The 576,716-nt window shown below is 45.7% G+C and overlaps 1 protein-coding gene across 2 annotated transcripts; it reads right to left on the bottom strand.

The window, feature by feature from the left end:
- Positions 1–199,192: 199,192 nt before the first annotated feature.
- CLDN18 (claudin 18) lies at positions 199,193–554,305 on the bottom strand. Of its 2 annotated transcripts, none has more exons than XM_030217054.1 (5): positions 553,981–554,305; positions 387,657–387,821; positions 335,713–335,833; positions 202,960–203,070; positions 199,193–199,869 (listed from the first exon to the last, which is right to left on the bottom strand). In XM_030217054.1, the coding sequence occupies exons 1-5, from the start codon at positions 554,198–554,200 to the stop codon at positions 199,704–199,706; spliced, it is 783 nt and encodes a 260-aa protein (XP_030072914.1). In that variant the 5' UTR covers positions 554,201–554,305; the 3' UTR covers positions 199,193–199,703. The 2 variants fall into 2 exon arrangements, with proteins under 2 accessions (XP_030072914.1, XP_030072913.1); XM_030217053.1 differs by lacking the exon at positions 553,981–554,305 and adding an exon at positions 463,626–463,929.
- Positions 554,306–576,716: the final 22,411 nt, after the last annotated feature.

The raw sequence follows: 576,716 nt of genomic DNA, 5'->3' as shown, positions 1-576,716 counted from the left end.
TCTTTTTTACTTATTTGACAGCTTTTTAATTTATTTGAAATTGAACATCACTAAAACAGCTTAAAAATATTATAGCTGGTAGAAACAGCAGTTATAATCTCTATATTTTGTGCTTATGTTCCTAAGCTGTTCTATGCAATACAGTTGGAGAAATTTCAGTGAGAATATCCTGTTTCTTGATCTTAACTCTCATCTGTTTCTGTAGTCTGCCTTTGGAAAGCCTGGTGTTATAAAGATGGAATATATTGAAATTAAATGGAAGTAGAATTAAACTCTGCTTTCATTGGGGGCACATGGAATCACATCTGCATCTGATGTCTGTTTTGGTCACTTGGTGGCCCTTTACTAGGTGAAAACATCTCTGCATGAATAGAGGGGGAGTCCCATAGCCAGCCCCTCCAAATGACACTGATTTAAAATGTAGAACAAATTAGTACTATAATCATCAAACTAATACTTCTCTTTGTACATCCGTATGCTGCACAAGCCAGCATGTTTGAAAATTAAGTGAGATTAAATAATGCTACCAACAATAAAGAACAACAAGGATGTAGCAGCTCATAGGTTTGCTTGAATACATTTTTCCTGTGTAATTATATTGCAGGATCCTGCCATGTGTGTTGAGAAGTTTGCCGTTGTAGTAGACTTATGTATGGTCAATTTTAAGATATGGGATAATGTAATCATATTTAAAAATATAAAATTTTCCATTAATATGTACGTGGTTATGTTGATGCGGGGCAGCTGTTGGGCAGACTACTTAGAAATCCATTATCGAGGGCATTCTAAGGCATTATTTTGTAGTATCACAAGAAACACTACTATATACACACAGTGCCCACCTATATTAGCTCTGGGCCCACCCAAAATCTCAGGTCTGGCTACGCCACTGGCTCAGGGTGACCTGGTTCTCCAGAGGCAAAATTAAACAGGGCTTACCAACAGCATATTCAGGCAATTCTTTATTCCAGCCCTGGGCACAGTTCTTCTAGCTTAAATACTTTATACATTTACATATCTTCACACTGAGACTCCACACACAGATTCCTGGGCTCAGCATTAACCTCAATACTTTGGGGACTTCTAACCCCAGGCTTTGCAGCCTGCTTCTCAGTACTGGGACACACCGCCCTACTTCTTCTTTGGACACACAGTCCTTCCTTTGAACACACAGTTCCTATACGTACTGAGGCTACACAGTCCAACACTAATGTTTTAGGGACTTCTATCCCAGCTGTTTTTCTTCCTTGGGCACACAGTCCACCACAAGTCCATAGGATTTAGCCAGTTCTTCCAGGGGGATCCTCTTTCTTCAACTACCATCTCTCTTCCTTTTTCTTCCACCTCTCAGGTGGGGTATAAGTGGTTAATTAGCTACACAGGACCCAGCCCATAACCTCCTACACCTGTGGACCTCCCAGGGCTCTCCCCAGTCCTAGCGACCTCCATCTATTCTCCTAGCGCCCTCTAAGTGGCCTACCCCGATATTCCTGGACATTTTTAGGGGAACAGTGCCATCTAGTGGCTAGGACAGCCGCTTATTTATCACACTATATATAATGTGGACAGCACCTGCAAATGTTGAATTTGATTGTTGCTGAGTAAAATAGGTAGTGCTACTAGGTTATACATGATAAATATAAAATGACCCATAAATTTAAAGGTTGCAGTGTGAGCTTTGGTGCAGAAACATCAGAATTCCTTTTTTTCTGCTAATGTACTCTGACAACGTGCATACAACCAATTTGGACAGTAGGTTGTAATACTTCATTCTGCATAAAGCTGCTGTGCATCAGAGATGACTGATTCCAAGTAGAATTTCTCTGCACCTTAAGATCTTATATTCCATCCTTACAGCTGGGAAGTTGACAACACATTAGCACAACCTTCTTAGAGATACAAAGTTATGAGTCAGGAATAATGCAGATAATACTGCAAGGTATATGTTTTAGCTAGGACACAGCTCACGCTAAAATTAGAAAGTTTTGGAGGGGGGACTAAGTGAATGGTACTTGATGTTTGAATTGTGGGTTCACGACTGTTGTGTGTAGGCCTACAGTGAAGTTTTATTTATGGATTCCAGACTGCTTTGTCCGTATTACGAGTATCAGGAGCTTATTGTGTTGTCATCATTATGTGGATTAGCATGTCATTTTTGAGGCCAGCATGTAGCACCTCACCGACTCACAAGGGCAGAAATGACGTAGCTGGTTGTTTGTGTGGCAACTTGATGGAGTGTGCAGGAATGGGCCATGTGCAGTAGCAACACATGTGTGAACTGTGTATTACTCCAGAGTGACACATCAATTGTACATGCTCACAATATTGATGAGCTATGACAGTGATTCCAGTGAGGAGCATATTTGCAATGGTCAAGTTTTGGTAAGCAAGGGAATGGTCAGAGAATGAGTTGTTAGGGGCAGTGCATTTTTTGTAGAAAAAAAGGTGCCGATACTCATTATGGGCGGGGTCACCACATATGGCTCCACCCTATGAAAGCCACACCCACATTAGCCACACCCCTTATATCAGCCATGGCGATAAAACAGACATCATTGAAAATATACTAGTATAGGAGAAAAACAATAACTTGTGATTTTTTTCCATTATAAATCATTTCTGTAAGATGTTACAGCTCCAGTATATCCAGTGCAAAATAAGACAACAGATGTAAATTCTCAAATTGGACAAATTCCAAACACTAAAATGAAAATAAAATAATTTTTTTCTACCTTTGTTGTCTGGTGACTGTTTTCTATCCATACTGGTTCAAGTGGTCTGATTCGCTGCTCTATCTGTTCTCTTAACTCCGTTTCCAGGGCTTCCTTTCCATTTATTTCTTTACTTTTCCTTTCTTCTTCCATGTCCAGCATTTTCCTCTCTCCCCGCCAACCCCTCCATCCATCCATGTCCAGCAATTCTCCTCTATCTCCTGCTCTGCTCTCCTCTCCATCCATTTCCAACATTTCTTCCTCTCCTGCCATCCCATCCATGTGCATCTCCTCCTATCTTCCCTCCCCTCCATCCATGTCCAGCATGTCTCTCTCCCCTCCCCTCCCATGCCCAGGATCTCCTCTCCCCTGCCCTCCTCCCTATCCAAGTCCAGCAATTCTCTCTTCCCTGCCTTCCCCTTCCATTCATGTCCACAATTCTCCATTCTCCTCTCCCCCTGCCCTACTATCCCATCCCCTCCTGTCCAGCGATTCTCTTTTGCCCCTATCCTCCCCCTCCCTTCAATGTTCAGTGACTCACCCCAGCCTCCACCTGCCCCTGATCATTCAAACCCCAGCCCCATTTGCCCAGCCCCCCCAGCCCCACTTGCCCATACACACATACCCCAGCCCTACTTGCCCACATCACACAAACACCTCAGCCCACTTGCCCCACAGCACACACACCCCCAGCACCACTTGCCCACACACACCCCAGCCCACTTGCCCAACACACAAACACCCCCAGTCCTACTTGCCCACCACACCGACCCCCAGCCCCAATTGGCTACAAAACACCCACCCCAGCCCCATTGGCCACACAACCGCCGCCCAGCCCCACTTACCCACCAGCACACGACACACGCCCACCCGCTTGCCACACCCCCCATCCCCAATTGGGCCACACAACCACCCCCCAGCCCCACGTGGCCACACAACCCCCCCCCCGCCCCAACTTGGCGCCACAAACTCCCACCAGCCCACACATGCCCACACAAGCCCTCCAAGCCCAGCCCCAATTGCCTCCACGCCTCCTCTGCTCGCTCCCTGCTGTTTCACCGATCCCTGCCTTATAAACACTTATTTTTTTCGCGAATCGGCAGACTGAAGAAATAAAACAACAGCTGACAGGCTTGCCTCCTTCGATCACGTCGGCCGCTTCCTTTCCCTGCATTCTCAGCACGTCCCGCCCTCGAGGAAAGGAAATGACATCATAGGAGGGCGGGACGCGCTCAGAATGCAGGGAAAGGAAGCGGCCGACGCGATCGAAGGAGGCAAGCCTGTCAGCTGTTTGTTTTATTTATTCAGTCTGCCGGTTCGCGAAAAAATAAGTTTTACGAGGCAGGGATCGGTGCAAACAGCAGGGAGCGAGCAGGGAGCGCCAGAAAAAAGGTGCCGGTACGCCGTACCATCGTGTACCGGCACAAAAAAAGCACTGGTTAGGGGTTATAGTAACATATCTGACTGTAAGTTGAGAGACATTGTCCTTTACTGCATGTATGTACAAGATGGGCCTCCCTGACAGGTGGAGGCCTAGGTTAGTCTGTTACATATTTCAGATGCAAGGGAGCACAAAGGTGAAGATGTGTTGTTCCCGGTGTGTGGATACCATAAGGAAACATTGGCACCCTCCACTCTATACTAAGCTTCATACAGTACACTGTGACCCTGATGTGAGCTATCTTGGATAGTCAGCTGATGTGAGCCGCTGCAATTGTTTGTGTGCAGAGGACACTGTATCTTACCCATGCAAAGGAGAACTATTAGGAAAAGGCAACAGGGCGACTGGATGGGGAGGGTGCCTGCAGAGCTGAACTACTGGTAGGTGCGGACATGCTGTTATTGCATGGAATTGACAGTACTTATGTTATGAAAAAAATGAAATCATTCTATGTATGTATTGTGATTATGCTTACCTTAGAGAAATGCATGCTATGAAATAATAGAATTAGTTAGGCCTTACTGCAGAATAGAGTAGAGGAGTGTGGTAGCCGTGTTAGTCCACTCTTAAGAAAAAAGGTATCATCTTATTTTCTTTTCCTTGTTTTATTTGCAGAATAGAGTAAAGAAAGGTCATGCATAGGCCATGACTTTAGTTCACTAGCTGTTAACAAGGAAATAGGATGAAATCATCTCAATCAGCTGAGTATGTGAGCCTTATCTCAGTAGCCATTAGAGGGAAAAGCAAAGAAATGTTTACTTCATTAAATGTTGTCCAGAAAGTTCTGCAGCTGTGAAAAGCTTGCTAGTCAGAAGACCTTCTCAACTATATCATCACATTGGTATGTTTAATTAGCTAGAAGTCTACTTATCTTATTAGAGAAACATAACTTCAAAGGTAAGAAGAAGTGATTGCTTTTACCTCATTAAAACTTAGTTAGAAACATATTGTTTTTATCTACCCCTCTCTAGACCCCCGCAGGACCCTTGCCCAAGGAGGTGTACAGAGGGTTTGTTCTTCTAAAATCTTGTTAATCACCCCCTCCCTGAATTCCAGTGACACCCCATTCCATGGTGTTATGTCTCGGGGTTCTAAGGAGCGCCTCTGGTCATGGAGGCGTAGGGGGGGTGACAGAAGGCGCAGTTCAAATCTAATTCCCATGACCACAGCTTTCTGTCTATCTGGATCTAAGTGAATCTTTGGCCATTTATGTTCCCACATGAAATCTATGTGAGTGAAAAAGAATCTTACTTGTGAGTGTAGTATTCTGTGAAACAGGTGGAGGAGAGAGAATAGATTGAAACAGAGACTGGAGCAGTGTAAAAGAAATAATCTTTTATTCTCACCCAATCAAGACTTCAATTTGGTACAAACATCAGACAGATTCTGGGTTCAACCGGCCAGAGCTTCGCCTTCAGAGATTTCGGTGGGGGAAAGAATCTGATTTTAGCTCAGCTCTGCATTTCTTATATAGTATTTCTTCCCCATACAAGTCAATTGGAGAGAGACTTTTTTTCTAATCTTTCTTCATACTTAACCGCAGGTCAGGTGCCCACCTGCCCCTCCTCTCAAAGATTTCTTCATAGTGCCAATTTCAACACTTTTAAAACCTCTTTCCTAATATTGAGAGAGATCTGTGTCTTTGTATCTTGTGATACTGGGAGCCATTTTATAAAGACAAACTCCATTTTAAGAACCAAGCTTTTTACCATTTTTGTCATTAATTTCTACATCTTAGTGTTACACTCAATTTGAAAGTTGTACCAGGTTTCAATAAGATTCACCAAGCAGTCCTGCTCTTGCAGGCTCTCTGCTATAAGGCCATCAGCTGATTATCAGGCCTAGTCAGTGCTTTTCAGCTGTTTAAGCTATGTACTTGGCCCACCACTATTCCAGTGGATAGGTCTCAAGCTAGGACACATATTAACATTCCCCTCTTCACCCTATCTCATAGGGTGACACCAGGGTTAACGTACCATGGTACCATCCATTCCAGAAGGTATCCTATAAAACTATCGAATTGGAGAGTCTAATTATCTCCTGTGGTATTGGGAAGGAGATTTTCATACAGGACATATTGTCCTGTGGTTGTTTTCTTGGTTATGGCAGTTTCAATTAAGCGTTCTACTAAGCCTCTAGCACAAGAGATTATGCAGCATCCTACTAATACAAAAATTGCTACCACTATGATTATGGTGGTGGCTGCAGAGATGATAAATGTCTTCCATTTACCAAAGGCTTTATCCATCCAACCAGTCCAGGATGTATCAACACCAGAGTTCTCAGCCAATTCCTTTGACAGTGAGGTAAGGCCTTTCAAAGCTCTGGTAATTGATCCATCTGGAGCAGTATTGTTGGGGATAAAGGTGCAACACTGTGTACCTATTTTGCGGCACACCCCGCCATCGGCCGCTAGCATCTGGTCAAGTACTAATCGATTTTCTAACGTCATTCTGCTAGTGGCGTCTAACTGCACTGCAATTCCTTGAACCGCATCTCTAGTATAATTTACAAATCTCTGCTGGTTGTAATATATGTAGTTAATCCAATCTACATTCTTGTTGATCGTAGACCACCAAAAGAAGGCAGATTCGAATCCTGCGGCAATCTGGTTTCTGGCTTTGAACTCATCAGGGACCCCTCTTGGAACTCCAATTGCATCTATATAAACCAGATCATCAAAAGATCCAGGCATTGCATGTCTCTTCACTCGTGAGGAAGAGCTGCTATGAGGAGGAATCAAAGATGCTATAATGATTGGAATTACCAATTTGACTAGGGCACATCTGCCTGTCCAGCTTCTGTGAAGTGTATGGTGGATGGTGTGGGTTCCACAATACCACCATACATCTGCTCTAGCCTGTGAAAAGTCTGTGAGGTTCAGACCTCGCAGAGCCCCTCTTTCTAGGGTGGTATTGCAATTGGTCAAATTTCCAGAAACCGTGTATTTCTAATTCCATATCGTTCCAGACATGTATGATATCTTGTAGCAGGGTCTGGAATCCTGAATGCAGGTGGTACCCTCATCCGAGGGGGCAAGTAGGGATGATGTTTGTCGAGATGTTGACAAGACTTTTTAGTGCTCATGATTGGATGCCAATGATGAGTAATAGTAAGGTCCAGGAATTCTGACATAAGTACATAAGTACATAAGTACATAAGTACATAAGTAGTGCCATACTGGGAAAGACCAAAGGTCCATCTAGCCCAGCATCCTGTCACCGACAGTGGCCAATCCAGGTCAAGGGCACCTGGCACGCTCCCCAAACGTAAAAACATTCCAGACAAGTTATACCTAAAAATGCGGAATTTTTCCAAGTCCATTTAATAGCGGTCTATGGACTTGTCCTTTAGGAATCTATCTAACCCCTTTTTAAACTCCGTCAAGCTAACCGCCCGTACCACGTTCTCCGGCAACGAATTCCAGAGTCTAATTACACGTTGGGTGAAGAAAAATTTTCTCCGATTTGTTTTAAATTTACCACACTGTAGCTTCAACTCATGCCCTCTAGTCCTAGTATTTTTGGATAGCGTGAACAGTCGCTTCACATCCACCCGATCCATTCCACTCATTATTTTATACACTTCTATCATATCTCCCCTCAGCCGTCTCTTCTCCAAGCTGAAAAGCCCTAGCCTTCTCAGCCTCTCTTCATAGGAAAGTCGTCCCATCCCCACTATCATTTTCATCGCCCTTCGCTGTACCTTTTCCAATTCTACTATATCTTTTTTGAGATACGGAGTCCAGTACTGAACACAATACTCCAGGTGCGGTCGCACCATGGAGCGATACAACGGCATTATAACATCCGCACACCTGGACTCCATACCCTTCCTAATAACACCCAACATTCTATTCGCTTTCCTAGCCGCAGCAGCACACTGAGCAGAAGGTTTCAGCGTATCATCGACGACGACACCCAGATCCCTTTCTTGATCCGTAACTCCTAACGCGGAACCTTGCAAGACGTAGCTATAATTCGGGTTCCTCTTACCCACATGCATCACTTTGCACTTGTCAACATTGAACTTCATCTGCCACTTGCACGCCCATTCTCCCAGTCTCGCAAGGTCCTCCGGTAATCGTTCACATTCCTCCTGCGACTTGACGACCCTGAATAATTTTGTGTCATCGGCGAATTTAATTACCTCACTAGTTATTCCCATCTCTAGATCATTTATAAATACATTAAAAAGCAACGGACCCAGCACAGACCCCTGCGGGACCCCACTAACTACCCTCCTCCACTGAGAATACTGGCCACGCAATCCTACTCTCTGCTTCCTATCTTTCAACCAGTTCTTAATCCATAATAATACCCTACCTCCGATTCCATGACTCTGCAATTTCTTCAGGAGTCTTTCGTGCGGCACTTTGTCAAACGCCTTCTGAAACTCCAGATATACAATATCAACCGGCTCCCCCATTGTCCACATGTTTGCTTACCCCTCAAAAAAATGCATTAGATTGGTGAGGCAAGACTTACCCTTCACTAAATCCGTGCTGACTTTGTCTCATCAGTCCATGTTTTTGTATATGCTCTGCAATTTATTCTTAATAATAGCCTCCACCATCTTGCCTGGCACCGACGTCAGACTCACCGGTCTATAATTTCCCGGATCTCCTCTGGAACCCTTCTTAAAATCGGAGTAACATTGGCTACCCTCCAGTCCTTACCGATACTACACTCGATTTTAGGGACAGAATTGCATATTTCTAACAGTAGCTCCGCAAGTTCATTTTTTTAGTTCTATTAATACTCTGGGATGAATACCATCAGGTTCCCGGTGATTTACTACTCTTCAGCTTGCTGAACTGAACCCATTACATCCTCCAAGGTTACAGAGAATTTGTTTTAGTTTTCTCCGACTCCCCCGCTTCAAATATTCTTTCCGGCACCGGTGTCCCCCCCAAAATCCTCCTCGTGAAGACCGAAGCAAAGAATTCATTTAATTTCTCCGCTACGGCTTTGTCCTCCTTGATCGCCCCGTTAACACCATTTTCGTCCAGCGCCCAACCGACTCTTTGGCCGGGTTTCCTGCTTTAATGTATCTAAAAAATTTTTACTATGTATTTTGCTTCCAACGCTAATTTCTTCTCAAAGTCCTTTTTTGCCCTCCTTATCTCCGCTTTGCATTTGGCTTGGCATTCCTTATGATCTATCCTGTTACTTTCAGTTGGTTCTCTTCTCCACTTTCTGAAGGATTGTTTTTTGGCTCTAATGATTTCCTTTATCTTACTGTTTAGCCACGCCGGCTGACGTTTAGTCTTTTTTCCCTTTTTTCTAATACGTGGAATATATTTGTCCTGAACCTCCAGGATGGTGTTTTTAAACAGCATCCACGCCTGACGTATTTAAGGATTCTGAATACATACAACAGCCTGCAATCAGAGTACTAACCATATATTTGTTGAGCCCATAACAATGCCTTAATCAAACCACTATTCCTTCCCAAGACCACTGAGATAGATACATTAGATTATCTCCCCATGCACTATGCAACAGATACAATAGAAGCCATAGAAGACCTGAAAGTGTTTATTAGTATGATCCACCTGAAATTGCTATACCCACATACCTATACTTCATGGGATTTTGTAGATGAACTCATGGATTTGTCCCATTCAAAAAACATTTCTCACTACAGGTTTGGATAAGTCTCAAGAGAGGTGACATCAGGATTAAGGCACCAAGGGATTGGGGTAATATAAAGGGAATTCCATACACCCCAAATAATATATCACCTGAGAATGAAGTTTCCTATCTTGCAACCATACTTTCTAGCAATTTGTAAGACCAAAACTCGCCCTCTCCGTTTGATAGCTTGCCACCTTCTGGAGTGGATGATGACAAGCTTGACGAGCTTTGTGTCACCCCTCCCAGATGGGGTGACAAGTGGGGAATGTATAATTATGGTACAGCCAGAGACCCCCCACACTGGAATGGTGCGGGCCCAGTCATAGAGCTCAGGCCATTACAGACCTTGGCTGAGTCAGAAATCTGATGGCTGACATAACTGGGAGCTTACTGGAAAAGTATGGCCCTAGTTGTAGCCCGGATTGGAGGCCTAATAAGCTAAATTAGGAAAACTTAGGTCAACAGAAATGGAAACAAATGGAAAAGTGGAATTTTCTCTAATGTAAGTAGGAAAAAACAAGTTGAAAATGAGACTTTCCTGTGAGCAGGATTGTGGTTCAGCAATGGGGTGAGAAGGAAAGGTGTAGCTGGATGCAGGGTCTTGCTTAAGATTTGGGTCAAGAGAGCTAAAGACAAACCATGTTAGCAAGATAGAAGCTACTCATTAGCATGAGCCAATCAGTGACACCATGTCATTAGCATAGATCCAATCAGGTATATCTACTGTCTATTATCCATATCCGGAGGGCACCTATAAAAATCAGGGTAATTTCCTGGTTTAAGTTAGAGAGAAAAGGGTTGCCACTCTCTCTCTCCAAGGGAAACAATGTGTCCAACAGAATTGACAATTACCTAATTGCTTTCCCTTGTAAAACCTTTAATTGGTAAGAGAATTATAAAAGATTAGGAACTAATTAACACCCGTTTGCAGCTGGATTATTATATTCCTATAACTAATTGATTGTACGTGCCTGTTGTCAATTACTGATTTGACTTGTACCTTGGGCAAATAAACTCCTCATTCCAAATGATGATTTGTGGACTTCACTTTAAGATCAGAGGCTGTAAGTATAAATGCTTTTGCTGTATCAGGCTATCTTTCACTGCATTGTATAAACCTGTGACATAATCCCGTTTGTCATAAGGCTGGTATCTTTCCTTGGACCTACATCTCTCTTAGTAGCACTTCCTTTTAGAACTGTCACAACTCCTTATTACCCAGTACTAGTGCTATTTAGAGATGGAGTCAGATTTAAGGTCACTCCAGCCTTCTTGGGGGGGCTCGGGAACCCCTCAATTCACAACAATATGCACCTGTTGATGGTTAGATAGCAAGTTCTTTGTCTATTTAAGTTAGTACTTGAGAGTTTTAGTCAGACTGCATCAGGATTTTTGCCATTGATGGATTCTCTCTGAGCACAGATCTAATAAACTGCAGAATTTGCTCAGAGTCCTGAGAGTGTGCTTTTCTTTGGTAAGAGATTCAATTTCCCTAACATATTGGTCCTTCAAAAAAAAAAAAAGCCCAGACCCACTCCCCTCCCCCTGGTTACAGGTCGAGATTGAAACGGCACGGGCCATCAATGTCCATCAACTGAAAGTCCTCCGGGGAGCACCACTGTAAAACAGAGGCTGATCTCTCTGTGACCAGGGGTGATGTCGGGTTCGAACCAAATTTTAGACTAAGGAGAGCTGCCAGGATTCTGGGTAAGTTTTTGTGGGGGGTTTTCTCTTTTGTGTCCTTTCTTTTCTCTTTTTGTTTTGTTTGTGTTGGTGTGCAATGAATCGGGGATTCATTTAAAGACCACAGCCTGTCTGGGACGGCTACTGGCAAATAGTGTACACTTAAGCTGTAATAGGAGTCCAGACTGGGTTTTGGAAACCCATGGTCCTGGGGACCGTGCTTTATAGGAGTCTGGATCGAGCTCTGGGAGTTTGGAAGTTCTGGGAATTTTTCCTTACAGCAAGTCTAGACTGGAGTTCCGGGAACTCACTGGTGTAATTTGTGTTTGTTTTGTTTTAGTTGATTGTCCGGACAAATGGGTAAAGTTGTGTTGTAGATTAGCATTGTTGTAATTGTTTGTCTTGTTGTTCAGATGGCCGTAATGATTATGGCACAGCATTAACTGCTGATGCTAAAATTCTGCATAAGCTACATCCAGAAAATGTCAAATATTTGAGACAATTGGAAAAGAGATTTAAATTTGATGGAAGTTAACCAATGAATTCTTGTGATGACTTGCTTAGAAACCTTGAAGCATATGAAATAGTTACAAAAGAAAGTGGGGGAAAATAGAACTAGAGCAAGCACAGAATTCAGAGAAAAAAAAAAACCCTCCGTGCGGCACGTTAAATAGAAAGTTGGTAGGAATTTGGAATTCTGGGCTGACAGTTTAATAACCATGGGAAAATTTATGTGTTGCTGTGTTTGTCTATGTTGTTTAACGAGATCTCAGAAGCAAGGGACTATTTACGGAGACTCTAAGTTTATGCATAAACGTAATCCAGATAGATACTGTGTTGTATTAAGGTGCAAAGAAAAGAAAAAAAAAACAAATGAAGTATTTGCTGACTCTTTTCAATGTAATGTTTTATCGTGCAGTTTGGTTGACAAAACATGATCTATTCTGTTTCAGGGGAAAGCTTTTCCTGATTTCAAATGTTAACCTGCCTTGTGCAGCCTCTTAAAATTACTTACCTTGAAATTTTACTATGTATTTAAATAAATGGGAAAAGAAGTTTGGTTTGACAGATAGGAAATTATGAGATCATTAATCTTGAGAAGGCAGGGAATATTTCCACCCGGTTTTAAAAACCAGGACTGTAATTTACTTTCACCACTCACTGCTGGTACATTTCTCCAGGGCCGTGCCAACACGGTAAGCGAGGTAAGCATGGCAGGGGGGCGCTCCCCTCTGGGGGGCGCTGCCGCACCATGCTCACCTCACTCGCCCTCACGCCCCATTGTTCGACTTCCCACCCTCTTCTCCCCCCCCCAACATCCTTTCTTTTTTTTTTCCTTTTTAAATTTACCTCCGTGCGGTTCCGCAGCGCAGCGTCAGTGAAGGAGGCGGCGTTCGCTCCCACGTCTCTAGCCTTCCTTCGCTGTGTTCCGCCTTCTTCTGACGTCATTTCCTTGACGTCAGAAGAAGGCGGAACACAGCGAAGGGAAGGCTTAGAGATGTCGGGAGCGCAGCGCCGCCTCCTTCACTGATGCTGCGCTGCCGGAACTGCCACGGAGGTAAATTTAAAAAGAAAAAAAAAAGAAAGGGATGTTGGGGGGAGAGAAGAGGGCGGACAGTTGAACAATGGGAGCGGTGAGGGCAGGGGAGAGATGAGAGCATGGATGCGAAGGGGGAGGGAGCAGAGGCGGGCCAGGCCAGGCCAACTGGGACATGGGAGCGAGAGGAGAGAGAGGAGCATGGATGCGAGGGGGGGGGGTCATGGAAGGGAGAGAGGGGAATTGCTGGAAAAGGATGAATGGAGGGGGCAGGGGACAGAGGAGCATGGATGGGCATGGATTGGGAGGGCAGGGCTCAGGGAGAGAGGGGAATTGCTGGATAGGGATGAATGGAGGGGGCAGGGGACAGAGGAGCATGGATGGGCATGGATTGGGAGGGCAGGGCTGAGGGAGAGAGGGGAATTGCTGGATAGGGATGAATGGAGGGGGCAGGAGACAGAGGAGCATGGATGGCATGGATTGGGAGGGCAGGGCTCAGGGAGAGAGGGGAATTGCTGTAAAAGGATGAATGGAGGGCAGGGGACAGAGAAGCATGGATGGGCATGGATTGGGAGGGCAGGGCTCAGGGAGAGAGGGGAATTGCTGGATAGGGTTGAATGGAGGGGCAGGGGACAGAGGAGCATGGATGGGAAGGCAGGGCTCAGGGAGAGAGGAGAAATTGCTGGACATAGAGGGGAGGGAAGAGAGATGAAGGAGATGAAATGAGGGAAAAGGAAGAGAGGAAATAAACTGCACATGGATGAAGAAAATAGGCAGAAGCTGAGGACCAGAAATGAAGAAGAAAGGAGGAAAGGAAAGAAATAAATGGAAAGGAAGCCCTGGAAACGGAGTTAAGAGGACAAATAGCAGCAGAATCAGATACTGGGCCAGCATGATCAGAAAAGAAAGTCACCAGACAACAAAGGTAGAAAAAAATTATTTTATTTTCATTTTAGTGTTTGGAATATGTCCACTTTGAGAATTTACATCTGCTATCTTATTTTGCAATGTATAGCAGTTTGTTTCTAAGAATATTGCTGACAATTCCTGTCAGTGTGGCAAGTGGTGAGCAATCATTTTCACCGGGGGGGGGGGGGGCGCCGCCGCCGCCACCACCAACTGATAGTCTGCAGGGGGGGCGCCAACTGATAGTCTGCAGGGGGGTGCCAACTGATAGTCTGCAGGGGGCGCCAGAGACTCTAGGCACGGCCCTGCACTTCTCCCTGCCTCCCCTCCCCTTTGGGGAATAGTTTACAAATTAGAAGGTAACCAGGATGTTGTTATGTGTGCAGGAAGAAGGGACTAGGCAGGGGAATGAGGAAATAGGAAAGATGAGATAGACAAAGGATGTTGAAGATGAAGAAGTACTGCAGGTAGGAAGAGTTTATAATTGCCCTGAGAAGCCCGTGATTGCTCTAGCTTGTGTTTTAAATGCTAGTCAGTCTCTGTAGTTTGTGTAGGTACTGTTCTTCCCTTAACGGCTCAGGATATTAAATTGTGCAAATGACATGGCTAGGCTGGTGGAATCTTGGAATATATTCTTTTAAATTAGTTCAATGTACACCGAGATTCTTATCTACTGTAGAGATACCGAATCTCAATGTCAAATTTAAATGGTACTATTTTTATTGTATATTCTTTGTTTTTTTCTCCTGGTATACCTATGTCATGTGTCTCCTATTATCTGTGTTGTGGCCATATTAGGAACTGTCTGTGTATTTAATGTACATGAGTCTACAAAATTCCATTGTTTGGGATTCTAGGATCTGTTTGTTAAAGAACTTTGTAAAAATAATGAGTTTTTCTTGTGTGTCTGGATTGTGGGTTAGCGGAGCTCTCAGCTCCTCTTACAGAGTTCATATATGACACCCCCTTGGCAGCTTCTGATATCATCATGTGGAATGCGCAGGCTGAAGCTGTCTTCAAAAGCTCAAACAAGTGTGGTAAGCTCTTCGGTCCAAGGACTCCCAGCATGTTAGCTAAATCATTAGCAACACAGCAGCGGTTGAAAATCAGATGAAAACCACAGTCATTGGAGATTTTTTACCTCCCCCCCCCCCGTGACTATGGGTGGGAACTTGTTCTTTGCAGCTAGGAAAATTTTTCATTCTTTCTTTCCTTCTTTCTTTTGTTTGTTCAGACTAATTATTTTACATCTAGGTTTTGTGAGACTGCTAATGGTTGCTATAAGATACTAGCTGTGTTTTGGGTTCTGCCTGATTTCTTCCTGAAGAATAGCTTTAAACAACCCAGCTTTACATAATTTGGTGTTTGTTTGTTTGATCCTATGTTCTCTTCCCTTGTGGAGAGGGAAGACTGAAAATTTGTTTTAAATTCCTGTCTCCTCTTTACAAACTGTGCTCAGAACTTTCTAATTACGAATTATTTGTCCAGTTTGTTGAGGCTTCCTTTTTGCAGTGTAAATATGTATAAAGTATTGTGAGTGTTACAGTTGTATTGACATACAATCCAGAGCTGGAAAAACTGAGGAAAATCATAAGAGATCTACAACCTATACTCCAGGAGGATGAATTACTGAAAGAGATATTCCCATCCCCACCAGTACTGGCCTTCCGACAACCACCCAACTTAAAACACAAGCTAATCAGAAGTAAACTTCCATCACAGACTGAAAAGGAACAGAAGGGCACAGGTCCCTGTAACTTATCCAGTTGCAAACTATGCCAAAATATTTCACAGGACCCCACAGTTACCCACAAAGGAAAGATATTCAACATAAAGGGATCTTTCACTTGCTCATCTTCCAATGTGGTATATATCATTCAGTGTAAAAAATGTAACGAAGGATGCTATATTGGAGAAACAGGCCAGATGCTTCACAGAACCAGGACACTGTACCAGTGATTTCACAGTGAGAATACTGAAAGGTAACTTTAAAACCATACAAGAACGTAAGACCTTTGAAGTCAGAATGATTGAATATTTTAACACCCAACAGAAAGGACTTAACAAGGACCTGGGGTTCCTAGCCCATTATAAACCATAAAGCTGTATGTCTCTGTTGATCACCCCACCCCTCACCTATCCACACCCATCCTGTTAGAATATCAATGATATGCTTTGATGTCCCCATGCATACCTCCGACCCACCCCCATCCTCCCACCCTGTCAGACTGTCATAGTAATGCTTGAAGGTTTTCACTTATATACACTGTCAGCTAGCACATTTGCTTATTTCCGATCTGACGAAGAAGGGCAACCTTCGAAAGCTAATCAAGAAATGTATTAAGTTATGTCCAATAAAAAAGGTATCATCTTATTTTCTTTTCCATGTTTTATTTTGTTTGATTTCTATTGATAACCTTAAGAGTGGACTAACACGGCTACCACACTCCTCTACTTAATAACTGAAAATAAACAGATATTCTTATGCCCTGCAGTGAACTTCCTGTGGGACAGTGCCCTTGTCTGATTTCATTATATTTTATCTTTCCAGTGCACTAATATTTTTCCTTTTATAGCATGGGGCTTCTCCTTTTGAAAGAGCATTTTTGTATTTTCATGTACTTATGTTCATAAGATCACTTGTACTGTGTTTCTGTATTTTCCTGCTATGTCTATACCTCAGGTAACTGAGATTCCAGAGAATTGCCCCCCCCCCCCCCCACTTTTTGGAAAGTGAATCTAGCTGAATGTTTAGATTAAGAAGTTGTGTGTTAATACGCTTGAAGCCAGCTGCTGTAAGTATTGCTATGTTTTTATGTAGATTTTGATGATTTCTTAATTTTTAATTCTTAACTAATTTCATTGAGAGTGGAGGAGATCCATGATTCCGGATTCCTGCAAGGGAAACAGCCGGAGACAGGAGCAGAGACAGTTGTGATAAGGACTGTCACTTTAAAAATAGACAGTTCCCTAGATAGGAGGGGGAACACAGGGAGAAATAGACCATCATAGCAGGAATGGAAGAACCTGACACTAGAAATTAGAATATTTAAGCAAAAAAAAAAAAATAAAAAGAGGAGGGGCAGGGGAATTCCTAGGAACAGAAAACCCCAGTGGATGGCTTCCTGATCTAGAGGTGTGAAATGTGAGCATAAAGGGCATTTTAAGTTAGAGAGAGAAGAAAAGGGTTCTCTCTCATGGATTCTATGGAACCAGAGGAGCCAGAGCTCACAGAGTCACATTACAATCACAGAAGTCTGTCAGAGGCGAGTGGGAGAAGAAGGATTTTCAGTTCCCCTATTGGAAAACGTTGAGTAGAGTGGAGAATTAATAGCACAATTAGGTCTGGGACTGCAGTCAGAGACAGGCAAATAACTAGTAAAATTAATAATTTCACTACAGAAGATTGAAGGGGGGCAGACTCAAAAAAGATGTCAGGAAGTATTTTTTCACGGAGAGGGTGGTGGATGCTTGGAATGCCCTCCTGCGGGAGGTGGTGGAGATGAAAACAGTAACGGAATTCAAACATGCGTGGGATATGCATAAAGGAATCCTGTGCAGCAGGAATGGATCCTCAGAAGCTTAGCTAAAATTGGGTGGCGGAGCAAGTGGGGGGAAGAGGGGTTGGTGGTTGGGAGGCTAGGATAGGGGAGGGCAGACTTATACGGTCTGTACCAGAGCCGGTGATGGGAGATGGGACTGGTGGTTGGGAGGCGGGAAATACTGCTGGGCAGACTTATACGGTCTGTGCCCTGAAAAAGACAGGTACAAATTCAAGATATGAGTTTATCTTGGCAGACTAGATGGACCATGCAGGTCTTTTTCTGCCGTCATCTACTATGTTACTAAGATGAAAAGGGAATCGATCCTGGGATATGGCTCAGAGACAGGAATCAGGAGGGAGGGATTAAAAGTTCCTCCATATAAAAAAACAACCCCCCCCCCCCCCAAAACTAAACAGAAGCAGGAGAGTGAAGGGAATACATGAAAAAGAAAAACAATACCCTATTTCCTCTGAAGGAAGGGTCTGCAACCAGTGATACAATTAATAACAGAAGTTATGTAAGCTATGCATGTCCCATTTAACACCCAGTTCTCCTGGTTCTTAAACTGGACGGAATATATAGGTTAGGGCAGGTTTTAGAGCTGGTTCTGGAAAGGTTCCAGTTGCAACCTGACTTCACCCTGTTCCATTATGTAGCTGCTTATGTGCATTCCTTTATTCAGTTAGCACCATCAGCATTAACACTACTGAAGCCACTGCTTGTTTCATGTATGATATTGTTTCTGCAAGCAAGCCAAACCACCACAAGGGTGGAGGTACACAAATTCCTACGAAAAGTAGAATCTGAGGAAAGGGGGAGTAGGAGGAAAAAAGCTCAGCGTATTCAATTGCACTTCTGTGAAGACTTCACAGAAGTGCAATTGAATACGCTGAGCTTTTTTCCTGCATCGGCAGTGGATTACAATTGTAGCAGAAGCCTTGCTTTCATTCTCTTTGAGCTTAATACTCGTATATCTATATATCACAAGACTCCTGAAGAAGGTGTCTGTAGCACCGAAACACGGCTGTGTTGAGTCGAGTGTATATTTAAATAAAGAGATTGTTCCTATCTACGTCGCCTACTGGTGTTGCTCAAGAGCCTACTCCTCCTACTCCCCCTTTCCTCTGATATTGTTTCTGTTCATATTATAAGCTATGTTCACTGAAATGAACTGTTCCAGTGACACTTCCTGGACTGCTTTCAAGTTAGGACTTTTTCTTCTTCCTGTGCTTAGTATTTGGTATTCTATGGTATCTCATGTATTGTTTCATGTTGCAAAACAAAATACTAAGGTTCCAATTGTTAATGACTGGTAATGAATTGCAAAGTTCTCATCTGCCAATGTGGATGTATAAGTACAGTGGGAGCTAGAGATGAAGGATGTTTACAGAGAACTGGAGAAAGGGAGGGGTGAAGGGCCTCCTGACCTGTATGTGCTGAATGTGCAGAGAGAGGACACTGTACTTTACGGAGGGATGAAAAAACTTTCTCTCTCATAAATTCTATGACAGATTATGGATTTACGAGTGGGACCCGAGAGGGGACCACTAACAGTCAGGACTGTACCCCAAAGGGACGTGGGAATTTCCCCTATGAAATGTTGTTTTGGATTACCCATATTTGACATTGAAAGATATGTATTTAAATGAAATAAATTCTATCTCATCCTCTTTATCTCATTTAAGAGAGAAAGGGTTACTGGCCCAAAACTCCACCACTTAAATTTGCTGTTCACAAGACCCAGCTGGGAGATTGGGTACTGGTCAATGCTGACCACACACACACACTATACCAGGATCAAGGGACCAGTAGTGACCCCTGCAAATTCTCCTTTGGATGGATAGAGATAAATGACAGAGGATACAAGATTGAGAAAGAAAAGAAAAATACCTACATGGATAACTCCTATACCAGACCTGCTTTGAGCTGGGATCCAGGTCCTGATGATACCTGCCTGGGATCCAGTGACCAGGTTTTGTACACTGTGAACCTTTAATAGACATTTGGACTACAGGGCCTGGGACATTCATTATAGGGGAAGAGCATATCTTCTATGGGTGTGCTAAAATAAGGATTGATATATCACTACCCCGACCCCACACAGGTGCTCAGACAAAGGGGGAATCGAGCAATTGAGTTGTTTAACCTTGTTAAGATTAGCAGACTGTCTTCTTTTGGCATAGGGGTAATACTAGTACCTCTCCTTTGAATAAGGTGTATATATATATATATGTATATGTATATGTGTGTGTGTATATATATATATATATATATATATATATATATATATATATATACATATATATATATATATATATATATATATGTATATGTATATGTGTGTGTGTATATATATATATATATATATATATCCTCAGAACAAACTATGGCAGTCATATGCTTATATATTAGTGAGCCATGGGTCAAGCCATGTCTCAACAGGCGGGGTATGGTAACTATAGTAACAAGAATATTCATAACAATGTGAGTTTTATAATACTGTAAAAATACTGTCAAAAAAAGTTTTTCTGTTCATGATGTATGCTTTGTGTTAAGCACAAATTTCCGGGAAGACAGGTTAACTCCCTTTGAAATTCTGTTTGGCAGACTGTATATGATCCCTCAGGTTTGCCCCACTGGAAAAGAGTCATGAGGGGGCTGAGGAATCATTAGCAACAAGAATGTTAATTAACACAAGAGGTTTCTCTGTTTAATGTGATTCCAGATCAGTTTGAACATCCTGAACATACTGAGCCTGAAAAGGTTCAAGCAGGAGACTGGGTCCTAATCAAGGTCATCAAGAGAAAGAACTGGGCCTCACCCCACTGGGAAGGTCCATATCAAGTACTCTTGAGGAACAAAGTACTTGGGTACACCTGTCACACTGCAAGAAGATAGCAGGACCTGGAGCTGAGATCAGGAAAACAGAATAGACCAAGTGACTATCCAGCATTACTTGTCTACCAGTTCAGTCCAGTAAGTCCTGCAGGCCGCCTGCACCTAGGGGCTCAACCTCTGGGAAACGGTGGTCAGAGCAGGTGAAGTTCTAGTTCTGCTCATTTTAGCCTGTTCATCTATAGCTTCAGTTCCAGTCTGGGTGCTCAGATCCTGCTTGTACTACTTGTGACAACCAACATTCTCGCAAGGGTGAGCCCGGCTAAGAAAACAAGAACCCAAGTGAGAATTTAGGGTCAAACTGGAGGTCTTGACATCAGATCCAGATGACCCACGTGAACAACTGACTGAAACCACAGTTTGGAGTCCATTTTGATGACTGGAAAACAGGAGAGCAATCAGGACCTTAATTGATAGACAGACAACAATCAGACTGGTCCTAGGAGCAATCTGTGGTATGACTCTAGGATCATCCTCCTGTTCCAGGTTTTGGACGCTGTAAAAAGGACATCAAATCCAGGAGCCTCCATGAATTTGTGAACTGAAACCAAAAGGGTTCAACAGAGGATAAATGACTCTAGGACATAGTATTTCATGACTATACAGGAACATCACATTTTGGTTGCAAACAAATGTTAAAATTCAAAGTAAATCAGTGTTACAAGTTGTTTTTATCTGCTATATGTTGTAACACAATCAGTTAGCCTCTGAAACAAAGAGCTAAGGGAAACATTCATGGTAAGATATTTTCCTTGGACAGTCAGATAAAGGAAATAATGCACTACATAAATTGTTCCATCCCATTGTGATGGTATTGATTGGTCATTCTTGCTCACGGTAGTATGCTGGGTTAAGAGAAAATTTTCACCAAGATCTATAGAGGCTATGATGTCATACTCTAAGTGACCATACGGCATTAATGTGGGAACAACCTTTGTCCCTGAGCAGTTGGAGATGGCACTGGTCTCTAGGGGTGGTGCATGTCATACTTATGCGAGAGAAGGCATATGAGTGGGATTGCAAGCCTACTAAAACTAGAGCAAAGCCAGACTCAATCCAAAAGCTCCCAAACTGAATAGAACAGATGCCAAATGACCGTAGGAAACTCGATAAATGGTGAATACCTAGCACCCAAAATAAAAGATGAGCAGGAGCAAACAATTAATAATGGTGAGTTATTTACTCATAATAGTCACATTTCTTATTAGCTGACATGCTCCAAGGTTACATGTCCACTATTCCTAGGCTCATACAGTTAGATATACCTATGTAAAATGGTCTAATATCCTTACTATTTTTGTTTTTCATAGAATGAAAGGGAGGAAATGTTGTGAAAAAATGAAATCATTCTATGTATGTATTGTGATTATGCTTACCTTAGAGAAATGCATTGTCAGGTTCTCAGGTTCACAGCCCGCAGGGCCGGGCTCTGGAGCAAATGTGAGCCCTTGGGCTGCTGCCGAGGAGCGGCAGCAGCAGGCAAAACCCACCAACCTATACTGGGCAAGCACACCGGCACCGGCAGGGACTGCAGGCACCGCCCAGCGAGCCGGAACACACGGACTGGAATCCCCCGGACTGGAGGACACAGGACTGGAACACTGGACTGGAATCCCCTGGACTGGAACACACTGGACTGGAGCACCCTGGACTGGTCCTTACAGCGTCACCTGCACTTAGCCACTGCCCCCCAAGGGTTGAGCCCCTGGGTTCGAGTGGCCGGCAGGACTTACTGGATGACACAGGGAGCAGGACTGGAAACAGAAGTACTCCTAAATCCTAAACTGACCTAAGTGCTCCCAAGCCCTAAACCAACAGAAGTGTTCCTCACAGTAAACTAACAGGGGTGCCCCTACGCCCTACACTAACAGAAGTGCAGGGAAGCCACAAGGGAAAAGCAAGGAAGAAAAAAACAAACACAAGAACTAGCAAAGGTGCTTCCTAAGCACCAAGCTACATCTGTGCCCCACAGCACTAAACTAACCAAGCACTAAACCCACAGAAGTGCTTCTAACAGAAACTAACAGGGGTGCCCCTACACCCTACACTAGCAGAAGTGCAGGGAAGCCACAAGGGAAAAGCAAGGAAGGTACAATACAAAGCTACCACAGGTGCTCATAAGCACCAAGCTATCACAGAGCTCCTACAGCACTAAACTACCAAAGGTGCTCCTAGCAGCACCAAAACCTGAAGTACTTCTATCAGCAACAAGAGGGAAAGCAGGGGAGCCAAGAGGGAAAAGCAGGGAAACTAACACAAGCAAAGCAGAAGTGCTTTAAACACAGCAGAACCAGAAGTGCTTCCAAAGCACCAAACACCGAAGGGCTTCTAAAGCCCCAAACACAGAAGGCTACTAACCCTCAAGCACAGAAGAGCTTCTAAAGCCACAGGGGAGCAACAAGGGAAAAAGCAGGGGAGCTAAACACATACAAGTCACAAGTGCACACTGCACTAACACTGACCTGGCCCTATAGCAATGTAGCAAAAGCAAACGTTGCAAAAGGCCCTGAAGGGAAGAACACCACTTCCTTATCAAGGCCCTCCCTGATGATGTCACACTCCCTAGACCAAGGCAGACAGCACACTGAAACCCAGAGAGGCCCAACCCACACCAATGGAGCACCGTGAAGCACTTGAAGCCAGTACACCCACACAGCTGTAGTAAGGTGAAACAATTAGAGTCATGCTGCTGGAAGCTGCCAGCATAGAGAGAGAGAGCTAGCTCAGAAAGGACAGACAAAAGAAACAGAAGCCAGCTAAGAAGCTGACCCCCAGGAAAAAGGTAAGTTTGAGAGGGGTTCTGACCACGATCATAACATGCATGCCATAGGCGGTCGGTGGCCCAACTGTTTGGGGAGGCTAAAGGGGGCAGGGTTAGGGGTGGGGCCAGGGGTGGAGCTTAAATCCATAATTGTCTGATCACACACAGAAAAAAAAAATAAATGTCACAATTAATACCTTTTATTAAATTTAGATATTAGCTATGTATCATATGTCAAAGAATAAAGTGGTTGCTCAAAGCATATACTAACCACAATCGCTCAACTGCAAAACACTATGCACAACTTTGTGCAAAAACACACTCTGAACCTTACTGTACCATAAATATTACACTGGGCAGAACCTAATACACCAATATACCACCCATACGGAAAATGCAGACCGTCAACAATATTGAAACAAGGGATCATAATATCACAATTCTCATGTAGAGCCACAAAACATCCTAATTCATGTTTAATGTGGGATAAAATGTCATAAATAAGTAAATAAACTTTTAATGTTGAACACCTAATTCTCAAAGTGGACATATTCCAAACACTATAATGAAAATAAAATGATCTTTTCTACCTTTGTTGTCTGGTGACTTTGTTTTTCTGATTGTGCTGGTCCAGTATCCGATTCTGCTGCTATCTGTCCTCTTAACTCCGTTTCCAGGGCTTCCTTTCCATTTATTTGTTACTTTCCGCCTTTCTTCTTCATTTCTTGTCCTACATCCGTAAGTAAAAGCTGGGTCCTCCGCAAACTTGACTGTCCAGTCGATCCAGCTTTTGCCTATTTTCTTCATCCACGTGCAGTTTTTCTACTCTCTTCCTTTTCTGTTATCTCATCTCCTTTCTCACTCCTCCCTCCCCCTCCTTGTCCAGCAACCCTCCTCGCCCCCTACCCTCCCCTCCATCCACCCATGTCCAGCAACTCTCCTCTCCCCTTCTTCCACCATGTCCAGCAACCCTCCTCTCCCCTTCCCTCCATCCAGCAACCCTCCTCTCCCCTGCCCTCTCCTCTTCTTCCACCATGTCCAGCAACCCTCCTCTCCCCTTCCCTCCATCCACCAACCCTCCTCTCCCCTTCTTCCACCATGTCCAGCAACCCTCCTCTCCCCTTCTTCCACCATGTCCAGCAACCCTCCTCTCCCCTTCCCTCCATCCAGCAACCCTCCTCTCCCCTGCCCTCTCCTCTCCCCTTCTTCCACCATGTCCAGCAACCCTCCTCTCCCCTTCCCTCCATACAGCAACCCTCCTCTCCCCTTCTTCCACCATGTGCAGCAACCCTCATCTCCTCTCCCGTCTGCCCTGTTTCCTTCCTGCCACCCCCCCTCCCCCGCCGTACCTTTAAATATTATAGTTTTGCTGGAGTCGCGGGCAGCCGGCATTGAAGACATCGGCAGGCTTACGCCGGTTCCAGCAACCTTCCCTTCCCTCGTTGCAAGTCGGATGATGGCTCCACCCTCGTAGAAACAGGAAATACGTCAGAAGAGGGCGGAGCCATCATCCGACTTGCAACGAGGGAAGGGAACGGGAAGGCTGCTGGAACCGGCGTAAGTTTGCCGATGTCTTCAATGCCGGCTGCCCGCGACTCCAGCAAAACTATAATATTTAAAGGTACGGTGGGCGGCGGGGGGCGGGGCAGTGGCGGGCTGGGGAGGCTTAGCCTCCCCAAGCCTCTTATACGGGGCGCCTATGATGCATGCTATGAAATAATAGAATTAGTTAGGCCTTACTGCAGAATAGAGTAAAGAAAGGTCATGCATAGGCCATGACTTTAGTTCACTAGCTCGTTAGCAAGGAAATAGGATGAAATCATCTCAGTCAGCTGAGTATGTGAGCCTTATCTCAGTAGCCATTAGAGGGAAAAGCAAAGAAATGTTTACTTCATTAAATGTTGTCCAGAAAGTTCTGCAGCTGTGAAAAGCTTGCTAGTCAGAAGACCTTCTCAACTATATCATCGCATTGGTATGTTTTAATTAGCTAGAAGTCTACTTATCTTATTAGAGAAACATAACTTCAAAGGTAAGAAGAAGTGATTGCTTTTTACCTCATTAAAACTTAGTTAGAAACATATGCACCTGTTGATGGTTAGATAGCAAGTTCTTTGCCTATTTAAGTTAGTACTTGAGAGTTTTAGATCAGACTGCATCAGGATTTTTGCCTTGATGGATTCTCTCTGTGCACAGATCTAATAAACTGCAGAATTTGCTCAGAGTCCTGAGAGTGTGCTTTTCTTTGGTAAGAGATTCAAATTTCCCTAACACTTTACAATCACAAGTATTGTAGAGCCTGTGTGAGGAGGCCTGACCATTGCTCATTGGCCTGCAGGCACCGGTCATGACATTCCAGGGGCATAGCTACGTGGGGCCAAGGGGTCTTGGGCCCCCACAGATTTGGCTCTGCCCCCCCCCCCCCGTCGCTGCCCCTTTTGCCCCCCCCCCCCCCCACCGTTGCCAACTCTCTCCCGCCGCTGCCGTCAGGTACCTTTACTGGCGGGGGTCCCCAACCTCCGCCAGCCGAAGTCCTCTTCAGTGCCGGTCTCCGGCGTGTTGCTGATCTGGAAGGATTCTGTTTCTGTGAGTCCTCCTGACGTCCTGCATGTAGGAACCTCATCATCAACTACAGAAGACGTCTGACCGCTGTGCTTGCCAACAAGGGTTTTGCCACCAAGTATTAGGTCTTGTTTGCCAGAGGGATTAAATACTTATTTCCCTCTGCAGAATGCAAATAAATTCATATACTTTCCACAATGTGATTTTCCGGATTTAATTTGTGATGTGCTATCTCTCACTGTTACCAATAACCTACCCTTCAATTATGGGCTGCTCATGTCTTTGTCAGTGGGCAAACTTACAAAATCAGCAAGGGATCAAATACTTATTTCCCCCACTGTAAGTGCATTCACTCTGCCGCTCCCCAGTACCTCTCCACTCCTGTCTCCCCCTACGTCCCCTCTCGAGTACTCCGTTCTGTAGATAAATCTCTCTTATCTGTCCCTTTCTCCTCTACTGCTAATTCAAGACTCCGTTCCTTTTATCTCGCTGCACCTCACGCCTGGAATAGACTTCCCGAACCTGAACGTCTAGCCCCGTCTTTGGCCGTTTTCAAGTCCAAACTCAAAACCCACCTCTTTACCACTGCTTTTGACTCCTAACTCACTTGCCCTGTCCTTTATCCTCACCTCTTTATTCCCTTACCATTAATTGTTCTGTCTGTGTACTGTCTTATCTAGATTGTAAGCTCTTTGAGCAGGGACTGTCTTTGTATATGGTGTACAGTGCTGCGTATGCCTTGTAGCGCTATAGAAATGATAAGTAGTAGTAGTAGGATTGTGAAAAATTACAAGAGGAGCTTACCAGACTGGGAGACTGGGAATCCAAATTGCAGGTGACATTTAATGCGAGTATGCACAAAGTGATGTATGTGAGAAAGAGGAGCCCGAACTATAGCTATGTGATGCAAAGATCCACATTAGGAGTCACCGACCAGGAAAGGGATCTAGGTGTCATCACAGATAATTCTTAGAAACCCTCTGTTCAGTGTGCAGCAGTGTTTAAGCAAATAGAATGTTAGGTATTATTAAGAAAGGAATGGAAAACAAAAAAGAGGACGTTATAATGCCTTTGTGTGACCGCACCTCGAATACTGTGTGCAATTCTGGTCACTGCACCTCAAAAAAGATATAGTGGAATTATAAAAGGGATAGAGAAAGGCGAACAAAATGATAAAGGTGATTGAATGACTTTTCTATGAGGAAAGGCTGAAGTGGCTAGATTTCTTCAGCTTGGAGAAAAGACGCCTGAGGGGAGATATGATAGAGGTCTATAAAATAATGAGTGGAGTGGAACAGGTAGATGTGAATTGCTTGTTTACTCTTTCTAAAAATACTAGGACTAGGGGTCACGCTGTAAAGCTACAATTTAAAATAATTCAAAGAAAATATTTCTTCACTCTACATGTAATTATAATTCAAAGAAAATATTTCTTCACTCTACATGTAATTAAACTCTGGAATTCATTGCCAGAGAATGTGGTAGCTTAGCAGGGTTTAAAAAAGGTTTGGATAACTTCCTAAAAGAAAAGTCCATAAGCCATTATTAAGATGGACATAGGGAAAATCCACTGCTTAAAATATATTGTATTGTACTGTTTTGGGACCTTAACAGGTATTTGTAGCCTGGATTGGCCACTGTTGGAAACAGGATGCTGGGCTTGATGGATGTCTGTTCTTATTTACAGCCCTCCTGACCTGATGCACCAAGTCTCCGAAACAACTGCAGCTCTCAGGGTTCCAACCCCCAGTGTTCTTGAGGCAGCGCAAACTCTGGGTGAGTGATCTGTACCTCTTCTAGTTGCTTTTCCAACTTTCTCAGCTGCTTTTGAAGTGGAGGCTTATTCTTCAGCAACTGAGCCATTGGTCGATGCTCCTCTTTGCTCTGGGCCCTTGAACTCTCTAGTCCTTTCTGTGCCATTTCTACAGCCAGGTGGAGGCTCCGTAATTCCTCCCAATACCTATAAGTTTGCTCCACTCTCTCATTCCCCAGGGCTTATAGCTAGGTCTGATCTTAATTCCACTTTTCACCTCTACCATTTGCTGTTGGAGGGTCTTCTCTTCCTTCTGTACTTGAAATGCATACTCAGCCGCTTACTTTGACTTATCTGCCACAGTCTTAATATAGTGGTCGGCCTCTTTCAACTTGCTAGCTAAATCCTGCGGTGGTCCTGAACCTCTACCGGGTGATTCCCAGGGGGTTCTGTCTCTCCCCCTAGTTGAGACACCATGACAGAGAACTAATCTGGGTCTTCAGTCACCTCTAAACCACAGGAGTGGACTATTTTTCCCACTTCTTGGGCTGCACCTTAGGTAGGCACTTAACCTCTACCTGTTTTTCATGACGAGTCCCTTTTCTTTCTTGGGTCTTCTGGGCTTGGGTTGTAACTCACTCCCTTGCTCAGGCATCACTCTTCTTTGCTGCCCATCCACTTGTCTGGCTTTAGGCTTCCTGCCTTTGACAGGGCACTTAAACTTCCTGAAGCCCTTTGACTTCTGGCAGGTCACTTAATTTGCTCCCTCTTGGAGACTTCATTATCTTTCTTCCTCCTGGGGACATTTTGGCTACCCCCGTAGGCCCTCTGTCAGTCACCCCTTATGACTGAGACCAAGTCAGCATGGCTTTTGTGTGGGGAAATCTTGCCTGACCAATTTACTTCAATTCTTTGAAGGAGTGAACAAACATGTGGACAAAGGGGAGTCGGTTGATATTGTGTATCTGGATTTTCAAAAGGCGTTTGACAAGGTACCTCATGAAAGGCTACAGAGGAAATTGGAGGGTCATGGAATAGGAGGAAATGTCCTATTGTGGATTAAAAACTGGTTGCAGGATAGGAAACAGAGAGTGGGGTTAAATGGGCAGTATTCACAATGGAGAAGGGTAGTTAGTGGGGTTCCTCAGGGGTCCGTGCTAGGACCGCTGCTTTTTAATATATTTATAAATGATTTAGAGATGGGAGTAACTAGCGAGGTAATTAAATTTGCTGATGACACAAAGTTATTCAAAGTCGTTAAATCGCGACAGGATTGTGAAAAATTACAAGAGGACCTTACGAGACTGGGAGACTGGGCGGCTAAATGGCAGATGATGTTTAATGTGAGCAAGTGCAAGGTGATGCATGTGGGAAAAAAGAACCCGAATTATAGCTACGTCATGCAAGGTTCCACGTTAGGAGTTACAGACCAAGAAAGGGATCTGGGTGTCGTCGTCGATAACACACTGAAACCTTCTGCTCAGTGTGCTGCTGCGGCTAAGAAAGCGAATAGAATGTTGGGTATTATCAGGAAAGGTATGGAAAACAGGTGTGAGGATGTTATAATGCCGTTATATCGCTCCATGGTGCGACCGCACCTTGAGTATTGTGTTCAATTCTGGTCGCCGCATCTCAAGAAAGATATAGTAGAATTGGAAAAGGTGCAGCGAAGGGCGAGTAAAATGATAGCGGGGATGGGACGACTTCCCTATGAAGAAAGACTAAGGAGGCTAGGGCTATACAGCTTGGAGAAGAGACGGCTGAGGGGAGACATGATAGAGGTATATAAAATAATGAGTGGAGTGGAACAGGTGGATGTGAAGCGTCTGTTCACGCTTTCCAAAAATACTAGGACTAGGGGGCATGCGATGAAACTACAGTGTAGTAAATTTAAAACAAATCGGAGAAAATTTTTCTTCACCCAACGTGTAATTAAACTCTGGAATTCGTTGCCGGAGAAAGTGGTGAAGGCGGTTAGCTTAGCAGAGTTTAAAAAGGGGTTGGACGGTTTCCTAAAGGACAAGTCCATAAACCGCTACTAAACGGACTTGGAAAACTCCAAAATTCCAGGAATAACATGTATAGAATGTTTGTACGTTTGGGAAGCTTGCCAGGTGCCCTTGGCCTGGATTGGCCGCTGTCGTGGACAGGATGCTGGGCTCGATGGACCCTTGGTCTTTTCCCAGTATGGCATTACTTATGTACTTATGTACTTATGACTGTTTTATGGCCCATTTTTGGCCTTTTTCTGTTCCATAGCTGTGCCCCACTCCCAGGGCCGGTAGTCTTTTGAATTTGCAGGGCATTGCTGCAATACTAACCAGATTTCTTGCCACTTCTAGTCCCAAATGCCCATCCTGGAATTTTATTTATTTAATCCTTAATGCACACTCACTGGTCTCCCACCACACCAGTATATGCTGGAGTACTGGCTTGGAAGTTATGCTCCACTCCAGGATTTCCAACTGTTCCAGTTGCCGCTTGTAATGCAGCCATTTCTAGCTTCAGCCCCAGCATGGAGTCTCTCACTCTCTCTGATCAGCTGTGTATTCTGTAGTTGGCCTTGATTCAAGACACCTTGTAACTTCTACTCCAAATCAAGTTCCTGAACTGCCCCAGCTGCAGCTTCTCTGGCAGCAGTTCAGCCTTTAATACACTTTCTGCACAGCTTTTAATTTTATACTTTCTGCTCTGCAGTCTCCCATAGCCAGCTTCTCAGTAGCAGTTTCAGTTCCATCTCCGCTCCAATATTTGGTTGGAAAGTATTATGCAGAAAAAAACCACCAAAGTGTAAAGAACACCAATGTCCCACGAGGAGTCACAGAAGAAAGCGAGGAGTGTGAACAGAATCAGGCTCTTCAAAACAGACCAAAGACACTTAATATGGATTGCAAATTTTAATAGAGAATGACTCAACACAGTACCATGTTTTGGCACTAAAAGTGCCTTCCTCAGGAGTCTGCACAAATACAAATAATAACAATTATAAAAGTCTTAAATATATACCAAAAGATGAGCATAAAAACATAAATATTAGATATTTAATATGCAATGGTGGGCTAAAAACTTTTAAAATTCAAAATAGAAAGTGAAATGAAAAAGATAGAATAAAAATGAGTTATAGATTAGACAATCAGATAAAATACAGTTTCAGAAATATAAAAAGGGACAAGCAAATGCGCAACACTGATTAAAGAGGACCTAAAGAGATGTGATGTTGAAAAACTTGCTATTGTTTAGAAGCCAATGCATAGGGTCAAAGGTGCTTCTTAAAGAGAGACAAAAATTGTTTATATATGTCAAAAAACATAGGTATATAGGTATATATAGTTGTGATGCAAGAACTAATCTTGATGCACGTGTCTGGCAATTTTATTGTTATATCTTCAAAACTGAAACTTTGTGGTCTAAAAAGAGGTCATAGGAAGTGCAGAAGTGGGAAATGAAGGACAGCTAGACAAGCCACTGGTACAACCAATCCACTTTATTCTTCAAACATGTAAAAAAAACTTGTCTAGGGTCACTAGTAAAGTGTTATCTAAATTTCCGTGATATTGCTCTGATGTAAGATGGGATCAAAGGAACTAGAGGACGCAGAAAGAAATCAACGAAGATTGACAAAGGCTCAAGAATGGAGCCGTTGGCTGACACGATGGGTCTGCCTGGAGGTTTATAAAGGGATTTGTGATCTTTGGGGAGAACATAAATGGTGGGCACAACAGGGTTTTCAACTGTAAGGAACTCTTTTTCTTTGGAAGTGAGGAATCCCATTTGGGATGTGATATCTATCAGTTCTCTGATATCTTATTGAATGGTTGCAGTCGGATCATCTTGAAGTGGTACATAGTATTGTGAATCATGGAATTGTCTGTGGATTTCTGTGATGTAATCTTCACGATTCATGATGACTACTCCTCCATCTTTGTCATCTGGTTTGATGATAATGTCTGGATTCTTGGCCAAATTGTACATGGCTTCGCGTTCAGGTCTGGTGAGATTATAGTATCTTTGACATGATCTGGATTCAAGCTTCTGTATGTCTTTGGTAATACATAAATTGAAGGCTTATATAAGTGGATCTGGAGGTCCTGAAGGAATCCATTTGGAACATTATTTCACAATGGATACTTCAGTACTAGGATGGGGAACATTATTAATCTCAAGAAAAATAATTTTAGAAATGATTGGCATTTCAGCACAATACTTAATTATTGTAGAGCTAAAAGAATACCTAGGGGCAGTGGTGTGCTGGAAAATTTTTAACAGGCTCTTTTTTCGGGCATAGCCAGCAGTACAGTGTGTGTGTGTATGGGGGGGAGAGGCTGAGGTGGATTGGAGGGCAACACACTCCTCAATCTCCCCTGCGCCCCCCATGCGAGCATGCAAGGCATACCTTTGCTGGCAGGGGTGCCGACTATCTTTCTCTTTTGATCTAGGCACAGGAAAAAAAAGATTTTAAATGCTCCCAGGTTTCAACCTAATTCATGTTTAATGTGGGAATATAAATCTCATAAATAACTTAAAATAAGTAAATAGATAGAAACTCTGGATGTTGAGCACCTGATTCTCATAATATGATATCTGTTTTAGTGGCTCTTTCCAGAAGAAAAGAAAAATCTCTGCATGAATACAACACGTGCTAGAGTGTCCCTATAACCAGCCCCTCCTCCAAATGACACACTAATTACGATTTATAACAATTTACTACTCTACCTATGAAAAGCTGGCATGTTTGAACATATAAGTGAGATTAAATAAACATGCTACCAACATTAAAGAATGACAACATAGTAACATAGTAACATAGTAGATGACGGCAGAAAACGACTTGCACAGTCCATCTAGTCTGCCCAACAAGATAACTCATATGTGCTACTTTTTGTGTATACCCTACTTGGATTTGTACCTGTGCTCTTCAGGGCACAGACCGTATAAGTCTGCCCAGCACTATCCCTGCCTCCCACCACCGGCTCTGGCACAGACCGTATAAGTCTGCCCAGCACTATCCCTGGATGCAGCAGCTCAAAGGACTGTTTGATTTGTTTGGGATGATGGCTGTGCGGGGTAGGGAAAAGAGACAAACCTCTGAGGAATCTTGACAATATGTCTTCTTTGAGCTGCAGCCCTGCATTCACTGTTGCTGGCTTCCTTTCTTCTCCTGGGCTGGTACATCGGTGGCCTGAAGCAAGAACCTTGAGCTGCGATCCTCAGGCTTGTGGCAGGCAAAACAAAAAAAACCAGTATGAAACCGTGTGTAGGGCCGTAGCCCTGCATGCGCTGCTGCCGGCCCGGCTTCCTTCCTCCTCCTTCCCCTCAGTATGTAACTTCCTGTTTTGGAGAGGGAGGAGGAAGGGAGCCGGCCCGGCAGCAGCATACGCAGGGCTACGACTCCGCGCACGGTTTCATGTTCTTTTTATGTTTTGCTGCGAGCGAGGGTCATCGGACTCGGAGTGAGAGACGTCCAGCCACAGGGCAGCTGGAGCTGACGCTGCCAGGAAGGGATCTGAGCCACCCCAGCCCAGATTTTGGGAGCCGGTTGTTAAAGTTGAACAACCGGCTCCCAAAATTATTTAAAAAATAACAAACGGCTCTGGCGAGCTGGCTCCAGCACACCACTGCCTAGGGGCCTTAGAATACAAAAAGCTCCAAATATGTTTTTAGATGATCAAGCTTTTTTAGATAAATGGTGTCCAATTTTAAATAAATGTAGTTTTGATTTAATGATTTTAATTGCAGAAACATCCAAAAATAAAAGCAAAAATTTAAAAGAAATACAAAATGTCAAACTAGATACCCTAAAAAAGTAAGATCCCAACTTTGACACTATACTCAAAGACATAAAGACACACAAATTTAAGGGAGAGATCAAAGAGATGAAAAATAAAAATTTTAAACGTGACGAGGAAGATTACAAACGCAGAATTTATTCAGGCCTCTCATAAACTGTCCTCTAAGTTTAGATATCCTGACGTTTAACCTTGGCACCCCAATTCTGTTTATTTATTAGGTCTGCTTCACCCGTTTGGGCAGCAGAAGCCATGGGCTCTCTGTACTATCCTGGAAAGAACTGCATATCCCCTCTAAATACTTAATTACTCTAACCTTGTATCTGCTCTGTCAGATTTACAGTCTAGGCAGAAGCAAATTCAGTAATTTAGGAGGAAACCCAGTATTCAAAAGATATAATAAGATAGTTTATTAGCAAAAGCATCTTACCCAAAGATAGTACCAGAAGTTCAGACATTCACATGGTAGAACAACACTTCACGACTGATGACATGTGCCTTCAAAGATTGCTGGCTTCACTCTTCTTCTCCGAAAACACTGCTTAGGTAGCAGACCTTTTATACAATTTTGGTCCTATAGATCCCTATGAGCATTTCACTTTCCCACCTGCACTTTCATCATAATTGGCACATATATCCAATTATGCCCAAGTTCTAACTTTTCTTATCTTTCATCCAATTAGGACCAAGTTTCAACCTTAGCAAGTTTGCTTATCTCTTATCCAATCATGACCAAGTCTCAGTTTTCTTATCTCTTATCCAATTATGATCAAGTTTCAGCTCTCCTATCTCCAAACTTCGCTTACCCTTAAATTGAACTTTTCTTCACCTGGCCCAATTAGTTTTATAGTTTCTCAGTATGCCTATGTCCAGCTACACACAACCCTTGCCAACTTTGTAACTCTGCCAAGGTTAAGCAGGCTGTCACATTTCTTCAGTGAAGTATCAGGACTGAGAGATGCTATGATTTTAGAGGCCTAGTTTACTTTAGAAAGCCTGATCCTGTTTTTCACTGCATTCAATTTGTGACAATTATTTACAATTCACACCTGAAGTCTCTATATTTCTGAAGTTCCTTTACTGAATAACACAAAGATTACTCACAGTCAGATGTAATTCAGAAGCACTGCCCCATGGCATAGAGACTCCGTAATTCTGAGAAGGCATTAGCTCAGAGCTGGGTGACTGGAGTGCAATATCTCTTCAGTAAGATATACACAAGGTAAAAAACCAAGTACATAAACAGGGGGTATGGCAGGAAAGGGTGCTGTCTTAACAAGATGGAGACTGACTCCATGTGAGAGGGATAGAGAAGGACATTGCGAAGGATGTAAAAAGAATTGAAGCAGTGCAAAGAAAAGCTACGAGAATGGTAAGGGATTTGCGTTACAAGACGTATGAGCAGAGACTTGATGACCTGAACATGTATACTCTGGAAGAAAGGAGAAACAGGGGTGATATGATACAGACATTCAAATATTTGAAAAGTATTAATCCGCAAACGAACCTTTTCCGGAGGTGCGAAGGCAGTAGAACGAGAGGACATGAAATGAGATTGAAGGGGGGCAGACTCAAGAAAAATGTCAGGAAGTATTTTTTCACGGAGAGAGTAGTGGATGCTTGGAATGCCCTCCCGCGGGAGGTGGTGGAAATGAAAACGGTAACAGAATTCAAACACGCGTGGGATAAACATAAAGGAATCCTGTTCAGAAGGAATGGATCCTAAGGAGCTTAGCCGAGATTGGGTGGCAGAGCCGGTGGCGGGAGGCAGGGATAGTGCTGGGCAGACTTATACGGTCTGTGCCAGAGCCGGTGGTAGGAGACGGGGCTGGTGGTTGGGAGGCGGGGATAGTGCTGGGCAGACTTACACGGTCTGTGCCCTGAAAAGGACAGGTGCAAATCAAGGTAAGGTATACACAAAAAGTAGCACATATGAGTTTATCTTGTAGGGCAGACTGGATGGACCATGCAGGTCTTTTTCTGCCGTCATTTACTATGTTACTATGTTACTATGACACACACTGGCTCAGGGTGCAGGGAGAGACCCACCAATGAGAATAGAGCCTGCCATCTAGCAACAGTACAACCAATAAAAACAGTTTTATGCAGACAGGCCAGTGTAGCTACATTCCCTGAGAACCACACCACCCACAATGCGGAGTTGCCAGGTGGGCTGGTTTCCCACCCAATTGGGCTGGTTTTTAAACCAGGATGCGGGAAATTATCGAAGGTTGCGGGCTGCGGGAAATTGGGCTTCTTTTTCACTGCAGCTGTGCAGGGTGTGGGCTCTTTTTTCGGGGCTTCTATTTGTCTAATTTGGTCCAATAGAAGCTTTTCCGGGGCTTCTATTGGTCCAATTTGGTCCAATAGAAGCTTTTCCGGGGCGGGGTTGACATCGGGGGCGGGGTTTATGACGCCAGAGGTGTCGTTGGGGACGGGGAAATGACATCAGAGGTGATGTCAGGGGGCGGGGTCGGTGACGTTGGAGGCGGGGTCGATGACGTTGGAGGCGGGGTTTGACATTGGGCGGGTTTTGGGCTGGTTTAAGGCTGATTTTGGGCGGGGAAAATTTTTCCCATCTGGCAACCTTGCCACAATGCATTGTTCATGTGACTCTGCAGTGAGAATGACAGCAAAGGTATCAAACTCATCTGCAGGGCCACATTATAAATCAGGGTAAGGCTGTCAGAGCACAGAACAGAACTATATACTCATTTGCTAAAGTAAAGCCATACAGAAACCATAGGAATCACAGAACAAAAGGAGACCAGTCAGACAGAGAAGATACTCTTTTTCACAAAGTCCCTCCACAAGCAGAAGCAGAAGAAAGAATACACACAGAACCAATTAGGAAGAGGATAAGAAGTGAGTCAGGGGACTGTTATGCTTCTCCCTCCAATAGTCCTCTGTCACCCACATTTACGGGCATGTTTACTAAGGTGCGGTAAGGAAAATAGCGCTTTACTGACACTGGCACATTAAATAGTGCCTGTGCCTCAATAACGTGTGTTAATGGCTGTAATTAGCATGCATATATGTTCTATATGCACGTATGCATGAAAGTAGTCCTGTAGAGCAACTGCTATACTAATGGGAATGCTGTGTAATGGGAGCTTATGCTCTGTCCTGCAGAATGATCAGAGAGGGTCCTAGTGTGACAAATGATGAATGTGACAGTGAATATTACAAAGCTCAGGGCCCCTTTTACCAAGCTGCGGCAAAAGGGAGCCTGAGTAGGTGATGGTGCACAGGGCCGTGCCAAGGGTCTCTGGCGCCCCCCTGCAGACTACCAGTTGGCGCCCCCCCCCCCCCCCGCACCTGCCTGGCTCCAAGGCAGCGATTCCCCTCTCTCCCCTGCCCTCCCGCTCCCATGTAGGAACTGCCCGCCCTCTTCTCCCCCCCAAGATCCCGTTCCTTTTTTTTTTCTTTTAAATTTACCTTCCTCCGGCAGCGCAGCGTCAGTGAAGGAGGCGGCGCTCCCAGTCCCGATGTCTCTAGCCTTCCCTGGTTCGCTGCTCACTGCCCCGCCTTCTTCTGACGTCAAGGATGACATCAGAAGAAGGCGGGGCAGTGAGCAGCGAACAAGGGAAGGCTAGAGACGTCGGGACTGGGAGCGCCGCCTCCTTCACTGACGCTTCGCTGCCGGAGGCAGGTAAATTTAAAAGAAAAAAAAAGGAAGGGATCTTGGGGGGGAGAAGAGAGCGGGCAGTTCCTACATGGGAGCGGGAGGGCAGGATAAGCACGCAGCGGCGGCGCCCCCCAGAGGATAGCGCCCCCCTGCGGCGCTTACCCCGCTTACCGCATCGGCACGGCCCTGATGGTGCATGTATTTTCATGCATGCTGAGGCCCCCTATGACTCTAGGTAGTAAAAGGGTACTTTTTTATTTTTCTGTTGGAAATAGCAATACATCAAGTAAAGCACTTGCTGTGCATGTGTCCATTTCGGGGGGAGCCCTTGCTACCACCCATTGAGGTGGCGGTAAGGGCTCTCATGGTAAACCGATGGTAACCGGGTAATGTGTGGGTACACTGTAGCACGAAAAAATAAAATTGTGTAGTGGTGGATATGATGGTGCGCTTGGGGTCAGAAGTACCGCTGGGCTGCTGCGGTAGGCCAATGGTATTTCCTGTTTAGCCAGCGGTAAACTGACTGCTGCTTTGAAAAAGGTGCCTCAGGGGTCCTTTAAGGAAAATGTGGTAAAAAGTGATCTGTAGTAATGTGGGTGCAAATGTTGGACATGTGCTGATGTTGCCACCCCTCTTGGCTGGACTGTAGTGATGTGCTCCCAGATACCTGATGTTTGTAGTCGTGGCGAATAATCAGGGAACACACACTCACAGCCGAGGGAGTGGAACAAATAAACTAACCTCGTCCTTTACTCTCAAAGAATAAAGAAGGAAAAGAATCTAAATTTAGGATTTGTTCCTGAACTGGAAGAACCGCACCTTCAGATATGCAAATTATCTTTTTCTTTATTGAATACAAATGCAAACAAATTTTCATTCAAATAAACTCAAATTCACAATTAGTGTGAGGCTTAATAGAACTGCAATAACATATTCAACATTCAAATGTAGTTTTACATGTATACCCTTAACTTTTTCTGTTTCTTTCAACAGAATCACCTAAAAAGGCAGAAAAGAACTTTTTCAGATAAATATTTAAATTGTCTTTTTGTCAAAATCAGATATTTGTTTTTATACTCTTTCCTTGCTATTGATGTCAGAATTTGAGTCTTTATGGGTATTATAGAAGTTTGTGCAAGGATCTCACTTGAACCCAGAACACTTAGCAAGTCAAGAAAACATGGATTTTTTTTATATTTGATGTTGTTCTGTTCTTTAGTTTTCCCTTAAAATGTTGTGAAAAAATAATATATTTCTTTCAACACCCTTGGCAAATGTCACTTAGCTGTGGTTGAATTTATTTAGGTGAGGTCTTTCTTGTGTTGGAGCTCAGCCGAAACCCTTCAGAGGATAATTTCTCCAGATTTCTTCTTCCTAAACCTCACTTATAAAGAAAATAAATGGAGGCAAGACCCTTGAACTCCCTCTGTTCTTGTTCCGGCTCTGGTGACTATTAACCAATCTCAATACTGTGGCCACACTTTCTAATTGAAATAAAATAAGTTACAGGAGTACTCACTTCAAAGCCTATTTCTCACTGTTGGTTCCCTAAACTGTTGCAGGAGAAGACTTTTGCACTGCATACAGAGATCTCACACAACAACCCATTCCATATTCAAATGGTGATTCAACATTCTCCATCTCACAGACTTCACATATAAACATAACATTTCCCTGCACAGCTATCAGATCAATCTGGAGAATACAGCATACTCATACAAAAACAGTGCTGGATTTTCTTTAATCTGCAGTCTGATTCCGAACCCTGTACTGACCTCAGAACTCTCACCAACAACACACCTTTCCCACAGACACAGCTTAATGGCTTCTTTCTTCAAATCACAGATTCACCTCTCAGTCCTTCCCCTGTGTCAGAGTTAAAATCCTTACACACTTTTTCCTGACACCCTTATAGTTTCTTTCACTTAGTATAACTACCAGCAGAAATCACAGTCTCTCAGAACCTGAGTCTCAACTGTTTTCCCCTATTCTAAAAAGAGTAGGCAGCCATGTGTCCACTTAATACGTGAGCATACAGACTCTCATTCCACCTTCCTTGACCTTAAATTCCCTCAGAACTTAACCATTCCATTCACTGCATGCAGAAACATACCTTTCCTCCACTCAAAACCAAATTAAATATGGTTTAAACTTTCTCACAGCTTTCTATTAGTACTGCTTTCTCACCCAGAACATCAGTTTACCTCACATGTATTCAGAAACACAACCATGGAAAAGGCAGTCTGGTTCATTTAAGTACTCACTTCTCAGCTCAAATCATCTCATTTTCACTCACTTTTACTATCCAAGTACCCTTTTCCAAGTCACATTTCACTTTAAACTCATAAAATCCATGCCTTAATTCTTACTTTTCACACACTCAGCATACGTTTCTCTGTCTCACTCTCCATGTTCAGCCAGCCATTCTCTTCAGATCACCCAGTCTCCCTGGCAACTCACCCCCCCTAGAGGATCTGACATCACTCAACCAATCAGCTTGTCAGAGAAAGACAGTTTTTATTCTCTGATCTGTTTAGAATCTCCCTCCCCCATAGAAGTAAATGCAAAACTTCCTATACAGAGAATTTCAAAGTCAATTTTAACCTGACTTGTACCCAAAACAGAAAGGAACATTTTAAAGTACAATCCCCACCTAATCATGGTTTATTCCTTGAAAAATAAAACCATATTTAAGAAACATCTCACACTTTCTTCAGCTAACTCCATTAAAAATTTCCAAACTAACTTTAATCCTTTTCCAGCCAGCAACATCCATCAAAACCCTGGAACAGCCCCCCACAGAGCCCCAGAAAAAAACATTTAATATATGTTACCATATATTACATTTTGCCCATACTTAAAAATTAATATTGTCCCCAATATTACCATTACACCCACTCTCTCACCAACCATTTCTTCAACAAAGGCGGGACCATTATCTGAGCCTATGGCAAGGGGCAGTCTATACCTGGGGATGACATCCCTAAGGAGGGCTCGAGCTACTTCTGTGGCTTTCTCGGTGACTGTAGGGTTTGCTTCCACCCACCCAGAGAAAGTACAGACCATGACCAAGAGGTATCGGAACCTACCGCTCCTGGGCATTTCTGTGAAGTCTATGACTAGGGACTCAAAGGGTGTTAGTCCTCTAGACTGAACTCCTGGTGGAATACGGGGTCCCTGACGAGCATTATTCTGGGCACAGAGAGTACATCGGGCAGAGGCAGTGGCAACCAGATTATCCAATCCTTCCAGGACCACTACTCGACTGAGTAGGCGGGCTAGTGCTGTTTTCCCTAAGTGTGACAAGTCATGAGCTTGAGACACTATAGGCCAAGCTAGGTGGCGTGGCACCAGAACTCTGGTATCAGGGAGATGTAACCAGCCATCAGGTCTCCTTACTGCCCCTTCTTCTTGAGCCCATTTCTCTTCCGTTTGGGTGTATATAGGTGTCCATTCTTGCAGTCGAATTTGGAACAGGGGGGTCACAGTACCTGCTGGAGGTCCTCGAGCAGCTTCCTTGGCCACCCGATCAGCATGGCGGTTCCCTCGGGCCACTGGAGTATCTGTCCTTTGGTGTCCCCGACAGTGAATGACAGCTACCTTTTTAGGGGCCCAAACGGCCTCTAGCAACTGAAGTATTTCAGGTCCATACTTAACAGGTTGGCCTGCGGCATTTATGAGTCCCTTTTCCTTATACAAAGCTCCATGAGCGTGTAGAGTTGTGAAGACATACTTGGAATCAGTATACTTGGTCACCAGTCCTGCTGCTAGCTCCAGAGCTCGTATGAGGGCCACAAGTTCTGCTTTCTGGGCTGAAGTTTCTTGGGGCAGGGCCCTTGCTTCTATCACCTTGTCCTCTGTCACCACAGCATAGCCTGCCAATCGCTTGGAGTTCTCCACGTAACTGCTTCCATCTGTGAAATAAATTACATCTGGGTCCCTCCAAGGAACATCTTTGAGATCTGGTCGACTGGAGTACACTTCATCCATGGTTTGGATACAGTCATGATCTGGTGGTCCCTCAGATGCTGGCAAAAGAGTGGCGGGATTGAATGTAGCCACTGTTTCCAGGTGTATCCGTGGATTCTCACATAAGCTGGCTTGGTACTTAACCATGCGGCTATTTGTAAACCAGTGGTTGCCCTTGTACTCCATGAGGGTGAGAACTGCGTGGGGGACTTTGACAACCAGTTCTTGCCCCAAGGTCAACTTGTCAGCTTCCTGGACCAGTAAGGCTGTTGCTGCAATGGCCCTCAGGCAGGCTGGCCATCCTTTAGCCACTCCATCCAGCTGTTTAGACAGGTATGCAACAGGCCTCTGCCAGGATCCCATCATCTGGGTCAGCACACCCAGAGCAACCCCCTGTCGCTCGTGGACATACAGTGAGAAAGGTTTCTCCACATCAGGAAGGCCTAACGCAGGGGCTTGGAGTAGGGCTTTCTTTATGGCGATAAAGGATTGTTGAGCAATAGGTCCCCATTCAAATGGTTCCTTTTCACCCTCCTTTGTGGCCTGGTAAAGGGGTTTCACCATCAGTGCAAAATTTGGAATCCAAATTCTGCAGAATCCGGCTGCTCCCAGAAATTCCCTAACTTCCCTTCTGGACTTGGGTTGGGGAATTGCAGCAACCGCTTGCTTCCTACTGACATCCAGTCTCCGACTTCCCTGGGAAATGCAGAAGCCCAGATACTTCACTTCTGACTCAGAGTTGGGCCTTCGAGCGTGAGACCTTATAGCCCGCATCCAAGAGTAACTCCAGCAATTCTCTGGTAGCCTCGAAACACTCTTCCTGGGTCACTGCTGCAATCAGGAGGTCATCTACATACTGGAGTAAAACTCGCCTGGAAGGCTCAGATTTAAAAGTCTTAAGGTCTTGTCCTAGGGCAGTCCCAAAAATGGTGGGGGAGTTCTTGAACCCCTGTGGCAGGCGGGGCCATGTATACTGAAGCTTCCGTCCTGTTACTGGGTTTTCCCATTGAAAGGCGAAAAGCAGTTGACTGGCGGGGGCCACCCGAATACAAAAGAAGGCATCTTTTAGGTCCAGTGTCGTGAAATGGGTAGCTCCAGAAGGTATCAATCCAAGCAGGACATATGGATTAGGCACTACAGGGTGTAATGAAATAGTGGATTTGTTGACCACTTGTAAGTCTTGGACTGGCCGGTAGTCCTCAGTCCCTGGCTTCTGAACTGGCAACAGTGGCATATTCCATGGAGACTGGCAAGGTCGAATGATTCCATGGGATAACAGATGATTCAGATGTGCTTGAATCCCTTCCAGAGCCTTTCGGGGAATTGGGTATTGACGAAGACGGATTGGCCGGGCACTTGGAAGTAAGTCTACATGGACAGGAGGAATATTTCGGGCCAACCCTGGGGGATTATCTTCTGCCCATACCCCATTGACCTGGAAGCTGTCGGCCAGGGGTAGGTCAACTTGGCCATGCGACTGATGCAGCCGCCATTCTTCTTCAAGGGGGCAGCAGAAACTCAATATGCCCTTAGGGCTGGATGTCGGGGGCCGAAAGGAGACTGAAGTCTGGCCATCAGAGTCAAAGGAAATTTGGGCCCTAAGCTTGGACAGCAGGTCCCGGCCTAACAAAGGGATTGGACAGTCTGGCATATACAGGAATTCATGAGTGACTGTGTGTGAGCCTAATTGGCATCTACGGGTCGTCAGGAAGGGCCTCCGGTTCTGCACCCCCGTGGCTCCCACCACTCGGACAGTTTTTCCAGACACAGGCGCTAATCGCTCCGTCACAACAGAGTGTTCAGCTCCTGTATCAATCATGAATGGAATTGAGCGGCTCCCTATGGTTAGCTTGACCATGGGTTCCTGGGAGCCCAGTTTGTAGGAACCCGGTCTGTCCTATTCATCCCATTCTGCCATCTCGGCTATCCCAATGATGTCAGATTCAGAAGGCTCATACCTTCCCTCTCGAACTCGCCCTCGGCTTCCTTGATCTCCTGGTCCCCTTCTCAGTCCCTGGCGCTTCTGGGGGCATTCATCTTTCCAGTGCCCTCTTTCCCTGCAGTAGGCGCACTGATCCCTCTCCAATCGTGGTCTGGGATTCTCCCCTCGTGGCCGGGATTGATTGAAGGAATCTCGAGGCCGGGCTGGCGGTCCGGGGTCCCACTTTGGCTTCCCATTGGCTAGAGGTCAACCTCGGTTAAGGGTGGAATTAGTAATGGCTGCCGCCAAGAGGTCGGCCTTCTTCTGCATCTTCCGGTCAGCCTCTCGGCGCATCTCCTGATCCCTATTAACGAAAACCTTTGTTGCGATCTCAATTAGCTGGGTGGTATTCATCCCTGCGAATCCCTCCTGACGCTGCAGCTTCTTCCGGATATCTGGCATACTCTGGGCCACCAATGCACTATTCACCATTCTCTGGTTTTCTAGTGCCTCAGGGTCGAATGGGGTGTATGTTCTGTAGGCTTCAATTAGTCGCTCTAAAAAGGCCCCAGGGGATTCAGTTGCCCTTTGGAGAATTTCAGAGACCTTTGCCAGATTAATGGGCCTCTTTACGCCTTTCTTCATACCTTCCAGCAAGTCCTGGCAATAGCCAGACAACAGTTCATAGTGCTGCCCATTATTTGGATCCCAAGCTGGAGCTGCGCGAGGGAACCGAGTTCTAACCCATTCCTCTAGGTCCTGTGTCCCCTCAGGGGCACGTGCTCGCGTGATGGCCTCAGCATTTTGTAAAATCTTCCGCCTCTCCTCAGTTGTGAAGAGGGTCAGGAGGAGCTGTTGACAGTCAGTCCAAGTTGGGTTATGGGTGGCCATAATACTAGCCACTAGGTCCACCACTGCCTGAGGCTTTTCAGTATAAGAGGGGTAATGCGTCTTCCAATTCAGGAGATCGGTGGTTGTGAAGGGTACATACTGGTAGGCCTGTATAACCTGACCCTGATTATTAGGATCCGGTCGAGTGGTGGTTACCTGACGGAGTGGCAGAGCTCTCAAGGAGGTGGGAATGGAACCTGAGGTAGAGCTAGGAGCTACCCCCTTATCATGCTCAAAGGTGATTGCAGCAGGTCTAACCCATTCAGGGGAGGTGTGTTGAACCCCTGAGGGATGGGGAGGGGTACTCATAGACTGAGTGGTGATCACAGGTGATTCAGTCCATTGAAAGGGATGCTGAGCCCCTGATGAGTGGGAAGGGGTACTAGAGGGAAAGGCTGGGCTGTCGGGAGTTGAGGAGTCAGGGAATGGGGCCCAAAGCGGGTCATGGGAGGTTAGCAGGGAAGGATGTGGCAGAGAAGGGTAGATGCTGGCTGAAAAGTCCAACCTAGGATGTGGCGGGGTTTGCACAGAAGGGGAGGAACTATCCGGAGAAGCCTGTGCTGGAGAGGCTTGGGCTGGACTCCGTGGATCTCTGGGGGTGGAGCGGAACCCCAACAATGGGCCATAAGGTGGTGGCTCAAGATCTGAGGGGTCATCAGAGAGTATGGGTTTCTCGGACAGGGTAGGGGCGGAAGCCACCGATTGGATGATGGGCTTCCTGGGACTCTTTCCCTCCTCCAGTTTAGATTTTCTAATAATCTTTCTTTGAACGCGGCCCAGCATGAACTTTACCGGGGATCCCATATAAGTTTTCAACCAAGAGGGAGGGTCAGTAACAAGGCTGTCCCAGGAATCTATATAGGGGAGTTGTTCAAGATATTCTGGTTCTCCTATAACTATGCTGTAGACCTTCCGGATTACTTCAATATCTAAGCTGCCACCAGGGGGCCACCCCACTCCCATAGATGCCCACTCAACTTCACACAAAGTTCGTAGAGTACTTAAGCTTAAAGTCTGTCTATAATCATTAGCTAAAAATCCTTTCTTAAAATTCTTAAGCATACAATCTAGGGGAGTACCAGTTTGACTAGACGATGTCCCCCCCATAATGCTTACAGTTACAACACACAGAAAGGAAGGGAAATTTTTGGAAGTGTGGTAAGGGGTCCACACATCCAGAGACACAAGGTAGACAAACAACAATCGCTTCCTTCCATCGCTGGCCAGTTGAACTCGCGTTAACTGGAACCGCAGCTATAAGAAGTCCACACTCATTTAATCATTCATGCATCACACACACTGTACAAAAAATCCCACCCAACAATTTCAGATTTCTCAGATACAGGTAAGCTCTGGCGGTTTCCCTGCTAGTCCCCACTAGACTAGAAGGTACTAAGGCCTTTGCTGAGAGTTGATCAGACTCCCCTTCCCTCAACTTTTGAGGGGCTGGTTTACAGTTTCCTAGCTAGGATTACAATACAGCATACAGAATACATACCCGGCCAATGTTCCTCAGTCAGTTGGGTGCCAGAAATTGATGCAGGATTCGTATCCCACTTCTGACACCAGGAATTGTTGCAGGAATTACCACTATTGTTAGCAGAATCTGTGGTACTTCAGGAGTCAAACACCACACACCAGAATGAGAGAGAAATCTTCTTTATTTGCCAGCAAACAAAGTAGGACATCAGCACTAGGTCTCTCCTTCTCTTCAGCTCTCTGTGTCTTGTCTCTCTCGTCTCAGCTCCTGCTCTTCTCAGCTCCTTCTCTCTTGTAAGCTTCTTCTGCTCTCCTTTATATAGAGTCCTACACCCTTCTAGCCCCCCTTTCTCACTTGGAATCACTGTGCAAAGGGGAAAGGGATAGTGATAGGAGTGTACTACCGTCCGCCTGGCCAGGACGAACAGACGGATGCGGAAATGTTAAAGGAAATCAGGGACGCAAACAAACTGGGCAACACAATAATAATGGGGGATTTCAATTACCCGCATATAGACTGGGTTAATGTAACATCTGTACACGCAAGGGACATAGGATTTCTTGATGAAATCAAGGACAGCTTCATGGAACAGCTAGTTCAGGAGCCGACAAGAGAAGGAAAAATACTAGACTTAGTCCTTAGTGGTGCTCATGATCTAGTGCAGGGGGTAACGATACGAGGGCCGCTTGATAACAGTGATCATAATATGATCGGTTTTGATATTGGCATTGAAGGAAGTGAAACTAGGAAATCAAGTACGCTAGCGTTTAACTATAGAAAAGGTGATTACGACAAAATGAGAAAAATGGTGAAAAAAAGACTGAAAGGAGCAGCTCGCAGAGTAAAAAACTTGCCCCAGATCTTTGTCGATTGACAGTCATTTTGTACTTCTTCCATTTTCTTACTATGGCACCAACAGTTGTCTCCTTCTCGCCCAGCGTCTTACTGATGGTTTTGTAGCCCATTCCAGCCTTGTGCAGGTGTATGATCTTGTCCCTGACATCCTTAGACAGCTCCTTGCTCTTGGCCATTTTGTAGAGGTTAGAGTCTGACTGATTCACTGAGTCTGTGGACAGGTGTCTTTCATACAGGTGACCATTGCCGACAGCTGTCTGTCATGCAGGTAACGAGTTGATTTGGAGCATCTACCTGGTCTGTAGGGGCCAGATCTCTTACTGGTTGGTGGGGGATCAAATACTTATTTCCCTCTGCAGAATGCAAATAAATTCATATACTTTCCACAATGTGATTTTCCGGATTTAATTTGTGATGTGCTATCTCTCACTGTTACCAATAACCTACCCTTCAATTATGGGCTGCTCATGTCTTTGTCAGTGGGCAAACTTACAAAATCAGCAAGGGATCAAATACTTATTTCCCCCACTGTATAGGTCAATAGGAGAAGTTTGAATTGAATACGGAAACGAATAGGGAGCCAGTGAAGTGACTTAAGGAGAGGGTTAATGTGGGCATAGCGACTTTGGCGGAAAATGAGTCGCGCAGCAGAGTTTTGGATTGATTGAAGAGGAGAGAGATGGCTAAGAGGGAGACCGGTGAGAAGTAGGTTACAATAATCAAGATGAGAGGTGATAAGAGTGTGGATAAGGGTTCTGGTAGAGTGCTCAGAGATGAAGGGACGGATTTTACTGAGGTTATAGAGAAAGAAACAGCAGGTTTTGGCAATCTGCTGAATGTGAGCAGAGAAGGAGAGAGAGGAGTCAAAGATGACCCCAAGGTTACAAGCTGATGAGACAGGGAGAATGAGAGTGCCATCCACCGAAATAGAGAAAGGGGGGAGAGGAGAGGTAGGTTTTGGGGGAAAGATGAGAAGCTCAGTTTTGGCCATGTTAAGTTTGAGATGTCATTGAGACATCCAGGCAGCAATATCAGATAGGCAGGCTGAGACATTGGTCTGAATGCTGGTTGAGATTTCAGGGGTAGAGAGGTAGATTTGGGAGTCATCAGCATAGAGATGGTATTGAAAGCCATGGGATGATATCAGAGAGCCAAGGGAAGACATATAGATGGAGAACAGGAGAGGACCGAGAACAGAACATTGAGGTATACCGATTGGTAGAGGGACAGAAGCGGAAGAGGATCCACCAGAGTGTACACTAAAGGTGCGAAGCGAGAGGTACGAGGAGAACCAGGAAAGAACAGAGCCCTGAAATCCAAATGAAGACAGCATATCAAGGAGTAGGTTGTGATCAACAGTGTCAAAAGCGGCGGATAGATCGAGAAGGATGAGGATAGAATAGAGACCTTTGGATTTGGCCAGGAGCAGGTCCTCTTGCAATTTAACAAATTTGAATAACTTTGTGTCGTCAGCAAATTTAATTACTTCACTAGTTACTCACATTTCTAAATCATTTATAAATATGTTAAAAAGCAGCGGTCCCAGCACAGACCCCTGGGGAACCCCACTAACTACCCTTGTCCATTGAGGATACTGACCCCAATACCCAAAGACACAAAGAAAAACGCAAGCGAAATAACTAACTACAGACCAGTAGCATCTATACCACTAATAACCAAAATAACCGAAGGGATGGTAACCAAACAACTCACAAACTATCTCAACAAGTTCTCAATACTGCATGATGCCCAATCAGGATTCCGGTCAAATCACAGCACAGAAACAGTATTAATTACCCTAATGACCAAATTTAAACAAATGATTGCAACCGGCACCAATATACTCCTCTTACAATTTGACATGTCAAGTGCCTTTGACATGGTTGACCATGGAATCCTACTACACATACTTGAATATTTTGGCATCGGAGGCAATGTCCTAAACTGGTTCAAGGGGTTCTTAACCTTACGCTCATATCAGGTCACATCAAATTCAACTACGTCTGCTGAATGGACACCCGAGTGTGGAGTACCGCAGGGATCCCCCCTCTCACCAACTATTTTCAACCTAATGATGATTCCCTTGGCAAAACTTCTATCAAACCATAACCTTAACCCATACATATGTGCCGATGATGTAACGATATATATTCCTTTCAAACAAGACATTAATGAAATCTCCAACGAAATCAACCAAAGTCTACACATCATGAACACCTGGGCAGATGCATTCCGATTGAAACTAAACGCAGAAAAAACTCAATGACTCATACTTACTTCCCAATACAACATGAATAAATTTATCACTATCAACACGCTTAAACTAAATCTGCCAATCTCAGAAACTTAAAAAATCCTTGGAGTCACTATTGACCGCCACCTAACACTTGAGACTCATGCGAACAATACAACCAAAAAGATGTTCTACTCCATGTGGAAACTGAAAAGAATAAGACCATTCTTCCCGAGATCTGTCTTCCGCAGCCTAATGCAATCACTCGTACTCAGTCATCTGGACTACTGCAACTCACTATACGCAGGCTGCAAAGAGCAAATACTGAGGAAACTTCAAACAGCCCAGAATACAGCAGCCAGACTCATCTTCGGAAAACCAAAATACGAAAGTGCAAAACCCTTACGTGAGAAACTACACTGACTCCCACTCAAGGAACGTATCACCTTTAAAGTATGCACATTAGTTCACAAAATCATTCACGGTGAAGCCCCTACATACATGTCAGATTTAATAGACCTGCCACCCAGAAATGCTAAAAGATCATCCCGAACTTTCCTCAATCTCCACTTCCCTAAGTGCAAAGGCATAAAATACAAAGTACTGCATGCATCAACCTTCTCTTATATGAGCACGCAATTCTGGAATACACTACCACGCAACCTGAAAACGATCTACGAATTAACCGACTTCCGCAAACTATTGAAGACTCATCTCTTTGAGAAAATTTACTGCAAGGATCAAAACACATGAAACACATACACACTAATAGAATTGCATCAATACACTGTTTTCTGAATTCTTTTCCCCATACTTTCACCACACTTAAAACTCTACCCACAGATAAAATTGTTATACCCTAATGCTCTCTTGCTATTGTTCTATCGCCCTATCATTTCCTCATTGTTACTTTCCATTGTTCTATTCCCAAATGATATCTTGACTTTGTCTTCCCATAACTCTTCACAATGTAACCCATAACCGTACTGCGACAAATTGTATTTCCATCATTCACAATGTATTGTAAGCCACACTGAGCCCGCAAATAGGTGGGAAAATGTGGGATACAAATGCAATAAAATAAATAAATAAATAGTCTCTGTTTTCTTTCTTTTAACCAGTTTTTAATCCACAGTAGAACACTACCTGTTATCCAATGACTCTCCAATTTCCTCTGGAGTCTTTCCTGGATCACCTCTGGAACCCTTTTTAAAAATTGGTGTTTCATTGGCCACCCTCCAATCTTTCGGTACCATGCTTGATTTTAAAAATAAATTACATATTACTAATAATAGTTCTGCAAGTTCATTTTTCAATTCTATCTGTACTCTGGGATGAATACCATCCAGTCCAAGCAATGTGCTGCTCTTCAATTTGTCAAATTGCACCATTACATCTTTCAGGTTTACAGAGATTTGATTCAGTTTCTCTGACTCATGAGCTTTGAATACCATTTCTGGCACCGGTATCTCTCCCAAATCTTCCTCGGTGAAGACTGAAGCAAAGCCACTATGGCTTTGTCTTTCCTGAGTTCCCCTTTTACCTCTCAGTCATCTAGCTGTCCAACTGATTTTTTGCCAGCTTCTTGCTTCTAATATACCTAAAATAATTTTTACTATGTGTTTTTGCCTCCAATGCAATCTTTTTTTCAAAGTCTCTTTGCCTTCCTTATCAGCATTTTGCATTTGTCTTGCCATTCCTTATGCTGTTTCTTATTATAGTCAGTCAGACCCTTCTTCCATTTTCTGAAGGATTTTTTTTTAGCTCTAATAGCTTCCTTCACCTCACTTTTTAACCATGCTAGTTGTCGTTTGGCCTTCCTTCCTCCTTTTTTAATACATGGAATATAACTAGCCTTGGCTTCCAGGATGGTATTTTCGAACAGCATTTGTGTCTGATGTAAATTTTTGACCTTCACGGCTGTTCCTTTAATTTTTTTTCACTGTTGTTTTCATTTTATCATTCCTGTGAGAACTTACTCCAGAGCCAATATCAATGCTGATCATATTATGATCAATGTTATCAAGCGGCCCCAGCACCTTTACTCTTGCACCAGATCATGCGCTCCACTAAGGATTAGATCTAGAATTTTTCCTCCTCTTGTTGGCTTCTGTACCAGCTATTCCATAAAGCTGTCCTTTATTTTGTCAAGGAATTTTATCTCCCATGATGTTACATTTACCCAGTCAATTTGGGGTAATTGAAATCACTCATTATTATTGCTGGTTCATGGAGTTAGATACATCAGGAAGATGGCAGCAATGCTGGAGAGAGAAAAAAAGACTTCATTGCAAGAAGTGACTGTTCCCCAAGCCGAGTGCCTGAGGACACAGCTCCAGTGGAAGATGGATGGCCGTGTCCAGATGATGCAAGGCCATTGGTGTGCTTACTGTGCCCTGTCCACATGATAGTGATGGGCACAGTGCCTGTCTTGGATGGGTGTCTGGGTTTGGCCTGAGGACAGGTTGGTGATCCCGGTTCTTAGTGGGAATCCCAGATACCCTCATGTGTACTACCCTCCTACCCCTGGGTAGGGTATTAAGCGCTCAACTTGATACGGTTGAGCTGAGGGGGAGGGTATGTGAGGAAGTGAGCGACGTAGAGGCAGGAAACACTCCCTTACCGGTACATTTCAGCCCCCTTTTTGTCAGATGGCATTAGTCTGAGGAGCAGGGCTCAGATCAGGGAGAAGTTAAAAGCCCTGAAACTGAACAGGTTAGGGAGGCCCTTAGGCAGAAGCCCAGGGAAGAGGTTAAAGAGATCCCGAGAGGAGAGAAGCTGCCCGCGACTGCCTTAGGGATCAGTACTGGCACTAAGAGTGGACAAGTGGCCTAGTGGTTGGGGTGGTGGACTCTGGTCCTGGGGAACCGAGGAACTGAGTTCAGTTCCCACTTCAGGCACAGGCAGCTCCTTGTGACTCTGGGCAAGTCACTTAACCCTCCATTGCCCCAGGTACAAATAAGTACCTGTATGTAATATGTAAGCCACATTGAGCCTGCCATGAGTGGGAAAACGGGGGGTACAAATGTAACAAAAATAAAAAATAAAAATAAATTTAACATACTTATAAATGATATGGAAATCAGAATGATGAGTGAGGTGATTAAATCTGCAGATGACACAAAACTATCAAGGCTGTTTAAAACACGTACAGACTGTGAAATATTGCAGGAAGACCGTAGGAAATTGGAAGACTGGGCATCCAAATGGCAGATGAAGTTTTATGTGTACAAATGCAAGGTGATGCACATTGGAAAGAATAATCTGAATCATAGTTACCTGATGCTGGAGTCCATCTTGGGGGTCAGCGCTTAAGAAACAGTTCTAGGTGTCATTCTAGATAATACACTGAAATCTTTCACTTAGTGTGCAGTGGTGACCAAAATATCAAACAGGATGCTAAGAATTATTAGGAAAGGGATGGTGAATAAGACTGAAAATACTATATAATGCCTCTATTGCTCCATGGTGTGACCACACCTTGAGTATTGCATTCAGTTCTAGTTGCCGTATCTCAAAAAGATATAGTGGAATTTGAAAGGGTTCAAAAAAGAGCGACAAAAATGATGAAGGGGATGGAACTCCTCTTGTATGAGGAAAGGCTAAAGAGGTTAGGGCTCTTCAGCTTGGAAAAGAGACGAATGAGGGGAGATATTATTGAGGTATACAAAACCCTGAGTGGTGTAGAACGAGTAGAAGTAAATTGATTTTTTACTCGTTCCAAAAGTACAAAGACTAGGGGACACGTGAGGAACAAAGAGGAGGACATATTTTTTCACTCAACGAACTCTTTGCTGGAGGATGTGGTAACAGCAGTTAGCCTATCTGTGTTTAAAAAAAGATTTAGACAAGTTCCATAGTCTATAAACCATTATTAAATTGGACGTGGGGATAATCCACTATTTCTGGGATAAGCAATATAAAACGTTTTGTACTTCTTTGGGATCTTGCCAGGTATTTGTGACCTGGATTAGCAATTGTTGGAAATAGGATGCTGGGCTTGATGGACCTTTGGTCTGTCCCAGTATGGCAATACTTATGTACTTATGTACTAGAGGAAAAGTCCATAGTCTGCTATTGAGACAGACATGGGAAAGCAACAGATTGTTCTGGGATTTGTAGCATGGAATTTTGCCATGATTTGGGTTTCTGCCAGATACTTGTGACCTGGCTTGGCCACTGCTGGAAACAGGATACTGGGCTAGATGGACCATTGGTCTAACCCAGTATGGCTACTCTTAAGCTCTTATGAATGTTCCCACAGCTACCCGACCTGACCTGTTACAAGATAAGCTAAGTGTTAAGCCTTATAAGACTGCTGTTCTTAGGGTCTGGCTGAAAGAAGTCCTGTAGTGCCCCTGAACCTATGAGAAACTTTTTTTTGAACGTGAAAAGCCTTTCAGGGAACAGGTCTTTTATTTCCTTATTTTTATTTTGTACAGAATAAAGTTTTTGCCTTTTTTTTTTTGATAGTACACTGGCTCTGTCTGCATTTGATGAGGAATCCATGTCTGGTTGTGGCCCTCATTATCACACAGTAATTAAGTGTCCTGCTTGGTTCCAGTGTTCAACTAGAGGGGCTGTCACAACGTTATGACTCAGACATGTGAGTCTTGTCTTAATCTTACATTTGGTCTTTCCTATGTATAAAAGACCACAGGGACATATAATAATATAAATAACCTGGGACATATTGCCATCAGCACATATCTCCTTTGTGTTTGTGGATGTGTGAATACATAAATATTTATGGACTGTGTACAGACACTACATTTGCCACAGCTACAATGACCCTAAGAAGAGTGTGGAGCAGAGTGGTGTGGTGTGGATCCCCCCCACCCCCCACCTAATGCTTGACTCCTGAATAGCAGGAAACAAAGCAAGGCAGTAGGAGATGCTTCACTGCTTTCTGCGATTAGAATACTGCATGCGGCTGTGCAGGGTTGCTGGCAGCTGATTGGTGATCAATGAGACTTGGTGGGCCTGGGCCCACCTAGGCCCACCTGTAACTATGCCCCTACTCTGCTACAAACCTTTGCTACAAAGCAAATAAAGAACCTTTTTAAGAATGCAATCAAATTACTGTAGAACGTAAATTCTGTACATGTTCACTTAAGGTTCACATGCTTACTTAATGAAAAAGTCTGTAATTCACAACTGAGTCTTCAAGGCATATGATTGACGCTTAGCAAATTGTAGAATGCTTCTCAGCTGCATAACTTTGACAGGTTCTAGATCCTGAGTTTCAATCCATTTTAGAGAAGTTTCTAGCACATGTACTGCCTCAGTTGAAGTTGGAACAAAATCATCCACTTCTTCAGTTAACTTGAGTGCCTGAAGCATTGTCCACAAGTTGACATGAATTTACCAACGCAATAATTTCAGCATCACTAAGCTCATGTGCAAAGGGGCAAATTTCTTCACATTTCATTATCCCCATTTATCCAGGATTCTACATTTGCAGATGCAACATCTGCTCCAAGCCATGATAAATTATTTTAAATTTCTCGCATCTATTCAACATCAGGCTTTCCCAACTCCTCCTCTGAAAACCCTTCAAAATTGCTGCTGTTTTCATCTGACTCATCTAGATCAAGCTCTGCCGAATGCTTCTGAAAGTCCTGCCATCCAGCAACAGTTTATTGTTTCAGCGCTTATTAGACTCCATGCCTCAGCACCAATGTAAAAGAAGTCCTTTATAAATAACCTTTCAGAAAATCGGGAACAGATAGGTTGCTGTCTAACATTTGGGTCACCAGCTCTCGTCTATTCTGCTGCTTAAATATGGAACTAACCCCTTGGTCCCGTGGTTGGATCCTAGAGGTTGTATTTTTGGGCAGATATTCAACCCTAACTTTGCTATCCTTGGATATCAGAATAATTATTCAAAAGTAGTATTTATTTATTTATTTTATTTGTTGCATTTGTATCCCACATTTTCCCACCTTTTTGCAGGCTCAATGTGGCTTACATTATGCCTTAGTGACATTCGCCATTTCCAGATCTGAGAAATACAAAGTGGTATAGCATTAAAATTCGTAAATGTTAGAGTATATTACAAAGTGGTATTGCATTAATGTTCATAGATGATAAAGTAAATTATATTATGCTGTAGTGGCAATCGCCATTTCTGGATCTGAGAAATACAAAGTGGTATAGCATTGAAATTCGTAAATGATAGAGTAAATTGCAAGGTGGTATTGCATTAAAGTTCATAGATGATAGAGTAAATTATAGGGTAAGTTAGACAGTCAAATACAGAAAGTTCATTTCCAGCATAGGAAATAAAGTGGTAGTGCATAACGTGTTGCACGTGTCCGAGTAAGTGAGGCAGTCCGGTGTAGGGAGTTCGACTTTGTTTAGTTTTGGTAGAATTTCGTTGTCTACTATTTAGGATGGATCATTGTGGAATGCCTTTTTGAACAAGTTAGTTTTCAGTAGTTTTCGGAAGATTGTTAGGTCGTGCATTGTTTTTATGACATTTGGCAGTGCGTTCCATAGTTGCGCGCTTATGTAGGAGAAGCTGGATGCATAAATTGATTTATATTTGAGTCCTTTGCAACTGGGGTAATGGAGATCCAAGAATGTGCGTGCTGACCTTTTTGTGTTCCTGTTTGGCAAATCAACGAGGTCTGACATGTAGATCAGGCCTTCACCGTGAACGATTTTGTGGACCAGGGTGCAGACTTTGAACGCAATTTGTTCTTTTAGTGGAAGCCAGTGTAGTATTTCTTTTAGGGATTTGGTGCTTTCGTATTTCGCTTTTCCGAATATGAGTCTGGCTGCTGTGTTTTGGGCAGTTTGGAGTTTCTTGATGATTTGTTCTTTGCATCCAGCGAAGTTGGCATTGCAATAATCTAGGTGGCTTAACACCATTGATTGTACTAGGCTGCGAAATATTTCCCTTCGGAAGAAAGGTTTTAATCTTTTGAGTTTCCACATTGAATGGAACATTTTCTTTGTTGTATTTTTCGCATGAATGTCTAGTGTGAGATTTCGGTCAATTGTAACTCAGAGAATTTTCAGGCTATCCGAAACAGGAAGGGTGTAGTCTGGGGTGTTTATAGTGGTGGGTTTGTATGTGTTATATTGTGAAGAGAGGATGAGACATTGTGGGTTTTTTTTGCGTTGAGCTTTAATTGGAATGCATCTGCCCATGAATTCATTATTTGAAGGCTGTAATTGATTTCAGTTGTGATTTCTGTTAGATCATGTTTGAACGGGATGTAGATCATGATATCGTGACAGGGGCGTAGCTACGTGGGGCCACGGGGGCCTGGGCTCCCCTAGATTTGGCCCTGGACCCCCCTGCCGACGACCCTCTCAACCCCCCTCCTGCCGCCAACCCGCCATCAACCCGCTGTTGCCGTCTGCTACCTTTGCTGGCAGGGGACCCCAACCCCCGCCAGCCGAGGTCCTCTTCTTCCTTCGTTCTGTTTCTGAGTCTTCCAATGTGCAGGACGTCAGACTCACAGAAACAGAATGAAGCCCTGCAGATCGGCTTCGTTCTGTTTCTGTGAGTCTGACGTCCTGCACGTTGTACGTGCAGGACGTCAGACTCAGAAACAGAATGAAGGAAGAAGAGGACCTCAGCTGGCGGGGGTTGGGGTTCCCCGCCAGCAAAGGTAGGCTACGGTGACGGCGGGGGAGGGTTGGTGGCGGGAGGGGGGTCGAGAGGGGGGTCGAGAGGGTCATCGGCGGGGGGGGGAGGGGTCAAAGTTGTTGGTGGTGGTGGCGGCGGCGGTGGCGGGTTAAAATGTGCCCCCTCACCTCAGGCTCCCGCTGAAGTCTGGCTACACCCCTGCTGCGTAAATGTAAGGATTGAGGCCTTGGTTGGATAGCGATTTGGCTAAGGGTGTCATCATTAGGTTAAAAAGGGTTGGTGAGAGCGGTGATCCTTGGGGTACTCCGCATTCAGGTTTCCATGGCGATGATGTATTCGAATTTGATATCACTTTGTATGTTCTTGCGGTTAGGAAGCCGTTGATCCATCTAAGTATGTTTTCTCCAATACCGAAGTATTCTAGGATGTTCAATAGTATTTTGTGGCTGACCATGTCAAATGCGCTGGACATGTCGAATTGTAGAAGTACACTATTGCCAGTTGGAATTGTTTGTTTAAATTTGGTTAGGAGAGTGATTAATACTGTTTCGGTGCTGTGGTTGGATCGAAATCCTGATTGTGATTCGTGTAATATTGAGAATTTATTTAAGTAGTTGGTAAGTTGCTTGGTTACCATACTTTCCATTAGTTTGACTGCCAGTGGGATGGATGCTACCGGGTGGTAGTTGGTTATGTCATTTGCTTTTTTCTTTGAGTCTTTAGGTATTGGGGTGAGTAGTATATTTCCTTTATCCTGAGGGAAGAATCCCTGTTGTAACATATAGTTTAGATGTGACATGAGTTCTGTTATGAAGCGTTGAGTGGCGGATTTTATTAGGTTGTTGGGACATATGTCCAGTTTGCAGTGGGATTTGGCGAATCTGTTGATTGCTTGGGTGATGGTTTCATCGGTCAGTAGATTGAAGTTTGTTCAGATTCGGTCTGCTGGGTATTCATCGGGAGATGGGTCCAGACAGTCAATGAATTTTTTGTGGTCAGTGGTATTGAGCGGTAATGTGAGTCGTAGATTTATGATTTTTTTCATTGAAGTAGTTAGCAAGGTTGTCTGCTGATGGGGTGCCTGTATTGGTTGTGCTGACTAATGTGGTGTCTAGTAGTTTGTTCACGAGTTGGAAAAGTTTATGTGCGCCTTTGTAGTCTGGCCCTATTTTGGTTTTGTAGTATGACCTTTTGGTTTGTCTTATTGTATATTTGTATTTTCTTTGCATTTGTTTCCATGCATTAAGTGTGTATTTATCTTTCATTTTTTCCTATGCTCGTTGAAGTCTCCTAACTTGTGTTTTTAATTTTTTCAGTTCTTCATTAAACCATGGTATCGAGATGTGTCTTCATGAGGTTCTTGTTTGTAATGGTGCAATTTTGTCTAGTATGCTCCTGCATTTGTTGTCCCAATTTAGGAGATAGTGTTTGGAGTCTGTTTGTGCTATCCATTCGTTCTTGTAGATCTGTTGCCAGAATGTTACAGGGTCAATTTGGCCTCTCGTGGTGTAGGTTGTGCGTTCTTGCTTGTGATGTGAGCCTTTTTTTCACCATTGTAGGGCTAGGTTTTAGTTTGTGGTGCTCTGACCATGGTATGTCTGTCCATTTTGTGTCTGTTAGTATTAGGTTTAAATCTGAGGACAGTTTATGTGTGATGAGGTCACGTGTGTGTCCTTTGACGTGGGTTGCTTGCATGATAGGCCAGTTGAGGTACCATAATTGGAGGAAATCCTTGCATTCACGTGTATTGGTTGCGTTAGGGTCTTCTAGGTGTAGGTTTATGTCCCCTATTATAAGTAAATTGGAGTTGGATACACAGGTATTCAATATGAAATCCATGAAATGTGGTTGGCATTCTTGCCAGTTACCTGGTGGTCTATAAAACAAGACAACATTTAGGTGGTCAAGCAGGGTGGTATGGTGGATTCTGACAGAGGTGATTTCAAGTTTTGGTGTTATAGACTCTGCTGCTGTTGTTGTTTCGGTGAAGTGGGATCTATAGATTAGTGTTATGCCTCCTCCACGTTTTTTCTTTTCTTGTCCAGTGAGTGATTTTGTAACCTGGGGGGCAAAGTTCTAAAATTATGGGGTCCTTAAGATCGTGGATCCAGGTTTCGCTGATGAATAGTAGATCAAGGTTGTTTGCCGTGATCCAGTCTGTTATTATTGTTGTTTTGTTGACTACTGATCTGGCGTTTGGTAGGGGTCAGTTGGGTTCAAGGTTGTGTTGATTTTCGTTAGTTGTCTATTCTCCTGTAGTGTGGGTTTGTTGTGTCCTTTCTTTCCTTTATATTGAGTTTGTCCATGTATGGTAATTCTTCCTTTGTGTTGATTGTTGTTATTCTGGTGAGGTGTATTATATCTGGGTAGTCTGTTAAGCTTGTGTATTGTGGGTATGTTGTTGGTGTATGTGAGGGGGGTGGTTAGTGTGTGGTGAATTAGGGATAGTGAGTAAATTATTAGGAGTAATTTGGTGGTGTTCATTTTGGTGTTGTTTCAATTTGGGCTGTTAGTTGATCGGGTATGATGGTTGTGATGTTGGTCCTTTTTCAGAGGATGTTCAGATGGGCTATTAGTTGATCGGGTAAGATGGTTGTGATGTTGGTCTTTGTTCAGAGGATGGTGTTTGTATGGTCTGGAGTGGGTTTGTTGCTCTGTGGTAATGGTGAGCGGGTTGATTGTTATGAGTGATTGATTTACTCACAGTTAGATGTGTGGTCCTGGAGCTGTATCAATGATCAGGTGTAGTGGTCTCCGAGTGGTGGTTGTGGTCCAAGAAGAAGGGCTTATAAGACATATTACTCTGTTTGCCTCTTCTAATTGACGAACATATCCCACTGGTTCTGGACTGGTCTGGAAGTCTCAAGAAAGAAAATCAACAGGTAGGACCATATCTTTCCTTGCTTTATCTCTTGTTTGTCCTGTTTGTCTGTCCTAATTGCTCTGTCGAGCAGGGAATGTCTCTTCATGTTCAAGTGTACAGTGCTGCGTATGTCTAGTAGCGCTTTAGAAATGATAAGTAGTAGTAGTAGTAGATAGCTGGACAGGTAGGGGCAGTTCAGGTTAGATGGTGAGAGAGCCCAGTTCTGAGGAAGGGTGTTTTCACTGTTCAGATGTACTGGACAAGAGTTTTTGCCTTGCAAACTGGGGTTTGTTCTCAGCCAGTTCTCTTTCTCTCCAATCAGATGTGCAGAAGTGATGCTCAGGGTGCAAAGACTCCGTAAGTCAGAGCGCTATATCAGTGGTTAAAGGTAAGATCTAGGGTAGGCTACTATTTTGCAGGGTGAACAAGTGGATGATCAGGTAGGGTAGCTAGGGTTGGGTGGATGGAGAGTGTAATGTCTTTTTAGGAAGATAAAGGGCTCGATGTTTAGGTCTGCGAATTCCCTGTCGGTGGTTGGAAGTAGAGATGGGTGGGTAGGTAGTAACCTCGGGTCTCCAATGCTGCTATGCTCCAGGTCCCACAGATTCCATCCCTGGGACCCTTCCGCCGCTCCGCTTCCGTTGTTTTCGTCGGTACCGCCGCCTTAGGCGGTCCAGCCATGTGGCTCCGACAGGGCTCTGGTGGTCACACAGCCCGGTCGTTCTCACTCTACCTTGGCATCCCGCCGGCACGCAGCCGGGCGCGTGAATGCCACCAGGTGAATCTCGCATTGTTCCTCGTTTTGGGTGTCTGTGGTGCCGCTGGTCAACTTCGCCAAATGCTGTCGCGAATGGGAGTGCTGTTCAATGCTTCTCCTGTTTTTGCTCCTAAGGGGCCCGGAGCTTCTACAGGGTGTGTTCCGTTCGGATCGGAACCGACTTCAGTGCCCAGCGCAGGCCTCAGTTTTCAGTCGTGGAGCTCCCTCCGCCGCTTCTTGGTCAGGCTGGGGTGTCGTTTTCTTCCCGGCTCAGGCCTATGCTTCCTGGTCCTGGGCTTTCGTAGGCGCATTTTGCCCAGGTCGGGAGCCGTAGTCCGCTTCACCCGATTTCACCTGGGAGCCCAGAGCTCCCGTTTGCAGGTGTGTCTCGACCGGCTGGGAGCTGCACGCCACTCCGCTCGACCTCGGAGCAACTCTCCGTGCTCACACGTGTCGAACTCGGGCACCCAACCTGCATGGACAGCCTTCCGCACTCGTTTGCACAGCTCTGTCGGCTCCGTCCAAGGAGTTGGCTCAGCCTGTCCCTCACGTTTCAAACCGCTGCAGGCAGGTGGATCTCGATCAGAGGTCTGGCGAGCAGGGTGCAGGTCTGTCTGTCCCCCCAGTCCCCGGTACGGGCGGTTCAGCGACGTGGTTCTCCTCGGTTCTCACCTCCAAGCGGGGTCAGGTTGCCTCGTGGTCAGCACAGGTTCGACTGATTGTCTGGTTCCAGTCTGTTGGTCTCCTGCCGAGTTCGGGTGCTGTTGCAGTCCAGGGCGTCTCGCCACTTGGTTTGCCCATGGTCTTGCCTTGGTATGGTTCCGTCTTTGTCTGGGCCTGATCCACGGTCCTTGGAGCTAGCTGCTCTGTGACCTTTCAGGCAGTGGCCATTTTCACCGGTTCTGCCAGTATGCATTCTCTTTCAGATCCCAAGCCCGCAAATATTTTTGAACAGAAGGAACAAAGTCATTATGGAACCAGTCCTGGAAAATTTCAGCTGTCATCTACAAATTTCTGGAATTGTTATACAAAAAAGGTAATGATTTCATGTTATGGTACTTCCCAATGCAAAGAGTTGTAAGTTTGTGGCTGCCCATTGCATTGATGCAGAACAAGATGGTTAGTCTATCTTTGGTTTGTTTAAACCCTTCTTTTTTGTGGTCATCCTTCTTCAATGCTAGTGTTTATCTGGCAACATTTTATAGAATATTCTGGTCTCATCAGATTGTAGACCTGTTCTTCTGTGTAACTTCCAGCCTCGATAATTTCTTTCAGTTTCTGTGGGTAGGAACAAGAAGCTTGCTCATCTGAAGATCTTTTTTTGCACCTGCAATCACTATTTGAGATATCCCGTGCCTTCGCTGCCATCTCCATAGCCAACCTTTGCTGGCTTTGAATTGACTAGATTCACCGTTAAATTCTCAGTCGAATTTCTCCACCTGCAGGCATATCATGCATCCTGAGATTGGAATGCTGTTTTGCTGTTGCTGCACGAACCACGTGAACAGTGCTGAATCCAAGTTCACATCTTGTGCTAACCCTGCATGATGTCATTTGAGACTGCATTCTTCATTGATTTTGTACAGGTAATCAGTGGTCTTTAGTCAATTTTTCAACCATTCGCACAGAATTGATTCTGAAACATGTAGATCCCTGGAGACGTTTGCTTATGTTTCACCAATATCAATGCACTGTAATGCTGCTCTTAGTTTCTCTTCCAATGTATACGATTTGAGTTTCAAAGAACCGCTTGCCTTTTTTAAGAGCATTAACCATATGAGCCAGAAGTGTGCTTCAACCATTTGAGCCAGGACTGCGAGTCAACCATGTGAGTTGGAACAGTATGCATCAACTCTGTGAGCCGGGACCATGCGCCAACCCTGTGAACTGGAACATGTAAGCTGGGAGGGCAAAGGGTGCAAAATTTTGAGGATCCATTTTCGCTACCACGTTATAACCTAATTTGTGTTATAATGGTGTATATTATGACACATGAGTGGTGTAGTAGATTTGAACTCTTGCTATTCAATTCAAGACCAGACTTTTTGTTATAGTAAAGTTAGTGTAATATATGATAAGATATATTAAATGTTTTTTCCTGGGGCTCTGTGGGGGGCTGTTCCAGGGTTTTGGTGGATGGTGCTGGCTGGAAAAGGTTTAAATTTAGTTTGGGATTTGTTAATGGAGTTAGGTGAAGAAAGTGTGAGATGTTTCTTAAATATGTTTTTTTTTTTTTTTTTTTTTACAAAAGAATAACCCATGATTAAGAGGGAATTGTACTATAAAAGGTTTCTTGCTGTTTTGGGTACAAGTCAGGTTAAAATTGACTTGGAGATTCTGTGTATAGTAAGTTTTGCATTCACTTCTATAGGGGGAAGGGGAAGCAAGCTGGAGATTCAGTTAGAACAGCCAAGATTCTAAACCAAATAGAAAAAAAACCCCAGTCTTTAGCTGACAGGCTGATTGGTTGAGATTGGTTGAGGTGTTCCTCTAGGGGGGGGGGGGGGTGAGTTGTGAAGAGTTATGCTAGCCCTTGCTCTCAGTAAAATACAGGCCAATGGCTCATAATAAGAGCTAGGCTTCTTAAAATCAGAGATCACCTTTGACACAGTTACATTTCACTGTGGCAAGTGCTGAACTGGCAAGGGTGGGGGCAATCTACTCTATAAACAATCCTGAGATTGGCACCTGCAAGACGTCATGAGCAAGAGTTGCTATGGTTACGTAGAGATAGTGCTGGGTCAGCTGCACCCCAGATGGGACCATCCAAAGGGGGGGCTACAGGAAGGTTTGGGAATATGTGAAGTCATTCTGATCAACTGATAAGGACTAGGAGCCCAGTTGAGACAGCTGGGGTCCATTGAAATGAATAGGGCCAAAATTGTATATAAGCAGCAGTTTGAGGAGTATTAGTTCAGACGAGACGAGACGAGAAGAAGAAGGAGATGAGAGGAGAAGACGAACAGAGAAGGGAGACTCCAGAAGGCTAGAGAGAGAGGACGTGCCATGATATGCGGTTCCATTATGTGATTGCTTAACCTACCTGTATTACCATTGGTAAGATTGTAATAAACTATCTTATTATATCTACTACATACTGGGTTCCTTTCTAATTACAAGAGTCCATACTGCCTGACGGTGTAAGCCTGTCATGAGCAGATTCAAGGTTGGGAAAGCTAGATATTTGGAGGGCATATGTAACTTTGCCCAGAGAGATGAGACGGGCCACTGCTTCCGCTGCTGGATTAGCAAAGGCAGATTCGGAGAAAATAAACAGTTGCTAGGGAGACGGCTGAGCTGAGTGAGAGAGTGAAAAAAACGTTTGCTGGGTGTGTGAAATTTAAGAGAAAAAAAGTATAGATTTTATGGGTTTAAAGTGAAATAAGTGATTGGAAAAGCAATTAAGACCCAGGCTTATGTGTGCCAGTTACTGAAAATGAGCTGAGGTGAGTGTGAATGTTTCAGTGATAGCACTGAATTTCCAGAGATAAGTGATTTACCATTTTAGGGTGAGAGAGGCTGTGATTTGTGTTGGGGATTGTACTACATGAGAAAGCCTATAAGTGTGTAAGGATTTAAAATGTGACACAGGGGAAGGACTGAGATGTGAATTTGATATTTGGAAAAAGAAACCATTAAGCTGTGCCTATGGGAAAGGTGTGTTGTTTGCGAGAGTTCTGAGTTCAGTGCAAGGTTTGGAATCTGACTTCAGATTAAAGAAAATCGAGCACTGCCTGTGTATGAGTGTGCTGTATTCTCAAGATAGATCTGATAAAAGGGAAATATTGTGGTTTTATGTGAAGTCTGTGAGAGGGAATGTTGAATTACCGTTTAAATATGGAATGGGTTACTGTGTGAGATCCCTGTATGCAGTGTAAAAGTCTTCTGCAACATTTTAGAATAGGGAAAAACAGTGAGAAATAGGTTTTGAAGTGAGTACTCCTGAAAATTATTTTGTTTCAAATAGAGAGTGTGGCCACAGTATTGAGAACTAATTAAAGGTCACCAGAGTGGAATCAGTTCCTGGACAAGCACAGGGAGTTCAGGGTTCTGCTTCTGTGTTCTAATCTTTGAAAATTGTACTCTGACCCTGCCTGGTGCATCCTGGGATGCACCAAGTGGGGTATATCTGCCAAATAAGGAAAATGTTCACATATTTGATAGTATGAGTGGAGATTGCCAAACAAGGGAATTTTTCCCTTATTTGGTAGACTGACCCCACATCAAGTGCTGCCATTTTGAAAGATGATAGCATGGAGGCAGGAGTGAGTGGGCATCACTCCTGCATCATTAACATATTGGAAACTGGAGGCTTAGGGGAGGGTGGGGAAGTGGGGGTTACACTAGACACCAAGGAATTCAAGTTAATCTTTATTTGATATACAACCACAAGGAGCATACCATCATAGCGGTTTACAAAGTATTAATAATAGGGAAAACTGCTACAAATTAGATAGGAAAGTAGAAAAGGAGGCTAAACTCCTCAGATCTGAGATCTGAGATCTCCCCTCCAACACACACTCTCCCCACAAACATCTATAGCAAAAAGCTCCACATGCATACTAACCCCCAACCCTATGTACTTTGTCTTTGTCTCCTGCCAACCCCAGCAACAGGTATCCTAATTCACATCCCCATCCCCACCCCCAAAACCCCATTGTATAAACATAAAAATATATCTAGATGACCCTACCAAAAGGAACTAAGCAGATTCAACAAATAATGACTGGAACCTGAATAAATAAATAGTGACCATAAAGGGTGATCTCCAAACACTTCAGGTCATAACACATGAGGACAACAGAGAACTCAGGAGATCTCCATGCTTGACCCCTGAAAGCCCCACAAAACTATAGTCAGGTATTGCAGCACAGATTCCAAACTCAGACAAAATCTGTGCTGTGCTTTGTGGAACAGCTCAAAAATCTGCGGTTCTACTAACAGTGATCCCAGGCTGCCTCGACTTAGATACTGAAACAGCAGCTCTGATTGCTGATAGGCCAAGGCCTGCAGCCGCAACAACCTCTTCACTGCTGACTCTTCACTCCTGCTGAGGTGGGAGACCTGCCATAAAGGCATAATTAGGTCTTGTTAATTGAATTGATTATTGTAATTCCCAGAGGTTTGTTCTGGTTTCTTATTTTTTTACTGATGTTTGTAACCCGCTTAGAACTGAAAGGTAGTAGCGGGATATAAGCCCAGATGTAATGTAATATAATGTAAAGGAGATCACCAAAACCTCATATTTCTCAAAATTGATTTTTAACCCTGAAAAGGATCCAAAAGCAGAAATAAGATTAATCAACTGGGACACTGCATCCAATACATGATCCAAGAATATCATCATAGCATCCACGAATAAACTATTTTAAACTCCACGTCACCTACTGTGATGCCGCTAATGACACCCACTCACTGAATTTTAGCAGCTAGCGATTCTAAAGAGAGAATGAAGAGCATAGGCCAGTGGCATTCCTGGGGGGGCTGGCACCCGGGGCATATCGCCGATGCGCCCCGCCCCCCTCGGGAGCAGCGCCCCCCCCGATGCAGCGTGGACCCACCCGCGAAGGAACCCCCCCCCACCGGGTGCACGCCGCCGGGGGGGTGCCGCGCACGCCTGTCCGTTGTTCCATGCTTCTTCTCTGCCCCGGAACAGGAAGTAACCTGTTCCGGGGCAGAGAAGAAGCATGGAACAACGGAGGACAGGCGTGCGCGGCACCCCCCCAGCGGCATGCACCCAGGGCGGACCGCACCCACCGCCCCCCCTAGGAACGCCACTGGCATAGGCAATAGTGGGCAGCCTTGCCTAGTTCCCTGGGCCAAACCAAACGAGGGAGTTAAAGTTCTATTAATCTGAGCCATAGGATTATTATACAGTGCCTTAACTCCTGCTAAGAAGGGTCCCACAAGATTTTGTCAAACGCCTTCTCCATGTCCAGACTGATAATGATCGTGTCTCTCGGCTGTGCCCCTAAGTCTGAATAGCAGCCAGGGCCCTAAGAATGTTGGTAGAGGCATACCTTCCTGGCACAAAGCAGGTGTGGTCCTAATGAACCAGCTTCGGCAGCACCCAGCCCAGGCGCCTAGCCAATATTACAGCAAAAAGTTTAGTATCCTAATTTAGGGGCCCTTTTATAAAGGCGAGTTAGGCGCTACACATGTGCAGCATGCACCTAAATGAGACTACTGCAAGGCTACCATGCCCCCTACGCTTGGATGATATATTTATATATTTCCTCCCACACGTATTGTTTCCGGTGGTAGCAGCAGTTGATGTGTGCCAACCAGTCACTACGCATGGAGTTCTCTCATTAGTATCGCTAGCTACTAAAATTCAATGAGTGGGTGGCATTAGTGGCATCACAGTAGGTGACGTGGAGGTTAAAATAATTTATTCATGGATGCTATGATAATATTCTTGGATCATGTATTGGACGCAGTGTCCCAGCTGATTAATCTTATTTCTGCTTTTGGATCCTTTTCAGGGTTAAAAATCAATTTTGAGAAACATGAGGTTTTGATGATCTCCTTTACATTATATTACATTACATCTGGGCTTATATCCTGCTACTACCTTTCAGTTCTAAGCGGGTTACAAACATCAGAAAAAAAAGAAACCAGAACAAACCTCTGGGAATTACAATAATCAATTTAATTAACAAGACCTAATTATAATACATATTTCTTAAATAAGAAAGTTTTTATCTTCTTTCTAAACAAAAGATGTGAAGGAGAAAACATATCAGCAATATCCTATATAATCATTTGCACCTCCAACGTTCCATGTCTGGCTGCCTGGGTTCGTAACATCTCCTGACGTCAGCCAGCCTCCAGCGTTCCATTCTCCCTCACTGTCCCGCCCTCGCGTCAAGACGTAATGACGTCAGAGGGCAGAACAGTGAGAGGGAATGGAATGCTGGAGGCTGGCTGATGTCAGAAGATGTTACGAATGGAACGGAAGCCAGTGCCAGCCAGCCAGAGAACGTTCAGATACAAATCGAGGGGAGGAGAATCGCAGGACATCGAGGGGAGGGAGGGGATGGCAGGCAGAGGAGAATTGATGGACATGGATGGGATGGGAGGACAGTAGAGAATTGTGGGACACGGATGGGAGGGCAGGGGAGAGAGGGAAAAAAAGCTTACATGACAGCCTTCTTAGGGCCCGTTTCATTGCTGAGGAAATGGGCATGGTTCCACTAGTCTTTCCATAACTGAGCTGTTTGCACCACCAAAGATTTATCAAAAAGTGCCAATCTCCTCTTATTAGCTGAAGAAAAAGTGAAAAAGTTATGTGTCACATTTCCTAATTCTAGAAAAGGTCACAAAACAAAAATGAGTCAACAAATAAAAAGTAATCTACTCTTGTAGTATTTTTTTTTGTTACATTTGTATCCTGTGCTTTCTCACTCATGGCAGGCTCAATGTGGCTTACATGGTGCAATGGAGGGTTAAGTGACTTGCCCAGACTCACAAGGAGTTGCCTGTGCCTGAAGTGGGAATTGAACTCAGTTCCTCAGGACCAAAGTCCACCACCCTAACCACTAGGCCACTCCTCCTCCTTTCATTAAAAAGAAAACAAGCTAACAAATAAAACTCTTGCCTCAATGGGCAGCCAATGAAGCTTAACATAGAAAGAAGAAACACTATAAAATTTGAATAGATCAAAAATTAGTCTTATTGCTGTATTTTGTATAGTCTGGAGCTTCTTCAATGTCCCCTTCGTGCAGCCTAAATAAATCAAATTACAATAATCAAAAGATTACAGTAACAGTGCATGTACTAACCGCTCATATTGGTTAACTTAAAAATATTTCTGAATAGTACGAAGCCTCCTCATTAAAAAAATAAAAATTAAAAAATTAAAGCAACTTGTGCTTCCAGAGAGATAGAACAATTAATTTTAACCCCTATGATCTTAATATCTGGAGAAAATAAAAAGTCAATCTTATTGTTGGTAATCATCTTTGGAATTTGTTCTGGTCTGGAATTAAAACACAAAAATTATTTTCCATATTAACATACATCCATTTTTCTAACAAGTCTATACACTGTTGAACTTTAGGCACATCAATATTGAAAATAGATTGTAAAGGAATCAATACTGAAATATCGTCGGCATAGATATAATGGAGAAAACATTTCTATCTAATAAGGAACTTACAGACTGTAAGAAACATTAAACAACACTGTGAAAGAGGCAAACCCTGCGGGATTCCGCATGTATTACTCCAATTAAAAGATAAATCCATGTGTAACAACCCTATATGACTTACTAACCACATAGCATCTAAACTACTTTAGGAAATTTCCTGTAATTTCCATTTCCTCAAGATTCTGTAGCAGAAGGGTATGGTCTACTAAATCAAACACTGAAGATAAGTCAAATTGAAGCAGCAATGCACTTTTTCCTAAATAATACCCAATAATACTCAATAATACCTGGACATGATCTAACAAAGAACACAATACCATTTCCATGCTAAAAGACGCATGAATTCCAGTTTGAGATATAGGAAGAATATCATATAAATCCAAGTATTTAGTAAGCTATAGGGTTACCATACCCTCCATTTATTTTGTAAAAAAATGGAATAGAGGCCACCAGCCTATAGTTAAAAAACAATTGTTTAAATTGATTAGAATCTTTTGATATTGGTGTAGCAATAATTTCTGTCAAACTATTGGGAAAAATCTGATAAGTTAATTGGTGCTCAATCCATGAGTATACCTCAGCACAAAATGCTAGAGGATCCATTTCCATTAAATAAGGAGGGCAGATGGCTAATATACAAAACCAGGAGACATATTTCTGAAATAGTTTGGAAAATACAGACCACCGAGTAACATCAAATTCAGACCAAACTCTATTAACTGAAATGTCTGTCCTAAAATGTAAATCCACAAATAACTTAGAATTATAGCCAGTTGATTCACTGAAGGATGTTCATCTTTCACAAAACCTGAAGAATCTAGTTTAATAAGTGAATTAACAATAGAAAATAATTGTTTCGTATTATATTACAACAATCTTGTGAATCAACTCAGAGTAATATTTTTTCCTGGCTAAAGTTATGGCTTTTTTTATAATTGTGGACTGCAGCACACCAATTATCCCTAGATAGATCAGATATCTTTATGTCATTTACGTTCAAATTTTCTACATTCACACTTCAATTTCAATAGATCTGAAGTGAGCCATAACCATTTATCATTCTTTTGCAACTGTTTAATCTTAGAACAAAGAGGAACAATTCCATCCAGAGTTTCAAAGCCTACTTTGGGCCAATTAGTTTCTAAATCCAAATTTCTATCTTCAGGCAATTTTAACACTACAGCATCCCAAAAGGTATTAGGTTCTATTCTCCCTCTAGTCATAAAATGTTGTAAATATAAATTAGTCACGATCTGAAATTGATACCAATGAATTGTAAAAGAACATTGATAATGATCAGACCATAGTGTTTCTTCCCACAAAACATCAGACAAACCAATACTGGGGGTCAAAGATCCACTGTCACTAAAGGTGACTAAATCAAGTTGATGGCCTTGACTATGGGTTGGAGAAGAAAGAATAAAGAGGTACCACATCATTTATGGGCCGATGATCAGAAGCAAACACAGGTGCTAGAGGCTGTTAGTACCATACTAGCTTCTGCGTTTGCTACCGCCCCATGACCAGAGCCCCTGAGCGCATGAAACAACGAGCTTGTGGGCTCTGAACACAACTAGCATCCAAATGCTTGCAAAACAGGGCTCTTAGCACAAGTAGAATGCAAATGCATGCTAAACCTATTCATCCCCAATGATCAGTGACCAGCATTCCAAAGATTGGCTTGCTGGCTGCAGCAAACCCTACGCCAGCTCGGAGCTGGCGTTAGGGTTTGCAGACCATTGGGGAGGAATGGTGAGCCCTGTCCAAAATGCATTTGCATGCTAGCTGGCCCCCATTCCCCCCAATGCATCATCTCCCCCCCCCACAGGAATCCTGACCCCCCAGCGACAGGGGGCTGGAGGTCCGGTGGACCTCTGGTCTCCCTGAGCCCCCCAGACACAGGTTCAGGGGGGCAAGATCTGGTGGGTCTCCAGCCCCCTAACCCCCCAGCATCCCACCGATGTCCCTGGTGGCCCGGTGGGCTGTGGGTAAATCCCCCCAGTGGTCTAGTGGCCCTTCCCCACTCTCTACCTACAGTTGGAGGAGGGAGGTGGCCTCTTCCATCGGCGCCGCCTGGAAAATGGCGGCGCCTAGCCCTGCCCAGTGCATCCTGGGATGCGCTGGGCAGGGCTTCACACCATATAAGGGGGAAAACTCCTTTATATGGTATGAAGCCCCGCCCAGTGCATCCCAGGATGCATTGGGCAGGGCTGGGTGCAGCCATTTTCCAGGCATGGAATTGGGATATAAGAAGAATTGCAACTCTTTTGACATTTTAAGGGTTTAAGAAAAGGTCATCCCTGATCCTTTGGTCCTAATAGTGCCTTTTTTTGTACCATTTAAAACGTTTATAATGAGAAGAGCATTGTAAAACTTCAATCGGACTGGGTAAAACTTGAGAACAATCAATTAGAAAACAAACCCCCATTAGGCAAATATGGATATCTACTATAATAAAAAGCACCTCCAACGTTCTGAAGCTGACTCCGTGGCTTCAGTGAAGGGTTCGTAACGTTCGTAAGTCTGTCACATCTCTCTCTGTCCCGCCCTCGCGTCAAAACGTGATGACATCGAGGGCAGGCAATCAGAAGGCAGGACTGAGGGAACGAACTCACCTCCAACATTCTGAATCTGACTCCGTGGACGGCCAGGGCTTTCAATAACGCAGCCGTTTCGATGGAGCTAATCTGGGGACTCAGGTCAAGATGCACTAAAGTCGTTGTTAGAGCCGTTCCTTACCGAATTCCATAGCGAATCGGTAGGGAACGGCTATGTATCAAGGAAAGGGAATGCAAATGAGCTACTCATTGTAGCTCACTTGCATTCTCTATTCCATCATAAAACTGTTGGCCAATCGGCTGGTCAAGCATGCGCAGAGCAGCAAAGCGTTATGCTGGCTGCTCTGTGCATGCCAAATACACCTCAAGTGCCAAGTGCTCATCAGGAGCGTCCTTTATGGACGTTCTTCACTGTAGTGTATTATTAAAAAAATCACAGGCTCTGATGCTGCAGGCATCCACTGCACCTACCATGGTACAAATAGAAGCAATTCTGGAGACTGTCATTAGGATTTCCATCCGCCCAGCACCATCTTCCACCCAATCACAGCGAAGGAAGCATTGAGCCAAGCTGAGCTAAACGCTTTTCCCCCTCCTGCGAGGTAACCCTGGCTCCAATGCTGCAGGCTCTCAGCTGAGAGACCCAGAAGTCTCTGAGCCAATCACAGCGCGTTTAGCTGAGCTAAATGCGCTGTGATTGGCTCAGAGACTTCCGGGTCTCTCAGCTGAGAGCCTGCAGCATTGGAGCCAGGGTTACCTCGCAGGAGGGGGAAAAGATGGACATTTGACCGTGGTAGCAGCAATGAACGGACGAGCACTCACCACGGGTTTGCTGTGCTTCTCACCTGGATATCTTTTACTCTTCTGGGTCTCTCAGCTGAGAGCCTGCAGCATCGGAGCCTGTGATTTTTTTTTATAATACACTACAGTGACGAGTGTCCTTTTTTGCCCCTTCCCGATTTTTTTTTTACATTTTATAGGTTTTCCAAGCCCGCGCAGCCCCAACGAGAGGTACAGACCTCTCGTTAGATTTCCCAGCATTTTCCAGCGTTAAGGCAATCAGAAAAGCTTAGTGCATCTCATTACAATAGGGTTTCTACACAATTTGCTCATCTGCATTCTGTTTGCGTTAGCTGCTACCGTCGTCGGAAAAAAGTATTTAGTGTATGCCAGGGTTTCCTACTTGCTCGTTAATGGCTCGTAAAGTTTAGTGCATCTGGCCCACAGTACAATCGCTAGTTGGCTGGAGGAGGGGCAGGGGAGAGAGCATAATCGCAGGTTGGCTGGAGGGGGGCAGGGGACACAGGACAATCACTGGGTGGCTGCTGCCAACCACGCAGAGGGGGGAGAGGCAGGGGTCCTGAGACAACAGGGGAGGGGAGGGGAATGCAGAGGGGGGGAGGGGGTCCTGAGACCACAGAGGGAGGGGGGAGTTATCTCTGTCACACACACACTCTCTCACAGTCAGTGCCTTTCTCTCTCTCACTCTCACACAGTCTCTCAAACTATGTCTCACACTGTATCACATTCACTCTCTATGTGTCACACAGTCACTCACACACACTCTCGGTCTCACAGACAGACTGTGTATCGCACACATACTCTTTCACACTCTGTCTCACACACACTCTCTCTCTCTCACACATGCTCTCTCACACACAGTGTATCTGTGTGAAACACATTCTCCAAGGACAAGCAAGCTGCTTGTTCTCACTGATGGGTAACGTCCGACGGCAGCCCCAGGCCTGGAATTCTTCCTAGCAACAAAGTTTGCTAGAGCCCTCGTGCGCATGAGTGCGCGCACCGCGCATGCTTGGCCATCTTCCCGCCCATCGCCTGAACGTGCTCCTCAGTCTCTTTTTTTCCGCGGTCAGGGTGGCTGTTTTATGGTCACTGCGCCTCAGAATAAAGCCGCTTGCGATTTTTTGCCGTTTTTCTCTTGTGCTTCGTTTTTCGCGAGTACGCTCGCTTGTTCTTTAAAAAAAAAAAAAAGAGTTAGATGACTTCCCATCCTTTTCCAGTGTGTCGGAAGTTTTTTTGTTTTCGTTTCATGTGCGGCCCTGTTAGCCGCCCGTATGGGGTCTTGTTTTTCCACTTTTTTGGCGCCATCGCCTCCTTTGATTTCGCTGCTGTGATTTTTCCGTCGATGTCATCGAAGATTGCCAGCGGCTTCAAGAAGTGCACTCAGTGCAGCCGGGCAATCTCGGTCACTGATCCACATGCTTCGTGTATTCAGTGTCTTGGGGTGAGTCATCGCCCCGACGCTTGTACTTTGTGCCGCGGTCTTAAAAAGCGGACTCAAGCGTCGAGATTAGCTCAGTGGGAGCGCCTGTTCCACGCTTCACCCGGTTCTTCGGCGTCAGCAGCGGTACCGAGCTCATCGGCGGTGGTGTCGATGTCCGCACTGGAGAGTGCATCGACGTCCGGAGTGCAGGTAATGGCTGTCCAGAGACCATCTCACGCTGGCAGCAGTGGGCCATCGAGTGGGTCTCCACCTGCCTTAAGGGCTCCTGCGGTGCAGGCCCATCGGGACCGACCCTCTTCGGACCCGACCCCGAGGAGACGTTTGGATTCCACGTCTTCCTCGTTGGTACTGGGGGGGGGTACCGAGACCGTGCTTTGAGCGAAGGCGAAGAAGCACCGTCATTGGTCACCCTCCCGTCATGGTACTGAGAGCTCCGGGACGCAGAAGGATTCGGCACCCGTGAAGCGTCGCTGTTGGGAGGACCGCTCACCCTCCATTCAGGAGGTGTCGATGCGCACTTCTCTGGACAGCCCGGTACCGCCTCCACCTCCTCAGCAGATTCGGGCTTCGACTCCTGCACCGATTCCCCAGCCTTTCTCTACAGTCCCTCTTGACGAGCGCCTTGAAGCCATTCTTCCAGGGTTCCTGGAAAGGCTGCTGCGATCGTTTGTTCCGGTACCGGCGGTGCTTGCACCTACGGTACCATTGATAGATACTGCAGCTGGCTCCCCGTCCATGGTGAGGCCTTTGGCATTGGTGCCGCTTGCGGTGCCGCCGGCAGCTGCCACCCAAGTGGTTTCCCCTTCGATGTCGGTGGAGGGAGCTTCATCGCCGTCGGCACGGGAGTGTACTTCTCGACACCGTCATCGAGGACATCACTCCTCGGCGTCGAGACGGGCCCGGCTTCAGACTGCGGTCAGAAAGATCATGTCTGATACCGAGGGAGAGGCCTCGTGGGAGGCAGAGGAGGACCCAAGATATTTCTCGGATGAGGAGTCTTGTGGTCTTCCTTCTGATCCTACTCCTTCACCAGAGAGAAAGCTTTCTCCCCCCGAGAGTTTGTCTTTCTTGACTTTTGTCCGGGAAATGTCTATGGCCAGTCCCTTCCGAGTGGTCACTGAGAATGAGCCCAGGGCTGAGACGTTGGAGGTCCTGGACTATCCTTCACCACCTAAGGAGTCATCCACGGTTCCCCTACATAATGTCCTTAAGCAGACATTGATGGTGAACTGGATGAAACCACTAACTAATCCCACCATCCCTAGAAACATTGAGTCCCAGTACCGGATTCATGGGGACCCGGAGTTGATGAAGACCCAGTTGCCTCATGACTCTGGGGTTGTGGATTCCGCTCTCAAGAGAGCCAAGAGTTCTAGGGATTACGCCTCGGCGCCCCCGGGGCAGGAGTCTAGAACTCTGGACTCTTTTGGGAGGAAGGCCTATCATTCCTCTATGCTCTTGGCCAAGATCCAGTCCTACCAGCTCTACACAATGTATAATTATGGTACAGCCAGAGACCCCCCCACTGGAATGGTGGTGGGCCCAGTCACAGAGCTCAGGCCAGTACAGACCTTGGCTGAGTCAGAAATCTGATGGCTGACACAACTGGGAGTTTACTGGAAAAGTATGGCCTAGTTGGTAGCCCACATTGAGGCCTAAATAAGCTAAATTAGGAAAAGTTAATAGATATGGAAACAAAATGGAGGATTTCAACACAAAATGGAAGCCCGTATCTGTTACAAAGTGGAATTTTCTCTAATGTAAGTTAGAAAAACAAGTTGAGAAATAAGTGAGTCATAGCAGGTGCAAAGAAAATAGAGAACTAGCTGTTCCAGAGAGGAGGGAGACTTCCTGTGAGCAGGATTGTGGTCAGCTGGTCAGCTGGTGTGAGAAAGGAAAGGCGTAGCAAGATAGAAGCTACTCATTAGCATGAGCCAATCAGTGACAACCATGACATTAGCATAGATCCAATCAGGTATATCTACTGTCATATTATCCATATCCTGAAGGCACTTATAAAAATCAGGGTATTTCCTGGTTTGAGTTAGAGAGACAAGGGTTGGCACTCTCTCTCCAAGGGAAACCAATGTGTCCAACAAAATTGACAAATTTCCTAGTTGCTTTCCCTTGTAAAACCTCCAATTGGTAAAAGAAATTATAAAACATTAGCAAATAATTAACACCTGTTTGTAGCTTATTATATTCCTATAATTAATTGATTGTACATGCCTGTTGTCAATCACTGATTTGACTTATACCTTAGCAAATAAACTCCTCATTCCAAATGATGATTTGTGGGCTTCACTTAATGATCAAAGGCTGTAAGTATAAATGCATTGTATAACTTGTAATCTAAATCCAGTTTGTTATAAGGCTGGTATCTTTTCCTTAGACCTAACGTCTCCCTTAGAGGCAATAACTCCTTGATTACCCCAGTACTAGTGTTATTTAGAGATGGAGTCAGATTAAGGTCACTCTAGCCTTCTTGGGGGGGGCTCGGGACCCCCCAATTCTCAACATTGGTGACCCCGCATCCATATGCGGAATAATGTGAAGCAACTGGCGGACTTGGTCGATCAGCTGTCTTCGGAGCAGGCCAAGCCTTTTCCGGAGGTGGTCAGGCAGCTGAAGGTGTGTCGTAAATTCCTGTCCAGGGGTGCTTATGACACTTTTGATGTTGCGTCTAGGGCCACTGCTCAAGGTATAGTGGTGCGCAGACTCTCATGGCTGCGTGCCTCTGACCTGGAGAATCGAGTCCAGCAGCGGATTGCAGACGCTCCTTGCCGGGGAGAAGGTTGAGCAGGTGGTAGAACAGCTTCATCAGCAGGACACCGCATTCGACAAACTCTCTCACTGGACGCCTTCAGCATCTACCTCTTCAGGTAGACGTTTTTATGGGGGTCGGAGGAATGCTCCCTACACTTACTGTAAGCGCAGGTAAAATCCTCCTTCCCGCCAGCCTGCTCAGGCTAAGCCCCAGCGCGCTCGTTCACGTCAACAGCGTGCACCTCAACAGGCCCCTGCAGCTCCCCAGCAAAAGCAAGGGACGGGCTTTTGACTGGCTCCAGGCGAGCATAGCCGACTTAAAAGTGTCTGTGCCACACGATCTACCGGTCGGAGGGAGGTTGAAATTTTTTCACCAGCGGTGGCCTCTTGTAACCTCCGATCAGTGGGTTCTCCAAATAGTCCAGCTAGGATACTCCCTCAATTTGATGTCCAAACCTCCAAATTGTCCAGTCCTTCAGCTTCCAGCACAGGCAGGTACTTACAGAGGAACTCTCCGCCCTCATCAGCACCAATGCGATCGAGCCCGTTCCACCGGGGCAAAAAGGGCTGGGATTCTATTCCAGGTACATAAGTACATAAGTAATGCCACACTGGGAAAAGACCAAGGGTCCATCAAGCCCAGCATCCTGTCTACGACAGCGGCCAATCCAGGCCAAGGGCACCTGGCGAGCTTCCCAAACGTACAAACATTCTATACATGTTATTTCTGGAATTGTGGATTTTTCCCAAGTCCATTTAGTAGTGGTTTATGCACTTGACCATTAGGAAACCATCTAACCCCTTTTTAAGCTAACCGCCTTCACCATATTCTCCGGCAACGAATTCCAGAGTTTAATTATGCGTTGGGTGAAGAAAAGGTTTCTCCGATTTGTTTTAAATTTACTACACTGTAGTTTCATCGCATACCCCCTAGTCCTAGTATTTTTGGAAAGCGTAAACAGACGCTTCACATCCACCTGTTCCACTCCACTCTTTTTATATACCTCTATCATGTCTCCCCTCAGCCGTACTTCCTTGTGCAAAAGAAAACAGGGGGGATGCGTCCCATCCTAGACCTAAGGGCCCTGAACAAATATCTGATTCGAGAAAAGTTCAGGATTCTTTCCCTGGGCACCCTTCTTCCCATGATTCAGGAAAACGATTGGCTATGCTCTCTGGACTTGAAGGATGCTTATACACATATTCCGATACTGCCAGCTCACAGGCAGTATCTTCGATTCTGTCTGGGAACACAGCACTTTCAGTATTGTGTACTGCCCTTTGATCTTGCCTCCACGCCCCGGGTGTTCACCAAATGCCTGGCGGTAGTGACGGCGTCTCTACGCAAGCTGGGAGTGCATGTGTTCCCTTATCTCGATGATTGGCTGGTGAACAGCACTTCCGAGGCAGGAGCTTGGCAGTCCATGCAGATGACTATTCAACTCCTGGAGCTACTCGGGTTTGTTATAAATTACCCAAAGTCCCATCTTCTTCCAGTTCAACAACTAGAATTCATAGGAGCTCTGCTGGACTCAAAGACGGCTCAGGCCTACCTCCCCGAAGTGAGGGCAGACAATCTTCTATCCCTCGTTTCTTGGGTCAGAGCATCTCAGCAGATCAAAGCTCGGCAGATGTTGAGATTGCTGGGACATATGGCCTCCACAGTTCATGTGACTCCCATGGCCCGCCTTCACATGAGATCAGCTCAATGAACCCTAGCTTCCCAGTGGTATCAGGCTGCGGGGGATCTAGAGGATGTTATCCAGCTGTCCACAGAGTTTCTCAATTCCCTCTGTTGGTGAACAATTTGATCCAATTTGACCGTGGGACGTCCCTTTCAAATTCCTCAGCCACGAAAGGTGCTGACGATGGATTCGTCTCTTCTGGGGTGGGGAGCTCATTTCGATGGGCTCCACACTCAAGGAGTTTGGTCCCTCCAGGAAACTGGTCTTCAGATCAACCTCCTGGACTTGAGAGCGGTCTGGAATGCGCTAAAGGCTTTCAGAGGTTGGCTATCCAATCAAATCATTCAAATTCAGACAGACAATTAGGTTGCCATGTACTACATCAACAAGCAGGGGGGCACCGGATCTCGTCCCCTGTGTCAGGAAGCCATTCAGATGTGGCTTTGGGCTCGCCGGCACAGCATGTTTCTCCATGGCGGGCGTAAACAACAGTCTGGCCGACAGATTGAGCAGGATAATGCAACCTCACGAGTGGTCGCTGAGCTCGGGCGTGGTACGCAAGAACTTCCGAGTGTGGGGCACCCCCTCGGTGGATCTTTTTGCCACTCAGACCAATCACAAGGTCCCTCAGTTCTGTTCCAGACTTCAGGCCCACGACAGGCTAGCGTCGGATGCCTTTCTCCTTCAATGAGGCAAGGACCTTCTGTATGCATATCCTCCCATACCTTTGGTGGGGAAGACTTTGCTGAAACTCAAGCAGGATCATGGAACCTGTGAGAGTGCAGGTGAAAGGGGATCCGGGAAAGCACGAAGAAAAGGGGTGCAGGGAGCCGGGGAATCCCAACGGGGCAGATTTCATGTGCACAACACCCACATTCAGAAAGCGGGGCTACCGGAGGCAGAGAGGTTGGCTGGGTTAAGGATGAAGGGGAGGAACTACCAGTCCCAGAATCCTTCTCTTCCCCACCCGGCTGTGCAAGAGTTAGGGGAGGAGATAGAAGATTGGGAAATGGTCTCTGAGGAAGGTGATGAGGGCCAGCTGGAGAGATTGGGGGCAGGGGAAGTTGAAGAGGAGGATAAAATGGAGATTACTGAAGGGCTAGAGGAGGAACAGATGGAGCTCTGGCTCAAACCCGAAAAGCTGCTGTAAGAGGGTGGCTAGCTGTGCCTTGGAGAGACTGGTGGAAGACCGGAGGAGAGAGGCTGAGGTGCTGGGGAAGATCTCTACTAAAGAGGGAACAGGTGCAGCCCTGGGAGAGAAAGAGGGCTGGGCACAATTGAAACCCCAGCCTGAACCAGGTGGGAACCAAGCGGTGTAACTGCTGTAAGGAGGTGCAAGAAAGACTGTGTAAACTGTTTCCTACTGAAAAGGTCTGGGCTGCAACCTACCAAGCTACTGTGTTTTCTTTCTGATAATATACTGTTCCCTAAGAGAAGTAATCTTAGGTCAAGTGAAGTGATGGACTGTTTTGAACCTGACTTGTGCTTTGGGTAGCAAGCCCTAAACAACCTGGAGTTAAGGTGTGCCTGGGCATTTATGTTGACCTGAAGCAAGAAAATAAAAGCCCTTACTTATAAACGTTGTGCTTGAGGGGTCACGTGATGGATTGAGAGGGAAGAAGACATGCTTCTAATCTCTCTCGGGCCACCCTCTCCCACAACCCCGTTATAGCGGTGAATTACCGGGAAAAACCTCAAGAACTGCATAGACTTAACGTTTATGGACCCCTTTGTAGTGCGGGAAAGCAGAACAATGCCGAACAGAACTGTAAAAAAGGAGCCTGAAAAACAACGAGGCCAGAATGAAGGCAAGATGGCGACGAGTCCGAAGCCGGAGGCCTCTACAACATTTAACGCTGATCAGCTACAACAGCTCACGGAGGTGATACAGACAGCGATGGCACCGCAATTCCGCAAACTATCTGACCAGCTGGCCGGGATGGAAACCCGCCTCGATGAGACGGTTCGTAGAACTGGGGAATTAGAAGTGCGGGTGTCGGATATCGAGGACGCTGAGACGGCCAGAGAAACCGTGGTCAAAGAATTGCAGCGGGAGCTCGGCGCCTTAACCCAACAAGTGGACGATCTGGAGAACAGATCTAGGAGGTCGAACCTCCGAATAATAGGAGTCCCAGAATCGATCCCAGACCGCTCCTTACTTACCCAATTAGAGCGCTGGCTAAAGAACGAATTCGCGCTCTCGGACAGCGCAGGGCCGCTCTGTTTGGAGCGAGCGCATCGCCTGGGAAGGCAGAACAACACAAGAACCAGACCGAGAATAGTGATTGTTAAAATACACAACTTTATCCATAAAGAGGAAATACTGCGAGGAGCCCGGCAGAAATGGGACACTATGGAGTTCGAGGGGTCACCAATAAAGGTGTTCCAAGACTATTCTTTGGCGGTACAAGAGAAAAGAAGAGCCTTTGGGCCCATCTGCAGAAGGCTGGTGGAAAACAAGCAGCGCTTTCTTCTTTTATATCCGGCGTTGCTGGAGGTGCAAATAGAGGGGTCCTGGAGAACCTTTACAACTCCTCAAGAAGCGCAAACAGGATTAAAATATGACAACGCAGCGAGCCCAGGACGAGGTTGATGGCCTACCACACAAAGGGGTCAAACTTTACACGGAAGCCGATTTGGCTGATAAACAGGACTGCACTTAAATCTATAGACTAACCAGTTATGTCAGATGGAGTTCAAGTTAATGTCAGTATGTATGAAACGTATGTATGAAAAGAAGCTAATAGCAGATAAGTTATAACGGAATGTTTGATTAACATAGTTAAGGGGGGGAGAGGGAGTCCGCCATCTTTAGACCTCCTCTCTCCTAACCGACAGACGGGGACGAGAGTATGGGGTCAACGGGAGGGGAAGGAAGAAGGCATGGGGGGAGGGAGGGAGGGTGGGTAGGGGGGGAGGAATGTTTGTTGGGCAGGACTAGGGAGGTATTGTTACAGGGAGGGGACTTAGATGAAGATGGGAAAGTGCGGCAGAGCATTCAGAGGGGGATTGGTACTTATGGAGGGGATCAAGCAGCAGAGGGCGACCATAGTGAGAGAAACAGGAGGACCCGGGTGAGCTGGGAACCAGGGTCCCCAAATGATATATATGACTGTTATAAGGAACTATTAAATACATCTTATGGCTAGAAACGCAGTCACAAGGTTTTTGACATGGAACGTGGGGGGAGTCTCTACGCCAATAAAACGAACTAAGATTCTCTCTGCCTTGAAGAGACACAAAGCAGATGTGGTCTGCTTACAAGAAACCCGCTTGTCCCCAGAGGAACACCAAAAGCTGAAGCAAGGTTGGGTGGGGGAGGTACACTCAGCATCGGCCGAAGGGAGGAAAAGAGGTGTAGCTATTTTGCTTAGGAAAGGACAAGCAGCTAAATCACAACTGGTGGACAAAGATCCCCAAGGCAGGTTTGTGATAATACATCTGTGGTTACACCATAAAGAATACCTAGTGGTAGCAGTGTATGAACCAAACATATATGATAAGACATTCTATGATCGTATAACTCGTACATGCATACTTTACAAATCCTTACCTGTAATATTAATGGGAGATCTTAACTTAGTGGCAGACCCTCTACTAGACTGTTCAATACCAAGGCATGCAGCGCGAGGGGGACCACAAGCGAGAGCATTACACCATTTTATGCAGGAGCTAAATGTAGTAGATGCATGGAGGACATTACATCCGGAAGGAAGGGACTTCACACATTTATCTAGAGCACACGGTACATATTCAAGAATAGACTACATACTAGTTGACAGGAAGATATTTTCACAAATAGAGGCAGTGGAAATTGGCCCAGAAGAAATTTCGGACCATGCAATGGTCTGGGTCGACCTAAGGACCCCGGATAGTGACCACAACACTGCGGGCTGGCGCTTCCCATCCTACCTAGTAACGAATTCGGATTTCAGGAAATTCTTGCAGGGAAGATGGGAAGAATATGAAAAATTTAATACCGAGTACAAGAACCGCCCTGCCATATTTTGGCCAGCGGCAAAAGCAGTTCTCAGGGGCGATGTAATTGCATACATAAGTGGATGGGAGCGAAGAATGACAGGGGCCATTATAAACATGGAAAAAAAATTCCAAAAGGCGAAACGCAGATTCATTCAGACCCCTAGCAATCAAAGTAAGGAACAAATGCAGGTGGCTCAAATAGCATTAAATACATTACTTCAAGAGAGAGCCTCAAAAGCATTAGTTCTCAGGAAATATAATCTCAAGAGGTTCGGGAACAAGACAGGGACCCTTTTGGCCCGACTAGTTAAACACAGGGGTGGAACACGTGTAATCACAGTGGTAAAGGACGAAGAAGGAATATCTCAATACAAGAGGGAGAAGGTGGCACAGGTCTTCCAAAAATTTTTTAGTACAATGTATAAGCAAGGGCAAACCCCAGCCCTGGGAGAAATGCAGGCATACTTTCGTAAGGCAGGTATGACTCAGCTGACTAAAGAGGAGACGAGTGAGTTAGAAAGCCCCATAACTGGAAAAGAGCTGCAAGCAATCATTAAATCTTTACCTTCGCACTCCGCTCCAGGCCCTGATGGGTACACTGGCGAGTTCTATAAGTTAATGGGACCCTCAGTACTAGGAGCCCTTCAAGATTTTCTTGAAGAGGCGGTGACACGACAAAGCTTTCCACCGCATGCAAATGAAGCTTTGATTACTTTAATTTTAAAACCAGGGAAACCAGAAACATACGCAGACTCATACAGGCCAATCTCCTTAATAAACGTAGACATTAAGATACTCGCTAAGTTGCTGTCAAATAGACTACACCTATATACGTATTCCCCGCTTGGTGGGATCTGAACAGGCAGGGTTCGTTCGCAACCGACATTCAGTAGTGAATGTCCGACGCTTATTACTCGCCATAGGACACTGTCAACAAAAACAGATAAAAGCAGCACTGATCAGCCTAGATGCTGAAAAAGCTTTTGACAGCGTAAACTGGGACTATTTATTTGCAGTACTCCAATACACAGGGATAAAGGGGTGGGCCTATCAAGCCATACAAACTTTATATACACACCCGACAGCTGCGGTATTGGTTAATGGAGTGCGCACCCCACAGTTTCCCATCTGGCGGGGGACCAGACAAGGTTGTCCTCTATCCCCAGCATTATTTTTGTTAGCTGTCGAGCCCCTCCTAAGGACCCTGATTAGAGAGGAGGGAATAACAGGCATAGAAGTGGGAGGAGAGAGGGTTAAGGTGATGGCCTTTGCCGATGATCTGCTGATAGTGACAACCAACCCAGAGAACTCAGTGTGAACCTTGATTCAGAGAACCACATGTTTTGGGGATATCTCGGGATTTAAGATAAACCTGCAGAAATCCTCTATCATTCAAGTGTACCCTTTGGGAGTGGGAAAGTGGAAGATGGAGGGGAGCCAGTTGAAAACGGGGGTAGAGATTAAATACTTAGGGGTGCGGATTCCGCAAGACCTGACTAAGCTTTATGACTTCAATATTCAACCCTTGCTTTCAGAGACAATAACAAAACTGACACAATGGCAGGCGCTGCCCATTTCGCTTATAGGGCGAATAGGCCTGTATAACATGATGATAGTACCATGCTGGCTGTATGTGTTCCAAATGTTACCATTGTACTTGAAAGGTGCAGATGAGAAGAAATTGAACTCGCGCTGACAAAATTCCTGTGGCGGGGTAAGAGGCCGAGATTGCCTCTTGCTATGGTCTGCACACCAAAAGAATACGGAGGATTGGGTTTATTAAACATCAGATCACTTACTGTAGCAAGTGCCATGAGACATTTAAACGACTGGTTTAGAGACACCGCAGACTTCTCGGCAACCAAGATTGAACTAGAATTGTTTGGTCCATACCACTTTAGTAGCTTACTACATGGTATGAAATGTAAAATCTCGCCAATATTGGAGGCATCCCATATACTACCTACAGCCCAAAAAGCTTGGCGGTGGATCTGCAAACTTCACCATTTCTCTCATAAAGTAACCCCTTTGTTACCGGTGTGTGGCAATCCAGCTTTCCCACCAGGACTTATCTATAGAATATTTAGCAGATGGAAAGAAAGGGAAGTTACCTTTCTACAACAAATTATAACAGAAGAGGGGAAGCTGCAATCCTACACAACTTTACAAGAGTCGCAACTGTTAGGGCCAAAAGACCAATTGTTTTACTGGCAAATAAGACATTATGTATCTAGTCTCCCCTGGGAGGCGTTAGCAGAAGATGTGCAGGAGGAGCTACCCTCAGCGCTCTCCCTACACTCTCAGCAGAAGGTACCGTTGCTCTACCATCACAGGCACATTAAGGATACTAAATTGGAATTAGACTATGCCAAATATGCTAAAGAATGGGAGAAAGACTTATCAATACAGTTAACAACCCGTGTTTTTCAGGAACACGTTCTAACTCTGAGACAGATGACTACTTGGACTGATCTATGGGAGCTCCGGTATCGGTTCGCGTTACGGCTTTATGTTCCACCCCGAAGAGCTTTCCATATGGGATTGTCCCCTGATGGAGCCTGCCCCAAATGCAAAGGGAGCGGAGCAACATTAGGACATATGTTTTGGAACTGTCCGAGAGTTGCCCAGTTTTGGTCAAATTTGCTCAGTCAAATAGAGTGTTTGTGGAAAGCAAAATGGAGATGCTCGCCACTGCTGTTGTTCGGCAAACCAGAGATTAGCCGACCTGGACCTAAAGGATATCTAGCATTTGTGAAAAGAGCTACTATGATGGCAAAGAAAACGATTTTAATCGACTGGCTTGAAGTAAAAGGTCCCTCAATGCAGATATGGAGAACTCAGATGATAACCATGATGAGAATGGAACGATTACAAGCTAGAGAGAAGCCTCACCAAGAGTTTGAACTATTTATGGACAGATGGAGCCCATTCCTGAGCACAATGCCCTCTGAATCTAGAAGCCAGATATTGAATATATAATACCATATTCTTGCTGTATTTGTATTCTGTTTGATTTAGGGGGGGGGGGGGGTAGAGGGGCGGGTTAGAAAGAAGTAGAAGGGGAGAAGAGAGGAGTTAGGGGATAAGTTAGGAATAGGGAGAAATATGGTACAAGAGCTTTGTGTAATGTCATTATGAAAGTTATGTTTTGTTATTCTTAATAATAATAAAAAGATTCAAACATAAACGTTGTGCTTTGAATGTGCCTCTGTGAAAGGAACGGAGGGAGGAAGGAGTCCTGGAAGTTCTCAGGGCCTGGAACTGAGGCTCAAAGCAGCCAGATTGCTGTGGAGGCAGACAGCAGCTGTGTGAAGAAGAAGGCAGCTAAGCAGGGTTGAGCCTGGTTGGGTCCTGGAAGGGTGACCCAGCTACAAACCACGATTCTGATCGCCCCCTTCTGGCCACGTCAGATTTGGTTGCCTCTTCGTCTGGAGTTGTCCTCCGAAGAACTGTGGAGATTGGAGTGTTTTCCATTACTCAGAACGAGGGGATGCTACTGCATCCCAACCTCTAGTCCCTGGCTTTCACGGCCTGGATGTTGAGAGCGTAGACTTTGCTTCCTTGGGTCTGTCGGAGGGTGTCTCCTGAGTCTTGCTTGCTTCCAGGAAAGATTCCACTAAAAAGAGTTACTCTTTTAAATGGAGGAGGTTTGCCGTCTGGTATGACAGCAAGGCCCTAGACCCTCGCTCTTGTCCTACACAGACTCTGCTTGAATACCTTCTGCACTTGTCTGAGTCTGGTTTTAAGACCAACTCTGTAAGAGTTAATCTTAGTGCGATTAGTGCTTACCATCAATGTGTGGAAGGTTGGCCTATCTCTGGACAGCCTTTAGTTGTTCGCTTCATGAGAGGTTTGCTTTTGTCAAAGCCCCTTGTCAAACCTCCACCAGTGTCATGGGATCTCAACATCGTTCTCACCCAGCTAATGAAACCTCCTTTTGAGCCACTGGATTCCTGCCATCTGAAGTACTTGACCTGGAAGGTCATTTTCTTGGTGGCTGTTACTTCAGCTTGTAGAGTCAGTGAGCTGCAAGCCTTGGTAGCCCATGGTCCCTATATCATAACAGAGTAGTCCTCCGCATGCACCCTAAGTTCTTGCCGAAGGTGGTGTCGGAGTTCCATCTGAACCAGTCAATTGTCTTGCCAACATTCTTTCCCCATCCTCATACCCGCCCTGCTGAACATCAGTTGCACACATTGGACTGCAAGAGAGCATTGGCCTTCTATGTGGAGTGGACAAGCCCCTTCAGACAGTCCGCCCAAATGTTTGTTTCTTTCGATCCCAACAGAAGGGGAGTTGCTGTCAGGAAACGCACCATTTCCAATTGGCTAGCAGATTGCATTTCCTTCACTTATGCCCAAGCTGGGCTGACTCTTGAGGGTCATGTAACGGCTCATAGTGTTCGAGCCATGGCAGCATCTGTGGCCCACTTGAAGTCAGCCACTATAGAAGAGATTTGCAAGGCTGCAACATGGTCATCAGTCCACACATTCACATTTCATTACTGCCTTCAGCAGGATACCCGACGTGACAGTCGGTTTGGGCAGTCGGTGCTGCAGAATCTGTTTGGGGTCTAGAATCCAACTCCACCCCCCTAGGCCCATTTTTGTTCTGTTCCAGGTTGCACTCTCAGTTAGTTGTTATTTTTCAGGTCAATCTATGTTATGTCCTCGCCGTTGCAAGGCCCAATTGACCCTGTTTGTTGTTTTGAGTGAGCCTGGGGGCTAGGGATACCCCATCAGTGAGAACAAGCAGCCTGCTTGTCCTCGGAGAAAGTGAAAGATACATACCTGTAGCAGGTATTCTCCGAGGACAGCAAGCTGATTGTTCTCACCAACCCGCCCGCCTCCCCTTTGGAGTTGTCTCTTCCCTTGTCTTGCTTTGTAAGTTGACTGAGGGGCACGTTCACACAACGGGCGAGAAGATGGCCGCGCGTGCGCGGTGTGCGCACTCGTGCGCACGAGGGCTCTAGCAAACTTTGTTGCTAGGAAGAATTCCAGACCTGGGGCTGCCTCGGACATCACCCATCAGTGAGAACAATCAGCCTGCTGTCCTCGGAGAATACCTGCTACAGGTATGTATCTTTTGCTCTCTCTCACAGTCACTGTGTCTCACATACGCACTCGCACACACTCTCATTCAAACACACACACTCGCACCCAGACTCACTCTCTGTCACACACATACACTCGCACATTCACTCTCTCTCTGTCACACACACACACTCGCACATTCACTCTCTCTCTCTCTCTCACACAGTCACTCTCACACACACTCTCTCTCTCAAACATACACACTCCGAGGAAAACCTTGCTAGCGCCTGTTTCATTTGTGTCAGAAACGGCCCTTATTTACTAGTACTGAATAAAAAGCATAATTACATGCCAAATTAAAAGATTGAACAGAAAGATTACTGTAACAAACAATCTTATTCCAGTCTAGAAGACAAAAGACAATCACCACTGTAGATGCTGCTCAAGACGCTGGTACACACCTTTGGCTTTTGCCTTAGGCGATGTACTGAGTGGCGGTGCTCTGCTGGATGTCGTGGTTTAAATCACCCATGGTGTCTGATGACATCAGTATATGGGCAGAGCTTTCTCCCATGCCCGGACACACTGTCCCAGGTAGAATTTGCTGGTTATAGTAAAAATTATGGGCGGAGTTTGCTCCCACAACTCACTATGATGATAATTTAACAAACTTTCCAGACTTTTCAGGCACCTTGCAATTGGCAAAAGTAACACGAACAGTGTTGGACTTCACAGTTTGAATCACCTGTGGCATCTGATCACATCAATATGTGGGTGGAGCTTTCTCTCATGCCCGGACACACTGTCCCAGATAGATAGAATTCGCTGGTTACAATAAAAGTTATGGGCGGAGTCTGATCCCACGTCTCACTAAGATGGTAATTTAACAAATTTTCCAGAGTTCTCAGGTAGCTTGCATTTGGCAAAAGTAACACTAACAATGCTGAATGTCGTGGTTTAAATCACCCATGGTGTCTGATGACATCAATATGTGGGCAGAGCTTGCTCCTATGCCAGTTTATCCTCTGTTTCCGCTTGCCAGAATGACCCCAATTTTCCATTAGTGTGTTCCAAGGGGACCTTAAAATATCTAGGGGTTATTTGCATCTAGATCCCAAGGTCATATATAAGCAGTGCTTTTTTTGTAGAAAAAAAGGTGCTGGTACTAATTATGGGCGGGGTCAACACATGGCTCCACCCCTTTTATAGCCACACCCACATTGGCCACATCCCTTATACCAGCCATGGCGCATATAAACAGACATCCTTGAAAATATTATACTAGTATAGGAGAAAAAAATAACATGATTTTTTTTCATTATAAATAATTTCTGTAAGCAGTTACAGCTCCAGTATACCTAGTGCAAAATAAGACAGCAGATGTAAATTCTCAAATTGGACATATTCCAAACACTAAAATGAAAATAAAATGAATTTTTCTACCTTTGTTGTCTGGTGACTTTGTTTTTCTATCCATATTGGTCCGAGTCTCTGATTCTGCTGCTCTCTATCTGTTCTCTTAACTCTGTTTCCAGGGCTTCCTTTCCATTTATTTCTTTACTTTCCTCCTTTCTTCTTATTTATTTATTTGTTGCATTTGTATCCCACATTTTCCCACCTATTTGCAGACTCAATGTGGCTTACAATATTACATCGTGGCAAGCGCCATTCAAGAGTAGATAAACAATTGGTTACATACAGAAAAAAACAAGTGTAACATATTGGAGTAGTCAATTCAGTAAATTAGAAAACAGTCAGATTATGAAGTAAGTAGTGATGCATTGGAATTCCTATTGTTGATTATTATGGTAAGCCTTGTTAAAAAGAAAAGTCTTCATTTCTTGCCCTACATCCATAAGTAAAAGCTGTGTCCTCCTCCGTGGAATTGACTGGAGGAGGTATAACGTGGATCCAGCTTTTGCTTATTTTCTTCATCCATGTGCAGTTTTTCTCCTCTCTTCCCTTTCCCTTATCTCCATCCATGTGCATCTTCTTCTTTTTTCTTTCCTCACCTCCATCCATGTCCAGCACTTCTCCTCTCTCATCCCCTCCATGCATGTTCAGCATTTCTCTTCTCCCTTCCCTCCCCTGTATCCATATAAAGCATTAATTCTCTCTCCCCTCTCCTCCATCCAAGACCAGCATTTCTCCTTTCTCCCCACCAACTCCTCCATCCATCCATGTCCACAGAATCTCTCTCCCCTGCCCTCCCCTCTCATCCATGTCCAGCGATTCTCCTCTCTCCCCTGCCCTCCCCTCCCATCCATGTCCAACGATTCTCCTCTCTTCCCTGCCCTTCATGTCCAGCGAATCTCTCTTTGCTGACCTCCCCTCCATGTCCAGTATGTCTCCTCTGCCCCCTGCCCTCCCCTCTCATCCATGTCCAGCAATTCTCTCTCCCCTGCCCTCCCCTGCCCTCCTCCCTCCATGTCCAGCATGTCTCCTCTCTCCCCTGCCCTCCCCTCATCCGTGTCCAACATGTCTCCTCTCACCCCTGCCCTCCCCTCCATGTCCAGCGATTCTCCTCTCTCCCCTGCCCTCCCCTCCATATCCAGAAATTCACTTTCCCCTCCCCTGCCCTCCCCTCCATGTCCAGCATGTCGCCTCCCTCCCCTGCCCTCCCCTCTCCTCTCCAAGTCACGGTGAACCGGAAGTGAAGGCAGCGCAGCAGTGCTCACTGAGGCAGGCACGCAGGCAGGTTCGTCTCCTCTCGCGTTGCTTCCCGCCTTTGAGGGCGGGACACACTGAAAGGGAACACTGTCAGCTAAACTTCCTCTTTGAAACTACTGTTGGAATCATCAGCCAATGAAATGGCTTTTACTGTAGCTGTAGCTATCCCAGGTTACCTGATAATTATTCACACATCATTGCAGTCATGCCCTCCTCTCGGTGTACATGCTCAGAAAAAAAAAACTTTGAACCACTTACAGATTTTAACAATTACACTATTTATTTTTTTATTTCTCCCCAGTCTCACTTGCACACCTCCCTCCAAACCTGTTCTCTTTAATTTGAATGTTGTTCAAGCTCACCCTGAATGAGGAGTTCTTCCCACACCAAAGACATATATAGCACTGGTTGTATTCTTTCAAGCAACTTCAGCAGAGCCTGCCTGCCGCAGTGTGCACTGCGCTGCCTTCACTTCTGGTTCACTGTGATGTGAAGAGGGGAGGGTAGGGGAGAGAGGAGAATCACAACTTCAGGTAAAAGATTTTGCAAGTTTGCTGACCGGCACAAAAAAAGCACTGTATATAAGAAACACATTCAAGAAAATCTGGATGCTCTCTGGGCCCTTTGTCTTCACTTGTCAAAATGATTATGCTCCCAAAGATCTTGTATCCTCTTCAAATGTTGCCCTTATGGGTTACACATCAAGGTGAAGCGACCTATCAGGGGCTGGTGAGTTCTTTCAGTTGGCGAGCCTGGTGGGTGAGAATAGGATATAATAAGCTGACTAAAGCTAAGCATAAAGGGGGTGTGAACTTGCCAGATTGCTGCCTTTATAATGTGGCTCCATGAATTTCATACAGTGGCCTCCCATTTTGCCCCAGAGGGTCATTGGGCAGCCCTAGCACAGTCAAGGTCTGTCTTTAATGTGTTACACACTCACAATAGGCAGCTTTTTATCCACCCCCTCTTGTGACCTCTGCGTGAGGCATGGAATTGGAGGTGGTTTCAGCTGATGGGGGCCAGGAGACCTTCACCGTTTTTGGAAGAGGAGGACAATCCAGAGTTCCTGGTGGGTAGGGGCACATGGGTGTTTCATTCCTGGGGTAAGGGGGGTGTAGATATATTGGCTAATTAGTAGACGGGGAGTTGGGTGCCATCCTTGCCTTTTTACAATGCCAGCATCAGTGGGGTCTTCCTCTTCTAGATTTTTCCAATATTTGCAGCTTTGCCACTACTATGCCTCATTGCGGTTGGCGGCTGGGATGGGCCCTATGTTCACCTGCCTTGACAAGCTTTTCTGCACATGCCAGTGAAGCATAATAAACTCCCTGTGTGGTATAGTTTGGGCAGGGAACAGAGGGATCTAGGTGTTAACATTGATGATACGTTGAAACCCTCTGCTCCCTCTGTTAGGTATTATTAGGAAAGGAATGAAAAACAAAAATGAGGATGTTATAATGCCTTTGTATCGCTCCACGGTGCGACCGCACCTCGACTATTGTGTGCAATTCTGGTCACCGCATCTCAAAAAAGATAAAGTGGAATTAGAAAAGGTAGAGAGAAGGGCAGCGAAAATAATAAAGAGGATGGGACGACTTCCCTATGATGAAAGACTAAAGTGGCTAGGGCTCTTTAGCTTGAAGAAAAGATGGCTGAGGGGAGATATGACTTCTAAGTCTATAAAATAATAAGTGGAGTGGAATGGGTATACTTGAATCACTTGTATACTCTTTCTAAAAATACTAGGACTAGGGGGCATGCGTTGAAGCTACAAAGTAGTACATTTAAAACGAATTGGAGAAAATATTTCTTCACTCAACATCTAATTAAACTCTGGAATTCTTTGCCAGAGATTTGGTAAAAGCAGTTAGCTTAGTGAGGTTTAAAAAAGGTTTGGATAGCTTCCTAAAAGAAAAGTCCATAAGCATAGGCGCCCGGTATAAGAGGCTTGGGGAGGCTAAGCCTCCCCAGCCGGCAGCCACAAGTTCTCAACAACAAGAGCAGGATGGATCAGCTGTTTCTTCGTCTTTATTCTTCTCCGTTCCGTTCTCCTCCTCCAACCAGTCCCAACCGACTCCTCTCTCTTCTTTGCAGTGCTGCCAGTGCCTGTGCCCCGTTTCTCCTCTTTCCCTCCCCCACGCACCTCAGTCTCTTCAGCCTTCAGGGCTGGCGGCTGCTGCCCTGCCTGCCGACATGATCGAGTCCCGACTCCAGAGTGCTCCCGCCTTAATCGCTATTTGCTACAGAAGTAGCAAATAGCGATCGTCGATTCGCGCTGACTCATCTGCTGCCTTCAGCCCTCAGCTAGTTAGCCTTCCCTATGAGGGCGCTCCCGTCATGATGCAACTTCGGGGAAGTCAGGAACGCGTGGGCGGGGCCGTCACTGAGAAGGCAAGGCTGGCCAAGAGTTTCCATCCACTTCCTTCGCTTTGATGGTAGAAGACTACTACTACAGAAAATTGTGGCACACAGCGCACATTGAGAGGTAAGTGCTGACTCTGAGGCAGGTTTTACGTCAAAATAAAAAAATATTTTGTTTCATGCAGATCTCAGCCCATTTAGTTATGTTTAAACAAAAGAGTCTCTTTTGTTTAAACATAACTAATGGGCTATAAGCCCCTAATGCAGTCCATTGGTTTGTTTGTGCCAAAATTGACATTTTAAAACTTATCAATCTATCTGGTCGTTAATAAAAGGAGCTCATTTTTGTGAATACTATCCACCCAGTGTGGCTGTCTGATACTAGTGTTCCCAGACCTAAATTGTGGCACGCTGTACTTGGATTTCAGGACAGGTGCTGACTCTGAGGCAGGTTTTATATTATAAGTCAAAATAAAAAAATAAATATTTTGTTTCTTGCAGATCTCTTTTGTTTAAACATAATTAAATGGGCTATAAGCCTTTAATGCAGTCCATTGGTTTTCTTTTATTTTATTTGTGATGACTTTTATTTTTACTTATTTTTTTCTCTGTGTGTTGTCAGACAATTATGGATGTAAGCCCCACCCCTAACTCCACCCCCTTTAGCCTCCCCAAATAGTTGGGCCACCGACCGCCTATGTCCATAAGCCGTATTGGACATTAACAAACCCTTTTACCTCAAACCCACTTGATTGAATCTTATCTTCCCTATCCCACTACAACATTTTGTACTTATCCCGTACCGGACTTGGCAAATGCCTTCACAGTATTATGTAAGCCACATTGAGCCTGCAAATATGTGGGAAAATGTGGGATACATAAGTTACACAAATAAATAAATAAACAAATTATTAAAATGAACTTGGGGAAAATTCACTGCTTATTTCTAGGATAAGCAGCATAAAATGTATTGTACTGTTTTGGGATTTGCCAGGTAGTTGTGACCTGGATTGGCCACTGTTGGAAACAGGATGCTGGGCTTGATGGACCTTCAGTCTGTCCCAATATGGCAATACTTATGTACTTATGAAAGGAGATGCTGGAACAGAGTGCAGAGATTCCAAAGGTGGGCTATCCCAAAGAGATGAGTTTGAAAGTCAATACGTTGAGTCCTTCTTGTGGTGCTTGGCATGGTGGTGAAAGATTGAGGCCTGAAGAAGGGCTGCTGGCAACTGTTAATGACAAGTAATCTTTTCACATGACCCTACAAAATGGATTTCTGTATCATAGCATTTTACATATTTTAAAATTATTTCAAGTGCTTACCAACACTAAACCACATACATATCTGGTTGCCACATCTCAAGAAAGATATAGTAGAATTGGAAAAGGTGCAGCGAAGGGCGACTAAAATAATAGCGGGGATGGGACGACTTCCCTATGAAGAAAGACTAAGGAGGCTAGGGCTTTTCAGCTTGGAGAAGAGATGGCTGAGGGGAGACACAAAGGCGGTTAGCTTAGCAGAGTTTAAAAAGGGGCTAGACGGTTTCCTAAAGGACAAGTCCATAAACCACTACTAAATAGACTTGGGAAAAATCCACAATTCCGGGAATAACATGTATAGAATGTTTGTACGTTTGGGAAGCTTGCCAGGTGCCCTTGGCTTGGATTGGCCGCTGTCGTGGACAGGATGCTGGACTCGATGAACCTTTGGTCTTTTCCCAGTGTGGCATTACTTATGTACTTATAAATACAATTGATTTTTTCCATAAAGACCCCTGAAGAGGGAGTGTTTCATAATTTAAATCTGATCAGACACAAGTCTGCTATAAAGACAACCACCTCAACATACACCAGATCCTGCAAAATGTTCTAAAACCCTTTCTGATATTATGGCAATATAAATTATATTAAATGCTTTGATAACATCTCAGTAAGACCAACGCACAGTTTCTCTACTGCAAAACACTATGCACAAAATATGGCTCAAATGCATTTCTAAGGGGAAAGGACTTTCATCTTCTGTAGCAAAGAAATGTAGCAGTTAAAGAACAGGTGAAGGCACTTTAAAGGTGGAATTATCTACACTTTCAAACCCTAAACTGGCTTTAAACTCCACAAAATTGCTCCCAAAACACAACTACCTGTCCCAATTACTGTTACACCGGAGGCGTAGCTAGGTGGGGTGCCAGGGGAGTGACCGCTCCCCCAAATGGACTTCGGACAGTGCCGGTGCTTATTTTCAGGTGGTCTGTCGCACCTATGTAGTGTGCATGTGCGCCTCTCTGCTCCCCCTGGCATCACAACCTGGCTATGCTTCTGCACTGTCATGTCACTCCACAAATTATCCTATCCCCCCAAAATATCCCCTGCAACTACATCACCACCCCACAAACTGCCCCAGCACTGTACAATCTGTTCTATCCCTAAAAACTACCTTCTAGAACTGCTACACTACCCCTTCAAACTGCCCCACCTTCCAAACTGCCACATCCCTAACTCCTCCCACAACTGCCAACCACCCTGCCAACTTCACCTGCTATCTGCCCCCAACCCAAAACTATCCCTATACAATTGTCCTAGCCCCACAACTGTCCCACTACTCTACAAACCGCTCCACCCCAAACTACCCTGTAACTCCCTCATCATCCTGCAAACAGTCCCTCCCTAAAAAATGGTCCCAGACATAAAAGCATGCAATGTACACACTGAACACAAAATAGAGATACACACACACTCATAGAGGGGTTGGAAAGAATTTCATGAGTTATGCACCACATGCTTTCCCCACTTGTTCATTTTTGTAGAATAATATTGTCAGACTATTAAATATATGCAAAAATTCATATTTTCTGCTAATGGGTATTTATACAACAAGGTGAGCTAGAAACCTTGTGAGAAACTTAACTAACAAGTAACAGCTCAGTTTCAGTTAAAAGAACATTATTGTGTTGAACAAACTTTGTAAATCTGCAACATATGACTCAGATATACATATAAAGCATCCTAGTACAGACTGTTACCAGAGACTTGCATATGCTGGGTTTCTTTTAAGGAAGATCAGATAAAGAGCAGATTATTCACTGGCTGATTGTCTTATGTCAACAATGAATTAAATGAATTTGCCAAAGACAAACAGGCATTTCATCAGGTAGGAAATTTCACCTGATGGTTGACTTTCTATGCTAGGCTAATTCAGTTTTGCATAACAAGAAAGATACCAACAACAGCATTGTCTGGATTACTGAGTTTGGCTATATCTGAACTCCTCCTGAAGGCTAAGAAAAATGCAGAAAACAAATCTGGTCTTTCACAAAGCACTTTTCCAACTGGACGGACAGAAAAATTTCATTTCATGTCTTTTCTGTGTTATTTACAGGATTTCTTTTCAGAGTTATTTCTGGCCATTTGGTTGTTCTGTATGTTTCCAATAATAGTGCACACTGTTTGGAAATAGTGCATGCTATATGGAAACAAGGCTAGCTATTTCAGAAAGAGGCTGCATTTTTCTCCTAACTTTGTGCATGTGCACTGGTTTGTGCATGAATAATGGCTCATTTATAAGTGGTGGTTCCACTATTAGGAAAGAGTGTACACTCTTTTTGAAACAATGTGCATTGTGTCCACCTTGGGACAGATTCTATAAAAGGCACTCAAAAAGGTGGGTGTATGCTCAACTTTCAGAATCAGCATATATAAAAGCATTCTATAAAGTGCGTGAATCAGGCCACTTCCTTTATAGAATATTAGTAAAACAGGCCCGTTTCTGACACAAATGAAACGGGCGCTAGCAAGGATTTTCTTGGAGTGTGTATGTTTGAGAGAGTGTGTGTGAGAGTGACTGTGTGTGTGAGAGAGTGAATGTGCGAGTGTGTGTGTGTGAAAGACAGTGAGACCGCTGGGTGCGAGTGTGTCTCCTCTGTCCCCTGCCCCCCCCCTCCAGCCACCCAGCAATTCTCCTCTGTCCCCTGCCCCCCCTCCAGCCACCCAGCGATTCTCCTCTCTCCCCTCCCCCCCTTCCAGCCACCCAGTGATTCTCCTCTCTCCCCTGCCCCCCTCCAGCCTCCCAGTGATTCTCCTTTTTCCCTTGCCCCCCTCCAGCCACCCACCGATGCTCTTCTCTCCCCTGCCCCCCTCCAGCCACCCAGTGATTCCCCTCTCTCCCCTGTCCCCCCTCCAGCCACCCAGCGATTCTCCTTTTTCCCTTGCCCCCCTCCAGCCACCCACTGATGCTCTTCTCTCCCCTGCCCCCCTCCAGCCACCCAGCGATTCCACTCTCTCCCCTTGCCCCCCCTCCAGCCACCCACCGATGCTCTTCTCTCCGCTGCCCCTCCTGCCACCCAGCGATTCTCCTCTCTCCCCTGCCCCCCTCCAGCCACCCAGCGATTCCACTCTCTCCCCTTGCCCCCCCTCCAGCCATCCACCAATGCTCTTCTCTCCGCTACCCCTCCTGCCACCCAGCGATTCTCCTCTCTCCCCTGCCCCCCTCCAGCCACCCAGCAATTCTCGTCTATCCCCTGCCCCCTCCAGTCACCCAGCGATTCTCATCTCTCCCCTGCCCCCCCTCCAGCCACCCAGCGATTCTCCTTTTTCCCTTGCCCCCCCTCCAGCCACCCACCGATGCTCTTCTCTCCCTTGCCCCCCCTCCAGCCACCCAGTGATTCCCCTCTCTCCCCTGTCCCCCCTCCAGCCACCCAGCGATTCTCCTTTTTCTCTTGCCCCCCTCCAGCCACCCACCGATGCTCTTCTCTCCCCTGCCCCCCCTCCTACCACCCAGCGATTCTCCTGTCTCCCCTGCCCCCCTCCAGCCACCCAGCGATTCTTGTCTCTCCCCTGCCCCCCCTCCAGCCACCCAGTGATTCTCCTCTATCCCCTGCCCCCTTCAGTCACTCAGCGATTCTCATCTCTCCCCTGCCCCCCCTCCAGCCACCCAGCGATTCTCCTTTTTCCCTTGCCCCCCTCCAGCCACCCACCGATGCTCTTCTCTCCCCTGCCCCCGTCCTGCCACCCAGCGATTCTCTTGTCTCCCCCCTCCAGCCACCCTGCGATTCTCCTGTCCCCCCCTCCAGCCACCCATTGATTCTCCTCATTCCCCTGTTTACCTCCATCGAAGCGGCCGCGTCTTTGAAAGCCCTGCCCGTCTGTAGCCTTCCCTTCGACTTTGTTTCCTCTGAGTCCCACCTGCTGATGTCATTTCCTCTTTCCGCGAGGGCAGGACTCTGAGGGAACGAACTCGAAGAGAAGGCTATAGATGTTGAGGTTGTGCCTCGTGCTGCTATCCTGTGGTTGGTCAGTGCTGTTTGTGACAAACCCGGAAGTGCATGATGTCACTTCAGGAGATGGATACAGCGTTAGAGGCAGCACAAACCCTTCAAACCTTCACTGCCACGGAGTCAGTTTCAGAACATTGGAGGTGCTTTTTATTATATAGGATGTGCATAAAAATCAGTGTGTAAGTATGGAGTCATGCTCATACTTTTGTACCCATATTTCCATGCTCACTCGAGTATGCATGCTAACATGAGCGCATCATGTTTGATGACATCATGCATGCAGGGACACTATGCAAAATGTCAACCACTACCAGGGAGGAGGACACTCTGATAGAGAATGACATAATGGGTCAAAGTTTTTCCCCATCTCCACTCCATCCCCTCATGCTCTGACCCCATCCCCAGAAGCCTCAAACCCAATCCAACCCTGCCCATGCATGTTTTCCTGATTTATATATTATTTGGGCCTTTTATAGGCCTATAGTCAATATAACCAAAGAAAAACATTATGGGCCGAACATTCAGCCAGCAGCGGACAGCACATTTGCTGTCTGTTGTCGGCATTAAACTTGGATATTCAGTGCTGGGCAGTATCTAGTAACCGGCATTGAATATCCAGGTTTATTTTGGCTGCTAAAAGGTTAAATGGCCGGCGTGGTTATATCTCAATGTTGCTAAAACTACACAGGATAGGAGAAACTTGTTTCTGGCTATGAGAGCTGAAACACGCTCCTTAGGAGCTTCATTCTTATTAGCATATCCATGCAAATGTATTATACTCTATTTAGGAGTGAAATACATATTTTTTTATCCTCAACACTTGCGTACCTTCCTAGATACTAAGAAGATCTCCAGTGGGATTGGATTATCATAGTGTTTGATGTTTATAAGTGGTTGCGGATTATTCAGTTTAGTGCCTTTTCTTTATTAACAATATTTCTTCTTATGTTCTCCTTGTAAATTCAAATTTACTCCCCCTTTCCTTTGGGGTCTAAAGAACAGTTATAGTTACTTAATTATTTATTTTTCTTCTTTGAATATTATATCTGTATTGCTGTAACAAGAGTTGACTTGTAATATATTTTCAAAATTATAAATAAAAAAAAGGTTAACTGGCTATGCCAATATTTAGCACTAACTGGTTAACTTTATAGCGGTCAAAGATAAGTCTGCTTTTTAAGCAGCCTATTTTGACTTCTTGACATACAGGTTAGGTGCTGAATATCTACACCTAACTGGCTATGTCGCACGATATAGCCAGTTACCAGTTAGCCACTAACTGGAATATTCAGCAGGAGATAACCGGTTATCTTCCACTGAATATCCATGGTTAGGTGTTTAAACCATTTAACTGGCCAGGAGCTGTTCCTGGCCAGTTAAATTGTTTTGAATATTGGGGAGTACATGTTTATTTTTAAATTTTAATGAAATGCTGTTATAACACATAAAATTTCCTAAGAAGCAAATCAAATATCTCTATTGTCTAAAGTCTACATCAGATAGATAGCACATGATTTATAACACTCCACTACACATTAATAAAGAAAAAAAAGGCCACAGAATTGACCTCAAAACACAGCCTATTCCATATTAAGACCCCAATTTATTTCCCTGATCTTGAACCTGATTTAACAAACATCTTTTCAGATGGGATGGATCAAAAATTATATATTGTTTTCCCTGATAGTGTATAACACACTGACAAGGAAAGATAAGAAAAATGTGGCCCCCATAGCTAAATCTTCCTCCACAGCTAAGTAGTGAACACCACATCTAGAAAAAGTTGAATAGCCTGCCCACAAAATTGCACAGATTTTACCTGAAAATACAGCTTCAAAATTTTCAATTTATCACTTTCTGAAAAAAGTCACCAACAAAGTAGCACAGGAGGTAATTACATCCTGAGAATCCTCCAGAAAGGCTATAAACTGGCCAGCCTCAGCAGAAGAAGTCCTGAGAGGAATTACCTCAGCAATGGGAGTTACTAATCCTTCCTCCCTTGACCCAGGAGTAAGTCTCCTCTATGAAAAAGAGTGTATTTTTTTCTTTTGTTTTGCCCCCTATTTATGGAATCAGCTCCTGCAAGATATTCAGGAGGAGCAGTCCTATGCTTTGTTTAAAGTTAGGTTGAACTCTTATTTTCTTTGCAAAGTTTATTCCAGGCTGAGCGAGATTGTTTCCTGACCAGGTGACCTGCTAGGAAGATTATTGACCTTTTTGTATTTTTATTGAATAGTTGGGATGAGTGTGTTCTCTCTTACTTTCCAATTTTAGTTGGCATTCTTTTTTGGTTTTCTTTTGTGTTTAATGCATATGTCTGACAACTTGTCTGACAAATAGGGTGGTATATGAAATGTTTTTAAACTATTAAACCATTAAATATAATAACATTTAGGGGCTTTTTTACTAGAGCGCGGCAAGCCCACTGCGGGCTTGCTGTATGGTGATAATGGCACTACTGTTGGGCTACCACAGGAGCCCAGTGGTAGTGCCTGCCTCCACCATGCACCTTTTCCAGTGTTTCAAAAATAATTTTACATTTTTAGCACCAGGGGTTTACTTGGTTGTAATCAGGCAGTGCTGTGTGCTGCCCAGTTACCACCAGGTCAGCATGGCAGCCCTTACCACCTCCTAAATAGGTGGTGGTAAATGCTCCCCTGGGAAATGGCCATGCAACAAGTGGTTAACTTACCACATGGCCATTTCCATCTTTTTATGCACTGCAGTACAAGAGGGCCTCGGCGCACAGCAAATCCACGTGCTGACACTACCACAAGGCCCCTTTTACTGCAGCTTGGTAAAAGGTGCCCTTAGAAATTGAAAAAGTCTCCCCTTGTTCCAGGTACAAAACCTCCACAAAATATTTTCTAAGCAATATTTCTTGTGAAAGCAAATATGTAATAGGAACATTTTTAAAAATTAAATTATTAATCCGCAAACGATTCTCAAGAGATTCTATCCTATTATGAAGGCTCAAACATTAAATGCATGCAAGATTTGAACATGAGATTCCATTTTGGTAATCTTACTCTATAAACCTTCAAGTCCACTACTTGTGCAGAAAAATCACATCATTGAGCAACCTTCCCACACATCTTGCAAAATATCAACCAGGGAAACCTCTCTCTCCAAAACTGTTCCAGATGGAATATCTTTAACAGGATCAAATTTAACTGCTTGTAGCTTCACTGACTGCTCAATCATCTCTGACAGGGGAAGAATGAATGAATCCAGATTCCCCCTATAACACTTTGGTATTGTGTTCACACAATTAGTGGGTGGCAGGGGTAGGGTTCTGCCACCAGAGCTCAAAGAGGCACCCTCAGAAGACAAATTAGATGTACTTACAGTTTGAGTAGGTAGAACATGCTTGTCCATTGGACCACTGACCTTAGGAGTTGAAGTGAGACTGTTCTTTGAGTTTTTGACTTAGGCTCATTCTTCATCTTCATCAAACTATCAAAAATATTTACAAAAGAAGTGAAAACCACCTGTCCAAACACCCCAAGTCATAAACACTTCAAAGCACTCAGAAAGGGCTTCAAAGGGGTGTGCCCCTTTGGTCACACTCCTGTGAGTATGCCCCTTGGCACACCAACAGATGTACCAGCAAGAAGAGGTAGAGCAAATGATGCCATGCTGTTGGGAAATCCCCTCTGCTTCGCTCTTGGCAATGGCTTGCAGGCTTCTGAGTCTCACACATAGTACCGCTCAACCCTTGGTGTGCCTGGCAGATGTACCAGCAAGAAGAGGTGGAGCAAATTATGTCATGCTGTCAGGAAACTCTGCTCTAGTCAATGGTTTGCAGGATCCTGCTTCTCACACATTACTGAGCCTTCCATTATGATCTGTTGGCACAACTTTCTCAAAGATTTGTTTGTCTGTGTTTTTACATGATTTGGGAAGATAATTGGATTGTCTTTCAGATGTAGGTGTAGAAAAGAAGCACCACTGTGTAGTGGATGAACTGGAAAATAAGTGTCAACTGTTGGAAATTCTCCTTGATGTCAGTAACAATGGATGAATCTGTTGCAATAAAAGTAAGATGCTTGAGCAGCTGGGCACATGATGGAAGGACATTGAAGATGGTAGGAGTCTGATCAGCAGACATGATGACTCTTGTCACATTAAAGACAGACAAGACAGAAATGGTGCCATTTAACAGCAGTTCATTAAAATCCAAGAGCAGCTTCTACAGGTTTTTTTTTTTTAGTGTTGAAATCCTATCTAGATGATGCATGAGGTTTGCCACCTTTACTATGTATTTTTTTAGGGTCAATTTATCCATCCCAATATGGTGGTTCACTCGCCAATACCTAGGAACAAATAAATCACCCAAGGCTGCATCAGTTAGGAGTTTTAATAGATATCTTATTTCTTACCAAGTATTTGTAACATCGGGACACGCTAGGGAGATAAAATTCCTTGAAGAAATCAAGGACAGCTTTATGGAGCAGCTGGTACAGGAGCCGATGAGAGAAGGAAAAATTCTAGACCTAGTCCTTAGTGGAGCACTTGATCTGGTGCAGGAGGTAATGGTGCTGGGGCCGCTTGATAACAGTCATCATAACACGATCGGATTTGGTATTAGCTTTGAAGTAAGTATACATAGGAAATCAAATATGTTAGTGTTTAACTTTCAAAAAGGAGACTATGATAAAATGAGAAGAACGGTGAAAAGAAAACATAGAGGAGCTACTGCGAGGGTCAAAAATTTACATCAGGCATGGATGCTGTTCAAAAACACCATCCTGGAAGCCCAGGCCAAATATATTTTGCGTATTAAAAAAGGAGGACGGAAGATCAAACGACAGCCGGCGTGGTTAAAAAGTGACGTGAAGGAAGCTATTAGAGCTAAAAGAAAATCCTTCAGAAAATGGAAGAAGGAACCGACTGAAAATAATAAGAAATGGCATAAGGAATGTCAAGTCAAATGCAAAGCGCTGATAAGGAAGGCTAAGAGGGACTTCGAAAAAAGATTGCGTTGGAGGCAGGGGCGTAGCCTGACAACAGATTTTGGGTGGACCTAGGCAAGAAGTGGGTGGGCACCAAGTGTTCTCCCCACACACTAAAAAATATATATCAGCTGGTAGGAAAATGCTTTTTTCCACCTTGGCAGTCTGCAGCAGGCATGCACTGAAAACTGAGTATGCACAGGTGCCGGTATTGTTACCATCAGGGGGAAGTCTTCAGCTGGCAGAACCTGGGATCCCCACCAGCTACTGCTAAACATGTGCTACTGTTGGGTGGGCCTGAGCCTAAAGTGGCACACCTATGGCTACGCCACTGGTTGGAGGCAAAAACACACAGTACATTTTTTTTTAGGTATATTAAAAGCAGGAAGCCGGTAAAAGAATCGGTTGGACTGCTAGATGACTGAGAAGTAAAAGGGGCAATCAGGGAAGACAAAGCCGTAGAGGAGAGATTAAATGAATTCTTTGCTTTGGTCTTCAGCGAGGAAGATTTGGGAGTGATACCGGTGCTGGAAATGGTATTCAAAGCTGACGAGTCAGAGAAACTTAATGAATTCTCTGTAAGCCTGGAGGATGTAATGGGGCAGTTCTACAAACTGAACAGTAGCAAATCTCCTGGACCGGATGGTATTCATCCCAGAATACTGATAGAACTGAAAAATGAGCTTGCAGAGCTATTGTTAGAAATATGTAATTTATCCTTAAAATTGAGTGTGGTACTGGAAGACTGGAGGGTGGCCAATGTAATGCCAATTTTTAAAAAAAGGTTCCAGGGGAGATCCGGGAAATTAAAGACCAATGATTCTGATGTTGGTGCCGGGCAAAATGGTAGAGACTATTATTAAGAACAAAATTACAGAGAATATTTAAAAGCATATGAAAACCTATAACCTCACTAAGTCACCTTACCAGCCTACTCAATTATGAACGCCCACCTTATATAATTACCCTAACAACTCTCTTCCTTCTTCCCTCTTCACTCCCCTAATCACAACACATTACTAACTGTATCTGATATCCTGATATGACAATGTTAACAAATCTATGTAAGCCACATTGAGCCTGCAAATAGGTGGGGGAATGTGGGATACAAATGCAATAAATAATAATAATAGACAAAGTCAACATGGATCTAGTGAAGGGAAATCTTGCCTCACCAATTTACTACATTTCTTTGAAGTGGTGAACAAACATATGGATAAAGGGGAGCCGGTTGATATTGTGTATCTGGATTTTCAGAAGGCTTTTGACAAAATACCTCATGAAAGACTCCAGAGGAAATTGGAGAGTCATGGGATAGGAGGTAGTGTTCTATTGTGGATTAAAAACTGGTTAAAAGATAGAAAACAGAGAGTAGGGTTAAATGGTCATTATTCTTAATGGAGAAGGGTAGTTAGTGGGGTTCCCCAGGGATCTGTGCTGGGACCGCTGCTTTTTAAAATATTTATAAATGACCTAGAGATGGGAGTAACTAGTGAGGTAATTAAATTTGCTGATGACACAAAGTTATTCAAAGTCGTTAAATCGCGGGAGGATTGTGAAAAATTAGAAGAGGACCTTACAAGACTGGGAGACTGGGCATCTAAATGGCTGATGACGTTTAATGTGAGCAAGTGCAAAGTGATGCATGTGGGAAAGAGGAAGCCGAATTATAGCTACGTCGTGCAAGGTTCCACATTAGGAGTCATGGACCAAGAAAGGGATCTAGGTGTCGTCGTTGATGATATGTTGAAACCTTCTGCTCAGTGTGCTGCTGTGGCTAAGAAAGCAAATAGAATGTTAGGTATTATTAGGAAAGGAATGGAAAACAAAAATAAGGATGTTATAATGCCTTTGTATTGCTCCATGGTGCGACCGCACCTCGAATATTGTGTTCAATTCTGGTCGCTGTATCTCAAAAAAGGTATAGTGGAATTAGGAAAGGTGCAGAGAAGGGTGACGGAAATGATAAAGGGGATGGGACGACTTCCCTATGAGGAAAGGCTAAAGCGGCTAGGGCTCTTCAGCTTGGAAAAAAGGCGGCTGAGGGGAGATATGATAGAGGTCTATAAAATAATGAGTGGAGTTGAATGGGTAGATGTGAAGCGTCTGTTCACGCTTTCCAAAAATACTAGGACTAGGGGGAATGTGATGAAGCTACAATGTAGTAAATTTAAAACGAATCAGAGAAACGTTTTCTTCACTCAACGTGTAATTAAACTCTGGAATTCATTGCCAGAGAATGTGGTAAAGGTGGTTAGCTTAGCGGAGTTTAAAAAAGGTTTGGACAGCTTCCTAAAGGAAAAGTCCATAGGCCATTATTAAATGGACATGGGGAAAATCCACTATTTCTGGGATAAGAAGTATAAAATGTTTTGTACTTTTTTGGGATCTTGCCAGGTATTTATGATCTGGATTGGCCACTGTTGGAAACAGGATGCTGGGCTTGATGGACCTTTGGTCTTTCCCAGTATGGCAATACTTATGTACTTATGTAGCAGATCAGTGATATCTCACTGGGAGTACAGAGCATTGCTATACAAAAGTACTGCTATATCTGAGACTCCAAAGAATATACAAGCAATCAAATACTTTTATTTATTATTCTCCAAATATATGTACAATCAATTGCTTATGGGAATACAGTACCACAGCCACACATAGGTGTTCTCTGGGTCTGAGTCTCTAATGTTTTATTTAGGGTCTTTTTCGCCCTCACCCCAAATTACCAGCTAAAGCCAATTTGCAGATATAAAAGACTCAAGGCTACTTATGAAAAAGCAGTAGGATTTATTCCAATTGATTGGTTTCTCATGGGAGGGCAGCCCTGCTTGCACAAAGGTACTGGCTGTGACTGTCTCCCTCCATTGAAGTAGGAAGTACAATCATTTTTATATGTCCATTCAGGATAATATGACAGTAATTTCACCTTATTGGATCTATGCTAATGTCATAGTTAACACTGATGGGCTATGGTAATGAGTTGGTTAGTATTTGCTGGAAAAGCTTAATAATAGACTAGCTGTTCCTGGAAGACTAAGTGTAAGCTCAGTAAAAGAAATTAATAAATACCTGGGGGTTCAGAACAGGAGCTGGCATAAGCTGTGAACAGCTGGGCTGACTGGCTGTGAGTGAGGAGAATATATGTTGTTTTTTGTAGTATTTGGGCATGAAGGGGATAAGTGCAGGTGAGCTTTGGGGTCTGGCTAAAAGAGGAGTTGGTTTGAGGCTGGATTATAGAAATGTGCAGTTTCAAGGGGGCTGCACATCTTTGTGCACCTGTTTTAATATTCTAAGAGTTATATTTGACTAGTAAAAAAGGCCCGTTTCTGTTTTAAAGGAAACGGGCGCTAGCAAGGTTTTCCTCGGAGTGTGTATGTTTCAGAGAGTGTGTGTGAGAGTGACTGTGTGAGAGAGAGTGAATGTGTGAGTGTGTGTGTGTGACAGACAGAGAGAGTGAGACTGGGTGCGAGTGTGTGTGTGAGAATGAGAGTATGTGCCAGGGCCCCCCCCCCTCCCTCCCACTTCTAGGGTGGCCGCCCCCCCCCCCAGTCTGTCTCCCAGTTGCAGGGTCCCCCCCTCCGTCCCAGTTGCAGGAGGGTCCCCCTCCCCCCCTTTTTCCCAGTCGCAGGGTCCCCCCTCCTCCCCTCCTTCCCTCAATTTAAAAACGACAGTGTAAAACAGCAGCCCCTAGTTTTGCTTGTCTTTTAGTGTATACGAATGACGGCTGCGCAGGGGAGTGGAAACAGAGATTAACCAATGTGCTTCCTTGCTTACCTCCCCTCCCTCCCTTTCTCGCTTTTTCCCAGTTGCAGGGTCCCCCCCTCCCTCCCTCCATCCGTCCCCCCTCCCTCCCTCAATGTAAAAACGACAGTGTGAAGCAGCAGCTTCTAGTTTTGGTTGTTTTTTTGTGTATAGGAATGACGGCTGCGTAGGGGAGTGGAAACAGAGATCAACCAATGTGCTTCTTTGCTTACCTCGCCGTCTTGCCGCCCTCCCTCTTCCTCTCTGACGGTCGGACCCACTGCTCTTTCCCTCCCCCCTGTATTCCGATTCGCCAGTCTCCGCATCCATTCGGTCGACGTCTCGCCGCCCTCCCTCTTGGTCCTCTTCGACAGTCCGAATCTTTGGGAGGGAGGGCGGCAGCGTTTTTTTGAGGGCGGAGTCAAGTGTTGAACTGGGTGAGAGGGGCGTGAGGGCGGTTAGGTTACGCGGAAGGGAGTGAGGGGTAACGTCACAGAGTGTGGGAGGGGCGTGAGGTGGGTCGTCACTGATGGTGCCTCGGAGACCACCGATCCACGGTCCCAGGCACAGAACGTTGGAGGTGAGAATTATATTATAGGAGAGAGGGAAATTAGGGGAACTTATTAAGAGATTAATGGGGAATTTTAGTAATGGTTTGGTTGTTTTTAATGGGGAAAATGTGGCATTTTCAGGGTGTGATGGATTTTTAAAATCTAAACTTGTGAAGATGTCTTAAGAGGTGTGCTATAGGAGTGTAGCGAGTGGGGAAGAGGTATCATATTCGGGTGCTAACATACTGAAGGAACTGTCTTATCCCATTAAAGTCTATGGAAATTCAGTTTCAAAAATGGAGCTGATATTTAAAGATTCAAAGTTCCATCTTCATCAGTACAAACTGTGACTTCCCTGAAAGACCTTTTGATTGGATAGTAAGGGAAAGATGATGTCAGAGCGTTCAGGTTGTTATGGTTACAGCTAAAGGAAGAGTAGGAAGGTTTTTTTTTAGTGTAGAAAAAAAAAAAAGAAAGAAAAGGGTTATGGCTGTTATGAGCTTTACAGAGAGAGATTAGGTATCAAGGTCTGAAAAGTTTAGGGGAAAGGGCTTGTAGAAATGCCAGAGAAAGCTGCAGATCCAGAGCTGTTAAAGCTGTAGATCCAGAGCTGTTAAATCAGGGCTTCCACAGAGAGACAGAGCTACAAGTTTAAATCTACAGCTAGGAGAGACTGAGCTGCAGATTCAAAACGCCAGCAGAGAGAGAGGGACAGAGCTGAAGGTTCAAAACCCCAGCCGAGAAAGACAGAGCTGAAGAATCAGAGTTGATGAATCAGGGCTTCCACAGAAAGAGACAGAGTTGCAGATTCAAAACCTCAGCAGAGAGAGACAGAGCTGCAGAATCAAAACTCCAGCTGAAAGAGAGAAAGCTGTGGGACCAGAACTGCTGAAACAGAGCTTTAACAGGGAGGCAGAGCAAACAGCCTTTTTGAGAAAAATCTTGCAAGTATAAACCTTTTGTGTGCACACATACATATATATATATTTTTTTTTTTGGGGGGGGGGGGGGGTCAATACATTTTCTTCTCTGTTCCTTTGAAAGACATTGCTTTTGAACTACTTAAAAAGGTTAAAATAACATTTTAAGGTTAATGTTACAATTGTAAAAAAAATACCGCATTTAGAGAATATGATTTCATGAGAGGATATTAGAGGTATTCTAGGTAGTTTTGAGAGCTTGACTTTACTTTTAAAGAAAAGCAGCTTCACAAGTTTTTTCTTATGCCATGGGGCAATAAAGAAGTTTCTTTTAAAAAACTTAGGGGGACAACTGAGAGGATAAAAACTGTACAACAGGCATGGACGCTGTTCAAAAATACCATCCTGGAGGCCCAGGCCAAACATATTCCACAAATTAGAAAAGAAAGACGGAACTCCAAAAGACAGCCGACCTGGTTGAAAAGTGAGGTGAAGGAAGCTATTAGGGATAAAAGAAACGCCTTCAGAAAATGGAAGAAGGAACCGTCTGAAAATAACAAGAAGCAGCATAAGGAGTGTCAAAGCAAATGCAAGGCGCAGATAAAGAAGGCCAAGAGGGATTACGAAAAAAAGATAGCATTAGAGGCAAAAAAGCATAGTAAAATATTTTTTCGGTATATTAAAAGCAGGAAGCCGGCAAAAGAAACGGTTGGACCGCTGGATGACCGAGGGGTAAAAGGGGCGACAAAGACAAGGAAGACAAAGATGTAGCGGACAGATTGAATGAATTCTTTGCTTCGGTCTTCACTGAGGAAGATTTGGGTGGGATACCAGTGTCGGAAATGATATTTCAAACGGATGAGTCGGAGAATCTTACTGACTTCACGGCAGGGGCGTATCTGGACTCCGGCGGTAGGGGGGGCAAGAGCCAGAGGGAGGGGGGCACATTTTAGCCCCCCCCGACTCCCCCGCCATTGCCAGACCCCCCCGCCACCAACGACTCTCCACCCCCCTCCCGCCGCCAACCCTCCCCCGCTGCCGTTGCTTACCTTTGCTGGCGGGGGACCCCAACCCCCACCAGCCAAGGTCCGCTTCCACCTGCCGCTGCCTTTAAAAATATTTCTTCAGCTGGCGGGGGACCCCAACCCCCGCCAGCTGACCCAAGGTCTTTATAGTTCTTCTTCATCCTCCGTGGCCGTGCTGCTGTTGAAAGCTGTTGAATCCAGTTCAGAGTCTGACGTCGCAGCACGTTGTACTTGCAGGACGCTCCTGCACGTACAACGTGCTGCGACGTCAGACTCTGAACTGGATTCAACAGCTTTCAACAGCAGCATGGCCACGGGAGATGAAGAAGAACTTTAAAGACCTCGGGTCAGCTGGGGGGGGTTGGGGTCCCCGCCAGCTGAAGAAATATTTTTAAAGGCAGCGGCAGGTGGAAGCGGACCTCGGCTGGCGGGGGTTGGGGTCCCCCCCCAGCAAAGGTAAGCAACGGCAGCGGGGGAGGGTTGACAGCTGTAGGGGGTCCAGGGCAAACTCTGCGGGGGCCCAGGCCCCTGTGGCCCCACGCACATACACTCCTGATGTGTAGCTGTGGTACTGTATTCCCAGCAATTGATTGTACATATATTTGGAGAATAATAAGTAAAAGTATTTGATTGCTTGTATATTCTTTGGGGTCTCAGATATAGCAGTACTTTTGTATAGCAATGTTCTATACTCCCAGTGAGATATCACTGATCTGCTAATTGTACAAATAATTGGTAAGAAATAAGGTATCTAATAAAACTCCTAACTGATGAAGCCTTGGGTGATTTATTTCTTCCTAGGTATTGGTGGGTGAACCACCATATTGGGAGGGATATATTGACCCTAAAAAAATACATTGGTAACCCCAGATGTATTGGAGGAAGTATCTGGTTGACCCACTTTTTGGGGTCCCAGTTACCGAGTGTCCTGTTTCAAGTCGCGAGATTCAGGATACACTCATGTGCAGTAAACAAAGCCCAGGTTTCACGCCACGGGATCCCTGAGGCACCTGAAAACAAAAGTAAAGAAGTGTCATGTTTCAAGCAGCTGGATTCCTGACATGCCTGCATGTCCTGGTGAGGATGAATATTGGTGAGCTATATTTGCTTGGTCCTATGTCTAGCTTTCTAGCATAGGTGTTTTAAAAGAGCAATTACCCAGGATTGGTCCTACGAACAGATCAGCCGTTGGTGTTTTAAAAGATCCGGGTATAGATTTAATTCCTAGTTGGTCCTAAGTCTCCCTAGTAGGTGTTTTAAAAGACTAAGTTTATTAATTTGAAATACTGCACTTCCTCTTTGAGTTTTAAATTGTGTCAGATACTTACTGAATAGAATTGAGCTTAATTATGTCCACACCCCTAGATATAGTCCTGAGATATTTTCCGGGAGAAAAGAAAGCACTTACTCGGATATGTGATAAATGGCACGAGTAAGAAACAATTAGATTTACCGTACATATATCATGGCTGTGCCTCTTCACACGGTGATTGATTACTTTCCAGGTGACCAAATAGATCTTATCAAGTTTTGTAGCATATGGTATCAGTGGAATAAAAAAAACCAGGCTGATCTTTATTGGCCCCCACGTGGATCCTTTAATCCAAATATTCTATGCAGATTACTTAAATATACTGAGACCCACAAAGACACCCGCATTAAATACCTACCATTAATAAATGAATCCTTTTTACTAGAAGTTACTGGGAAGATATGATTCTAAAATTGAGCCTGTCCAATTTAGTGAAACTAAGTCTTCTGTTTTGGTTGCATTAGTAAAAGATATAATGCAAAGTTCTGCACTTGCTACGGTGGATGTGACCCGTGAAGTGCTTTTGTGACAAACTTACGATGTGTGCATGTTTCCCTTCTTGCTACTCTATTAGGAAAATATATTTTTAATTAATGCTTCCTTTTAACTGTTCTGAGTTTTCTGATTACTAAAGCCACTGTGCTTTATAACAAAAAAAAAAAGGCACATGAGGAGTACTAGAGGAAGTTCTTACTGGCCATAAGAGGTTTCTTTACATCCTTATTTTTTTCCCTTCCAAATACTTGATAGAAAGAAAAATATATATATGTTTATATATACGGTATATGTCTTTTTGTTAAGTGTTGTATGGCCAGAATAGGGAAGAATTGTCCGCTGATTAAGTCTTGTGCTGCTCTTATCTAACGCTGTCACTGTATTTGCTAAGGCTAGCTTTGTGTATTTGAGATCTGTGAGTTTGAATGTGGAGCTACTGGATTTCATGATTTGGGGAATGTGGTTGTCTTCGCGTTTGTTGTGAAGACTGAATTACGGGGAGATTGTTTGGGTAGAAAGAAAGAAATGAAAAAAAAAGGGTTTTACAAATAACTGAAATGTTTGTCTGGGGGCTCGTGTAAATGAACTGCTTAGATCGCACTTGAGGAAGTATTTGATCTGTGTCGCAGCATAAAATGAAAGAAAAAAAGACACTTTGAGTTCCGGTAAATTGTTACTATAATTAAAGGTTATAGAATTTGAAATATGTAAAAATGAAGATCTATTTTAACTTACATTTGATAATAAGTGAAGTTTTTTTTTTGTATTGCTGAAATGAACGGATCTCATAAATTAAATCTACTTGCTACTATGTGGTTTACTGTTCGCTTCCTGTTTCTTTAGTGACAGGAAACAGAAGTGAGAAAGTAACCATAAAAGATTTTCAGTTATATTATGATGTATGATGGAAAAGTTGACATAGATACACCAGTGGAATATAAAAAAATATTAATTCCTTGGACTCCAATGAGGTTTCTGGTCTGCTGCAGAAGATACAGAATCTCAATGGAGTATTTAAACAGTACCATTTATTATACATTTTTCCCCTACCTCTGGAGTAGCTATCTCACATAAGAAGTACTTCTAGCCTTAAAACACTATTTTGATAATTTATCTTACTTACTTGTATTGAAGTCGGGCAATACTGACTTCCTGATTCTTACACTACTCCAAATGCAGAACTTACATCTGTGCTGTTCGTCTTACAGCTTACAATTTAAAGCACTTTTTTTAAAGCTGATTTTTGTTGCATTGCATTCAAAATTTGACATGTTTTAATACAAGGATAAATTTTAAATCAACTGTGAGACCTCAGATGACTGAGATCCCAGAGAAATTGCCCCATGGGAAAGGTAAATCTAACTGAATGTTTAAATTTAAAAGATATTAAGATATAGATATTTTGTGTATCTAGGAAAAAAATCTTTTATACTGTCCTAGAATACAGACAGTGCCTTTTTAGTCAACTGCCTGTTTGCCCTAAGAGATACATTGTTAGCCTTCTTATTTGGGACCATTATCTGAGTGCAAATTGTCATAATTTATTGTTTTATATTACCTGAATTTGAACACTTTTCCCCTACCTTACAAATAGCTATTGTTTTACTCCTTATTTCAGCCACAAGAGGGATGCTTCTAAATCACATATCTACAATTTGATACTCATTGTAAACAGTTAGAATGTTACACTTTTCTCTTACTTTCTGTGTTTTTTCTCAGTCTTGTTTTGTATAAATGGGGAAACGGTGTACCTCCCTGATTACTTGGTGCCCTAATTTTATCTGTTATACAAGCTATTAATTAGTTTTCTTAGGACAAGATTGCAACTTTATTTTCCTTAATTTCTACAGTTAGCAATTGGATATTGATGTAATTTTATTTTTCTACTTTGCTTTTCCATAATTGTAATGTGCCTATCTAATGATTTTAAGCAAAAGCTTACCTCTAGTTACCCAAAGAAGAGAAAACTACCATGATAAAGATTTTGAATTTATGTTTTGATTTGCCAGGGAGAAATTGTATGTGAAAGGTTACAGAGATGCTCAAATAGATGATTTGTAAAGTCATTATCTGCCCATGCGCACTGTTTAACAGAACCTCTTGAGAATAGTCACATGGCAGGAGTACATGCAATAATACGCAGCATGTCTATACAGTACACTGTAAGTTGGTTGAAAGATTTGTGTAAGTGAATATATGTGGAAGTGTTTGAACTGGGATATGTATGTGACTTATTATATACTATTTAGCTATAGGTTATAGCAATTGATTTTATTCTGAATTAACAATAACTAGAATTCTATAAGACATAAAATCTGAGAACAACATTGGGCACACATTAAGTGAATTCTTATTTTGTATGACCTGAGGCCTAAACTATGGCACTATTTGCCCTGTTTTATTTACATATTTTATTCCTTTGAGTCATGTTACAGATTCACCCTATTCTTTACTCCATGTTGACACCTTCCAGATGCTGCTTGCCATTTCATATGTGAAACCCTGTCTGTGGATACTGTAATGCAACTTTGTGCCAACTGCGTCTTACCAGAAAAGAGAAGATGCTGAGAAACAAGCGCTGACCACTGTTAATTCATCTGTTACATGGGCTTTGTTTTTCTACTTTTACTCATGTCTTCCTTTTCTTTCTACTAGGTTTCCTGATGTTATCCTGTGGTCTACCATCCCATTGTACTGGGACAAATTACAATCTGTAATAACATTTCTGTCTTGCTTCCCTCAGAATTCGCAAGTCAGAAGGGCGGATAGTATTGAAGGGGAAACCAGAAACCCCAAAGCTCTGCAAGCAGGAGACCTGGTCCATAGAAAATACTACACACACACACACAAGACCAGTGTATGCTGGACCCTTTAAAGTTGAAGCTATAACAGCTACTGCAGTTAAACTACAAGACCACACATCTTGGGTTCATATGAAAGACATTAGAGTCTTTAGACAAGCTCCGATCCAGAAACCAAAGATTAACCCTCACATAACAGAACCAGGTGACATGCCAGAACCACAGCCAAACTCTAGCTTTAGGAGAGTACTTGGGTGCTACTTTAAGTCTACTTGACAGACTTATTGCACGTTGACCAGAGAACAATTAATCTAACTGTTACTTACATGCTACAGAAAAACAGACTTTTTAAATTACTGAAGCTAGAGCATCAAAATAAGGAAGTGCAAGTGCCTCTAACACAACTAGCATTGGAGATACGCCTGAATCCGGAAGTGTCCCTGACACCACAGAGGCACTTCAGCATTAATTATACTTTCTATAAGACTGTTTAGACTTCTTTTTTTTTTTTGCCTCATTTCTTTGCATTTAGTTGGTTTATGCTAGAAGCAAATAATAGTTTGATGCTTCTTGTCCTGTTTTATAAAAGCATTTATTCTGTTCATTTTAGGAATATTTTAGGATAAGTTAGTTAAAGTATAAGTTTGTCCCACATACGTATTGAGTATCACAACTTCCTCTTTTTCTGTCTGAGTACTTTAGCTCTACAGCAAACAATTAAGCATTTAAACAATTCAACACACCCTATTTTCTGCTAGGAAATATAGAATTTTGACTGTTACACATGAGCTTTTAGTTTTGATTTTATTTTGCATAAGTTGTTTTATATAAAAAATACAATACTGTTTTAACATTTCAGCCTTTTTCTATTTAACTTCCTTTTTTTTTTTTACTTTCCACATAATCTCTATCTAAACAAGTTCAATTTCTTTTTGAGTATTAATTCCACATCTACCAATTACAATTGCATAAATTATTGTTAAGCATTTAAACTTACCTTTTTTATTTTAGAAGTAACATTGTATCTTCCAGTCATCCCAATGCTCACACCAGCCACACCGGAAGGAGACTCAGATCAAGCACAGCAGGCACAGGAAACTACCCTATCACTTCCCCGCATGTGGATGACACCACAGAACTTAAAGTTAACTCTTGTAGGATTTTTCATTGTTTCATACTTGCTTTTATTTTGTTTAAGTTTTGATTTCCTTACATGACACAGGAATTAGTTACATGAACCAATAATTCCCTTCAGATTTTTGACTGGTCTCTCATAGCTTTAGGACTTGTCTTCCTGCTTACTTTCCTTTTTGGTATTCTATTATTTGCTGTTTAGAATACCACTGTATGAACAGAGCTTACTGTGGCTCCATCTCCCTTAGACTTTGACACTGATTACGATGGAACCATAGGCATCCTAAAGTTACTCCAGAGTGATAACAATAATGACAAATTTTGCAAATCCCTTGCTTTACTGTTTTCAAATTTGCCCAAAAGAAGCTAGCGTGCCTCCCACCTCACAGTCCAAGTTTAAAACTTGTTTGATAAGGACAGGTATTACCAAACCCCATTTTCTTCCTTTGGAGTTATATAAAGGTGTATGGGAATTACCCATAGAAAATGTTGCTACCATTTTACTCTGTGATGGAAGCCCCAACTGTGCCTTCGGCCTATTTTTAGTTACACCATTGGCAATCTTAAACACACAGATTCTCCTTACTAGCATCTCTCATACTTACTATCTGCCTCTTAGTACTCATATGATTGTGTGGCCATGACGGGTAAAGTAAGGCCCGGAAATCCCACCCTGTATAGGGATTTTAGAATGCCTGCAACCTAAGACAGCCTACAATCAGAGCACTAACCATATCCTTTTTGAGTTTATGGTAATAAAGAACTAGTTCAAGATTTGATTTGGAGGTGAAAGCAAACACCTAGGTGCGGGACTAGGTTACTTGCAAGGAGTACTAGCTGTTCCCATATTTGGTGAAGGTCTTATCTTCAAAGACCTTCAAGGGGGAAGATGTCTATTATCATTACAGCTATGAGCTTTGGTTCAAGGCCTGACTTTGGTGCAGGATCTAAAATGAGAAAAATCCTTACAGACTCATGACTCTAACCTGAACTTCAGTGTGACTGCAGAACTCATGATCTGTTGTGCAGCAGAATGAAGAACGGGCGTAAGTGGAAAAACAGAGTTACATTGTTTAGCAACATGGTGGTCACAGATGTTTTATTGAAAAACAGAACAAGATAACTCCTCAGGAAGATGACTTATGTAGCACCCTCTGAGTTTCTGCACTGTCTTCATCCAACTGTAGGAAGGCTACCAGTGTCACAGTGGAAGGTGGTAAGCAAGCCTCCCCTGGATTAAGACATACATCCACCTGTAATCGCTTCAGAAGTAAAAAACAACAGCGTTAGCACTGAAAACATGTGATAACTCTTAAGAAAAATAAACACACATTCTTTTAAAAGAAACTTCTTTATTGCCCCATGGCATTAAGAAAAAACTTGTGAAACTGCTTTTATTTAAAAGTAGAGTCAAGCTCTCAAAATTACCTAGAATACCTCTAATATCCTCTCATGAAATCATATTCTCTAAATGCAGTATTTTTTTACAATTGTGACATTAACCTTAAAATACATTACAGTGTTTATATCACTCAGTTGCTAAAAACTATGTTACTATCGGCCTTATTTTCGAAAGTGATGGGCGCCCATATTTCGACCCAAATCGGGAGATGGGTGCCCATCTCGCAAAGGCGCCCAAACCGGTATAATTGAAAGCCGATTTTGGGCGTCTTCAACTGCACTCTGTCGCGGGAATGAACAAAGTTGATGGGGCGTGTCGGAGGTGTGGTGAAGGCGGGACTGGGGCGTGTTTATCGGCCGAAGAGAGATGGGCGCCTTCGGCCGATAATCAAAAAAAGAAGGGCGGCAGAAGCAAGAATTTGGGTCGCTTTTGCTGGACCCTTTTTTCACGACCCAAGTCCCAAAAAAGTGCCCCAACTGGCCAGATGACCACTGGATAGAATCGGGGATGACCTCCCATGACTCTCCCAGTGGTCACTAACCCCCTCCCACCACAAAAAAATCTTTAAAAACTTTTTTTGATAGCCTGTATGCCAGCCTCAAATGTCATACCCAGCTCCCTGACAGCAGTATGCAGGTCCCTTGGAGCAGTTGTTAGTGGGTGCAGTGGACGTCAGGCAGGCAGATCCAGGCCCATCCCCCCCTACCTGTTCCACTTGTGCTGGTTAATGTTGAGCCCTCCAAACCCCCCCCCCCAAACCCACTGTACCCACATGTAGGTGCCCCCTGCACCCCTTAGAGCTATGGTAATGGTGTAGACGTGGGCAGTGGGTTTTGGGGGGCATTTGGGGGGCTCAGCACACAAGGGAAGGGTGCTAAGCACCTGGGAGCTATTTTTTTTTTAATTTGTAAAAATGCCCCTAGGGTGCCCAGTTGGTGTCCTGGCATGTGAGGGGGACCAGTGCACTACGAATCCTGGCCCCTTCCATGACCCAATGCCTTGGATTTGTTTGTTTTTTAGCTGGGCGCCTCCGGTTTCCATTATTGCTGAAAACCGATAGGGCCCAGCTCAAAAACGCCCAAATCCTAGGCATTTGCCCCGCACAACCCGTATTATCGAAAATAAGATGGGCGCCCATCTTTTTTCGAAAATACGGTTTGTCCCGCCCCTTCGCATGGCCGCCCATGGAGATGGGCGGTCATGGAGATGGGCACCCACTTTCAATTATGCCCCTCTATGTGTTACAGTTCATTTCTCCCTCTCTCTCTCAGAAAGTTGCTTTTCTTTTAATTACTGGACCCTCCTTCCAGATAAGGGATTTCATAAAATAATTCTCAAGAAGGTTCTATTTCACAGTCTTTCCTTACAAAAAAAAAACAAAACATTCTCAGTTAGCTATTTAAGTAGTTCAAAAGCAATGTCTTTCAAAGGAACAGAGAAGAAAAAAAATGTATTGACCCAAAATAAAAAATATACTGTATATACTAGTAAAAAAGGCCCATTTCTGTATGAAAGGAAACGGGCGCTAGCAAGGTTTTCCTCCCCCCCCCTCGCTCTCTCCCTCGCTTTGTCCCTGTGTCCCGTCCTTGTCCCACGGCCCCCTTTCCTCCCCTCCGATTTCCATGGCTTCCTCCCTCCCTCTGTCACTGTCCTTCACTCTGTCCTCCCAGTCTTCCCTCCGAGTTGCTGTCCCCCCTCCCCCATCCCTCAATGTGCACATTGCCCCCCTTCCAAAATCGCCAACCCCCCCTCTCCCCCTCTCTTACCGGGGTCCCGGCGGCAGCACTGAAGAGCGAGCAGGCTCAGCGAGTCTGCTGCCTTCCTTTCTGTTCGCTCTGAGCTGTGACTCTGCTCCCGCCCTCATTTCCTGTTTCCGCAAGGGGGGGAGCAGAGTCACAGCTCTTAGCGAACAGAAAGGAAGGCAGCAGACTCGCTGAGCCTGCTCGCGCTTCAGTGCTTCCAGGCCAGTGACGTCAGAGTTATCTACTGCATGAAGCAGACCACCTCCGGTGGAAGCCACAATCCAGTGGCATAGGAAGGGGGGAGGGGCAGTCCGCCCCGGGTGCACGCACTGGGGGCGGGGAGGTGTCGGCCCCACTGGTTCCCTGCTCCCTCTGTTCCAGAACAGGTTACTTGTTCCGGGGCAGAGAGAGAGCAGGGAACCAGCGGAGCCGATGCAGCTCTGAGTGACGTGCACTCGGGGCAGATCGGCCCTCCCGCCTGTCCCCCGCAAGTAAGAGTGCGCCGCGGAGGGGGGGGGTGCGTGCCGTGCTGCACCGGGGGGGGGGGGGGTGCGCAGCAGCGACCCGCCCCGGGTGTCAGCCGGCCTTGCTACGGCACTGCCACGGTCCTAGGCAGCTTCAGAACGTTGGAGGTTAGAATTATATTAAAAGGAGGATATTTTTTTTTTGTTACATTTGTACCCCGCACTTTCCCACTCATAGCAGGTTCAATGTGGCTTATAGCTACTTATTTGTACCTGGGGCAATAGAGGGTTAAGCGACTTACCCAGAGTCACAAGGAGCTGCCTGTGCCTGCAGTGGGAATTGAACCCAGTTCCCCAGGACCAAAGTCCACCACTCTAATCACTAGGCCACTCCTCCACTTATATGTATGTATGTGTGCACACAAAAGGTTTATGCTTGCACGATTTTTCTCAGAAAGGCTGTTTGCTCTGCCTCCCTGTTAAAGCTCTGTTTCAGCAGTTCTGGTCCTACAGCTTTCTCTCTTTCAGTTGGAATTTTGATTTTGCAGCTCTGTCTCTCTCTGCTGAGGTTTTGAATCTGCAGCTCTGTCTCTCTCTGTGGAAGCCCTGATTCATCAACTCTGATTCTTCAGCTCCGTCTTTCTCGGCTGGGGTTTTGAACCTTTAGCTCTGTCTCTCTTATTTTTTTTTTTTTTTTTTTACGTTACATTTGTACCCCACGCTTTCCCACTCATGGCAGGCTCAATGCGGCTTACATGGGGCAATGGAGGGTTAAGTGACTTGCCCAGAGTCACAAGGAGCTGCCTGTGCCTGAAGTGGGAATCGAACTCAGTTCCTCAGGACCAAAGTCCACCACCTGCTGCTCAGTCTCCTAGCTGTAGATTTAAACTTGTAGCTCTGTCTCTCTGTGGAAGCCCTGATTTAACAGCTCTGGATCTGCAGCTTTCTCTGGCATTTCTACAAGCCCTTTTCCCTAAACTTTTCAGACCTTGATACCTAATCTCTGTAAAGCTCATAACAGCCATAACCCTTTTCTTTCTTTTTTTTCTACACTAAAAAAAAAACTTCCTACTCTTCCTGTAGCTGTAACCATAACAACCCGAACACTCTGACATCATCTTTCCCTTACTATCCAATCAAAAGGTCTTTCAGGGAAGTCACAGTTTGTACTGATGAAGATGAAACTTTGAATCTTTAAATATCAGCTCCATTTTTGAAACTGAATTCCCATAGACTTTAATGGGATAAGACATTTCCTTCAATATGTTAGCACCCGAATATGATACCTCTTCCCCACTCGCTACACTCCTGTAGCACACCTCTTAAGACATCTTCACAAGTTTAGATTTTAAAAATCCATCACACCCTGAAAATGCCACATTTTCCCCATTAAAAACAACCAAACCATTACTAAAATTCCCCATTAATCTCTCTATATAAAACGCACCTCCAACGTTCTAATGAAGCCTCAACTTCTTCAACGTTCTAAAAAAGGGTCATGGTGTAGATCGCTTTCTCTCCAAGAGTGTCTGCCCCGCCCTCGCGTCACAACGTGATGACGTCGAGGGCGGAGCAATGACACTGAACAAAACTCAACGCAATGTCACGATAGACGCAACAAGGAAGGACCTATGAGAAACTCCTACACGAATGAGGGGAGGACTAAGGGATCACTGAACAATGACGAAAGACGCATCTCTAAACGAAACAATAAATCCAATTGCATCGGACCACGGGAGCAGAAACAGCTGCACACAACCGGTCACTTTCAGTACAGCAAGGAGACAACAAACATCACTGGAGGGAGATTAAGATTCTGATGCCCATGCTCCTGCTCCACGTATGTGCTGCCTCCACCCCAAACGGAAAGCCAAAAGCATACCCCTATGAGCCACAACCCCGCCCCCTGCAAACGGAAACGCAAAATTCGCAAAAAATCCTTTCACAGGCCAACTACACGGTCTGCATAGGCACAGCGACTTCAGCAAAACACAAAAACAAAACAAAAGGTAAGGAGCTCAGGCCAGGCGCAACAAAAAGAACACGATGGCGACACACACTCCCACCTCCATGAACGAAAACAAAACACCACACTGGATGAAAAAAAAAAACCTGTAACAAAGTTCATCCGCCCACCACACCATCAGCAGAGACAGCACAACTGAATTAACCCGGTGCAGGGAAATTGAAGGGAAGGCTAACATGCATGGAAACGGAGGAAGGCTGAGTAAAAAAAAAACAAACGAGCCTTACAAAAAAGCACTGTTGCAGCCTACCAAGCTCTCTCACTCTTTCACAAATACTCACAACCAAAGACATATGTGGGTGCCTGCCAACTTTGAAGAAAAACAACAACACGCTCTTTGCCTTTTTAAAATGCATTTATAACCATTAATATGAAACATAAAAACAAAAAAAAAACACACATGCAAATGTCTAACAGCACATTTTACAAAATTATATTACACATACTACAACAAAAAAAATATTTTCAATATGAAAAAACATTACACAAAATAATACAATTTGAAACATTAATGTCAGAAACTCATGCCCTTGCTAGCGCCCGTTTCATTTGGGAAACGGGCCTTTTTTACTAGTCTCTTAATAAGTTCCCCTAAATTCCCTCTATCAAATATAACTCTTAGAATATTAAAACAGGTGCTCAAAGATGTGCAGCCTCCTTGAAATTGCACCTTTTTATAATCCAGCCTCAAACCAACTCCCCTTTTAGCCAGACCCCAAAGCTCACCTGCACTTATCCCCTTCATGCCCCAAATACTAAAAACAACATATATTCTCCCTCACTCACAGCCAGCCAGCCCAGCTGTTCACAGCTAATGCCAGCTCCTGTCCTGAACCCCCAGGTATTTATTAATTTCTTTTACTGAGCTTTCATTTACCCCCTTGATAAAAAAAATGTCGACCCCCAACATTTCTACAACACTTACATTTCCAACATTTTCAGACTTAGTAGACTACATGGAGGGGCATAATCGAACGCGAATGCCCATCTCCATGGGCGTCTATGTCCGAGAACGGGTACGTGAAGGGGTGGGACAGACCGTATTTTCGAAAAAAAATGGGCGCCCATCTTTTTTTTCGATAATACGGTTTGTGCCCTGCAAATGCATCGGATTTGTGCAGATCCAAGCTGGGCGGTTTCGTTTTTCAGTGATAATGGAAACTGAAGGCGCCCAGCTCAAAAATGAACAAATCCAAGGCATTTGGTCATGGGAGGGGCCAGGATTCGTAGTGCACTGGTCCCCCTCACATGCCAGGACACCAACCGGGCACCCTAGGTGGGCACTTGTAACAATGAAAAAAAAATTAAATACCTCCCAAGTCCATAGCTCCCATCCCTTGGGTGCTGAGCCCCTCAAATCCCCCCCAAAACCCACTGCCCACAACTCTACACCATTACCATAGCACTTATGGGTGACGGGGGGGGGGGCACCTAGATGTGGGTACAGTGGGTTTTGGGGGCGGTCTGGAGGGCTCCCATTTACCAGCACAAGTGTAACAAGTAGGGGGAGGATGGGCCTGGGTCTACCTGGGTGAAGTCCATTGCACCCACTAACAACTGCTCCAGGGACCTGCATACTGCTGTGATGGAGATGGGTATGACATTTGAGGCTGGCATACAGGCTGGGAAAAAAAGTTGTTAAAGTTCTTTTTTTTTGGTGGGAGGGGGTTAGTGACCACTGGGGGAGTCAGGGGTGGTCATCCCTGATTCCCTTTGGTGGTCATCTGGTCATTTAGGGCACTTTTTTGGGACTTGTTTGTGAAAAAAAGGGTCCATAAAAATGACCCAAATTCGCGGTAAAAACGCCTTTCTATTTTCGATTATCTGCCGAAGGCGCCCATCTCTCCTTGGCTGATAAACACGCCCCAGTCCCGCCTTCACCACGCCTCCAACACGCCCCCGTCAACTTTGCCCGTTTCCGCGACAGATTGCAGTCAAAGACGCCCAAAATCGGCTTTCAATTATACCGATTTGGGTGCCTTTGCGAGATGGGCGCCAATCTCCCGATTTGGATCGAAATATGGGGGCGCCCAACACTTTCAAAAATAAGGCGGATAATCTTTCAAATATCGAGGTGTACAACCCTGTGTTATCCTCCTTGGTCTTTCTACAATAACATCAGCACTTCTTATGCTGACAGTATCTTGTTCAGTTCCAATTTCTGTTAAATCATTTTTTTCATTCTCTGCCCTTGTTTCAAAATCATTGACCAGGAACCAAACAGTCTCAAGGTCGGTTGACTCTGAACTCTCATCATCATTACTGTGTGTAAGCTAACATTACTTTCTAAAGACGGAAGTACAGACTTAACAGGAGTTAAACTTTCTCTCAATGGTTCGGGCAATATTCTTAAATTGTTATGGTGTACCACTTTGTATATTCCATTTGAACCTCTAATTTTGTACACACTTCCTTCAGGTGAACATATACTAACAACTTCATAAGGGGTACTTTCCCATTTATCTTTTATTTTCCCTCGCCCCCTGAACTTATTATTTCTGAGTACTACACAATCCCCCACGGCAATGAGTGCTCCCCTGGAATACCAGTCAAACGCCCGCTTTCTGGCAGCTGCTCTCTGTGCCGATTCTTGTTGAGCAATACGAAAAGTCTCTTTAAGGCATTGATGATGTTTATGTACCCATTCATCTAAGGACTCTGTTTCTTCTGCGTACTTAGTTTGCAGATCATGTGGCCACCTTGAATCACGTCCAAATAGAAGCTAATATGAGGAATACCCCGTGGAGCTGTGTATACTACTATTATAGGCTAACACAAGTTCAGGTAAATAATCAGCCCACCTCCGCTTCTTTTCGTGTGATAACGTTCTCAACATATTTAACATTGTCCAGTTAAAACGCTCACACTGCGCATTCCCTTGCGGGTGATATGGTGTGGTATGACTCTTTCTCATGTTGTACATTTTACAGAGTTCTCTAATTAAGATTCAAAGTTCCGTCCCTGATCTGAATGTAATTGTGCCGGGCACCCATAACATGATATCCAGTGCTGGACCACTACTCTTGCAGTTGTATGCGCTGTCTGATTTCTCGTAGGCACAGCCACTGCGAAGCGTGTGAACATGTCTGTAAGTACCAGTACATGTTCCATTCCATTACTACTGGCTTCTAATGTAATGAAATCCATTGCCACTATCTCCAGTGGATAATTAGCGTGAAAATATCTAAACTGTGCTCGTTCCTTTGGAAACAAGTCCTTAGCTAGGAAACAGCGTTGGCACTCTTTAATCCATTTGTTAACATCATAATTCATGCCCGGCCAGTAATAATCTTTTCACAGATTCTTTAAGGTGACTTCCTCAGCCGCATGTCCCGCGAAATCGTGTTTGGCCTGAAATACTTCTTTCTGTAGTCTCTCCGGCACAATGAATTACTCAATGTTCATGCCATCTCTGGGATCAATGATTCTTCGATACCACAACCCTTGTTCCTGGTGTAACCTGGTTCTTTGACTCCACAATTTCTTTTTCTGCTAAGGTATTGTAACACTCCCTGTATTACTGGATCATCCTGCTGTAATCTTCGCAACTCAGAATGACTTAAATTTAAAGTCTGTCAAGAACACTTTACTTGGCAAGTTTCTGGCTCTACTGGTTTGGACCACAATCGGTTCCTCACTTCAGTTGCCTTGATAAACAGAAAATCAGGCCCTACGTCTTCGGGTTCAACCCTTTGTGACTGCCGGGACAACACGTCCGCCACCTGATTAGTCTTCCCTGGTTTATAACTTACTTCAAAGTCCAATTCCGCTAATTGAGCTAACCACCTTTGTTCTGTGGCATGTATGTTTGCGGACTCCAAATATCGCAACTGATTATGATCGGTACACACCAGAAATTTCTTGTACATTAAGTAATCTTTACATTTTCCGTTGCAGCCAATTTCAATGCAAGGAGTTCCAACTTAAAGATACTGTAATTTTGATCATTACGCTCCGATTTCCGTAAGCCTCGGCTGGCGTAAGCTATTACTTTCTCTATACCATCTTGATTTTGGCTAAGAACAGCCCGCAGACCTCGATGACTTGCATCAGTCGTCAATATGAAAGGTCGATCAAACATGGGATAAGCTAACACCGGTGCAGTCAGTAAACTCTTTTTCAGTTGTTCAAATGCCACCTGACACTCAGATGTCCACTGTATGGGAATGTTTTTAACTTGTTTCTTGGTTTTGCCAGTTAACCTATGAAGCGGCATGGCTACTTTGGCAAAGTTAGGAACAAATTTTCTGTAGTAACTAGCCATTCACAAAAACTGTCTCACTTCAGTTGTATTCGTAGGCACCTTCCAATCTCAAACTGCAGCCACCTTTTCCCCATCCACAGCGACTCTTGCTGCAGACACCACATGCCCTAAATATTTTACCTCTTTGGATAACAAGGTACACTTTTTGGGTTTCAGCTTCAAGCCACATTCTGTTAGACGTGTCAGTACTTTGTCCAGCCTCTCCAAGTGGCTTTTGAAGTCAGTAGAGAAGATCAAAATGTCATCTAAATATAAAAGAAGAATGTCAAAGACGTAATCGCTCAAGTCGTTGGAACGTTGCTGGGGCATTACTTAAACCAAAAGGCATTCGGGTCCATTGATACAACCTAAATGGGGTAGTTACTGCAGTCTTTTGCTTATCCTTATCATCCATCGCCACTTGAAAATATCCTGATGTTAAATTAAGGGAGGAGAACAAAGTGGCACAACTTAAAGCATCTAAAGCTTCATCGATTCATGGAAGCGGATATGCATCCTTCACAGTTATACTATTAAGCTTCCGATAATCTACACAGAATCGGATTGTCCCATCTTTTTTCCTGATGATTACGGCAGGTGAAGCCCATGGACTCTTACTTGGTTCTAAAATACCCTGGGAAACCAAATCTTGCACATGTTTCTTGAACTCTTCATACATGTGGGGTGATATCTTCTATAAGCCTGTTTAATAGGCGGATGATTTCCCGTATTTATGGTGTGATGCAAATGATCTGTGTATCCTATGTCATTGTCGTCAACTGAGAACATTCGGTGATGTTTATATAGCAATTGTTGTAGCTCACCACTTTGCTCTGTGGTCAGTTCAGCCCAGTCAACTTTTACTGCAAGGCTCTGAATAAATTTCTCTAGCTCCGAACTTCCTTTATTTTCCACTTGACACTTTCTCACCACCATCATATCTCCTTCCAGACAACACTGCACAGGTGAGGGTGCCAGGATCTCTCTTGGTTGAAAAACTTCCGCCACCCGGATCCTCGGTGGCAATTGTATTTTCCGCTGACTTGCATTTAATATTCTTATCATCACTTTGTCCTGCTTGGGCTTTATAAGCGTATTTGCCATGCAGACTCCAGCCGGCAACACAGCCGTCTCCGTGCCAGCCACTACCACCGGTGTTTTGGAGCGCTACACAGCTCCCCAAAAGCATGGACTCTGTCCAAGGTGGAAGAATTACTCTTCTTCTTCCCACCAATTTAACAAATCCAATCTTTTCCTTCTCCTTATGCTGGACTTCTTTCCAGATTTGATATACTTCACCCTTTCTGAGCCAATCCTCTGCCAGCAGGTCCCAATTTAGTTCTTTCAGGATGTTCATACCTATAATACCTGGTACCGAATTCACACGGTTGTAAGCAGCAGCATCCCGCACAATAAGAATTCCACAATGCTTCACCTTTTTTTCCTAGACGAGTTACGTCAGTGTCAATGCACCCAAGTACTGGAATATTGACACCGTTTACTGCTGATAACTTCACCAATGTGACTTTCTTTAACTCTACATCTTCTTGTAGATGTTCCCGGAAGAAACTAGCAGTGATTGTTGACACTTCAGAATAGAGAGTTGCACGGGGACAGAAATGCGACCCATCCCCGCCCGTCCCCGCCAGAATCAAACCCGTCCCCGCTCATCCCCGCCAGAATCTAACCCGTCCCCACCCGTCCCCGTGAGTAATCTCCTCCGTCCCCGCCCGTCCCCGTGTGTGATCTCCTCCAACCCCGCCCGTCCCCATAAAAAAAAGGAAGTATGTATTTCTGAATTTTAATTAGTCTTTATTGAGTTTTAATGAAAATACAAAATGCAAACATCGTCCAAGTAAGAGGACCCAAACCAGTCAGGAATATTTGGCAGTTATTTCTTTAGTCCATTCAGAAACAGAAGTCCATCAACAGTGTGTGGTCCTAGCTGTGATCGTCTATCCTCAAGAACACGCCCAGCTGATGAAAATGACCGTTCGGATGATGTGCTGGCAGCAGGCACTCCAAGGACTCGTCTGGCAACTCTAGAAAGATTTCTCCACTTAGTTGTTTTTGACTTCCAGTAAGACAAGATGTCATCAGTAATTCCGTCAGTGGTAGTCATGTATGCATCCATCTGTGAAAAAGCAGATGGTATCGTTTTGAATGTGATTGTGTGAAGGCATATTTTGCAATGACAGTAGTATTGTCATTACAAATAGAACATATTGAAATAGCTAACAAAAGAACATATATACATACCTCAGATATATTTGAAGATGAAGAAGAATAGAGGTCTTCCAAGAAATGTTCCTCTAGTTTCATCTTTTTATTGGGTTGCTGCAAGACAGAGTCATCTGGAAGTGAAATGTCTTCTGCTGGCAGTCTATCTATCATCTCTTTCAAGCTGGACAGTGCCTGTGCATATTCAATTGGTGCTAATGTTGCAAAGTTGTTTTTAAAACGTGGATCCAGCAAAGCAGCGGTACAATGCAAATGATGAATTGTGAAGTATTTATTCAGCATGTTAAGTAGATGTTTTTTTAGTTGCGAGATGATGGTACTGTCAGAAGACTTTTCAGTGAAATGTTTTTGAAGCTTTATTTTGGTAGGTAACACCAGATGCAATGAAGGGCTTTTGTCAGTAGAGAGGCATTTTGTGGCCACTTCAACTGGTTCCAAAACTTGAATGACATCAGCCAATAAGTCTTCATTGATATGAGCCAGGAGACAAAACAAATTTCTATTAAAACCTGGCTCGGCACTCAGAGTATGGAGTTCTGAAAAATTTGTTGCCACTGATTTCAGTGTTAACAGGATACTGTTCCATCGTGTTACTACACATTGTTTAAGTGTTGTTACTAGCTGATTGTTAATTTTTGTTCTTTTTGCCAATGTCACTAGTTCTTTCGAAGTGTCAATAAGTTGGGCAACCTCAGGAGGCAAACCAGTGCCATTCGAACTTGTCTGCTGTTGTAGTCCATGTGACAAAACAAGATTTAGATTATGACATGAACATCCAAGCCACATGTTTTCTCGAAAGGCAGCCTTCATATTATTGGCATTGTCTGTAGTGAACACATTGTCTTGACGTTGAACACAAAACTCGTCCAGAATTGACTTCACTGTCAGTTTTATATTTTCTGAGGTATGATTTTCATCCAGTAATCGAGTAGCCAAGATAAACGATTCAGTTTGCCAGTTATCAATATACTGTACAGTCACAGTTATGTAGCTATGGTTGCTTTGTTTGTGTGTCCAGAGGTCAGTTGTCACACCAAAATGTGGCACCAAAGTTAGCTTGTCGATGAGTGTGGTCTTCTCTTTCTCAACAACACCATCAAGATGACGAGACACAGTTGACCCACAGGGCAAGACTTGGTCCAGGTCAACGTTCCCATATTTAGCACCAATGGAGATGAGCTTTGATGCTAAATTCCTGAATCCGTCTCCTTCAACAATAGAAAAAGGCCTCACATCTGTTGCACACATGGTGACCACACTGTCTGCCACTTCAGATTTGATGCTTGCAGGTACTTTGTTGGTATTACTTGATAGAAAAAAGCCTGGTATAGCTGTAATCTTTGTTGCTGGCATACGGTTTGCACAGTAGTCCTTGTGAGCCCATAAGCCATTGGTGCCATCACGTGATCTCCAAGAGAGAACTGTCTTGCATCTCGAACAAAGCACAAAAGGCACTTCTTTGGCATCGATCAATACCGATTTAAAGAAATTCCATACTCCACTCTTACCCTTATTTTTTGTATATGAAACACGGTCGCTGTTTGAATCAATAAGTTTTTGAATGTCGGCTTTCTTTTCCGTTACCATACCTACCGAGTGGCAGCCTCTATAAAACGATACGACACAGAAGAAATAAAAATGAAAAATGTATTTACTACTGTACTAAACAAAATGCCATCATGAAAGACCATGGTGGAGGGATTGGGCCACCCTTTTCTTTTTCCATGATCTGAGGGCCAGTGTTGCCATATGGCGAAACATGTTCTAGCCCGATTCATTCCAGAAAGTAGCCCAACATTTTTGACACAAAAAAAACCTTTGTACTGCTCCATGAATACTTGAATACTGTGTGCAATTCTGGTCACCGAATCTCAAAAAAGATATAGTGGAATTAGAAAAGGTCCAGAGAAGGTTGACGAAAATGATAAAGGGGATGGGACAAGCAACTTCCCTGTGAAGAAAGGCTGAAATGGCTTGGGCTCTTCACTCATTAATATACTGAATTTTTGAAAAAGGGCAATAAATACATAAAAGCAGTGCTGTAGCGAGGGCTAACGGCACCCAGGGCGGGTTGCTGCTGCGCACCCCCCCCCCCCCCAGTGCAGCACGGCGCGACCCCCCCCCTCTGCGGCGCACCCCCCGGACCGCATTGTTACCTGCGGGAGGGCCGATCCGCCCCGAGTGCACGTCACTCGGAGCTGCGTCGGCCCCGCTGGTTCCCTGCTCTCTCTGCCCCGGAACAGGAAGTAACCTGTTCCGGGGCAGAGAGCAGGGAACCAGCGGGGCCGGCACCCCCCGAGCGCGTGCACCCGGGGTGGACCGCCCCTCCCGCCCCCCCTTCCTATGCCACTGCATAAAAGAAACTGAAGTTTTTTCCACACTAAGATAGAGAGAATTATTGGTCACCCAAACAGCACAATGCCCTCAACAAAAGAAACAAGTGGGCATGCTAATGCTTTAGCTGCAGTAAAACAGCACACAAACAGCCAGTTCCCACCATGAGAGAAATAAACTGCCTATATACATATACAAAATAAAAGTAGTCAGCTGAGCTTACCTCTATGCAGTTCTTTTCTGTGGATGTCACTAGTAGTACTCACTGCCCCTTCTCTTCTGGTCTGGCTCTCTGGTGGTCACAGTACCACAGCTGCTGAACTCCTGCTGCCTCTGAGAGAAGTCCTCCTCCTGCAGTGCTCCTTTTGGTGGTGGTGGTGGTGGTGGTGGTGCTGCTGCTGCTGCTGCTGCTGCTGCTGCTGCTGTCGCTGTCCTCCTCTCCTGTCCTCCTACAGCACTGCTTCCTCCTCCTCCAAGATGAGTAATGACGAGTCTGATAAAGCATGGTCAGAGTCTGCCTTTATTTACTGGTAGCACGGACCTGGTTGGAGCCTGCTGTTCTCAGCAGTATGACATCATTAACAAGTCCAACTGGCTGGCAAAAAACTAATAATAAGACGAGAAACTTTCATTCTCCTGCTCTCTGAGTGGCGCCTCATTGGAGGAGAGCTTGGTGTCTCCGCCCACTAAAAGAAGAAGGGGCCAACCAGCAGCACAGAAAGTAAAGTGTAACCACGGCATGCTTTGTTTGAAATAATCTTCGTGTAGCCATGCTTTGAAATTTGAGTCTTCTGCTGCTGCTCCTGCTCTACTGATATTACCAGGTTTACAGTGTGCTAGTAGCGGGCTCGCGAAGGTACGGACGAGCTTTGCTTGCGTGTGTGGCATTCTTTAGCCATGCGGCTGTGAGTGTGAGCCTAAAGCGCAGGATTCAGAGGTGGCAGTGACAGCCAAGGAAGGGGCAACCGCCCCTGTAGCTTAAATGGATCACCGCTGCGATTTTGCAACGAGCTATGTGCGCCATGGTCGTGATCCTGAGCAGAGGTGAGCTCCAGGGGTTCGTCAAGGCAGACTTTCTGGGCTGCAGCAAGAAGTTGTTTTCCATGGAACTACAGACACCAGTAAAGAGAGCTGTACGACATCTGACCAGCAATGAAGACATGTTCCCCTGCACTGCACCTCTAATCAGTAAGAGCTAAGCTTGAGCAGCAAACCTCAAAAATGATGAAGAGAAACGAGTACTGTATTTTCTTTTTCACCAAGGAGTGACCACAAACCAGCTGTGATTCAGAATGAAATGTACTGCCCAGGTATGCGGGGGGGGGGGGGGGGGGGGTGCTGAGGGGTAAAGGGAAAAAAATGTTCTGAGCTCTGGACAGGAACAGCTTTAAATACGGTAGTTGCTCACAGTTTCTCGCAGCAGATGAAAGTTTCAAGTGCGTGGCTGGAGGGAATGCAAACTTGCACAGGAAGTTTGCATACTTTAATCAGACCACCTGGGACAGTTTGTTGCTATTGTCAGTGTGGCAAGGTAATTAACTCTTTAATAGCCTGCAGCCAGTCTTTTTGTATTCCCTCATAGCCCTTGAAGTTAGCTGCGGAGATAGGGTCTGTGTGTTCTCAATCCTTTCAGTATTTGTAGCGACTGTTGCTAGGAGACAGAGAAACTGCTGTTTTCTAATGGACGCTCGCTCCAACGCTCAAAAAAAAAGGTATGTGCATGACGAGCGTCCCCACGGGATTCCCGTAAGAATGCCTTCCATCCCCACGGGACTCCCGCATGTCTCGTTCCGTCCCCGCGGCACTCCCGCTGGCCAGGGGGGGAAACCCGCGGGATTCCCGCGGGTTCCGCGGGATTCCTGCAAACCCCGTTCCCGTGCAGACCTCTACTCCCAAAGTGCTTTGAAAATATGCCTCCCTGTGTTCCAACCATCCCCCTTCTATCTCTGAGACGCTGGGAAGGGAGTCATACTCGTGGCACCAGAAGTTACCATCTCCAAGGTCACAAAACAAAGAACTCTTCTTACCCATGTACTGTACTGTATGGGAGGTGAATGGGTCCAGGCTATCACCCGGGACAGAGAGGTCTGAAGAATGCGGGGAGAGTGGGAGAAGAAAGTTGTTGGAGACCCTCGGAGGAGGAGTACCTGTGAAGGACCTGAGAAATCCAGCAAGGCTCGGGGTGAGCTAGAGACTGTATGATACCAACCTTGTGACCTGCATAACTGGTGCAAATACCTGTGGCAGAGATATTGGCTCTGAGAACCAAAGGAGAGACTGGAACCTGTGTGTTTGCTAAGAAAGACCTGCACTACATAAGACACAGACAGCTGAGATAGCGTCTGGGGAGATTCTGCTCCGGTCTTATCTGAAGCCGTCATCAGGACAGCGTGGTAAGATCACAGTGATATATTTCCTGGTCTGGGGTTAGGCAGTGGTTTTATCTAAGTACGACTGGTTTATGTCAGCTCTTGGTCAGGGACAGCTGCTAATATGTATTTTGCATAAGATGTGATAAGTTTCATAAGGATCATTAGGATATCATTTGTACTGTCCTAATCATTACTGTACGTAGTCTCAGGATAATCAGAGTGCAGTTAGACAATATATTTTGTTAGTGTGCAGATCAGTAAGAGATATTATATTGCATATAAGCTATTGCAGAGTGTCTATTTTTCTACCTGTAATAAATAATATATAATTATCATCTGTAACATGGCTTTGCTTTTTATTGGCGAAGAACAAAACACTGGCAGGGTGCCAGCACAAGGTTTCTTTATAATTTCCCCTAGACTGAGCGGAAACCTTGTAATAAGTTTTATTAGGGAATAATTATTGCCCTAATTACTTATTTTCATCCTACACCACCTTATCCTCTAGTATCTCTAATCTCCTCCCGTCCATCATGTCCTCCGAGTCTGTCGACAAGGCTGTCTCTACTTACAATGCCACTCTCTCCTCTGCTCTGGACACCCTTGCACCATCCATCTCCCGTCCCACAAGGTGTTCTAATCCCCAGCCCTGGCTGACCCCTTGCATCCGATACCTTCGCTCCTGCGCCCGATCTGCTGAACGCCTATGGAGGAAATCTCGCACCCATAGCGACTTCATTCATTACAAATTCATGCTATCCTCCTTCCAGTCCTCCCTATTCCTTGCCAAACAGGAATATTACACCCAATTGACTAATTCTCTCGGCTCCAACCCTCATCGTCTCTTCGCCACCCGTAACTCCCTCCTCAAAGTGCCCTCCGCTCCCACCCCCCTCACTCTCTCCTCAATCACTGGCTGACTACTTCCGCGACAAGGTGCAGAAGATCAACCTCAAATTCACTACCAAGCCACCTCTTCCTCTTCCTCTTCACCCTTTAACCCACTCCCTCAACCAAACAACCCAGGCCTCCTTCTCCTCTTTTCCTGATATCACTGAGGAGGAAACCGCCCACCTTCTTTCCTCCTCAAAATGCACTGCCTGTTCCTCTGATCCCATCCCCATCAACTTACTAAATACCATCTCTCCTACTGTCACATCCCCCATCTGTCATATCCTCAACCTCTCTCTCTCCACTGCAACTGTCCCTGACTCCTTCAAGCATGCTGTAGTCACACCACTCCTCAAAAAACCATCACTAGACCCTACCTGCCCTTCCAACTACCGCCCCATCTCCCTCCTACCCTTCCTTTCCAAGATACTTGAACATGGCGTTCACAGCCGCTGCCTTGATTTTCTCTCCTCTCATGCCATCCTTGATCCGCTTCAATCCGGTTTTCGCCCTCTACACTCGACAGAAACGGCACTCACTAAAGTCTGTAATGACCTGTTTTTTGCCAAATCCAAAGGTCACTACTCCATCCTCATCCTCCTCGACCTATCTGCCGCTTTTGACACTGTCAATCATAATTTACTTCTTGCTACACTATCCTCATTTAGGTTACAGGGCTCTGTCCTCTCCTGGTTCTCCTCTTATCTGTCCCATCGTACCTTCAGAGTACATTCTCATGGATCTTCCTCCACCCCCATCCTGCTCTCTGTTGGAGTTCCTCAGGGATCTGTCCTTGGACCCCTTCTTTTTTCAATCTACACCTCTTCCCTGGGCTCGCTAATCTCATCTCATGGTTTCCAATATCATCTTTATGCTGATAACACTCAGCTTTATCTCTCCACACCAGACATCACTGCGGAAACCCAGGCCAAAGTATCGGTCTGCTTATCCGACATTGCTGCCTGGATGTCCAACCACCACCTGAAACTGAACATGGCCAAGACCGAGCTCATTGTCTTTCCACCCAAACCCACTTCTCCTCTCCCTCCACTCTCTATTTCAGTCGATAACACCCTCATCCTCCCCGTCTCATCTGCCCGCAACCTCGGAGTCATCTTCAACTCCTCCCTCTCCTTCTCTGCCCATATCCAGCAGACAGCCAAGACCTGTCGCTTCTTTCTCTATAACATCAGCAAAATTCACCCTTTCCTCTCTGAGCACACCACCCGTACTCTCATCCACTCTCTCATTACCTCTCGCCTTGACTACTGCAACCTACTCCTCACTGGCCTCCCACTTAACCATCTATCCCCCCTTCAATCTGTTCAGAACTCTGCTGCGCGTCTTATCTTCTGCCTAGACCGATATGCTCATATCACCCCTCTCCTCAAGTCACTTCACTGGCTTCTGATCAGGTACTGCATACAGTTCAAGCTTCTCCTACTAACCTACAAATGCACTCAATCTGCAGCCCCTCACTACCTCTCTACCCTCATCTCCCCTTACGCTCCTACCCATAACCTCCGCTCACAGGACAAATCCCTCCTCTCAGTACCCTTCTCCACCACCGCCAACTCCAGACTCCGCCCTTTCTGCCTCGCCTCACCCTATGCTTGGAATAAACTTCCTGTGCCCATACGCCAAGCCCCCTCCCTACCCATCTTCAAATCCTTGCTCAAAGCCCACCTCTTCAATGTCGCTTTCGGCACCTAACCATTGTACCTCTAGCCAGGAAATCTAGACTGCCTCAATCTTGATTGACTGCACTTTTTGTCCTTTAGATTGTAAGCTCCTTTGAGCAGGGACTGTCCTTCTTTGTTAATTGTACAGCACTGCGCAACCCTGGTAGCGCTTTAGAAATGTTAAATAGTAGTAGTAGTACCCGTTCCACTCCACTCATTATTTTATAGACCTCTATCATATCTCCCCTCAGCCGTCTTTTCTCTAAAGAACTCTAGTTACTTTAGCCTTTCCTCATATGGAAGTCATCCCATCCCCTTTATTATTTTCATTGCACTTCTCTGTACCTTTTCTTATTCCACTATATCTTTTTTTAGATGCAGTGACCAGAATTGCTCACAGTATTTGAGGGGTGATCGCACCATGGAGCGATACAAAGGCGTTATAATGTCCTCATTTTGTTTTCCATTTCTTTTCTAATAATACCTAACATTCTATTTGCTTTCTTAGCTGCCGCCGCCGCACACTGAGCAGAGGGTTTCAAAGTATCATCAGCAATGATACCTAGATCCCTTTCCTGGTCAGTGATTCATAATGTGGAACATTGTATCACATAATTATAATTCAGGTTCCTCTTTCCCACATACATCACCTTGCACTGTAAATATGTATAAAAATAAAACAATTCCAGGACCCAGAATAGCTTTACCTGGAAAGTAGCTATCTCTGACTGCAAGGGTCACAAATTCAAGGCTGGCTAGTCCACTAACAGGCTCATTTTCGAAAGAGAAGGGCATCCAAAAAGCAAAACAAAAGGCACATGGGTGTCCCCGTGAAAGAAGGTCACCCAAATCCAAAAATCAAAACAGGGCCATAAGGTCATCCCCACAGGGGGCGTTTTAGGGGCGGCATTACGAGATGGGCGCTTCCACCGTATAACGGCTAGCGAAATGGGTTTGCATGGGCGGGAACATGGGCATCCTTAGTTAGACCTGAAATAAAAATGACCAGGCTAAGGGGGGAGTTGTCTTTAGACCTATTAGCGATTTTGTGGAGTTGGAGAATGGCGAGATCGTTGTTGGGAGAGAAAGTTGAGAGTTGTTCAGTGCCCTGTTACCTTTTATTTTTTTTTTTTTAATTTATGAGAAGTCTTTTTTGTTACCTTTGTCCCAGGGACTTAGTTTGGGTGGAACAAGGTTGGCGTACATGTGCATTTTAAAACATGTGATATATGATTACATGCACACATTTACTGCTTTGTTAGAACAGATTTAAATTTGTGTATGAGAATTCCTTGGGAAGAATTTTCAGATTTGCTTGATATAGTTATAGTTAGCTCATTTACAGCCCACTAATACCAAAAAATAGATCAAAGCGGGTTACAACCAAAATACTAGATTTAAAAAGAATCTAGGATGTAACAGTAAATAAAAGAACAACAATCAACTAAAAGGAAGAACAAATGCACATGGACATAACCAACAGGAAAAGAAAAAAGGCAACAACAAAACCAGATACCAAGAAAACAGGCAATTAATAAAAATCAACACATCTAAGCCCCAAACTGAGCCTTACCATTCAATCCAAATGGGGTACGTAAACGCCAGATCAGTAGTAAACAAAACAGAGACTATAACAGACTGGATTACTACTGAAAACCTCGACCTTTTATTCATCACTGAAACCTGGATCCACGACCTTAAAGACCCTATAATCTTAGATCTATGCCCACCAGGATACAAAATTACCCATTGTACAAGAAACGGAAAAAGAGGAGGAGGAATAGCCATAATCTGCAAATCCGAATTCACCATCACAACCACAGCTGAATCTATCCTACCACAATTGGAAATTGCCTCGGTAAGAATCAATCATCCAAACTTGCAGGAACACCTTAACGCAATCCTACTCTACAGACCGCCAGGCAACTGGCAAGACTCCCAAGCACACTTTATGGACTTCATCTCGAATACTTGTATCTCTACCTCAAACCTTATCATAATAGGAGATATCAACCTGCACCTTGAAGATCCCACTTTAACAAACACCCAAGAATGCAAAGAGTTCCTACAACTATGGGATCTACATGCACCAAACACACAACCGACACACATAAAAGGACACACATTAGACATTATCACACACAAATTTGATCCAAACTCAAACCTTCTACTAAAAGATATAAGATGGACACCTGCACCGTGGTCAGACCACTACAAAGCACACATTTCCCTCCAATGGCGAACAAAAGACACAATTAATGAACAAGAATGAAAAACCTACATCACGAGAGGAAAAATAGACCCGGTAATATTCTGGCAACAGATATAACAAAACGAATGGACAACAAAAACAGACACAAACCAATTCCTCCAAGAATGGGACGATAGATGCAGAACAATACTAGATAACATTGCCCCAATTAAAACCAGAACCTCACACAGGAAGAAATCAATACCATGGTTCACCGAAGAACTGAAAAAACTCAAAACACAAGTTAGAAGGTTAGAATGTACGTGGAACAAAAAGAAAGATGACCCAACACTTAACGCCTGGAAACAACTTCAAAGGAAATACAAGTACACTATAAGGCAAACTAAAAGATTATTTTATAAAAATGAAATTGGACCGAACTACAAGGACACACACAAACTCTTCCAACTCGTGAACAAATTACTAGATACCACACCAATCACAACCAACAACAAAGACACACCAGAAGCAGACAATCTCGCAAAATACTTCAATGAGAAAATCATACAACTGAGACTCAAAATACCAGCCAGCACCACTGATTACACTCCTTGACTGTCTGGATCCAGACCCAGGTGTATACCCAGCAGACAGAACCTGGACCAACTTCAAGATAATATCGGAGGATCTTATCTTCCAAACACTCAAAAGATTTGCCAAATCTCATTGCAAATTAGATGTATGCCCAAATGACCTTATGGCATCTGCCCCTCATCAATTTATAATAGACCTCACAAATCATATAAACTGTATGCTACAAAGTGGACTCTTCCCGAAGGAAAAAGGAAAATTTCTACTCACTCCTATACCCAAAGATGCAAAAAAGAGTGCCAGTGAACTAACCAACTGCAGACCAGTAGCATCCATACCCTTAATAACCAAACTAACGGAAGGGATGGTAACAAAACAACTCACAAACTACTTAAACAAATTCTCAATACTACACGACTCCCAGTCAGGATTTCGGTCTAACCACAGCACGGAAACAGTACTAGTTACGCTCATGAATAAATTTAAACAAACGTTTGCAACTGGCAAGAATATACTACTACTACAATTTGACATGTCTAGCACCTTCGATATGGTTGATCATGGAATACTATTACATATCCTCAACTATTTCGGAATTGGAGGAAATGTTCTCAACTGGTTCAATTATCAGAAAGCACACTTATATGTGTGTATCAATTATGCAATTTTTAAAAGTCCTTTTATGTAGGAATGAGCAGTTAAACATGTTTGTGTTGCTTTTTTTTTTTTTTTTACTTTGTTTTCATGGAGGGGCATAATCGAACGGGGCCGGCCATCTTTATGGGCGGCCATCTCCAAGGCCGGCCCTGGAAAGCGGCATACCTGACCGTATTATTGAAACAAGATGGCCAGCCATCTTTCGTTTCGATAATATGGTCGGGGCCGGCCAAATCTCAACATTTGGGCCAGCGTTAGAGATGACCGGCGTTATTTATTTATTTATTGCATTTGTATCCCACATTTTCCCACCTATTTGCGGGCTCAGTGTGGCTTACAATACATTGTGAGTGATGGAAGTACAATATGTTACAGTACAATTATGGTTACATTGTGAAGAGTTATGAGAGACAGAGTCAAGTCAGAACATCTTTGGGGAAAAGATGGGGCGATAGAACAATAGCAGATAACCTTAGGGTATAACAATTTTATTTGTAGGTGGTGTATTAATTGTGGTGGAAATGCGGGGTGAGAGAATTCAAGGAGAGTGTATTGATTCATTTCTGTTGGTGTGTATGGGCTTCATGTGTTTTGATCCTTGCAGTAGATTTTCTCGAAGAGATAGGTCTTCAATCGTTTGCAGAAGTCGGTTAATTCGTAGATCGTTTTCAGGTTACGTGGTAGTGTATTCCAGAGTTGCGTGCTCATATAGGAGAAGGTTGATGCATGCAGTACTTTGTATTTTATCCCTTTGCAGTTAGGGAAGTGGAGGTTGAGGAAAGTTCGGGATGTTCTTTTAGCGTTTCTGGGTGGCAGGTCTATTAAATCAGTCATGTATACAGGGGCTTCACCGTGAATGATTTTGTGGACTAAGGTGCATACTTTAAAGGTGATACGTTCTTTGAGTGGGAGCCAGTGCAGTTTCTCACGTACAGGGCCGCCGAGAGGGGGGGACAGGGGGGACAAAAGTCCCCGGGCCCGGGCCTCCAGGGGGGCCCGGCGCCGAGTCCGTGGGTGGTCGCCCCTCCGTCCGACTCCTAGGTCCCTCCCTCCCTCCGACTCCCAGGGCCCGCCCTCCGTCCCTCCCTCCGAATTGCAAAAGCGATCTTGTTCTTACTTCGTCGGGGGTTACGGCGAGAGCAGCACGCAGACGCAGTGAAAAGCGTGCAGGCTCCCGCTTCAGCCTTCCCTCGTTGTCTGTCTCTCAGCTCTGGTCCCGCCTTTGAGGGCGGGACCACAGACAACGAGGGAAGGCTGAAGCGGGAGCCTGCACGCTTTTCCCTGCGTTCTCTTCTGCATGCTGCTCTCGCCAACCCCAACGAAGTAAGAACAAGATCGCTTTTGCAATTCGGAGGGAGGGACGGAGGGGGGCCTTGGAATTCAGTCGGATGGACGGAAGGAGAGGGGGGCCTTGGATCTGGGAGGGAGGGAGGGAGTTTAGTAGCGCTATAGAAATGATAAGCAGTAGTAGAAGGGCCTTGGAGGGAGGGGGGAGGCCTTGGATCTCGGAGGGGGGGCAGGCCTTGGATCTCAGAGGGGGGGAGAAAGAAGAGATTGCTGGACAAGAGGGCAGGGCAGGGGGGAGAGAGAAGAGATTGCTGGACAAGAGGGCAGGGGGAGAGAAAATAGAAAAGAGATTTCTGGACAAGAGGGCAGGGGGGAGAGAGAAGAGATTGCTGGACAAGAGGGCAGGGGGAGAGAGAAGACATCGCTGGACAAGAGGGCATTGGGGGGAGAGAGAGATCGCTGGACAAGAGGGCATTGGGGAGAGAGAAGAGATCGCTGGACAAGAGGGCATTGGGGAGAGAGAAGAGATCACTGGACAAGAGGGCAGGGGGAGAGAGAAGAGATTGCTGGACAAAAGGGCAGGGGGGAGAGAGAAGAGATTGCTGGGCAGGGCAGAGGGGAGAGAAGAACTGCTAAACATGGATGGATGATTGGAGGGGGCAGGGGAGAGAGGAAATTTACTGGATATGGTTGGATGGAGGAGAGGCCTGGAGAGAATGAGGAGTTGCTGGACATGGATAGATGGAGGGGAGGGAAGTCAGGAAGGAGATGCACATGGATGGAGGGAAGGGAAGAGAGAAGAAAAGCTGAACATGGATGGATGGAGTGGAGGGCAGGGAAGAGAGAAGAAATGATGGACAAGGATGAAGGGAAGGAAAGACAAAGGAAGGAGGGAAAAGGAAGAGAGGAGAAATGCTGGATATGGATGGAGGGGAGGGAAGACAGGAAATACATGCACATGGATGGAGGGGAGGAGAGTGAGGAGAAATGCTCAATTTAAGGGCTGGATCGGAACACTTTCAGGACAGATGCCGAAACTTGAGGAAGGATAGGGACAGGGCTACAGATGGTAGACAGGACGCATAAGGACACAGGAGGATGGTGAGAGAAAAAATATCAAATGGAAAGAAGACACTGCATAAAACAGAAGTTGGGACCAAAGCGAATAGAAAAACTATGATCAGACAACAAAGGTAGAAAAAAGTATTTTATTCAGAATTTATTAATTGGAATATGTCAGCTTTTGGAAATGTGTATCTGTGATATTTTTTATGCAAGTTTCAATTTTTCTAGTATTGCTGCATGCTGAGTCTGACTTCTTGAGGTAACTTTCTAGTTCAGTATTTTGCCTTCATATTTTTTTATTTCTAGTTCCTTATGTCATATCTGTTGCCATGTGTTTTTCATGTGTGATCAAGGTACAGTATTCTGCTAGTGTGTAGTATTTGCAGCCCTTTTTGTTTTGTATTTTATTAGGTTGTGTACTGGTGTTTTAGAGCCCGGTGTAATTATAGTGCTGCCTTTCCACGCATAAGGTTGTAGTTCGTCCTGTCCTTGGAATTAGTGCTGTTATGCTGTTATGGTTTGGTAAGGTTATGAGTGGGTTTTTGCACAAGTTTGTGTATAGTGTTTTGCAGTGGAGAGATTGTGTTTTGGCTTTACTGAGGTGGCACCAAAACATCAGAAAAGGTGTAGAGCCTAAATCATGACACACTACCTCTTGAAGGATCTACATATAGTGCAAGGGCCCGGCAGTGGGGGTGGGGGGGGGGGGCCCAGGCCCGGTCTTGTCCCGGGCCCGGCCCAGTCTCTCGGCGGCCCTGCTCACGTAAGGGTTTTGCACTTTCGTATTTTGGTTTTCCGAAGATGAGTCTGGCTGCTGTATTCTGATCGCCGCCATTGGTTTCCCGCCAATAATGGAAACTAATGGCGGCCATCTCAAACCCGGTCAAATCCAAGGCATTTGGTCATGGGAGGAGCCAGCATTTGTAGTGCAGTGGTCCCCCTGACATGCCAGGACACCAACCGGGCACCCTAGGGGGCACTGCAGTGGACTTTGTAAATTGCTCCCAGATCCATAGCTCCCTTACCTTGTGTGCTGAGCCCCCCAAACCCCCAAACCCACTCCCCACAACTGTACAACACTACTATATCCCTTATGGGTGAAGGGGGGCACCTACATGTATGTACAGTGGGTTTCAGGTGGGTTTTGGAGGGCTCCCATTTATTACCACAAGTGTAACAGGTAGGGGGTGGATGGGCCTGGGTCTGCCTGCCTAAAGTCCACTGCAGCACCCACTAAAACTGCTCCAGGGACCTGCATACTACTGTCATGGAGCTGGGTATGACATTTGCGATTGTCATAGAAGCTGGCACAAAAATGTTTTAAAAAATTTTTTTGGGGTGGGAGGGGGTTGGTGACCACTGTAGGAGTAATGGGAGGTGATCCCTGATTCCCTCTGGTAGTCATCGTTCAGTTGGGGCACTTTTTTGAGGCTTGGTCCTAAAAATAAATGGACCAAGTGAAGCTGGCCAAGTGCTCGTCAGAGCCGGCCTTCTTTTTTCCATTATCGGCCGAAGCCGGCCATCTCGTAACCAGGCCCCCGTCCCGCCTTCTGTACCCTGCCGAAATACCCCCTTTAAGTTTGGACGGCCCTGCGACGGAAAGCAGTTGAAGGCAGCCAAAATTGGCTTTCGATTATACCGATTTGGCCGGCTTTAGGAGATGGCCGACCATCTCCCGATTTGTGTGAGAAGATGGCCGGCCTTCTCGTTAGAAAATAAGCAGGATAGTAACATAGTAGTTGGCAGCAAATAAAGACCTGTATGGTTGATCCAGTATGCCCAACAAGATAAACTCATAGTATAAGGTGTGATACGTATACTTGGTCTTGATTTGTCCTTGCCATTTTCAGGACACAGATTGTAGAAATTTGCCCAGCACTGGCTTTACTTCCCAATTACTGAAATAGAGCAGAAAGAAGAGCTGGATGCGGATTAGAGAAACGAGCATAGACATTTTTTACTTTTTCTTGAGGGTATATATTTGTGTATACCCCCCTTTTTAGTCTGCTTTCTTGTTTGTTTGTTTATCTTACTTCTGCAAGCAGATTTGTGCCTTTTCTTTTTGTTTTGTAAGCTGATTCTGTCCAGCCACAATCAGGACACAGACTGTAGAAATCTGCCCAGCACTGGCTTTACTTCCCAATTACTGGTGTTGCCATCTAATAAACAGCTAAGCTGTGTTTTTCATTTAGAACAAAATGTATCAAGAGTGTTCACTCTTTGCAAATGAGTGTGCACTGCGGGGAGATTCTTTAAACAGTACTAAAAGTTAGGCGCTAAAAAAACTGGGTGCTAAGCTAGTATTCTATAATGGTAGAGTTGAACACCAAATTTATTATAGAAATCTTTACAAGTTAAACACTTGAGCAAGAAAAACAGTAATAGAATAAGTCAGCATAAATCATGAAACAACATCATTCCTCATTAGACCACAATTAGGGTGACGTGTTCACAGTGGTGTGCTGGTAAATGTTTAACAACAGGCTCTCTCCCCGGTCCACCTCTGCGCCCCCCCCCCCCCATTCACCTCTGCGCCCCCCCCCCCCCCCCCCGTCCACCTCTGCGCCTCCCCCCCCCAAATTGCTGAGCTGGCTATAGCCGGGGAGAGAGCTTTGGGGGGGGGGGGCGCAATGCATTACTCTCTCCAGGAAAAAAAAAATTAAATGCTCCCAGGTTCCAATCTAATTCATGTTTAATGTGGGATAAAATGCCATAAATAGGTAAATTAATATAAACTTTTAATGTTCGGAACCTGATTCTCATAACATGATGTCTGTTTTAGAAGCCCTTTACCAGTGAAAAAAAAAATCTCTGCAGTATACCCAAAATGACACAAACCAAATTAGCATACAGACCAGGAATTAGGAGAACAGACAGTCTTGCCAACTCTGAAAAACAATGTGTTATAAAAATCTCAGAACCTAACAAACAGATCCCTATTCAGACACTTGGCCTTGCAGTCATACATGCAGAACAGAGATAGCCCCCATTCAAATTCTTCAAAAATTAACCTGAAATCCTAAGAAGCACAATACCAGAAAAACAGAAAGAAACATGAGGGCCCCTTGGCAGCATCTGGCCCCTCAACCTCTGGAAGGAGTGGCCCTGTACTGGCACCACATTCTAAATGGCAGCGAGTAGGCAAAGGGCCCAGACGACTTCAGCATCAACAGTCCATCACCCGAGTCACTTGAGAGTCAGGAGATCTAAATCGACCTCTCATTTGCTGGCTAAGGGACCGAATGGCCGAGCCAAAAACAGGCAAGACAGGGGCGTAGCTACGGGTGGGCCTGGATGGGCCTAGGCCCGCCCAATCTCAGCTCAGGCTCACGCTGTCTCAGCCTCTGCACCAATCAGGTGCTTTATAAACTGATTACCCTGCACACACGCACAGCTGCAGAGCTACTTTTTTGCTGCTGTTTGGGCTGCCCTAAAGTCGAGTTGGGATTTGGGAGGGGGAGGACCCTTCATTACAAACTTACCTATATGCCAAGTCTGCTCTGCTTAAAGTTCCCCATGGAGGAAGGGTAAGGCATTGCTCCTGCTCTGCAGCAAAATTAGCCCAGGGCAGGAAGTTTTGGAGCTCAGGCACTGCTTTTTTTAAAACTTAAATGCTGCTCCCTCCTCCCTCCTCTGCTGTGCCGCTGGAGAAAATAAATGCAGCAAAATCGGCCAGGGAAGTTATTTGTTTGGAGCTCGGCACTGCTTTTTTAAACTTAGCAGCTGCCCCCCTCTCCTCATGCTGTGCCATGCTGCTGAAGAAATTTGGACACTCAGCCCCAGACACCGGGTTCAGCCTCTGGGGCTGATCCATATTTCTCCAGCAGCATGGCACAGCACTGGGGGGGGGGGGGGGGGGGGGGGGGGGGGGGGGGGAGGAGGAGGGCAGAAGCTAAGTTAAAAACAAGCAGCGCCAGAGCTCCAAATAAACAACTTCCTGGGCCGATTTTGCTGCACAGTGGAAGCAGCAGTGCCGTACAGGTGCGTGGGGGCAGGAGCAGAGGCTAGAAGTGCGACATTCCACCCCCCCCCCCCCCCAGTCAAGCCTACTCTCCCCAGTGGCCTCCTCTTCAGCACTGCTTCAGGGCCTCATCAGGGGGTACTGCAGTAGACTCTGCAGGGAAGTGCTACCCAGTTTCTGTGTAAAGTTGGATTGCTGGGGTGGGGGGTTGGTTGGGGAGAGCTTTGCACTGGTCAGGTTAAACAAAACAGTTTTATGTATAATGGTGATTAAAAAAAAGTTTTATAATTTCATTTTGGTGGGCTTGGGCTCTGCAATCCCCAGGTTAAAAAAAAAAGTTTTATATTTCATGCTGATGTGTTTCTGGTTGGGGATGGGAGATTGGAAAGGGCAGGGCTGATGCTGGAGTACAGGGAGTGGTGTGGGGTAGGAAAGGGTAGTACTGATGCCGGGCTACAGGGAGGGATGGGGGAGTAGGGAAGGGCAGTGTTGATGTTGGGTTATAGGCAGTGCTTTTTTTGTAGAAAAAAAGGTGCCGGTACTCACTGGCACAGAAACCCGCGTCATGAGGCCTTAATCTAGTCTTTAATGCCTGACTTCAGAGGTGCCATTTATCTTCTGACTGCAGCAGGCATCCACTAACTTTATCTCTAATAATATATTGATGGATTAAAAGGGTCAGGCAGGAGACCAGGCAAGAAAAATTGCTTATTGACATCAAAATACAGTGCCCTCATCCTGATAAACATGGAGGGGGCCTCGATCACTGCCAAGATTTGCCAGTTTTTGTTAACTGTTTTTTTTTTTTTTTTTTTTTTGCAGTTATTCTGTTGAGTTCCTAGGGTGGTCCTGAGATTATAAAATACAAACCTAAAGGGAATGTCATCCTGGAACAGTTGGACAAGTTGCACATAAATGTATGATTTTGTGTTCATGGTTGGCATGCATTTAAGGAGCCAGAAAAATCTTTCAGTCTCTCTACTCCCCTTTAGGATGTTATGGTATTAGGCTACTGCAGCTGGAATCCTGACTTCATATTTAAACTCCCTGTGTTTCCTCCTCCTGCCCTGCTGGGCTTTCTTCAAACTCCCTGTATTTGCTACCTTGTCATTGTGCTGTCTTTCTGTGGCTATCTCTGAGGAGCGTCTGTACTGCTTTGTGTGTCTCATTGATCGCCTTTTGCTATCATAGTGAATGTCTCTGGGTGCTGGTGGAGGGCCACATAGGGTGCATGTAGTGGAACAGAGGAGTCAACATGACTATGTCCAATAGCTAGGCTGTGCAGGCCATGCTGCAGCAGGCACATATGGCATGGAAAAGGGTCAGGAGAAGGCATCAGAGGAAATATTGGCTCAGGACCAAGTGTCTGGACCTCACAGATGAAGTACCTCTGTAGGCGATGCGGCAGGCTAACAAGCAGCACTTCAAGGTGCAGAGGCTGCTCCTGGTGCTGCTTGTCAGCCTGCTGCACAAGGCCATGCAGGGAGGAGGACGTGGCCTCCCTTGAAGGACTTTGGGGAGGGGGGGGGGGGGGAGAATTGTATATAGTTCTATTTTTTTTGTTAAATACATGTTGGATATTTTTTCATATAACAAGGTGTGTGTCTCTACTTTGTGCACTACATATTATCAAATGCTGGGTTTGATATGAGAGGAGCCAGCAATCTGGGTTGCATGACAGGTGAACTGTGACAGAGAAACTTTGGTACATATGTGTCATAAGTGTGGCCATACAGAAGGCCACCTGTTCCTTCCAAACTGCATGGCTGTAGAGCCCCACAGCACAGAGTTGTGTAAATAATAGGTATGTAGTCTAGCACTAGTGATCTGCCAAGTACAAACTTGCAGATAGGTAGCACATAGACTATGTTTCTTCTCTGATCAGCAGACACCCTTACCCACAACCAAACCACATTGGTGAGGGCCAGAAAGGAGCTACAAACAGCTGGGTCATCTTTGTCACATTGACTTTGTGATAGAGAGAGACACTGGATGGAAGGATCGGGAGAGGGGGTAGACGGATGGAAGGATAAGGAGAGAAAGAGGGAAGACGGATGGAAGGATGGGGAGAGAAAGAAGGAAAATGGATGGAAGGATGGGGATAGAAAGAAGCTGGATGGAAGGATTTGGAGAGAAAGAGGGAAGACGCTGGGTAGAAGGATAGAGAGAGAAAGAGAGGAGATGGAAGGATGCAGAGAGAAAGGGGAAGACACTGGAAGGATGTGGAGAGAGAGAGGGGACACTGAATAGAAAAGGGTAGAGAGATAGAGAGACACTGGATAGAAGGGGGGAGAGAAAGAGAGACACTAGATGGAAGGATCAGGAGAGAGGGTAGATGGGTGGAAGGATGGGGAGAGAAAGAGGGAAGACGCTGGATGGAAGGGTAGGGAGAAAAAGAGAGGAGACGCTGGATGGAAGAATGCAGAAAGAGGGGAGACACTGGAAGGATGGGGAGAGAAAGAGGGGAGCTGCTGGATGGAAAGAGGGAGAGGACAGAGTACTGAAAGACTGGAGGATAAGAGGAAGGGGCATGGGGAGAACAAGGATGGGGAGAACAAGGATGAGAAAAAGATGAAAAATCATAGGTAGATGAAGTAAAAAGAAGGAAATTAAAGAATGGATTCTTACTATGGAGAAGGGCTGGAGAAAGAGAGAGGCTGCTGGAGATAAGAAAGGGGGATCCTGGCTGAGAGCAGAAAGAGAGAATGAAATGTTCAAAGAGAGAGGCAGAAAAATATTGAAGAAAACAAAGAAAAAGGAGAGAAAATGACAAATGGACAGGAAACCCTGGCAAGAGAGTTAAGAGAAGACGAAGGAAAGCAGAATCAAGAGACTGGGAGCAACACAATTAGAAAAAGTAAATGGCCAGACAACAAAGGTAAAAAAATATAATTTTGTTTTTAATTTAGGATAAAGTAATGTAATTGTGTTAATAAAGTTTAATAAATGCAAATAAAACACAAAATAGAAAATAAGGTGATACCTTCACTGATTTTAAAACATTTTTGATTAGCTTTCAGAAACCAACACTTCCTTCCTCAGGTCAGGAGAGGACACCATAACAACATTATACTGACCTGAGGCAGGAGGTTTTGGCCTCTGAAAGGGTATGAAAAGGGTATTAGGCTATTAAATAAAATATTTTCTGAAATGGCCGTGGGTTTGAGGTGTGCCAGGGGGCAGAGCCATGTAGAGTGGGTAGAGCCAAGGCAAAGTGGGGTGGGTCTGGGTGCATGTTGTCACGTCTAGGTAGTGGTGAGCCCTTAGGTTCTCTGAGGCCCGTAGGACCTCAGAGGACTGCCGCGCACCCCGGATCTTCACCCGCGGCGACCGCCGTTCACCGGAGGTTGAGCCCCCAGCTGCAGGCGGCCAGCGGGACTGCTGGAACCGCGGGGTGACGGCCGGCCTGGCGGAACACCAGCAACACAGTCCCGACTGAGTGGCTAGCAGGGACGGCTAGCGCTGCAAAAGCACAGTCTCTGAAGGTGGCTAGCAAGGACGGCTAGCAGGACGAAGAACACAGTCTCTGAGGGTGGCTAGCAAGGACGGCTAGCGAAAGGAACACAGTCTTTGAAGTGGCTAGCAAGGACGGCTAGCAGGACGAAGAACACAGTCTCTGAAGTGGCTAGCAAGGACGGCTAGCAGGACGAAGAACACAGTCTCTGAGGGTGGCTAGCAAGGACGGCTAGCGAAAGGAACACAGTCTTTGAAGTGGCTAGCAAGGACGGCTAGCAGGACGAAGAACACAGTCTCTGAAGTGGCTAGCAAGGACGGCTAGCAGGACGAAGAACACAGTCTCTGAGGGCTAGCAAGGACGGCTAGCAGGACGAAGAACACAATCCCTGAAGTGGCTAGCGAGGACGGCTAGCAGGACGAAGAACACAATCCCTGAAGTGGCTAGCGAGGACGGCTAGCAGGACGAAGAACACAATCCCTGAAGTGGCTAGCGAGGACAGCTAGCAGGACGAAGAACACAATCCCTGAAGTGGCTAGCGAGGACGGCTAGCAGGACGAAGAACACAATCCCTGAAGTGGCTAGCGAGGACGGCTAGCAGGACGAAGAACACAGTCTCTGAAGTGGCTTCTGACATTTGAAACGGAAGCCCCGAGCCCTCCTTGTTCCGGGGTTTAAATCCCCCGCCCGTCCATCCTCTCCCTGGAGAAGAGCCAATCCCTGTAGCCCTGACAGGCAAGGATGGCCGGGATTGGAGGACCCGCCTCGCAGGCGGAGTTCCTCCTGCCATGCACCAATCCGGTGCAAGGGGGCGGAACTTGCAATCCTCTCAGCTCCGGTCGGGGAGACAACGACGCCGCCGCCATCTTGGCCGGCGTCCTCCCTTCCCTGGGGCCGGCGTTCGTTCCCGCGGGTCGCCAGCCTTGGGCCGCCCCGCGGAAGTGCCGGCCCCGTCGACGGCCTGTCTCTGCCGCACCGGGGCCCGCGGCCCCCGCCGACCATCGCTCCCCGCCGCGGGAGCACTGGTAAGGTCCCGAAACGGGACACATGTACTAAAATCTCCCTCTGAAAAATTGGGACCCCTTGGCAGCTCTGGAACATGCAAGTGGTGTGTGATGTCTGTCAGGAGTGATGGAAGTCAAAATTATTGCTGGACATACTTATATTAATATGAAACCAGCTTGACAATATTAAACCAGCTTCTGACCTCTGAGAACCTCCCCCTCCCTCAGGAAGCACTGAGGATGGCACCAAATGGTGGTCAGAGGCCTGATAGCCCTTTGGTTTCTCAATTACTCTTGATTAACATACCTTTTGTTCCATCTGGGAGCAGGGCTTCAGAGCAACCAAAGGCAGGCAGTGAGGCTCCATGACTAGTAACTTCAAACAGGACAACCTGTGAAAGTTGTCACCTTTCCTGACTTCAGAAAGTATCTGGAGTTCTGTAAAGGAAATAACTGGAAAGGAGAGAAGTTTTTGATCTCTCTCTGCTCCTGTTCCCGTGCTCTGTTCTTAGTAGGTATAAAGCAGAGCACATGGGGGCACTTCTCTCTCAGTCTCTGAGCCCACAGGGCACAGGACTCTGTTGGGCTGCCTTTGTTTCTCCTTCTTCTTTCTCTGCACACCTCCATCTTTAGCCACCAGAACACAGAGCTCTGGTGGCTGGCAGCTTCTCTCTCTTCCTTTCCCTCTACACACATATATACCTCTTGCAGCACAACCCCAAGGTTTCTCCCTTCCTCTGAACAAACACCCTATCCTTTCTTTCTCTCTCTAAACACACACAGTTACCTGTACTAAGTGCTTTGAGCCAATACATATATGCAAATATAATATACTTTATATATCCAAATCTGTGTGGATTGCGTATTCTTTGGGAACCCACTGCCTCTGTGAACTGGACCCCGGGACCACCCTAGACAACGATTGCTGACAATGTCCAGCTGTTTGACTGAGGGGAGATCATTGGCTCCTGGATCCTAAGTAAGCCGCACTGGAATTCCCTCTCCTGGTGCTCTCTCCCCCCACCCTCCAAAGATGACCACCACACTGCACCCCCTGTCCCTGAAGTGACTCTGCACTTTGAAGTAAGTACCTACACCTGATGACACACCGGTCTGCGATCTTTGCTCACTCCCCCCACAGGTGACAGAGGTTATCCCCAGCAAACCTGGTTCATGATCCCCATTCTACATCCCTAAAATGAGACCCTGTTCCATCATTGAAAGGACCTTTGGCTAACAAATATCGGTTTCGATGCCTCAACCGTTCAGTGGGGAAGCTCATCTACACCCCAGAAAACGTTACCACTAACTTCATGGCATGCTGCTTCCTCCATGCTGCACTCTGCATACTGGATATCTTTGCCCAGCAAAGAAGACAGTCCCTGCTCTAGCCTAGACAGCTGCAGCCACAGCAGAAGCATGCAGCTTAATCAAGAAAAGAATGACATCTCTCTCCCCCACCCGCCAGCTGGGGGATGCCAGCATGTCAAAGGCTGATACAAAGACATTTTCAGTGAAAGTGAGAACAACATTTACTTCTTAACAAAATGTGACAAACCCACCAGCACCCCCTCCACCTCCCTCCTCCTTCCTCCCTTCCCCTCCACCACCACCATAGTGATGTGCTTAGCCTTTACAGCACACTCATTGCCCCTCATGCTCTCAGTCACCCTTCCCTTTCCCACTGCCCAACTTTCACCCAGACATTCAGCTTCTCTCTCTGGCCCCAGTTGATGGATCATCACTTTCTGGAGGTGATCCAGTGTCTGACCCCTGCCCTGTGGAGCTCTCACTGGAATCAGAGCTATAAAGGCAGCCAGCTGCTTCTGCAATTGCTACAATATTTGTCCACCTGACAGGGTCTGTGGCTCCTCTGCTGCCAGTCAACATACCTAGCACTGCACTGGGTTGCTCCTCTGGGCCCAGCCTTGCTCTGGTATACACTTGGCCTGTCACCCATTTTGCCAAGGTGGGTACATTTTGCTATGACTCTGATTGAGCCAACTGTGTTTTTCCAAATAGCATATAGGATAGAAGTTACTGATTGGACTGTTGTTATTAACAGCAGCTATTTTTTATGTGAATTTGTTTTCATATTTAAGGTTTGTGAATAAAATTGTGAATGTATGTTGTAATCCACTCAGAATTGTAGATGATGTGGGCTAGAAATGTTATAAATAAATAAATAGATTGTATCCAGCAGGATGAGGTGGGTGCTGTCATACCCCCCAGCTGGTGGCTGTTCTGTTGGTGGCTGTTATCTGTGCTGAGGGTGCTGCTGCCTGGCTGCAGGCTCCCTTGATGCCAGGTGGGGAGAGGGGGCTTGCTGTATAGGCTGAGTGATGGTCTAGGCATTGGGGATAGCCTGTATGTACCTCTGGAGACCCATAAACTGCAGTCAGAGGCAGTTGCCTTCCAAGTACAACTATTCTGAGTCCTGGAATTGTTTCATTTTTATACATATTTATTTATTTATTTATTGATTTGATTTATTTATGCATTTTTGTATCGCACTATTTTCCAAAATGGCTCACAATTTTACACTTAGATGAAGTTACAGTAGAATTTTTCAGTTACAAAGGAAAGGCATTTTCAAAAGAAACGTCCAAGTTACGATTTGGACGTCTTTACAAAACGTCGAAATCCGGGGGCAGGAAAACCGTATTTTGAAAAAAGATGGATGTCCATTTTTTGTTTTGAAAATACCGTCAGAGACGTCCAAATCCAAGGACGTCCTTAAATTTTGATGTTCCTAGATTTGGACGTACCTTTGATTTTCGGTGATTTTCGAAACCAAAGACGTCCATGTCAAAAACGTCCAAATGCAAGCCATTTGGGCGTGGGAGGAGCCAGCATTTGTAGTGCACTGGTCCCCCTCATATGCCAGGACACCATCCGGGCACCCTAGAGGGCACTGCAGTGGACTTCATAAAATGCTCCCAGGAACATAGCTCCCTTACCTTGTGTGCTGAGCCCCCCCCCCCCCCCAAATCCTAGTACCCACAACTGTACACCACTACCATAGCCCTTACGGGTGAAGGGGGGCACCTATATATGGGTATAGTGGGTTTGTGGTGGGTTTTGGAGAGCTCGCTGTTTCCTCCACAAACATAACAGGTAGGGAGATATGGGCCTGGGTCCGCCTATCTAAAGTGCACTGCACCCAGTAAAACTTCTCCAGGGACCTGCATACTGCTGTGATGGACCTGAGTATGACATCTGAGGCTGTCACTAAATATTTTTAAAGATTTTTTAGAGGGTGGGAGGGGGTTAGTGACCACTGGGGGAATAATGGGAGGTTATCCCTGATTCCCTCCAGTGGTCATCTGGTCATTTCGGGCACCTTTTTGTGCCTTATTCGTAAAAAATACACGTCTGGGTGAAAACGTCAAAGTGTTCATCAGGGACGTCCTTGTTTTTTTCGATTATGGGTCAAAGACGTCCAAGTGTTAGGCACGCCCAAGTCCTGCCTTTGCTATGCCTCCGACACACCCCTTTGAAATTTGGACATCCTTGTGACGGACTGCAGTTGCTGACGTCCAAAATCGGGTTTTGATTATAATGATTTGTCTCTGTGAGAAGGACATTCATCTTCTGATTTATGTCAAAAGATGGACAGCCTTCTCTTTTGAAAATGAGCCTGAAAGTATTATGGAGCATCTGTAGTTTGTTTAGTTATAGAATTTTTTGAAAACGTGGATTTTCAGGTCTTTTCTAAACTGGAAAGAGTGATACTTCTTATGGCTTTGGGTATTGAGTACCACCATTTTGAGCACAGGTAGCTGAATCCAGTCATGTGGGTGGTTTTGTAGATTATGTTTCTGCAGCTGGGTAGGTGGAGAAGTAGGTAGTCTCTGGTTTCTGGTCTTGCATTTCTTGAGGATAGTTCGATTAGGTCTAGAATATATTCAGGAGACATACCATATAGTATTTTGTAGATGAAGGTGCTTATTTTGATAGGAATAGTCTTGCCTTGATTGGCAGCCAGTGTAGCATTTCAAGTAGTGGGGTTGCTCTCTCATATTTTGATTTTTAAAATATTAGCCATGCTGCCGTATTTTGGATTGTTTGCAACAATTTTATTGTGCTTTCTTTGCATCCTGCATATACTGCATTGCAGTAGTCTAGTTTGATAATATTATCGATTGTATTATTAGCTGGAATGATTGTCTAGGAAAGTAGTCTCTGATCCTTCTCAGATTCCACAGTGTTTTGAAGCATTGTGATGTAACTGCTGAAACTTGGCTGTCTAGGGATAGGTGTTTATCAGAAATGATTCCCAGTATTTTTAGTTGTGTTTCAATTTGGTAGGTTTGGTGATTGATTGTAAAGTTTTGGTGCGTTCTGGGGTTGTACGGGCTGGATAGGACCAGGAATTTAATTTTCTCTCTGTTCAGTTTGAGTTTGAAGGTTGTGGTCCAGTTTTCCATAAGGTTCAGGCCTTGTCTAGTATTTTTGTGATGCTGTGGTTAAAAGGTATGTAGATGGTGACATCGTCTGTACATATGAATGGGTTGAGATCCATTTGTTCCAGTTGTTTTCCGAGTAGGGCCATCATTATATTGAACAGTATCGGCAATAATGGTGAGCCCTGTGGTACCCCGCATTTTGAGGCAGATAGCTGGTTGGAAATCTTTATGATGTAGGATCTGATTCTTAGGAAATCTTTGAATCATGTTGCCACTGTTTCACTAATTCCCATATTGTCAAGCAGGGCCATTAGTATTGTGTGGTCTACTGTCGAACACACTCGACATGCCGAATTGTAGTAATGAGATTTTCTGACCTTGGCATATTAGACTTCTGAACTTTTTTTTTTTATATATCAGAGTGGTTTACTATCTCTGTGCTGTGCTGTGTTGTGGTCTGAATCCTGATTGAAATTTGTGAAGGACTGAGAACTGAGTCAGGTATTTCATTAGTTGTTGTGCTACCAGACATAAGTACATAAGTATTGCCATACTGGGAAAGACCAAAGGTCCATCAAGCACAGCATCCTGTTTCCAACAGTGGCCAATCCAGGTCACAAATACCTGGCAAGATCCAAAAAAGTACAAAACATTTTATACTGCTTATCCCAGAAATAGTGGATTTTCCCCAAGTCCCATTTAATAATGGTCTATGGACTTTTCCTTTAGGAAGCTGTCCAAACCTTTTATAAACTCTGCCATACGAACCACCTTTACCACATTCTCTGGCAACAAATTCCAGAGATTAATTACTCGTTGAGTGAAGAAAATTTTTCTCCAATTCATTTTAAATTTACTAAGTTACTACTAGTATTTTTGGAAAGCAAAAACAGACACTTCACGTGTACCCATTCAACTCCACCATTTTATAGACCTCTATCATAGACCTCTATCATATCTCCCCTCAGCTGCCTTTTCTTCAAGCTGAAGAGCCCTAGCCGCTTTAGCCTTTCCTCATAAGAAAGTCATCCCATCCCCTTTATCATTTTCGTCACCCTTCTCTGCACCTTTTCTAATTCCACTATATCTTTTTTGAGATGTGGCAACCAGAATTGGGCACAATATTTGAAGTGCGATCGCACCATGGAGCGATACAAAGGCATTATAACGTAATCATCTTTGTTTTCCATTCCTTTCCTAATAATACCTAACATTCTATTTGCTTTCTTAGCCACAGCAGCACACTGAGCTGAAGGTTTCAACGTATCATCAACAACACCACCTAAATCCCTTTCTTGGTTGATGACTCCTAACATGGAACCTTGCATGATGTAGCTATAATTCAGGTTCCTCTTTCCCAAATGCATCACTTTGCACTTGCTCACATTAAACGTCATCTGCCATTTAGATGCCCAGTCTCCCAGTCTTGTAAGGTCCTCTTGTAATTTTTCACAATCCTCCCGCAATTTAATGACTTTGAATAACTTTGTGTCATCAGCAAATTTAATTACCTCACTAGTTACTTCCATCTCTAGGTCATTTATAAATATGTTAAAAAGCAGTGGTCCCAGCACAGAGCCCTGGGGAACCCCACTAACTACCCTTCTCCATTGAGAACACTGACCATTTAAACCTACTCTCTGTTTTCTATCTTTTAACCAGATTTTAATCCACAATAGGACACTTACCGGTCTATAATTTCTCAGATCTCCTCTGGAACCTTTTTTAAAAATCGGCGTTACATTGGCCACCCTTCAATCTTCCAGTACCATGCTCGATTTTAAGGATAAATTACATATTACTAACAATAGCTCTACAAGTTCATTTTTCAGTTCTATCAGTACACTGAATACCATTTGGTACAGGAGATTTGCTACTCTTAAATTTGTAGAACTGCCCCATTACATCCTCTAGGTTTATAGAGAATTCATTCAGTTTCTCTGACTCGTCAGCTTTGAATACTATTTCTGGCACCAGTATCTTTCCCAAATCTTCATCGATGAAGACAGACGCAAAAAATTCATTAAATCTCTCCACTATGGCTTTACCTTCCCTGAGTGCCCCTTTTACCCCTCATTCATCTAATGGTCCAACTGATTCTTTTGCTAGCTTCTTGCTTTTAATATACCCCCCAAAATTTTTACTATGTGTTTTTGCCTCCCACACAATCTTTTTTTCAAAGTCCCTCTTTGCCTTTCTTATCAGCGCTTTGCATTTGACTTATTCCTTATGCTGTTCCTTATTATTTTCAGTTGGTTCCTTCTTCCATTTTCTGAAGGATTTTCTTTGTTAGGTTCCTTCACCTCACTTTTTAACCATGCCGGCTGTCATTTGGTCTTCCGTCCTCCTTTTTAATACGCGGAATATATTGGCCTGGGCTTCCAGGATGGCGTTTTTGAACAGCATCCATGCCTGATGTAAATTTTTGACCATCGCAGCCGCTCCTCTAAGTTCTCTTTTCATCGTTCTTCTCATTTTACCATAGTCTCCTTTTTTTAAAGTTAAACGCTGACGTCTTTGACTTCCTATGTATAGTTACTTCAAGGTTGAGATCAAAACTGAAACTGAAAAAAAAAACTTAGGGGGGCAACTGAGAGGGTAAAAACTGTACAACAGACATGGACGCTGTTCAAAAATACCATCCTGGAGGCCCAGGCCAAACATATTCCGCGAATTAGAAAAGACGGAAGTCCAAAAGACAGCCGGCGTGGTTGAAAAGTGAGGTGAAGGAAGCTATTAGGGCTAAAAGAAACACCTTCAGAAAATGGAAGAAGGAACCGTCTGAAAATAACGAGAAGCAGCATAAGGAGTGTCAAAGCAAATGCAAGGCGCAGATAAAGAAGGCCAAGAGGGATTACGAAAAAAAGAGCATTAGAGGCAAAAAAACATAGCAACATTTTTTTTTTTGTATACTAAAAGCAGGAAACCGGCAAAAGAATCGGTTGGGCCGCTGGATAACCGAGGGGTAAAAGGGACGATTAAGGAAAACAATGACGTAGCGGAGAGATTGAATGAATTCTTTGCTTCGGTCTTCACCGAGGAAGATTTGGGTGGGATACCGGTGTCAGAAATGGTATTTCAAGCGGATGAGTCGGAGAAACTTACTGACTTCACGGTAAACCTGGAGGATGTAATGGGGCAGTTCAGCAAACTGAAGAGTAGCAAATCTCCTGGACCGGATGGTATTCATCCTAGAGTACTGATAGAAATGAAAAATGAGCTTGCGGAGCTACTGCTAGTGATATGCAATTTATCCTTAAAATTGAGCGTGGTTCCAGAAGATTGGAGGGTGGCCAATGTAACGCCGATTTTTTAAAAAGATTCCAGGGGAGATACGGGAAATTATAGACTGGTGAGTCTGACGTCGGTGCCAGGGAAAATGGTAGAGGCTATTATTAAAAACAAAGTTACAGAGCACATCCGAGGACATGGATTACTGAGACCAAGTCAGCACAGCTTTTGTGTGGGGAAATCTTGCCTGACCAATTTACTTCAATTCTTTGAAGGAGTAAACAAACATGTGGATAAAGGGAAGCCGGTTGATATTGTGTAGCTGGATTTTCAAAAGGCGTTTGACAAGGTACCTCATGAAAGGCTACAGAGGAAATTGGAGGGTCATGGGATAGGAGGAAATGTCCTATTGTGGATTAAAAACTGGTTGAAGGATAGGAAACAGAGAGTGGGGTTAAATAGGCAGTATTCACAATGGAGAAGGGTAGTTAGTGGGGTTCCTCAGTGGTCTGTGCTAGGACTGCTGCTTTTTAATATATTTATAAATGATTTAGAGATGGGCGTAACTAGCACGGTAATTAAATTTGCTGATGACACAAAGTTATTCAAAGTCGTTAGCTCGCCACAGGATTGTGAAAAATTACAGAAGCACCTTACGAGACTGGGAGACTGGGCGGCTAAATGGCAGATGACATTAAAGTGAGCAAGTGCAATGTGATGCATGTGGGAAAAAAGAACCCGAATTATAGCTATGTCATGCAAGGTTCCACGTTAGGAGTTACGGACCAAGAAAGGGACCTGGGTGTCGTCGTCGATAATACACTGAAACCTTCTGCTCAGTGTGCTGCTGCGGCTAGGAAAGCGAATAGAATGTTGGGTATTTTTAGGAAAGGTATGGAAAACAGGTGTGAGGATGTCATAATGCCATTGTATCGCTCCATGGTGCGACCGCACCTTGAGTATTGTGCTCAATTATGGTCGCCGCATCTCAAGAAAGATATAGCAGAATTGGAAAAGGTGCAGCGAAGGACGACTAAAATGATAGCGAGGATGGGACGACTTCCCTATGAAGAAAGACTAAGGAGGCTAGGGCTTTTCAGCTTGGAGAACAGATGGCTGAGGGGAGACATGATAGAGGTATATAAAATAATGAGTGGAGTGGAACAGGTGGACGTGAAGCATCTGTTCACGCTTTCCAAAAATACTAGGACTAGGGGGCATGCGATGAAACTACAGTGTAGTAAATGTAAAATAAATCGGAGAAAATATTTCTTCACCCAACACATAATTAAACTCTGGAATTCGTTGCCAGAGAATGTGGTGAAGGCAGTTAGCTTGACAGAGTTTAAAAAGGGGTTAGACGGTTTCCTAAAGGACAAGTCCATAAACCGCTACTAAATGGACTTGGGAAAAATCCACAATTCCAGGAATAACATTTTTGAATGTTTGTACGTTTGGGAAGCTTATCAGGTGCCCTTGGCCTGGATTGGCTGCTGTTGTGGACAGGATGCTGGGCTCGATGGACCCTTGGTCTTTTCCCAGTGTGGCATTACTTATGTACATCACAATATACCCTGCCTCCATGAATATAGGGGAAGATCATTGGGAATTGCAATTTCTAGGAGTTGATTGGAATAAAATTCTCCTGTATTAGAAGATGTGTGTTCTGTTTTTTGTGGACTGCTTGGCATCGTTTGCTGACTACTCTTTTTGGATTCCCCTATTTATTTATTTATTTATTAGGATTTATTTGCCGCCTTTTTGAAGGAATATCAACAGCCAGCTCATGATAATCTACTTCCTTCCCCTAATCCAGTGATGGCGAACCTTTTAGAGACCGAGTACCCAAACAGCAACCCAAAATCGAATTATTTATCGCAAAGTGCCGGTACTCATGATGGGCGGGGTCACCACGTATGACTCCACCCCTATGATAGCCACACCCCTTACACCAGCCATGGCGCATATAAACAGACATCATTGAAAATATTATACTAGTATAGGAGAAAAAAATAACATGATTTTCTTCCAATATAAATCATTTCTGTAAGCTGTTACAGCTCCAGTATACCCAGTGCAAAATAAGACAGCAGATGTAAATTCTCCAATTCGACATATTCCAAACACTAAAATGAAAATAAAATGATTTTTCCTACCTTTGTTGTCTGGTGATTTTGTTTTTCTATCCATATTGGTTCTAGTCGCTGATTCTGCTGCTCTCTATCTGTTCTCTTAACTCCGTTTCCAGGGCTTCCTTTCCATTGATTTCTTTACTTTTCTCCTTTCTTCTTCATTTCTTGCCCTCCATCCATGTCCAGCAACCATCCTCTCCCCTCCAGCCACAAATGTCCAGCAACCCTCCTCTCCCCTCCAGCCACAAATGTCCAGCCACCCTCCTCTCCCCCCCTGCCCTCCCTCCCAGCACCTGGCAGCACCAGGCCTCCCTCCCACCCAGCACCCACCATCAGGCAGGCCTCCCTCCCTCCCACCCAGCACCCACCATCAGGCCTCCCTCCCACCCAGCACCCACCATCAGGCTTCCCTCTCACCCAACACCCACCATCAGGCTTCCCTCCCACCCAGCACTCACCATCAGGCCTCCCTTCCACCCAGCACCCACCATCAGGCAGGCCTCCCTCCCTCCCACCCAGCACCCACCATCAGGCTTCCCTCTCACCCAGCACCCACCATCAGGCAGGCCTCCCTCCCACCCTGCACCCACCATCAGGCCTCCCTCCCACCCAGCACCCACCATCAGGCTTCCCTCTCACCCAACACCCACCATCAGGCTTCCCTCTCACCCAACACCCACCATCAGGCCTCCCTCCCACCCAGCACCCACCATCAGGCCTCCCTCCCAGCACCAGGAACCCCCTCCTCCTAAAATTTAAAAAGCGTACCTCCTCGGCTCGGAGTCAGGGTTAAGGCGGCGTGCGTCCGTAGCGGCAGGTCCCTATGGGCGGGACCAGAGCTTGAGAGACAGGGAAGGCCGAAGGCACGTCGAGCGAAGCACACGCGCTTCGCTGCCGCTACGGACGCACACCGCCTAAACCCCGACTCCGAGCCGAGGAGGTACGCTTTTTAAATTTTAGGAAGAGGGGGGTTCCTGGTGCTGGGAGGGAGAGAGGGAGGACGGGCGGGCGGCCTGTTGCTCGTTGGGTTGGAGGGAGGGCGGGAGGAAGGCCGAACTGGGAGGGAGAGTGGGCGGACCAATGATGGCGAAGGCGCGCGTGCCAAGGGAGAGGGCTCAGCGTGCCCTCTCTGGCACGCGTGCCATAGGTTCGCCATCACTGCCCTAATCTATCACGCATGGACTATGCCAAATATAAACAACAATCTACCCACAGCATATAAACCATACGGACAACCCAATTACAGCTCACCAGTCCAAAAGAATAATATACTAAAAGGAAAAACAAATACATTCAGAAATAACCAACAGAAAGGGAAAAAAGGACACAACAGAACCAGATACCAGGAAAATAGGCAAATAATAAAAATTAACACAACCATGTCCCAAACTGAACCTTACCGACCAATCCAAATGGGATACGCAAACACCAGATCAGTAGTAAATAAAACAGAGATTATAACAGACTGGATCACTACAGACAATCTTGACCTCCTATTCATCACTGAAACCTGGATTCACGACCTCAAAGACCCCATAATCTTAGATCTATGCCCACCAGGTTACAAAATTACCCACTGGACAAGGAATGGAAAAAGAGGAGGAGGAATAGCCATAATATAGAAATCTGAATTTACCACCACAGCCACATCCATCCTACCACAACTTGAAATAGCCTCGGTAAGAATTAATCACCCTAACTTGCAGGAACACCTCAACGCAGTCCTGCTTTACAGACCACCAGGCAACTGGGAAGACTCCCAAACACACTTCATGGACTTTATCTCGAACACTTGTGTCTCCACCACAAATCTTATCATAATAGGAGACATCAACCTACACCTTGAAGATCTCAACTCAACAAACACCCAAGAATGTGAAGAATTCCTACAACTATGGGATCTCCAAAGAATAAACACACAACCAACTCACATCAAAGGACACACACTAGACATTGTTACATATAAATTCGATCCCGATGCAAACCTTATACTAACAGACACAAAATGGACACCCACACCATGGTCTGGCCACTATAAAGCAAACATCTCCCTCCAATGGCGAACGAAAAACGCACCGAACAAACAAGAACGAAAAACCTATACTATGAGAGGAAAAATAGACCCGGCAATATTCTGGCAACAGATCTACAATAAAGAACGGACAAGAAAAACAGATACAATCCAATTCCTCTCAGAATGGGACAACAGATGTAAATCCATATTAGACAACATAGCCCCAATCCAAACTAGAACCGCACACAGGAAGAATTCAACACCATGGTTCAATGAAGAGCTGAAAAAACTCAAAACACAAGTTAGAAGGTTAGAACGCGCATGGAACAAAAAGAAAGATGACCCCACACTTAACGCCTGAAAACAACTTCAAAGGAAATACAAATATACCATAAGACAAACCAAAAGATTATATTACAAAACGTTAATTGGACTAAACTACAAGGACACACACAAACTTTTCCAACTCGTGAATAAACTACTAGATACTACACCAGTCACAAGCAACAGCAAAGACGCACCGGGAGCAGATAATCTCGCGAGATACTTCAACGAGAAACTCATACAACTGCGACGTAAGATACCTGTCAGTACCATCGACTATGATGAAATCCTTGACTGTCTTGACCCTGACCCTGGCATCTACCCAGCAGACAGAACCTGGACCAACTTCGAGACACTATCAGAGGATATCATCTCACAAACGCTTAAAAAATTTGCCAAATCTCACTGCAAACTAGACATATGCCCAAACAACCTTATGACATTTGCTCCCCAAAAATGTATAACAGACATTACGAACCACTTGAATTATATGTTACAAAATGGACTCTTCCCGAGGGAGAAAGGAAACATCCTACTCACCCCCATACCCAAAGACGCAAAGAAAAGTGCCAGTGAACTAACCAACTACAGACCAGTAGCATCCATTCCCTTAATAACCAAAATAACAGAAGGACTAGTGACCAAACAACTCACAAACTATTTAAATAAACACTCAATACTCCACGACTCCCAGTCAGGATTCCGGTCTAACCACAGTACTGAAACAGCACTAGTCACTCTCATGACCAAACTCAAACAAATGATTTCAATGGGAAAGAACATACTACTCCTACAATTTGATATGTCAAGCAACTTTGACATTGTCGATCACGGAATATTACTACATATCCTTGAGTACTTCAGAATTGGAGGCAAAGTTCTCAATTGGCTCAAGGGATTCCTAATCACACGATCATACCAAGTGACATCTAACTCGATCACCTCAGTCACATGGATACCTGAATGCGGAGTCCCACTAGGATCCCCCCCCTCGATGATACCCTTAGCCAAACTGCTATCAAAACAAAACCTTAACCCATACATATACGCGGACGACGTAATGATTTACATCCCATTTAAACAAGACCTAACGGAAATCTCCAATGACATCAACCAATGTCTCCAGATCATGCATTCATGGGCGGACGCATTTCGGCTGAAACTTAATGCAGAAAAAAACCAATGCCTAATACTCACCTCTCAACATAACAAGAACAAATTCACTGCCATCAACACACCAAATCTGAACCTTCCTATTTTGGACACCCTAAAAATTCTTGGAGTTACCATCGATTGACACCTAACACTCGAGAGCCACGCGAAAAACACAACCAAGAAGATATTCCATTCAATGTGGAAATTAAAAAGAGTAAGACCTTTCTTCCCAAGGACTGTTTTCCGTAATCTAGTACAATCAATGGTGCTCAGTCACCTAGAATCTTGCAGTGCGCTATACGCTGGCTGCAAAGAGCAAATAATCAAGAAACTTCAAACAGCCCAGAACACTGCAGCTAGACTCATATTTGGTAAAACAAAATATGAAAGTGCAAAACCTCTACAAGAAAAACTGCATTGGCTCCCATTTAAAGAACGCATCACATTCAAAATGTACTCCCTAGTCCACAAAATCATTCACGGAGAAGCACCAGCCTACATGTCAGACTTAATAGACCTACCACCCAGGAATGCCAAAAGATCATCCCGCACATTCCTCAATCTACACTTCCCTAACTGCAAAGGTCTAAAATACAAACTAATGCATGCGTCAAACTTTACCTACTTGAGCACACAGTTATGGAATGCACTACCGCGCAACTTAAAAATGATTGACGAACTAATGAACTTCCACAAACTTATGAAGACCTATCTCTTTAACAAGGCATACCACAAAGATCAACCAATGTAAACATACACAACTCCTCCACATATATTCAGCAGTCTTATAATATCTGATTGTTATACTACTATCATGTTTCTTCATTATCATTTTGCCAAATGATCTTTCTGTAACACTAAATGTCTATTCTCTATGTAATTCCACTATTCATGATGTATTGTAAGCCACATTGAGCCTGCAAAGAGGTGGGAAAATGTGGGATACAAATGCAATAAATAAATAAATAAATAAATAAAGGTGGTGTACAGTAAGAATAGATCAAACATGAGCAATATGCAATTACAGCTATTGTTTTATTTTAGACAGACTCAGATCAATGCTTTCTTATGGGTCATTGGATCCTTGACAGAGCTCATATTACTTTTCAATGTTTGGATTTTCCTATACTCTTTTCAGTGATACCAGTTATTTGGTTTGTGCTACAGCACAGAAATAAAACCATGGTTTTCAATGAATTTATTTAGGGCGTCTTTTACTAAGGCACGCTCACGTTTTTAGCATGCGCTAGAATTGTGGGCACGCTAAACATTAGAGACGCCCATAGGAATGCATTGGTGTCTCTATTGTTTAGTGAGCCCACAGTTTTAGCACGTGCCAAAAACGTGAGCGTGCCTTAGTAAAAGACCCTCTTAAATTTTTATATACCGCCTACCTACCTCCAAAGAGGTAATCAAAGTGGTATACATCAAATAAAAGAAAATATTCAAAAATAACCAAACCCACTCAAAAAAATCCTGAATGGTAAATGTAAATTCAAACTCAAATATGCAAATTCAAATTCTCATCCAAATTCTGTATCAATTGCAATTTATTAGAGAATAGTGATTTGAAGGTTACAGCAGTTGCTGAAAAATGCATGCATATATATGAACTAAATATTTATTCATTTATAGCTCACATGATCCCAAGAAAACTTGAGTTCATGGCTTACAGTTGCCAAAGAGAGAATTATAGCAATTGTAACACAGTAAAGATGTATGCAAAGATAATTGGTAGTATAAGGAGATATAAGTAATAGTGTTCAGGTTTATATCATAACTATAGAAAAGAAGACAAGATTACCATTGTATTAATAGACCTTGAATTAATAGTTTTTTTTGTGTAAATTATAATAAGAACTTGTAAAGAGGTAAGCCTTTAACTGCTTTCAGAATTGCAGGTAGTTTGGATGCATTCTAATGGACTTGGGAGAGAGTTCCAACATTTAGTTCCAAGGTAAGTGAAGTCTGCTGAAAGTACTGACTTGTAGACAACATTTTTAAAGTTCAGTGGGCGGAGTCTAAGGAAGTCCCTAGCTCCATGGATGGCATTATGTAGGGGTAGCTCTATTAAGTGTGTAATGTATTTTGGGGCCAATCCATGTAAAATTTGAAATATGATGGTACAAAGCTTAAATGAAGCCCTGGCTTTAATAGGAAGCCAGTGCAATTTAGTTAACAGAGGTGTGACTCATTCAAAGCATGATAACTTGAAAATAAATCTAGCAGCTGTATTTTGGGCCTTTTGGAGTTTTTTTTAGGATGATCAATAGTGACACCTAGTATCTTTAATGTGGGTTCTATAGGATAGGAAGTTTGATTAATAGAGAAGTTATTGTAAAGAAATTAGAATAGAGTCATATGGATTGGTAATGACTAGAAATGTAGTATTGCCTCTGTTGAGTTTTAGTTTAAATTTAGATGCCCAGGATTCTATGAGGTCAAGTCCTAATTTGATTAGATTCAAAATTTCAAGAATGCCTTCTTTAAAAGGGAAGTATATAGTGGTATCAACTGCATATATGAAGGTTTGAAAACCAGCAGCTTCAAGCCTGTTACCCAATGGTGCCAAGATAATGGGGGAAAGTGGGGAACCTTGTGGCAGTCCACAGTCAGGGGACCAAGAAAGTGAGATAGAACCTGCCTTTATAATATGATAAGATCTTTACTTAAGGAAACCACTGAAGAACATTGCCACTTAGGCTGAAGCGATCAAGCATACTTAATAATGTCATGGTCCACTACGTCAAAAGCAACTGACATATTGAATTCCATCATTAAGATCTTATTACTTAAGCCAGTTTCTTTCTTGAAATTAGATAAAAGAGTGGAGAGAACCACAACTGGAGCATTCGGCATACACTCTCATCCCCCCATAATCCCCAATAATACTCAGAAGCCATTTTTTTTTACTAAATTTGGAATTTATTAAGGCCGCAGCCAGGCACTTAAAACTCTATTACACATAATGCAACTTAACATGTTACCGTAATACATAACTTCTTACAACTTGGCAAATTCAAGCCCTGGGGTACACAGCTTTACTTCATGATGCGCCCCAATCCACTGCCGGTGGGGCCGTCTGAGCACACCCACCACCGACCTGTGCTTTCTTATAGCACCCGATGACTATGATGTATCCCGTTTAAAGATATGCCCCGGATAAGTTCTTGGCCTCCTGGCCGTCCAAGCCAGGAGACAAGCCATATACCCACAGAATTAACTGTAAACCTGCCCCACCTTCAGGCATAACATTGTACTTCGTATTGCACTTAACATTTGGGCAATTATTCACCAATAACATAACAGTGTTCTGCGCTCACTTGCTGTGTACCACCAGAGTCCCCGGATAATCACTGCCACTGCTCATGGTAACGAAACCTCGTTTGCCGTGAGCTCCCCCACAACCCCCCTGGCTGCGGCCCAAACACAATTTTAAAAAAAGGCCCATGCACCATTAGCAAGTATGAAACCCAGTCATGGCTTCAATATAATCCTGCCACTCGGAATGCAGGATGTCAAGACCGATATCCGATAAATGAACCCCATCAGGCCTGTATAAACCCTCACATGATTCCTTAATAAGGCTATGGGTGATAACATGACCCTTCAAACTGGGCATAAACTTGGCCATCCACTTATTAAGTTTTTTCCTGGTCATCTCCACTGCAGCATGACGCCGCTCACCCCTCCATATCCTGCGGGGGAGAATATCCTACCACACCAGGTGTACCTGGGGACATATACCTGCCAATTGTAACAGATCCCGCTGCATGGTCTTCAACAGGAGGATCCCATTAACTTGAGCCAAATCATTACCTCCCAAATGCAAGATCAAAATGTGCGGAGCAGCCTGTGACTGGAACCACCATAACAGGGTGGGCAATAGTTGCGCCCATCGCATGCCTCTCAAGCCCAACCACGTAATAGATACCTGCCCAGAATAAAACCCCAAGTTCTCCCCTGTCGGTCGTACCGCAGCCCTCCTACTAGCCCAATAGACAAAGGAGTGGCCGCAAATCCAATTCCTTCGCCTGCCCACCAGGCCACCTGTAATAGGCGAAGCAAATATTAATGAACAGTGAATAATGACAGAACAGAAGACAAGCAGTAACAGGATAAATTTGAGGGTAGCTGTAAGCAAACAAACTTAACAGTCGGACAACCCAGCACCCTGGGGTCGAATGTAGGTCTTGTACACTTTGGACTTCCAGCGACCCACATTCATGATTTGCTACTCAGGCAAACCCTGAGCAGCCGCCACAGTGGCCGCCCCTATTCTAAAGGAATGTGAACTGAAACACCGCGGCGGCATACCCGCCCTCTGCACACACAAAAATAAAACCCGCGTGAACTGAAAACGGGTGAGGGGGACTCCATTTTCATGAACCAGCAACCAGGTACCACCCGAGGGTCGGAGTGCCAAATAGGCCCTCAACGTGCATACCGGGTAGGTGTCGTCATCTCCCTGCTGTTGCAAAGGAAAACGTACTCCCCGGGACATTTGATCAGTCTTGGACTTTCTAATGACCAACTGCAGAGATGACCCGTACAAGGTAACATTCCCTAGTAGCAAACCCATCACTGGGGGTGCCAACTTTGACTTGGCTACTAGCTCACTCACTCTAAGCGCACCATAAAAAGCCAAGGAAAATGCAGAATGAAAAAGGCACACTTCATATGGGCTAGCACATATATGCAATGCTGCACTGAACAACTGCCGCAACTCACTCTGTGTAATGGGTTGCCTCCAATCACCCCTCTGGCTCTCCTCTCTACTCCAGCCCCGTAGCATCCTAGTCACCACAAACTGGCGGGTCGTATTCTCAATTCTCAGGGCCTTGGAGAAGAAGCTAATATTAGCCAGAGTAACCACTACCCGTGCCTTACTAACTCCCTGGGCTCGGGAGAAAAGAATAAACTGAACAATGGCATCCACCCTAAAGACGTCCTCAATGCCGAGGTCCCGCATGATGTTGAGGAAAGAAGTGATGGCAGCCAGATATCTTCTCCGCGTGGACTCAGAAAGAGACTGGAGCAGCAGGTCCCACACCTCTACGGGCCAAATCGCCATACGCTGTCCGGTACTGCAGTCGCTCTGAGGTTGGCCAGAGGCGTGCGAGCTCTGAAATCTGAGAACTGAAAACGCGACAAAGCATCGGCTAAAACATTTTCTCTGCCCGGCACATGTTGAGCTCGAATCACAACATTCAAACATAAACACTGCAAAACAATTTCCCTAAGCAAGTTAACAGTGCGTACAGTATGAGCAGAGAGTCTGTTGATAGCCTCCAGTACTGCCATATTGTCAGAATGGAATATTACAGTCCTGTTCGCTAAGGCCAGACCCCAGATGTGAAAGGTTGCCATGATGGGGAATAGCTCTAAAAAGGTAATATCCCTCGTAGTACCCAACTCAACCCACGACTGAGACCAGCGAGCCGCACACCATGCTCCCCGAAAGTAAATACCAAAACCCTCCCCGCCCGCTGCATCCGTAAAGAGGTGAAGGGCGGACGCAGTCGTAGGGGCATCATGCCAAAACGATATCCCATTAAACCGCATCAGAAAAATCTCCCACACCCCCAGGTCATCCTTAATCTCCCTAGTGACCCGTATATGATAATGTGCTCTCAGCACCCCTTTAGTCGCCATTGCCAGTTTCCGTGCAAAAACACGGCCCATGGGAATAACCCGAGTAGCATAACATAAGAGCTCCAGTAGTTCCTGAAATTGTTTCAGCGTGGCCTTGCGAAGCTGCCGCAACTGTCGCACCGCCGCCAACAACTTCAGGATCTTCTCCTCAGGAAGCCGCGAATGTTGACTACCCACATCCAGCTCAATTCCCAAAAAAGTCAACACCCGGGAAGGGCCCACGGTTTTATCAGCCGCCAATGGAATGCCAAATTGCCCTGCCACTTCCGAAAAAATTTGCAACATCTGTGCACAATGCTGAGCATCTCTGTCAATGCACAAAAAATCATCCAGGTAATGGACCAGAGCCCCCCCAGGGGCTACCTGCTCCACCACCCAGTGCACAAACGTACTGAACTGCTCAAAGTAGGCACAGGAAATGGAGCATCCCATTGGCATGCACCGATCAAAATATAGATTGCCCTCAAAACTGAAACCCAATAAATGAAAAGAATCCGGACATATGGGCAGCAAGCGAAAAGCCGACTCAATGTCTGCCTTAGCTAAATGCGCCTCTGGTCCATGGTCCCTAATGATCCGTATGGCCTGATCCAAAGAAGTATACTGCACTGAACAGTCCTCCGGGTCAATAAAGTCATTCAGCAACCGTCCCCAAGGGTAAGAAAGGTTGTGAATTAGCCGATATTTACCCGGATCCTTCTTAGGAATGATCCCAATGGGGGAAATAATCATCACAGTATATGGAGATGAAGTGAAAGGGCCCACCACCCGTCCGAGGCGCAGTTCCTTACCTATTTTTTCTGAAACCACCTGAGGACAAGTTGCAATGGATTTGGAGTTCCTAGGACAAACAATAGATTGAAGCAAAGGCTCTCTATACGGAATAGAGTACCCACACTGAAATCCCCGCACGATCACAGCCACGCTCACCCTATCCGGGTAACGTGCCAGCCAAGGTGACATCGCTTCAAGCTTAATGGGAGACGGGGCCAGCTCCGTCAGCAAACTGAGCCGACTGGAAAGACTGGCCTCGTTTATCCTTTGCAACTCTACACTGCAGGGCCGAATGTCCACCGCCGCAGTTGGCACAGGAGTGACGAAATTTACATGAGTGCCAGGTACATTGTCCCCCATTTAACAGTCGACAAACTCCTTTTCCCCCTTGCCAATTAGACGACTTCCACCCTCCCCCTGTCTGGAGAAAAGACTGCCCTGCCTGGCTAAAGGACTGGCCTGACTGGAGAAAGGACTGCCCAGGTCTATGTCCTGTTGTGTCCCAAAAACTATACCCCTTATCTTGGGACAACGGCCTATTAGCTACCATCTCCTCCAGCCATAAGTCCACAACCCTATGCTGCTAAGAAATGGACGGGTCATCAGCCATGCTCTTGCAGAACCTAATGTCATAATTTAGCCAAGCCCATCCTCCATAACGCCTATGGGCTTTCATGATTGAGTCCATATATCTAATCAAATATGGGGTCATGGAGGGATCACGCTCCACCACAACTGACATAAAGATATGAAACGCGGATATCCAATTCGTAAGGGACCGGAATATCCGAGGTTTCCTATCTCCCCCAAACAGCAGAGTAAGTTTGTCTTGCACCGTACTACTGTCCTCTTCCGTCTCCCGTAAAAGGAGGGAAAAGATATCAATGTATTCCCTCTTCCAAATCTTCTCTTTCATGGTCCTAGATACACATCTGGACAAGGTAAACACCTCACATACCACATCACTTCGCGGGTTAACTACCCCAGCCCCCATACTTGTCCCCGCTACTGTCGTCGACCTCTGAGGAACCGCCGACAACGAGCAGTCCATCAGAAGCGGTCTCCCGGACAACCGGGGCCCCACCTGCCCCGGGCTGAGCCTCAAACTCAGTTAGGACCCTCCTAATGACTTCTTCCATGGACGGGCCTGACATGACTTGTGGTGGTGCAGCCCCAGGGGACTTACCCGCACCAGACAGAGCCTCTGGCCTGATAGGCACCACTGCTGGCACCGCAGCTGGCACAGGTCCTCCAGGTTGACCTTGCTGAGCCACCGACGGCGCCCCTGGCCCCATCGGAAACACCTCTGGAACTGCTGATGGAGCTGTACTACCGGTTTGACCCGGCAAGTCCACTGATACAGGAGCCGCCGATGCTCCCGCTCCCATAGTCTGCAGTTGCTGGGACACAGAGGCCAGCCCATGCTGCTCAATTTGCTTGTGGAGCTCCGTCATAAGAGCATCCATCTCCGATGACGATTACCCCATCACTGACTCTGTTGTCATCCTGGCCGTCCGCGTCTGCCTAGAGCTGCGAGTGGACCTCGAAGTCACCGGGACTGCCACAGATTTAACCCGGGCTCCTGATTTCGCTGCACGCTTCGAAGGCATACCTGTAAACACAACACTAAAATAGAGAGCAATGAGTCCCAGCAGGCATAGCATGAAAATGGCAAACAAACATTCCCCTTATCAAAATGCCTCCGATATTTGCCCCACAAAACGACCGTACAATCACCCCTTACATCTCCCGTATATGCTGCATGCATCTGGTAGTGTTATAAAGATGATAATAAAGCAATAAGAGCCCAAGAAAACTGAAAATGTCAGCAGCTGAACTCCAGCAAAAACCCAGCCAGAATGAAAAAATTCTCAATATACCTCACATAGGATCCATTTACTATGCAAGTCTGCCATCTGCAGGCAGACAGCGAAATTGCAGCCTACAATAAGCAGCGAATAAAAATTACCTCAGTAGCAAACGTCATCGCTTCCCCTAGCACACGTGATCACTCCTGCCCCCCCCCACGTCTCAGTGCACGCCGACGCCACGAGAAAAGGCACGCAGGCAGTGTTGCCAGGTGGGCGGTTTTACCGCCCAATTGGGCGGTTTTCCGCGACCCGCCGCGGGAAATTTTTGCCCGCGGCGGGTTGCGGTTTTTTGGGCTGCTTTTTGGGCTTCGGGCGGTTTTTTGGGCTGCTTTTTCGGCCGCGGTGGGCGGGGTTAGCGACGTTTTTGGGCGGGGTTAGTGACGTGGGAGGCGGGGCCGATGACGTAGGAGGCGGGGCCGATGATGTGAGAGGCGGGGCCGATGACGTGGGAGGCGGGGCCGATGACGTGGGAGGCGGGACCGATGACGTGGAGGCGGGGCCGATGACGGCGGGGGCGGGGTTGATAACGGCGGGGGCGGGGGTGATGACGCGGGGGCGGGGGTGTCAGGGGCGGGGTTTGAGTTTGGGCGGGTTTTGGGCTGGATTTTGGGCTCCTTTGGGCTGGAAAAATATTTTCCACCTGGCAACCCTGCACGCAGGAATTTCCGCTCGATGCCCAAAATGGCGCGAACCCCAACGGCCCGCTCCTGAGCCATGTGCTGGGATTAATGTAAACATTGGAAGGCTTGTTTTAATCTGGGCCGAGCAAAAATTCCACCGCACCAGGAAAACTGAACCTGCCCCATCCCCCTATTGATCGGGAACCGCCAAATTAAATAAAATACGCCATCTAGTTCCTGTTCCAAGAGGGCTCCTTATCATCCTTCCACTCATGTCAGCCCCTGCCGAAAAACAGCCTAGAGGACTGCTCCACCTCCCGGCACTACCCTGCTGCTTACCGCATCAACCCACGAGGCACCCCCAGGAGGTCAGTAAAAACGGAGCTACTGTGCAGCCCTCCATATCCCAACATGAAATCCCCACGATCTCTCAACCCCCTCCCCCTCCCTGGCTTCGTACATCGTTGCTGCCCCATCCCCCTGTTCTGATTTACTTTGCTTCGGGTTTTTTTTTTTAAGAACCACCAAAACCCTCCTATTACCTGCAGAGGCCAACAAACAGAGTGCTGCTAAACAACCGCTGCAAGGAGCAAACGCCAGTGCCTGCCAGTAGAAAAAACAGCTAGCTCTCTTCAAACTGCATTCAGGTATTTTTCCATTCAGGTATTTCAGCTCCTTTCACCAACTTCTCCTTCCAGCTGCTGAATCCCTACCTCAGCAACCCTACTTTATATTCCCCTACTTCCCCTCCCACCCTTCCTTACCTTAACCCTTTCCTTGCTCTCCAGCCTCAAAACCCTTTCCCTTCTACCTTAACCCTTGTTAGCCCTCAGCTCAGTTGTGATCGGCCTCTCCCTAACGGGCCGGCCTCTTTCTTTTCAGTACTATAAGAGGGTCTGAATCCAGATTGGGATTTGTGTAGTAGTGAGAATGGAGGAGAGATAATCTATAAATTGGGTTACAACTATACCTTCCACGACTTTGGTCAATAATGATATAGATGGTCTATATTTGACTCCACATATACATGGATTTTAAAAATTGAAATTATAAATTATTACAAAATAGTAACCTTAAAGTAAATGCAAATACAATTCAAGAAAATATTCAACAAAATAAAATAGATGCTGCATCGTCCACATTACTGGAAACAGCTAGAAAACCTAACTAAGGTAACAATAAAAAAAGAAATATAAATTCAATGTTTTGCAGGCCAATACATACCCCTATATAAAACCAACAATCCTTAAGTTCCTGAAAGTGAAATTCCCACTTTAGTTGACAAAAACTCTTCAAAATGAATAGGATCCTATATAGGACTCAGATTAGAAGGTTCAAATATTTTCAGATGGATCTAGACTTAGCATAAGGCCTTTCTACAGCTTAAGCCTAAGATTTTTGCTGTTGGAGGCACATTCTTTAAAAAATTTCCTTCTAAGTAACCAGGCACTTAGAAGGAAATTTTTTAAAGAATGTGCCCCCAACAGCAAAAATCTTAGGCTTAAGCTGTAGAAAGGCCTTATGCTAAGTCTAGATACATCAGAAAATATTTGAACCTTCTAGTCTGAGTCCTTCTTTTTAACCTACCCCTCTATAGACCCCCGCAGGACTCTTCCACACGGAGGTGTACAGAGGGCTTGTTCTTCTAAGATCTTTTTAACCGCCTCCATGAATTCCAGTGACACCCCTTCCCATGGGTATCGGCGCTGGGGAGGCATCAGAAGGCGCAGTTCAAATCTTATTCCCATGACCACAGCTTTCTGTCTACTTGGATCTAAGTGAACCTTTGGCCATTTGTGTTCCCACATAAAATCTATGAAAAGTCTATAAAACTGTTTTAGTGAGAAATCTTACTTGTGTGGGGGGGTGTGTGTTAGTTTGCAAAACAGGTGAAAGATAGAGAATAAATTGACACAAAGACAGAAATAGTTTAGTTAAAGAAATAGTCTTTTTAATCTTACCCAAATCAGGCTTTGATCAGGTACATTCAGCAGACAGATTCTGGGTTCAACCGGCCAGAGCCCTGCTCCCTCAGATGCGTTGGGGAAAAATGTTCCAACGAGGGCTTGCATGCACCCTGCTTTTATACAATTTGGTCCCCATACAAGTCTATGGAGAGGGATTTTTTTTTCTAATGTTGCTTAATCAGTGAATCATACTCTACCACCGGTCAGGTGCCCACCTCTCCTTTCCGTTTTGCTATTGCAAATTATTGTGTAATTTCCTTTTTTGTCAACAACTCCTCATATGAAGATATCCCAATATGCACAAATCAGTCTCATATCATCTTGTAATCTGGGTGCCATCCTATAAGGACAGACTCCATCTTATGAACCAAACTTTTTAGGATTTTAGCCATCAATTCCTTGATCTTGGCTTTTGCACTGCTTTTGAATGTCACACTAAATTCTAATAAGGCTTATCAAGCAGCCCTGCTTCTGCAGGTGCTCAGCAGCAAGGCCATCATCAGATTTTTAGGCCTAGTCAGTGCCTTTTAGCAGTTTAAGCTGTTTAAGGTATGTAAATTGACCCACCACTATTCCAGTGGATGGATCCCAAGCTGGGACACATATTAACTTGCAGGAAAAGCAAGTCCTTGCTCAGCCAGTCATAGATTTTTAAACCTAGCTGGTATTTTTACAGCCTGAGTCCTAAAATCTGGCCTTCCACCCTTCCGGTGGGCATCCAGTGAGAGCCTCTTGCTGTACTATAATTATACATTCCCCACTTGTCACCCCAGCAGCTGGGGGTGACACAAAACTAGTTTGTCACTATCTATTCCAGAAGGTGCCAAACTATCAAACGAGAGGACGAGTTTTGCTCTTATGGATTGCTAGCAGATATTATGCAAGACAGGAAACTTCATTCTCAGGTGGTATATTTTTGGGCATATGGAATTCCCTTTATATTACCCAACCCCTTGGGCCTTAATCCTGATGTTACCCCTCTTGAGGTAATAGCAATTTCAGGTGGATCATACTAATAAACACTTTCAGGTCTTTCTATGGCTTCTATTATATCTGTTGCATAGTGCATGGGGAGATAATCTAATGTATCTATCTCAGTGGTCCTCGGAAGGAATAGTGGTTTTGATTAAGCATTGTTATGGTGGCTCAACAAATATATGGTTAGTACTCAGATTGCAGGCTGTTTTAGGTTGTAGGTATTCAGAATCCTTAAACAGGTCGGAATGCCTGGACCTTACTATTACTCATCATTAGCATCCAATCATGAGCACTAAAAAGTGGATAGCAAGTATGAGGTTACCTCATACAGCAAAAAGGGTCAATCCTAGGAAAATTTATATTAACAAAGGTCATGCATGGAGCTTGACATATGCATAATGACCTGGAAGTATGGGAAGCATTTTATATATCCGTTACCCCACTTGGAGCCTAGTCAAACCTACAGAAAGACATGCAGCTTAAGTAAGCCTACACCAAAGTTAAACAATTGCATAACTGGTTGATACTAACAGGGTTTACACCTACATTATGATATCTTAGCCAGTATTAGGGTTTGATGTTACCCCTGTATCTGAGCAATATCAACTTCAATTTAAATTACATAAACAGAAATAACGGGGAAACTCTTAGAAAAACAATTAGAACAATAAAGGAAATAATAGGAAAATAAAAATAAAACCTTTTCAATATATAGACAGGATTACTGCTAAACTGAAAATAAAACAAAATATGAATCTACAATATCCATAAACAGCAACAGGAAATCTCAAATTAAGTATCAGTTCTGAATTCTCTTTCATCGATCATGGTTGAGGCGGTGGAAGCGCTGAAGAATCTGGACGGAGATCTGGAAGATCTAACAGGGCTGGGTTTTCAGGCTGGCCTGCTGAAGGAAGTGGCTGGTCTTGAGATGGTTAGGCTGGTAACATCTGGTTCTACGGCTGAGTAAACCCGTATATCTTTCACATGGACCCAAGACTTGTGGTCCAGTAGTTTGCAAGGTGTAAAGATTATTGCCACAACCTTGGGGGATCTAACATCATTTGGGCCTGGATAGATCTTGAAGACGTACTTGTGGTGTACAAACTTGGATCTTTCCATGTCTTTATTCTAGGCATGCACCATCATAATCAGTCCATCAAGAGTCAGAGGCTGGCAAAGGAATAAGCAAAATGACTGTATGCCTGAATGATACATTGCTATATCTTGGTGGGCATAATCAGTGTGAACTGAATAAGCAAAAATAATATATAGAAAAATAATATATAGATGTCAAGAGACATGAAAGACAATGTAAACATGGAGAAAACAGTGCTAATTAAGTGCAAAAGCAAAAGGGAAACCATAAGGGTACAATAACGAAAAGCCAATTTACATAAATAGCAATAGTATATATGAAATTATATCTCCTGATTGGTAGGGGTCAGAGCTTCAACTTCAACCCTCTTAATACTAGGAATTGGGATTTGCATAATATATCCCCACTTCTGGCTTGCATAATGTGCAAGACAGATTGGTAATTATTACGAAGAGATGATCAAATAACAATGGTTAAGTATATGGAACAAAAGAAAAGAGTACAAAAAAAACCCAACAATAAAAATTGATTGTTCGAGTTATTGATGTATGGAGGGTCAGGAATATGGTGAACAAAAATAGTCAAAAGGCACGGGCAATGCGTTGCAATCTATCGCCAGTAGGTATGGAATCTTCACCTGCGATGACTACCATTCACCAAGGGTTGGGCCCTCAGCTGCAGGAGGCCAGCAGGACTTACGAGCTAGATGATTCAGAAAGAAGGGTAGAGGCCAAAGCTTCTTGCAACTCCAGTAAGTGGAGAGCCTGTCTCTTTCGCTCATGGACCAATTGATGCATCTGTTGAAACTCACGCTCAATAATGTCTCGTATCTCACACCGGGTAATGTTGGGGTCTGTGCATCTGTCCTTTAATCTAGCTATTCTTTGCTGCAACATAGCCTTCAGATCAGATACATTATCGGGTAGCTCTTCTTTGCTAGCAGTCGTCTCCTCGGTGAGGGACGTCAACGGAATTCCTGTATCCATCTGGGGAAAGGCAAAACTTAAACAGACCAGTAGTGCAATTTATGTGGTTAATTTATTGAAAGAAGTCATAATGCTAGCGGGAGTCATGAAGAACCATTGCGTAAATACAAGAATTAGAAAACGAGCCTATTTCAGACAAGGGGTTAGGAGGCGGGTCGTGAGTATAAATGGGGGCCAGGAAGGAGGCAGGGTAAGAAACAAAGCATCGAGAATGAAAAATTAAAAAAAAAAAAATTTAGAAAACCACCCTGAAGGGTGTAAGATAAAAATAGGCTTACAAAAAAAAAATTAAAAAATTAAACAAAATATTATACATCTGAATTGCAGCAAGGCATATTCAGATGGCAATGCAAGAAAAAGGTTCCTTGAAAAAGACAAATGGAAGAAAAAACATTCAAAAGTGCAGACACCCTTGATTGACCTTCACATAGAGTTTAAGTAACCCTTTTCAATCAGTCAAAGAAGTAGGAAGAAGCATATTGCTTCAAGACAAAACCACCACGTGGCAAGAGTTAGTTGAAGCAAGGTGTTAGTCAAATACACAAAGCATAAATTCCAGGACCGCTGCACACAAATAATCTACACCAGTTTTTCTCACAATCACTCGCAGTGAAAGACAGAGAGATAAAAAGCGCAATAGTTGGCATTCCAGGGGTTATTGTGATAACCTGTGTTAAATAGAAAGGAATCAGAAAGTGGAGTGCATAATTTTCTCTATTTATGTCTGAAAGCTTCACCAATTCTCTGTTCAAGATTACTACAAAATCAGTGATCAGCGCAAAATGCTCCCCCAAATGGCCAGTTCAAGGGAATATTTCTCGCATTTATTCTATATAACGGATAATGGTTATTAAATATTTCTTCTTTCTTAGACAAGGAAATAATGAAATGCTTTCAGATATCACACACACCATAAAGAGATTTCAAAAATGAAGGCTTTATATTCATGGGAAAAAACTAAAGAAGTGAATGTCAAGTCAATTTAAACAGCGCAACAGTCAAAGCAGTAAACATTTTAACAATGAGCAATACACAGCTTTTATTTAAAAGGGATCCCGTATAGAGTAAAATGGCATAAATAAGTCAGTTAAGGTATATATAAAAAAAACATAAAATGAACACCCTCTGGGGATCGCTCACCCCTGCAGTTGATAAGAACTCCCCAGAGAAGGTATGCATAAAAGCAAATAAATAACTTGCTGACTCAGTTAGGTCATTTGTATGGTACCATAAATATACACTTGCAATTAAACCTAGAGAAATATAAAATAAAGACATGTCACCTGTAATAGAAACAGAAACATCACACCAACACATATACAGAGAAATGGTTTCTGGATACTAAATGAGGAGCTGAGTAGTATGAGTAACTGAGAGCAACAAAATCAGATCGGGTTCGGATTACGCCCAGTCATTATGGACGGGTGGGGTGGGCGATTTTGATTCCTGGGCTAGCGTTGAACGGGTAGTAGACACTGCGATGCAGAATGGTCGATGTGATGGCAACGGAAACATTCCACGTTGGCACGACAGTTGAGGTTTTGGTGAATCAGTTTTTTTTAGATCTGTGTTTTCTAGGTACGCGTAGTCATGGTCGTGAACAGACGGCTGCGTAATGGCCGAATTGCTGGCAACGATAGCACTGGACATTGGCATAGCGATCAGGACTAGGGCCAGAATGGTAGTCTCTAGGTCGTCTATTAGTGCCGGGTGGGCCTTTTTCAGGTTGAGACTGGCGGCCACGATTATCAGGGTAATCATTCCTACAGTCTTGGCGATGTGGGTTATCTAGCGAGGGGAGGTCACTCGGTCGCCTGCGGTCTCTCTGTGGCTGTCGTATCTGCATCCGGGAGACATGTAGCGATGGGGAGTCTGAAGGAGGTTGACGGTATTGACTATGAGGAAAGTGCCGGCATGGACATTCCATGGCGTAATGTCCCAATTGGAAACAACGGTTGCACTGTACTTCAGCTCGGTGGCTGGGAGTAGGCTGAGAGCGATAGTCCCGGCACTGATTGTTAGCACTAGGAGCATTGGATTTATGTGGAATGGGTGAATCGGCCGCGGATTAAGATTGACCTCACCAGGTATCAATAACGATGTCAGATCGACAGTGTCTGAGATCACGTGATCAGTGATAGTCGATACCCATCTACTGAGGATCTGCGAGTGGAGATGACGGGTGGAATCGGGTGTGTATGTGTAAATAAAGTCTAATAACCTTTTGAGAATTTTGGTATTAAAGGTGCCCTTACGGGGCCACGAGAGTCCAGGCTGAAACTTATTCCAGTAATGCCATATTTGGCAAAACTTTATAAGATTTATGTGGTCTCCTGGGAAGTGATTTATCACTTTCTCAAGAGGCAGCATAATGAATTGGGTACCAGAACTCTGGTATGGTAGAACACCGATATCTGGGTTGTGTCAAATTGTACTGGCAAATCTAGTCTTATAAAACACCTATATCACTACTATCTGTCACTATTATCTCTACAAGAAATCCGAATATAAAATTGCCAAAAGAAATCCGACTATGAATACAACTAAAAATCACCAACTCCGTAGGTTATCACAACTAACGTGACAACAAACTACAGGTACATGGAGGAAATCCGAAAGGTCACTCCAACGTCTCGGTGTTCCCTTAACGGCACACCCCCTCTACTGTGTTACCCTGCGCTGGGTAGACAGATAGATAAGGCGGGGGACACGCACCGTGCAAAATGTATGCTAAAGGACTCAAATGTCCGTTCCGTCATTCCCTAACTACTCTAACCATCTAATATAATAAAATGCACCCTCAACGTTCTGAGGACAACGTTCTATGAAGCCTTGAAGCCTGAAGCCCTGAAGCCATGAAGCCTTGAAGCCCTGAAGCCGTGAAGCTGTGAAGCCTTGAAGCCATCTGACGTCACTCCCAGGCTGAGGCTGAAGGGTTCGTGGATTCGTGGTGTGAAGCCTTCAAGCCAGCCAGCCGTCTCTGCCCCGCCCTCGCGACAAAACAAACAAATCCGGAAGCGAAACGTCAGGGAAGGAGGCGGCGCTCCCGACGTCTAGCCTTCCCTTCGCTGTGTTCCGCCTTCAAAACAAGGCGGAACACAGCGAAGGGAAAGCTAGACGTCGGGAGCACCGCCTCCTTCCCTGACGCTTCGCTGCACGAACCGCCACGGAGGTAAAGTTAAAAAGAATTAAAAAAAAAAAAAGGGATGCATGGATGCGAAGGGGGGGGGGGGCATGGATGCGAAGGGGGGGGCATGGATGCGAGGCATGGATGCGAAGGGGGGGGCATGGATGCGAAGGGGGGGGGAGAAGAGGGCGGGCCAGGCTGGGACATGGGAGAGAGCGTAGCATGGATGCGAGGGGGGGGGGTCATGGAAGGGCGAGAGGGGACTTGCTGGAAAAGGATGAATGGAGGCGGCAGGGGACAGAGGAGCATGGATGGGTATGGATTAGGAAGGCATGGCACAGGGAGAGAGGGGAATTACTGGAAATGGATGAATGGAGGGGGCAGGGGACAGAGGAGCATGGATGGGCATGGATTGGGAGGGCAGGACTCAGGGAGAGAGGGAAATTGCTGGATAGGGAAAAATGGAGGGGCCAGGTGACAGATGAGCATGGATGGGCATGGATTGGAAGGGCAGGACTCAGGGAGAGGGGAATTGCTGGATAGGGATGAATGGAGGGGACAGATGGGCATGGATGGATATGGATTGTAGAGCAGGCCTCAGGCAGAGAGGGGAAATGCTGGATAGGGAAAAATGGAGGGGCCAGGTGACAGAGGAGCATGGATGGGCATGGATTGGAAGGGCAGGACTCAGGGAGAGGGGAATTGCTGGATAGGGATGAATGGAGGGGACAGATGGGCATGGATGGATATGGATTGCAGAGCAGGCCTCAGGCAGAGAGGGAAAATGCTGGATAGGGAAAAATGGAGGGGCCAGGTGACAGAGGAGCATGGATGGGCATGGATTGGAAGGGCAGGACTCAGGGAGAGGGGAATTGCTGGATAGGGATGAATGGAGGGGACAGATGGGCATGGATGGATATGGATTGCAGAGCAGGCCTCAGGCAGAGAGGGGAAATGCTGGATAGGGAAAAATGGAGGGGCCAGGTGACAGATGAGCATGGATGGGCATGGATTGGAAGGGCAGGACTCAGGGAGAGGGGAATTGCTGGATAGGGATGAATGGAGGGGACAGATGGGCATGGATGGATATGGATTGCAGAGCAGGCCTTAGGCAGAGAGGGGAAATGCTGGATAGGGAAAAATGGAGGGGCCAGGTGACAGAGGAGCATGGATGGGCATGGATTGGAAGGGCAGGACTCAGGGAGAGGGGAATTGCTGGATAGGGATGAATGGAGGGGACAGATGGGCATGGATGGATATGGATTGCAGGGCAGGCCTCAGGCAGAGAGGGGAAATGCTGGATAGGGATGAATGGAGGGGGCAGGTGACAGACAAACATGGATGGCCATGGATTGGGAGGGCAGGGCTCAGGGACAGAGGGGAATTGCTGGAAAAGGATGAATGGAGGGGGCAGGGGACAGATGGCCATGGATTGGGAGGGCACGGCTCACACTCTCTCTCTCATATACAATGTCTTTCTGACTCTCACTCTCACACACTCTGTCTCACACTGTTATCACATTCACTCTCTATGTGCCACACAGTCACTCACACACTCGCTTGGTCTCATACACTCACTCAAACAGAGAATCTGTGTCTCACACACACTCTCTCTCTCGCCCACACACACACACTCTCACTCACACTGTGTCTCACATACACACTTGCACACACTCTCATTCTCACACACACACTCTCTCACAAACACACTCACACCCAGACTCACGCTCTCTCTCACACAATCACACTTTCACTCTGACTCTCAAACAGTCACTCTCACATACACTCTCCCAAACATACACACTCCGAGGAAAACCTTGCTAGCGCCCGTTTCATTTGTGTCAGAAACGGGCCTTTTTTACTAGTACTTACTAAATTCCCTACACTATTTCTGACTAAATCTGGGTTAGTACCTAAGCTGTATCCAAGTATTTACATGTCCCTAAAACTATGTTTGTGTTAGTCCCCTAGCTGTATCTAAACCCCTAACGATCCCTAACTAGGCACTGTCACGTACCATAGGGACAACACAAGAATTTGCCCCTCAGCAAGTGGAAGCCCCGCAGAGCATCAGTCCCTGAACTCTATCTAACTGTTTCTACACTATATCAAACATCTGATGTATCTTCTGTAATAACTCCAAAAAAAAAATCTTATGTATCTTCAGTAATAAATCCAATAACTCTTACGTATCTTTCATAACTCAAATATCTTTTAATGTCTAGACCTTATGTAGTCTGTCCAAAGAAATAGGAACTCACTCCACCATCAAAGTACTTGTACAAGATTTAACTACTCACAAAATAGATGGTAAAGGAATCCCCATAATTCGGAGAGACAGAGAACTAACATTTGCTCACAACCCAATATAAGCGTTAAAATTAGTAAAAGTATTAAAGAAAAAAGTCTGAACAGTAGGGATTATACATAGTGTACACTCTAGTCAAGAGCCCCATAAACGCATCATTGACCTATACACACCCCCAGTTAACGTTCCTAAGTGTTCTAGACTCAGAAATCCAGGATATACCCTGCCGGAATTAGGACAGGCACCCTCCCGACTAATCTCTAGATCAGTAGTTAAACCCAAGCAACTGATCGACACCAGCTATAAGTATATCCAAGGGGGCCAGATATGCCAGCTACGCAAAACCAAACACCTCACTAGAGGACACCTTAAAACAGGTGTATATTCCAAAATCTATATTTTTAGTTACTGTCACCCCAACCATGGTTAACCTGCCTATGGCAGATATTAGTCCCAATATGGGGTGTTTTACCGCAATCCCAGCCAGTACCAGTAATTGTCAATTGTTCTAACTTATTGCAAGATAAAGATATAGAAATAGAAAAGGTATAGAGTATAGGGAATTGGAGTAAAAATTTCCCAACTTTAAATTACAAAATGTAAACAAGGACCTGGCAATAATCTCCAGCCTGTAACAGCAGAGCTTGGCATCATGTCTGTATATTTACGTATATGAGGGACGAACTGTAGGGCAGCTTAAGGGCGGCAGCCGATTCTGTAGACTTTAAGGATCCAGCTGCGAAATAAAAATAAAGTGTACATATTATATGGTAAAAACTGGGCCTACCTAATTTGTAATGTAAGGCAGAAAATAAACTGTAAAGTTATGTTGGGAGCTGTGTATGGAAACAAAATATAGACATTAAACAAGACATGATACTTCTACATACTATAATAAGAGTAACAGGGGATAACCATATATGTTACTGAAACACCGATTTCAACAAAAGGCAAGAAAGGCATTGTAACATGTGTAGTCCGGAGCTATACCCCTAAAATAAATGAAATAAAGGTAAATACATATTAAATGCTTTTGGGGCGGGTACCGGATAGGTTGGAAGTAGCATCTAAACAGGAAAATATAAGAGAAGCATATAATGCAATAAATTGTGAAACAGGACACCAGAATCGTGGTGCAAATATGACAAGTTAATACCCATAAATATGACAAATTAATACCCATACACTCAGAAAAGGAACATAGTAAACAAAATAAACCCGAATACGATGGCAGGAAGCTTTTGTGCCTAAACGGGTGAAAGGGAAAAAAACAAATTAAAACATGTGATTCTTACACCAAGAACTTCCAATGATACGGCATAAAACATACATACTAATCAGTGACTGAAATGATATGTCTAAATGATGACAAGCAGGACAGCTGCAGCATTAGAAGGAAAGAGAAGGTGGGTTGGGTTATAAAGAACCAACAGGAAATAACTGAAGAAGTTAAGCAACGCTGTATTCTCATGGCACGCAGCCATCATCTTCTCAACAGGAAAGGTAAAACTTATTTTATATACATATCTATTAAGGTAAAAGCAAAGAAATGCTTCTATATAGTACATAATACTTCTACTATCATATAAGTTATACAAGGGGTTATCTAGCTCTTAATGTAACAATAAACCATTGTAATTTCATGTGACGTTCTGTGTTGGATCCGAGTTCACAATGCTGTCGAGTAAAAACAGAAAACTTGTTATAAAGACTTACACAATTTAACCCTTTATAGAACCATATTATTTAAAAGTGATTGTCATTCTCAGGACGTGGAAATATTCATCAGGAAACATTATAACATAACTCATTACTGCAAGTGTTTAAAATAAGCCAGTCCAGGCTGTATGCACTCGGAGGACGAAAACCACAATACAAGCGAGGAAGTGCAGTATTTCATGTAGATAACGTTATAATATAGTCAGGCTCACCGTGTGTGTGTGTGTGTGTTTTGAATAACTATAATTAATATGTATAAGATGTATTTGTTCAAATGAATATGCTAATGTGCCATTCCCCACCCTTTGCCCCCCCAAATGAAACTGTCAAACTGTACCCATGGTTATGAGCGGGGCTGGGCAGAGTTATGGATGGAGTGGGGTGGGCACTAAATGTACCGCATAGGAGGTCAGCCCCCTTGGCAGCTCTGAAATGGACAATGAAACACTAGGAGAAATTAGGGAAGCTAATAAATTTGGCAAGACAATAATAAGGGGTGATTTCAATTGCCATGTATTGACTGGGTAAATGTCACATGCTAGGAAAGTAACATTTTTAGATGAAATAAATGAATGCTTCATGGAGCAGCTAGTTCAGGAAATGACAAGAGGGGGATCTGTTACAGTCTTAATCCTCAGTGGTTAAAAGGTAAGGTGAAAGAGGCTATTATGTACAAAGAACATCTTTTAGCAAACAGAAAAGGGATTTGAATAAAGAAAATAGGAAACAGCATAAGCCCTGATAAGTTAGAGGGAGTCATTTGGACCATTAAATGATCAAAGAGTAAAAGGACAGTCAGAGAGGACAAGTCCATAGCAGAGACTACATGAATTCATTGCTGCTGAGGAAGATTCAAGGGAGATATCAGTGCCAGAAATGGTAGTTGAAGGAGATGAAAGCATTTGGCACCTTCAAAATCTGGCAGTGTAGGCAGTTGCCTCTGTTTCTTAAGCTGATTTCTCTGGGCCTGATTTCTCTAAGGCAGTTTTTGGTAGTTTTACATCTCAAAGGTATCATTTTTAATCACTTTATTTAGCATCAATCTGTTGATCATCTTAAAAACATTCATCAAATATAGAGGAAATCAAAAGACAGGTAAAGAAAAGAAAAGGCAATCCTTTATTATTCAGTGACAAAAAAATAAAGTTCAAAATTACACGATTTTAAATCATATACTTATAGCACAATCACTATTTCAGTACTATCTAAGTAATACACTGCAAAACAATAGAAACAAATAACAAAGATGGGTTTGCAAATCCTCTACTATAGTTTAATTTTCTCTGTATTGTGTATCGTTATTTAGTACAAATTGTAGAAAGGTAATGCTGTTCCTAATAATGAATGGAATAAATAAGAAAGCATACAGGAAATGAACATACGTACATTACTACTACTACTACTATTTAACATTTCTAGAGCGCTACAAAGTGTACGCAGCGCTGTACAAACACAGAAGAAAGACAGTCCCTGCTCAAAGAGCTTACAATCTAATAGACAAAAAGTAAAGCATTTAAATTTAAAATATTTAAGCAGTCAAGCACAAGAGAACAGTCACAGAAGGACAGAAGATGTTGAAGGGTGGTCAGTGTGATTAGGTGTAACTCTGGTTGGAGTAGTGGGAGAAGGTGATAGAAGAATAGAAATGGGTGAGGTAAAGTAATGAGTGGGTTGATAGGGAGGTTATATAAGACATGTCACTCTAGGGGTGGGTGGGTAGAGGGGTAGGGTGGGTGGGATTAAGTCTAAAGCAGGAGAAGGTATTCTCTGCAGCCTATCTGTGAGATGGAAAATGCTCTCTGAAGCTGCTGCTATAAGTTGTTAGTTTTCTCTCCCTGAAAGAGATCCAAGCCACACCCACGAAGTTCAAACTGTCAGTGGGGAGGGTGAGGGGAGGAAATGGCAGTGCTTGATGAAAAAGAGAGCTCAGTTTGATAGGAGATATACTATAGGATGTCATTCTGAGGCCAGGCTAAGTCTAAAGCAGGAGAAGGTATTCTCTGCAGCCTATCTGTGAGATGGAAAATGCTCTCTGAAGCTGCTGCTATAAGTTGTTAGTTTTCTCTCCCTGAAAGAGATCCAAGCCATTAATGCTGCTGATCACTAGGGCTAGACCAGATCTATGGGATTTGCAGTCCTACTTCCCCATGAGGGCTTAAATAATAGAGCAAATCCTAGGTGCCAGCTCTGTGGATGCCAGGACACCCCCAATATTCTTTCCAGCATAAGGCTGGCACCAGAGCTGAAAACGTCAGCCGCATAGCTTCAGGGGAAAGCAAGAAGGAACCAGTGTTACCAGGTAGTCACGGAAAAACAAGCGCATTTTCCTTAAAAACAAGCCCAAAACAAGCAATATCAGTTTAAAAATAAGCCCCAAAATAAGCCCAATTTTTAACATACTGTGAAGTTTAATCATATGCTAAAACACCTGGCTACTTCCCTTCTAACTACTGGTGCTTACCCTGACCCTCTTCTGCATGCCAGCTCTGCAACATTAGCACCCCATAAGACCACAGCTCAGTTAATCACGAGACACCAGAGTTGTATCTCAGGCCGCCGGAAGCATATTGAGTCGTTCTACTTAAATATGCATCCCAAAAAACAAGCTACCCACAAATTCAGAAAAAAAACTCACAAGCCATATATATATATGCATTCTATTGGCTGGTTAAGGAATGTCTGACCAATGGGCTGCAGAAGAAAGCAGGAAAGAAGGTTGGTGTCTTGTATGCAGTGGAGTAGCTATAGGGGGCCCAGGTCCCCCCATTCCAGCCTCAGGCTCCTCATAACTGGTGTCTAGTCAAGTGCCTGTGTTGTGGGTACTACTGGCTGCCCAGCTGCTCCCCTGCACCACTGACCTTCAGTTTTCTGGGCCACCGGTAGCATCAGTGAGGTAAGCACACTGCCTTCAGTGGCCTGGAAGCTTTCCCTTTGCTAAAATTTCCTGTCCCACATAGGCAGGCGCTTTAACAGAGGGAGAACTTCTGGTGCTGCTGAAGGCAGTGTGTTTACTTTACTGATGCTGCCAGCAGACCAGAAAATTGAAGAAGGGCAGCGGTGCAGGGAGCCAGAAGGGAGTGAGTAGGAGAGAGCTGACCAAGAAGGTTAGATTGAGAACATAAGATGGCATGACGACTGAAGGCCATGAGGTTAGTCTCGCTTTCCCTCTCCTCTGCACAGCCATCATCCCCATTCACAGTTCTCAAAGCAAGCAAACCAATGAGCTGCTCTATCCACGTTGTCATTCTTTATTGTTGGTAGCATTTTTATTTAATCTCACTTATATTTTCAAGCATGCCGGCTTGTGCAGCATACAGATGTACACAGAGGAAATATTGGTTTCATCCGTTAGAGTAGTAATTAGTTCTAAATTGTAAATCATCGTGTTATTTGGAGAGGCTGGTTATAGGGACTCCCTGTATTAATGCAGAGATGTTTTCACCTAGTAAAGTGCCACCAAAACAGACATCATGTTATGAGTATCAGGTGCTTAATAATCAGACATACTATTTATAAGTACAAATAAAAAAAATCATTAATTAGGTTGAGACCTGGGAGCATTTAACATCTTTTTTTTCCTGAGTCTACATCAAAAGAAAAAGATGGAATGTAGGAACTTGCTCCTTTTGTTTTGTAGAATGCAGTGGTACATTATAAAAATGCACTTGTTTTTTTATTACTATTATTTCACACAGAGGTATTGAATAATGAGGGAAGGCCTTCCTTCATGCAGAAGGTCTGTCCAGAGTAGTCTAACCCCCCTGTTTACTAAGCTGTGTGGCAATGCCGACACAGCCCACTCAAGGTGAATGGGCTATGTTGGCATTAGTGCACTGCAGCAACTAGTTAGTAAACAGGGGGGTAAATGTTGCAACATTGTCCAGTTCAGCACACTATTAGCTGCTATTACATCTGTGCTCCCCTCGCCCTCTGGTGGCCAGAACCGGTGGCTGCTATGAACTGCCATAGACTGTCTTGCTGTTCCTACCCGGTCCAGACTTCAGCCAAGTCCGGTCCGGATCTTCCAGACTGCCAGACTTGCTTGCTTTGTTTGAACCTACACAGCACCCGTAGTTGCCTGGTGATTGCTGCACCTGAGCTTCAGCTGCTGCTGGGCTTATTAGCCATTTTGAAACTCTCTGGCTTGGCCTTTGCATTGCGTCTAAGGCCCTGGTATGTTGGTGCTTTTGCACTTCAGCCTGAGTTTTGTTTCCTTGCTCTAGTTCTTGCCTGAAGTCTTGCCTGTTCTAGTTAGTCTTTGTTTAGTTTAGGGTATTGCTTGTTTACTGTTTTGCTTGTTTTCCAGTCTTGTGTCTTGTTTGTATGTCTTTGTCTAGTTCTGGGTTTATCTGTGTTTTTTCCCTGCTTCAGTGGCTGCTTGCAGCTTTCGGTTCAGTCTCCTGTCTAGCTGTGTTTGTTCCCTGTTTCAGTGGCTGCTCGCAGCTTTTAGTCCTGTCCTTTAGCCTATCCTTTCCCTGCCTTGCTGTCCCTGTGCTGCCTAGCTGTTATCCAGTCCTGCCCTGTCCAGAAAGTCCTGCCGGCCACCTGAAGCCTGGAGCTCAACTCTTGGTGAAAAGTGGCCGGGTGCAAGTGAAGCCTAACTGTTTGTCAGAGATCTGCCCTGTCTCTAGCACGGGGTGGTTTTGCCTGCCACTGCCGCTCCTTGGCAGTGGCCCAAGGGCTCACAAACCCATTTTCCAGCTTTGAAAACGTGACAGCCGCCAAGTTCATATAAAGTTAATTATGTTTAATGGAAAATAAATCTGTTGGCCAGGCTGCTTGCTATGTGAATATTCCACCACTGTTTCATTGTTGCTACCAAGTATTACATATTAGGGACATTTGCTTTAAACTTTGTTTTAATTCATTTATCCAGTCTTTACATGCAGATGGTTTTGCTTTTTAAGCCCAAAGGTGAATCCTAAGAGTGGCTGAACAATTATTTTATTAATGTACAGCTTAATAAGGCATTTTATATTTGTTATAAAGCAATGTTGATGAAAAAAACATAGTAACATAGTAGATGACGGCAGAAAAAGACCTGCACGGTCCATCCAGTCTGCCCAACAAGATAAATTCATATGTGCTACTTTTTGTGTATACCTTACCTTGATTTGTATCTGTCATTTTCAGGGCACAGACCGTATAAGTCTGCCCAGCACTATCCCTGCCTCCCAACCACCGGCTCTGGCACAGACCGTATAAGTCTGCCCAGCACTATCCCCGCCTCCCAACCATCCCCGCCTCCCACCACCGGCTCTGCCACCCAATCTCGGCTAAGCTTCTGGGGATCCATTCCTTCGGAACAGGATTCCTTTATGTTTATCCCATGCATGTTTGAATTCCGTTACCGTTTTCCTCTCCACCACCTCCCATGGGAGAGCATTCCAAGTATCTACCACTCTCTCCGTGAAAAAAATACTTCCTGACATTTTCCTTGAGTCTGCCCCCCTTCAATCTCATATCATGCCCTCTAGTTCTACCGCCTTCCCATCTCTGGAAAAGGTTCGTTTGCAGATTAATACCTTTCAGATATTTGAACGTCTGTATCATATCACCCCTGTTTCTTCTTTCCTCTAGGGTATACATGTTCAGGTCCGCAAGTCTCTTCTCATACGTCTTGTAACGCAAATCCCATACCATTCTCGTAACTTTTCTTTGCACCGCTTCAATTCGTTTTACATCCTTAGCAAGATATGGCCTCCAGAACTGAACACAATACTCCAGGTGGGGCCTCACCAACGATTTATACAGGGGCATTAAAACCTCTTTTCGTCTGCTGGTCACTCCCCACTCTATACAGCCTAGCAACCTTCTACTTACGGCCACCGCCTTGTCACACTGTTTCATCGCCTTCAGATCCTCAGATACTATCACCCCAAGATCCCTCTCCACGTCGGTACCTATCAGACTCTCCCCTAACATATACGTCTCCCATGGATTTCTACTCCCTAAGTGCATCACTTTGCATTTCTTCGCATTAAATTTTAATTGCCAAACCTTAGACCATTCTTCTAGCTTAACTTAAATTTTGCCATTATAGTAGACTTGAGTCCAGGGATGTAGCCAGACTTTGGTGGGAGGGGGGAATCCAGAGTCCGAGTGTGCCACTGCAGTAATTATTTTCCAGTTTACTGTGATGTGAGTTGAGAAGTTAACCAGACTCAAGCAGGGGCGTAGCTACAAGGGGCCACAGGGGCATGGGCCCCATAGATTTGGCCCTGGCCCCCCGCTGCCAATCTCTTCAACCCCCCTCCCGATGCCAACCCTCCCCTGCCGCTGTCGGGTACCTTTGATGGTGGGGGTCCCCAACCTCCGCCAGCCGAAGTCCTCTTCTCCAACGCGGCTGCGTTGCTTATCTGCAATCTTCTGTTTCTGTGAGTCTGACGCCCTGCAAAGATACCTGACGGCGGTGGCGGGTTGGCGGTGGCGGGAAGGGGGGGTCGAAAGGGTTGGTGCCGGGGGGGGTCAAAGATGGTGGCGGCGGCAGCGGTGGGGGGGCCAAAAATGGTGGGGGTGGGGTCGGTGGCACCAGGGGGGCTAAAATGTGCCTCGGGCTCTGGATCCCCGCTCCCATCAAAGTCTGGCTACATCCCTGGACTCAAGTCTACTATAATGGCAAAATTTAAGTTATGGGATAATGCAACTTCATTAAAAAATGTCAGTGTTTCCAAGGTTTCCATAAGTGTGCATGTGGTTTAGGTTGACGAAAGACAGATTGTTTACTTGGGAATCCGTTATCAAGTGCACTTTAAGGCAATATTTAGGAGTATACCAAGCACTACTCACACCTATATGCCTAGTGCCCCCCATGTTAACTCTGCTCCCCCCCCCCCCAAAAAAAAAATGTCAGGTCTGACTACACCCTTGCTCCTAAGCTATTGGTCTTGCATCCCCTGCAGCTTATTGGCTTGCTGAGGAACAGCTAACCAACAGGCTAATACCAGGGAATAGCAGCACTGTAGTACAGGCTTCTTGTCTTTGGTTAGCCATAGAGAGAAGGAGAAGTGCTGAATCTATAGAGCAATAGGGAAAGGTAATGAGGAACTGTTACAGAAAAAGTGGAAGGAAAGAAGGGCTGAGAAAGGGACAGAGGACCAGTGTGAGGTGTGAGAGAGCAGAGGGTGTGGAGGAGTAACCAAAAGAAGGAGTCCTGCTTGGGAAAGGAGGAAAAGAACCAGGGCTTTTTTTTGAGGGGGTACTTGGGGGTACTGAGTTCCGGCACCTTTTCCATTGTCTGCTAAAATTGACCCATGGACCCCATGCTTTAATGAAAGAGCTCAGGCTCTACACATCAATTCTGCCTTGTCATAGATTCTGTGGCCGTTTGTAGGGTGCTTGAATATTGTGGGGTAGGTCCCTCAGTGATCACCCCACCCCTGAAGGGTGGCCTGGCATTTGAGTACCAGCACCTTTTTCGCAAGAAAAAATGCACTGAAAAGAACTGAGGAGAAAATAATACAGAAGAATGGTGCTGAGGGGAGGTGGAAGCCATGGGATGTGAGGGAAAAGAAGCTGAGGGAAGAGATACGGGCTTTGAAAGGGAGAACAGTGAATGCAAACTGGGGGAGGGGTGCCATGAAATGTGATGGATGGAGGAGGCAGAAGGGACGAGACTACAAAGAAAAATCAAGAGCAAGTAGTGAAACAAGATAGCAATAAGCACAAATATTCGAAAATTACTAGCTGTTTCCCACAACTTAGCAAGCCCAAGTATTACTGAGGAGGAGATGTGAAGGGGCATTTTTGATTAAAAAAAAAATATCGGCGTGGCAAAATGGTGCTGTGAATTCCGGTAGAGAGAACGCTGTCGAGCTCCGTGCTGAATATCCACAATACCTCGTTTCCAATATGCCCCACTCTAAGAGGAAAGGGAATGTGAGGACGGTTCCCCAACCTACCTCGACATCTTCCCCTGTTCAACAGAGGCTTGACCGCTTCCTTACCGGTACCTCCCTTTCAGGTCTGAGTATTCCCGCTGCGGAACAAGCCGAAGGAGCGGTATCTCCGCTGGGTTTAGAGGCATCGCTATCGCCTCCCTCAGCCTCCAACAATCCTCCTTGTCCAGCTTCCACTGCCGCGCTGAAAGAAAACGAGCATGCTGCCGGAAGTGCTGCGTCGGCGTTTTCTGTTGGGGGTTCATTGCTGCAGGAACAGTGTCTGGAAGGAGAGGCCCATGGTTTTCCTGAGGCCCCCGAAACATCAAAGGAGGTAGATCTTGGACAAATTTGGAAAATGCTCACCGGTATGAACTCAACTCTTCAAAAATCTTCAGGTGAGATATCTACTTTGCACCAAAAATTTGAGGAATTAGTTAAGAAAGTGGATGTGGTAAAAGAAGATTTGTCTTCCCAAGTTAAACAATTACAACTTGAGGTAAAGCAAATACAAGACTTTAATCATATAACTACTAAAGATAAGTTGGCTCTTCATAAAAAAATTGAACAAATAGAGAACTATAATAGACGTCTGAACCTTCGAATATTAAATTTTCCTAAAGTTCCTGGGATCTCACCGATCGATATGTTTAAAATGTATCTTCTGGAAAACCTGAAAATTCCCCAAGAAGCATTTCCCCCTATATCCAAGATGTACTACTTGCCTAAAAGCCCAGTGACTGCGGGAGGTAATAGAGGAGGTCTGGACCTGAATATTGATGTGAATAATATCTCAGACATCTTAGAACAATCACTAGAAAACTGTTTAGAGAGAGCTACTCTTTTGGTGATATTTGTTTTTGAACAGGACCTCAATACAATTTTAAGATTATACTTCAAACAATCAAAAATTCCTTTTGGAGGAAATAGGATCTGGATATACCCAGATGTCACAAAGTCGACTCAAGAGAGGAGAAAAAAATTTCTTGATTATGAAAAAGGAGGTTCTGGACTTGGGGGGCACTTTCTTCCTAGCCTATCCGTGTAAATGTTTGATAAGATATTTGGATGTAAAGTACATATTTTATTCACCTGAACAGTTAAGGGCATTTTTGGATTTGAAAAAGTTGTAATTTTGTTGGGTTAAAGATTGATAATATTGGGGAGGGTAATCACATGCAAGTCTTTTGTTGAATTGTTTAGACTATACCTAAATGACTCCTTTTAATCCTGCTGCGTCCCCTCAACATTAGTGGTCTAAGGAAGCTGATTTTTTTTTCTTACGTCAAATATTATTTTGTCTTTCTTTATCTTAAGCTGTGTTTTCTTTCACAAGTGTTTAACTTGTAATAAAAATGTTAAATTCAAAAAAAAAAATATCTAAGACCAATTTTGAACATTTTGCTAGAAACGTCCAAAAACTGAGTGGTGAACATAGCCATTTTGGAACCTGAAAATGTCTCCTTTTGGTTCAAAAATCACCTTTTCCCTAGACATTTAGTGCTCAGTGCATTTTTCTTTTGCAACCATTTTGGAAAGTAAAACATGCAAGAGAAAAACACTCAAAAACCAGCCACTGGAATGTCTGGTGGCCATAATTCTTAGTAGACTAGCCACACAGACATCTAAGCAGAGTAGTGGGGCAGCCTAGGGAGCACTGCAATGGACTTCACATAAAAGGTTTCATAAATACATAAGTAATGCCATACTGGGAAAAGACCAAAGGTCCATCGAGCCCAGCATCCTGTCCCTGACAGCGGCCAATCCAGGTCAAGGGAACCTGGCAAGCTACCCAAACGTACAAACATTTTATACATGTTATTCCCGAAATTGTGGATTTTTCCCAAGTCCATTTAGTAGCGGTCTATGGACTTGTCCTTCAGGTACACATCTTATCATAACCCCCTTATATTGTATGTTAAGCCATCAAGGACCAGAAAAATACTGACTGTACCTCACTGTACACCAATACAATAGCTCTCAAGCTTTTAGGTATCACCTATATGTAGGTACAGTATGTATTTAGTGTGTTTTGGTGGGCTCACACATTCTACCACAAGAATACCAGTTAGAGTGGGTTATGGGCCTGGACCCCCTTCTCTACAGTTTACTGCACTGACCACTAGACTACACCTGGGACCTGCTTACTGCTCTAATAGGAATGGTCATCATATGTGAAGCTGTCATAGAACCTGGGATGTATAGTCACTGTCTTAGGCGAATGGAGAGGGTGACCACTGAGGAAGTAAAAAAAAAAAAAAGGGGGGGGGGGGTAAATGCCTTAATCTTTCCAGTGGTCATTTGGGGCATCTTTTGGTCACTTAGTCATGATTGAAACAGGTCTAGACAAAAACATATTAATTTTGGCCCTAGACATTTTTATTTTATTCCATAATTGCAGGAAAACCTCTATCTTTTGGGGCCGTCCATATCCTGCCCAAGTCTCACCCAAAACATGACCCCATCATGCCCCCTTGAGATTTGGATGAACTGTGGAGTAAAACATTAAAATCAGGATGTTGAAAGTCACAACTTGGACGTTTTTCAAAGAATAACATCCTTCTGCCACCGTATGACTTTTTTGGGCTTTTTTTTGTTTTGAAAATGAGCTCCATAATATTGCCAATTGGGCAGGGTCAGTTTTGGGTGGCTGCTGGCATTTGCTCTGGGGTAAATTAGGTATTTTATTAGAAGGATGGAAACAGGGAAGAAGGTTGTTGAAGCATGAACTGAAAAACTCCCTTTTAAAACTTACTTTCTCTTGATAGCTCTGATATTGAGAGGGGCTATAGTCAGGATTTGAACTGAGGGGGAATGGATAACACTGTTCTTGTTCTTCACAAAAAATACAAATAACATTTTTCCATTGTATCCCACCGGAAGTAGAAATGTTGGGCTTAGTAGGGGCAGTGGGCTATGTAAGCTTAAAGAAGTAGCACAAGCAGCAGCAGTAGGGTGATAGGAGACCATGGGAATAGTTTGGGGGGCCAGGGGGGCAATTCCCCCCCAAACAAACTGCAGCAGCATCTATCTTTCTCTCCTTCTGCTGCCACCACACACAAGCTTAAACACTGAATTTATTATAGTTTGACAGTTTCATTTGAGGGGGGAGAGAAATATATATATATATGCTGGCTTCATATTCAGGGCCCTATTACTAAGGTGCGTTACTGTTTTTAGCACACCTACACTTAAGAGCGAATGCTAGCCATGTATGCGCCTATAGGGATATTGTAGGCACGTACATGGTTAACGCATGTACATGGTTAACATGCGTTAAAAATGTTAACAAGCCTACAACGCTGCTTAGTAAACAGGGCCCTCAGTGTTTTAGGCTTGTGTGTGTGTATGTTTTGAATAACTATAATAAATATGTATAATCTGTTTATATGTAAATGATATGCTAATGTGCCACACCCCACTCTTTGTCGTTTCCCCCCCCCCCCCCCCAAATGAAACTGTCAAACTACGCCCATGTAGGAGACCATTGGCAGAGTTTGGGGAAGGGGCGGAGAACAAGGAGCATATTCTCACAAATTCTATATGTTTCCTGTTTTGGCTCCCTGGATTTTCTCCTGCTTAATTGCTGAATCCTTGCTCCCTTCTTTAGGAACATAATGTAAGAACATAATATTTGCCATACTGGGGACAGACTGAAGATCCATCAAGCTGAGTATCCTGTTTCCAAAAGTGGCCAATCCAGGTCACAAATATCTGACAAGATCTCAAAACAGTAAAACAGATTTTATGCTGCTTATCCTAGAAATACACAGTTGATTTTCTCAAGTCCATCTTAATAATGGCTTATGTACTTTTCTTTTAGAAAAGTATACAAACCTTTTTTAAACCCTGCTAACTGCTTTTGGTAAAACACTGCAGCCCCCTCTCAGGTCTCAGCTTGGCTCCCTGAGCTGGGCGCTTGTTTCTTGGCCAATGGAGCAATATCATGCAGGCAGGCCAGAACACATTGCCTTAGTATGAGTGTCTTCTAGTGCATATTATCCCACTCAGCAAGTAATCTCAGAGATTTTAAGCTGTGATCCTTACTGGGCCTTCCAGGGTTCAGGGTAGGCATGTGGCAAAGAATCTCATGTGGACTCTGCAGGGGTGGCCATTGGCCTGGAATCTGTGAGTACCAGGAAAAGTGCTACAGTGAAAATGGAATATGGAACCAGTCCTGGAAAACAGAAATGTGCCTGCAGCCAGGGAGAGTAGAGCAGAAACTGATCCAAGCCTGTGGGTGATAGGGAGTCACAAACTGAAGATAAGTTAATCTACCAAGGAAATGAGAGTGAGAAGTGGAAAGCAGTGACGGGATGGGTGAGTCAAACCTAGATTGAAACGCAACTGGTTAGAGAAAAGTTCATTACAGCTTGATGATGAGTGGAGGGAGATAGAAGGCTGGGCCAAGGAGAAATGAGAAGTAAAGCAGGCTAAAAAGATGTAAGGAGTAGGGAGGCAGAGAGTTATTAAACTCACTGGCTCCAAAATATAATACTATTTACTACTACTATTTAACATTTCTAAGTGCTACCAGGGTTGCGCAGCGCTGTACAATTAACAAAGGACAGTTCCTGCTCAAAGGAGCTTACAATCTAAAGGACAAAAAGTGATGTCAATCAAGATTGAGGCAGTCTAGATTTCCTAGATAGAGGTACAATGGTTAGGTGCCGAAAGCGACATTGTAGAGGTGGGCTTTGAGCAAGGATTTGAAGATGGGTAGGGAGGGGGCTTGGCATATGGGCTCAGGGAGTTTATTCCAAGCATAGGGTGAGGCGAGGCAGAAAGGGCAGAGTCTGGAGTTGGCAGTGGTGGAGAAGGGTACTGAGAGGAGGGATTTGTCCTGTGAGCGGAGGTTACGGGTAGGAGCGTAAGGGGAGATGAGAGTAGAGAGATAGTGAGGGGCTGCAGATTGAGTGCATTTGTAGGTTAGTAGGAGAAGCTTGAACTGTATGCGGTACCTGATCGGAAGCCAGTGAAGTGACTTGAGGAGAGGGGTGATATGAGCATATCGGTCTAGGCGGAAGAGAAGACGCGCAGCAGAGTTCTGAACGGATTGAAGGGGGGATAGATGGTTAAGTGGGAGGCCAGTGAGGAGTAGGTTGCAGTAGTCAAGGCGAGAGGTATGAGAGAGTGGATGAGAGTTCGGGTGGTGTGCTCAGAGAGGAAAGGGCGAATTTTGCTGATGTTATAGAGAAAGAAGCGACAGGTCTTGGCTGTCTGCTGGATATGGGCAGAGAAGGAGAGGGAGGAGTCGAAGATGACTCCGAGGTTGCGGGCAGATGAGATGGGGAGGATGAGGGTGTTATCGACTGAAATAGAGTGGAGGGAGAGGAGAAGTGGGTTTGGGTGGAAAGACAATGAGCTCGGTCTTGGCCATGTTCAGTTTCAGGTGGCGGTTGGACATCCAGGCAGCAATGTCGGATAAGCAGGCCGATACTTTGGTCTGGGTTTCTGCAGCGATGTCTGTTGTCAGCATAAAGATGATATTGGAAACCATGAGATGAGATCAGCGAGCCCAGGGAAGAGGTGTAGATTGAAAAAAGAAGGGGGGGCAAGGACAGATCCCTGAGGAACTCCAACAGAGAGCGGGATGGGGGTGGAGGAAGATCCATGAGAATGTACTCTGAAGGTACGGTGGGAGAGATAAGAGGAGAACCAGGAGAGGACAGAGCCCTGGAACCCAAATGAGGATAGTGTAGCATGAAGTAAATTATGATTGACAGTGTCAAAAGCGGCAGATAGGTCGAGGAGGATGAGGATGGAGTAGTGACCTTTGGATTTGGCAAGGAACAGGTCATTACAGACATTAGTGAGTGCCGTCTCTGTCGAGTGTAGAGGACGAAAACCGGATTGAAGCGAATCGAGGATGGCATGAGAGGAGAGAAAATCAAGGCAGCGGCTGTGAACGGCGCATTCAAGTATCTTGGAGAGGAAGGGTAGGAGGGATATGGGGCAGTAGTTGGAAGGACAGGTAGGGTCTAGTGATGGTTTTTTGAGGAGTGGTGTGACTACAGCATGCTTGAAGGAGTCAGGGACAGTTGCAGTGGAGAGAGAGAGGTTGAGGATATGACAGATGGGGGGGGGGGGGTGACAGTAGGAGAGATGGTGTTTAGTAAGTTAGTGGGGATGGGATCAGAGGAACAGGTGGTGCATTTCGAGGAGGAAAGAAGGTGGACGGTTTCCTCCTCAGTGATATCAGGAAAAGAGGAGAAGGAGGCCTGGGTTGGTTGGTTGAGGAAGTGGGTTAAAGGGTGAAGAGGAAGAGGTGGCTTGGTAGTGAATTCGAGGTTGATCTTCTGCACCTTGTCGCGGAAGTAGTCAGCCAGTGATTGAAGAGAAAGTGTGTGTGTGTGTGTGGGGGGGGGGGGGGGGGGGGGGGGAGCGGAGGGCACTTTGAGGAGGGAGTTAAGGGTGGCGAAGAGACGATGAGGGTTGGAGCCGAGAGAATTAATCAATTGAGTGTAATAGTCCTGCTTGGTGAGGAATAGGGAGAACTGGAAGGAGGATAGCATAAATTTGTAATGAATGAAGTCGCTATGGGTGCGAGATTTCCTCCAGAGGCGTTCAGCAGATCGGGCGCAGGAGTGAAGGTATCGGATGCAAGGGGTCAGCCAGGGCTGGGGATTAGTACGCCTTGTGGGACGGGAGATGGATGGTACAAGGGTGTCCACAGCAGAGGAGAGAGTGGCATTGTAAGTAGAGACAGCATTGTCGACAGACTTGGAGGACATGATGGATGGGAGGAGATCAGAGATACTAGAGGATAAGGTGGGAGGGTCAACAGCCTGGAGATTCCTGAAAGTAGTGGTTAGTGTTGGGCGGGACTGAGGGGGAGGGTGATGAAGTGTGAAGGTGATCAGGTGATGATCTGAGAGAGGAAGAGCAGAGGCGCAGAAATTGGAGGGTGAGGAGGTAGAGGAGAGGACGAGGTCAAGACAATGGCCAGTTTGGTGAGTAGGGGTGGTGGAGCTCAGCTGGAGGTTGAAGGAGGATGTCAGAGTGAGGAACTGAGAAGGATAAGAGTCGGATGGGTCGTCAGCTTGTATGTTAAAGTCTCCAAGAATGAGGGACGGAGATGAGGGTTCAAGAAAAACAGAGAGCCAGGCATCGAAGTCAGTAAGGAAGGAAGAGGGGGACTTATCAGGGGGGCGGTAAATGACTGGAACTCTGAGTGGCAGCGGGTAGAATAGAGGGAGGAGGGAGCAGAGGAAGGAAACCGGCAGATGCAAGGCACCAGTGGCTTATAAAACCAGTTGGCCCTGAAACATGCCTCAAAACAGAATAATCCATTTGTATATCTACAATGTAAACTTTTATAAAACAGATGAAGTGAAGATGTGATTCCATATGCCCCAATGAAAGGAAAGTTTAATTTAGTTTTACTTCCATTTAAATTCAGTATATTTCATCTTTATAACACCAGCTCTGGAACTCTTTGCCGGAGGATGTGGTAACAGCAGTTAGCATATCTAGGTTTAAAAAATGTTTTGGACAAGTTCCTGCTGGAAAAGTCCATAGTCTGCTATTGAGACAGACATGGGAAGCAACTGCTTGCCCTGGGATTTGTAGCATGGAATGTTGCCATGATTTGGGTTTCTGCCAGGTACTTGTGACCTGTCTTGGACACTGTTGGAAACAGGATACTGGGCTAGATGGAGCATTGGTCTGACCCAGTATGGCTACTCTTATGTTCTAAGTCAGCTGTTCAGGAAGAAAAATACAGAGGTACACAGCTATTTGATAGTGGGGACATAAAATGAAAGATCAATGCCAGACAGATGTAGAGAAAGAAAGGAAGAAGACAAAAGGAGAGAGAAATGGAAAGGCCAACCTGGAAAAGAATTTGGAAGACTGACTCATGGAACATGGAAAAAAAAAGACTGGGATCAGCCCAATTAGAAAATTAAATTCCCAGACAACAAAGGTAGAAAAGAAAAAATATATTTTTATGTAATACTTTGTAAGGACTGAGATGTACCCGCTTTGTAAAATGTACATTTTTTTCTTTTTTCTATTTTTATTTTGCAAAGTACAGGAGAAAATTCATTCTGTTTCTCTTTTACCAGTATTGCACTGAATCTGGCTTTCTTGAGCAGAGTGGAGGAGGTCTCCATTTCAACTTTTGTATGGTTTTTTTATGGCTCCCTATTCTCAATTAGATGAGATGAGGGTCTGTCCATGTTCTGCATGTGTGACTGAGATGAAGGATTCTGCTAGCATGTAGTGTCTATGTAGGAATGTGTATATTGGTGCTCTAGAGTCCAGTGTAATATATATAGCACTGTCTTTACACTGGTGGGTTAGAGCGTTATGGTGTGGTAAGTTTGGTGTTCTAGGGCAGTGTTTCGTACGTTGGACCTGGAGTACCCCATTGCCAGTCAGGTTTTCAAGTTATCCACAATAAATATGCATGAAATTGATTTGCATATACAGCCTCCATTACATGCAGATTCATTGTGGATAGCCTGAAAACATGAATGGCAAGGGAGTAATCCAGGACCACCTAGGGAAACACTGTTCTAGAGTCCAGTGTAATATTTGTAGCACCGTGTTTTCATAGGTGGTTTAGGGCTATTATGGTGTTGTAAGTTTTCAGTATAGGTTTTGGGTGTCATTTTGCAGAGTTTTGTGTTATTTCACAAAGTGTCTGGCCCTATTTGAAAGTAGGCTGTGGGGCAAGGGGTGCCTTTGGTGGCCCTTGTCACAGAAAACAAAAATGCTCAAGGCCAGTGGTCTCCACATCCTGTAGAGCCCATCCGATTTAAACAAAGTGTCCAGCACTAGAAAGAGTGTATGTGCTGCTCCTGAGGTGATGGTCACAATTTTAATATTTTTACTTGTAGTTAAGAAGACAGGTTGCCTGCTCTGGCCAGTCCAAGGATCTCTTCTGCGTCCTATCTCCTGATGTAATTTCCTGTTTCCTTGTAGGCAGGATGCAACAGAGACAGCCTATATTAATCATTACCTGCCACAGCCACTACACCTGAGAACAACACAGGCACTGCTGTGTAGTTGACACCAACCAGCGCCTATTTTATATGCTCCCCCTGATGTCAAAACCTGGCTACGCCTTTGATACAGAGCTGGACTAGAACCCAAGATTTCTTGCTCTCTGAGCCATATTTGAACAAAGAAGCCCTGGCATTAGGGTTTCACTTACTAATTATGATTTCAGTTGAAATAAAATGAGAGAAAAGAACTAACCCAAATCTTTAATCCATTTTCATGAGCCACATACATAAATTTTAACTGTCATAAATGGTCAAATTAACAAACATGTCTGTCTGCCCATCAGTATACATGCAAATATTTGCATTCATAGTTATAGACCACAGGTAAAGTACTATAGATTGGAGATCATGAGCTGATTGCAGTGAGCTGTGAAAGGGATGGAGAGAGCCGGTAACATCTTCTCCTACCTCATCTGTGGGATAATCTTCATAGTTTGTATTCTAAAATGGTGACAACCATTAGTCAACTGCTACCATTTTGGATTATAACACCAGCAGGGCAGGAGTGACTGGGGATTGCTTCTGCCCTGTGAAGAAGACCCACAGATAAGTATGGCAGCTTGAGAGGTGAGTTTAGAGTTCTGAGGCTATTTATTTTGGCAAATTATGTTGACAGTGCCAGGACATGGCTGTGTTTCTGCAAGGGAAAAGAAGACAAAAGAAAACACACAGAGGAGGAGTGCAAGGAATTAAAAAGGAAGAAAGAAGGAAGGTAAGGAGATGGGAGGAATAGGGTAAGAGGAGATGGAGAGAAGACCTGGAATAGAGTATGCAAAAAAGAAAAGAGAGTGCCCCTATATCCACTCATATATGCACATATATCCCACACAACACCTATGTACCTATATACCTCATACCTGCATGGACACACATACATTGTACATACCTCTTCACAAATTTGTCTAGCAAAAAAGGTGCCAGCCCAGTACTCAAATGCCAATTAATCACACAGCACTGGGGCATTTAAAAAGAGGTACAAGTTTATAGAATTGCCCCTAAGAGTCTTATTCTAAATTATATCTGGTTAATATTCAGCCTGCGGTGGTCAGCGTGTTTTTAAATGCTGACCACTGGATTTTCAATATTGGGCCATGTCATGCCAGCACTGAATATCCAGGGCTAATTCAGCATGCACTGGCCACCCGTGTCAATCGATATTCAGCCGGGGTCTGCATAACACCCTTATAAAAACTAAGGATGAATATCGACCAGGACTTGCATAAGCTGAAACAGGTTCCCTCCCCCCCCCCCCAATGATCCATAGCCTTCTCCCTCCCACTCCTGCCCTGGAAAGCTCTTGCCCATCACAGCTCCTTTCTCAAAATGATTGCCACAACCTCTAGTAGCAGCCTCAGTACTAGTACCGCTAGAAAGGAGCCTTCATAGGCAGGAATGAGTGGGCAATGATCTTTCTTGTCACTATTTTCTTATCTCTCATGTTTGGATTCTTTCACAAATATGAAAAGAAATATGTTATCATGTGGGTGATGCAGATAATATGTCAAGTTATGAGTTAAAAAGAATACCATTTTATGGGTTTGCAATCAGTTTTGGTTTGTTTCAATTCATTATTAGCAACAATTAAAGATGTGTGTAGATATACATTTTATATGTATAATAGAATGTATTCATGCTAGTAGTAGATCACTGTATTGTAGAATAGTAGAAAGAATGCTGTGTGTTAATGTGTTAACACTGTCAATCAGTGGCCACCTCAGAATACACAATCCAGGATATTCTATCTTTAAGGTCAAAGGAACCCTTATACATAATCATATTTGGAGGGGTAGCTTTTTCCATCATCACTGCGTCGAGATTCATTGTAAGTTTTGCTCTTCACCTCGGAGTCATAGCCAGTGGCAGACTTGTATCCTGCAGTCTTGTAACCAGCATTCTTTGCAGAGGTATGATAGGACACTGCTTTGTAACTAAAAGTAAAATTAAAAAAAAAAAACTTATAATAGCAAATTGCTTAGAAGACATATTGACTAGTGATATCGTGTTTCAACTGATGCAAGGTATTCTGATTTCTGTAGTGTAGCTTTGCAGCCTATAGGATCTGAGTTCTAATGCAATGTACCAGGCTGAAACATATAAAATGAAGCACTAAACAGTTAATTAGGTAAAAATCACTCCAGAAATTGGTAGTGACATGAAATAGAGTGCTTAAGAATAAAAACCTTTCAGAAATGAAGCAGGCTTCTAGCTTGAGTTCAGCTTCTCATTGTATGATTTTAAAGACATACCCTAACCTATCCTCCCCCATTCTATAACTGGTTACCCAAAGTTAGGTGCCAATTGTGTGCATAAGTAATTGAATACTAGCACTTAGGTACGTGATTATTACATGTGTGTAAATGCTAGCCACGCGCTTAGCTGTACCTTATAACAGGTGTGCAACCCGGCTAGCAGGTAAATGCAAGGGAGGTGTACATATGGATGGTTCCCACAATTATGTATGTAACTTACAGAAAACTGTAAACTACATGTTAAAGTGCTACATTTAGGTATGTTCATTTACACCTGCTATTGACATGGCAGAAGTGGGAGAACCTAATTGTTGGTGCACTTAGAATGCAGAATCTTGGTGCTTAAAATTTGGTGCCTTTATAGAATTGCCCTCTTTGTGCTCAAATTCATAGCATCCTCTAATTTTAACTTTCTTAATCTTTGCTGAGCCTCTGAAAGTAAAGGCTTGTTGTCTATGCACAGGGAAGGAGAAAGCCCTTAGAGAATTAAAAAACAAACAAACCCCAAAACAGGATGGTGGGCATATATTTTTTATATTTTGTAAAGCACTGGGTAGATCATTGGAATTGTGGTATAACTTCTAAAACTGATAAATGAACCAAATGATCATAGCTCTGCTCTTTGCAGGTCTGTAAAAGGTCAGGGTGAGTTTTAGCATGGAGTAGAACTTAGGTTTATAAGTGTTTGTTTTAATGGGGTTTGGTTCTTGACAAATTAATTTGCTGATACACAGCTATTTGGTACACTTCTGTTTCCTTTTCCCTACTTGGCATATTTTGACACAGTAAGTAGACAATACTAATTCAGTATTATAACAAAACCAGATATCAATAAAGATGGAAATTAAAAAATATTTTAAGAAAATGCCTCATTTCTTGGCTAAAGGGTTAAATATTCAGCAGCAGTGATAAGCACTTTGCTGACTGCCGCTGGCATAATCCCAGATATTCAATGCCAGGCCATGTCCAGGCTTCGGCACTGAATATCTGGTTTTTGAGGAGCCAGCTAATGCATAGCCTGTTAAGTCGATATTCAGCACTTAAGCAGCTATGGTTACCACATAAAGTACTGATATTTATGCAGTTAACAGGCCACGTGGTCCTTTTACTAAGGAATGCTAAGAGATTTAGCATGCACTCATGATTACTGCATGCTAAATGATAAGATGCCCATAGGAATATAATGGTTGTCTTATCATTTAGTGCACTCTAATCATTAGCACACTTTAGTAAAAGGACCCCCAAATGCTGACTCTGCCCTTAGAATACCCCCCAGAATAGCCAGTTTTCACTTAGGCACTAACTGCTAATTTTCAGCAGCAATAACATGTTAAGTGCCATTGAAAATTAGCGGATAGCGCTGAACAAATGATTTAACCGATCAGTGGCCATTTCTGGCTGGTTAAATCACTTTGCATATCGACCTGATAGTTTCTTTCCATCACGAGAATCAACTACTTTTTCACCTCCTGCCTTTTAATTGCACTGTAAATTAAGAAGAAGCAAGTTAAGATCTGAGCTGTTTATGGAATTGAGGTGCAGCAGTAAAGTCTGGAAACACAGGGGCTGATATTCAGACCGCGGGAGTTAGCTGTCACCGCTAAACCCAGATATTCAATGCCATGCCATTTCCAGTGACCAGCATTGAATATTCAGTTTATTTTCGGCTATTCAAACTTAGCTGGTTATGTTCTAACCGCCCAAAGATATCCCACATATTCACACGGCCAAATATAGATGCTAAAGTGTGGCTGAAAATCAGCAGATAGCTGGTCATGTTAGCTGATATAACTGGCTATCTGCTAGCAACTAACTGGTGATATTCAGCAGGAGATAACCGGCTAACCCCCACTGAATATTGCCGGATAGCTGGTTATGGGGCATTTAACTGGCCAGGTGCCAATCCTAGCTGGTTAAATACCCCCACCCCCACATTATTTTCTTGAGGAAACAGGTGGTTAATCAGATTGGTGTCATGATCCTTTGAATGAATCAGTGTGCTGATGTTGTGGTAGCAGTCTGTGGGATGATTCTTAAGTGATCCAATCTGACAAATTGGTCATTAGACTGATGCTGTAATATACACACCATTAATATGTGAGTGTATTAATGTTTTCGTGCAGTCTGCTGGATGGTTCGTTACATGTATTTATGTATGTATGTATTTCTTTATTAGAATGTATTTTTCACCTTTTAAAAAAATTCACACAAGGCAGCATACAGCATAGGCACAGACAATAAACAATTACAACAGTACTCATTATAGCATAGTATGCTATTTTTACTGCAATGTCAAGACAATATGCATTAAAATATGTTAATGGCAAAGGAGACAAGCAGAGGTAGAACATATAGACAGATGAGATTTTGCTTACTGCCACCAGTACCTAAGAAGGAAAAATTCAGGTGCAGACAGAAAAAGTGCATGCAATGAATCTTGGCCAGGATTAGCATAGTAAGTAAGTTCTAGTGCAGTATGTGCAGCTGATATTAGTCCTTGTGTATACTCTTTCATTAAAGGCTTAAAAGAAGAGTCAGGCTTTTTTACCTGCTTCTTGAAACTGAGATAATCTTGTGTTAGGCAATCCTGGGAGCATTCTGGGATTTGTAGTCCTGTTTATCTATAGAAAATGCATGACTGATTTTTGAACTAATGCATGATGAAAAGTTAAAAGAGGACGTTGGCATAGAATTATCTGTTTGCCTGAGACAACTGATCATTGTAGTTGAGGGGGCAACTCCTGTTAGACATTAAAAGTTGTCACTCACGTATTCTCCTCTGGCATCAGTCCTCTACAAGCAATGCACATCATAACCCCACCTATTAGGGTTAGGCCTCCTGCCACCCAGCCAACAAACAAAGCAGAGCCAAAGGTATACCTGAAACAGAAAAAAGTACAGGTCAACTAATCTGTTAAAGCAAAATCTTAAGAACTATCAGGATTAAACAAGACATATTCCTAGTCATTTTGGAGGTCAGTTGTTACACAATTAAATAGCAATCACCAGTGTCAGAAATAGTATTTAATGGTGGCAATTTGAGAGAACTGAAATAAATCTCAGTGAATCTGGAAGGTATAATAGAGCAAACTGGTAAACTAAAGAGTAGAAAATCACCTGGACCAAAATTGTCTGAGTACTGAAAGAATCAAAAATGAAATCCAGACCTACTATTGGTAATTTGCAATCTATCACTAAAATTGAATACGGTATGAGACTGAAGAGTCACTAATGCAATGACATTTTTTTAAAAAGGGTGGCAGGAGTGATCCAGGAAACTACAGACTGGTAAACTTGATGTCTGTGCTGGGAAAATGGTAGAAACTATTATCAAGAATAAAATTATTGAACAGAGAGATAGTCATGGTTTAATGGGATGGATTTAGCCAAGGGAAGTATTGTCACCATTCTGCTACTTTTGTTGAAGGTATGAATAAATAGATGAATAAAGGTGAACTGGTTGATATTGTGTATCTTGATATTCAGAAGGTATTTGTTAAAGTTCCCAAGGAAATTAAAAAAATAAAGAAAGGTCTTATTGTGAATTGGGAACTGGCTACAAAAATAGGCAGGCAGACAGGCAGATTCAGCCTCTCTCCATTCATCTCCTGGTGTCGCTGTGTCCAGCAGCGCCGCTTGTGAAACCTGTGCTTCTTTCTGCTGTAGCTGAGTCCTCCTAACTTTCTCTTGTGGCTGTGCAGTTTCTACAGCAACATTGTTTGAGCTGCTTGGGACTCCCGTAGGGAGTGCATCCACAGTTAAAACAATGATGCTTTAGGAACTGCACAGTCACAAAAGGAAGATATATGGAGTCAGCAACAGCAGAAAGAAAGACAGCATCCCCAATATTTTTTTCAGCCTTGCCCAGACATCAGAGCTGAAAGCTTCAGAATTAGAGAGTTGCACGGGGACAGAAATCCAACTCGCCCCCACTGGAATCCAACCCGTCCCCATCCATCCCCGTAGGGAATCTAACCCGTCCCCATCCATCCCCGTGGGGAATCTAACTCATCCCCGCAACAATTTAACCTGTTCCTACCCAGTCCCGCAAGAATTTAATGGTACATTTAAAAAAATTCCTGTTGGCTCTTTCAGTCTGTAGGGGTATTTACCAGAGATCTCACCTTTGCTGGTCTTGGCCTATACAAGCCTGAACCATTCTTATAACAATATGGATTCTACAGCCTGTGACCTGAATACATCTGTAACTATCAGAAACCAGTTTGGTTACAGAAAGGAATTACTGCTGAGCTTTGCAAGATTACTTCATCCAAGGACATATTCTTTGTTGCAAACTAGCCCCGTTATCTCCTGGGAACATTGGAGGAGAGACAGACACGGCTCCAGGAGTATGGCAATCAGACATCGAGTTTGCATACCATTGAACAAAGGCTCGCTTCTTGACCATGAAGCTGTCTAGACATTATGCCATCGTATGTGATTGGTCCACAGGTATCCTCTGACCCTGGGATACCAAAAGGTTTGGACTGAAGAGAGTGGAGGAAAGAACACCAGAGGAAGACAGAAACACCGGAGGATTTGCAGGTGAACAAAACGCTCGGAAAAGCCAGAGACTGATTTTCCTAACACCAGTGAACTGCTTGCCTTGTAACCAACTGACAAGGCCTGCTCAGCTACAACATCAGGCCTTATCTAAGACTGTACCATTTGCATCCAGAATTCAACTCTCGGACCTTATTTCTGGACTGAGACTTGCTGAGACTTCAGCGAGTTAGAGGAAAAATCCACTTCTCTACCATTGGGAGTCTGTGACAGACAGCAAGGTGAGATAACAGGATATATTACCAATGGTCACGGGAAATGCTTTTTTTGTAGAAAAAAAGGTGCCGGTACTCATTGTGTGCGGAGTCACCATATATGTCTCCACCCCTATTATAGCCACACCCAAATTTCCCACACCCTTTATACCAGCCATAGCGCATATAAACAGACATCACTGAAAATATTATACTAGTATAGGAGAAAAAAATAACGTGATTTTTTTTCATTATAAATAATTTCTGTTACAGCTCCAGTATACCCAGTGCAAAATAAGTCAGCAGATGTAAATTCTCAAATTGGACATATTCCAGACACTAAAATGAAAATAAAATGATTTTTCCTACCTTTGTTGTCTGGTGACTTTGTTTTTCTGATCATGCTGGCTCAGTATCTGATTCTGTTGCTATCTGTCCTCTTAACTCAGTTTCCAGGGCTTCCTTTCCATTTATTTCTTTACTTTCCTCCTTTCTTCTTCATTTCTTGCCCTACATCTGTAAGTAAAAGCTGTGTCCTCCGCAGACTTGACTGTCCAGTGGATCCAGCTTCTGCCTATTTTCTACATCCATGTGCAGTTTTTCTCCTCTCTTCCTTTTCCCTCATCTCCTTCCTCACTCTTTCCTCGCCTCCATCCATGTCCAGCATTTCTTCTCTCTCCCCCTTCCCTCTCCACTATCCACCCATGTTTAGCAGCCCTCCTCTCCCCTGCCCTCCATCCACCCATGTCCAGCAACCCCCCTGTCCCCCCTGCCATCCAACCATGTCCAGCGACCCTCCTGTCCCCCCTGCCATCCACCCATGACCAACAACCCCCCTGTCCCTGCACCATCCACCCATGTCCAGCGATTCTCTCTTCCCCCTGCCCTCCACCCATGTCCAGCAACCCCCCCCGTCCCCCCTGCCATCCACCCATGTTCAGCAACCCTCCTGTCCCCCCTGCCATCCACCCATGTCCAGCAACCTCCCCGTCCCCCCTGCCATCCACCCATGTCCAGCAACCTCCCCGTCCCCCCTGCCATCCACCCATGTCCAGCGACCCTCCTGTCCCCCCTGCCATCCACCCATGTCAAGCAACCCCCCGTCCCCCCTGCCATCCACCCATGTCCAGTGACCCTCCTGTCCCCCTGCCATCCACCCATGTCCAGCGATTCTCTCTTCCCCCTGCCATCCACCCATGTCCAGCGACCCTCCTGTCCCCCCTGCCCTCCACCCATGTCCAGCAACCCCCCATCCCCTCTGCCATCCACCCATGTCCAGCAACCCCCTCTGTCCCCCCTGCCATCCACCCATGTCCAGCAACCCTCCTGCCCTCCCCTGCCATCCACCCATGTCCAGCAACCCCCCCTGTCTCCCCTGCCCTCCACCCATATCCTGCGACTATCCTTGTTTCCCTGCTCCCCCTCCCTCCAGCCACCCATACCCATCTGAGCCCCCCTCCCCGACCTAGTCCCCACCTGCCTACCAGCTCCGTGCTGACGACCCTCTTCTGCCACCCGGCACCGTGATGACCCAGCCTTTAAAAAAATCAACGAAGCGGTGGAGCGGTGCCTCGCATCTGCCTGTAAAAGAAGAAAAATCGCCCCGTCGGCCGGCCTTCCCTCACTGTGTTCCACCCTTGCGGAAATAGGAAGTTACATCAGAGGGCGGAACACAGTGAGGGAAGGCTGGCCGACGAGGCGATTTTTCTTCTTTTACAGGCAGACGCGAGGCACCGCTCCGCCACTTCGTTGATTTTTTTTAAAGGCTGGGTCGTCACGGTGCCGGGTGGCAGGAGAAGAGGGTCGTCGGCATGGAGCTGGTAGGCAGGTGGGGACTGGGTCGGGGAGGGGACCTACAAAAAAGGTGCCGGTACGCCATACTGGCGTGTACTGGCACAAAAAAAGCACTGGTCACGGGGATAATTAGTCCTTAGTTTGTCTGAGACAGATAGGTTTACGTCAGGACTTCTGGTCTGTGTATTCAGCTGATCACTGTATTTTGCATAAGACGTATAATAAGTTCTTATAAGAGTTATTAGGATTTCAGGATTGTTCTGGGTTGTGCAATCACTCCTTTAGTTAGTCTGTTAGGGTAATATATATATATATATATATATATATATATATATTTTTTTTTTTTTTTTCTTTACATAATAAATAATATATTCCATCTGTGGCATGGTTTCTTTCACAGCAGCTAGTTTGTCATTCGGGCTATAGAGGTACACCTCCCTAGACACAAATCCATAGTATTGCTATCTGGTAATGTTCTCTGATATATAAGTACCTCTAGCATGCCTATAAGTCTCTCTCTGGGTTTGAGCCGCAGCACTACAGGCAAGGAAGGAACGGAAGTTGGAACACCTGGTGCGCACATGTAAGACTTCTCTGATTCACTGGCACTGTGTGTTAAGAGATCGCCACATGCACAAGCCAGTAGGTCAGGTGACATCTGATGCTCATGCCTATGTCAGAGCTGAGGTCTGTGCATCAGCCTGGGAGCATAGTAAATGACAACAGATAAAAATCAATTCATGATTAAATCAACAATGAATGTGATATTATATACTTGATTATGGTCTTTCTGTGGCATTTCAGGGACATAGACCATAGAAGTCCACCTTGCCCTATCCTTATGTTCCAACTGCTGGAGTTGCCCTTGAAGCCCACTCCAGTCTATTCATCTTCTCATTTGTGGGACACAGACCGTAAAAGTCTGTCCAGCATTGTCTTCATGTTCCAGCCACTAAAGTAGCTGTCTAAGCCCTTGCCAGCCCATGCTAAACCAGATTGCCATATATGAGATATTTATTTATTTATTGCATTTGTATCCCACATTTTCCCACCTATTTGCAGGCTCAATGTGGCTTACATTGTTCCGTCATGGCAATCGCCATTTCCAGTATGAGGAAATACAAGTTGGTAATGCATACGTTCATAAGAGAAAGCAGATTATGGAGAGTTCATGATCAAGATCAGAGATAAAGTGTTGTAGTATTAACGTTCATTCGTAATCATTGTTAAGGCAAGCAGGTATATGAAGTTTGGTTATGTCCAGTTCTGGTATAAATTTCGTTGATTGGGATTTAGGATGGGTCACTGTGGTATGCCTTATTGAACAAGTTAGTTTTTAGTAGTTTTTGGAAGTTGGTTAGGTTATGCATTGTTTTTGTGGCAAGTAGTAGCGCATTCCATAGTTGTGTACATATGTAGGTGAAGCTGGACGCAAATGTTGATTTATATTTTAGTCCTTTGCAGCTGGGGTAATGGAGATTCATGAATGTGCGTGATGAGTTTTTTGTATTCCTGGGTGGTAAGTCTATGAGGTCTGACATGTAGGCTGGGGCCTCGCTGTGAATAATCTTGTGAGCTTGAATGCAATACGTTCCCTGAGTGGGAGCCAGTGTAATTTCTCTCTTAGGGGTCTGGCGCTTTCGAATTTTGTTTTTCCGAATATTAGTCTGGCTGCTGTGTTTTGTGCAGTCTGGAGTTTTTTGATGATATGCTCTTTGCATCCGGCATAAATTGCGTTGCAGTAGTCTAGGTGGCTTAACACCATTGATTGTACCAAGCTGTGGAATACTTCCCTTGGGAAGAAAGGTTTTATTCTTTTGAGTTTCCACATTGTGTGGAACATTTTCTTTGTTGTATTTTTCGCGTGGTTTTCTAGTGTGAGATTTCGGTCAATTGTTACTCCGAGAATTTTCAGGTTGTCTGAGACAGGAAGGGAGAAGTCTGGGGTGTTTATAGTGGTAGGTTTATATGTGTTGTATTGTGATGAGAGGATGAGACATTGTGTTTTTTCTGCGTTGAGTTTTAATTTAAATGCGTCTGCCCATGAATTCATGATTTGGAATCTGTGGTTGATTTCCTCTTATTTCTGTTAGATCATATTTGAATGGGATGTAGATCGTAACATCATCTGCGTAGATGTAAGGATTTAGGCCTTGGTTGGATAGTGATTTGGCTAGAGGTGTCATCATTAGGTTGAACGAGGTTGGTGAGAGTGGTGATCCTTGGGGCACTCCGCATTCTGGCTTCCATGGTGAGGATATGGTCGACTTGGCTATTACTTGGTACGTTCTTGTGGTCAGGAAGCCTTTGAACCAATTAAGTATGTTTCCCCCAATCCCGAAGTATTCTAGGTTATTTAATAGTATTTTATGGTTTACCATATCGAACGCGCTCAACATGTCGAATTGTAGGAGAAGTACGTTGTTGCCAGTTGCTATTGCTTGTTTGAATTTGGTTGGGAGGGTGATTAGTACTGTTTCGGTACCGTGGTTGGACCGGAATCCTGATTGTGATTCGTGTAGTATAGAGAATTTGTTTAAGTAGTCGGTGAGTTGCTTGTTACCATGTTTTCTGTTAGTTTGGTTGCTAGGGGAATCGATGCTACCGGGCGGTAGTTGGTTATGTCGTCTGTTTTTTCTTTGAATCCTTGGGTATTGGTGTGAGCAGTATATTTCCTTTATCATTAGGGAAGAGTCCATGTTGTAGCATGTAGTTTAGGTGCAATGTGAGGTCTGTTATGAAGCATTGGGGGGCAGATTTTATTAGGGTGTTAGGGCATATGCCCAGTTTACAGTGGGATTTGGTGAACCTGTTGATCACTTGGGTGTGGTTTCATCGGTGAGTAGCTCGAAGTTTGTCCAGGTTCGGTCTGCTGGATATTCGACGGAGGTTGGGTCCAGGCAATCAATGAAATTTTTGTGATTAGTGGTATTGGTTGGTAGTGTGGCTAGGAGCTTTATAATTTTTTCATTGAAGTCTTTAGCAAGGTTTTCTGCTGATGGGGTGTCTGTGTTGGTTGTGGTGACTGGTGTGGTGTCAAGTAGTTTATTCACTAGTTGAAAAAGTTTGTGCGTGTCTTTGTAGTCTGGCCCTATTTTGGTTTTGTAGTATGACCTTTTGGTTTGTCTTATTGTGTATTTGTATTTTCTCTGTGTTTGTTTCCATGCGTTGAGTGTGTGTTCATCTTTCACTTTCCTCCATGCTCTCTCGAATCTTCTGGTTTATGTTTTGAGCTCTTTTAGTTCGTCATTGAACCATGGGTCGAGTTTTGTCTTTTTGTAGTTCTTGTTCTTAAGGGCGCTATTTCGTCTAGTACGCTTCTGCATTTTTCTTCCCAGTCAGGGAGGTAGTGTGTGGAGTTCATTCGTGTTGTCCATTCATTCTCGTATATCTTTTGCCAGAATACTGCTGGGTCTATTTGGCCTCTTGTGCTATATGTTGTGGGTTTTTGTGTGCGGTATGATCCCTTTTTACGCCAAGTTAGCAATAGGTTTAGTTTGTAGTGGTCGGCCTAAGGTGTTGCTGACCATTTGGTGTCTGTTACTAGTATGTTGTGGTCTGCGGACAGTTTGTGTGAGAAGAGGTCTAGTGTATGTCCTTTGATGTGAGTAGCATGCATGTGTGGCCATATGAGATCCCAAGAGTGGAAGAATTCTTTACATTCTCGTGCGTTGGTAGAATTTGGGTCTTCTAGGTGCAGGTTTATGTCCCCTAGTATTAGTATGTTTGTACTGGTTATGCAGGAGTTTGAGATGAAGTCCAAAAAGTGAGATTGGCATTCGTTCCAGTTACCGGGTGGTCGATAGAACAGGATGCAGTCCAAGTGATCAAGTAGGGATTTATTGGAGATTTTGACTGAGGCTATTTCAAGTTGGGTTGTTATAGATTCGGCTGTGATTTCTGTGGTGAAGTGGAAGCGATCGATTAATGCTAAACCTCCGCCTCTCTTTCCCTGCCTGGTCTGGTGAGTGATTTTGTATCCTGGAGGGCATAGATCTAGGATTATGGGATATTTTTGATTGTGGATCCAGGTTTTGTTGATGAAAGTTAGATCGAGGTTTTCTGACATGATCCAGTCTGTAATTGTTGTTGTCTTATTAACTGCGGATCTGGCGTTGATGTAGCCCACTTGAATGTTTTGGTGTGGGGTTATTACATTCGGTAATGTGTGAATTTCAGTTACTTCTCGTTCCTTAGTTAATATGTGTTTGCTGTGGTTTTTCATTCTGTGTTGATGATGCTGTCTATATGTGGGTGTTTTTCCTTTGGTTTGGTGGTTGTTTGTTTGGTGAGGTGTGGATTGCCTGATCATCTTTTTGTGGTATTGTAGGATGGGTGTGGTGGTGTCTGCGACTGGGGTGGGTAGTGTTGGGTGGTTCAGTGGTATGGAGTATGTTACTTGGATGGTTGTGGTGTTGTTATTTGTGATTGGGGTGGACAGTGTTAGGTGAGTGAGTGATAGGGAGTATGTTGCTAGGAGTAGTATTTGGGTTGTGTTCATTTCGCTATAATTTGTAGGTAGGAGATGGTTGGTGGTGATGTCCTAGGGTGTGGTGTCTTTTATGTAGATGTAGTGCCAGTTAGATGTGTTAGGTATTGTCCCAGGGTCCAGTGATTCCGTGGTTCTGGGAATTGTGGTATTGGTTGTATGTATAGTGTAGTGTGGTGGTAGTATGTCAGTCTCTCTAAGGTAGGTAGGCTTTGTTGTAAATGAGGTAGTGGTGAATTTTCATTGTTAAGAGTACCTTTCTGGGTGCTGTCTGTTGGGTCCGGATCATACCCTGTCGTACTTCCTCTCTTTCCTAGTTGTCCGTAGCATGACTGCACAGTTTTGTCGCGTTATCCGGTCAGGGGTTGTTATTCTGCTTCACGTAGCTTTGGGCCTGGGGCTCATGTGGGCAGTCGCATTGAGTGCTGGTCAGGGCCAGCCGCCGATCCTTTGTTTTATTCCTGGCAGCGGCCTCCCGACAGGTTGCTGCCACGGGTGTCGCGGCGGCTTCGGTGGGGTGAGTTTATCGGTGGCGACCTCCTAATGCAGCAGCGCCCAGATGTGAGAGGTCGGCCTCGGCTGTCGGTAGCGGTCTCTTTCACGTGGGGCTCTAGTCTAGTCACCCTTTTATTCTGCGCTTGACTGCCTGTCTCAGCAGTGGCTGTGTCTCTGGGGCAGGGCAGTGCAAGCAGGGTAACAATCGTCTTCGGTCCTCGGCGAGGCATTCGCAGGGTGCTGGTTTACCCTCGTAATCGCTCTGCCTCGGAGGGGGGTGGAACATCCACGATAGGCGATGGGTCCGTGGGCTCCGGTTGCCTTGGCGAATTGCTCACGGAGGAGGTTCCGGTCCACTTTCAAGTTCTCCGAGGCAGAATCCTCGTTCGTGGGACCGAGTGACTGCTCTTTAGATCTGTTTCTGACCTGGGTCGTCGGAGCTGGTGGTTCTCGGGCCCTCTCGGTAACGGTCCACGTCTGCCAGGGTGTCTGGTTTCTTGTCTGGTGGGCGGGGGTTGGGCCAGCGCCTGCTCAGGGCCGGCGGATCCACGTGGGCTTTGAATTTCTCAGCCAGGAGCCATTCTCGGCTACACCGGACTCGTCCTTCAGACCTCCGTTCTTGTCCTTGGCTCCGTAGTCTCGCCAGGTGAGTGCGATGTCGAGGGAGTGTGGGTGCCGTAATCGGGGCCAGGTCAACGCCACTGACCTGAGGTGGTAGGAGGACGTGGTCGGCTTTCAGGTGTGGGCCCTCCTGAGTGAAGTGTCCTGGGGACGTCCTGGGTCTATCGGCGTCCCTCTGGTTTCATCCACCGGTAGGGCCCTCTGTAAATACCGAGCAGCAATCGGCTACTGTGTTGCAGTCCTCCTGTACACGTTTCCTGGTATCGGTCCTAGTTCATCACAGCCAGAGTCACCATTTAAGTTTAGGTTTTTTATAACTTCCATTTTTTAATTAGAGATTCTCTCTGTTCATCCCATGCCTTTTTGAACTTCATCACCATTTGTATCTTTACCACCTCCTTAATGGAGACTTTCCGCATCTGTGCTGTTAAAGCAAGGAGGAGGAGACATCACTCAAAGAACGTGGTACTCAGTAGGTGAGAGGCTGGCGCAAATGCAGCATACACTTGGAGTGGATATAGCACTGTTCATGAAAGAGTGTGTATGAACAACTTAAAAATCTAAAGGTGGACAAAGCCATGGGACCGGACGGGATCCATCCCAGGATATTGAAGGAGCTCAGAGAGGTTCTGGCGGGTCCTCTTAAAGATTTGTTTAATAAATTCTTGGAGACAGGAGAGGTTCCGTGGGACTGGAGAACAGCGGATGTGGTCCCTCTTCACAAAAGTGGTGATAGGGAAGAAGCTGGAAATTACAGGCCGGTAAGCCTCACTTCGGCTACTGGAAAAGTAATGGAAGCGATGCTGAAGGAAAGGATAGTGAATTGCCTGGAAACCAATAAGTTGCAAGATCCGAGACAACATGGTTTTACCAAAGGGAAATCGTGCCAAACGAATCTCATCAAATTCTTTGACTGGGTGACCGGAGAACTGAATCATGGACGTGCTATAGACGTAATCTACTTAGATTTCAGCAAAGCTTTTGAGGCAGTTCCTCACAGGAGACTCTTGAATAAACTTGACAGGCTGAAGATAGGACCCGACATGGTGAACTGGATTAGGAACTGGTTGATGGACAGACGCCAGAGGGTGGTGGTTAATGGAATTCGCTCGGATGAGGGAAAGGTGAGTAGTGGAGTGCCTCAAGGATAGGTGCTGGGGCCGATTCTGTTCAATATATTTGTGAGTGACATTGCTGAAAGGTTAGAAGGTAAAGTTTGCCTTTTTGCGGATGATACTAAGTTTGTAACAGAGTGGACACCCAGGAGGGAGTGGAAAACATGAAAAAGGATCTGCAGAAACTAGAAGAATGGTCTAAGGTTTGGCAATTAAAATTCAATGCGAAGAAATGCAAAGTGATGCACTTAGGGAGACGTATGTGTTATACAGACTGGGAGAGGGATCTTGGGATGATAGTATCTGAGGATCTGAAGGCGACGAAACAGTGTGACAAGGCGGTGGCCGTAGCTAGAAGGTTGCTAGGCTGTATAGAGAGAGGAGTGACCAGCAGAAGAAAGGAGGTGTTGATGCCCCTGTATAAGTCATTGGTGAGGCCCCACCTGGAGTACTGTGTTCAGTTTTGGAGGCCGTATCTTGCTAAGGATGTAAAAAGAATTGAAGCGGTGCAAAGAAAAGCTACAACATTGGTATGGGATTTGCGTTACAAGACGTATGAGGAGAGATTTGCTGACCTGAACATGTATACCCTGGAGGAAAGGAGAAACAGGGGTGATATGATACAGACGTTCAAATATTTGAAAGGTATTAATCCGCAAACAAACCTTTTCCGTAGATGGGAAGGCGGTAGAACTAGAGGACATGAAATGAGATTGAAGGGGGGCAGACTCAAGAAAAATGTCAGGAAGTATTTTTTCATGGAGAGAGTGGTAGATACTTGGAATGCCCTCCTGTGGGAGGTGGTGGAGATGAAAACGGTAACGGAATTCAAAAATGCATGGGATAAACATAAAGGAATCCTGTTCAGAAGGAATGGATCCTCAGAAAATGGAGATTGGGTGGCAGAGCTGATGGTGGGAGGCGGGGCTAGTGCTGGGCAGACTTCTACGGTCTGTGCCCTGAAAATGGCAGACACAAATCAAGGTCAGGTATACACATAAAGTAGCAGTGGAGGAGTGGCCTAGTGGCTAGAGCACCGGTCTTGCAATCCATAGGTGGCTGGTCGAATCCCACTGCTGATCCTTGTGATCATGGGCAAGTCACTTAACCCTCCATTGCCTTAGGTACAAACTTAGATTGTGAGCCCTCCTGGGACAGAGAAATATCCAGTGTACTTGAATGTAACTCACCTTAAGCTACTACCGAAAAAGGTGTGAGCAAAATGGAAATAAAATAAATAAATAAAATATGAGTTTATCTTGTTGGGCAGACTGGATGGACTGTACAGGTCTTTCACTGCCATGGGAACCCCGCAGGAACTGCTTCCGTCCCCACGGGATCCCCACAGAACCGCTTCCTGCAAACCCCGTTCCCGTGCAGGTCTCTATTCAGAATACAGAGCTGTAGGGAAAAGCACTAGTAGGAAGGAAGGAAGGAAGGAAGGCTGTGTCTCCTAAGCTACTGCTTCTGCCTTCCCTTGAAGTCTATTGGCTAGCTGAGGAAAGTCTAACCAATGGGCAAAATCTCAAAGCTCTTATCACAAGACTGGTTCTGCGACAGCAGAAGATGATGTTTTATTAAGATACTAGTAAAAAAAAGGCCCGTTTCTGACACAAATGAAATGGGCGTTAGCAACGGTTTCTTCGGCTCCCATGCAGCCACCCATGTCCAGCGACCCTCCTCTCTCCCCTGTCCCCCATGCAGCCACCCATGTCCAGTGACCCTCCTCTCTCCCCTGCCCCCCCTGCAGCCACCCATGTCCAGCGACCCTCCTCTCTCCCCTGCCCCCCCTCCAGGCACCCATGTCCAGCAACCCTCCTCTGGACTTGGATCAGCTGTGAGGGATGTTTTTTTTCCCGGGTTCTGAAGTTAACACCATAATGGCTATGGTGATGTCAGCCTGATCTACGGAGCCTAGCAGACCAACTCGGAAGAAGCCACGGTCCCAGGCAGCTAGACAGAACGTTGGAGGTGAGAATTATTATATAGGATCTCCAGCTGCCTGAAGGGGAGACAGCTTGATGCTGCAGCTGTCAGGGTGGAGGAGCCAGGAGGTAGAGTGGGTGGGTCTAGGGGTGCGACTGAGTGGAACTGGGGTTGTAGCTGGGCAGAGTGGGGAGGAACTGGGGGCATGGTTTAAATCTTCCTCTCAAAGATTGGGCCCCCTTGGCAGCTCTGTGGAAGGAAAGGAAGGACTGAGGGCCAGAAGTCCTATGAGGAGTGTGAGATAGCTGCAAACAAAGTTGCTGTTAGAGGGGCTGGGAGAGGGGATGCAAGCTGTAAAAGAGGATACTGGCTAGGAGATATAATACTGCTGTGAGAGTCTGGGGGAGTAACCAAAAGAAGGAATCCTGGCTGGGAAAGGAGGAAAAAAGGATGATAATGGATTGGCTGAAGAAATAGGAGAATTGAAGAGGACTATGAAAGGAACTTTGCTGGACTTAGTGAGGAAGGGGCTGATAGGGGAGATAGATTGAGGAAAGAGTTCTGAGCAGAAATAGGGTAGAAGTACTAAGGAGTGATGGAAGTGGCAGGAGGGGTGATACTAGAAAGAGAACACTGAGAACAAGTAGAGAAAAAGCATAAGATTTGAGACACAGGCACAGCCATTTGAAAATTATTAGCTTCTCCCCCCAACTGAGCAAACTTAAATATCATTGGGAGGGAGATGTAATATTACTAACTGGTCTGGGTCAGTTGTGGGGTGGCAAATGTTATCTGCTCTTTTATTTTCCAGCATCACAGTTACTGGGCTAAATAAGGGTTTTTTTGGGGGGGTGGGGGGATGGAGAAATGGGAGGATGTTGTGCTTGCATGCAATTCCATGAACTTAAAATCCCTTTAAAAAATTCCTTTCTCATGGCACCTCCATACTATGATCAGGGATTGAACTGAGGGGGAATAGCGAGCAGCACTATTGCCACTCTTCACCAAAAAAAACATAAAAATATTGTTTCCTTATTATATCCCACAGGAGGTAGAAATGGTAAGCTAGGACACTGGGTTATGTGAACCTAAAGAAGTAGCACAGCAGCAGCAGTAGGAAGAGGTGACATATCATTGGCAGAATTTATGGGGGGAGCAATATAAGAAAACCAATGGACTGCATTAGGGGCTTATAGCCTATGTAGTTATGTTTAAACAAATGAGAGATCTGCATGAAAGCAAATATTTATTTTTATTATTTTGACTTATGAAAACCACTTGTCTTTGAAACATGCTCAAAACAGAAAAATCCATTTGTACAAAAGAGATGAGGTGAAGGTGAGATTCCATGTGCCCCAATGAAAGGAGAATTTCATTTTAATTCAATTTATTTTCAGCATATTCCTTCTTTATAACACCAGGCTTCCCAAGGCAGATTACAACAGTAGTTAAGATGAACCTAAAATCTCCAGCCTGGAACTGGGTAACTTGGCATCTCTGCAGGCTGATGCCAGGCCACAGAACAATATCAAATTTTTGGTCCTTTATTGTGATGAGGGTTGGTCTGTGTTCAGCATGTGACCGAGGTTAGAGATTCTGCTGGCATGTGGTTTGTGTGGGAATCTATATCAGTCTGACTTTATCTGGTTTTTCCAATGGGACCCGTATTGCTGTTGTGTATGTTCACTGCTGCCTTTTTAAGGTACAGTTATTGGTATTTGTGTGTTCAGAATTGGTGTTAAGGTTTGCTACATAGGCTTTAAGAAACGTCTTCATAACATTTAATGTTACTTAACAAAGAATCTGGCAGTGAATGGATTTTGTATTGCCATTACCGAGGTCCTAACAGAATTTGAATACATTTTTTTCTATGGACAACTGTAAGAGGAAACATCTTAGCTGTGGAGTATGACAGATCTGCCAAGTAATTTTAGGTCGCTGTCCAATTTGTCATTTTAGAAAAGGTGGTTTTTAACACAATTTAATCATGCATTTACGTTTCTTATAAAGCAAAGTTTGATCTGAAAGCACGTACACTGCTCGGTACAATTGACTGTAAATATCAATCAACTACCACTGTGTGACAAAACAAAACGTCCGCTCAAAATACACTAAAGGAACCAGCACCATCATGAATATTAACAAATTACTTTTAACCATCTACAGTCTTTCACTAATCCATCACACACTGACAACTCCTCTCTCAGACAACAATTCACCCTCATTACACAAACCATTCACACAACCCGAAAGGAATATATCCACCCAAAGGATTAAAAAATGGAATGGAAAACCTACCGTCGCCGGACACAACCAACAGAGGGGAAAGAAAGGACACAACAAACTCAAACATCAAGAAGACAGACAACTAATAAAAATCATCACAAACCTGAATCCAAACGACCCTCACCAACTAATACAAATGGGCTACTTGAATGCTAGATCTGTAATTGACAAAACTATGACAATAACCGATTGGATCACAGCAGACAACCTTGACTTCCTACTCATTAGCGAAACCTGGATCCATGACCTTAAAGATCCTATTATTTTAGAACTGTGACCTGCAGGTTACAAAATCTCCCACTGGATTAGGAATGGAAAAAGAGGAGGAGGCATAGCCATAATCTACAAATCCCAATACACCGTCACGACAATTACCGAATCCATACTCCCCCAACTTGAAATAGCTTCAGTTAGAATCAGCCACCCAACCTTACATGATCACCTAAACCTCATCCTGTTTTATAGGCCATCAGGCAACTGGCAAGACTGCCAAACACACCTCATGGATTTCATATCGAATACATATGTTTCCACCCAAAACCTTCTTATAGCAGGAGACATCAACCTTCACCTTGAGAACACCAATTTAATAAGTGTAAGTGAATGCAAGGACTTCCTTCAACTATGGGAACTCCGCTGGCCAAACATGCAACCCACCCACAGCAAAGGACACATAGACATCATCACATACAAATTTTCATCAGAACTAAATCTCACACTAATAAACACAAAATGGACAGCCATACCATGGTCCGATCACTACAAAACGAACATCTCCCTTCAATGGCGTATAAACGAATCACAACACAAACAACGAACCTATACCACAAGAGGCAAAATAGACCCGCTAACATTTTGGCAACTATTGTATAATAACGAATGGATAGCACCAACAGACTCACCCCAATTTCTCCTTGAATGGGACAACAGATGTAGAACTACACTAAACATAGCACCACTCCAAACCAGAACCTCACACAGGAAGAACTCAATACCTTGGTTTAATGAAGAACTGAAACTATTAAAAACACAAGTCAGGAGACTAGAACGAGCATGGAATAAGAAAAAATACGACAACGCACTCAATGACTGGAAACAACTACAAAGAAAATACAAATACACCATCAGACAAACTAAAAGATCATACTATAAAACTAAAATCGGACCAGATTACAAGGACACACATAAACTCTTCCAGCTCGTAAACAAATTACTAAATACCACGCCAGTCACTTCTAATAACATGGACACCCCATCAGCAAATGACCTTGCAAACTACTTCAAAGAGAAAATGATAAAGCTATGACTCATGACACCTATCAACACAACCGACTATCCAGCTTATTTTCGAAAGAGAAAGACGTCCATATTTCAACCCAAATCGGGAGATGGGCGTCTTTCTCCCGTGGGCGAACAAATCGGTATAATCGAAAGCCGATTTTGGTCGTCTTCAACTGCACTCCGTTGCAGGAACAAACAAAGTGGATGGGGGCGTGTCGGAGGCGGGACTGGGGCGTGGTTATCGGCCGCGGAGAGATGGGCATCTTTAGCTGTTAATCGAAACAAGAAGGACGTTTTTGACGAGAATTTGGTCTGCTTTATTTGGACCCATTTTTTCAGGTCCAAGTCCCAAAAAAGTGCCCCAACTGACCAGATGACCACCGGAGGGAATCGGGAATCACCTCCCCTGACTTCCCCAGTGGTCACTAACCCCCTCCCACCAAAGAAAAACACTTTACAAACTTTTTTTCCCAGTTAGTATGCCAGCCTCAAATGCCATACCCACCTCCATTACAGCAGAATGTGTTCTATCCTCTGACAGCCTTTCCCTGGTTCTGATGTGGCTCTCGGGTGAGTGTGACACCTTTTCTGTTATGTGCACTGCAGAGTCACATCAGCAATGCATTGTGGTGGGTGTAGGGTATTGGGCTCTGTGATTCCACTAGCTTGTGTTAAATGCTCACGATGTTGGTAGTTGGTAGGCTCTACTCCCATGGTGCTTTTCCCTCTGCTTACTGGGTCAGAGTGTGCCCTGTTTTGTTTCCAGTAGTCCATGAGGTAGGGGCCATTTTTGTAAGCCAGTTTTAGCTCCCTTTCATGTGTTACCCACGTTACTGAAAGTGGGCATTGTATAGCATTCTGCCAGCTCTGACCTACTGCTAATCTCAGTACCAGGGAGACTCTTTGCCAGTGGGGCACAACCTCTGATCTGCAGTTAACTGTGAGTAAACGTGCTTATTCCAATAAAGGACGTTTTTGGAGACATTAGTCTTCAGGTGTCAACTGGTGTACCAAGGTTCTACAGCAGCAACAAGTCCTAGAGGCCTGCGTTTATGCAGGTCCCTGGAGCACTTTTAGTGGGTACCGCAGTGCACTTCAGGCAGGCGGACCCAGGCCCATCCCCCCTACCTGTAACACTTGTGCTGGTAAATGGGAGGCCTCCAAAACCCACTGTACCCACATGTAGGTGCCCCCTTCACCCCTAAGAGCTATGGTAGTGTTGTACATTTGTGGGTAGTGGGTTTGGGGGGGGGGTTGGGGGCTCAGCACCCATGGTAAGGGAGCTATGCATGTGGGAGCTGTTTCTGAAGTCTACCGCACTGACCTCTAGGGTGCCCAGTTGATGTCCTGGCATGTCAGGGGGGCCAGTGTACTACGAATTCTCCGAGGACAAGCAGGCTGCTTGTTCTCACGACTGGGTGACGTCCGCGGCAGCCCCCACCAACCGGAAGAAGCTTCGCGGGCGGTCCGCACGCAGGGCACGCCCACCGTGCATGCGTGGCCGTCTTCCCGCCTGTGCGTGACCGTTCCCGCCAGTCTTTTCTTTTCCACGCCTGGAGAGAGACGTGTTCACCTCTCTCTCTTCCTCAGCCCCGGAAAACCGTCGTGTTGTTCGCGAACCTTCTTTTTTCTTCGTTTATTTTCGTTGCGCGTTCCTCTAAACTTTTTTTCTGTCAAAAAAAAAAAAAAAAGAGAACGCGCTGTATTTTTCCCTCGTTTTCTAGCGGGGGCGTCGCGTTTGTTTTTCGAGGTGTGATTTACCGCCACCATCGACGACTTTGATTTTGCCGACGCGAATTTTCCGTCGATGTCCTCGAAGGTCCCGAGTGGATTTAAGAAGTGTGGTCGGTGCGGCCAGCCTAACTCGCAGACCGACACTCACGCTTGGTGCCTCCAGTGCCTCGGGCCGGAGCACGATACCAAGTCGTGTACTTTGTGTCTTGGTCTCCGGAAACGGACTCAAGTAGCGAGGCAAGTTCTTCGGGACCGTCTTTTTGGAACTTGCGCCGGCCCCTCGACGTCGACCTCGACGGCATCGGTATCGACGGCCGGTTCTTCGGTACCGGTATCGATGTCCGCGAAATCGGCATCGATGGCATCGACCCCAGGAGCACAGGTCCCGTCGGCCCGCCGGTCCTCCGGTGACAGTAGGGGTGAGAGGCCGCGTGGGCAATCGGCCCCGGTCACTTCCTCTGCCCATGGCCCTCGGGACCGAACCCTGTCTGACCCGGTCCCTCGAGACTGAGGGGGATCGACCTCCTCCTCCTCCATATCCACGTAGCGCCGATGACGGCCATCGCAAGAAAACAAAGAAGCACCGTCATCGGTCACCATCGATGCATCCGGCCCCCGGCGCCGGAGAAGAGTCGACGCCGAGTAAACGTCAGCGTCGAGAGGAGAGGTCCCCCTCTGTAGTAGAGGTACCGACGCGTCAGGGTCCCAGCACTTCGGTGCAGTCTCCTGGACCCGAGCAGCTTCCGGCACCGACGCCTCTACCGGCCCCCCCGTCTTTCCCAGCAGCGGGCCTGGACGAGTGCCTCCGAGCCATCCTTCCGGGCATCCTGGAAGGGCTGATGCGCCAGACTGTGCCGGGGCTGGGGGTGCTTGCGCCCTCGGCGCCGTTGACTGTGGCGCCGGCGAGCTCTAGCCCGGTGCCGAGGCCTCCGACGCCGCTTGCGGCGCCGGTCTCGACCGCCACGCAGGTGGAGTCCCCGTCGATGTCGATGGAGGGAGCTTTGTCCCCGCCGGCGCGGGAGTCCACCGCTCGACGACACCGAGGTCTCGGTGCCTCGACGTTGAGCCGGGCCCGGTTGAGGACTCAGCTGCTTGAGCTTATGTCCGACATCGAGGAAGAGGCCTCGTGGGGGGAGGAGGAGGACCCAAGATATTTCTCCTCAGAGGAGTCTGTGGGCCTTCCCTCCGACCCCACGCCTTCACCAGAGAGAAAGCTCTCGCCTCCTGAGAGCCTCTCCTTTGCCTCCTTTGTCAGGGATATGTCTGTATGCATTCCCTTCCCCGTGGTCTCTGTGGATGAGCCGAGGGCTGAGATGCTCGAGGTCCTCGATTATCCATCACCACCTAGAGAGTCCTCCACGGTACCGTTGCACAATGTCCTCAAAGAGACACTGCTTCGGAACTGGATGAGACCATTATCTAATCCCACCATCCCCAAGAAAGCAGAGTCCCAATACAGAATCCACTCGGACCCAGAGTTAATGCGGCCCCAATTGCCTCATGACTCGGCAGTCATGGACTCTGCTCTCAAGAGTGCACAGAGTTCGAGGGATACCGCCTCGGCGTCCCCAGGGCGGGAGTCTCGCACTCTGGACTCGTTTGGGTGGAAGGCCTACCAATCTTCCAGGCTCGTGACCCGCATCCAGTCTTACCAGCTTTACATGAGCATCCACATGCGGAATAATGTGAAGCAACTGGCGGACCTGGTTGACAAGCTCCCGCCGGAGCAGTCCAGGCCTTTTCAGGAGGTGGTCAGGCAGCTGAAGGCGTGCAGAAAGTTCCTGTCCAGGGGTATATATGACACCTGTGACGTAGCATCTCGTGCTGCGGCCCAAGGTATAGTGATGCGCAGGCTCTCATGGCTGCGTGCCTCTGACCTGGACAACCGCACCCAGCAGAGACTGGCTGACGTCCCTTGCCGGGGGGATAATATTTTTGGTGAGAAGGTCGAGCAGCTGGTGGACCAACTGCATCAGCGGGAAACCGCCCTCGACAAGCTCTCCCACCGGGCGCCTTCAGCATCCACCTCAGCAGGTGGACGTTTTTCCCGGGCACGGCAGGCTGCACCCTATGCTTTTACCAAGCGTAGGTACACCCAGCCGGCCCGAAGGCCTCGTCAGGCACAGGGATAGCCCCAGCGCGCATTCTCGTCAACAGCGTGCGCCTAAGCAGCCCCCTGCGCCTCCACAGCAAAAGCCGGGGACGGGCTTTTGACTGGATCCATGGGAACATAGCCGCCCTCAAAGTGTCCGTACCGGACGATCTGCTGGTCGGAGGGAGGTTAAAATTTTTTCACCAAAGGTGGCCTCTCATAACCTCCGACCAGTGGGTTCTCCAAATAGTGCGGTGCGGATACGCCCTGAATTTGGCCTCCCTGCCACCAAATTGTCCTCCGGGAGCTCAATCCTTCAGCTCCCATCACAAGCAGGTACTTGCAGAGGAACTCTCCGCCCTTCTCAGCGCCAATGCGGTCGAGCCCGTACCACCCGGGCAGGAAGGGCAGGGATTCTATTCCAGGTACTTCCTTGTGGAAAAGAAAACAGGGGGGATGCGTCCCATCCTAGACCTGAGAGGCCTGAACAAATTCCTGGTCAAAGAAAAGTTCAGGATGCTTTCCTTGGGCACCCTTCTGCCAATGATTCAGAAAAAACGATTGGCTATGTTCCCTGGATTTAAAGGACGCATACACTCACATCCCGATACTGCCAGCTCACAGACAGTATCTCAGATTCCGCCTGGGCGCACGGCACTTTCAGTATTGTGTGCTGCCCTTTGGGCTCGCCTCTGCCCCACGGGTGTTTACAAAGTGCCTCGTGGTGGTGGCGGCGTATCTACGCAAGCTGGGAGTGCACGTGTTCCCATATCTCGACGATTGGCTGGTCAAGAACACCTCGGAGGCAGGAGCCCTCCGGTCCATGCAGTGCACTATTCAACTCCTGGAGCTGCTGGGGTTTGTGATAAATTACCCAAAGTCCCATCTCCAGCCAACCCAGTCTCTGGAATTCATAGGAGCTCTGCTGAATACCCAGACGGCTCAGGCCTTCCTTCCCGAAGCGAGGGCCAACAACCTCCTGTCCCTGGCTTCGCAGACCAGAGCGTCTCAGCAGGTCACAGCTCGCCAGATGTTGAGACTTCTGGGTCATATGGCCTCCACAGTTCATGTGACTCCCATGGCTCGTCTTCACATGAGATCTGCTCAATGGACCCTAGCTTCCCAGTGGTTTCAAGCCACCGGGATGTCATCCGCATCTCCACCAGTTGCCGCACTTCACTGCTCTGGTGGACCATTCGGACCAATTTGACCCTGGGACGTCCATTCCAAATTCCACAGCCCACGAAAGTGCTGACGACGGATGCATCTCGCCTGGGGTGGGGAGCTCATGTCAATGGGCTTCACACCCAGGGTCTGTGGTCCCTCCAGGAAAAGGATCTGCAGATCAACCTCCTGGAGCTCCGAGCGATCTGGAATGCACTGAAGGCTTTCAGAGATCGGCTGTCCTGCCAAATTATCCAAATTCGGACAGACAATCAGGTTGCAATGTATTACACCAACAAGCAGGGGGGCACCGGATCTCGCCCCCTGTGTCAGGAAGCCGTCGGGATGTGGCGTTGGGCTTGCCAGTTCGGCATGCTTCTCCAAGCCACATACCTGGCAGGTGTAAACAACAGTCTGGCCGAAAGACTGAGCAGAGTCATGCAACCGCACGAGTGGTCGCTTCATTCCAGAGTGGTACGCAAGATCTTCCGAGAGTGGGGCACCCCCTCGGTGGACCTTTTCGCCTCTCAGACCAACCACAAGCTGCCTCTGTTCTGTTCCAGACTTCAGGCACACGGCAGACTAGCGTCGGATGCCTTTCTCCTTCATTGGGGGACCGGCCTCCTGTATGCTTATCCTCCCATACCTTTGGTGGGGAAGACCTTACTGAAGCTCAAGCAAGACCGCGGCACCATGATTCTGATAGCGCCCTTTTGGCCCCGTCAGATCTGGTTCCCTCTTCTTCTGGAGTTGTCCTCCGAAGAACCGTGGAGATTGGAGTGTTTTCCGACTCTCATTTCGCAGAACGACGGAGCGTTGCTGCACCCCAACCTTCAGTCTCTGGCTCTCACGGCCTGGATGTTGAGGGCGTAGACTTCACTGCGTTGGGCTTGTCTGAGGGTGTCTCCCGGGTCTTGCTTGCCTCTAGGAAGGATTCCACTAAAAAGAGTTACTTTTTCAAGTGGAGGAGGTTTGTCGTTTGGTGTGAGAGCAAGGCCCTAGAACCTCGTTCTTGCCCTGCACAGAACCTGCTTGAATACCTTCTGCACTTATCAGAGTCTGGCCTCAAGACCAACTCAGTAAGGAATCACCTTAGTGCGATTAGTGCTTACCATTATCGTGTGGAAGGTAAAGCCATCTCTGGAGAGCCTTTAGTCGTTCGATTCATGCAAGGCTTGCTTTTGTCAAAGCCCCCTATCAAGCCTCCTGCAGTGTCATGGGATCTCAACGTCGTCCTTACCCAGCTGATGAAACCTCCTTTTGAGCCACTGAATACCTGCCATCTGAATTACTTGACCTGGAAGTTCATTTTCTTGGTGGCAGTTACTTCAGCTCGTAGGGTCAGTGAGCTTCAAGCCCTGGTAGCTCATGCTCCATATACCAAATTTCATCACAACAGAGTAGTGCTCCGCACCCACCCAAAGTTCCTGCCGAAGGTGGTGTCGGAGTTCCATCTTAACCAGTCAATTGTCTTGCCAACATTCTTTCCTAGACCGCATACCCGCCCTGCTGAACGTCAGTTGCACACATTGGACTGCAAGAGAGCATTGGCCTTCTATTTGGAGCGGACACAGCCCCACAGACAGTCCGCCCAATTGTTTGTTTCTTTCGACCCTAACAGGCTAGGGGTCGCAGTCGGGAAACGCACTATCTCCAATTGGCTAGCAGATTGCATTTCCTTCACTTACGCCCAGGCTGGGCTGGCTCTTGAGGGTCATGTCACGGCTCATAATGTTAGAGCCATGGCAGCGTCAGTGGCCCACTTGAAGTCAGCCACTATTGAAGAGATTTGCAAGGCTGCGACGTGGTCATCTGTCCACACATTCACATCACATTACTGCCTCCAGCAGGATACCCGACGCGACAATCGGTTCGGGCAGTCGGTGCTGCAGAATCTGTTTGGGGTGTAAATCCAACTCCACCCTCCAGGACCCGAATTTATTCTGGTCAGGCTGCACTCTCAGTTAGTTGTTCTTCGTAGGTCAATTTTCTGTTGTATCCTCGCCGTTGCGAGGTTCAATTGACCTGGGTTCTTGTTTTGAGTGAGCCTGAGAGCTAGGGATACCCCAGTCGTGAGAACAAGCAGCCTGCTTGTCCTCGGAGAAAGTGAATGATACATACCTGTAGCAGGTGTTCTCCAAGGACAGCAGGCTGATTGTTCTCACCTACCCTCCCTCCGCCCCTTTGGAGTTGCGTTTCATCATTTTTGCTTGTCATTCAACTGGCGGGAACGGTCACGCACGGGCGGGAAGACGGCCGTGCATGCGCGGTGGGTGTGCCCTGCGTGCGGACCGCCCACGAAGCTTCTTCCGGTTGGTGGGGGCTGCCGCGGACGTCACCCAGTCGTGAGAACAATCAGCCTGCTGTCCTCGGAGAACACCTGCTACAGGTATGTATCATTCACTTCCTGGCCCCTCCCACAACCAAATGGCTCGGATTGGGACGTTTTTGAGCTGGCCGGTTTTAAGTACATAAGTACATAAGTAATGCCATACTGGGAAAAGACCAAGGGTCCATCGAGCCCAGCATCTTGTCCACAACAGCGGCCAATCCAGGCCAAGGGCACCTGGCAAGCTTCCCAAACGTACAAACATTCTATACATGTTATTCCTGGGATTTTGGATTTTTCCAAGTCCGTTAGTAGCGGTTTATGGACTTGTCCTTTAGGAAACCGTCCAACCCCTTTTTAAACTCTGCTAAGCTAACCGCCTTCACCACATTTTCCAGCAATGAATTCCAGAGTTTAATTACACGTTGGGTGAAGAAATATTTTCTCCGATTTGTTTTAAATTTACTACACTGTAGTTTCATCGCATGCCCCCTAGTCCTAGTATTTTTGGAAAGCGTGAACAGACGCTTCACATCCACCTGTTCCACTCCACTCATTATTTTATTTTCCATTATTGCTAAAAAAACAAAACGCCCAGCTCAGAAACGAACAAATCCATGGCATTTGGTCCATACAACCGTATTTTCGAAAAAAAAAAAAAAAAAGACGTCCATTTTTTTTCGAAAATACGGTTTGTCCCTCCTCTTCATGTACCCGTTTTCGAACATAGACGCCCATGGAGATAGGCGTTCACGTTCGATTATGCCCCTCCACATAAAACTCCTTGATTGCCTAGATCCAGAACTTGGGGAATATCCAGCAGACCGATCATGGACCAATTTTGATGAACTCACAATTGACAGCATCTCCCAATCGCTTAGACGTTACGCCAAGTCACAATGTAAATTAGACATCTGCCCTAATAACCTTATAAGATCTGCCCCCTCAGCAATTCAAAACAGACCTCACAAACCATCTAAACTACATGTTACAAAATGGTCTCTTCCCAAAGGATAAAGGAAACATTCTCCTCACTCCCTTACCAAAAGACGCAAAGAAAAACACAAACGACTTAACCAACTACGCCCAGTAGCATCCATTCCGCTGATAACAAAACTTATGGAGGGCATAGTGACGAAACATCTCACTAACTACCTAAATAAACACTCTATTCTTCACGAATCCTAATCAGGTTTCCGATCGAATCACAGCACTGAAACAGTTCTAGTGACCTTAATGAATAAATTCAAACAAGCAATTGCAACTGGGAATAACATACTTCTCTTACAATTCGACGTCCAGTGCCTTCGATATGGTAGACCATAGAATACTACTACACATCCTAGAATACTTTGGAATTGGAGGCAACGTTCTTAACTGGTTCAGAGGATTCCTGACCTCAAGATCGTACCAGGTAACAACTAAAGAAGCTATATCAGCCCCATGGACACTTGAAGGCGGATTCCCCCAAGGATAACAGTGACCATAATATGATCAGTTTTGATATCGACCTTGAAGTAACTGTACACAGAAAGTCAAATACGTTAGTGTTTAACTTTAAAAAAGGAGACTATGATACAATGAGAAGAACGGTAAAAAAAAAACTTGGGCAACTGAGAGAGTAAAAACTGTACAACAGGCGTGGATGCTGTTCAAAAATACCATCCTGGAGGCCCAGGCCATACATATTCCGCGAATTAGAAAAGAAAGACGGAACTCCAAAAGACAGCCGGCCTGGTTGAAAAGTGAGGTGAAGGAAGCTATTAGGGCTAAAAGAAACGCCTTCAGAAAATGGAAGAAGGAACCGTCTGAAAATAACAAGAAGCAGCATAAGGAGTGTCAAAGCAAATGCAAGGCGCAGATAAAGAAGGCCAAGAGGGATTACGAAAAAAAGATAGCATTAGAGGCAAAAAAACATAGCAAAAATTTTTTTCAGTATATTAAAAGCAGGAAGCCGGCAAAAGAATTGGTTGGGCCGCTGGATGACTGAGGGGTAAAAGGGGCGATCAAGGAAGACAAAGACGTAGCGGAGAGACTGAATGAATTCTTTGCTTCGGTCTTCACCGAGGAAGATTTGGGTGGATACCAGTGTCGGAAATGGTATTTCAAGCGGACGAGTCGGGAGAAACTTACTGACTTCACGGTAAACCTGGAGGACGTAATGGGGCAGTCGGCAAACTGAAGAGTAGCAAATCTCCTGGACCGGATGGTATTCATCCTAGAGTACTGATAGAACTGAAAATGAGCTTGCGGAGCTACTGCTAGTGATATGCAACTTACCTTAAAATCGAGCGTGGTACCGGAAGATTGGAGGGTGGCCAATGTAACGCCCATTTTAAAAAGGCTCCAGGGGAGATCCGGGAAATTATAGACCGGTGAGTCTGACGTCGGTACCGGGGAAAATGGTAGAGGCTATTATTAAAAACAAAATTACAGAGCACATCCGAGGACATGGATTACTGAGACCGAGTCAGCACGGCTTTTGTGTGGGGGAAATCTTTGCCTGACCAATTTACTTCAATTCTTTGAAGGAGTAAACAAACATGTGGACAAAGGGGAGCCGGTTGATATTGTGTATCTGGATTTTCAAAGGCGTTTGACAATGGTACCTCATGAAAGGCTACAGAGGAAATTGGAGGGTCATGGGATAGGAGGAAATGTCCTATTGTGGATTAAAAACTGGTTGAAGGATAGGAAACAGAGAGTGGGGTTAAATGGGCAGTATTCACAATGGAGAAGGGTAGTTAGTGGGGTTCCTCAGGGGTCTGTGCTAGGACCGCTGCTTTTTAATATATTATAAATGATTTAGAGATGGGAGTAACTAGTGAGGTAATTAAATTTGCTGATGACACAAAGTTATTCAAAGTCATTAACTCGCCGACAGGATTGTGAAAAATTACAAGAGGACCTTACGAGACTGGGAAACTGGGTTGGCTAAATGGCAGATGACGTTTAATGTGAGCAAGTGCAAGGTGATGCATGTGGGGAAAAAAGAACCCGAATTATAGCTACATCATGCAAGGTTCCACGTTAGGGAGTTACAGACCAAGAAAGGGATCTGCGTGTCGTCGTCGATAACACACTGAACCCTTCTGCTCAGTGTGCTGCTGCGGCTAGGAAAGCGAATAGAATGTTGGGTATTATTAGGAAGGTATGGAAAACCAGGTGTGAGGATGTTATAATGCCGTTGTATCGCTCCATGGTGCGACGCACCTTGAGTATTGTGTTCAATTCTGGTCGCCGCATCTCAAGAAAGATATAGTAGAATGGAAAGGTTGCAGCGAAGGCGACTAAAATGATAGCGGGGATGGGACGACTTCCCTATGAAGAAAGACTAAGGAGGCTAGGGCTATTCAGCTTGGAGAAGAGACGGCTGAGGGGAGACATGACAGAGGTATATAAAATAATGAGTGGAGTGGAACAGGTGGATGTGAAGCGTCTGTTCACGCTTTCCAAAATACTAGGACTAGGGGGCATGCGATTAAACTACAGTGTAGTAAATTTAAAACAAATCGGAGAAAATTTTCTTCACCCAACGTGTAATAAACTCTGGAATTCATTGCCGGAAAATGTGGTGAAGGCGGTTAGCTTAGCAGAGTTTTAAAAGGGGTTGGACGGTTTCCTAAAGGACAAGTCATAAACCGCTACTAAACGGACTTGGAAAAATCCAAATCCCAGGAATAACATGTATAGAATGTTTGTACGTTTGGGAAGCTTGCCAGGTGCCCTTGGCCTGGATTGGCCGCTGTCGTGGACAAGATGCTGGGCTCGATGGACCCTTGGTCTTTTCCCAGTATGGCATTACTTATGTACTTATGACGTCCTCAGGAAAACTTGGGCACCCTGTTCGATTATGCCCCTCGTTGGCAATTATGAAGCCCACCTTGAACCAAGAAATGAACCTGATAATAAAGTGGCTAGGAACAGAGTCAGACGAGCATGTGCAGGGAATACCAGATGCATATTTGCATAATGACCCCTCCAGAGGACTGAAAGAAATGCGGGAGAGACTTGACCCAGTGCTATGGCGCCCAGAAGCTATCCAACAGGCACTGATGAAAAGAATAAGGGGTTTCCCAAAGGTCACAATAAGTTACAGGGATTAGGAGATCTCCTCCAGGAGCTAGAAGCACTCAAAGCTCATCTGAACCTACCTGGCCTGTACTACTTGTATACAGCTTGGGATATAAATAAAGCTGCCATATGACAAGAGAAAAATGGTCATTAGTAGGTACCAAGTATAAAGGCGACCACCAAGAGAAGTTTCTTCCCTTCCTAGTCTTTGTGAAGTTTATCTGGATTTTGGCAAAAAGGAGAAATGATAGTTTATTAAAATTTACTATACTGCTCAAACTCATGGTGCAGAGCTGAGTGGTGTACAGGCTAATGCGACCACCTTCAAGGATGAAAGTATATCCTACTGTACCCAAATGTTTACCTCAGATATACTCCACCAAAACGGAGATAAAGGTCCAAATATTGTCACTAGCCTCGCCTTCCTAGTTCTAAATAGGAGAGGAATAAATCTAAAATAAGTAACTTGGTCAGGCAGATGTTTTACCTATTCAAAACTATTAATTTAACATCAAATTTCTACTTTGTTTGTCTTTGTTTCTCCATAGAATACCAACACCATTGCAGTTCTGAACGCAACAGAAACCTATCAGATAAGTATCAATTTTAAAATAAGTAAAAATGTATATTTAAACATGTGTTTAACATCAATAGGTCATTTTAAAATCCCTCTAATTTGTAAGAATTGATTCTTTATTTTTATTTACTTTTCAGGTTCTTTATCAAAGGAGCAGGTAAGTATTAAATATATGGTTTTGTTTTTGTCTCTCTAGTTAGTCTCTTGTGTGTCAGTCCTCTATATACTTGTATAGTGGAAATAAGTAATTTAGCTATCTCTTCCAGCTTTCTTGTATATCTTTGAGTCTTCACCTTTCTTTTATCGTTGGGTACCTTATACGAGATGACAACAGGAACCAGGTCCGGGGTACCTACTACGCTGAACTTTAAAAACTAAAAAAAAAAAATCTAAACCCTAATTCAATTATTGAAGTAATCATGTTAGATAACTCTTGGATTACTTCCCTATCTAGCTTTCCCCAGTAAAAAAAAATGTATAATTATTTAATCCTATTCTATCCCTCCCACAAATAATTTGTTTTAAAAAGTCTCAGTATGACTGTTTCACTTACAGAACTACTGAGATTGGTATACAATCTTGCGACACAATGTAACCAAAGACCATAACGGACATTACCTGACTCTTCTTCCCCCTTTCCCTCTCTAAGTTCCCCCCAATTGTACCTACCATACATGTACCTCATTCTATCACAATATCACTTTGTATTCATTTATACCATGTATTTGTTCAGACTGGAATCGGCTAACACTGTTAACGGTTATATGTAAGCCACATTGAGCCTGCAAAAAGGTGGGAAAATGTGGGATACAAATGTAACAAATAATAAATAATAATTATAATAATAATACAAATTCAGAGATTTTAAAGTCTACTCCAACAGAACAGCCCACAGCTGCTCTGAAGTCCACTGTATTTTTATGTTTAAAATATAAATCAATTTAATTACTTTTTATTTTCAAATTAATTTATTCTAAGGTTCAGCGGAAGTTTTCCAATTAATAATTTCTCACAGAACCCACTTCAGAATAACAAACTTAAATGTGCACAGCAGAAAACACCTTGTCATAAGTACTCAGTATGACATATTTTTTAGCTAACAAGCCTCACCAGCTTATCAAACTATTAATAATATTGTTGATATATCAAACGATTTTATTATTAAAACAGCAGCTTTTCCAAACAGCTCTCAGCCACAACTCTATAAGCCTTAAAAGACGCGGAAGGCTTTTAAATTAATTAATTAATTCAGTAACACTTCTCAACACACATTAAATTCCCTAAATTCACTTAATCTGTTTTAAACAGACTTTTCCTCACAGCTGTACCCTAGAGACCATTAACACAGGTCTATTCAGCATCAAACCTACCTCCCAACTGCCTCAACACAGTTTAGAACCTTTACTATGTCATAACATGACACGAGCCCAGCACGAGTCCCTGCACTAACGTATAGTCCACTAAACAGCTTCCAAACACAAATTTTACAATAAATCATAACATTCTAACATTACACAGCATTTAAATAAAATTTAAACATATTTTTCATACCTTTTTAAACTCCTAGAGTTTGTTTTCAAGTTTTCCCTCTGCATGCGCCTGCTGCACTTCCCTGCCACGATCCGGTATCTGGCTCGTGCTATCATCTGTCTTCTCTCCCTAGCCGGCACTGCTACAGCACGTGCCAGTTAACAGCATAGCCACCACACTATATAAAATTTAAAAACCGCCAGAGAAGTGCAACCGAGCACTTCTCAACTTCAACTTCTGTCCCCACGCCAGGCTCTCTCCCCTGCAGGAACCCGGCTCTGCTCATTAATGAGCTGGCTCCTTTAAAATTAGGGAATACTCTGGCCCCTGCACTAACAATGGTACCTTTTTTTTTTTAATTATTTTTAACCCTTAAGGGTTACACTAAAAACATAGAACAGGACAGGAACTCCAATTAAGATAGGACAGAAACTTACTCATACCAAAGTAGGCATAAAGCAGAGAGAGGAAAGGAAGAATTAAAGGTAATAGGAGATAAAGAAAGGTAGGGGTAAGAGGGGCATGGTGGAACTCATTTCAGGACGATCTGGATTCAGCTGAGGTGTTATAGGCTTAATTAAACCACCAAGTTTAAGATCGATTTGAACTCTTAAATACTAAATTGCTGCAGATTGAAAGAGAGGTTATTCCAGGTAAAGGGTGACACTGGTCGTGCCTGTTTGATCAATGTGTGCTGATTTAGGATTTGGCAAGATAAGACAGTGGTCGGTAATAGAGCGAAGAACTCAACTAGGGTTGTAAGGGATCATAAGACTGAATAAATAATATGGGGTGCCATGTCTGAAGGCCTTAAAGGTGAGGTGAGCATTGCAGCTTTATAGATAATACTCTGTTCTACCAAGAGCCAGTGGAAGTTTTTCAGTAAATATGATATGGTCAGTGCGATGGGCATGACGTGGAGGGGCATTTTCAATATGATGTCTAAGTCCAAATGTGGACATTTTACACAAAATGTCCAAAATCCAAATTGGAAGTGTCATTTTTGAAAAAGAAAACTATTTTTTTTTTTCAAAAATAATATGTTGAACAAGGTTTTGTGCTTTGGATGTTTTGTTTTTGGGTTCATTTTTGAAAAGAAAAAAACCCCCAGAATAAGTGTCCCCAACATGTCCCCTTGAGATTTGGACACACTGCAGAAGAACAGCATAGAAAAATGTCTGAAAAATAGGTTTTGAAAATACTGATTTGGACGGTTTTGTAAAAGAAAAAACATCCAAATGCTGCTTTCTGTCACTTTTTAGATGTTTTTCTCTTTTGAAAATGAACCCCAAAGTAATCTAATGGCTGTATTTTGAAGGGTTTGGAGTTTTTTCAGAGTGTATCGTGGTCAGCCAGCATAAACCCTGCTTTATGTTTGATGTACCTGAAGCAGGCAACACAGGCTACTTCCTGAATGAGAGGCAGCCAAGAAGTACAGCAACACCAGGAAACCTATAGCTGTACACATGCAGATGTGTTGCCCACAGCAACCCCACCATCTGATTGTTCTTTCTATAGAAAAGCAGAGGATACAGATAGCAGTGGCACGCATAAGAAACCTCATTCTCCCAAGAAATGTGAAGGGTTTCGGGAGAAACCCTTGAGAGAACATAAAGATGTGTTGCAGGTATCATCACCAAATATTACTCCAAACTGTACACAGGTGTGCGGAGGAGGCAACAGAGGATGGTCATGCACCAAGATATGTGTAGCTATTGTATATCCAAAAGAGCAACCAGAAAAGGGAGTAAAGATGCATGTCATTATAGATGAGCAGAGTAACCAGTCCCTGGCAAGGACAGAATTCTTTGACTTATTTGACATCCAGGAACATCGCTATCCTTACCACATCAAGATCTATACAGAGATGACAACGAGGACAGGGAGAAGAGCAAGTGGATACATGATAGAAGTGATGGATGTAGCAATAAGACCCATCTACAAACTCTTATTGAGTGTATCAGATTACTGACAACAGGGAGGAAATTCCCACACCAGAAGTTGCACAACTCCATCATTGTTTGCAACCTGTAGCTGAGTATCTGCAGCCATTATACCCAAATACAAAGATCTTAATCTTGATGGGAAGAGATGCACCAACGTTGATCAGAGTTGGTGACTCTTATGTCTACCCTATGTTCCATATGTCCTGAGATGGGTAACAGCAGGTGAAGTCTGTCTTAACTGACTGAGGAGACCGTGTAGATGTTTACAAAATGTGTTTCTTGGAAAATGGGCACACTAACCATCTGCACATAAGGAGGTTTACAGCTAGGAAAAAACAGACCCCAGGTTAACAATAGGAGAACATCTGGGGAATTCAGTGTTCCAAGTCACCAAAGATGATGACAAGCCAACTCTTTCAGTAGAAGACAGAGAGTTCTTGAGAATCATGGATAAGGACTTCTACAAGGATGATTTTTCCAAGAAGTTGGGTAGCCCCTTTACCATTTCAGACATCCATATCATGACTCCTTAACAACAGAGAGCAAGCTCTCTCTCACTTCATTGCAAAAGACTCTAAGAAGGAAACCAGAAGCAAAACAGCACTTTATAACATTCATGCAGAACATGCTGGATAATGGCCATGTAGAGCCAGATCCACCATTAAAAGACAATGAAGAATATTGGTACTTACCTAACTTTGGTGTGTATCACCCACAAAAACCAGGTCAGATCAGGATTGTGTTCGATTCCAGTGCTCAATTTCTAGGAATGCCACTCAACAATGTGCTACTTTCTGGACCTGACATGATCAATAGTGATGCACTTAGGGAGAAGAAATCCACGAGAGACGTATGTGTTAGGCGGTGAGAGTCTGATATGTACAGACGGGGAGAGGGATCTTGGGGTGATAGTATCTGAGGATCTGAAGGCGACGAAACAGTGTGACAAGGCAATGGCCCTAGAGAGAAGGTTGCTAGGTTGTATAGCAGGGGCTTAGCCAGACAGCAAATTTTGGGTGGGCCTAGACAAGAAGTGAGTGGGCACAAGTGTTCTCCCCCTCCCCCACCAACTTAAAAAAATATCTCAGCTGACAGGAAAACACTGCTCTCTATCTTGGCAGCCTGCTGCAGGCATGCGCTCAAAACTGAGCATGCGCAGTTGCCAGTACAGACTTCTGAAGTGGAGAGCAATGTTTTCAGCACCATCAAGGGGAAGTCTTCAGCTGGTGGAGCTTGGGATCCCCACCAGCTACCACTAAGGTAAAATTATGTATCATACCTGATAATTTTCTTTCCCTTAATCATAGCCGATCAATCCATAGACTGGTGGGTTGTGTCCATCTACCAGCAGGTAGAGAGCAATCCTTTGCCTCCCTATATGTGGTCATGTGCTGCCGGAAACTCCTCAGTATGTCGATATCAAAGCTCCATCCGCAGGACTCAGAGAATTACACCCACGAAGGGACACTCTGCCCAGCTCACCACTGCCGAAGCGGGGGAGGGGAAATATTCCAGCGCACCACTGCCGGGGCGGTGGGCGGGAAACCACACCCGCCAACGCGGGGGGAACTGGCTTATCCTGCTACCGCAACCGCGGGAGGAGCTGGCTTACCCTAACACCGCCGAAACGGGAGGGATACAAAGCTACCCTACAGCCGCACGAAGCGGGAGGGAGCACCGGCATAATTTAGTTATCAATCCAGCCACCGCCGAAACGGGGGGAGAGGAAGCAGCAGCTCACTGTAACACAAAATCGTCTCAACTCGAAGAGACTTCAATTGGAAGAACTTGAACACGAAGTCCTCGTGAACAGGAAATGAAGACTGAACTTGAGCCTGAAATATAACCAGAACACGAACAATACAGATATCTGGGAGGGGCTATGGATTGATCGGCTATGATTAAGGGAAAGAAAATTATCAGGTATGATACATAATTTTACCTTCCCTATCATCAAGCCGATCAATCCATAGACTGGTGGGATGTACCGAAGCAGTACACACCCAGGGCGGGACATGGAAATCCCTGAACGCAACACTGAAGCCCCAAACTGGACCTCGGCCCGAGCAGCCACATCCAAGTGGTAATGTCGTGAGAAGGTATGAGCCGACGACCAAGTAGCCGCTCTGCAAATCTCTTCCAAGGAGACAGACCTGGACTCCGCCATCGAGGCTGCTTGTGCTCTAGTAGAGTGTGCCTTCAGCTGAATAGGCGGAATCTTCCCCGCCTCCACATAAGCTGACGCGATCGGCTCCTTGACCCAACGTGCCACTGTAGGCTTAGATGCCAGCAGACCCTTACGAGGGCCTGCGAACAGCACGAACAGATGATCTGACTTCCGGAAATCATTGGTCACTTCCAAGTATCTGATGATGACCCGTCTAACATCCAGGTATTTGAGTGCAGGGTACTCCTCTGGGTAATCCTCCCTATGAAAGGAGGGTAGGTAAAGCTGCTGATTCACATGGAATCGAGAAACAATCTTGGGCAGGAAGGAAGGCACTAGGCGAATCGATACTCCTGCCTCAGTGAATCGCAGGAATGGTTCTCTACACGAGAGCGCCTGGAGCTCAGAAACTCTTCTGGCTGATGTGATAGCCACCAGGAAGACTGCTTTCAACGTCAGGTCCTTCAGCGATGCCCTTGGCAAGGGCTCGAAGGGCGGCTTCTGCAAGGTCCGTAGTACCAGATTGAGATTCCACGTAGGCACTATTGAGTGCAGAGGGGGGGGGGGGGGCACAGGTGATTAACTCCTTTGAGAAAGCGTACCACATCCGGCTGTGAAGCCAGGGAAGCCCCATTCAGACGACCCCTGAAGCAAGCTAGAGCCGCCACCTGGACTTTCAGCGAACTTAGCGACAGGCCTTTCTCCAGCCCCTCTTGCAGGAACGCCAACACCGAAGATATTGGAGAAGTGAAGGGCGATATAGAGCCTGCCTCGCACCACGACGCAAAGGTACGCCAAACCCTGGCCTAAGTGGTGGATGTAGAGCGCTTCCTCGCTCTCAGCATAGTGGCGATGACCTTGTCTGAGAAGACCTTCTTCCTCAGCCGCTTCCGCTCAAGAGCCAGGCCGTAAGACCAAAGGGGAAGGGATCCTCCATCACCACGGGACCCTGATGTAAGAGACCCCGCTCCGCTGGCAGCCGCAGAGGACCGTCCACCGAGAGTCTGACTAAGTCCGCATACCAGGGACGTCTGGGCCAATCCGGACCCACCAGGATCACCTGGCCCGGATGCTTTGCCACCCGGCCTAGCACGCTGCCCATCATGGGCCAGGGCGGGAACACGTAGAGAAGCTCCTGTGCCAGCCACTGCTGCAGAACAGCATCGACTCCCAGAGATCGAGGGTCCCGTCCTCTGCTGAAAAAACGCGTCACTTGGCAATTGGCCGAGGACGCCATCAGATCCAGGCTTGGCCGGCCCCAGCGGATTGAAGGGGGGCAGACTCAAAAAAGATGTCAGGAAGTATTTTTTCACGGAGAGGGTGGTGGATGCTTGGAATGCCCTCCCGCGGGAGATGGTGGAGATGAAAACGGTAACGGAATTCAAACATGCGTGGGATGTGCATAAAGGAATCCTGTGCAGTAGGAATGGATCCTCAGAAGCTTAGCCAAAATTGGGTGGCGGAGCAGGTGGGGGAAGTGAGGTTGGTAGTTGGGAGGCGAGGATAGTGGAGGGCAGACTTGTAAGGTCTGTGCCAGAGCCGGAGATGGGAGGCGGGACTGGTGGTTGGGAGGCGGGAAATACTGCTGGGCAGACTTGTACGGTCTGTGCCCTGAAAAAGGCAGGTACAAATCAAGGTAAGGTATACACATATGAGTTTATCTTGTTGGGCAGACTGGATGGACCATGCAGGTCTTTTTCTGCCGTCATCATCTACTATGTTTCGTGATGTCCAAGAACGCCCGAGCAGACAGTTGCCACTCTCCCGGATCCAAGGTATGGCGACTGAGAAAGTCCGCCTTGACATTCATGACTCCCGCAATGTGGGCCGCCGACAGCTGTTCCAGGTTCGCTTCCGCCCACAGGCATAGCTTCATGGCCTCCTTGGCTAGAGGGGCGCTCCTGGTACCTCCCTGGCGATTGACATAGGCCACAGCCGTGGCATTGTCCGACAGGACCCGTACAGGCCTCAGCACCAGTGCCGGGAGAAACTCTAGAAGCGCCAACCGAATGGCTCGGAGTTCCAGGAGGTTGATGGACCATTTCGTCTCTGCAGGAGACCAGAGCCCCTGCGCTGTCCGTCCCAGGCAGTGGGATCCCCAGCCCGTCAAGCAGGCGTCCGTCGTGACGACAACCCACTCCGAGGTCGTAAGAGGCATTCCTGCGGACACCTTGCCTGGCCTCAGCCACCAGCTCAGCGCCTTTCGCACCGCTGGATCCAAAGGAAGGCGTACGGCGTAGTCTTCTGAGACTGGAGTCCACCGCCGCAGAAGAGAGTGCTGTAGTGGTCTCATATGAGCCCTGGCCCAGGGCACTACCTCCATCGTGGCTGTCATGGAGCCCAACAGCTGCACATAGTCCCAAGCCCGAAGAATAGAGGAGGCTAGGAACTGGTCCATCTGGGTCCGAAGCTTGACGCTCTGGGTGTCCGGCAGGAACACTCTGCCCACTTGGGTGTTGAATCGAACTCCCAGATACTCCAGGGACTGAGTCGGGCGCAGCTGGCTTTTCTCCCAGTTGATGACCCATCCCAGGGAGCTCAGAAGAGCAATGACCCTGTCTGTAGCGCTCCCGCACTCCGCATAGGAAGGGGCTCGGATCAGCCAGTCGCCCAGATAGGGATGGACTTGCACTCCCTCCTTGCGGAGGTAGGCCGCGATGACCACCATTACTTTGGAGAAGGTCCGCGGAGCCGTAGCCAACCCGAACGGGAGGGCTCTGAACTGGAAGTGTCGGCCCAGCACTGCAAAGCGCAGAAAGCGCTGATGAGGGTCCAGATGGGAATATGTAGGTAAGCTTCCTTGATGTCCAGGGAGGCCAGGAATTCTCCCTTTTTCACCGCAGCTATTACGGATCGGAGGGTCTCCATCCGGAAGTGCCGAACTTTCAAGGCCCGATTGACTCCCTTGAGGTCGAGAATAGGCCGAGCAGAGCCTTCTTTCTTTGGCACCACAAAGTAAATGGAGTAGCGCCCCTTGCCAAGCTGATCTACTGGCACCGGGACCACCACGCCCAGGCGGATCAGGTTGTTCAAAGTCTGCTGCACGGCAGCTGCTTTGACCTGAGACTTGCAAGGAGAGTTTACAAACCCGTCTCTTAGGGGTCGGCAGAACTCCAGCTTGTAGCCGTCTCTGATGACTTCCAGAACCCAAGCGTCTGAAGTTACCCTGGTCCACTCGCCCAGAAACGAGGACAACCTTCCTCCTATCTGCACTGGGCCATGGACCAGGTCCCCATCATTGGGTACGCGACCCTGGGGGCGGGCCGGAGGATGAACCTCCGGGACGGCGGTCCCTACGAAAGGAATGCTGCTTGGGGGAGACGTTCCGTTTGATGGAAGCGGAGGCAGAGGAGGCCGACTTGCCCGGGCGATACCAATGGGCTTCCTGGAATTGGCCCTTAGAGGAACCAGGACAGGCACTGCCGGCCCGAGTCCTGACCTCCGGAAACCTCTTGCCCTTGGACGTGCCAAGGTCTGTCACGATCTTGTCCAGCTCGTCCCCAAAGAGCAGCTTGCCTTTAAAAGGCAACTTGGCTAGGCGAGATTTAGAGGCATGGTCAGCAGACCAGTGCTTAAGCCAGAGCCACCGCCGCGTAGAGATTGTCTGAGCCATGCCCTTGGCCGAGGCTCTCAAAATATCATACAGCAAGTCTGCCAAATAGGCCAAACCCGACTCCAGGGTCGGCCATTCCGCCCTCCAGGAAGCCCGCTGCAAAACAGGCACGCCCTAGCCACGTGGGAGCCGCAAACCGAGGCTTGCAAACTCAGAGCGGCCGCCTCAAAGGACGACTTTAAGGCCGCCTCCATTCTCCTGTCTTGGGCGTCCTTCAGGGCAGTGCCACCTTCCACCGGCAGCGCCGTTTTCTTAGTCACGGCAGTGATTAAGGAATCTACCATGGGCCAGACAAAGGCTTTCCGTTCCCTCTCAGGAAAGGGGTACAGACGGGACATAGCCCTGGCTACTTTCAGGCTCGCCTCAGGGGCATCCCATTGCGCTGAAATTAAGGTCTGCATGGCTTCATGAACGTGGAAGGTTCTAGGCGGGCGCTTCGTTCCCAGCATAATGGCGGAGCCAGTAGAGGCTGAGAGAGAGCCTTCCTCCGGAGAGGCAATCTTCAAAATGCTCATGGCCTGCACAAGCAGGTTGGGCAAATCCTCTGAGCGAAAAAGCCACGCTGCACAGGGGTCGTCCGCTCCATCCGAGCGAGGATCAGTCTCTTCCATCGATTCCGCTAAGGATCTCTTGGAGAACTCAGACACGCTGCCGTCATCCACATCAGAGGAGACCGAGTCCCCCGAGGGTGGAAGATCCACCCGAGGACGCTTAAGCATAGAGGCCTCATCACCCCGATCAGAGAGGTGGGCAGGGGCAGTGTTCTGCATAAGAAAGGCTTGATGCAGCAGCAAAACGAACTCAGGGGAGAAACCCCCCAGTCTGTGCATTTCTGCAGCCTGTGCTGTGGCCCTAGAGGTGCCCTCCATCTGCGCTCCCAGTAGCGGGGGAGAGGCGTGTTGCGCGTCCAACATGGCGTCTGGCACGAAACTCTGAGAAGGAGCCGCGCGGGAAGAAGGGCGTTTTAATTTCGCCGACTTCTTACTGTCGCCCGATTGAAGGGCGACCAAGCTGTTAACGTCTCCCATCTCGAGGGCGGCCCAAGAAGAAGCCGACCGAGCCGTGTGGCCGGTCACGACCGGGAGGGCGGCCAGCAGGGGATGGGCGCCTAAGGCGGGAAAGGCCGCCGCGCCGGAGGAAAAACCAGTGAATTCTCCCGGTTCCAACAGGGCGACTCTACCTTCGATCCCCCCGCTTCCCCGCTAGGCGCGCGAACGCGTTCCGGGGAGCGTCTTTTCGCGCCCTTGCCATCCGAGGCCATAGCCACGTGGAGACCATTCGGGGAACCCCCTGCCCGCTAGTAAAAGGTAAAAATTACCTGCTTCTTGCTCCGAGCAGTGACGACTTGTTCCAGTGAGCAGCTGCAAATGGACGTCCTTTTTGAACGTTAAAAAAATTTTTTTTTTTTGTTTAACGGAGCCACCGGGAGGGGGGAGAAAAGGAGGGACCTGGCACCACCAGGTTTGCACTTGTTCACGAAGAGCCCTCAACCCCAGGTACTCAACAAAACCTAAACAATTAGGCTTGGAGACCGAGCCAGAGCTGCTGCTGTGTGACCACACACCTGCTGAGATAGAGAACATACTGAGGAGTTTCCGGCAGCACATGACCACATATAGGGAGGCAAAGGATTCCTCTCTATCGCCACCTGCTGGTAGATGGACACAACCCACCAGTCTATGGCTTGATCGGCTTGATGATAGGGAAATGTGTGCTGCTGTTGGGTGGGCCTGAGCCCTAAGTGGGTGGGCCCCAGCCCACCCAGGCCCACCTGTGGCTACGCCACTGTTGTATAGAGAGAGGTGTGACCAGCAGAAGAAAGGACATGTTGATGCCCCTGTATAAGTCGTTGGTGAGGCCCCACCAGGAGTATTGTGTTCAGTTTTGGAGGCCGTATCTTGCTAAGGATGTAAAAAGAATTGAAGCGGTGTAAAGAAAAGCTACAACATTGGTATGGGATTTGCGTTACAAGACGTATGAGAAGAGATTTGCTGATCTGAACATGTATACCCTGGAGGAAAGGAGAAACAGGGGTGATATGATACAGACGTTCAAATATTTGAAAGGTATTAGTCCGCAAATGAACCTTTTCCGGAGATGGGAAGGCGGTAGAACTAGAGGACATGAAATGAGATTGAAGGGGGGCAGACTCAAGAAAAACGTCAGGAAGTATTTTTTCATGGAGAGAGTGGTGGATGCTTGGAGAACTCTTTTATTAAAAGAAACGCAAAGCATTATGATGCCCAATTATTATTTGGACATCCAAAACTGGGAAAAGACCTAAACGAGGATACACAGCATTTGTGATGCGAGCCACACTTGCAGGTAAACAGACCATACTGTCAGAATGGATATCCCATCACCCTCCCAAGGTGCAGCAGTGGAGGACACATATGATACATATAATGCGTATGGAACGTATGGCTATAAGGGACCTTGACTCTACAGAAGGAACACAATTTCAACAACGTTGGAACCCGTTTTGGACTACCATGACAGCAGCAGCGAGAAGTCATATATTAAATCCCTGATAATAAGGTTTTGAAAACAAGAGGATGAAGGAGTAGGGAAGGGAGAAGGAGGATAGGGATGGGTGGGAGGGAGGAAGTTAAGGGAAGGGGGGGCGAAAATTAAAAACATTGTTTACCAAGTATGGTTTAATATGAACAATAGTAGAACTGGCAGAAATTATACAATGTATATTCTCCATGTGTTGTTTACTAATAAAAAGATTTAAACATAAAAGAAACGCAAAACAATACTTCAACAAAAGTATGTACAAGCAATAAAAACCCCCACATATCTCCTAGACCCTATACACCTATACAAAGCCAACTAACCCCCCCCCCCCTATACCAAACCTCCATAGGGGAGGTTTCAAATGAACATGTTTCCACCACACATTTGCCTTCTGTAACCCTTCCGTCACCCGTTCCCATTTAGCCACCTCCTGAACTCCCCTAATTATGTCCCAACTAACCAGTTCAGTCGACCTGTAGTCCTGGTGCAGGGACACCCCACACCGAGCCTTCCAAAGGTAAAACCTGAGTATTACCGAAATGATAAACTCCGTCACCGGATCCAAACCCCCACTTCGCTGCTGCTGCTGCCACACATAGACCCAATCAGCATATGAGTACGACCGGAAGCTAGAAATGTGCAAAAGCGATGCCACTCTATCCCCCACGGTCCTTGAAAAGGGGCAATCCCGCAAAAAATGGTCCATTGTTTCTTCCTTACCCACACATTCCCCCCTTGGACAATCCCGATCCTGCATAGTCCTATAGTTGAGATTTCCTCTCACATACAATTTCCCATGAAAGGACAGCCAAGCAATGTCCCTGTACTTAGGCGGAATCCGCCTCGATGTAACCAATAGCAAGCCCTGCCGCAGCACCGACCCAGGTGCATCTCGGAGTGTCAGGGGTGCTGAAAAGGCCTGGGCCCGCACCCTTTCCACCCATACCTCCCTGCTCCCTGCCTTAATTTCCTCCACCGTGATCCCCCAGACTCTTACCAACCGAACCAACATCCAATAGTACCCTACCTGCATGGGTGCCCCCTTCTTTAAAGCCGCCACCCTTCCCCCCATCCGCCATGGAATCCAAAATCTTTCCCACCATAACAAGACACTTTGTGCTCACCCTGGCGGGTCCCTACCCACTGCCCGTCCCAAATTAAACTGGAGGAACAGGGAACTGAAAAATAACACTGGGTTCACCATTCCCACCCCGCCATCCTTCCGGGGTAAGTATGTAATGTTCCGTTTAACCGGGTTAAGCCGATTCCCCCACAGTAGTTGGAAAAACACACTATACAGGGTAGTATAACAGTGTGCTGGCACCAAACAAATATAACTGAGAAACAGGAACATGGGCACCAGGTGCCTCTTAATCAGCTGAACCCGGTCAGCCATCGTCATCCTCCAGCCTTTCCATCTGTCAACCTTGACTTTAGCTGCCTGGATGCACCGCTGCCAGTTAAAAGATGCATAATCTCCTTGATCAAAATAAACCCCTAACACTCTCATTCTGGCAATTGCGGCCGGAAACCCCCCTCCCAAAGCAAATGCCAGCCCTGGTGGACCCACCCATAAACTCTGACTTTTCTGGAAATTAATCAGTGACCCCAAGGCCCGTGAGTAACTGGAAATCAACTCCTGCAACTTCTCCCCCTCCCTTGGATCCGCCACCCACACTGTGATGTCATCTGCGTAAGCTACCACCCTCAAATGACACCCTGTACTCACCTCCACCCCCTGAAATCCCTCCCTCCCTCCCTGCTCTAAACGCCTAACAAAGGGATCTATTGCGAAGGTGTATAACAGAGGACTTAGGGGACACCCTTGCCGAACCCCTGCTGTGACCCCAAAACTCTTCCCTTTCCAACCATTTACCAGAGGAAACAACTGGCCCCGGTGTAAAGTAACTGTAACTGTGCCACCCAATCCCTTGGAAATCCATAATGCTCTAACAACCTCCAAAGAAAAAACCACTGTACCCTATCAAAAGCTTTATCTTGGTCTAAAGCCACCACCAACCTCCCGTTCCCCTCCCCCCGGCTGTGCTTTAGACCCTCCCTAACCCATGCAGCCGCCTCCAAGACCCCCTCCCCTTAACCCCACACTGCTGTGAAACTGCCACCACTTCCTGGACCACTGACTTCATCCTTTTTAAGAGCATGTGTGCAAACATTTTCCTGTCCCCATTCAACAAGGCGATAGGACGCCAGTTCAACAGGGACCCAGGATCTTTCCCTTTACTAAGCAAAACTAATGCTGCCTCTGTCAGAGATTGGGGCAGAATCCCCTGCTGTCGTGCGGCTTCCCAGACCTGCAACAGAATTGGAGCCAGATGGACCTTAAAAGTTTGGTAATATTCAGCCGTCAGGCCATCCGGCCCTGGAGCCGTTCTTTTCCGTAAGGCCCCGATGGCCTCTTCCACTTCCCCCAGTGTCCAGGGATGCGACAGGGCCTGGAGATGGGGCCCTCCCTTTCCCACCCCTGGAGTCCCGTCGATATAGTGTCCCATCACCTCCTTATCCAAGTGTCCTCCCGAAAAAAAACGTGCAAAATGTTCTCCTACTACCTTCAAAATCCCCTCCTTCGAAACCTGCACTACCCCCCTTGCGTCCCTTAACCCTCCCACTACCCTACGCTCCCTCCGCTCCTTACAGCAGACAAACGGATCAGGACTAATCAATTTCCCGAAATCACGTTCATAAAGCAAGGAGGCATATCTATCGTATTGGACCTTCTCTAACTGCGCTTGCAGTTCCAGGATATCCTCCCGCCTACCCCCTGTGGAGAGTAAATAATCCCTGCGTTTCTTAAGTGCCGTTCCTAACCTCGTCCTTTCCCGTCCTTCCCTTCTTGCCTGCTGGGTAAAAAATCTCCTTGTGCGCTTTTTGACTACCTCCCACCATTCTCCAAAAGAGGGAAAAATACCCTGGATGGCGAGCTGATCCTCCAAGAAGGCCCGATACTCCTCCTGCATTCTCATATCTGCTACCCATTTAAGGTTGAGCCACCATAAACCCCTTCCTGGCCTATGCCCCGCCCAACCTCCTACCTCAATTAACACCAGCTTATGGTCCGAGAAGTCTACGTCCACTAATCTGGGGCCCCGCCCGCATGCCCCTTCCCGAACCAAAAATCTATCTATCCTACTCTTACACTGACCCCGTGAAAATGTGAAACCCTGTACCTCAGGGGAATGTTCTATGTGTACATCAACCAGCCCTGCCCCTTTCATTATCCCGGCCAAACGTACCCCATCATACCTCACCTACGCTGTCCTCCCCCCACTATCCTGCCTCCTTAAAATAGTATTAAAATCCCCCCCCCCCCCAAACCACATGACGTGCTGTATAGAGATAAGGTTTAACTTTCCCAAACAACGAGGAACGTTCCTTCTTACTTTGAGGCCCGTAAATATTAATAATCCGCAACGCCACCCCGTGCCACAACACATCTACCACCAAACACCTCCCTATACCTAACTCTATCACTTTTTGAATATCTACATTATGTGTTTTAAATAAGATCCCTACTCCCCCATACCTTTCTCCTGCCAAACCCCAAACCGAAGGTCCCCATCTCCAGGCCCGTTGTGCCCGCCTAATCGCTTCTAGCGTTTGTAGCCGTGTTTCCTGATGCAGAATACAGTCTGCCTGTATCTTAGAGAGGCCATCAAAGGCCAAACATTGCGCCCTCTGGGAAGCCACACTCACCACATTCAATGTGGCAAACAAAAAACAATCCCTGCCATTACCATCATTGAGTAGAAGGTATCCTCTGCTCACCTCCTTCCTGCATATCTGCCCTCTGCAGCAACCCACTACCAACGCCCTGCACCCCTTCTGCAGAATCCCTTCCTTCCTCCGCCCAATCCCGAACACCAAGTTTAAAACCCTTATCCTTCCCTTCCCCCTCCCCCCTCCTTTCTTCCTCCCCTTCTTCTTCTTAGAGTCATCCAGACCACCATCTCCCCTCTCACAAAAGAAGGCCCCCACCCCCCCTTCCCTACTTGCTCCCTAACTCTGAGCTGCTCCCCTTCCCCCCACCCCCCTTACCTCATTCCCATCACCCCTTTTACCCTGTTCCTGTCTAGATCTGATCCTATCAGACCGCCTCTTAATCCCTTCTCCCTCTCCTATCCCCCTCTTCTCCACTCCCTCTACTTCCAACCCCCCCTCCTCCTTCGTTCCCAACCCCTACCATCCGGACCTTCCCCCCCTTCTTCTTACACCTACCACCCTCCCCCTGTTCCATCTCAAATTTCCTCTTCCCTTCATCCCCCCCCAGGACTCCCTCCCCCTCCCCTCCTTCCTCGATCTCCTCCTCCCTACCTTCCTCTTCCAGAATCTGAAAACGGTTCTCCACCCTACACTTCTGTGATCCAAATCCCGAGCCACCCAACTCCTCCCTACCCTTCCCCCTCAGCCCCCCTTTTGTTTCTTACGAACTTGAACCCAACCCCCTTCTCCCTCCCCCCGTTCCCTCACCTGTTCCTCCCCCCGTACCCCTGAAACCTCTTCCTCCCTCCTCCCCTTCTGCAGCTTCCCTACTCCCTGTACCTCCGGGCCCTGACCCTGAAACCGCCCTCCCCCCACCCCCTGAACCAAACTCCCCCATCCCCCACCCTCTTCCCCCTCATTATGAAAAGCCCTCGGGCAATCCCCGAAAGGCATGCCCCAGATCCCCACAAAGATTGCACCGGATAGAGGAACATTCTTCCGAAAGATGATCCTTAGACCCACACTTTGCACACTGCTGTACCGGGCAGGACATGCTAAAGTGGCGGAAAGACCCACACCTAAAACATTGTCTTGGCTGTCCTTTATAGAAGCACAGGATCCTATCTCTCCCGATAAAAGCTGCCGAGGGAATATGGTGGACCACCTGACCCACCTGTTTAAGCCTAACTAAAGCCCCCACCCCCCTGCCCATACTCTACTGGATCCGGGAGCTTGGTTAGTGGAGTTCTCAATTCAGCATACCGCTGAACCTAGAAGGCCAGGTCCGCCGCTGAGATGGATTCATTCCGGACTAAAAGGGTCACCTGCACCAGATCAGGTCTGCTTATCGGAATCACCCTATAATTTCTCCATTCCCCCCTCCCTCGAACTTTCTTCGTACTTTTCCCAAAACACCTCCAACCCCCTTTGAGTCAAAAACTGACATCATATTCCGGAATGTTAGCCGGGTGGATGCAAGCATATAAACTCTTCTGGAATAAACCCTAGCCCTAGTACCAACTGCAAAACCTATCCCGGGATGGCATACCCCCCTCCCCCACCCATTTGAGCTGAACGACATTCCGGCGTTGGGGATCTGCCCCCTGCCCCCCTCCCTCCTCCTCCACACCCGTCTCCCCCCTACCCGCAAAACCTAACCTCCCCCTCCCCTGCTCTCCTTCCCCCCTCACCACAGCCGCAAAAGATACCGACCTCTTCCCCTCCCCACTCGCGCTCTTCCCTGACCCTGAACCGTCCTGACCATCCAAACCCATGCCCTTCTCCAACTGCACTTTCTGAGCTGTCCCCACCCCCCACCCCCCCTACCTTCTGCAGCCTGCCCTGACACCACCCCCCCCCCTTCCTCCCGCCTCCTCTGATCACAGACCGCCACCTCCATAGCTTCAAAAGTACACCCATTCTGTCCCTCTTCTCTTACCAATCCCCCACCCTGCTCATCCACCCCATCCAAAGCAGCCTTCCCCCCCAAGTCCAAACTGAAACCATTTACTAGACTGTCACTGTTCGTCAGATTTTGTCCACAGGGGGATCCCTGCTTATCTGTTCAGAAGAAACCTTGCACTGCTGCTCCCTCTGAATATCCTGCTGCTGAGGTTCCTCTGCTCCCAGCCGGCTGTCTGTTGCATCCTGCTCAGAAGGGTCCCGGTGAGACCAGTCACTGTATTATGAGAGGAATTTCCCCCTTGCTTCCTCCTGATTGGCAGAAGAACCCTCCTGTCTTTCCAGCTCTGGAAGGCAGGATTCCCCAGAGCCTGCTTGCCCAGCTGCAACTACTCCTTGTAACTTAGCAACAGTGCCTGCACTCAGGGAGTCTGTAGAGTGCACCTGTGTTTGCAAGCAGAGCTCTTCTGCTGGCAACAGTTCTTCCACAAATGCACCTTCAACCAGAGTAAAACTGTCCTTTTTACCTTCTCCTGTCCTGCCTTCTTCAGGAAACCTTCTTTCTGCAAGACTAGGAACACTTGTCTGGAACTCTTGTATGAAAAAGTCTCTCTCTCTGGTTTCCATAGCCTGCAAATGTGTAGGAGCCTTTTGAAGCTCTTTCTCTGTCCTTGTGAGGCTCCAGAGATATTACGGACTCCTGCTGCCTCCTCCCCTCTCATTACCAGAAGCAGCCATCACAGTAAGTGCACCAGAATCTGTTTGACTTGCTAAGCCCTTCATAAATTGCAGTGTATGTCCAGTGTTTGTAGCTGGCAAGTCCTCACTCACACACTGTTGTTGTTGTTGAAAAAGTTCTGCTGTATATACTGGGGAAACCTGACTCTGAGATTTTGCTGTGCCTTGTGCCATTCTCTCCTGGTTTATGTAAATTTCCTTAAGGGATTATCAGTATTCTTCTTTAATGAAACCAAAGTCTTTTCTTTGTGTTGAAGCTGCTTTAACAAACGAGCCTCTTCTTTCTTGTAAATGTCCCGTTTATCTCCCGGGGCCAGCCTAGTCATGGCTTTTGCCATCGTCAGCCGTTTCCCCTGCTCCTCTATGTCTTTCTCCAGGGCTTTAATCATTCACACCCTTTGTACCACTTCTTCAGCCAGGTGCCCCGGTCCTTCACTCACCGACCATACACCATCCTCCCTGTCTTCCTCCTCCTCCTCCTCCGACCAATCACTATCATAGTCCTGTACACCCGGACCTGGCTGAAGCTCCTGGTGTACCACCATCGGCTCCTCTCCTTCCACCGTCTGGAGGCCCGAGGCCCTCCCTATCCACCCCCCCCCCCCCTCCATGTTCTTCAGGCTCCCTTTCCGGAAACCACTGGGTCATGGAGGAGGTACCTGTTACCTCTTCATCTCGGAGACGCTGAGCCCTGTGCTCCACAGGGCTCCTTTCTCTGCTCCCCGAGGCTGGACTGAGCTGCACACAACCCTTCCGGGCCTTCTGGTCCGTAGGGCCCAGAGGCCCCATGTCCTGGGCCTTTCCTGGGAAACTCTTCCCCGGGCCTCTCTGCCCCCTGGGGAAGGAGCCAGCCCAGCACCCTTCCTGCTCTCTAGAGACTGAGCCTTCAAGCACACGTCCTTCTCTCACCAAGTCTAGGCTGGAATGCCCTCCCGCGGGAGGTGGTGGAGATGAAAACAGTAACGGAATTCAAACATGCATGGGATAAACATAAAGGAATCCTGTTCGGAAGGCAGGGATGCTCAGAAGCTTAGCTGAGATTGGGTGGCGGAGCCGGTGGTGGGTGGTGGTGCTTGTGGTTGGGAGGCGGGGCTAGTGCTGGGGCAGACTTCTACGGTCTGTGCCCTGAAAATGACAGATACAAATCAAGGTAAGGTATACACAAAAAGTAGCACATATGAGTTTATCTTGTTGGGAAGACTGGATGGACTGTGCAGGTCGTTTTCTGCCGTCATCTACTATGAGTCTTGATTTGCTTCAGAAAGGACCCCATCGCCAAAGCAGTGGATATCCAGTAAATATTCTACTGATTTGTTGTACACCCAGACTATTGAAGCTACTTGAGACTCCTGTGGTACTGTGACAATGACATCAACCAGGAAATTGTGGAATACAGAATAAGAGTTCACGTCTTTGGTAACAGTCCATCACCTGCCTCACCCAAATAGAACTAGAGAGATGCAAGAAGAACCCTGGTTGGCACCACATATCAGCCTTTGCTTGTACATCTTTACAATGAGCAAGTTAAACATCAAGGATGACGTTTCATAGAGGGAGCTATTAGAGCCACAGGATTATGGATTGTGGGAGGAAAATGTATTATTACCTCTGTAATACACCAGTGTGTTAACTACAGAGCAAGCATCAAAAACAAAGAATGGCAGATTTGCCAGCAGACTGGCTCAGTACCGAACCACCTTTCACCTATTTGGGTCTATATGTCTTTGGATCCTGCTCAGTGTGACACAATGCACAAGAGATGGAGTGATCAACAGTAAATGTTGGGCTGTAATTTTTACATGCATGAGCATCCGAGCAGTTCACATTGAAGTTTTATTAATGCCTTGCGAAGATTCCTCTCCAGCAAAGCAAATCCGTTCCAACTGTGGAACCAATTTTGTGGGCACTTGTAGACAATTGAACATTGTAATATATCTACTAAATTGGACCATTGTGCCACTGAAAGGTACGTATGTGATCAAAGTGTTCTTGGATGTTCAATTCTCCTCACTCTTCACATATGGGAGGAGCATGGGAGTGAATGATTGGAATAGCTCATTGTATCCTTGAAACTGATCACCTCTGAAGCTCTGACAACCTGTCATGCACAGGCCATTGCCATCAGAAATGCTAGACCCCTGGTACCCTTCAGATCCAGAGTTGCCATTGATTTTAACTCCAGCTATGCTTCTGTTACAAAAGACTAATATCATTCCTCCACAAGGAGATTTCAAAGGTAGCAACATCTACAAGCATCAATGGATGCAGGTTTAATACCTCTTAGATATCTTTTGAAAACATTGGAAGAGAGAATTCCTTCCTCAATTGGGGCTTTTCACTAACACCTTTCCAAGTGAGGTTGGGAAAGTCTGCAAGCTGGAAATCAAGACCACGAATCAAGGGAAAGCGAAGACCTTCATCTAATTAGCTAATTTACCACCACCACTGCCTCAGGGAATGAAACATCACAGGAATAGATGGGTCACAGTAGGCTCTGGTAGACTAAGATCTATGACACAGAAACACTCGCCCTCCCAAGCCTTGCCCCTGACAAATTCTTTTGCAGCGTTGCATCATTACGATGGTGAAAAAAGAAGTACTGTGGAGGAACCAGAGGCAATGAAAGTAGCTCAATCCAAGAAACATCCCCCAAATAATGACAGAATGGTGAAAAGCAGAAAATTCTTACTGCTTGGAGACTCCATTATCAGAGGCAGGAACACAGTTCAGGGGTTCCAACCTAGTGAAATGTCTTCCAGGATCTTCAGCTACAAGATGTACAGACCAAATACTGAAAGTGATCTGAGAAGAGAGCGAGGCTTCAAATGCTGATGTTGTAATTCACCTGGGGACAAATGACCTGGCCAACAATAGCAAGTTTACAGCACAGAGAGCATTCCAGAAGCTTGGGGAGGGACTGAAATCTTTGGTCTGGACTGTGGCTTTTTCTGAAGTAATTCCTACGTGGGGGAGGGGAAAGGAAAGATTACACAAAACAGAGGAATTCGATAAGTGGCTTGAGTTTTGGTGTAAAGAAGAAGGTTTTAGATACAAAGGAGCATGGGGTAATACGTGGAAAAATAACAGGCTGTACTGTAATGATGGGCTACATCTTTCTGAGATGGGAAAAAGGATCCTTGGGGAGAAATTCAGACAATATGTTTCTAGACATATAAACTAGAGGGTGGGGGTGACAAAAGGAAACAAGGGATTTCAGAAAGTCGCCCCCATAATAAACATGATGGTAGAGGGAAAGGTCATGTAAATATAGTAAACCACCTAAACTCACCAAGCACATGGAAAGCTATGTGCACAAATGCTCATAGTCTAAGTAAAAAGGTTCAAGACTTGCAAGCCCTGATGTTTGAAGAAAACTTGGATTTTGTTGCTATTACGGAGACATGGTTCAACGATTCCCATGAATGGGATGTGACCGTACCGGGCTATAATCTTTTAGGAAGGATAGAGATGGCTGAAGAGGTGGAGGAGTGACTGTGTATGTGAGAGACTATATCAGAGCAGCTGAAATGCAGGGAACCTGGGGAAAGGAAGAAGCTTTATGGATTGTCCTGGAAAGAGAAGACAGAACCTGTATCCCCATGGGGGTTATCTACAGACCTCCTGCGCAATGGAGAAGTTAGACAAGGATCTGGCGAAGGATCTGGCTAAGGCGGAATGAGGACGCACAAAACTCAAAGTACTGGATTTCAGATGTACTGATTTTGATAAAATGGGGGAATATCTGAAGAAGGAGATGTTGGCGTGGGAAGGCACAGAAGATGTGGAAAAACAGTCCAAGCTAAAGGCTGCTCTAAATATGGCGACTGATCTTTTTGTGAAGAAAGTAAACAAAAACAAGAGAAGCAGGAAGCCTATATGGTTCTCCAAACAAGTAGCTGAAAAAATAAGAGCAAAAGAGGCTTTGTTCAAGAAATACAAAAGAATGCAATGAAAGGATCACGGAAAAGATTATCGCATTAAACTTAAAGAAGTGAAGATGGAAATACGGCTAGCGAAAGCGCGAGCAGAAGAAAAAAATGGCTAAAGATGTAAAGAGAGGTGACAAGACCTTTTTCAGATATATTGGAGAAAGGAGAAGAGATAGGAATGGAATTGCGAGGCTGAAAGATAATGAGAATGGCTATGTGGAGAGTGATGAAGATAAAGCGAACGTGCTAAAATTTCTCTTCGGTGTTCACGGAGGAAAATCCTGGAGAAGGACAACGGTCGGCTGCCCCAGGAATGGAGTGGATACTGCGCCGTTTACGGAAGAGAGAATTTATAAACAGCTTGAGAATCTGGACAAAGCTTTGGGGCCGGATGGGATACATCCTAGGATACTGAGCTCAGGAAGGTCCTGGTGGAGTGTCAGCTGATTTCTGACACACAGTATCCTGAGACTGAACTCAGTGCTGTACATTGCTAGCAATAAAAGAGGATTCTCGGCTAGTAAATCAGGAGACAGTGGGACCTCTTAAAGATTTATTTAATAGATCTTTAGAGACAGGAGAGGTTCTGCGGGATTGGAGATGAGTGGATGTGGTCCCTCTTCACAGAAGTGGAGACAGGGAAGAAGTGGGAAACTACAGACCAGTAAATCTCACATCGGGTTACAGGACCTGAGGCAACATGGCTTTACCAAAGGAAAATCCTGCCAAACGAATCTTATTGACTTCTTTGACTGGGTGACCAAAGAACTGGATAAAGGATGTGCGCTAGATGTAATCTACTTAGACTTCAGCAAAGCCTTTGATACGGTCCCCCACAGAAGACTCGTGAATAAGCTGAAAGGGTTGAACTTAGGACCGAAAGTGGTGAACTGGATAAGAAACTGGTTGACTGATAGGTGGCAGAGGGTGGTGGTAAATGGAATCCGCTCAGAGGAAAGAAAGGTGAGCAGTGGAGTTCCTCAAGGGTTGGTGCTGGGCATAGGCGCCCGGTATAAGAGGCTTGGGGTGGCTAAGCCTCCCCAGCCGCAAGCCCCAAGCAAACGTCTCTCTCTCTCTCTCTCTCTCTCTCTCTATCGCATCCTTCACCTGGTTTTTGTCACGCGGCGGCGGCACGACACCGACGGGCCGCGGTTGGCGAGCGCGGCTCTCTACGGTTGGCTGCAGCGTGCTGAGGCTTCACGAGCAGTTGTTTGGCGCTTGGGGCTGAACCTCTCGTGGCGTGTGTGTAGGCTGGTTTCGGCCTACATCAGGCTCGTCTGGCTGGCTCCACCTCCTAGGGTCTGGATTGGCTCCTCAGGTTCTGGCCTCCTCCTGCCTTGTGATCAGGAGCCTATCAGGAGTGTTTCCTGCCAGCTGATTCTTTGCTGCTCCTGAGGACCCGGCTATTTGAAGGAAGTCTCTATTCCTATCCTGCTCTTGTCCGTAGCTTAGCCCCGCCCCCGTCTCTCTCTAACCTCTCTCTCTCCCGCTCCAGTCCTCCCAGCGTTTAACTTAAGGAAGCTTTCCCTCAGCTGCGTGCCACCCGCGCTCCTCTGACCTACTTCCAATCCTCCTGTTCCCGCAGGGGTGGCACGCGGCAGACCAGGCGTTAAACACTGCTGCCAGCATGGATAAGGAGCGAGAAGAAGAAAGAAAAAAACCAATGAGGTCAGGTCATATCAAATTTCCTTGGAAAAAAACTCTGGACCGGGAGGGGGGGAGTGGGAAAAAAGTTGGTGCCATGGTGTAGGGGGAACAAACAACTGCACCACAACGGAGACTGCTACAGAGGGCGCAGTGAGAGAGGCACAGATACAGATGTTGCATACGGGGGCAAAAGAGACAAAGATTTTTTTTGGGGGGGGGGGGATAGGAAAATTTTTGGACATAAGGAGACGGGAGAGTTGCTGGTTATGTTAGAGCATAAGGATAGGGACATGGAGGAAGGATATGGTTAGAGAGAGAATACTGGAGATGGGCATATGAGCATAGGGAGCAAGCACAGGGTAAGGATACTGAAGATGCTGGACATGGAGGTGGGGGGGGTTGCTAGGAACAGGGATACACAGGGGTGACACTGGACATGGGAAGGGTTTGAGACAGAGGGGTGATACAGGGAAAGGGATGATGTTGGACATGTAGAGAAGGATATAGACACAGACTTGACCCTACCAGTCCCTCCAACTACCGCCCCCATCTCCCTCCTACCCTTCCTCTCCAAAATACTTGAGCGTGCGGTTCACAGCCGCTGCCTTGATTTTCTCTCCTCTCATGCCATCCTCGATCCGCTTCAATCCGGTTTTCGCCCTCTACACTCGACAGAAACAGCACTCTCTAAAGTCTGTAATGACCTGTTCCTTGCTAAATCCAGAGGCCACTACTCCATCCTCATCCTCCTTGATCTATCCGCTGCTTTTGATACTGTCAATCATGATTTACTTCTTGCCACACTGTCCTCATTTGAGTTCCAGGGTTCTGTCCTCTCCTGGTTCTCCTCCTATCTCTCCCACCGCACCTTCAGAGTATACTCTCATGGATCTTCCTCCACCTCCATCCCGCTCTCTGTTGGAGTTCCCCAGGGATCTGTCCTTGGACCCCTTCTTTTTTCAATCTACACTGATCTCATCTCATGGTTTCCAGTATCATCTTTATGCAGATGACACCCAGCTATATCTCTCCACACCAGACATCACCGCGGAGACCCAGGCCAAGGTATCGGCCTGCTTATCCGACATTGCTGCATGGATGTCCAACCACCACCTGAAACTGAACATGTCCAAGACCGAGCTTATCATCTTTCCACCAAAACCCACTTCTCCTCTACCTCCACTCTCTATCTCAGTTGATGGCACCCTCATCCTCCCCGTTTCATCTGCCCGCATCCTCGGAGTCATCTTCGACTCCTCCCTCTCCTTCTCTGCGCATATCCAGCAGATAGCCAAGTCCTGTCGCTTCTTTCTCTTTAACATCAGCAAAATTTGCCCTTTCCTCTCTGAGCACACCACCCGTACTCTCGTCCACGCTCTCATTACCTCTCGCCTTGACTACTGCAACCTACTCCTTACTGGCCTCCCACTTAGCCATCTATCCCCCCTTCAATCTGTTCAGAACTCTGCTGCATGTCTTATATTCCGCCTGAACCGATATACTCATATCACCCCTCTTCTCAGGTCACTTCACTGGCTTCCAATCAGATACCGCATACAGTTCAAGCTTCTCCTTCTTACCTACAAATGCACTCAGTCTGCAGCCCCTCATTACCTCTCTACCCTCATCTCCCCTTACGTTCCCGCCCGTAACCTCCTCTCACAGGACAAATCCCTCCTCTCAGTACCCTTCTCCACCACCGCCAACTCCAGGCTCCGCTCATTCTGCCTCGCCTCACCCTATGCTTGGAATAAACTTCCTGAGCCCTTACGCCAAGCCCCCTCCCTACCCATCTTCAAATCCTTGCTCAAAGCCCACCTCTTCAATGTTGCTTTCGGCACCTATCCTTTATACCTTTCAGGAAATCTAGACTGCCCCTATTTGACTGACTGACTACATTTGTCTTTTAGATTGTAAGCTCCTTTGAGCAGGGACTGTCCTTCTATGTTAAATTGTACAGCGCGCTGCGTAACCCTAGTAGCGCTTTAGAAATGTCAAGTAGTAGTAGTAGTACTATGCTGGATAAGGAAAGATAGGGACACCGAAAGGGGAGATGTTGTATCTCTGAAGATAAAGATACAGAAAAGGGAGATGCTGAATTTGGGGGCAAGATAGATGCAGACTTCGCGCCTTCTGTCTCGCTGCACCCCACGCCTGGAATAAACTTCCTGAGTCCCTATGTCTTGCCCCGTCCTTGGCCACCTTTAAATCTAGACTGAAAGCCCACCTCTTTAACATTGCTTTTGACTCGTAACCACTTGTAACCACTCGCCTCCACCTACCCTCCTCTCTTCCTTCCCGTTCACATTAATTGATTTGATTTGCTTACTTTATTTATTTTTTTGTCTATTAGATTGTAAGCTCTTTGAGCAGGGATTGTCTTTCTTCTATGTTTGTGCAGCGCTGCGTATGCCTTGTAGCGCTATAGAAATGCTAAATAGTAGTAGTAGTAGTAGAGTGGTCACTCCCCTAAACAGCTCGTGGCAATAAATATTTTTTTCTGTTCCCTTCCTCCTGAGTCCTCTTCTGCCCGTCTCTCCCATCCCGTCCGTGTGGTCACCTTTTACTTCCCTGAATCCTTCTCCCCCTCCTGCGCAGCACCAGCGATTCAATTCACAGTCAGCCTTCTGCCAGCGTCGGGGCCTCTATCTCCTCAGGCGCGTCCCACCTCTGCAGAAAACAGGACGTTGCAATAGAGTAGGTGGGACACGCCTGAGGAGAGAGAGGCCCCAACGCTAGCAGAAGGCTGACTGTGAATAGAATCGCCGAAAGCTTCAGGGATGTAAAAAGTGACCACGCGGACGGGACGGGAGAGACACTGGGACCAAAGCTAATAGAAAAACTAAATGCTCAGACAGCAAAGGTAGAAAACATTCTTTTATTCAGAATTTATTAATTGGAATATGTCAGCTTTTGGAAATGTGCATCTGTGATATTTTGCATGTAAGTTTCAATTTTTCTAGTATTGCTGCATGCTGAGTCTGACTTCTTGAGGTAACTTTCCAGTTCAGTATTTTGCCTTCATATCTGTTGTGTCATGTGTTTTTCATGTGCGATCAAGATGCAGTATTCTGCTAGCGTGTAGTATTTGCAGCCCTTTTTGTTTTTGTTTCACTAGGTTGTGTACTGGTGTCTTAGAGACCGGTGTAATTATAGTGCTGCCTTTCCACGCGTAAGGTTGTAGCTCGTCCTGTCCTTGGAATTAGTGCTGTTATGGTTTGGGAAGGTTATGAGTGTGTTTTTGCACAAGTTTGTGTATAGTGTTTTGCAGTGAAGAGATTGTGTGTTGGCCTTACTGAGGTGGCACCAAAACATCAGAAAGGGTGTAGAGCCTAAATCATGACACACTACTCTTCAAGGATCTGCATATGGTCGTTAATAAAGGGAGCTCATTGTGAACACTATCCACCCTAAAGTGGTGTTTTGTGGCTCTAAATGAGAATTGTGATATTATGATCCCTTGTTTCATATTGTTGACGGTCTGCATTTTCTATGTGGGTGGTATATTGGTGTATTAGGGTCTGCCCAGTGTAATATTTATGGTACAGTAAGGTTCTGAGTGTGTTTTTGCACAAAGTTGTGCATAGTGTTTTGCAGTTGAGCGACTGTGGTTAGTATATGCTTTGAGCAACCACTTTATTCTTTGACATATACATATCTAATATCTTAATTTAATAAAAGGTATTAATTGTGATTTCCCCCTAAACCAACCTCTCCTCCTCCCCCATTCTCTATTTCTGTGGATAACACTCTCATCTTTCCTGTCTCATCAGCTCGTAACCTTGGGGTCATCTTCGACTCCTTCTCTGCACATATTCAACAGACTGGTAAAACCTGTCATTTCTTTCTCTATAATATCAGCAAAATTTGCCCTTTCCTTTCTGAGCACACTACCAGAACCCTCATCCACGCTCTTATTACCTCTCGCTTAGACTATTGCAACTTGCTTCTCACAAGTCTCCCACTTAGCCATCTCTCTCCTCTTCAATCTGTTCAAAGTTCTGCTGCAAGACTAATATTCCGCCAGGGTCGTTATGCTCATATTAGCCCTCTCCTCAAGTCACTTCACTGGCTTCCTATCCGTTTCCGCATACAGTTCAAACTCCTCTTATTGACCTATAAGTGCATTCACTCTGCAGCTCCTCAGTATCTCTCCACTCTCATCTCTCCCTACATTCCTCCCCGGGAACTCCGTTCACTGGGTAAATCTCTCTTATCTGCACCCTTCTCCTCCACTGCTAACGCCAGACTACGTTCCTTTTATCATGCTGCACCATATGCCTGGAATAGACTTCCTGAGACGGTACGTCAAGCTCCATCTCTGGCCGTATTCAAATCTAGGCTAAAAGCCCACCTTTTTGATGCTGCTTTTAACTCCTAACCCTTATTCACTTGTTCAGAACCCTTATTTTATCATCCTCACCTTAATATTCCCTTATCTCTTGTTTGTCCTGTTTGTCTGTCCTAATTAGATTGTAAGCTCTGTCGAGCAGGGACTGTCTCTTCATGTTCAAGTGTACAGTGCTGCGTACGTCTAGTAGCGCTATAGAAATGATAAGTAGTAGTAGTATTATTGGAAAAAAGATGGACACCCATTTTTTTCGAAAATATGGTTTGTCCCGCCCCTTCACGTACCCGTTCTCGGAGATAGACGCCCATGGAGATGGGCGTTCGCATTCGATTATGCCCCTCCACGTGTGTTTGGATTGATGTCTGTTTCCAAGAAAGATTCCAAGAAAGGGAGGCCTACCATCGTATGCCTCGTCAAGTTTCTTGTGGACGACAGACGGTTCCCTCACCTGCTCAAAAATCAGTTAATACTGAATCCAGCGAGGAACCCATGATAGTGGGGTGATCCAGAATTTCGGATGAAGAAAGGTTGAGGAGACGGAGAGATAAATTATGCTTCTACTGTGGAAACGCTGGGCACTTTGTAATCAAATGCCCCAATAAGCCGGGAAACGAAAAGGCCTAAAGTCTTTGGGGAAGTTGACTTTAGGCCATCTTGCATCCTCCCCAACTACACTATCCAGCTTATAATCGAAAGAGAACAACGCCTATATTGCGACCCAAATCGGGAGATGGGCGTCTTTCTGCCGTGGGCGCTCAAATCAGTATAATCAAAAGCCGATTTTGGGCGTTTCCAACTGCAATTCATTGCGGAAACGGGTAAAGTTGACGGGGGGTTGTTGGAGGCGTGGAGAAGGCGGAACTGGGGAGTGGTTATCGGCCGAGGAGAGATGGGCGTCTTTAGCTGATAATCGGAAAAAAAGGCGTTTTTACCGTGATTTTGGGTCACTTTTTTTGGACCTTTATTTTTCATGAACAGGTCCCAAAAAAGTGCCCCAACTGACCAGATGACCACTGGAGAGAATCGGGGATGACCTCCCCGGACTCCCCCAGTGGTCACTAACCCCCTCCCACCAAAAAAACCCCACTTTACAAACTTTTTCCCAGCCTTTATGCCAGCCTCAAATGCCATACCCACCTCTATGACAGCAGAATGTGTTCTATCCTGTGACAGCCTTTCCCTGGTTCTGATGTGGCTCTCGGGTGAGTGTGACACCTTTTCTGTTATGCGCACTGCAGAGTCACATCAGCAATGCATTGTGGTGGGTGTAGGGTATTGGGCTCCGTGATTCCACTAGCTTGTGGCAAATGCTCACGATGTTGGTAGTTGGTAGGCTCTACTCCCATGGTGCTTTTCCCCCTGCTTACTGGGACAGAATGTGCCCTGTTTTGTTTCCGGTAGTCCATGAGGTAGTGGCCATTTTTGTAAGCCAGTTTTAGATCCCTTTCACGTGTTAGCCACGTTAGAGAACTTAATTCTTCCCTTGAATGTGGCTGAAAGAGGGCATTGTACAGCATTCTGCCAGCTCTGACCTACTGCTAATCTCAGGACCAGGGAGACTCGTTGCCAGTGGGGCACAACCTCTGATCTGCAGTTAACTGTGAGTAAGCGTGCTTATTCCAATAAAGGACGTTTTCAGAGAGATGTCAACAGGTGTGCCAATGTTATATAGCAGCAACCAGTCCTAGAGGCCTGCGTGTATGCAGGTCCCTGGAGCACTTTTAGTGGGTACCGCAGTGCACTTCAGCCAGGCGGACCCAGGCCCATCCCCCTCCTACCTGTAACACTTGGGCTGGTAAATGGGAGGCCTGCAAAACCCACTGTACCCACATGTAGGTGCCCCCTTCACCCCTAAGAGCTATGGTAATGTTGTACATTTGTGGGTAGTGGGTTTTGGGGGAGGGGTGCTCAGCACCCGTGGTAAGGGAGCTATGCATGTGGGAGCATTGTCTGAAGTCCACTGCACTGACCTCTAGGGTGCCCAGTTGGTGTCCTGGCATGTCAAGGGGGGCGAGTCTACTACGAATCGTGGCCCCTCCCATGACCAAATGGCTCGGATTAGGACGTTTTTGAGCTAGGCGTTCTTAGTTTCCATTATCGCTAAAAAAAACAAATGCCCAGCTGAAAAACGTCCATTTTTTTGAAAATACGGTCTGTCCCTCCTCTTCATGTACCCGTTTTCGGACATAGACGCCCATGGAGATAGGCGTTCGCGTTCGATTATGCCCCTCCACGTTGTCTTCCGGTGACTCTACTTTGGGAGACCAGGCAGATTACAACCTTAGCTCTTACTGATTCTGGTGCGGCCGGAAATTTCTTGGATGAAAATCTGGTACATAGATTTGACATTCCTACAGCACCCCTGGCTTCTGCTTTCAAAATTTCATCTATCCAGGGAGGACATCTGCCCGGTCAGGTGACAAGACTGACCATGCCTCTCTCTTTACAGTTCGGAGTACTTCATCAGGAAACCATTCAAGTTTATGTTCTACATAAGTCCATCCACCCTATAGTTTTAGGTCTTCCTTGGCTTCGACTGCACTCTCCCAGTATTCACTGGGGATATAATAAAATCACTTCTTGGGGAATCAACTGCTTTCATTCTAGCCTTATACCCGTCATTCCTCTGAGAACCACATTCGCTGAAGAATCCTCAGAAGTATCTACCTTACCCCAGAGCTATCAAGATTTCCAGGATGTGCTTTGTAAGCAACAAGCCGACTGCCCCTTCACCAAAGCTTTGATTGCACTATAGATTTAATTCCAGGGAAGATGCTGCCTGATGGGCATGTCTATAATTTATCTCGACCTGAGACACAGGCCTTAACGGAATATATTCAAGAAACTCTTCGGAAAGGGTTCATTCGGCCCTCCACTTCTCCCGCTGGGGTAGGACACTTCTTTGTAGGGAGGTCTTCAATTGACCCTGTATAGATTACCGTGGATTAAACGCTATAACTGTAAAGAACCATTATCCCTTGCCCTTATCTCCGAAATATTCAACGGTTTATAGGGATCCAAGATTTTCACCAAGTTCGATTTTAGGGGGGGGGGGGGCTACAACCTCATATGTATAAGGAAAGGAGACGAGTAGAAAACGGCTTTCAACACCCATGATGGGCATTTTGAATATCTAGTGATGCCTTTTAGCTTATGTAATGCCCCAGCTGTGTTTCAGCACTTTGTCAATTAAATTTTCAGGGATCTGCTTTATACTTGCGTAGTCGTCTATCTGGATGACATATTAATATTTTCTTCATCTGTTTCTGATCATGTTCAACATGTTAGGAATGTCCTACAACATCTACGAGATAACAAACTATATGCTAAATTAGAGAAATGTATATTTCATAAAGATAAGATACCGGTTCTGGGATATATTATTTCAGCGACGGGGTTGCAAATGGACCCCATTAAACTTCAAGCTATTCAGAACTGGCCTCAACCCACGAATCTCCACACCTTACAGTGCTTTTTAGGGTTCATAAACTATTACCGATAATTCATTGACCATTATTCTACCATCGTCTCCCCTCTCACTGCCTTCCCAAGGAAGGAGGTAGATACCAAGAATTGGCCAAGTGAGGCTTCCTAGGCCTTTCAGAGGAATAAAAACATCTTTTCCATGACTCCTGTTCTAATACAGCCTGACCCCCTACGACCTTTTATAGTAGAGGTTGATGCCTCAGCTATTGGAGAAGGAGCAGTACTCTCCCAGACTGATGCGACAGGACGGTTATGCCCTTGTTTGTTCTTTTCCAAGAAATTTTCCCCAACCAAAAAGAATTACACTATTGGGGACAGGGAACTACTAGTGTTAAAATTGGCTCTAGAGGAATGGAGACACCTCCTTGAAGGATCAGTTCACCCCTTCACAGTCATATCAGATCACAAGCACCTTACCTACCTACAGCAGGTCAAATGACCGAATCCTCACCAGGCAAGATGGTCTCTGTTTTTCACACGATTTGATTTTCATCTTGTTTTTCGTCCAGCAAAGAAGAACTTTAGGGCGGATGCCCTATCCAGATCTATGGATCCAGATGCAGTGCAGGATGAGCCACAATTCCTGATAGACCCTGATAGAACCACTGTACCTAAGCAGAATAGACGTAAAGTGCTACAGTGGGCACATTCTTCTCCTTTGGCATGACATCCTGGGGTCCGGAAGACCTTGCACCAAATATCTCAACACTATTGTTGGCCGTGTATGAAACAGGATGTGCGACAATTCGTTCTCACCTGTCCAGAATGCGCTCAACAAAAAACTCTTGGGGACTACTGCAATCACTAACTATTCCCAGGTCTCCTTGGGAAGAAATTGCCATGGACTTCATCACTGATCTTCCCTCCTTCAACGGCTATTTGGGTGACAATAGATTCACCAAACTGGTGCATTTCATTCCATTGACCATTCATTCCACCCTCTGCTAAAGAACTAGCACATATATTTTTCCAAAATATTTTTCACTTACATGGTCTTCCATCACGAATCCTCAGCAACAGAGGTGTAAAGTTTACATCTTGATTTTGGTATCAGCTCTGTTCTCAACTTGGAATGATCTTGGATTATACATCTGCATATCACCCACAAGCTAATGGTCAAACGGAAAGGGTCAATCAAACCTTAAAAACGTTTATCCATTTCTTCGTCAACAAAAAACAAAATGATTGGGCTACCTTGCTTCCTTGGTCAGAATTTGATTATAATAACAATCTCCACGAAACCTCGGGAACCTCTCCATTCTTCTATGGGTGGCATGCCCACATTCCTCTACCCCTTCCTAAGGCTGAAAGTACAGAAGTTCCAGCTGCCCACCATGTTGAATCCAAGATCCAAGCTCTTTGGAGACAATTACATCAGCATCTCCAAACTACATCACTTTCTGTCAAGTGAAGAGCAGATCGCATTCGAAGACCAGCACCTACATTCCTTCCCAGGCAAAAGGTTCGGTTAAGCACTAAGAATCTGAAACTGTGACTTCCTTCTCTATGTTTTGCTCCCAAATTTATTGGACCTTTTTCTGTACAGGAGCATCTTGGACTTGTCACCTACCAGCTCTGCCTTCTGTCTACAATGAAAATCTATAATGCCTTCCATGTCTCTCTGCTCAAACCCCACGTCAGGTCTAAGAGGCACAAGAAATTAACAGCCTTGCCCGACCTGGAATTGGATCCAGATCCAGAATATGAAGTAGAAGAGATACTAGATTCCAAGTGGACGAACAATATTACCCACTAGCCTGGAAAGGTTATGGCCCAGAAGACAACGCTAATCTTATACAGGTACCCTTGTTACTTCGGGATTTTCGTTCACGTTTTCCTGATAAACCTGAACTACGACACTGGGGTAAGAGGGGGGCCCTTGAGAGGAGGGTACTGTTGCATACCCTCCTACCTGGTGCAGTTTCTGGACAGGGGGTGAGAGAGCAGTGTACCCATCTGGCATGTAAGTGGGGTTCCAGCTGGCTTCCGAGCAGAGTTTTGCGCTGGCGGCAGGTTGACATCAAAACCACGCCGTGGCGCATCCTTGCTTTGGCGCACCCCTCCCACCATCGACACTCCTTTTAAAAATCCTCCTTTCACTTGCCTTAGTGCTTCGACAGCTCTTCTCTTTTGGTTTTCTGACGAATGAAGCCTTTGTTCCTGCTACAGCCAAGTAAGCTCTGCTTCTATTCCTGCTATAGGCAAGTAAGCTCAGCTTCCATTCCTGCTACAGCCAAGTAAGCTCTGCTTCTGCTCCTGCTACAACCAAGTAAGCTCTGCTTCCATTCCTACTATAGCCAAGCAAGCTCAGCTTCCATTCCTGCTACAGCCAAGTAAGCTCTGCGTCTGCTCCTGCTATAGCCAAGTAAGCTCTGCTTCCGTTCCTGCTACAGCCAAGTAAGCTCTGCGTCTGCTCCTGCTATAGCCAAGTAAGCTCTGCTTCCGTTCCTGCTACAGCCAAGTAAGCTCTGCTTCTATTACTACTATAGCCAAGTAAGCTCTGCTTCTGTTCCTGCTATAGCCAAGTAAGCTCAGCTTCCATTCCTGCTACAGTAAGCTCAGCTTCTGTTCCTGCTACAGCCAAGTAAGCTCTGCTTCCGTTTCTGCTACAGCCAAGTAAGCTCTGCTTCTGTTTCTGCTATAGCCAAGTAAGTTCAGCTTCCGTTTCTGCTATAGTCATGTAAGCTGTGCTTCTGTTCCTGCTACAGCCAAGTAGCTCTGCTACTGTTCTTGCTACAGCCAAGTAAGATCTGCTTCTGTTCCTGCTACAGCCAAGTAAGATCTGCTTCTGTTCCTGCTACAGCCAAGTAAACTCTGCTTCTGCTCCTGCTACCATCAAGCAAGCTCTGCTGCTGTTCCTGCTACAGCCAAGTTGCTTAGCTTCTGTTCCTTTTACAGCCTAGTTGCTCCGCTCCTTTTCCTGCTAGCCTTCATATTCCTGATTCCCTCTGATCTGGAAAAGTCCCACTGGCTGCCAGCACCCGGAGGCTCAATCCCCAGGGAAAGCCGGTTGGCTTGGTGAAGACCTTCAGGGTTTGTAGGCTTCTCCTGGTCCTAGGACTGGGCTATGCTCACTTTCCATGTCTCTCAGCCTGAGACAGTCTGGTTTCAGGCAGGAGCTCTACACAAAATAAAAACATACAGCTATCACCACTATTTGCAGACCCTCCCATTTCAACCAGTTATAGGGAGTGGGACCCTGAAAGCGAATTGAAAAAAATAGGTTTTGAGGAGGGACTTGAATTTAACAAAAAAAAAGTTCCATAATTTTGGGGCTAAGAAAAGAATGAAGAGCACGGTTGGATAATAGAGAGGAAAAGGCAGGCCAGGGGCAAAAGCACACTTAAAGCTTTGGGAAGGAAGAACTCTATATTGAAAAAGACTGATTCAGAAATAGGAAAGGCGAAAGAATTGGATCTCTCATATTTAGGGGTAAGGGATGCAAATGGGAGAGGGGGGTAGGGAAGCACTTCCAGATTGGTCAGTAATGAAAAATGCACTGGGATGGCCATACTAGGTGGGCTACTCGGATGGGGGGATTGGACACTCAAAGATTGTATGGTGATTGAAGCTTGGTAGATTAAGTGAGAGTATGTACTTTGAATTAAGGAAGGAAATGAGAGGGACTGGGAGGTTTGAGATCAGGATGTGGATGTGAGATGGGGATAGTAGAATGGAGTCAGGAGTTAAGATAGATGGTTAACTACAAAAACAACAGAAGACAAGACTTTCGGATCCAAGATGGCGTTTGGAACGGACGTGCGCTACAGCGGCTCCTGATCACTAGTTGGACTCCTTGTCCGTGGGCTTCCCCCTAAGTTGATTATGGGGAAAATGAAAGCAAAAATCAACGTGCTCACCTCCACGAGCCGTTCCGAGTCCTCTACCATGCGACAGGCAACCCTAGATGAGATGGTGACGCGAGCACCGGGGCTCTCAACGAGTGCTTCGGTAAACCTAACAGAACAATGGGAGCATATTATCGAGGGAGTTACACTGAGTCCTCCCTCGTACAGCCCCCCCCCCCCCGAGACCAAGAGATGTAATAGCTGCTTCGGAGGAGCAGCGGACTGGCGTACCCGATAGTGGATGAGCCCCAGCTGCTGCAGGAGGAGGCCCCGTAGCAACTTCCTCCCCTGTGGGAACACCACAATTGCGAGGACAGGATGCATATTCCCTTTCCTCTCAACCGCAGGAGAGTCTCCCTGGAGTTCTCGGTGGACATCAGAGACCGGCTGTAGTAACCCTAGATACTCTCTGGGATGCAATACAGGGTCTGAATTCTACTCCAACAGATTTCTAATGCTACTTGAGGAGAGGTGGCTGAAATAAAGCAAACTCAAGAAAATTTCTCAGGCCAGCTCGAGACTCACGCCACCAAAATAGAGGTACTTGAAAATGACATACAAACTTTTAAAAAATTTTCTTCCAGTGTGTCTAAAGATAAAAATGTTCAAACTCGGAAGATTGAATACCTTGAAAATCAGATTAGGAGAAATAATTTAAGACTCTTAAACTTTCCTAAATCTCCATTAATATCTGCGTTGGAAATGTTTAAAAGATATCTTATGGAAATTTTGCATATTCCTCTTGAGAGTATTCCGCCTATTACTAGGATTCAGTATATCTCTGGTATACGAAATGTAGAGAACCCTGTTTCACCAAATCTGAACTTAACTGAATTTCTTGAAACGTCACTGAAAGTAGTAACAGAAAGGACCACTATGATAGTGACGTTGGCTCTCGAATTGGACCGTAATAATATACTTAAAATTGTATTTCAGCCACATCAAAGATAATTTTCTAGGATCAAGAATTCAAATGTTTCCGGACCTATCGAGGAATACTCAAAAAAGAAGGAAGAAATTTTTACAATTAAAACTAAGATTGCTTAATATAGGTGGAACTTTTCTTCTTATGTATCCCTATAGATGTGTAATCTCATTAAATTCCTCTAATTATATATTTTTTGAACCTAGTAAATTACTAGAACTTATTTTGACTAAGGAGTAGAATAAAACTGTCTGATTGGAACACTATGTATCGGCTGCACTTATTGAGGATGGCCCTTCTGTTTTCTTTAATATATATTCTATATAAATTTACTTAGTTCTTGGATCTATATTGTGGACAAATAATTAATATGTTTTTTCTTATGATAGATTAAGTAATATTTCATGATTCCTATATGTTTATGTTATTACATGAATGTAAAATTTATAATTCATAAATAAAAAATTAAAAAAGAAAAGACAAGACTTGGCATAGGAAAGACCATATAATAAACAAACAAGTTTGCAGGAAGTGGCTTGGTGGCAGGGTAGGAGGATGGAAGGGTAGAGACAAGAAGAGAGCTGGCTGAGGGAGTCTAGCAAGCAGGTATAGGTTGCTGACTGATAAGATGAATTAATTTGCAGGCTGGAGTGCAGGGTGGTTAATGGGAGAGAATGGTTGCTGCGGGACATGAGTTTAATGTCCACCCTACTTTACCTCTGACAATTACCTCAGGCGAACACAGATCAAAACAGGGGTTAAGATTTACAAATAGGGAACTTATTAAGTCTCCCTATTCCTACAAATAGAGAAATTAAACTACTCAGAGACTAGTAAGACGTTTTTCAACACATATTTATATTTATTGAAAAAAAAAAAACACTTCTTTAGTGCATTTGAATGCTATTATTCTTTTAAACACAGAAATGTATCTTTTCAGGACTTCAAAAATTCATTTGATGAAATCTCACCACAACAACGACAAGCCTCATGCAGAAGTATATTTTGTATTCATATGACATTAACTCAGCACACTTACAACTTAAACAAATGAACAAGCACATTTGCTTATTTCCGATCTGAGGAAGAAGGGCAACCTTCGAAAGCTAATCAAGAAATGTATTAAGTTATGTCCAATAAAAAAGGTATCATCTTATTTTCTTTTCCATGTTTTATTTTGTTTGATTTCTATTGATAAACTTAAACATTTAAATCTGAATTTGATACTTTGTGTTAACTTATGCTTTATAGGTGACATCTACACTGGATTCCAAACAGGTAAGTATTATTATTTGTTTTTATTCCTCTAACTTTTCACTTTTATTTCTCAGGTCTTGTTTTTTATTCTGTAGATCACAGTTCAGAAACTTAGCTGAACTTCCTGCTTTCTTGTGTATCTCACCATCAGAAGACTGAGGGGGTAGATGCACCAACAAAAACGTTAAAGCCCTTCCCTTACAGATTCCTTAGTGAATCGGTAAGAAGGGCATGCATCAAGGAAATCGCATGCAAATGAGCTGCTCGCTGCTAGCACATTTGCATGCGATTTCCTTCCAAGCCAGTCGGTCCTTTATGGACGTCCTTCACTCAAAAAAACAACAACAAAAAAAAAGGACGTCCCTGATGAGGCCGGGCTTTTCTTCAAGGGTGCCCAATTCATAGTCAATCTGGATTTACTCCCAGGGCAGGGCAGATGTGATGAGTGAAAGGGTGTAACAGTCTGGGGCACTTGTTGAAGATAAATAAAGGAGAGTTCCCAACTTTTAACCAGGTACAAGAGATGCAATGGATTAATGAAAACATTTCTTTTCAAACACCTGTACAGCAGCAGTAAGTTTTTAGGCTGTCAGTTATTTCATTGACTTTAGTAACAATTCCTGGTGCCCCCTTAGAATATTCCAAATTGCTCACACTTCCGATGTCACTGCTTATCTTCTGTTGTGGAGAGTGCGAAGCCCTCCTTAGGCACAGCTTCCTGCACCAATGCTGATACCGGAACTGTAGAGAGTAGAGTCCCGCGACCACCCATCCCTTATGATTATGCCCCTCCTCCAGGTCTCTCTCATCCAATCACAGCGCGTTTAGCTGTCACTGGTGTCAGCTAAATGCACTGTGATTGGCTGAGAGGCAGTGGGGGGGGGGGGGGGGGGCTCACAATCATCCATTAGCCCTCTCAAGGAGCTTCAGCTGGCGATGAGGAAGGGGACCTTCGTTCAACTTTTAAAGCAATGATTAAAATAAGTAGTAGCTCTTCACTTGGAGAAAGCTGCAAACGTCCAAGTGCTCATCAGGGACGTCTTTTTTTGTTTTTGTGAGTGAAGGACATCCATGTTAGGCACTTTAGAAGGACGTCCCTGACGAGCACTTGACATTTTTTTTCTCCAATTGTCGTACTTCTCAGACGTGTTGCTCAGCTCTGCAAGAATTTTTTTTCCCCTTCTGATTCCCTCACAGCAGCCCCAACGAGAGGTGCAGACCTCCTGTTAGGTTTTTCACGATGAGGGGATCGGAAAATGGTAGTGCATCTCATTGTAATACGAATTATACACATTATAATACTAATTTGCTCATCTGCATTCCATTTTCGTTAGCTGCTTCCATTATTATTATTTATTGCATTTGTACCCCACATTTTCCCACCTATTTGCAGGCTCAATGTGGCTTACAGAGTGTTGTTATGACATAGTCATGACAGGATCTTAAATACAATCGGTAGTAAGCAGAGATTGGATGAGGAATTAGAGAAGAAGGTGTTAGATAGGGTAGTGTAAGAGGTGTATTTTGATATCTGGGTGGGTTGCTGTAGTGATTTTGTGTCATTAAGGGTTCTCTTTTGGCTAGAACCAGTTTAAAACCCATGTTGCTGGCTAGTTTAGTTTAGTGCATCCAGCCCTGAATCAGAACCTATTTCTCTGTTTTTTTTTTTTAACTAAAAGGAAATCCTATTCCCTAAACAGTTACATTCTGTATTTTTTTCTCCAGGTGTGCTGGATTAAATAAAACTTTATTTTTTTCCAAGCTACCCCAAAAAGAAACAATTAATTATCCCTAAGGTAGCCTTCCCGCAGTAGCTCACAGGACCTAGCAAGCACTCAATGAACACTCTAACTTCAAGCAGTCAAGTCACTCCACATAATTTCAGTATTGGGTAAATTTTCTTGTGCAGCTTTATCTGCAAACGAACAGACAACCCTCATTGTTTAGGGCTGGTTTCAATTAGTCCTGTCACCAAAAAGGACACAGTGCTAAACAACAGTATGAACCAAACCAGGTTAGCTTTCAATTTACAAGATTTCACTGTTGTTGTTGTTGTTTTTTTTTTTTTCTTATGGTTCTCAGAGGTTATAGTAAAAACTCAGACTGTGCTCAGAGAAACAAGTACAATTCAGATGTACTTTGATTACAACTTCTGTCTAAGCACTATTTTATTTTCTCTTTACAAGTGGACAAAAATGATTTAAATTTATACATTTTCCATTAAAAGTATGATAGAGACTATTATAAAGAACAAAATTACAGAGCATATACATAAGTATGGATTAATGAGACAAACCCAACATGGATTTAGTGAAAGGAAATTTTGCCTCACCAATCTACTACATTTCTTTGAAGGGGAGAACAAACATGTGGATAAAGTGAACCAGTCAATATCGTGCATCTGGATTTCCAAAAGGCATTTGACAAAGTACCTCATGAAAGACTCCAGAGGAAATTGAAAAGCCATGGGATAGGAGGTAGTGTTCTACTGTGGATTAAAAACTGGTTAAAAGATAGAAAACAAGAGAGTAGGGTTAAATGGTCAGTATTCTCAATGGAAAAAGGTAGATAGTGGGGTTCCCCAGGGGTCTGTGCTGGGACCGCTGATGACACAAAGTTATTCAAAGTTGTTAAATTGCCACAGGATTGTGAAAACTTGCATGAGACTGGGAGACTGGGCATTCAAATGGCAGATGACGTTTGATGTGAATAAGTGGAAAGTGATGCAGGTGGGAAAGAGGAACCCGAACTATAGTTATGTTATGTAAGGTTCCACATTAGGAATCACCGACCAGGAAAAGGCTCTAAGTGTCATTGTTGATGACACGTTGAAACCCTCTGCTCAGTGTGTAGCTGTGGCGAAGAAAGCAAAAAGAATGTTAGGTGTGGAAAGGAATGGAAAACAATAATGAGGATGTTATAATGCACCTCGAATACTGTGTGAAATTCTAGTCACCACATCTCAAAAAAGATAAAGTGGAATTAGAAAAAGTACAGAGAAGGGCGACAAAAATGATAAACGGAATGGGACGACTTCCCTATGAGGAAAGGCTAAAGCGGCTAGGGCTCATTAGCTTGTGAAAAGACGGCTGAGGGGAGATATGATAGAGGTCTATAAAATAATGAGTGGATTGGAATGGGTAGACATGAATCGCTTGCTTACTCTTTCCAAAAATACAAGGACTAGGGGGCACGCAATGAAGCTACAAAGTAGTAAATTTAAAACAAATGGGAGAAAATATTTCTTCACTCTACATGTAATTAAACTCTGGAATTCATTGCCAGAGAATGTGGGAAAATCCACTGCTTATTTCTAGGATAAACAACATAAAGTGTATTGTACTGTTCTAGGAACTTGCCAGGTACTTGTGACCTGGATTGGCCACTGTTGGAAACAGGATACTGGGCTTGATGGACCTTTGATCTCTTCCAGTATGGCACCACTTATATTATGTTCTTATGAGTATTATTTTTCTTCTGTGCTCACGCCCCCACTCAACCTTGAGACAAAAAATTGTGGAGCTCAGTGTCTTAACTATTATACTCACACCAGCACACACATTTCCTTACTGTACAAATGTTAAAAAAATATACTTAAAAAAAAACTTTTTAACCAAACAGGACATCCATATACATCTGTCCTGTTTCAATTCTCCCATCCAATTGCCAATGACCACCATTTAGAACATTTCTAAGATGGTGCCTTGAGCCCTGAGTCAAGAGACCCCTGACAGTCCCAAATGTTCACAACAACTCCTCTTCAGAGCAAAACCCTCCAACTACTTAGCAAATGAAAATACATTTCATTTTATATTTTTTGCCTTTTTGCACATTCTTTTTTCTCTTTTATTCTCAAAAATGTAGCTGGCATGCGACTGCTGCATGGCTCTTTCATGAACCAGTTCTTAAGGCTCATGCATGACTGCTTCCGCCATCATTCTGCCTCCAGTGAGCATGTGCACATAAAAACTCTGCCCGCACACCCAGTGTCCCAAAAATCTGACAGCCAAACTCTCAGCTTCCTCTGAACACTGCCTCTGTCTGCCCCCTCTCTTTGACATCATACACTCCCGCTAGAACCGGAGCTCTCCCCGAACCGGAGCGCTCCCCCTTGCAGCACCACTTCCATCACCAGCACTGCCCCGGGATCTTCCGGACTCACCCAGAGCTCAAAATGCAGCCACCTGAACTCCTCCTCCATGCTGTCCATCACCACACAACCTTGCGATTCCCTTAACTGTGGCAGCACATTGTCCATCTTAAACCCCCAGCTCCACAGCACTGCTCCTACCAGCGACCATCAGCCTCGAACTTCCCAGTGCTGCTCCGGGATCTGGAGCAGTGCCTAGGTATTTAAATTAAATAATTTTTTTATTTTCTAACTCTTAGGGTTACACTCACACAGACCAAATAAAAAAAATGTTCACAATAACATTTTTTCCTTTAACACCACATATTCTACAACTATACTCTACTATACCTTGAATCAAATAATCACTCAACATTGTAGTACTTTTTTTCCCAGTCTATTCCAGCAAATAATTCTCGCATAAATAAACAAGTTTCTTCCCTTTGGTAATTCTTGTAGAGCTTCTAACTTCCTCATTAGTAACAGCAGAAGTACTTGAACTGGTGCTAGGTATATCACAAGTTGGTACAACATTAGTAACAGTTTGTATAATATACCATTCACTTTCCTTGCTCAATTTTTATGGCCTCCTCCCATGAAACTGACTGGAGCTAATCCCTATGTAAGATGTTCTCTATTCCATCTGTATATTATACATATTAGAACCATGAGAGGGAATTGAATACAAGACATCCTTTAGCTTGTGCCTGGTTTTGAACCCTTGTCTCCTAATCAACACCCACTCCCCAGACTCTAGAATTTCACCTCTTGATTTACGATCACATTGTTTCTTATTTTTCAATCCCACCTGCTCTTAAGAGAAATTTGAACTTCTTCCATTCTTCTTTTCCTTTCCCGGATCCAGTCACTCAGTTCCCAATGAACCTCATCTTCTTCCAAACTTGATGGTGCATATGGCAATAATGACTCCCACCTCCAAAACAGGAAAGCTTTCAGGTAGCCAGTGGAGCTGTGCACTGTGCTATTATAAATCTGTTTTATTTCACCTAAGTAGTCAGACCAGCATTTCCTTTTATTTTCTGCTAGCATTTTGATAAGCTGATGTATCGTTTTATTGTACACTTTCACATCTACTATTACCTCTGGGCAGTGGCGTAGCCAGAAGTCAATTTTTGGGTGGGCCAACAGGTTGGATGGGTGGGCACTAGACAGTGGTGTGCTGGTAAATGTTTAACAATAGGCTCTCTCCCTGGTCCACCTCTGCACCCCCCCCCCCATCTACCTGTGCACCTCCCCTCAAAATTGCAGAGCTGGCTATAGCCGGGGAGAGAGCCTGGGGGTGGGGGGCAATGCATTACTGTCTCCAGGAAAAAAAAAATTAAATGATCCCAGGTTCCAATTTAATTCATGTTTAATGTGGGATAAAATGCCATAAATAAGTAAATAAATATAAACTTTTAATGTTGAGCACCTGATTCTCAAAGTGGACATATTCCAAACACTATAATGAAAATAAAATGATTTTTTTTCTACCTTTGTTGTCTGGTGACTGTTTTTCTGATCATGCTGGCCCAGTATCCGATTCTGCTGCTATAGGTCCTCTTAACTCTGTTTCCAGGGCTTCCTTTCCATTTATTTGTTTACTTTCCGCCTTTCTTCTTCATTTCTTGTCCTACATCCGTAAGTAAAAGCTGGGTCCTCCGCAAACTTGACTGTCCAGTGGATCCAGCTTTTGCCTATTTTCTTCATCCATGTGCAGTTTTTCTACTCTCTTCCTTTTCTGTTATCTCATCTCCTTCCTCACACCTCCCTCCCCCTCCATGTCCAGCAACCCTCCTCTCCCCCCTACCCTCCCCTCCATCCACCCATGTCCAGCAACTCTCCTCTCCCCTGCCCTCTCCCCTTCTTCCACCATGTCCAGCAACCCTCCTCTCCCCTTCTTCCACCATGTCCAGCAACCCTCCTCTCCCCTTCCCTCCTCTCCCCTTCTTCCACCATGTCCAGCAACCCTCCTCTCCCCTTCTTCCACCATGTCCAGCAACCCTCCTCTCCCCTTCCCTCCATCCAGCAACCCTCCTCTCCCCTTCTTCCATGTCCAGCAACCCTCCTCTCCCCTTCCCACCATCCAGCAACCCTCCTCTCCCCTTCCCTCCATCCAGCAACCCTCCTCTCCCCTTCTTCCACCATGTCCAGCAACCCTCCCCCCCCCCCCGTACCTTTAAATATTACAGTTTTGCTGGAGTCGCGGGTAGCCGGCATTGAAGATATTGGCAGGCTTACGCCGGTTCTAGCAGCGCTTCCCTCTTCCCTCGTTGCAAGTCGGATGATGGCTCCGCCCTCTTCTGACGTATTTCCTGTATCTACGAGGGCGGAGCCATCATCCGACTTGCAACGAGGGAAGAGGGAAGCGCTGCTAAAACCGGCGTAAGCCTGCCAATATCTTCAATGCCGGCTGCCCGCGACTCCAGCAAAACTGTAATATTTAAAGGTACGGCGGGGGGCGGGGCAGTGGCGGGCTGGGGAGACAGATGCGGGATCGGAGCTCAGCCTGCTCCCTCCGCTCCGCTGCCTCCACTGCTGGGTGGGCCTGAACCAAAACTGGGTGGGCCTGGGTGGCTACGCCCCTGCCTCTGGGATGATAAGGCGTTGTTCTGGATTTTTGTAAGTTGTGCTAGCTGCAGAGTTCTTTAATTATTTCAGCCTCAAAGCTCCTTCTCTCATCAGAATGAATTCTAGCTGGAACTCCATACACTGTTATTCAGAATTTTATTACATTTTTTGCGGTGGTCTTTGCAGACTGATTTCGGGTCAGGACTGCAACTGTAAACCTTGGGAATATGTCACAGATGATCAGCACATTTTCATAACTTCTGGAGTCTTTTTCAAATAAGGTATAATCTAAAGCCACCGCTTCCATAGGACTTCTCATGGTGAAACAGGACATTGGCACATTTTCTTTAGGACAACATTCTTTCGAGAGTATACAGCAGGTACAAGTTTTTTACCTATTTCTCTACATCATTAGCCATTTTTATCCAGAAATATTTCTGTCTTAAATTCCTCAGCATAGACTCCATTCCATAGCGTCCACTATGATCATTATGTAAGGGAAAATTAGGTTCTTACCTTGGTAATTTTCTTTCCTTTAGTCATAGCAGATGAAGCCATTACGTATGGGTTGTGTCCATCAACCAGCAGGGGGAGATAGAAAGCACTCACATTTCACAGTGCCACATGGTCAGCTAGCTCCACTGCCTCTTCAGTATTTGAAGCTTCCAAAGCAGTATAACAAACTGCAATGGGAATAACATGAACTTTCCTCACAGCGAACGATGGCCCCATAACAAGGGCATGAACTCAAAAGGAGGGAATGAACACATCCTCCTGGAGGGAATAAACTCGTCCTCCTCTTTGTATTTATGGAGGGAATACACACATCCTCCTGGAGGGAATGAACTCAACCTCCTACACATGAACTGGAGGGAATGAACTCATCCTCCTATAAGTGAACAAGAATCCTGAAGACTGTTTTCCAACTTTCTCCCAAGGAAGGATTAGAACTTCAGGAAACAAGAACAGAACCTGAAACAGATTCACATCATACAGACAATCATACAGGGAGGGCTCATGGCTTCATCTGCTATGACTAAAGGAAAGAAAATTACCAAGGTAAGAACCTAATTTTCCCTTCCTTGTCATCAAGCAGATGAAGCCATTACGTATGGGATGTATCAAAGCAATCCCTATATAGGGTGGGAACAAGTCACACCAAGCGCTAGCACTTGTGCTCCAAAACGCGCATCCCTCCTAGCAGCCACATCCAGCCTGTAATGTCGGGCAAATGAGAGCTTCGAAGCCCATGTTGCTGCACTGCAAATCTCATGAAGAGAGAGTGCTCCAGTTTCAGCCCAAGAGGAAGAAATCGCTCTTGTAGAATGTGCCTTAAAGGCTACAGGTGGAGGCCGGCCGGCAAGCAGATAAGCTGAAAAGATAGCTTCTTTGAGCCAGCGGGCAATAGTGGCTTTAGACGCTGGAGACCCTCTGCGAGAACCTGATAGTAAAACAAACAAATGATCAGAGGTCCTGAAAGAATTAGTAACTCGCAGATACTGCAACAGAGTCCTGCGCACATCCAACAGGTGCAACTGCCCAAAGGATTCTGGAAACTCCTCCTTAACAAAAGAGGGTAGAAAAATAGGCTAGTTTAGGTGAAACGCTGAAACCACCTTAGGGATGAAGGAAGGCACGGTACGAACCGTGACCCCGGACTCTGAAAATTGCAGAAATAGGTCTTGATAGGACAGCGCCTGGAGTTCTGACACCTGTCTCGCCGAAGTAATGGCCACCAGAAAAACGGAATTTAGTGTCAAATCTTTCTCTGAAGCTCGCCGTAGCGGCTCAAAAGGAGAACCCTGCAGAGCCTTCAAAACTAGCCCCAGGTTCCAAGCTGGACAAGGTGCCCGCACGGGAGGACGGAGCCGAAGCACCCCTCTAAGAAACCGTGCCACATCTGGATGAGCAGCTAAAGACACGCCTGCAACCTTACCATGACGGGAGGCCAACGCTGCCACTTGCACCCGCAGGGAATTATAGGCCAAGCCTTTTTGTACACCATCCTGCAAAAAGTCCAGAATCGGCGAGACAGGAGCCCGCATGGGTGTGATCACTTTTGAAACACACCAAGCCTCAAACTGGTGCCAGATCCTGGCATAAGCCACGGAAGTGGACCGCTTGCAGGCCTGTAGGAGAGTGGAAATTACCTTGAGTAGCCTTTGCCTCTCAATTGCGCCCTCTCAGTAGCCATGCCGTAAGACCAAAACGGCAGGCGTCCTCCATTGCCACTGGTCCCTGTGACAACAGGTTCGGTACCAGAGGTAAAGGAAGGGGAGCCTCCACTAGCATCTGTCGGAGGTCCGCATACCAAGGCCCCATGGGCCAATCCGGGGCAATGAGAACCACTTCTCCTGAGTGAAGCCGAATCCGCAGGAGCACACGCCCTATCAAGGGCCACGGAAGGAACACATACCAGAGGCCAGGGTTGAGCCAAGGCATCCAACCCGGCTGAGCGAGGATCTCTCCGTCTGCTGAAAAGCACGGGACTTTGGCCTTTGAGCTTGTCGCCATAAGATCCATTACGGGCTTGCTCCATTTGGCACATATCTGCAGGAATACTTCACCTGCCAGTTCCCATTCCGCTGGATCGATTTGATGCCTGCTTAGATAATCGGCTTGCACGTTGCTCTGACCTGCAATGTGAGCTGCCGACAGAAACTGTAGATGCAGCTCGGCCCAATGGCAAATCTGTTCGGCCTGCGCAGCCAGCGCTCTGCACTGAGTGCCGCCTTGTCAGTTTATGTAGGCCACTGTTGTCGTGTTGTCCGACATCACTCTGACAGCCAATCCTTCCAGGGTCACTTGAAAAGCCAGAAGCGCCTGAAACACAGCTTTCAACTCTAGGCGATTGATGGACCACTCCGACTCGTCGGGTGTCCAAAGACCCTGGGCATGCTTCCCCTTGCAATGTGCGCCCCAGCCCTTCAGGCTGGCATCTGTCACCACTAGGCACCAATCGGGGAGCGCCAGCGGCATTCCTCGCCGCAGCATGCTGTCTGAGAGCCACCATTCCATGTTGAGTTGGGCCGCAGGGAGCCAAGAGAGTCTGCATTGAAAATCCTGAGATACTGGAGACCATCGTTGAAGCAGGGAATACTGCAGAGGTCTCAGGTGCGCTCTCGCCCAGGGCACCAAATCCAAGGTGGCCGTCATCGATCCCAACAGCTGGACAATGTCCCAAGCTCGCGGGCGGGGCATCCTCAGGAGCAGACGGAACTGATTCTGAAGCTTGCACCGCCTTTGCACGGGTAGGAATACATATCCCGAGTCTGTGTCGAACCATGCCTCCAAATATTCTAGAGATTGCGAGGGGGTCAGGTGACTTTTGGCTACATTGACGACCCAGCCCAGAGATTGCAGTACTGAGACCACTCTGGCTGTAGCTTGATGGCTCTCTGTTGCGGAGTCCGCTCTGATAAGCCAGTCGTCTAGGTACAGGTGAACCCGGATACCTTCTCGCCTGAGAAAAGCAGCTACTACCACCATTACCTTGGAAAAGGTTCGGGGAGCTGTGGCGAGGCCAAAAGGCAAGGCCCAAAACTGGAAATGTTTTCCTAACACCGCAAACCGCAGAAACTTCTGGTGCGGGGGCCAAATTGGAATGTGCAAGTAAGCTTCTTTCAGGTCCAGAGACGTGAGAAACTCTCCTGGCTGTACTGCCGCACTGACGGAGCACAGGGTTTCCATGTGAAAATGCCGCACTCTTAGGGACTTGTTTAATTCTTTTAAGTCCAGAATAGGGCGAAAAGACCCACCTTTTCGCGGCACCACAAAGTAAATGGAGTAGCGGCCGCAGCCGAAATCGGCGGGAGGCAGCGGGGGAAACCGCCCCAATGTGAATCAAGCCTTGTAAGGTCTCCTCTACCGCCGCACGTTTGGCGGCAGAACCGCATCGGGACTCCACAAACACGTCTCTTATCGGGGCATCGAATTCTATTCGGTATCCTTCTCTGATCAGGTCCAAGACCCACTGATATGAGGTAATCTTGGCCCACTCCTCGAGAAAGAGGGAAAGACGTCCTCCTATAACATGAATCGAGGAGGGGGCCGGCGCACCCTCATTGAGAGGGTCGCCCTTGAACTCGAGGTCTTCAGTCTGCTGCTGCGGAACGTTTGTCCGAGCGAAAGGAGTTCCTCTGCTGAAAACCGGCCACGAGAAGTGAACCCAGCAGAATGCCCCAGGCGGTACCTTCTAGCTTCACGGAAGCGAGGTCTATAAGAGGATTGAACCGCCTGACCCTTGGAGGGAGGCCATGGCCTATCCTCGGGTAAGCGCTGGGGTTTAGCATCTCCCAGGCCTTTCACAATTTTCTCCAACTCCTCACCAAACAGGTTGCCTTGAAAGGGCAACTTCACCAACCTTTGCTTAGAGGCCGTGTCCGCCGCCCAATGCCGTAGCCACAGAAGACGGCGAGCCGCCACTGCTACAGCCATCTGTTTAGCCGAAGCTCTGACAATATCATAAAGGCGTCAGCCAAAAAGGACAAGGCCGACTCCATTCGTGGAGCCACTTCAGACAAGGGCTCCGCTCCATCACCGGGCTGTTCCACTGCCTGTTGCAACCATGCCAGGCAGGCTCCAGCAACATAACAACTGCATGCAGACGCCCGAATAGTAAGACCAGCAATTTCAAAGGACCGTTTAAGTGCTAATTCCAGTCTACGGTCTTGCATGTCCTTCAGGGCAACACCTCCTTCAACCGGGAGGGTAGTTCTCTTTGTCACAGCTGTGACTAGGGCATCCACCTTAGGCATTGCAAAGCGAGCCAAATGCTCCTCACTCAGAGGGTATAATTGCCCCATAGCCCTGGAAACTTTCAAAGGTCCTTCGGGGTCAGCCCATTGAGCTGAAATAAGCTCTTGGATGGAGTCATGCAAAGGAAAGGCTCGAGCAGGCTTTTTGGTACTTGCCATCCTCGGATTTTCAGAGGAGGCCACACGACTCCCAGGATCTTCAATCGAGAGGACCTGTAAGACAATCTGAAATAAGCGCTGGCAGCTCCTCACCGCGGACGGATCATCTGGATCCAGTGGCCCTTCTGCAGCTTCCTCTGGCCACGAGGGCCTGCCAGACCCCTCAGAGTCACCACATCCCGACCACGGGGGGGGGGGGGGGGGAGGGGAAGGGGGTGCGCCACTCTCTGAAGGGGAATTTACCCTTCTGCGCTTCTCTTGCGGCCAGCTATCAGGGAAAAACGCCTCAGAGGGCAATCCCAGGCCTGCATCCACCGGAGGGGCAGTAAGGGGGGGCCGTAGAAAACCCCTGTGGCTGAGCTCTTTTAAGTATATATGCATTATGAAGCAATAATACAAAGTCAGGGGAGAAAAACTCGCCCTGGGCACCCGGTTCCAGTCCGGGGCTAGTAGCTCTTTGGCCAGCCTCAATTCGAGAGCCCCCTCCAGTCTCCAGACCCTCTGCCTCAGCGCGGGTCGCGCCATGTGGTGCTTTCAAAATGGCGCCCGCTGCCAGCTCCACCGAGCAGGAAGAATCATCGCTCGCCATGCTCAGGCCGGCTCTTACGCCTGAACAGCACGTTTTACAGAGCCCCGCTGCTGATCTGCGCTTGCCACACTTGGAACAGCACTTAACACTCTCTGCAGCCATCGCCGAAAAACAGCGGAAAATTCAAAATGGCGGCTTTGCACCATAAACGTCCCGATCATGGGCCCTCCCCAGAGGAGTCAGAAAACACTCTTACCTCACTGGACCGAGTATACAAGCTCCGGTCACGCTGTAGAAATTGAAGAAAACCTCTTGCTTTTTTTTTTTTAACGCTGTGAGGAAAGTAGAGAAAACAGCAAAAGAGGCAATCAAATCAACTCCGGAGGTACAGAACAGTGGGAAAGGCAGGGAAAGGCGAAGCAATGTGCCTGCATCCACCAAGTATAGAGTGGGAAAGAGCAGGGAAAAGTGAAACTAATGTGCTCACATCCACTGGGGGGATGGGTAAGGCAGGGAAAGGGCTAACGTATGTGCCTTTAAAGTGAAGCTGCTATAGCCTCTAACACCCCGGCTAACAACTGGCAAGCCAGGAGCCACCCCCAGGCAGATTTTTTAAGGAGCTTGATCAAGCTGCAACCACCCTGCTTGGGGAGATAGAGAATATTGAAGAGGCAGTGGAACTAGCTGACCATGTGGCACTGTGAAATTTGAGTGCTCTCTATCTCCCCCTGCTGGTTGATGGGCACAACCCATATGTAATGGCTTCATCTGCTTGATGACAAGTAATTCATTACTGTAATCATTGGGAACTACTAATTAGTATAGTTCTCGAGTTCTAGGATCCTCAATTTGATGATAGAGAAGGTCATTTTTGAAAGAAACGTCTACATTTGGATTTGGATGCCTTTGTAAAACATCCAAATCCGGAGGTGGGGAAAACTATATTTTTGAAAAAAGATGGATGTCCATCTTTTGTTTCGAAAATACCGTCAAAGAGGTCCAAATCCAAGGACGTCCGTAAATTTGGACGTCTTCGACTTTTGGCGATTTTCGAAACCAAAGACGTCCAAGTCAAAAACATCCAAATGCAAGCCATTTGGACGTGGGAGGAGCCAGCATTTGTAGTGCACTGGTCCCTCTGACATGCCAGGACACCAGCCGGGCACCCTAGGAGGCACTGCAGTGGACTTCATAAAATTCTCCCAGGTACATAGCTCCCTTACCTTGTGTGCTGAGCCCCCCAACCCCCCCTCCCAAAACCCACTACCTACAACTGTACACCACTACCATAGCCCTTACGGGTGAAGGGGGTACCTATATGTGGGTACAGAGGGTTTGTGGTGGGTTTTGGAGGGCTCGCTGTTCCCTCCACAAATATAACAGGTAGGGGGGGTATGAGCCTGTGTCCACCTGTCTGAAGTGCACTGAACCCACTAAAACTGCTCCAGGGACCTGCATGTGCTGTCATGGACCTGAGTATGACATCTGAGGCTGGCACGACATATTTTTAAAGATATTTTTTGAGGGTGGGAGGGGCTGAGTGACCACTGGGGGAGTAATGGGAGGTCATCCCCGATTCCCTCCCTCTGGTCATTTCGGGCACCTTTTTGTGTCTTATTTGTAAAAAACCACATCCGGGTGAAAATGTCCAAGTTTTACTTTAGGACGTCCTTGCTTTTTTTGATTATGGCTCAGAGACGTCCAAGTCTTAGGCACGCCCAAGTCCCGCCTCCACCATGCCTCCGACACGCCCCCTTGAAATTTGGATGTCCTTGCGACGGACTGCAGTTGGAGACGTCCAAAATCGGGTTTCAATTATACCGATATGGACGTCCTTGGGAGATGGACGTCCATGTTCCGATTTATGTCGAAAGATGGACGTCCATCTCTTTCGAAAATGAGCCTGATAGTATGTGATTTTTCAAAATTAAATATTTTCTTTGTGCCCACAATTTCTTATACTCTTGAGAACACCGAGAAAAATCAGACCAAATTCTGGTTTCTAAAAGGTCAATGACTTTTTTTAACACAGCATCAGCCCTTTTAGCTTGGATTATCCCCAGATCGGCATAAATGGATTGAACCTCTGCTGTTAAATGTAAGCTTCTTTGCTTGACTCAACTTTACAAAGGATTTTATCACTTTGCTAGACCATATCAAAAACTCTTTCTCAGGATCTCAGGATTCTCAGCTTCTTTTGCTATTGCTAGACGAGATTGTATGTCAGCGTTTTGATTAAGATGTCCAGGTTTGTATTCCACATCAAATTCTAGCTCCGCTAATTGTGCCAACCACCTCTGTCCAACTGCCTGTACCTAAATACTTCAGAGGGCTATGGTCAGTTTGAAGAACAACTGCAAATACCTTCTGGTACTGTAAATATTCCCTAAACTTCTTCTTTGCTGCTCCTTTTTAAGGAAAGCAGTTCTAGTTTAAAGACAAAGGAATTTATATTGTTTCTTTTGGACTCCCTAAGGCCGCAGCTAGTAAATGTGACTACATTTTCCTCTCTTTCCTGAACTTTGCTGAGAATGGCACCAAGACCCTTGAAGCTGGCATCAATGGTTAAAATAAAAGAAGCATCAAAAACTGGGACGGTTAGGACTGGAGCTGATGTGAGTTTTTCCTTGAACTGCTCAAATGCGTGTTGACACTGTTCATCCAATATGAAAAAGATCTTACTCTTATGCTTTTTCACTTTTCCTGTTAATCAATGCAGTAGTGTTGCCAACTACGCAAAGTTCTTCACGAACCTCCTATAAAAACTGGCAAAACCAAGGAAACTCCTCAATTTGTTTTTTGTTTTCGGGACAGCCATGTCTTCTAACACTTTGGTTTTCTCTGGGTCAGTAGCAACTCCCTTTTTTGAAACTATTGGGCTCATTTTCGAAAGAGAAGGACGTCCATCTTTCGACATAAATCGGAAGATGGACGTCCTTCTCTCACGGACATCCAAATCGGTATAATCGAAACCCAATTTTGGACATCTCCAACTGCACTCAGTCGCAAGGACGGCCAAAGTTCAAGGGGGCATGTCGGAGGCGTAGCGAAGGTGGGACTTGGGCGTGCCTAACACTTGGACATCTTTGACCAATAATCGGAAAAAACAAGGATGTCCTTGATGAACACTTGGACGTTTTCACCCAGACCTGTTTTTCTTACGACTAAGGCACAAAAACGTGTCCGACATGACCAGATGACCACCAGAGAGAATCGGGGATGACCTCCCGTTACTCCCCCAGTGGTCACTAACCCCCTCCCACCCTCAAAAAACATCTTTCAAAATATGTCGTGCCAGCCTCAGATGTCATGCTCAGGTCCATGACAGAGCATGCAGGTCCCTGGAGCAGTTTTAGTGGGTACTGCAGTGCACTTCAGACAGGCGGACCCAGACCCATACCCCTCCTACCTGTTACATTTGTGGAGGGAACAGCGAGCTCTCCAAAACTCACCACAAACCCACTATACCCATATATAGGTGCCCCCCATCACCCATAAGGTAGTGAAGGGGGGCACCTATATATGGTAGTGGTGTACAGTTGTGGGTAGTGGGTTTTGGGGGGCTCAGCACAAGGAGCTATGTTCCTGGGAGCAATTTATGAAGTCCACTGCAGTGCCCCCTAGAGTGCCTGGTTGCTGTTTTGGCATGTCAGGGGGACCACTGCACTACAAATGCTGGCTCCTCCCACAATCAAATGGCTTGCATTTGGTTGTTTTTGACATGGACGTCTTTGGTTTCGAAATCGCCGAAAGTCAGAAACGTCCATGTCTAGGGACGACCAAATCTAGGGATGTCCAAATTTAACGATTTGGACGTCTCTGATGGTATTTTCGAAATGAAAGATGGACGTCCATCTTGTTTTGAAAATATGTGTTTTCCCGCCCCCTGGATTTCACCGTTTTGCAAGGACGTCCAAATTGCAACTTAGACGTCCCTTTTGAAAATGCCCCTCCACGTATCCCAGAAAATCAACATCCAAGCAGAAAAGCTTGCATTTAGCTGGTTTTACTTTTAAACTGCACTGCTTTAACCTGGTGAAAACGAGGTCCAGTCTTTTCAGATGCTACTTAAAAGTGGGCACATATAAAGGTCTTTTTACCAAGCTATGAGAAAAAGGGCCCTGCAGTAGCGGCAGGGGCCATTTTTCCTGCATGCCAGGGCTCTTTTTACTGCAGCGGGTAAAAAGCCCCCAAAACAAAATGGCCATGTGGTAAGAAAAGTATTACCGCATGGCCATGTGGCAGGGCGCCCTTACTGTCACCCTTTACACACTGCCCAGTTACTGCTGTGCTAACCATTTCCAGGGTTTTCTCCCCCCAGAAATGGCATGCACTGAACCCAGAACTACAGCTGGCAGCAAGGAATTCCACCATTTAGTACCTTGGTGTGAAAAAGTAGATGAATATATAGATTTATAAGATATATATCACATTCATTGTTGGTATAATCATGACTTGATAATGAGTGTGACAGTTGGACAGATTGGATGGACCGTTCAGGTCTTTATCTGCCATTATTTACTATTCCGCCCTTCCCACAGTACCAAAACTGTGCTGGTCTCCCTACTGGCCAAATTCAAGAATGAAACAGCCTTAGGAAATAGCATACTTCACGGTATTATGTAAGCCACATTGAGCCTGCAAATATGTGGGAAAATGTGGGATACAAATGTAACAAATAATAATAATAATATTCTAGGGCCCTGTTTACTAAGGTGCGCTATCATTTTTAGCACACGCTAAATACTAGAGACACCTATATATTCTTATGGGTGTCTCTATTGTTAGAGTGCGCTAAAATGCTAGCAAGCGTATAGCACGGCTTAGTAAACAGGGCCCTTACTATGTTACTATGTCTAGTTCCTATTACTTAAGTTCTCCGGGTCAGCTTCCAACCATGCATTCAGGTGATACTGACTCTGCAGTTTACCAACATCTTTTTCTAAAACTGAAACTCTCAGCGTTCAGGGCCAAAACATCTGTGCAAAATTGACCCACCTGATTTATCATGGCTAAAACTTCTTCCTGCATCCCATTTGCAGTTTTAACCATCTCCCACCCCAGTTAGGAGCTCTCAAATGAGTCACTTTCCTCTATCTCAGCTGCCATTTTGACCAGTGGCAAGGATCTTGTTTTGGTATTTAATACCAGCATTAGCTCCAAAATATATTTCTTTTTCTCCAACTTCAACTGCACTATATTAGCAATCCTTCCAAAGGGCAATACAAAGTTTCAAATACAGATATAGATTCCTTTACTGAGTACACACACATGCTGGGGAGAATTAAGATTCAGGCAGCCATCTTGAAAGGGAGCTCACTAGCACCCCCAACCAGGTGCCTGCTGAATGGTCTCTATCAGAACAGATCAATCTCAAGCTGCTAGACCCTTTCTTGAACAAGGAAAGAAATGTCTGTAACGAACTTTCCTACATTCATGACCTCTTTATCTCTCGTACTCTCCATCTGCTTGCCCTAACTGAAACTTGGCTTTACCCTGATGACTCTGCTTCAGTCGCGGCCCTATGTCATGGAGGTTATCTTTTCTCCCATACTCCTCGCCCGGTTGGCTGCAGAGGTGGTGTCGGGCTACTACTTTCACCCTCTTGTAGATTTCAACCTCTTCTTCTACCTCAGTCTCACTGTTTTTCTTCCTTCGAAGTCCACTCCATCTGTCTATTTGCTCCTCTGCCTCTCCGAGTAGCAGTCATTTATCAACCCCCTGATAAGTCCCTTTCTTCCTTTCTCACTGACTTTGATGCTTGGCTTTCCTTCTTTCTTGAACCTTCAATTCCTTCTCTCATTCTTGGGGATTTTAACATTCATGCTAATGATTTCTCTGACTCTTATGCTTCGCAGTTCCTTGCTTTAACATCCTCTTTCAATCTTCAACTGTGCTTCACTGCCCCCACTCACCAGAATGGCCACTGCCTTGATCTTATCTTCTTCTCAAATTGCTCACCCTCCAGTTTCTGTGCCTCAAATCTTCCCCTCTCTGACCATCATTTGATAACTTTCACATTTAAACACCCTCCTCCCCAGTCCCGTCCAATCTTAACATAGTAGATGACGGCAGAAAAAGACCTGCACGGTCCATCCAGTCTGCCCAACAAGATAAACTCATATGTGCTACTTTTTGTGTATACCCTACCTTGATTTGTACCTGTCCATAAGTCTGCCCAGCACTATCCCCGCCTCCCAACCACCAGCCCTGGCACAGACGGTACAAGTCTGCCCAGCACTATCCCCGCCTCCCAACCACCAGCCCCGCCTCCCACCACCGGCTCTGCCACCCAATCTTGGCTAAGCTCCTGAGGATCCATTCCTTCTGAACTATTCCTTCAGGCTATTGACCCTTCTACTCTGTCTTCCAATGTTTCAAATCTCCTCTCTACCACTATGTTATCCAAGCTTGTCAATGAGGCTGTCTCTTCCTATAATACTATTCTGTCCTCTGCTCTGGATACTCTCGCTCCTCCCATTCCCCGTTCTGTAAAACGTACCAAACCCCAGCCTTGGCTGACCTCCAGAATCCACTACCTACATTCCTGTGCCCGCTCTGCAGAACGCAGTGGCGTAGCAAGGGCGGGGCGGTGGGGGCGGCCCGTCCCGGGTGTCAGGTCAAGGGGAATGCTCCCAAAGTCCTCTTCTTCCTGCCAGCTCCTGCACCCTATTACCTTTACAAAGAAATCTCAGAAGCCGAGGCACAGCGCCTCGCGTCTACATGTAAAAGAAGTGTGGATCGTCTTCGGGCTTTCCCTCACTCTGTCTGTCCCGCCCTCCGCTGACGCAACTTCCTATTTTCGCAACTTCCGAGATTTCCTTGTAAAGGTAGGGTGCGGGAGCTGGCAGAAAGAAGAGGACTTTGGACGGAGCTGAGGGTAGGCACGGGGGGGGGGGGGGGGGGACTCAGAAGGGGGAACAGATGGCAGAAGTGGTGTGGAGCCTCCCAGCAGTTAAAATGCACTCCGGGGGGTGCAACGCGATTAAAATGCACTCCGGGGGGAGGGGGCAACGGCGAACCACCCCGGGTGGCAGCCACCATTGCCACGCCACTGGCAGAATGCCTTTGGCTGAAATCCCGTGCCCATGCTGACTTCATACACTTCAAATTCTTGCTGACCTCCTTCTAGTCTGCTCTTTTACTTGCCAAACAGGACTATTACATCCAGCTGACAAAATCTCTTGGCTCAAACCCTCGACGTCTCTGTGCCACACTGAACTCTCTCCTCAAATTGCCTTCACCTCCATCCCCCCCTTCACTTTCCCCCCAGACTCTGGCTGAGTTCTTTCATGATAAGGTTCACAAGATTAAACTTGAATTCTCAACCAGGTCACCTCCACCTCTCCTTCCCTTAGTCCATTCTCTCAACCCTCCAAACCCTGCCTCCTTTTCTTCCTTTTCTGAAACCACTGAACAGGAAACTACACAGCTTCTTTCCTCCTCAAAACTAACTACCTGTTCCTCTGATCCTATTCCCACCCATCTACTTAACACTATCTCTCCTACTGTCGTCCCTTTTATCTGTCATATCGTCAATCTTTCACTTTCCACTGCGACTGTTCCTGATGCCTTCAAACATGCCGTAGTCACACCACTCCTTAAAAAACCTTCATTGGACCATACCTGTCCTTCCAACTATTGCCCCATCTCCCTCCTCCCTTTCCTATCCAAGATACTTGAACGTGCTGTTCTCCGCCGTTGCCTTGACTTCCTTTCATCTCAAGCTATTCTTGATCCACTTCAATCTGGCTTTCGCCCCCTTCATTCAACTGAAATAGCGCTTGCTAAAGTCTCCAATGATCTGTTCCTGGCCAGATCCAAAGATCTCTATTCTATTCTTGTCCTCTCGATCTATCTGCTGCTTTTGACACTGTTGATCACAGCCTACTCCTTGATACGCTGTCCTCACTTGGATTTCAGGGCTCTGTTCTTTTCTGGTTTTCTTCTTATCTCTCCCAGCGTACCTTTAGTGTATACTCTAGTGGATCCTCTTCTACTTCTATCCCACTGTCAGTTGGTGTACCTCAGGGATTTGTCCTGGGACCTCTTCTCTTCTCCATCTGTACTTCTTCCCTTGGTACTCTGATCTCATCCCATGGTTTTCAGTATCATCTTTACGCTGATGACTCCCAGATCTACCTCTCCACACCAGAAATCTCAGCCGAAACCCAGGCCAAAGTATCAGCCTGCCTGTCTGACATTGCTGCCTGGATGTCTCAGGCAGCAATCTGAAACTAAACATGACCAAGACTGAGCTTCTTATCTTTCCCCCTAAACCAACCTCTCCTCCTCCCCTATTCTCTATTTCTGTGGATAACACTCTCATCCTTCCTGTCTCATTAGCTTGTAACCTTGGGGTCATCTTCGACTCCTCCCTCTCTGCACATATTCAGCAGACTGCTAAAACCTGTCATTTCTTTCTCTATAATATCAGCAAATTTCGCCCTTTCCTTTCTGAGCACACTACCAGAACCCTCATCCACACTCTTATCACCTCTCGCTTAGACTATTGCAACTTGCTTCTCACAGGTCTCCCACTTAGTCATCTCTCTCCAATCTGTTCAAAATTCTGCTGCACAACTAATATTCCGCCAGTGTCGTTATGCTCATATTAGCCCTCTCCTCAAGTCACTTCACTGGCTTCCTATCTGTTTCCGCATATAGTTCAAACTCCTCTTATTGACCTATAAGCACAGGCGGTCGGTGGCCCAACTGTTTGGGGAGGCTAAAGGGGGCGGAGTTAGGGGTGGTGCCAGTGGCGGAGCTTACCTCCATAATTGTCTGACAACACACAGAAAAAAAATAAGTAAAAATAAAATAGTCATAATTAATACCTTTTATTAAATGTAGATATTAGATATGTATCACATGTAAAAGAATAAAGTGGTTGCTCAAAGCATATACTAACCATAATCGCTCAACTGCAAAACACTATGCACAACTTTGTGCAAAAACACACTCAGAACCTTACTGTACCATAAATATTACACTGGGCAGACCTAATACACCAATATACCACCCATATGGAAAATGCAGACCATCAACAATATGAAACAAGGGATCATAATATCACAATTCTCACGTAGAGCCACAAAACACCCTTTTAGGGTGGATAGTGTTCACAATGAGCTCCTTTTATTAACGACCATATGTAGATCCTTCAAGAGGTAGTGTGTCATGATTTAGGCTCTATACCCTTTCTGATGTTTTGGTGCCACCTCAGTAAGACCAACACACAATCTCTCCACTGCAAAACACTATACACAATCTTGTGCAAAAACACACTCATAACCTTACCAAACCATAACAGCACTAATTCCAAGGACAAGACGAGCTACAACCTTATGCGTGGATAGACAGCATTATAATTACACCGGTCTCTAAAACACCAGTAGGACTGCTAAGTCCCTTCCTTAGGTAATGTTACTGTAAATATACATTTTTAATTAACCTCATTGTTTCTGCTCTAGTGGAAGCAACTACTCACCCAAGACAAGGAAAAGGAAGGCAGGAGAGCTGGTCTTCATCGTACTGAGCTTCACTTCTGAAATCAGATTCAGCAGTACAGACAGCATAAAGGCAATTAATTTTAGAGAATGCTGGAAAAAGAGAGACAAGCAGGAGAAAGGGTACACAAGATGAAAGTGAAGAGGGGAATGGGAGACACAGAATCAGAAAGAAGAGAGAGGAGCGAATGGAAGACAAGAGAAGCTCCTGAAAACGAAATAGAGACACCACCAACTAAAGGCCAGGAGAATACAGACAAACCAGAAAGGCCAAAAAAAAGAGAAGTCTGGAAGAAAAGATGAAAACTTCCTGGTGGTTTTTGAACATGGGCATTGGCTTCCAGCAGAGCACATCCTTAGCCGTGCTCAGCTTTTGGCAAATTAGGGTATTACGTCTATTCCCATCCATTATTACCTTATCACCATAACATCCTTACAGAGATCCATCAGTGAAAATTCTCAAATAAAGTCAGCTTCCAAAAACAAGAGTAGTGAGCATATCATCATTAGACTAATTCTACTAATTAGAAACCGTGACTACAAAAGATCCATATGATCACAAAGATTACCTCAAGCCCGATAATTGATTGATAACAACTTGAAGTCGGGAGAGGAAAGAGAATCTTGCTCCACGAGGAGTGCACGTGGCGTACTGCGAGCCGGTTTGCCCACTTAACTAAACTGATTAGCGAGTAGCGAGCCACTAGATAAACTAATTTTTGGACTCACCCAAGCCACGTGGAAACCGAGTCTCGACCTGACTGTAGCGTGGCGGATGCTCACCCCATTGCTGCCGGTAACCTCATCTCCACTGTTGCCGACGGACCGTTTGCCTGCGATCGCCCCACCACCACAGTTCTCTGCCTGCCAAAGAATACTGATGATCACTGCAGTATAGAGGTTTCCTGCCATCTACGATCGCCCCAACACCTCAGCCTTCTGCACACCAAAGTATATTGAGGATTACTGCAGTATAGAGGTTTGTCTGCCATCCAATTCCTTCCTCTGGGTGACTGTTTACTATTTTGCCCACCTCGGATACTGTTGTTTAGACTGCTTTCGGTACCAAATGGCTGTGGAGAGAAGCGGGGGCAGCGGAACAGCGTAGGTCTCGTTCCTGGCTGCCGCCGCGGGGAAGGTCACAGCCTCCCCAAGCATACGGGGCGCCTATGCCTATAAGTACATTCACTCTGCAGCTCCTCAGTACATCCAGGCTTGCCAAATTGAAAAAAAATTTCCCACGCAAAACCCCGCCCCCGTCGTCATCAGCTCCACCCCCGATGTCACTAACTCCGCCCACATCACTAATCCCACCCATGTCACTAACCACGCCCACCGCAACCCGCAACGGCCAAAAATTTCCCGCAGCGGGTCACGGAAAGCCGCCCAATTGGGCGGGAAAACCGCAACCTTGGCAACAGTGAGTACATCTCCACTCTCATCTCTCCCTATATTCCTCCCAGGGAACTCCGTTCACTGGGTAAATCTCTCTTATCTGCACCCTTCTCCTCCACTGCTAACTCCAGACTCCGTTCCTTTTATCTTGCTGCACCACATGCCTGGAATAGACTTCCTGAGCCGGTACGTCAAGCTCCATCTCTGGCAGTCTTCAAATCTAAGCTAAAAGCCCACCTTTTTGATGCAGCTTTTAACTCCTAACCCTTATTCACTTGTTCAGAACCCTTATTTTATCATTCTCACTTTAATATTCCCTTATCTCTTGTTTGTCCTGTTTGTCTGTCCTAATTAGATTGTAAGCTCTGATGAGCAGGGACTGTCTCTTCATGTTCAAGTGTACAGCGCTGCATACGTCTAGTAGTGCTTTAGAAATGATAAGTAGTAGTAGTAGTAAATGTTACTACCAACAATCTGCCTGATATTCAAAGTTGTGGGCAGGAGAAGCTCCTGTCCTTTTAAATCACTTGAAGCTGCTCGACCTCTGAAATTCAGTAGCACTAAACCAAGCAGTGCTACTGAATATCATCTCTGACTGCATACAGAGAAATTGGGCAGGTCAGGGGTGATACAGGGAATGGTTCTGGGGAGGAGCCAGCAACTATGTGGGCACTGGCAATAGCTAATCTGGCCAAGTTAGAACATCCCAAAATCGGTACTAAATAGGCCAGGTTAAAGCAGTTAGCTATGTGGGTCCCGACACTGAATAACAGCTAGAACCCGTGTAACTTTCAAATTCCTTGTTTTACCCCTCTGAGCTCTTTCATGCCCCCAAAACAGCCCCTTCCTTCCAATCACTCTCCCTCCAACTCACAGAGTAAGACCCCTTTTCCCCGGAAAATACTCTCAATAAGCCCCCAAGGTCTACCTCTAATCTCTGGCAGTCCAGTGGGGGTGATAGGGCAGGAGTGAAGCTCAGTTACTCCTGCCCCTTACAGCTGCCTCAAGAAAATGGCTGGCATGACCTGTAGGTAGTACTAGAGACAGGTAATCACTCAGATAGAAATTAGACTGGACATGTTTGGCTAGGGATATGAGAGTACCTAAAGCTAGGCTGTCCCCAATGTGTAAATCTATATATTGTTATTATATATAAAAATAATAAGCGATTATGGCAAGCAAGATACAAAAATAGAAAAATATATACTGAGCACAAAATACTGATGGTTATACAAAAAAATATGTGTGTATATATATATATATATATATATATATATATATATATACACACACACACACGTGTGTGTGATTACACATCTACAAAATTATCCTGAGAAATTACCAACTCAGCAGCTATAGTAGGCGAACAGCCATGTGCCTGAGCTAACCACTGAGCAAACCAATCATTCACTGGCAAAGACCAGAAACTACTACTACTACTTAACATTTATAAAGCGCTACCAGGGTTACGCAGCGCTGTACAATTTAACATAGAAGGACAGTCCCTGCTCGTAGGAGCTTACAATCTAAAGGACAAAAAAGTGCAGTCAATCAAATTGGGGCAGTCTAGATTTCCTGACTAGATGAATAATGGTTAGGTGCCGAAAGCGACATTGAAGAGGTGGGTCTTGAGCAAGGATTTGAAGATGGGCAGGGAGGGGGCTTGGCGTATGGGCTCAGGGAGTTTATTCCAAGCATAGGGTGAGGCGAGGCAGAAAGGGCGGAGCCTGGAGTTGGCAGTGGTGGAGAAGGGTACTGAGAGGAGGGATTTGTCCTGTGAGCGGAGGTTACGGGTAGGAGCGTAAGGGGAGATGAGGGTAGAGAGGTAATGAGGGGCTGCAGATTGAGTGCATTTGTAGGTTAATAAGAGAAGCTTGAATTGTATGCGGTACCTGATCGGAAGCCAGTGAAGTGACTTGAGGAGAGGGGTGATATGAGCATATCGGTCTAGGCGGAAAATAAGACACGCAGCAGAGTTGTGAACGGATTGAAGGGGGGATAGATGGTTAAGTGGGAGGCCAGTGAGTAGGTTGCAGTAGTCAAGGCGAGAGGTAATGAGAGAGTGGATGAGAGTACAGGTGGTGTGCTCAGAGAGGAAAGGGCGAATTTTGCTGATGTTATAGAGAAAGAAGTGGCAGAGAAGGAGAGGGAGGAGTTGAAGATGACTCCGAGGTTGCGGGCAGATGAGACTGGGAGGATGAGGGTGTTATTGACTGAAATAGAGAGTGGAGGGAGAGGAGAAGTGGGTTTGGGTGGAAAGACAATGAGTTCGGTCTTGGCCATGTTCAGTTTCAGGTGGCGGTTGGACATCCAGGCAGCAATGTTGGATAAGCAGGCCGATACTTTGGCCTGGGTTTCCTCAGTGATGTCAGGTGTGGAGAGATAAAGCTGGGTGTCATCAGCATAAAGATGATATTGGAAACCATGAGATGAGATCAGCGAGCCCAGGGAAGATGTGTAGATTTTGAAAAGAAGGGGTCCAAGGACAGATCCCTGAGGAACACCAACAGAGAGCGGGATGGGGGTGGAGGAAGATCCATGAGAATGTACTCTTAAGGTACGGTGGGAGAGATAAGAGGAGAACCAGGAGAGGACAGAGCCCTGAAATCCAAATGAGGATAGTGCGGGAAGGAGTAGATTATGATTGACAGTGTCAAAAGCGGCGGATAGGTCGAGGAGGATGAGAATGTAGTAGTGACCTTTGGATTTGGCAAGGAACAGGTCATTACAGACTTTAGTGAGTGCTGTTTCTGTCGAGTGTAGAGGGCGAAAACCGGATTGCAGCGGATCGAGGATGGCATGAGAGGAGAGAAAATCAAGGCAGCGGCTGTGAACGGCGCGTTCAAGTATCTTGGAGAGGAAGGGTAGGAGGGAGATGGGGCGGTAGTTGGAAGGATAGGTAGGGTCTAGTGATGGTTTTTTGAGGAGTGGTGTGACTACAGCATGCTTGAAGGAGTCAGGGACAGTTGCAGTGGAGAGAGAGAGGTTGAGGATATGACAGATGGGGGATGTGACAGTAGGAGAGATGGTATTTAGTAAGTTGATGGGGATGGGATCAGAGGAACAGGCAGTGCATTTTGAGGAGGAAAGAAGGTGGGCGGTTTCCTCCTCAGTGATATCAGGAAAAGAGGAGAAGGAGGCCTGGGTTGTTTGGTTGAGGGAGTGGGTTAAAGGGTGAAGAGGAGGAGGTGGCTTGGTAGTGAATTTGAGGTTGATCTTCTGCACCTTGTCGCGGAAGTAGTCAGCCAGTGATTGAGGAGAGAGTGTGTGTGGGGGGGGGGGGAGCGGAGGGCACTTTGAGGAGGGAGTTGAGGGTGGCGAAGAGATGACGAGGGTTGGAGCCGAGAGAATTAGTCAATTGGGTGTAATAGTCCTGTTTGGCAAGGAATAGGGAAGACTGGAAGGTGGATAGCATGAATTTGTAATGAATGAAGTCGGTATGGGTGCGAGATTTCCTCCAGAGGCGTTCAGCAGATCGGGCGCAGGAGTGAGGTATCGGATGCAAGGTATCAGCCAGGGCTGGGGATTAGTACGCCTTGTGGGACAGGGGATGGATGGTGTAAGGGTGTCCAGAGCAGAGGAGAGAGTGGCGTTGTAAGCAGAGACAGCCTTGTCGACAGACTCGGAGGACATGATGGAAGGGAGGAGATTAGAGATACTAGAGGATAAGGTGGGAGGGTCGACAGCCTGGAGATTCCTGAAAGTAGTGGTTAGTGTTGGGCGGGACTGAGGGGGAGGGTGATGAAGTGTGAAGGTGATCAGGTGATGATCGGAGAGAGGAAGAGCTGATGCGCAGAATTTGGAGGGTGAGCAGGTAGAGGAGAGGATGAGGTCAAGACAAACTGGCTAAACCCTGAACCATAAAAACCCTTTCTCTCACCCTTGCAGTCCACAGCCTCAGCATCTAGGTGGGGTGATGAATTGGCTCCTCTTCAGGGCTCTAGCAGATTTCTCTGTGAGCCCCTCATGATATCAGGTTTTAGTCCGATGAACTTGCACTGCAAAGCAGCTGGATACTCAGTCTGGTGGAAGCCATGACTCAGCTCCTGAATTTAGCCTTGTGCTATGCTTAAATTTACTACTTTATAGCTTCATTGCATGCCCCTTACTCCTTGTATTTTTGGAAAGAGTAAACAAGTGACTCACATCTACCCATTCCACTCCACTCATTATTTTATAGACCTCTATCATATCTCCCCTCAGCTGTCTTTTCTCCAAGCTGAAGAGCCCTAGCTGCTTTAGCCTTTGCTCATAGGGAAGTCATCCCATCCCCTTTATCATTTTCATCGCCTTTCTCTGTACCTTTTCTAATTCCACTATATCTTTTTTGAGATGTGGTGACAAGAACGTCACAAAATATTCTGTCTTTACGGAAGAAGATGTAAGAGATCTGCCTGTACCGGAAATGGTTTTCAAGAGTGATGAAGCGGAGAAATTGAAAGAAATATCAGTGAACCTGGAAGATGTACTGAGCCAAATTGACAAATTAAGTAGTAAATCACCTGGACCGGATGGTATACATCCAAGGGTACTCACAGAACTCAAGCATGAAATTGCTGATCTGCCGATAGTAATATGTAACCTGTCGTTAAAATTGTCCGTAGTACCTGAAGACTGGAGGTTGGCCAATGTGATGCTGATTTTTAAAAACGGTTCTAGGGGTGATCCGGGAAATTATAGAACGGTAAACCTGACGTTGGTGCCGGGCAAAATAGTGGAAACTATTATAAAGAATAAAATTATAGAACACGTAGACAAACATGGTTTAATGAGACAGAGTCAGCATGGGTTCAGCCGAGGGAAAACTTGCCTCACCAACTTGCTTCATTTCTTTGAAGGCATGAATAAACATGTGTATAAAGGTGAAGTGTATCTAGATTTTCAGAAAGCTTTTGATAAAGTTCCTCATGAGAGACTCCTGACAAAAATAAAGAGTCATGGGATAGGAGGCAAGGTTCTGGCGTGGATTAGTAATTGGTTATTAGACAGAAAACAGTGGGTAGGGTTAAATGGTCATTTCTCTCAATAGAGGAGAGTGAACAGTGGAGTGCCGCAGGGATCTGTACTGGGACAGGTACTATTTAACATATTTATAAATGATATGGAAATCGGAATGACAAGTGAGGTGATCAAATATGCAGATGATACAAAACACATGCGGACTGTGAAATACTGCAGAGAGACGTTAGGAAATTGGAAGACTGGGTGTCCAAATTGCAGATTAAATTTAATGTGGACAAATGCAAGGAAAATGCATTGGAAAGAATAATCCGAATCACAGTTACCTGATGGTAGGGTCCACCTTGGAGGTCAGCAATCAAGAAAAAGATCTGGGTGTCGTTGTAGATAATACGCTGAAATCTTCTGCTCAGTGTGAGGCAGTGGCCAAAAATGCAAACAGGATGCTAGGAATTATTAGGAAAGGGATGGTGAATAAAATTGAAAATACTATAATGCCTTTGTATCGCTCCGTGGTGCGTCTGCACCTTGAGTATTGTGTCCAGTTCTGGTCGCCGTATCTCAAAAAAGATGTGGAGGGGCATAATCGACCGCGAATGCCCATCTCCATGGGCGTCTATGTCCAAGAACGGGTACGTGAAGGGGCGGGACAGACCGTATTTTCGAAAAAAATGGGCGCCCATCTTTTTTTTCGATAATACGGTTTGTGCCAGGCAAATGCATCAGATATGTGCAGATCTGAGCTGGGCGGTTTCGTTTTTCAGCGATAATGGAAGCTGAAGGCGCCCAGCTCAAAAACGAACAAATCCAAGGCATTGGGTCATGGGAGGGGCCAGGATTTGTAGTGCACTGGTCCCCCTCACATGCCAAGACACCAACTGGGCACTCTAGGGGGCACTTGTAACAAGTAAAAAAAAAAGTTAAATACCTCCCAAGTCCATAGCTCCCTTCCTTTGGGTGCTGTGCCCCCCCAAATTCCCCTCAAAACCCACTGCCCACAACTCTACACCATTAACACTTATGGCTGAAGGGGGGCACCTAGATGTGGGTACAGTGGGTTTTGGAGGGCTCAGCATTAACCACTGCACCCACTAACAACTGCTCCAGGGAACTGCATACTGCTGTGATGGAGCTGTGTATGGCATTTGAGGCTGGAAAAAAAAGTTGTTAAAGTTGTTTTTTTTTTGATGGGAGGGGGTTAATGACCCTGGGGGAGTCAGGGGTGGTCATCCCCGATTCCCTCCGGTGGTCATCTGGTCATTTAGGGCACTTTTTTGGGACTTGTTCGTGGAAAAAAAAGGGTCCAAAAAAAGTGACCTAAATTCTCGCTAAAAACGGCCATTTTTTTTCTGATTATCAGCCGAAGGCGCCCATCTCTGCTCGGCCGATAAACACGCCCCAGGCCCACCTTCACCACGCCACCGACACGCCCCCGTCAACTTTGCTCGTTCCCGCGATGGAGTGCAGTTGGAGGCGCCTAAAATCGGCTTTCAATTATAAAGATTTGGGCGCCTTTGCGAGATGGGCACCCATCTCCCGATTTGGGTCGAAATATGGGCGCCCATCACTTTCGAAAATAAGGCCAATAGTGGAATTAGGAAAGGTTCAAAGAAGAGCGACTAAAATGATAAAGGGGGTGGAACTCCTCTCGTATGAGGAAAGGCTAAAGGGGTTAGGGCTCTTCAGCTTGGAAAAGAGACAGACAAGGGGAGATATGATTGAGGTCTACAAAATTTTGAGTGGTGTAGAACGAGTAGACTTAAATCAATTTTTTTACTCGTTCCAAAAGTACAAAGACTAGGGGACACGTGAGGAAGTTGCATGGAAATACTTTTGAAACAAATAGGAGGAAATATTTTTTCACTCAACGAATAGTTAAGCTCTGGAACTCTTTGCCAGAGGATGTGGTAACAGCGGTTAGTGTATCTGGGTTTAAAAAAGGTTTGGACAAATTCCTGGAAGAAAAGTCCATAGTCTGCTATTGAGACAGACATAGGAAGCAACTGTAGTATGGAGTGTTGCCACGATTTGGGTTTCTGCCAGGCACTTGTGACCTGGCTTGGCCATTATTTGGAAAACAGGATACTAGGGCTAGATGGACCACTGGTGTGCCCCAGTATGGCTACTCTTATGTTCTTATGAGGTGCAGTTGCACCATGGAGCAACACAAAGGCATTATAACATTCTTATTTTTGTTTTCCATTCCTTTCCTAATAATTCCTAACATTCTATTTGCTTTCTTAACTGCTACTGCACACTGAGCATTGGGTTTCAATGTATCACCAGTGATGACACCTAGATCCCTTTCCTGTTCGGTAACTCCTAATGTGGAACCTTGCATTATGTAGCTATGGTTCGGGTTCTTCTTTCCCACATGCATCACTTTGCAGTTGCTTACATTAAACATCATCTGCCATTTGGATGCTCAGTCTCCCGGTCTCTTAAGGTCCTTTTGTAATTTGCCACAATCCTCTTGCGATTTAACAACTTTGAATAACTTTGTGTCATCAGCAAATTTAGTTACCTCACTAATTACTCCCAGCACAGACCCCTGGGGAACCCCACTATCTACTTTTCTCCATTGAGAATACTGACCATTTAGCCCTACTGTCTGTTTTCTATATTTTAACCAGTTTTTAATCCACAATATAACACTACCTCCTATCCCATGACTCTCCAATTTCCTCTGGAGTTTTTAATAAGGTACTTTGTCAAATGCCTTTTGAAAATTCATATACACAATATCGACCGGCTCACCTTTATCCACATGTTTCTTCACTCCTTCAAAGAAATGCAATAGATTGGTGAGATAAGATTTCCCGTCACTAAATCCATGTTGGCTGTTTTATTAATCCATGCTTTTGAATATTGTGAGGAGGCAGGAAACTACAAGGTCCAGAATGCACTGCAGCAGGAAGGAAAGCAGAGTCAGGGAAAGGACTCTAGGCAGGAGAGTGAGAAGCCAGGAGTTGATTGGGAAATTGAACCAGGTGTGAGGGGTTTTCAGGCAGCTTTATTAAGACAATGGTGGAAAGCTGGAAGGAGGAGATAGAAGCACTGGGTAAGCTCTCTGCTGAAAAGGTGACAGTTGCACTACCCTCTGAAAAGGAAAAGGAAATGCTTTTGTTTGACTGTTTGAACTGTAAAAGTTTGAGGAACTGCTTCAAGTCTGAAAAGGGTTTAATTAGCAGACTCTGAGTAAATGCCTTTTGTTATGTTTGAGTTGAAGAAGAAATGTTTGAGTTAAAGAAGAAACAGGACATGAAGATTATGTTAAATGGCAACTAATAAAGTCTTTGGTTATAAGAAACCTGGTGTTGATGAACATTTGTGAAAGGAAAAGAGGCGGTAGAGAACTCCCCTGTGTTTGAGGCAGAGTCCTGGTGAATTACCGAGAAGTGTAGATCCCAGCAGTGCCTGTGTGTGAAGGAAGCTAAGCAGGGTCAGCCCTGGCTGGGCCCTGGAAGGGTGACCAGCTCACAATATGCTCTAATTTTGTTCTTTATAATAGTCTCTACCATTTTGCCTGGCACCGATGTCAGACTCACTGGTCTATAATTTCCCTGATCACCTCTTGAACTATGAAACGACAAAGACGCTGATGGCTGTTCCAGGTTTTTCATAACATCCTTGTTCTGGTTGAAATCAGTGCAATACTGCTACCGGCATGAAGATACAAGTGTAACATTGGGAGAAATTCAACAGATTAGCTCTATGAATTTATTCCTATTGTTCCAAATTTTGGGTTTTTGTGCCTGTGTACCTGTTCCTAATCAGTCTTTTTTCTATTTTAGATGTTTAGCCAGTGAAAGCAGGCTACCCGCAGATTCTGGCAGCAATTTATTCAAGCAATCCTCGAAAGTCTAGGTTGACCTGTTGTTGTTTCCTGCACCTGTGTGAAAACTCAGGCCCCGATGCTCAAATGTTGCCATTAAATACCACATGCAGTTCAACTTACTGATTTCTAAACAGTGACTGATGCCCAAAAGAAGCTGCAAGAAAATGAAATGCACGGAAATTCTGTATGTGGTTTGGTAGAGAAAGCGCCTAGCATATGTGCAGAACAGTCTCTCGGTAAGTACTAGTTCTGCACATCCCCAGGAATCATTTTACTTATGCTCCTGGCTCCACTGTCTTGCTGCTGCACTCTTTCCTTTCCCCTCATCTCCGTCATCCTCATAAGAATATAAAAATACTACTACTACGACTACTTAACGTTTCTAAAGTGCTACTAGGGTTATGCAGCGCTGTACAGTTTTACAAATAAGGATAGTCCCTGCTCAAAGGAGCTTACAATCTAAAGGACGAAATGTCAAGTTGGGGCAGTCTAGATTTCTTGAATAGAGGTATAAGAATAGCCACATTGGGTCAGACCAGTAGCTCATATGAGTATTCTGTTTCCAACAGTGGCCAAATCCAGGTCAAAGTACCTTGCAGAAACCCAAACAGTAGCAACATTCCATGCTACCAATCTCAGAGCAAGCAGTGGTTTCCTTATGTCTGTCTCAATAGCAGACCATAGACCTTTCCTCCAGGAACTTATCCAAATCTCTTTTAAACACAGATACGCTAACTGCTGTTACCACATCATCTGGCATTGAGTTCCAGAGCTTATCTATTTGTTTACTGAAAAAATATTTCCTCCTATTTGTTTTAAAAGTATTTCCAGTGCCCCCTAGTCTTTATTGATGTTTTACTCTTTCAAAATGTACAAACTTCTGCTCATTCTACATCACTCAGGATTTTGTAGATCTCAATGATATCTCCCTTTGGCTGTCTCTTTTCCAAGCTGAAGAGCTTTAACCTCTTTAGCCTTTCCTCATATGAGAAGAGTTCCTTCCCCTTTATTATTTTAATCGTTCCTTTTTGTACCTGTTCTAATTCCGCTATATCCTTTTTGAGATAGAAACATGATGGAGATAAGAGCTAATTGGCCCATCCAGTCTGCCTATCCTAAGAGATCCCACGTGCCTGTTCCATGCTTACTTAAATTCTGACACAGGAGGCCATTCCAAGCATCCACCACCCTTTTCGTGAACAAGTATTTTCTTAGACTCCTTCTAAGCCTATTTACTTTTAATTTTATCCTATGCCCTCTCATTCCAGAATTTTCCTTCATTTGAAAAAGGCTCACTGTTCTGCCCCATATTCATGGAGGCAGGGTGTATTGCTGCGTATATTTGAGTATTATTTGCAGTGCTTTTTTTGTAGGAAAAAAGGTACCGGTACTCATTATGGGTGGGGGTCACCACATATGGCTCTGCCCCTATGGTAGCCACACCCCTTATACCAGCCATGGCGCATATAAACAGGTATCACTGAAAATACTATACCAGTATAGGAGAAAAAAATAACGTGATTTTTTTTTCATTATAAATAATTTCTGTAAGCTGTAACAGCTCCAGTATACCCAGTGTAAAATAAGACAGCAGATGTAAATTCTCAAATTGGACATATTCCAAACACTAAAATGAAAGTAAAATGATTTTTTCTACCTTTGTTGTTTGCTGACTTTTTTTTCTATCCATATTGGTCCCAGTCTCTGATTCTGATGCTCTCTATCTGTTCCCTTAACTCCATTTCCAGGGCTTCCTTTCCATTCATTTCTTTACTTTCCTCCTTTCTTCTTCATTTCTTGCCCTACATCCAAAGGGAAAAACTGGGTCCTCCGCAGACTTGATTGGAGGAGGTAGCGAGTGGATCCAGTTTTTGCCTATTTTCTCCACCCATGTGCAGTTTTCTCCTCTTTTCCCTTTCCCTCATCTCCATCAGTATGCATCTCCTTCCTATTCTTCCCTCCCCTCCATCCATATACATCTCCTTCCTCTCTCTTCTCTCCCCTCCATCCATGTCCAGCATTTCAACTCTCCCCATCTCTCCAGCCATGTCCAGAATTGCCCGTCTCCCTTAAATCCATGTGCATCTCCTCCTGTCTTCCCTCCCCTCCATCCGTGTCCAGCATTTCTCCTCTCTCCCCTCTCCTCCATTCATGTTCATCTCACTTCCTCTCTCTCTCCTCCTCTCCATCCATGTCTACCATTTCAACTCTCTCCCCTCCCCTCCATCCATGTGAATCTCCTTCCTCTGTCTTCCCTCTCCACTATTCTATGTCCAGCATTTCTCCTCTCTCCCTTCTCCTCCATCCGTGTGCATCTCCTTCCTCAGTCTTTCCTTCCCTCCAACATTTTTGTTCCCTGCCTCCACTCCATCCATGTCCAGTATTTCTCCTCTCTCCCCTCCCCTCCCTGTGCATCTCTTTCCTGTTTTCCCTCCCCTCCATCCATGTCCAGAATTTCTCCTGCCCTCCCCTCCATCCATCCATGTCCAGCAACTCTCCTCTCTCCCCTGCCCTCCCCTCCCATCCATGTCCAGCGATTCTCCTTTGCCCCTATCCTTCTCTCCCAACCATGTCCAGCTATTTCTCCTTTGCCCCCTATCCTCCCCTCCATGTCCAGTGACTCACCCCAGTCTCCACCTGCCCCCGAGTTTGTTCCAGCCCCAGCCCCACCTGCCCGCCCTCAGCTCCCTGACTTTCCGTTTGTTCTCCCTGCGTTGAAATCTTTTATTTTACCCAGTCGCAGTGGCTAACCGAGAGTGAAAGCAGCAGGCAGGCTCGCCTCCTCACTTTCCTTCCATCAGTGTCCCGCCCTCATGGAAAGGAAATTACATCAGAAGAAGGCAGGACGCTGAGAGGCAAGGGAAGGCTGGAGGTGAGCCTGCCTGCTGCTTTCACTGCCGGTTTGCCGCTGCGACTTCAGGTAAAATAAAAGATTTCAACACAGGGCAGCACGAACGGAAAATCGGGGCGCTGAGGGTGAGAAGGTGAGCTGGCCCTGAGAAAAAAAGGTGCCGGTACGCCGTACTGGCACGTACCAGCACAAAAAAAGCATACTGATTATTTGTATTTAATCAGAAAAACAAAAAGGGAAGTGGACCAATAACTTCAGGACTCAGAGACTAAAGTAGTATAAAGTAGAATAAACTTTATTGTAGACTCGACACAGTACTATATTTCAGCCACATGCCTGCCTCAGGAGTCTAAAAAACATTTAAAAGAGAGAATTTTATGTAAAATTAATGTGACATAAATACATTAAAAATATTTTGAAAATATTAGTGATATAATTGCAGAAAAAATGCACAACATAAATAAAAATAAGATTTGTAAACATATAATTCATCTACATTTATATTTAAAAGACTTACATCAAAGAAAAAAATTATAATACATATAACCAATTCCAAACATATAATTCATCTACATTGTATTGTAATATTTACTCCACACTAAAATCTTGAAGAAATGTGTCCTATGTATGACTGTATATGTAATACGTGCTTTAAAAAATTTTTTTTAAAGCACGTATTACATATACAGTTATACATAGGACACATTTCTTCAAGATTTTAGTGTGGAGTAAATATATTTGATACAGTATATTATTCATTATTTCTAATTTCTAAATAATCTCTGTAAACTGTACCGGACTATATGTAGACCATATGTAAAAAACATATTGTAAAACATAGCATTGTCTATAAAAGAGAGAATCATAATTAAAACATTCTGTGAGTTTTATATTAAATACTGAAATTATGTTTAAATTGAAGGTTTAAATCTGAAACAAGTATTTATGATGGTAAAATTTATGTATGATAAGGAACTTTTAAATATGCTCCGGGGAGAACTTGATATAATTTATGTATGAAAAAGAACTTTTAATATACTCAAGGGGAGACTCATTGAGTTTCTCATTGTATAACACAGAATTCTTCAAAAGGAAGGGTATATTATGTAATTTTCATATTTATATTTATAGTATCAAATGACATTAAAATCAATGAAGAATCCAAAAGTATATTTGAGGAACAAAGAAGCCTAAAGATAAAATAGAATAAAAAATAAAAAAAATAAAAAATGAAGAATAAAAATGTAAATAAAAAAAAATACAAAAATATAAAAAAATAATAAATACAAAAATATACAAATGTGAAAATTTTTTTTATCTTTGAACAACATAAAATATTCTTTTAATGAAGATGAATTGATTATCAAATAAAATATAATGCCTCATTACATCAGAGAAAGGCGGGATGTTGAGAGGCAAGGGAAGGCTGGAGGCGAGCCTGCCTGCTGCTTTCACTGCCAGTTCGCCGTTGCGACCAGTGGCGTTCCTAGGGGGGCTGACACCTGGGGCGGATCGCTGATGCGCCCCCCGGGTGAAGCACCCCCCTGGATGCAGCGCGACCCCCCCCCCGGCGAAAGGACACCCCTCGCGAAACAACCCCCCCCCGGGTGCACGCCGCTGGGGGGGGTGCTGCGCGCCTGTCCTTCGTTCGTTCCATGCTCCCTCTGCCTCGGAACAGGAAGTAACCTGTTCTGGGACAGAGGGAGCATGGAACGAACGAAGGACAGGTGCGCGCGGCGTGCACCCGGGGCGGACCGCACCCACCGCCCCCCCCTAGGAATGCCACTGGCTGCGACTTCGGGTAAAATAAAAGATTTCAACACAGGGCAGCATGAACGGAAAATTAGGGCGCTGAGGGCGAGAAGGTGAGCCGGTCCTGAGGAAAAAAAAGGTGCCGTACGCCATATTTGTATTTAATTGCATTGTTTGTGTAATAGCACTGTGTAGTGCTGTCCGATTCAGTCAAAAATTTTTCGATTCGGTATAATTCGATTCTTTAAAAAAAAAAAAAATAGTATTTTAGATTCGATTTAACTTGATTGAAATGCTAATATTATAACACACAAGGTAAAAAAAAACAAGTTTATAATTGCTTTTTCTACCAGCTACAATAATTTTTAAAGAGCTTCAATTGTTATTTATTTTCTCTGCTGTTCATCTCACTTCCTCTCTCTTCCCTCCATCTATGTCTAGCATTTCTCCTCTCTCCCCTCCATCCATGTTCATCTACTTCCTCTGTCTTCCTTCCCCTCCATCCAGTCTTTTGCATTGAGTGTCACAAGTATGATTATCTCCCAGTTGGTGAGATGTCATATGTGTGTGCCCGATGCAAAGAGTTCCTAGCTCTCAGAGAACATGTCCGTTCTCTTGAAGCTAGAGTAGCAGACTTGGTGGAGCTGAGGGAAACAGAGAGGTACATAAAATAAATAAATAAACCAATAAGATCTCTACAGCCTACTGTCAATTGGACACCTGCCCCAATTATCTAATGAACCCCCCCCCCCCCCCCGCTCGATTCATCACTGAATTTACCTCCCACCTCAGCTTCTTGTTCCAGCATGGCATTTTCCCCAAAGACAAAGGTAATATACTACTCACACCATTACCAAAAGACACCAAAAAGAAAACTAACAATATCACCAACTACCGACCTGTGGCATCCATCCCAATTCTAAGAAATGCACAATACCCCTTCCACATAATCCTATTACTTCAAACTGTACAAATTTTACCACTCCAGTTATAATTAAGTGTACTTCTACCCTTATCTTACTCTGTATTGCTCACTAGAAGCTGTATTTTAAAATTTATAAATGACCTTGAGATGGGAGTAACTAGTGAGGTAATTAAATTCATAGATGACACAAAGTTATTCAGGGTCATCAAGTCGCAGGAGGAGTGTGAAAGATTACAGGAGGACCTCGCGAGACTGGGAGATTGGGCTTGCAAGTGGCAGATGAAGTTCAATGTTGACAAGTGCAAAGTGATGCATGTGGGTAAGAGGAACCCGAATTACAGCTATGTCATGCAAGGTTCCGCGTTAGGAGTTACGGACCTAGAAAGGGATCTGGGAGTCACTGTGGATAAGACGTTAAAAACTTCTGCTCAGTGTGCTGCGGCGGATAAGAAAGCGCACAGAATGTTGAGTATTATTAGGAAAGGGATGGAAAACAAACACGAGGATGTTATAATGCCGTTGTATTGCTCCATGGTGTGACCGCACCTTTGAATATTGTGTCCAATTCTGGTTGCCGCATCTCAAAAAAAGATATAAAGGAATTAGAAAAGGTGCAGAGAAGGGCGACGAAAATGATAAAAGGGAATGGAACAACTTCCCTATGAGGAACAGGGGCGTAGCTACGGGTGGGCCTGGGTGGGCCCAGGCCCACCCAATCTCAGCTTAGGCCCACCCAGTTTTCCTTCTCCTCCAATCAGTGCAAGCCAGCCTTTAGCCTCGCAGCCAAAAGAGCAGCTCTTCTCCAGCATGCGGCACCGGTCGTGTCAGGAGAAAGCAGTACACACGCTGCTTTAGACCTGCCCCGAGAAGCCTTTCTTTCTCCTTCAACTTCCCTTCCTGTTCCCGTGTAGGCGGGAAGTTGTAGGAGAGAGAAGGGCTTCCAGGCAGGGACAGGTCTAAAGCAGTGTTTGTACTGCTTTCTCAATGAAGCTGCGGGGCGACTCAAGGGATTGGAAGACTAGGGGAGGGGCGATACCAGGCAGCACGAGAGAAAGAATGGCCACAAATTCTTGGTGTCACCAGTGCTGGAGGAGCAGAGGCAGCTACAGTCTCTGCAGCAGAGCTGGGTTCCTGGGTCACAGACATGTCGGAGCCGCGGCACAGAGGTGAGAGAGCATATTTGCATGACACTGTTAACTCTGCTCTCTGGCTGATCAGGGCAATGAACTCAACAGCTAATTGCAACTTGAAGTGTTTTATTTCAATTCCATGTGGGCAGTGATTTACTTTCAATCAGCAGTGCAAGGGCTACCTTCACATGTTTTCTTTTTCCTGTGCTGCAAAGAATGTACCCAGAACCAGAGCCTTTGTGATACCAGCAGTGAAAAAGCAGGTTGTCGATGTGGGGGAGGGATTAGGTCAGACGGACAGCCCTGGGGTTAACTCTCTGTCTCTCTCCGGCATAGGAGGGGAGATGGCAAGGAGAGTGGCTTAGTATTATTACGTTTAAATAGACTGAAGCATGTATGGTAAATCATTTCAATTTTCAACTGATCTTTCCATGTAGTGGGAACACAAATTACATTAGGCTGTCTGGGTACCAGGAATCTGTGATAGAATATTAGCATAAGCTGGCATTATGGACCTGTATTTAGGTGCATCCACTTATACCATGTCAGTGCATGAGCCTCAACACGGCACTTTAGCGCATAGTTTACAAAATTGTGTATGATATGTTGGACACTCCCATGCCCTGCCCAGGGCTGCTGGGGGGGGGGGGGGTGACAAGTTCCCCAGGCCCAGCCTCCAAGGGGGGCCCAGTGCTGAGATCTATGTCTCTCCTGCTCCTGTCAGGACCCGGGTGATGGCGTTAACGTGATAACCCGGTCCCGGCACACAGGAACAGGAAAGAGACAGACCACGGCGCCGGACCCCCGGAAGGCTGTCAGACTGTGCGTTGTTTTTAAGGCAATCGGCAATGCATTCCAATGTTGCGTGCAGATGTAGGAGAAGCTGGATGCATATAATGATTTGTATGTAAGTCCCTTACAGTTAGGGTAATGGAGGTTTAAAAAAGTATGTGAGGAACTTTTTGTGTTTCTTGCTGGTATGTCTATAAGGTCTGAAATATACGTCGGGGCCTCTCCATGGATGATTTTGAATGTAATTCAGTCTGTTAGTGGGAGCCAATGTAATTTGTTTCTAAGGGGACTGGCGCTTTCATATTTCACTTTTCCAAATATGAGTCTGGCTGATGCTGGGGTGTGGGGGGGGGGGGGGGGGGGGTAGGGTAGAGATGAGAAGGGCTGATGCCGAGCTACAGCGTTGGATGAAGGGGTAGAGAAGCAAAGTTTGAAGGATATCATTTCTGAAATTATACTGTAGGATCCTGTCGTGTGTTGATATGTTTGCCATTATAGTAGACTTACGCCTGGTCAAGTTTAAGATGTGCGACAGTGTAAACTATATTTTAAAATATTGGTTTTTCCATATGTTGATGCTGGGCATACTACTTAGAAATCCATCATCAAGTGCATTCTAATGCATTATTTTGTAGCAAGAAACACTACTACCCATATTAGCTCTGGGCCCACCCAAAATGTTAGGTCTGGCTACGCCACTGATGAGGAAAGGCTGAGAAGGTTAGGGCTCTTCAGCTTGGAGAAAAGGCGGCTGAGGGGTGATATGATAGAAGTCTACAAGATAATGAGCGGAGTAGAGCGGACAGATGTGAAGCGTTTGTTTACACTTTCAAACAACAACAAAACCAGGGGACACAAGATGAAGCTAGAATATGGTAGATTTAAAACAAATAGGAGAAAGTTTTTCTTTACTCAGCGTGTAGTTAGACTCTGGAACTCGTTGTTGGAGAATGTAGTGACAGCAGCTGGCCTTATGGAATTTAAAGGGGGTTTGGACAGATTCCTGAGGGAAAAGTCCATTGAACATTATTCATTTTTTTTTGGGGGGGGGGGGGGGGGGGTGGTTGCCAGGTTCTTGAAGCCTGGATTGGCCACTGTCAGAGACAGGATACTGGGCTTGATGGACCCTTGGTCTTTTCCCAGTATGGCGGTATTTATGTACTTAGTCCCATCCCCGGAGACTTATCAGCCTCATTAGGATTACTTCTCTCTATATGCTACTATATATTTGTCCCAGAGTTGTATTCTTTTTTTTCCGCAACCTTATCCGCTTCCTTGCACTTACTGTTACTATATTTTCCACTCTGTATATATTCCCGGAGCTGGTACTCCCCTCTTCGGAACCTGTAAGCCACATTGAGCCTACTGCTATGCGGGAAAATGTGGGATACAAATGTAATAAATAAATAAAATGTTGTAGAGAAGTCCCACCTCCAGTCTGGTAGCCCTGTGCTACCTTGGAGGAGGGAGGAGGGAGGAGAGCATCACCCTGGTGAAGTAGGAAGTACTCCTGTAGCCATGACCTGTCCACCAGAGGATGTATTATCCTCTCGCACCGAGGATATGTCTCCAACTGCTGCCTGGGAGGGAAGGGTTAAGACAGCTGTTGTAGTTGGTGATTCGATCATTAGGCATATAGATAGCTGGGTGACTGGTGGATGTGAGGATCGCCTGGTGACTTGCCTGCCTGGTGCGAAGGTGGCAGACTTCACGCGTCACCTAGATAGGATTTTAGATAGTGTTGGGGAGGAGTCGGCTGTCTTGGTACATGTGGGTACCAATGACATAGGAAAATGTGGGAGAGAGGATCTGGAATCCAAATTTAGACTCTTAGGTAGAAAGCTCAAATCCAGAACCTCTACCTGTTCCACGCGCAGGGACCAAGAGACAGGCAGAGCTCCGGAGTCTCAATGGGTGGATGAGACGATGGTGCAGGGAGGAGGGTTTTAGATTTGTTAGGAACTTTGCAACATTCTGGGGAAGGGTGTTACATCTTGGCTTTCCTCGCCCTCTGGTGGCCAGAACAGGTGGCTGCTATGGACCATCACCCGTTCCAGATTTCGGCTCACTCCGGTCCGGATCTTCCAGGCTGCCAGGTTTGCTTGTGTTGTTTGAGCCTGCACAGCACCCGTAGCTGCCTGGTGATTGCAGCACCTGAGTTCCAGGTGCTGCTGGGCTTATTAGCCATTTTGTTACTCTCAGCCCTTGCCTTTGCATCGTCTTAGGCCCTGGTACGTGGGTGCTTGTGCACTTCTGCCTGAGAGACTTTGTCTGGACCTGATTCTGCGTTTGCTGGTTTCCTGCCTTTTGAACCTTGCCTGGACCTGGACTTTGCTTTGCTTGCCGCCTGCCTTTTGAACCTTTGCCTGGACCTGGACTTTGCTTTGCTTGCCGCCTGCCTTTTGACTCTTTGTCTGGACCTGTCTTCTGCTTGCTGGCTGACTGCCTAGAGACCTAGCCTGGATTTGCCGGTACGTCTGTTCTGCCTTGCTTCTGGTGTGGGGTGGTTTTGCCTGCTACTGCTGCTCCTCGGCAGTGGTCCAAGGGCTCACAAACCCAGTTCCTGTTTAGTAAACGTGACAAAGGAGGAGCCTATTTCGAAAGGATGGGCTCCACCTTAACCAGGGTGGGACCAGGCTGCTGGTCTCGGCATTTAAAAAGGAGAGCAGCTTTTAAACTAGAAACGGGGGGAAGACCGACAGTTACTAAAAAGCGCATGTTTCAAGATACCTTATCTTTCAAAGATATCACCAAAGCAGGGAAGATAGGGTATCCTGATAGTGAGGTTGCAAAAGAGGCCATAGTAGATCAGGTGTCCTTAAATAAAAATTAAAAAAAACAGACAAAAGATTGCAAATTAATACTGTCAAGTACTGAGCATGATGTAAATAGGAACAACAAACATAGTTTGAAATGTCTATATGCGAATGCCAGGAGCCTAAGAATAAGATGGGAGAGTTAGAATATATTGCACTGAATGAAAAATTAGATATAATAGGCATCTCTGAGACCTGGTGGAAGGAGGATAACCAGTGGGACACTGTCATACCGGGGTACAAATTATAGCATAGTGATAGAGTGGATGGAATTGGTGGAGGGGCAATCTTCCCATAACTCTCACAATGTAACCCATAATCGAATTGTAACAAATTGTATTTCCATCATTCACAATGTATTGTAAGCCACACTGAGCCCACAAATAGGTGGGAAAATGTGGGATACAAATGCAATAAATAAATAAATAAATATATTAAGGAGAGCCTTGAATCAAATAGATTAAAAATTCTGCAGGAAACAAAACACTTCTTGGAATCATTATAGATTGAAATTCCATGTGTAAAGGGGAAAAGGATAGTGATAGGAGTGTACTACCGTCCACCTAGTCAGGATGAACAGACGGGTGCAGAAATGTTAAAGGAAATTAGGGACGCAAACAAACTGGGCAACACAATAATAATGGGTGATTTCAATTACCCTGATAATTGACTGGGTAAATGTAACAGGGCATGCTAGGGAGGTAATATTCCTTGATAAAATCAAGGACTGCTTTATGGAGCAGCTAGTAAAGGAGCCGACGAGGAAAAATTCTAGACCTAGTCCTTAGTGGAGCGCATGATCTGGTGAGGAAGGTAATGGTTCTGGGGCCGCTTGATTACAGTGATTATAATATGATCGGATTTGATATTATCTTTGAAGTAAGTATACATAGGAAATCAAATACGTTAGCATTTAACTTTCAAAAAGGAGACTATGATAAAATGAGAATGGTGAAAAAAAAACTTAGAGGAGCGGCTGCGAGGGTCAAAAATTTACATCAGGCGTGGATGCTGTTCAAAAACACCATCCTGGAAGCCCAGACCAAATATATTCCGCGTATTAAAAAAGGAAGACGAAGACCAAATTACAGCCGTCATGGTTAAAAAGTGAGGTGAAGGAAGCTATTAGACCTAAAAGAAAATCCTTCAGAAAATGGAAGAAGAATCCGACTGAAAATAATAAGAAACATCATAAGGAATGTCAAGTCAAATGCAAAGCGCTGATAAGGAAGGCTAAGAGGGATTTCGAAAAAAGATTGCGTTGGAGGCCAAAACAAATAGTAAAAACATTTTTTTTAGGTATATTAAAAGCAGGAATCCGGCAAAAGAATCGGTTGGATCGCTAGATGATTGAGGAGTAAAAGGGGTGATCAGGGAAGACAAAACCGTAGTGGAGAGATTAAATGAATTCTTTGCTTCGGTCTTCACCGAGGGAGATTTGGGTGGGATACTGGTGCCAGAAATGGTATTCGAAGCTGACGAGTCGGAGAAACTTAATGAATTCTCTGTAAACCTGGAGGATGTAATGGGGCAATTCTACAAACTGAAGAGTAGCAAATTTCCTGGACTGGATGGTATTCATCCCAGAGTACTGATAGAACTGAAAAATGAACTTGCGGAGTTATTGTTAGTAATATGTCATTTATCCTTAAAATCGAGCGTGGTACTGGAAGATTGGAGGGTGGCCAATGTAACGCCCATTTTTAAAAAAGGTTCCAGAGAAGATCCGGAAAATTATAGACCGGTGAGTCTGACGTCGGTGCCGGGCAAAATGGTAGAGACTAGTATAAGGAACAAAATTACAGAGCATATTGAAAAGCATGGATTAATGAGACAAAGCCAGCATGGATTTAGTGAAAGGAAATTTTGCCTCACCAATCTATTACATTTCTTTGAAGGGGTGAACAAACATGTGGATAAAGGTGAGCTAGTTGATATTTGGCCTTATTTTCGAAAGTGATGGGCGCCCATATTTCGACCCAAATTGAGAGATGGGCGCCCATCTCGCAAAGGCGCCCAAATCGGTATAATCGAAAGCCGATTTTAGGCGCCTGCAACTGCACTCCGTTGCGGGAACGAACAAAGTTGATGGGGGCGTGTTGGTGGCGTGGTGAAGGCGGGACTGGGGCGTGTTTATCGGCCGAGCAGAGATGGGCACCTTTGGCCGATAATTGAAAAAAAAATGGCCGTTTTTAGTGAGAATTTAGGTCACTTTTTTTGGACCCTTTTTTTTTCACTAACAAGTCCCAAAAAAGTGCCCTAAATGACCAGATGACTACCGGAGGGAATCGGAGATGACCACCCTTGACTCCCCCAGTGGTCACTAACCCCCTCCCACCAAAAAAACAACAACTTTAACAACTTTTTTTTCCAGCCTGTATGCCAGCCTCAAATGTCATACCCAGCTCCATCACAGCAGTATACAGGTCCCTGGAACAGTTGTTAGTGGGTGCAGTGGACCCAGGCCCATGCCCCCCCTACCTGTTACACTTGTGGTGGTTAATGTTGTGCCCCCCTTCAGCCATAAGTGCTATGGTAATGGTGTAGATTTGTGGGCAGTGGGTTTTGGGGGGGGGGGATTTGGTGGGGGGCTCAGCACCCAAGGACAGGGAGCTATGCACCTAGGAGGTATTTGTATATATATTTTTTTATTTTTAGAAATGCCTCCTAGGGTACCTGGTTGGTGTCCTGGCATGTGAGGGTACCAGTGCACTACGAATCCTTGCCCCTCCCACGACCCAATGCCTTGGATTTGTTTGTTTTTGAGCTGGGCGCCTTCGGTTTCCATTATCGCTGAAAAACAAAACCGCCCAGCTCAAATCCGCACATATCTGATGCATTTGCCCGGCACAAACCGTATTATCGAAAAAAAAAGATGGGCGCCCATTTTCTTTCGAAAATACGGTCTGTCCTGCCCCTTCACATACCCGTTCTTGGACATAGACGCCCATGGAGATGGGCGTTCGCGTTCGATTTTGCCCCTCATTGTGTATCTGGATTTTCAGAAGGCGTTTGACAAAGTACCTCATGAAAGACTCCAGAGGAAATTGGAGAGTCATGAGATAGGAGGTAGTGTTCTATTGTGGATTAAAAACTGGTTAAAAGATAGAAAACAAAGAGTAGGATTAAATGGTCAGTACTCTCAATGGAGAAGAGTAGTTAGTGTGGTTCCCCAGGGGTCTGTGCTGGGACCGCTGCTTTTTAACATATTTGTAAATGACCTACAGATGGGAGTAACTAGTGAGGTAATTGAATTTGCTGCTTACACAAAATTATTCAAAGTCGTTAAATCACAGGAGGATTGTGAAAAATTACAAGAGGACCTTAAGAGACTGGGAGACTGGGCGTCTAAATGGCAGATGACGTTTAATGTGAGCAAGTGCAAAGTGATGCATGTGGGAAAGAGGAACCCGACTTATAGCTATGTAATGCAAGGTTCCACGTTAGGAATCACGTACCAAGAATGGGATCTAGGTGTCATCGTTGATGATACGTTGAAACCTTCTGCTCAGTGTGCTGCTGTGGCTAAGAAAGCAAATAGAATGTTAGGTATTATTAGGAAAGGAAAACAAAAATGAGGATGTTATAATGCCTTTGTATCACACCATGCTGCGACCGCACCTCGAATATTGTGCTCATTTCTGGTCGCCGTATCTCAAAAAAGATATAGTGGAATTAGAAAAGGTGCAGAGAAGGGCAACGAAAATGATAAAGGGGATGGGATGACTTCCCAATGAGGAAAGGCTAAAGCAGATAGGGCTCTTCAGCTTGGAGAAAAGGCGGCTGAAGGGAGATATGATAGAGGTCTATAAAATAATGAATGGAGTGGAACGGATAGATATGAAGTGTCTGTTTACACTTTCCAAAAATACTAGGACTAGGGGACATGCGATGAAGGTACAATGTAGTAAATTTAAAACGAATCAGAGAAAATATTTCTTCACTCAATGTGTAATTTAACTCTGGAATTCGTTGCCAGAGAATGTGGAAAAGGCAGTTAGCTTCGCGAAGTTTAAAAAAGGTTTGGACGGCTTTCTAAAGAAAAAGTCCATAGACCATTAGTAAATGGACTTGGGGGAAATCCACTATTTCTGGGATTAGCAGTATAGAATGTTTTGTACTTTTTTGGGATCTTGCCAGGTATTTGTGACCTGGATCGGCAACTGTTGGAAACAGGATGCTGGGCTTGATGGACCTTTGGTCTTTCCCAGTATGTCAGTACTTATGTACTTATGTTATCCATATCCAGAATTTCTCCTCTCTCCCCTCCATCCATGTGCATTTCCTCCTCTGTCTTCTATCCTCTCTATCCATGTCCAGCATTTCTCCTCTCATCCCTCCCCTCCATCCATGTGCATCTACTTCCTCTGTCTTCCCTCCCCTCCATGTCCAGCATCTCTCTCCCTTCCCCTGCATCCGTGTGCATCTCCTTCCTCTGTATTTCCTTCCCTCCATCCCTGTCCAACTTCTCCTCTCTTCTCTTCCCTCCAGTCCATCCATGTTCAGGATTTCCCCTCTCTCCCCTCCCTTCCTTGTGCGTCTCTTTCCTGTTTTCCCTCCCCTCCATCCATGTCCAGAATTTCTTCTGCCCTCCCCTCCATCCATCCATGTCCAGCAACTCTCTTCTCTCTCCCCTGCCTTCCCCTCCATCCATTCATTCATCCATTTCCAGCAACTCTCCTCTATCCTGCCCTCCCCTTCAACCATGTCCAGCAACTCTCCTCTCTCCCCTTTTCTCCCCTCCATCTATGTCCAGCAACTTTCCTCTATCCCCTTTTCTCCCCTCCATTCATCTATATCTGTCCATGTTCAGCAACTCTCCTCTCTCTCCTGCCCTCTCCTCCATCCATCCATCCATCCATGCCCAGCAATTCTCCTTTCTCCCCTGCCCTCCCCTCCATGTTCAGCGATTTCTCCTTTGTCCCTATCATCCCCTCCCACTGATTCTCCTTTGTCCCTATCATCCCCTCCCATCCATGTCCAGTGATTCTCCTCTGCTCTCCCCTCGCATCGAATCCATGCAGCGCCGTGCCAACACGGTAAGCGGGGAAAGCACCGCAGGGGGGCGCCACCGTGGTGCTTACCCTCGCCACCACCGCAGCTCCGCGCGAAGGGAAGGCTGGACATGGATGGAGGAGACATCGTGACATCGGCAGCGCTTTCACTTACGCTGCTCAGCTGCTGCAAGCCTGCGACCGTGGGAGGTAAAAGACAGGATGCGTCGCGCGCTTCCTCTGTGAATGCCACATCCCCCGCAGCACGCACCCCCTTTTCAGGCCTTTTTTGAGCTTCCTCCCAGCGGCGCGGCGTTCGCTTGTTCCGTGAACTGCACGTGCGGCTACTGTCCATGCGCCCTTTTCTCTTACTGTAAGGTGTGGGGAAAAAAACATTGTCCAGCGATTTCTCCCCTCTCCCCTGCAAACATTCCAGGCTTTTCTTAAATACTAATCCTTTATGTACTATACGACATTAATCTTTCCCTTCAGATAAGGCTAGAAATATTCCTTACAAAGGTGGAAGATCCTATTTATTAAGCATGTTTTCTCTATCAAAAGAAATGGAAGAAAATCTTTGATTTAAAAAAATCCTTTATCAAATAGATTTCAAAGCTAAGTGCAAATATGGCAGTCATCAATGGTAATGTACAGGTAAATATGCCAATCACCAGGAGTATATAAGAACATTGCTTTTCAAAATCACATAAAAGACATGACATGGCCGTGTTTTGCTCTACCAATGAGCTGCATCAGAGGTCAACTAAAATATAATATAAGTATGTAAACAAATAAATCATAAAAATTATTTATATAAAATATTTTAAAAACCTTGATATACCAAATACAGATTAAGGGTTCTTTTTTTTTTTTTTTTTTTTTTTACTAAAGCTTAACTCGAGTTATCTTTTTTTTTTTTTTAATTTGTAGAAGTCTTTATTATACTTATATTGATACAAGACAACTTGTAGACATCTTATAACACCTCAGCGAGACAACAGAAGTCTGATTACAAGAATTAACAATAACAATAAGTTGTATCAATCTACCAGAAATCCCCAAGTAACTTCGATTTTTTGTTTTTTCCCCCCCCTGTGTTGATTACATTAGTAAAATCCCCCCTCCCCAATGAGAGAGAAAGAAAAAAAAAAAAAATTAATTCCCCCTCCGTCCTTACTACATCCCTCCCGAGGCCTCCCTCCCCCCCCCTGTACCCAACTCTATAACTCCCTCCTGTCATTCAGACTAGTAACATTCTCCCCTACTCCACATTCAAGAAAGGCTTCCAGGTCTTCTCCCACCTAGGCATTGTCTTACATTTTACTGCTGTCAGTCTCTCCATTTCACACATATAGCGTAATTTAGTGTACCAGCGTACCAGCGAAGGCACCAGAGGTGACTTCCAATTCTGCGCCAGGTTCACTCTCGCTGTCTGCAAGGCCCCCTTCACCAACAGCCACTCGTACCCTTCCAGGCCTGCTGGCCGCTGCCCCAACAGAAAGACTAAGGGATGCCACCGTACAGGTTTACCCAGCCACTTCTGAAGCCGCGCCTGTACAGCCCTCCAATAGGCTTGGGCCTTTGGACATTTCCACCATAGGTGTCCCATAGTACCAACAGCCCCACATTTCCTCCAACAACCTTCAGTCACCTGCGCAAACATATGGTGCAGACGTGCTGGAGTAAGGTACCACCGGAAAAACACTTTAACTGCGTTCTCTTTCATAGCCACTGACCTCGTGGAGCGCATAATCCCCTTCTCCAGCTGCAGCCATTTTTCGTCAGGTAAGGAGAAGTCTAGCTCCTGCTCCCACCGTCTCCTATGTAATAATGAAGGCTTTTGGAGCGACACCAGGGATGAATATAAAAAGGTGATCATACCCCGCGTACTCTGAAACCGCACACAGACTTCTTCCATCGGGTGTGCCTCCCTCCCAAGACAAGCAACGTATTTAGGTCCTTTTAAAAAATGCACAAGCTGCAAATAAGAGTAGTAGTCACTTTGCCGTAACTTAAAGTCTTCCTTCAAGTTATCGAAGGGGATCAAATCCTCCCCCACATGCAACTGTCCCATCATATCCAAGCCAGACTCTGCCCAGCGTACAAAGGTAGGGCTCTCCACACCCGGTCCAAAGAGAGGGTTGTTGACCACAGGTGCCAGTCCCGAAACAGGAGGCTGATGCTCCGCAAACATATGGTCCCAATAGTGAAAGGTAGCCTGTACTGTCGGGGGGAACCGAACAACCTGTCCTCTGTATTTGTTGGGTAGCCACATCAAGTGTCCCAACCTACGAGTCCCCACCATAGCTTGCTCGAGGTGTACCCATAATTTATGATCTTCCCCCCTAAACCACTCAATCGCCGATCTGGCCTGGGCGGCACAGCAGTACCAGTAAAGGTTTGGCACTGACAGACCTCCGAGCTGCTTATTCCTATATAGAACAGCCCGTGGCAAGCGGGGTCTCCTATCGTTCCATACAAAGCGTAACAAACGGTCTTGCAGGCCGGACAGGTAGGACCTTGACAATCTTAGGGGAAGAACCTGAAAGAAATACAGTAGCCTAGGCAGGATATTCATTTTAATAGCCGCGATCCGGCCAAACCAAGACAACCCCGTGTGAGTCCATCTGTCGAGGTCATTATATATCGCTTTCTGAAGTGCCGGGTAATTAACCGCAAAGAGCTCAGACGGTTCCGCTGATATCTGTACCCCCAAATATTGTATGGACTTAGTTTTCCATTTAAATACATACGAGTTTTTCAACGCCTCACACGTCCTCTGCGACACCCCCACTGCCATACCCACTGACTTGTTAGCGTTAAGCTTGTAGCCCGAAACACGTGAGTATCCCTCTATCTCCTGCATCAAATTAGGGAGTGAAATTAAAGGATTGGTCAATGACAGTAACACGTCGTCCGCGAATAACGCCACCTTGTATTCCTTCCCCCTCACCTGAACCCCGGAGATGTCTACATTTTCTCGAATAGCAGCCGCCAGCGGTTCCATCGTCAGTGCAAACAGTAATGGAGACAACGGGCAGCCCTGCCGAGTGCCCCTCCCCAACAGGAACGCACCCGAATTCCCACCGTTCACCCTAACACACGCCTGCGGGTGAGTATACAGCGATTGGATCCAAGCTCTAAATAAGGGCCCTATTCCAGCTCTTTGCAGAACCTTATCCAAAAACCCCCAATGGACTCGGTCGAAGGCCTTCTCCGCGTCCAACCCCAGCAACACCAACGGACAGGCCCGCGACCTAGCCACGTGTATCAAATCTAAGGTTCGACGTATATTGTCCATTGCCTGCCTCTCTGGCACAAACCCCACTTGGTCCGGGTGGACCAAGCAAGGCAACATCTTACCCAATCGGTTCGCAAGCACCTTAGCCAAGATTTTTACGTCAGTATTTAAAATTGATATTGGGCGATAAGAGGCACACTCCGTACTATCCTTGTCAGGTTTCGGTATGACTGCTACCCAGGCTTCCATCATTGTTCTAGGGAGCGCCTTCCCGTCTCTCACCGAATTGATAACCAATGTGAGGTAAGGCGCCAGTTCTCGGGCAAAAGTCTTGAAAAACTCGTTGGTGAAGCCATCCAAGCCAGGCGCCTTACCTGTCGGCAAGGCCTTAATAACATGCAACACCTCGTCTAATGTCACCGGTGCGTCCAAGGCTCTTTTTTGCGATTCCGACAATACAGCCAAACCTCGGGCCTCCAGGTATCTGCCCATCTCCCCCTCCTGCACGGCAGCATCCTCCCTGTAAAGGGACTCATAAAACTGAGCAAAGCGCTCCCTGATCTTGGCAGATTTATATAGCATAGCCCCACTTGCATCCTTCACACGCACAATATGTCTAGCCGCTCTGATCTTTCTCAATTTCATAGCCAACATCCTCCCAGGCTTATTGGATCTTTCATAGCAAATCTGTTTCAATCGTGCATGGACAAACTGCAAACTATCCTCATGCAGAGCAGCCAACTCCAGTCGCACATCTTGCAGCTTACGATAATCAGACACCCGACCTGAAGCTCTATACCTTATCTCTAGCTCACCAATTTTCTCCATGCATTTTATCAATCGTTCTTTATGATCTCTATTTCTTCGACTAGCGCACTTAATAAAGTGTCCTCTCGACACCGCTTTAAAAGCATCCCATACTATACTCAAGTCTGGACCCGATCCCATGTTAATCTCAAAGTATTCCCTTAGGACTGGAAGGAACTCCTCAACAATCTGAGGGTCCTGTAACAAGCAATTATTGAATGTCCATCTCCTGTCCCGCCGCTCCCCCTCTAACGAGGGAACGACCGACCAGGCCGGAGCGTGGTCTGAGATTGTAATCTGGCCTATGTCAGAATCCCCCCCTCCCTCTGACAGGGTCTTGTCAAGAAAGATGTAATCCAGTCTGGAATAGGAACGGTGTGCTGATGAATAAAAGGTGTAGTCTCTGCCTCCAGGGTGACACAGTCTCCACCAGTCACACAGTCCCATGTCTTCTACTAAGTGTCTCAGAGCCCGGGAGGCGGTTTGATCAGCCGGAGCAGGAGGAGCAGACCTGTCCAGCCCCGGTTGCATCGTGGCATTAAAGTCTCCAGCCATGATCACCTTACCTTGTGCAAACCGCTGCAACTCCTTATGTAGGTACCCAAAAAATATTTCCTGGTGATCATTAGGGGCGTACACATTAGCCAAGGTATACTCCTCCCGCTCCAACTGCACATGCATCAACAGAAAACGACCTTCAGTGTCTCTCCTGACATGGAGTACCTGAACATGAACATCTTTGTTAAACAATATAGCAACCCCTCGCTTCTTTTTCCCCTTGGCATCCGAGGCACAGTATACACCTGGATATAATTTAGAAACCAACAGCCCCTCATGTTTTCTTAACAAGTGCGTTTCCTGCAAGAAGACTACCTTCGGGCTCAATAAGTGTAATTCTCGCTGGAGGGCGTGACGCTTATATGGAGAGTTAAGCCCTTTCACATTATAGGTAAGTACCTTAAAATCAGACATTATATCACTTGTTTGTAGCCAGCCTGTATTGCAAAGGGAGAATGACAGTCAGATTCACAACCCCCCTTTATCCCAACCCCCCCCCCAAAATAGGGAACCCCCCCACCCACCCACTCCACCCTCATGTACCCCCTATTACACCATCCCAAAGCTTGCCCTTTACCCCTTCCCAACCATTCCATCCCCCCCTGATAACCACTAGGAAGGAACATGAACCCTTACCTAGGAAAGACTGAGGAAACACTCACTCTCCCGTCCTGGCTCCCAAGACCAACCCCCCCCAACCCCCCTCCCATGCTATCCAAACTTCTGCTAACCTATCACTACTCCCACCTAACAAGAAGCTGAATCAAATACACTCCTAACCCCCTTCTTCCACTCTCCCTTCCAACCCAGCTTAACGCAAATATCAAACCCCCCCCCCCCCCCCCCCTTAACTTTACTTTAGAAATCATTCTAACCGACAGCCGGATAGTTCCATTTTACCACAATGTGAGCCATCCGGACAATAAAAGCATGCAAAACCTACAGACGTATTAACACAGTCCTGTTAAGTTTCAGTCCGTGCCTTCTTCGCCTTGTCCTGGACTCTCTGCCACTTCTGAAGCTTAGCACGTGTGACGGGGGCCAACTCCGGTGCTGGACCATCTGTGGCCACCAGACCCTCACGGCGCAGGATTTTCCAAACTTCTTCAATGGAGCGGATCCGGTGCAAGGTACCCCCAGCAGTAAAACAAAGGGCAAATGGAAATGCCCAGCGGTAGGGGATTTTTTTCTTTATCAGTACCTCCAGGGCAGGTTTCATCTCTCGCCTCAAAAACAATGTGTGAGCAGATAGATCCTGAAAGACCCGGATTTGTGCATTGTTGTAATCAATGTATGGCAGTTGTCTTGCCTTCTGTAGTACCAGCTCCTTGGTAGTGAACGTGGTAAAGCAAACCACTATATCTCGCGGTCTGTTGTCTTGCCGTTTGCCCAGCGCTCTGTGTGCACGCTCAATCGAGATGTCCACGTTGTCCACCAGTTTACCACATAGCAACTTAACAATGGCGCCAACATCCTCGCGGTCCTCAACCTCCGGGACGCCCCTAAATCGTAAATTGTTTCGGCGCCCCCGGTTTTCAAGGTCATCTACCTTTAGTTGCAATTCCGCATTGAAGGCTAGCGCTTTGGAAAGGCGCGTCTCGGTTTCAATCAGTTTTTCCGCATTCTCGTCCACTCTCACCTCAAGGTCTTCCACGCGGCCGCCGAGCTCTCGAAGATCAACGCTCAGCCCGTCCATTTTTTCCAGAATTTCCTCCTTAGAGGCCTTAATCTCGGAACGGATCTCCGTGAGGAACTTCGCTAGTTCTGTAGAAAGCCCTCTCTTTGAACTCACTTTGCCCGTTCCGATCACTGAAGATGCAGAATCCGAGTCCGATTGCGAGGGAGGTGCGGAAGAGAGCACATGGCGCCGCAGCGCTCGGCCTGTCTGCTTGTCAGGGAGACTTTCCTTTCTTGCCGCCGCCATTATCGCCAACCGGCAGTAAAAAAAAAAAAAAAAACCCCGTCAGCTGTTTGCTCTCTGTTCAGGCTCTCTAGCTGGATATGAACGAGCACGATGTTGCTGCAGAAGATCGCTGTTTTTAGCTCAATGAAGGAAGGTTGTGGCGGAGCTATGGACCTAAGCAGCCATTCAGGTTCGTGACGTCACTTCCTCCTCTTAACTCGAGTTATCTGCAGCAGGGCACATTTTATTCCTATGGACCCGGCTGCAGATAACTCAAGCTAAGCTTTAGTAAAAGACCCCCTAAAACACACAGGGGAAACAAAACTTAAGATTACACATACAAATTTGTATAGACACCAGTGAATGGAAGATGTGCACAAACAACTTATAAAAACTTTTGAAACTATAAATCAGAAAGTGTGTACAAATCATAGAAACACTCACAGGAGTTCAGCCTACATATTGTGATGATCCCAATACTAAAAGTGTGTAAAAGTGATTTAAAAAACATTGATGGGGTCTTTTACAAAGGGTAGTGTTTTTATCGTGCACTAATGATTACCATGCTAGAGACGCCCATAGCACGCAGTAAAAACACTAGCGCTTTTGTAAAAAGCCCACTGAATGCTTAAAGAATCAAAATAGAAGTCATTCTATATACCAAAACATATGGAAGCAGTTTGAAACTGGGTGTACATGGCCGGAGTATGAGTGGAGCATCGGTGGGGTATACACTTACACATGTAAATTATAATTTGAGTATCTTGGCAAACTAGAGGCAAGCATTTACACCTAAATTATATGCATATGTTAGCTGTTTTATGTTAGTATTCTATAAAGAAAAACAGACAATACACGTAGTTTCGAGATACAAAAAACATTGTAGGATTTCTGAATACATTTTTACGAATTAGCATGAAATTGCTACGTATAGCTGCAGCGTTTTGTATCTAACATTTTGCCAGTTTTTATGATTGTGCTAAACAGGGTAGTAGCAAATCCTCAGAGAGAGAGAGAGAGTGTGTGTGTGTGTGTGAAAGAACCAAATTAGTTCTACGTAAACAGAACTACCATCTGTTTAGTTAGGTCGTCTGTTCCAAACCAGTCAAGGCAGAGAGAGAACACACTGTTTTGCGAAGAAAAAGAACACTGGGAGCCATTCACTGAAAAGCTGAAAAGTATTTTTTTAATGCATTCTCCCATATTGCTATTCATTTTCACATAGTGCAGAAACATAGCAAGCTGCTAAAGGTTGGAACATATCACTTAGCATCTGTCCCGTCCAGTCTTCCTTCAGTTCTCGATGTGAGGAAGTTACAAACAAAACTGAACTAGAAATGCAAGCCTCCACTACAGGTGGGTCACAGTTTTCTGTTATCTCTATTTATAAAAATTGCTGCAAGTCTTTCTATGTCTGTCTCCAAAGAGGCTGCCATGTTGATGGTGGGAAAATATCTTCAGATTGCTGGCCGGTAGCTGTTCAATGATTTCCACTTACATATTGTAGCTTCCGAACTTACAGAATGAATTCTTTACACACTCTTAAACTGCCTAAAAATCAGCTAAGTCTGATGAATATTTTTTATCTGCAGGTAAGAGTCACTATCATTAGACAGCGCCAGTATACCGTCTGATCGCACCACTTTGGGCTAGGAAACTGGGAATGACGTCTTTCTTAAAGGGCCCATGACCGGTAGGTTCAACAAAAATAAATGTTAAAGTAAGAGTCACTAGGTGGTGGCTTCCCAAACTGTGGGTCGAGAGCCCAAGTGGTGTCACAAAACCTACATGTGGGGTCAGGACGATGGTGGGCTCTCTATAGATGCATGATTATTCTGCACCAACAGGGAGTCACAGCCACAAAAAGATTGACAAGCATTGCTTTAGCAAGAATTTTCTAACCTGAGAGCTTCTCTGGAAGGCCCCATTAAGTGAAAGATGGGGGGGGGGGGGGGCCCTCTTGGTGATATAGGGGATACTGCAGAGGCAGGGGAAAAAAAGAGGGGACAGGGGAAAGAAAGGTCAGGGGGCACTGGTTCCCATGGCTTGACTTGCTATTGGGCATAAGAACATAAGTGTTGCCATACTGGTACAGACCAAAGGTCCATCAAGCCCAGCATTCTGTTTCCAACAATGGCAAATCCAGGTCACAAGTACCTGGCAAGATCCCAAAACAGTACAATACATTTTATGCTGCTTATCCTAGAAATAAGCAGTGGATTTTCCCAAAGTCCATCTTAATAATGATTTATGGATTTTTCTTTTAGGAAGTTATCAAAACCTTTTTTAAACAGTGCTAAGCTAACTGCTTTTACCACATTCTCTAGCAAGAAATTCCAGAGTTTAATTACACATTGAGTGAAGAAATATTTTCTCCGATTTGTTTTAAATTTACTACTTTGTAAGGCTAAGCCAGGCTGAGGGAAGAGCTGATAGGTAGGGCATGGAAAGGTCCCGGATGAAGCGGGAGAGCTGGAAAGGTTATTTAAGGGCATTGCCTCTGAGGCGCAAGGCTTTTCCTGCTCCTCGGAGGTGGCTTTGCCTGGAGGCGGTTGGTGTTCCTTGTGAGAGGGAATTGATTGCCGGTTTGTGCTCTTAGTGGGTGAGTGTGCCGGAACTCTGAAAGCCTAGTCTGACAGCTAGCACGGGAACATGTGAGACGGTAGAATGTGGCCGTCTGGGAGAGCCGTGACCAGGGCCGTGCCAACCCAGTAAGCGGGATAAGCACCGCAGGGGGGCGCCTGCCTTTAAGGGCACCGCGCCGGCCGCGGCGCAGCTGGTCAAGTTCTGTTTCAAAATTTAAAAAATAAACTGTACCGCATTGAGAGAAAAGAGATGTCACACGGGGGGGGGGGGGGGGGGGCGCCAACTGACAGTCTGCAGGGGGGCGCCAGAGACCCTAGGCACGGCCCTGCATCCATGCCCAACGATTTCTCCCCTCTCCCATGCCCTCCCCTCTCATCCATGTCCAGTGATTCTTCTCTGCCCTCCCCTCCCCTCCCATCCATCATCCAGCGCTTCTCCTTTTCCCCATATCCTCCCCTCCCATCCATGTCCAGTGTCTCGCCCCAGCCCCCCTTTTCAACCCCCGAGTTTCGGTTCCAACCCCAGCCCTACCTGCCTGCCCTCTTCTCCGGCAACATTCCCCTTTTTGTTCCTGCCGCCCTGCGGGCTTTAAATATTTTATTTTACCTCATTGCAGAGGCAGTGAAAGCAGCAGGCTCATCTCCAGCCTTCCCTTCTCTTTCAAAGTCCCGCCTTTGCGGAAACAGGAAATTGCATCAGAAGAAGGCAGGACACTGGGAGAGGGAAGGCTAGAGGCAAGCCTGCTGCTTTCACTGCCACTGTTGCTGCGACTTGAGGTAAAATAAAAGATTTAAATCCCCTAGGGTGGCAGGAATGAAAGGAGGGCTGTCGGGGTGCTTAGGGCGGGCAGGTGGGATCCGAGAGCTGGCTGGAACTGTGAGCTGCCCAGTCGGCGGTAAGCATGGCTTGTGGCGCCCTAGAGGTTGGTGCCCCCCTGCCATGCTTACCGGGTTCTGCCGGCCCTGCAGTGGCTTGGGTGACAGTGGGTGGGAGGGAGGTGGGGAAATCCCGAATCAGGACTCCTGATTTTTTTTCCAAAAAGAATCGATTCGTCCAAAACGAATCGAAGAATCGATTCGTATCGTGAATTGGACAGCACTAGCACTGTGTATTAGAACTGCTTTTCAGTATAGTTTGCAGTCCTGTGATTGTCTCTGTGTGAGCTTTTCCCAATTGGCTGTCCTCCCTCTCTGCCCCTGCGGGCTGTGTGAGAGCCCAGACTTCCTAGCATGCCTGTTTGATCAGTAGCTGTTCTAGGGGCTGATCCCTCCTTAATCTACTATAATTCCATCAAGATTTTCATCTTTTCCCAAGTATTTTTTCTGAGTTCTTCCCTTTATTTTGCTTGAGTGTTACAGCTTTTCCTCTCAGCTGGGCTGAGGTTCTGGCCATTTCCTTGCCTCTGAGGTGTCTAGATACAGACTCTAGGGGCAGAAGGCCACAATTCTTTTACAAGCAACTGAACTGTGTTGGAATTTCATTGTTTATTCTGAGTACTACAATAAAGAAGATTTGCTTAAGAACTGATAGTCTACTGGCAAAGCTTCTGCTTGGGGATGGTTTATGCTGGCTATTTAAGCTACACCATACTTTGCCTATAACGGTATACTTGCCTAGAACAGTACACTCACCTCCTATCCATTAATACCACTGAGGTATTTAAACGTCTCTATCCTATCCCCTCTTTCCTGCCTCTCTTCTAGCGTGTACATGTTGAGGTTCATAAGCCTCCTTATATGTTTTATGACAGAGTCTGCTTACTAATTTTTTAGCTGCCCTCTGGACCGACTCCATCCTGTTTATATCCTTCTGTAGGTGCGGTCTCCACAATTGCACACAGTACTCCAAATGGAGCCTCACCAGAGACTTATACAAGGGTACTATCACTTCTTTTTTTTCCTGCTGGTCATTCCTCTCCATATGTACCTGAGCATCCTTCTGGCTTTTACTGTTGCCTTTTCTACCTGTTTCATTACCTTAAGATCATCAAACACAATCATCTCCAAGTCCTGCTCTTCTTTCAAACACAAAAGCACTTCACCCCCTATACTGTACCATTCCCTTGTATTTTGTAACTCAAGTGCATGACCCTGTATGTCTTAGCATTAAATCTTAGTTGCCAATTATCAAGCCTTGCTAGATCCTTCCTCATGCTATCCACGCCCTCCGAGGTGTCTACCCTATTACAGAGTTTGGTGTCATCTGCAAAGAGACAAACCTTACCAGACAGTCCTTCTGCAATATCACTCACAAATTATTAAAGAGAGCTGGCCCAAGGACCGATCCGTGCGGCACACCACTGATAACCTCCCTTTCCTTGGAGCAAGCTCCATTTACCACTACTCTCTGTCACCTTCCACTCAACCAGTTTTTAACCCAGTCAGTCACTTTAGGTCCCATACTGAGGGCACTCCAGTTTATTTATCAGTTGCCTGTGCAGAACCATGCCAAAGGCTTTGCTATAATCCAAGTACACCATATCCAGCGCCCCTCCCACGTCCAACTGTTTGGTCACCCAGTCAAAGAAATCAATCAGATTTGTCTGATATGATCTGCTTCTAGTGAAACCATGCTGCGGTCCATTCGATTCGAGAAACCTCACGATCCTCCGCTTTAGAAGCATTTCCATTAGTTTACTCACCACCGAGGTCAGACTGACAGGTCTGTAATTCCCAACCTCCTCCTTACTTCTTGTGCAGAGGGACCACATCGATCTCTAGTCCTCTGGGACCACTTCAAAGTCTAAGGAAGCATTGAAGAGCTCAGACAGCGGAGCAACCAGAACTCCTCCGAGTTCCTTGAGTACCCTCAGATGTATCCCATTGGGCCCCATCGCTTTGTCTACTTTTAGTTTAGCTAGTTCCTCATGAACACAGTCTTCTGAGAATTGGTCCTGGTCTAACATCCATCCATCCCCATTAGCATTTCTTTTCTTCGTTCCTATGCCTGGCCTTTCATCCATGAACAGAAATAGTTGTTAAGCAGTTCAGCTTTATCCTTATCGGCTTCTACATATTCCTCCCCCTCAGCTTTGAGCCTCACAATGCTATATTGGCATTTACTCCTGTCACTTACATACAGTGCTTTTTTTGTAGAAAAAAAGGTGCCGGTACTCATTGTGGGCGGAGTCACCACATATGACCCCACCCCTATTATAGCCACACCCATATTTGCCACACCCCTTATACCAGCCATAGCGCACATAAACAGACATCATTGAAAATATTATACTAGTATAGGAGAAAAAAATAACATGATTTTTTTTTCATTATAAATAATTACTGTAAGCTGTTAGTTCCAGTATACCCAGTGCAAAATAAGACAGCAAATGTAAATTCTCAAATTGGACATATTCCAAACACTAAAATGAAAATAAAATGATTTTTTCTACCTTTGTTGTCTGGTGACTTTGTTTTTCTGATCATGCTGGCTCAGTATCTGATTCTGCTGCTATCTGTCCTCTTCTCCGTTTCCAGGGCTTCCTTTCCATTTATTTCTTTACTTTCCTCCATTCTTCTTCATTTCTTGCCCTACATCCGTAAGTAAAAGCTGGGTCCTCCGCAGACTTGACTGTCCAGTGGATCCAGCTTCTGCCTATTTTCTACATCCATGTGCAGTTTTTCTCCTCTCTTCCTTTTCCCTCATCTCATCTCCTTCCTCACTCTTGCCTCGCCTCCATCCATGTCCAGCATTTCTTCTCTCTCCCTTCCCTCTCCTCCATCCACCCATGTCTAGCAGCCCTCTTCTCCCCTGCCCTCCCTCCACCCATGTCCAGCGATTCTCTCTTCCCCCCTGCCATCCACCCATATCCAGCGACTCTCCTTGTTTCCCTGCTCCCCCTCCCTCCTACCACCTGGCACCGTGACCCAGCCTTTAAAAAATCTACGAAGCGGCGGAGCGGTGCCTCACGTCTGCCTGTAAAAGAAGAAAAATTGCCTCGTCGGCCGGCCTTCCCTCACTGTGTCCCGCCCTCTGACGTAACTTCCTATTTCCGCAAGGGCGGAACACAGTGAGGGAAGGCCCACTGACGAGGTGATTTTTCTTCTTTTACAGGCAGACGCGAGGCACCGCTCTGCCGCTTCATAGATTTTTTTAAAGGCTGGGTCACGGTGCCGGGTGGCAGGAGAAGAGGGTCGTCGGCACGGAGCTGGTAGGCAGGTGGGGACTGGGTCGGGGAGGGGACCTACAAAAAAGGTGCCGGTACGCTGTACCGGCACAAAAAAGCTCTGCATACATATCCCATTTGACTACATTAAATATCATCTGCCATTTGGATAACCAGTGTTCCAGTTTCCTAAGGACTTCCAGCAATTTTTCACAATCCGCATGTGTTTTGACAACTTTGAATAGTTTTGTGTCATCTGCAAATATAATCACCTTACTCATCGATCTGATTTCCAGATCTTTGATAAATATGTGAAAAAGCACCGATCTCAGTACAGATCCCTGCGACACTCTACTATTCACCCTCCTCCATTGAGATAAAATGGCCATTTAACTCTATCCTCTGTTTTCTGTTCAATAAGCAATTCTTAATTCACATCAGAACATTCCCAACTATCCCATGACTTTTTTTAATTTTCTCAGGAGTCTCTCATGAGGAACTTTGTTAAAAGCTTTCTGAAAATCTTGATCAACCAGCTCATCTTTATCCACATGTTTATTCATACCTTCAGAGAAATGAAGCAAATTGCTGAGGTAAGACTTCCCTTAGCTGAATCCATTCTGACTATATGAATTCCATAGCTGAATTCATGCTGACTACAAAATACGTGGAGGGGCATAATCGAACGGGGCGCCCAAGTTTTCCTGAGGACGTCCTTGCAGGACATCCCAGCGAAGTGGCGGGGAAACCCATATTATTGAAACAAGATGGGTGGCCATCTTTCGTTTCAATAATACAGTCGGGGACGCCCAAATCTCAACATTTAGGTCGACCTTAGAGATGTTTGTTCCCGGTTTTTGGCGATAATGGAAACGGAGGATGACCATCTCAGAAACGACCAAATCCAAGCCATTTGGTCATGAGAGGAGCCAACATTCGTAGTGCACTGCTCCCCCTCACTTGCCAGGACACCAACCGGGCACCCTAGGGGGCACTGCAGTGGACTTCAGAAATTGCTCCTAGGTGCATAGCTCCCTTACCTTGTGTGCTGAACCCCCCCAACCCCCCCCCAAAAAAAAAAAACTCACTACCCACAACTGTACAACACTACCATAGCCCTAAGGGGTGAAGGGGGGCACCTATATGTGGGTACAGTGGGTTTCTGGTGGGTTTTGAAGGGCTCACATTTACCACCACAAGTGTAACAGGTAGGGGGGGATGGGCCTGGGTCCGCCTGCCTGAAGTGCACTGCACCCACTAAAACTGCTCCAGGGACCTGCATACTGCTGTCATGGAGCTGGGTATGACATTTGAGGCTGGCAAAAAATATTTTTAAAGTTTTTTTTTTTTTTTAGGGTGGGAGGGGGTTAGTGACCACTGGGGGAGTAAGGGGAGTTCATCTCTGATTCCCTCCAGTGGTCATCTGGTAAGTTTGGGCACCTTTTTGAGGCTTGGTCGCAAGAAAAAATGGACCAAGTCGGCCAAGTGCTCGTCAGGGACGCCCTTCTTTTTTCCATTATCGGCCGAGGATGCCCATGTGTTATGTATGCCCAGTCCCACCTTTGCTATGCTTCCGACACGCCCCCAGGAACTTTGGTCATCCTCGCGACGGAAAGCAGTTGAGGACACCCAAAATCGGCTTTCGATTATGCCGATTTGGGCGACCCTGGGAGAAGGACGCCCATCTCCCGATTTGTGTCAAAAGATGGGCACCCTTCTCTTTCGAAAATAAGCTTGATAGTCAAACCATATTTGCCTATGTGTTCTGTAATTTTATTCTTTAAAATAGTTTCCACTATTTTGCCTGGCACTGACGTCAGGCTTACCGGTCTGTAATTTTCTGGATCACCCTGGAACTCTTTTTAAAAAATAGCTTTACATTGTCCACCCTCCAATCTTCAGGTACTATGGATGATTTTAATGACAGGTTACAGATTACTAACAGCAGATCAGCAATTTCATGTTTGAGTTCTTTCACTACCCTCGGTCCATCTGGTCCGGGTGATTTACTATTCTTTAATTTGTCAATTTTGCTCAGTACATCTTCCAGGTTTACCAAAATTTCTTTTAGTTCCTCTGCATCATGATCCTTGAAAAATGGTACAGGTAGATTTTCTACCTCTTCTTCGGTAAAGATCAAAGCAAATAATTCATTCAGTCTCACTGTTATGGCCTTGCCCTCCCAGAGTGTCTCATTTGCTCCTTCATGATCTAACGGTCCCATGGATTCCCTCGTAGGCTTTCTGCTTCTGATGTACCTGAAAAATTTGTTACTGTGATTTTTTGCCTCTGCAGTACGTTTTTCTTCATATTTTCTTTCAGCTCTCGTTATCAATGCTTTGAATCTCACTTGCCAGTGTTTATGTTGCTTCTTATTTTCTTTATTTGGGTCCTTTTTCCATTCTTTGAAGGATATTCTCTTAGCTCTAATAGCCTCTTTCACTTCACCTTTTAACCAATCTGGCTGTCATTTGCTCTTCTTTCTTTGTAAATACATGGAATGCATCTGGTCTGGGCTTCCAAGACTGTATTTATAAACAATGTCCATGCCTAATTTAATGTCCTAATCTTTACAGCCAATCCTTTTAGATTCTTTTAAACCATTTTCCTAATTTTGTCATAGTTGCCCTTTTGAAAATTAAATGCTGCTACAGTAGATTTCCTTTTGTGGCTTCACTCCAGATATTAGCTCAAACTTGATTATGGGAACCGGGTTTGATTCTTGCTGCTGCTGCCTGATAGTCGGCAGTAGGTTGAGATCCTGGGGAACCAAATTCAATTCCCTCTACAGCTCCTTGTGACCCTGGGCATGTCACTTAGCCCTCCATTGCCTCAGGTATAATATGTAACTTAAATTGTGAGCCTATTAGGCACAGTTCAAAGTAGCTGTAACAGAAATTGTAAACCTCATAGTTGCCTCAGAGCAGTGGTGTGCTGGAGCTGGCTCGCACCGGCTCGCAAGAGCCGGTTGTTAAATTTTCTTCCGGCTTGCGAGCCAGTTGTTGAAAACAGCAAGCCGGCTCTGGCTCTCCTCCCTCCCTCTGGATCCGGTCCCTCACCGCCTCACCAACCACTTGTTCTTCGAATTCTTTGGGGCAGGCAGCCTTGCCTGCCCGCTTCCAGCGCTGACTGTCCCCCGCTGCCGGTTCACGCTTTAAAAATGGCCGCCGAGACTTCCAGAGGCAGTCTCGGCGGCCATTTTGAAGTGCGAATTGGCAGCGGGGGCAGTCAGCGCTGGAAGTGGGCAGGCAAGACTGCCTGCCCCGAAGAATTTGAAGAATAAGCGGTCGGTGAGGGACTGGATCGGGAGGGAGGAGAATTCGCTAAACAACTCGGGAGGGGGTGGCAGGGGGGAAAGGGAGTCGCTGCTGGGCATGGGTGGATGGAGGGGGTCGCTGGGTATGGGTGCATGCAGGGCAGGGGAGAGGAGGGTCACTGCTGGACATGGGTGCATGCAGGGCAGGGGAGAGGAGGGGAGAGAGAAGAAATGCTGGACATGGATGGAGGGGAGAGAGGAGTGAGGAAGGAGAAGAAAATAGGCAGAAGCTGAGGACCAGAAATGAAGAAGAAAGGAGGAAAAGAAATAAATGGAAAGGAAGCCCTGGAAACGGAGTTAAGAGGACAGATAGCAGCAGAATCGGATACTGGGCCAGCATGATCAGAAAAACAGTCACCAGACAACAAAGGTAGAAAAAAATCATTTTATTTTCATTATAGTGTTTGGAATATGTTCACTTTGAGAATCAGGTGCTCAACATTAAAAGTTTATATTTATTTACGGCATTTTATCGCACATTAAACATGAATTAGATTGGAACCTGGGATCATTTAATTTTTTTTCCTGGAGGAATGCATTGCCACCTCCCCCCCCCAGGCTCTCTCCCTGACCATAGCCAGCTCTGCAATCTGGGGGGCGCAGAGGGGGACCAGGGAGAGAGCCTGTTGTTAAACATTTACCAGCACACCACTGCCTCAGAGATCACTTGCAGTATCAAGTGCTGAAAAAAAATGTTATGATCAGTTTCCCTACGGAACTAACACTGTTACCTCTTGTACTACACCCTGCATTCCACTAAGGACTAAATCTAAAATGGCTCCCCCTCTTGTCAGTTCTTAGACCAGCACTCCCTGATGTTACATTTTTCCAGTCAATATTGACCCATTATTACACTGTTGCCCAAGTTGCCAACTTTCCTAATTTCGTTTTTTTCTTTTTTCCAAGATTTTTTATTGAATTTTTGCAAAATAAAAACATTAGAAACAAGAGAAAGCAATCAAATTCCATTACAAAGGTTTAACAGAGAATAAAGTATATAAGATGAATGCCTTAAGATAGTATGACAATCGGCATTAAAGCATTCAAGAAAGATATGAGGCAGAAACACAGTTATTTATGTCTCTTAATCATAAACATAACTATGCAACTTACAATCTTCATCTGTCTGTTTGTTAGGTCCCGGTGGATGGTAGTACAGCCCTACAAGAATCCTCCTCCTTTTCACACATGGAATTTATATCCATAATAATTCCACACTGCTATTTGTTTCATGTAGAATGTTTATTTTGTTTGACTCAGTTCCCTCTTTAACATATAGCTCAACCTCCCCCTCCAATTTGATCCACTCTATCATTGTGATATAATGTGTACCCTGATAAAACAGTGTCCCATTGATTTTCCTCCTTCAACCAGGTCTCTTAGATGCCTTTTATATCTACCATATCAATTAGTGCTATATACTCTAACTCTCCCATCTTATTTTTTAGACTTCTAGCATTTGTATACAGACACTTCATATTGTGTTTATTCCTTGAATCCACAAGCTGTTTATAAGCTGACGGGGATAATGTGCATCCTTTACCCTGCTCTCTTCTTGAACACTTCTGGCTTTCTTTCTCCATTTTTGAAACCTCTCTATTGGGATTCCCTAATTGTCTTGTTTCAATAGTATCCTTCAAGGATACTCTGCACCGACCCATGTGCTTCTGGGTGACTGCTTCCCACCCCCCACCCCCCCTTTAGTTTAAAAGCTGCTCTATCTCCTTTTTAAAAGTTAGTGCCAGTAGCCTGGTTCCATCCTGATTAAGGTGGAATCCATCCTTTTGGAATAGGCTCCACCTTTCCCAGAATATGAACCAATTCCTAATAAATATAAATTTCTCATCCCTCCCTCCTGCACCTTCCTCCTCCAGCTTATTTGCTTTTCCTCAGGTTGCCCCTGATTGACTTTGCCATTGCACTTCAGAATCTCCTCCTTGCTGAAATACCCCCCCCCTGACATTACAGGGGCTATCCCCAGCCAATTGGCTGTCTGCTTTTGTTTTTCCATCCCTCTGGTATTCAGAAGTTGTTCTCTGCTCTCCGACACTATTAAAAAATAGAAGAAGACTGCTTCTTCTAGAAGTTGCCCTCACATGATGACAGTTCCAGACCTGCCAGAAAAGTTTGCATGTTAAAGACAGGCATTCCTTTCTGTACAGTGCATGGAAACCTCTGTGCATCGCACAGAATGGTTATTTTAATACTAATGAGCTTGTTGTAATACATTTGCATAGGATTATCGGTAGCATCTATGGCAAACAGTAAGAGCCATGCAAAACCCCTTTGTGCATTAGATGCTGAATAATGTGTATGCTAGACTGGCTACAACCAGTCTAAATCAAACATTGCTGGCATGGTAAGCTTTGAGGATCAGGGCCTCGGACCTTCTGGCACCAGAAGCTTCCAGAGATTTGGGGAAGTCTCCAGGAGGGGATGGAAGTAAAGGAAGGGATTAGATTTTTGAGGGATGTTCCTGGTGGCAGCAGTGAACTGCCCCCCCCCCCCCCCCCCCCCCGCAAAGTAATTTAAGCTCCTGTTTTGCCCACCAAAATTGTCTTTGGTCAATTCCCACCTCTGCCCATTCATTTCATAGAGCCCCTGTTTTTTCCTGCCATGCCTGTGCCAGTGTTCTGAACTGCAAGGAATCAGCCTGCATACCCCCACAGGAAGGCATCACCGGCACTTGTTTTTGAACAAGGAATCAGGAGTTTCTGGGACCAGAACCAGAACTGGAAAAGTTGATGACTGGCACCACTGCACCTTCGAAGGATCCAGATGAAGGAGAGGAGATCATTTGGAACTATGTATACCATCCAGGTTAAAACTCTATACCAGCTAAGGGACTGGTTGGCAGAGGGGGATGTCATTTTCATTTTTCAGTAAGCCGTGTGCAGGTTGCAGAGCATAAATGCCTGACTGCTCTACTTTATAATATACATTTCTGTACTGGAGAGGAGAAACAGAGGACTGATGTACATAAAGTTAGCCACCTGGATATGAACTGTTATGATAAAGTTTTATTTGTGGTTCAAGTTAACTACTGGTGTGGACTAAGTCATCACAGAGTTTTAAGTCTGGTGCGGTGCTTGAACAATCTGCCAGGATTTTCCTGAGCCTGGCTCTGGTCCCAAACAAATATATTTTTTTGTGTGCCCTTTCTTCCCACCATCCTGGGCATTGACTAGGCAGCCACATAGACCATACCAAAAATTGGGGTGGGGGGGGTGGGGAGTGTTGCATGAGTTTATTCTTCAGTTAGCGGCTTTTATAGCATCACAAAAAACCCGAAAAATTATAAAAAGAAAAAAAATTGTAAATGATATAGGAAATTAAAATGAAAGTTTTTTTTGCCTGCATACATACCCCTACTATACTGTAGACTAGGGGTAAGCAATTCTTGTCCTCAAGAGCCCAAGGCAGATCAGGTTCTAGGATATCCACAATGAACATGCATGAAATAGATTTACATGCACTGCCTTCTTGGTATGTAAATCTATCTTCTTGTATATTCATTGTGGATATCCTGAAAAACTGGCCTGGCTCTTGAGAACCAGAATTGCCTACCTCTGCTGTAGATATATAGTTACCTGTTCTGGACTGTTGTCATGCCTCCCATTGCACCTCCTCCATACATATTGGCTGTAGTCATCCAGAAGTTTGTGACAAGCATGTTTGCAAACACTGACACTCCAGCAATGGCACACAAACCTGAAGGAGAGAGACTTTCATTAGCAAACATTCCAGCCTTTTCTTAAATACTAATCCTTTTACGTACTATACGACATTAATCTTTCCCTTCAGATAAGGCTAGAAATATTCCTTACAAAGGTGGAAGATCCTATTTATTAAGCATGTTTTCTCTATCAAAAGAAATGGAAGAAAATCTTTGATTTAAAAAAATCCTTTATCAAATAGATTTCCAAAGCTAAGTGCAAATATGGCAGTCATCAATGGTAATGTACAGGTAAATATTCCAATCACCAGGAGTATATAAGAACATTGCTTTTCAAAATCACATAAAAGACATGACATGGCCATGTTTTGCTCTACCAATGAGCTGCATCAGGGGTCAACTAAAATATAAGTATGTAAACAAATAAATCATAAAAATTATTTATATAAAATATTTTAAAAACCTTAATATACCAAATACAGATTAAGGGTTCTTTTTTTTTTTTTTTACTAAAGCTTAACTCAAGTTATCTGCAGCAGGGCCCATTTTATTCCTATGGACCCGGCTGCAGATAACTCAAGCTAAGGTTTAGTAAAAGACCCCCTAAAACACACAGGGGAAACAAAACTTAAGATTACACATACAAATTTGTGTAGACACCAGTGAATGGAAGATGTGCACAAACAACTTATAAAAACTTTTGAAACTATAAATCAGAAAGTGCGTGCAAATCATAGAAACACTCACAGGAGTTCAGCCTACATATTGTGATGATCCCAATACTAAAAGTGTGTAAAAGTGATTTTAAAAAACATTGATGGGGTCTTTTACAAAGGGTAGTGTTTTTATCGTGCACTAATGATTACCATGCGAGAGACGCCCATAGCACGCAGTAAAAACACTAGCACTTTTGTAAAAAGCCCACTGAATGCTTAAAGAATCAAAATAGAAGTCATTCTATATACCAAAACATATGGAAGCAGTTTGAAACTGGGTGTACATGGCCGGAGTATGAGTGGAGCATCGGTGGGGTATACACTTAAACATGTAAATTATAATTTGAGTATCTTGGCAAACTAGAGGCAAGCATTTACACCTAAATTATATGCATATGTTAGCGGTCTTATGTTAGTATTCTATAAAGAAAAGCAGACAATACACATAGTTTTGAGATACAAAATGTGTGCACTCTTGCAATCCTTGCCCTAATCCCCTTCTTCAAGTATGCACTTTGTGGAACTATGCACATTCTAATAACTTTTTTCAGACAGCTACTTTTCATAGGTAAAATACTTTTCAATTTGTCAGTGGCAAGAGTGAGTGGATTAATTTAACTGCTGGTGGTAGTGTTTACAGTGCTGATGTAGCAGTAATTTTCACACATGAAGGCCTTTCTATAAGAAAAAAAAAAAAGGAGTGTTTATAATATCACCACAGGAGTTACATATAGTGACAAGGAAGCACATACTTTTATATGACCAGCATGTAGACATACTCTAGGGCAGAGTGTGGGCAGAGATGATTTACTTGTGTATTTTATAAAACACATGCATACACATATAATTTGGGGCTCATTTTCAAAACAGAAAAACATTTTAAAAAATGGCATAACAGGCAGATAGGCATTTTTCTAGCAGAAAAAAACATCCAAAGCATACAATTGAACAAAGGCAAAATAAAACAAAATAAAACAAAAAACAACTGATCAAGACCACTAGTCGCTTACAAGAAAATGTTCCCAGAGGGGCTGTTTTGTGGGTGTGACATGGGCGGTCTTACATGATTAGTATCTCCAGCCCATAACAGATAGCAAAACGACTTCTTAGAGGCAGGAAGGAAAACATCCAGCATTAAACCTGCTTTAAAATTAGAGAGGTCATTTGTGATAAAGAGTGGAGAGTTGCTAAGTGCTTTGTTACCTTTGTCTGTTTGCCCCAGTCTGAACCTTTTGACCCTTACATTTCCTAACTTGCCTCTTCTATGTCTCACCTCAAGTCCTTGCCTACATCAGCTAGCCCACCAGCCACACCCATCCTTTTCACTGTATCTCAACCCCTTCCCTCACCAACCCCCCCCCCCCCACCACTGTCCTCAAACCCCCCACACCTTACATTCTACATCCCTATCTGCTTGTCCTCTTTCTCTCAGTGTTCCTCCGTTTGTCCAGTCCCAGTTTGTCACTGTGCTCTGTGCTGCTGGTGCTAGGAGAATGAGTGCTTTGTGTTGCAGCTGTATGGGTCTGCATTGTTTGTCAGTGGTGGGAGAATGAGTGCTTTGGGCTGCTGGTGTGCAGGGCAGGATTAATCCTTCGATGGGCCCCATGGACTTGCCCCTCTCCACCCCTGGCCCTGCCCCTCGCTGCTCACACCTCCATTTTGCTTATTTACTGTATTTCCACTTGATTTCTTTTTCCTCTTTAATTTAAAATTCAAAAGATAAACAAAGATCACCATACCAGTGCCAGTGTAGTTTTTCTTCCATGCAACAATAAGGCAACACCAAATATCTCTGAACAAATCCCCCCTTCCTTCCCTTCCCACCCCACTTGCTCAGGACCTAAACTCTAAACTCTTTCCATACATATATAAAAGTGTACTGCAACCTTGATTCATCATTCAGATGGGATTTCCGCTTGATTTCACTCTTCACCACTACATAGAGGCAAATTAAATATGCAATACCATACAATGACAAACCAACACAATAACATTTTTAAACCCTCACATCTATTTGCATGTCAGTATGTTGTTCTTTACAGTTAATTAGTTCACTTTACCTTTAGCAAATTGGAATTTGCGGTGGTTGTAGAAATAGATCTAAAACATTTATTAAACTATAATTGCAAAACTGTTGGCCTAAAAACATTATTTGTATGAAACGTTACAGTAACGTTTTTTCTTTTTTTTCTCCTGGCAAACTCTTCAATTATATCATCAAAATCCGAGACTGTAAAGTTTTTCTCAATTACCAGTAAAGCAAACACATTTAGTTTTTCTTCCTTCACTGTTGATTGAAGATAATTCTTCACACTTTTCAACAAAGAAAATGACCTCTGTCCTGAACATATGTGGACATATACCTTCAAATGTACTTAGCTGTACTTAGCTATACCAGTCTCTAACAGGTAGAGACTGTTTAGCTAAGTACATTTGAAGGCATATGTCCACATTAGGAAATGTGTTTCTCCGGCCTAGCTCTCTAAGGGGATCTTTTACTAAAGCTTAGCTCAAGTTATCTGCTGCAGGGCCCATAGGAATAAAATGGGCCCTGCTTCAGATAACTTTAGCTAAGCTTTAGTAAAATAACCCCTAAACTTCTTGTACATGGTCACTGTTGATGTATCTGCATTTTGAAACATTCAGCTGAATTGGCCAAACTCATCTGTAAAGTCTTCCTCCAAGTCCTGTTTGTAGTATTCCTTTAAATTATCTGCAAGAACTTCATGAATATTCAAAGAATTAAACTGTGTCAGAAATCCAAATGTCTTCTCCAATTCTTTGTAAACCATGTTTCATAGTAGCAGTTCCTGCACTAGACAGTCACACATGACGTGATAATGTGCCTCGTCTTGAGCACTTCACTTCTGGATTTGCACTCATCAAACACCCTTTTCCTGTTTCTAGTCCTTTGGCTCTCTGCCCTGTAACTTTCAGTTGTTAGTTTTTTTGTCTCTGTTTCATAGGTTTCAACGTAATTTCTCATTTCTCAATGATGCCAATTAGTGAGTTGTACGGAGTAGAAACTGTGCACAGATCCAACTGTCCCTGTTGCAAAGGTTTGCTTGTAGAGTTGATCCTTTTCAGGATGGTATACCATAAACTCAAAATTGCAGTTTCCAGACTGTCCCTTATGGATCTTAACTGATGTGCTTCATATTGAGCTGCTTTGGGATGTCCACTATTAATAGTTATTTTGGCCAATGAATCGTGAATGACTTTGTAGCCATATCTTAAAGCCTTTGCCACATGGCTCTTGCTGACCATCTAGTTGAAGACAGGCTTTTAAGCGTCAGACTTTGGTTGCAGTTTTGGAGGTGGGATGTGAGAATCTCCCAGCATCAAGTTGAAGCAGAGAATAAATTGTACAGATTCTGCATAAAGCTGAAGAATAAAACAGCTTCCAGACAACATTCTACAGGACATGAGCCAACCAAATTTAGAGAATGTGAATAGCATAAAACAAAGTCAGCTAGATGGTTTTCATCTTTAATCTGTGCTTGAAGTCCTGAATATTTACCAGCCATGTTGCTGGCATCATCACAGCTCTGGGCACGACAGTCCCCCAAATCAACATCAAGTTCTTTCAGCACTGACATGACCATTTTTGCTATATATTCAGAAGTCTGAAGGGATAAGAATGTCAAAAATCGCTCAACAGGCTCTCCATTCTGCTGCTGGACATACCAAATTATCAAAGTGAGCTGGCTGATATGAGCAATATCAGGGATGGAATCCACTATAATAGAAAGTACTTGTTACTTTTTATTTCACTGATAATGGCATTCAGAACTTTTCAGACATTAAATCCTGTATTCTATATAGCATACCAAAATTTCTACATGCAAATCAAGGTATATTCCATACAATGTGTATAACCTAATTAGTTAACTAGCCAATCAGCACCAATAATTAGATATTAACAAGCAATTAGTGGCACTAAATGAAATTTGCTAAGTGTATTCTATAACATAGTCTGCATAAACCTACTACACAGATCTAAAAAGGAGGTTTGACAAGACACGGGAGTGACATGGGCATTTCTAAATTCTATGCGTGTGGTTACAGAATTTGCTACTCCGTGTAGAAATTTGGACGCCAGCATTTACACCAAGTTCTCCTTGACGTAAATGTCTGCATCCACAGGAACTTTGCGCATCCCAGCTTTAGGCATAATCTATTTATGGCACCTTGAACTTTGCTTTGAACAAACTACCTTTCCTATGAGCCAACCTGTTCCTGTAGCTTGGGGTTCGCCAATATTAACCTACCAAACATGATTTTCACTTCCTCAGAACTATCTAAAATATACATTTGTCTAAGTTGATGGGAAGAGCTGGGTGTTGGATTCAATTGGGGGGGGGGGCTTCAAGGTCACAGCTAGTCAGACAGTCCTATGGATCACTAACGAGCTTAAAAGCAGTCTATGCAGTGTGATTTGATGCCACAGAATGGGGTTCAAGTCCCACTGCAGCAGCTGGTCAGCATACACTTACTAACCAATGTAGAGAGATATTTTGCTTTGTAGAACATACCCATCCAGGCCAGGGGTGAACTCACAGTGAGCTGGGCCCATCACCACCTACCAAAAAAGAAGAAACTAGATGAAAGCTACGGAAAAGTGGGTCCCCTACTGCCGTAGACTCTTGGGCTTCCCATGGAGCAGTGTGTGTTTGGGAAATCCCCAACTGTTTACTGTGTCTGCATACCTCCTGTGAAAGGTCACCAAGAGATCTGTCAATGGTCAGGTGTGCCATACTGAAGTCTTGTGTTTGTATGGTGACAAGGTGTGAGGGTGAATGAGAGAGGGAGTTGCTGTTGTTGGCATGTGATAGATGTCTTACAGAATTGTTTTTCCAGGCCATTAGATACTGGCAATCAAACTTTCTGACCTGAACATGCTGTTCTCTCAAAACATCTTCAGATGACAGAGACAATAGGTTACATAATAGATGAGGTAGTGCAGAGATGTACAGGGACAGAAATATAACCCGTCCCCGCCTGTTCCCATGGGAATCTAACCCGTCCCCACCTGTCCCTGCAAGAATCTAATCCATGGGCGTAGTATGGGGGGTGAGGGAGGGCATTGCCACCCCCAAATGGCTTGCATGGTGGCATCTTTCTCTCTTCTTCTAACTCTTTCCTACAAGCTCCGGTGTCACTCCTCCTCCTCTCCACTCTTCTCCTGCTGCAGCCTTTCCATCTTCCGGGCTTTCAGCAGCATTAGCAATGTAAGCACGCTGCCTCTGCGTGGCCCAGAAGCCTTCTCTTTATTGTGACTTCCTGTTTCCATGTAGGCAGGTCGCTCGCTGCAGAGAAGGCTTCCAGGCCAGGCAAAGGCAGCGTGCTTACATTGCTAACACTGCCGGCAGCCGGGAAGATGGAAAGACTGCAGTGGGAGCAGAGCAGAGAGGTGGAGTGACACCGGAGTTTGAAGGGGGGAGGGAGAGTGCGACACAGGACCCGGCAGCAGCAGTGGAGGCAGGGAGGAGAGAAGGAGAGCAAGTGGCACTAGACTTGTAGGGAAGGAGAGAGGGAGGAAGGGCGGGTGACACCAGACCTTGGGGGAAGGAGGGAGAGAGGGAAGGAGAGTGACACCATATTCTAGAATAAGCAGTGGATTTTCCCCAAGTACATTTTAATAATGGTCTATGGATTTTTCCTTTAGGAAGTTGTCCAAACCTTTTTTAAACCTCGCTAAGCTAACTGCTTTTACTACATCCTCTGGCAATGAATTCCAGAGCTTAATTACACATTGAGTGAAGAAAACGTTTCTCCAATTCATTTTAAATTTACTACGTTGTAGCTTCATTTCGTGCCCCCTAGTTCTAGTATTTCTGGAAAGAGTAAACAAATGATTCACGTCTACCCGTTCCACTCCATTCATTATTTTATAGAACTCTATCTTATCTCCCCTCAGCTGTCTTTTCTCCAAGCTGAAGAGCCCTAGCCACTTTAGCCTTTGCTCATAGGGAAGTCCCATCCTCTTTATCATTTTCATCACCCTTCTCTGTACCTTTTCTATTTCCACTTTTTTTTTTTAGATGCGGTGACCAGAATTGAACACAATATTCAAGGTGCGGCATTATAACATCCTCATTTTTGTTTTCCATTCCTTTCCTAATAATACCTATTTGCTTTCTTAGTCACCGCTGCACACTGAGCAGATGGCTTCAACGTGTCATCAACGATGATGCCTAGATCCCTTTCCTGGTTGGTGACTCCTAATGTGGAACCTTGCATTACGTAGCTATAATTTGGGTTCCTCTTTCTCACATGTATCACTTTGCACTTGCTCACATTAAATATCATCTACCATTTAGATTCCCAGTCTCGTAAGGTCCTCTTGTAATTTTTTATGGAGTGGTTGCAGGTTCAAGTCCCACCAGAGGTATCTGCTCCTGGTGTCAACATTAACATCAGGGGCTATTTCTTTTTACTCAGCACAGATTTTCAACTCTGATGTGGGTTCTGCATAGTGAACATAATGACACAATGACATTTAAATATCGTGCCCATCTCCGCATGTGCTATAATTAGTGCTGAAGCAGACACCATTTTGTCTTTAGGACTCCAGAAAGTGTGTTTATGTGCTCCTCTGTGATTTTGCAGTTACTTGATGATTTTGATGTGTGCTATGATTCAACCTTATATCCATTTCATTTCCTGCCTTCCTCCCTTATCACTTATACCTTCTCTTCCTATCCCCCTTCCCCACCCCACCCTGTAGACCATCCCTGGATGCAACTTGGTGTGTTTGTCTTTGTGCGGGTGCATCAAATCATAATATAGTCCGAAACAAGCCATCTAAAAATCCTTAGCTGTCAATAAAATTCTTTTAACTAACAATCATTGAATAAATAACAATGTCGTCACAGCTTTTCTATAGCATAAATTACAAGTTAAAACCTTAATCTCCCATGGAAGTCTATTCCAAATTTGGGCAGCTTGAAATAGAAAAGTTTCTTGAATGGATCAAAAAGGATGGATTTAAGAGAAGGATAACTCATCTGTAAGGTACAACCTCCCCCCACCCAGTTACAGTAACCAAGTAAGTGCACAGGTCAGCGGCCTGGGTACATCATGGTTCTTTTTTCAAGCAGGCATCTATGTTACTTTCCCAGTTGGCTTCTGTTGTCATCTGCCTCATAACATTTGCTAAGCTGCACTGACTCTGTAGTCTTGTACCAATGACTGTTGTGTTTAATATGATTGTGGAAGGTCAAGAAAGATCTCATAACCTCTTTTTCATTCTATCAATCGATCACTCTTCACAGTGCTCAGGAGACCTGTGTTTAACACCTTGATATCAGATATCAGATAGGACAGCCATATCAACAAAGAAACATAGGCCACCCATAGAAACTCTAAACACCCCCCTTCCCTCTTCCAACCCACCCCAATTGTGCAGTAGAGTTAAATAAGTGATATAAAGTAACATAGTGACCCTATGTTTCCCCCTTCCCATCCCCCCTCATGTCTTCCCTTACTGCTGCTATCTCCTGCCGAATCCCAGCCTGCTCTTGAAGAATGCCCCCAAGCTCTTCCTGCATGCCAGAGACCTCTTCTCTGTGCAAAACCTGCTGTTCAATGATCTGTCTTCCCAATGCGCTAACATTCTCTCCCTCTTCTCCTTCTAGTTCCTTCTCACAGTGGCCAAGACCTTCATCTGGACATGTGGGGGCATCATCCTCATGCAGTTCTTCCTCCTCTGGTGCTGGCTTCTACTCCAGATCATCCTCCTGCTCGCACACCTCCATGTCTGTGTCTCCAATATCATCCTCATCTGCCTCCAGGAGTAGAATGTTGGCATCCTCGGTCGCTGCTGTACTGCACCATGGGGTAGGGGTGCGTACTGTGAGAAGGTTGAAAAGTGAGGTGAAGGAAGCTATTAGGGCTAAAAGAAATGCTTTCAGAAAATGGAAGAAGGAACCGTCTGAAAATAACAAGAAGCAGCATGAGGAGTGTCAAAGCAAATGCAAGGCGCAGATAAAGAAGGCCAAGAGGGATTACGAAAAAAAGATAGCAGAGGCAAAAAAACATAGAACAAATTTTTTTCGGTATATTAAAAGCAGGAAGCCGGCAAAAGGATCGGTTGGGCTGCTGGATGATCAAGGGGTAAAAGAGGCGATCAAGAAAGATAAAGATGTAGCGGAGAGATTGAATGAATTCTTTGCTTCGGTCTTCACCGAGGAAGATTTGGGTGGGATACCGGTGTCGGAAATGGTATTTCAAGCGGACGAGTCGGAGAAAATTACTGACTTCACGGTAAACCTGGAGGACGTAATGGGGCAGTTCAGCAAACTGAAGAGTAGCAAATCTCCTGGACCGGATGGTATTCGTCCTAGAGTACTGATAGAACTGAAAAATGAGCTTGCGGAGCTACTGTTAGTGATATGCAATTTATCCTTAAAATTGAGCGTGGTACCGGAAGATTGGAAGGTGGCCAATGTAACGCCGATTTATTAAAAAGGTTCCAGGGGAGATACGGGAAATTATAGACCGGTGAGTCTGATGTCGGTGCTGGGTAAAATGGTAGAGGCTATTATCAAAAACAAAATTACAGAGCACATCCGAGGACATGGATTACTGAGACCAAGTCAGCATGGCTTTTGTGTGAGGAAATCTTGCCTGACCAATTTACTTCAATTCTTTGAAGGAGTAAACAAACATGTGGACAAAGGGGAGCCGGTTGATATCGTGTATCTGGATTTTCAAAAGGCGTTTGACAAGGTACCTCATGAAAGGCTACAGAGGAAATTGGAGGGTCATGGGATAGGAGGAAATGTCCTATTGTGGATTAAAAACTGGTTGAAGGATAGGAAACAGAGAGTGGGGTTAAATGGGCAGTATTCACAATGGAGAAGGGTTAGTGGGGTTCCTCAGGAGTCTGTGCTAGGACCGCTGCTTTTTAATATATTTATAAATGATTTAGAGATGGGAGTAACTAGAGAGGTAATTAAATTTGCTGATGACACAAAGTTATTCAAAGTCGTTAACTCGCGACAGGATTGTGAAAAATTACAGAAGGACCTTACGAGACTGGGAGACTGAGCGACTAAATAGCAGATGGCGTTTAATGTGAGCAAGGGCAAGGTGATGCACGTGGGAAAAAAGAACCTGAATTATAGCTACATCATGCAAGGTTCCACATTAGGAGTTACGGACCAAGAAAGGGATCTGGGTGTCGTCGTCGATAATACACTGAAACCTTCTGCTCAGTGTGCTGCTGCGGCTAGGAAAGCGAATAGAATGTTGGGTATTATTAGGAAAGGTATGGAAAACAGGTGTGAGGATGTTATAATGCCATTGTATCGCTCCATGGTGCGACCGTACCTTGAGTATTGTGTTCAATTCTGGTCGCCGCATCTCAAGAAAGATATAGCAGAATTGGAAAAGGTGCAGCAAAGGGCGACTAAAATGATAGCGGGGATGGGACGACTTCCCTATGAAGAAAGACTAAGGAGGCTAGGGCTTTTCAGCTTGGAGAAGAGACGGCTGAGGGGAGACATGATAGAGGTATATAAAATAATGAGTGGAGTGGAACAGGTGGATGTGAAGTATCTGTTCACGCTTCCCAAAAATACTAGGACTAGGGGGCATGCGATGAAACTACAGTGTAGTAAATTTAAAACAAATCGGAGAAAAATTTTCTTCAGCCAACGAATAATTAAACTCTGGAATTCGTTGCCAGAGAACGTGGTGAAGGCGGTTAGCTTAGCAGAGTTTAAAAAGGGGTTAGACAGTTTCCTAAAGAACAAGTCCATAAACCATTACTAAATGGACTTGGGAAAAATCCACAATTCCAGGAATAACATGTATAGAATATTTGTATGTTTGGGAAGCTCGCCAGGTGCCCTTGGCCTGGATTGGCTGCTGTTGTGGACAGGATGTTGGGCTTGATGGACCCTTGGTCTTTTCCCAGTGTGGCATTACTTATGTACTTATGTCCAAGCAAGTGGCTGAGAAAATAAAGGCTAAAGAGTTGGAATTCATGAAATACAGAAAAACTCAAGAAGAGGAACACAGAGAGGAATACTGGATGAAACTGAAAGAAGCCAAGAGAGATATATGTTTGGCTAAAGTGCAAGTGGAAGAACAAATGGCTAGAAATGTAAGGAGGGGCAACAAAAATTGTTTCAGGTATATTAGTGAAAGAAGGAAAACTAAAAATGGAATTGTGAGACTGAAAAATGCTGTGAACCGCTATGTGGAAAATGATGAAGAAAAAGCAAATGTGCTAAACAAATACTTCTCTTCTATTTTCACAGAAGAAAATACTGGAGAAAGACCATTATTTACTGGCAAATGCACATGTGAGAATGGAGGAGATATAGCACCATTCACAGAAGAGAGTGTTTATGAACAACTTGAAAGTCTAAAGGTGGACAGAGCCATGAGACTGGACAGGATCTATCCCCGGATATTTAGGGAGCTCAAAGAAGTTCTGGCGGGTCCTTTTAAAGATTTGTTTAATAAACCTTGGAGATGGGGGAGGTTCCGTGGGAATGAAGAGCAGATGTGGCCCTTCTTCACAAACGTGGTGACAGAGAAGAAGCTGGAAACTACAGGCCGGTAAGCTTCACTTCGGTTATTGAGAAAGTAATGGAAGAAATACAGAGGAAAGGATAGTGAATTTCCTGGAATCCAATAAGTTGCAAGAACCGAGACAACATGGTTTTACCAAAGGTAAATCGTGCCAAACAAATCTCATTGAATTCTTTGACTGGGTGACCAGAGAATTGAATCAAGGACGTGTGATGTAATCTACTTAGATTTCAGCAAAGCCTTTGACACGGTTCCTCATAAGAAGCTCTTGAATAAACTTGACAGCAGTGGCGTAGCCAGAAGACAATTTTTGGGTGGGCCAACAGGTTGGATGGGTGGCCACTAGAGTTGCCAACTTTTTTGAAAGACAAAAAACAGCAACCTGATGCACCCATGCTCTGTCCCTACCCCACTCCCCATAACTTCAATGAGGGTTGCAGTGCAGGCTTCAGTGGCTGCAGGCCAATTGAGAGCTAAGGGAAGTACAATAGACTGCACTATTCAGCCCCATTGAGCCACACATTCTGCATCCAGAGAACCTCCTGGCTCTCCACCAACAATGGATACAGAGCACACCAAGGACAATTCTCCATAAAACTCATCATACAAAGAAATTTTGTTTTCTAGTGTAATCTCAATTACAGACATATTATAAATTAACTTTAAAAAAATCTATAAAACAAAAGTCACTCAGAACCTAATCTACCATGCCAACACTAACTTCCAAAAACAAAGATCCTAACTATGAAAAAGAAGTGCCTTAAATATTATAGTAGGGCCCTAAAATACAAATACATTTATCAGGAAAGCTGAACAAGCCAAAATACTACAGAATGCTACATGGAAACTTCATGCTAACAGAATACCTCAGTCACACACACAAGACACAAATGCCAAATACAGAATAAGTGACCACAAACTCTAGAAATATAAATTAAAGGAAACCCCAAGAAACTAGACCTTGCATGTAGTACAACACCAGAGCAACAAGAAAGAAAGGCATTTGCTTCTGTGCAAAATATAAAGATGGCACATGCCAGGGATGGTGTTAGGGGATGGAACTAGGGCAATTGTGCTTGGTTCCTTGGCCAGAGAAAGCCTGCATGCTGGAAGCTGAAGGCGCAGCCTGGTAATGGACTTTGGGGTCCTTTCCTAGATTTCTGTCCTGGACCCCAGCCATGTTTAACATCAACTTTGGCAAGATGTACATTTCAAATCCAACATGTTATATTCACAACATTGAAAATAAAATATTTTTTATACCTTTTTGTTGTCTGGTCATTTTTTCTCAAATCATATTGGTCCCAGTCTCTGGTTTCTCCTTCCCTCTGTCTTCTCTTAACTCATTTGCCAGTGTCTCCTATTTGACATTTCTTCTTTCTTCATGTCCATCATCCATCTCCCATCTCTGTTTTCCTATATTTCCTTGTCCAGTATCTCCCCTGTGTTCATATCCCCTCATCCATCATCATTCCTCTGTGCACCTATGCACCCCATGCCCAGCCATATCCCTTCTGTGTTCCTATTCTCCCCCTTGTCTGGTATCTCTCCCCCCTCTGTGTCCATATACCCCCCCTCTCCAGTGTCCAGCATTTTATCTCTATTCCATATCCCCGTTCCCCCCCCCCTTGTCAGGCATTACCCCTCTGTGCCCATGTGCCATCCCCATACAGCATCTCACATTTCTGTCCCTGTCCCCATGCTCCCACCTAATGCCCATCATCTCCCTTCTGTATCTGTATACTTCCCTATGTCCCCTTTCTCCCTCCTCCACACCAATGTGTCCCTCTCCTCCCTGATCCCACCCCCCAACCAGCTTCTCTTCCTCTCTTTCCTTCCCCTTAAGCATCTGGCTCTTTCTCCCTGCACCTCTCTCCCTTCCCTCTAACCCCTCCCATAGGTCCAGCACCTTTCTCCCTTCGCTCCAGCCCTCCTTGCAGGTCCACATCTGTCTGCTTTCCTTTCAGCCATCATCTGCATATCCAGCACCTGTCCTTCAGCACCCCCCCCCCCCCACATGTCCAGCATATCTCTCCCTTTCATCTAGCCCCCCCCTACGTGCTCAGCACCTCTTTCCCTTTCATCCAGCCCCCCTACATGTCCAGCACCTCTCCCCTTCACTTCAACCCTCTGTGTATCCAACACATCTCCCCTTTCCCTCCACCCCCCCAGCACCTCTCCCCTTCCCTCCAACACCCCCTGCAAATCCAAAACCTCTCCCCTTCCCTCCAACCTCCCCTCTTCCCTCCAACCTCCCCTCTGCAAATCCCAAACCTCTCCCATTCCTTCCAACCTCCCCTCTGCAAATCCCAACCCTCTCCCCTTCCCTCCAACCTCCCCTCTGCAAATCCCAACCCTCTCCCCTTCCTTCCAACCAACCTCCCCTCTGCAAATCCCAACCCTCTCCCCTTCCTTCCAACCAACCTCCCCTCTGCAAATCCCAACCCTCTCCCCTTCCCTCCAACCTCCCCTCTGCAAATCCCAAACCCCTCTCCCTTCCCTCCAACCCTCTGCCCCTGGCAAGTCCAGCACACTTCACCCTTCTCTTCCCTCCCCTCCCCTTCCTGGGCCAGCACCCTGACTTCCTCACCCTCTCCCACCCCTGCAGCGCTTCTTTTAATGCTTTCGGCTGCTGTGCACAGTCTCCCACCCCCGCGGCGGCGCTTACACTTCCCTATGGCGCTGCCCGCCTGCCAGCAACTCTACAGATGCGTCACCGATGTCCGACGTCCTGCTCCGGGACCTTCCCTCTGACGCGCTGATGTAACTTCCTGTTTACGGAGGCTGAACGCAGAAGGCCCCGGAGCAGGACGTCGGACGTCGGTGATGCATCTGTAGAGTTGCTGGCAGGCAGTGCCATAGCGAAATGTAAGCACCGCCGCGGGGGTGGAAGACAGTGCACGACAGCATTAAAAGAAGCGCTGCGGAAGGGGTGGCAGAGGGTAAGGATCTTCTTTTGGGCGGGCCTGAGGCTAAACTGGGTGGGCCTGGGCCCACCCAAGCCCACCCGTAGCTACGCCCCTGCTTGACAGGCTGAAGATAGGACCCAAAGTGGTGAACTGGATTAGGAACTGATTGACGGACAGACGCCAGAGGACGGAGGTTAATGGAATTCACTCAAATGAGGGAAAGGTGAGTAGTGGAATGCCTTAAGGATAGGTGCTAGGGCTGATTCTGTTCAATATATTTGTGAGTGACATTGCCGAAGGGTTAGAAGGTAAAATTTGCCTTTTTGCGGAAGATACCAAGATTTGTAACAGAGTGGACACCATGAAAAGGATCTGCAGAAGCTAGAAGAATGATCTAATGTTTGGCAATTAAAATTCAATGCAAAGATGTGCAAAGTGATGCACTTAGGGAGTAGAAATCCACGGGAGACATATGTGTTAGGCGGTGAGAGTCTGATTTGCACAGATAGGGAGAGGGATCTTGGGGTGATAGTATCTGAGAATCTGAAGGCAACGAAACAGTGTGACTGACAAGGCGGTGGCAGTAGCCAGAAGGATGCTAGGCTGTACAGAGAGAGGTGTAACCAGCAGAAGAAATGAGGTGTTAATGCCCCTGTACAAATTATTGGTGAGGCGGCGGCCTCACATGGAGTATTGTGTTCAGTTTTGGAGGCCGTATGTTGCTAAGATGTAAAAAGACTTGAATCAGTGCAAAGAAAAGCTACAAAACTGGCATGGGATTTGCGTTACAAGACGTATGAGGACAGACTTACTGACCTGAACATGTATACCCTGGAGGAAAGGAGAAACAAGGGTGATATGATACAGAAAGGTATTAATCCACAAACGACCTTTTCCGGACCCGGGAAGGCAGTAGGACGTGAATTGAAGTTGAAGGGGGGCAGACTCAGCAGAAATGTCAGGAAGTATTTTTTCACTGAGAGGGTGGTGGATACTTGGAATGCCCTCTAATGGGAGTTGGTGAAGATGAAAACGGAAACAGAATTCAAAAAGTCGTGGGATAAACATAGAGGAATCCTTTTCAGAAGGAATGGATCCACAGAAGCTTAGCGGAGATTGGGTGGCAAAATCGGTAATTGGGAAGCAAAGCTAGTGCTGGACAGACTTCTAAAGTCTGTACTCTGAAAATGGCAAGGACAAATCAAGGTCAGGTATACATATAAAGTAGCTCATACAATGAGTTTATCTTGTTGGGCAGACTGGATGGACCATACAGGTCTTTATCTGCCGTCATCTACTATGTATGTTAGTATGTTACTATCGTTACTATGATATCAGATTGGGCAGCCATAGATATCAAGATGAAAACTCAGGACATACACGTAAACTTTATTGTAAAAAGTTATAAACCAAAGCATTTTGGGATTGTACCTCAGAACATATCTATATAAATATGAGATTTAAAAAAGAGGCAGAAATACAAACACTGGGAGGGCAGACCTTTTGCCAACATGACCAGGTTTCATGCTGGAGGAGTAACCACTAGGCTACTCCCTCCAGCATGGCCAGGTTTCATGCTGGAGGAGTAGCCTAGTGGTTAGTGCAGTGGACTTTGATCCTGGGGAACTGAGTTCAATTTCCACTGCAGCTCCTTGTGACTCTGGGCAAGTCACTTAACCCTCCATTGCCCCTGATACAAAATAAGTACCTGAATATATGTAAACTGCTTTGAATGCAGTTGCAAAAACCTCAGAAAGGCAGTATATCAAGTCCCATTTCCCTTTCCCTCTTCATCAGGGTAGCAGTCTAAATATCACAACTGCAGCACAAAACCCTGCCATGATGGCAAAAGGTCAAGTCTTGATAACAGTCATTTACATTTTACTGCAAAATTTATGTATTGTGAAAGCATGTTTAAGAATTTAAGTCTGAAAATAAAGTTTCTAATAAAATGTTCTATAAAAATATCTGGACCAATGAGGAGTGGGCTACTACTGTACTAAAAAGATTTTTTGTGCTTTAAGTATGCCATACATTCTGAGGAACAAACCAGCAAAAGTAGAGGCTGACAAATGTACAAACCAATAGGGAGATAAGATCAAAGAGCAGTTTATTCAGAATATTCATATCAAGGACCTTGATATGAATATTCTGAATAAACTGCTCTTTGACATTATCTCCCTATTGGTTTGTACATTTGTCAGCCTCTACTATTGCTGGTTTGTTTCGATTTTCCTTAGAGGCTCCTCCTGTTTTCTTGGATACATTCTGAGGATCCATGAAAACAATAATAAGAATATGAAGCATTTCTAGACACACTTCATTTGGTGTTGGACGAATATATTTTGCTGAGATTAATGCTTCCTGCCTAATAGGCATCCCTACGCTGGGGAAGAAGTAAACCATTACAATCATAAATATAAATTGTGTGCAGTACTTAGTATACTTACATCCCTGGGGATGGGGGCTTGGGAGTTGTAGATAGCGAGTCTCTCCCAGGTACTTCTATATTGTAGTGTGACCTCACCTCCGGAAACAATGGTTCACCCTACAAATACCCTAACAATACCTCGGGTGCTCCTTTGTAAAACTGACAGAGGTGAGATTCAATTATTAAAACTAGCCACGCTTTCTTGTTTCTAAAACAAGAAGGGAATTAAACTAAAATAAGAAACTCAGTTAAGCAAATATTGAGTTCTAAAACAATTGAGATTTATTGACCTACAGGCAATTTACTATAACATAATTTTTTTTTTTTTTAGAAGAATGACAAATGTTCACTCCGTCAACATTTAAAGAAACATGTCAGATAAGTATTACTCTTAAACAACAGCAAACATATCTTCTTTTAACAAAAACAGTGCCTTATAAATTCAATTGTAAGAGCTGATTCTTTGCTTTATTTTTTTTAGGTTCTTCTTTGGACGTGCATGCAAGGTAAGTATGTCTGTAGTTTTATTTTACTTCCCACGACAGATCTCTGGTAAGTCTCTTTCTCAAGTGTTAGTAATTAAGGATTAAAGGATACTTCCATATCATCAAGCTGATCAATCCATAGACTGGTGGGTTGTGTCCATCTACCAGCAGGTGGAGATAGAGAGCAAACTTTTGCCTCCCTATATGTGGTCATGTGCTGCCGGAAACTCCTCAGTATGTTCTCTATCTCAGCAGGTGGTGGTCACACACAGCAGCAGCTCTGGCTAGGCCTCCAAGCCTAATCCTTAGGTTTTGTTGAGGCCTGGGGTTGAGGGCTCTTTTGAGCAAGTGCAAACCTGGTGGTGCCAGGTCCCTCCTTTTCTCCCCCCCTCCCGCTGGCTCCGTTTAAAAAAAAAAAAAAAAAAATTTTAAACGTCCTTAAAGGCGTTTATTTCGACGTTTATTTAAACGTTCATTGCAGCTACTCACTGGGACACCAGTTCGTTACAGCTCGGAGCGGCAAGCAGGTAATTTTTACCTTTTTATAGCGGGCAGGGGGTTCCCCGATTCTTCTCCTCGTGGCATATGGCGTCGGAGGGCGAGGGCGCAAAGGGTCGCTCCCCGGATCGCTTGAGCGCTTCTAGAGGGGATGCGGGGGTCTTACAGCCTGATTCGCCCTTGTTGGGTGACAGTTTCGTGACCGATGAATGTCCCGGTCCTTCCTCCGGCGTGGCGGTTTTTCCCGCCATAAACGCCCATCCCCCGCTCCTCGCCTCCGCCATCTTGGCCGGCCACGCGGCTCGGACGGCTTCTTCGGGGCCGCCCTTGAGGTTGGAGACATTAATGCCATGAACGCCCTTAATTTGGGCGAGGGCACAAAGCGGCTAAAGTAAGCGCCGCTCTTCCCGCGCGGCTCCTTCGCGGAGTGTCGCGCCGGACGCCATTTTGGATGCGCAGCATGTTTCTCCCCCGCTCTTGCGAGCGCCGGTTGAGGGTGCGTCTAGGGCTGTTGCCCAGGCTGCGGAAGTGCACAGTCTGGGGGGTTTCTCCCCCGAGTTTGTTTTGCTGCTGCATCAGGCTTTCCTCATGCACAACGCTGCCCCTGCTCCCTCTTCTGATAAAGAGGTTGAGGTTCCCAGAGGTAAACGCCTCGGGTTGATTTCCAGGCCTTGGAGGACTGTGTCTCCTCCGATGTAGATGAGGGCAGCGTGTCTGAGGTCTCCCAACGGTCCTTTGCGGATTCCTTGGAGGAGACGGATCCCCGCTCGGATGGAGCGGATGACCCCTCTGCAGCGCGTTTAGCCCAGAGGATTTGCCCAACCTGTTAGTGCAGGCCATGGGCATTTTGAAGATTTCCTCTCCGGAGGACGTCTCTCCCTCAGCCCCTGTTGGCTCTGCCATTATGCTGGGACGAAGCGCCCGCCTAGAACCTTCCACGTGCATGATGCCATGCACACCTTAATTTCGGCTCAATGGGATGTCCCGAAAGCGAGCCTCAAGGTGGCTAGGGCTATGTCCCGCCTCTATCCTTTACCTGAAAGTGAACGTGAGGCCTATCTGTGGCCTACTGTGGATTCTTTAATCACTGCGGTGACTAAGAAAACGGCTTTGCCGGTGGAAGGTGGCACGGCCCTAAAGGACGCCCAAGACAGAAGATTGGAGGCGGCCTTAAGGTCGTCCTTTGAGGCAACTGCTTTAAGTTTGCAGGCCTCAGTTTGCGGTTCCTATGTGGCCAGGGCGTGCCTGACTATGGTGCAGCGGGCTTCCCCCTCGGATCATTCCTTGAGGGTTGATTGGCCGGCCCTGGAATCGGGCCTAGCCTATTTGGCAGACTTGCTGTATGATGTCTTGAGAGCCTCAGCTAAAGGCATTGCTCAGACAGTCTCTGCGCGGCGGTGGCTTTGGCTGAAACATTGGTCTGCTGACCACACCTCTAAATCCCGCCTGGCTAGATTGCCTTTTAAAGGCAAGCTGCTCTTTGGGGTCGAGCTGGACAAAATCGTGACCGATCTCGGCACGTCTAAGGGCAGAAGTTACCAGAGGTCAGGGCTCGGGCTAGTACTCGTCCCGGTACCTCCAGAGGACGGTTTCAGGAAGCCCGTCGGTACCGCCCGGGCAGGTCGGGCTCCTCTGCCCCCTCTTCCTTCAAGAGGTTTTTCTCCCCCAAGCAGCATTCATTTCGCAGAGACCGCCGTCCCGGAGGTGCTCCCTCCGGTCCTCCCCCAGGGTCTCGTACCCAGTGACGGGGCCTTGGTCCACGCCCCAGTGCAGATTGGAGGACGGCTGTCCTCGTTTCTGGGTGAGCGGACCACAGTAACTTCACAAGCTTGGGTGCTGGAAGTCATCAGAGACGGCTACAAGCTAGAGTTCTGCCGACCCTTAAGAGACGGGTTTGTACTCTCTCCCTGCAAGTCTCCGGTCAAAGCTGTGGCAGTGCAGCAGACCTTGGACAACCTGATCCGCCTGGGTGCGGTCGTTCCGGTGCCAAAAAATCAGATTGGCAAGGGACGTTACTCCATTTACTTTGTGGTACCAAAGAAAGGAGATTCTGTCCGGCCTATCCTCGACCTCAAAGGGGTCAATCGGGCCTTGAAAGTGGAGACTCTCCGCTCTGTTATAGCGGCAGTGAAGGCAGGAGAGTTCTTGGCTTCCTTGGGCATCTAGGAAGCGTACCTGCATATTCCCATCTGGCCTCCTCTCCAACGCTTTCTGCGTTTTACAGTCCTGAGACGACACTTCCAGTTCAGAGCCCTCCCTTTCGGGTTGGCTACTGCTCCGCGGACCTTTTCCAAAGTAATGGGGGTCATAGCGGCCTTCCTGCTAAAGGAAGAAGTACAAGTCCATCCTTATCTGGACGACTGGTTGATCCGAGCCCCCTCTTATGCAGAGTGCGGCAAGCTATGGACCGGGTAGTTGCTCTTTTGAGCTCCCTAGGATGGATCATCAACTGGAAGAAGAGCCAGCTGCGCCCGACTCAGTCCCTGGAGTATCTGGGAGTTCGATTCGACACCCAAGTGGGCAGAGTGTTCCTGCCAGACAATCGGATTGTCAAGCTTCAGGCTCAGGTGGACTAGTTCCTAGTAGCCTCTCCTATTCGGGCTTCGGACTACGTGCAGCTGTTGGGCTCTATGACGGCCACGATGGAAGTAGTGCCCTGAGCCAGGGCTCATATGAGACCACTACAGCTATCTCTGCTGTTGCGCTGGACTCCGATGTCGGAGGATTATGCTGTGCGCCTTCCCTTGGACCCAGCAGTGCGCAAGGCGCTGAGCTGGTGGACGCAGACAGTCAAGTTGTCTGCAGGAATGCCTCTGGTGACCCCGGAGTGGATTGTCGTCACGACAGACGCCTCTTTGATGGGCTGGGGAGCCCAATGCTTGGGAAGGACAGCGCAGGGGCTCTGGTCTCCTGCAGAGGCAAGTGGTCTATCAACCTCCTGGAACTCAGAGCCATTCGGTTGGTGTTTTTGGAGTTCATCCCGGTACTGGTGTTGAAGCCTGTACGGGTCCTGTCGGACAATGCCACGGCTGTGGCTTATATCAACCGCCAGGGAGGTACCAAGAGCGCCCCTCTAGCCAAGGAGGCTATGAGTCTATGCCAGTGGGCGGAAGCGAACCTGGAGCAGCTTTCAGCGGCCCACATTGCCGGAGTCATGAATGTCAAGGCGGACTTTCTCAGTCGCCATACCTTGGAGCCCGGAGAGTGGCAACTATCTGCTCAGGCGTTCTTGGACATCACGAAGCACTGGGGCCAGCCGAGCCTAGATCTGTTGGCGTCATCGGCCAATTGCCAAGTGCCGCGCTTTTTCAGCAGAGGACGGGACCCTCGATCCCTGGGAGTAGATGCTCTTCTCCAACAGTGGCCGACACAAGAGCTTCTCTATGTGTTCCCGCCCTGGCCCATGTTGGGCAGGGTGCTAGACCGGGTGGCAAAGCATCCCGGCAGGGTAATCCTGGTGGGTCCGGATTGGCCCAGACGTCCCTGGTATGCGGACTTGATCAGGCTCTCAGTCGACGATCCTCTGCGGCTCTCAGTGGAGCAGGGCCTGTTACATCAGGGTCCCGTGGTGATGGAGGATCCCTCCCCCTTTGGTCTTACGGCCTGGCTATTGAGCGGCAGCGTCTGAGGAAGAAGGGCTTCTCAGACAAGGTCATTGCCACTATGCTAAGAGCGAGGAAGCGCTCTACTTCTACTGCTTACGCCAGGGTTTGGCGTATCTTTGCAGCGTGGTGTGAAGCAGGCTCACTTTCTCCCTTCACTGCTCCAATTTCTTCAGTGTTGGCGTTCCTGCAAGAAGGTCTGGAGAAAGGCCTGTCGCTCAGTTCCCTTAAAGTCCAGGTAGCGGCTCTGGCTTGCTTCAGGGGCCGCCTGAAGGGTGCTTCCCTGGCTTCGCAGCCAGATGTGGTGCGCTTTCTCAAGGGAGTTAATCACCTGCGCCCTCCTCTGCACTCAGTGGTGCCTGCGTGGAATCTCAACCTGGTGTTAAGAGCCTTGCAGAAGCCGCCTTTTGAACCCTTGTCGAGGGCATCTCTGAAAGACCTGACGTTGAAAGCAGTCTTTTTGGTGGCTATCACTTCAGCCAGAAGAGTTTCCGAGCTCCAGGCGCTCTCATGTCGAGAGCCTTTTCTGCAGTTCACTGAGCAGGAGTGACTATTCGCACAGTGCCTTCCTTCCTGCCCAAGATTGTTTCTCGCTTCCATGTGAATCAGCAGCTCTGTCTCCCTTCCTTTCGGAGGGAGGACTACCCAGAGGAGTACTCTGCTCTTAAATATCTGGATGTGAGACGAGTCATCATCAGATACTTGGAAGTGACCAATGATTTCCGGAAATCGGATCATCTGTTTGTCCTGTTTACAGGTCCTCGTAAGGGTCTGCAGGCTGCTAAGCCTACAGTGGCAAGATGGGTCAAGGAAGCCATTGCAGCGGCTTATGTGGCCGCAGGGAAGGTGCCGCCTATCCAGCTGAAGGCTCACTCCACGAGAGCTCAGGCGACCTCGATGGCAGAGGCCGGGTCCGTCTCCTTGGAAGAGATATGCAAGGCGGCAACTTGGGCTTCGGCTCATACATTCTCCAAGCATTACCGTTTGACTGTGGCTGCACGGGCGGAGGCCCGGTTTGGAGCTTCAGTGTTGAGGTCAGGGATTTCAATGTCCCGCCCTGGTTGAGTACTGCTTCGGTACATCCCACCAGTCTATGGATTGATCAGCTTGATGATATGGAAGGTAAAATTATGTATAATCATACCTGATAATTTTCTTTCCATTAATCATAGCTGATCAATCCATAGCCCCTCCCAGATATCTGTACTGTTTTATTCTGGTTGCATTTCAGGTTCAAGTTTAGTCTTCAGTTTCTTCAGAAAGACTTCGTGTTCAAGTTTTTTCACTTGGATTCTTCAAGAGTTGAGACGAGTTTGTGTTACAGTGAGCTGCTGCATTCCTCTCCCCTCCGTTTTACGGGGCTGGATTGAGACATAAATTCTGCCGGCACTCCCTCCCGCTTCGTGCGGCTGTAGGGCAGCTTTGTACCCTTCCCGCTTCGGCGGTGTTAGGGTCAGTCAGCTCCTCCCGCGGTTGCGGTTGCAGGATAAGCCAGATCCCCCCGCATCGGCGGGTGTGGTGTCCCTCCCCCGCTCCGCGGGGATGAGCTGGACGGATTCCCCTCCCCCACTTGTGTGGGGATGAGCTGGGTTAATTCCCCTCCCCCGTTTCGGCGGTGGTGAGCTGGGCAGAGTGTCCCTTCGTGGGTGTAATTCTCTAAGTGCTGAGTCCTGCGGATGGAGCTTTGATATCGACATACTGAGGAGTTTCCGGCAGCACATGACCACATATAGGGAGGCAAAAGTTTGCTCTCTATCTCCACCTGCTGGTAGATGGACACAACCCACCAGTCTATGGATTGATCAGCTATGATTAATGGAAAGAAAATTATCAGGTATGATTATACATAATTTTACCTTTTTTCCCCCCAGCTTTCTTCCAATTCTTCTATTTTTTTTTCTTTACTTTGGGTACCGTCTTCACTGGCCAGCAGGGGAATAGCCAGACAACAGATTTTGGGTGGGCCTAGGCAAGAAGTGGGTGGGCACCAAGTGTTCTCCCCCGTCCCAACCACCACCAAAAAAAATACCTCAGCTGGCGGGGAAATGCTTCTTTTCACCTTGGCAGTCTGCAGCAGGCATGTACTGAAAACAGAGCATGCGCAGGTGCCAGTATCGTGGAGAGTAGCGTTTTCGTTACCATCAAGGGGAAGTCTTCAGCTGGCCGAGCTTGGGATCCACACCAGCTACCGCTAAACGTGTGCTACTGTTGGGTGGGCCTGAGCCCTAAATGGGTGGGCCTCGGCCCACCCAGGCCCACCTGTGGCTACTCCACTGGCACCCAGTCCTCTTTCCACTTTCCACGGCGCGTGCAACCCTAACATCACGGTTAACCGCTTTAACAAAAATATAAACCGCTGGGAGAGTGCACTGGAGCACTCCTCCCAGCTTCCCCAGTCCTACTCCGGTCCTCTTCTCCCTTCGGATCTGGCTCTGCTGCTTAAAGGAGCCGGTTCCCTTTAAGAAAATGAAGATCCCTGGGCCCTGCGTCGAAAACGCATGTCTGAGGTCACTACATCGACGTCAGACGCTGACGCAGGGCCAATCAGAGCTCAGAACACTCCCCAAGCTTTCCCCGGGCTTCCCCTTCTTCTTCTCTCCGACACCGCTGCTCCCGCTGCTGCAGCGGCCAACAAAACAGCTGACACCGCTGATGCCCGCAGCCCCGCCTCACCAGAAATGCCGGCCGCCACCCAACCTCGGATCCCTTGCTCCGGACCGCCTCTTCTCCCTCCAAGCGGCTGCCAAAATGCCGCACCTGCCGACGCTCCGCCCACCTTCCCCGGATCACCGTCCAGACCCCGCTTCACCTCCCTCTCTCAGCACCAGCCCTGCCCAGGTAGGTTTTGAACTTTAACCCCTTAGGGGTTACAGTAGGTATGATCTTCAGTGGCCTGGGAGGACAAAGTAGCATTTTTCCTTCTGTATAAACAGCCTGGCAAGGAGTTTGATGTCTTCATATGAAAAGTTAGGCATTCTCCTTGTGGAAGCCATTTCTGCAAATGTCCCCACATTTTTAAGTGTTGATGTCACATCAGTGCTGATTGTTTTAGGCATGATACATAGAACCTAGCCCTAGGCATATTCTATATAACACACCTAACTTTAGGCAAAATTTATAGAATACAATTATCCACAATTTTTTAAAGCTCATTATATAGAAACTAGCCCTAGGCATATTCTATAAACAGCACCTAACTTTAGGTGTGGTTTATAGAATAATTGTAGGTGTTTGTGCATCAGTTTTTCAAGTGCCATATCCTATATAATAAAAAGCACCTCCAACGTTCTGAAGCTGACTCCGTAAAAGTGAACCTTTGAAGGGTTCGTGCTCCTGCTGTGTCCATCTCCTGAATTGGCGTCACATACTTCTGGGTTCGTCACAAACAGCAGTGACCAATCACTGGAAGGGAATGCTGCAGAGTTGCCAGGCAACGGAACGTGACGTCATACGCATGAGGGTGTCGTCGTCCCTGCCTTCCTCCCTCCGTCCCTTCCAGTTCCAGGCCCCCTCCCTCCAAATGTTAAAAGTCATCTTCACTTACCAAGTCGGGTTTACGGCGGCCGGCAGCAGCGGTAAAAGGCATGCAGGCTCGGTCCTTCTCTCTCTCTCAGCTCTGGTCCCACCCTTGCGGAAACAGGAAATGAGGGCGGGACCAGAGCTGAGAGAGAGAAGGGCCGAGCCTGCACGCCTTTTACCGTTGCTGACGGTCGCCGTAACCCCAACTTGGTAAGTGAAGATGACTTCTAAAATTCGGAGGGAGGGGTGCTGGAAGTGGAAGGGAGGGAGGGGGGATCCTGGAACTGGGAGGGAGGGAGGGAGGGGGGACCCTGAAACAGAGGGAGGGAGGGAGGACCCTGAAACTCGGAGGGAGGGAGAGAGGGGAGAACCTGAAACTTGGAAGGAGGGAGGGGGAACCTGAAACTTGGTCCCCTGGAACTCGGAGGGAGGGGACAACCCTTGAACTCAGAGGGAGGGAGGGAGGGAGGGGATGACCCTGGAACTCAGAGGGAGGGAGGGAGGGAGGGGGGACGACCCTGGAACTCAGAGGGAGGGGGACGACGACGACCCTGGAACTCAGAAGGCAGAGGGAATGACCCTGGAACTCGGAGGGAGGGAGGGAGGGAGGGAAGGGATGACCCTGGAGCTCGGAGGGAGGGAGGGAGGGACGACCTTGGAACTTGGAAGGAGGGAGTGAGGGAGGGGATGACCCTGGAACTCGGAGGGAGGGAAGGAGGTAGGGGAGAACCTGAAACTCGGTCCCCTGGAACTCGGAGGGAGGGGACGACCCTGGAACTCAGAGGGAGGGAGGGGATGACCCTGGAACTCGGAGGGAGGGAGGGGATGACCCTGCAACTCAGAGGGATGGAGGGAGGGGGGACGACCCTGGAACTCGGAGGGAGGGGGACGATGACCCTGGAACTCGGAAGGCAGAGGGAATGACCCTGAAGCTCGGAGGGAGGGAGGGAGGGATGATCCTGGAGCTTGGAGGGAGGGAGGGATGACCCTGGAACTTGGAGGGAGGGAGGGAGCGAGGGAGAGGACGACCCTGGAACTCGGAGGGAGGGAGGTAGGTAGGGGACAACCCTGGAACTCGGAGGGGGGAGGGGACAGGCGACCCTGGAACTCGGAGGGAGGGGGGACGACCCTGGAACTTAGAGGGAGGGAGGGGAATGACCCAGGAACTCGGAGGGAGGAAGGGGACCCCGGAACTGGAAGGGAGGGAGAGAGGGGGGGCCCATGGCACACACTCTCATTTTCACACACACACCTCTCTCTCTCACAGACATACTCGCATCCAGTCTCACTCTCTCTCTGTCACACACACACACTCGCACATTCACTCTCTCTCTCTCACACACACTCTCTCAAACATACACACTCCGAGGAAAACCTTGCTAGCACCCGTTTTATTTGTGTCAGAAATGGGCCTTTTTTACTAGTATAGAATATGATCCTAAATCTATGAATTCATCACAAGTGGTAGAGGACAAATAATTAGTGCTTCCTCTGCCAGCAATTCCATATTTAACTAGATTTTATTTTTATTTTTGTTACATTTGTACCCCACACTTTCCCACTCATGGCAGGCTCAATGTGGCTTACATGGGGCAATGGAGGGTTAAGTGACTTGCCCAGAGTCACAAGGAGCTTGCCTGTGCCTGAAGTGGGAATTGAACTCAGTTTTTCAGTTCCCCAGGACCAAAGTCCACCACCCTAACCACTAGGCCAGTACTCCACTCAAGACAAGACAAGACAAGAGTGGATCAAAGCATCTAATTAATTCTAAACACCCTAATAAATTACCATTCTGCAGCGATGAAAGCAGTTCATTATCACCCCGGAAAGGAAAATTCCTTTGCAGTTAGAAACTGAAAAGAAGCAACTCCAAAGCCCTGCCTAGAACACCAACAAACCTGCTGTTATGATCCTGGTCAGAACCCCTCTCAAACTTACCTTTTTCATGGTGGTCAGCTTCTTAGCTGGCTTCTGTTTCTTTTGTCTGTCCTTTCTGAGCTAGCTCTCTCTCTCTCTATGCTGGCAGCTTCCAGCAGCATGACACTAATTGTTTCACTTTACTACAGCTGTGTGTGTGGACTGAGTTAGCTCTACCTCTCTTTGGGTGTACTGGCTTCAAGTGCTTCACGGTGCTGCATTGGTGTGGGTTGGGCCTCTCTGGGTTTCAGTGTGCTGTCTGGGGCTCGGGAGTGTGACATCATCTGGGAGGGCCTTGATAAGGAAGTGGTGTTCTTTCCTTCAGGGCCTTTGCAATGTTTGCTTTTGGCTACTTGCTTTAGGTCCAGGTTAGTGTTAGTGCAGTGTGCACTTGTGACTGTGTGACCTGCTTTTCCCTTGTAGCTCCCCTGCTTTTCCCTCTTGTTGCTTTGGAAACATTGCTGTGTGTAGGGCTTTGGAAGCTCTGTTGCTGATAGAAGTACTTCAGGGTTTGGTGTTGTTAGGAACACTGCAGATTTTGCTGTTAGAAGTACTTCTGGTGTTTGTGCTGTTGGGAGCATTGCAGTCTTTGCTGTTTGTGTTTGGTGCTTTGGAAGCACTTTTGGCTTTCGTGTTTAGCTTCCCTGTTTTTTTCCCTTGTGGCTCCCCTATCTTCCCTTTTAGTGCTAGGGGCTCTTCTGGTTGTTTGATGCGTGGGAGCACCCTAGTTAGTTTAGAGTTGTAGAGCTTCCGTAGCTTGGTGCTCAGAGCACCTGTGTTAGGTCTGGTGAGTTTGGTGCTTAGGAAGTACCTTTATTAGCTTATGTGTTTAGCTTCTAGCTTCCCTGTTCTTCCTTGTGGCTCCCCTGCTTTTCCTTTTGGTGCTGTGAGAAGCACTCCTGGTAGGTCAGTGCCTAGGGGCACTCCTGTTAGTATAGGGCTTAGGAAGTCCTTTTGTTAGTTTGCTGTTAGGAACACTTCTGCTGGTTTAGGGCTTGGGAGCACTTAGGTCAGTTTAGGATTTAGGAGTACTTCTGTTTCCAGTCCTGGTCCCTGTGTCATCCGGTATCCGGTAAGTCCTGCCGGCCACTCAAACCCAAGGGCTCAACCCTTGGGGGGGCAGTGGCTAAGTGCAGGTGAAGCTGTACAGATCAATCCAGGGTGCTCCAGTCCAGGGTGCTCCAGTCCAGTGTGTTCCGGTCCGGTGTGTTCCAGTCCTGTGTCCTCCAGTCCGGGGGATTCCAGTCCGGAGGATTCCAGTCCAGTGTTCCAGTCCTGTGTCCTCCAGTCCGGGGGATTCCAGCCCGTGTGTTCTGGCTCGCTGGGTGATGCCTGCAGTCCCTGCCGGTGCCGGTGTGCTTGCCCAGCGTTGGTTGGTGGGTTTTGCCTGCTGCTGTCGCTCCTTGTCAGCAGCCCAAGGGCTCATGTTTGCTCCAGAGCCCGGCCCCACGGGCTCTGAACCTGAGAACCTGACAGATTGCAAAGGCCATGAGCCCGGCAAGATCACCCGCCCAGATGGGGTCCAGCTCTATCGTTGTTCTTGATCCTTCCATGACGCTTCATAAGTATCGTGGTAAACTTTTGTCTCATCCTGTTTTGAAGAAGACCCCTGAAGCAGCAGCTGAGAGAAAACGTGTCCGGCTGCTCGGGATCGTGGAAAACCCCGTTTCGGGCATTGACCCTTTTATCACGCTCTCTGAGTATCGCCGCAACCTTGTCTTGAATCCAGCTTTGTGGGATACTCCTGAGGCTGTCGCTGAGAGGAGACGTCTTGGGAATTCCACGCTCTGGGCCCAGCAGGGGTCCAGTCCAGTCCCAGCTGTGCGTCCAGTCAAGTCTACAATTCCAGTTCAAGGGGCGCTTCCACTCAAGCCTCGGAGCCTAGTCCAAGGGACGCTCCTAACCGAGTCGCCGACTCCAGTTCAAGTGGTGCTTCCACTCATGCCTCTGAGTCCAGTCCGAGGGATGCTTCTGGCCAAGTCTCCGATTCCAGTCCAAGCAGCACTTCAAGCCAAGTCTCTGCATCCAGTTCAAGTGGTGCTGTCTACTGAGCCTCCTAGTACCAGTTTGGATCCCAGTTCCAACGCCATTTTTGAGCTGGATCCATTTCTGACACTCCATGATTACCGTGTCAAACTGTTGTCTGATCCAGCCCTGAAGAATACTCCTGAAGCTGCAGCGAAGAGAAGGCGTGTGTCCTGGCTTGGGTTCGAAGAAAACCCAGTTTCTGCTATTGATCCCTCTACCAAGCTGTTCTTTTACCGCTTCCAACTCCTCTCGGAGCCAACCCTGCGAGATACTCCTGAAGCCCAAGCTGAAAGAAGGTGGCTTCCGGACTCTGCCCGCCAAGCTTCTGAGTCTGTTTTGAGTTCCAGCCCAGATGCTGAGTCCAAGCCAAGGCCCAAATCCAGCCAGGTTTGGAGGCCTGTCCGAGCAGCGCTTCTAACCAAGCCTCCAATCTCAGTTCAAGTAGCGCCTTCAGTCAAGCCTCTGAGTCCAGTCCGTGGGACGCTTCTAATTGAGCCTCCGATTCCTGTTCAAGTGGAGCTTCTGGCCGAGCCTCCGGTCCCAGTTCAAGTGGCACGGCCAGTTAAGCCCCTGAGTCCAGTCCAAGGGACGCTTCTGACCAAGCCTCCGATGCCAGTTCAAGTGGCCCTGCTAGCCAAGCCGCTGCCAAGTTCCAGTGGCAGCCAAGATGCTGAGTCTGGATCGAGTGGCAGCAGTGGCAGCCAAGATGCTGAGTCCGGAGAGAGTTGTAGCAGTGGCAGCCAAGATGCTGAGTCTGGATCGAGTGGCGGCAGTGGCAGCCAAGATGCTGAGTCTGGAGCGAGTTGCAGCGGTGGCAGTCAAGATGCTGAATCTGGATCGAGTTGCAGTTCCAGTCAAGATGCTGAGTCTGGATCGAGTTGCAGTTCCAGTCAAGATGCTGAGGCTGGATTGAGTTGCAGTTCCAGTCATGATGCTGAGGTTGGATCGAGTTGTAGTTCCAGGCAAGATGCTGAGTCTGGATCGAGTTGTAGTTCCAGTCAAGATGCTGAGTCCGGGTCAAGTTGGAGTTCCAGTCCCAGGCAAGATGCTGAGTCCGGATCAAGTTGCAGTCCCGGTCAAAATGCTGAGTCCGGAGCGAGTTCCAGTGCCAGCCGAGATGCTGAGTCTACGCTGAGTATTTATTTATTTTGTTACATTTGTTCCCCGCGCTTTCCCACTCATGGCAGGCTCAATGCGGCTTACATGGGGCAATGGAGGGTTAAGTGACTTGCCCAGAGTCACAAGGAGCTGCCTGTGCCTGAAGTGGGAATCGAACTCAGTTCCGAGTCCAGCCAAGATGCTGAGTCCGAATTGAGTGGCAGTTCCGGCCAAGATGCTGAGTCCGGTGTGAGTTGCGGTTCCGGCCAAGGTGCTGAGTCCGGAGCGAGTTCCAGTGCCAGCCGAGATGCTGAGTCTACGCTGAGTACCAAGTCCAGCCAAGATGCTGAGTCCGAATTGAGTGGCAGTTCCGGCCAAGATGCTGAGTCCGGTGTGGGTTGCAGTTCCGGCCAAGATGCTGAGTCCGGTGTGAGTTGCAGTTCCGGCCAAGATGCTGAGTCCGGAGCGAGTTCCAGTGCCGGTCGAGATGCTGAGTCTACGCTGAGTACCGAGTCCAGCCAAGAGGCTGAGTATGAATTGAGTGGCAGTTCCGGCCAAGATGCAGAGGCCGGATCAGGTTGCAGTCTCAGGCAAGATGCTGAGTTCCCATGTCAGCCAAGATGTTGAACTCCTTCTGAGTTCCAGCTCCAGCCAAGAGGCAAGGTCCAGTCTGAAGTCCAGTTCGAGTTCCTGTCTGGCTTCAGATTCCAGGATGGGTGTTGGCTCTACCCCAGTTCTGGCTGCTACAGTGGAGTGCCAGGAGGTCAAGGAAGTTGTGGACTCCTTCAGGAGAGGGTTCCTGTTGAATGGGACTCCACTTGTTGCATCCAAGACTCTGATCCTGCCTAGCAGCCGTCCTAAAGAGCCTCGTGGCTGCCAAAGCCACTCTGGTTTCCAAGTTCCAGATGTACTAGTTACTTCCTGTCCAGTCGTCCAGATTTATGTTGTGAAACCCATTGGGAGATTTCATTACAGTTACCCATGGAGACCTAAATTTTCTTTGGAGACCTGGAGCTCCCGTGGGGACATGGGAGCCTTGAGGGGGAGGTGCTGTTATGATCGTGGTCAGAACCCCTCTCAAACTTACCTTTTTCCTGGTGGTCAGCTTCTTAGCTGGCTTCTGTTTCTTTTGTCTGTCCTTTCTGAGCTAGCTCTCTCTCTCTCTATGCTGGCAGCTTCCAGCAGCATGACACTAATTGTTTCACTTTACTACAGCTGTGTGTGTGGACTGAGTTAGCGCTACCTCTCTTTGGGTGTACTGGCTTCAAGTGCTTCACGGTGCTGCATTGGTGTGGGTTGGGCCTCTCTGGGTTTCAGTGTGCTGTCTGGGGCTCGGGAGTGTGACATCATCTGGGAGGGCCTTGATAAGGAAGTGGTGTTCTTTCCTTCAGGGCCTTTGCAACGTTTGCTTTTGGCTACTTGCTTTAGGTCCAGGTTAGTGTTAGTGCAGTGTGCACTTGTGACTGTGTGTTTAGCTTCCCTGCTTTTCCCTTGTAGCTCCCCTGCTTTTCTCTCTTGTTGCTTTGGAAGCATTGCTTTGGAAGCTCTGTTGCTGATAGAAGTACTTCAGGGTTTGGTGTTGTTAGGAACACTGCAGATTTTGCTGTTAGAAGTACTTCTGGTGTTTGTGCTGTTGGGAGCATTGCAGTCTTTGCTGTTTGTATTTGGTGCTTTGGAAGCACCTTTATTAGCTTATGTGTTTAGCTTCTAGCTTCCCTGTTCTTCCTTGTGGCTCCCCTGCTTTTCCTTTTGGTGCTGTGAGAAGCACTCCTGTTAGGTCAGTGCCTAGGGGCACTCCTGTTAGTATAGGGCTTAGGAAGTCCTTTTGTTAGTTTGTTGTTAGGAACACTTCTGCTGGTTTAGGGCTTGGGAGCACTTAGGTCAGTTTAGGATTTAGGAGTACTTCTGTTTCCAGTCCTGGTCCCTGTGTCATTCGGTATCTGGTAAGTCCTGCCGGCCACTCGAACCTAAGGGCTCAACCCTTGGGGGGGCAGTGACTAAGTGCAGGTGAAGCTGTACGGACCAGTCCAGGGTGCTCCAGTCCAGTGTGTTCCGGTCCGGTGTGTTCCAGTCCAGTGTTCCAGTCCTGTGTCCTCCAGTCCGGGGGATTCCAGTCCAGTGTTCCAGTCCTGTGTCCTCCAGTCCGGGGGATTCCAGTCCGTGTGTTCCGGCTCGCTGGGCGGTGCCTGTAGTCCCTGCCGGTGCTGGTGTGCTTGCCCAGCATTGGTTGGTGGATTTTGCCTGCTACTGTCGCTCCTCGTCAGCAGCCCAAGGGCTCACGTTTGCTCCAGAGCCCGGCCCCACGGCTCTGAACCTGAGAACCTGACACCTGCTACTGGTCAAATAGAACAAGTGGGACTGCCACAGAGTTCTACACAGCAACTACATGCAAACAGAATATCTAAGTCACAAATTGAGAAAATAAATAAGAAATAGAACTATGAAGATAAAAATTGAACTAGGAACCCCAAGTCAACTCAGCATGTACTGGATCACTAGAGAAATAAAACAGAAATGCAATTCCTTTTATACTGAACACAGTATAAGCCGTGATGCACATTTCCCCAAAGCCAACATATTCCAGTTAATAAAATTTTTCTCTACTTTTTTTGTCTAATCATTTTGTTTTCAATAATGTTGATTCCAGTTTCTCATTTCTGCTTTCCTGTCTCTCTTTAAAGGTCCTGGGAAGAACAGTGGTCCTCATTTCCAGTCCTTGAGGGCCACAACCCAACCTGGTTATCATTGTGGAAATCCTGAAAACCAGGCTGGGTTGTGGCCCTCAAGGACTTGATCTGAGGACCCCTAAAGTAGAGAGCCACTTGGTTGGCCAGTTGTCTCCTCTGCCATAGGGCACAGCACCCAGCCAGAGAGCATGTGCTGCCTGTGAAACATCTGGCTTCTTGCCTTTCCCACTGGTCTGGAGTGCTGTGCATCCCATCCTGGGACATTCACAAGTGGTTGCCTCTTGGCAGCTGAGGCAGGATGTGAAAGGTGGTAGGACACAACTTTGGTCTCACTGGTTGCAGGTGGAGGCACTGGTGCCTGCTCTTTGGGCAGGATGGATGACAAGGCAACCATGTAACCCTGGATATCCCATCAGATCCCCATAAGCTGCTGCCAGTTATTCAGGGCCGCCTCTCAGATCTCCTCCCTTATGCTCCACAGCAATTGCACACATTCTCTCTGTATTTCCACCCTGTCATGGAGCATCTGGAGTTTCTACTGCCAGAAGTGTGCCAGCTGTACATTCTGTGCCAGCACCTGCCGCCTGTGGTGGTACGAGTAGGATGATCTGGCCTTTTCAATAACCCAGGGAGACGTATGGCCTTTCAACCTTGGGAAGAAGTCCTCACATACAAATGGCCTTTCAACCTTGGGAAGATGTCCTCCAGTGGCATAGGAAAGGGGAGGGGGGGCGGTGGGGCGGTCCGCCCCGGGTGCACGCCGCTGGGTGGGTGTCAGCTCTGCTGGTTCCCTGCCCTCTGCCCCGGAACAGGTTACTTCCTGTTCCGGGGCAGAGAGAGCAGGGAACCAGAGGAGCCGACGCAGCTCCCAGTGACATGCAGTCGGGGGCGGATCGGCCCTCTCGCCCGCCCCTCGCTTCCTAATTCAATGTAAGAATGTACTCCGGGTGGGGGGGGAGGGTGCGCGCCGAGGGGGGCGCCGTGCTGCACCCGGGAGGGGGGGTGCTCAATGGCGACCTGCCCCGGGTGTCAGCCGCCCTCGCTACGGCACTGATGTCCTCACATACAATATGGCCTTTCAACCTTGGGAAGATGTCCTCACATACAGTTATAACTCCATTCATCTCCCTGGGTTGTTGAAAAGGCCAGATCATCCTACTCCTTCTTTTGCTGCATTACTTTGACGTAGGAATTGAGGGTTCCGCATCCAGGCCAGCTATGGCTCTTATCAGCCTCCTCTGCCTTTCTAGCCCCATCAGCAAATGCTGGAAGGGGGGGGGGGGGGGGGTTGAAAGCTAATTGCTTCTGCTGTTCTTCCCCTATAGGCAGCTACTGACTGGTGTTTTCAGCAGGCTCTAGATCTCTCACGGTGCCTTCCTGTGACCCTTCTCATCATCATGTGGCTGCCCTGCCTGCTGGTTCATGACTTGGCTCTGACTCTGTGACCTTGCCTGCATAGGGAAAGTAGAGAAAATGTGTCTGTTTCTCTAGCTAACCTGACAATCTGCTGCAGCCTTCCTGAACTTAACTCTCTGTGTGCACTTCTAGACCACAGCTGATTTGGAATGACACTGTCATGCAACACAAAGATGTATGCCTCTACAACCAAGGAGCCAAGGGGTATGGTGCACTGTGTACCTCAGAGGTCAGGGTGCCGGACAGCCACACAGCCAGGTGGGCACAGAAGGAAGGATTGTGGATATGGAGGGCACAGTGAGAGAAACACAGAGGCATAGATAGGAATAGATACTGGTTGGTGATGGGCCTAGACAGAGGGGGGGAAAGAAGGCACCTAAACATTACAGTTACAGGGGCCCTCTACCCACCGAGCTGAGTGGCCCTAGACCTGCCCACTAACCAGCCTGATAACCATAGTGGAGGAGTGGCCTAGTGGTTAGGGTGGTGGACTTTGGTCCTGGGGAACTGAGGAACTGAGTTCGATTCCCACTTCAGGCACAGGCAGCTCCTTGTGACTCTGGGCAAGTCACTTAACCCTCCATTGCCCCATGTAAGCCGCATTGAGCCTGCCATGAGTGGGAAAGCGCGGGGTACAAATGTAACAAAAATAAAATAAATACTCTGGTGTGCCTTTTTAACCTCTGCTCCACCTACCTGAAAGCCTGTAATACACATGGGAGTGGTATCAATGAGGCCCCCCACACTGTCCCTGCTAAAGGAAGAGAAGGCGACAGGGAGAACAGCCAGCACTGCTGCCTGTGCTGAGGTGTCCCAGCTTCCCAGGCCATGGATGCCCTCCTGGAGTAGGAGTCTGTGCACCATGCACTCCACTGGGATGAGGTTCATGATGTCTGCACCCAATGGATTGGCAAAAGAAGCCAGCAGAACAATATAACATCAGAAAGATTTTATTGAAGATACCGCATGTAAACAAATTGCCCGACACAGGCCGTGTTTCGCCCACCAAGGGCTGCGTCAGGGGCTACAATAAACAAACAGATTGAATTATAAATAAAACATCAAATTTAAAATATAAAAACAACATACCACCATAGTTTCTCATATATTCATGAACAAATAATGTATAAGCTATAAAATGATGATAAAATGTTATACATACATGTATGTAAAATCTAAACATGAATAAATAAGTATGTGGTGTACATAGAAAGGACCACTTAATACAAATAAATAAATCAATCAATCCCATCACAAAAAACGCATTATATGTATTTAAAAATTGTATATATATATATATATATATATATATATATATATATATATATATATATAAGCATGTATACGATTCCCAACATATAAATAATAAATATCTATATAAGAGCATAAACATAAAAACAGCAAAGCAAGGGCACTGATATACAGCATTAAACCTTGCACATATATAAATATGTGAAAATATTGTGTAACATATTAAATAATAAAAATGGAGTGGTGGACACATACCTAATTTGAAACCTTCTGAAAGGAGCAACTCTAAAAATGGAAAACCTAAAATATGAATGTAATCAAACACTAAATATAATATATCAAACCAGCAATGATAAAAGATCATAATAATGAAACATTAAAAAATAAGAAATAAAAACAAAAATAAATAGCAATATGAATAAGATCATGCAATAAAAGGTTACTCACTTGTGGTGTATAATAGATTGGAAAAAACCAGCGCATACAGCAGATGCCTAAAATGACTGTCCAAAAAATAAGGAATGAAAATTAAAAATGAAAATGAATAATGTATATAAAATCACTACTGTCCAGACTAACAGGATGTGGAGATGCACAATATACTGAATGTATGTGAGAAACATCTAATTTAATGTATAGCCTATGTTTCAAGGTACTTTATAAGATATTTATATTTATAAGGTCCTTCGGATAGTGTCTCCGTTATACTAGTGCTATTTCCCTCTCTGACAACAATTGCATGCAGCATTTAGTGGTGGTTCTTTCTCCCCTCCCCCTTCACTTTTGACTTGGACTTTCAGGCACTGCTCATCTCGGTTTCATTTTATTGTGCTCTATGTTTGGGGGTTTTCTAATTCCCCTTCCTGCACATATATTCTCTTACTGTGAACGAGTAACAGTAATACTTTAGAGTGTTTATGGTGTTTTTTAATGATTTTAAACAGATATCACCAAGTATAACCCTTTATTGTTAGACACCTTTGGCACATAGTTTTAGAGGTTTTTTTCTTACAATACGCAGCGAGCATACACACACCATAGCACTATTTTTTCTGACACAGCAATATATAGTATAACCATGACATTATTCCATTAGATGTTTCTCACATACATTCAGTATATTGTGCATCTCCACCTCCTGTTAGTCTGGACAGTAGTGATTTTATATACATTATTCATTTTCATTTTTAATTTTCATTCCTTATTTTTTGGACAGTCATTTTAGGCATCTGCTGTATGCGCTGGTTTTTTCCAATCTATTATACACCACAAGTGAGCAACCTTTTATTGCATGATCTTATTCATATTGCTATTTATTTTTGTTTTTATTTCTTATTTTTTAATGTTTCATTATTATGATCTTTTATCATTGCTGGTTTGATATATTTATATTTAGTGTTTGATTACATTCATATTTTTAGGTTTTCCATTTTTAGAGTTGCTCCTTTCAGAAGGTTTCAAATTAGGTATGTGTCCACCACTCCATTTTTATTATTTAATATGTTACACAATATTTTCACATATTTATATATGTTCAAGGTCTAATGCTGTATATCAGTGCCCTTGCTTTGCTGTTTTTATGTATATGTTCTTATATAGATATTTATTATTTATTATATATATGTTGGGAATCTTATACATGCTTATATATATATACAATTTTTAAATACATATAATGCGTTTTTTGAGATGGGATGATTTATTTATTTATTTATTTGTATTAAGTGGTCCTTTCTATGTACACCACATACTTATTTATTCATGTTTAGATTTTACATACATGTATGTATAACATTTTATTATCATTTTATAGCTTATACATTATTTGTTCATGAATATATGAGAAACTATGGTGTTTTATATTTTAAATTTAATGTTTTATTTATTATAATTCAATCTGTTTGTTTATTGTAGCCCCTAACGCAGCCCTTGGTGGGCGAAACACGGCCTGTGTCGAGCAATTTGTTTACATGCGGTATCTTCAATAAAATCTTTCTGATGTTATATTGATCTGCTGGCTTCTTTTTCCAAATTGGATTTTGCAGATCACTTGCCTTGTTGTTTTTTGGGACCCCCAATAGATTGGCTGCAGCCTTACACCTCACCAACCTCTTTGGTTGCCTCCATTCCCTTTCATTTTATCCATGGGTCTATGTCTATGATAGACCACATTAAGCCTGTCACATATGTTCCTTTCTAAAGGCATATAGACTTTGGCCCTTGGGAGCAAAGAGAGTGGCATGGTGTACCATGATCTCCTTGACAAGGAGCTCAATCTCCTAATCACTAAAATTGCACTTCCTGCTTGGTGCCTTCTTTATGATGCCATCACGATTGTGGAAGATTGAAAATCCCGAGATAGATGTTTTTATAGAGCACTGGAGACATTTCAGCTGTGGCCACATGAATGTTAAAGAGGTGGACTTTTTTTTGTAAATTATGGTGGAAGCATGAAAACGTTATTTTTGATTATCATAAATACATTAAAATGTTTTGAGAAGATTGACATTTGAGTCCTGTGATCAGTGCTTTTTTTGTAGAAAAAAAGGTGCCGGTACTCATTATGGGTAGGGTCACCAAATATGGCTCCACCCCTATGATATGATAGCCACACCTCTTATACCAGCCATGGCGCATATAAACAGACATCATTGAAAATATTATACTAGTATAGGAGAAAAAATAACGTGCTTTTTTTCATTATAAATAATTTCTGTAAGCTGTTACAGCTCCAGTGCAAAATAAAACAGCAGACGTAAATTCTCAAATCGGACAGATGTATGTCCGACTCATCTCCTAAAAGTCGCACCAAAGTGTTACATTGAAGAACTGACTTGTTACCTTAACAATATGTTAAGCGCAGGATTTTTCCCGCCAGGTCATGGAAACATCCTTCTCACTCCAATCCCAAAAAATTCAAAGATCAAGCCAGATGTCATCTCTAACTATCGCCCAGTGGCTTCGATACCTCTAGTTATCAAGCTGATGGAGAGCCTGGTCAATGTTCAGCTCAACGAATTTCTAACTAATTTTGATATCCTCCATCATTCGCAATCAGGTTTTCGTGCTCATTACAGCACGGAGACTGTCCTGGTTACCCTCTTATCCAACTTTCGACAAGAACTATCTGTTGGACGAAAGATTCTCCTGCTACAATTTGACATGTCTAGTGCTTTTGACATGGTGGATCATGAACTCTTGCTCCATCTACTGGATACTTTTGGTATAGGAGGACCAGTTTTGCATTGGTTCAAGGGTTTCTTGACCTCAAGGTCCTATCAGGTCATGGTGAATTCCCACACCTCTGAACCGTGGAATGCTTCTTGTGGGGTCCCTCAGGGCTCTCCCCTCTCACCTACCCTATTCAATATAATGATGATGCCTCTAGCCACAGCACTTGCAAATCTGGACCTCAACCCTTTCATCTATGCGGATGATATTACAGTCTACATCCCTTTTCAAACCACAGTATCAGAAGTTGCTAACCTCATAGATGCCTGCTTCTCCACTTTAGAACAATGGGCCAGGGTGTTTCGCTTCAGGCTAAACAGGGAAAAAACTCATTGTCTCATCCTCTCGTCCAAGCACGCACATGTAACAGACACAATGCTTCCAGTTCTGGGCTCTGCCCTCCCGATTGACAACAGCCTGAGACTTTTGGGAGTGCACCTGGATTCACATCTCCAGCTGGTTGATCATGTACACTTGATCTCCAAAAAAATGTTCCAGGCCATGTGGAGGCTTCGACGTATCAGATACCTCCTTCCCAGAGACTTGTTCCGTACCCTTGTCCACTGGCTTGTCCTATCCCACCTGGACTATTGTAGTGGTATTTATGTGGGTTGCCAGGCCTCCTTACTGAAAACTTTCCAAACGGCTCAGAACACTGCGGCGAGGCTCATCCTAAACGAGCGGCGTTTTGCACACGCTGACCCCCTACGCTTTAAACTTCATTGGCTACCTGTACAGGAGCGCATTGCTTTTAAGATCTGCTCCCTAACACATAAAATCATCTATGGGGATGCCCCGGAATACATGTTCCCCTTGATTGACCTTCCGCCTAGAAATGCCAACCCTGCTGCTCGGTCCTATCTTCACCTCCATTTCCCGAATTGTAAGGGAGTCAAGTATAAGAAAATCTTCGCCTCGTCTTTCCGTTACTGGAGTCCCAAATACTGGAACACGTTACCTCGCCACCTTAAAACTCAAGTGGACCATGCCCTTTTTAAGAAGTTGTTAAAGACATTCCTCTTTGCTAAGACTTATCCCTCAATTTACCATGTTGATTAAAACATCCCTTGTCCCTTACCCTACTTAGTTCACTTTGTTAGTTTCTTCCCCCATGTTTACTTCTCTATGCTTGCCTAAGCTGTTAAGTTTGTACTCTTATGTAATTCTCTGTAAGCCACATTGCGCCTGCATGTGTGGGAAAATGTGGGATATAAGTAACAAATAAATAAAAATAAATAAATAAATATATTGGTCTCAGTCTCTGACTCTGCTGCTCTCTATCTGTTCCCTTAACTCCGTTTCCAGGGCTTCCTCTGCATTTATTTTTTTACTTTCCTCCTTTCTTCTCCATTTCTTGCCATACATCCATAAGTAAAAACTGGGTCCTCCTCCATGGAATTAACTGGAGGAGGTATAATGGATCCAGCTTTTGCCTATTTTCTCCATCCACATGCAGTTTTTCTCCTCTTTTCCCGCTTCCTCATCTCCATCCATGTGCATCTTCTTCTTTTTTCTTTCCATCCCTCCAATCCATGTCCAGAACTTCTCCTCTCTCCTCCCCTCCATGTCCAGCATTTCTCCTCTCTTCCCTCCCCTGTATCCATATAAAGCAATAATTCTCTCTCCCCTCTCCTCCATCCAAGTCCAGTATTTCTCCTCTCTCCCCGCAACCCCTCCATCCATCCATGTCCAGCAATTCTCCTCTATCTCCTGCTATCCTCTCCATCCATTTCCAGCATTTCTCCTCTCTTCCCTACCATCCCATCCATGTGCATCTCCTTCCTCTCTTCCCTCCCCTCCATCCATATCCAGCATGTCTCCTTTCACCCCTGCCCTCCCCTCCCATGTCCAGCGATTCTCCTCTGTCCCCTTCCCTCCCCTCTCATCCATGTCCAATGATTCACCTCTCTCCCCTGCCCTCCCCTTCCATGCCGAGCGAATCTCTCTGCCCTGACCTCCCCTCCCATCCATATCCAGTGATTCTTCTCTGCCCCCTGTCCTCCCCTGCCATCCTTGTCCAGCGATTCTCCTCTCTCCCCTGTTCTCCCCTCCATATATAGTGATTCTCCTCTCTCTCCTGCCCTCCCCTTCCATCCATGTCCAGCAATTCTCTTTTCCCTGCCCTTCCCATCCAAATCCAGCAATTCTCTTCCCTGCCCTCTCTTCCCATCCATGTCCAGTGATTCTCCTCTCTCCCCTCCATGTCCAGCAATTCTGTCTTCCCTGCCCTCCCCTCTCCTCAATGTCCAGCAATTCTCTCTTCCCTGCTGCGACGTCAGACTCCGTCCGAAACTGGAAGGGATGCAGCTTTCAACAGCACGAGGAAGAAGAACTTAAAACAAGACCTCGGCTGGGCTGGCGGGGGTTGGGGTCCCCCGCCAGCTGAAGTAATATTTTTAAAGGCACCGGCAGCAGGAAGCGGACCTCGGTGGGGGTAGGTGACGGCGGTAGGCGGGGGAGGGTTGATGGCGGTGGGGGGGAGGGTTGAATGCAGTAGGGGGGGAGGGTTGACGGCGGTAGGGGGGGGCGGCGGCGGCCGGGGGGGCTATAATGTGCCCCCTCACTCTAGCCCCTACCCCCCCCTACCGCCGAACCTCAGATACGCCCCTGATACCAGCACCATGGGCATACTCAGTTCTCATGCATATTCAGTTCATGCATGAGAACTGAGCATGCCTGTGATGCCAGTGCCGGTGCCAGTGGCTTGGAGTGCTGCTTTTGACTGCTGTGCTTTTTCTAAACTTGGGTTGGAGGGCTAGGGATCCTCACCAGCTACAGTATTTAATTTTTAAAGTTCATGGTTGGGGGGGGGGGAGAAGGGAAGAGGAAATGCATGCCCACCCAATCTACCCACTGGCCCACCCAAAAATTGCCTTCTGGCTATGCCACTGACACTCACCTTCCCAGAGTGGCTCTAATTGTTCTCTATGCCCTCATGGAGACATTATGTGGGGGCAGGTGGTGCTGGTGCTTAAAGATATATCTCCTGTGCCTGAGGCATGTCTGTGGCCACTTAGAAACGTTCCTCCAGGTGCAGAGGTATATATGGACATTTTGCATGTTGCTGCTGACGTTTTTGGGATACGGGAACTAGTACTGTCATTGAATGTTTTGTATAGGTTATTTTCTTTCAAAAAATGTTATTGGAGATATTTTCAAATATAAAAAAATGTTTAATTTATTTATTCCATTATGGGCTCCAGATTTTTTTAAATTGAAATTTAAGACAATAAGTACAGAAAACAATTCCATCTACATCATTGGAGGAATAGAAAAACAGAATAAGAAATAATTCAAACCAGAAATCATACTATAATGTCACAAAACCTGGAGAGCACTCAAACATTCAAACCTATCAAGATGACTTATTTAACTTCCTTATTTATCCAAGATGGCGATGGAGCAGGACGGACCTTGACCTTGACGAGCTCTGTACCTGGGTGAAAGCTGCACGAGGCAGGCACAGGAAAAGGGGACCCGAAACAGCCGAATCAGCCAACAATACGAGTCGCTATTACTCTATTGCAGGGTGAAACTAATCGAACCTCTCCCACAAGGCTAGCACTCGTGCTCAGTTCAGGCGATCGGTCGCACCCCAGGCCTGCCCAACCCCTCGCAGCATCATCCCAGGCTCCCCATTGCCTGTTGCGGTGGAGACGAACGGTGATCCACGAAACAAGTGGAGAAGGCCAACCACCTTGGAGTACGAATCCGGACAGAGACAGACAACCGAGCTGCGGCTGCAGACCCGGACCTGCACCCCCGCCCTGTCCACATCTTCCCACCCCGGCCATCCGGGCTTGCGAAGTTGAGCTAAGAACGAGCAGCGAACGGCGAAGGGAGCTAGGACGTCACTCCCCACAACCCGACTGCACAGCACCTTACTACACTGCAGCGGAGGCAGAGGAGACGACCCAGGGCAAGGAGACAAAGGCAGATTCCGGCGCTGGGATCTGGAGCTAGTGAGCGCAGCCACGTGGCCCAGCTGAAACAAAGCCTCTTTTCATCTTCTGCCGATCCGACGAACAAGACCAGCGGAGCTGCAGTGTGGAAACCTGCGAAACCAAACGTCGGAACTCCCCACAACAGCGGCAGCGCTGGACTAGCAACAGCGATCCAGTACACGCTGCAAGTACCATCCGGGACAACAAGCTAAACCGAAGGAGAGAATGCTGCACATGACAACCAAGATGGCCACCAGGTAGGAAGCTCCGTGACGAGCTCCGGGGACCCTAGGGATTAGGACTTACCCGTGCTGTCCTAGACCCTCCCGGATCGATCAGGGGGGAAGAGGAGGGGAGCGGACATCGGGGGAGCCGTCGGGCGAGATCTGCGGTGGCTTCCTTAGTCTCCGACGTGGGCGTGCAGCCCGAGTTGACTGCGGCTATCTGCCGCCTGCCTGCCGCGTGGCTGCGGCCTTCCCCCACTGTTGTCCGGCTCCCGCGGCCTCTCTGCCTTGCCCCGTGCACTCCGGGGGAGCCCGGGCTCAGGGTCTCTGCGCGAAGGGGCTGGGCAGGCCGTAGTCTGCCGCACTGGTCGCACCTGTGGTCCCGTGCGCTGCCGCCGTGCTCCCCGGCCGGAACGGCCTGGGCGCGAATTGCAGTTGCTGACCAAGCGGTGGCTTCAGGGCGCGACCAGGAACAGTGGGAGGCAGAGTCCATCAGCCCCGGCCTGCGTCTGGCTGCGTCCAGCGCCCTTTGCGTCGGGCCAACAGAAGCAATGTCCACTGGCCCCAGCTTGTTCCAGTCTGCAGACCCAACTTTTCCCTGCCTGCTCTGATCCATTGGCCTGTTCCAACCCACCTGCCTGTTCCGGTACATCTGTTCGGAGTGTTCCTGGCCACCTGACCCAATTCCTCCCTGCTGTTCCAGCCAGCCCATCCAGCCCGCCGGATCCAGCCTCTCCCTGCATGTTCCAACTACCTGCTCCAACTTGTCCCAGTCCATCAGATCCAGCTTCTCCCTGCTTGTTCCAGTCATCTGCTCCAGCTTGTCCCAGTCCGTCGGATCCAGCTTCTTCCTGCTTGTTCCAGCCGCAGTCCGTCAGATCCAGCTTCTCCCTGCTTGTTCCGGCCATCTACTCCAGCTTATTCCAGCCCGCCTGATCCACCTCATCCAGCTCGTCCCAGTCCATCTGCACCAGCCTGTTCCAGTCCGCCTGATCCAGCTCCTCCCTGTTTGTGCCAGCCATCTGCTCCAGCTTCTTCCAGCCCGCCCAATCCAGCTTATTCCAACCCGCCTGCTCAGCTTCTCCTTGTTTGCTCCAGTCCTTCTGCTTCAGCTGTGCCAGCCCGCCTGATCCAGCTTGTTCCAGCCCACCTGATCCAGCCTCTCCTGATCCAGCTTGTTCCAGTCCACCTGATTCAGCCTCTCCCTGCTGGTTCCAGCTACCTGCTCCAGCTTGTCCCAGTCCATCGGATCCATCTTATCCCTGCCTGTTCCAGTCATCTGCTCCAACTTGTTCCAGCCCGCCTGATCAGCTACCTGCTCCAGCTTGCCGCAGTCTGTCGGATCCAGCTTCTCCCAGCTTCTCCTTACTCGTTCCTGTCCATCTGCACCGGCTTGTTCCAATCCCTCCGCTCCAGTTGTTGCAGCCCGCCTGATCCAGCTTGTTCCGGCCTGCCTGATCCAGCTTCTCCCTATTCGTTCCTGTCCATCTGCACCAGCTTGTTCCAGCCCGCCTGCTAGCTTGTCAGCCATTGACTTACCTGCTCTCCAGTCCATCAATTCCATCAATTCCACCAATTCCAAGCCTCCAATCCGGCTTTTCTGCTCCATTTGCCTCACACCCCAGTCACTACACATACACCTGTTACACCTCAATCACTACTTATGGCCCCTGTCCACATTCTCTTCCTTGCCCTGTCCCTTCCTAATCTTTTCCCCTCCCCCTACCGCTGTCTACCGCTGGAAATCATTGCCCACCCATGTCCCCTCCCGTCCTGCTCGCTGTGGCAATACCCTATTCACCCCCATCCCTCACCACCTCACCATCTCTCTTGTCCCCCTCCTCCTTCCTAGCTCTTAACCTTCAACACTTCCTTCCTGCAATTAACCCATCACCATTCCTCCTAAGTGCATCCTGTCTTTGTCGCCTTCGTCGCCCGACCTCCCCCACCCTCCTCCGCACTCTCTTGCTCCTCCTCTTGCTATCCGCGGGAGACATTAATTCTAATCCAGGCCCCCCTCACCTGTCCTCCTATCCATGCAAACGATTCCGTGATGTCTCCAATCTCGACTCTCCTTCCCCCCTCCTCCCTCCCCTTCTCATGTGCCCTATGGAATGCCCACTCGGTCTACAACAAACTGCCCTTCACCCACGATCTCTTCATCTCTCGTTCCCTTCAACTGCTCGCCCTAACTGAAACCTGGCTCTCCCCTGATGACTCTGCCTCAGTAGCGGCCCTCTGCCATGGAGGTTATCTCTTCTCCCACACTCCCCGCCCAGCTGGCCGCGGTGGAGGCGTCGGGCTTCTACTCTCGCCCTCCTGTAGTTTCCAACCCCTCCTCCTACCGCAGTCTCACTGCTTCTCATCCTTTGAAGTACACTCCATCCGGCTATTCTACCCATTGCCACTTAGAGTGGCAGTCATTTACCGCCCCACTAATAAATCCCTCTCGTCCTTCCTCACCGACTTTGATGCCTGGCTTTCCGTTTTTCTAGAACCCTCATCTCCGTCCCTCATTCTCGGAGACTTTAACATACACGTTGATGACCAATCCGACGCTCACGCTTCTCAGTTCCTCACTCTAACATCCTCCTTCAACCTCCAGCTATGCTCCACCACCCCTACTCACCGAGATGGCCATTGTCTTGACCTCGTCCTCTCCTCTTCCAGCTCTCCCTCCAATTTCTACGCTTCAGCTCTTCCTCTCTCCGATCATCACCTGATCACCTTCACACTTCTTCACCCCCCCCCCCCTCAGCCCCGTCCAACTCTAACCACTACCTCCAGGAATCTCCAGGCTATTGACCCTCCCACCCTATCCTCTAGTATTTCTAATCTCCTCCCCTCCATCATGTCCTCCGAGTCTGTCGACAAGGCTGTCTCTGCTTACAATGCCACTCTCTCCTCTGCTCTGGACACCCTTGCACCATCCACCTCCCGTCCCACTAAGGGTACTATTCCCCAGCCATGGCTGACCCCTTGCATCCATTACCTTCGCTCCTGCGCCCGATCTGCTGAACGCCTCTGGAGGAAATCCCGCACCCATTCAGATTTCCTTCACTACAAATTCATGCTATCCTCCTTCCACTCCTCCCTATTCCTTGCCAAACAGGATTATTACACCCAATTGACCAATTCTCTCAGCTCCAAGCCCCGCCGTCTCTTCGCCACCCTTAACTCCCTCCTCAAAGTGCCCTCCGTTCCCACCCCCCCCCTCGCTCTCTCCTCAATCACTGGCCGATTACTTCCGCGACAAGGTGCAAAAGATCAACCTTGAGTTCACTACCAAGCCATCTCCTCCTCTTCACCCTTCAACCCTCTCCCTCAACCAATCAACCCAGGCCTCCTTCTCCTCCTTTCCCGACATCACCGAGGAGGAAACCGCTCGCCTTCTTTCCTTCTCGAAATCCACCACCTGCTCTTCTGATCCCATCCCCACCAACCTACTTAACATCATCTCTCATACTGTCACCCCCGCCATCTGTCATATCCTCAACCTCTCTCTCTCCACTGCAACTGTCCCTGAGACCTTCAAGCACGCCGTAGTCACACCTCTCCTCAAAAAACCATCACTTGACCCTACCTGCTCCTCCAACTACCGCCCCATCTCCCTCCTACCCTACCTCTCCAAAATACTTGAGCGCGCCGTTCACAGCCGCTGCCTTGATTTTCTCTCCTCTCATGCTATCCTCGATCCACTTCAATCCGGTTTCCGCCCTCTACACTTGACAGCACTCTCTAAAGTCTGTAATGACCTGTTCCTTGCCAAATCCAGAGGCCACTACTCCATCCTCATCCTCCTCGATCTATCCGCCGCTTTTGACACTGTCAATCATGATTTACTTCTTGCCACACTATCCTCATTTGGGTTCCAGGGCTCTGTCCTCTCCTGGTTCTCCTCCTATCTCTCCCACCGCACCTTCAGAGTCCACTCTCATGGATCCTCCTCCACCCCCATCCTGCTATCTGTTGGTATTCCCCAGGGATCTGTCCTTGGACCCCTTCTCTTCTCAATCTACACCTCTTCCCTGGGCTCCCTGATCTCATCTCATGGTTTCCAGTATCATCTCTATGCTGATGACACCCAGCTGTATCTCTCCACACCAGACATTACCGCGGAGACCCAGTCAAAGGTATCAGCCTGCTTATCCGACATTGCTGCCTGGATGTCCAACCGCCACCTGAAACTGAACATGTCCAAGACCGAGCTCATCGTCTTTCCACCAAAACCCGCTTCTCCTCTTCCTCCACTTTCTATCTCAGTTGATAACACCCTCATCCTCCCCGTCTCATCTGCCCGCAACCTTGGATTCATCTTTGACCCCTCCCTCTCCTTCTCTGCGCATATCCAGCAGATAGCCAAGACCTGTCGCTTCTTCCTCTATAACATCAGCAAAATTCGCCCTTTCCTCTCTGAACACACCACCCGAACTCTCGTCCATGCTCTCATTACCTCTCGCCTTGACTACTGCAACTTACTCCTCACCGGCCTCCCACTTAGCCATCTATCCCCCCTTCAATCTGTTCAGAACTCTGCTGCACGTCTTATTTTCCGCCAGAACTGATATACTTATATCACCCCTCTCCTCAGGTCACTTCACTGGCTTCCAATCAGATACCGCATTCAGTTCAAGCTTCTCCTTCTTACCTACAAATGCACTCAGTCTGCTGCCCCTCACTACCTTTCTACCCTCATCTCCCCTTACGTTCCCGCCCGAAACCTCAGTTCACAGGACAAATACCTCCTCTCATTACCCTTCTCCACCACCGCCAACTCCAGGCTCCGCTCATTCTGCCTCGCCTCATCCTATGCTTGGAACAACCTTTCCGAGCCCTTACGCCATGCCCCCTCCCTGCTCATCTTCAAGTCTTTGCTTAAAGCCCACCTCTTCAATGCTACGTTCGGCACCTAACTCTTTCATGAAATTCAGACTGCCCCAATTTGACTGCCACTATCAGACTGACTGCTCACGTGTCCTTTAGATTGTAAACTCTTTGAGCAGGGACTGTCCTTCTATGTTAAATTGTACAGCGCTGCGTAACCCTAGTAGCGCTTTATAAATGTTAAGTAGTAGTAGTAGTATTATAAATCTTTCTAGCTGCTTAGGCTCAAAGAAAATATATTTAACATTCGCAAGAGTACTCAAACATTTGGAGGGAAATTTCAAGAAAAGAGTTGTTCCCAGGGCTAAAGCTCTGGGTTTGAGTTGAAGAAATTGTTTCCATCTTAATTGCATAATCCTAGATGGGCTCCAGTTTTTAGACGTTTTCCGATAAATGTTTATTTTGGCATTTGGTCATCATATTGAAAATGTTCCTGTTTATCTGCTAATATTTATACATGTTCCTGAGCAGGTGTAAATAAATGTCTCTGGCTTTTATCTAGATGCGATTTCTGCCAGTTTACCCATACACATAGACATTCCAGGAGGAAGTGTAAATTCGATGTTCATGACGGCAGACGTAGACATTCATTCCCCTTCTGAATAGGGGAATGCATATGTATTTTTTGGCCCTCAATCTCACCCAAAACATGCTCAGACTATGCCATCTTCATGTATGTATTTATTTATTTCTCACACTTGATATACTGCAAATAGATCCAAAACAGGTGACAAAGAGGGGCATTTTTGAAAGAAACGTCCAAGTTGGGATTTGGACGTCTTTGTAAAATGTCCAAATCTGGGGGTAGGGAAAACCGTATTTTCGAAAAAAGATGGACGCCCATCTTTTGTTTTTAAAATACCAAGGATGTCCTTGGATTTGGATATCCTTAGAGATGGATGACCTTAGACATGGACATCTTTGACTTTTGGCGATTTTCGAAACCAAGATGTCCATGTCAAAAACGTCCAAATGCAAGCCATTTGAATGTGGAAGGATCCAGCATTTGTAGTGCACTGGTCCCTCTGACATGCCAGGACAACCAACCGGGCACCCTAGGGGGCACTGCAGTGGACTTCATAAATTGCTCCCAGGTACATAGCTCCCTTACTGAGTGTGCTGAGACCCCAAACCCACTACCCCCAACTGTACACAACTACCATAGCCCTTACAGGAGAAGGGGGCACCTAGATGTGGGTACAGTGGGTTTGTGGTGGGTTTTGGAGGGCTCGCTGTTTCCTCCACAAACGTAACAGGTAGAAGGGGTATGGGCCTGGGTCCACCTGTCTGAACTGCACTGAACCCACTAAAACTGCTCCAGGGACCTGCATGTGCTGTCATGGACCTGAGTATGACACCTGAGGCTGGCACGAAATATTTTTAAAGATGTTTTTTGAGGGTGTGAGAGGGTTAGTGACCACTGGGGGAGTAATGGGAGGTCATCCCCAATTCCCTCCGGTGGTCATCTGGTCATTTCAGGCACCTTTTTGTGCCTTATTTGTAAAAAAACAAAAACACGTCTGGGTGAAAATCCACCTGATAATTGAAAGAGAAAAACGCCTAGATTTCGACCCAAATCGGGAGATAGACGTTTATCTCACAAAAACGAATAAATCGGTATAATGGAAAGCCGATTTTGGACGTTTTCAACTGCACTCCATCGCGGAAGCGTACAAAGTTGACGGGGGCGTGTCGGAGGCGTGGCGAAGGTGGAACTGGGGCGTGGTTTATCGGCCGAGGAGAAATGGCGCCTTTCGCCGATAATGGAAAAAAAGTATGCGTTTGTAGCTAGAATTTAGGGCACTTTTCCTGGACCCTGTTTTTTTCACGAATAAGGCCCCAAAAAGTGCCCTAAATGACCAGATTACCACCAGAGGGAATCGGGGATGACCTCCCCTGACTCCCCCAGTGGTCACTAATCCCCTCCCACCACAAAAAATTATGTTTCACAACTTTTTATTTTCACCCTCAAATGTCATACCCACCTCCCTGGCAGCAGTATGCAGGTCCCTGGAGCAGTTGTTAGGGGGTGCAGTGGACTTCAGGCAGGTGGACCCAGGCCCATCCCCCCCCTACCTGTTACAATTGTGCTGCTTAATGCTTAGTCGTCCAACCCCCCCAAACCCACTGTATCCACATGTAGGTGCCCCCCTTCACCCCTTAGGGCTATAGTAATGGTGTAGACTTGTGGGCAGTGGGTTTTGAGGGGGATTTGGGGGGCTCAACACACAAGGGAAGGGTGCTATGCACCTGGGAGCTCTTTTACCTTTTTTTTTGTTTTTGTAAAAGTGCCCCCTAGGGTGCCCGGTTGGTGTCCTGGCATGTGAGGGGGACCAGTGCTTTACGACTCCTGGCCCCTCCCACGAACAAATGCCTTGGATTTATTCGTTTTTGAGCTGGGCGCTTTTATTTTCCATTATCACTGAAAAACAAAAACGCCCAGCTCACAAATTGTCGAATAAAACATGGACGTCTATTTTTTTCGAAAATACGGTTCGGTCCGCCCCTTCACGGACCCGTTCTCGGAGATAAACGCCCATGGAGAAAAACGTTTTCGTTCAATTATGCCCCTCAATGTCCAAGTTTTACTTTAGGACGTCCCTGCTTTTTTCGATTATGGCTGAAAGACATCCAAGGGTTAGGCACGTCCAAGTCCTGCCTTCACCACACCTCCAACACGCCCCCCTTGAAATTTGGACATCCTTGCGACTGACTTCAGTTACAGACGTCCAAAATCGGGTTTCGATTATACCGATTTGGATGTCTCTGGGAGATGGATGTCCATGTTCCAATTTATGTCGAAAGATGGATGTCCATCTCTTTCGAAAATGAGCCTGTAAGTGGTTTACAATAAAAGTATTACAGCGCTAATGGAGGAGTAAGGAAGTCAGCAGGGCACAGATAAGGAAAGGCTAGGTAGAGGGTTAAAGGCCAAAGAGAAAAGATTTAAGGAGGGCATTAAGTTATTGAAGGGAGGAAGAGGATCTGGGGGGGGGGGGGGGGGGGGGATTCCAAAGCTTGGGGCCAAGATAGCTAAAGGCTGTATCAAGAGAGATGGCAACATGTAAAGCTGAAGGAGAGGGGAAGCACAACAACTTGACAGAGGAGAACTATAGGGAATCAGGGGCAGAGGGGAGGCAACCTTTAAAAATCAGCATAAGCAGTTTATAGCAAATTCAGGAAGAAACAGGAAGCCGATGTTCGAGACAGAGGAGGAGTAACATGATCAAAACAGTGGGCTCAATTAATTAGTTTGACAGATGTGGATTGTATTAATTGGAGGGGGAGGTCAGCATAAAGAGAATTATAGTAATCAATATGTGAAATAACTAAGGCAAGGCTCAGGGAACAAAGAGACTGAGGGGAGAAAAAGAAATGAACAGAACGGATATGGTGAAGGAAGTTTTAAATGAGTATATCCCAGCTATCTAAAATTAAGACTTAAGTGTTTACGCAATACATATGTCTAAATGCTGGTTTTGTCCAACAAAGAGAGGCAGTACAAATCCGCAGATAAGAGTAACCCAAAAAGCAGAACAGATCTCAGAGGAAGATCAAACAATACTTTAAAGTATTGGTGTTTTTTAATAGACCCGACATGGCCACGTTTTGCCTGAAGGCTGCATCAGGGGCAACACTACAAAACATATACATTCCATAATAAATTAAAATTTCTATTTAAAAAACAAATAGAGAATACAACAATTTAAAAAATATAAGTAAAAAATTTATATAAATTGAATTAAAAAATTACTTACTTGTCATATGTAAAAAAAAGTACATGTACAAATGCATTCAATCAAGAACAGAAATTGTTTAAAAATAAGCTAGTGTAACATGCATTGATTGGTATTAGGTCCAATACAGAAAACAGCATGTATCATACAGCCAAAAGAAGAGTACCTCATATCATGAATATGTGTTTGGTGCAAACAAGAAAAAATGAAGAGAAAAGATTTTTATAAAAACCCTCTATTAGACAGCTAGGCTTGCTCAGTACCTGAAAGAAGGAGCATACAATTCAATTCAATCCTTGTATACTGCTAATATCCCCTTTCCAGGGTTCAGTGTGGTTTACATTCTAGGTGAGACAAAAGCAGATAGTGTTAGTGTGAGGTATGAGAAACATTAGAGACCATTGGTGTAATGCACAAGACTAAAAACATTAAAGAAAAGATAATGGATGATACTAAGAAGTAGAAATGATGGATTATTATGAAGCAGTTTTGGGGAGGAGAAAGGTTTTTAGCCTCTTCCTGAAGTTGAGGTAGCAAGATCCCTCTTGAAGGACATTTTCACCATTACTGTCATCATACTGAAATGCCCCCACTATGGCGCCGGACCCCTTCATATGACAATACTTACATAAACACACTGCTATCAATCCACAGGTTATATGGGATACATATGATTACACACTTATTAATGTCACTCCCATGGAATAGATACGTGATCCACATTCTCACTCACCAGCAACAATAAACATGATGCCAGATGTCAGGGTCATGTTGGCCTTTGCAGCATCCTCCATGTTTCCAATATGAATACATTTCAGGGCAAAGATGGCTATAAGCAATCCAATAACTCCGAGAACAATGCCAACAATCATCAGTGCTCTCACGGCCTGAAACATGGCTGCAAAAAAAAACATTCAACATGAAGCAGGGTGTCTGAGCTTTACTGGAAGAAGAAGGAAAATCTGGTTAAGAAGCAGTTCTGTGATTTTAATGCCAATTGTTATGAAACTGAGATTTATCATTATCCTCTCATTTTTAAAATAAGGAATGCAAACTACAGAATGCAGTGGTGTAGAATTTAGTTCACGGAGTATTGACTGGTTCTCCATGATACAGAATATTCAGAGAGACAGTCTCTTTTGTCCAGTTAAATGATTGTCTATTATTCCCTAAAATATTCTTTTAATTCAAGAAAGTATTAAGATAACTTCTTCTTTCCCTAAAGTCGATGTTCCAAGAATTTCAATCTACAACTAATATTTTTTACAGATACTCAGGGCTAGAATTTGTTTTATTTTATTTCTATTTATTTAGGGGACCTTCTACAAAAACTGCTGTAGGACTACCATGGCAATGGCGCATGGCAAATTGGCCATACCACAGGAGCCCAGTGGCAGTTCCAGTGTGTGTTACACACCATTTCCGGCACTCAGAATTTTTTTTTTTTTTTTAGCACCAGGGGCTTACCTGGTGGTAATCGGCAATGCCACATGCTGCCTCGTTACCACCAGGTTAGTGCAGGAGCCCTTACTGCCTCGATCCCTCATGTCAAGTGCTTAACTTACTGCACGGCCATTTCCTTTAAAAAAAAAAATAACTCTTTTTACCCTCTGCACTAAAAGGGGGCCTTGGTCTGAGGCAAACCCACGCACCAACACCACCGCAAGGGTCCTTTTACTAAAGCTTGGTAAAAGGACCCCTTAATTATTTATTTGCTATAACACAAATTATCAGAAAGATCATACGATTTAAAATACAAATACAATCAGTAAAAACTAAGGGGTTGATATTCAACAGGTCTTATTCAGACAGGAGCAAGTCCTACCTGAAAAATTCAGTGGCAGGTATCAGGATACTGGCACTGAATATCCAGGTATAAAAAGATTATGACACTCAGTGTTTAAATCAAAGGGCTGACAAGCAACTACCATGGTTGTATATTACCTCCTAAACAAATTAATACCCCAAACCCAATTCTCCCTAATCCCAACAAATATCATATCAACTATTCCACACAAAAATACACCAAATTCTTCCTATCCTCACATAGTTTCCAAGTTTATTTAAGATGCGTGGGCCCCGTTTACTAAGCCGCGCTAGTGTTTTTAGCGCACGCTAAGCACTAGCACACGCTAACCGTGCAGATGCCCATAATATTCCTATGGGCACCTACAAACCATCTGAGCAGCTTACAGTGTAAAATAGTATAGTAGGGTAGACAAACTGGACAAGAAGAGGAAGGGAGGGGAACTACATTATTAGAAAGGATAGTGGTGTGGGGAGGGCATAAGAGGTTAAAGGTTGTGCTGTCGAGGACTTGCTTCTGGCTCTCCCAAGAAAGGTCAGTGGGGTTAGTGGAAGGCATTTGTAAAAAGGAAAAGAGGAATGTCTTAAGGTCTGCCTTCTGAGATGTCTGGATAGTATATTCCAGAATTCAGGGCCTTGAATGGAAAAAAATACCACGTCAGGTAGTATCATAAACTATGCCCCTAAAGGAGGGGACTATTAAGTGATTTTGTTGAGATGATGTCAGACTCGAGAGTTCTTGTACCAAGTAGAGCGCTGCTGAGCCCGGTATTCGGACCAGGTTCTGCTTGGCGGCTGGACAACCCCGGGTTTCACCTGCGCTGACCGCCGTTCCCCAGAGGTTGAGCTCCTAGGTGCGGGCGGCCTGCAGGACTTATGAGACGGAACTGGAAGCGGGGTGGTGAACGTATCGGCCAGGCAGGCAGCAGGTCAAGAGAGTAATCCAGGTACAGGCAAAGTCAGTAGGCAGGCAGCAGGCAAGAGAGTAATCCAAGCACAGGTAAAGTCAATAGGCAGCAGGTCAAGAAAGTAATCCAGGTAAAGGCAATGTCAGTAGGCAGGCAGCAGGCAAGAGAGTAATCCAGGCACAGGTAAGTCAATAAGCAGGCAGCAGGTCAAGACAGTAATCCAGGTACAGGCAAAGTCAGTAGGCAGGAAGCAGGCAAGAGAGTAATCCAGGCACAGGTAAGGTCAATAGGCAGGCAGTAGACAAGAGAGTAATCCAGGTACAGGCAAAGTCAGCAACAAGGGACAAAGTAGAGAAGACGCAAACTACTGAGCAAGTAATACCTACCAAAGTAGAAGCTGAAGCATGGAGTCCAGGAAGAGCTCAGCTGATAAAGTGCTGGCATCTGACATCAGCAAGGACCAGCAGGGAGAAGGAGCACAGCCATAGGACAACAGCAGGGTAAGGAGGAACCGGAAGACCAATAGGAGAGAGAGCAGACCCAGGTGCATGGAAGCAAAGCAATCAAGGAGCCTGCAGCCAGAGAAGAACTACACACATGGCTCAGGGCTGTGCCAGTCAAGTATGCTTGTCGACAGGACCCCACGCAGCCCAAGGACGCTGCTTGCATTGAGGTAGGGGACATGACAGTACCCCCTCCTTAAGGACTCCCCTCTGCCCAGGTCCGGGTATGGATTAGTAGCAGGTATGGAATTCCCGGATCAATTCAGGTACATGGACGTTGGCAGCGGGCTCCCAGGAATTATCCTCGGGACCAAAGTGCTTCCAGGATAGCAAATAGAACAGCCGTCCCCTTTGACGTTTGGAGTCCAGAACCTTATCTACCTCGAATTCAGTATCAGGCTCGGAGTCAGGAACAATGATCTTCTTCGGCTCTGGGTGCCATTTAGAGGTTAAGAATGGCTTTAGAAGGGACACATGAAAGGCATTGTGGACCTTGAGGTTAGCTGGTAACTGGAGACGATAAGTGACAGCTCCCAGCCGAGATCATACTGAGAAGGGTCCAATGTATCAGGGAGCAAACTTGAAGGAGGGTAAACGGAGCCTCAAGTATTTGGTATTGAGCCAAACTTTTTGTCCAGGTTGAAAAATCAGAGCAGACCACCTTTTACGATCTGCGAAAAGCTTGTATCTAGCAGCAGCTCACTGAAGATATTGTTGGACCCTGTTCCAAATGTCCCGGATATCAGTGAGGGTCTGCTGGAGCAGAGGCGAGGCTTGGGTCTGAAGGATCGGAATTGGTAGTCATGGGTGGCACCCATACATCGTAAAAAATGGTGACATATAAGAGGCAGTGTGGAAGCCGTTGTTATAGGCAAATTCGGCCCAGGGGAGTAATGTAGACCAGTCATCCTGTCGGTTATTAGTGTACATTCGCAGGAAGGTCTTGAGAGTTTGATTGACCCGTTCCACCAGTCCATTGGTCTGTGGGTGGTATGCAGATGAGAAATGGGTCGTGATGCCAATAGCAGAACACAGAGTTCTCCAGAACCTAGAAGTGAATTTCGATCCCCGATCATTTATGATTCTGAGAGGGAGGCCAGGTAAACAGAAAATATGCTGGATGAAAGCCTTGGCAAGAGTGGTGGCCGAAGGGAGAGATCTCATGGGAATAAAATGGGCCATTCGAGAAAATCGGTCCACCACGACCCAAATGACTGTGTGGCCTTGGAGTTATGATTTTGAAGACAAATAGTAATACTTTGTAGGTTTTGCAATGAGAAAGGGGGAGCCAATGAACAGTCTTAAGTGAGATGTCACATGATCACACTTGTATACTTTCTTAATTAACTTAATGGCCGTGTTCTGGACAAGTTGCAGGTGTTAAAGGTCCTTTACCCTAAGTCCCTTATATAGGGAGTTACAGTAATCCAGCTGATTACTAGAGAGTGTACCAGAATGTTGAGTACTGGAGGGTAGAGTAGTGATTGTAATGAGCAGATTAATCAAAATTTATAGAAAGAGTGCTGTACAACCATTGATATCTGAGGTCTGAAAGTTAGTTTATTATCAACGGTTATGCTAAGAATTTTCATTGTGGTGACAAGGGCTATTGTAGTGTCACAGTGAAGGATGGGTGTCACCAGGGATCTAAGGTGCAGAGGATCTGTATATCATCAGCAAAGATATACCTAGTGAGATCCAAAGACTGTGCTAGAGTTAGTAAGGTAGCAAGAAAGATGTTAAAGAGTGTAAGAGCTAAGATTAATCCCTGGGGAACCCCAGAGGTAGGTGTGAATGCCTGAGAGGAGTGATCTGAAAGTGTACAGTATAGTTCTGATCCCTAAAATAAAACTGAACCAGTCATATATAGTATCTTGATGTAGTGAGTGGAGCAGGATGGAGGATCGACCAGGATGAACACCGCAGATAAATCCAAGGATAAAAGAAGAATTGATTTAATTTGATCAAGGTTGTAATAGAAGTCAATGGTGATACCCAGCATTGCTGTTTCAGTACTATGGTGTTGCCAAAATCCTGTTTGATTCGGGTGAAGAACGTTTGTTGCAGTTATGAAACGTGTTAATTTAGAATGGACTATTGATTCTGCAATTTTAGCAATAAATGAAAAGTTAACAATGGAGCAGAAATTTATGTGGTCACTAGCAGACTGAGTTGGGTCTTTTATTTTTGAGTGAATAACAGCTACCTTCCATGCATTGGGTCAAACCTCGAAGAGAGGCAGAGAAAATGTAGGGTATAAGTGTATGTAGAGATCGTTTGACCAGTCCAGAGGGAAGAGAATCATGAGGGGATGTCATTAGTTTCATACTGTGAATAGCTCTGGTAAGTTCAGGAATAGATGGGGGGGGGGGGGGGGATTAAATAAAGAACTACATGGTAACAGATTGTCATTAAAAGAGGGTGATGAAGTATTAGAAAAAGAAAAAAAATGGAGGTCGGAGTTAATGGTAGGGAGTTTCATAAAGTAGCAGTTTTGTTCTAAAAATAAGAGGCAAATGTTTGTACTGTGGGTACTGTGATGGAGAATCCCAGAGCAAGTGGAAAGAAGAGATTTAAGCACCTTATATGGGGGGGGGGGGGCCCTGTTGAGAGCTTTGGTTGTAATTCAGCTAAGTAGGGACAACTTTGAAGCAGCCACAGTGCATACGTAGAAATATTTGAAGTTTGCAGGTACTTTTTACCCCCCCCCCCCCCCCGAATGTACATCAGTTTTCAAAGAGAACAATTTGTGTACAGACCTGCACTTACCATTTGTGTGGATACTTTTTTCAGGTGTTAAAGATAAGAAGATTTATTTATTTACAAAATCTTAGGGGTCCTTTTACTAAGGTGCGCTGTAAAATGGCCTGCGGTAGTGTAGACGCTTGTTTTGGGTGCACACAGAATTATTTTTCAGTGCACCTACAAAAAATGCCTTTTTAAAAAATGTTGCTGAAAATGGACATGTGGCAAAATGAAAATTGCCGCGTGTCCATTTTGGGTCTGAGACCTTACCACCAGCTATTGACCTAGCAGTAAAGTCTCACGCGGTAACTGGACGGTAATGACCTGCGCGTGCCAAATGCCACTTGGAGGACAACCAATACGCGCAGCAGAAAATTAAAATTATTTTTCGGCCACGTATATTAGACATGTGCCAAAAATGAAATTACCGCAAGAGCAATGCGGTAACTCCATTTTGGCATGCATTGGGCACACTTAGATGCTTACACAGCTTAGTAAAAGGGTCCCTTAATCTACCACAAAAGCCCAGAGTTCACTTCTATGCGGTTTACAATAAAATATATTAAGCTGCAAAGAAGAGGGGGGAAGGGGGAACATAATTAATGGCTGATAGGATATGCAATTTCAAAAAGGTGGATTTTCAGAGCTCCTTTGAACTTTGCATAGGAGAGTTCATAGGTGTACAGAGAGTGAATTCCAGAGTCATGGTCCAGCATAGCTAATAGAGGAGGAACGGGTGATGTTGAAATGAATGATGGATGGAGGGGGTAACCAGAGTGACCCAGAGGCAGAGGAACAGAGTCACCTAGATGGAGTGTAGAGGATAAAGAAGTGAGATAAATGATCAGATAACCGGGCGATAATGGTCTATGCCTGTAAAATGCAGATTACCACCCAATTACCTTCCGTGCACCAGAAAATAAAAATATTTTCCGGCGCGTATTGGACATGTGTCAAAAATGAAATTACCACAAGGGCCACTCGGTTGCTGAGTGGTAACTCAAAATTGACACGATTAGGCACCTACGCAACTTAGTAAAAGAGCCCCTTAAAGACAAGGATGCAGAGTTTATATTGAATCCAAGCAGATAGGGGTAACCTGACTGGCTTGAAACATCTTATACGTCCTTTCAAGCTTTATTAAAAACTCACCTTTTTCTGCAGGCTTTTCTGGTGTAGGCTTGGGTCGGTTCTGCAGCAGGAGTCAGGGATGGTAGTTGTGTGAATTTATTGATTTTATTTGGATTGTGTTATAAGGTTTTTTTTTTTTGTATACATGCTTTTGACTATCATTCCTCTGTGACTGATACACAATTTGAATGGTTAAGGTAGGTAGTTCTTTTTTGTATCAACAATTGGCATTCTTTTCTGTTTTTCTTGGTTTTTATTGTAAACTGCTTTAATTTGCTTGCAATGAAAATGGTATAGCAAATTTAATAAACGATAAATGGCCTTGAATGATGAATTAGACCAACTGCGGTAGACTGGACTAGTTGGAGCTGCTTAAAGGAAAGTGTGTGGGGGGGGGGGGGGGAGACCAGCATAAAAGGGAATTACAGTAGTCAATATGTGTGGTAACAAAGCTGAGCAGCAATGATTGAAGAGCAGAAAGAGAAAAAAGAGGGTGAACAGAGCGAATTCTATGGAATGCAAAGAAAGAAGCTTTAATGACAGTGTTGATTTGTACCACAATTTTAATGGAGTCCCTAAAGGATAAAGTCTGCTCATCAATGACAGGAAGAGCAAGGGCTATGAAGGAGGAACTCTGAGGAGTGAGGATGTAAGGAGTGGGAAAGTGTATGGCTTCACATTTCTTCAAGTTGAGAAACAGATGGTGTTCAGATAGCCAAGAGAAACATGTTTTGGAGGCAGAGATTGAGATCTGAGAGGTCAGAGCAAGAGTGAGGAAAATGGTAGAAAACCTGAATGACAACAGCGTAACAAAAAAGAATACAGACTGGATTGAATCAGTTAGGACTGGGGAAAGGAGCACACTAGAGTCAATACAGAAAGTGGGGGAGCAAGCCTTGTGATGGACAACCTTACAGGTGCGATTAGATAGATAACTTTAGACTGGAACCAGTAGACTGTAAGCAATAGCGAAGAAGAGAGTGATCAATGAGGTCAAAGGCTGAAGACAGATCTAGTGAAACAAGGATTACAAAGGAACGTTGATCAAGAGAATTTCTAATAGTGTCATGCCGGGCCACCAGTAGAGTTTCAGTACTATGCTGCTTTCTAAAGCCAGACTGATAAGGATGTAAGGCAAGTGAGGAGGTGAGATGTTGGTGGACTATTTAGAGAGAAAAGGAAGGTTAGAGATGGGCATAGGCGCCCGGTATAAGAGGCTTGGACAGGCTAAGCCTCCCCTGCTGTGCTCTGAGAGGTTTAAATTGTTGATTTACCTCCATCCTCACAGCAGGAGCTGCAGTGAAAGCCCTCTAGCCTTTTGTAAGCAGTTGTAGAAATTGGTTTATGGTTTGTTTACCTTACTGCTGGGAGAGCAGGGGGGGGGTTGGCTGGGTTGCCAGGGAGATATTTAATGAGGATGACTTCCTGACCTGCACTGAGAACAGATAGCAGCAGAATCGGACAACCAGACAACAAAGGTAGAAAAGATCATTTTATTTTCATTATAGTGTTTGGAATATGTCCACTTTGAGAATCAGGTGCTCAACATTAAAAGTTTATATTTATTTACTTATTTATGGCATTTTATCCTACATTAAACATGAATTAGGGTGTTTTGTGGCTCTACATGAGAATTGTGATGATATGATCCCTTGTTTCATATTGTTGACAGTCTGCATTTTCCGTATGGGTGGTATATTGGTGTATTAGGTTCTGCCCAGTGTAATATTTATGGTACAGTAAGGTTCTGAGTTTGTTTTTGCACAAAGTTGTGCATAGTGTTTTGCAGTTGAGCGATTGTGCTTAGAATATGCTTTGAGCAACCACTTTATTCTTTGACATATGATACATATCTAATATCTAAATTTAATAAAAGGTATTAATTGTGACTTTTATTTTTATTTATTTATTTTTTTCTGTGTGTTATCAGACAATTATGGATTTAAGCTCCACCCCTGGCCTCACCCCTAACCCCGCCCCCTTTAGCCTCCCCAAACAGTTGGGCCACCGACCGCCTATGGAGATGGGTCTGTAGTTGTTGAGGTCTGCAGGATTAAGAATTGGTTTCTTCAGAAGGGGTGTGATCAAAGTATGCATCCAGATGATGGGCACCTGGCCAAGTGACAAGCTAGGCTAGCCTGCACCAGGGGCAGAATGAAGGATGGACATGGGAGGTGAGGTGTTTGAAAATGTGAGCCAGCCACAGATCCAGAGAAGAGCTGGAGGGATTAACAGATGAAAGTGTTGTGTTAAGAGTAGTGAGAGAGGGTTTGCTGAAAGAGGCCCAGGAGGAGGAGATGGAAGAGGAAAGCTGGTTATCAAAGGTGACATGGGGTTACAAAGGGAGTAAAGGGATAATGTGGGATGGAAAAGGAGGGAAAGTAGCAAGAAGTAAAGACATTTTTGTTTGCCAAGGGAGTAATTAAAAAAAATAAAAAGGATTTCCACACGTAAAACAGTGTTTTATGTGTAAAAAGAGGCTTTTGAAAAATTACCTTCCTAATATTCACATAAACTTATGTGCAGAAGTTTAACCCAAAACTAAGTGGAAACATTCCCGGAGGAAGGACTGTAGCAGTGTTAACTTTTGCATGTATATTTTACAAAATGCACACAAGTATGCACAAAATGTACAGTAAGCAAAGAAATGTGTGAACACTCAGTAGCATGTATAAATGCATACTATCCTTGGAACAATATTCAAAGGGGCGGTAAGTGCATATTGTCCCTTTGAAAGCTGGTACAATTTATGCACACAGCATCATAAATACCATCCAAATAGCCCTTGTAATACACAAGGGAGTAGGGGACCACTTATAGCTGCTGTCATTTGCAACAACACAGGAAATGTCAATGACAGACCCCATGTTATTTTTTTGTTTGCTGATAAGAGTGCACACTATTTGCAGAGTATACCCTCTTCACACAAAGGATGCATTATTTGTAAAGAGGGTATGCACTCAATGCCATTGCCCCTGAAACGAAAATGAGGACTAGCCAAAGCAAAACAAGCAATGCAGCAAATAACACAGATAATGTAACAAAATGAAAAGTTTTAGCCCGCCCATCCCTATCCTTCTGAAGTGGATCCTCCCTGCTTTGGGGACCATTTTGGATGTTTTGGTTAGGTAAGCTGACTGCCATGGGCAGAATTAACCCTGGATGTTCAGTGCTGAGCCATGTCTGGGCACCAGCGCTGAATATCTAGGACTAAGTCAAACTTCAATGGTTCCCAAAACTTATGTGGGTCTTGGTCGATATTCAGCTGGAGCCCGATTAAGAAGTTTCAGTTGCCCCTACTCTTCTGATCTTGCCCCTCATCCCTGATCGCTCCTCCATAGCCCCCCCCCCCCCAAAAAAAATGAAGTCTAGGTCTAAGTCCCCCAATCCACCCAAAGAAAAATAAAGTCCAGGCCCTCCCGCCAAGCAAGAAATCCAGGCCAAAGTCCCCCATCCCTTGCCATTCTAGAACCCCGAGGGCCTACCTTGAAGTTCCATGGTGGTCCAAGTGATGCCCATTCACTCCTATCCATTGTGGGTCCAGTCACAAAATGGCCACTGTGATCTGTAGCAGTACTCTCATGGTACTGCTAGGCAGTGCCGTAGCGAGGGCGGCTGACACCCGGGGTGGGTCGCCGCTGCGCACCCCCCCCCCCCCCGGGTGCAGCACGGTGTCTCCCCCCTCAGTGCGCAGCACCCTCCTCCCCCGGAGCGCATTGTTACTTTAGAAGCGAGGGGCGGGCAGGAGGGCCGATCCGCCCCCAAGTCCACGTTGCTGGGAGCTGCGTCGGCTTCATTGGTTCCTTGCTCTCTCTGCCCCGGAACAGGAAGTAACCTGTTCCGGGGCAGAGGGAGCAAGGAACCAAAGAAGACAACACCCCCCAGCGGCGTGCACCCATGGCGGACCGCCCCACCGCTCCCCCCCTTTCTACGCCACTGCTGCTAGGGAGTGCAGCAGTTCAATTTCCACTGCAATTCCTTGGGTAAGTCACTTAACTCTCCACTGCCCCAGGTACAAAAACTTAGATTTGAGCCCTCTAGGGACAAAGAAAGAATCTGTATATAGGACTAGATTCTATATATGGCATCGAAAAAAACTTCCATTTAGGCATATTCTACAATCCGCGCCTAGATTTAGGCATGGTTTATAGAATACACTTACTGGGTTTATAGAATAAGCCTGCACCTAACTCTAGTTGCGTCCATTTGTGCCAAGTAAAGCTTGGTGTAAATACCGGCTCCTAAGTTATACGTGGGGCAGGTGTATTCTATAACTCTACAAATAAATTTTCAGAATGCCCACACCCATGGCTATGCCCCCTTTTTGGCAGTGTCTCCATAGCCCTTTCCTCATAGGTTTAAAACCTGAAGTTTCTGCCACAGCTTAAAGATTAGGGTTTCAAAGAGGAATTGTAGGATATTGATAAACACAGTTAAAATTTTAAAATGATTTTAAAAAGCAAGCAAACTTTATTAGCTAGTCTCCATACCGTTTTCCCCATAGTTTTAAAACGTGAAGTTTCTGCCACAGCATTAACAGATAGTCTTTAGAAGACACAGAAGGGCCCAGTTCAGTCCTCATTCCCACCCACCCTTAGCTCAACTCTTCATTTATAGTTAATTATTCTAATTAAAACAAGAGGGGACATTTCAATTTTAATTAGAGTCTGAATTACTTTTGTTTCTAAGAAGCAAACTCTACAAAACTTACAAATTACAACAGTCAAAAGATCATTATATTCATCTGATATCCCTAGTGCCTTAAGAAGTTTTAATTAAACTATAATATTGAAATGCAGACAGCAGTCCAGCAGCGAGAGGGGTGCTATCCAGTCTTTTGCATTGAGTGTCACATGTATGATTATCTTCCATTTGGTGAGATGTCATATGTGTATGCTTGATGCAAAGGGATCCTAGCTCTCAGAGAATGAGTCCGTTCTCTTGAGGCTAGAGTAGCAAACTTGGAGGAGCTGAGGAAGACAGAGAGGTACATAGAGGAGGCCTACAGGGGCGTTGTAGAGAAGTCCCACCTCCAATCTGGCAGCCCCTGTGCTGCCTTGGAGGATGGAGGCCTCCTAAAAGGAGAGCATCACCCTGGTGAAATAGGAAGTATTCCTGTAGCCAGGACCTGCCCACCAGGGGATGTACTATCCACTCACACCGCGAATATCTTTCCAAGTGCTGCCCAGGAGGGAAGGGTTAGGACAGCAGTTGAGTTGATGATTCGATCATTAGGCACATAGATAGCGGGGTGGTTGGTGGACGTGAGGATCACCTGGTGACTTGCCTGTCTGATGCAAAGGTGGTGGACCTCATGCATCACCTAGGTAGGATTTTAGATAGTGCTGGGGAGGAGCTGGCTGTCTTGGTACATGTGGGTATCAATGACATAGGAAAATGTGGGAGAGAGGTTCTGGAAGCCAAATTTAGGCTCTTAGGTAGAAAGCTCAAATCCAGAACCTCTGGGGTAGCATTTTCTGAAGTGCTATCCTTTCCACGCACAGAGCCCAAGAGCCAGGCAGAGCTCTGGAGTCTCAATACGTGGATGAGATGATGGTGCAGGGAGGAGGGTTTTAGATTTGTTAGGAACTGGGCAAAATTCTGGGGAAGGGGGAGCCTTTTCTGTAAGGATGGGCTCCACCTTAATCAGGGTGGGACCAGGCTGCTGGCATCGGAATTTAAAAGGGAGATAGAGCAGCTTTTAAACTAGAGACTGGGGGAAGGCCAACAGTCTCTCAAAAGTGCATGGTTCAGAACAAGGTATCTTTTATGTTTAAATCTTTTTATTCAAAACAAAAGTGACAGTTGCAAATACAATTCACAGGTAAAATTGAAAACTTAACATGTCTGCAATCCAACTCTAGTAAACATATAATGCATAAAAACATATTTCAAACTTCCCCCCTCCCTTCCCTCTCTATTCCCCCCCTTCCCCCCCAAAAAAACGTTCAGGCAGTGCATCAGAAAGGCGTGGCACATTTCAACACTGTTTCACAGAGGCATTAACTATTAAGGAGACTGCTCCTGGCTGCGGGCTGTAGTGTGTCCCAGAAACGACTCCACACCAACCGTAAACGTCTGCCCTCCGATGACTCAAAGTTCTTGATTCCCCGTCTCTCCAGTTTTACTACTACTACTACTACTACTTAACATTTCTAGAGCGCTACTAGGCTTACGCAGCGCTGTACAAATTAACGAATAAGGACGGTCCCTGCTCAGAAGAGCTTACAATCTAAAGGACAAAATGTCAAGTTGGGGTATATGAGATTTCCTGAGAAGAGATGTAGTGATTAGGTGCCGAAGGCGACATTGAAGAGGTGGGCTTTGAGCAATGATTTGAAGATGGGTAGGGAGGGGGCCCGGCGTATGGGCTCGGGGAGTTTGTTCCAAGCATGGGGAGAGGTGAGGCAGAAGGGGCGAAGCCTAGAGTTGGCAGTGGTGGAGAAGGGTACTGAAAGGAGGGATTTGTCTTGAGAGCGGAGGTTACGGGTAGGGACGTAAGGGGAGATGAGGGTAGAGAGGTAAGGAGGGGCTGCAGATCGAGTGCATTTGTAGGTGAGTAGGAGAAGCTTGAACTGTATTCGGTATCTGATCGGAAGTCAGTGAAGTGACTTGAGGAGAGGGGTGATATGAGTATATCGGTTAAGGCGGAAGATAAGACGTGCGGCAGAGTTCTGAATGGACTGAAGGGGGGATAGATGGCTAAGTGGGAGGCCGATGAGGAGTAGGTTGCAGTATTCAAGGCAAGAGGTAATGAGAGAGTGGATGAGAGTTCGGGTGGTGTGCTCGGAGAGGAAGGGGCGAATTTTGCTAATGTTATAGAGGAAGAAGCGACAGGTCTTGGCTATCTGCTGGATATGCGCAGAGAAGGAGAGGGAGGAGTCGAAGATGACACCGAGGTTGCGGGCAGATGAGACGGGGATGATGAGGGTGTTATCAACTGAGATAGAGAGTGAAGGGAGAGGAGAAGTGGGTTTGGGTGGAAAACAATAAGTTCAGTCTTGGCCATGTTCAGTTTCAGGTGGCGGTTGGACATCCAGGCAGCAATGTCGGATAAGCAGGCCGATACCTTGGCCTGGGTTTCCGCAGTGATTTCTGGTGTGGAGAGATAAAGCTGGGTGTCGTCAGCATAAAGATGATAGTGGAAACCATGAGAAGAGATCAGGGAGCCTAAGGAAGAGGTGTAGATTGAAAAAAGAAGGGACCCAAGGACAGATCCCTAAGGAACTCCAACAGAGAGTGGGATAGGGGAGGAGGACGAACCATGAGAGTGTACTCTGAAGGTACGATGGGAGAGATAAGAGGAGAACCAGGAGAGGACAGAGCCCTGGAACCCAAAGGAGGACAGTGTGTCAAGAAGTAGGTTGTGATTGACAGTGTCAAAAGCGGCGGATAGGTCGAGGAGGATGAGGATGGAGTAGTGACCTTTGGATTTGGCGAGGAACAGGTCATTGCAGACCTTAGATAGTGCCGTTTCTGTCGAGTGTAGGGGCGAAAGCCGGATTGAAGTGGATCGAGGATGGCATGAGTGGAGAGAAAATCAATGCAGCGGCTGTGGATGTTTTAGTCTCTCAATCATTTGCACCCTCCATTGCGCCACAGCTGGGGCGGTCGACTCCCTCCAGTTCAGTAGCAACACTCCCTTTCCCTGCAGCACAGATCTCCCACCAAAACAGGGAAGATAGGGTAACCTGATAGTGAGGTTGCAAAAGAGATCTGGTGTCCTTAAATAAAAATAAAAATCAGACAAAAGATAGCAAATTAATAATGTCAATTACTGAGCATGATGTAAATAGGAACAACAAACATAGTTTGAAATGTCTTTATGCAAATGCCAGAAGCCTACGAAATAAGATGGGAGAGTTAGAATATATTGCACTAAATGAAAAATTAGATATAATCTCTGAGACCTGGTGGAAGGAGGATAACCAGTGGGACACTGTCATACCGGGGTACAAATTATATTGTAGTGATAGGGTGGATCGAATTGGTGGAGGGGTAGCAGTGTATGTTAAGGAGGGCCTTGAATCAAATAGATTGAAAATTCTGCAGGAAACAAAACACATCTTGGAATCCCTGTGGATTGAAATTCCATGTGTAAAGGGGAAAAGGATAGTGATAGAAGTGAACTACTGTCCACCTGGCCAGGATGAACAGACGGATGCAGAAATGTTGAAGGAAATTAGGGACACAAACAAACTGGGCAACACAATAATAATGGGTGATTTCAATTACTCTGATATTGACTGGGTAAATGTAACATCAGGGCATGCTAGGGAGGTAAAATTCCTTAACAAAATCATGGATTGCTTTATGGAGCCGACAAGAGAAGGAAAATTTCTAGACCTAGGCCTTAGTAGAGCACATGATCTGGTGCGGAAGGTAATGGTGATGGGGCCGCTTGATAACATTGATGATCAGATTTGATATTAGCTTTGGAGTAAGTATAATCAGGAAATCCAATATGTTAGCGTTTAACTTTCAAAAAGGAGACTATGATAAAATGAGAAGAATGGTGGAAAAAAAACTTAGAGGAGCAGCTGCGAGGGTCAAAAATTTACATCAGGCATGGATGCTGTTCAAAAATACCATCCTGGAAGCCCAGGCCAAATATATTCCGTGTATTAAAAAAGGAGGACGGAAGACCAAACGACAGCCGGCAAGTTTAAAAAGTGAGGTGATGGAAGCTATTAGAGCTAAAAGAAAATCCTTCCGAAAATGGAAGAAGGAACCAACTGAAAATAATAAGAAAAAGCATAAGGAATGTCAAGTCAAATGCAAAGCGCTGATAAGGAAGGCTAAGAGGGACTTTGAAAAAAAGATTGCGTTGGAGGCAAAAACACATAGTAAAAATTTTTTAAAGGTATATTAAAAGCCTGAAGCCAGCAAAAGAATCAGTTGGACCGCTAGATGACCAAGGGGTAAAAGGGGCAATCAGGGAAGACAAAGCCATAGCGGAGAGATTAAATGAATTTCTTTGCTTCGGTCTTCACCGAGAAAGATTTGGGAGAGATACTGTTATGACCCGGTAGAAGTGAGCCCCTGTGCCCCGACTGAGCACGGCAGAGATGGAGTGACGCCGCACTCGGTCAGGCAGCCAGGCAACCCCTAGCTTCACCTGGGATGCGACCACCGTTCACCAAGAGTTGAGCTCCCAGCTGCAGGTGGCCACCAGGACTTTAGGAACCGGTGGGGTTGCATAGCCGCTGACCAGGCTGACGGGCATGCAGACACAGTCCAATAGCCAAGTAATCCATAGGGCAAAGAATAGTCAAACCAGTCCAAGGTCTAGGCAGGCAGCAAACAATCGTGGTCAGGAAAACAAGCCGAGGTCTGGTACACAGGAATACAAGAACTGAGGAAAGCCGGTGAACAGAACTCTGGCGTGGACCTCTGAGACAATTGAGGCCGAAGCAACAAAGGACTGAAGGCAGGGCCTTAAGTAGTGGAGGAATTAGGCTCAAGCATGTGCAGCTGATTCAAGATAGCTGCCCCCATCAGCAGAGGTGCCTACGTTCAAATATGGGCTTCCTTCCTGACCTCGTTACTCCAAGATGGCTTCCCAGGACCTGATCTATCCAAGATGGCTGCGGCCATTGATCCAACCCAGATGACGGTTGCCAGAAATAGGAAACAGAAACAGACTCTCCTTTCTTCCTGAAGCTAACCAACACCAAGATGGCCGGCTATCTTCGCCGAGCCACGACTCGCCAGCGAATCGGCTGCGCAGGCCTGGCACCAGGTGAGGGACGTAACAGATACCAGAAATGGTATTTGAAGCTGACGAGTTGGAGAAACTGACTGAAATCTCGATAAACCTAGAGGATGTAATGGAGCAATTTGACAAATTGAAGAGTAGCAAATCTCCTAGACCGCATGGTATTTATCCCAGTGTACTGATGGAATTGAAAAATTAACTGGCGAAACTATTGTTAGTAATTTGTAATTTATCTTTAAAATCGAGCGTGGTACCGGAAGATTAGAGGGTAGCCCATGTAATGCCGATATTTTAAAAAGGTTCCAGAGGGGATCCTGGAAATTATAGACCGGTGAGCCAGACGTCGGTGCCAGGCAAAATGGTAGAGACTATTATAAAGAACAAAATTATCATATTCAAAACCATGGATTAATGAGACAAAGCCAACATGGATTTAGTGAAAGGAAATCTTGCGTCACCAATCTACTTTTCTTTGAAGGGGTGAACAAACATGTGAACAAAGGCGAGCCGGTTGATATTGTGTATCTGGATTTTCAAAAGACATTTGACAAAGTACCTCATGAAAGACTCCAGAAGAAATTGGAGTCATTGGATAGGAGGTTGTGTCCTATTGTGAATTAAAAACTGGCTGAATGATAGGAAACAGAGAGTAGGGTTAAACGGTCAGTATTTTCAATGGAGAAGAGTAGATAGTGGGGTTCCTCAGGGGTCTGTTCTGGGGCCACTGCTTTTCAACATATTTATAAATGATCTATAGATGGGAGTAACTAGTGAGGTACTTAAATTTGCTGACGACACAAAGTTATTCAAAATTGTTAAATCGCGAGGAGGTTGTGAAAAATTACAAGAGGACCTTACAAGACTGGGAGACTGGGGTGTCTAAATGGTAGATGATATTTAATGTGAGCAAGTGCAAAGTGATGCATGTTGGAAAGAGGAACCCGAACTATAGCTACGTAATGCAAGATTCCACGTTAGCAGTCACCGACCAAGAAAGGGATCTCGGGGTCGTTGCTGATGATACGTTGAAATTCTCTGCTCAGTGTGCTGCGGTGGCTAAGAAAGCAAATAGAATGTTAGGTATTATTAGGAAAGGAATGGAAAACAAAAGTGAGAATGTTATAATGACTTTGTATTGGTTCATGGTGCAACTGCACCTCAAATATTGTGTTCAGTTCTGGTCACCGCATCTCAAAAAAGATATAGTGGACTCTGACAAAGTAGAAAGCAAGATGGCGGCTGAATGAGCAGCACAGGAAGTCGCTCCGATTGTTGCAGTTACTTAATTCCTTGAAAAGTTATCTACTTACTTAAATTATGCCTAAAAGGAGAGGCAAACAGCGAATTGGACCCGCGATTCCTGTAATCCCGAGAACTGCAACGCTTGACCGCTTCCTTCTATCGGGAACAACTACGGGATCATCCTCGCTGCCGAAAGGAGCGGAGGGAGGTCCCTTGCTCCCTCGGCTTGAGGCGGAAACAACGCTCAGTCCCGAAGTGAGGATCCCTCCTCCGATGCCGGCGATGGCGTCAACTACGGCCCAGAATACTCCGGGTGAGAAAACTCCGATGGGGTCTCCTGGTGCGTGCGCCGAAGTGGTGTCAGAGACGCTGACAAACCCCGCATCAATGGAAGCGGGTGCGAGCGGAGGAGAAGAGGTTACTGGGGAAGACCATGGAGATACATGAGGAAACTCGGATTTTCCCTCTTTTCCTGACTTGGGAACTCCAAGTAAGTCGTTTTTGCCCTGTAAGCCTCAAAATATTACACTAGAAAATATATGGGAGGCACTGGTGGGACTGGAAGCCTCATTTGTGCAGAAGTTTACTCAATTTACCCAGAAATGTAATTTAGATATTGGAAGCATATCTGAATTAGAGACAAAAGTAACTTCTCTGGGTAAAAGTATGGAAAATAACTCAGCTGCTGTTCAAAGCTGTCAACAGATTCAGATGAATTTGATCAAGGAAAATATTTTTCTACAACACAGGATTGAAATTTTGGAAAACCACCAACGATCAAATACTCTGAGGCTGATAAACTTTCCTAAGCAGCTTGCTATTTCACCACTGATAACCTTTAAACAGTATATAACTGAGAATTTAAAGATTCCAGAAAAATCTCATCCTCCGATATCCAAGATTTACTATATAGAACCTTATCGGAAAAAAGAACTGTTACAGAAGGATAAGATGGTTCCTCCAGCAGAGATATTGGACTTGAATTTGGACTTGACTCAAATAATAGAAGGAGAGAATGTGGGTGTAACAACTGCTACCCTTAAAGTATTTTTCATACTTCAGCCAGATAGAGACTGGATACTTAAGCAATATTTCCTTAATAAAAGTCAGGATTTCTTAGGTTGCCAAATCAGAATGTATCCAGACGTCTCTAGGGCGACCCAGAGAAAAAGACAGGAATACCTTAAATTAAGGTATTACAACTAGGAGCACTTTTTTGGCTAAATTTCCCATGCAAGTGTGTAATAAAACTGAATTCAGTAAAGTATGTATTTTTTGAGGCAAAGCAACTAAATACTTTTATAGAGGCTAAACTGAGAGATTCCCCGTCTCCATTTCCAATAACTGTAACAACTTCAACCCCATGACTGATTTAAATTTCCCGATTGCTCTCACCAGCCACTTTATTCTTAATTAGAAATTGTTTTTCTGATTTATTATTTTTTCCTTAAGTTAGTAGGGGCTCCCTCTGTATTGTGGACTAAAGATGATAATTTAGTTTATTGTATGTGCCTGTATTGTTTTTCTTGTATAACTGGAAAAGGAACTATTATAACCATCTTTTCTAGTCAAGATGTATACTTGATGTAAAAATTAAAATCTTATAAATAAAAAAATTAAAAAGAAAAAAGATATAGTGGAATTAGAAAAGGTACAGAGAAGCGGTTGAGGAGAGATATGATAGAGGTCATAAAATAATGAGTGGAGGGGAATGGGTAGACGTGAATCATTTGTTTACTCTTTCCAAAAATACTAGGACTAGGAGGCATGCGATGAAGCTACAAAGTAGTAAATTTAAGACGAATCGGAGAAACGTTTTCTTCACTCAACATGTATTTAAACTCTGGAATTCGTTGCCAGAGAATGTGGTAAAGGCGATTAGCTTAGTGGGGTTTATAAAGGGTCTGGACAGCTTCCTAAAGGAAAAGTCCATGGACCATTATTAAATTGGACTTGGAGAAAATCCACTATTTCTGGGATAAGCAGTATAAAATGTATTGAGCTTTATAGGGATCTTGCCAGGTATTTGTGACCTGGATTGGCCATTGTTGGTCAACAGGATGCTGGGCTTGATGGACCTTTGGTCTGTCCCAGTGTGGCAATACTTATGTACTTATGCATTAGAATTTATGCGCACCAGTTTATAGAATACGCTTAGCAAGATGTGCATGTAAATTCTAATTAATGTCAATTAGTGTCAATAATTGCTTGTTAAGTGACAATTATCAGTGCTGACTGGCTTGTTAAGTAAATAAATTGCACATGCAAATCCAGAATACAATTGGATTTGCATGCACAATTTCGGTCAAGCTATATAGAATCCGGGGGATAATGTGTACAGCACTGTGTACATCTAGTAGTGCTATAGAAATGTTTTAGTAGTACCAGGGAGTTTCAAGATAGGCCTGGGGGAGCCTGGGCCCCAGACTTTATACTTCATTGGTATGGGGGGGGGGGGGGGGGGGAGAAGATCTGGGTGGCTGTGGCCCAGAATTCATTTTTTTTTGGGGGGGGGGGGAAGGGCTCAAGCATTCTTTGGGGAGGGGAGGGAGGAAGGGAAGCTCAGGACTGGGGGAGGGATCCAGATAGCTGAATGCTGCTACCCAGAAATGAACTGGGCACAAGCCAATATTCAGACCGATGCCTAGTTAGCTTTTTCTGTTTTAACTTTGGCTGCTTACCTAACCAGTTACTGGTGTGAATATCATCGCTAACTGGTTATATTCCGGCTCCTCCCAGGTTCCATCCTCTGATATGTAATTCCAACTATTATTGGGCGATGTACAGTTGGATGGGCTAGTCATTGTGGTACCACGGGTGTATGATATTAGGTAACTTTAACACTCATTTTGATAACCCCTCACATCCTCGTACCAAACCATTTCTCTCTCCACTATCTGACTTGAGTCTTGTACAAAAAATCCCTTTCTCAATTCATGAAAAAGGACACACCCTAGATCTTGTGTTATGTACTGCTGATTCCACTTTGAATATTTTGTTTCTGCATTCTCTAAGCCTTCCTTCGATGATCACTATCTAGTACAATTTTCTGTTGCTGCCCCAAATAGTATATCTGATAAGCCTATCACCAATCACTGGTCTAGACATCTTTCAAAAATAGACCCTCATTCAATCTCTTCCTCTCTTTTTTCCTTCCCTTTTGATAACTGAAGTTCTGGATCATGACAGTCAGGTGCACTCTTTTCACACATTTTTGTTAGAAGCACTTGATAAAATTGGCCACAAAGAACTTCTCCTTGTTACGTCTGTGTTCATCTCGCCCTCTGGTGGCCAGAACCGGTGGCTGCTGTGGACCATCACCCGTTCCAGATTTCAGCCCAGTCCGGTCCAGATCTTCCAGGCTGCCGAGTTTGCTTGTGCCGTTTGAGCCTGCACAGCACCCGTAGCTGCCTGGTGATTGCAGCAGCTGAGTTCCAACTGCTTTTGGGTTTATCAGCCATCTTGGAACATTGCTATTTGCCTTTGCATTGCATCTAAGGCCCTGGTATATTAGTGCTTGTTGCTCTGCTGCCTAGTTTTGAATCCTTGCCTTGATTCTTGTCTGTTCTAGCCAGTCAGTGTGTAGTTAGATTAGGTTGTTGTTAGTTTGCTAGCCTTGTGTCTGGGCTTTAGTTTTGTGTTTAGTCCTTGTCTGTTTGTATCCTGCTGGCTGCTCTGCAGCTTTTAGTTCTGTGTCTTGTTAGTCAGTGTTTTGTTCCCTGTTTCAGTGGCTGCTTGCAGCTTCCATTTTCTGTCCCCTAGCTTGTCCTGTCCCTGCCTTGTGTTGTATTGTCTAGCCCAGTTTTCTGCCTTGCTGCCCATGTTCCTTCCTTTCCCCTCTGACACTCAGTCCCTGTACTGCCTAGCTGTTATCCAGCTTCTGCCCTGCCCTGCAAAGTCCTGTCGGCCACCTGAAGCTGGGAGCTTAACTCCTGGTGGAAAGTGGCCAGGTACAGGTGAAGCCTATCTGTTGTCAGAGTTCTGCCTTGCCCCTGGTGTGGGGTGGTTTTGCCTGCCACTGCCGCTTCTCGTCAGTGGCCCAAGGGCTCACAACCCAGTTCCAGATTTGAGAACGTGACACTCCTCCTCGAGATTTAAACAACCCTGGTATCATGTGGGCCTTAGGCTCACCAAGCAACAACAAAGTAAAAAGGAACATGTTTGGAGAAAATCAAAATCAGGAACAGATCTTTTATCTTACAGAGCAAAATTGAAATATTATAATTGCTAACTATTATGCAGAACATAAACAGAAGGCTCCAAATTTAACCAGAGAAATATTCTCTATTTTTCGCAATCTGACTGTTTCCCCGACTGCTAGCAAAGGTCATGCCCTCATCCCTAGTGCCGATTCTCTTTCCCAATTCTTTTCCACCAAAGTACAAAATCTAGTTGATTCATTACCTCCAGCTACTTCGGTCTCTCCAGCTTTAAAGCCTTTGTCTGAGCTGCTCTTCTACATGGTCTTCCTTTTAGCCTTAGACCCTTTATTCACTTTCAATAGTTTGGACCCTTTCCTCATGGCTACAGGTTCCTGAGCTTGCCCTGTTACCATGAATCTTGATTAATTTGAGTCTTTCTTCTGGTTGTGTGACTCATTTATGGAAAAATGCACTTGTGAAACCCATACTTAAAAAACTTCACTTGACCCTACGAACTATCAATCAGTCTCCAATCTATGCTATCTTTCTAAAATCTTGGCGCGTATAGCTTTTTCTCAATTATCACAGTTTTCTGAAAATTCACTGGTCCTGCATAAAGGAATCCTGTGCAGTAGGACTGGATCCTCAGCAGCTTAGCCGAAATTGGTTGGTGGAGCAGGTGGGGGAAGAGGGGTTGGTGGTTGGGAGGTGAAGATAGAGGAGGGCAGACTTATAAGGTCTGTGCCAGAGCCAGTGATGGGAGGCGGGACTGGTGGTTGGGAGGCGGGAAATACTGCTGGGCAGACTTGTACGGTCTATGCCCTGAAAAAGGCAGGTACAAATCAAGGTAAGGATACACATATGAGTTTATCTTGTTGGGCAGACTGGATGGACTGTGCAGGTCTTTTTCTGCCGTCATCTACTATGTTACTATGAAACAATCATATATATTTCATATATAGGGCCAGTGATTTTTCAGAAAACTGCAATAATCATGTTCCAAAGCAAAAGTCATTAAGAGATTCATCCTAGCTGTTATAATTTCCAAGGAGCTTCAGAAAATTAAAATGGATATTAAAGCCATACAATTAGAGCTCACAGCCCTGGGCATAGATCTGTGAGGCGAGATCACAGATTTAGGCAAGCACCTGTTAGATACAGAGGTGAGCCTCGAGGAGCAAATGGTGGCGATTACTAGTATTGAAGAGCAACTTCTAGATCATAAGTGAAATACTAAATATCTACTGGAAAAAGTCAAGGATCTTGAGAATAGGAGCTGTTGCTCTAATATACGGATCAGGGGGGGTCCCAGAATTGCCTGACTATATTGACTGTGAATCAGTAGCACAATGTATTGTAGCCACACTGCTATCAGAGCCGTCTAAGCCTAGGGAGCTAGCAACCATTGGTATTGAAAAAGTGCATCATGCACTGGGGATCCAGAGACCAAATGTCCCTAAATATATAGTGGTGTGCTTCACAGAATATAAAGAGGCCGTGATAGCGATGGCGAGGGCTTTGGCTGCTTTTGAATGGGACAGCTATACTACACCGAAGTGTCAGAGTGAATTGACGCCTCTAACTCAGCAGTTAAGAATGAGGGGATTCTATATAAATGGTAGCATTCCTTTGTGCTGGTGTTGTATAAGGATGGCAACTTTCAGTGCACCTGTTCAGTGGATGAAGCACAATAATTCCTTTCCCCAAAGTGTGCTGGGTTCTCATCAGTGTCTGCTCTCCCTGCTGAGCGCAAGGCACGGGGATCGGCCTCAAGGGCAGCAAGTGTCCCATGGCAAGAGCCAGCTACAGAGGTAGCTCTCGGAGAAGCAACTGCCATTGAGGCAGCTTCAGACCTGGCTGCAGATTATTTGGCTGATTGGTCTCTTATTGGAGTTTGTTTTACAGGGCCAGTATGTACCTGAAAGGAATGTTTAGAAGTTAATCCAGCATTCTCCGGGATGGCCTGCAGGGGCCACTATTACAGTTTAGCTGGTGTGAGACTCGCTTCTCTCTGGTATAGGCATGGCACTAGGAGGTTATGTGATATGTCTTATGTGGTGGTGGGGGAGGATGGGGCAGGGGAGGGCAGAGGTGGGGAGTCAGTGGGTACCATTCTATTGCATAAGGATGTATGATTTTAAATGTTCATGGTCTTAATACCTCTGATAAGTGCCTGCTGATGTTTAAGGAAATGCAGCTCATGCATGCGTACATAAGTACATAAGTATTGCCATACTGGGACAGAACAATGGTCCATCAAACCCAGCATCCTGTTTCCAACAGTGGCCAATCCAGGTCACAAATACCTGGCAAGATCCCAAAGAAGTAAAAAACGTTTCATACTGCTTATCCCAGAAATAGCGAAGATACTTACCAGTAGCAGGTATTCTCCGAGGACAGCAAGCTGATTGTTCTCACTGATGGGTTGGAGTCCACGGCGGCCCAGGAATGGAGGATTTTTCCAGCAAAAATCAAAAAAGCTTTAAGACAGCTTCCGGAGCGCGAGGGACTCGCACCTCGCATGCAGGGCCATCTTCCCATGCGCGCGCGTCTGTTCCCACCTCAGTTATATCAAAAAGCAAATAAAGAACAACAATAACTCCAAAGGGGAGGAGGGAGGGTTGGTGAAAATAATCAGCCTGCTGTCCTTGGAGAATACCTGCTACAGGTAAGTATCTTTGCTTTTTCCGAGGACAAGCAGGCTACTTGTTCTCACTGATGGGGTATCCCTAGCTCCCAGGCTCACTCAAACAACAAAGAAGGTCAATTGGGCCTAGCAACGGCGAGGACATAACAAAGATTGACCTACGAAGAAACATCTAACTGAGAGTGCAGCCTGGAACAGAATAAAAATGGGCCTAGTGGGGTGGAGTTGGATTCTAATCCCCGAACAGATTCTGCAGCACCGACTGCCCAAACCAACTGTCGCGTCGGGTATCCTGCTGGAGGCAGTAGTGAGATGTGAATGTGTGGAATGATGACCACGTCGTAGCCTTGCAAATCTCTTCTATACTGGCTGACTTCAAGTGAGCCACTGACTTTGCCATGGCTCTAACACTATGAGTCGTGACATGATCCTCAAGAGTCAGCCCAGCTTGGGCATAAGTGAAGGAAATGCAATCTGCTAGCCATTGGAAATGGTGCATTTCCTGACAGCAACTCCCCTTCTGTTGGGATCGAAAGAAACAAACATTTGGGTGGACTGTCTGAAGGGGCTTGTCCACTCCACATAGAAGGCCAATGCTCTCTTGCAGTCCAATGTGTGCAACTGATGTTCAGCAGGGTGGGTGTGAGGACGGCGAAAGAATGTTGGCAAGACAATTGACTGGTTCAGATGGAACTCAGACACCACCTTCGGCAAGAACTTAGGGTGCATGCGGAGGACTACTCTGTTACGATGAAATTTAGTATAGGGACCATGGGCTACCAAGGCTTGCAGTTCACTGACTCTACGAGCTGAAGTAACAGCCACCAAGAAAATGACCTTCCAGGTCAAGTACTTCAGATGGCAGGAATCCAGTGGCTCAAAAGGAGGTTTCATCAGCTGGGTGAGAATGACGTTGAGATCCCATGACAGTGGTGGAGGTTTGACAGGGGGCTTTGACAAAAGCAAACCTCTCATGAAGCGAATAACTAAAGGCTGTCCAGAGATAGGCTGACCTTCCACACATTGATGGTAAGCACTAATCGCACTAAAATGAACTCTTACGGAGTTGGTCTTGAGACCAGACTCTGACAAGTGTAGAAGGTATTCAAGCAGGCTCTGTGTAGGACAAGAGCGAGGATCTAGGGCCTTGCTGTCACACCAGGCAGCAAACCTCCTCCATTTAAAAGAGTAACGCCTCTTTGTGGAATCTTTCCTGGAAGCAAGCAAGATTCGGGAGACACCCTCAGAAAGACCCAAGGAGGCAAATTCTACACTCTCAACATCCAGGCCGTGAGAGCCAGAGACTGGAGGTTGGGATGCAGAAGAGCCCCCTCATTCTGAGTGATGAGGGTTGGAAAACACTCCAATCTCCACGGTTCTTTGGAGCTCCCGGTGGGCAATTTGGAGGTCTGGAGATCAAATTGAGGTAGTACCCTAACCGAACTATTTGAAGAACCCACCGGTTGGAGGTTATGAGAGGCCACCTTTGGTGAAAGAATTGTAACCTCCCCCCGACTGGTAGATCGTCTGGCACAGGTACTTTTATGGCGGCTATGCTCAGCTGGAGCCAGTCAAAAGCCCGTCCCTTGCTTTTGCTGGGGAGCTGCAGGGGCTTGTCTGGGCACACGCTGATGACCCGAACAAGCGCGCTGGGACTGAGCCTGAGAAGGCTGTTGGGAAGGTGCATTGTACCTTCACTTATTGTAAGCATAGGGAGCAGTCCTCCTTCTCCGGAAAAAACGTCTACCTGTTGAAGTAGATGCTGAAGGCGCCCGGTGGGAGAGCTTATCGAGGGCGGTTTCCCGCTGGTGGAGCTGCTCTATCACCTGCTCGACTTTCTCACCAAAAATATTATCCCCCCGGCAAGGAACATCCGCAAGCCGCTGCTGGGTTCGACTATCCAGGTCAGAGGCACGCAGCCATAAGAGTCTGTGCATCACTATACCTTGAGCAGCGGATCTGGATGCTACATCAAAAGTGTCATAAGCACCCCTGGACAGGAATTTACAACACACCTTCAGCTGCCTGACCACCTCCTGAAAAGGCCTGGCGTGCTCCAGAGGGAGCTTGTCCACCAAGTCCGCCAGTTGCTTAACATTGTTCCGCATGTGGATGCTTGTGTAGAGCTGGTATGATTGGATCTTGGACACGAGCATAGAGGACTGATAGGCCTTCCTCCCAAAAGAGTCCAGAGTCCTAGACTCTCGCCCCGGGGGTGCCGAGGCAAAGTCTCTAGTACTCCTGGCTCTCTTGAGAGCAGAATCCACAACCATAGAGTCGTGAGGTAACTGGGACCTCATCAACTCAGGTTCTCCGTGAATCCGATATTGGGACTCAGCTTTTTGGGGAATTGTGGGATTACTGAGTGGTTTCGTCCAGTTCCTAAGCAATGTCTCTTTAAGGACATTATGCAAAGGGGCAGTGGATGACTCCTTAGGTAGTGAAGGATAGTCAAGGACCTCGAGCATCTCAGTCCTGGGTTCATCCTCAGTTACCACCGGGCCACCGGGAAAGGAATACCCACAGACATTTCCCGGACAAATGACGAGAAGGAGAGACTCTCCGGTGGAGAAACTTCCTCTCAGGTGAAAGAGTAGGATCAGAAGGAAGACCACAAGACTCCTCGGAAGAGAAATACCTGGGATCTTCCCCTTCATCCCACGAGGCATCCTTCTCGGTATCGGACAAGAGTTCTCTAACTGCAGTCTGAAACCGGGCCCATCTCGACACCGAGAAACGCCATCCTCTATGGCGATGCCGAAAAGTCTACTCCCATGCCAGCGGCGATGAAGCTCCCTCCAGCAACATCGACGGGGAGTCGACCTGGGTAGCAGCCGAAGCCGATGCCACAAGCGGTACCAGCGTCTGGGACCACACCACAGGCACGGTACCGAGGGCGCAAGAACCTCCGGTACCGAGTCAGACTGACGCAGCAGCTCTTCCAGGAGACCTGGAAGAAGGGCTTGGAAGCGCTTGTCTAGAGCCGCTGTCGAGGAAGGCTGTGGGACCAGTGCAGAATTCGGTGTCAGAATCTGTGGAGGCCTGGGAGGCGGTACCAGGCTGTCCGAAGATCTACGCACTGACACCTCTTGTATGGAGGGTGAGCGCTCCTCCCGGCGTCAGCGCTTCTTGGGTGCTGAATCCTTCAACGCCCCGGAGCTCCCGGTACTGTGTCTCGAAGGAGACCGATGACGATGCTTCTTTGCCTTCGCTCGAAGCACGTCACCGGCACTCCTCAGTACCGACGAGGAGGACGTGGAATCCACACGCCTCCTCGGGGTCGGGTCCGACAGCAGTCGGTCCCAATGGGCCTACACAGCAGAAGCCCTCGAGACAGGTGGAGACCCACTCGACAGCTCACTAATCCCAGCTAGCGGTGAAGTCCGGACAGCCATTACCTGCGCTCCCAATGTCGATGCCATCCCCGGTGCCGATATCGACGCTGCCGACCTTGGTACTGATGTCGACACTGAGGAATCAGTTGGAGCTCCAAAGAGACAGTCCCGAAAGTGCTCTTCTCGACGCCTGTGTCCGCTTTTTCAAGCTCAGACATAGCTTACAGGCATCTGGGAGATGATCGGGCCCAAGGCACTGGATGCACCACGCATGCGGGTCAGTGCCCGAGATTGACCACTGGCACCGAGTACACTTCTTGAAGCCGCTGGTAGGCTTCGATGACATGAGCGGAAAAATCGAGGCGGCGAAATCAAAAGGCTCAATTGTGCCAACAGAGGGGCACAAAAATGAGAACCGCGTATGCGCAGCCTAAGAAGGCTGTGACGAAATCGAAATAAAACTTTAAAAAGGGGAAAAACTAAGAATATAAGGGAAATTTTTTTTTTTTTAACTGGAAAAAAGAAAAAGCCAAAGAGGGAACGTAAAACAAAAATAAAGTGCAAACAAAAGCGTGAAACGCCGAAATCTTTCTCTGGGCCTGAGGGAGAAAGACCGACACGCAGCCACTCTCCTCCGCGGAAAAGAAAAACTGAGGCGGGACCAGACGTGCGCAGGCGGGAAGATGGCCGTGCATGAGCGGTGCAAGTCCCTTGCGCTCCAGAAGCTGTCTTAAAACTTTTTTGATTTTTGCTGCAAAAATCCTCCATTCCTGGGCCACCGTGGACACCGACCCATCAGTGAGAACAAGCAGCCTGCTTGTCCTCGAAGAAGGTGGATTTTCCCCCATGTCCAATTTAATAATGGTCTATGGATTTTTCCTTTAGGAAGCCGTCCAAACCTTTTTAAAATCTGCTAAGCTAACCACCTTTACCACATTCTCTGGAAACGAATTCCAGAGTTTAATTACGCTTTGAGTGAAGAAAACGTTTCTATGATTCGTTTTAAATGTACTACTTTGTAGCTTCATCGCATGCCCCATAGTCCTAGTATTTTTGGAAAGCGTAAACAGACGCTTCACGTCTACTCATTCAACTTCACTCATTATTTTATAGACCTCTATCTCCCCTCAGTTGCCTTTTCTCCAAACTGAAGAGCCCTAGCCGCTTTAGCCTTTCCTCATAGGGAAGTCGTCCCATCCTCTTTATCATTTTCATCACCCTTCTCTGCACCTTTTCTAATTCCACTATATCTATTTTGAGATGCGGTGGCCAGAACTGAATATAATATTCGAGGTGCGGTCGCCTTTGCATTATAACGCCCTCATTTTTGTTTTCCATTCCTTTCCTAATAATACCTAACATCTATTTGCTTTCTTAGCTGCAGCAGCACACTGAGCAGCAGGTTTCAACGTATCATCAATGACGACACCTAGATCCCTTTCTTGGTCTGTGACTCCTAACGTGGAACCTTGCATGACGTAGCTATAATTTGGGTTCCTCTTTCCCACATGCATCACTTTGCACTTGCTCATATTAAACGTCATCTGCCATTTAGATGCCCAGTCTCCCAGTCTTGAAAGGTCCTCTTGTAATTTTTCATAATCCTCCCGCGATTTAACGACTTTGAATAACTTTGTGTCGTCAGCAAATTTAATGTAACTCCCATCTCTACGTCATTTATAAATATGTTAAAAAGCAGCGGTCCCAGCACAGACCTAAGCACATAAGCACCGCCATACTGGGAAAAGACCAAGGGTCCATCAAGCCCAGCATCCTGTCTCTGATAGTGGCCAATCCAGGATTCAAGAACCTGTCAAAACCCCTCCCCCCAAAAATTTAATAATGTTCAATGGACTTTTCCTTCAGATATCTGTCCAAACCCCCCTTAAACTCCATAAGGCCAGCCGCTGCCACCACATTCTCCGGCAATGAGTTCCAGAGTCCGACTACACGGTGAGTAAAGAAAACCTTTCTCCTATTTGTTTTAAATCTACCATATTCTAGCTTCATCTTGTGTCCCCTGGTTCTATTACTGTTTGAAAGTGTAAACAAATACTTCACATCTGTCCGCTCTACTCCGCACATTATTTTGTACACTTCTATCATATCACCCCTCAGCCGCCTTTTCTTCAAGCTGAAGAGCCCTAACCTTCTCAGCCTTTCCTCATAGGGAAGTTGTTCCATCCCTTTTATCATTTTCGTCGCCCTTCTCTGCACCTTCTCTAATTCCACCACTAACTACCCTTCTCCATTGAGAATACTGACCGTTTAACCCTACTCTCTGTTTCTATCTTTTAACCAGTTTTAATCCACAATAGGACACTACCTCCTATCCCATGACTCTCCAATTTCCTCTGGAGTCTTTCATGAGGTACTTTGTCAAACGCCTTTTGAAAATCCAGATACAAGGTATCAACCGGCTCACCTTTATCCACATGTTTGTTCACCCCTTCAAATAAATGTAATAGATTGGTGAGGCAAGATTTCCCTTCACTAAATCCATGTTGGCTTTGTCTCATTAATCCATGCTTTTGAATATGCTCTGTAATTTTGTTCTTTATTATAGTCTCTAGCATTTTGCCCAGCACCGACGTCACACTCACCGGTCTATAATTTCCCGGATCTCCTCTGGAACCTTTTTTAAAAATCAGCGTTACATTGGCTACACTCCAATTGTCACGTTCGTGAGTCCTTGTGCCCAGGCGGAGCACAGAGGCGAAGACTCAAACCTGCACTCTGTGGGCAGCTGCACAACCCCGAAGCTTCACCTGTGATGACCACCGTTCCCCGAGGGTTGAGCCCCCAGGTGCAGGCAGCCGACAGGGCTTCTGGATGCATGCGGGGGTCAGACGGCTGCAGACAGAAGGCAGAAGGAAGCTGGATACAAACAGAAGGCGGGTCTGGCAGTGGGCAAGAGTATCCGAGTTCAGGCAGTAGTTAGGGCAAGCAGCAGGCAAGAGAATCTGGGTTCAAGCAGTAGTCGGGTCAGGCAGCAAGCAGAGAGTTGTCAGGATTCAAGCAGAGGTCAGGTCAGGCAGCAAGCAGCGAGTGCGAAACACAGCTCAAACAATCACCTACCGAGGTAGAAGCCGAAGCAAAGAGGGAAGAGAGGATGCTCCTTAAGTAGCCCTCCCCATCAGGAGTCCCAAGGTCAGCTGGGCAGGAGAATCTCTATTGGTAGAGCCGCCGAGGGGGAGGAGTCAGGCAGCGAGGAGCCAATTCCCCGCAAGGCAGAATGCGGGGTGAATATGGCCACGCTCCAGGACCGAGGAGCCCAGCCCGAATTGGGCAAGCCGCACGGCAGACCCCGACGCGACACCCCCGCGACCCGCAGGCGAGGCCCTGCCCCAAAGCACCCTCAGAGTGCTGGCTCTGCCAGAAATGGCCGGCGCTCCCCTCCCAATGCCCCAACCAGCTCAACGAGGCCCTGGAGCATCCTAGGAGCGCCGGCTCTGCCAAAATGGCCGGAGCTCCACCCCCGAGGAAATGACCCGCAAGGAGGGACCCACTGAAGGAGACACATGAGGTGAGGATTGTGTCAGTTCTGCCCCCCCCCCCCCCGGAGGACCCCCTCTCCACCCCGGTCTGGGTTTAGCAGGATAACGGGTGTGGAATTCTTGGACCAATTCTGGTGCATGGACATTACCAGCTGGTTTCCAGGAATTGTCCTCTGGTCCAAAGTGCTTCCAGGAAATTAAATAGAAGAGTCGACCCCTCTGATGTTTTGAGTCTAAAATCTCTTTCACTTCAAATTCAGATCGGATTCATTCTCGGGGATGATTCTCCTCTTAGGTTCGGGATCCCACAATGGTTTCAGAAGCGACACACGAAAGGCATTATGGATTCGGAGTCTACCAGGTAGTTTATTTATTTATTTATTTGGCGCATTTCTATCCCACATTTTCCCACAAGCGCAGGCACAATGTGGCTTACAGTAGTTCAGGAAACATTACAGTAAAAGAAAGGTAAAACATAGGATGACAGAATTTACAGAAAAGACATGAAAAAGGTAAACTGTTCAACAAGAGCCATTGGGTCAGAGTCCCTCTTCAACCGACAACAGGAGACTCAAATGGCGGGGTTTGGTAGGGAATAGGCTTTTGCAAATAGGAATGTCTTTAAGAACTTTTTGAATAGTTGATGGTCAGATATCCCTTTTAATTGCTTCGGCAGTTCATTCCAAGTCTTTGCACTGGTATACGGGAAAGTCGAAGCAAACATATGCTTGTATCTGACTTTCCTACTGCTGGGATAGTGCAGACAGAGAAAGTTGCGCGATGACGACAAAGCATTTCGTGGGGGTAGATCAATTAAGTCGAGCATGTACTCCGGGGCCTCTCCAAATATGATCTTGTGCGTTAAAGAGCAGACTTTGAAGATGATGCGATCTTTGACAGGGAGCCAGTGCAGATCGAAATGCAATGGTTGTGCATGGGCAAAGTGTGATTTGCCTAGTATTAATCTAGCAGCCGTGTTCTGGGCTGTCTGTAGCTTTCTTAGTAAATAGTCATGACAGCCAGCATATATCCCGCTACAATAGTTCAGGTGAGAAAGGACCAGCCAGTGAATGAGAGTACGGAAGAGATCTCTAGGCAGGCAATTTCTGATACGCTTCAGCTGCCACATTGCAAAAAACATTCTCTTCACAACAACCTTCACTTGATTGTCCATAAGCAGGTGGCTGTCTAGCTCGACCCCAAGGATTTTCAGGCTATTTAAGATGGGAAGCTTAAAGGTATTGACATCAAGTGAGGTAGGAATGACTTTATTATGCTGAGATAAAAGCAGAAGACAATGTGTTTTGTCTTCATTTATCTTAAATTGGAATACATTTGCCCAAGAGGTTATGATGGAAAAGCTAGCTTCGATCTTCTCATGGATCTCTGTCATAGTAGAGTTGAAAGGGATGTAAATGGTTATGTCATCCGCATAAATAAATGGGTTGAGATCCTGTTTGGCAAGTGCTTTCGCTAGAGGGATCAACATTAGATTGAAGAGGGTTGGAGAGAGAGGAGATTCTTGGGGTACTCCACAATGAGACTCCCAAGGTGCAGATATAGTGGAGTTAGCTTTAACTTGGTACGTTCTTGAAGTCAGAAAACCCTTGAACCAGTTAAGCACATTGCCATCAATTCCAAAAGTGTCCATAAGAAAGGTTAAAAGCCCATGGTCCACCATGTCAAATGCACTGGACATGTCGAATTGCAATAATAATATTTTCCGCCCCATAGAAATTTCTCTTTTAAAATTTGACATAATGGTAACGAGCACTGTTTCAGTGCTAAATTGTGGACGAAACCCAGATTGAGAGTAGTGTAAGATGTCAAATTTAGTCAGATAGTCCATGAGCTGCGAATGAACTAGGCTTATCATCGTTTTGACTAATAAAGGAATTGACGGCCCAGGGCTATAGTTGGAAATGACATCCGCTTTGATTTTTGGGTTTTTAGGAATAGGTGTTAAGAGAATATGTCCTTGCTCTGAGGGGAAAAATCCGCTGCCAAGCATGAAGTTTAAGTAGGTGGTAAACTCCTCTATGAAGCAGCGTGGGGCAGTTTTTAACAAATAATTCAGACAAGTATCAAGGCCACAATGCAGTTGCAGGCGATAGGTGACTGATCCCATTCGGGAATGTACAGGAAACAGGCCTATGAAACGAGGAGAAAATTTAAATGAGGGCAGATGGAGCTTTAGGTATCTGGTGCTGAGCCAGACCTTCTGTCCAGGTTGAAAGACAGGGGCAGTTCGTCTCTTCAGGTCGGCGAAATGCTGATACTTTGCTGCTGCTTGTTGCAGATAGTGCTGAACTTCATTCCAGGACTCCTGAATGTTAGTAAGGGTGTGCTGGAGCTGTGGGATTGCCTGATCCATCAGGATCGGAGGAGGGAGGCGAGAATGCCGTCCATATATGGTGAAGAAAGGAGACATCTTGGAAGCGGAGTGGAGGCTGTTATTGTAGGCGAACTTGGCCCAGGGAAGCAACAGTGACCAGTTATCCTGACTATGGTTAGTAAAGACCCGCAGGAACGTTTTAAGAGTCTGATTGGTTCTTTCCACCATTCCATTGGTTTGGGGGTGGTAGGCTGAGGAGAAGTGAGTTGTAACCCCAAATGCAGAACATAGTGCCCTCCAAAACTTAGAAATAAATTGAGGCCCCCGATCACTGATAATTCGTAGAGGCAGGCCATGTAGGCGGAACACATGTTGAATAAAGTTGGTGGCTAGTTTTGCCACAGACAGCAGGGCCTTAAGAGGGATGAAATAAGCCATGCGTGAAAATCGGTCCATCACTACCCAGATTACGGTGTGACCCTGGGAGCATGGGAGATCAGTAATGAAGTCCACAGAGAGCTCTTGCCATGGCTGTGAAGGAACAGGCAGGGGTTGAAGACCTCCCTAAGGTTTGCCAGCAGCAAACTTACTTCGGACACAGATGGGACATGAGGAGACGAAGTGCAGGATGTCTAAAGATCAGACAAAAGATGGCAAATCAATAGTGTCAGGTACTAATCATCATGGAAATAGGAACAACAAACATACTCTGAAATGTCGATATGCAAATGCTAGGAGTCTAAGAAATTTATTTATTTATTTATTTGTTACTTATATCCCACATTTTCCCACACATGCAGGCGCAATGTGGCTTACAGAGAATTACATAAGAGTACAAGCTTAACAGCTTAGGCAAGCATAAAGAGGTAAATAGGAGGGAAGAAACTAACAAAGTGGGTTGAAATTCCATGTATAAAAGGGGAAAAAACGGTGATAGGAGTGTACTACCGTCCGCCTCGCCAGGATGAGCAGGTAGACGCAGAAATGATAAAAGAAATCAGAGACGCAAACAAAATGGGCAATGTGATAATAATGGGTGACTTCAATTATCCAAATATAGACTGGGTAAATGTAACATTGGGACATGCTACAGAGGTACAATTCCTTGATGAAATCAAGGACAGCTTTATGGAGCAGCTGGTGCAGGAGCCGACGAGAGAAGGAAAAATTCTAGACTTGGTCCTTAGTGGAGCGCATGATCTGGTGAGGGACGTTATGGTACTGGGGCCGCTTGATAACAGTGATCATAATATGATCAGTTTTGATATCGACCTTGAAGTAACTGTACACAGAAAGTCAAATACGTTAGCGTTTAACTTTAAAAAAGGAGACTATGATAAAATGAGAAGAGCGGTAAAAAAAAACTTAGGGGGGCAACTGAGAGAGTAAAAACTGTACAACAGGCGTGGACGCTGTTCAAAAATACCATCCTGGAGGCCCAGGCCATACATATTCCGTGAATTAGAAAAGAAAGACGGAAGTCCAAAAGACAGCCAGCCTGGTTGAAAAGTGAGGTGAAGGAAGCTATTAGGGCTAAAAGAAACGCCTTCAGAAAATGGAAGAAGGAACCGTCTGAAAATAACAAGAAGCAGCATAAGGAGTGTCAATGCAAATACAAGGCGCAGATAAAGAAGGCCAAGAGGGATTACGAAAAAAAGATAGCATTAGAGGCAAAAAAACATAGTAAATTTTTTTTTCGGTATATTAAAAGCAGGAAGCCAGCAAAAGAATCGGTTGGGCAGCTGGATGACCGAGGGGTAAAAGGGGCGATCAAGGAAGACAAAGACGTAGCGGAGAGACTGAATGAATTCTTTGCTTCGGTCTTCACCGAGGAAGATTTGGGTGGGATACCGGTGTCGGAAATGGTATTTCAAGCAGACGAGTCGGAGAAACTTACTGACTTCACGGTAAACCTGGAGGACGTAATGGGGCAGTTCAGCAAACTGAAGAGTAGCAAATCTCCTGGACCGGATGGTATTCATCCTAGAGTACTGATAGAACTGAAAAATGAGCTTGCGGAGCTACTGCTAGTGATATGCAACTTATCCTTAAAATCGAGCGTGGTACTGGAAGATTGGAGGGTGGCCAATGTAACACCGATTTTTTAAAAAGGTTCCAGGGGAGATCCGGGAAATTATAGACCGGTGAGTCTGACGTCAGTGCCAGGGAAAATGGTAGAGGCTATTATTAAAAACAAAATTACAGAGCACATCCGAGGACATGGATTACTGAGACCAAGACAGCACGGCTTTTGTGTGGGGAAATCTTGCCTGACCAATTTACTTCAATTCTTTGAAGGAGTAAACAAACATGTGGACAAAGGGGAGCCGGTTGATATTGTGTATCTGGATTTTCAAAAGGCATTTGATAAGGTACCTCATGAAAGGCTACAGAGGAAATTGGAGGGTCATGGGATAGGAGGAAATGTCCTATTGTGGATTAAAAACCGGTTGAAGGATAGGAAACAGAGAGTGGGGTTAAATGGGCAGTATTCAAATGGAGAAGGGTAGTTAGTGGGGTTCCTCAGGGGTCTGTGCTAGGACCGCTGCTTTTTAATATATTTATAAATGATTTAGAGATGGGAGTAACTAGCGAGGTAATTAAATTTGCTGATGACACAAAGTTATTCAAAGTTGTTAAATCGCGACAGGATTGTGAAAAATTACAAGAGGACCTTACGAGACTGGGAGACTGGGCAGCTAAATGGCAGATGACATTTAATGTGAGCAAGTGCAAGGTGATGCATGTGGGAAAAAAGAACCCGAATTATAGCTACATCATGCAAGGTTCCACGTTAGGAGTTACGGACCAAGAAAGGGATCTGGGTGTCGTCGTCGATAATACACTGAAACTTCTGCTCAGTGTGCTGCTGCGGCTAGGAAAGCGAATAGAATGTTGGGTATTATTAGGAAAGGTATGGAAAACAGGTGTGAGGATGTTATAATGCCGTTGTATCGCTCCATGGTGCGACCGCACCTTGAGTATTGTGTTCAATTCTGGTTGCCACATCTCAAGAAAGATATAGTAGAATTGGAAAAGGTGCAGAGAAGGGCGACTAAAATGATAGCGGAGATAGGACGACTTCCCTATGAAGAAAGATTAAGGAGGCTAGGGCTATTCAGCTTGGAGAAAAGACAGCTGAGGGGAGACATGATAGAGGTATATAAAATAATGAGTGGAGTGGAACAGGTGGATGTGAAGCGTCTGTTCACGCTTTCCAAAAATACTAGGACCAGGGGGCATGCGATGAAACTACAGTGTAGTAAACTTAAAACAAATCGGAGAAAATTTTTCTTCACCCAATGTATAACTAAACTCTGGAATTCGTTGCCGGAGAAAGTGGTGAAGGCGGTTAGCTTAGCAGAGTTTAAAAAGGGGTTGGACGGTTTCCTAAAGGACAAGTCCATAAACCGCTACTAAATGGATTTGGGAAAAATCCACAATTCCAAGAATAACATTTTTGAATGTTTTTACGTTTGGGAAGCTTGCCAGGTGCCCTTGGCCTGGATTGGCCGCTGTCGTGGACAGGATGCTGGGCTCGATGGACCCTTGGTCTTTTCCCAGTATGGCATTACTTATGTACTTATGTCCTGTGCCATGCGTGGCTACTGGTAGTATCGAGAGATGAGATGGAGAGTCTTTTGGAACCCAAAATAACCGGCGAAGGTAAAGGAATGTCCCCACTGGAGAACTTTCTTTCTGGATCGCGGAGGCACGGAGATCTTCAGGGAGGTCGAGGTTGCTACGATTGATGGGATACAGGCTGGATTCAACATCGGGTAAGGTTCCTCAAGTTCCTCGGATGTCTCAAAGGCCCGAGATAGAGCATCCGCTTGCACATTCTTCTCCGCAGTGAGGAAAATCAGGCGAAAATCAAACCTGGCAAAGAAGAGAGACCAGTGTGCCTGCCGTGGGTTCAGTCTTTTGGCCTCCTGAGATAAAGGAGATTTTTATGATCCGTAATTACAGTGATCGGGTGCGCGGCCCCCTCCAGTAAATACCGCCACTCCTGGAAGGCGAGTTTCAGGGCAAGCAATTCCCGATCCCCGATGGAATAATTACGCTCAGCGGGAGAGAACTTCCGAGAGAAAAAAAACATGGGTGTAGCTTGCCGGAGGGCGTGGCCTGAGACAACACGGCTCCGGCACCCACTGAAGAAGCATCGACCTCCACGATGAAGGGTCTCGTGATATCTGGACTGCGGAGCACTGGAGCACTCATGAAGGCTCCCTTCAGGGTGGTGAAGGCTTTAAGGGCCTCTGGAGACCAATTCTTCACATCCGCCCCCTTTCTAGTAAGGGCGGTCAGTGGTGCAGTGATCAGATAGTACTGCTGAATGAATTGTTGATAATAATTGGCAAACCCCAAGAAACGTTGCAGGGCTCTGAGTCCTTGGGGCACCGGCCAATCTCAGATCGCTTTGAGTTTTACTGGGTCCATCTGAAGCCCCTCCGAGGAGATAATATGCCCCAAAAAGGGAATAATCCACTGATGAAAGGCACATTTCTCCAACTTAGCAGAAAGATGATGATCCCGCAGCCATTGGAGAACGGTGCACACTTGACGGACATAGTAACATAGTAGATGACGGCAGAAAAAGACCTGCACAGTCCATCCAGTCTGCCCAACAAGATAAACTCATATGTGCTACTTTTTGTGTATACCTTACCTTGATTTGTATCTGTCATTTTCAGAGCACAGACCGTAGAAGTCTGCCCAGCACTAGCCCCGCCTCCCAACCACCAGCCCTGCCTCCCACCACCGGCTCCACCACCCAATCTCGGCTAAACTTCTGAGGATCCATTCCTTCTGAACAGGATTCCTTTATGTTTATCCCACGCATGTTTGAATTCAGTTACCATTTTCATCTCCACCACCTCCCGCGGGAGGGCATTCCAAGCATCCACCACTCTCTCCGTGAAAAAATACTTCCTGACATTTTTCTTGAGTCTGCCCCCCCCCCCCCCCCCTTCAATCTCATTTCATGTCCTCTAGTTCTACCACCTTCCCATCTCTGGAAAAGGTTCGTTTGCAGATTAATATCTTTCAAATATTTGAACGTCTGTATCATATCACCCCTGTTTCTCTTTTCCTCCAGGGTATACATGTTCAGGTCAGCAAGTCTCTCCTCATACGTCTTGTAATGCAAATCCCATACCATTCTCGTAGCTTTTCTTTGCACCGCTTTGATTCTTTTTACATTCTTAGCAAGATACGGCCTCCAAAACTGAACACAATACTCCAGGTGGGGCCTCACCAACGACTTATACAGGGGCATCAACACCTCCTTTCTTCTGCTGGTCACACCTCTCTCTATACAGCCTAGCAACCTTCTAGCTACGGCCACTGCCTTGTCACACTGTTTCATCGCCTTCAGATCCTCAGATACTATCACCCCAAGATCCCCCTCTCCGTCCGTACATATCAGACTTTCACCGCCTAACACATACGTTTCTCGTGGATTTCTACTCTCTAAGTGCATCACTTTGCATTTCTTCGCATTGAATTTTAATTGCCAAACCTTAGACCATTCTTCTAGTTTCCACAGATCCTTTTTCATGTTTTCCACTCCCTCCCGGGTGTCCACTCTGTTACAAATCTTAGTATCATCCGCAAATAGGCAAACTTTACCTTCTAACCCTTCGGCAATGTCACTCACAAATATATTGAACAGAATCGGCCCCAGCACTGATCCCTGAGGCACTCCACTACTCACCTTTCCCTCATCCCAGCGACTTCCATTAACCACCACGCTCTGGCGTCTGTCCGTAAACCAGTTCCTAATCCAGTTCACCACGTCGGGTCCTATCTTCAGTCTGTCAAATTTATTCAAGAGCCTCCATTAACCACCACCCTCTGGTGTCTGTCCATCAACCAGTTCCTAATCCAGTTCACCACTCCAGGTCCTATCTTTAGCCCATCCAGTTTATTTAAGAGACTCCTGTGGGGAACCGTGTCAAAAGCTTTGCTGAAATCTAAGTAGATTACGTCTATAACACATCCATGATTCAATTCTCTGGTCACCCAATCAAATAATTCAATGAGATTCGTTTGGCATGATTTACCTGTGGTAAAACCATGTTGTCTCGGATCTTGCAACTTATTGGCTTCCAGGCAATTCACTATCGCTTCCATTACTTTTTCAATAACCGAAGTGAGGCTTACCGGCCTGTAGTTTCCAGCTTCTTCCCTATCACCACTTTTGTGAAGAGGGACCACATCCGCCGTTCTCCAATCCCTCGGAACCTCTCCCATCTCCAAGGATTTATTAAACAAATCTTTAAGAGGACCCGCCAGAACCTCTCTGAGCTCCCTCAATATCCTGGGGTGGATCCCGTCCGGTCCTATGGCTTTGTCCACCTTTAAATTTTCAAGTTGTTCATACACACTCTCTTCCGTGAACAGTGCTATATCCACTCCATTCTCAAATGTACTTTTGCCAGTCCATCGCGGTCCTTCTCCAGGATTTTCATCTGTGAAAACAGAACAGGAATATCTATTTAGCAAATTTGCTTTTTCTTCATCGTTATCTACATAGCAGTTCGCAGGATCTTTTAGTCTCACAATTCCCTTTTTAGTCATTTTTCTTTCACTAATATACCTGAAGAAATTTTTGTCACCCCTCCTTACATTTCTAGCCATTTGTTCTTCCGCTTGCGCTTTCGCCAGACGTATCTCTCTCTTGGCTTTTTTCAGTTTCATCCGGTATTCCTCCTCGTGTTCCTCTTCTTGAGTTTTTCTGTATTTCAGGAACGCCAACTCTTTAGCCTTTATTTTCTCAGCCACTTGCTTGGAGAACCATATCGGTTTCCTTTTTCTGCTGCTTTTAATTACTCTTTTTACATAAAGGTTTGTGGCCCTGTTTATAGCTTCTTTCAGCCTGGACCACTGTCCTTCCACTTGAAGAGAAGACCAGGATATCATCTAGATAGATGATTACGGAGACTTACAGGAGATCCTGAAAGAAGGAGTTAATAAAATTTTGGAAGACCACAGGGGCATTACAAAGGCCAAAGGGCAGGACCAGGTATTCAAAATGGCCCTCATGGGTGTTGAAGGCGGTCTTCCATTCATCGCCCTGGCGGATACGAATCAGGTTATACACTCCCCCGGAGGTCCAACTTAGTAAAAATTACTGCCCCTTGCAGGTGATCAAAAAGCTCAGGGATAAGAGGAAGGGGGTACCGGTTCTTGATCGTGATGTCATTCAGGCCCCGATAATCAATGCAAGGCCGCAGAGATCCATCTTTCTTGGACACGAAGAAAAACCCAGCTCCCGCTGGGGATGAGGAGGGTCGAATAAAGCCCTTCTGGAGATTTTCATGAATGTACGAGCGCATGGTTTTGGATTCTTCTCTGGAGAGAGTGTACAGTCGACCCCTGGGAGGTGTTTTGCCCGGGAGCAGGTCAATAGGGCAATCAAAAGGTCGATGCGGGGGCAGCGAGTCTGCCTCCTGTGCGTGGAATACATCCCAGAAGTCCTAGTACTCCTGAGGCAGGGAAGCTTCACAGGGCTGGAGGACTCTGGGGAGAGCTGAAATGGCCTTTACAGGGGGTTCAACCGACGAATGACACGTGTGAAAACAGCGGGCTCCCCAGCTACTAATCTCGCCGTTGGCCCAATTGATGCTGGGAGCGTGAAGGCGCAACCAGGGCAGGCCCAGAACGACTGGGTGAATAGCTTGGGGAAGTATTAAGAGTTGAATTTCTTCTTGATGCAAGACCCCAACTTGCATCTGCAGGGGTGGCATGACCTGAGTGATGGGTTGCGGTAGGGTCGATCCCTGAATGGAGATGACCTGCAGGGGTCTACACGGCACAGCAGGTCTCCCCAAACGCTCAAGGAACCTAGCATTGATGAAATTTTCTCCCGCTCCAGAGTCCAGAAGGGCCATGGTATGGACACAGAACTTTTGCCACCGCAAGGTGATGGGGATGGAAATCAGATTATCTGGGAGGGGCGTTTCCTGACTTGTTCGGACAGGAATTTACAAAATGCCCAGGCTGTCCACAATATAAACAGAGTCTATTGGTTCGACGATGGGACCTCTCGGTTTCGGAGAGGCATTGTCGCCCAATCATCATTGGTTCCTCGGGGGCACCTGCTAGGGAACTCGTTGCTCTCTAGGGGACGTAGGCCGTGTTCGCCGAGGGGCAGGCCTCAGAGGAGGGCATTGAACGGTTCGCTCCTGAACTCTCTCCTGAAAGATGATGTCAGTGTGGACACAGAGGGTGATTAGGGCATCCAAGGTATTCGGGAGGTCCCAGCCAGCTAATTTGTCCTTGATCTGGCCATTCAAACCTTGCCAGAAGATGATTCCATCGCACCTCCATGGCTAGGGTCCGAAAGCGAACAGCATATGATCCAACAGAGCTGTTCCCTTGTTGAATTGGAAGTAGATCTGCTGCGACAGGGGAGGGCAGCCCTGGCACATCAAATATCATTCTGAACTGGCAAAGGAACTCCCCCAGATCTGACAGAAGCGGATCGCGTTGCTCCCAAGAGGGGAAGCCCAGGCCAGGGCCGGTCCAGAGAGTAAGGATATAGGTGATCTTAAGACTCTCAGAGGGAAAAGACCCGGGTTGCATCTCAAAAAGAATCAGGCATTGATTCAAAAATCCCCAAGAAGCAGAGGGGATCCCGTCGAACCGAGGTGGTTCTGGAAGACACAATCCTGGAGAAGGCAGGGCAGGTCTCGGGGCTGGGGCGGCAGATTGCTGCTGGGCCTGGAGGGTGGCCATCTGGGTACGTACGTCTTGTAAAGCTCCATACAACCTGTTCAAATGAGCTTGCTGCTGCTGAAGAACCTGTGCCAGGTCCACTAGTTCGGGTTTGTCCGGCGAACTCATGGTTTCGGCTTACTGTCACGTTCGTGAGACCTTGTGCTCAGGCGGAGCACAGAGGTGAAGATCGAACCTGTGCTCTGCGGGCAGCCGGGCAACCCCGAGGCTTCACCTGTGATGGCCGCCATTCCACGAGGGTTGAGCCCCCAGGTGCAGGCAGCCGACAGGGCTTCTAGATGCAGGCGGGGGTCAGACGGCTGCAGACAGCAGGCAGAAAGGAAGCTGGATACAAACAGAAAGGGAGGTCTGGCAGCGGGCAAGAGTATCCGAGTTCAGGCAGTAGTTAGGGCAAGCAGCAGGCAAGAGAATCCAGGTTCAGGCAGTAGTCGGGTCAGGCAGCAAGCAGAGAGTTGTCAGGATTCAAGCAGAGGTCAGGTCAGGTCAGGCAACAAGCAGCGAGTGCGAAACACAGGTCAAACAATCACCTACCGAGGTAGAAGCCGAAGTAAAGAGGGAAGAGGGCATAGGCGGTCAGTGGCCCAATTGTCTGGGGAGGTTAAAGGGGGTGGGGTTAGGGGTGGGGCCAGGGGCGGGGCTTACATCCATAATTGTCTGACAACACACAGAAAAAAAATAAGTAAAAATAAAATAATCACAATTAATACCTTTTATTAAATTTAGATATTAGATATGTATCATATGTCAAAGAATAAAGTGGTTGCTCAAAGCATATACTAACCACAATTGCTCAACTGCAAAACACTATGCACAACTTTGTGCAAAAACACACTCATAACCTTACTGTACTATAATTATTACACTGGGCAGACCTAATACACCAATATATTTATTTATTGCACTTGTATCCCACATTTTCCCACCTATTTGCAGGTTCAATGTGGCTTACAAATACCTGTTATGGCATATACCACCATACGGAAAATGCAGACCGTCAACAATATGAATCAAGGGATCATAATATCATGATACGTGTAGAGACAAAAAACAACCTTTTAGGGTGGCTAGTGTTCACAATGAGCTCCTTTTATTAACGACCATATATAGATCCTTCAAGAGGTAGTGTGTCATAATTTAGGCTCTACACCCTTTCTGATGTTTTGGTGCCACCTCAGTAAGGCTAACACACAATCTCTCCACTGCAAAACACTATACACAAACTTGTGCAAAAACACACTCATAACCTTACCAAACCATAACAGCACTAATTCCAAGGACAGGACGAGCTACAACCTTTTGCGTGGAAAGGCAGCACTGTAATTACACCTAGCTCTAAAACACTAGTACACAACCTAGTGAAACAAAACAAAAAGGGCTGCAAATACTACACGCTAGCAGAATACTGCATCTTGATCACACATGAAAAACACATGACACAACAGATATGAAGGCAAAATACTGAACTGGAAAGTTACTCAAGAAGTCAGACTTATCACAGACAGTTCCAGGGTCCCTCTCCCTCCCTCCCTCCCTCACAGACAGTTCCAGGGTCCCCCCTCCCTCACAGACAGTTCCAGGGTCCCCCCTCCCTCCCCAACAGGTCCAGGGTCCCCCTTCCCTCCCGCACAGACAGTTCCAGGGTCCCCCTCCCTCCCTCCCTCCCTCCATCACATACAGTTCCAGGGTCCCCCTCCCCCTCTCTCCCAGACAGTTCCAGGGTCCCCCTCCCTCACAGACAGTTCCAGGGTCCCCCCTCCCTCGCTCCCTTCGAGTTCCAGGCTTCCTCCAAATTTTAAACGTCATCTATCATACCTCGTGGTGTTAGAGCAGCAGTGAAAAGCATTACAGGCTGCTGGGCTCCGTGCTTTAGTTGTTTTGCCTTCTCTCTCTCTCTCTCTCAGCTCTTATACCGAGCGCCTATGGAAGAGGGGACGCTCCTTAAGTAACCCTCCCCATCAGGAGTCCCAAGATCAGCTGGGCAGGAGAATCTCCAATGGTAGAGCCGCTGAGGGGGAGGAGTCAGCAGCAAGGAGCCAATCCCCGCAAGGCAGAAGGCGGGACGAAGATGGCCCACGCTCCAGGACCGAGGAGCCCAGCCCGAATCGGGCAAGCCGCACAGCAGACCCCAACGTGACCCCCCCCCCCCCCCCCCCCCCCCGCAATCCACAGGCAAGGCCCTGCATCAAAGCACCCTCGGAGTGCCAGCTCTGCCAAAATGGCCCGCGCTCCACTCCCTTAGGACGCGACCCGCACGGAGGGACCTGCTGAAAGAGACACACCAATCTTCCGGTACCACGCTCGATTTTAAGGATAAATTACATATTACTAACAGTAGCTCCACAAGTTCATTTTTCAGTTTTATCAGTACTCTAGGATGAATACCGTCTGGGTCCAGGAGATTTGTTACACTTCAATTTGTAGAACTGTCCCATTACATCCTCCAGGTTTATAGAGAATTTGTTCAGTTTCTCTGACTCATCCGCTTCGAATAACATTTCTGGCAACGGTATCTCTCCCAAATCTTCCTCGGTGAAGACTGAAGCAAAGAATTAATTTAATCTCTCCGCTATGGCTTTGTCTTCCATGATCTCCCCTTTTACCCCTCGGTCATCAAGCGGTCCAAACGATTCTTTTGCCGTCTTCCTGCTTTTAATATACCTAAAAAAGTTTTTACTATGTGTTTTTGCCTCCAACGCAATCTTTTTTTCAAAGTCCCTCTTAGCCTTCCTTATCAGCGCTTTGCATTTGACTTGCCATTCCTTATGCTGTTTCTTATTATTTTCAGTCGGTTCCTTTTTCCATTTTCTGAAGGATTTTCTTTTAGCTCTAATAGCTTCCTTCACCTCACTTTTTAAACATGCCGGCTGTCGTTTGGTCTTCCGTCCTCCTTTTTTAATACGCAGAATATATTTGGCCTGGGCTTCAAGGATGGTGTTTTTGAACAGCATCCACGCCTAATGTAAATTTTTGACCTTCGCAGCAGCTCCTCTAAGTTTTGTTTTCACCGTTCTTCTCATTTTATCATAGTCTCCTTTTTTAAAGTTTAATGCTAACGTATTTGCGGATGTAGCTTTCTTCAGGAAACACATTTGAAGCCTCAGCACGAGTGATTGGTGGTGCAGAAGAGATATCCCACCACTTTCTTTGGTTCTAGTATATCTAATAATAAAACTAAATGCGTATTTATTGTGCTGTCCTTAGCGTTCCCATGGTAAATTCGACAGGTGGTGTTGGAAAAAATGGTTGCTACTTATTACTTAAGCTTCTGCTGGGGGAAATGGTGTATACTTTTTAAAAATCTATTTATGCCCCTAATGAGGATCAGATTGCATTCCTTGATGAGCTAGATTGGGTATTACAATGCCATGGAGCGGGCCGCCTCCTTTTGGTGGGGGGTCTTTAATCTTAAGCTCGACCCTCATTTGGACAACACCACACAGAAACTGAACTATGTGAAGTGAGAAAGGGCAGTTTTTAAAAGTTTTATGGCACGTTGGGGCCTTTTGGATTTATGGAGATCTAGCCATGGTTCCAAGAGGGACTATATCCGTTTCTCCTCTATGCATCACACTTTCTCCCTCATAGATATGTAGTTGGGGGATGGGGAGATTTCTAAGGCCTTGCAGAAGACCTATATTGAGGATTGCACATGGTCTAATCATGCGCCAGTGCTCTTGACTCTCATGACAGTGGGCGAGCAGTTGGGTCCTTGGTACTGGCAGATGATGAATTTGTTGTTGCTGGATCTTCAAAGTGTACAATCATAGTAACGTGGAGGGGCATAATCGAACGTTGCCGGCGAAATAGATCGCCGGCAGCGCTACAGCTGGCCGGAACAGTATTATCGAAAAAGATGGCCGGCTATCTTTTTTTTTCGATAATACGGTTTAGCCCGGCCAAATGCCAGAGTTCGCCGGGTTTGAGATGGCCGGTTTTGTTTTTCAGCAATAATGGAAAAAAAATGCCGGTGATCTCCAACCCGGCGACATCCAAGGCATTTGGTCGTGGGAGGAGCCAGCATTTGTAGTGGACTGGTCCCCCTCACATACCAGGACACCAACCGGGCACCCTAGGGGACACTTCTAAAAATTTTTAAAAATATACAAATACCTCCCAGGTGCATAGCTCCCTTACCTTGGGTGCTGAGCCCCCGAAATCCCCCCCCAAACCCACTCCCCACAACTCTACACCACTACCATAGTCCTTATGGGTGAAGGGGGCACCTACATGTGGGTACAGTGGGTTTTGGGGGGGTTTGGAGGGCTCAACACTTACCACCACAAGTGTAACAGGTAGGGGGGATGGTTGCCTGGGTCCATTGCAACCAACATAAACTGTTCCAGGGACCTGCATACTGCTGTCAGGGAGCTGGGTATGACATTTGAGGCTGGCCTCGCATACAGGCTGGCAAAAAAGTTTTTAGTTTTATTGTTTTAGTGTGGGAGGGGGTTGGTGACCACTGGGGGAGTACGGGGAGGTCATCCCCCATTCCCTCAGGTGGTCATCTGGTCAGTTTGGGCACCTTTTTGAGGCTTGGTCGTGAAAATAAAAGGACCAAGTAAAACCAGCGAAATACTGATTAACGCCACTTTTTTTTCCATTATCCGCAAAAGCTGGCCATCTGGTAGCCACGCCCATGCCCGCCCATGTCCCGCCTTTGATTCGCCGCCGACACGCCCCCTTGAACCTTCGCCGGCTTGGCAACGGAAAAGTGGTGATGGTGTCAAAAAAGCAGCTTTCAATTATACCGATTTCGTCGCTTTTGCGAGATTGCCGGCCATCTCCCTATTTATGTTGGAAGATCGCCGGCGATCACTTTAGAAAATAAGCCTGATAGTAACATAGTAGATGACGGCAGAGAAAGACCTGTATGGTCCATCCAGTCTGCCCAACAATCTTTGGAGAAAGCTATTAAAGAATATATCGAGCTTAATGATAAGGATGATATTAAGCCTATAAAGCTGTGATTCGAGGGCACATTGCAGGCCCATCTTAAGAAGCACCGAATGGCCCAGGAACACTCCCTGCAGGACCAGATTGCCTTATTGGAAGTTCAATAAAAGATTATCCCTTGAATATTTCCCACATGGAGCACCTCCATGCACTGTAATTAGAGCTTAATGAGGTTCAAATGACCACACTGTCGGATCAGTTCCAATGAGTACAGCAGAAGCATTTTGAGTTTAGAAACTGTGCTAGCAGGTTGCTGGCCTGCAAACTCAAAAAGCAAGCCCAACGTAATCATATTTTTTTGATAGCTGCTGATTCTGGAGAGACTTGTTCTGCAAACCAAAAGAAAAAAAAGCAGATAAAAAAAGACAAAAAAATGTAACAGGAGGGTAATAGAAGAAGTGATTTTTTGCAAGGTTACCCGACATGGCCACATTTCTCCCTCAGGCTGCGTCAGGGGTACAAAAAACTAATAGGGGTAAAAAGCAAAGTGAACCTCTAAATGTAGTCATACAACCACCTTACATAAGTACTTCCCAAGCTTACTCAGCATTGTGAAGTCTGCTGAGTAAACTTGGGAAGATTTGTACACCCTGGGCCATGTGCCCACTCTTCCGATATTTTGGCTTATCTTGAGACCGTTGATCTCCTGCAGATCTCCTCTGTCGAGGCAGATCAACTGTCTAATCCAGTAGTCCTGTATGAAATTCAGTTGGCAATACAGGATCTTCCCCATAATAAGGCGTTTAAATGGTTTCACTAATAAATTTTACAAAACTTTTGGTAAGCTTTTGGCTCCGTTGTTGCTTCAGGTTTTTGAGGCTTTTGATGAGACATCTGAATTACCACACACCTGGCAACTGGGTAAGAAAGGGAAATGGGACTTGATATACCACCTTTCTGTGGTATTTTGCAACTACATTCAAAGTGGTTTACATATATACAGGTACTTATTTTGTACCTGGGGCAATGGAGAGTTAAGTGGCTTGCCCACAGTCACAGAGAGCTGCAGTGGGAATCAAACCCAGTTCCCCAGGATCAAAGTCCATTGCACTAACAACTAGGCTACTCCTCCACTCCCATCCCAGAACCCATCTGCCTGCGGTTTGTATCACCCCATTGGACACTGATAAAAGTTTTTTTACAAATATTCTAGCCCGGAAGCTTCAAAAGGTATTGCCTCGGTTGATCCATAAGAATCAAGCGGGTTTTTTGGGGGCGGCAGACCTATGACAATACCTGCTGTATGTTACATCTACTTCAGCGGGCTCGAGAGGTTCAGATACCTGCACTTTTACTATCTATTGATGCTGAAAAAGCATTTGATAGGGTGTGCTGGCCTTTCATGTTTACAGTGCTGGAAAAGATGGGGATATTATGGAGCTATCTGGCCTGGCTACAATTGCTTTAAAGGAGCCCTTTAGTGGCTTTGCGAATCAATGGCTCCAACTCAACCTATGGAATTGCATCGAGGTACTCATCAAGGCTGCGCAGTATCACCACTGCTTTATTCCATTTCTATAGAGCTCTTGGCCCAGATGATAAGAATGGATAGGAATAAGTACATAAGTAATGCCACACTGGGAAAAGACCAAGGGTCCATCGAGCCCAGCATCCTGTCCATGACAGCAGCCAATCCAGGCCAAGGGCACCTGGCAAGCTTCCCAAACGTACAAACATTCTATACATGTTATTCCCGGAATTGTGGATTTTTCCCAAGTCCATTTAGTAGCGGTTTATGGACTTGTCCTTTAGGAAACCGTCTAACCCCTTTTTAAACTCTGCCAAGCTAACCGCCTTCACGTTCTCTGGCAACAAATTCCAGAGTTTAATTACGCGTTGGGTGAAGAAAAATTTTCTCCGATTTGTTTTAAATTTACTACACTGTAGTTTCATCGCATGCCCCCTAATCCTAGTATTTTTGGACAGCGTGAACAGACGCTTCACATCCACCTGTTCCACTCCACTCATTATTTTATATACCTCTATCATGTCTCCCCTCAGCCATCTCTTCTCCAAGCTGAAAAGCCCTAGCCTCCTTAGTCTTTCTTCATAGGGAAGTCATCCCATCCCCGCTATCATTTTAATCGCTCTTCGCTGCACCTTTTCCAATTCTACTATATCTTTCTTGAGATGCGGCGACCAGAATTGAACACAATACTCAAGGTGCGGTTGCACCATGGAGCGATATAACGGCATTATAACATCCTCACACCTGTTTTCCATACCTTTCCTAATAATACCCAACATTCTATTCGCTTTCCGAGCCGCAGCAGCACACTGAGCAGAAGGTTTCAGTGTACTATCGACGACGACGACACCCAGATCCCTTTCTTGGTCTGTAACTCCCTGTGCTTTTTTTGTGCCGGTACGCGCCGGTACGGCGTACCGGCACCTTTTGTTCCCTAGGGTTCCTGACTTGCGTTCCTGCCGCCCGTCGAGATCCAGCGCCCCTGCCCCAGCTGCCCGCCCTCTTTGCTTCCCGACAGGCCTGCTTTCCGATCCAAACCTCCCCCCCCCCCCGCGACGCGTTTCAATCTTTTATTTATTTTTTTTACTTGCAGTCACAGCGCTGGCGTTGTTGAGAGGACCAGGCTCGCCTCCTCATGCTTTCCTTCCCTTCGCTGTTCCGATTCGCTGCCTCTCAGTGTCCCGCCTTCGCGGAAACAGGAAACACGTCACAGGAAGGCGGGACACTGAGAGGCAGCAAATCGGAACAGCGAAGGGAAGGAAAGCATGAGGAGGTTTGGGGCTGAGGGTCTGATGCTGGGGCTGGAGAAGAAGGGGAGGGCAGGGAAGAGAAAATTGCTGGACATGAAGGAGAGGGGAGGGGAGAGAGGATAATCAGTGAACATGGATGGCAGGGGAGGACAGGGGGCAGAGAAGAATGGGCCGCGGATGGCAGGGGAGGACGGAGCAGAGAAGAATGGCTGGTCACAGATGGCAGGGGAGGACAGGGGGCAGAGAAGAATGGGTCGCGGATGGCAGGGGAGGACGGAGCAGAGAAGAATGGCTGGTCACAGATGGCAGGGGAGGACAGGGGGCAGAGAAGAATGGCTGGTCACGGATGGCAGGGGAGGACGGAGCACAGAAGAATGTCTGGTCACGGATGGCAGGGGAGGACGGAGCACAGAAGAATGGTTGGTCACGGATGGCAGGGGAGGACAGGGGGCAGAGAAGAATAGCTGGTCACGGATGGCAGGGGAGGACGGAGCACAGAAGAATGGCTGGTCACGGATGGCAGGGGAGGACAGGGGGCAGAGAAGAATGGCTGGTCACGGATGGCAGGGGAGGATAGGGGGCAGAGAAGAATAGCTGGTCACGGATGGCAGGGGAGGAAGGAGCACAGGAGAATGGCTGGTCACGGATGGCAGGGGAGGACAGGGGGCAGAGAAGAATAGCTGGTCATGGATGGGAGGGGAGGACAGGGGACAGAGGAGAATGGCTGGTCACGGATGGCAGGGGAGGACGGAGCACAGAAGAATGGCTGGTCACGGATGGCAGGGGAGGACGGAGCACAGAAGAATGGTTGGTCACGGATGGCAGGGGAGGACAGGGGACAGAGAAGAATAGCTGGTCACGGATGGCAGGGGAGGACGGAGCACAGAAGAATGGCTGGTCACGGATGGCAGGGGAGGACAGGGGGCAGAGAAGAATGGGTCGCGGATGGCAGGGGAGGACGGAGCAGAGAAGAATGGCTGGTCACAGATGGCAGGGGAGGACAGGGGGCAGAGAAGAATGGCTGGTCACGGATGGCAGGGGAGGACGGAGCACAGAAGAATGGCTGGTCACGGATGGCAGGGGAGGACGGAGCACAGAAGAATGGCTGGTCACAGATGGCAGGGGAGGACAGGGGGCAGAGAAGAATAGCTGGTCACGGATGGCAGGGGAGGACGGAGCACAGAAGAATGGCTGGTCACGGATGGCAGGGGAGGACAGGGGGCAGAGAAGAATGGCTGGTCATGGATGGCAGGGGAGGACAGGGGACAGAGGAGAATGGCTGGTCTTGGATGGCAGGGGAGGATAGGGGACAGAGGAGAATCGCTGGACATGGGAGGGGAGAGCAGGGGAGAGAGGAGACATGCTGGACATGGATGGAGAGGAGAGCAGGAGATAGAGGAGAATTGCTTGACATGGATGGATGGATGGATGGAGGGGTTGGCGGGGAGAGAGGAGAAATGCACTTGGATGGAGGAGAGGGGAGAAAGAATTATTTCTTTATATGGATACAGGGGAGGGAAGAGAGAGGAGAAATGCTGGACATGGATGGAGCGGAGGAAAGAAAAAAAGAAGATGCACATGGATGGAGATGAGGGAAAGGAAAGAGAGGAGAAAAACTGCACTTGGATGGAGAAAATAGGCAAAAGCTGGATCCATGTTGTACCTCCTCCAGTCAATTCCGCAGAGGAGGATCCAGCTTTTACTTATGGATGTAGGGCAAGAAATGAAGAAGAGGAAAGGAAAGAAATAAATGGAAAGGAAGCTCTAGAAATGGAGTTAAGAGAACAGATAGAGAGCAGCAGAATCAGAGGCTGGGACCAATATGGATAGAAAAACAAAGTCACCAGACAACAAAGGTAGAAAAAATCATTTTATTTTCATTTTAGTGTTTACATCTGCTGTCTTATTTTGCACTGTGTATACTGGAGCTGTAGCAGCTTACAGAAATTATTTATAATGAAAAAAATCATGTTATTTTTTTCTCCTATACTAGTATATTTTCAATGATGTCTGTTTATATGCGCCATGGCTGCTATAAGGGGTGTGGCCAATATGGGTGTGGCTATCAGGGGTGGAGCCATATGTGGTGACCCCGCCCACAATGAGTACCGGCACCTTTTTTTCTACAAAAAAAACACTGGTAACTCCTAACGCGGAACCTTGCATGACGTAGCTATAATTCGGGTTCTTTATTCCCACATGCATCACCTTGCACTTGCTCACATTAAATGTCATCTGCCATTTAGCCGCCCAGTCTCCCAGTCTCGTGAGGTCCTTCTGTAATTTTCACAATCCTGTCGCGAGTTAACGACTTTGAATAACTTTGTGTCATCAGCAAATTTAATTACCTTGCTAGTTACTCCCATCTCTAAATCATTTATAAATATATTAAAAAGCAGCGGTCCTAGCACAGACCCCTGAGGAACCCCACTAACTACCCTTCTCCATTTGAATACTGCCCATTTAACCCCACTCTCTGTTTCCTATCCTTCAACCGTTTTTTAATCCACAATAGGACTTTTCCTCCTATCCCATGACCCTCCAATTTCCTCTGTAGCCTTTCATGAGGTACCTTGTCAAACGCCTTTTGAAAATCCAGATACACAATATCAACCGGCTCCCCTTTGTCACGTTTGTTACTCCTTCAAAGATTGAAGTAATTGGTCAGGCAAGATTTCCCCACACAAAAGCCATGCTGACTCGGTCTCAGTAATCCATGTCCTCGGATGTGCTCTGTAATTTTGTTTTTAATAATAGCCTCTACCATTTTCCCACGGCACCGACGTCAGACTCACCGGTCTATAATTTCCCGGATCTCCCCTGGAACCTTTTTTAAAAATGGGCGTTACATTGGCCACCCTCCAATCTTCTGGTACCATGCTCGATTTTAAGGATAAATTGCATATAACTAGCAGTAGCTCCGCAAGTTCATTTTTCAGTTCTATCAGTACTCTAGGATGAATACCATCCGGTCCAGGAGATTTGCTACTCTTCAGTTTGCTGAACTGCCCCATTACGTCCTCCAGGTTTACCGTGAAGTCAGTAAGTTTCTCCGACTCGTCCGCTTGAAATATCATTTCCGACACCAGTATCCCAAATCTTCCTCGGTGAAGACCGAAGCAAAGAATTCATTCAATCTCTCCGCTAACTCTGTGTCTTCCTTGATCGCCCCTTTTACCCCTCGGTTATCCTGCTGTCCAACCGATTCTTTTGCTGGCTTCCTGCTTTTAATATACCGAAAAATGTTTTTACTATGCTTTTTTGCCTCTAATGCTATCTTTTTTTCTTAATCCCTCTTGGCCTTCTTTATCTGCGCCTTGCATTTGCTTTGACACTCCTTATGCTGCTTCTTGTTATTTTCAGACGGTTCCTTCTTCCATTTTCTGAAGGCATTTCTTTTAGCCCTAATAGCTTCCTTCACCTCACTTTTGAACCAGGCCGGCTATCTTTTGGAGTTCCGTCTTTCTTTTCTAATTTGTGGAATATGTTTGGCCTGGGCCTCCAGGATGGTACTTTTGATCAGCGTCCATGCCTGTTGTACAGTTTTTACCCTCTCAGTTGTCCCCCTAAGTTTTTTTTCCACCGTTCTTCTAATTTTATCATAGTCTCCTTTTTTAAAGTTAAACGCTAATGTATTTGACTTACTGTAAATAGTAAGTTCAAGGTCGATATCAAAACTGATCATATTATGCTCACTGTTATCAAGCGGCCCCAGTACCATAACGTCCCTCACCAGATCATGCGCTCCACTAAGGATCAAGTCTAGAATTTTCCTTCTCTCGGCTCCTGCACCAGCTGCTACATAAAGCTGTCCTTGATTTCATCAAGGAATTGTACCTCTCTAGTGTGTCCCGATGTTACATTTACCCAGTTTATATTTGGATAATTGAAGTCACCCATTATTATCACATTGCCCATTTTGTTTGCGTCTCTGATTTTTTAAAATCATTTCTGCGTCTACCTTCTCATCCTGGCGAGGCGGATGGTTGTACAATCCTATCACCGTCCTTTTCCCTTTTATACATGGAATTTCAACCCACAATGATTCAAGGGTGTGATTTGTGTCCTGCTGAATTTGTAATCTATCTGAGTCAAGGCTCTCGTTAATATACAATGCTACCCCTCCACCAGTCCGGTCCACCCTATCAGTACGATATACTTTGTACTCCCCCCCCCCCCCCCCCCCCCCCCCCCGTATGACAGTGTCCCACTGGTTATCCTCCTTCCACCAGGTCTCAGTAATGCCTATTATATCCAATTTTTCATTAACTGCAATATATTCCAACTCTCCCATCTTATTTCTTAGACTCCTAGCATTTACATATAGACATTTGAAAGTATGTTTGTTGTTCCTATTTGCATGATGCTTAGTACTGGACACTACTGATTTGCCATCTTTTGTCTGATCTTTAGTTGTATTTAAGGGCACCTGGCCTACCATGGTCTGTTGTGCAACCTCACTATCCAGAAACCCTATCTTCCCTGTTTGTGAGGTATCTTTGCAAGATACCTTATCCCGAACCATGCGCTTTTGAGCGACTGTCGGCTTTCCCCCAATTTCTAGTTTAAAAGCTGCTCTATCTCCTTTTTAAATGCTGACGCCTGGTCCCACCCTGGTTAAGGTGGAGCCCATCCTTACGGAATAGGCTCCCCCTTCCCCAGAATGTTGCCCAGTTCCTAACAAATCTAAAACCCTCCTCCCTGCACCATCGTCTCATCCACGCATTGAGACAGATGTTAGAGGATTGGTTGGTGGCACGCAAGAGCATAAGATTATGCACATTGCAGATGATGTTCTTTTGACGTTAACATTACCTGTGGCACCCTTAGACGAGTTACAGAGATTATCACACAATATGGACATGTACTGTATCTGACTTTAAGGTCAACATGAATAAATCGGAAATCCTCAATATCACAATCCCAGATCCGCTAGTAAATAGTTTGAAGAGTAGATTTTCTTTCCCATGGACTCATAAGTCTATTAGATATTTATGGGTTAATTTCACTGCTACTTTAGAGGGTCTATACTCCACTAATCCCCCCCCCCCCAAGCTTCGGGATCTGTTTGAGGCGCTGGATAGGTGGGAGGGTCTCACGATATCCTGGATGGGTCGCATTCAGGCAATAAAGATTATGCTTTTACCCAAGCTGAGCCTGCAAATAGATGGGAAAATGTGGGATACAAATGCAATAAAAGAAAAATAAATCTTTTTTGAGCCCTTCCCCTTCTGATTTCTCGGAGTTAATCGTAAAATGTTTGCATTTATTTGGTGTAAGCATCCACCATGGGTGGGGAGATATATATTGTTTCAGCCAATTTCCTAGGGGGGAATGGGAGTTCCTAATATACTATCAGGCGGCTCAATTGTGAATTCTAGCACACTGGATCCCAGGTACCACCAAAAAAGTGGCTTCCTTGGGAACGAGCTTGGGTAGGTTCCTTTCTGCTGTGGGCTACTTGTGGTTACCAAAAGTTGATCTGTTAGCTATACCTTGGAGGGTACCTACTGGTGTCTGTCATCCTCTGACCATGTGACCCATGATCTGGAGGAAATTCTTCTCGGATCATGTAGACAGAAATACAGGTGCCACTGATTTGGTGTTCAAAAGATGGGCCTCCAAAGGATTTTGTATTTGGGGTAGTTCTGGGAAGAGGGGGAATTTGTATCTTTTGAGGATCTCCAGGAGGAATATGGATTGGAGGGGAGGGAGCTCTTCCACTATAGACAGGTATGGGATTTTATACAATGTAAGGTTTAGAGATATCTTGGTCTGGCAGAAACTGCATTGGAACAGGCCATATAGGGAAGGGGAAGTGTAGTCCACTTTGTCGTTCTCCTCTAACCCCCAGCAGAGCTACATATCTAAATGGGGTTTGCAGACCACCTTTCCTCCTGAGACATGGGATAAAGGATTTAAATACCTGTTTAAGCCTTCAGTAGCTAGTAACTTCTCAGAACATGGTTTCAAAATTTTTTATCGTTGGTATTATACTCTTGAGAGGTTGAGAAAAATGTACCCTCAGGTGTCTGATTTATGTTGGAGGAATTGTAGGGAAAAGGGCACATTCTTTCATATCTGATGGAGTCGTTCTCAGGTTCAAACATCAGTTTTGGACGTTATACAGCAGGTCTTACAAAAGCCTTATCCTAGACATGCAGAATGTTGCCTGTTGCATTTTAAGACAGGGGATGTTATTATCGAACAACATAAGCTGCCTACAAATTTCTTTTTTTATAGCAGCTAAGCTGGCTTTGGCCCATAACTGGAGACAAAAGTCTCTGCTTTCTATGTCCCATATTATTCAGAAAGTGGACTTCCTCTTTCAAATGTTCAAATAGACTGCCTAGTTGAGACACTGAAGTTTGCAGTCCTTTTTAAAAATCTGGCAAATCTATGAGCAATGGCAGTCTTCGTACGGTTGGGGTGCCCTGACTTCCCGGGGGAGGGTTTGGGAGGGGTGTTTAGGAAGGGTTGGTGGGTGCACTTTGTTTGTAATGCTTAATGTGTTCTATTGATGCAGTTGTGTATATTTTCTTTCATGCAATAAAAACTTTCAAACAAAAAAAATCGTGCCTTCTTTTTCACTGCTCCTTATTTCTGGAATTCGCTCCCTCCATATCCATGCAGAATCTTCCTTTAAAGTTTTTAAACCTGTGCTAATGGCTTGGCTTTTTTCTCAGGTCTATGAATCTGTATAGTGTGTTCCCTTTGAGAACTGGACTCTGAGTATATACGATTGTTTTTAGGTACTTGTTGATATTGTTTTGTTTGCTCCCTAATTTCCTCTTGTTCTATGATTTTGTAGTAATCTTGTTTTTTTTTACTAGGAAGTTTTATCTTTCCTATCCATATTGTAGTTCTTTTCTTTTTAACCTCTTTGTTTTAATTAATTAATTATTGTAAACTGCTGAAACCTGCTTGCTAGCATTAGCAGTGTATCAAATCTTAATAAACTATAAATTATAAGTTCTGCCCTGGCACTATCCGGACAGTCCAGCAGCAGTTAGTGCTGATTTCAGTTAGGCCACCACAAGTGGTTTAACTGGGCAGAAGCCTCTCTTGCCCAGTTAAATCACTTTGAATATTGGGCAGCTCATTTCCAGATTCTCTCTCAACGTGGAGGCGCATAATCGAACGGCGGCGGCCATCTCTAAGGCCGGCACCGTAAAGAGGTTTCACGAACCGTATTATCGAAACAAGATGGCCGGCCATCTTTCGTTTTGATAATACGGTTGGGGCCGGCCAAATGTCAGAGATGGCCAGGTTTGAGATGGCCGGCATTGGTTTTCGCCGATAATGGAAACCGATGCTGGCCATCTTAAACCCGGCCAAATCCAAGGCATTTGGTCATGGAAGGAGCCAGCATTTGTAGTGCAGAATCGAGTAGAAAGCATTCCTGCAGGTTTGTTGCTGCAAGGGCGTTTTGGCCCTTTAAATTTTTAGGAGAGTCCTGTTTCCTTAATTTTTTCCTCTCAGCTGATAGGTAGCTGGGGTCGACGTTCTCTTAAATGTTGGGCGCCATTTTGGGTGATGGCTGTGTCGGGGAAAATTCTGACAGCCACACAAAGGTAGTTTTTACTAGCTTGCTACCGGTTTTGCTCTATGCTAGAAGTTTGCCGTCTGTCTGTTTCCACTTGTTGTGCTTTTTGTACATCTGTGTTGCAGGGCTTTACTGGCGATTGAGGGCTCAGCTCCGGATGAAGCAATGTGAAGAAACAGAAGCTATCTGTTGAGCACTCCTTCCGGATAACGCCATTGCCCAGATAGGCATAGGCGCCCGGTATAAGAGGCTTGGGGAGGCTAAGCCTCCCCTGCTGCAGCAGGATGGATCAGCTGTGGAGTCCCGCTGCTCTGGGGGGTTTAAATTGTTGATTTACCTCCATCTTCACAGCAGGAGCTGCAGTGAAAGCCTTGTGTAACCAGTTGTAGAAATTGGTTTATGGTTTAATTTGTTTGCCTTACTGCTGGGAGAGCAGAGGGGGTTGGCTGGAGGTGTCCTGGGTTGTCAGGGAGATATTTAACAAGGATGACTTCGTGACCTGCACATGAGAGTTCATACCAAAGAGACTTGCACTGACACCTGAGGACAGATAGCAGCAGAATCGGATACTGAGCCAGCATGATCAGAAAAAGTCACCAGACAACAAAGGTAGAAAAGATCATTTTATTTTCATTATAGTGTTTGGAATATGTCCACTTTGAGAATCAGGTGCTCAACTTTAAAAGTTTATATTTATTTACTTATTTATGGCATTTTATCCCACATTAAACATGAATTAGGGTGTTTTGTGGCTCTACATGAGAATTGTGATGATATGATCCCTTGTTTCATATTGTTGACGGTCTGCATTTTTCCGTATGGGTGGTATATTGGTGTATTAGGTTCTGCCCAGTGTAATATTTATGGTACAGTAAGGTTATGAGTGGTTTTTGCACAAAGTTGTGCATAGTGTTTTGCAGTTGAGCAATTGTGGTTAGAATATGCTTTGAGGAACCACTTTATTCTTTGACATATGATACATATCTAATATCTAAATTTAATAAAAGGTATTAATTGTGACTTTTATTTTTATTTTTTTTTCTGTGTGTTATCAGACAATTATGGATTTAAGCTCCAGCTCTGGCCCCACCCCTAACCCCGCCCCCTTTAGCCTCCCCAAACAATTAGGCCACCGACCCGCCTATGCAGATAGGTGTATTCCTGTTAACGTTTTGTGACAATACAGCATGAAAATACTAAGAAATAGCTCTGAGATGTTATTATGGAGGTTTTTTAAGACTAATGAGGAATCTGTATCATAGTCTCTAACAAAAGTATCTTTTGAGGTCTATGTGAAAGTATAATAAAGAAATTTGAATAATGGGGAACAAGTAATAAAGGTGGAGGAATGTGGTAACAGGTAAGAAGAAGAATTATGAAATAAAATACAGGCCAGGATAATGTCTGAAACTGTAAGTGACAGGAAAATACAAAGAGAGGGAGTGGAAAACATGAAAAAGGATCTGAGGAAGCTAGAAGAATGGTCTAAGGTTTGGCAATTAAAATTCAATGTGAAGAAATGCAAAGTGATGCACTTAGGGAATAGAAATCCACGGGAGACGTATGTGTTAGGCGGGGAGAGTCTGATAGGTACGGACGGGGAGAGGGATCTTGGGGTGATAGTATCTGAGGATTTGAAGGCGACGAAACAGTGTGACAAGGCGGTGGCCGTAGCTAGAAGGTTGTTAGGCTGTATAGGGAGAGGTGTGACCAGCAGAAGAAAGGGGGTGTTGATGCCCCTGTATAAGTCATTGGTGAGGCCCCACCTGGAGTATTGTGTTCAGTTTTGGAGGCCTTATCTTGCTAAGGATGTAAAAAGAATTGAAACGGTGCAAAGAAAAGCTATGAGAATGGTATGGGATTTGCGTTACAAGACGTATGAGGAGAGACTTGCTGAACTAAACATGTATACCCTGGAGGAAAGGAGAAACAGGGGTGATATGATACAGATGTTCAAATAGTTGAAAGGTATTACTCCGCAAATGAACCTTTTCCAGAGATGTGAAGGCGGTAGAGCGAGAGGACATGAAATGAGATTGAAGGGGGGCAGACTCAAGAAAAATGTCAGGAAGTATTTTTTCACGGAGAGAGTAATGGATGCTTGGAGAACTCTTTTTATTGAAAAAAAACTAAAAACAAATTACACACATGAAAAAACAACCAACCCTCCCCTCACATCCCCCATCAACATCCTACCTATACACAAGCAACCTACCTATATACAAACCCCCCTCCCCCCACATGATAATACATTACATTTATCTACCAAATACCCCAGAGTCCCCAAAACCCCTGCAAACAGCCAACTGAAAGCCCCTCATGGTGGTTTTAGCCTGACATGCTTCCACCACCTTGCGGATTTCTCCACCCCTTCTCCACCCTTTCCCACTTTGCCGCTTCCTGCACCACCCTCACCACATCCCAGCTGACGTTTTCCGCTGACCGGACGTCCTGGTGCAGGGAGACCCACACCGCGCTATCCAGAGGCAGTATCGGAGTATCACTGATATCAGAAAGCGTGTCTCCGGATCCAAGCGCCCTACTTTTACAGATGGACCGTACACCCAGTCCGCATAGGTGTACCGACGGAAACTGGGGATCTGCAACAGAGAGGAAACCCGGTCAGAAACTTGGACCGAAAATGGGCATTTCTGCAGGAAATGCTCCATTGTTTCCTCGACCCCAGCACATTCCCCCCTTGGACATCCCCTGTCCTGCACTTTCCGATCTTTCAAGTTGGCTCTCACATACAGTTTACCATGAAAGGACAGCCACGCAATGTCTGTGTATTTCACAGGGATCCGGTCAGATGTAATCAACCGCAACCCCTGCTTTAACACTGGGTCTGGCGCATCCCGCAGCGCTAGGGGCGCTGAAAACATCTGTGATCGAACCCTCTCCATCCAAACCCCCCGCTGTCCTTCTTTCACCTCTGCCACTGACACCCCCCACACCCTCACCAGCTTCACCAGGGTCTTGCAATAGCCTACCCTCCCTAGGGCACCCTTCCGCAGAGCTACTACCCTTCCCCCTTGCTGCCATAGGTCCTAGTACCTGCTCCACCATTGCAGAACACTCCGTGCCCACCACGGGGGCTCCTGCCCAACCGCCCTGCCCAAATTAAACTGCAGGAACAGCGCACTAAAGAACAGGACCGGGTTTACCATTCCCACCCCACCCTCCTTCCTGGGCAGATATGTAACATTACGCTTCACTGGGTTCATCCTGTTTCCCCAGAGCAACTGGAAAAACACGCTATATAGGGCTGTATAGCGGCTTTCCGGCAACAAGCAGATGTAGCTAACAAATAAAAACAAGGGAATTAGATGAGTCTTTATCAACTGGACCCGCTCCCCCATCGACATTCTCCACCCCTTCCATCTGTCTACCCGTGCCCTGGCTTCTTGGAGACACTTATCCCAGTTGTATAACCTATAATCCCCCTGGTCAAAATAAATTCCCAGAACCCTGAGCCGCTCCCCTGGTGCTGGAAACTGACCACCCAACTCAAATTGGTGCCCTTGATCTTCCCCAACCCACAGGCTATTCGATTTTTGAAAATTGACCCTCGATGCTGTGACCTGCGAGTAATCCTGGATCAGCTCCTGCAGTCTTCCTCCCTCCCTTTGGTCCGCCACCCACACTGTGACGTCGTCTGCATATGCCACGACCCTCAGCTGACTACCTTCCCCTACCTCCACACCTTGCAGTCCCTGCGCCCCTCCCTTCTCCACCCGTCTTATAAAAGGGTCGATGGCATATGCATACAACAGCGGGCTCAGCGGACACCCTTGCCGCACCCCTGCCCCCACCGTAAACCCCTTCCCCCTCCGATCGGTGTTGAGCAGCGCTATCGGCCACCAATTGGCCAGCAGCGACGAGTCCTTCCCTTTGCTCAACAAAATCAGAGCTGCTTCTGTCAGGGACCTGGGGAGGGAACCCTCCGAACGAGCTGCCTCCCATACCTTCAACAAGATCGGCCCCAGTTGCGCCTTAAAGGCCTGATAAAACTCGGTCGGCAGCCCGTCCGGCCCCGGCGAGGTCTTCTTGTGGAGTGCCTCAATGGCTTCTTCCACCTCCTGCACAGTCCATGGTTGCAAAAGGCCCTGGAGCTGGGGTCCCCAATCCCCTATCCCTGGGGTCCCTTCCACATAGCTCTCCATCTGCTCTTTATCTATCTGCTGGGCCGAGAGGAATGCTTCAAAGTAATCCCCTACTACACCTAAAATCCCCTCCTTGGAATCCTGAAGGATCCCTTGTGTGTCGCGCACTCCCTCAACCACCCTATGGTCCTTCCTCTCCCTACAACAGGCGAAAGGATCCGGGCTAACCATCTTCCCGAAATCTCGTTCATACACCAATGAGGTGTAACGATTGTACTGCACCTTTTCCAGGAGCTCTTGGAGTTCCCTTATTTCCACCTCACTCCCCCCCTGAGAAATTAATCTATCCCTCTTCTGTTTCACCGCCAGACCCAGCTTCGTCCTTTCCCTACCCTCCCTTCTCGCCTGCCTCAAAAAAACCCCCGTGTGCGTCTTTTCACCGTGTCCCACCACCCACCAATCGATGAAAATGCTCCTTGTACTGTAACCTGGTCGTCCAAAAACCCAAGAAATTCCTCCCGCACCTGCCTGTTACTTAACCACTTTAAGTTCAGCCTCCATAACCCTCTCCCTGGCCTCTGTGCTCCCGCTCCCCCCCACCTGAAGGAGAACCATATGGTGGTCCGAAAAGTCCACATCCACAATCTTTGGGCCCCCCAGACCAACCCCTTTCCTCACCAAGAAGCGATCTGTTCTGCTCTTGCACTGTCCTCTAAAGAATGTGAACCCCTCCTGCCCCTCACAAAACTCCACATGTGCGTCAACCAACCCCGCCTCCCGCATAATCCTCGCCAGTCTCACCCCATCATAGCTCACCTGCATTGACCGTCCCCCACTATCCATTTTCCTCAATATAGTGTTGAAATCCCCACCCCAGACTACCTGGCGTGAGGTGAACAGGTAGGGCCGAATTTTCCCAAAAAGGAGTACCCTTTCCCTCTTACTCTGGGGCCCGTACACGTTGACCACCCTCAACGCTCTTCCCTCCCAAATCACATCTACCACGACATCTCCCCACCCCCAACTCCACCACCCTCTGGATATTCACCCGGTGCGTCTTAAACAAAATTCCCACTCCCCCATACCTGTCCCCCGCCAAACCCCCACACCGAGGGTCCCCACCTCCAGGCCCGTCTCGCCCGCCTGATCTTTTCCAGAGACGTCAGCCGGGTTTCCTGTATCAGGAAACAATCCGCCCGGACCCGCGCAAACCTGTCATACGCCAAGCATTGCGCCTTTGGGGAGGAGATACTGGACACATTAAGGGTAGCAAATGTTAATACAAGTCCCGCCATTCTCATGGAGAGTAACCGAGCTGCTCAACACCTCCTATACTCTGTACCCGAACCTCCTGATGTTCCCCCTTCGCACCCTGAGACAGGTCCTCTTCCGTGCGGCCATCGTCCTCCCCCACCCGATCCCCTCCCCCCCCCACCAGTCCCACCTGTACCTCCCCCTCCCCTCCCCCTTTCTTCTTTCCTTTCTTCTTCTTTGTGCTATCCAATCCCACTCCCTTACCCCTCACCCTCCCTTTCCCCCTTCCCCCAACCTCACCCCCTAACTCCTCCTCTAGGTCCTCCCTGTCCTCCAAAACCTCCTCCAATTCCACTCTGTCCCCCCACTCATACACTTGGGCCCTCGCCCCCTGCACAACCCCCTCGGCCTTCCTCTTACTCCCCTTCCCTCTCCCATCCCTTCCACACTCCCCTCCCCCTGCCTCCTCTCTCCCCCTCCCTCTTCCCTACTGCCCTGAACCTCCCCTCCCTTCTTCCGACTCCCTGTACTTCCCACCTGAACCTCTTCATATTTCCTTTTGCCTTCTGCTGTCCCCCCTGCCTCTGCTCCCTCCTCCATCAACTCCACCCTCATCCCCTCCATCTGTTCGCCCTCCTCACCCTCAGCCCCCCCATCCTCCTCTCCTAACACCTGATATCTATTCCCCCCCTCGCCCCCTGCTGCGGCACCTCCCCGCCTACCGCCCGTGTCCCCCCTTTCTAGACTTCCTCCTCCTCTGTGGAACTCGCACCCAATCCCCCTCCTGCTCCTCCCCTGACGCTCCTTCCTGCCTCCCCTCCCCTTCTCCTACCAGCTCCTCCCTGCCCAGCACCACCTGCCCTGCCCCCTCCTCTTCCCCTACCACCCCGCCATACCCCTTCCTCCACATGTCCCACTCATTATGGGACGCCCGAGGGCAATTCCGGAATGCATGCCCCAGCCCTCCACAGAGATTGCACCGAATCGAGGTACAATCCTCCGTGGAGTGCTGGGTGTCCCCACATCTCCCACACTGTTACCACAGGGCAGGACATGCTAAAATGTCGAAATGAACCACACCTAAAGCACTGTCGTGGCTGTCCTTTGTAAAAACACAGTATCCTGTCATGGCCGATGAAAGCTGCCGAGGGGATGTGCTGAACGACATAGCCGTCCTGTTTTAATTTTACCTGGGCTCCCCAACCTCCTGCCCAAACCCTACTCGGATCCGGTAGCTTAGTAAGTGGTGACTTCAGCTCCGCATACCGCTGGAGCCAGTAAGCCAGATCTGCCCCTGAGATAGACTCATTCCGCACAAGTAGGGTAACCTGCACCAGGTCCGGCTTGCTGATCGGAATCACCCTGAAGTCCTGCCACTCCCCCTTCCCCCTTACTCCCTCATACCGTTCCCACAAGATTTCCATCCCCCTCTGGGTCATAAAGCTTACATCATATTCGGGGATGTTGATGGGGTGTATACAAGCGTAAATGTCCTCAGGTATGAACCCCATCCCCATCACCTGTTTCAAGACCTTTTCCCAGGACGGCATTGCTCCGTCCCCTATCCATTTAAGCTGAACCACATTGCGTCTTTTTGGTAACTGCCCACCCCCTTTCCCCATTCCCCCAAAACCCCTGCCTGTCCCTTCATACCCCGCAGGTCCTCCCCCCTCCCTCCTCCCTGGACCACTGCAGCAAAGGACACAGACCCTTGCCCCCTTCGCCCCCCTACCCCTGAGCTGGTGCCAGCCCTACCCTCCAACTCTGCCCCCCTCCCTTGCTGCCCCTCAGCCTTACTTTCTTCCCTACTCCCCCCCACCTCCTGCCCCCCCGTACCCAAAATGATGTCATCTCCCCCCTCCCGCTGCCCTTCCCCCCTGCCCCCCCCCCTTCCTTTTACTCTGGGGCCTCCCTGCCCCTCAGGAACCATACCCCCTCTTCCCTGATGCTGCTGGTCCACCGACATACCTCCATCCCCTGCTGCCCAGACACCTGAGTCCCCTGCATCAAGCAAATCTACACCAAAAGAACCTTCCCACTGCAAACCTTCAGCAGCCCCAGAATCCCGCAACAAACCCCCTTCAGCCTGCCCTCCCTCCGGCTGAACCAAGTCTGGTACAGCATTACCGGCAGTCCTTGCGGCCATTACTTGCTGCGGGGCTGGCGCTGCAAGAATCTCCTGTCTGCCCCTTCTTTCTCACAGCCTTCTGGGTGCCTTGACTCCTTTCTCTCTGATGGCTCTGCTCCGGTCCCGTTGTCGAACCCGTGCAAACTCCCTCCTCCTGCGCCCCAATTGGGCAAACCTGCCCTCTCATCTGCTGTGAGTGGGCAGAGCTTCCTCGAACCCGGAAGTTCCATGTATCGTCTCTCCGCTCCTTGCTGAAAATTAGCCTCTGTCCCCCTTAGCGCTACAGCCTTCTGGCTCGCCTCCAATGTTCCACCGGCTGTCTGTGATGTCCCTTGCAGTTGCGAACTGCCCTCTGCACACTGTGAATCAGCCGTCTCTCGATCAGGTATGACGTCCTGCCCCTTCGATCCTCGTGGGCGGACCTGCTGCGCTAGTAATGGCACTGCGCTCGTAGGTTGCCGACCTCCCCGAAACCGACGCCTCCAGTGGAAAAAGGACCACCTGTGGCTGCAAACCGCTTGTCCTTGCTTGCAGCCCACTGCTCCATTCCGGGTACAACCGCCTCTTTCTTCTGCATCGGCTCAACCAGAACTGCATTAGACAACAGGCTCTCCCCTGTAGTGCCTGACCCTGTGTCTAGTATCTGGAATGATTGTCTCTGAAACTCTCTCGCTTCTGTATTTTCCTCCACAGGTCTCTGTGTCTGAGAAGTCTGATCCAGACCAGCCCTGACGTCCCTGAGCTCTGCTGTCTCTGGAAGAGGACCGGGCTGGCTTGCCAGGTACTGCATATACTTTAATGTGGCTTGTGTACCGCTCCCGGTCAGTTCTGGCACCGAAGAATGCAGGGACCCAGGAACTGAAACCTCTGTCTTCTTCCCTCTCTGTTCTGCTGTAGGGTCTGATCGTTTACTTCCCTGGCCTCCAGCGAGAGAACCAGAAGCCATTCTTTCCTTGTTTACATAAATCTCGCGCAAAGGGTTCCCAGGGCCTTTTTTTAAAACCCCAAGCAGCTGTTCTTTCTTCCCAAGCATTTTTTTTAGACGTGTTTCTTCCTTTTCATATAGGTTCTTGTGTGTTGCTGGAGCTACTTTAATCATGGTTTTAGCCATCTTGATACGTTTACCCAGATCCACTACCTCTTTCTCCACGGCCTTGATTCTCCTAACCACTTTGATCAAACCACTAGCCGGGTCCTCTGGGTCCTGGATTCTCTCCCAAAAATCTTCCTCTTCCGAGGACTCGCTGTCCTCACTGACTGTCTCCTCAGATTCAGGCTGACTCTCCTGACAGGTATCCATCTCCTCCACCTTCTCTCTGCCCGGCAAACTCCCTTCTTGGGCCTTCACCAGCTCTCCCCCCCTCTCACCTTCTGGATGTTGTAGGCCAGTGAGGGGGGTACCGGACTGGCTTCCGCCCTCGGGCTGCTGTTCTCTCCGGTCTACCGGGCTCCTCTCCCTCCTCTCTGCGGCTTTAACAGGAGGCCCCATATCCTGGGCCTTGCCTGAGGACCGCTCCCCAGGGACCTTCCTCATTTCTGGGGAAGGGGCTAGGCCTCACTCCCTTCCCCCTGGAAGCCTGCAGAGCCTCTGGCAACACTTCCTCCTCCTTCCAAGCCTCAACAGCAACTTCCTTGGAATGCCCTCCCGCGGGAGGTGGTGGAAATGAACAGTGGAAATGAACAGTGGAACAGTAACGGAATTCAAACATGCGTGGGATAAGCATAAAGGAATCCTGTGCAGAAGGAATGGATCCTCAGGAGCTTAGTCAAGATCGGGAGGCGGGGTTGGTGGTTGGGAGGTGGGGATAGTGCTGGGCAGACTTATACGGTCTGTGCCAGAGCCGGTGGTGGGAGGCGGGACTTGTGGTTGGGAGGCAGGGATAGTGCTGGGCAGACTTATACGGTCTGTGCCAGAGCTGGTGGTGGGAGGCGGGGCTGGTGGTTGGGAGGCGGGGATAGTGCTGGGCAGACTTATACGGTCTGTGCCAGAGCCGATTGGTTGGGAAGCGGGGCTGGTGGTTGGGAGGCGGGGATAGTGCTGGGCAGACTTATATGGTCTGTGCCCTGAAGTGCACAGGTACAAATCAAAGTAGGGTATACACAAAAAGCAGCACATATGAGTTGTCTTGTTGGGCAGACTGGATGGACCGTGCAGGTCTTTTTCTGCCGTCATCTACTATGTTACTATGTAAAGAGAGAGATATAGTAGGGTGGTAAAGTTAGAGGAGAATTGGAAGAAAAAGGAGGCCGACAAGAAATATTGCATAGTAGGTATATTTTCATCAGTAAAAAAAATGCAGTTTCTTGCTAGTGTCAGTCAACTCATAGTCATAACCCCAGTAGACATTCTTGGGTGTGCTCTGATTATTAATTACTGGAAAGCAAATAGCTGCTGGTTGATAAGAATTACATCAAAAAATCTATTATGTGTTCTGCATCATACTGCAGGAAAGCAAACAGCAGGAATAGAAATGGAACAAGTAGTGTGCTCAACTTATTGCATTTTAGAGTACAACAGGCATAGCACTCTTCTATTTAACTTATATCCAAGGAAGAAAGCAAGGGGTTGTAGTCATTTCCTTGCTTATACACACTCATGCCCTGATGATCAGAAGCAAATGCGGATGCTAGAGCCAATAGCACCGTACTAGTGCCCGCATTTGCTCTTTCCTGATGATCAGAGCCGGCGAGCACATGTAACAACATGACAGTTTTGAATACGAGTATGCAAATGCATGCTAAACAGGGCATTACCTTTTCCTTCCCAATACTCAATGGGCAGCGTGCCAAACATTGGTTCTGCTCCCACAGCAAACCGTATGCCAGCTCAGAACTGGTGTTAGGGATTGTGGAGCATTGGGGAGGAATGGGGAGCCCTGTCCAGCATGCATTTGCATGCTTGTAGGCTCCCCAACAGCAATCAAGACCCTGGTGGCCTAGTGCCTCCAAGCCCCAATACCCTCCCTGGGACAGCGACATGGGAGGGCAGGAGGTCTGGCAGACCTCCAATCCTCGGACCCCTCCCTGACATGAGAGCCCAGGGGGCTGGAGGTCTGGTGGATCTCCAGGCCCCCTAACACCCAAAAAAGAATCCCTAGTGGCCCAAGTGGACTGCCAGACCAGCTCCCATCCTCCCTGGTGGTCTATTGGAGTCCTCCTTCTCCCCTGATGGAGGCGGGAATAGCACACTCCCTCCTCATCCAGCACCGCCTTCAAAATTGCAGTGCCCTGCTCAGTGCATCCATATGGTAGGGAATTCCTGCCCAACACATCCTAGGATGCACTGGGCAGGGTAGGTCATTGCCATTTTGAAGGCGGTGCTGGATAAGGAGGGAGTGTCCTACTCCCTCTTCAATTGGAGAGGTACAGGGGGAGGGCTCCGCTAGACCACTAGGGAGCATAAGGGTTGGGGTTGCAGCCCACTTGGGCCACCAGGTATTCTTTTTTGGGTGTCTGCTAGACAAATGCCCCAACTATATGATGAAAAACCAGCCAGACTGGTTCATCGAAAGCCTCACCAACCACATCACATACATGCTAACAAAAGGCAAATTCCCAGATGAAATCGTACTTACACCAATCCCAAAGAACACAACTAACAAGATCAGCGATCTCACAAATTACAGACCAGTGACCTCAAAACCACTACTGACCAAAACGATGGAGGGTCTAGTAGCACAACAACTAATGGAATATATGACAACATTCTGAATCCTCCAAAATTCCCAATCAGGATTCAGTCTACAACACAGCACTGAAACGGTCGTAACCACTCTGATAACAAAGTTCAGAAGCTTAACAAGTCAAGGTCAGAACATACTATTATTACAATTCGATATGTCAAGTGCATTCGATCTAGTAGATCACGCAACACTAATGACTCGGCTCGATTACATGGGAGTCAGAGGTGCAGTGGCCGCATGGTTCAATCTCTTCCTAAAGACCAGATCCTACATTGTGAAGATGTCCAACCAGATATCAACCTCTTGGAACTTCAAGTGGGGGTACCACAGGGTTCTTTAATATTGCCAACATTGTTCAACGTAATGATGGCTCCACTTGAAAAAAAAATTTGAAACTATGGGCTTTAACCCATTCATATACACATATGACATCTCTATTTACATACCATTTAACAAAAGTATCACAGAAATACTGGACAAAGTTAAAATAGGACTGGACCTTATGGAAAACTGGACAGCAACATTCAAACTCAAATAGGGACAAAACCAAATTCCTAGTTCTATAAAACCCACACAACCCCACATCTCACCAAAACTTCACAATCAACCATCAAACATATCAAATCGAAACATAGCTAAAAATACTGGGAATTAGTCTTGATAAACACCTATCAATGGACAGTCAAATATCAGCAGTAACAAGAAAATGCTTCAGAACACTATCCACCTTATAATCGAAAGAGAAAAACGCCCATATTCCGACCTAAATCGTGAGATGGACATCTTTCTCTCGCGGGCGCCCAAATCGGTATAATCGAAAGCTGATTTTGGGCGTCTTCAACTGCACTCCATCGCAGGAACAAATAAAGTTGACGGGGGCGTGTCAGAGGCGTGGCGAAGGCGGAACTGGGGGCGTGGTTATCGGCTGAGGAGAGATGGGCGTCTTTAGCTGATAATCGAAAAAAAGGTGTTTTTACAGCGATTTTGGGTCACTTTTTTGGACCCTTTTTTTCACGAACAAGTCCCCAAAAAGTGCCCCAACTGACCAGATGACCACTGGAGGGAATTGGGGATCATCTGCCCTGACTCCCCCAGTGGTAACTAACCCCCTCTCACCAAAAAAAACCCCACTTTACAAACTTTTTTTGCCAGCCTGTATGCCAGCCTCAAATTCCGTACCCACCTCCATGACAGCAGAATGTGTTCTATCCTGTGACAGCCTTTCCCTGGTTCTGATGTGAGTCTCGGGTGAGTGTGACACCTTTTCTGTTAAGGGCACTGCAGAGTCACATCAGCAATGCATTGTGGTGGGCTCCGTGATTCCACTAGCTTGTGTTAAATGCTCACGATGTTGGTAGTTGGTAGGCTATATTCCCATGGTGCTTTTCCCTCTGCTTACTGGGTCAGAGTATGCCCTGTTTTGTTTCCGGTAGTCCATGAGGTAGTGGCCATTTTTGTAAGCCAGTTTTAGATCCTGTTCATGTGTTAGCCACATTATAGCACTTAGTTCTTACCTTGAATGTTGCTGAAAGAGGGCATTGTACACCATTCTGCCAGCTCGGACCTACTGCGAGACTCGTTGCCAGTGGGGCACAACCTCTGATCTGCAGTTAACTGTGAGTAAACGTGCTTATTCAAATAAAGGACGTTTTCAGTGAGATTAGTCTTCAGGTGTCAACTGGTGTGTCAAGGTTATAGAGCAGCAACAAGCCCTGTCCCTGGAACACTTTTAGTGGGTACTGCAGTGCACTTCAGGCAGGCAGACCCAGGCCCATCCCCCCCCCCCCCCCACCTGTAACACTTGTGGTGGTAAATGGGAGGCCTCTGAAACCCACTGTATCCACATGTAGTTGCCCCTTTCACCCCTAAGAGCTATTAATTGGAATATGTCAGCTTTTGAAAAATGTGCATCTGTGATATTTTCAAAGTAAGTTTCAATTTTTCTAGAATTGCTGCATGCTGAGTCTGACTTCTTGAGGTAACTTTCCAGTTCAGTATTTTGCTTTCATATCTGTTGTGTCATGTGTTTTTCATGTGTGATCAAGATGCAGTATTCTGCTAGCGTGTAGTATTTGCAGCCCTTTTTGTTTTGTTTTGTTTCCCTAGGTTGTGTACTGGTGTTTTAGAACTAGGTGTAATTATAGTGCTGCCATAGGCAGTCGGTAGCCCAACTGTTTGGGGAGGCTAAAGGGGGTGGGGTTAGGGGTGGGGCCAGGGGTGGAGCTTAAATCCATAGTTGACTGATAACACACAGAAAAAATAAATAAATAAAAGTCACAATACCTTTTATTAAATTTAGATATTAGATATGTATCATATGTCAAAGAATAAAGTGGTTGCTCAAAGCATATTCTAAGCACAATCGCTCAACTGCAAAACACTATGCACAACTTTGTGCAAAAACACACTCAGAACCTTACTGTACCATAAATATTACACTGGGCAGAACCTAATACATCAATATACCACCCATATGGAAAATGCAGACCGTCAACAATATGAAACAAGGGATCATATCATAGCAATTCTCATGTAGTGCCACAAAACACCCTAATTAATGTGGGATAAAATGCCATAAATAAGTAAATAAATATAAACTTTTAATCTTGAGCACCTGATTCTCAAAGTGGACATATTCCAAACGCTATAATGAAAATAAAATGATCTTTTCTGCCTTTGTTGTCTGGTGACTTTTTCTGATCATGCTGGTCTAGTATCCGATTCTGCTGCTATCTGTCCTCAGTGCGGGTCAGGAAGTCATCCTTGTTAAATATCTCCCTGGCAACCCAGGACACCTCCAGCCAACCCCCCCCCCCCCCTCCCAGCAGTAAGGTAAACAAACCATAAACCAATTTCTACAACTGGTTATACAAGGCTAGAGGGCTTTCACTGCAGCTCCTGCTGTGAGGATGGAGGTAAATCAACAATTTAAACCCCTCAGAGCACAGCAGGGGAGGCTTAGCCTCTCCAAGCCTCTTATACCGGGCGCCTATGAGTGCTGCCTTTCCATGCATAAGGTTGTAGCTCATCCTGTCCTTGGAATTAGTGCTGTTATGGTTTGGTAAGGTTATGAGTGTGTTTTTGCACAAGTTTGTGTATAGTGTTTTGCAGTGGAGAGATTGTGTGTTGGCCTTACTGAGGTGGAACCAAAACATTAGAAAGGGTGTAGAGCCGAAATCATGACACACTACCTCTTGAAGGATCTACATATGGTCGTTAATAAAAGAAGCTCACCCTAAAAGGGTGTTTGTTTTGTGGCTCTACATGAGAATTGTGATATTATGATCCCTTGTTTCATATTGTTGACGGTCTGCATTTTCCGTATGGTGGTATATTCGTGTATTAGGGTCTGCCCAGTATAATATTTATGGTACAGTAAGGTTCTAAGTGTGTTTTTGCACAAAGTTGTGCATAGTGTTTTGCAGTTAAGCGATTGTGGTTAGTATATGCTTTGAGCAACCACTTTCTTCTGTGACATATGACACATATCTAATATCAAAATTTAATAAAAGGTATTGTGAATATTTTATTTTTACTTATTTTTTTTCTGTGTGTTGTCAGACAATTATGGATGTAAGCTCCACCCCTGACCCCACCCCTAACCCCGCCCCCTTTAGCCTCCCCAAACAATTGGGCCACCGACCACCTATGGCTAGAACTACTTATCCAGGTACCTATGATATTCGAACTGAATGTTAGGACAGAATTTTTTCAGTCCTAACATTGTTAGTACCATTACCCGGTTAGAGTACTCACAGCTAACCTTGTAACTCCCAGCTATACCCAAGCTCTGCCCCCAGATACTACTACTACTACTACTTAACATTTCTAGAGCGCTACTAGGGTTACGCAGCGCTGTACAGTTTAACAAAGAAGGACAGTCCCTGCTCAAAGAGCTTACAATCTAAAGAATGAAATGTCAAGTTGTGGCAGTCTAGATTTCCTGAGAAGAGGTATGGTGGTTAGATGCCGAAGGCGACATTGAAGAGGTGGGCTTTGAGCAAGGATTTGAAGATGGGCAGGGAGGGGGCCTGGCGTATGGGCTCTGAGATCACTGGCGTATGGGCGTATGAGATCACTGAGTCTCCCCCCCCCCCCCGAAGCCATGCTGCTGACTTCTGCATTAAAAGGCAGGGCAAGGAGGAGAGGAGCAGCTCAGGCACTGTATTTATTTGGCTGGTGGGGCTTCAGCACCCCCACCAGCCATTTAAAGGGGAACTGGAGGGGGCCCGAGCCCAAAATGGCAAGGCCCCCTCCCTCCCCCCCTCCCAAGGCTATGCCACTGATTTGTCACATTAAGACATTTAAATGCATTATGCTTTAAAAACAACTGCCTGCAAGTCTCTGAGAATTCAGAGATAGAAGAGGTAGATTATGCCAGGGTTTCTGATGCCCCCCCAGATCTCACTGTAAAAAAAGTTTCATCCTGGAACAGCATAGCAACAACCTCGTCTCTCTCCTTACCAGGATTTGCATAACATAGGCATTAGCATTTTGCCCATGGTGGATGCTGGCACCTTCTGTGCTTACTTCATATTTGGGCAGCCCTGCTAAGTGCTAGTATTCTATACATTTACTCATGCAAGAAATGCACAAATACGTGCACCTAGATTATAGAATTGTGCTTCACATGTAACTTGAATGAAAAGCACTTATTTTCTTCACAGTGAAAGTCATTTTGGGGGGTTGCAGATCAGGGGCAGGAAGAGTGAACAATCTTTGTATTGACCGATACAGACTTATTTTTCTCCTTCCAGTGCTCCTGTCCATTGTTTGCTGAACTGCACTCACATTGTAAGGAAAGATATCATCATCATCATATCATCTCTTATAGTACATCTTTTTATTTTCCAAACATAGGATTCAAAGTGGTTTATTTCAGAATCTCTATAAGTTTATTTCTGATGCTTGGAATGCCCTCCCACGGGAGGTGGTGGAGATGAAAACGGTAACGGAATTCAAACATGCGTGGGATAAACATAAAGGAATCCTGTTCAGAAGAAATGGATCCTCAGGAGCTTAGCCGAGATTGGATAACAGAGCCGGTAGTGAGAGGCGGGGCTGGTGGTTGGGAGGTGGGGATAGTGCTGGGCAGACTTATACGGTCTGTGCCAGAGCCGATGGTGGGGGGCGGGGATAGTGCTGGGCAGACTTGTACGGTCTGTGCCCTGAAAAAGACAGGTACAAATCAAGGTAAGGTATACACAAAAAAGTGGCACATTTCTTGGGCAGACTGGATGGACCGTGCAGGTCTTTTTCTGCCGTCATCTACTATGTTACTATGTTACCCCATTAATCGTGGTGTTCAAGGATCAGCATTGCTGTTTAATTTGTAGATAACCTCTTTGGGTGTAATATTTCAGAATTTGGGGATATCTTTCATCAGAATTATGCTGACAATATTCAGTTTTTTTTGCCTATTACGGAGAATGAATAAGGTATGGTGGAATTATTAACTAAATATCTGGATATGATTACAAATTGGACGCACTAGCATAAACTGTCATTAAATCTTTCAAAGACTGAAATCATGTATGTTGGTAGGCAATTGAATCCTTTCTTGCCTTCAATTTTGAAGTATCAAAGAATGGATTTTAAGGTGAAAATTTTCTTCATAATTTGGGAGTATTACTAGACAGTAGCTTATCTATGCAGAATCAATTTGATCAAGTGTCATTTAAATTTTTAATTTTGATTCAATAACAGATTTATTCTATAATTCCAAAATATTTTTTGAATGCTTTGTCTGTATACCAACCACAGCAGGCCTTATGGTCAGAAACTGCTAAGCAATTGTGTGTTCCCTCTGGTCATTTGGCTGATACCCCTTAATCGAGCCTTTTCTGTTGCAGGGGTGATCCTATGGAATAATTTGCCTGAATATTTGAGACTCTGCTCTAATAGGCAACGATTTAAGGAATATCTGAAGACACATTTTTTTTTAAATGTTTTGGTGATAATTGATCTTAGATTTGTAATAAGCAGTTTTCCAAAGATTGTAGTGCAATGTTAGATATTTTCTGAAGTATATCCTTTTATGTTTTCTGTTTTATTGATTTTATGTATGTTTTTATTGTAACCCGCTTTGGGCTAAAGTAGGATATAAATATGAAAATAAGTAAATAAAATACAATAAAAAATAAGAAAGGAATGCTAAAGGTGGTTTTTGCAGACAAACACACAGAAACCGTCTTGAAAATGGTTTGAGCCCTCAGCATGTAAAAGTGTAATATAAGATAACGTTTAAATAGAGCAGATAGCATATGATGACAAAAAAAATGATGCTTATAAAAACTAGGATCCAGAAAAGATGGGTTTGCACAAAACAAGCTAATTATCACATGGGTAAGTTTCAAATAACTCACATAATTTACGTGACTTCAAAGGATAACCACATGGGTAATTTCCATTTCAAAAATTTACAAATAATATATTCTTTAAAACAGCCTGTCTTTTGTATAAGAGCCAAAAGAGGGAAAACATGCATAATAATGCAAGCAAAAGAATACATGTTATGCATTCTGCACAAACTTTTAGCCACACTTGATGAGGACAATTTTAAATCATGTCAATTTGCCTAAGTGAATACCTTTAGGTAAAATATTTTTATCAAAATTTCCAGAGAAAATTATAGCAGCACAATGAAACAAAAATCCAAACAACATATAATATACAACAAGCAATACAATATTTGGATGTTTATATATACACACTAAAAATCTAGGATTTTTATAAGATGACATACCATCCCTATATATCGGTGAATCAAAACTTCTGCAATAGAGCCCAATCAGATCATATTTCCTCACAGCATTTACCCTCTCAGCTGTTCATCTTTTTGCAGTTAGACATTCCATCATTATAATCGAAACTAGATACTTGTTTCCAGCATTTTAGGATTTTTTTGTTACATTTGTACCCCGCGCTTTCCCACTCATGGCAGGCTCAATGCGGCTTACATGGGGCAATGGAGGGTTAAGAGACTTATGTTGAGGGCTATACTTATTGACAAATTAAAGTAGCTGTTCCTGGTAATCATTAAGGTTGGTTGTCTGTCCTAAGGATTTCAGTACAAGAATACTGTATGTTAGAAGTTCAGAGATATGGAATACACTCTTCCTCAGACACACTAATACCATACCTGTCCCCAAATATTCTGGACATGAACACAATAGAGTGTGAGAAAGTTCCCTTTTCCTTTTCACAAGACCAGCATTTATCATTCCGCTTTGTGCTAAGTATCTTTAAAAAATTACCCTCTAAATATTTTAACAGACAGTAATGAAAATTTTATAGAAATTTTTAATATTTCACTTGCTTATTTTAGAAGTAGCAATATGACCCATTCAGATTCCATATTTTCACTATGTTTGTAACTAAAAATATACTTTGGAAAATGGATTTTGATTACAATTTCCCCACCTAATGTTCACTCAGCTGACAAGCTGATTACACCCATGGATCCCTATCTTTCTAAAACCTATTGAGCTGTGTTAGCTGACTACACCCATGGATCCCTATCTTTCTAAAACCTATTGAGATGTTGTTCTGTGTCATTCCTCTTACCTGGTAACCCCAGGATGGTGAAATAAGGTCGACATTCTGTGAACCCAGAGCTCTGCCGGACACAGCTCCTCCAGAGACCCTGGTACTGAAAGACGGCAGTGACAGGATTATCGTACAAGTCTTGGGTACTCCACATATCCAGTGCAGTAGCTATGATTATTCCAGCACTGCCTAAAGCAGCAACAACAAAACCCATCACTTGGCATATTGTCACTGACATGGTTTCTTCTTGCTTACCAATAGCCTTGTGCTAACTTCAGCTTATTCTAATGGTAAAATAGGCACCTCTGTGACTGAACTAAAGGGCAATGGCTCTTATCACCAGCTCTCCATTGACTCCCACTGTTTGTTCAGTGTGTTTTCACAAGATACTGTACTTGAGTTTCACCCTCAGTTTCGTTGGGTCATAGTTACGACCTATCCTTCCCCATCCTTTTTAAAGAGCTGTATTAACATCTCTTCATCACATGTTAACAAACTGTAATATCAAAAATATCACTGACTCACTTGTGCAAGATAATTAGTTTCTACCTCATTGTTTTATTGTTTGATTTCATTATCCCATCTAATCATCTGTTGGTGGCAGATTATGATGCCAAAACAATTGCTTTAGGACATCAGTGTATGAAATCAGATAATTCCATTTGCCCATATGGAATGTTTTGAGGTGGGTCAGAGGAGTGTTGATTTTTCTCTTTCTGTACTCTGAACACAGAGCCTTTTGTAAAATACATTTAAAGATGTGCAGGAGTGCACATGTATTTGCTGACATATAGAACTGGAGCATCCATTTTAGAAATCTGTAAATGAAGAAAAAGAACGGCTTCACTTGGGGCTTTACATGTGTAAGCGCCATCTACACATGTAGGTACATGAAGGGCAGTTCTATATTGGGCATCCACATTTATATGCCTCTTGTGTATGTAAGTGTACAGAATACTAGTACTTATGATGTGTAACCATGAAAGGGCCAGCAGGGTACCTAAGGGCTATTCTGTCATGGCATGCATAAGTGGTATAGCACATAAATGTAAGGGGGGGGGGGCGTATATTTGGGCAAAGCATGGGTTGATTACAGGCAGAGCTCTTCCTTTCACATGTAACTTACTGAATACTGTAAGTTACACATGTTCTTGCTGCATTTAGGCACCCACAGTTACATCAGGTCTATGGCTGATAATAACTGTGGGTGTATAAATGTTAGTTACACCGATGCCACATTACACTAGTGGGATCTGGATGGTTTAAAGAACAAGCACTAGCACTCCAAAACTCCTACAGTTTGCTAATCTGAATACCAAATATATGACCATGAAGCAGAAATATGAAGACTTCAAGGCTGAAAGTACGGAGGTTATTAAGCACATAGATTCATTCAATGAAACCATTGAAGACAGGGTGGATGAAATGGAATCCCACATCAAAGTACAGAAAAGACATCTGTTTGAGGTACAGGAAAGGGTGTTGGTCGTGGAACAATAACAGGTTGCCAAGGATTAAGAGGTCTGTACACAATCCACTGTCCAAAGAGATATGGGTACAATGCTTTGTTGTATAAGAAGAGAACAAGAGCCTGCTACAAGAGAAATGTGCTATGGAAGTCAAACTGTATTCTCTACAACATGAACTCTACTACTACTATTACTACTTACTACTACTTATCATTTCTATAGCGCTACTAGACGTATGCAGCGCTGTACACTTGAACATGAAGAGACTGTAAGCTCTGTCGAGCAGGGACTATCTAATTAGGACAGACAAATAGGACAAACAAAAGGGAATATTAAAGTGAGGATGATAAAATAAGGGTTCTGAACAAGTGAATAAGGGTTAGGAGTTAAAAGCTGCATCAAAAAGGTGGGCTTTTAGCTTAGATTTGAAGACGGCCAGAGATGGAGCTTGACGTACCAGCTCAGGAAGTCTATTCCAGGCATATCGTGCAGCAAGATAAAAGGAACGGAGTCTGGAGTTAGCAGTGAAGGAGAAGGGTGCAGATAAGAGAAATTTACCCAGTGAACGGAGTTCCCGGGGAGGGATATAGGGAGAGATGAGAGTGGAGAGGTACTGAGGAGCTGCAGAGTGAATGCACTTATAGGTCAATAAGAGGCGTTTGAACTGTATGCGGAAATGGATAGGAAGCCAGTGAAGTGACTTGAGGAGAGGGCTAATATGAGCATAACGACACTGGCAGAATATTAGTCGTGCAGCAGAATTTTGAACAGATTGAAGAGAAGAGAGATGGCTAAGTGGGAGACCTGTGAGAAGCAAGTTGCAATAGTCTAAGCGAGAGGTGATAAGAGTGTGGATGAGGGTTCTGGTAGTACGCTCAGAAAGGAAAGGGCGAATTTTGCTGATATTATAGAGAAAGAAACGACTGGTTTTAGCAGTCTGCTGAATATGTGCAGAGGAGAGGGAGGAGTCGAAGATGACCCCAAGGTTATGAGCTGATGAGACAGGAAGGATGAGAGTGTTATCCACAGAAATAGAGAATGGGGGAGGAGGAGAGGTTGGTTTAGGGGGAAAGATAAGAAGCTCAGTCTTGGTCATGTTTAGTTTCAGATGGTACTGAGACATCCAGGCAGCAATGTCAGACAGGCAAGCTGATACTTTGGCCTGGGTTTCGGCTGAGATTTCTGGTGTGGAGAGGTAGATCTGGGAGTCATCAGCGTAAAGATGATACTGAAAACCATGGGATGAGATCAGAGTACCAAGGGAAGAAGTATAGATGGAGAAGAGAAGAGGTCCCAGGACAGATCCCTGAGGTACACCAACTGACAGTGGGATAGAAGTAGAAGAGGCTCCACTAGAGTATACACTAAAGGTACGCTGGGAGAGATAAGAAGAAAACCAGGAAAGAACAGAGCCCTGAAATCCAAGTGAGGACAGCGTATCAAGGAGTAGGCTGTGATCAACAGTGATAAAAGCAGCAGATAGATCGAGAAGGATGAGGATAGAATAGAGACCTTTGGATCTGGCCAGGAACAGATCATTGGAGACTTTAGCAAGCGCTGTTTCAGTTGAATGAAGGGGACAAAAGCCAGATTGAAGTGGATCAAGAATAGCTTGAGATGAAAGAAAGTCAAGACAATGGCAGTGAACAGCACGTTCAAGTGTCTTGGATAGGAAAGGGAGGAGGGAGATGGGGCGACAGGTAGGGTCCAATGAAGGATTTTTAAGGAGTGGTGTGACTACAGCATGTTTGAAGGCATCAGGAACAGTCGCAGTGGAAAGTGAAAGATTGAGGATATGACAGATAAAAGGTATGACAGTAGGAGTCGAAGCCAACTATACTAAGCTCGAGTCATCAAAGAGGGAGTAAGAGTCGAAACAGCCTTCTCATGGGGCATTGCAGGCCAAAGAACGACTGCTAGATCTGCAGAATCAGATAGCTGATGTGAGTCATTCCTGCCTAAGCTTACAGTCTACTAAGCTGCAGCTGGATAATGTGAAAATAACAGAGAGGAACCAGCCGGTTATAAAGAATTTACAGGTTCAAATAACCATGCTTGAAGGTCAGAGACTACAATTGCTACAAGAAGCTGTTCAGTGGAGAAATGGAACAAAGTTCAGGCTCTGACAGTGGTAGAGAGGATGAGGAGTTCATTGAGGAACACAATATCACAACAGTCCAGGAAGGCCTTCTACCATCACAAGTGGGTGGTATATCCATGAAAAGGAGGGAGGATGTTATTAGGTGAGGATAATCACAGGGCTAAATATGGACCCTCGAGTATCCACGCACGAGATCAGATCCCCATCAGGGACTGTGGAGTGCTCAGACTGTGATAAGTGCATAAAAAGCCTGAAAACTATGGTAGGGCCCTGGAAAATATCCTCCATTTAGAAGCATCTTAGTTGGGTTCATGAAGCATTGGCATTCATAGGGGTAACTAGGGATCAAGATGTAATTGCCCTGTTACCCTGAACTTTCACTGATGCCTGACGGCCATTCTTAGATGAGATACCTTCTTGTGTAAAGGCTGACCTCACCCAGTTTGAGCAAGCCCTGATCAAACATTATGGATCCTTTAAAACCTATCACGAGGCTTGAAGAGCAGCTTACAATATGGAATGCAAGGAGTGGCAACCTCCTAAGAATTATGCCCATGAACTAACACAGGTTTTCTTTTACTGGGAATCCTATCAGAAGGAGGCACTGAATGAAAATATAAAGACTGCCTTAATTGATAAGGAACATAAACTATTCCCCACCTTGCTGGAATATGGCAAGAAGGTATATGAGACCCGGTAGGGAGAGTCAATGTTCCAAAAATGGGTGAGGAAGAGTCAGGGCAAGCCCACGGAGTGTACCTTGAAGGTCAACTCTGTGCAGAACACATTGTCATGGGGGAGTGATGCCACTACCTCCCACTCCCAGAAGGATGGCAAGGTCTTAGGAGGGGCCAACTATCAGAAGGACAAAGCAGTTTGCCAAGAACAAAAGCAGATCTCCAAGGGTCATGAAGAAAATGAGGGGTCCACAAGCATCACCCCAGCAAGGATCCTCCAACAAAGTAAAACAGTAGGGTTTCGAATATCAAGACCTCTTAAAAGGTCTCAAGTTAGTAGTGCAATCCCTCATGGAATACCGGGATGAACAAAAAGCAAAGATAACACCATTGGCTGGAAAACAGAACCAAGATGGGAGATGTTGGAATTTTCCTAGGAATAGATCTGGTCATGGAAACCCTAGTGCCATCCAGCAAGGACCACAGGTCAATTCTCCAGCAGAACCACACCAAAGATTCCCCACCATCTGTAGTCTCATGTCCCTGATCTTCTAGGACAGGTAACAACCGTGCCTATGGTTTATGTAAGTTCAGCTAATACCAACTCTAGTGATGTGTCTCTAGAGAACAAGCTCCCACAAGGGACCCCATAAACAGTCACCAATACTTCCTAGGCACACTTAGGCCTTAAGGCCAAAGATATACCCTTGAAGATCAGGTCCAGGAAGTGCTTTGGTGCAAGGGGTTAATAGACACGGTACCCAAAGTCATAATATAAGAAATGCCATACTGGGTCAGACCAGTGGTCCAACTAGCCCAATATCCTGATTAGAACATTGGCCAATTCCATGACAGAATCCCAAATAGTAGCAAGATTCATGCTACCAATCCCAGGGACAAGTAATGGCTTTCCCCATGTCTATTTCAATAGCAGACTGAGGATTTTTCCTCCAAGAACTTGTCCAAACCTTTTTAAACCCAAATACACTAACTGCTGATATCACATTCTCCAGCAATGAGTTTCAGAGAATAACTATTCATTGACTAAAATAATATTTCCTCCTGTTTGTTTTAAAAGTAGTACCATGTAACTTCATTGAGTGTCCACTTTTTGAAAGAGTAAAAAGTCAATTTACATTTACCCATTCAACACCACTCAGTATTTTGTAGACCTCTATCATATCCCCCTCACCTGTCTCTTTTCCAAGCTGAAAAGCCCTAACCTCTTAAGCCTTTCCTCATATGAGAGAAGTTCCATCCCCTTAATCATTATGCTCACCCTTCTTTGAACCTTTTCTAATTTTACTATATCTTTTTTAAGAGATGGCAGCCAGAAGTGCACACAGTACTCAAGGCGCTGATATTATTTAGACTGTAAACTGCCCTGATCTGTGAGTCAATTGGGCAGTATAGCAAGTTTTAATAAACTACAAACTATAACCATGGAGCGAAACAGAGGCACTATAATATTCTTTGTCTTATTTTCTATCCCTTTCCTAGCATTCTGTTTGATTTTTTGGCCATTGCCACACACTGGTCAGAAGATTTCAGCATATTATTCACAATGAAACCTAGATGTTTTTCTTGGGTGCTGACTCCTAGGGTGGAACCTAGTATCAAATCACTATGATTCAGATTATTTTTCCCAATGTGAATTGCTTTGCACTTGTCCACATTAAATTTTATCTGCCTTTTGGATGTCCAGTCTTCCAACTTTTCACAATCTGCATGCATTTTAATAACTTTGAATAGTTTTGTGTCATCTACAAATTTAATCACCTCACTCATTGTTTCTATTTCCAGATCATTAATAAATATGTTAAAAATAGCACCGGTCCCAGTACAGATCCCTGGGGTACTCCACTATTTATCCTCCTCCACTGAGAGAATTGGCCATTTAACCCTACCCTCTGTTTTCTATCCATCACCAATTCCCAATCCACAACAGAACATTGCCTTATATCCCATGAGTTTTTCATTTTCTCAGGAGTCTCTGATGAGGGGACTTTCTCAAACGCTTTCTGAAAATCTAGATATACTACATCAATCATCTCACCTTTATCCACATGTGTATTCACGAATTCCAACAAATGAGGCAGATTGGTGAGACAAAACTTCCCTTAGCTGAATACATGTTGACTCTGCCCTATTAAACCATATTTATCTTTGTGTTCTGTAATTTTATTCTTTATAATAGTTTCCACTATTTTGGCTGGCACTGACCAAACAGATCCGATCTCATCCTCAGATCCTGAGCTGTAACCAGTACTTGCACCTCAGCTTGTGAACTTCTCAACTCATCTCTTCAGCATGGAAGACAAGAAACAGCCTGTCATCATTTGCTACCCTTATCCAGGTTGTATGCCAGCTTTGTTGTTGCTAAAGCGTAATAGCAGGAGGACTGATTGCAGAGTCTATATCAAGGGTTTGTGTGTATTTATTCTGAGTAATTTTCTGATAAGAACATCTGTCTTTTACTCTTTCCCGAGCTACCTCGAATTTGCACATAATTCTTAGTTGCTCGTATTTTTACTTGGGATGAAATTGTTTGGAAATAAAGAGCTTCTTTTTATATAATATTTGGCCTGTTTCCTTGCCTGTCAGTATCATGCAGGAGTGACTGAACTTAGGTTCACATACAAGAGGGAATTGGGGATGACCTCCCCTTACTCCCCCACTGGTCACCAACCCCCTCCCACCCACAAAAAAAATCATTTTTTTGCCAGCCTCTATGCCAGCCTGAAATGTCATACCCAGCTCCATGACAGCAGTATACAGGTCCCTGGAGCAGTTTTTAGTGGGTGCAGTGCACTTCAGGCAGGTGGACCCAGGCCCATCCCCTCCCTACCTGTTACACTTGTGGTGGTAAATGGGAGCCCCCCAACCCCCCCCCCCCCAAACCCACTGTACCCACATGTAGGTGCCCCCTTCTCCCCTTAGGGCTATGGTAGTGTTGTACAGTTGTGGGTAGTGGGTTTTGGGGGGGATTTGGGGGGCTCAGCACACAAGGTATGGGAGGTATGCACCTGGGAGCAATTTTTGAAGTCCACTGCAGTGCTCCCTAGGGTGCCCAGTTGGTGTCCTGGCATGTGAGGGGGACCAGTGCACTACAAATGCTGGCTCCTCCCATGACCAAATGCCTTGGATTTGGCTGGGTTTGAGATGGCTGGCATCGGTTTCCATTATCGATGAAAACCGATGCTGGCCATCTCTGACATTTGGCCGGCCCCAACCGTATTATCGAAATGAAATATGGCCGGCCATCTTTTTCGATAATACGGGGTCGGGACCGCTGTTTGCGGCTGCCCCTCCACGTCAGTTATCTTCCTGAAGCAGCGGCATAAGTAATAGCTGCGAAACATTGGCCACTATTGGAGAAACTTAAGAGTTGGAAAAATCTAAGAGTTCATTAAGTTAAATGCCACTGATTTTTTTATTATTTATTTCTTACATTTGTAGTACCCCACATTTTCCCACCTATTTGCAGACTCAGATAAAGGAGTGTTTTGAACATATAAACAATTATAGAAAAAACAGTAGAAAATATACAGTAAAGGATGGCTTTATATGCCTACGATAGAGAAGCAAGAACTAAAGATTTTACTCTAGAACAGTTCTCAGAGACTTTTTTTTTTCTTCCTACAAAAAGTGTTTTTAAACTAGACATCTTTAAAAGTTACTGTGACCCACATTTAAAGAGGAATTGAATTCTTGTGGTTTGGTATATATTTTATAACATACATGTGTACAAGCACATATTTACACTTTCTTTTGAGCATGTGTAAATTTGTGCAGGAGGACTATATTGTATTAGGGATGATTCTTGTTTCTTATTAAGGTACATAGAGGGGCATAATCGAACGCGAACGCCTATCTCCATGGGCGTCTATGTCTGAAAATGGGTAAATGAAGAGGAGGAACAGACCGTATTTTCGAAAAAAATGGACGTCTTTTTTTTTTTTTTTGAAAATACGGTTTGTACGGACCAAATGCCATGGATTTGTTCGTTTCTGAGTTGGATGTTTTTTTTTTTTAGGGACAATGGAAACTAAAACTGGCCAGCTCAAAAACATCCTAATCCGAACCATTTGGTCGTGGGAGGGGCCAGGATTCGTAGTACACTGGCCCCCCTGACATGCCAGGACACCAACTGGGCACCCTAGAGGTCAGTGCGGTGGACTTCAGAAACAGCTCCCATATGCATAGCTCCCTTACCACGGGTGCTGAGCCCCCAACCCCTCCCCCAAAACCCACTACCCACAAATGTACAACACTACCATAGCTCTTAGGGGTGAAGGGGGCACCTACATGTGGGTACAGTGGGTTTTGGAGGCCTCCCATTTACCAGCACAAGTGTTACAGTTAGGGGGGATGGGCCTGGGTCTGCCTGCCTGAAGTGCACTGCGGTACCCACTAAAAGTGCTCCAGGCCTCTAGGACTTGTTGCTGCTGTAGAACCTTGGCACACCAGTTGACACCTAAAGACTAATGTCTCCGAAAATGTCCTTTATTGGAATAAGCATGTTTACTCACAGTTAACTGCAGATCAGAGGTTGTGCCCCACTGGCAAAGAGTCTTCCTGGTACTGAGATTAGCAGTAGGTCAGAGCTGGCAGAATGCTGTACAATGCCCGCATTGTAACGTGGGTAACACATGAAAGGGAGCTAAAACTGGCTTACAAAAATGGCCACTACCTCATGGATTACCGGAAACAAAACAGGGCACACTCTGACCCAGTAAGCAGAAGGAAAAGCACCATGAGAGTAGAGCCTACCAACTACCAACATTGTGAGCATGTAACACAAGCTAGTGGAATCACGGAACCCAATACCCTACACCCACCACAATGCATTGCTGATGTGACTCTACAGTCCACATAACAGAAAGGTGTCACACTCACCCGAGAGCCACATCAGAACCAGGGAAAGGCTGTCAGAGGATAGAACACATTCTGCTGTCATGAGGTGGGTACGGCATTTGAGGCTGGCATACTGGCTGGGAAAAAAAGTTTGTAAAGTGTTTTTTTTTTGTGGGAGGGGGTTAGTGACCACTGGGGGAGTCAGGGGAGGTGATCCCCGATTCCCTCCGGTGGTTATCTGGTCAGTTGGGGCACTTTTTTGGGACTTGGACCTGAAAAAAAAGGGTCCAAATAAAGCGGACCAAATTCTCGTCAAAAACGCCCTTCTTGTTTCGATTATCAGCTAAAGACGCCCATCTCTCCTCGGCCAATAACCACGCCCCAGTTCCACCTTCACCACGCCTCCAACATGCCCCGTCCACTTTGTTCGTTCTTGTGACGGAGTGCAGTTGAAGACGACCAAAATCGGCTTTCGATTATACCGATTTGTTCGCCCACAGGAGAAAGACGCCCATCTCCCGATTTGGGTCGAAATATGGGCGTCTTTCTCTTTCGATTATAAGCTGGATAGGCACTTAGGTATGTTGCCTTTATAGAGTACATATAAAATAGGTACCCTTGTTGATATTTCACATAGGCGTCCTTTTATAAAATTACATGCAAGATGTCTCTTTCTCCAGGGAACATATTTTAAAAATAGTCCGCTCATTTGCAAATCTGAACTTGCAAATAGTGACAGTTATACATACAAGAAAGTGATTTTTGCAACTTATGTATAAAGGCTGCCACTTACACATGTAAATGTCAGATCTCACAAAATTGGCTTTCCATGGGGAAGCGATGAAGGAACCAAGCTCAAAAACTCTACCTTTTTGCTGTTTGAAGTGAGTCATTTACACTTATCAACCTATTTTACTGTACACATGTAATTGCACTGTAAGCCTGAAAATTGACCCTCCAAACCACGTATGTAGCAGAATATGTGTGTTAAATCTTATCTGATAATTGTACAACTTGACTAATCCTTTGGCATTGGGTTTGTTCTGTTTTAAATAGTTATATAATAATGTCTCCCTTACTTATCCTTTCAGCACCAAACTTTTTTGTGGCGTACAAACCACTTCAGACAAGTGAGAGTGTTGGATGTAAAAATTTCTAAAAAAAATAACAGGAGGCAACATATCCGGCAAAGGTCGCAAAAAAGACTAAGCGCATAGTGGAGACTGCAATATGGTGGATCAAGCGGGCCTGTAAGTCCCCACATTTACCATTTTGAAAGTGAGCCACATCACGGAGGCAGTGAGCCAGACTTTAGAGCTGCATCTGGACAAGCTCTCGGGTCAAATTAACAAATTTGAACTGATGTTGGTAGAGTCTCCGATATCGAGGATGGGTCCCGCGGCTGAAGGACTTAACAAAACAGCTCCAAGATCAAGCAGAAAAACTTGATGAACTAGAAAATCACTCCTGCAGAGGGAACTTGTGGATCGCGGGGCTCCCAGAGCTCTTATCGGAGTGTTGGAACGCTGGCTGACATCAGAGTTTGCTCTCACTGACAGTGTAGGCCTCCTCTGTATGCAGTGTGTACACAACGTGGGCTGGATAGCCAACAACGACTGCAGGTTGTGATACTCAAAATCTACAACTATGTACATAAGATAGAAATTCTGTGGGGTTTCAAGAAGAAGAGAGAATAACGCTACATTTTAAGGAGGGGGTGAGGTGCCAATCAAGGTCTTCCAGGACTACTCTACTGCTCTTCAGGACCGTCGGCGGCATTTTAGCCCCATCTACTTGGCTCTGTATAAACTGAAAATTTGTTTTATGTTTCTGAGGCTAGCTATTTTAAAAGTCTACATGAATGGAACTTGGGTCACCTATGATACCATTGCTACAGCACAGGAATGTTTAAATCATCTGCCAGAGTTGGTGCAGGAGACCCTAGACGGCTATTGTTTACCCTGGGTGCTCTTACTGTTTTAACTGCTGCTTTTCTTTTGTAGCTCTGAAGTATTTTGGACTTGAAACAGCTATCAGACTTACAGTGGCAGTTTGGGGGTAGCTTTCTGTTTTTACCTGAGTTCAGCCCTCTCTTTGAGGACGGTAGCCAACCTTCCAGGAGTTTTCAGTTTTCCTGCAGGGTCTCTGGGTAGTTGGGTATACAAATTCTGTGTCTGTTTTCTAACCATTTATATAGTTACTAGTTGTTAACCTGAAAAGCTTATATAGTAGGCAGGGGTTGTGGGAGAGTTTGGAGGCTCTATGTATGATACATGCAATTCTCTTTTTGCTGCTGTGATTAGTGTGATAGCAGAACAGATGGGTGTGTGTGGGGGGGGGGGGTTGCAGGGGATGGGATTGAGGGGAGGAGGGTTGGGGTGGAGATATGGGTGGGGAGTGTGTGTGTGTAGGGAGGCTGTCATGGGCTCTGGGGAGGAGCCTGACCATTCTAGGGTGTGGGTAGATGTGACTGCACCTGCGTTTTTTTTTACTCCTCTCTGGTGAACTCAGTGTTTTTACAATATTTACAACAGCAGTGGGAAGATTTTGTTAAAACCAATGGGGAGCATGCAAACCAGCTGTTTTTATTCTGGGACACCGCTAAGGCTGTACTACGCGGGGCCATAATTGCTTTCACTAGTGCTCATCATCATAAACTAGCAGCAAGCATTATTCAATTGGAATCTCAATTACAGTGAGCAAAGCGGGCTTATGTTTGTCATCTTACGATAGCTAACAAAGATACTTGGTGACACAGATAGCACTCAACACCTTGATCCATGAACAGACCACATGACGTTTGCTTTCTCATAAATTTCAATTTCATAGATATGGTAGTAAACATGGGAAAATGTTAGCGTGAGTTGTTAAAACCTGGGGTGGGTCTCATGCAGTTTTGGCTCTGAAACATTTGCGGGGCCATATCGCCAACCGAGTTGAAGAGATTGCAGGAATTTTCTCAGACTATTATCAAAAGCTATATACCTCAGAACAAAGTGTGAATAGGGTGGAGATTTTGTCCTACGTAGAGTGTTCCTTGGTTTTCATCTGGCACTTTGGCTCTTTTATTTGAAAATATCTTTATTGAAGTTTAGAACCAAAGAAAACAGCAAAGAAATGCAAATACAAACACAACACCTGAAAATATCACTGTCAGAAGTACATTAAACATAAACAATTTTGCATCCCAATAACCTCCCCCCCCCCCTTTCCGTCAAACTAGGACAGATGACAAAATCAATCTGAAATAAGACAGGTTCCTTGTAACTCATATAAAATGGGCAGCTACACCATGGTCTGACCATTTCAAATTAAACTTTTCCCTACAATGGCGGAAAAAAGACCTACACCATAAGCAAGAACGTATAACCTATACCACGAGAGGCCAAATTGACCCGTCTATATTCTGGCAACAATTCTATAACAATGAATGGACAGCACAAACAGACTCAAACCAATTCCTTCTAGAATGGGACAATAGATGCTTAAGCATACTAGACAATATAGCACCTTTGGAAACCAAAACCTCACGCAGGAAGAACTCAATACCTTGGTTTAATGAAGAATTGAAGAAACTAAAAACACAAGTTAGAAAGTTAGCACGAACATGGAACAAAAAAAAAGACGACTCTACACTCAATGCTTGGAAACAACTACAAAGAAAATACAAATACACCATCAGACAAACCAAAAGATCATATTACAAAACTAATATTGGACCAGACTACAAGGACACACATAAACTTTTCCAACTTGTGAGTAAATTATTAGACACCGCCCCGGTTTCTTCAAACAGCATAGACATCCCATCAGCAGATAATCTTGTGAAGTTACGACTCACGCTACCAGCTATTACCAATGACTACGTAAAATTCCTCGAATGTCTAGACCCAATACCCGGTGAACATCCAGCCGATCGAACCTGGACTAATTTCGACATACTCTTGGATGATACCATTTCTCAATTGATCAAAAGGTTCGCCAGATCTCAATGCAAACTAGACATATGCCCTAATAACCTTATAAACCTCGCACCTCAACAATTTACACAAGACCTCACAATGCATTTGAACTATATGCTACAAAATGGACTCTTCCCAAAAGACAAAGGAAACATTCTACTCACCCCTATACCTAAGGACCCAAAGAAAAATAGAAGTGATTTAACCAACTATCGCCCAGTAGCATCCATCCCTCTGGTAACCAAATTAATGGAAAGCATGGTGACCAAGCAACTCATCAATTACTTAAATAAATTCTCAATTCTTCATGATTCTCAATTCTTCATGAATCTCAATTCTTCATGAATCTCAATCAGGATTTCGGTCTAATCACAGCACCGAAACAGTTTTAACTACTCTTCTAACAAAATTTAAACAAACAATTGCAACAGGAAGCAACATACTTCTACTACTATTCGACATGTCCAGTGCATTTGACATGGTTAGCCATAAAATATTATTAAACATCCTAGAATACTTCGGAGTTGGAGGGAACATGCTTAACTGGTTTAGAGGATTCTTAACCACAAGAGCATATCAGGTGAAATCTAATTCGAGTACAACAGCTTCATGGACACCTGAATGCGGTGTGCCCCAAGGATCCTCACTCTCGCCGACCATCTTTAACCTAATGATGACACCCCTGGCTAAATCATTATCCAATCAAGGCCTTAACCCTTACATATACACAGATGATATCACGATCTACATTCCATTCAAACATGACTTAAAGGAAATCACTGATGTCATCAACCACAGATTCCAAATCATGCACTCTTGGGCGGATGCATTTCAATTAAAACTTAACACAGAAAAACACAATGTCTTATACTCACATCTCAGTATAACACAAATAAATTCACCACTATAACCACACCAAACTTCTCCCTCCCCATGACAGACACCCTGAAAATACTTGGAGTTACCTTTGATCGAAATCTCACACTTGAAAACCATGTGAAAAATACAACAAGGAAGATGTTCCACTCTATGTGGAAACTAAAAAGAGTAAAACCTTTCTTACCAAGAAACATTTTTCGGAACCTGGTACAGTCAATGGTGCTAAGTCATCTAGACTACTGCAATGCACTATATGTTGGCTGTAAAGAGCAACTCATCAAGAAACTTCAAACAGCCCAAAACACAGCTGCCAGACTCATATTAAGCAAAACAAAATACGAAAGTGCCAAACCCCTAAGAGAAAAGTTACACTGGCTTCCACTTAAAGAATGTATTACGTTTAAGGTCTGTACACTGGTTCACAAAATCATCCACGGAGATGCTCCGGCCTACATGATAGACCTTATTGACTTGCCATCCAGAAATGCTAAAAGATCAGCACGCACATTTCTAAATCTTCACTTCCCCAGTTGTAAAGGACTAAAATACAAACTAACACATGCGTCTAGCTTCTATATGAGCACGCAGCTGTAGAATTCACTGCCAAGGGACCTGAAAATGACTCACAATCTAAACAACTTTCATAAATCACTGAAGGCCTATCTCTTCAACAAGGCATACCACAATGACCCAGAATAGGAACTGTAATACATCACCACCTACTTAAAATCCAGAATGTTTTCTCCCTATGCCTACTGTGTAGTTCTTCTAGTTGATCTATACTCTCTGTATTATACCAACTGCATCTTTACTATGAAACGACGTTCTATTATTTTATCTGCTTAATCTACCAGGTCATCAATATCCTTTAGTTAACACCAATTGTTTCTTTTACTCTGGAATGACGATCCACTATGTTATCCACATATCTATTATGTCATTCATGTTCTCTATGTAATATCAATTGTACCTTTTCACTCTGGAATGGCAAATGCCATGAAGGAACATTGTAAGCCACATTGAGCCTGCAAAAAGGTGGGAAATGTGGGATACAAATGCAGCAAATAAATATAATAACTAAACTTCCAAACTATTCAGCACAACCAAACTCGTGCAGTAAGAGAGTTCACAGAGTCTAAAGTTTAAGAGAGTCTTTCCATCTGTAATAGTTAATGCATGCGAATCCTCCACTGGGCCAAAGTAGGAGCCTCAGGATGAATCCAGTGAATCAAAATGCAGCGTTTGGTGATTAATGATGCTTTACACAGAAAGAGACCCAAAACTAGGGTCCCCCTCTCAGATCATGGTCACTATGTCCAATAAGCAAATCTGAGGTGTAACCAGCCAAGAACACAGATACATCTGTCCCAGATGGGTCCGAAACGCCTGCCAAAACTGGTGTATGGGTACACAGTCCAAAAACATAGTTGTTATTGGTGGCCTCTGGGACGTCACATTTCATGCAAGATAGGGAATCCCATTTTTTGAGTTCAGGATGGGTGGATATGCATTCATAATAGGAATGTGTAGTGTAGTTCTTGTAGTTGAATTCTTTCTGCTAACTGTGGAGCCGATTGTAAGCTCTGCAAGAATTTGTTAATATCCTGGTAACCAAAATCAGTGATCCAAAGAGCTACCACCCTGAATAGCAGGTGAAGGTCACGATGTTTCAATAGGGCAGCATATTAATGTTGTAAAAGTCCCTTATTCACTGCTGGGAGAGGCTATGCATCATCAAAATCTGATTCTTCAAAAGCTGCTCGAAAAGTTCTTATCAAGGTGGCAGCATAATGATGAAGGAACGCAGCGGAAGGTCATGGAACAGCTAGTTCAGGAGCCGACAAGAGAAGGAAAAATACTAGACTTAGTCCTTAGTGGTGCTCATGATCTAGTGCAGGGGGTAACGATACGAGGGCCGCTTGATAACAGTGATCATAATATGATCGGTTTTGATATTGGCATTGAAGGAAGTGAAACTAGGAAATCAAGTACGCTAGCGTTTAACTATAGAAAAGGTGATTACGACAAAATGAGAAAATGGTGAAAAAAAGACTGAAAGGAGCAGCTCGCAGAGTAAAAACTTGCATCAGGCGTGGATGCTGTTTAAAAACACCATCCTGGAGGTTCAGGACAAATATATTCCACGTATTAGAAAAAAGGGAAAAAAGACTAAACGTCAGCCGGCGTGGCTAAACAGTAAGATAAGGAAATCATTAGAGCCAAAAAACAATCCTTCAGAAAGTGGAGAAGAGAACCAACTGAAAGTAACAGGATAGATCATAAGGAATGCCAAGCCAAATGCAAAGCGGAGATAAGGAGGGCAAAAAAGGACTTTGAGAAGAAATTAGCGTTGGAAGCAAAAATACATAGTAAAAATTTTTTTAGATACATTAAAGCAGGAAACCGGCCAAAGAGTCGGTTGGGCCGCTGGACGAAAATGGTGTTAAAGGGGCGATCAAGGAGGACAAAGCTGTAGCGGAGAAATTAAATGAATTCTTTGCTTCGGTCTTCACCGAGGAGGATTTGGGGGAGACACCGGTGCCGGAAAGAATATTTGAAGCGGGGGAGTCGGAGAAACTAAACGAATTCTCTGTAACCTTGGAGGATGTAATGGGTCAGTTCAGCAAGCTGAAGAGTAGTAAATCACCTGGACCTGATGGTATTCATCCCAGAGTATTAATAGAACTAAAAAATGAACTTGCGGAGCTACTGTTAGAAATATGCAATCTGGCCCTAAAATCGAGTGTAGTACCGGAAGACTGGAGGGTAGCCAATGTTACTCCGATTTTTAAGAAGGGTTCCAGAGGAGATCCGGGAAATTATAGACCGGTGAGTCTGACGTCGGTGCCGGGCAAGATGGTGGAGGCTATTATTAAGAATAAAATTGCAGAGCATATACAAAAACATGGACTGATGAGACAAAGTCAGCACGGATTTAGTGAAGGGAAGTCTTGCCTCACCAATCTAATGCATTTTTTTGAGGGGGTAAGCAAACATGTGGACAATGGGGAGCCGGTTGATATTGTATATCTGGATTTTCAGAAGGCGTTTGACAAAGTGCCGCACGAAAGACTCCTGAAGAAATTGCAGAGTCATGGAATCGGAGGTAGGGTATTATTATGGATTAAGAACTGGTTGAAAGATAGGAAGCAGAGAGTAGGATTGCGTGGCCAGTATTCTCAGTGGAGGAGGGTAGTTAGTGGGGTCCCGCAGGGGTCTGTGCTGGGTCCGTTGCTTTTTAATGTATTTATAAATGACCTAGAGATGGGAATAACTAGTGAGGTAATTAAATTCGCCGATGACACAAAATTACTCAGGGTCGTCAAGTCGCAGGAGGAATGTGAACGATTACAGGAGGACCTTGCGAGACTGGGAGAATGGGCGTGCAAGTGGCAGATGAAGTTCAATGTTGACAAGTGCAAAGTGATGCATGTGGGTAAGAGGAACCCGAATTATAGCTACGTCTTGCAAGGTTCCGCGTTAGGAGTTACGGATCAAGAAAGGGATCTGGGTGTCGTCGTCGATGATACGCTGAAACCTTCTGCTCAGTGTGCTGCTGCGGCTAGGAAAGCGAATAGAATGTTGGGTGTTATTAGGAAGGGTATGGAGTCCAGGTGTGCGGATGTTATAATGCCGTTGTATCGCTCCATGGTGCGACCGCACCTGGAGTATTGTGTTCAGTACTGGTCTCCGTATCTCAAAAAAGATATAGTAGAATTGGAAAAGGTACAGCGAAGGGCGACGAAAATGATAGTGGGGATGGGACGACTTTCCTATGAAGAGAGGCTGAGAAGGCTAGGGCTTTTCAGCTTGGAGAAGAGACGGCTGAGGGGAGATATGATAGAAGTGAATAAAATAATGAGTGGAATGGATCGGGTGGATGTGAAGCGACTGTTCACGCTATCCAAAAATACAAGGACTAGAGGGCATGAGTTCAAGCTACAGTGTGGTAAATTTAAAACGAATCGGAGAAAATTTTTCTTCACCCAACGTGTAATTAGACTCTGGAATTCGTTGCCGGAGAACGTGGTACGGGCGGTTAGCTTGACGGAGTTTAAAAAGGGGTTAGATAGATTCCTAAAGGACAAGTCCATAGACCGCTATTAAATGGACTTGGAAAAATTCCGCATTTTTAGGTATAACTTGTCTGGAATGTTTTTACGTTTGGGGAGCGTGCCAGGTGCCCTTGACCTGGATTGGCCACTGTCGGTGACAAGATGCTGGGCTAGATGGACCTTTGGTCTTTCCCAGTATGGCACTACTTATGTACTTATGTACTTATACGTATATTTAAGTTCAACATGGGAGAGGAGGACAGGGCTATCCTCACCAACTACTTGTTGATTCCTCGTTAGACCCCAAATAGACCAATCCTTAAAGTAAGCTTCCAGCTGTCCAGGGAGAAAGTCAGAGTTTACCAAAACAGGTAAGTAACGCGAACAGCCAGCTAGGAGGCCAAAATGATTTCTACAATGGTCCCAAGCCCATCTCAATGCCTTAAGCAGAATATTCTTCTTCAAGAATGGAGGAAGAGCTGCTGTACAGGCATGTATCAAGTAAGCTGGAGATAAGCATGCACAGTGTTGACTCTCATAAGCAATGTCTTATATGACAGGCGATATTTAAGTTTGGCAAGCCCGGCCCACCCTCTCTGCTAAGGAGTCTGTTCCATTGGTTCAAATCCCTTGCTCGCAAAATCAGTGGTAAATGTTGAAGTACATGAATCCATTTTGGTAATACAATCATTTTCAACAAATGGATTCTACTCCTCAAGGAAAGTGGTAACGAGCTCCAGTGTCCACAGAGTTTCCCAATCTCCTCTAAAAGTGGCATAATATTATTAATGACAAAAGTGGGATAAATTTCTAGGTATGAATAGACCTAAATATTTTAAGGAGCCCTGAAACCTGAAAACACTTGTGGAAGAGAAGTCTGGGACTCTGAACGCTGCTAGTAAATCATCCAGTGTAAAATTCTTTGTACCCACCGGAATACACTAATGGCTCTGTGAAAAGGACAAATAAGATGGGAGACAGGAGACATCTGCCCTTCAAAACCAAATTTATGTAATACATCCTACAAGTAAGGTCATGATCAAAGGCCTTTTCTATGTCAAAATTTACCAAAATAGCATTCCGCCCATCTGCTTGAGTGGCAGAAATCGCATCCAATAGTCTACAAATATTGCTTACTGTGTTCTGACCTTTATTAAAACCAGCCTGATGTGACACAATCAGACGGAGTAAAATGCCAGATAAACGGGTCACTAACATTTTTGCATAAACGTTTAACATCTACATTAAGTATAGAAGTGAGCCATGACCGTGCTTCAAAAATGTTACAACAGTTGGATCTCGCATACTACTACTACTACTTAACATTTCTAGAGCGCTACTAGGGGTACGCAGCGCTGTACAGTTTAACAAAGAAGGACAATCCCTGCTCAAAGGAGCTTACAATCTAAAGGACGAAATGACAAGTTGGGGTAGTCTAGATTTCCTCCATGGAGGTATAATGGTTAGGTGCCGAAGGCAACATCGAAGAGGTGGGCTTTGAGTAAGGATTTGAAGATGGGCAGGGAGGGGGCTTGACGTATGGACTCAGGGAGTTTATTCCAAGCATAGGGTGAAGTGAGGCAGAAAGGGCGGAGCCTGGAGTTGGCGGTGGTGGAGAAGGGTACTGAGAGGAGGGATTTGACCTGTGAGCGGAGGTTTCGGGTAGGAACATAAGGGGAGATGAGGGTAGAGAGGTAATGAGGGGCTGCAGATTGAGTGCATTTGTAGGTAAGTAGGAGAAGCTTGAACTGTATGCGGTACCTGACCGGAAGCCAGTGAAGTGACTTGAGGAGAGGGGTGATATGGGCATATTGGTCCTGATGGAAGATAAGACGTGAAGCAGAGTTCTGAACAGATTGAAGGGGGGATAGATGGCTAAGTGGGAGGCCAGTGAGGAGTAGGTTGCAGTAGTCAAGTCAAGAGGTAATGAGAGAGTGGACGAGTGTTCGGGTGGTGTGCTCCGAGAGGAAAGGGTGAATTTTGCTGATGTTAAAGAGAAAGAAGTGACAGGTCTTGGCTATCTGCTGGATATGCACAGAGAAGGAGAGGGAGGAGTCGAAGATGACTCTGAGGTTGCGGGCAGATGAGACGGGGAGGATGAGGGTGTTATCAACAGAGATAGAGAGTGGAGGGAGAGGAGAAGTGGGTTTGGGTGGAAAGACAATAAGCTCGGTTTTGGCCATGTTCAGTTTCAGGTGGCGGTTGGACATCCAGGCAGCAATGTCAGATAAGCAGGCCGATACTTTGGCCTGGGTTTCCGCAGTGATGTCTGGTGTGGATAGATAAAGCTGGGTGTCGTCAGCATAAAGATGATAATGGAAACCATGAGATCAGCGAGCCCAGGGAGGAGGTGTAGATTGAAAAGAGAAGGGGTCCAAGGACAGATCCCTGAGGAACTCCAACAGAGAGCGGGATGGGGGAGGAGGAAGATCCATGAGAATGTACTCTGAAGGTACGGTTGGAGAGATAAGAGGAGAACCAGGAGAGGACAGAGCCCTGGAAACCAAATGAGGACAGTGTGGCAAGAAATAAGTTGTGATTGACAGTGTCAAAAGCGGTGGATAGGTCGAGAAGGATGAGGATGGAGTAATGACCTTTGGATTTGGCAAGAAACAGGTCATTACAGACTTTAGATAGTGCTGTTGCTGTCGAGTGTAGAGGGCGAAAGCTGGATTGAAGTGGATCGAGGATGGCATGAGAGGAGAGAAAATCAAGGCAACGGCTGTGAACGGCGCGTTCAAGTATCTTGGAGAGGAAGGGCAGGAGGGAAATGGGGCGGTAATTGGAGGGACAGGTAGGGTCAAGTGATGGTTTTTTTGAGGAGTGGTGTGACTACAGCATGCTTGAAGGTGTCAGGGACAGTTGCAGTGGAGAGAGAGAGGTTGAGGATATGACAGATGGGGGGGTGACAGTAGGGGAGATGGTGTTAAGTAGGCTGGTGTGGATGGGGTCAGAAGAACAGGTGGTGCATTTCGAGGAGGAAAGAAGGTGGGCGGTTTCCTCCTCTGTGATATCAGGGAAAGAGGAGAAGGAGGCCTGGGTTGTTTGGTTGAGGGAGTGGGTTGAAGGGTGAAGAGGAAGAGGAGGCTTGGTGGTGAATTTGAGGTTGATCTTCTGCACCTTGTCGCGGAAGTATTCAGCCAGTGATTGAGGAGAGAGTGAGGGGGGGGGTGGGAGCGGAGGGCACTTTGAGGAGGGAGTTAAGGGTGGCGAAGAGACGACGAGGGTTAGAGCTGAGAGAATTAGTCAATTGGGTATAATAGTCCTGTTTGGCAAGGAAAAGGGAGGCCTAGAAAGAGGATAGCATGAATTTATAATGAATGAAATCAGTATGGGTGCGAGATTTCCTCCAGAGGCGTTCAGCCGATCAGGCGCAGGAGCGAAGGTATCGGATGCAAGGGGTCAGCCAGGGCTGGGGATTAGTACGCCTTGTGGGACGGGAGATGGAAGGTGCAAGGGTGTCCAGGGCAGAGGAGAGAGTGGTATTGTAAGTGGAGACAGCCTTGTCGACAGACTCGGAGGACATGATGGAAGGGAGGAGATTAGAGATACTAGAGGATAGTGCGTGTGTGTGTGGGGGGGGGGGGGGGGGGTCGACAGCCTGGAGATTCCTGGAAGTAGTGGTTAGTGTTGGGCGGGACTGAGGGGGAGGGTGATGAAGTGTGAAGGTGATCAGGTGATGGTCTGAGAGAGGAAGAGCTGAGGCGCAGAAATTGGAGGGTGAGCAGGTAGAGGAGAGGACGAGGTCAAGACAATGGCCAGTTTGGTGAGTAGGGGTGGTGGAGCTCAGTTGGAGGTTGAAGGAGGAGGTCAGAGTGAGGAACTGGGAAGCGTAAGAGTCGGATGGGTCATCAGCGTGTATGTTAAAGTCGCCAAGAATGAGGGAAGGGGATGAGGGTTCAAGAAAAACGGAGAGCCAGGCATTGAAGTCGGTAAGGAAGGAGGGGAGGGACTTGTCAGTGGGGCGGTAAATGACAGCAACTCTGAGTGGCAGCGGGTAGAATGGACGGATGGAGTGAACTTCAAAGGATGAGAAGCAATGGGATTGTGGTAGGAGGAGGGGTTGAAAGCTGCAAGACGGCGAAAGTAGTAACCTGACGTCTCCTCTGCGGCCAAGTGGGCGGGGAGAGTGGGAGAAAAGGTAACCTCCATGGCATAGGGCCGCGATTCAGGCAGAATCGTCGGGGGTGAGCCAGGTTTCAGTTAGGGCGAGCAGTTGAAGGGAATGGGAGATGAAGAGATCATGGGTGAAGGAAAGTTTGTTGCAGACCGAGCGGGTGTTCCACAGGGCACACGAGAAGGGGAGGAAGAGGGAGGGAGGAGTGTTGTTAACAGCACTTAACAAGCAATAATGAGCACTAATTGGAATAATTAGAATTTACGCACATAATTCACTAAGCATCTAAAAGTAGTTCCATTCTGAATAGCTCTAATGCATGCAGCCAAAGGGGGGGGGAGGGGGAAATTGGCATTTTGTGGGTGTTCTAAAATTTATGCATGATGTTACAGAATATAGCCCTCTGTGCCGGGATTTATGCCACATTTCGTTGGTGTAAACTGAGGTGCGTAGTTTTAGGCACTAGGATATCAACTAAGCGTATTCTATATACCGCATCTAAATCTAGGCGCCACTTATAGAATACACAGGCAGAAATGTTTTCCGCATGGATTTTTTAGGCATCATATATGGAATATAGCCCATGATGTGAAACTCCAGGACATATCACATGCCATGAGATCCATCCAGAACACTGAACAAGAGACTGAGGATTTAAACAATAGATCCCAGCGTAACACCTTCAGAATACTGGGGCTACCAGAATGCATAGAAGGAGCTGATACCATCTCTTTTAAAAAAAAAGTGGCTATCCCAACTTTTGCATTTCAACCTAAACACTGTAGCTGGAGAGAGAGCACATCATGCCCCTTCCTTTACCCCTGCAAACTCAAAATATCTACGACCGATTATAGCAATATGCCATGCATATTTTTCAGCTTGCCAAGGCAAAAGCTCCTCTCAAATTCAAAGGTCACACTATTCTTATACTTGCTGATTTGCATAAATGCATGGTGCAACACCGGAAAAGAGGCCTGAAAAACGCCAGTGTTAAATTCGGTCTATTTTTCCTGGCAAAAATGAAGGTTACTATTAAAACACAACCAAATCATTCGAAGACCCTGACCTGCTAGATGAATTCCTGGAGCAACATGGAGTTAACCTGATGGAGTCTTCTTTTGACCACCAGGTCACTCTATAGGCTATCTTACTCTCTTCACATACTAACGCTTTGCTTATGTAGTTCACTTTATACTCTCTGTTGTGCTAAAGTTCACTTTGGTGAGAATGCTATATGGCAATTTCTGATTGCAGACTTGACTAGTTCCTGTCTCATATTAACATTTTGTAATGTATTCAATTGATATTTGATATATATTTTATATTAGTTAATAACCTACTGTAAATAATGTTCATTATTAATCTGTTTAAACAATTTGTATATTATCTGAAGTTCCAGTGTTGTGTCCTAGCATGTTCAATATTGTGAGGGCACTTACATGGTTTGTTTGTACAGTTTATATAGCTATACTAATCTTTCAGCTGTACATGAACAATTCAACACTACAACTATCTTAATTCAGTCGTTCCCTTCAATCATTTTAGGAAACTTTCCTGTCTGTAGGGCTTCATTATACACCGCTAAAAGTATGGGGAACAATTGAGAATTCAAAAGTTTAAAAAATTCAAGGGGAAATCCATCCGGACCTGAGGTCTTCAGCGGTGAGAAGTTCTTAATGGCAAAGGGGCATTTAGAACCTCCAAATCTTCTGTTAGTTGTGGGAGAGGTAATTCCGCTAAAAAATCAAAATCTACGACATCCCGTGTGGGCTAAGAAGTATATAGCATTTTGTATATGGAATAATTGAGTAATATACTGATTATCCATAGTCTGCTTCCCCTGAGGATCTCCAGAACAGGAACAAAATGCAGTCCCGCCTCCATACGAACCAAATGAACTAAACAAGTGCCCATGCAGTTACCATAGCGGAAAAAATGATGACAAACATGTCACAGACTATTCAAAGTACATTGAAGAATTAAACTATTAAGAGTATATTGAAGCTGCAAAAACTGTTCCTTATTGACTCTAGTTACGGACCAAAGTACGCTGTGCCTAAGTTGGTTCTGGAGCAGCAAAATCTGACGATTCAAGGCTCATAACTGGAAGCCATATAAGAAATGATTTCACCTCTCATAACCACCATCTCGGCTTCCCAAAATAAACTTGGAGTAGAAGTATGTGCCGCATTATAGGGACAATAGGTCTCCCATTTTTGCACCAAGAAATTTTTTAAATTATCTGCATTACTGGAAGCAAAACGTGCCAGGCAGACCTCTATGGGTCTATGCCCTGATCATGACTGAATATATATGGATGGGCTGGAGTGTAAATTTTAAGGGGCTTTGACATTAGCTTCAGAATTTTTAGTATAAGAAGAGTGCTGGGCAGACTTCTACGGTCTGTACCCTGAGAATGGCAAGGACAAATCAAGCTCGGGTGTACATATAAAGTATAGGAGGAAAAAAGTGAGGAGAACTCAAGGAGGATATTCAAAAGGATTTTAATTCTGACTAGCTTGTCAGAATTAAAATCTTTTGAATATCCTCCTTGAGTTCTCCACACTTTTTTCCTCCTGTACTCACGTTTGCGTGAGGGACTTTTCCTCCTCTTTTGCTTTGTCCATTTATATAAAGTATCACATACCATGTAAAACGAGTTTATCTTGTTGGGCAGACTGGATGGACCGTACAGGTCTTTATCTGCTGTCATTTACTATGTTACTATTCTGCTTATTTTTGAAAATTAAATCAGTGACTGCATGGTAAATTTTCACTATCCTTTTATTATCTTTTCAATATGCACTTCAATATACTTGTAGCTCAATTAGTTCTTGTATCTCTATACTCATATCACATTCATTCACTCATACTACACAGCACTCATTCCAACCACTACATTTATGCTTATACATATAATAATTGTTCAAGGTAAGTCCATGAAGCTCAGAGAACACAAAAGTCCCATAGGGATACTCCAGTACTCGCTTGATTAATGAGTTATTATATCTCTGTCAGAACACCAACAGTTCAGATCATAAACCGGAACTAATTTCTCAGATGGAAATGTTCAGAGGTACCTCCTCCATGTCTTCAAAACGCCCAAGTGTACATTTTGCTGAGTCCACGATTCTTCCTTGAGCAACTAATTGTTCAATTGATCTCCACTTTATTTTCTTTATGGTAGACCAAAAAGTAGAACCAGCGTCCTTGTGTTGATATCCGTCAAACCCAACGCTTGCAATGCGTTTCACCAACTGGCATCATCAGGGGTTTAACTGTAATACAATAGATACAAGGTGCCTGGAGTGAAGGGTATTGATCTCACTATAGAATTTAGCTTATGTTCGAAAGAGATCGCCGGCCATCCTCCGACACAAATCGGGAGATGGCCGGCCATCTCCTGAACCCGGCCAAATCGGTATAATCGAAAGCCGATTTTGGCCGGCTTCAACTGCTTTCCGTCGCGGAGCCAGCCAAACTTCAAGGGGGCATGTCTTTAGGGTAACGAAGGCGGGATGGGGCGTGGTCAGGAGATGGCTGGCTTCGCCCGATAATGGAAAAAAAGAAAGCTGACCCTGACGAGTATTTCATCGGCTTCACTTGGTCCCTTTTTTTTCAGGACCAAGCTTCAAAAAGGTGCCCCAAATGACCACCGGAGGGAATCGGGGATCACCTCCCCTTACTCCTCCAATGGTCACCAACCCCTTCCCACCCAAAAAAAATTAAAAAAAAACTTTTTTGCCAGCCTCTGTGCCAGCCTGAAATGGCATACCCAGCTCCCTGACAGACGTATGCAGGTCCCTGGAGCAGTTTTTTGTGGGTGCAGTGCACTTCAGACAGGTGGACCCATGCCCCCCACCTATTACACTTGTGGTGGTAAATGGCAGCTCTTCAAAACCCACCAGAAACATGTAGGTGCCCCCCTTCACCCATAAGGGCTATGGTAATGGTGTAGAGTTGTGGGTAGTGGGTTTTGGGGGGCTCAGCATCCAAGGTAAGGGAGGTATGCACCTGGGAGCAATTTTTGAAGTCCACTGCAGTGCCCCCTAGGGTGCCCGGTTGGTGTCCTGGCATGTGAGGGGGACCAGTGCACTACAAATGCTGGCCCCTCCCATGACCAAATGCCTTGGATTTGGCTGGGTTTGAGATGGCCAGCATCGGTTTCCATTATCAGCGAAAACCAATGCCGGCTATCTCAAACCCGGCCATCTCTGACATTTGGCCGGCCCCAACTGTATTATCGAAGATGGCCGGCCATCTTTTTCGATAATACGGTTCGGGACTGCTCTTTGTGGCACCGGCCATATAGATGGCCGGCGCTGTTCGATTATGCCCCTACTGTCACAATTTCCTCCCTGTCCACTGCAGGAAATGCTGCTTCCTTGTCATCAACAGCAGATGAATCCATTAACTGATGGGTTGTATCCGCCTACCAGCAGGTGGAGATAGAGAACACTGAAAGACACAGTGATTCAGGACGGCCAACCCCCTTCTGCCTCAGTATGTATATCTCTATCTCCCAGCAGGTGTGGACGTCGCTTTAGCAGCTCCTGGATTTCTGCCTGGGGAGGCTCCTGTGCTTTGCTAGTAGAGCGGGGGTGTTGTGGCTGGTGGTGCCCACTTTGAAGGCATACTTGGTTTTGTTCCCTGTCACTGCCTTACCCCATACCCCCATCCTCCCGGAGTCCCTCTGTTGCTGCCTGCCTCCAACTTTCTTCACAGTGTAAAACAAAAGGGGGCGCGCTTTTACTGTGCAGCTATTCTGAGGCTTTTTCCAGAGATTCTGGTTCTGTGCAGTGTGACCGGAGCTCGTTGACTCGGTCTTCTGAGGTGAGAGTGGTGCCCAGCTCCTCCTGGGAGGTTCCCGCAGACAGCGTTCTGTGCGGGGTACGTTTTGGCGCAAAGCCGCCATTTTCTATTTTCTATATTTCCGTCCAGTCGGGCGATGGCTGCTGAAGGAGTTAAGCGCTGCTCCCGCTGTGGTAAACGCAGGTCAGCAGCGGGGCTTTGCAGTACATGCTCCTTAGACGCTTGTGCTAGTACGGGCATAGCGATCAGTGATTCTTCCCACTCGATGGAGCTGGCAGCGGGCACCATTTTGGAAGCGCCGCATGACTCGACCCTCGCGGTGGCGGAGGAGTCTGAGTGCAGGGAGCGCCTCGTCCCGAGGCTGCCAGAGGAGCTCCTTCTTCCACTTCACCTAATTCGGGAGCAGAGGGCCAGGGTGAGTTTTTCTCCCCTGAATTTGTGCTGCTGATGCATAAGGCCTTCATGTTAAAGGGAGCTCTGCTGGAAGTGTCTGACACTTCGTTGCGGACTGGATTCCCTCCAGGTTTTGATAGCCCAGTGTTGGCTCCTGATTTTGCGGCTTCCCCCGAGCGTTGGACTGACACTAAACGTAGACGGGTAAATTCCCCTTCTGAGTGTGGCGCCGCTCCCTCCCCCCCCCCCCCCCCCCCCCCCGTGGTCAGGCTGTGGGGAGTCTGAGGGTTCTGGCAGGCCCTCATGGACGGATGATCCGGATGAGGGTCCCTGTTTGTCACAGGACTTGGATGATCCTAAAGCGGTGCGGATTTTCCACTGCGACGAGCTGCCAGCGCTCATTTCTGATGCCTTGCAGGCCCTTTCTATTGAAGATCCATCCGAGGGCGATGCCGCCTCTGTTAATCCTAGGATGGCTAGTACTAAGAAGCCTTCTCGGGCTTTTCCTGTGCATGACTCCATCCAAGAGCTTATTTCTGCTCAATGGTCTGACCCTGATGGGCCTTTGAAGGTTGCAAAGGCTATGGGTCAGCTTTACCCTCTGAGTGAGGATCACTTGGCCCCTTTGGGGATACCTAAAGTGGATGCGTTGGTCACAGCTATGACTAAAAAGGCCACTCTCCCAGTGGAGAGAGGGGTCGCTTTGAAAGATATGCAGGACCGGCGGCTAGAATCCGCGTTGAAGTGGTCCTTTGAAATCTCGGGCCTTTCCTTAAGGGCAGCTATTTGTAGCTCCTATGCAGCCCGGGCCTGGCTTTCCTGGTTACAGCAGGTGGTTGATCAGCCCGCGGATGGTGCGGGGTCCCTCGCTCCGGTTGGTTGGCGTATGGAGTCTGCGCTGTCCTTTTTGGCTGATGCCCTTTATGATCTGGTCAGAGCTTTGGCTAATCAAATGTCTGTGGCGGTTGCGGCCCGCCGCCTTCTCTGGCTGCGGTATTGGGCGGCTGACATGGTCTCTAAACAAAGGCTGGTGAGGTTACCCTTTCAGGGCCTTCTGCTGTTTGGTGAGGAATTGACCTATATGTGCATTTGCTCTGCAGCCCCTCACTACCTCTCCACCCTCATCTCTCCCTGCACTTCTTTCCAGAAACTTTGTTCACTAGGTAAATCTCTCCTAACTGCACCCTTCTCCTCCACTGCTAACTCCAGACTCTGTTCCTTTTATCTTGCCGCACCTTATACCTGGAATAGACTTCCTGAGCCGCTACATCAAGCCCCATCTCTGGCTGCCTTCAAATCCGGACTAAAGGCCCACCTGTTTAATGCTGCTTTTGACTCTTAACTTTTCACTTGTTCGTAACCTTTATCTTATCTTCCTCTCTTCAATAGTCCCTTATCCCTATGTGTCCTGTCTGCCTGTCCTGATTTATATTGTAAGCTCTCTTGAGCATGGACTGTCTCTTCTTCATGTTCAATTGTGAAGCGCTGCGTATGACTGGTAGCGCTATAGAAATGATTTGTAGTAGTAGTAGTAGTAGAATTAGAGAAGATTGTTAAAGACCTAGGGGACTCTAAGTCCCAGCCGTTACCTGAAGATAGGCCAAGGCCTTCTTCCAAAAGTCCTGTTTTTCCCTCCTCTTCCAGGCCACATTTCCGCGAAGCTCGCAGATATCGCCCGGGACCCTCTGCTGGGTTTTCTCAACGTGCCCGTTTTCAGCAGAGGAACTCCTTTCGCTCAGACAAACGTTCCGCAGCGGCCGTGCCATGTCCAGGAGTTCAGGGGCGTCCTCCACAATGATGGGATGCCGGTCCACTCGTCGATTCCTGCAGTAGGAGGTCATCTTTCCCTCTTTCTCGAGGAGTGGACCAAGATTTCTTCGGATCAGTGGGTCCTGGACCTGATCAGAGAAGGTTACCGATTGGAATTCGGTGCCCCAGTGAGAGACCCCTTTAAGGAGTCCCGATGCGGCACTGCCGTCAAACAGGTGGCAGTAGAAGAGACCTTGCAAGTCTTGCTGCACCTCAGAGTGGTGATGCCGGTGCCTCCTGCCGAGCGCGGTTGCGGTCGCTACTCCATTTATTTTGTGGTACCTCGAAAAGGTGGGTCTTTCAGACCGATCCTCGACTTATGAAGAGTCAATGAGGCCCTAAGAGTGTGTCACTTTTGCATGGAAACCCTGTGCTCCGTCATTGCGGCGTCTCTGGACCTAAAAAAAGCGTACTTGCACATACCTATTTGGCCTCCGCATCAGCGGTTTCTCCGGTTTGTGGTTTGGGCCAACATTTCCAGTTTCGGGCCTTGCCTTTCGGCCTAGCCACAGCTCCAAGGTGATTGTGGTGGTAGCTGCTTTTCTTAGGCGAGAGGGTATCAGAGTTCACCTTTATCTCGACGACTGGCTCATCAGGGCGGATTCGGCAGACGAGAGCCGACTCGCCACGACCAGAGTTATAACGGTTCGTCAGACTCTGGGCTGGGTGATCAATTTGCCTAAAAGTCACCTCACCCCCTCTCAGTCTCTCGAGTATTTGGGGGTCTGGTTCGACTCGGCCTCGGGGTTCATCTTTCTCCCCGACCACAGGCGATGCAAGCTTCAGAATCAGGTTCGTCTGCTCCTGCGGATGCCTCGCCCTCGAGCCTGGGACTTTGTTCAGCTCCTGGGATCGATGATGGCCACCATGGAGGTGGTTCCCTGGGCGAGAGCTCATATGAGGCCGCTGCAGATTGCTCTGCTCCAGCAAAATGGTCTCCGATTTCCCAGGAATACCAATGCAGACTTACGTGGCTCCCTGCGGCCCGGCACAGTATGGATTGGTGGCTCTCCGACAGGATGCTGCACCAGGGAATGCTGCTCACACTTCCTTCTTGGTACTTGGTGATAACAGATGCCAGCCTTTCGGGCTGGGGAGCTCATTGCCAGGGAATCTATGCTCAGGGTCAGTGGTCACCCGTGGAAGCGGGGTGGTCCATCAATCGCTTGGAACTGAGAGCGATATTCCAGGCTCTTCTGGCCTTCTACAAGATTCTGGAGGGGCTTCCTGTCCATGTTCTGTAAGATAATACGACAGCGGTGGCCTATATCAATCGCCAGGGTGGCACTCAGTGCAGGGCACTGGCCGCGGAGACCGCTCAGATTTTCCTCTGGGCTGAGCTCCACTTGCATCTGCTGTCGGCAGCTCACATAGCAGGCCGATTTCCTCAGCAGACATCAAATCGACCCGGCGGAATGGGAACTGGCAGAAGAAGTTTTTCTTCAGATTTGTGCCAAATGGGGGACTCCCAGATTGGATCTAATGGCGTCAAGTTCAAATGCCAAAGTCCCTCGCTTTTTCAGCAGAAGGAGAGATCCTCGCTCGGCGGGGTTAGATGCACTGGCTCAACCCTGGCCGCCGGTCCTCCTGTATGTGTTCCCTCCTTGGCCCTTGATAGGGTGAGTCTTACTGCGGATTCGACAGCACCGAGGCTTGGTAATTCTCATCGCTCCGGATTGGCCCAAGGCGTCCGTGGTATGCGGATCTCCGTCGGATGCTGGTGGAGGATCCTCTCCCTTTGCCTCTGGTGCCGAACCTATTGGTTCAGGGTCTGGTGACGATGGAGGACCCCTGCCGATTTGGTCTTACGGCCTGGCTCTTGAGAGGGCGCAATTGAGAGACAAGGGCTACTCTAACAAGGTCATCTCTGCTCTCTTGCAGGCCTGCAAATGGTCTACCTCCACAGCTTATGCTCGGATCTGGCGCAAGTTTGAGGCATGGTGTGTTTCAAAGGTGATCACACCCACACGGGCTACAGTCTCGACGATACTGGACTTTTTGCAGGACGGCTTACAAAAAGGTCTGGCTTACAATTCCCTGCAAGTTCAAGTAGCAGCATTGGCATGTTTTCGAGGGAAAGTCTCTGGCTTGTCCCTTGCTGCGCATCCGGACATTTTCCAGTTTCTCAGAGGGGCGTTTCATCTCCGTCCCCCCATGCGGTCACCGTGTCCGGCCTGGAATCTGGGCTGGTGTTGAAGGCTCTCCAGCGTTCACCTTTCGAGCCATTTAGGCGGGCTTCTGAGAAGGATGTGACTCTCAAGACAGTCTTTTTGGTGGCCATGACATCGGCTAGATGCGTTTCTGAGCTTCAGGCGCTTTCCTGTTGGGATCCTTTTCTACAGTTCTCGGTGTAACAGTACGGACAGTGCCTTCCTTCCTGCCTAAGGTGGTTTCAGCGTTTCACCTGAACCAACCCATTTTTCTACCTTCCTTTTCTAGGGAGGACTTTCCGGATTCCTTTGGGCAATTGTGTCTTTTGGATGTACGCAGGGCTCTGTTGCAGTATCTACAGATGTCAAATGACTTCAGGACTTCTGATCACCTTTTTGTATTGTTGATGGGTCCTCGACATGGGGGTTCGGCGTCTAAGGCCACTACAGCCCGTTGGCTCAAGGAAGTCATTTTTTCTGCGTATCTGCTTTCAGGACGGTCTCCTCCTGAAGTGTTTAAAGCACATTCCACGAGAGCGGTTTCCTCTTTGTGGGCTGAGACGGGTGTTCTTTCTCTTTATGAGATCTGTGGTGTGGCTACTTGGGCTTCTCAGCTCTCGTTTGTACGGCATTACAGGCTGGATGTTGCAGTGAAACAGGATGCACATTTTGGTGTGCAAGTACTTGCTCGCGGAGTTGCCTGTTCCCACCCTACGTAGGGAGTGCTTTGTACATCTGCTGTGATGACAAGGAAGGGAAAATTAGGTTCTTACCTGGTAATTTTCTTTCTTTTAGTCACAGCAGATAAATCCATGATCCCTCCCTGTCTGACTTTGTTTTTTGTTCAGATCTTTCATGCAGATATTATAGCTTCTCGGGAGGAGTTGAAGACAAGTTCTCAGAGTTTCTACATGCTGTTCTATTGCAGGAGGTTGAGATTGTCCCTCCTTCGTTTGGTTATTGCTCTGGTTCTGGGGCGTTTGTTCACTGTGAGGAAAGTTTATGTTATGTTGCCTTTCTTATTCACTCTGCTTTGGAAATTTCATATGCTGAGGCAGAAAGGGCTGGCCATCCTGAGTCACTGTGTCTTTCAGTGTTCTCTATCTCCACCTGCTGGTAGGCGGATACAACCCATCAGTTAATGGATTCATCTGCTGTGACTAAAGGAAAGAAAATTACCAAGGTAAAAACCTAATTTTCCCTTCAGACAGCGGAATTAATCTAATTGGCTCTCTGATAACTGTATAATATATGCCAAACATCCAATAAATCCATCCCAGTCCACAATAATTCTCACCCCCACCCCATTGGGATGCAGTTCTTTTCCTGTCTAAGCGAGGGTTTGCCGCTGCATTAAAGTCACCCCCGACTATCACAGTACTGCGAGGCAAAGTTAACAAAACCTTGAAAAGTGCTGGGAAGAAAAAATGATCATGAACAATCGGGGCATACAAGGACACAAAAACACAGAACATCCCATATAAGGAACAATGTAAAATCCCCCATCTTCCTTGATCATCACAATAAACGTGATGTTCCTGAAAGGAAATCACCTTATTAATGAGAATGGCCATTCTTACCCTATGGGAGACTGGGTTGTAGAAGAAAAGTATTGACCCACCCATTCTCTCTTCAACTTTTGATGCTCCAGAACAAACATATGGATCTCTTAATTGGGGAGTTAATATTGAGCACCATCATGAGGGAAGCGGGGGTGGAACCAATGCTCTCAAATCAACATAGCTCAAAGTTAAATATGCGGAGAGAGGTCTCCACAAGAAAGATATCATAGAACACAAACTGCGAACATCATACATCCTGTCCTATATACCCCTTTCCCTCCCCCTTACTGCCCCTCCCCATATCCCCATCCCTCACCCCTGCACCTCCCAAATTCAGTACAAGAACTAATAACAATTTCAGGCATCCTCTGTATACAATACCATCAACAGCAATTAGAAAGAAGAATTCAGGAAGAATCACTGAGAGGATCGCAAACTGCCTGTGTGGTCCAGGGACTGGTGCTTCAGCGATTATTGTGGAATGGCTCCCATCATCAGCTAGGAGTAGTCGGACAAGTGGCTACAAGGCCACAGTAGTGACACTGCCACCTCCTTCCAGAACCCCAATTTATGCAGGCAATCTTGTGCTTCCTCAATTGTATGTACCCTGTGGGCTTTCTGTTTATAGTGGAGTCTGTTCTTACATGGCCCCCTCTGACAACCTAGTATCAGTGAGGGCTCCACTATAAACATTTCCCTTGGACAGAGTAGGCGAGGTCAAGTAGAAAAAGCCACCGATATCTAATCTTTTCTTGTTGCAAAATCTGGGTGATAGCTCTAAATTCTCGGCACTTTGTAGAGTAGAAGTTGAAAGATCCTGAAAAAGACTAATGTGCACTCTGTGATAGCATGTGGGACCAGCTATTCATGCTAATTGATAGATTTTATCCTTTAATGAACAGGAATGGAAACAGGCAAATAAATCTCAAGGTTTATTATTGTTAGAGGTACCCAATGCACGATGTGCTTTGTCCACTTGAATATCCCAGCTTTGGAGAGAGAGAGGTCTGGAAAATCTAAGGCTCCCATCAATATTTGAAAACTAATGGTCTGCACTAAAGCACAGCAATCCTCCTCACCCTCTGATTCCGGAAGTCCCCAGAACTTTGTAAACGCTCAGCGTGCTTCTCCACATGTTGCTCTACTTCCTCAATGTGCACCCTCATATCTTCAAAGGCGCTGTGAAGATCCTGAATCAGGGCCTTTAATTCTACCAGATGGGTCACAGAATCAAGCTTGCAGCATGGCTTTGATTTCCAGCAGTGCAGGCTGAGTCAATGCTTCCTTGGTCTCTGAGCGCTGCAAGATGCACTCATCCACTGGCAATATTGTATATGGATTAGGTCCAATGCCCAAACTGCCATGCTGCTCATGTGGCTATGCTGGGAAATATTATTTAATCTCTCCATAGTGTTTTTCTTAGCATCACAATGGGGGACAAATCAACTCCCAAAGTACTCTGGAGTGGCGAGACTTTTTAAAGTTTCTGGTTAGTTGGGTATTGTCATTGTTTGTGTTATACGTGAATTTGTGAATGTTACATTGTTACCTGCCTTAGGTTTAGGCAGGATATAAATTTTATAAGTAAATAAATAAATAGAAGAAAAAGAACCTGCAAATAACACCTTTGTAACAGAGGGCCTGAATGGATCTTCAGGCAAACACCGCCATCGTCTTTTAAATCAGCTGTTGCAAGCCAAGGAATTGCAAAAGATGGTGAAGTCTTTAAGATCCTATTCTGCCCCTTGCCCGGAGGGCTATTTAGTGGAGTTTTACAAGATGATGCAGTACCAGATTGTGGCACCTTTGCATGTATATTACATGTCAGTGCTGGGGGAGGGATTTTCCTCACTATAATAATACCACACTCATTACGCTTTTACCGAAACCCAATAGGCCCCGTGTATTACCTGACTCATACCGCCCATTTCCTTAACATGGACATTAAAATTTTGTCTAGGGTGTTGGTGGATTGGTTGTCTACATGCTTGCTGCAGATGGTGGGAGTTGAACTGGTGGGCTTTGTAAAAAATCGGCAGTCCATGACTAATGTGCGTAAGCTTCTACTGGCTATGTTGCATTTTCAGAGACTTGAAGAGCTGGCTCTGTGGTCAGCCTAGATGCCGAGAAGGCTTTTGATAATGCAAACAGCCTTTTATGTTTTCTGTGTTGGAGTATATAGGTCTCCATGAATGGTTTTTGGGAACCAGTTGTACCATCTATGAGCAGCCTACCATGCAGTTGTTGGTGAATGGGGTCCTTACCCCTGCTTTCCGGGTGAGGCAGGGCATGAGGCAGGGCTGTCCTCTTTCTCCCTTATTGTTTATCATCCCTTTAGAGCCCTTCATGTCCTGCTGGCCTCGCCTGAGGTGCCTGGGGTGGTTCTGAGGGGTGGACAGGTAAAGGTGTTAGCATATGTAGATGATGTTTTGGCCATCTTTGTACAACCTCAGGCGATGTTGCCATGCCTTTTATGTCTCATTGCACAGTTTGGATGATTTTCGGGGTTTGTTCTCAATTTAACTAAGTCTAGTGCTCTCCCGATACAGTCTTAGGTGATGGATGTGATCAAATATTTGGGGCTTTGGATCCCGTCGGATGTATCTAAGTTGTATGAGATGAACTGTCAATCATTGCTTTGGCAAACACAAGCTAAATTGTTGGCCTGGAGAGCTTACCCTTTGTCTCTGTTAGGGCATATACACTTTTTTAACATGATTTTGGTCCCTCGTATTTTATATTTGTTTTAAATGTTACCTCTCTATCTAGGTAAAAAGAATGAGCTGACCTTGCACCAGTGTCTGTTATGGCTTGGTAAGTGGGTGCGTTTGTCCAATAAGATTCTTCAGACGCTGGTGCAACAAGGGGGATTAGGCCTACTTAACATTCGTTATTTACCACATGCTATATATATATATGTACACAGTGGTACCTCAGTTTTTGTTAACTTCGGTTATCGTCATTTTCGGTTTTCGTCATTTTTTTTCTTCAAAAAATTTGTCTCGGTTTTCGTTGGTTGCTTCGGATTTCATCGGCATGCCCACGCTGCTAATTTTGCGTTCTCCTGTGGCGTTGTTTCTCATTGTGTGATCATCACCCCTAGCTCCATCATGGGTCCAAAAAAAGTTTCCACAGCCAGCAGCCCTTCGAAGAAGAAGACCAGGAACACGATTGAGTTGAAGAAGGAAATCATTGAAAAATATGAGAACGGCATTAAGATCGTCGAAATCGGATTCATCCCCTAACAAGTCTTCAACTGTGATGAAACTGGCCTCTTTTGGAAGTAAATGCCATGTTAAATAAAATTTCGCCGATTGTTTTCAGATGGATTATCGACGAAAACCGAGGTATCACTGTACGTATATATATATATATATATATATATATATATATATATATATATATATATATCATGTGGTATGCACCATATTCTGGATTGGGATAGGGGCACTCACTGTTACCAATTACTTACATTCTCAGGGGAGGGTGGACACTGTCCTCTTGCACAACAATTTTCTTCTTAAAATTGGGAAAGCAGTGTGGAAAAGTGGGTGTGCCGTAGACATCATTTTTTTTTGCTATAGTAACGCCTTTCAACCGATGGAAGTCCAAGGGACTTTGTTTTTTGCTACATGTGGTGACCGAGAAAGGTAAAATTAGAACCTTTTCAGACCTTCAACAAGAGTTCCAGTTGCCTGCTTGTGCCCGCCCCTGCCGTCATCGGCCCCGCCTCACCCGTCATCAGCCCCGCCTCCCCCATCATCGACCCCGCCCATAACGTCACTAACCCGCCCAAAACGTCACTAACCCCGCCCCCCACGGCCGAAAAAACGCCCAAAAAACAGCCCAAAAGACCAAAAAGCAGCCCAAAAAACCGCAACCCGCCGCGGGCAAAAATTTCCCACGGCGGGTCGCGGAAAACCGCCCAATTGGGCGGTAAAACCGCCCACCTGGCAACACTGTTGGAGTTGCGAATTATGTGGGGAGGGGAGGGGCTGAGGGCGGGGCTATGAGTGATGCTGGGACCCTACGAACACTACAGGGCTTTAGGGGCATGGAGTGAGCTACCGAACGTTGGAGGTGGGAATTATTTATATAGATACTGGTCGATGGTCAAAATAATGTAATCGGCCACTCATTGGTATAGCCAGACAGCCAGTTTTGGGTGGGCCTGAGCCCAAAGTGGGTGGGCACAAAATTTTCTCTGCTCCGCCCTCCCTCCACCACTATACCCACCATTTCTCCCTCCTCTCCACCCCTATGCCTACCATTTCTCCCCCTCCCCACCTATCCCCTCTGTATGCAGCATGAGTCCCTCCCCTCCACCTCATACACAGCCAAGACTGCTCCCTTCCTCACCCCTTTGCTGCATCTCACCCTTTTTCCCCGTGCATCTCCCTCACCCACCAACCAAGCCTCATCTTTCCATCTTCCCTTCCCCTTGTGCAGCTGCTGTCCCCCATATTCCCTCCCCCATGCGACCTCTTTCCCCCTCATCCCCCCCCCCCCCCCCCCCCCGTGCAGCTGCAGCATCTCATCCTCCTTGCAGGCCCGCCCAGCAGCAGTGTTCCTGACGGCGATTCTACTCGCAGGCTCCGCTTGCAGTCGCAGCGTTTCCCACATGCTGCCTGCCGGCTGCCGCTCAACAATCTCCTTATGCTACTAAGCGCTAACCCGGAAGTCTCTCCTGCAGAAGAGAGACTTCCGGGTTAGCGCTTTGTAGCGCAAGGAGATTGAGCGGCAGCCAGCACTGGCAGGCAGTGTGTGGGAATTGCTGCGACTGCGAGCGGAGCCTGCGGCTGGAATCGCCGTCAGGAACTTTGCTGCTGGGTGGGCCTGACCCGAAATTGGGTGGGCCCAGGCCCACCCGGGCCCGCCCGTGGCTACGCCCCCGTGGCCACTGACTAGTTAAATCGCTTGTTTTGGGCTATTCACTAATTTTCAGTGGCTCTTAACTGGTTATTGTCATTGAAAATTAGTGGTTAGTTCTTAAGTGAGAAACAGCTATATTGGGGGTGCTATGGGGCGGAGTCAGCAGTTGGCCTGTTAAGTGATGATATTCAGCATTTAACCGGCCAGGGTAAACGTATAAATGGGACCACATAAATCACAGTCCTAACTTCATGCTCTAACCCATAGCCGCTTATATTCTGAATATTAACTTTTTTTTAAAATCATTTATTTATAATTTTTCATTTTACAAGGGTCACTTGCAAACAGTAATACAGAGATGACTGCACATTAATACAAGATAAGAAGAAACCAATCCCAACTAGATATATGGATTATATACAATCTTTCTCTTTCGTAGACCACAAAGTGAAGAAAAATAAGACAAGGAGATCAATTAAACAGTAAACAGAAAAAAGAAAACATGGTATTAACCTGATTATCCCCAGATATTACTCATCTAATTCATTATTGATCATCTGGTTGGCTTCTTCAAGACCAAATATGGTGTATAGTCAATTCATTTCATTGAGAACATACTTATTGTCCAGATTTTAGTTAGAAATAATACATCTGATTACATTCTCTCTCTTTTAAAAACCAGAAATTATTTAACAATACATATACTTAAGTCTCTAATTCAAATCCCACTGATTAAAGCAATCCCAGTTTTCACAGGCTTCACTCCTTTCAAAGTAATAATTAAGGAAATATTTCTGAGGAAAACTTTAGGAGTCATACCTGGAACTCTGGGAAAACAATAATCTCGACATTAATCATCGACAATAACATCCACCTTATCATTCAAAGTTTCTGGTCCATTATCATTTTCAGGATCATAACTACTTCTAGCTTGTGTAGAACTTCATTTATTATATCAATTTTCACTCTCAAAGGGTTCAGTCAAATTGTCAATGTAACTCTCCAATAAGACTATATCTGAAACAAAGTTATTTACTACCGCCGTCAGGTCTCGAAGCGCCTTCCTGATGGCATTCAATGTAACCTCCACGAAAAGCCAAACCTCCAAGGTGATTTCTCTTGAGGTGTTTAGGAGTGGTTCCGCCGATTCGGGTTCTGCTGTAAACGTCCTCCGTTTCAGCATATGCCTCTAACTCACTCCTCCACTCCTTTGGACATGGTGGTTGAATAATTCGGGAGCGATGGAGTTGTTTTTCCAGGTCCAAGAGCGTCGACGCTCCTTCGCCGGTGCTAATCAAAGGACTCGCCAACCCTTTCATCTGTGGGCAGTTCGACGCGCAGCGGTCCCGCACTTGCTGCTCAGGGGACAAAATGCTGGCCATCAGCAGCTGACCGCCGGTTGTTCCCTTCCTCTCAGTTAAGGAAAGTGCAATTGCGGAGAGGGAATTTACATAAAGAAGACAAAACTTCAGAGGGCAGCTGGGCCGCTGGGCATACAAACTTCAAGTCACCATCTTACCACTCTCCCAGTTTGGGACACTCTTTGTCTGGTTTCTCCTCAGAGGCCTGTCTGATATGGGTAACCCTTCAGCATAGCCCTCTGAGTCATTGAAACACAGAAGCCCCTCCACCACTACAAGGTGGTGTCCCTTCGGAGGGGCTATTCTGAATATTAACTTAACCATTGTCAACCTTAAGCTGTCTTCCCCTTCCCCTCTGAGATACATTCACAGCATATGATATGAATGTGGTATAAAATACATATACTTGTTCTTGATCTGTCCTTGCTATTTTCCCATCATAGACTGCAGAAGTTTTCCCAGCATTGGTCTTACTTCCCAACTGCTGGAGTTGCTGTAAATGTCCACTCCAGTCCATCCAGATCTGTTTTTCCCTAATGAGGACACAGACCTTAGAAGTCTGCCCTGTTTTGTGGTTTATTAGTTTTAATATACCACCTTTCAAGGAAACAGAAAAGTGGTTTACAATATTCTAATTAAGAAAATTGAAAGGGAACTACAAAAATTCAACAGGAAAGTAGAAGCAAAGAAGGAATGAAGATGAAAGCAAGCAAAAGGACAGACTTGCTGAGGCCAAGGCTAGGAGAAAGTATTATATACAATCAGGAGCTGAACGCAAGTGCAAACAGGTGTGTTTTTAAGTTAGCCTTTAACTTAGGGAAAAACAGCTCGATATGGAAGTTCTTTGGCAAGGAGTTCCAGAGAGATGGTGCTAGACAGAAAAAAAGCAGACTTCTGTGTAACATCAAGATGTGCGGAAGGCAAAGCCGACGATCATCCAGGGATTGAAGTACATGAGATGGAGTGTAAGGGGCAATATGAGAAGAAAAATATAAAGTAGTGGTGTGAAAGACCTTGTGCATCAGGTACCCTAAACTGAATTCAACTGGAAGCCAGAGGGGGAAATGGTCAAAATGACTCACTGACATAAAATCTGGATCTCCAGGTTCTGAACAGATTGGAGCCTGAGAGAGACCAGCATAAGCAACATTCCAATGATCCAACTTGGAAATTACAAGAGCAAGTAAAATTATAATTTGTGATGACTGATCCAAGAATGACCGAATAGAATAAAACTGTCAGAGGGAAAAAAAGCAAGACTTAACGAGAGTATTCCTGTGGTTCAAATAAAAATTACTGTCAGTGATTATTCCAAGATATTTAACAGTGGTAACCAGGGCCAAAGGAGAATGACCCAAGGATGGTGCAACAGCTGGGGGAGGAAAGTGACCAATAATCCAACAGCCCACAGATTTGACAGTATTAAGGACAAGAAGATTTTCAGAAAGCCACTGAGAATCCTTAGTCAATGCTAATTGCAGAGGGGTAATATCTGGTGCAAAAGGATCCATATAGTAGACAATAAGGACATCATCTTCATAAAAGTAGATGGTGAGTCCTAGGTCCTGGAGAAGAAGGGCCAGAGGACTGAAGAAAATATTGAAGAGTAAAGGTGTGAGAACAGAACTCTGGGGGACATAGATAGCATAGTGGATACCATAAAGGATCTACCTAACAGAAAAGAAGTGAACTTTTTAAAGTCAGTCCCTGTGATAGAAATGTCTTGGAGATGATGAAGAAGGAGGGAGTGATCAACCAGGTCAAAAGCCACAGTGAGATCTAGGGAAACCAAAAGGGCAATCCTACCTTTATCAAGAGCAGAGTAGAGGTCACTAAGGAGACTGACTATGACAGTCTCTGTGCTATGGCCAACTCAAAACCTGGATTGTTGGGGATGAAGGACCCATTGACATACCCAGAGAGTTGATTAAAAATTACCTTTCCTGTTAACTTAGCAACAAAAGGAAGGTTGGAAATGGGTCGAAATTTTGACACCACTGTAGGATCAAGATTAGACTTCTTTATAACTGGGAAAATGATAGCATGCTTCCAATATGCAGGGCAAACTTCCATGCTGAAGCTAGTCATTGATAAAACTAAGGGAGAGAGACCATGTCGAGAGATCTTCAGCCAGGAAGAGGGAATCAGATCGAGTGCACAAATGGTTGCACTAAGAGACTTGATCAGTTTCGTCAACTGTGTAAGAGAGAGAGGAGTAAAAGCAGGGAGGGAGGCAGTAAGGGAAGAAGGGACCTGAGCCCATATATAGCTTCGTACATGGGCAAATGATAATATAGATAACTTGAGCCATATCTCAGTTTGAAGTATGTTTCAGATGACACATTATTCCATTTTTAGGATGAGTAAAGCGGTTCATGACCAGAGCATGTGTGCAAACAGTACATTTTCCACATTGCCTATGGCCAAAAAAAAAAAATATCTGCAACAGGGTATTTTAAATGACCTGGGAGGGTGGATGGAACTATCTTCTCTTTTAGATTCTTGTTCATTGACTAAAGAATTACCAGTTTTTTGTTCTTGAAGCAATCATTCCCCTCGTCAATACTTCCTGATAACCTTTTATATGCCCCTCTAGTATATGCCAATACTTCCTGATAATCTTTTATATATGTCCAGAAATATATGAATATTTCAGAGTGAAAACTAGCCCCTCTATTTGCTAAGTTGCTGTAGCGGCTGCCATGCGCTAATGGGCTGTGTCAGCATTGCCGTGTGGTTGTGTTTATTTTCTCAGAATCTGCCTTTGCTAATCAAGCAGCGGAAGCAGTGGCCCGTCTCATCTCTCTGGGCAAAGTTACATATGCCCTCCAAATAACTAGCTTTCCCAACCTTGAATCTGCTCATGGCAGTTCAGTACAGGCTCAGCCGTAGCTAAGTCTGTAATTAAAGAGGAACCCAGTTTTAATTAGTTAAAGAGATATAGTTTATTAGTATTAATTAGCATTGATACATTACCCAATAATGAGGATACCAGCAATTCAGTCAATCATACAGTGGAACAGAATCACACGACACATCAGCCCTTGGTGGTACTCTGTCTCTCTCCTCCATCGCATCTGCATCTGCCTCTGTATCTACGTCTGTCTCTCTCTCTCTCTCTCTCTCTCTCTCTCTCTCTCTCTCTCTCTGTCTCTCTTTCTGCGTCTTACACATCTCGGGGTGCTTCCTTTATACTGTCTCAACCCAATGGATTCCAATGGGATCCAGCTTTGTCAGCAGAACTTGCTATCCCTTATCAGTTGATAAGGAACCGATAAGGGTGACTTCATTAGGTCCCAGGTTCCAACTATACACAAAAGGGGTGCAAAGCACAGGTGGCGAGATGACTTCATCGGTCATTCTGCTCTTCTCAGCTATTCTCAGCTCCCCCCTCCCTCTGAGTACTCTCTAACTACGTACATCTACCCCCTTATCTACTTTCATTAGCCCAAAACATCTTTCATGACTCTTCACTGATGCCAGTCCCAGGCATGTTTATAAGAGCAAAAGACCCCCTCCCGTGCCAGCTCCCTGAGAACTCAGTTCAGCTTGTGCTGCAGAAAAATGTATTTTGTATCAGAGATGACTTTGGATTTTTAAGAAAAGCCCAGCTCTTATTATGAGCCATTTGCTTGTAGAGGCCTAGCTCTTTAGCCTGAGCCATTGACCTGTATTTTACTGAGAGCAAGGGTGGCCATATATATATATACAGTTGTCACTAGTGTGGCTTAGTAAACGGGGTAAATCCGGTGCTTTCTTTTCTGGTTTGACAGTCAAAAGTTCTTCTCTGGGTTGCCCACTTGCTTTAAGAAAACCACCTCTTACACACTCTCTTAGATAATCTCGTTTGGAGAATCTATCTTGCATAATGTCGCACTCACATACACAAGGATTGACTCAGGCTGCACATACTGCAGCGGAACATGTTTATCCACTCCTATCCTAGCTGAGATAATATTTCACCATCTCTCTGACCTCATGTGCAACTTTCTTCAAATCAGTCACCTTACTTTCTAATTCTTCCTACTTTCTTAACCATCTTTGTGTTACAACTTTGCTTTACCCTTATCAATTATAATGTTCTATTATGTATTGTATTGACATTGCAAGTAGTATACCATGCCATACTTTGTATTGTTAGTTGAATAGTTTTATTGCTTTAATTGCCTATTGCTCAGGTTTGATCTATTCCTACTGTACACCGCCTTGAGTGAATTCCTTCAAAAAGGCAGTAAATAAATCCTAATAAATAATGGTATACTGTTGTATAAATTCTTCAAAAGTTGAACAAATTTTCTTCAAGCAAAGAAATTGACAGTATGGCAAATTTTTCTTCAATGATGGATTGTGAAAATAGTAAAATGTATCTGTTGGCTTACGATAAATATTAGTAGTAAAACCATATGCATTTTCCCTTATCATTAAGCCATAATAAAAATGACTGCAAACTATTGCTATCTTCCCACCATAGTAAGAAGATATCATCAATATATCATTTGTAGAGGACAATATGATCCTTGTATGGATCCTTGTATGGGCTGTGACTAGGGGAAATTTAATGGACTCACAAGGGAGAGATCGGCAGTTGAAAAGACTATAAGTCACCACAGAAGGTTCATGAAAAGATAAAGACAAAAAAGCTGCAAGACGGAGTCAGCTATGGAACCACTGAAAAGATAAGTCTGTGGTGATTTTGAGCACTATTTATTTACTAATATTTTGTTAGCACGTTTGGTTTGTTGCAATAGCATGTACAAGCACATATAAGAAAAGCCCTATGAAAGAGGTGCTATTCCATCAGGCAAAAAAAACAAATGATATTGCCTTAAAAGTGGTGGTTTATTCTGAGGGCTCTTTCGAATAACAATATTAAGTCATCAATTCAGTACGTGTTTGGAAAGATTGGTGTCAACAACCTGAACTATCAGTTTCACGTCTTTTGTTTATGTGTTGATTTGGTCTTTAAGATGGGCATCTTCAAAGTGTGCTACATATAAATTGGTCATATCAGGACCCATTGCTGCATCCATTGCAGTCCCACATATCTGAAGATAAAATTGGTCCAAAAAATAAAAACTGTTCATGGTCAGATCTATTGTAGCAAGCATCAAAATGAACCAATTTCGAATACGGAGGTCAGTTGTATGGTCCTATAAAGCAGTTTCTATAATACGGATTCCTTCTAACTGTAGGATAATGAATATAATGTATATATATATTGTATGTAATGAATATAATGAATCAATGTCGATGGTAACTAAAATAACATCAGAAAGGTCCCTGTCAAAGCTGTCTAGTATATAGTAGACAACTTCGACGGGGACCTTTCTGATTCATTAATGTATGATTCTATCTTGGGATTCAATGGATGTAATAAGAAGTCAACCAAAATAGTTTCAAAACTGATTCTTTCTTGGATACAATGGTTCTTCCTGGTGGTTTATCCAAGGACTTGTGGATCTTTGGAAGTGTATACGTTGTGGGGATGATGGGATATTTTACCAACAAGAAATTATTTTCTTTTTTGATGAAAAATTCCCTAGAGGATGCTAAGGATATGACTTAATCTATATCTCTCTGTAGTGATGCAGTAGGGTAAGTTTCCAGTATAGTGTAATACTGTGGGTCATTCAGTTATAAGTACATAAGTGTTGCCATATGGGACAGAGTGAAGGTCCATCAAGCCCAGTATCCTGTTTCCAATAGTGGCCAATGGTCACAAGTACCTGGCAAGATCTCAGAACATTAAAACAGATTTTATACTGCTTATTCTAGAAATAAGCAGTGGATTTCCCCATCCATCTTAATAATGGCTTAAGGACCTTTCTTTTAGGAAATTATCCAAACCTTTTTTAAACCCTGCTAAGTTACTGCTTTTATCACCTTCTCTGGAAACGCATTCCAGAGTTTAATTACACGTTGAGTGAAGAAATATTTTCTCCAGTTTACAATTTACTAATTTGTAGCTTCATTGCATGCCCCCTAGTTCTAATATTTTTGAAAAGAGTAAACCTCTACCCATTCCACTCCACTTGGTATTTTATATACCTCTATCCTATCTCCCCTCAGCTGTCTTTTCTACAAACTGAAGAGCCCAAACCATCTCAGCCTTTCCTCATAGGGAAGTTGTCCCATCCCCTTTATCATTTCCATCGCACTTCTCTGTACCTTTTCTAATTCCACTATATCTTTTTTGAGATGTGGTGACCAGAATTGCATACAGTATTCAAGGTGCAGTCACACCATAGAGCAATACAAAGGCATTATTTCATCCTCGTTTTTATTTTCCATTCCTTTCCTAATAATACCTAAAATTCTGTTTGCTTTCTTTGCCGCTGTAGCACACTGAGCAGAGGGTTTCAAAGTATTGTCATCGATGACTTCTAGATCCTTTTCCTGGTCGGTAACTCCTAACATGGAACCTTGCATCACATAGCTATAGTTCGGGTTCCTCTTTTCCACATACATCACTTTGCAGTTACTCATATTAAACATCATCTGCCATTTGGATTCCTAGTCTCCCAGTCTCATAAGGTCAACTTGCAATTTTTCCCAGTCCTCTTGAGATTTAATAACTTTGAGTAACTTTCAGGCTTATTTTCGAAAGTGATCGCCGGCGATCTTCCGACATAAATCGGGAGATGGCCGGCGATCTTGCAAAAGCGGTGAAATCTATAATCGAAAGCTGCTTTTTTGACACCATCACTGCTTTCCCGTCGCTGCGCTGGCGAAAGTTCAAGGGGGTGTGTCGGCGGCGAAGCGAAGGCGGGACATGGGCAGGCATGGGCGTGGCTACCAGATGGCCAGCTTTTACGAATAATGGAAAAAAAAGCAGTGTTAATCAGTATTTCACCGCTTTTACTTGGTCCTTTTATTTTCACGACCAAGCCTCAAAAAGGTTCCCCAACTCACCAGATGACCACCGGAGGGAATGGGGGATGACCTCCCCGTACTCCCCCAGTGGTCACCAACCCCCTCCCACACTAAAACAATAAAAATAAAAACATTTTTTGCCAGCCTTTATGCCAGCCTCAAATGTCATACCCAGCTCCCTGACAGCAGTATGCAGGTCCCTGGAACAGTTTATGTTGGTTGCAGTGGACTTCAGGCAGGTGGACCCAGGTCCACCCCAATCCCTACCTGTTACACTTGTGGTGGTAAGTGTTGAGCCCTCCACCCCCCCCCCCCAAAACCCATTCTACCCACATGCAGGGCCGGACCTAGGGTTTCTAGCGCCCTCCTGCAGTCTATTAGTCGGCGCCCCTACCCATCCAGAGGCGGGATCACTATGGCTCCACCCCCACAGTAGACACACCCCTTTTACCAGCCATGGCATCATTGAAAATAATACACCAGTATAGAAGAAAAATAACTTAGCATACAGACCAGGAATTAGGAGAACAGACAGTCTGGCCAACTCTGAAAAAACAATGTGTTATCAAAATTTCAGAATCTAACAAACATATCCCTATTCAAACACTTGGCCTTGCAGTCTCACATGTAGAACAGAGATAGCCCTTCTTCAAATTCTTCAAAAATTAACCTGAAATCCTAAGAAGTTAGACTCTGCATTTAGCACAATAGCCTTCCCATCGAGCACAGCTTAGGATCTAGCTAGGACAGACTTAATCAGCATAAACTAACATATTCTACAATCTGAGCTGAACAGACTAACAGGAGTTACTGAAGTGGTAATGAGAGATAGGTGATGGTTCCGAATTGAAAGCAGGCATTTAGCCCTCCTGTCCTGTGAGTTGCTGTGTTGGGGTGGGGGTGGGGGTGGAAAAGGGTGGGTCAGGTGCAGCACTAAACAGCAGTCTCTGACAAAACAAGGGTCCAGGCTCTGCTGTGCTGTCCAGTGTTGCCAGGTGGAAAATTTTTTTCCCACCCAATCCAGCATAAAAACCGCCCAAAACCCGCCCAAACTCAAACCCCGCCCCTGACACCCCCACTCCCGCGTCATCACCCCCGCCCCCGCCGTCATCAACCCCGCCCCCACCGTCACCGGCCCCGCCTCCCACGTCATCGGCCCCGCCCAAAACGTCACTAACCCCGCCCAAAACGTCACTAACCCCGCCCCCCGCGGCCAAAAAAACCGCCCGAAAAACCGCGGAAAAGAAAAAAAAGAAGCCCAAAAAACCGCGTCCCGCCGCGGGCAAAAATTTCCCGTGGCGGGTCGCGGAAAACCGCCCAATTGGGCGGGAAAACCACCCACCTGGCAACACTGGTGCTGTCTCTGTCTGAGCCCTCTCTGGGTAGAGGACAGAGGTTAGCTGAGCTCCCACAAGTTATTTCAGAGCCAGATTCAGTTGGAGCAGTGACGTCCTCTGACAAACAAAAGGAGGATATTTCTCTGCTTGGGAGGGGGGAGGGGACAGGTCAGAGAGCTGACAGCTTTGAAGCCAGACTGAGATGAGCAGCAGAGATTAGATACTCAGCAGAGCTTGATTGCTTGCAAAGTGACGCCCTTGAAGGCAGGCGCCCTCCTGCAGTGCTTACCCTGCTTACCGGGTTTGACCGGCCCTGCCCACATGTAGGTGCCCCCCTTCACCCATAAGGACTATGGTAGTGGTGAAGAATTGTGGGGAGTGGGTTTTGGGGGGGATTTGGGGGGCTCAGCACCCAAGGGAAGGGAGCTATGCACCTGGGAGGTATTTGTATATATTTTTTTAATTTTTAGACGTGCCCCCTAGGGTGCCTGGTTGGTGTCCTGGTATGTGAGGGGGACCAGTGCACTACAAATGCTGGCTCCTCCCACGACCAAATGCCTTGGATGTCGCCGGGTTGGAAATCGCCGGCATTTTTTTCCATTATCGCTGAAAAACAAAACCGGCCATCTCAAACCTGGCAAACTCTGGCATTTGGCCGGGCTAAACCGTATTATTGAAAAAAAAGACGGCCGGTCACCTTTTTCGATAATACGGTTCCAGCCAGCTGTAGCGCCGCCACCAAAATAGATTGCCGGCGATCTATTTTGCCGGCGACGTTTATTATGCCCCTCCACGTGACGTCAGCAAATTTATTTATCTCACTAGTTATTCCCATATCTAGAACATTTATAAATATGTTTAAAAGCAGCAGTACCAACACAGACCCCTGGGGAACCCCACTATCTACCTTCTCCCTTGAGAATATTGACCATTTAACCCTACTTTCTGTTTTCTATCCTTTAACCAGTTTTTAATCCACAATAGAACACTACCTCCTATCCCATGACTTTCCAATTTCCTCTGGAGTCTTTCATGAGGTACTTTGTCAAATGCCTTTTGCAAATCCAGATACAGAATATTGACCATCTGACTTTTTTCCACATGTTCATTCACCCCTTCAAGGAAATGTAATTGATTGGTGAGGCAAGATTTCCCTTCACTAAATCCATGTTGGCTTTTTGGTGTATTTTCAAAGCACTTAGACTTACAAAGTTCCATAGTAACCTATGGAACTTTGTAAGTCTAAGTGCTTTGAAAATGAGCCTCTCAGTCTCATTAATCCATGCTTTTGAATATGCTCTGTAATTTTGTTCTTTATTTTTATTTTTGTTACATTTGTACCCCGCGCTTTCCCACTCATGGCAGGCTCAATGCGGCTTACATGGGGCAATGGAAGGTTAAGTGACTTGCCCAGAGTCACAAGGAGTTGCCTGTGCCTGAAGTGGGAATTGAACTCAGTTCCTCAGTTCCCCAGGACCAGAGTCCACCACCCTAACCACTAGGCCACTCCTCCACTCTACCATTTTGCTCAGCATCGACATCAGGCTTACTGGCCTGTAATTTCCCAGATCACCTCTGGAACCCTTTTTAAAATTTGGCATTACATTGGCCACCCTCCAATCTTCCGGTACCACACTTGATTTTAAAGATAAATTACATGTTACTAACAATAGTTCTTCAAGTTCATTTTTCAATTCTATCAATATCCTGGGATGTATACCATCTAGTCCTGGTGATTTTCTGTGCTTCGGTTTGTCAAATTGCCCCATTATATCTTCCAGGTTTACAAAGATTTGATTCAGTTTCTTTGACTCGTCAGCATTGAATACCATTTCTTGCGCCGTTATCTCTCCCACATCTTGCTCGGTGAAGACTGAAGCAAAGAATTCATTTAATTTCTCCACTATGGCCTTGTCTTCCCTGAGTGCCCCTTTTACCCTTCTGTCATCTAGCAGTCTAACCAATTCTCTTGCTGGTTTCTTGCTTTTAGTATACCTAAAAAAAGTTTTTACTACTACTACTATTTAACATTTCTAGAGCGCTACAAAGTGTACGCAGCGCTGTACAAACACAGAAGAAAGACAGTCCCTGCTCAAAGAGCTTACAATCTAATAGACAAAAAGTAAAACTATATGTTTTTGCCTCCAATGCAATCGTCTTTTCAAAGTCTCTCTTTGCCTTCTTTATCAGTGCTTTGCATTTGATTTGCCATTATTTATTTTCAGTTGGATCCTTCTTTCATGTTCTGAAGGATTTTCTTTTAAGTCTAATAGTTTCCTTCACCTCACTTTTTAAACATGCCGGCTGTCGTTTGGTCTTCCTTCCTCCTTTTTGGCCTGGGCTTACAGGATGGTATTTTTGAACAGCATCCACACCTGATGTAAATTTTTGACCTTTGCAACTGCTCCTCTAAGTTTGTTTTTTTTAACCGTTCTTCTCATTTTATCATAGTCTCCTTTTTCAAAGTTAAATGCTAACGTATTGGATTTCCTGTGTGTACTTACTCTAGAGATTATATCAAATCTGATCATGTTATGAACACTGTTATCAAGAGGCTGTTACGTTCCTCACCTGGTTCCAGGCCTGCGCGGCCGATTCGCCAGCGAGGTGCAGTCCGGCTGAGATAGCCGGCTAGTTTGGATGTGGTTTCTCCAGGATGGGTGTGTTTCTGTTTCCTGTTTCTGGCAGCTGTCATCTTGGTTGATCAAGGACAGCAGCAATCTTGGCTAGCTCAGGAGGGGGCAGCCATCTTGGAGTAACGAGGTCAGGAAGGAAGCCCATATTTGGATGCAGGCACCTCTGCTGATGGGGGCAGCCATCTTGAATCAGCTGCTCATGCTTGAGCCTAATTCCTCCACTACTTAAGGCCCTACCTTCAGTCCTTCGTTGCTTCGGCCTCAATTGTGTTTGAGGTCCACGCCGGTGCTCCTTGCTTTCAGTTCCAGTGTTCCAGACCTCGGCTTGTTTCCCGGACCTCGCTTGTTTTGCTGCCTGCCTTGACCTTGGACTGTTTTTGACTACTCTTTGCCCTACGGATTTACCTGGCTTTTGGACTGTGTCTGTTTGCCTGCCTGTCTGGTCAGTGGTCGTGCAACCCCGCCTGTTCCAGAAGTCCTGGTGGCTGCCTGAACCTGGGGGCTCAACTCCCAGGGAACGGTGGTCGCTCCCCAGGTGAAGCTAGGGGTTGTCTGGCTGCCTGACCGAGTGCGGTGTCACTCCATCCTAGCCGTGCTCAGTCAGGGCACAAGGGCTCACATTTCTCCAGTCATAACAGAGGCCCAGGACCATTATCTCCTGCACCAGATCATTCGCTCCACTAAGGACTAGGTCTTGAATTGTTCCTCCTCTTTTTGGATCCTGTACCAGCTGCTCCATAAAGCAGTCCTTGATTCCATCAAGGAATTTCACCTGTCTAGCATACACTGATGTTACATTTATCCAGTCAATATCGGGGTAATTGAAATCACCCGTTATAATTGTGTTCCCCAGTTTGTTAGCCTCCCTAATTTCTGATAACATTTCTACATCTGTCTCTTCATCCTGGCCAGGTGGATGGTAGGGAGGGAGGGAGGGAGGGGGGGCCCTGCAACCAGGAAAAAGGGAGGGAGGGAGGGGGGACCCCCTGCAACTGGGAGGGAGGGAGGCAACTGCGAGGGCGGGGGGGTACCCTGCAACTGCGAGACAGACCGGGGGGGGGGGGGGAAGACCCTGGAACTGGGAGGGAGGGAGGACCCTGGCACATACTCTCATTCTCACACACACACACTCGCACCCAGTCTCACTCTCTCTCTCTCTCACACACACACACACTCGCACATTCACTCTCTCTAACATACACACTCCAAGGAAACCCTTGCTAGCGCCCATTTCATTTCTGTAAGAACGGCCTTTTTACTAGTTATTACATATTTTGTAGTCCATTGTCACAGTTTGTACAGGTTTGTTTGGCCTTTTAAGATGTTTTTATGGGTATTACAGTGCAATCCGCTTAAGTGCAAGGGTCTGGGACCAAAGAAATGCATGCAGTTAACCAGAGCTTGCACTTAACCGTTGTGACCCAAAGAAGCTTGACATCTGATAAACATATTTTATTTTATTTTTGTTACATTTGTACCCCGCGCTTTCCCACTCATGGCAGGCTCAATGCGGCTTACATATTGTATACAGGTACTTATTTGTACTTGGGGCAATGGAGGGTTAAGTGACTTGCCCAGAATCACAAGGAGCTGCCTGTGCCTGAAGTGGGAATCGAACTCAGTTCCTCAGTTCCCCAGGACCACCACCCTAACCACTAGGCCACTCCTCCACTCATATGCACAGTACTGTTTATTATTATATGTACGGTATACAGTCTCAGTTAACTGACATTAGGCTGGCTTGAAGTAATCAGTTATAGTCCTCTGTACACTCTTGGGTCTGTGAGTTCCATAGACTACGTCTGCCAGACAGTAAAAACTGTCATAGCACTGACATCCAGTGGCCTCCAGATAGGCCCATACAATGTTGAGACTCTCTAGCACTCTTGCAAAAGTGACAGGAGGAGGTTGTTGAATTTCATCAGCATGTGCCTCACTGCTCATTTCTTCATCTGTTCCATAATCAGCCGTTGTTGCCTGCATGTAGTGTAATATATGGTATCATATATTAAATGTTTTTTCCTGGGGCTCTGGGGGGGATGTTCCAGGGTTTTGGTGGATGCTGCTGACTGGAAAAGGTTTAAAGTTAGTTTGGAAATTATTAATAGAGTTAGGTGAAGAAAGTGTGAGATGTTTCTTAAATATGGTTTTATTTTTCAAGGAATAAACCATGATTAAGTGGGGATTGTACTATAAAATGTTCCTTGCTGTTTTGGGTACAAGTCAGGTTAAAATTGACTTTGAAACTCTCTATATAGGAAGTTTTGCAGTAACTTCTATGGGGGAGGGAGAGCAGCCAAGATTCTAAACAGATCTAAGAAAAAAACCCCAGTCTTTAGCTGACAAGCTGATTGGTTGAGTGATGTCAGATGTTCCTCTAGGGGGGGTGAGTTGCCAGGGAGACTGGGTGAACTGAAGATGAGGGCTGAACATGGAGAGAGAGATGGCTGTGAGCATGGAGAGTGAGAAAGAAATAAAACGTATGCTGAGTGGGTGAAATGTAAGAAATAAAAGTATATTTTATGAGTTTAAAGTGAAATGTGACATTGAAGAAGGGTACTTTGATATTGAAAGTGAGCTGAGGTGAGTGTGAAGGGTGTTTCAGAGATAGAACTGGGTTCCAAGAGATAAAAAGTGAGTTACAATTTTGTGGAATGAGAGTCTGTATGCTAAGGTATTAAGTGGACACATGGCTGCCTACTCTTTTTAGAATAGGGAAAAACAGTTGAGACTCATGTTGAGAGAGACTGGTAGAAGTGTGGGAGACTTTGATTTCTGCTGGTAGTTATACTAAGTGAGAGAAACTATAAGGGTGTCAGGGAAAGAAATGTGCTAGAATTTAAAGGGGGATTAAGGGGAAATTGAAGGTGAATCTGTTGTTTGGAGAAAGAAACTTTTAGGCTGTGTCTGTGGAAAAGGTGTGTTGTTTGTGAGTGCTCTGAGTTCAGTGCAAGGTTTGTCAGGTGGCAGATTAAGCACTGCTTTTGTATGAGTGTGCTGTATTCTCCAGATTGATCTGATAGCTGTGCAGGGAAATGTTATGTTCTTATGTGAAGTATGTGAGATGGAATGTTATATTACTATTTAAATATGGAATGGGTTACTGTGTGAGATCCCTGAATGCAGTGCAAAAGCCTTCTTCTGCAACAGTTTATAATATTATATTATTATTATTTATTGCATTTGTACCCCACATTTTCCCACCTATTTGCAGGCTCAATGTGGCTTACAGAGTATTGTTATGACAAAGTCATGACAGGATATTGGATACAATCAAAAGTAAGCAGAAGATGGATGAGGAATTAGAGAAGATGGTGTTAGATTGGATAGTTTAGGAAGTGAATTGTGTCTTTATGGGTTCTTTTTGTAGGCTCTATTGAAGAGATGTGTCTTCAGAGATTTGCGAAAGTTGCTTAGATTGTCTATAGTTTTTAGGGCTGGGGGTAACCCATTCCATAACTGTGTACTTCTGTAGGAGAAGGTAGTGGCGTATGCCTGCTTATATTTAAGTCCTTTGCAGCTGGGGAAGTTCAGATTGAGGAATTTACATGCTGATCTCTTGGCATTTCTGGGCGGTAGGTCCACAAGATTAGACATGTACAGTGGGGCATCTGCGTGAATGATCTTGTGTGCGATCGTGCAGATCTTGAATTCGATACGTTCCTTGAGTGGAAGCCAGTGAAGTTTCTCTCTTAAGGGTTTCGCACTTTCGTATTTGGACTTTCCAAATATGAGTCTGGCTGTGGTATTTTGGGTTGTTTGGAGTTTCTTAATAGTCTGTTCTTTGCAGCCAGAGTACAGAGTGTTACAGTAATCCAGGTGACTAATTACCATAGATTGTACCAAGGTACGGAAAATGTTTCTCGGGAAGAAAGGCTTAACTCTTTTGAGTTTCCACATCGAGTAGAACATTTTTTTTGTTATGTTCTTCACGTGGGTATCGAGAGTAAGGTTTTGGTCGATGGTAACTCCAAGAATCTTCAGGTTTTCTGCTATGGGAAGGGTGCAGTATGGTGTGGTTATAGTGGAGTAATTATTTGTGTTGCATTGAGAAGTGAGTACTAGGCATTGAGTTTTTTCTGCGTTGAGTTTTAGTTGGAATGAATCTGCCCAGCTATGCATGGTTCTGAAGCTTTGATTGATCTCGTTGGTGATTTCGTTTAGATTGTGTTTGAATGGGATGTAGATCGTGACATCGTCTGCATATATGTAAGGGTTAAGGTTTTGATCGGCTAAAAGTTTGGCTAAAGGTAACATCATTAGGTTGAAGATGGTTGGTGAGAGGGGAGATCCTTGAGAAACTCCGCATTCTGGTATCCATGGGGTGATCTTTCGGCGTCTGTTATTACTTGGTCGGATCTGGTGGTGAGGAACCCCTCGAACCACTTGAGGACTGGGCCTCCGACTCTGAAGTATTCTAGTATATGAAGTAGTATTCCATGATCAACCATGTCGAAGGCGCTTGACATGTCAAATTGTAATACGAGTATGTTCTTACCAGTAGCAATTGTTTTTTGAATAAGTTCATTGCTGCCACTAGTAAAGTTTCGGTGCTGTGATTTGATCGAAATCCTGATTGTGACTCATGTAGGATTGAGTATTTAGTTAGATAATCAGTGAATCGTGTCGTGACTATACCCTTCATTATTTTGGTTATGAGCGGAATAGATGCAACTGGTCGATAATTAGTTAGGTCCATTGTGCTTTTCTTGACGTCTTTTTGCAGAGGAGTGAGTAGGATGTTTCCTTTATTCCTGGGGAATAAACCGTTTTGGAGCCTGTGGTTTATTTGGTCCATAAGGTCTTTCTTGAATTGTTTGGGGGCGGCTCTTATTAGGCTAACAGGGCAAATGTCTAGTTTGCATTGAGACTTGCTATATTTTTTAAGCCATTGTGAGAGTTCATCTACTGAGATTGTGTCAAAGTTGATCCATGAACGATCTGCTGGGTATTCCCCAGGTTTTGGATCAAGGCATTCTAGGATGCTTGTATAATCAGTGGCATTCGAAGGTATCATGCGTCTGAGTTTTGTAATTTTTTCGTTGAAATGTTTCGCTAAGTTGGTTGCGGATGGGGTGTCTGTGTTGTTAGAGGTAACCGGTGTAGTATTTAGGAGTTTGTTCACGAGTGAGAAGAGCTTATGTGTATCCTTGTAGTTTGGTCCTATTACAGTTTTGTAGTACATTCTTTTGGTTTGTCTGATTTTATATTTGTATTTTCTTTGCAACTGTTTCCAGTCGTTAAGAGTGAGTTTGTCTTTTTTCTTGCTCCATATTCTTTCCAGTCTTCTGACCTGTGTTTTTAGGGCTTTCAGTTCGTCGTTGAACCATGGTATTGAGTTTTTTCTTTTTGAGGATCTAGTTTGGAGCGGTGCAATACTATCTAGTATTGCTGTGCATCTGTTATCACATTCTTGTAGAAATTGGGGTGAGTTTGTAGGAGTTGCCCATTCGTCAGTGTATATTTCTTGCCAGAATGTTAGTGGGTCTATTTTGCCTCTTGTCGTATAGGTTCTTTTTTCTTGTTTTCGTTGTGGCCCTTTGCTTTTCCAGTAGAGGGATATCTGTGCTTTGTAGTGGTCTGACCTTGGTGTAGCTGTCCATTTTGTGTCTGTGATAGTGAAGATGGGCTCTGATGAAAATGTGTGAGTTATAATGTCTAGTGTGTGTCCTTTTTTGTGGGTAGGTTGCATGTTAGGGAGTTAACAGTGAGAAATAGGTTTTGTAGTGAGAAAACCTTTAACTTATTTTATTTCAATTAGAGAGTGTGACCACAGTATTGAGAACTGATTAATTGTCACCAGAGTGGAGTCAGTTCCTGCACAAGCAGGGAGTTTAACGTTTTGCTTCCCTGATTATTTTCTTTATAAGTGAGGTTTAGGAAGAAGAGATCGGTGAATTATCCTCTGCCGGATTTCCGGCTGAGCTCCAACGCAAGAAAGACCTCACCTAAATAAATTCAACCACAGCTAAGTGACATTGGCAAAGGGTGTTGAAGGACATATCATTTTTTGTTAGTTTACAACATCTTAAGGGAAAACCAAGGAACAGAACATCAGATATTAAAAATCCATGAGATCCCTGCAAAGTCACCAATAGTGCACACAAAGACTCCAATTTTTACATCAAGAAAGAGAATAATAACAAATATCTCATTTTGATAAAAAGACAATTTAAATACTTATCTGAAAAGGTTCTTTTCTGCCTTTTTGGGTGAAACAGAAAAAGTTAAGGGTATACATGCAGTTCTACATTTGAATGTTGAATATGTTATTGCAGTTCTATTAAGCCACACACTAATTGTGAATTTGAGTTTATTTGAATGAAAATTTGTTTGCATTTGTATTCAATAAAGAAAAAGATAATTTGCAAATTGGAAGGTGCGGTTCTTCCAGTTCAGGAACAAATCCTAAATTTAGCTTCATTTCCTCCTTTATTCTTTGAGAGTAAAGGACGAGGTTTGTTTATTTGATCCACTCCCTCGGCTGTGAGTGTGTGTTCCCTGGATATTCGCCACGACTACAACAATCAGGTATCTGGGAGCACATCACTACAGTCCAGCCAAGAGGGGTAGTAACAGTAGGCGCATATCTCGACATCAGTGCTGTCTTCAGCTGTTTGTAGATTGTAATCAACAGCTACGTAGCGATGGAACTCCTCTTCAGTAACACCAGCTGGGATGTCAATAACTTCTTCATCTGACGTGTTTGCAACAGCTGCATCTGTTTCGTCCCTCTCCACATCCTTAACAAAGCTTGCCCGCTTGTAGCAGTTCACAATGGTTGCCTGTGTAACATGATTCCAGGCTTCTTTCTGCATATGTAGGGAATCCAACAGTGATAGATTATGAGCCAGTTCAACAGCACGTTTATCCTTGGAAGTCTGGTCTTCCATAATGCTCATCAGACGACGTAGCACAAGAGCCCGATAACGTTGTTTGAAATTGGCTATTATGCCCTGATCCATAGGCTGGATCAGAGAGGTAGTGTTTGGTGGCAGGAAGACCACCTTGACGTTAGACTGCCTGACATCGTCCCTGTGTGCAGCATAATTATAACAAAGCAGCAAAATCTGACGCTTTTGTGCCCGTATTCTAGTGTCTAACTTCTTTAGCCACTGCTTCCAAATTTCCCCAGTCATCCATGAATTTGCGTTAGCCTTGTATGACACAGGAAGTTGCTTAACTTTCTTGAAGCAACGGAGCTGTTTGCTCTTTCCAATGACGAGGGGTTCCAACTTCTCATTCCCATCCATATTGCAGCAAAGGAGGATTGTCAGTCGGTCCTTCGATGTTTTACCTCCAGTAGTTTCGGCATGTTTGAATGCAAGTGTTCCATCAGGAATTGCTCGCCAGTAGAGACCATTTTCGTCAGCATTGAAAATGTCACGAGGTGCAAACTCGTTCAAGATGGTAGGAAGAACTGAAACAACCCAATTTTCAGCACCAAAGTCATCAGCGTCTTGTTTCTCACCATGCTGCTTCTTGAATTTTATGCTGTTCCTCTCCTTCCATCTTTCCAACCATCCAACAGTGGCTTTGAATTCAGTCAGTCCAAGACTCTCTGCTACCTGGTTAGCTTTCTCCATAAGCAGTGGACCACTGACAGGAAACTGTCTGCTCCTGACTCGAGAAAACCACCGAAGAAGGGCATCTACTACCTCCTCAGCTTTTCTCGCCCGTTTTCTTTTCCGTTGTGGATTTGTGTTGTTTTGCCAGTCTTCCAGAAGCTGGTCTTTCTGCTTAAAGACACGTGAAATTTGACTGGGATTGACACCATATTCTTTAGCAATAGATGCTTGACTTTGTTTGTTTTCTAATTTTTTAAGAACTTCTATTCGTTCAGTCAGTGTTAAAGTCTTACAGTTCCGCTGCGACGACGACGACCCCAGTGTACGCCCTAACAACATTCTTTCGCTTATTCTGCCTGTGGCAGTTAAAGAGGCAGTAAATTTGAAATCTCATTGGTTGTCATGCGCCAATGGGTTCCATATTCCTCCTGCAGAGGAGCGGTCTTGAACCATGCATATAAGCGAATCTTGCACTTATCAGTGGTGCGCTAAACCAAACTTTGTCCCCATCGAAATTGATGGTGCCAAAAACGGGACCGAAGTACGGCATGCAGTTAAACAGAGCATGTGCTTATCCGACATGCACTTAAATGGAGTGCACTGTACTTATTTATTCATTTACAAATTGTTTAAACTCTGTTTTATGTATTTGCCATTGGATTTTCCTTTTATCTATTTTGTTTGCTTAAATATTTTTACATATTTTATATTTTGTATTTTACTTTTGGTGCCTGAGCTTTTGTTTTTTAAAAGATAGCCAGCTATGTTTTCTCAAGATAACCAGTTAAGTCTATACCCTCTGGTGGATCCTCTTCAACTTCCATCCTGCTTTCTGTTGGTGTGCCTCAGGGTTCTGTCCTTGGTCCCCTCCTTTTCTCCATCTATACCTCTTCCCTTGGTACCCTGATTTCATCCCATGGCTTTCAATACCATCTTTACGCTGATGACTCTCAGATCTACCTATCCACCCCTGAAATCTCAACCTCAATCCAGGACAAAATTTCAGCCTGCTTGTCGACATTGCTGCTTGGATGTCTCAACGCTTAGTGGTTAGAGTGGTGGACTTTGGTCCTGGGGAACTGGGTTTGATTCCCACAGCAGGCACAGGCAGCTCCTTGTGACTCTGGGCAAGTCACTTAACCCTCCATTGCCCCAGGAACAAATAAATACCTAAGCCGCATTGAGCTTGCCATGAGTGGGAAAGCGCGGGGTACAAATAAAAAAAAAACCTGAAGTTCTCATTTTCCCCCCAAACCCTCCTCCCCTCTTCCCCCCTTCTCTATCTCTGTTAATGGCTCTCACATCCTCCCTGTTTCCTCGGCCCGTAACCTTGGAGCTATCTTTGACTCCTCTCTCTCCTTCTTTGCATATATTCAACAGATCGCCAAAACCTGTTGTTTCTTTATCTACAACATTAGCAAAATTCGCCCCTTCCTTTCTGAATACGCTACCAGAACCCTTGTCCACACCCTTGTCACCTCTCGCTTGGACTATTGCAATTTACTTCTCACTGGTCTCCCACTCAGCTTTTTCTCTCCTCTCCAATCTGTCCAAAATTCTGCAGCACGACTTATTTTCCGCCAGAATTGTTTTACCCACACTAACCCATTCCTCAGGTCACTTCACTGACTCCCTGTCCGATTCCGCATACAGTTTAAACTTCTTGTACTGACTTTTAAATGCATCCACTCTGCAGCCCCCCATTACCTCTCCACTCTCATCTCTCCCTACATTCCTCCCCGTGAACTCCGTTCACAGGACAAATCTCTCTTTTCCTTGTCATCAAGCAGATGAAGCCATTACGTATGGGTTATGTCCATCAACCAGCAGGGGAGATAGAGAGCACTCAAATTTTCACAGTGCCCTCTTGGCCAGCTAGCTCCACTGCCTCTTCAGTATTCTCTATCTCCCTTAGCAGGGTGGCTGCAGCTTGTTCGAGCTCCAGAAAAATCTGCCGGGAGGTGGTTCCTGGCTTGCCAGTTGTTAACCGGGGTGTTGGAGGCTATAGCAGCTTCACTTTAAAGGCACATAAGTTAGCCCTTTCCCTGCCTTACCCATACCTCTGTGGATGTGGACATATTGCCTTGCTTTCCCTGTCCTTACCCACCAACAGTGGATGCAGGCATACAGGTTCGCCCTTTCCCTGCCTTTCCCACTCATCTGAGCCTCCGGAGTCTTCAATACCTCTGCTTTCCTCACAGCTTAAAAAAGAAAAAAAAAAAAAGTCGCGTCACGTTTTTAAACGCAGAGACACTGGAACAGAGGCCTTTGACCTGATTTTCAGCAGGATCGTAGTTGTACACTAGATCCTTTGAGGTAAGAGTGTTTTCCAACTCCTCCGGGGTGGGCCCGTGATCGGGGCGATTTTGGCGCGAAACCGCCATTTTGGATTTTACCGCCGTTTTTCGGCGATGGCTACGGACAATGTAAAGCGCTGTTCCACTTGTGGCAAGCGCATATCAGCAGCAGGGCTCTGTAAATCGTGCTGTATTGGCGTCGGAGCCGGCCCGAGCATGGCGAGCGATGTTTCTTCCCGCTCTGAGCTGGCAGCGGGCGCCATTTTGCTTACACCGCATGGCGCGGCCTCCGTGGACACGGAGAGACCTGAGCCGGTTGGGGCACCTCGAGATGAGGTTATTTCAGGAGTGGCTAGCACCGGACAGGATTTGGGTGCCCAGGGTGAGATTTTCTCCCCGGATTTTGTGCTTTTGCTGCATAAAGCATACATGATGAAAAGAGCCCTTCCTCAAGGGTCGCCTGAGGCTCCTCTGATTGCCCCCCCCCCCCCCCGATGGATTCTGGCCTGGGACTGCCCAGTGAGGCTTTTTTTTCCCGGATGCTTGGCCTAAAGATAAGCGCAGAAGGGTTAATTCCCCTTCAGATTGTGGTGCACCTTTTTCCCCCCCCCCCCCCCCCCCCCCCCGTGGTCGGGGTGTGAGGATTCGGAGAACTCTGACAGACGTTCTTGGTCTGAGGAACCAGAGTCAGGTGCGGATTTACCACAGGATCTGGATGATCCCTCCGCGGTGAGGATTTTCCACCGTGATGAGCTGCCAGCGCTTATTTCAGATACCCTGCAGGCCCTCTCGATTGAAGATCCTGACAGTGGCATGGCCTCCTCGGGTAATCCCAGGATGGCTAGTACCAAGAAAGCTGCTCGGGCCTTCCCTTTGCATGACTCCATCCTAGAGCTTGTTTCGGCTCAGTGGGCTGACCCCGAGGGACCTTTGAGAGTTTCCAGGGCTATGGGGCAGTTATACCCTCTGTGTGAGGGACATATGGCTCGTTTTCAAATGCCTACAGTGGATGCCCTAGTCACTGCGGTGACAAAGAGAACCACCCTCCCTGTTGAAGGAGGTGTTGCCCTGAAGGATGTTCAAGACCGTAGGCTGGAAACAGCGTTGAAACGGTCCTTTGAAATTGCAGGTCTCACTGTTTGGGCGTCTGCATGCAGCTGTTATGCTGTGAGAGCCTGCCTAGCTTGGCTGCAACAGGCAGTGGCTCAGCCCGGAGATGGAGCGGAGCCCTTCTTGGATGTGGCTCCGCGGATGGAGGTGGCCTTGTCCTTTCTGGCTGATGCCCTTTATGACCTTGTCAGAGCTTCGGCTAAACAAATGGCAATAGCAGTGGCGGCTCGCCGTCGTCTGTGGCTACGACACTGGGCAGCGGACATGGCCTCTAAGCAAAGGTTGGTGAAGTTGCCTTTTCAAGGACTTCTCCTATTTGGTGAGGAGTTAGAGAAAATTGTGAAAGGCCTGGGTGATCCAAAACCCCAGCGCTTGCCCGAAGATAGGCAGAGGCCTTCCTCTAAGGGCCAGGCAGTCCACTCCTCGTACAGACCTCGCTTCCATGAACCTAGAAGGTACCGCCTGGGGCGTTCTGCTGGGTTCACTTCACGTGCCCGTGGTCAGCAGAGGAACTCCTTTCGCTCGGACAAGCGTTCCACAGCCGGTGGCTCAAGACCAGGAGTTCAGGGGCGACCCTCTCAATGATGGTGCGCCGGCCCTCTCCTCGATGCCTGTCATCGGAGGACGGCTTTCCCTCTTTGTCAAGGAGTGGGCCAAGATTTCCTCAGATCAGTGGGTTCTGGACCTGATCAGAGATGGATACAGAATAGAATTCAACGCCCCAGTAAGAGACGTGTTTGTGGAGTCCCGATGCAGTTCTGCCGTCAAACGGGCGGCGGTGGAGGAGACTTTACAAGGTCTGATTCAGTTAGGGGCAGTGACCCCGGTGCCTCCCGCCGAGCAAGGCTGCGGCCGATACTCCATCTACTTTGTGGTGCCGCGAAAAGGTGGGTCCTTTCGCCCTATTCTGGACTTAAAAGAAGTGAACAAGTCCCTGAGAGTGCGGCATTTCCACATGGAATCCCTGCGCTCCGTCATTGCGGCGGTTCAGCCAGGAGAGTTTCTCACGTCTCTAGACCTGAAAGAAGCTTACTTGCACATACCGATTTGGCCCCCCGCACCAGAAGTTTCTGAGGTTTGCGGTGTTGGGAAAACATTCCAGTTCAGGGCCTTGCCTTTTGGCCTCGCCACAGCTCCCCAAGCTTTTCGAAGGTAATGGTGGTAGTAGCTGCTTTTCTCAGGCGAGAAGGTATCAGGGTTCACCCGTACCTAGACGACTGGCTCATCAGAGCAGACTCTGCAACAGAGAGCTTACAAGCTACAGCCAGAGTGGTCTCAGTACTGCAATCTCTAGGCTGGGTCGTCAATATGGCCAAAAGTCACCTGTCCCCTTCACAATCTCTAGAGTTTTTGGGGGCCAGGTTCGACACAGTCTCGGGCTATGTGTTCCTACCCGAGCTAAAGCGGTGCAAGCTTCAGAATCAGGTCCGTCTGCTCCTGAGGATGCCCCGCCCGCGAGCTTGGGACATTGTCCAGCTGCTGGGATCGATGACAGCCACGATGGAAGTGGTACCCTGGGCGAGAGCGCACCTGAGACCTCTACAGTATTCCCTACTCCGGAGATGGTCTCCTATTTCTCAGGATTACCAATGCAGACTTACTTGGCTCCCTGCGGCCCGTCTCAGCATGGAGTGGTGGCTCTCGGACAGCATGCTGCGGCGAGGAATGCCGCTGACGCTCCCCGTTTGGTGCCTAGTGGTAACAGATGCCAGCCTGAAGGGCTGGGGTGCACACTGCAAGGGGAAGCATGCCCAGGGTCTATGGACACCCGAGGAGTCGGAGTGGTCCATCAACCGCCTAGAGTTGAAAGCGGTGTTTCAGGCGCTTCTGGCCTTTCAAGTGACCCTGGAAGGATTGGCTGTCAGAGTGATGTCGGACAACCCGACAATGGTGGCCTATATAAATCGACAGGGCGGAACAAGGTGCAGAGCACTAGCCGCGCATGCCGAACTGATTTGCCACTGGGCCGAGCTGCATCTTCAGTGTCTGTCGGCAGCTCATATTGCAGGTCAGAGCAATGTGCAGGCCGATTATCTGAGCAGGCATCAGATCGATCCAGCAGAATGGAATCTGGCAGACGAAGTATTCCTGCAGATCTGTGCCAAATGGGGCAAGCCCGTGATGGATCTAATGGCGACAAGTGCCAATACCAAAGTCCCGTGCTTCTTCAGCAGACAGAGAGATCCTCGCTCGGCGGGGTTGGATGCCTTGGCTCAACCCTGGCCTCCGGGTCTACTTTATGTGTTTCCCCCATGGCCCTTGATAGGGCGCCTGCTCTTGCGGATTCGGCTGCACCCAGGAGAAGTGGTCCTCATTGCCCCGGATTGGCCAAGGAGACCTTGGTATGCAGACCTCCGACAGATGCTCCTGGAGGCTCCTCTGCCGTTACCTCTGGTACCGAACCTGTTGACTCAGGGACCGGTAGCCATGGAGGACGCCGGCCGCTTTGGTCTTACGGCATGGCTATTGAGAGGGCGCAATTGAGGGATAAAGGTTATTCCAATAAAGTTATTTCCACTCTCCTGCAAGCCCGCAAGCGGTCCACTTCCGTGGCTTATGCCAGGATTTGGTGCCTGTTTGAGTCTTGGTGTGCTTCCAGAGCCATTGTTCCAATGCGGGCTCCTGTCTCGCCGATTCTGGACTTTTTGCAGGAAGGTGTACAAAAAGGCTTGGCCTATAATTCCCTGCGGGTGCAGGTGCCAGCGTTGGCCTCCCTTCATGGCAAGGTGGAAGGCGTGTCTTTGGCTGCTCACCCAGATGTGGCACGGTTTCTTAGAGGGGTGCTTCGGCTCCGACCTCCAGTGCGAGCACCCTGTCCAGCTTGGAACCTGGGGCTAGTTTTGAAAACCCTGCAGGCATCTCCTTTTGAGCCGCTTCGGCGAGCATCGGAGAAAGACTTGACACTGAAGGCCGTTTTTCTGGTGGCCATTACCTCGGCGAGATGGGTGTCAGAGCTCCAGGCGCTGTCCTGTAGAGACCCATTTCTGCAATTTTCAGAGTCCGGAGTCACGGTTCGGACCGTGCCTTCCTTTATGCCTAAGGTGGTTTCAGCCTTTCACTTAAACCAGCCTATTTTCTTGCCCTCTTTTTCAGAGGAAGAGTTTCCAGAATCTTTTGGGCAGCTGCACCTTTTGGATGTGCGCAGGACTCTGCTGCAGTATCTGCGAGTTACTAACTCTTTCAGGACTTCTGATCATCTGTTTGTTTTGCTATCCGGTTCTCGCAGAGGGTCTCCAGCGTCTAAAGCCACTATTGCCCGCTGGCTCAAAGAAACTATCTTTTCAGCTTATCTGCTGGCCGGCAGGGTTCCGCCTGTAGCCTTTAAGGCACATTCTACTAGAGCGATTTCTTCCTCTTGGGCTGAAACTGGAGCACTCTCTCTTCAAGAGATATGCAGTGCAGCAACATGGGCTTCTAAGCTCTCCTTTGCCCGACATTACAGGCTGGATGTGGCTGCCAGGAGGGATGCGCGTTTTGGTGCACAAGTGCTAGCGCGTGGTGTGGCTTGTTCCCACCCTATCTAGGGATTGCTTTGTTACATCCCATACGTAATGGCTTCATCTGCTTGATGACAAGGAAGGGAAAATTAGGTTCTTACCTTGGTAATTTTCTTTCCTTTAGTCATAGCAGATGAAGCCATGAGCCCTCCCTGTATGATTGTCTGTATGCTGTGAATCTGTTTTACTTTGCTCCTTTTCTCTTGTGGCACCTTATGCCTGGAATAAACTTCCTGAACCTATACGTCTAGCTCCATCTGTACCTGTTTTCAAATCTATATTGAAAACTCACCTTTTCACTGCTGCCTTTAGCTCCTAGCCAATACTCAATTGCCCCCCCCCCTTGTCCCTTCCTTCCTTCTCACCCATTACTTCCTTCAGCCGTAACTGTCTTGTCTGTCTGTATTATTTAGTTTGTAAGCTCTTTTGAGCAGGGACTGTCTCTTTATGTCAGGTGTTCAGCGCTGCGTGCGTCTGGTAGCGCTATACAAATGCTAATAATAATAATAATACCCGGTCTTCCATGTCTGAGCCAGCTCTAGAAAACATATTCATGAAAGTAATACATATGCATTTAAATGTGATGGCTCTGAGAGAGGACTGTTTACTGCATACTTGATTGCTACTGGTTTGTCCTGCGTTACTGTGTCTGTCTGACATTACTGTGTCCGTCTAAAATGCAACAAAAAGCATAAAGAGCCTTCAGAAATGGAACACAGTTCCTTTAATTAGCCAAATCAATATTTCAATATAGACCCAACACGGGCCATGTTTCAGCACACAGCGCCTGCGTCAGGGGTCTGCATCAAACACAAAGAACTCAAATTAACTCATAAAAAATAATAAATAATAACAATATTCAAAAGGTATATGATAACACACATAAAAATAAGACAAAATGTGTGTATATACGTACAAACAAACTGGTGGACATTGCCACATACATATTCAACAAACAAAAGAACTAAAATGTATTAGAAACGAACTAAATGAATATTGTCACCAAACTTCTTCTTTACAAGTTAAGAAGAAAGCTAAAAGATAAATATATAATCATCAGTGATACAGGACTCAAAATTGGAGCTGGGAGAAGCTAATGTCAGCCATTTGCTAAAGTACAAAGAAAAAATAACAATAATATGTATGTGTAAGAAATATACTGCTCAAAACGTCAAAATTCAATTGTGATAGATGCGTGACAGCAAATTGATGACGTATGATTGCTAGAGAAATGGAGTGAACTATGATAATACCTGAATGAACCCACATAGGTTGTACTGCAGGCTCAACCAACGATTTAAAACAGCGGAACTACAGTGCATTAACAAACCACAAAGAAAATGCGGGACAAACATGGGCAAAAAACATACACATGGTACTGCTGGCCATACCAGCGATTAAAACAGCAAATATGGAGACGGAAGTCCTTCAGTGCCTTAGCAAAATGCAAAAAAAAAAAAAAAATGCAGGACCAACGAAAGCAAAAAGTGTAATAAAGGCGGGAGTGGCCTAGTGGTTGGTGTGGTGGACTCTGGTCCTGGGGAACTGGGTTCGATTCCCACTGCAGGCACAGGCAGCTCCTTGTGACTCTGGGCAAGTCACTTAACCCTCCATTGCCCCAGGTACAAATAAGTACCTGTATATAATATGTAAGCCACAATGAACCTGCTATGAGTGGGAAAGCGCAGGGTACAAATGTAACAAAAAAAAAAAATGCAAGACCCACTGTTAAAGAGATAGTGAAACCACCAACAAGTAAATATAGAAATAAGACAGTCCAACAATACTTTTGACAGTCATGTCAAAAAAATCTCACTTAATTCCAATCCAGTCCAGGTGATTTATCAATTTGGCTCAGTGCATCTTCCAAGTTCACTGAGATTTCTTTCAGTTCCTCCGTATCATCACCCCTGAAAACTATTCCGGTATAGTTAGATCTCTTATACCTTCTTCCGTAAAGACCAAAGCAAAAAATTAATTCAATACAGATTCCCGCACAGACTTCCTGCATCTGATGTGTCTGAAAAACGTGTTACTATGAGTTTTTGTCTCCACGGCAACTTTTTCTTCATATTCTCTTTTAGCCTTCTTTATGAATGCTTAGCATCTGGCTTGACAGTGCTTATGTTACTTCTTATTTTCTTCATTTTGATCCTTTTTCCATTTTTTCCATTCTTTTGGCTCAAATAGCCTCTTTCAGGGGAAGTCCTCAATTAATCTCTTTCTATATTCACCAGTAGCACAACTTTAGAACTTCCCCTGAAGAGGTGGTGGTGAAATGGACTCCCGTTGGGACAGTCCGATAATAAGATTAGATAAGTCTCTCTCAGTCTCTCTTATTCTCAATGATTGAAAAATTGTTTGATGATTGAAAAATACTTGGATGTTTGATTGGATCCACTAGATTTGTTCAGGAAATAAGGAGTTTTAATTTTTGATTAAAAAAACTTTTGATAAATAAAATAAAACAAAAAGAAAAATCCTTATATTTGATACAGAGGTTTTCTGAGACAATGTCTAAATGCAGATGAGCTGAGAACACTTAACCATGATTTCAGCAACAACTTAGGCTCTTTTTCCTTCTGTTAATAGATTAAAACAGCAGAGGATTTGATACATGCAAATAGGCAGACTTGGAAAACTTTTGCAGAAATGAAACTAGACTTTGGCCTTTCTGACACCCAATTTTACCAGTGGCTTCAGCTTGGTTCCATGGTACAAAAGCAGTACAAGGGTGGATTACAAGCCCAGTTTCTCTCCCAAACCCCGGAGCTTCTGGATTTTACTCTGAAGCTTCAGCGCACTGGTCATGCTGCTTCTCACTTTTACAAATATCTTCTTCGTAAATCCAGCACTGTACTGGTTTGCGTCTGTGCTGGGAGGAAGATTTGCAGCAACCTATTTCTGGCAAGGTGTGGGAACTGCTTTGGAAGTCCCTTTTCAGGTGCTCTAACTCTTCTACCACCATGCAGTCTATGTATTTTTTTATGCATAGATCCCTTTGGACGCCATATAAATTGCATGTTATTGATTCCTCTAGTCCAGATGTCTGCTGGTCTTGCCACTCCCAAACGGGTACTCCCAGGCATCTTATATTTGATTGTGTGTGCCTTCGCAAGTACTGGTCAGAAGTCTGGTCACAGCTGGTAGCCATTTTTCACCTCCCTGGCTCCATCTCTTATCAATTTGTGATTCTTCGGGAGCAGTTCTTTGGGGGTCGGCTAACTCCTAGTGAAGGGGCTCTTGTTAGTGCTATGGTCTCTTTGGCATTGACGGTGATCTTCTCACATTGGAAGTCCTTACACCAGGCCACTTATCAGGAATGGTGGAACTTGTTGCTCCAAATGTACAAATTCGAATTACATTTGGCGAAGAAATCTTCTCGCTTTGCTTCCTATAGGGAAAAATGGCTGCCACTGGTATCTTATTTTGCTTTGGTACTAGGGTTACCATATGGCTCCATTAAAAGGAGGACACATTGATCCAGTCTGGGTTTTGCTTCCATTGAAAGCAATGGAAGTAAAACCCAGACTGGCTCAATCTGTCCTCCTTTTCCTGGAGCCATATGGTAACCCTATCGGTACAGAGATAAGCACTGAGTTTGATGTATTTTGTGGCCTATGCATGCTCTATGACTGGATTTGTATCCTCCAGCCCTCCCCCCCCCCCCCCCCCACCTTTGTTTTTTTTCCTTTTCTTCTTCTCCACCTCCTCTTTCTTCCCTTTTTCTTAATGTGATTCTAGCTGTGGATAGTTGCTTCTTAAATGTGAGCTCCAGTTTTGCCATGATTTGTAAATGTTGCTTGTTGTTCTATGGTGAGCTCTTGCTTCTCTTGTATTGTATTGAAATCCAATAAAAGATATTAAACTAGTAAATAATAAAAAACAAAAACAAAACAGCAAAAGTGACCTGTGAGGCAGGCGAGTTGTTCCTGAAACATAGCCCCTTTGTACTGTTTGTTCTTCTTAATGACTTCACTTCAGATATCAGTTCAAATTTGATCATGTTACCTCTTGTACTATGCCCCACATTCCACTAAGGATTAGATCCAAAATAGCTCCCCCTCTCATCAGTTCCTGGTCCAGTCGCTCCAAGAAACAGTAATTTATTACATCTAGAAATTTTACCTCCCTAGCACTCCCTGATGTAACATTTATCCAGTCAATATTAGCATAATTGAAATCACACACTATTATAATGTCGCCCAATTTGTCAGCTTTCCTAATTTCTGTAAACATATTTTCATCTGTCTGTTCGTTCTGCCCTTGCAGATGGTAGTACAGCCCTACCAGTATATTCCTTCCCTTCACACGTGGAATTTCTGTCCATTAAGATTCCACACTGTTTCATGTAGAATGTTTATTTTGTTTGACTCAATTCCATCTTTAACATATAACGCAATCCCCCCCTCCAATTTGGTCCACTCTATTATTGCGATATAATTTGTACCCTGCTAAAGGAGTGTTCCATTGATTGGTGACTTTGTTTTTCTGATCATGCTGGCTCAGTATCTGATTGTGCTGCTATCTGTCCTGTTAACTCCGTTTCCAGGGCTTCCTTTCCATTTATTTCTTTACTTTCCGCCTTTCTTCTTCATTTCTTGCCCTACATCCGTAAGTAAAAGCTGGGTCCTCCGCAGACTTGACTGTCGAGTGGATCCAGCTTCTGCCTATTTTCTATATCCATGTGCACTTTTTCTCCTCTCTTCCATTTCCCTCACCTCATCTCCTTCCTCACTCTTCCCTTGCCTCCATCCATGTCCAGCATTTCTTCTCTCTCCTCCATCCACCCATGTCCAGCGACCCTCCTGTCCTCCCTGCCCTCCCCTGCCATCCACCTATGTCCAGAAACCCCCCTCCCATGCCATCCACCCATGTCCAGTGACCCTCCTGTCCTCCATGCCCTCCCCTCCCGGATATCCACCTATGTGCAGAAACCCCCCATCCCCTTTGCCCTCCCCTGCCATCCACCTATGTCCAGAAACCCCCCCTCCCCTGCCATCCACCCATGTCCAGCGACCCTCTTGTCCTCCCTGCCATCCATCTATGTTCAGAAACCCCCCTCCCCTGCCATCCACCTATGTCCAGAAACCCTCCTGTCCCGCCTGCCCTCTCCTGCCATCCACCTATGTGCAGAACCCCCCCCCCCGTCCCCTTTGCCCTCCCCTGCCATCCACCTATGTCCAGAAACCCTCCTGTCCTCCCTGCCTGCCCCTGCCATCCTGTCCAGAAACCCCCCTCTCCTACCACCATGTCCAGCGACCCTCCTATTCCCCCTGCCCACAGCAGTTAAGATGAACCCATCAGGAAACAGGATATCCTCACTGAAATTTGGCCATCTGTATTGTATACAGTGTATTTATTTATTTATTTATTTATTTATTTATTAGTGTAGAAAAATGAGCACAAAATACAGAGTTTAAGATTGCTGTTTCCACCAGCTATAATAATTTTTAAAGATGTTTTACTGATATTCAATTGTTATTTCATGATATTTATATTATATGGGAAGCTTTCAAATAAATAAAAAATCTGTCCAATAAGTAAAAAAAAAAACGAAACAAAAACTTTTGTCCTCCACCTTTTAAGGCACTGCCTATCCAATTGAAACAGCTTTAGACTTGTTACAGATGGGCCAAGAATAAAAAAAAAAAAAAAAACGAGAATGTGGATGCAGCAACTCATAGGTTTGATTGCTTTGTTTGGTTTGAGTGTTCACTAGAGGACAGCTGTGCGGGGGAGTGAAAACAAAGATTAAACAAATTGGTTTCCTTGCTTACCGTGGAGTAGATAGGCTGCCTGCAGCTCATCACGTCAAACCTCCTTGGTCCCGGCAGTGTCTTTTGCCTGCCGCATCCTGCCTACTGCTGCAAGTAAGTAACGATCTGGTCCGAACTGCGGTGGGGGGGGGGGGGGGGGGGGGGAGAGTTTGAAGGAGGGAGGCAGGGAGAGGGAGCGGATACGGGAGGGAAGAAACAAAGTTCAATGCATGGGGCAGTGGGAAGGGCAGCAGCAGGGGAGAGAGAATCAGGAACTCGGACGATGCACACGAACCTCTTGCCTGCAGTGCAGCACGAGGAGGCAGGGTTGCCACACACCACGCATGCACCGATATCAGGTGACAGCTGGTGTGTTTGGGCATGTGTGCCTCCAGCCTCCTGCTGCAATTTGTGAAAAAAAAAACCCATTCAAGTCCCAGCTGAGAGCAGAACTGGCTCGCTAAATTGTTCAAAAATTAACAATCGGCTCCGCAGAGCTGGTGCGAGCCGGTTCCAGCACACCACTGATTATAATATATACCATCTTTATAACACCAGGCTTCCCAAGGCAGATAACAACAGTTAAGATGAACCCATCAGGAAACAGGATATCCTCGCTGAAATTTGACCATGTATTACTGTATTCTATGGAACAGTGTAGAAAAATTAGCACAAAATACAGAGTTTATTACTGCTGTTTCTACCTGCTACAATAATTTATTATGCTGTTTTAGTGATTTTCAGTTTTATTTCATGATATCTATTGACATATGGGAAGCTTTCAAATATATAAAAAAGCTGGCAAATTAAAAAAAAAAATCCTTTATCCTCAACCTTTTAAAGCACTGCCTATCCAACCGGAACAGCTTTAAACTTTTTATAGATACACTACACATAGGCAGTCATAAGTGTTTGCAATTGTTTTTATGTAGAACTATATTTATTCTTATCATAAGCAAAATAAAGGCATATAGCGCAGCACTGAAATTTTCAATACAGAATTACAAGTAAAGCAAGCTCTTGAGAATTATCAAAAACATTTTTAATATAATCCTCCACCCTTTCACAGACCCCTTGAAAACTCCCCAAACCCTCACCCTATCCCCTCCTAACAGAAAGAATGCAAAACAATATAAACCTCACAAGTTTGCCATTGTTTTCAATAGTGTTTGCTATTGTTTTGGGTAACTCAATATGGCGGCAAGCTCCACCTACTGGCTTCAGCCCATATTATAAGTCAAGTATGCTCCTGCCTTTTCCTGTCTTATTAAACCTCCTTGGTTTGGTCTATAGCTTTTTCTGAAGCAATGTCTACTGATGGAAAGGGAGATGAAACACCACATAATACAGAAAAGTTCAATTACTGACTCAAAACCTGGTATTGTCAAGAATGTTTAGATACATAGGAGGGTGGGGCAATATATGGAAAAATAATGTTATGCTGTAATGATGGGCTATCAGCAGGCCCGTGCCAAGGGTCTGTGCCGCCCCCCCCCCCCCCCCGCAGACGAACAGTTGGCGCCCCCCCCCGCAGATGAACAGTTGGCGCGCGCGCCGCCCCCCCGTGAAGATGTTCGCGGCGCACCCTGGGGGCCTTTAAATCTTTTACTTGCAGTTGCAGCAGCGTCTGTGAAAGCGGAGCGCTGCCGACGTCTCCCTTCCCTTCGCGCTGTTGGTTCCCTCAGTGTCCCGCCTTCTTCTGATGTCTTCAGGGCGAGGGTAAGCACCGTGGCGGCGCCCTCCAGAGGTGGGCGCCCTCCTGCGGTGCTTACCCCGCTTACCGCATCGGCACGGCCCCGGCTATCAGGCTCATTTTCAAAAGAGAAGGATGTCAATCTTTTGACATAAATTGGAAGATGGATGTCCATCTCCCAGAGACGTCCAAATTGGTATAATAAAAACCCGATTTTGGACATCTCCAACTGCAGTCCGTTGCAAGGACGTCCAAATTTCAAGGGGGCATGTCGGAGGCGTAGCGAAGGTGGGACTTGGGCATGCCTAATACTTGGACGTCTTTGACCCATAATCAAAAAAAGCAAGGACGTCCCTGACGAACACTTGGATGTTTTCACCTGGACATGTTTTTTTTTTTACGAATAAGACACAAAAAGGTGCCCGAAATAACCAGATGACTACCAGAGGGAATCAAGGATGACCTCCTGTTACTCCCCCAGTGGTCACTAACCCCCTCCCACCCTCAAAAAACATCTTTAAAAATGTTTCCTGCCAGCCTCAGATGTCATACTCAGGTTCATGACAGCGCATGCAGGTCCCAGGAGCAGTTTTAGTGGGCACTGCAGTGCATTTCAGACAGGCGGACCCAGGCCCATACCCCCCTACCTGTTACATTTGTGGAGGAAACAGCGAGCCCTCCAAAACCCACCACAAACCCTCTGTACCCACATATAGGTGCCCCCCTTCACCCATAAGGGCTATGGTAGTGGTGTACAGTTGGGGGTAGTGGGGTTGGGGGGGGGGGGTTGGGGGCTCAGCACACAAGGTAAGGGAGCTATGTTCCTGGGAGCATTTTATGAAGTCCACTGCAGTGCCCCCTAGGGTGCCCGGTTGGTGTCCTGGCATGTCAGGGGGACCAGTGCACTAGAAATGCTGGCTCCTCCCACGTCCAAATGGCTTGCATTTGGATGTTTTTGACATGGGCATCTTTGGTTTCAAAAATCGCTTAAAGTCAAAGATGTCCATGTCTAGGGCCGTCCAAATCTAGGGACATTGAAATTTAAGGACGTCCTTGGATTTGGATGTCTCTGACGGTATTTTCGAAACAAAAGATGGACGTCCATCTTGTTTCAAAAATACGGTTTTCCTCGCCCCCGGATTTCGACGTTTTACAAAGATATCCAAATCGCAACTTGGACATTTCTTTCAAAAATGCCCCTCCACATTATCTTGTGGCAGGAAAAAGGATGCTTGGGGAGAAATTCAGAGACTATCCCCCAGATTCTATACATGAGATGTGTGCATAAATTAATTGATTAACAAGCTTTTAACCATCAATAATTGGGTGCCAACAAAGTGCTTAGTGTTGATTTTTTAATGCCCATTTTTGAACACTATTTATAAAATTAACCCTATGTTTCTAGGCATTTAAACTAGGGACTGGGAGTGAGAAAAAGAAGTAGGGGAATTGAGGAATTCACTCCCAACAAAAACAAAGCATGACAGCAATGGAGAAGATAAAGTTAATATAATAAACCATCTAAGCAACTCAATGATGAGCAACAAATGAGAAACAATAAGTAAAAAACAAGGATCAGAATTTGCAAGCCCTGATGTTTGAGGCAGACTTGGATATTGTTGCTATCACAGATACAAGGTTCAACGATTTCCATTCATGGGTTAGAGGAGTGTGGTATACTACTAGGCTATGATCTTTTTTAGGGACAATATGGAGGGCTAAAGGGAGGAGAAGTGATGATGTATGCTAAAATAATATTAAAGCAGCTGAAATGCAGGGAACCTGAGGAAGAGTCATGGATTTGATATATTGCCTTTCTGTAGTACAACAAAAGTGGTTTACATGCAGGTACTTTTTTCTGTCTCTAGTGGGCTCACAATCTAGGACCCTGATGATCAGAAGCCCCGCACTGTTCCAAACAGCACTCTAAAATTAGCGCCGGAACATAGGGGAAAATTGACCCCCCCCCCCCCCACCAAGTTCTCCCTTATATGGTAGGGAAGCCACACCCAGTGCATCCCAATATGTACTGGGCAGTGTATGATGCCACCATTTTAAAGGCGGCGCTGGAAGAGGAGGGAATGTGCTACTCCCTCCTCCATCATGGAGGTATGGTGGGGTTTGGCCGCTAGACCACCGGGGGGGGGGGGGGGTTGGGTCAGCAGCCCACTTGACCATCAGGGATTTTTTTGGAGGTTGTGGATTTCAAGGCCCCCGGGCCCTTGTGTCAAGGGGATGTGCTGGCGGGACTGGCAGTCCACTAGACCTCTAGCCCCCATGTTGATGTCTGGGTGGGGTCTGGGGGGCATTAGGCCACCACAGCTGAGCATCGGTGGATAATCTGTTGTATTCTGAGACATAGTAGTGAATTAAATTTTAACTGCCAGACCCTCGACCATTCTTCTAACTTTTGAAGATCCCTTCTCATTGTTTCTAGGGTATCCACTCTATTAGCTATCTTCGTGTCATCCGCAAAAAGGCAAACCTTTCCTTCCAACCCTTCAGCAATGTCTCTCACAAATATATTAAAAAGAGTAGGCCCTAGCACCGACCCCTGAGGAACTTCACTGCTCACCTTCGAAGCTTTCCTACAAGCGGATTCCATTTACCACCACCCTCTGCCACCTGTCGGTCAACTAGTTTTCTATCCAGTTCACCACTTTTGGTCCTAAGTTCAGCCTTTTCAGCTTATTCATGAGTCTTCTGTAGGGGTCCGTATCAAAGGTTTTGTTGAAATCCAAGTAAATTACATCTAGTGGACGTCCTTCATCCAGTTTTTTTGGTTACCCAGTCAAAGAAGTCAGTAAGATTCATTTGGCAGGATTTTCATAATAAATTAATAAATTGTTCTCTGGGCATTTTATTTTTCAATCATATAGCTCCTAGTTTCTCTTTTCTGATTTCCTGTCTGTCTTCTGATAATGCTGATTTCAATGACTGCTGTCCATTTGTCATGCCTTCTCTCTCCTCTGATATATTGATATTTCTCTTTTAGTTGTTTTCTCCCTTTCTTTTCTCTCTCTCTCCATTCAGATGTCACCCTCTTTCTCACCCCCTGGTCCCCCGTGTCATTATTTTGCATTTTCACCTACTATGACCCACACCGCCTACCTGACAGTATAAGCCAAGGGTTTCCAGCCAAACACTGTTTACCAAAGAGCAAACTAAAGCCACAAGGCACTGCTTGCTGAAATGCAAGTCAAAAGCACCATCCACTACTTACTGATGTGTAAGCTGAAATTTGTACACTGCTTGCTGAAATACAAGCTGAATTCATTATGAATGAATGAATGAATGAACTTTCTTTATCTGACTACCTAATCCACTCTGTTAACTCCATTTTACTATATATTTCTCTTTTCCGGAATTGGTGATCACCATTATGGAACAATGTAAGCCACATTGAGCCTGCAAATAGGTGGGAAAATGTGGGATACAAATGCTACAAATAAATAAACAAACAAACAAATAAATAAATAAATAAATTATCCACTGTTTACTGAAGTATAAGCCCAAATCCTGAGTACTGTTTGCTAAATTGCTAAATTGTAAACCAAATCTATCATCTCTAACTAAATTAAACTATATTTTCCTGGGCCTCCTGGGCTGCTAGATCCTCTTAACAGGTCCCTTTCTCACTCAGGATGAAATGGTTCCATAGCCATCACCACTCATCCAGGTCACCCCAGATAAGTCTAGGGCTTCAGTTTGGCTATATTTGCTATCTTTCTCTCATTCACTTACTTAACAAGCGTCTATCCCACATGGTACCAACATTCTCAGCATCTCTTCTCTCTTCCCCCCACCGTTATAATTTGAAATCTCTCTGTATCTTATTTCCCCTCTTCTCTCTCCTTTCCCCTTATAGTACATCAGCATCTCTCCTTTTCCAACAGTGAAGCATTTCCCCTGTCCATCCTACAGTTCTGCATCTTCTCTCTTTCCTGGCTCTCCCCACAATACAGCATCTTCCTTCCCTTCTCCCTTTCAATTCAGCATTTCCCCTTCCCCTTACAGTACAGCATATTCCCCTCCTCTTTCTCACACACAGTACATAATCTCCCCTTTTCTCAACAGTGCAGCATCTCCCCTGTTCCTCTATAGTGCAGCATCTTCCCTCTTCCCTGCCCCTTAAATGTAGTATCTTCCCTATCCCCTGTTTCCCTATAGTACAGCATTTCCCCTCCCTTATCCCTTGCAGTTCAGAATCTTCCCTCCTTTCTCCTTTGTACTTCAGCATCTCCCTTCTCCCCTTCCCATGTCAGCACTGCATCTCCCCGTTCCCATTTTTCCCTACAGTACAGCATCTCCCCTGACCCCCTACAAGCAGCTTTTACCTTTTTCCATCCCCCTACATGCAGCATTTTCCCTTTCCCTTGTCCCCCCACATGCAGCATCTTCCCAATCCCCATCCCCCTATAGTGCAGCATCTCCCCTCCCTTCACCCTTACAGTTCATCATCTCTGCCTCCCCTTACAGCACAGTATCTATCCTCCTCCCTTCTGTACTTGCAGTTCAGCATTTCCCTTCTCCCCTTCTCACTCTTACAATATAGAATCTAACCTCTCCTTTTCCCTTCTTGCAGTACATAAGTAGCTGCACAAGCAGTCTGGTGTGGCTCTGAGCAGCAGCACAAGGAAGTTCAAGGGCAGAAGATATGGCCAAAGATATGGCCACACAAACATCAGCAGTCTGCCTTAGATTTCTTGAGAGCTGTGTTCCTTCTTTACATTGCAGTCAGGGCCAGATTAATACTATATTGGGCCCTAGGCAAACATATATTTTTGAAACCTCCTACGAGGGACCCCATCTCCCACCATCTTTCCATCTCTCCATAAGTAGCAGGGTAAAGTGTAGAGCTGCTTTGCTCCTACCCTTAACATCCCCACTAAGACCACCAGGGATAAAGGTAGGCCTAGGGGAGCCTACTTATACCTTGGGGGGGGGGGAGGTTGAGGGGGGGGCTTATTTTGGGAGGAGGGCTTTGATTCTCATGGACTGGGGGTAGGAAGGAGGGGACTTTTTTGGAGGGGATAGAGGAATATCGGAGCATCTTTAAAGTTAAAATATAGTTATGTGAGTGCCAGGTGAAATTCAGTGCCAGCACTCACATAACTAAGTGGACAGAATAAGGACAACTTTTGAGCTGTCCTAAACTCATTTGCTTAGCTATGCAGGTGCCGCTTAACTGCCGGCTCCTCACAAACGCTGCCTCCTGTACCGCCCCTGACCTGCCTGATTTAGTGCTGCTGAATACTGGGGGCTAGGCAGCTACAGGTGATTTAAGCAGACAGGAGCCTCTCCTGCATGCTTAAATGACTTTGAATTGTTATTTCAAATACCTATAAATAAATAAATGAATTAATTAATTAATTAATAAAAAGGTATATCTAGAACCATTAGTAGAAGATACAGGCAGTGGTGTGCTGGAGCAGGCTCTCACAGGCTCACAAGAGCCGGTTGTTAAGTTTTTAAGAATTTTGGGAGCCGGTTGTTAAAGTCTTCCATGGCTACTTTAACAACTGGCTCCCAAAATGTGGGCTTGGGCCCCCTGCTGAATTCTCTTTTACTTTGCTGGTGGGGATGCTGAGCCCTGCCAGCCAAGTAAATATAGTCCCCGCTCCTTGTTTCCAGCATGCTGTTCAGAGCAAGACGTTGGGAGCGGTGGCAATCCATTTATTGGCTGCCAGCAAAGGTATGCCTAGCGTGCCCGCACAAAGGGAGGGAGGAGAGAGAGGCAAGTGTTGCTCCCCCCCCACCCCCCGGCCACCCCTGGCCCTTCCAACTGCAGAGCTGGCTACGTCCAGAGAAAGAGCCTGTTGTTAAAAATTTACCAGCACACCCCTGGATACAGGCATATATTAATGTATGCTTCCTCTTAAATTATAGACCCAACAAGTACAAACATGTAAAATACAGGCAATCCAACCTACATTCATCCCTATTTAAACAGCCAGGAATGACTTTTGGCCAGTTAAAGAGCATTTTCCTGGCTAACCGCCGGTTATCTCTGCTGAATATTCAGGTTGATGCATAGCAACTAACTGGCTATATCGCATGATATAGCTGGCTATCAGCAAATATTCAAGCGCTGGCCAGCTAAGCTTAGCAGCCAAATCGGACCACCTAAATATCAGGCCATCCTTGGCCGCTATAAACTTAACCAGTCAGCATTGAATATTCACTTAGCAGGTTAAGTTTGAGCCAGCCAAAACCCCCAAGATATTAAATTCTGGTCACTGGAAACAGCCCGGCATTGAATATCTGGGGTCAGTGCCAATTGCATCACTTATGTGGGTTGCCTGCCATGGCCTGAATATATCAGGCCCAATGAATATAACTCAATTGATTTATTAATACAGAATTTTATGATAATTTCTATGTCTAGATATACTGAGATAAATGAAATCATACCCAAGACTTCAATTAGCTCATTATGCTTACATTAAATGCTAAATTTTGAGTAGAACATTTTGAAGCATTAAGTGGGTATTTACAATATAGTACCTGCATATAAAATGTAAATTACTTTGATTGTACCACAGAAAGGTGGTACATCAAATCCCATTATCCCTTACCTGTATCCTACTCATGTATAAGTTAAGAAATTTAGGGGTAGATATTCAATCAGGAGCAATTAGCATTTCTTTTAACCACTGCCCTTATTATTCCTCTTTATTCAATACTGGGCCATGTCCGAGCACCGACATTGAATATCTGGGTTTATGTAGCTGGCTATCCCCCATGTACTGCCTAAGCTACACTGCATAAAGGTAGAACTGGCTTTTATTGCAGTGTAATTTAGGTGCTAAACTTAGGCTAAGTGCTGAGAATATCAACCCCCAGACCACCCACAAAATAGGTCAGCTTTAAGTTTAGCCATTTGTGATGATATTTAGTAGCACTAACTGGTTAAGTGCACCTGAATATCAATGGATTGCCCTGAACAAGCAGTTTAACTGGCCAGGAGCCATTTCTGGCTGGTTAAGTCACTTTGAATATCAATCCCTTAGACTTTAAAATGGCTTCACTTAAACAGGGTGGACCTATGCATGGATCATTTTTCATGTGCAGACATCTTTCCCTCTACTCCCCCTCCCCCAATGTATGGTATCCCCCCTCTCTTACAAACTCCCTCCCTGCCTATGTTCCAGCATTCCCCTGCTCTCTAATCTAATCACGCCCCCCAGATGCAGTCTGGCATTCCTCCATCACCACCCCCCCCCCCCCGATGCCCAATCTACCTTAAACTGTCTTTCTATCTTTAGAGGTCACCAACAGCAGCCTGACCTAGATCCTTTCCTGTGATGTGCCGTGCCCATGAGGAAACAGGAAGTTGCATCAGAGGGGATGAGGCTGTATGTGTATAAAGAGTAGTTACTTACCTGTAACAGGTGTTCTCCGAAGACAGCAGGCTGCATATTCTCACAAGTGGGTGACGCCACGTCGGCCCCGGAGGATTTTAAAGCAAAATCTCAAAATCTCTTTACGGCGTTCCGTCGCGCGAGCGATCGTACTGCGCATGTGCGCACACCTATTCCCGCTCGCCGAGCGGACACGCCCCTCAGTTATATCCAAAAGATGGAGGAGACAACTCCAAAAGGGGAAGGTGGGAGGGTTTGTGAGAATATGCAGCCTGCTGTCTTCGGAGAACACCTGTTACAGGTAAGTAACTACTCTTTCTCCAAAGACAAGCAGGCTGATATTCTCACAAGTGGGGTATCCCAAGCTTTCAGGCTTACACAACAAACAGTGGTCAATAGAGTCTCGCAACGGCGAGGCCAGAATAAAAATTGACCTGAAAAGAAGAAACATCTAAATGAGTGTAGCCTGGAACAGAACAAACATGGGCTTAGGAGGGTTGGAGTTGGATTCTAAACCCCAAAGAAGTTCTGCAGCCCCGACTGCCCAAAACCGACTGACGCGTCGGCTATTCTGCTGAAGGCAGTAGTGAGATGTGAATGTGTGGACTGATGACCACGCCGCAGCTTTGCAGATCCCTTCAATAGTGACTGATTTTAGATTAGTCACCGATTCAGCCATGGCTCTAATTTTGTGAGCCGTGACATGGCCCTCTAGAGTCAGTCCAGCTTGGACAAAAATGAAGGAGATGCAATCTGCCAGTTAAGAAGAAATGATGCGGTTTCCGACAGCAACTGGCATTAAAAGAAATAAACAACTGGGCGGACCTTGCGAGGGAGCTCGTCTGCTCCACGCAAAAAGTGCGCAGCTTGCTTTCGCCAGGGCTTGTAAGATGAGGGAGAAAGCATGTTGGCAAGACAATTGACTGGATCAGATGGTACTCTGATACCAGCGCCCGTAAGAACCTTGGCTGCATGCGAAGAACTACTCTGTTAAGATGAGAAGTAAGGTAAGGAGCTTGAGCTACTAGAGTCTGAAGCTCACCGACCTTTCGAGTTGAAGGAACAGCCACCAAGGAAAATGACCTTCCAGGTCCAATACTTCAGATGACAGGAATCCAGTGGCCCGAATTGAGCTTGCAGCAGCTGGATGAAAACGACATTGAGACCCCAAGATACTGAATAAGGAGTGATAGGGGCTCTGACCGAAGCATAAGAGCCAACTGTAAAAATTATTGGGGGTGCTAAGCCCAACAGAAATAATCCCCCTTAGACACATACAAGGAATTCTCTCAATACTGTGGGAGAAGTAAACGTCATGAAGTGGACAGCTAAAGGCTGACCTTTTACATGTTGATGATAAGCTCTTATTGCACGAAGATGAATACTGACCGAGTTGGTCTTGAGACCAGATTCAGACAGGTGTAGAAAGAACTCAAGCAAGGTCTGTATAAGACTAGAGGCAGGATCTAGGGCCTCGCTGTCACACCAGACGGTAAACCTCTTCCATGAAAAGAATAACACCTCTTTGTGAAATCTTTTTCTGGAAGCAGGCAAGAGTCGGGAGACACTCTTCTGGAAAAGTCAACGAAACCTACACTCTCAACATCCAGACCGTGTGAGCCATAGATTGGAGGTTGGGATGTAGAAGTGCCCCCTCGTTCTGCGTAATGAGAGCTGGAAAACATTCCAACTCCAGAAGAAGAGGGAATCATATCTGACGTAGCTAGAAAGGAGCAATGAGAATCATGGCTCCACAATCTTGCTTGAGAATCAGCAAGTCTTTTCCACCAGATGTATGGTAGGATACGCATACAGAAAACTTGTCCCCCAAAGAAGGAGAAAGGCATCCGATGGTAGTCTGCCGTGAACCTGCAGCCTGGAACAGAACTGAGGGACTTTGTGATTGAACTAAGTTGCTCAGCCTGTCGGCCAGACTGCTGTTTACGCCAATTAGATAAATGGCTTGGAGAAAACAAGCCGCGTTGGCAAGCCCACCGCTACATCTGCATGGCATCTTGACGCAGAGGACAAGATCCAGTACTCCTTTGTTATCGAGTACATCACAACCCGATTGTGTGGTTGATTAAAATAATTAGGTTGGATAGCCAGGAGGGATGCAACCTTCGTCAGCAGCTTTTGACTGAGTAAGGTGGACTGGACACCTGAGAATCAAAATGGAGAGAATTAACCACCTCTGAGGGGAATTCCGAAGACTGGCGAACAGTTGGGTTACATCCTCTAGATGTGCAAAAGTGTCAAGGGAGTGACGTGAACTGTGGAAGCCATGTGTCTAGAAGTCTCAATATTACTGTGCTGTAATCTGTTGAGACGGGCAATCAACGTGTTAAACATAGTAAACATAGTAAACATAGTAGATGACGGCAGAAAAAGACCTGCACGGTCCATCCAGTCTGCCCAAGAAGATAAATTCATATGTGCTACTTTTTTATTTGTATTTGTCCTCTTCAGTGCACAGACCTTGTAAGTCTGGCCAGCCCTATCCCCGCCTCCCAACCACCAACCCCGCCTCCCAACCACCAGCTCTGGCACAGACCATATAAGTCTGCCCAGCACTATCCTCGCCTCCCACCACCAGCTCTGGCACAGACCCTATAAGTCTGCCCAGCATTATCCCCGCCTCCCAACTACCAGTCCCGCCTCCCACCACCAGCTCTGGCACAGACCGTATAAGTCTGCCCAGCACTATTCCCACCGCCCAACCACCAGCCCCGGCACAGACCGTATAAGTCTGCCCAGCACTAGCCCCGCCTCCCAACCACCAACCCCGCCTCCCAACCACCAGCTCTGGCACAGACCATATAAGTCTGCCCAGCACTATCCTCGCCTCCCACCACCAGCTCTGGCACAGACCCTATAAGTCTGCCCAGCATTATCCCCGCCTCCCAACTACCAGTCCCGCCTCCCACCACCAGCTCTGGCACAGACCGTATAAGTCTGCCCAGCACTATTCCCACCGCCCAACCAACAGCCCCGGCACAGACCGTATAAGTCTGCCCAGCACTAGTCCCGCCTCCCGACCACCAGCCCCGGCACAGACCGTATAAGTCTGCCCAGCACTAGCCCCGCCTCCCAACCACCAACCCCGCCTCCCAACCACCAGCTCTGGCACAGACCATATAAGTCTGCCCAGCACTATCCTCGCCTCCCAACTACCAGTCCCGCCTCCCACCACCAGCTCTGGCACAGACCCTATAAGTCTGCCCAGCATTATCCCCGCCTCCCAACTACCAGTCCCGCCTCCCACCACCAGCTCTGGCACAGACCGTATAAGTCTGCCCAGCACTATCCCCGCCGCCCAACCACCAGCCCCGGCACAGACCGTATAAGTCTGCCCAGCACTAGTCCCGCCTCCCGACCACCAGCCCCGGCACAGACCGTATAAGTCTGCCCAGCACTAGCCCCGCCTCCCAACCACCAGCTCTACCACCCAATCTAGGCTAAGCTTTATCCTAAAGCTTTATCCTAAAGCAAAAAAGAAAAATATATATATATATTTTAAATTTATAGAAGTCTTTATTGAGCGTTAAGAACATAATACGGAACACAATTAACACGGCTCATAACATCATATTCCAAGTGAGCCAAACTCCAGTATGAATAGTAATGAAAGGGTACCTATGATGTCATTGGTCCCACCATAACCACAATATGTACTTCATATTTTTATGCCAATTTTTTATTGCCCTCCCCTCCTCCATGCCTACCCCCCCTACTACCTCCCCAATAAACTCCCCCCAACAAAACCCTACCTCCCCTCCCTCCCGTCTCAGACCAAACATCTACTATCCCGAACTTGCATTCAGAAAAGGCAGCCACACTTTCTCCCATTTGGGCAACATTCTTCTTTTCACAGCCGTCAATCTCTCCATCTCACATATATATCTGACTTTCGTGATCCAATCTGTCAGCGAGGGAACCCTCGAGGCCTTCCAGTGCCTTGCCAGGTTAGTCCGGGCGGCCTGCAGAGCTCCCCGCACCAGCAACCAATGACTCAACCTTAGTCCCGCAGGCCGCTTTCCTAGCACAAAGACCAGGGGATGCCACTGCACAGGCCTTCCTATCCATTTTTGGAGCCTAGACTGAACCCCCCTCCAGTACGCTTGTGCCTTACGGCAGGAGCACCATATATGACCCATAGTTCCCACTTCCCCACACTGCCTCCAACATGATTTCATCACTGATGGGTACATGTGGTGCAGCCTTACAGGCATGAGGTACCACCTGTAGAAAACCTTTAATGTGTTCTCCTGTAAAGCCACCGATCTTGCAGATTTCAGTAAGCTACCCTCAAGCTGCACCCAGGCCTCATCTGGCAAAGTAAAATTCAACTCCTGTTCCCACCTCCTCCTATGTATAAGGGAGGGTCTGTGGCAGTCTGACAGGTGGGCATAAAGAGAAGATATCAATCCGCGTGTGGTCTGAAAGTCCACACATATAACCTCCAGGGGGTGTGCGTCCCTCTTCATACATCCTACGTAAGTGGGCCCCTGTAAGTAGTGTAGGGTCTGTAAAGATGCATAACGGTCCTCCGACCTAAGTCTATAGTCTTCAACCAGGTTCTCAAAGGGTGACACTTTGCTTCCTAGATGCAGCTGTCCCCACGTCTAATCCATTTTTAGCCCATCTATGAAAAATCGTGTCCTCCACCCCCGGGGGGAACCCAGGGTTGTCCGCTATCGGTGCAAGGCCAGAGGTACAGGGCTGGTGCTCACCAAACATATGGTCCCAGTAATAGAATGTAGCCTGTACTGTAGGTGGGAATTTGTCTACCTGACCTCTATGCCGAGCCGGCATCCACATTAGATGTCCTAACTTATGGGAACCGACCAGGGATTGCTCCAAATGGACCCAGAGTTTATGCTCATCTGATCTAAACCACTCCACCGCCGCCCGTGCCTGCGTAGCACAATAATACCAAAAGAGGTTAGGGACTCCCAGTCTCCCCTTCTTTCTACTCTTATAAAGGAGTGCTCTGGGGAGCCTCGGTCTTTTCTGGTTCCAAATGAACCTATTTATGCTATCTTGAAGACTGGACAAAAAAGCCCTGGACACATGCATAGGAATTACTTGAAATAGGTACAGTAAATGTGGCAACACGTTCATTTTTATTGTGGCAATGCGCCCTAACCAGGACAGTCCCATAGACATCCAGCGGTCCAAGTCTCTTAATATTTCTTTTTTAAGTCCCGGGTAGTTATCTTCAAACAGCTCGGGCAAATGTTTTGGAATTTGCACCCCCAGATACCTTAATCCCATTTCTGCCCACTTAAAAGCAAAGGATGTCTTCAATGCATCCGATACCCTCGGCAGAAGGCCAACAGTCATACCAATCGATTTACTGGCATTGAGCTTGTAACCTGAAATCCTAGAATACCCCTCGATTTCCCTCATCAGATTGGGGAGGGATACCAATGGCTTTGTCATGTACAGGAGAACATCGTCAGTGAATAATGCAATCTTATGTTCCTGGGCCCTTACCCGTATTCCAGAGATATCCTCATTCTCGCGTATTGCCGCCGCCAATGGCTCCATTGCCAAACAACAAGGGAGACAGAGGACACCCCTGTCTAGTTCCTCTTCCCAGCCTAAAGGCCCCTGAGTTTCCCCCATTAATTCTCACACAGGCTTGCGGGGCCGAATAAAGAGCCAGGATCCAGGACCTATAGAAATGCCGAATCCCCACTCGCTGTAACACTTTATCTAGATACCCCCAGTGGACTCTGTCGAATGCCTTCTCTGCATCTAATACAAAAAATATATTTTATTTACAGTTTGTTGTCTCTGGTTTCTGCTTTCCTCATCTTCTTTTCACTGTCTCCTTTCCATCCAACATCTGTCTTCGCTCTCTCCCTGCCATCCAGTGTCTGCCCTCTCTCTTCTGTCCCCTCCATCCACTGTCTGCCCTCTCTCTCCCTTCCATCTAGCATCTGCTCTCTATCTCTGCCCCTTTCATCCACCATCTGCCCTCTCTCTCCCCCCCTTCCATCCACTGTTTGCCCTTTCTCTCCCTTCCACCCACTGTCTGCCCTTTCTCTCTGCCCCTTCAATCCACCATTTGCCCTCCCTCTCCCATCCATCCATCCAGGGTCTGGCCTCCCTCTTTCTCCCCCTTCCATCCAGGATCTGCTCCCTCTTTTTGGCCCCCAGTTCCAGCCCCATTATCCCACCTGCCCCTAGTTCCAGCCCCAGCCCACATCTCCCACCTGCCCCCCCCCTTTTCAGCCCCCAGTTCCAGCCCCACTATCCCACCAGTCCCGAGCTTCAGCCCCAGCCACTTTCTCCCTGTCCACCTTTCAGCCCCCCCCCCCAGTTTCAGCCCCTGCCCCTTTTCAGCCCCCAGTTTCCTTATCCCAACTACCCTCCTTTTCAGCCCCCAGTTCCAGTCCCCTTCATCCTCCTGCCTTGCATTAGGGACCCCCATTTCATCTCCAGCCCCATTCTCTCACCTGCCCTCCTTTTCAGCCCCAGCCCCATTCTCTCACCTGCCCCAGGCATGGTCCCATTCTCCCTCCTGCCCCCTTCTTAGACCCCAGCCCCCTTCTGCCATCTGAGCCCCCCCCCCCCCCAACGATCCAGTCCCCACCTGCCTACCCTCAGCTCCCCCGACAGCCCTCCTCTCTCTGCCACTTGCACTCCCAGTCCATGAAGATACGCTGCAACAACAGCTAGGCACTAGGAAAAACATACTCTGGACGCAAAGTGAGTAGAAGTATCTTGTAAGCCCAGAGAGCATAACCATTCGTTTTCCTGAAGTATGGGAAGAAGGATGCCCAGGGAAATCATCCTGCCCCTTATGTCTATGATGGGACGGAACCCACAAGGAAGGACCTGGGATAGAAACTCAATCCTTCTTACCCTTGTGGAACAGGCTCGACTGCATTGGTACTGAGAAAGGCAGAGTGTTCCTCTGCAAGTACTCACTGTTGATGGAAGCTAAAGGATTAAACTTCCAATGAACAATGTGGAGGGTTTGATTCCAGATTGAGAATGTATCCTAACCGGACTATTTGAAAAAAACCCCCGGTTGGAGGATATAGAAGTCACCTGTGGTGGAGAATATTTGAACTTCCCCCCGACAGGCAGCTTGGCCGGTATGGACATTTGTTTTTTTGTTTTTTTGTTTTTTTATATAGTGGCTATGCTGAATTGGAGCCACTCCAAAACCCCTCTCTGGTTCCTGCGGAATAGCTGCAGGAGCCTGATTAGGTGCACGCCGCTGACTAGAACGAGCGTGCTGATCTCTTTAAAGAAGTTCCGAGATGAGGAAGTGTATGCACAGCATATCAACAATTTTCTGCTGAGTCTTCTCCTCCAGGTGAGAGGCACACAGTCATGAGAGTCTGCGCATCACCATACCTAGAGCAGAAATCTAGGTGTTACAATACAAGTGATGAAAACGACATTGGACAGGAACTTGTGACACTTGGAAAAAAGATGTAGCCTACTCCGGTGGGAATGTTCATAAAGATCTGGCAGGACTTGGTCTTGGACGCGATCATGCCAGCCTGGTACGCCATTCTCCAAAGGAGGCTAAGGATGTATGCTCTGGCCTCGGGGGCGCCGAAGCAAGTTCTTAGAACTGCTATCAGTTCTGAGTTGAAGATGGTAGTCCAGGACCTCGAGCATCTGGCATTGGGCTGATTGACAATCTCTATTGTAATGTGTCAAGACAAATAGAGGATCTAGAGGATTCTCAGCAGAGAAAACCCCATGACCTTCATGTTCATCAGATGAACCATCATTGAACTGAGCCAACTACTCAAACAGAGCAGCTCAGATGCAAACATTGACCAGTATAGAGCAACTGTCATACATACAATTCTACAGAACAGCTATGGAAAAATATGTTCTCCTGTAGCAAAATGGCTGTTCTTAACATGCATTTCTGGGCCTGGAAGCCAAGGTATGGAGGCGCGGTAAGTTCTACGAGCGAACACCCATACCAGAGGCAGCATCGGTGAAGGAGACCAGTTGAAAAGCTAGATGCCGCGGGAGGCGGTAGCATCCATGGCATCCAATGGTACCCATGGTCTCGAAGCCAAGGACAACATCTGGCAATGCAAGGGAATCGAAACCAGACTGCCAGATGACTTCCATAACAGAGATGTGACCGATGGTACTGATAGTACTCATGGCACCGACGGTGCCGATGATACACATGGACCGATGACCCCCGGTACCAATGGAACCCATGGTACTTGGTACCGATGATAGTCATGATATCTGGTATCAATGGTACCCATGATACCCTAGTACCGAAGGGACCCTTGACATGTGGTACCGATGGGACCCATGATATTCGGCACCAACAGCACCGACGGTACCTATGGTACACATGGTATCGACGGTGCTCAAGACACCTGGTACCAATGGCACCCATGGTACCGATGGTACCTGGTCATGATATTTTGTATCGACGGTACTCATGTACCGACGGTATCCATGATACCTATCCATGGTACCGACGATACCCGATACCGATGGTACTCGTGATACTCGGTACCGATGGGCGATGATACCTGTGATCGATGGTGCCCATGATATCTGATGCCGATGGTGATACCTGGTGCCGACAGTGCCCATGCACCGAAGACACTCGGCACCGATGGTACCCATGGTACCGATGATACCCGGTGCCGACGGAATCCATGGTACCGATGGTACCGGTACCGACGGGACCCATGGCACCGACCATGGTACCAATGTTCCCGGTACCGATACTCCTCGGTACCGACGCACCGGTGACACTCGGCACCGACGGCACCCATGGTACCGATGATACTCGGTACCGACGGTACCCACGACACCCGGCACCGACGACACCCGGCACCGACGGCACCCACGACACCCGGCACCGACGACACCCGGCACCGTCGGTACCAAGCATCATCGGCACCATGGGTGCCGTCGGCGCCGAATGCCACCGGTGCGTCGGCACCGAGGAGCATCGGCACCGGGCGCCATGGGCACCGCCGGCGCCGAGCACCATCGGCACCAGGCGTCATGGGTGCGGTGTATCGACGTCCAATGCCAGGATACCTCCATAATAGAGGGAGCAACGCTCTCGGCACCGACTGATGTCTGAAGCCCGAATACCTCCATAACAGAGGGAGCAAAGCTCTGGGCACCGATGGTACCGACACCCGCTGATGCGCCCGAATGACCTGCCAAGCAGGAGGCGCCGAGGCAGGTCGAGACCTACTCGATGCATAACTATACCCAGCGTGCATCGGTCTCTGTCGGACTCCAGAAACTCCTTTGGGCATCCCTGACAAGTAGCATAAGTCTCGTCTTTGAGACACTACTTGCGCTTCACAGGGAGATGATCCGGTCCTTTGGACATCCCTGGCAGAGTAGAATACGTCTCGGTACTTTGAGACACTACTTGCGCTTCACAGGGAGATGATCCGGTCCTTTGGGCATCCCTGGCAGAGTAGAATACGTCTCGGTACTTTGAGACACTACTTGCGCTTCACAGGGAGATGATCCGGCCCAAGACACTTCCGCCGATGCGTCCGAATGACCTGCAGAGCAGGAGACGCCGAGGCGGGTGGAGACTCACTTCAAAGGTTACACCACTGATATTGTGTCACCAGGCTGCCCATTCAGTGGCTAACCAGGGATGCACCTGCTTAGGTTCCTGGTTTTTCCTGTGACATACACCTTCACCACTTGTGAGGCTCAAAGACAGTAGTGCTGAAGCAGGCTCTCACAGCTCTCGAGAGCAATTTGTTTAAGTTTTAATAAATGGATCAAAAAATGTGGGCTTGTTTTATTTGCTGGCTAGCCCACAGATAACAATATACCAGCACTTTTGAAGAAAAAAGAAAAAGAGAAGCTTACTATATGCTTCGTTGAGGCACAGCCCCTTGTGACTCTGGCAATTACTTAAATTTTTTCTTGCCTCAGGTACAAAAAATACCTGTATATATAAGCCACAATGAGCCTGCCATAAAAAGTACAAATGAAAAAATAAAAAAGAGATTTACTCCGAAGACCTGAAGAAAACACGAAGCCCTAACGAACTCCGTGTCTCCTCAGACGCGGAAAAAGAAAAACTGAGGGGCGTGTCCGCTCGGCGAGCGGGAATAGGTGTGCGCACATGCGCAGTACGATCGCTCGCCGCGACGGAACGCCGTAAAGAGATTTTGAGATTTTGCTTTAAAATCCTCCGGGGCCGACGTGGCGTCACCCACTTGTGAGAATATCAGCCTGCTTGTCTTTGGAGAACTGCTGCTGCTGTCAGCAACCTCTAAAGAGAGAGAGAGAGAGAAATACATTTTAAGGTAGACTGGGGAGGCAGGTTGAGTGAGAGGAGGATATGCCAAACTCAGGGTGGAGGAGAGGAAGAGAGGAGTGTTGGGACCAGGTGTGAAAGGAAGGACTGGAAGGGAGTCTCAACTTCTATATGGTCACAGCAGTTTTGCCCATTTTTAGTCCCAAAACTCCCCTCGACTTATACATGAGTTAGAAATATGCATAAGTACATATGGTATAATAGAGAGACACCAAGTTTTAGGCAGCAATAAGGCACCTGAATGGTGGTGTCCTAGTCATTTACACATCTAAATGGCATTTTATAGAATACCATCTTGCAGAAAAGCAGGCACCATAATTTGATGGCACATACTATGCCTGTGGAGTTTGGGAGGAAAATAGGCAGAGCACACAGTTATGCTTATAGAATGCTATCATTTACATGTGTATGTGCTAATTTTTATATGTAGGTATTTACTCCAGTTATTGGGTTGGTGTACACCTTAATGTATGCCTGTTTTCAGCCATTTGTACTAGTATTCTATGAAGAAAAATACACACCTATTTTTCTTTGTAAAATAGACTTAAAATAGGTGCCATAACTAGTACCTATAGTAAGTGCCCTGTTATAGAATTACCCTCTACATGGCCAATAATTTTGATATTTTCTGTTGAAAGTTTTCTAAGATGTACTGCTCCAATCTTTGCAAATCTTTAAATTCTACAGGTTATTTTCTAAAATATTCTTACATAAAAATACTGAATTTCAACCTTTTTAAAATATAGCCTGATTTAATGTCTTACTCTATAAGTTAGATGGCTCAAATAACTTCTGACCAGTCATCATTCTTTAGTTGTCAATGCCTATGAAGATAATGTTCTTACCAGGCAGGCCAAGAATGGTAAAATAGGACCGGCACTCAGTGAAGCCAGAACTTTCCCGGACACAGGTCTGCCATAACCCTTGGTAGTTAAACACAGCTGTCACAGGGTTGTTGTAGAGATCTTGTGTGCTCCATTGATTCATGCATGTGGATGCCACAATCCCAGCCACCCCAACTGCTGAGATGATAAAGCCCATACCCTGACACAGAGTCACGGCCATGGCTGCTGGTGGTAGAGTTAGTATTCAGAATTCTGGAGTGCTGCTGTAGGTCTTCTCTGAACAATAAGGCCAGAAAAAAATGTTTTACTTAAATATCAACAGTGTGGTTTAGAAGGACTTTATGTGTGATTGTTGAAGCCTCACCCAGTACCTTTATCTGCTCTGGTGAGGATCATTTATGCTTCTGGTACCATGAACTTATTGTCCTTCTAATCTCCTATACCTCTCTTTGTGTTTACTTTTTCAGCTTCCACTCCCCATTTTATCAACACTTTGAATGACTAACATTGAGCTGGAACTGCTGAGAGTCACAGAAGTGAGAAGTCAGGGTCATATGTATGAGTAGCGTCAACATAAAGAGAAAGAACAGTGCACATTTGCTATATTTAATCAATGTGAAAGTACTTGGATCTCAAATACAATTCAACTATGAAACCCTTAATCATGAAGCTCATTATTTAGGTGACATTTAAATGTTTTTTTGAAACAAAATACAGAGGTGCGTGTGCAAGGGACCTCAGAATGCCTTTTTTTTTGTTTGAGATACCCTAATTCTGTTCCCCAACTCTGTTCCCTTGATCCCACCCTGATTTCTCACTTAAAGCATATGTGGCATTCCCTGATCAACTACTACTACTACTACTACTTGACATTTCTAAAGCGCTACCAGGGTAACGCAGCGCTGTACAATTTAACATAGAAGGACAGTCCCTGCTCAAGGAGCTTACAATCTAAAAGACAATCTAAAAGAACAGGTGTACAATCTAAAAACAAGTATAGAGTATAGAGTCCGTCTGATAGGAATACTAAAATTCACAAAGGTTAGGTGCCGAAAGCAGCATTGAAGAGGTGAGTTTTAAGCAGAGATTTGAAAATGGGTAGGGAGGGGGCTTGGCGTAGGGGTTGAGGAAGATTGTTCCAGGCAAAGGGTGAGGCAAGGCAGAATGAGCGGAGCCTGGAGTTGGCAGTGGTGGAGAAGGGAACTGAGAGGAGGGATTTGTCCTGTGAGCGGAGGTTACGGGTGGGAACATAGGGGGAGATGAGGGAGGAGAGGTAGTGAGGAGCCGCAGACCGGGTGCATTTGTAGGTAAGGAGGAGAATCTTGAATTGTATGCGGTATCTGATCGGAAGCCAGTAAAGTGACTTGAGGAGAGGAGTGATGTGAGTATATCGGTTCTGGCGGAATATTAGACGTGCGGCAGCGTTCTGAACGAATTGAAGGAGGGATAGATGGCTAAGTGGGAGGCCGGTGAGGAGTAAGTTGCAGTAATCAAGGCGAGAGGTAATGAGAGCGTGGACGAGAGTTCGTGTGGTGTGCTCGGATAAGAAAGGGCGAATTTTGCTGATGTTGAAGAGGAAGAAGCGACAGGTCTTGGCAGTCTGCTGGATATGCGCAGAGAAGGAGAGGGAGGAGTCGAAGATGACTCTGAGGTTGCGTGCAGATGGGACGGGGAGGATGAGGGTGTTATCAACTGAGATGGAGAGTGGAGGAAGAGGAGAGGTGGGTTTAGGTGGAAAGACGAGGAGCTCGGTTTTGGACATGTTCAGCTTCAGGTGGCGGTTGGATATCCAGGCAGCAATGTCGGATAAGCAGGCCGATACCTTGGCCTGGGTCTCCGCGGTGATGTCTGGTGTGGAGAGATATAGCTGGGTGTCATCAGCATAAAGATGATACTGAAAACCATGAGATGAGATCAGTGAGCCTAGGGAGGAGGTGTAGATTGAGAAGAGAAGGGGTCCAAGGACAGATCCCTGGGGAACTCCAACAGATAGTGGGATGGGAGTGGAGGATGATCCATGAGAGTGATCAACCAATTAAACTCTTCTAACAATGGGTAAAGAAATAGAATATTTCACTTTAGAATTCAAAAGTTCTGTTTAAATTCTGGTGTCATCAGTAACAGCCAAATGGAAGTAGAGGATGGACAATGGACACTCCAATACAGGAACTAGTGCTTAAAAGATGCTTTATTCAATGCTTGTACAGCAGGACCCGACACGATCAGTGTTTTGGCGTACTCAAATGCCTATGTTAGAAGTTTCAATGATGTTCGAACGGATGTGTAACAGCAACATAGATCCCCCACTACTGCCAAACACTCTAAAACCCTGTAAATGGACATTCAGAAGCTTGCCATACCATACTAGCTAAAAGTCCAAGAACTCAAAGTACACCAACCCTACCTATGAAAATTTATTACTGCAAATATTCTAGAATAAAAATATACTTCTAGTTTGGAAAAGAGAATAAACTAGGTTGCTACAGATTCATATTCAGAACCTATATACTTATAGAATCCATCACCATGGTTACTCATGTTACACCTAGTAAGAATAAGAGAATACTAATAAGACAAAAATATGCAAACAAAAATTGAAATGGAAGCCCAAGACTCCTGACTCTGTGGGCCATAGAGAGACAGAAAGAACAAGCAACAAAAGAAAAAAAGCTGGGCCTTCAAGACTATGGCAACGAGAGTCCTTTATTCTTAATGACCAGACAACGCCTGCCTCAGGGGTCCAAAATAAAAGATGGTCTCGAAAATAAGACGAAACAGACAAAAAAAAATCCTTACGCGGTTTTGCAGAACAGTTACCACACATAAACTGCTGTGGTGAGCATCCAGATGGAGAGGAGAAGTTCTGTGCTAGTTTTGAGTGGTAAATCTACTGTTTTTATTACTTTTTGCTACTTTATGCAAGGGTGTACTTTAGGACATTGTTGGGATTCGACACGGCTGTGTTTTAGACATTTCATTGTATTTTACAAGATGTAGCCCCTTTATAATATCAGAAGAATGTGCAGCAGTTTTACTGCTTCTACATATGTTAACATTCATTTTTTTCCCAGTGAGTTTGTGTGGTGATTTACTTTCCCAGAGACAATTCATTCATACTTATTGTACTCTATTTATTTGACTCATCAGTAAGCCCTGATTTATATTGACATCATTATACAACCATCTTCTCGATATAGACAGTTTCCTTGCACAGGTTTTTTTAAATCATGATTTTCTCAGTCGGACTGCCAGGGTTTATATTTTCTTTATCATATAATTGTTATGCATGTTAATTTGATATAGAAACCCTCAGGGGGAGGAATATTGGCTTCGGCCTAATCCCTGGTAAGCCTTTCCTTGGCTGAGAGGCCAAGACCCAGGCCCACCCACTTTCCCTCCAGGCCCGCCCAGTCAACATGCTCATACCATGGGCGGGGCGGTCCACACCAGCTCCTTCCACTGTCAGACGACCCTCTTCTCCAGCACCCAGCCTTAAAAACAAAAATCAGTGAAGCGCCCTCGCGTCTACTCTGCACTGCTGTACAGCAAGCAAATTGCCTCGTCGCGTCGGCCTTTCCTTCACTGTGTCCGCCCTCTGATGTAACTTCCTATTTCCGCGAGGGCGGGACACAGTGAAGGAAAGGCCGACGCGACGAGGTAGTTTGCTTGCTGTACAGCAGTACAGAGCAAACGCGAGGCACTTCGCTGATTATTTTTTTTTAAAGGCTGGGTGCTGGAAACAAGGTTACGTGTAGCGGCCCAAGATGCGGAAGCAATTAGGAAGAGAAAGAACGAGATTTGGAAAAACAAGTCGGGGAGCTTCAAGCAAAGTGTTCAGTCTGGAAGAGAGAGATCCGAGGCTGTGCAAGAGTGCGAGAAAGCATGCAACCGGGCAAGAAAGAAGCAAACTTACAAAAAAGATTAAATGAGTAGTGTCCTAATGTCATTTATTCAATGAAGCGCTGACTATTGAGGGGGCTTTTTAGTAAGTTTAGTCCTCCTTTTATTAATACAGAATTAACATGCCTTTACAGTCTGTATGTAACACTAATTTCAGGTCCGTTTTTATGTTTCATAATGACTTCCTTGTTGAAAATTTAAAATAATTTGATTAATATTCAAACACAATATAGTGATATCAGCTTTAACATTGGCACAGCTGCGTTTAATGCAGAAATCTATGTTACTTTCACCTCATGATTATATTAACTGTACCTCCCTGTTTCTGAGTATGGCACACTGAATATGCATGCCGATCCTAAGCCCTTCCTTCCTTCCTTCATTCTGCTGTCCCTCCCCCCAGCAGTTTTCATAAGGGATTGTCAGGCAGTCCAAATATTGACAGGTCACCCCCCCCCCCCCACACACACACACACCCACCCACCCACCATGCAGACATCCCAAGGTTTAAAGAGACTTGGAGCCCTGATTTCTCTTCTTTCTTTCAACCAGAGCTTCAAGGGGAATTCAGATCCTCTCTTTTAACTCCTTTTAAACTGCTTGTAACTCCTAACCTTTATTCACTTGTTCAGAACCCTTATTTTATAATCCTCACTTTAATATTCCTTATCTCTTGTTTGTCCCTGTTTGTCTGTCCTAATTAGATTGTAGACTCTTGTCGAGCAGGGACTGTCTCTTCATGTTCAAGTGTACAGCACTGCATACATCTAGTAGCGCTATAGAAATGATAAGTAGTAGTAGTAGTAGAAGAGGGTCGTCTGACAGTCGAAGGAGCTGGTAGGCAGGTGGGGACTGGGTCAGGGAGGGGGGCTCAGATGGGAGAAGGGGACTGTGTGGGTGGGGTGGGCTCAGATGGGGAGAAGGGGCCTGCAGCTGGAACTGGGGTCTGAGAAGGGGGCAGTAGGGAGAATGGAGCCATGCCTGGGGCAGTGGGAGAATGGGTCTGGGGCTGAAAAGGGGGGGGCCCTAATGCAAGGCATGTGGATGAAGGGAACTAGGGGCTGAAAAGGAGGGTAGGTGGGATAAGGGGGCTAGTACTAGAACTGGGGGCTGAAAAGAGGCAGGGGCTGAAACTGTGCGGACTGGGGGCTGAAAAGGGGACAGGAGAGCAGAAGTGGCTGGGGCTGAAGCTCTGGACTGGTGGGAGAAAAGTGCTGGGGGTGAACTGGGGACTGGGGGCTGAATAGGGGACAGGGAGAAGTGGCTGGGGGCTGACGCTCCGGATTGGTGGGGGAAAAGGGCTGGGGCTGAAACTGGGGACTGGTGGGATAGTGGGGCTGAAACTGGGGACTGAAAAGGAGGGGCAGGTGGGAGATGTGGGCTAGGGCTGGAACTAGGGGCAGGGGGGATAATGGGGCTGGAACTGGGGGCTGAAAAGAAGGGGCAGCAAGAGGGAGGGCAGACCCTGGATGGATGGGAGAGAGAGGGCAAATGGTGGATTGAAGGGGCAGAGAGAAAGGGCAGACACTGGATTGGAGAGAGAGAGCGAAGACAGATGCTGGATGGAAGGAAGACGGTGAAAGAAGATGAGGAAATCAGAAACCAGAGACAACAAATGTAAATAAAATATATATTTTTATTTTTTTGCTTTAGGATAAAGTAGTATTGTAGATGTGTTAATAAATGTTTATAAATGAAAATGTAAATAAGGTAATCTTTTTATTGGACTAATTTTAATACAATTTTGACTAATGTTCGGAGAACAAAACCCCCTCCTCAGGTCAGGATAGGATACTGTATTGACCTGAGGACAGAGGTTTGGCCTCTGAAAGCTAAATGTATTAGTCCAATAAAATGGTATTATTTTATTTTCTATATTGTTTATTGCTATTTGTTAATTTGTAAAGTGGTGATTGGTATTTGTTAGTTTTTTTTTTCCAAATTTACATCTGCTGTCTTTATATTTTGCACAGTACTAGGGAACATTTTCTGTTTCTGTGGCGTTGCATTGTATGCAGAGTCTGGCATCTTGGGGGTTCAGTTTAATTTTTGTCTAAATAGAAAGTTTATGATTACTTATTCTATAGTGGATTAGGGTGTATCTGTGTTTGTGAAAAAGACATGGCTTTCAGTTGGTATTGACTTTGCAGGATTGATGATCTATACTGTCTGGTTTCGTTTTATTTTGTTACATTTGTACCCCATGCTTTCCCATTCATGGCAGGCTCAATGTGGTTTGCATGGGGCAATGGAGGGTGAGGTGACTTGCCCAGAGTCACAAGGTGCTGCCTGTGCCTGAAGTGGGAATCAAACTCAGTTCCTCAGGACCAAAGTCCACCACCCTAACCACTAGGCCACTCCTCCACTCTTACAATAGGTGAATTGATGTTCTAGTGCTCACTGACTGTAGTGTTTAAGATGCTTTCCTTTTCCTTGTGTGACTTGTAGAATGACTGCTTATGGTATGCTAGAATTGCTCTATAGGTCCTGAATGTTTTGTATTCTCGGTATGCCTGGTACTGGATTTTGGAGGGGGGTGTTAAAAAATGACCAGCCCCGGGTGTCAACTACCCTAGGTACGCCACTGCTTTGATCGCTGTCGCTGCCTATTCTCCCGCGGCTGATGCCAAACTATGGGGGAGGGGGAAGGGAAGGGTTGATGCCAGGCTCCAGTTCCAGGCTGGAGATTTTGGGACAGTCCTGCATTTCTGACCACCCCATTGTTATGGGACTTGCAGCACTGATTTCCATGGGCAGAATCAGGCACTGCAAATCCCACACTGATTTGGGTTAGAAAGTTTAAATCAGGACTGCGCAAAATCTCAAGCCTGGAACTGGGTAATTTGCTATCTCTATGATTTGTAATTTTTTGTGTTTTATTCTGCAGTTTGTAAGGGGTGGTCTGTTCTGCATGTGACCAACGTAAAAGATTCTATGTGCATGTAGTTCAGGCGACCCTCAGGGGGAGGAATGCTGGATTCGGTCTAACCCCTGGTAAGCCTTTCCTCAGCTGAGAGGTGCCCAGCTCTACCACCGGCTGCCTTTCAGGTGCTGTGGAGGACTTGCAGCTCATCTGCATATCCTTACAGCCTTCTCCGGGGTGACACCCAGGTCCACTCTGATCCACTCAGGGCCTCCGCTCTAGGTGCCGTGCGCCGGGGCATTTTTCCTCTTTACATCTAATCTTCTTCCCAGTTGCTAAAGTACCTCAGTCGTTTATGGCCCCTATTCACATTCTCTTCCTAGCCCTGTCCCTTCCTAATCCTTTCCCTCACCCCCTACCTCTCTCCGCTACAGGAACTCACTGCCCATCCATCGACTTCATCACCTCATCTTCTCTCCTACCCTCTTCCTCTCTCTTGGCTTTAATCTCTGTCTCTTTCTTCCCTACATTTTGCCTTCCCCATTCCACCTAAATACCTTTCGCCTTCGATGCCTTCGTGACCACACCTCTCCTACTCTCCTCCGCTCTCTTTTACTCCTTCTCTTACTCTCAGGCTGGTGACATCAATCCCAATCCCGGCCCTCCTCGCCAACTATTATCCCAACTCTACAGATCTCACCGCGACCTCTCTAACCTCATCTCTATTCCTCTACTCCCCTCCTCTTCTCTGCCCTTCTCTTGCGCCCTATGGAATGCCCACTCTATCTGTAACAAACTCCCCTATATCCAGGACCTCTTTATCTCGCGTTCACCTCCATCTGCTCACCATAACAGAAACCTGGCTCTGCCCTGATGACTCTGCTTCAGTCGCAGCCCTCTGCCATGGCGGTTATCTTTTTTTCACATACTCCTCGCCCTGCTGGTCGCGGGGGCGGTGTTGGATTACTCTCTCTCCCTCCTCCAGATTTCAACCCCTTCTTCCACCTCAATCTCACTGTTTTTCCTCCTTTGAAGTCCACTCTATCCGCCTTTTCTCTCCTCTGCCTCTTCAAATAGCGGTCATTTATCGTCCCCCTGATAAGTCCCTTTCATCCTTTCTCAGTGACTTTGATGCCTGGCTTGCCTATTCCATGATCCTTCCTCCCCCTCTCTCATCCTTGGTGACTTTAATATTCCTGCTAATGATCCTTCCAACTCTTATATTTCCACGTTACTCGCTTTAACATCCTCCTTTAATCTCCAACTATGCTCCACCTCTCCCACTCATCAAAATGGTCACTGTCTTGATCTCATCTTCTCCAACTGTTCATCCTCTAGTTTCCTTGTCTCTGATCTTCCCCTCTCTGATCACCATCTTATAACTTTCACAATTAAATCTCCTCCCTCCCAGTCCCGTCCTATCTTATCTAATTTATCTAGGAATCTTCACGACATTGACCCTTCATCTCTAGCCTCCCATGTTTCAAACCTCCTCTGTACTGTGGCACCATCCACGTCTGTCAACGAGGCTGTTTCTTCTTACAACAATGCTCTATCCTCTGCTTTAGACACACTTGCACCTTTGATGACCCGCCCTATAAGGCGTACAAAACCCCAACCTTGGCTGACTTCTAATATCCACTACCTACGTTCCTGTACCCGCTCCGCCGAACGCCTCTGGCGGAAATCTCGGGCCCTTGCTGATTTCTTACACTTTAAGTTCATGCTGACCTCCTTCCAATCTGCTCTTTTACGCGCCAAACAGGATTATTATATCCAACTGACCAACTCTCTTGGCTCTAACCCTCGACTTCTCTTCACCACATTGAACTCCTCTCCTCAAGGTGCCCCCTCCCCCAACTCCCCCTTCATTATCTCCTCAGACCCTTGCTGAATTCTTTCACGACAAGGTTCAAAAGATAAACCTTGAATTCTCTACCTCGCCACCTCCACTAGTCCTTTCCCCTCTCTCTCCTTCCCCTCATTCCTTTTCCTCCTTTCCTGAAGTTACTATAGAGGAAACTACACGTCTCCTTTCTTCCTCAAAATGTACCACCTGTTCCTCTGATCCCATTCCCACCCACCTTCTTAATGCCATCTCACCTGCTCTTATTCCTTTTATCTGTCACATTCTCAACCTCTCACTTTCCACTGCAATTGTCCCTACTGCCTTTAAACATGCTGTGGTCACACCTCTCCTTAAGAAGCCTTCACTTGACCCTACTTGTCCCTCTAATTACCGACCCATCTCCCTCCTCCCTTTTCTCTCTAAATTACTTGAGCGTGCTGTTCACCACCGCTGCCTTGATTTTCTCTCCTCACATGCTATTCTTGACCCACTACAATCTGGTTTTCGCCCTCCTCCACTCAACCGAAACTGCGCTTACTAAGTCTCCAATGACCTATTACTGGCTAAATCCAGAGGTCAATATTCCATCCTTTCCGCTGCTTTTGACACTGTCGATCACAGCATACTTCTCGATAACCTGTCCTCACTTGGATTCCAGGGCTCTGTCCTTTCCTGGTTCTCTTCCTACTCTCCCTCCGCACCTTTAGTGTTCACTCTAGTGGATCCTCTTCTACTTCTATCCCTTTGCCTGTCGGCGTACCTCAGGGTTCTGTTCTAGGTCCCCTCCTCTTTTCTATCTATACTTCTTCCTTGGTTCATTAATCTCATCCCATGGCTTTTCCTACCATCTCTATGCTGATGACTCCCAAATCTACCTTTCTACCCCTGATATCTCACCTTGCATCCAAACCAAAGTTTCAGCATGCTTGTCTGACATTGCTGTCTGGATGTCTCAACGCCACCTGAAATTAAACATGACCAAAACCGAGCTTCTCATTTTTCCCCCCAAACCCACCTCCCACTCCCCCCGTTTTCTATTTCTGTTGATGGCTCTCTCATTCTCTCTGTCTCCTCAGCTTGAAACCTTGGGGACATCTTTGACTCTTCTCTCTCCTTCTCTGCTCATATCCAGCAGATTGCCAGACCTGTCGTTTTTTTCTTTACAACATCCGTAAAATCCGCCCCTTTCTTTCCGAGCACTCTACTAAACCCTCATCCACACCCTTGTCACCTCTTGTTTAGACTACTGCAATCTGCTTCTTGCTGGCCTCCCATTTAGTCACCTCTCCCCTCTCCAATTGGTCCAAAACTCTGCTGCCCGTCTCATCTTCCGCCAGGGTCGCTTTACTCATACTACCCCTCTCCTCAAGTCGCTTCACTGACTCCCTATCCGTTTTCGCATCCTGTTCAAACTTCTTCTACTATCCTATAAATGTACTCACTCTGCTGCTCCCCAGTATCTCTCCACACTCGTCCTTCCCTACACCCCTTCCCGTGCACTCCGCTCCATGGATAAATCCTTCTTATCTGTTCCATTCTCCACTACTGCCAACTCCAGACTTCGCGCCTTCTGTCTCGCTGCACCCTACGCCTGGAATAAACTTCCTGAGCCCCTACGTCTTGCCCCATCCTTGGCCACCTTTTAAATCTAGACTGAAAAGCCCACCTCTTTAACATTGCTTTTGACTCGTAACCACTTGTAACCACTCGCCTCCACCTACCCTCCTCTCCTCCTTCCTGTACACATTAATTGATTTGATTTGCTTACTCTATTTTTTGTCTATTAGATTGTAAGCTCTTTGAGCAGGGACTGTCTTTCTTCTATGTTTGTGCAGCGCTGCGTACGCCTTGTAGCGCTATAGAAATGCTGCTTAGTAGTAGTAGTAGTAGTAGTAGTAGTAGTTCGTGTGGGGATCTATATGAGTCTGTCTTCTCTGGCTTTTTAAATGGGAATGTCAGGTTCAGAATTTACCTGTTTTATGAATACAGCTTAATCAGGCATTTGCATTTGTTACAAAGCAAAGTTTGAAGGATATGTGCCATTGACATGTTTGCCTTATAGTAGTCATATTTGGTCAAGTTTAAGATGTGGGATAAAATCACTATATTTAAAAATGTCGGTGTTCCATGAACCAGGTATGTGGTTTGTGTTAATGCAGGAGAGCTGTTGCACAGACTGTTTACTTAGAAATCCATCATCAAGTGCACTCTAAGGCATTATTAAGGAGTATCCCAAGAAACACTACTCACATCTAGTGCCCACCCATATCAGCTCTGGGCCCACCCAAAATGTCAGGTCTGGCTAAGCCACTGGCTCACTCTCCAGTTTCTGTGCCTCAACTCTTCCCCTCTCTGACCATCATCTGATAACTTTCACACGTAAACACCCTCCTCCCCAGTCCCGTCCAATCTTAACCAATACATTCAGGAATCTTCAGGCTATTGACCCTTCTACTCTGTCCTCCAGTGTTTCAAATCTCTTCTCTACCACTATGTTATCCAAGTCTGTCAATGAGGCTGTCTCTTCCTATAATACTATTCTCTCCTGTGCTCTGGATACTCTCGCTCCTCCCATTCCCTGTTCTGTAAAACGTACCAAACCCCAGCCTTGGCTGACCTCTAGAATCCACTACCTATGTTCCTGTGCCTGCTCTGCCAAACGCCATTGGCTGAAATCCCGTGCCCATGCTGCCTTCATACATTTCAAATTCTTGCTGACCTCCTTCCAGTCTGCTCTTTTACTTGCCAAGCAGGACTATTACATCCAGTTGACAAATTCTCTTGGCTCAAACCCTCGACGTCTCTTTGCCACACTGAACTCTCTCTCCTCAAAGTGCCTTCACCTCCAACTCCCCCTTCACTTTCCCCCCCAGACTCTGGCTGAGTACTTTCATGATAAGGTTCACAAGATTAAACTTGAATTCTCAACCAGGTCACCTCCACCTCTCCTTCCCTTAGTCCATTCTCTCAACCCTCCAACCCCTGCCTCCTTTTCTTCCTTTCCCGAAATCACTGAAGAGGAAACTACACATCTTATTTCCTCCTCGAAACTAACTACCTTTTCCACCTCTCCTTCCCTTAGTCCATTCTCTCAACTCTCCAACCCCTGCCTACTTTTCTTCCTTTTCTGAAATCACTGAAGAGGAAACTACACATCTTATTTCTGCCTCGAAACTAACTACCTGTTCCTCTGATCCTACTCTAACCCATCTACTTAACACTATCTCTCCTACTGTCATCCCTTTTATATGTCATATCCTCAATCTTTCACTTTCCACTGCGACTGTTCCTGATGCCTTCAAACATGCTGTAGTCACACCACTCCTTAAAAAAAACCTTCATTGGACCCTACCTGTTCTTCCAACTATCACCCCATCTCCCTCCTCCCTTTCCTATCCAAGATACTTGAACGTGCTGTTCACCGCCTTTGCCTTGACTTTCTTTCATCTCAAGCTAGTCTTGATCCACTTCAATCTGGCTTTCGCCCCCTTCATTCAACTGAAACAGCGCTTGCTAAAGTCTCCAATGATCTATTCCTGGCCAGATCCAAAGGTCTCTATTCTATCCTCATCCTTCTCGATCTATCTGCTGCTTTTGACACTGTTGATCACAGCCTACTCCTTGATACGCTGTCCTCACTTGGATTTCAGGACTCTGTTCTTTCCTGGTTTTCTTCTTATCTCTCCCAGCATACCTTTAGTGTATACTCTAGTGGATCCTCCTCTACTTCTATCCCACTGTCAGTTGGTGTACCTCGGGGATCTGTCCTGGGACCTCTTCTTTTCTCCATCTATACTTCTTCCCTTGTATTCTGATCTCATCCCATGGTTTTCAGTATCATCTTTACGCTGATGACTCCCAAATCTACCTCTCCACACCAGAAGTCTCAGCCGAAATCCAGGCCTGCCTGTCTGATATTGCTGCCTGGAGGCCTCAGCGCCATCTGAAACTAAACATGACCAAGACTGAGCTTCTTATCTTTCCCCCTAAACCACAACCTCTCCTCCTCCCCCATTCTCTATTTCTGTGGATAACTCTCTCATCCTTCCTGTCTCATTAGCTCGTAACCTTGTGGTCATCTTTGACTCCTCCCTCTCCTTCTCTGCAACTATTCAGCAGACTGCTAAAACCAGTCGTTTCTTTCTCTATAATATCACCAAGATTCACCCTTTCCTTTCTGAGCACACTACCAGAACCCTCATCCACACTCTTATCACCTCTCGCTTAGACTATTGAAACTTGCTTCTCACAGGTCTCCCACTTAGCCATATCTCTTCTCTTCAATCTGTTCAAAATTCTGCTGCACGACTAAGATTCCGCCAGTGTTGTTATGCTCATATTAGCCCTCTCTTCAAGTCACTTCACTGGCTTCCTATCTGTTTCCGCATACAGTTCAAACTCCTCTTATTGACCTATAAGTGCATTCACTCTGCAGCTCCTCAGTACCTCTCCACTCTCAACTCTCCCTATATTCCTCCAAGGGGACTCCGTTCACTGGGTAAATCTCTTTTTTCTGCACCCTTCTCCTCCACTGCTAACTCCAGACTCCGTTCCTTTTATCTTGTTGCACCATATGCCTGGAATAGACTTCCTGAGCCAGTACGTCAAGCTCCATCTCTGGTCGTCTTCAAATGTAAGCTAAAACCCACTTTTTTGATGCTGCTTTTAACTCCTAACCCTTATTCACTTGTTCAGAACCCTTATTTTATCATCCTCACTTTAATATTCCCTTATGTCTTGTTTGTCCTGTTTGTCTGCCCTAATTAGATTGTAAGCTCTGTCGAGCAGGGACTGTCTCTTCATGTTCAAGTGTACAGCGCTGCGTACGTCTAGTAGCACTATAGAAATGATAAGTAGTAGTAGTAGTAGTTGTATAGAGCACATTGGTGTTTTCACAATTTCACACATGGTAGAACGTGTTCTGGATGCCTGGATACAAATTCCAGCAGCTTCAGGCACTGTTATATGCACTTTCTTATTTGTTTTGTTCCCTGAGAGTGGTACCACATTAGGTTTTTATTGTGTATGATACTTATATGTACATATTCAGATTAATTGCTCAAGTTTCTTCTATATGGTTTAAGTTTCTCTCATTTAGTTCATATAGGTATGTGATTTTATCACATTGTACATGTTTCAAGAGATGTGGAAGGGCATGTTCGATATGACGTCTAAATGGAATCAGAAACATTTATCAGAAAACATTTAAAACAGAGATTCGAAAATACCACAGATTGACATCTATAACTGATATGTCCTGGAAGAGAGGCAAAAAACGACTCTGCCATTTGAAAATACACCACGTAAAACATGCAGCTGAAACATCAGTGAGATGTTCTCACAGTAGCATGTAGTTTAGGTATTGGTACTTGATATACCGCCTTTGCCAAACTGAGCAGATCAAAGCAGTTTACACAAAAATTAAAATTAAGCAAGGGGAAAAGAACTACAATAAATAATACAGGAAAGAAAATAGGGGATATCATTCATACCACAGGAAGAAAAAATAAGGAAAGGATCATAAAATGGGAAACAGGGAGGTGTAGGGGAGGATAAGGGGAGGAAAAGAAATAGGGTATTCCTGAGAATGAGTGTGGGCACTGGACAATTGGATTAATTAGAGTTGAAAGCCAGTTTGTAAAGCCAAGTTTTTAGAGCTTTCTTGAATTTGTATTGAGACAGTTCTCTGTGGATATCCTTTGGGAGTCAGTTCCATTCGTGGGGTGCAGCAAGGAAGAAAGCAGAGTGATGGGTGCATTCCAAGCTTGCCTTTTTAGGGCCACGAAGAACCAGTTGATGATCATAGACATTCTCGTGACTTGCAATTTGTCCATATATAGCTCTGCATGTGGAAGAATGTTCCACACTGAGTAATCTGGCTCTCTCATGAGAGAGCCAGATTACTCCATTCAAGAGATACAACTCCTGGCCTTCTTGTGCCTGAGGCACAGGAGTATTCTCTTCAAATTCCACCACCAACTTCCACCAAGAAATGTCTCCCTGCAAGCTTGGAGACATATCAGAGACACCCTGGCAAGGTAAGTGGAGCAGAGCAACAATCATGTATTGTACACTGGTGGCAGTGCTTGTTATTGCTGTCTGAACACTGCAATGTGTTGCAGTATTTCCCATTCAACATTAATCATGCTTGTAAATATGACTTCAGACAAATAAGGAAATGAGAGGAAATAAGTCATTGCTGAAATCTAAATGTATGTCATATCCAAAGTTCATAATTTATGGCTGTCCCCAACTACGCCAAGCCATAATGAGGAATGCACAGACCTACACTCTTCCCCCTTTATCCTGACCCCCGCCTTCATAGTGCTGGGACCATTGGCAACAGCTCCCTAAAGTACAGTCAGATGGCCACATGCATACCATCATTACCCACATGCCTGCACATGCTGCACAGAAAGGCCAAAATGCAACCCCTTGTCCCATGGCCACCTCAGCTCACATTACCCCCCCCCCCCCCCCCGAAAGCCTCAGCCCCTCCCATCTGCCTGTTGCCATCTGACACAGCCTATGTGAAGAGCATTGCACAACTGGTATGAAAACATAATAATGTAGAAGGAGCTGGGTGCCCAGTGCCAGATCCTTCTCACAATAGTGGGCCTTCTCCAGATGCTCACCAAGGGTTATTTGTTGTACAGGGTTTTAATGTTTCCTAATACAAATTCAGATAATGAGAAGTCTGTGTTTGCACTTTATACCAAATGGGTGATATGGTGCCTCCATATCACCCATTTGGTGATGTGGGGTTTAATAATAGTAAGCTTCACATTGCTTTTAGCAGAGGCAAGAACTTAAAAGAACTTTTAAGCCCTTCAGATATTTTTTTCAGACATCAAGTTTGTGCCCCCTCAGAAGTTAGGCATACAATATGTTCTTCCTGTTTTATTTGTGCCATTACAGTGACTGATGTTGAATTCAGAAATCCTAAGGATAAGAGGACATATAATTTGCATTCTTGAACTTCATATCTTACTTCCTAAGTGGTGAATTGTATTCAATGCCCTTGTGACAAATTATATTGGTCAAACTTCATGTCCCTTTAAAGTGCAGATCATGGAGCATAAACATGATTGTCACACAAAAAGACACATGTTTAGCTAACCATTGCAGACTACTTAATCATGATTTCTATTTCTTGAAATGTATTGTTTTGGATTGGGTAGTGTTGTACAAGAGAGGTGGTGATAGACAGACGCATCTGTTACAACTGGAACAGCAGTGGATTTATAAACTGGACACTCTTAAGCCAAATGGACTAAATGGTTATATTAAATGGCATCATTTTTCTGAATGGGAACATCATAACCACACCTTAATTCATGATTGGTTGGTTCTCTGTTGGCATTCATTTGAAATTTTATGATGCCATCCTGGAGACTTTAGCCCTTCAGCAGCAATGAAACAATACTGAGCAAGCAAGAAAGTATCCTATATAATAAGACGCACCTCCAACATTCTGAAGCTGACTGCATGGCTGAGGCATTCCTGCTCGCTGTATTCATCTCCTGAATTGACATCACGTACTTCCGGGTTCGTCACAAGCAGAAATGACCAACCACATGAGGTTTCTCGGCTTCAGAATGTTGGAGGTGCATTCTATTAAATAGGATTGGTCAGTTTCTTGAAGCACAGCCAGAGCTCAGTGTCCTGCACAGTAACGCTCAGACACCAGAGAGGAGGGGGGGGGGGGGGGGGGGCTGACACCAGAGAGAGGGAGGGGGGGGGGGGGGCTGACACCAGAGAGGGGGGGGGGGAGGTATCTCTGTCACACACACACTCTCTCTCACAGTCAATGTCTTTCTCTCTCTCACTCTCACACACTGTCTCTCACACACTCTGTGTCTCACACTGTATCACATTCACTCTCTATGTGTCATACAGTCAGTCACACACTCTCTTGGTCTCATACACTCAGTCTCACAGAGAGTCTGTCCAGCTTATTTCGAAAGTGATGGGCGCCCATATTTCGACCCAAATCGGGAGATAGGCGCCCATCTCGCAAAGGCGCCCAAATCAGTATAATCGAAAGCCAATTTGGGCACCTTGAACTGCACTCTGTCACGGACACGGCCCAAAGCTGACGGGGGCTTGTCAGAGGCGTGGTGAAGGCGGGACTGGGACGTGGTATCGGCTGAGGAGGAATGGGCGCCTTCGCCGATAATCGAAAAAAAAAAAATTGGCATTTTTAGCGTGAATTTAGGTCACTTTTTTGGACCCTTTTTTTTCACGAACAAGTCCCAAAAAAGTGCCCTAAATGACCAGATGACCACCGGGGGAAATCGGGGATGACCTCCTCTGACTCTCCCAGTGGTCATTAACCCACTCCCACCAAAAAAAAAGACCTTTAAAAACTTTTTTTCCAGCCTGTATGCAAGCCTCAAATGTCATACCCAGCTCCATCACAGCAGTATGTAGGTCCCTGGAGCAGTTGTTAATGGGTGCAGTGGACTTCAGGCAGGTGGTCCCAGGCCCATCCCCCCCTACCTGTTACTCTTGTGCTGGTAAATGGGAGCGCTCCAAACCACCCCAAAACCCACTGTACCCACATCTAGGTGCCCCCCTTCAGCCATAAGTGCTATGGTAATGGTGTAGAGTTGTGGCAGTGGGTTTTGGGGGGGAGTTTGGGGAGCTCAGCACACAAGGGAAGGGAGCTATGGATTTGGGAGGTATTTTAATTTTTTTTTAATTGTTACAAGTGCCCCCTAGGGTGCCCGGCTGGTGTCCTGGCATGTGAGGGGGACCAGTGCACCACGATTTCTGGCCCCTCCCATGACCAAATGCCCTGGATTTGGTCGTTTTTGAGCTGGACGCCTTCGGTTTCCATTATCGCTGAAAAACGATACCGCCCAGCTCAAATTCGCACAAATCCGATGCATTTGCCCGGCACAAACCGTATTATCAAAAAAAAAGATGGACGCCCATCTTTTTCAAAAATACGGTCTGTCCCACCCCTTCACGTACCCGTTCTCGGAGATGGACGTCCATGGAGATGGGCGTTCGTGTTTGATTATGCCCCTCTGTGTCTCACACACACACTCTCTCTCGCACACACTGTATCTATGTGAAACACATTCTCTCTCTCACACTGTCTCACATATGCACTTGCACACACTCTCATTCTCACACACACACTCTCACAGAAACACTCGCACTCAGACTCACTCTCTCACACACACACACTCGCACATTCACTCTCTCTCTCTCACACACAGTCACATACACTCTCTCAAATATACACACTACGAGGAAACCTTGCTAGCGCCCGTTTCATTTGTGTCAGAAACGAGCCTTTTTTTACTAGTTTATTTAATATTGAAGTGAGTTTGAGCTCATATTGTGTTTTTAATTGTTCTTCTTCTTCTTTGAAGATGCCCCTACAGTCAGTGGTGTGCTGGAGCCGGCTCGCACCAGCTCTGCAGAGCCGGTTGTTAAGTTTTGAAGAATTTTGCGAGCCAGTTGTTCAGCTGTCTCTGTCCGAGTCCCACCCATCTGTCGACATCACGATGCCTTCCTTCCTCCCCCTATGGCTCCTCTCGCTCTCCGGTCTTCCAGTCCCGCCCATGAACGTCACGATGCCTTCCTCTGCTGCACCCTGTGAAGTCGAACCAGTGACTGCGCCCTTCCCGCTTCTGTAACGGCTCCTGCAGGTGTTTGGCTCCTGCTTTGTCCGTCCCAGCTTACGGCCGACCGCAGTGCATGGTACTCTTGCAGCCACGGGCTAGTAGCGCCTTCTGCTTCTTGCTAGCGCACTCCTCCACACCCCTGCCGCCGCCTCCTCATCGGCAGAAGAATCTTCGATCTTCAGTTCCATTCCAGCCAGTGTCAGGTAATTAGGCCCCGCGGCGATGTAATATTTAGCCAGGGGGGGGAATGGGGGATCAATGATCATAAAGTGTGAAAAGGAAGGGGGGGGGCAAGATAGAACACTGGATGGGAGAGAAAGAGGGCAATGGCAATGGTGAATGGCCAAATTTCAGTGAGGATATCCTGTGTTTCCTGATGGGTTTGTGTCTTAACTGGGGGGGGGGGGATGGGGGATCAATGATCATAAAATGTGAAAAGGAAGTGAGGGGCAAAATAGAACACTGGATGGGAGAGAAAGAGGGCAATGGCAATGGGCATGAATGGCCAAATTTCAATGAGGATATCCTGTGTTTCTGATGGGTTCGTGTCTTAGTTGTTGTTGTTGTAATCTACCATGGGAAGCCTGGTGTTATAACGTTGATGGAATACATTGAAATTAAATGGAAGTAGAATTAAACTCTCCTTTCATTGGGGCACACATGGAATCAGGTCTTCATCTGTTTTGTAGAAGTTTACCTTTTAGATAGACAAATGGATTATTCTCTTTTGAACATGTTTCAGGGGGAAGTGGTTTTATTAGTCAAAATAAATATTTTGTTTCATGCAGATTTCTTTTGTTTATACATAAATGGGCTATATATAAGCCCCTAATGCAGCCCATATTGGTTTTCTTGTATTTTGTTCTTGTGATAACTTATACTGTGGCAACTGAAAACTCTTATCTCTGGTCGGTAATAAAAGGAGCTCATTGTGAGCACTATCTACCCTAAAAGGTTGTTTTGTGGCTGTATGAAGAATTATGATATTGAATAAATAAGCATATGTGTGTGTCCCTAATCATGATGCATCCTAAGTTTATATAATCCTTTCAAGAAATCCAGTTAATCTTTTAACTTATTAGTGGAGCATTACCACAGAGGCTTGTTGGTATGGTCGCATTTTCAATATGGTAATACTACGGCCCAGCTAAGGAACAGCCAGGTTATTTTAAGTTAGTCTTCACTGGACCAAACTTGCTTTCCTTGTGCCATCACTATCCAGCAGGTAGGTAGTGTCTTAAAAAATGGAGGACAAGGATTTTTTTTTTTTTACATTAAAAGAAGGTAAATTTGGATGTAAGGATTGTTGAAAGCACGCTCTCTCCCCGGGTATAGCCAGCTCTGCAAATGTTTTATTTTTGGGGGGGGGGGGGGGGGGGCAGAGGTGGACAGGGGGGGGGGGGCGCAGAGGTGGTTCAGAGAGAGAGCCTGTTGTTAAAAATTTACCAGCACACCACTGCCTACAGTTGAATTCCACTAATCCCTGACACAGTTTTTTTCGAAACTCTGGCAATCATTGGTGACGGATTTGAATTTTCAGTGCTGTTGAGAAGATGAGCATTTTTGCAAGCTAAGTGCTTTTTTTCTTTATAGAAAACATTTAAAAGTTGTATCAAATTCAGATAAATTATCACTGTATAAGTCTTTCCCTGGCTCAGAGCTTCAGCTGGTGTGCACTCTGCTCTTCTCTGTGAGCAGGAGGTGAAGGGGCGGGCTCCTCGTCATCTTAGTCCTGGTCCTGCTGCTGTGGTTGCTGTGGCTGTAATTCTTCTAGGAGGACTTGCCTCAGTGCTGGGTCAGGTTATTGAACATGCAGCAGGCCATGAAGATCTTTGCAACCTTTTCAGGGCTATAGAGGAGATCCCGTCCAGGCTGATTGAGACATTGGAACCTGTTCTTGAGCTGTCTGAAGGTGCACTCTATGATGCCGCATGTGGTTCAATGTCTGCTGTTGTAGTCCTCTCTACCGTGGTTTGAGGGTGCACTAGTGGGATCATGAGCCAGGTCCACTGTGGGTATCCTCTGTTGCCTGTAGGGAGGAGCAGAATGAGAGACATGGTTGTGTATTAACTAGTCTGGGAACCTTGTGGAGTTGGGGTGGGAATAGTGGGTTGTGGAGACACCTAGAGAGAGGCAGTGCTGAAGGATTGTAAGAGTAGGGATATAGGGTTGGCCAATCCCTGTTGTACTTAATTAGAAGCCAGCCACTGGTGCTCTCCCTTTGGTTGAACCTGTGGTAGATATTAGAATGCTATAGTACATAGGTGTCATGAGTTGAACTGGAGTATCGGGCACACATGTCCACAATTCCTTGATGCCTGGCATCACACACAACTTGCTTATTCATCAAGTGGAATGCTTTTCTATTCTTATAAGTGACCTCTAATGTCCGGGGGAGGGGGGGTCTACTACTACTACTAACAAACATTTCTAAAGCGCTACTAGGGTTACGCAACGCTGTACAATTCAAACATAGAAGGACAGTCCCTGCTCAAAGACAAGTGAACAATCTAGAGGACGAGTGAACAGTTAATCTGATAGGGTGGATAGATTGGGGCATTTTATATTTCTCAAGCGGTTAGGCGCCGAAGGCAGCATTGAAGAGGTGAGTTTTAAGCAGAGATTTGAAGATGGGTAGGGAGGGGGCATGGCGTATGGGTAAAGGAAGATTATTCCAGGCATAGGGTGAGGCAAGGCAGAATGAGCGGAGCCTGGAGTTGGCAGTGGTGGAGAAGGGTACTGAGAGAAGGGCTTTGTCCTGTGAGCGGAGGTTGCGGGCGGGAACATAGGGGGAGATGAGGGTGGAGAGGTAGTGAGGAGCCGCAGACTGAGTGCATTTGTAGGTAAGGAGGAGGAGCTTGAATTGTATGCGATATCTGATCGGAAGCCAATGAAGTGATTTAAGGAGAGAGGTGATATGAGTATATCGGTTTTGGTGGAATATAAGACATGCAGCAGCGTTCTGAACGGATTGAAGGGGGGATAGATGGCCGAGTGGGAGGCCGGTGAGGAGTAAGTTGCAGTAATCAAGGCGAGAGGTAATGACAGCATGGACGAGAGTTCTGGTGGTATGCTCGGAGAGGAAAGGGCGAATTTTGCTGATGTTGAAGAGGAAGAAGCGACAGGTCTTGGCAGTCTGTTGGATATGCGCAGAGAAGGAGAGGGAGGAGTCGAAGATGACTCCGAGGTTGCGGGCAGATGGGACGGGGAGGATGAGGGTGTTATCAACAGAGATAGAGAGTGGAGGAAGAGGAGAAGTGGGTTTAGGAGGAAAGACAAGGAGCTCGGTCTTGGACATGTTCAGCTTCAGGTGGCGGTTGGACATCCATGCCGCAATGTCGGATAAACAGGCCGATACCTTGGCCTGAGTCTCCGCGGTGATGTCAGGTGTGGAGAGGTATAGCTGGGTGTCATCAGCATAAAGATGATACTGAAAACCATGAGATGAGATCAGCGAGCCCAGGGAAGAGGTGTAGATTGAGAAGAGAAGGGGTCAAGGACAGATCCCTGGGGAACTCCAACAGATAGTGAGATGGGAGTGGAGGAAGATCCATGGGAGTGTACCCTGAAGGTGCGGTGGGAGAGATAAGAGGAGAACCAGGGAGGACAGGGCCTTGGAACCCAAAAGAGGACAGCGTGGCAAGAAGTAAATCATGATTGACAGTGTCAACGCGGCGGAAAGATCGAGGAGGATGAGGATGGAGTAGTGACCTCTGGATTTGGCCAGGAGCAGGTCATTGCAAACTTTAGAGGGTGCCGTTTCGGTCGAGTGCAGAGGGCGAAAACCGGATTGAAGTGGATCGAGAATGGCATGAGAGGAGAGAAAATCAAGGCAGCGGCTATGAACGGCGCGCTCAAGTAGTTTGGAAAGGAAGGGTAAAAGAGAGATGGGGCGGTAGTTGGAGGGGTAGGTAGGGTCAAGTGAAGGTTTTTTGAGGAGAGGTGTGACAACGGCGTGCTTGAAGGTGTCAGGGACAGTTGCAGTGGAGAGAGAGAGGTTGAGGATGCGACAGATGGCGGGGGTGACAGTATGGGAGATGGTGTTGAGTAGGTTGGAGGGGATGGGATCAGAGGAGCAGGTGGTGCATTTCGAGGAGGAAAGAAGGCGGGAAGTTTCATCCTCGGTGATCTCAGGAAAAGAGGAGGAAAGAGACCTGGGTAGGTTGGATGAGGGAGAGGGTTAAAGGGTGAAGAGGAGGTGGTGGCTTGGTCGTGAACTCAAGGTTGATCTTTTGCACTTTGTCGCGGAAATAGTCGGCCAGTGATTGAGGAGAGAGAGAAGGGAGAGTAGGAGCGGGGGGCACTTTTAGGAGGAAGTTAAGAGTGGTGAAGAGACGACGAGGGTTGGAGCTGAGAGAATTGGTCAAATGGGTGTAATAGTCCTGTTTTGCACGGAATAGGGAGGAGTGGAGGGAGGATAGCATGAATTTGTAGTGGAGGGAGTCTGAAAGGGTACGAGATTTCCTCCAGAGGCGCTCAGCGG

Source organism: Microcaecilia unicolor, chromosome 10 (genome assembly GCF_901765095.1).
Source record: "Microcaecilia unicolor chromosome 10, aMicUni1.1, whole genome shotgun sequence".
In the NCBI taxonomy this organism is placed as follows: Eukaryota; Metazoa; Chordata; class Amphibia; order Gymnophiona; family Siphonopidae; genus Microcaecilia; species Microcaecilia unicolor.
Note: the sequence above shows the minus strand (reverse complement) of the source record. Positions and strands in the feature narration are given on the sequence as shown.

Coding starts and splice junctions, on each gene's coding strand:
- CLDN18 (XM_030217054.1), bottom strand. CDS start 554,200: ATGGCCGTGACTCTGTGTCAGGGTATGGGCTTTATCATCTCAGCAGTT. Junction 335,834..387,656: donor CATCATGTTTATTGTTGCTG/GTGAGTGAGAAT, acceptor TCTCTCCTTCAG/GTTTGTGTGCCATTGCTGGA. Junction 199,870..202,959: donor CTGATGCCAGAGGAGAATAC/GTGAGTGACAAC, acceptor TTTTACTTTTAG/TTACAAAGCAGTGTCCTATC.